This window comes from Acinonyx jubatus, chromosome B3 (genome assembly GCF_027475565.1).
Source record: "Acinonyx jubatus isolate Ajub_Pintada_27869175 chromosome B3, VMU_Ajub_asm_v1.0, whole genome shotgun sequence".
In the NCBI taxonomy this organism is placed as follows: Eukaryota; Metazoa; Chordata; class Mammalia; order Carnivora; family Felidae; genus Acinonyx; species Acinonyx jubatus.
In genome coordinates, this window is record NC_069386.1 from 105631125 (window position 1) to 106199178 (window position 568054).

At 41.9% G+C, this 568054-nt stretch overlaps 2 protein-coding genes, 1 long non-coding RNA gene and 1 other non-coding gene across 15 annotated transcripts; 2 read left to right on the forward strand and 2 right to left on the reverse strand.

The window, feature by feature from the left end:
• Window positions 1-150640: 150640 nt before the first annotated feature.
• On the reverse strand, window positions 150641-152896 carry TMEM30B (transmembrane protein 30B). The gene has a single exon (XM_027065865.2). It carries the CDS (start codon window positions 152677-152679, stop codon window positions 151618-151620), a length of 1062 nt encoding a protein of 353 aa, XP_026921666.1. The 5' UTR covers window positions 152680-152896; the 3' UTR covers window positions 150641-151617.
• Window positions 152897-186713: 33817 nt separating this feature from the next.
• PRKCH (protein kinase C eta) lies at window positions 186714-417203 on the forward strand. 2 transcript variants are annotated; one of them, XM_015071812.3, is made up of 14 exons: window positions 186714-187495; window positions 253627-253690; window positions 307127-307277; window positions 309747-309781; window positions 313567-313655; window positions 315000-315129; window positions 317300-317427; window positions 320100-320243; window positions 320405-320578; window positions 344904-345058; window positions 387632-387770; window positions 388398-388586; window positions 414499-414642; window positions 415960-417203. In XM_015071812.3, the coding sequence occupies exons 1-14, from the start codon at window positions 187133-187135 to the stop codon at window positions 416104-416106; spliced, it is 2052 nt and encodes a 683-aa protein (XP_014927298.2). In that variant the 5' UTR covers window positions 186714-187132; the 3' UTR covers window positions 416107-417203. The 2 variants fall into 2 exon arrangements, with proteins under 2 accessions (XP_014927298.2, XP_053080500.1); XM_053224525.1 differs by lacking the exon at window positions 186714-187495 and adding an exon at window positions 201738-208432.
• Window positions 270454-270560, forward strand: LOC113601728 (U6 spliceosomal RNA). The gene has a single exon (XR_003423002.1). It is a non-coding gene; the product is annotated as a U6 spliceosomal RNA (small nuclear RNA).
• Window positions 372508-461506, reverse strand: LOC113601328 (uncharacterized). 11 transcript variants are annotated; one of them, XR_008299440.1, is made up of 7 exons: window positions 445963-461506; window positions 445126-445373; window positions 444606-444820; window positions 385814-385894; window positions 385008-385046; window positions 374325-374531; window positions 372516-374033 (listed from the first exon to the last, which is right to left on the reverse strand). It is a non-coding gene; the product is annotated as an uncharacterized LOC113601328 (long non-coding RNA). The 11 variants fall into 11 exon arrangements; XR_008299441.1 differs by having other exon boundaries at window positions 372522-374033; window positions 445126-447318; window positions 448676-461506; XR_008299447.1 differs by having other exon boundaries at window positions 372522-374033; window positions 445126-447091; window positions 447208-461506.
• Between the last annotated feature and the right edge of the window lie 106548 nt (window positions 461507-568054).

Consider the following 568054-nt stretch of genomic DNA (forward strand, 5'->3'; position numbering starts at 1 on the left):
ACAGCACCTGAGGATTTGTGGCGGGCTCTCTTCCTTGGAACTTGTGCCCTCAAAAGATGTGTCTTAGGCGACCTGCCCCACACGCATCAGTTTTGACGGTCTCCAACTGCTGCTTCAGACAGCTTCAGAGTCCTTCCTCATGGATGCAAATCAAAACAGAGTTCAGAATCAAGTCTGGGAATCAAGTCAGAATGGAATGATTTGCATGGGGGAGGCTTTGTCACTGAGTGAAGCCAGCCAAATTCCCCAGGCTCCCCAGCCCTCCGGAAATAAGCTTTACAGGGCCTGGGGGCCCCAGGCCCAACGGGGTGGGTGTGATTTGAATATTCACTGCCACAGCTGCTGCACCCCAGCGCTGGTCCCTGCCATCGGTTTCGCTTCATTTTACTGCCTCAGAATCCCCCCCGTGCATGTTAGTGGTTAATACAGCAGCCAGGAGACGCCAGACAGCTCTCGGCACCTGGTTCAAATTTAAGGCTCATTTACACATGATGTCACACACGCATTGTCAGCGCAAGGGAGGTCAGGATGGTTCATTTTGGGAAGGTTCGCATTGTTGAGTCTTTACAACACTCACTGCTATTAATGTTTTAACCATCTGACTTGGATTTCGGTTTTCTGGCATGAGGTAATCCCAGGCAGTAGATTTATATGCTGAATGGGAAGCCAGCAGTGGTGGCTAATCACGCTGGTTTGCAGATCTGCACCTCTGGAGCCTTGGGATGGAATTAGAGGGCCACATGGCATGTAGCAAATCATGGAGGTTTTGAGCAGAAGGGGAATTAGGCAGACCTGGAAGCAGGGGCTGTGAGGGGGGTGGTTGCCTGAGGTGGGAGGCTTGACTGAAGAAGAAGAAAAACCAAAATAAGTTGGACAAGGGTCTAAGCCCAGAGGCCATAGGATTACTCTCATTTGGCCAGTGGTTTGGGTCATTGCTTGACCCATCCTTTTGTCCGCCATCCACCGAAATTCCAAAGCCCCCTTCCCAGGCCCGATTCAAGTTTCTCATATTCTGCAAAGCCTTTCCTGACCACCCAGCCCATGGTGATTTCTCTCCTGAATCCCTAAGTACTTTTGTGCATAAATTAAGACAACTAACAATTACTGAGGATTGAATTTGTGCTGCTAGTTCATTTTACTTATAACGGCCCGATGCCAAAGGCACTGTTGTTTCCACTGTACAGATGATGACATAGCTTCACAGAGATGAAATAATGTGTCCAATGTTAGAGCTGATGAGAGTCAGGATGGAAGACCGATTCCAAAGCCCAGTTCTGAACCACTGAAGTAGGCTACATAACTATGAAGCAATGCTACGTCGCCTGTAGCGTTTAGCATGACATGGGGGAGACAGTGCGTGCCTCAGGGAAATGCTGCAGAGGAGCCCATGGTAGTGTTGTCCAATGCCTCACATGCACGTGTCATCTCTGTTTCCTGGCTGTAAGTCATTGCATGGCAAGGACCATCACTTAGGCTTTCCTGAACCCCCTGACCTCCTAGGACAGCGGCCCCCCAGGGTATGCTCAGATGGATGGATGGATGGATGGATGGATAACTTCCTTTACTTTCATCTATGCTGTGTCCTACATAAAACATTAAAGGTTGAGATCTTTAGGTAATTATCCCTATCACTTGCTACTGTCCCCTGGCTAAAACAATAAAACTGGTCTGCCTATTATATCTCCAATAAGAGTCTCCTTACCTTACAGGAAGTTCAGAGTATGACCTTCAGTCCCGCTGACTGCTTTGATTTTGATTTTGGGCCAAGCAAGGCCTACTGCCATGGGTTACCCCCCACCCAGGGGGCTTTTTCATTCTGAGTCTCTGTTTCAGTCAAGCAAACAAGTATTACAATGGGGTTAACATGATGGCAATGCACTTAGGGGCACCTAACCTGGGCCTCACAGTCCAAGAAAGGATTTTGGGAGTGCATGCCCCTCTTGAAGAGTAAGTAAGAGTCAGTCAGTGAAAAGGAGCGTGAGGGGTGCTCCAGGCAGAGGGAGCAGCATGGATAAAGGCCTAGAGGTATGATCACAAGCACCCATGAACACATCTGCACTCAGTGACTGAGAGGGCTCTGAGGAGAGGGTGGAAACCCAGGTCATACCTGCCCCTTCTTTGCTGCCCACTTCAGTAATGCAGATGACACTCTTGACCCCAACCCTAGGAAAGACGTCTCTAGAGACTTTTCTTGGGAAATGTCTCCTCAGAATGACCCTAAAGATTTGGTTGTCTTCTCAGAGTCTCTCACCTTTGAACATACCTAGGAATAACTGAAAAACCAGGCAGTAAATCGCCATTGCTTCAGAGCAGAGTTTAGTGTTCAGTTTGCAAGCCATACTATCTCATACTTGCCCCTCCACCCTTTCCCATCCTGCTCAAGGCCAAGGAGGTAGACACCTGTGGGCTATGTCAATGGGTTCCCTTGCCTCTGGCTTCCTGTTGGGTTCAGCCAAAGAAAGTTACCCATGGGAGGTCAGAGAGGGGTGGACAGTGATGTCAGGGTAATTATTCTGTCCATCCTGTCCTTGCCAGGCTGTGTTGGCTACACCTGTCTATCAAAGGCACAACTCCTGTCAGGTGGCCATCTCCATGTAGCCATCCTTGCCAGGGTCTTCCTCTTTGCCCCTCCAGTCATAGGGTAGTAATAACTACCCCTCCCTCATTGTTACTAGCTGTTAGGGGCTAAATTGTGTCCTCTCCAAAATTCGTATATTGAAGCCCTAACCCCAGTACTTCAGAATATAACTGGATTTGGAGATAGGGCCTTTGAAAAGGTGATTATGTTAAAATGGGGCCTTTAGGTGGGCCCTAATCCAATCTCACTGGCATCCTTATAAGCATAAGGAATTTGGACAAAGAGACACTAAGAATGCACATGTACAGAGGAAAGACCACAGTAAGAAGGCACCCATCTGCAAGCCAAGGAGAGAGGCTTCAGAAGAAATCAAACCTGCCGACACCTTTATCTTGGACTTGTAGCCTACAGAACTATAAGCAAATACATTTCTATTATGGAAGCCACCCAGTCTGTGGTATTTTGTTATGGCGGCCCTAGCAGACTAATACACTGGCTGTGAGGGCGCTTCACTGTCCCTTGGTGATTTCCTTAAACCTTGCTTATTACACTGTATGGTTTCTTCACTGCACTTTCCTTTTGAGCACATCATCTGTTTCTTGTTTCCTGACGGACAGACAAGCTTAGACTCCAACAGGAGGGCTTAGTGACAAAGGCGAGAACGTAGGTTGCTGAAAGCAGATCCCACGTAAAGGTGTCTGTGACTCCCTCCGTGTGTGAGCACACTGGGTCCTCCAGTGCTACTCCAAGAGATTTCTTCTCCTAAAGAGCTGAGTGACTATGTTTTAGTCACTCCCTATGAGCTTTGATTTTCCTCCCTGTAAAGCATAGATAATGAAATCTAACTCTTAGGGGTATTTTGAGGTGAATGTTAGATGCGAATATGAATTAACTGAGAGTCTCAAACCCTACAAAGAAACCAAGTCCTTTTGTATTGCATTCTGTGAGCAATTCATTAATATGCACATAACTAAGGTATCTTTGGAGGCAAGAGAGTGACTTTCACTATGAAGGACTACCCTGAGGGAAGAGGGAGAGGCTCTATTTGCTCAGCCGCCCCTATTAGCTCTTCATTAAAAAGAAAGAAATCAGCTGTCCCTTTCCAGCACGGATACAGGCCCCATACAGACAGCAGGTGAGTGTGTGCTTCTCTTTGCCCTGTCCCTCATTTTTGTTAGAGACTGAAGTTGAATGAACCCACTGGAGACCAGAGCAGCTCAGACACCTATAAAGGTACACAGTATAGAGTAGGAACAGATTGTGTCTTTTGGATCTCATTTTCCATTTCCAATAAGTGCGGCTTCTCAACCATTATCTTCACCTGCAAAAGCTGAAACACTCTCTACCGCTCCCAGCCCTCAGCTGCAAAGAGGTTGCTCCTGGCATTACGCATGGGGATGCTGCTAGAATGGGGGCCGGTCCCAGCCTCCCAGATCACACCCACGAGGGGACCAATAGGCACTGGAGGCTGAGACAGAGTCTGGAAAGCAAAGGGACCCAGGAGGCTGCTTGTATCCTCGTTTCCCTCTCTCCAAGCTGGACTGTCTACTGACCCTTTCTGGTGTGGGGCTAAAGACCCCAGCTTCTAGCTCACCACAGAGTAGGGCTGTCTGCTGGAAGGAGGCTCTCTCCAGGCTGATGGGAGCATCTTTGAGTTAGTGTGTTGTTATCTCCGTTCAGTCCTCATCAGCTGTGACTGTCACTGAGGCATTCTTGTGAGTATGGAAAGCATATTGAGGAATGTAATGGCCTTGTGGGCTAGCAGGTGAGAAGAGAATAAAAAGCTCAAGATGTAGACATCTAGGAGGAATGTCACCTCCACTCTGATTAAAGCAAACAAACAAAAAAACTCCAGACAAACTACAGGTTTACTCCTTTTTTTTTGGACCCATCTGAGAGCTGAGGTTACAGGGTAAGCAATTAGCCTCAAATCTAAGGATCATTGGGGCCTGTGGAGAAGCACAGGCCATGAGCCCTTGCTTTCCTGGGTGCAGATCTGACCAACAAAAGTCACCTGGAATAGGTAAAGAATTAGTGGAGAATGAGTGTGGGCTGGTGAGGGAATGTGGAGCCCCTGGGGACCATATATATATATATACGGGTCTGCACTTTTTGCAGACTTTTCTCATAGAAAAGACTGACCAAAGTTCTCAGAATCTCTCTGTGGGGCAGATCTGGGGAAGGGGGGTGGGGGGGCGGAAAGGCCACTACAGAGAGCCATGAAATGATCCCTTCCCCTCCTTGCCCCTTCTGGAACAAAAGACTCAATCTGAAGGAGAAAGGACAAAACCTTTTCCTTACAGCACCGATAAAACTGAGGGAAGGAAACAGAAAAACAAAAACAAAACCCTTCCACACTAACCCAGCGGCAAGAGTTCAGAAAACGAAAACTAAATCTTTATCGGCCACAGATGCATTCTACCAGAAATGTTGTTCTTCAAGCAGAACATGTATCTAAACAAAGATATGAAGAGCACTGAGAACTGAATAATTGAAGGTAAAATGAAATACATTAAAATTTTTTCAATTGTTCTAAAAAGACATGACAAAAGTGAACATAGTAGCAATGTATTCTGTGTGTTTAAAAATGCTGTTAATATGGTAGAAGACGTAGTTTTTTAAAGTTTATTTATTTTAAGAGGAGGTAGGAGAGAAAGAGTCAGTGCATGTGTATGCATGAGCAGGGGAGGGGCAGAGAGAGAGGGAGAGGATCCCAAGCAGGGTCTGTTCAGCGCAGAGCCCAACATGGGGCTCAGTCTCACAAACCGAACTGTGAGGTCATGACCTGAGCTGAAATCCAACCTGAGTTGGACACTTAACTGACTAGGCCACCCAGATGTCCCAAAGACATAATTTTTAATATTTAATCCATTTTGCTTTTCCACAATAAACTCCATTTATTTATGATTTTTATTATTTATCGCCTGAAATTTCCAATTTTTTAACATCGGCATAAGCAATTTTATCCATTTATAATTTACTTAGTGTTTATTCCCTGTAGTCTTTTTATATATTTCTAATATTTTTAAAAGGATTTCTGCATCAATGTTCATGTGGGATATTAATAGTTTTTTAAACTGTCTGGTTTTGGTGTCAGGGTAATGCTGGCCTCATAAAGTGAGATTTGTTACCCTCTCTTCTATTTTTTAGAATCTATTGCCTATAACTGGTGCTAATTTCTTTTCTAAATGTTTGATAGAGTTTTCCAATGAACCCGTCTGGATCTTTCTTTAGGTTGTTTCTTTATTGTTGAATATTTCAGATGTTTGTAAGTATAATCCAATTCCAGCAGTTTGAATATAACGTATCTTGGTGTGTTGGCTTTTTTTTATTCATTTGTATTTATCCTGCCTGGGGTTCTCAGCATGATGTCTTTCATTATTTTGGAAATTTTGACAACTATCTTTTCAAATATTTCTGTCTCGTTTTCTTTTTTTCCTCTTTTTAGAATTCCAGTTAGAGTGTTTGATACTGTTCCAGAGTTCTTGGATTATCTGGGCTTTTGTTTTTTTCTCTTTGTTGCAGTTTGGTTATTTCTATTGACCTACCTTCAAGTTTACTGTTTCTATCCTCAACTGTGTCAAATTTATTTTTGAGCCCATCAAAGGTGGTCTTCATCTTTACTATGTTTTTTATTTCTGACATTTCTACTTGATTCTTATGGTTTTCATCTCTGATAAAATTTTTGATCTGTTCATACACATTCATCATTTCCACTAAGCCTCTAATATATTAGTTGTTTTAAAATTCCCTATTTGCTAGTTCTATCTGGATCATCTCTGAGTCTGGTTGTGTTGATTACTTTGTCCCTTGATAGTAGGTTGGGTTTTGTTTTTTGTTTTTTTTCCTTGCTTTTTTATGTTTCTCCTAATTTGTGATTGATGCCAATGCTGCATGTGGACCAGCTGAGGTAAATACTATTTGTGCCTAGAAATGGACATTTACCTTATTCTGTTAGATTGAGTGAATATAGCAGGATTTGATCTGGGTTTGGTGTTTTCTTGATTTTGTTTTATTTTGGGTTTGCTATGGTTATATTCAGCACATGACCAGATTCAGATTCTCTTAGGATTACCTTATGTTTATGGTCATGACTGGGATATCGGAAGATTTTTCCTCCGTATTCTTTCTTCCGCTCATTTCAGCCTTCACTTTGTATCTCTGCCTCGGAAAGGTTTTTTCTCCATGCTCTTTCCCCCAGCCTATGGGGTAGATGGCTGTTACACTTGTTACTGGGTGCTGGGGAGTGTGGTTGGGTGGGTTTTGTCCTGGTGCAGTCCCAGGCTAGCCCTGTACATGTGGGTCTCAGAAGTGGGGCTTTCTCAGAAATTCTGCCCTTCCTTCCTGTGGCATTTGAACTTGGGCTGGCCTTTTGTCTTGGGCAGGAGAGCATGTCCTCTCTCTCTCCCACTGATAAGAGATTTCTTATAGGATCTTGGGCCCAGGACTGTTTCCTGCCCTCTTTCCAGGTGTAGAGGTTTTGTTTTGGTCTCTCACCCTTCTCCCAGCTGCAATGGATCTTCATATATGCCCCAGTGCAACACAGTTTACTGCCTTTCCCCAGTGGCTTAAGGGGAAAAGAGTCTAGGTGTAACTCTGTGCCTTTCTCTTAGCAATGTTGCTTCCCTTCCCCAGGCCTGCACCACAGAGAGCTTATTTGGCCTCATGCCCTGCTTTCAATCCTTTCTGAAGCAGTGGGTGGAGGCCTATGAAGAAGAGCCTGTAAGTTGGGTGTGACGTCTGCTTGTATTTGCAAATTGCAGGTGCTATACTTTCATGCTAGCTCACTTTTGGCCTTTGACAATTTATTACAATTTTTAGCTGAAAAATAATTCTTTTTGATGGTACCTGGTGTCCTTTTTCACATACTCAACCAGAGAAAAGTGGTTACTTATGTCCCATCTCTGTTTGGAGGCGCTGTTTTTCCATAGATTTCAGGCTTTTTAATTCTCTATGAGCTTAGCTTTCTGGGGTTTAAGGACATTTATGGTTTTATAGTTTATCTGACTTTCTGTGGTTGTGAGGATGAGGGAGGCACTATTTTCAGCTTTCTACACACTAGGCCAAAATGGAACTCATGGTTTCATATCTAATCATATACCCTCTCTTTCCTCTTCCTTTCAAAATCTTTCTTGGCTATTCTCATGTACTTATTCCCTTAAATACACTTTAGAATCATTTTGTCAAGTTTCTCATCTCCCAACCTCTCCAGAATAAATTCCTTTCTGATTGAAATGGTGTTAAAATATGTAGACTAATTTGGGTCCCAGATAGTGTCAAAACCCCCATCCCCACGATCTGAATGTGGCAGCCAGAGCAGGCGTTGTGATCAGAAGGGTCCTCAAAGGCCAACCTGCCTTGAAATTTTGCCCATTTGCTCTGGTGCCTTCAAATTCCAGCATTAGAGGTAAGAGAAATACTTCAGGCTTCTTAAGGGATTAAGACGCACGCAGTTTGCCTTGGAAGGACTTGTTAATAACTAATTTGCAACCATCACACCACTTACAAACTAAGGCCATGAAACTAGACAGAGTTTTGTGTGATTGGAGTGAGGCTGTGAATGTGTGTGTAAAGATGGGGGAAAGGGATTCTGTCAAGGACACGGGAGCTGGAAGGGAAATTGCTGAATCTGGAACGGAGTGCTCCTGAGTAGTTGAAAATAAGGACATTAAACCTTCCAGTGGAGAGGGGCAGTGAGGGAAAGCCCCTTGTCCATCTCCGCGGCCATCCCGCTTCAATATGGCCACCAGAGACAGGGCAGATGAGGCTCCTCAGAGCAACTGGGCATGACTGGGCAGCAAGGACTATCTAGAGGGTGTGGTGGAGGCAAGAGTCCTCCAAGAGGAACCAGCAATTATCACACAAAAAATTATCACTGTGCTCCTAAGGCCCCTGCAAATAGGAATCTCTTGGAATCCTATGAAACAAACCATCAACAGTTTCAGAAAGAATTTTCCAATAGGGGAAATAAAGAAAAAAATTCCAAAAAAGAAAAAAAAAACACCTTGATGTGTTCCACAGACTGCTTTAGAGAAAGAAGGGATGATGCACTTCAATAAGAGATGACGGTCCTTGGTTGACCCGGGACATTTCACAGACCAGAAGCCAAGGAACGCAGGCGGCATGGACGCCCACAGACAGGCCTTGGTTTTGATTTTTCAGATGCACAATTTTTATAAATGAATATTTAATCTTTAACCACTCCAGCACCTCATCAAGGAGGGGCCTGTTCTTTGCCAAACCCTTCCGGGGGAACCTGCTGGGGTTGGGCGTAGGTGTTAGCGAACATTTCCCAGCGTTCTCTGATGGGGAAATATTTATTTTGTAACACTCCTCCACGCCCCCAAACACAATTATGCGACATGTTTTATATGGCCATGGGGATTTGGACTAAGATTTCATATCCATAATGTACCCTAATATTGAGAAACACATTTTTTAAAGTACTTTTTTTCTTTGGCGTGGGTAGGGTGCCGCATCCTGGAACGCTGGGGCTTCAGAGGAATTTCTCTTCAACCCTGAGACCAAATAGTTTGGGGACACATGAGACTGTGTTTGGTTTGAGATCTTGAATCCTGGAAGGTCTCCGAAGGAGGCGAATGGGTATGTGAAATAGTTATTAGTTACTGCAAGCTGATTTCACAAGGGCCTGTAAAAATATACATTTTCCATATCTAAAGCTGTTACGCCTTTTCTAAAGCTGCTACTTTCTTTTTTAAACAAGAAAGCCTTTCCGCAAAGTCAGTTTCTGCTCTTGGAGGGATAACATTTAGAGCAAGGTATAAGGGACCTTTGCCAGAATAATTCCCACTTATGGCAAAGATCTCCAAGATCTTATTTGGACATGCCGATGCTGGCACAGCCCCTGCTCTGTGGACACACACCACATGCATCCAGCAACCATGGGAAAGCCGGCCGCCCTGCGAGGCAAGGCTGCAACATTAATATAAATCACATGTTCTAAAGGGTGAAATGCGATTATCTGCTACAAGAAGGCTCTGTCAGGAAGAAGCCAGAGGAATGGCAACAGCATGTTGAACCGAAGCCAGTGAAGGGCTCCTAGCCCTTTTCATTATCTCCTTTTATGTATTAGAATATATCCCTGTGAGCACCTTCATGGCTTGGGTGCCAGGACCCAATGTCCCTGGCCCAAGATGAGTTTATGAGCAGAGGGATCATTTATTTACATGGCTGTTGCATCTGGAACACGTGGCAGTTCGGGGATTTGGAATCACTAGAAAGAAGGATGGAGATGTGTTGTGGCCAAAGACAAAACTCGGGCTAATGCTCCTAAGACCAACCAAAGGGCCTACGTATTAACTAGGCTCCTGCTGGCAGTTCTGTTAGGAAGGGCTATCATTCGTCACTAAAATAAGACCTTTTATTAGAAGACCATTGTTTTTACATAATAGTAATGCAATGAAATTGGTCAGAGGGGGATAAGTTTTATGTATGTACAAGCAAAAATATACTAGCAAAAATCAAATCATCTGACAAATACAATGGGACCTATAGAAATGTAAATTCAAATATTGACACATTGATCCACGGTCCGTTCAGCATATTTGGTTTGAGGAACTATGGTAGAAGGCATAGTTACTGGTCCTCCCTCCTCCCACATATTATTTTCTCTTCATAATTTATTACGATGACTTAATCCATCCACCTCTAAACCAATTATCAGCTCCTGATTGTCACTGTGTAAAAACTAGTACTACTTGATATCCTTCTTCTCAACTCATGAACAGTGATAGTTCCTTTTAGATACTTACATTTAGGTTGATCTCCAAGGTAGAAAGAAAAAGTGATTCTGTTGTTTTGGAATTTGGAAACAACTTCCCATGTTTATCTCCGTTGGGACTTTCACAATTTTACAGCTTTTTATCACATTTTCTTTCATCCTCATCTTTCCAGGAAAATGAGAACTTTTTTTTTTTTTTGGCTGCATAGAAATTATTCCATTTTCTTGACCATATTATTATATTTCTCTGGATCTTCTCCAGCTCCATTTTGGCTTCCCAGCAAAGAGATGTTTTTAAAAAGCACTTATTTGGGAAATAACATCAACATGGTTTATTATTTTTCCTGCTTCATTAAACACCAGCTTGCTGTACTAACAGCTGTTAGTAAAGCCGAAAGTTAGTTAAGAAAGTAAATAGTTTCATTTAAAAATAGAAGTGTTGACACAGGCATAATGTATTAATTTGCTAATCCTTTTGGGACTCACACACACATAACAAATTTTGTACACCCTCCTAGAACTTCCGAAGATCCAAGGCGGTGATAGTATTATGTACCCACCCAGAGCTATCAGTCAGTGATCAACAATTTGGTACATTACGACTCTATTGATACGTTTATACAGATAATATGACTGTGGAGTGTGCAAGTTAATTATAGGTTCCCACAATTAAACAGCTGGAGAAAACGCCCATACATTATCTAGACCAGTCCCATATTCCTAGATTTGGCAACACCTAAAATAGCCAAATCAAACTGTCTTGTAACTCACACTTTTATTGGGCACTGACTGCGGCCAGAGCTGTGTCAGTTATCAGAGGCAGAAAGGTCAGAGGGGCCTGGTTTTAGCTATGAAAGTAGGGTGATGCTGGGTTTGCTGAGCCGCTGGGTTTGCTTAACAACGGGGTCACTGAGGGGATTGATGCACTGATATCTTTGTGTTGCTGAGAGAAAGGCCAGGCACACAGTGAACATTGCCTAAGTTATGGCCTAAGTTTCAACATTTTCACTTTGTTTTCCTAATCAGAAGGAAATGGCCTATGTAAAAATAGCTGATGAGCAGCGCTGTACTGGATGCATGAATGGAGACTGTGGGGGCCCAGGAAAGGGCGGCTTGGGACCGGTCCTGGGAAGAGTTTTAATTTGTGCCTTGGAAGTTGGAGAAGGTTGAGGAAGAGCTTTCCAAGTTGGGGGAACAGAAAGTACTAACCAGACTTGTTCTTGCTTCATTTTGAGGCATTTTCCCCATGTGCAGGGCTGGAAAAATCGAGAACATGGATAAGCGATGAAGAACGCTTTTTTTTTGAAGCGTGGTAGATCATCCATCAGAAAACTTCCCTTCCAGGCTGTAATCTGCCCAGTCCCCCTTTTCCTTCTTCGGGAGATTCATTTTCATCTTTTCTTCCTCTTTGATGGAAAGGCAGCTGGGAAGAGCATTGGCAGAATTATAAAGTAAACACAGTATGTTTGCCTGACTCCCCTGCCAGTTCTCCCTGTGCTCACTGATCTCAGGCTTCCACCTTTCGGAGGAAAAGGAACTCATAAGCTCATTCTCACAGGACTCTCCTGGGCTTGGGTGCTCCTTGCATCCTCATGGCAAACTTTCGGAGAACGTTTTAATGCCGAGGTTCCTAGACCCGTGAGATTTCCAAAAATTTTGGCAACCTCTGACAAAGTGCTAACTTCTTATTTTGCTAAGTGAGAACATTAAACAAAAAAACGAATTCCTGCCTAATATCATCCATACCTTCTAAAAGAAAGCCTACTTTGACAACAAATAGTGGAAAGGGGAGTCCTTTCCATGGAATGTAATTGGTTTATGAAAAATCAACTACCTTTATTTTGCCACTGACCATGGTGGTCATTTGGGAAGCATGGTGCTAATGAGAAGGGATGAATACCTGAGAGTGGGAGGCCAGACACCCGCAGGGGCCGAGTGGAGACAGACAGAGAGGGTCTTGGTTTTCTTGGCTGTTCTGCCTTCTATTTCCACCATCGGATCTCTGTGCCTCGGGAGGTGGGCCTCACTGGCCTCCAGTTCATGGCTGTTAATGGGAACCCAGCCTTGGTTGCTAGGATTGACTACCCAGACCATCAGGGTCAGGAATTGACCTAAATGGACCTATTGTTAGTGAAGGCCGGCTCAAAACTCCTTAGTCATCCTCCCTGTTTCAAAACATTGTTAAAACCCATGCTTGACCATGGCCCAGGCCTTAGAGAACACATTAGTTCTAAATGCCTATTCAAGTTTAGAAACTTTCACTGCACCAAGGGAGGTTAATGTGCTTAAAATATTAGACTTTGACGTAAACGTTGTTCTGAAGATAACTGTCACCTTTGAGGCACCTGGCACTTCAAGCCAACTTGGGACGCGTCAAGTGTCAATAAAGTTTGATTAATTGCAGCAGCCATTTCAGTCCACTATGGGCAAGGTCACAGTGCTAGCATTAAGGAATAAAATATGCAAAACCTGCATTTCTATTTTTGGCCATGCTCTGCAGCGTGGTTTCTAGAATAAATTGCCGTTGCACAGCAGGATTCAAGGAAACAGTGCTGACGGCCTCACTCTTCTTGCATTGTGATCCAGGGAAAGATCAGCCTGCTGCTGACATGTGTCCTGAATGAAAAATGGATTCCAGGTAGAACTGTGACTCCTTACAATTTACTGGATCTTGCTCAACAGAAATCTACATGAGTATTTATAACTGCTGACTCCCTTTCAGACACACTCCAAATTTATTATTCTTCAAATTGAATTGGTTGTAATCACTGATTATGGAAACACTGAGCAATTTCAAGGCAGGCTGGGAGGAAAGCTTTGTCACCAGATTCTGCATTAAATTCTGCCTCCAGCTGTGTGCCTTTGGCAATGATTTAATCACGTCATTGTCTGTACTTTCACATCTGTGAAATGGGGAGATACAGCTTGCAATGCAGAATGGTGACAATGAGAATAACTGTTCAGTGCCCGACACATAGTACGCTCTCAACAAATAGTTCTGGCAATTATTATCAATAATTTTTAGCGGGGGGTGGGGGGGGGAAGAAGTTCCTTTGGCATTTCCTTCCCCATCTGGGACAGGGGTGCAGTGTGGGGGGGATGTGGTCTCTTTCGTGGTGCCTGCTTCTAGAAATGTTTCCTCCTGCTGCCGTCACACAGAAGAAAGACAGTATCATTCGTGGGTGCCGTGAGGAAGTGTGTGAGCAGTTCTTCTTGCTCTCGAAAGTCCAGGGCCCTCACCCACAATGCCTATGCTGTTAGTGATTATTCACACGTGTGTGTGTCTTTCAGTGAGGTTGAAAAAACCCTTGAGTCATTTTGCATGTCCCCCAGCAGGGCGCGAAGCAAATGCTGGTTGGTTGGCTTTGGACGCCAGGTTAGCGAAAAGTAAATAGGGCTTGGATAAACTCAGGGACAGCTAAAGCAGTTCAGTGAATAACTCCCTTTTCTGTGACCATTCCTGCCTCTTGGGAATGGTCCAATTAAAAGAATGAGTAGGCTCCTCTGCTCATGTAAACCAAGTTCAAAGACCGAGACACCAAAGAATCATCTCCTATTTAATATTAAAGTTCGCCTCTGCTGTAGTATTGCACTTTGTAAACACTCGGCACTCAATAAATGCTGGCACACAGATGGAAGCAGCGAGGCCAACCAGCTGGTCTGAAAGTACTGACTGCCCAGCTCGCAGAGCGCTGGCTTCTGGTGGGGAGAGGTTTGCCCAGCTTTCGAGTCTTGGTGTGTGGCAAAGCTCCTGGCTAAGCCCCACACCCCCCACTTAGCACATGTCAATCTCCTGTCCTCCGTGAAAGAGCCTGTTTTTCTCCCTGCTGGGCCCCCCACTTCTCTGGGATTTCCTCAGTGCTGTCTGTCCAAGTCTTACTGCTGCTGGAGGTGTTGCTCAAGAAACTCTGGACGGAAAAACTAGTGGGCTCTAGGCTAGGCATGGCTACAAATTCTTCACCTTCCCAGCAGCCCCAGGGGGTTTCTTCCTACCAGGACAAGAGTGAGTCTCATCCTCAGAGTCTCTGAAATCTGGCCAGCCGAAGCCCCTGCCCTCCTCCCTCTGGCACAGGCCAGCTCTTATGGTGTCCCCACCCATGAGATTTCAAGGAGTCTGAGGAATACGAAGGGAACGGAAGGATGAGGGTATTTTCTCCTGAAGCTCAAGGTTTCCTCCCCTGGATATTGGCCTGTGTGCCCAGCCTGAGTCACAGCACTAAGCTCACCCTGTCCAGTTTGCTGGTGCATTAGTTCATGGCAGCTGTGATCGCAAATAGGATCAAATCGTGCAGTTTTTAATTCTGTGTAATGCTGCTATGAAAATGGGCTTAACTGCTTTTCAGTATGGGCATTATGACTCTCTTAACTTCCCTTCCCCATGAAACCTTGCATGAGTCATGGCTGGAGAATTTCACTCCACCCCACTACCCCCAAAAAGCAGAAAGGCTGGCTTCCTGGGGTTTCTCTTCCTGGCAGTAAACCTGGTCGGTCGTCCCTGCAGGACTGTTACAACTGATCCAAGGTTATGGTCAGGGGGCCCATGACCTGGCAGGGGTGGGGGTTCTCCTTACCAGCTCACTCCCCATCCAAGAGGAAAGGCATCCGCTACAGATTTCCCATTTGGAGGAGATGGGGGATGGGAGAAGACCCCGAGGCCTGCCAGTCACAAAGGGGGCTGCCCTGTGAAATCCTGCCTGGCTTGGGTCTTCCCTTCCCAAACTCGAGTCTCTTTTCTCTTAGGGTCAGTCGGGCTGATTTAACTCTGAAGGACGTAAACTCCCGCAGGCCTCTGTATTAGCTTGCGAGGAGTGCCGTTAACAAAGTGCCACGGACAAGGCAGCTTAAGTAGCAGAAATGCATGGTCTTGCAGTTTGGAGTCTGAAAGTCCAGAATCAAGGGGTCGGCAGGGCTGCTTCCTTCTGAGGTCCATCCTGAGGAAGGACATGTCCCAGACCTCTCTCCTTGGCTTGTCGGTGGAGATCTTCACCCAGTGTCTTCACATCATCTTCCCTCTGTGCGTGTTTCTCTGCCCGAATTTCTCCTCTTTATTAGGACACCAGTCAGATTAGGGCCCATGCTAATGACATCATTTTGACTTAATTATCCCTGAAACATCTCTCCAGGTATGGCCACATCCTAAGCAGCCTTCAATGTATGAATTTTTGAGGGGACACAGTTCAGCCCATAACAGCCTCCTAAAGCAAAGTTTATTTTAAGGATACTCATGGCCCTGAGTTGGGCCAATGGGAGTGGTCACTGCGATGAGTTTTTCCTTTCTCCATCTCTCTTTGGCCTTTCTATTCTCTCCGGGTGAAGTCAGGTTTTTCTTTACACACACTCCTAATACTGCTTTGTCTCTCTTATAGAATTTACTGGTGCTGTAATTATATGGTATGAAGTTATCTAGTCCCTGTCTACCTCCACACTGGACTGGAGGCATCAGGTGAATGATAGTCTTGTTCTTTGCAGCCTCCCCAGCTCTTGACCCAGGCCTGGCAAATAAACGTACTCAGTTCCAGTCATTAAATGTCTCCCCCTCTTGGTGTTTCTGCTCCCCTCTCTCACTCCTTTTTTTTAAATGTATATTTATTTTTGAGAGAGAGAGAGAGAGAGAGAGAGAGCATGAGTGGGGAAGGGGCAGAGAGAGAGAGAGAGAGAGGAAGACACAGAATCTGAAGCAGGTTCCAGGCTCTGAGCTGTCAGCACAGAGCCCGACGCAGGGCTTGAACCCACGGACCATGAGATCATGACCTGAGCCGAAGTCGGATGCTTAACCAACTGAGCCACCCAGGCGCCCCAAGCAAATTTATTTTCAAAAGAAACGTGGTGTCACAGGTTTGATATTCTACTTACAGGTTTCAGTGAATAGATGATAAACACATAACTATTAAAAGTTTGTGTACCCATTAAAGTTCTCTCCTGAACCACAGGTGGCCTACTTGTCTTGCTCACGTCCCAGAGGGGGGTAGTCTACCCAGCTTAGCTAATTGTCTGTCAGGTCATATCAAATAGGGTCCTCTTGGCTGTAAGTAACAGAAACCCCAGTGAAGCTGACTTAAACAATAGCGTTTACTACCTAAGGCAACTGGAATTCTGGAATTATAAGCGTGAAGACTGGCTGTTTCAGAGGCTCAGTTATCTCCTCGGAGACAGAAGTTCTTGCCACCTTTGTGTTAGTAGCTTCCGTGGTGGTTGAACTTCTGGCTGTAGCAAGATGGTGGCAGTCGCTGTAGCATCCCATTGACGCACGGTGTACAGAGAACTAGGGAGATTGTCTTTGTCATTTTCTTTCTCCTAGAAGTTTCCCAGCAGACTTTCCTATAAATTTCATTGGCTAGAACTGAGTCACATGTGCATTCCTGGGAAAGGGAAATGGAATGACCAGGAAGTTCCTCTGGGCTAGAAAGGATTTTGAGGTGATGGCCACAGTGTTCATCACACATGCCAATGATTAGCCTATGGACAGGTTGTCATCGAGGCAGGTGCCCACTGCTGGTCCTTTCAGTGACTACCCCTCGTCCCAACCCAGCCTAGGTCAAGGGCGAACAGCTTCAACCAGAGGAGGGGCTGGGATAGCACGATAGATGCCACAATTGACACATCTGTGCTCTCCCTTCAGGTGACAGTCTCTGTGCCTTCAAGCTCTGCCTGGCCTCAGGCTGAGCCATCAGCTTCCAGAATGATGCTGCCTCCTCCCTAATTCCCCCATACTCTGGCTCAGAGCAGACTTGAGCAAACAGAGCCAGCACCCACCCCACCTTGGCCCCTGAATCTGGGAAGAGAGACTGTGCCCTGAGTCTGCTTTTGATGGGGCTGGGCCAGACCCGCAGGGCTCATTTTCTCTGTCTCCTGCTAAATTCCCTGGCGGCTCCTCAGCTGTCAGGTTGCCAAGCCCCGAGCGTCTCCTGGCTCCATCTGCAGCAGGAAATGGGCCTGACAATTGTTCTTCCAGAGCCGGTGATTTTTCAGTATGTATTTGTGCGGATCCCACCCACACTTCATCTCTAAAACCCAGCTTGTATTCAGCTCTGATTTACTAAGCACGTACTACAAGCCCAGCTTTGTACTCAGCTCTACAGGGGGCGGGTGCAGAGGAAGCGGGCTGACACGCTCTCTGCTTTGGGGCTTATACTCCAGCCATAGCGACAGCCACACACTTGGAAAGTGAGATCACCAGCGAGTGATCGGTTTGGCTACAGGTCATATACACGGTCCAGATGAAAAATGCCCTGTGGGTTCCAAGGAGGGCAAGATAAACAGGGGCAGGTTGTGTGCTCATGATTCTGTCTGCCCCCTACTCATGCCCAGAGCCTCTCTTCCGCACTGGGTGCCCTGGGACAGACTGCTGGAGACCACGTTGACTGGCCCCTTGCCCCCAGCTTCCTGGTGGGCTTACCCGGAGAGCCACAGGCAGGGGATGGGAGGGCAAAAGGAAAAGTGAGGCCTGGGATGTATTCCCCTTGCTTCCTCCCTGTCTTGTTACGATTCTGGTTTGGCTGGTTCCTCTAAAGCCACAGCTCCTGTAGAGCACAGGATGATATGGCTTGCTGCTAATGCTTGGTCCCTGGGTCCCTTTCTGGTTTCCCTTTGCCTCTCCATGCCTCTGAAAACTGTCCCTTTATTCTTCAGAGTTCCCTTGAGTGTGCTGGGATATGGACTAGTGAACCATCTTAAGAAATATCCTCAAAGGAGCACAGCCTATAGCTGGGCTTCTGGGGAGGGGCTGAAGTTGGGTAAGCAGAGAAGAGAAAAAAAGGGGCTTTCTGGGGGAGAACCGGTGGAACAGAGGCACCAGGGAGACATTGTCTAGATAGAGAGTAAAGGCTGGAAAACAAGGTGGAGGCTTCTCATGGAAGACCTTGACCAGCAGGCTGAGAGACTTGGCCTTCATATCTTGGGTGACATGGAGCTACTGGAAGATTTTGACCTAATGGGACAAAAATTTGACTGCATTATGAATGTTTGTTTTGATTTTGCTTCTACTTTTTCCTTGGTTTTGATTTTGCTAACAGCTTGTGTTTATTAAACACTTACTGGTGGGTTGAATTGTGTCCACTCTAGAATTCATATGTGGAAGTCCTAACCCCTGGTACCTCACAGTGTGACCTTATTTGGAGACAGGATCTTTAGAAAGGTAATCGAGTTACAACAAAGTCATTCAGACAGGCATGGCTGGTGTCCTTATAGGAAGGAGCGGTTTGGACACAGACGTGCGTGGAAGGCAGACGGTGTGAAGGGACGTAGGAGCAGCCGGCCGTCTACACATCAAGGAGAGAGGCTTGGGACAGATTTCCCTCAGAGTCCTCGGAAGGGAGCACCCCTGCCGATGCCTTCCCCTTGGACTCCCGGCCTTTAGAACTGTGAAATAGTTTCCGCTGCTTGAGCCACGCGGTCTGTAGCTCTTGCTGTAGCAGCTCCGGCAAACAAATCCAGTCACAGCGTGACAGGCACGTGGGCACAAACAGTGAGGTGCTGGGCCTGTTCTCTCAGCTGACCCACCTCGCAGGCCATTCCTCTGGTCCTTCTCTGTCTCCGCAAACTTGCATTCTGGCCTTAACACTCAGAGCTCAGACGCCCTTCCGTGGTTACCAACATACTCATTTATTGAGTGCTTATTACGTGCCAGGTGTTCTTCTAGGGTCTGGAGAGACCAAAGAGATGAAATTCCTTACCGTCAAAGGGCGCATTGGATGTCTCTGCGTTTGTTTCTTGCCTGTCTCTAGCAGATGAGCAGCTCCCTGAAAGCGTGACCGGGTCTGTGGTGTGCATGACACTCGAACGTCTGTGGAATGAATGAGAATGAACTATGGCGAAAACACTGACGTTCTTGCCCGAGGTCAGTCAGCGAAGGCCAGGCCCCAGATGTTGCAAATTAGACAAGCTAAGCCTTTGGATGGTTCTTGTCAACTCAATATCTCTTGTCAAACCATAGAGGCAAGGGACTTAGAGCATGAAAAGGGATGAGCCACTTTACAGTCCTTACTGATGCCCGTAGCTCCCAGTTGTTTGGTGCAGTTGCTGTGACTCAGAGGGACACATAGACTTTCTGTGGAATGTCCATTTTGGTTTCAAGCACATCCAAATACCCAATCAGCTTGAAAGAACTCTGACCTCTCTCTAGGCCAGCCGCACCCCAAGGACCTCTGGCAACTGCGTGAGGATCAGGGCCCAGTGGTATCTGATGTGGTAAGCTGCTGGTTTGATTTAAAGCCCCCAAATACAGATTTTTGGCTGCATTCTTTATTAGAGGCAGGAAGGAAAAGGAAAGAAGTTATTACCTTGCCGGAGGCCCAAGAAGTGGAACAAAGAAGGCAGATTCTAAATGCTGAGAGAATCCTTCATCCCATGTCTTGGGGATTCTCACAGACCTCCCCCGCCACCCCGTTTTCTTCTAAGGTCCCCCTGCCAGGCCACCTTCCTTAGTTTCATGTCTCGTCCATGGCCCAGGAGCCCGGTGTCTTCTTCTGGGTCACAAGATCGCATGAACATCTTGATGATATAAGTACACTTTAGTTACCCCAAACCCCGCCAGACACGGAAGTTGTCAGTCTGCAACAATGGGGTGCAGTGTCGTACGTGACACCAACCCCGGGGCCATCTTCTAACAGCTGGGGACACTGGCCTGGAATCATGGCCAATCCCCAACAGCAGACCCTGAAATTAGGGCAGCCGGGCTTGTTGCCCAGGAGTCAGACCCCGCTCAGGGAGCTCCGAGCTGTTCCAACTCTCCTGTTCAATCATGGGCCCAACAAGACTGCACTTAGATAATAGTCATTTGTTCCTTCTAGTAAAGCTTGTGAGTGATTTGTTCACTAATTTACTTTTTGTGACTAGAGTGGTTTCTAGATTATACCCATAACCATGCCCTTCCACTCACTTTTATCCTGATTTGCTGTTGTGGGTGGGAGAGGAAGGGTGGAGGATGGCCAACGTACTGGGAATTGGGCACAAGCGTGGGTTGGGCCATGGGAGCGTGTTGCCCGTATGAATGTCATCATCTTGTGTGTTGTGGCAGAGAAAGTCAGGAATCAGACTTGTTCAGGTTGTTAAGAGATGGGCTTCTGGAAGACCCATTAACAGAAAGCTTTGGAAACCAGCTTGGAAAATTTGACACGTTGTCACTTTCATCTGCTAAGCAGCTTACAAACATTCTCCCATTCCTTCCCATGACTCCCTCCAACTTCTTTGCTTAGCCTGACCATCTGAGTTTTCCAAGTGAGATCACAGACCCAGAGTGAGAGTGGGCTGGCTCCAGACTCTGGGAGGGTGTCAAGGACAGATGTGAGGTTTGGGGACAGGAGCCATCAGTCCTCCAGAGAGTCACCCATGTCACTCTATCGTTTGTGATATTCCAAACCTGACCATCACAAGACAACAAATCGTCTGTGGAAGCAATCACTAGTCATTGCACTGAGACATCTCCTCACTCTCCCCGCTGGTGCAGATACAAGCTTCCTGGGCTGACTCCTGGTGCCTCTGGGAATGCAGATGAGATCAGGCCACTTCGCAAGACAGAAATAGGCCCCAGCGACCAGAGCTGCTTCTCTGACATTTTAGAATGTGCACCTCGATAGACAAAGCCCAACCCAACAGGTCATTCTCTTTTCCAGGGGACCTCAGGAACTGCCTTCTGATTCACCTCTCCCTCTGACTTTGCAATGGCACAGAGGAAAGTCTTAGGTCTGCCCATCCTCCCACGGTGAGCAGGAACTCTTTGCCTGGGCTCTGGGCTGGTGAGGCAGCTGTGGAGTTAATGGTTTCTCTTTTTCGTGTGTGCCTCTGCGCCTGCCCCGTGAGAGGCGTGATGAATGCCCTGGGCTCCCCAGGGGGCAAAGCTGAGGGATGACCTGAGGTGGGAAAGGAAAGCAGGTTTGTAAATAAACAAGGGCAGAGTCGGAGACCCAGGGCCTGGCTCCTGCCGAGGCTTTCCGGGCTTCTGACGAGGGGAGCTCCTGAGGCTCCCTCTGGGGCGGCCGGGGAGTCAGTTATTGTTTTTGGATTTCACTAAGATGAACTCCAGATGATTTTCCAAGGGCTGATTTCACAGCACATTTGCTCCATCTGAGCAATCACTCTCTGCAACAGTTGGATTTCCATTCGCGTTTACCTCGTGTGCCCGGAATCAGGACTGTCTGCCTCCTTGGGGTCGAATCATTTTATTTTCTTTGGGACTTGGCCAAACCCTTTCCATCGGCCTGAGTTCCATCTAGGCATTTCCATTTGCGTGCGGGCAAGACCAGACCAAGTTCACAGAGATTTCCGGAGCACAAGGACAATGCCCACTCATTGCAGAATTTATAAAAAGTGGGGAGAGAATCACCAGATCTTTTAATTTCACAAAAATAACTACTTAGCTACAATGGAAGATGTCAAAAGCCAGAATGATATGCAACTTGGGAAATACCATGTTCTCTGCCAGGGTACTATCTGAGGGGTCAGGCAGGGCCTCTGGAGGATGTATGACAGGCCCTGGATGGGCAGCACTTTGTGCAGCAAAGAGCACCTGGAGATGTGCAAGAGGGTTGGGGGCAAAGTGAACCCGACTGAGCTGTTTTGGGGACTGAATGCCTGGAAGGGAGATACAGTTGACCTTGCATTGAGGAACTTCGCGTCCTTGTGTGTTGAGTTGCATCAGAGGCTCGTTGTGTTTATTTAATTTTGTATCTTCAAATTTTTCTGATATTTATACTTTTTGTGGTACAAATAAAGCCAGCCCTGGAAGTCAACCTGCAAGTCATTGTTTTCCCTTAAGGACAGACACCTGTGCTTAGCCATGACGCAAGGGTCACTTGATGCCTAAACGGTCAAGGTAAATTGTTAAGATAACAGCCTTATGTCCTCTGTGAAATGTACTGCCCATAACATGCCTAGCGTTAACTCTACCGTCATGCATTTCCTTACTGGGGACACGTGTCCTCCACTGGAGCTGCCCCTACTCCCCGAGCTGAGTCCTAAGATTCCCCCTGCTCATCCCCACAGTTACTACCCCTTTATCTATCCTCTGACCTCATTTATGTGCCCATGCTAATGTGGCTAAGGTCCGTCTCTTCTGGTGCCTCGGTGCCCTTCCCAGCCTGTGGCATAGAGATGGAGCCATGGAGGGGGCCTGTCATTTACTTGCTGATTGAACACACTCTTTGATGATGGCTCATGGCCTTCCCTACCCCACTGCTTCCTCCAGCTCCTCCATATCTGGCTTTGCCACCATCCTTTTCACCTCCTCAAAGATATCCAAAAACTGTGCTTGATAATCTAGCCGTGGGCATCACCTAACAGAAGGATGAGTACAGGCTCTGGAGTCAGACCTGGATGCTGGCTTGTCTCTGGCTCTTGTTACTGTGTATCCCTCATTTCTCAACTTCTCTGACCCTTAGTGTCCTTATCTGTAAAAACATAGACAGTTAATCTTACCTTGTAGATGATAGAATCTTGTATTGTTAAATAGCTCCCAAATTTTAGGGAAGCCTGAAAGAAAGGAGTTCCTCTTCCCTGGGGTTTATTTATAGTTAACAATGGTTAGGGAGCCCTCTCTGAAGGTTATTTCTCAGAAGCCTGGGATTTCATTGAATCCAAGAGAAACATGCATTCAAACTGAATTCTAGAAGAAAAGTAAAAAAAGGAAGTAGAACTTTGCCAGGCCCTAGGGGATTGAACCTCTTATGTAGCTTCCTTTGCTGTACTATGTGTGTCCCTGGACTATGGGAATCAATTTTAATCTTTCAAGGATTAAGATGGCTGATTGTTCCCTGACATTGTCCTTTGTCATGATGGGAGGTGGCCTCAGACTCTCCACCTGTTGTTTTGTCTTTTTCTCTCAGGCCTTTTAGTAAACATGGCTTGGTCTTTATTTAAACTCCACTCCTCTGTTTTCCTATACCTCTCTTCTGAGTGCTCAAGATCCTAACTAAAAAACCCCAGGAAGAAAATCCTCTTGGGCGTTTGAGGAAGAAGTTGGCAAACTTTCTATTTTCACTGTCCCAGGAGGGGTGTCTACTGTTTTTCACTCCACTACCGCAAGATCCTTGGTTGGGAAAAAGCACTTGAAGGTCTGGAAAGAGATCATTCCTCAGAAGATTTGAAGGGAAAATTTGTGATTAGAATGTCTGTTTTCTACCAATGTAAGCACCACTATGCTTAGGCTTCATTTCCTAACAAAATGGGTCTATGCTCAAAATGTCTACCTTGTTGTCTCTCAGGAAAAAAATGGTTCTTGAGTTATGGTCCAAGGCTAATAGAATGGGTGAGAGAAGGTTACGAAATCCAAAATGCCAGTTTCTTCCATGCAAGTGATGCCTGATTCTACAAACTTTCATCACTATGGACTACCAAATCTTATTTATTTGAAACCTACTAAGAATTGTTAAGCATTACTAAACTTTTGAAGACAGCATTGTTTCATATTGTAAAATATAATATGAATCATATACAATGTAAAAATATTTAAATTTTTATAAAATATATACACATGAGAAATAGGTATTATATATAATAGAACTTTAGTATAAAATCATGTTGGTATGTTTATAATGTTTTTATAAAGTGAATAAAAAATTCTTGTTCCTCTAAGGTTTTGTTTTGTTTTGTTTTGTTTTTTTACTACTGAGTTTTGTTTGTTTTCTTTTGGAAAGAGAGGACAGGCAGAAGATCATAGGCTATGGGGTCTCATGCCAAGCCTAAGCTGGCCACAGTCAAAAAAGTTTAAGGGCACCAACTAGAAAAAGGACATTACAAACAAAATTCCCCAGTTTCCTCTCTTTTTCCTCAAACTGGTTTGAGGATTAATGGCTGGGCAGTGAAATATTTTCAGATCTCCACAAAGGCAATAGTAGAAAAGTTCTAAGTGTGATAGTATATATTATCATCTAAGAAATATTTGCCTTGCCCACCCAAAGGTGCAATGGGCATATGGGTTGATTGTCTTTTTTTTTTTTTTTATTGAAGTATAGTGTCAGGTGTACAACATGGTAGTTCTACAAGTCTATACGCTATACTGTCCTCACCACAAGTGTGATGATACAACACTGTTACAGTACCAGTGACTATATTCCCTATGTTGTACCTTTTATCCCCGTGACTTATTCATTCCATAACTGCAAGACTGTATCTCCCACTCCTCTTCATTCATGTTGTCCATCCCCCAATCTCCTCCCCTCTGGCAACCATCAATTTGTTCTCTGTATCTGTGGGTCTGATCCTGCTCTTTTTTTTTTTCATGTTTATTCTTGAGAGAGAGAGCGTGAGGGAGGGAGGGGCATAGAGAGGGGGAGACACAGAATCTGCAGCAGGCTCCAGGCTCTGAACTGTAAGCACAGAGCCTGATGCGGGGCTCGAACTCATGAACTACAAGATCATGACCTGAGCCGAAGTTGGATGCTTAACCAACTGAGCCACCCAGGCGCCCCTGAGTCTGCTTTTTGTTTATTCATTTGTTTTGCTTTTTAGATTCCACATACAATCATACCGTATTTGTAAGAGTTTTCTTGTCTAACTCGTTTCACATGGAATAATATCCTCTAGGTCCAACCATGTTGTCGTAAATGGCAAAATCTCATTCCTTTTTATGGTTGACTAATATTCCATTTTTTGTACATATATGGGATATGTACACACACACACACACCTCACATCTTCTTCATCCACTCATCTATCAATGATGATGAGTTTCATTTTGGGGGGTACATACCCGGTAGTGGAATTATTGGATCATATGGTACTTCTATTTTTAATATTTTGAGGAACCTCCATATTCTTTTCCACAGTGGCTGCACCAGTTTACATTCCCCCCAACAGAGCATGAGGGTTCCTTTTACTCTACTCCTGACCAATAGTTGTTGTTTCCTGTCTTTTTGATTCTAGCCTTTCTGACAGTTGTAAGGTCATACCTTACTGTGGTTTGATTTGCATTTCCCTCGTGATGAGTGATACTGAGCATCTGTTCATGGGTCTGTTGGCCATCTGTGTGTTGTCTTCAGAATAATGTCTATATCCTCTGCCCATTTTTTAATTGGATTGTTTTATGTTTTTTGGGCTTTTTTGGTGTTAAGTTCTTTATGTACTTTGGATTTAACCCTTTATCAGATACATCATTTACAAATATCTTCTTTCAGTGGGTTGCCTTTGTATTTTGTCGATGGTTTCCTTTACTTTGCAAAGGCCTTTTTAGTGTAGTCCCAATAGTTTATTTTTGCTTTTGTTTCCCTTGACTGAGGAGACATCTAGAAAAAATGTCACAGGCTGCCTGGATGGCTCAGTGGATTAAGTGTCCGACTTTGGCTTACATCATGATCTCATGGTTTGTGAATTCGAGTCCTGCATTGGGCTCTGTGCTGACAGCACAGATCCCAGGTGGGATTCTCCCTCACCATCTCCCTCTGCCCATCTCTTGTTCATGTGTGCACTCTCTCTCAAAAATAAATACACATTGAAAAAAAAGTTGTGAAGGCCAATGTCAAAGAAATTACTGCCAATGTTTTCTTCCACAAGTTTCAAGATTTCAGGTCTCACATTTAGATCTTTAATCCATTTTGAATTTATTTTTGTGTATGGTGTAAGGAAGTGGTCCAGTTTCATTCTTTGGCATGTAGCTGTCCAGTTTTCCCAGCACCGTTCATTGTAGAGACTGTCTTTTCCCCATTGTATATGCTTGCCTCCTTTGTTGTAGATTGACCATGTAAACATGGGGTTTATTTCTGGGCTCTCTTTTGTTGTCTATTTTTTTTTCCAGTAACATACTGTTTTGATTACTATGGGTTTGTAGTATATCTTGAAATACAGGATTATGATATCAGCTTTGTTCCTTTACAAGATTGCTTTGACTACTCAGCGTTCTTTGTGTTTCCATACAAATTTTAATATTATTTGTTCTAGTTCCGTGAAATGGGTTGGGTGTCTTTTTATCTGTATTTACTATATGCAGAATTTCCCTTCAATGGAAGAACAGAGAAAGGAGAACAAATCCAGAAGTGTAGGGTTTCTCTCTACCATAAGGAAAGGAAATATGTTCAAAGATACAAATCAGTGTGGAATATTATTTTACTTGCATGCTTTTAGGAGACACATATAGACAGAGATCAAAGGAAAGCAGAGAAACCAGGAGACGGTGGTTGATTATAGCCTTCCAACTGTAATTGTGCCTCAATTTGCAGGGAAATAGGTTCTCTTTCACAGACCTATTGATGTGAGCTGTAGGATCCTTTGGGCTGCAGAAAAGACCAGAATGTGTCTGGCATGTCCCAGAGCTCCAGCTTGGGGGTTTCATGTGGTCTTTGGTTGTAAGTATATGGGCATGCTCTGAGTTACATGAAGAGTCAGTATATATGATGGGATCTAGGCCCACCGGGCTTCTCATCAACCCACAGAAAAACACAAACACTCCAAATGCCACATGGAATGGCTGCACTATTTACATTTATTGTTTTTGAAAAATTATAAAAAGTATATTTATTATATATGAGTTAGAAATTTCTAAGCTGCATAGAAAGGAAAATAAAGGTTGTCATAAACCCAAGTAACCACTGTTGAAATCCTGGAACTGCTTCTTTCAGTCCTACGTGCCTGTGCGTGTGCGTGTGTGTGTGTGTGTGTATCCATGAAAGTGTGCAAGCATGATATTAGCAAGATTTCCCAGCATCTTGCACTCCCGGAAAGGCTCAAACCTGTGGCATATATGCCAGAAGTCCAAAGTCCTCCCCAGTATTTCTAGAAATTCCAGAGAGTCTTATGTCTTCCGGATTAACTGCCCCAAAGCATCTATTTCTACAGACATTTGATATTTATTCATTCATTAAGTCATTCATTCATTCATTCATTCATTCATTCATTCAGAAAGCAAGCTAGGAGGAGCAGAGGGAGAAGGAGAAAGAGAATCTCAAACAGGCTCCATGCCCAGCACAGAGCCTGACATGAGGCTCAGTCTCACGACCATGAGATCATGACCGTAGCCAAAATTTAAGAGTGGACGCTTCATCAACTGAGCCACCCAGGTGCCCCTCTACAGACATTTTAATTGTGTTCTGCATTTCACAGACTTAGATGGATAGTAAGTCTTTCTCTGGACTTCTACCCTAAATGTCCACTCATGCAAAGCATCTACTGATGAAGTGGACTTTCTTGAAAATTTCAGGTGGATATAGAGTTGATGTTTTGATTGTGGCCACAGTGGCACCTTCAAATGAAAAACCAGACATCTGCATGACTTGTAAGCAGCCTCCCAGTGTAGAATATCTCTGGCTGCTTTACTCTGGGAAGTCTCAGAATCATGCCCACCAGCTCCTTGTTCCTCCTTTGGTTCCATGCCCCTTTCTCCCCACAGTCATCACCAGATATCCCATAGCTTCTCTGTTGCTTTGCACCTGTTCAATACCCAACCTCAAGGTCTCCCTTCTAATACAAGTGGCTTATGAAGAAATTTTCTTAAACAAGGACCTTTCTTCTTATAGAACTGTTATAGTAATAAAAATGGTGAGATCATACTGTCTATAGTCTTCATCCTGCCTTTTAAAATCAAGTATTATATTTTTCGCACTTGCCCATATCATTAAGACGTATCATTATTAAATAGATGCACCATTGTTCATTTCACTCTTCAATGATGAACAATAAAGTTCATTTCACTATTGTTGGGAATTCTTTGCTTTAGGGAAACTTATAAAGCAGAAATGATTAGCTTAAAGGGTGTGAATGTTTTTAAGGTCCAATACTAATTGCCAAATTGTCCTCCAGAAAGGTTATGTCAGTTTGCACACAGCTGTAAATGAAGAGTGTCAAGTGACTATTCTTTAAATGATTTGCTAATTTGTCATTGGCTGTGGGAAAGACTATTTCAGGGCAGTAAAGTATCTGGTCAGTTACAACCACAGAAAGCCTGGGGCACTGAGGGTGTTCTAGGCCTGGCTGGACTTCAGAGCCCTGGGGTAGTCTACAAACCTCTCAGAACCTCTGGTCCTGCTGCCCCACCCAGGCAAGGATGCCCAGTGACTCATGTAAGCACACACATTCTCACACCCTGCCTCCTGCTCTTGGAGACATAACATTCCTCAGGGTATCTTTTTTTTTAATTGATCTATTTCGAGAAAGAGAGTGGGGGAGGGTCAGAAAGAGTGGGAGAGAGAGAGAGAGAGAGAGAGGGAGAGAGAGAGAGAGAGAGAGAGAGAGAGAGAGAGAGAGAATCCCAGCAGGCTCTGTACTGCCAGCACAGAGCCCAACACAGGGTTCAATCCCACGAATTGTGAGATCATGACCAGAGCCAAAATCAAGAGTCCGCGGCTTAACCCACTGAGCCACCCAGGCACCCCTCCCTATGGTATCTCTTATTCTACCTTGGATATGCTGCCCCAGCCATTCCTCTTAGCTATTCCTCAACAGACCAGGGTAACTTTGGGTACACGAGCCTTTCTCCCCATTCAATAGGGAACTGGGTCTCTGGTACCACCAAACTCGTTTCTCTTTCCCTCATTGGAGCCTGGAGGGGATCAGGGCTTCAGCTATTCCATCATCCAGTCCCTTCAGTCTGCTTTCTCCCTCCCCAAAGGCGTCAGGAGTGCACACAAGCAGAGCCTCAGAGCTCTTCTTTCCTTTACAGATCCCCTTCTTTCCTTTATGGAGACGGAAGACAACTAGGGAATCTGAGGCTGTCACCCTTCGCTCTGTCAGGACATTGGTGAGTTTCTGCTTTTCCCACTTTGTGAGCAAAGCACACATGTGCACCAGCAGCTGAGACTCTGGCTGTTCAGACTATTTTTAAGCAGACTAAAAATACTGACTTACCTCAGAGGATTATGCTGAAGGAGCTTGTTTAGGGTATCGGGTGAACCTTTACAAATATAAAATGCTTTGCGTCACCTGCTCTTACACTGCACTGGTTCCTCCCTTGGGAACAAAGCAGGAAGATAGTTATAAAATCAGGCTGGGCAAAGGAACTGGGGTGATGGGCAGACTGGAGAGTAAGGGGCTCTCGGGGGGTTGGTGATGTTCTGTTTGATTGGCCTCTCTCACCTCTGGACAAGTCCAGGGCAGACCCTGGATCCCCAGACCCCATCCAGGCCCAAAACATAGAAAGTGCCCTATAAGTGTTGGTTGTTGATGGGAATGCAGTGAGATGGGTGTTCCCTGGCTGGAATGGTGCGATGATTGAGGCCAGCTGCCCTAGATGTTATGATTTCTGATCTCCCTGTTTGGGTAACAGAAGCCCGGGCACATGCACACACTTGTCTACCCTCCTTTCCTCCCCGCTCACTCCCCCACCCCCCGCCCTTCCACAGTGTCCCTGGGCTCATTCCCTACTTGGGACATCTGCTTCCCCAGCGGAAGCCTCAGGGGTGCTTTCACTATTGCAGAGTGGAAGAAGATCAAGTGCTCTCCTGTTCCAGGTCAGGCACTTTGGATTTAACCTTGAGGCAGAGGATCAGCTGCCCTGACAACCCGTAGCTTTCTACAGCAACACCTCCCGCAAAGGTAGCCCAGCACGTCCTTGGCCACCGGTTTCCTGGGGTGATAAAAATAGCTGAGGCCCTGCAGCTGCTGAATGATGAGTTCTGGAAGGAGATGATTGATTCTCACAGCTGAGCTGCAGGGTCAGCGAGCACCGTGCAAGCAGAGAGGCTGGGGTGAAGGCTGGGCCTGCCCGGGGTCCTGCTATAGATAGAGGTGTTGACAGAGTGATCCTGGGCTCTCCCTACCTGAGGGGAACACAAAACAAGCTAATTAAAAGGAACTGCAAATGGCTCTTGTGGAATGAGGCCGACTGTGCACCCTTTTTTTAAGGCCAGACTTGACCTTTTTTAATACATGCAGTTGTTTCCCCTCCTTTATCTGAGACAAGATTCAAAGTGGGGAGAGTGTTCATTTCCAGGGAAGGCAATGGGGTGGTAAAATGAGAGGATCTCCCACTTTCCCCAAAGCCATGGTGAGGAGTCGTCGGGGCTTATGAAACACCATGGGGACGCTGATGTCAGGCACCTTGGGATGGCCTGGAATTATTATCTGTTCCCTGCTGGGGCTGGAGCAGTGCTCCTGTTTGCCCGGCCAGGAAACTAGGTTTGGGTGATCTACCGAGGCTGTGGGCTGATTAATCACCATGATCTAAGGTTAACCATGCACAAGAAGCTCCTGACATTAACAGAGTAGCTTTTAAGCCAGTACCCACATCATGAGGCCGCTGCGTTGTGCACAAGGAAACAGGTGGACCTGTGAAGTTACACAGCTGGTGTAGATCTGGATGATTCAGAGACGTGGCCATATGCGTTTACTTTACAGTGCATGTTTTTTTTAGGCAGTCTTTCCCCCAGTGTTCTATAAAGTAACAATAATCAGGTGAGAGAAAGAGTGAGGAAGAGAGAGAAATTTGTGGAGGAGGGAGCCATTAGGAGACAAATGGAAAAGGATATGTTTTCAGATGAGATTATTAAAAAGACGATGAGTGGAAGAGATGACCAGACAGAGAAGATAATCCAGATGGCTGTTGCTCCGCAGAAGGTGCTGTGTTGTAATCAGAGCAGAGGGAAAGGGAGAGGGGGACCCATGTGTTTTCATGAAAGAGACAAAAGGAAGACTTTGCAGAGATGTCTGGGTTAGCACCTCGGCCTTGAAAGTGAAGTGGGCCCTCCCTATGTGCTTTGTATGTCTTTGTCTTTTATGGAGCCATAGGAGATGCATGTGCTCAGCCTCTCTTCCTCTTGGTTCTGTGCTCATTATCCCTCCCCTGAATTACAGCTGTATAGCTCTAAACCCTTCCCGGGGCAGCCACTCTGTCTCCCACCCCCAACCTAATTCCTGAGTCACCTCTACATCCATCAGTGTTTTGGGGGAGTGGTTATGTGTAACTGAATCCGAGCTCCGTGGTTGTCCCTGACTGTAGAGTTTATGCAGCAGCAACCTGAATCTCTAGTTCTACAGAACAGAGCCCAGTCAAAAGAAGTAACCAAGATGATGAGCTGTCTGGAAACTGAGTCAGACCAACTTGTGGCGGGGGCCGGGGAGGGGGAGGGTGGGGTTGCAGATATTGTAACTAGTCTAGAAAAGCGATTTCTGGACACCAAGAAAATAACCCTATAGGTTACCCCTAGGTCTGTCCCTAATATTTGTGGGAGACCAATAGAGGCTCTTTTTCTTCCAAACCCTTCCCCTGTCCCAGACCCCAAGAGGCCTTGCACACAGGTGTGTGTGAAGAACTCACAACCACGCTCCATCTCTGCCAAACAGCTGCCCCTTAGCCGCTGCCTGGGACCAAAGTGTGCAAGTCAAGCCACCCATGTGAGCACAGACCTGGAAGAGGCCACAGACTGGGGCTATTTGGGCAAGGAATTCTCAGGTCACCCCTGTCAAGGTCTAGAAGGAGGTGTCACTGCATCTAGGTGGGCATGTCCCCTTGGTCCCACAGGCTTGTCATTGCTTCATGGAAAGCAATGTGACCCAGGAAGGGCTAGAATGGGGCTCCCAAGGTGAGAAGCCCAGGGTGGGGGCCCAGGAGCCCAGGTATAAATCTGGGACTGAGTATGTCAAGCTCAAGTTTTTCAAAATGGGATGAATTTCCTGCCAAATCTACTCCCCTCTATTCTGCTACCACTGTTCACCATCAGGGGAAAGCAGAGGTGAAACCCCTTGTCCATTCAAAGCAGCTTTCTATAGGTTCCAGCTCCTTCACACCTTCAGAATCTTCCCTCTCTTTCAGCCCTCAGCTTTTTTTTTTTTTTTTGAGAGAGAGAGAGTGGGGGAAGGGGGCAGAGAGAGAAAGAGAGAGGGAGAGAATCCCAAACAGGTTCCACACTCAGCATGGACCCCAGCAAAGGGCTTGATCCCACAATCCTGGGATCATGACCTGAGCTGAAATCAAGAGTTGAATGTTCAACTGACTGAACCACCCAGGCAGCCCTCAGCCCTCAGCTTCTACCCAGTGATAGCTCTCACTTGTTCCTGGACTGATTTCCTGGCCTCCTGGGTTGGTCTCCTCTCCTCTCATCTCCACACAGCCACCCAGCACTCTTTCCCTAGGGTAAATATGACCTCTATACCCTCTGTCCTACTTAAAACTCTTCACAGGCTCCGTATGCCAACAGGATTAAGTCTAAGCTCTGAAGGCCAGCGCACAAATCTCTATAACCTGCCCCACCCCCTCCACTCTCCCCAGCCTCCAACACTGAGCTTTGCCAAACACACATACAGCTAATGCAATATACCCTTTCTAACCCTTTCCCCTCCTCGTTTACCCCGCTCCCTCTACCTGAAAGACACTTTCTCATCTGCCTAATCAATATATACTCACTTCCTATCAAATAGAAGCCTTTCCAATGTCCCCTACTCTCCCTTTCTTCCCCAGATACACTTGATCATCTCATCTGTAAACTGAGCTAATGCCCCACATCATAGCAATGAAAATACTTTCTAGCATTTACTTGTTTACAAGCTTGTTTATGTCTAAGCAGACTGTAAGTTCTCTGAAGAGAGGGCCTGGCAGAGTAATGTGTGTTAAACTGAAATACAAAAGTGTACCTATGATCAGTGCTTCTTGCCACAGATAGAATCATGTGATAAGCATATATTACCTGATTTGTTTTTACCAGACTTTCTATATGGAAACAATTTTTCAACAATGGGCAGGAACTCATCATTAGTTTCCGGCATGCATTCAAAACAAAGATGAGTCCATAAAAGGTGCTCAGTCTTGCTGAGAACCCTTGGCATTGCCAGCAGCTGGAAAGGTGCTTAGAGCTTCCAACAGTTCCAGTCCTGTGGACTTTGTGTCTCAGGTGCCAGGGTTATCTCAGGACGAAGGGTAGGTCAGTTACTCTGGCCACTTGGCTCAGCAACTCCTTCGTCCAACCGGAGCTTCTTTCTTACCTTGGAAAAGGAAGGGAAAGGAGAGACAATAGATAGATATGAAATCTACACAGGTGGTCAGGGATCAATGCCCATCTCATCCATCCATGATGCATTGAATGGGCTAGTGCCAAAGATACTGTCATGAACAAAACACAACCTTGCCCTTGAAAGGCTCACACTTGGAAGTTAGGAAAGTAAATCAATGGGAAGAGTGTCACAGAATGCCTGCCAAAATGGGGTAAAATACTAAATGATAGAAGGACCCTGAGTAGGGACGGCCACTCAACTCCTTCCCATGGCTACTGGCCCTGTGTGATCTAAGTCTGACTGCATGAGCTTGTTCACTGGTCTCTCTGTACACTTTGTCCCCTTTGAACTATATACCACTGGCTGCTTTTCAACTTCTAGCTTCTACTGAATATCATTTCCTCAAAGAGGCCTTCCTCCATTGCCCCATCTATGGTAACCTAGCAACTTTAATTGTTATTATTTGCTCTAGGTTTCTTGTTTATTTCCTTTAAAGCATTTATCAAGTGTGACCATCTTATTTATTTATATTTTATTATCTCTCCAAATCCACAACAGACTAAGCACCATGAGGGCAGAGACTGTATCATCTTGTTTTTGACAGCATCTGGCACATGGTAGGGACTTAAAAATAATTTATTAAGCAAATGAAAGAAAGAAGGGTTCTCTTGTTGTTTTTCTGGCATTTGGTGGTATGAGGTGGCAGAGGTGTCACAGAAGGCTTCCCAGAAGACGGGACATTTGAACAGCACCTTGTAGCACTATGAAGTGTTTGCCAGATGGAAGGGCCATTGCAGGTGTCCCAGCAGGGAGGTGGTTCTGACAGGGGTGAAGGGTGGGGGGGGGGCAGGGATACATGTAGCTCTTCCAGGGTGATAGGGAGGGGGACAACTGCTATCTGTAATCTCTCACTTTTTGTGTCTGGCCCCTCCTTGATTGATGCAGCAATGAGGTGATTATTAAAAGTGTATTTTGACATCTACTTCTTGGGCAAGCCAACCTGAGCTGAACATTCAACACAAGCTAGTCAGTTAGATCTCAGAGAGCTACCTGAGGGACCCAACAAGAATAGCAAGGACACTCAAGTGACCTCAGATGATTCCAAAACCTGAGGGAAATACTCCAGCAAGCCTAAGTCATCTGATCATGAGATTCATCTCCTGACTGTCTCTGACTGCTCACAAAGAGCTGGCCAAGGACATTCCAGCTCTGCCAGGCCACTGGGCCAAGTTCCCAGGTTCCCAGGGACAGCTATCCACTCTCCTCTATCCCCCATCACACTCAAGGGAAAACACACAGAATGGGCTTGTGTCCATGGGCTGGCAGACACCTGCTCCAGAGCCAGCAAAATAACCATCATCTTTGCACTGGGACAGTAGGCAGGGCTATTGTGGGCAGAGCCATGGTGATTTATGACACCCAGGCTCACCATCGGGATGGTGCCAGGTAGAATCTCCAACTTCACTAGGCAAGGTCTCTCCCTTCCAGTGATTTATGAATCCATAGTGAGCCAGCCATTTTTTCCTTTTCTTCTTTCTGCCCCCTTGTCCCAGAAAAAATAGATCTCATACCACCATGGGCACTATGGGTTTGATGACAAAGACAGAGAGACTCCACTTGTCTATCTCCCTACAGAACTTGCTGTCAGGGGATGGGTGGCTGTTGGTCAGTAGCCACATCTATTTTGCTGGCAGTTTCAGCTATTTGTGTGACACTTGGGCCACAGCACCAGTCATCATTCTCTTACTATAGCTTCATTGGTTGCCAGGATCTACTATCCATCTGTGGCAGGCCTGGCTCAAAACTTTGAAGTCAAGTTTTTCTCTCCTTCCTACCTCCTTTTTACCTTCCCTAAGAACCCACAAGTCTTTGTTTGATTTCTTGGCATGAAAATGGAGGGGATTGGGGTTTCCTTCCATAAAAGTATAACAGTGATGAGAGTGGCCCTTTTCATGCTGTCACCAAGCAGCTAGTACCCTGAACCCATTACGTTTGTGCTGTACAATAAATGGGCCTTGAGCTTTTTCAAAATCATCCCTTTGCTCCAAGAAGTCAAAGAGGGAACAGGAAAATGGCATTTACTTCTTTGTTGTTTTTAGGTGCCCTGGCGTTACTCTTGTGCTACATCAGGGCATTGGTGTCCTCAAGGTCTGGGACGTGGCAGAGACACAGCTAAGACAGAGTAGGAGGGAGGTTGGGAAGTACCTCCCAGCATTGCCAGCTTTGGAAGCCAGAGTTCCTTGGCAAAGAACCTTCATTCACTCAAACCCACAGGGGGCGCTTGGGTGTTTACCAGGTAGAAGCAGGCATCTACAGGAAATCTCAAGCAAAAAGCAAGAGCAACCACCCTGTGAGGTTAGGCCCCTTCCTGTCCACCATGCATTGGCAAGTGGGAGGAAGGGTAGGCAATCCAGCACCAAGACCCCTGCTCTCACCCACAGCAGCCCCCCTGCATTCTGCTCAGAAAAACTGACATAAGCCAGGCCTATTGGGTTTCAGCTCCAAATGTGGCAGCCAGCCACGGGCTATGTCAGGTCTCAGGAAGGCCAGGGCTGCTTCTCTCAGTTTGCCAGGCTGTGTATGTGGCTGCCACCCCTCTGGTCTCTGGTGGCCTCGATGGTGCAGCCCACCTGTACCTCTTCTTTCAGCAGAGCTAAGCACAAGTGTGCGCTGGAGACTCTGGGAGGCTTTGAGGCCTCATGGGTTGTAGGGAAGGCACCTACTACGCTTGTTTCAGGGGACCCTCCTCTTGGGATGATGGCACATTGTGGGTGATCAGTAACGTATGCAGCCCCTCTGGAGTGCTTATTTTCCATCCGGCACTGTGCTAAGTACTTGACATCATCTCACTGAATCCTTTCTGCATCCTCTGTAGACAGGGAAACTGAGCTTCCTGTGATGATAATTATTCAAGATCATACCAGTAATTGGGGGAGCCAAGGATTCTACACATGACTCCAATGCTCACGTGCTTAATAAGTGAATTATACTGCCTCCTACCACAAGGCTTATCAGAATTCAGATATTTAAGGAACACTAGGTAAATTAGTCAAAATGCCAAGTAGCTAAACCCAGGCTGTTCAGATAAAGCAATCAATTTCCCAGAATATTAGCAGGGATGAAGCAGAGACACCATCTGCCCCTCTGAGCCACTAGGCAGCCACTAGCTGTGATGGTTTCCTCTGCTCCTAATTACCCACCAAAGGCTCCATCTCCAAATATAATTGCACTGGGGACTAGGGCTTCAACAAATGAATTTGGGGGGCACAGAATATTCAGTCTATAGAAATCACATAGCCAGTAAATTTCAGAGCCAGAGTTTGAATGCAGATGGTCTGGCTCTAGTATATTCTACTGCCCCATAATATTTTCCGTAAGTGATATACTATATGGCTGTTCTGTAGCCTATTTTCTTTAATTCCATAGTGTATATATATTTTGTGTGTGTTGGGTCGGGGGTGGGGTGGGGGGGAGAACGCAAGCAGGGAAAGGCCAGAGAGAGAGGAACAGAGGATTTGAAGCTGGCTCTGCACTGACAGGCTGACAGCAGTGAGCCCGATGTGGGGCTCAAACTCATGAACCATGAGCTCATGACCTGAGCTGAGTTGGACGCTTAACTGACTGAGCCACCAGGTGCCCCAACTCCATCGTATATTTTGACCATGTTTCTATTTGAATAAATATATATCTACAACATCATTTTAGTGATTGCACCATTAGTGGAGTGACGGTACAAAGAATCTAAATTTTTCTACTTAATACTCATGTGATATTGCTTTATGCCTTTGCAATGCAAGGACAATGGTAATATCTATCACATAATGTGGGGGCTTAAATAATGCATGTAAATATATTTATAAATCATAACATTCTATATAAATGTAACTCATAATGATTATTGTTACTATTAATTATATACCTGGATGAGGAGACTTCCCACAGGCTGGGGTATTGCAGGGAATAGAACTACTGGTTACCTGGATGTTCTCACTTGATGAAAATTCACTTGTGTTTTGTGCCCCTTTTTTATATGTTATATTTTAGTGTAAAACATACATTAAAAAACTGTTCCTCCTTTTCTATGGAATTAAGTGCCAATTTCTGACTCTGGCAGTAAGGGCCTTCTACACTGACTTCCCTTCACAGCCTAATCACCCTAGTCCAACCTCAGCAGGAGACACATTATTCTTTTCAGTCATCCTAAACTTCCTTGCTTCTATGTCCTTCGTCTGATGCTTCTATGACCTCCTCTTTAAGATATTCTCAAATACCATCTTCACTGTGCATTCTTCCTTGGTCCCTGTTCAGCCCCCACTTCTGAGTTCCCTTCTTCCTTGAGTTCACATTCTGTGTTCTACTCATCAGGGACATTCTGCCAACAAATACTCTTTGAATGGAACTTTCTGGGATCTCTAGTGAAGGCCTACAGCTCTGCCTTGTGGATCCCTCCCTCATGGAAGACATTGACTCCACAGAGCCCTGACTTAGGATGGCTAATGGTTGACCACATTTCTGACTTTGTTTGAGAAAAGTTTCACAGCTTGAAATGGAAGCACTACTGTTTTTGTCTTGCATGGAGGTTTTCTGTATTTTCTTTCAAGCTAAAGCATAAGTTCTAGGAGGACAGAGGCCATGTGTCATATGTGTTTGTATCTGCTCCTTACTGACCTCAACCATGGACAAGCACGATGGTGTGTATAGGGTAGAGGCACCATGGGAAATGGCATGAATGGTTACTGGTTTTGTATGAGTTGGAGCATATAGCTAAGAAAGCACCACTACCTGCTTTACACACCATCTAGAGCCCTTTAGCAGTCAAAGGGAAAGGCATCTGGCCATTGTTAGCCATCTTTGAGACAGAGCAAATGAAGCCACAGAATGATTCCGGGCTGTAGGGCTCTGATGTGGCTGGTGGCTTCTACTTAAGCAGTTGGGAACCCCTCTGCTAGGGAATTGATAGAGAAAGTCTTTCTCATTCGATTGGTTCTTCCACTGAATGGAATATGTTAGAGCAGGGGTTGGCAAACTTTTTTCTGTAAAGGGCCAGGATAGTAAATACTTTAGGCTTTGCAGGCCATATGATCTCTGTTGCAACTTTCCTCAACTCAGCCATTATAGCATGAGGGCAGCCACAGACAACACATAAACAAATGTGTGACTGTGTTACAGTCAAACTGTAATGTGGACACTGAAATTTGCATTTCATATTATTTTAACATCAGAAAACAGCATTCTTCTTTTGATATTTATAAGCCATTAAAAAATATAAAAATCTTTCTTAGCTTGTGGGCTATAGCTGGCCAACCTCTGAGTTAGACCATCATGAGGAAGACTTTCTTTTGCTTTACGGAAGTTCTCTTTAGACAAATTGCCTCAGAATCACTGAGGGGTAGAAAGGAATGTCTGTTAAAAATATAGCTTCCTGGTCCCCTCACCAGACCCGGTAAATCAGATCACCTGGGAAGCTACCAGGAAACCACGATTTTCACAGATCCTCCTAGCTGAGCGTGAAATACACTAAGTGCGGAGAACCATTTCAGACAAAAGGAAACTTTCTTAGACAAGCTTTTCAATTTTGGCAGAAAAATGAAGCCAACCAACAGAAAAGTGCTTCCTACCTGAGTAGGTTCTTTTAGGATATTTTGAAAGCCACTTGCTTTCAAGTAATGTGTTTTCTAATGTTTTTAGAAGTTTTAAAAAATATATTTATTCAGAGAGAGAGTATGTGCACAGGTATGTGCAGGGATGAGTGGAGGGGCAGAGAGAGAGGGAGAGAGAGAATCCCAAGCAGGCTCCGTGCTCATGGAGCCTGTTGCAGGGCTCCCGAACTCACAAACCGCAATATTGTGACCTGAGCTGAAATCAAGAGTCAGACACTTAGCCTACTGAGCCACCCAGGCATCCCAACCAAGTGCTGTGTTTTCTGGAGAAAATGAATGGGCAGCTGAACCCTTCTCAGACAGATATTGTTGATTGCTCATTTGGCATCCATGCCCCTATTTTTCTTTCTAGCTAAAAGAACCCCGGTTTTGTTCTGGCATCCAGCCTTAAGGAAGGTGACCCCATAGCTATGATGTATTCATAAATGCTTATCAACAGGCTCTTCAGGAAAAGAGCCCTGTATGTAGCGTCTGCCAATTCCTATGGGATAAATATGCCCGTTGTGGCCAGCTTCAAGCTACCAACATGAGGTTACTAAATGGAGGGGGTTGGTAAGAGACATGCACTATCAGCTCCTGCAAACTGGCCTGAGCTGGCTCCCGTCCAGCACTACCTATTGCTGCTTAGAGATAATAGGCTAAGCCAATAATGGTGATCCTATCCCCATGTCAGCAATTGGCTTGTGAGCAACAAATATTATGGATGGGAATGGGCACTTTAAGAAAAGTTTTCTTTACTAATAAAGGAATGAATGACTTCTCCCCTTCCACTGGACATGAATGGACTGCAGTAATTCACATTCCACTTTGATGTAGTACTGGCAGCCATCTTGTGGTCGTGGAAGCAGCTGGTCTGTGGACAACTGAACACATCATGGATTGCAGAAGAGAGACAGGGGAAGGACTTGAGTCTTCGGTGATGTGATCAAGCTGAATTACCTGGGTCTGACAGCACTCTATATCAGGACTTCTAATTATGGGCATTCAGAAAACTTCCAGATTGTTTGAGTTGGTTGAGTTGGGGGGTTGCTGTTACTTGCAGCAGAAAGCTTCTCAACTGATGTGTCTTCTCTCATAGGTGACTCAGAAATTAAGAAGAGTGGATACGTGAGTCATTACGCAGCCTTTAGCACCTCGCTATGGGCGTAGGAATAGAGCTACAAATTAGCTTCTCATGGCTCACTATCTTTTCCCCTGCACTACCCTCCAAAGTCCATTTACCATGTGAAACCTTACCAACTTTCTGTTTCGCATATCTTGCTCCAGCGTGGCTAGCACGAGTGATGTAGGGCATTATCAGGGCTTTGCAACAGCGTGTGTGGCTGAGGTTTAAATGAATTTCATCAGCATGATTAAATACTTATTACATGAGTCAAACATACGGGCTTCATTAAGCTAGTGAACTCCCAGGAACCTCCTCTTCTGTTTATACAACCCATCTGGACTCTCAGATTACTTTAAAGAAATGGGATAAATGGAGTTCAGTATGACAGCCAGGTCGTCTTTCAGCATTATACTCTCAGAGGAAACTCATCTTCCATTGCTAACTCTGGCTTCCATACAATTGGGTGCAGAGGTTTTTTCCATCTGCTTCTGGCCTCTGTTAAAGCCTGACATGATGCTGAAATTGAGACTTTAAGTGTAACTTGCCAGGACATGACAGACATACTTTTCTCATTGAAGCATGGAACATTGTCTAAAGTCATTTGCAAGCACAAACCTTGGGTCTTTTACAGGGAGGGTACACCTTGAAAGCAAAATAAAGGACAAGGTTTAATTAACTTACCGGGGCTCTGTTAGTCGTTATTAGAAGCTCTTTATCAAATTAAAGGCCTGCTGGGAAGGCAGCTGAGTGCCTAGAAGCAGTGACATGCGTTAAGTGCCAAAGTGGGTTTTAATTGGCTGTTTAAATGAGGAAAAGCTCCCTGCAGTGTGACAGACACATAGCCGGTATGTGCAAATACACACACACACACACACACACACACACACACACACACACACGGAGCTCCAGGCAGTCTGGGAAATCACAAGAATCACATTTTTGGAAAGTTGACATCATTAAAGCAGGACCACAAACCTACCAGGATGGGAACCCTAAAGCATGTGGTATTCCATGCTCAATAAATGCCAGTTATTATTTCTGATAATAATAAATAACAGGATGGAGCAGTAAGTTGTTTGAATGCTGCCAAATTTATATTGTATGTAGTCCAGCTGCATTGCCAGAGTCCTCTTACTCTGGGATCAAGCTCAGGGTTTTGCTTTGTCTCTCATGTCTGTCAAGCCATTGACATAACATGGAAGCATGTTCGCCACCTTGCAGGAATGTTAGAAGAGATTTATGCAAAGCTCCTAGCAGTGCCAGGCACATACTGAGATCCCAATAAATGACAGTTATTTCAGGCAAAATGTTTTCTACTACAGTCTTTAAAAAGATTATTGGGGATTATTTATTCCTAATAGCCTTGATGAGAGGCCCTACAGCATGGTGGCTAAGCACCCCGTCTTTGGTGTCAGATTTATATGGTCTAGGTGCTAGTTCCACCACATTAGGGGTCCTCTCTGAGCCTCAGGCTCTTTTTCTATAAAATGGGCTAAATCCTACTTCCTTCACAGAGCGGTAGGGAAATCATATGATCATGGTAGGAAAGAGCTTAGCACAATATGTGCCCATAGTAGATGTGACCTGCAGTATGTTTATTAGGGTCGTGTTGGTGTTTCCCAATGAGAAATGGAGAGCCTTGATTACAGAGTGGCTGTGGGATAGTCCCCATGGATGCCTTGCCTTTTCACAGAGGCGGCTAACAAAAGTTCTTTGAGTTAAACCAGTGGTTGAGTTTCTAGGATGGAACCTTACTAAGGTGGCAGAGACAGGACTTTTAGGGGTTGGGGACACATTTAGGACACATGAGGAAGGGTAGACAAAGGAAGAAGTTTGTAGTCAGCCTCCTGCTGGTGCTCAGGGCACTTCTTGACCCTCCCCCCCTTGGAAACCTGGGGCTCCCCTGTAATCTGGGTATGTACACACTTGGACCCAGAACAACTCCATGGCTCACAGCTAGGACAAGAGGCTGGGGCCCCAGCTTCCAGTGTGTGGCTTGTTTTACTGAGAAAGTTTCTAGTTAGGGTGAGATTCTCAACTGGTGGGGAAAAATATTATTCCAAAACAACTATTTTTATTCCATATGCAGATTTCTTTTCTTTTTCTTTTGTAAGAATTTTATTGGTAGTCTGATCTTGCTATTTAACAGGCGCTTTCAAATGAAGTTCTTATAGGATCAAGATCTCCCATGTTCCTTTACAGTGTGAGATGCAGTAGCCGCTGTCCCTTGGCTCCTCGCCAGTATCACAGTTTGGTGTAAAGTTTTGGGGAGGGAAGGAGAAGGGAAGGAATCACATGACTAGAGAGGGCTGGAGAGCTGGTACAGTGACCACCTTTTGAAGAAGGTAAAGGTGTTGAAGAGCCTCAGCCTACAGCTGTTGATGAGGAACTTAAAAAATACAGGACTTTGGGGCCCTGGAGCCATTTTGAATTGGGGGATGTTTTCATAAAGCCTGCAAAAACAAACATTCCCGGTTGAAAGCATGTGCTACGTGCATTTAAACACACACCCTCTGTTCCAATAACACCGCAGTTCTGAGCTATCCCTGATGCATCAGCAAGGAAGAGAACAACTCCTTCCTTTCTCAACATCCTTGCTGGGGCTTGGAGAGACAGCTCTCACTCAATTTTCCAGGCCAGCAAGGCTTTGAACATGAAACAGAAACATCCCAGGGCTTTTACAAATGAGCCACAGCAGGCTGGACGTCAGGGTATGGATTCATGGGCTGCTGGGGGGTTAATATCTCTTGCAATTACAAATCAGAAAAAAGCCTGCATTCTTCTTCATTTCGCCTGTTTCACACATCCTTGGCAGCTGGGTTTCCCAATGCTTCATTTAGGCCAATGCCCGTGAAGGAATGGATCAGCAGGCGCAGGCCATCAGGCGGCCATTTTAAGCCCTTGGCCTGGGTCCTTACTCCCTGCGCTCGGGTGAGACAGACAGGCCTTTGTGTGCCTGGAGACGGCTAAGCCAGGATGTGACTGCGAGCTGGAATCTGACCTTTCATGGGCTCCAGCACCTGTCAGAAAAAACGAACAAGCTTGGGGTGTTTTTTCCGCTCCGGACTTAAATGCCAGTTCTGTGACTCCCTCACAGTGGAACTGTGCCAAAGCAGTTGTGGTCAACTCCAGCTCTCCGAGGAGCAAACCTGAGACATGAGTGATGGACGGCTCTGCGTTGCTGAGGGCTGGCCAGCTCTCAGCTCAGAATGAATTCAAGCCAAGCAGAGGACTCCAGTGCTCTGAGTTAGGAAACGGAGAGCAGAACAGAACAGCCATATTACTCTGGCACCCTGGAGAGAAAGATATGGGGGCGGGGGGAGGGGGGCAGTGTGGGGAGAGAGGCAATCAGGGAACAGTTTTAGCACACCCCCTTCTGCCCTTTTCTAGTGGTCTGAGTGTGAATATATTGGTCAGACTTGGGTTGGACTCTGCAGGAACTTGGGCAAATGATCGATTTAACCTCCCTGAACCTCAGCTTCCTCAGCTGTTAAACAAGGAGGAAAATGCCTAATTCCAAAGATCTGCTATGGATTAAATGAGATAATATACCCAAATCACCAAGCACCTTGCCTAAGCAGCTTGGTTGGAGGCACCCTAGTCAATGGTCAACTTTTCCTTCCCTACTGCAACACATACTTGGGTGCTGGGCACCTCTGATATTTGATTTCCCCATGGACACATCCTACCCTGATCATGCAAGAGGAACTGGCCTAGCCTATCAGTAACTTCAGGTGTGGGAGCAGACAATTTTCCTCCTAAATGTGGCTTTAGAGGATTATGTTCAAGGTTCCTTGGTGACCTGGTCTTCTGTTGGAGGTGGCCACAGTTTCCAGAAGAGCCTGGAAAACTTGGCATGGCCAAGTGGTTGGTGCATTTTCCTGAATTCCAAGTAGCTTTGGAACCCTACAAATGAAGGAAGGTTAAAGTACATCAATACTTCAGCCCAAGGAGCTTGTCCCCTTGAGGTGAATATGGCCACTGTGCCTATATTTTTGGCTCTGGGGAATCCTATATCTGCAGAGGTATCAGGCTATAGGCCCCTTCACTTTACGGACTAGTGGTCCAACAGTAATAAGTAACAGCACAGGTAGAAGACAATGTCTACAGTTATAGAGATGCATCACCCAGAGCTTGAGACATGCAGATATCAATGGAAAAAATCCAAAGTCTCATCATCATTCTCCAAACTATTAATATGTTAAAAATAAATGAACTTTGTCATATAAAATCTATTTTTGAATAACATGGGTCATAGATGAACAAAATTATATTTTATTTATTTTCTTAATGTTTATTTATTTTTGAGAGACACAGTGTGAGAGGCAGAGGGGCAGAGAGAGAGAGGGAGACACAGAATCCGAAGCAGGCTCCAGGCTCCAAGCTGTCAGCACAGAGCCTGATGCGGGGCTTGAACCCACGGACTGCAAGATCATGACCTGAACCAAAGTCGGACACTTAACCGACAGAGACACCCAGGCACCCCAAAAATTATATTTTAGAAATGAAGTTCCTGAGTCTTTGTTTGCCTTTACCACATCTCATGAAAATAACTGGGTAGATATTTACCAAATTTGGAGAGCCTGTTAGGATGGTATGAAGATGTAGGCTCTGCCCTGGGGGGTGGGGGGGGTCTTGAAAAGATAAGCCATCGTTCTTCAGATGGAATGAAACTGAAATTTGGCCACAGGTAGCCATGACTGGCAGCTGGGGAAGACTGGCCCCAGAACTAAGATACTAGACCAAGAAAACAAATAGCTGCATATAAGCCCTAAGTTGGAATGTGGTTGTTGCTTTGCAAGAAGCTTCTTTTCATGTGGGCAACTCTATGTAGTCAGGTCCATGAGTAGAATATGTATTTATTCCCCCAAAGAACAGAGGGTAGGTCAATTAGTAAACACACAAATAGGTATGGAGTCCATTACTTTTATACAATTTAATTTAAAGAAAATAGTTACTTGTCTAGTCTGTATGTTTCGAAGCCTTTTTGCTCCTAATGTTTGAAACACATAGTTTGCAGTGTGGGAGACACTTTGCTTTAAATGTATCACATTTAATCCTCCCAGGGATTCCCCTATGAAGAAGCTTCTGCAGTCCCCAATTCATAGATGAAGGCAGAGGCTTAGTTAGGGCAGTTGAGTAGCTTGCCCAGCATCACATACCTAGTAAATGGTAAAGCTGTGACCCAAACGCAGGCCTATTTATTCCAGGGCCCAAACTCTTTAACAAAATGCTATGTTGCCTCTTCGTATGGTTTCTTGAAGTGTCATTCCTTTACTACAAAGATATTCAGATAGTCATAATTTGATTTGTTGTCTTAAAGGGTTACTGTAATCAATCAAATTGCATGCTGACAATATATTCCTCTATACTTTCAAAAATGTCTGAGTTTTAAAAATTCAAATGAAATTTAAGAAATGCTCGAAATTAGATTTTCATTGGTAAGCATGTTATCTGATCATGTTGTTATTTGATGTTTGATAAATATTCACTGCTACTGTTTGGTACTCAGTTGAACAGTTAAAAGGTGGCTTGTTTTAGTCTTAATCTGAAATACATTAAGAAGGGTCAGCCAAACCCGGGCAGGCTTTGCTAAAGGTTTTTTGCATTGGTCACAGTTTTGACGTATAGATCACCAATTAGTTGCAGATGTCGACAGTAATATGAAGTGTAGGAAGGGTCAGGAGAACACTTCGTTCCCATTTGAGAGGAATTTAGAACTTGAAAAAATACTCTGTTAATTCTGAGCTGCCAACATATACACATTCATGCATGTGTGTAACTCCCTGGAAAAATAATCAGATTTTTGGAAGCTGTAGGCTATAATTCTATAGACTTTGTAATTCAATTCATAAATACTTGGGTTTTTAAAACATAATCATAACAACAAGAAGAAAAACAAGAATCGTTTTCATATTTCTCTCTATAACTCAATGCATACTTGATTTTTAATAATTCTAATGGTTACTCATAAAAATAATAATGGTAATGAGAAGCACAGCTATGTTCATGGCCAGGTGCTGAGTGCTCTATTTGTCTGTTATTCCATCAACCCTCACACTTACTCTCTGAGTTAGGTCGTACCATTGGCTCCACTTAGAGCTAAGGAAAATGAAAGGTCATGGAGGTCCTTGGAAGTAGCCATAGCCTGGGTGCCTCACCCCTGTGTGCTCCTGCCTTCCCCATTGGGCCATTCGTGGTGTGAGCCATCTTGCTCATCTCTCTGGAGGATCCATGTTGGGAAAGATGGTATCAACTTTCTAGGAGCTAATGGATTTAGGAAGGGCTGAGATGCAGACATCAGTATTTATAGAAGGAAAGATGTGGAGGAGTCCAAGTTCTTGGTGAAAGAGCAAGCAGGAGAGATTCCTTCTGCTCTTGATCTCCTTGGGTCAGCCAGCGATGGCTCATAGGCTCCATCTGGGGCCAAGGCCTGTGTCTCTATAGCCCTGGAGCTAAGGATCGTTTTTATATTTTTAAAAGGTTGAAGGAGGATGAAGAGACTGTATGAGGAGAAGGAGAAAATAGGTGACAGACCACGTGTGGGCCATAAATATTAAAATACTAACTGGTCCTTTACAGAAAAGCTTTGTTAACAGCTGGTCTAGACCACTACTAATAGAAATATAATTCAGTTACATATGTAATTTAACATTTTCTAGTAGCCACATTAATAAAGTAAAAATAAATAAGATTAATTTTAATAATGTATTTTACTTAATCCAGTATATCCAAAAATATTGCTTCAACATGTAACCAATATAAAAATTATGAATGAAACATTTAACATTCTAATTTTCATGGTAAGTCTCTGAAATCTGATGACTATTTGACACAGCACATCTCAATTTGTGCTAGCCACATTTCCAGGCTTCACTAGCCACCTACGATAAGTGGCTAACTTTGTTGGATAATGCAGGTCTAGGTGATGAATGAATGGACAGGATTCTGATGTGGAGAGGAGGAGGACACCCTGGCATAGTGTCAACCAACTTTCCTCCACCTCGGCACTGTTGTCATTTGAGGCTGGATAACTCTTTGCTATGGGAGGCTGTCTGTGCATTATGGGATGTTTAGCAATATCTCTAGAATCTAGCCACTCGATACCAGGAGCAGGTCCCCTTTCTGGTTATGACAATCAAGAATGTCTCTAGATATTGCCAAATGTCCCCTAGGTAGCAAACTGCCCTGGGTTGAAAACCATTGGTCTAAAGTGTGAGAAACCTGTGTGTGGGAGCTCACCTGGAATTACCCAGAAAATGTTCTCTGAGTCAATCATTTTAATGGAAGAAGGACAATTGATGGAGAGTCATGAGAATTTTGTTAGAAAAAGCTGAGGGCAAAGCTCAGGCAAAAGCATTTGAAAGTTATTTTCTCAGCAATGATAGCCATCAAAGAGCTTTGGGCAGGGGAATGAAATTAGCAAAGTTACAAATTAAAAACATTTTTTCTTCCATCTTTGAATAGCTAGATTCTTTCTCTTTTTTACTGGCACAGATAGATTTTTTCCCCCCTCAAAGGAACACATCATTTAAAGAGCCAATGCCCCCACCCTGGGTCTGGTGGGTGGTTTTTATTAAATTCCAGTAGAGGGATGGGTTTCCAAAGCAATCATCCAGCCCCTTGGTGAGCAGGCTCCCTGCCACTCAGCTGACATTCCGCCCTGCAGGAGCTGAAGAGAGAGGAAAATCAACAGTGAGAAGGCAAAGGGACTGTAGCTTATGCTGTTGGAATTTCTAGGGGGGCCACTTGGTGTTGCAGGTGGGGCCAGATGGAGCAGGGCAAAGGGGTGGAGGCAGCCTGATAACAGCCTCTGTATCTTACAGTTGCTAAATTATTTTATATGCTCAGCTCCTGACATCCAATCACTAGAGTTTTCTAATTCCCCTTTGAAAAACAGTATTAAGAATAATAGGAATATGTATAGGTCTTTATAGTTGATTGTGTGTTTGTGTGCACAGAGTCTATTTAAGAGTCAGGCATTAAGATATAATGTTGAAGTAGGGGTGTACACTGTGGATGTGTATTTGGGGACTTGTTCTTTCTCTGGGCAGACATGGTCTTTTCTCCAGCTCTGCTGGATATTCTGTTTGCCCCTTGGATCCACTCTCCCCCCATTACCCTGACGCCCTGCTCTGTGCCCTAGGAGGCTGGCCTGTAAGGATTGCACCAGCTGGGCTCCTTTGCCCTCATTTCCTGCTGGGTTCAGCCAAAGGGAGGCACAGCAGGAGATCACAGGGTGGGGGAGGGGGAGGCTGGGGTATTTGCTTCCCCATCCCTCCCTGCGGGGCTGCGGGTTGGCAGCCGCTGTAAGCCTCTACTGATGACCACAGCTCCTACAATGGCGGGTCTCACCAGATTCCAGAAACTGCTTTTTATCTCTTTGTCCTTTCAGTCCTGAGGATGGGAAGGCACAGGGCTACCGGGAGCCCTGGGGTGCTCCATCATCCCTTGTAGGTTTGACACGCACCCCTGCAAATTATCCATTTATAAACTCTCTCCAGTCATCTATTCTGAGTGTGTGATATGCTTCCTGCAGGGACCCTGACTGCCATTCGAGCTCACTTTAGCTTCTGCTGAGGAGAGTCCACATCTTTCCTGAACATCCCAACATCCAATCAGGAAAATTCAAGCAAGGCTAGGGTTATTAGCTTGGGCTTTGAAGTCAACGTGTTGACCCCATTTTATCCCTAGAGAAGCTAGGCATGGAGTCCCTGTGGCTTTTCCTGGGTTACCAAGTATCTCGGTACAGAAGAACTTTCATCGTAAGCTCAGAACCTACACACCCGATTCTCTTCCAGGGAGGAATGTCTGTAATGCTTAATTCAGTGGTTTTCTTTCTGGAATTTCTAACAATAATAGTGGAAAAGGAACTTGGGGGAAAGTGTCAAAGAAAATCACGTTGGTGTTTCCTTTCCTTACGTGTAGGTTGTTCGAAGGAATCCAAACCCCAGCTTGAGCCACGGTGTCTGAAACAGACATGTCAGCTGTCAGCAGGCTGGCCCTGTAATTGGTCATCAATAGAGGGGGATAAGTGTGCTGTCCTCTCTCTGCTCCCAGCCTGGTTCTGCCTGCGGGACGAGGCCTGAAAGTCATACCACCTGCGCTTCCTCATGGATTCTAGTTAACTAGTTACAAAAAGAACAAGCCTTGCTCTGGGTTTTGTCTGAGCTAGTTTAACTCAAGGAAATGATCAATGTTGACTAGTTGAACAAGGCTTGGTCTTTATTAAGATGGTTTCCAGCTATTAGTGAGTACACTTTAGGCTCTTGACAGCATATAGGTTATTAAGAACCAGTAACAGCAGAGATATTAATGGTAGGGGCAGTACCTAAAGACTATAGTGAAAGAGAAGACAGGGATTTCAGGCCATGATAGGTAGAGGACAATGAACTACCTATATATTCAGCCGCTTTAAGCATGCAGGGGTGGGGTATACATACAAGCAAGATCTCAGGGCTCCCACCTTGCCTCACTGGGTTACTTGTGGCCAATTCCTTCCATAATTTTGTTTTCTTTTTCTCTTTTTCTTCTTTTTATAAATGTTGTTTATTGTCACATCGGCTAACATACAGTGTATACAATGTGCTCTTGGTTTTGGGGGTAGATTCCCGTGGTTCATCACTTCCATACAACACCCAGTGCAATTCCTTCAATAATTTAATCTCAGTTTCCCAGGAAAGGAGATGCAAGGGCCTTAAACACTATTAAGTTGAATACCTCTCAGCCCTGACTCCATATTAAAGTCACCCGGGCTGCTTTTAAAACTGGTCTATGAGTTCTGCTCTAACCAATTAGATTAGAGTTGCTGGGGCCTAGGTCCTGGTATTGTTGTACACTGTTCTGTTAACAAATACAGTATTGCACTCAAACCAGATGAGAGAGAGATAGGAAGAGAGATTGGAGAAGGGGGCAGGGAGTCGGGGGAGGAGGGAGAAAGAGATAGGGGAAGGAGAAAGGGGGGAGGGTACTGGGTTTTGATGTAAAAATGTGTTTTCTACTATGGGTCATGATGAAAAATTTTGAGAACAACTGTATTTTATGCATAGTGGGCACTTGATAAATAAGTATTTAATGACAGGGAGGAAAGAAAAATGTGGCATAAGAGAAGAGAAAAAGGAAGGAAGGAAGAATGACAGAAGGATATTAGGGTAGTTTTCTGTCCTAATGTTTATGAAAATCCTGGGCACAGGAATGATTTACATGAATCTGCAAAAAGTTTCAAAGAAACTCGGGAAGACAGAGGAGAGAAAAGGGAGTAACCAAAAAGTTCATGAACCAAAACCTCAAAAATCAGTCTTGACATTTCATCATCTCACATTTGACTCATTCTGGCTTGGGAGTCTTAATATAGGAGTTTTCAATGAATTTTAATTTCCTGTTGGTTTGAGTAGATTCAAAACTGTGATATTTGAAAATATTTTCAGGCAATCTAGTGCTTTTTTGCCAACTGGATTTCTCCTTGGCTAGGCTCTGATCTGAAGGTGATCAGCATTGCTTTATAACCCTAGTCTGAGATAACTAGGGCAACCCTGATCTCAATATGTTCTTCAGGGTGAAAGAGAAAAAAAATCTCCAGGGCTTTTTTAATAGACTATTCCATGAGTGCAGTATGTTGGTCCACAGCAGAATATATAATAACAGAGACAAAGAGGGAAATTTATTAATGAGAGAGGAATAAATTCATCAGGAAGACATAACAATCCTAGATGCATATGCACCTAATAAGAGAGCTTTAGAAACATGAAGCAGAACTGCATATTTACCCAAGATAGATGAAAACATATGTATTCACAAAAAAAAGCAAAAATGTTTATAGTACCTTTATTCACATTGCCAAACAACCCAAATCTTCTTTGGTGAATACAAAACCAAATTGTGGTGCATCCAAACAATGGAGTACTACTTACCAATGAAAAAGGATGGGCCACTGATACATAGCACTAAGCTAAGTTGAAAGAAGGCATATTCAAAAGGCTATGTAGTGTATGACTCCATTTAGATGACACTGTAGAAAAGCAAACTTACAGGGATAGAAATCAGGTCATCTGTTGCCAGGGACTCGGACTCCAAAGGAACATGAGAAACCTTTCTGGGGTATTAGAAATGTTCTATGTCTTGATTATAGTGGTGGTTACGTGACAGGCATGAGTTTCTCAAAATTCATAGAAGAGTACGCCTAATTGGGCAAATTTTCCTCAATGTCATTTATTCCTCATAAATCAAAGAAGTACCATAGATGAATATTATAAACGATTTTATGATAAAAATTGACCAATTTATTTATTTTTTAAATGGTCATTTATTTATTTATTTAGAGAGGGAGAATTTTCACTGACAGTGCAGAGCCCAACACAGGGCTCAATCTCATGAACCGTGAGATCATGACCTGAGCCAAAAACAAGAGTTGGATGCTTAACCAACTGAGTCATCCAGGCACCCCTAAACTCAACAATTTAGATAATAGGACAAAATCTCTGAAAGACACAAACTACTGAAACTCATTCAAGAAATGTGAATAATTCTATATCTTATTAAAGAAATCAAATTTATACTTAAAATCCTTCTCACAGAGAAAACTCCAGGCATCATTGGCTTTACTGGTGAACCTAATGTTAAGGGAAAACTATTACTAATTCAATTGGGAATACTTCCCAAATCATTTTATGAAATTAACTTTACCCTGATACCAAAACCAAGGACATTACAAGTAAAGAACACAGAGACCAATTTTCCTCATGACATAGCACCCCCCCCAATATTTAGCAGAATTTGAGCAAATTAAATCCGTCAATATATTAAAAAGTAATACATCATGATCAAATCATGTTTATCTCAAGAATGCTTAAATTTGGTTTAATAAAAAAAATCATTGTAATTCATCATATTAACATACTGAGAAAGTAAAATGGTCATCTCAATAGCTGCAAATAAAGCATTTGACAAAATTTGACACTTATTCATGATAAAAGAACTCAGTAAATGAGAAATAGTTGGGAATTTCTTTATCCTGATTTAAAAAAACACACACAACAGGTATGGAAAACCTACAGTTAACATCATACTTGATGATAAAAGACTGAATGATTTCCCCAAGGGTCATGTCCTCTTTTACTACTTGTATTCAACATTGTACTGGAGATTCTAGGGGCATGGGAGCCATAGAGATTGGACAAAGGAAGTAAAACTATATTTACAGACAACATGATTGTCTACATGGAAAAAATTTTAAAAGTCTACAAAAAAGTTATAAGAACGAATAAGTGAATTTAGCAAGGTTGAAACATGCAAATTGATTAAGCAAAAATCAGCTGTATATTAGTCACAAAGCACTAGAAATGGAATCTTAAACATATGACATTAAAATGGCATCTAAAAACATGAAATACTTTGGGATAAATTTAACAAAATATGTATAACACCTGTACACTAAAACATAAAACTCTATTGAGAGAAATTAAAGACTAAATGGAGAGATACAGACAAAATAGGGAATCCAAAAACAGATCCACACATATATGGTTGATCAATTTTCAAAAAAGGTGCCAATGTAATTTAATGGAAAAAGGAGAGTATTTTCAAAAAAAAAAAAAAACAAAACAGCTGGATATCCATAAGGAAATAAATGAACTTTGACCTTTACCTTATGCCATATATAAAATTTATTTTAAGTAGGTAATAGACCTAAATGTAAGAGCTAAACTATAAAACTGCTAGTAGAAAATACACACAAAAAAATTAAAGTGGGTTAGACAAAGTTTTCTCAGAATACAAAAAGCACAAACCTTGAAAAATAAAAATTAGTAAACCAACTTCTTCCAAATTATAAATTTTTGCTGTTCAAAAGACATTATCAAGAAAATGACAAGATAAGCCACAGACTGGGAGAAAATATTTGAAAAACAGATATATTAAAAAGGACTGGTAGCCAGAATATATAAAGAACTCTTACAACTATGTAATAAGTAAGAAACAAATGGACAAAAGGTTTGGAGATTCAGTTCACCAAAGAAGATATACAAATGGTAAATAAGGACATGAAAAAATGCTCAACTCAGTCATCATTAGGGAAATGCAAATTAAAAACAATTAGTTATTGGGGTACCTGGGTGGCTCAGTTGGTTAAGTGCTGGACTCTTGGTTTCATGATCTCACCATTTGTGAGTTCAAGCCTCATGATCAACTCCACGCTGGCAGAACAGAGCCTGCTTGGGATTCTCTCTCCCCCTAGCTCTGTGCCCCTCCCCCAATCATGCGTGCATGCTTGCTCTCTCAAAATAAATAAATAAACGTAAAAAACCCCAAGGAGTTATTGCTACACATGTACTTGAATGACTAAAATTAAAAATACTTATAATACTGTGTGTTGGTGAGGATATAGAGCAACTGGAACTCTCTTCCATTAGTGATGGGAAGTGTGAGATGATACAGTCCTTTGGAAAAAAGTTTCTCAGTTTTTTGTAAAATTAGATGTGCACTTATCATATGACCCAGCAATTCAATCCTTAGATACTTAAACAAGAAAAATAATATGTGTTCACACAAAGATATGCAACTTCATTTTCAGTAGTTAAAAGCTGAAAACAATCCAAATACCTATAACTGATGAATGGATAAACAAATTGTAGTATTTCCTAACAATGGAATACTTCTCAGCAACATAAAGAACTGATACATGAAACAACACAGCAAATCTCCAAAGCATTATATTAAGTGACAGAAGCCGGATGTGGAAGACTACCTGATTTGATATACATGAAATTCTAGATTTTTCTAGAACTGTAGTAACAGACCAGAGTAGTCATTGCCTGGGGCGGGAGATGGTAAAATGAGATTGACTGCACCAAGGCATAATAGCACCTTCTGAGTGATGGAAATGTTTTATATCTTGATTGTGATGGCGATTATATATTAATCACACTCACCAAACTATACATTTTTAAATGGGTGTATTTTATTGCATATAAAGTATCGCTCAGTAAAGCTAATTTTTAAAAAAGGTTCTAGGTCTAGGGCTTTACAACAGAGTGACAAGCAAAAAGTTCCTTGGCAAACTGTGGGTGCAGGGAAAGGCAAACAATGAGAGCAATTAATGAAATCCATCTACTATATTGAGCCTGATTATAATAGCACCTGTCTATTGTTGGAGATTTAAAACTTCTTCCTTGATAAAGAATCTGCTCCTTCACACTCTTCTGTGTGTCTCTTTTCCTTCCAGCCTTTTGGCTGGTTCTCTAGTGTTGTCATTTCTTATTACTTCTTGAACTTAAGTCTAATGTTTTTGTGCTTGGATCTCACGTAGTTTCTAAGAGACTAAGAATTCAAAAGTTTATGGTCATCTGGTCAATTTAAAAGTGATCTTTACTTAAACTCATTGGTATTTGCAATGCCAGCATTTCACATATTATCCTTTCCCAGTGGAAAAGCTGAACAACTAAAGAAAAAAAATAATAAAGCTAATGAGTTAGCTATCGTGGAAAACAATTTAGGGATTTTATAAACTTTCTCTTTAAATGTGACAAGGCAGTTCACATGATCACTGCAAATTATAGCAAAATAAATGATTGCCGTTCCAGTCACTATAGTCAATGAAGAAAACCCTTCAGTATATTTGTATGAGAGTGACATATGCTGGGACTCCCTCTTCCTCAAGAGACCTGAGCTCCAGCAAAATGAGAAAACTGGAACAGTGCCATGGAGTCCCAAGAGAAACTGAGATTGGAACCACAACAAAAAGAACAGAAACTTTTCATGCTTTTTAAGTTTCTACTCCAGTTTGATATGAACAACGCTTTGTATGCGAATCAAAAATTCATTAAAATTTGTCTTCTCTGAGCACTTCATGGCTGTTTGCATGTGATAGAATGAGTCTGGTAGGGAGGCAAGGCTGCATCGTGCCAAGTTTAGAATTCATTCAGTCTCTTTGGTCTAGGCAAATCCCACGAAATGAGAACAGTTTGGTGTTTCAATCTGTTTACTCTTTGTACAATAGAACTTCCTGTTTTTTGATTTTGTAAAAATTTCTTGAGATGAAATAGGATTTAAATGATTTTTTTTGATGACTTGAAAGCAAACAGATCAGAGTATATGGATAAAATTTCCCTCAAATGCCCCTAAATTTTAATAATTGAGGACTAGCCAAACATACTTTCGGTTTGGGACTGGATTTAAATTTCAAAACATTCAGGGAACTCAGACTGCATTCCAAACAGAAATGTTTTTGTTTTGGTGTTTTGTTTGAATTTTACATGGGGAACAAAACATTTGGGTTTGTCTCCACAAATATGAATCTGTTTTTGGTACTTACGCCTCAACTGTTACACTGATAGGAACGTTTTCCTTCTTTTTTTCCCCCTGGGAATGAAATCAACTTTCAGAGAAATGAGAGATTCTATTGATAATGGAGAGTAACCCAAGTCTGTATTGGGCAAGGCTCCTTTTTACAGAAGCCTGGTGCCCTCTGCTGTGGCACCCATTGTGGACAGACCTCATTTATGAATGTAGCAAATATCTCTCATTTTCAGTTCCTCTTCTCCTCTGAGACCTCAAGCTTCCCAGTGTCAGTTCTGTTCTCTCTCCAGACTCTGTTCCAATTTTACTCTGTGGCTCTTTCTACCCCTAGCTATGTCATTAGGAAATCTCCACTCAAGTTCTGGCTCTTTGGGACAAATCCCATTCACTCGCCTATTCTAATTCTCTGTTTAGGGGAGCCTTACTCTGAGTCTGGGCTGTGGTGGTTATGGAACGGAATGGAGGCCACTTGGAACCCCAGTAAACTCAGTGAAGAACTCAGGGAATTCTGGGCCAAGGCCTTGGTAGGAGAAATTCCTATTAAACCAGAATAAATGGCCACAGAAATTTCAAGAGGCAGTTGTCAACGGAACTGGGACAGGGAAAATTCTGTTTAGGGTGTCCTGGGCCAATGACATTTCATTTCTTGGGGAAGGTGTTAGTAGGTAGGAAAACTCCCCCATCTGTCTAGCCAGGGGCAGATACATACTAGTGAAGGACAATTATTACTTGTAACCATGGCAATGATAGGAGCTGTTGATTTAACCAGATCTTCAGGGTTTTTTCTAGTCTTTTCTCCTGGTTCTCTTTGTAATTGTGACAGTTAGAGCCTCAAAGGGAGAAAAGACAGGAAAAAGAGACAAAACTCAAACTGATCAATTGTGCTATCATCTTTTAGCAGTTAAAAAGTTTGAGTTCATGTCTGAATCACTAGATAAAATGAAAGATTGATGACTGACTAAAATTAGTGTTAGGAGGACTGGTGGTCTTTCTCTTCCCCTGGGGGGGACTGCTAAAAGTATATTAACCCATTTGTAAAGACATTTGCCTGTGTCTTTGCAGTTTGTGTGTTAGTATTGTGGTGACTGAGGGGATAAAGTGACAAGAGAGAGTCATCCTGCCGCTTGCTCTCTGGTGGAAGAGGTGGGCAGCCCATCGGGGGAGCACAGCTCTGCAGAGGGCCAGATGGTAATAGGCTCCCCACAGGGACACCAGCAGCAGGGGTGGCAGATGGTCCCTTGCCTTTGGAGGATCTCTGGAAAGAGGACTCCTACAAGAGGGAAAAAAGTTTCAGGCACCACCATGCAGTGTGTGCTATTAAATATTTAACAAATGGCTATCCAGAAAAGAATTCCCTGGTTTGTAGCATTGGTCAGTTTTCATGGTGTAAACATTCTCCCCAGTCCCAGTTGCCAGCTCCCAACCGAAACAAGGAGTCCCTGGAAGAAGGGAAGAAATGAGCAAAATCAGGTCTGGCAAGCTGTGGGGGAGTGGGTTCTAGCATTCCAGTGCCCCATGAGTTAGGCCTGCAGACCCCCTGCAGAAGGGAGGGAGGGGCCCTGCAAATTCTTAGGGGAACTGGTGTATTTTCTATAGATTTCTGCTCTGTTTGTGTTCCCTCTCCTCTTTCAACATAAACAACCACATTTGGCTGTGATTCCTTCAAGAGTGACCTCATGAACTCAGGGTTTAAAATAAGTCATTTATCAGAACCGAAACCTGTATTTGGGCTCAAACAGAAAGAACTGAAGGCTACATCTCTTACAAAATAACAACAAATATTTTTGAGTGTTCTTCAGATAGCATCCTAGATAGTTTGAGATGGTCCATAATAGGTAACATTTATTGAGCGCTCACTATGTGGCAGGTGCCTTCCATTTATCTGCTCATGAAAGGTGATATTATTAGGAGAATTGCACCTTTTAAAGAAATAACCACAGTGAATACTTTTGAATAAAACTATATGTTATACTAGACTGTTCATAAGGTAACTTGAGATGGTTAAAAATAGCAACCATTTAATTGCGTTTCTACTGTGTACCTGATACTTTCCATGAATTTTGCATTGAATGTTTATAATAACCAATGAGTCAGGTGTCATTATGATGCTTATTTCACAGTTAAGGGAACAGAGGACAGAAAGTGACATCCTGAAGGTCAGACAACTATTAGTGGCAGAGCCAAGAATCAAACCCAGGAAGCCTAGCACCAAAACTCGCTTGTCTTGCTCATATGGATAGGACTCCACCGTATTTCCAAGCTCAGATATTCCTAGGCAAATCCCTGACTGTCAGTGTAGATGTCTGACTTTGATTTAAAAGCAATGCACTTCTTATTGAAATTATTCTACACAACCATCCTTCCCAACACATGTTTCCTTTAAGCTGTGAACACTACCTTTTTCACTTTTGCGGTAGATGCTGCTTACCATTACGTTATTGTGGTCTGTGATTTACAGCTGAAATATTCACATGCTAAGAGGTCAGGAGATGAATTTGGAATCATACACAATTCTCCTAATTGCTAGTCAAGTTCTGTGTGATCCCATTGAAAACCACTCTGAAACCACACACAATTCAGCTGAACCAATGGGTTAAGGAAAGTCAGATTTCAGAAGAATTCTATTGATCTCCACTTTTAGACTCTAGTGCTAAAATAGTTTTGAAGTTTCTGCCTCATTGGAGTGACATAATTTACACCTTTCATTCTGGGGTTGTCTTAGCTGAGCTGCACAGTGGTGTTCTTATATAGACAAAGCTACTGGAGTTTAGAAACAGGAAGGGCTAGAAACTCACTTTTAAAAGTAAAATAAAGCTTACACAGTGGGAGATTTCCTTAACTCTCCAAAGTCTGACATGTGTTAGGTAGTCAGGAAAGAATAATAAAATTCCCCAGGAAAAGCATTTCACAAATGGCAGTGGCTAAAATATGGTTTTCTAGGTGGCCATGGGGGTCTGATTTCCATCCCCTTCTCCTCACCTCCTGCAGGGCTGGTCTCAGGTTGCTCTTGCAGAGGCAGATCTTCAGAAGAGTCCTGCGGAAGAGCCAAGCCTTCCAGAACAGCCCAAGGTCCCAGCCCACAGCTGAGGCTCCTGCAGAGAACGGGTGTCTGTGTCACAGTAAGAGCTGTGCTAGCTTTCTCTGGCCGCTCCCTTGATTCCGCAGGGAAGGGTACCAGCTTTGATCAGGCTCTGACATCTCAGCCAGCGCCACCTGATGATGGAGAAGGGGAGGAGGTGCTTGTTCATTGGAAAGCAGACAATAGGAACCACATGGATATGCAGGGCATCTAGCAGGTAGCCCCAAGAAAGAGAGGACAAGATTAATGGAGATTAAGATGAAAGGGCATGCTTCCGGAGGACAGATGGGATTTTGGGGAGTCCTTCAAAAAGTCGCGACACAGTGTGGGCCTGTCAAGACATTTGATTCAGCTCTGAGGGCCTCAAGGAATAAGGAGGAGCTTGCGGGGTTCGGATCCTGGGGCCCGGTTTAATTTAGGGGTTCACACCTGTAGCCTGTGGTTGAGTGAGAAACATGTGGGAGTTGAAAGATCTAGATAGTAACATCCCAGTGCATTTATATATTTCATTACAGTACAGTCGGTTCTGCTACCATATGATGCACGTGTTCCCCAAACTCCCCTCACTATGCAGAATCGCACAGTAAAAATCAGAGGGCTTAGAGAAAACTGTGGCCACCTAAAAATTTTGTCAGTGACATAAAAAAGATAAAAATCTAATAAAAGCACAGCCTCACACATGTTAAATGATTGAGAAATGCGCAAATACTACAATAAATATGGCGCTTTCTCTTGAAAAAGACCTGAAGTTTGCTTATAGAAGCCGGCACTGCAGCTTGCAAGTCACTGTGAAGTGATACAAGGAAGGTCATCAGAGCTTGCAGTCTTGAAATCCTGGAGCTTGTTATTCTGTCTTTGAAATACAGGCCCTTTGAAGCATGCATTTATAATAGAGACCCGCATCATCAAAATTGAAAATTTGACCCCATGGATAGTCGTTTTCAGTTAACTTCTGTATCCCTGCTGGACATTCTTCCATGGCTTTCTCATCTGCACATGGGGCTTCACCTAACAGCTGAAGGCTTTGGAAATTGTAATGAAGTTTGAAACCACCAAATCAGCCACTCATAGTACTAACAGGTGCCACTTCTGCAGAATTTGGCATTTTGCCTTAAGCTCCTGTATAGAGAGAGCACTTTCGCTTTGTGAGAAATGTTGTCCCCCTCTTTGCACTGTTTGGTTTTTCGATCTCAATGATGCTCGCCTTTCCATTTCTTCTATTTCTTCAGGACTTCTTCTTGACGTCTTAGCACTCAGAGTTGTTCCATCCATAGATGTTTCTTCTATTGTCTCAGCATTGTGGATTCCTTTATGTCTGTTGTTTGGGAAATAACACGTTCTCTTGATTCTTTCAAAATGCTTTTTTAACTTCAAGCTTCTCCTCAATACATAACATTTTCTTTTTTCGTGACCTGTTTGGTATTTTTAAATCAGGATACTTAGACATGTTTCAGATGTTGAATAAGTATTTTTTTAATATAGAAAAGTTCGCAATAATAGCCAAGCATAACCTTGTAGGACAAGACCCTTGGGTAAGGTAGGTGGAATGGGTAGGACAATACATCCACAAGGTAGGGGGCAATGTGTGAAATGTGTGCATGTGTGTATTTTATGAATCCCTACAAGACTTGGCTCAGCTGGGTACAGTTTTCTGTATTAATGTAGTTTTTTCTTTTTTAAGAAAAACTTGCACCTGAGAAATTTGCATATGCTCAAAGTATCCCATACTGTAGTAGTCTAATTTGAATAAATTTGCATTTCAAAACAAGTGTTATAGCAGACTGCTATGGTACCTCTGTTCATGTATTTTCTCAGCTGGTCAGTATACTAATTCTGTGAGGTAGATGGGAAAGTTAATATTCCCATTGTACAGATGAGAAAAACTGAAGCCAGGAAGTCCCAAGGCCTGGAAATAAGCCTGGAATAACCAAAACAACAAAAGATGAGACTGACCCTGTCCTACTAGTTTCTAAAGTGAGCTCTACCCCTTCTTCTGGAAGTTTGATTTTGTAAGCCAGAAAATTTTGTTTTTTTGCTTCAAGTAGTTAGAGGTGGGTTTTTGTTTGTTTGTCGTTTTTTAGTAAGGCAGGGTCTTAGCTAATGCAGAGTTGCCTGGATAGCGTTCAAATTCTCTCCTAGCTCGGGGAGACTTTCTGCCACATTTTAACTTGTAAATTAGCCATCTTCAGGTAGAGGGCACCCTAAATTTTGAGGTTTACCCTCGAAATTAGAGGTTCTGCCTGTGCCGTGCTGCAGACACTGTTCCTTCACCCCTTGAGTGCTGGCCCAGGAAGTTCCCAGGCAGAGCAGGACTGGGGCTGGGGGGGGGGATCCTTCTTTTGGAAGGGGTCCAACTCAGTTTGCACCCATTCAGACATTGCCTTTTCTGAAGACAGTGACCCTTCACTGTTCCTGTCGTGGTTACTTCAATTTAGCTCTCACCTGCCTTGCTCACTGCAAGAGAACATGCTCTCAGTATTGTTGAACCTCCCCTTCCTCTTGGTGCTGTGGTGTCCTGACAGTTCCTGGTCAAACTCCAGTTCAGCGACAGGAAAGGATCCCAATCATTTCCCATAATGAGCTCAGGAATGACCACTGGTATTAAGTGAGCGCCTCTCTGTGCTCCAGGCCTCTGAGAAGCTCTTTACATATTCATTCACTCATTCCACCAGTATTTGGTGAGGGCCCATCATGTGCCAGGATCATTCGTTTTGCACAGGTTATCTCCGTTCTTACAATTTGAACCCCGCAAATGGCTCCCAGCTCCTGCACTTAACCTTGCGCTGGGCTGCTTCTCTCATTCAGGGCTGCCCATGCTGTCTTAGGCAAGGGTGCCAGAAGCTCAGTCGGGTTCAATCATTTTCCAACTTGGGGGAGACCTCAAAACTTGTCAATGACCTCCCCATGACCTGGATAACAATTTCTCAAAATGTTGCTGCCTTTCACGTGTGGGTACAGACTTAGTTCCCTTCCATTTGGATAGCTTGTGTCTGATTGTCACCTTTGTATTTGGTGAGGTTTAGATTTCCTTCCTTCCTTCCTTCCTTCCTTCCTTCCTTCCTTCCTTCCTTCCTTCCTTCCTATTTTTAAATTCATGCACTGGGACCTACTCTACAAATTTGAGAGGGAAGAGAAAAGAAGAAAGAAAGCAGAGCAATCGAAATACTGAAAAAAAATTTTTTCTTAACTTTATGAATGAGGCCTTTGAACTCAGTGGCCATGGCTCCTTCCTAACCTGTACCTTTCATGTCCTGTTTCCAGCTGGAGTGGAAAATCTGAGGTGCCCTGGCCCCGAGCCCGCAGCAAAATCTGGCTGTGGGTTACGTCTCCCTGTCCTAAATGAGTGGTGGCAGCCACAGTTGCTGGAGACGAGGAGCAGCCAGGCACTTCCTGCTGGGGAGCTTAAGTCCACAGCCATGGAAGTTTGCTGGGAAGGGAATGGGACCGGAGCCTTCACCAGGTGTAGCCAAGGGCAGCAACAACAAAGAATGACAAGGAAAAATTCCTGCAGTCAGTGGGCATGAGACTAGGGAGGAAGGGGGGGTCTCTAGAGGTTGGTTTTGAAACTTTCTGCCTTGACTAAAACCCAGGTTCTCAGCACAGGGGATGTGACTCATGGCTAAGAAATTCCCCATGGCCTTGGATGACATTTACGTTGATTACCTCTGAGTCACATTTCTGGGAGGCACTTTTTTTTCACCAGAGGCAAACTGAAGGGAAAATGGCATGGATGGTGGTTTGGAAACAGTAGAGGAAACAGGGTCACTTGTATTCTTAGTAGGAGACTTAAAGACATGCAAGAATTAAAAGAAAAACAAGGCAAAAAAGGAAGGACATTGAGGAGGAAGGAATCATCTCCCAGGGGAATGAGGAGAACTGGGGTCTCTCTCTGGCCATGAAGGGATGGGGGGCAGCCCAGATGGACTCTAGTCTTTTGCTGCTTATTTGTGATTACAGAAATTTCGATTGTAAGAGATGGAGCTATCATTTGTTCCTTCATTTCACAAGTGTTGACTGAGAACGCTCGATGTTCCAGACTTTGTTCTAGGCACTGGAATGTTCCACTCCAGGATCTACAAACATGCGCACTTTGCTGTGCTTCCAGGGGTAGTACAGACTTGAGTCGACCCTGTCAGGGGTGCTGTGATTCAAAGGTTTGCCTGAGTCCTGGCTCTCACAGCTGCCCATCTCCACACCTGGGACTCCCATCTCCTAGAAGAATGGGCATGGCTGTTTTCGAAAGGGGGAAATGATGGCCCTGAACTGTCCCCTTTGGTGGCCCTCCCCCTCCTATTATGTGTGTTTGAAGCCTCATCAGAGGTTAAGAGCTCTCTCTCTCTCTTTTAAAAAAAAATTTTTTTTAACATTTATTTATTTTTGAGAGAGAGACAGAGCATGAGCAGGGAGTGGTAGAGGGACAGAGAGACACAGAATCCTAAAGCAGGATCCAGGCTCTGAGCTGTCAGCACAGAGCCCGACAGAGCCCCACGTGGGCTTCGAACTCACAAACCGTGAGATCATGACCTGAGCCGAAGTCGGAAGCTTAACCGACTGAGCCTTCCAGGCACCCCAAGAACTCTCTTAATGTACATGTTGATCTCAGTTAAATCATGGACTCCAAAAGTGTGTCTGGGGACAGGAAAAACAATGTCCTAAGTCTAGCAAGATTCCAAACCACTAACAGAAAAACCAAACCAAACAAACAGAAAACACTTCTCACCCAGATTCGCTTCACCTCTGCTTGACTTGTATGAATGAATCTGAGACTCTTTCCTACAAAAGGACCGTCTGCAGCCAGTAGGCAGCAGTTTGGGAAGTAAAGGGTGGTGATAGTAAGGAGCAGAAAGAGCTAAAGACTAGGATTCAAAGGTCCAGGTTCCGAGCTGGGCTTGCCACGAACTGGCCCTGGAGAGGCAGGCAGTCTTGCAGACTCTGGGGAGAACCCCCCCCCCACCCCGTCAAGAACAGAAGAAGGTGGGTACCTGACAAAACTGGACATAAACTGGGCAGGGTTATAATGAGCAGCATCTCACAGAAACTTAAAGAAGCCAGAGTGAAGGATGAAGCTTCTCACACTTGAGTGACCCTGGCCGAGGGAGGCTGGGCTTGGAGGATCTGGGGGAAGGATTGAACTATTGCCCGGCTGCCCTCCCGCTGAGAGTGAGGGCACTTCTGCCTCACTAGTGCTCTGTGTTCTCTAAACTCAGGTCAGAACTCACTGACGCCCCCTCCCGGACACCCCCTGGCCATCTGGCTGCTCCCTTGACCCTACCTTCTGGCCCACACTCAGGAACCCCTCCTCCCAACTGACCTCCAGTGACCACTGCACACCAATCTATCCAGACAGGCAGCCTTGCAGCAAAGTCTTTATTAGAGACAGGATCAAAACATCACAAGGGGAGAGAGAGGAGAGGCGGGAGGGGATGGGGAGAGAAGAGGAAATATGGAAGGAGATAGACAGCAGCTCAAAGGCCTTGACCGAAGGTGGACTGAGGCCCAAGAGGGAGGAGACAGTGTGAGGAAGCAATGCTAACCGAGAGCCCAGCCACCAGCATTTCCTTTCCTGATTGTCCCGAGACAACCAGGTGTGGCCCCACCACTTCCCCCAGCATCTCCCTTCTTCATTGCTGTCCTCTACGCGGCTCAGTTGGTTCTCAAAGTTCTGCCCACTCCCCACCAGGCCGGGAGGGGGCTCAGCTCAGTTCTCCCTCCTGCTCCTGTAAATTCTCAAGAAGCTTCTCTTTGTTGGAGCAGTCTCAGCTCCTTATTCTGATCCTCCTTCTGTCCATCTAGCCCTGGCCACCCGCAGCATCCCCAGGTCACCCACCAAGGCCGATCAAAGCTTTGGTGGCTGCAGAGAGTATGGTTTGGGCCTAGGGCTCTGCATGTGTGGATGGGTGTGCACATATGTGTGTGCCCATATGCACACAAGTGTACATAGTGGAAGTGGGGAGGCTATACTTAAATCTGAGACAAAAAGGATTTGGGTTTCATAGATCAGAGGCTAGGAGGGCTCTCTTAACTAGGTGGCAAGCCAAAGGTAGGAGGTAAGCCACACCCAGTAGAATCTGTGAATGAGTAAATTCCTGTAATTGACCCCTGTATGTGTTGTCTGGCCTGTAATTCATTACCTGGAAATGAAATAAATGAATTGTTGTTGTTGTTATCACTTTTGCTTGAAACGGCAGACAAAGTTGTATGATGTGCCGATGGGCCAGGTCAGTGGGGGTGGTTACCAGAGACATGTGGGATGAGCCTCTCGAGCTTTCCGTGTCTCTGGCTAAAGAGGAGACAACTTCCATCCTGGCTGGCAGCCAGATGACTGATGAGGAGCAGAGACAATGTGTAGGCTGGAGATGCCCTGGCTGTTGGGATATTGCCTTACCAGGGTCCAGCCGAAGCCCATTATTAACAAGAATGTCTTCCTTTATCATTTTATTATTATTATTTTCTAAAGTTTATTTATTTATTTATCTTGAGAGAGACAGATACAGCGTGAGTAGGTGAGGAGCAGAGAGAGAGAGAGAGAGAGAGAGAGAGAGAGAGAGAGAGAATGAATCCCAAGCAGGCTCCACGCTGCCAGCACAGAGCCTGATGCTGGGTGTGGGGCTTGAACCAACGAAACCACAAGATCATGACCTAAGCCAAAACCAAGAGTCCAAAGCTCAACCCAGGAGACCCTCCTTTATCATTTTAAAAAGAAATTACTTTAGGGGCGCCTGGGTGGCTCAGCTGGTTAAGCATCCAACTTTGGCTCAGGTCACGGTCTCGCAGTTTGGGAGTTCGAGGGCCGCACGAGGCTGTGAACTTGTCAGCACAGGGTCTGCCTCCGATCCCGTGTCTCCTTCACTCTCTACCCCTCCCTGACTCGTGCTCTGTGTGTGTCCCTCTCTCTCTCAAAAAATGAATAAACATTAAAAAATGAAAAATAAAAAAAAAATTATTAGAGACATGACATTAGAATAACACAAAGCCAAAGCAAAAACGGCTCATAATTCCATCCTGAAGTCAACTCAATGGAAAATATGCAGGCTACCTGTCAAATACAAAATTCTATCCATGGTGTTACCAAGAACCCCAGGCACACACACGGACATGGCAGATGACCCGAACTGATCAATGCAGGTTTTCTCAGGCTCAAGCCCAACCATTCTACCCTCCACCAAGTTTTCAGTGACTTTTCAAGGTGATTTGGCTTAGAAACCATGGAGGAAGGAGATGCAAAGCTCAGCCAAATCCCACCTATTCTCGTTCTTGTCCTCCCTTGTACCAGTCTATCCCTCTGACACATTTTCAGGTCTCAGTGGGAGGTAGATCTCTTGTCACGTGGTGACATGGCCCCTTGATGTCGATGGCAGGGAATGAATGAGTCTATGCATTCGCCCCTGAACAAATGGTGCTTCATCTGCGGTTGTTTGTACATGTGTATGCTTCTGCATCTCAGTGATTTCTTCCTTCCCTAACCAACCTGCTAAATGCAACATTTACAACCAGCCTCGCATGCCTTATTGCCAGGCTGGGGCCTGCTCATGTCAAATGAAGGCTGCCAGCTTCCCCTGCCAGAAGCAAGAGGCACTGGGAAAAATGGAAATTGGACAATAGTCTTGTATATTCCCTGCCCTGTCATGGATGGCCTTCAGCAGGAAACCAATCAACGGAATCAAAAGAACACGGTTTCCTGTTAACATAGAGAGATGCCAGACATTATTGCTTCATGCCCTGTGCCAGTCATTGTCAAACATAGCATAAGTAATAGCATATGACTGGGTTGTGGTTTTAGTGAAATATTCTTTTGCTTTTGGCACGGCACCACACACCTTCATATGCTTTATTGCCCTTTCCCAAACGCAGGGAGGGTTTTTTTTTCTTCTCTTTTCTTTTTAGATTTCTTTTCCCCCAAAGAACCGTATCTGGCTGTTTTGCTGCATACCAGGTCTTAAACCCAAGCCAGCTGACTCCCAATTCTCTCCAGCCTTTTCTTAAGCAACACTTTTTTAAAATATATTATTATTATTAGTATTGCATCACATAGGGCTAAAATAAACCCAGCGCGTATTGGCCTTCAACAATCTTGCTTTTCCTCTGAAAACGGCCAGTTCCCTAAGACTGGCTTTAAGAGAGAAAAACCTCTCACATAATATTTTTCTTACTTTCCAGGCTGATGTTGAAGGTGATGATAGGTCATAAGCCGCAGCCTCTGCAAGGATGTTACAACCCCTGGAGCGGGCGGGAAGTACATGTGTGTTTGGAATGCAACAAAAGGGAAAAGTTACTAGTATGTTTTGGACAGGACCCTGCATTTTTAACCCTTTCTTCAAGCCTCGGGAAAACTTAATGCCACTAGCTACTCAGGCGTTCTCTCCTAAAAGGACGTGGTGAAGGGGGGCATGTGAGTAGTCATCTGGATTGGTTTTTCTTTTTCAGTTTTGCCCTGTAGTTAAGAGCTCTGGTACCAGGCAGAGCTGGTGCAAACCCTAACTCTATCTCTTACTAGATGTGTAACTCTGGGAAAGGTGACAAACTTTCTGATCCTCACGTTCCTCTGCAGAGAAGCAGAGAAAACACTCACCTTCCAGGGTTGTCATCAAGAATGTGAGTCAAATGCTGGCACTTTGCTTTCTGCTCTGTCACGTCAGCCTTTGACAGACAGGGTATGTCATAAGTGCTCGATAAATCACATGGCTATTATTACTAAAGCACTTTGGAAAGCACTGGATTCCTGCTCCGAATGCTTTTGGGAGTGGCAGTCAGGGATTGTGGGGTCAGGGTCGTGGAAGATATAGGGTCACAGGCAGAGTGGCTTCTCCCGGATGTTTGCATGCACTACCTCACTGAATTGTCATGAGAATTCTGGGAGAGAGAAATTAGGCAGTCATTATTATTCCCATTTCACAGATAAAGAAATGGAGGCCCTTGCACACTGCTAGAATTGGCAGAGTCATGACTGGACCCCAGGGCTCTAGAATCCTTGCTAATTCATCTATACACCACGTTTCTGCTTAGAGCTGGATTAATTGTTCTTGTCCTGTCCTAAGCTCCCTGAGGCTCCGTCTCTCCCTGTCCTTTCCAGGAAAGGCACAGCTCTTTGCCTTCACACACACACACACACACACACACACACACACACACACTGCACACTTCTGGGCCTGTACTGCCTCCTGTGGTCTCCTTAAGAGCTCTGGTGCTCAGACAGGGATAGGACGCAAACCATTAAGTGATCCGCCTGGCTTGTATCACGTTTTCTTCCCTGCAGGTTCACTGCTGCCATCTTTCTCTTTCTCCAGAAGGTTTTTCCAAAATGCAGATTTATTACCTGAAGGATCTTTATAGCTCAACTAGTGTATTGCTTGCAAACAGGAAGAGGTAACTATCCATAAGAGGATGAGGTACTTAAGTTGGGGTGGATCTTAGTTTGGGTTCCCAGGGAAACAACGTTCTGAGATGGAAATTGGCTTGAAGAAGTTTACTGCAGAAGGTCCTCAGGATCAACACCTCAGGGCTGAAGGGGATGGGGGTGGTGAGGGGGTGGTGGAAGCAGGACTGGGCAGAGGAAGCATGAAACAGTAATGAGCAGTGTGGTTGCCACTGAGATTTAGCTAATCCTATAGGAAGCTCTGGGGCTAGGACAGCCCTTCATAGTTGCCCTGTCTGGAGGGAAGGTAGGGGCTGGGTCTTTGTACCCTGTATTGACCTATCTTTGGGTGACTTTTGGGTATAGTCTTAAGGTAGTTTCTGGAAAGGGATTTGGCTGAAAGCCTTCAGTGCTTTACGCTTGGCCTCTGGGTGGATGCTCAGCCCCTAAAGGGCATCTAGGTGGATTTCAGTAGTAATGACTCTAGGGAGGAAGCCAAGGCTGAGACCCTGGAGCATTAGGTTAGCTGGGAGCAAGATGCCTGGGGCTTTTGAGACTTTGATGAAAAGACTTTAGGTGTAAAGTACTAGGAAAGGGAGGGCCATTCTTTTTGACCTGCAGCCGCAGCAGAAAAAGCCTCAGATGGCTGGTAAAGGGGTGGAGACGTTCTGCTGTGCCCACTCACCCTCTCATTAGAACTTGGGCACCGCATCAAATAAGATGCCGGACCAGTATTTCTCAAAGTGTGCTCTGTGAATCAGATACCTCCAAATAACCCTAGGGAGGGGGCTTTAAAAATGTAAATTCCTGTGCCCCAAATAGGGTAAAAAAAGAATCTCTGGGGATGGACCAGGAATCTGTTTTATCAACATCCTCTCCCCTCACTATTTGATTTGTTTATCAATATCTCGGCCACCACTGTCTCTACAACTGGCAAAATCTATGGGGCCAGGAACAAGTATTTTTCTTAATAATTATATCTGCACAGTTATATTGCAGACTTTTCAGATGACTGCTGTGGTAGGCTTCAATTGCAGTGGCTGTATCATCCCAACCGATTGCCCTAGTAACCATGGCTGTTCTACTTACCCTTCTTCAGAGAGGCCAAACTCTCCTCCCCTCTCCCCCTTCTTGAACCCAGACATGGGGCCCAAACTGGAGCAGGCTTCTGCTTATAGGACTTCACCTCTCTGGCCACAATCATGAGTTGAAAATGGCCAGCTGACCTAACCTGGCCCAGTCGTTGTGCCCCACCTCTGCCCCTCAGTGACTGATGCGGAGTTGTGCCAGTGACTCGAGCTAAGCCAACTGGAGTCCTTCCCCCAGTCCCAGGATTTTTATTTCTCAACTAAAGCTGCTGTAGGGAAAGAGGAAGAGCCCTTCTTCCCTGCTTCTGAGGCTGTGAGTGTGACTTTAATGCTTCCGGTAGGCGCAGCCAGAGGCATGGAGAAAGTGGGTTTCAGAGAATAAAGCAGACACAGCTAAGAGAAGCAGAGATGAGAGATGGTGTATCCGGATGGTGTTTAAGACCTTTGTTCAAGTTACCTCTGGTCTTGTATGGTTTGGTAATGTGAGCCAATAAGGAGCATGTTAGTAAGGGGTTTCCTGGTTCTCAGAAGATGATATTAAGCCTGGGATGCTAGTGCATTAGGATGTGATCATGTATAACTGTGGGTTTATCAGACACACCTGCTATCTAGGAGGGGCGTGAAGAGGGATGTTGATGGTAAATAACAGTGGAAAGGTTTCCATTCTCCCCAGTGTGTGTGCAGTAACAACAAATCACCGCATGTGTGATGCGTTTGTATTCCAGTCTCTTGTTTAACTTTAAACAAAACAAAACTAAAACCCTTTCAATACAGTGTCCCAAGAAACTATCAACAATAGATGAAAATTAGCCTTTGTTATAAAATCTTCTTTTCGTTGGATCATTGCCTTTGAATCTCTTTCGGAGGAGGTCTTTGCATGTTGGTTTCTCCATGAAGCTAAAAGTTTTACATGTTGTGTCTCTGCACCCAGATGTATTAGCAGAAAATCTTTGACTTTCCCCATCTGAGAGAGAAGGTCCTTGGCTGCCATGTTATTTTGGCTTCTTCCAATCACCAACCCCAGTGCCAAGGCACATTTCTCGAAACAGTTACTCTCCTTGAGATTCAGTTTCTCTTTGGTATGTCAGGGCCTTAGCTTAAGGATGAGAAGGATTTTTGAAAAATTGGAAAGTTAAGTACTTTAGTACTGTGGAGGAAAGCTGGTAAATGCAAATAAAAAGGGGCAGCCAGATGTCCGAGGCTGGATACTCCCCTTCCGTGCTTTTGGCTTCTGCAATCTTGCTTGCCTCTTGCATCAGCCAGCAGCCAGGAACCAGAAGCTTCACTATACTAGTTCTGCCCAACCCAGAAGCACATATGTATAAAAGATCAGTAAAACTTGAGCTGGGCGCTCCACCTTTGGAGGTGACTCCGTTGGGCCAGCACAGGTGTGAAATAAACAGTCTTCTCTGATTCCCTGAGTGCTTGTCACTTATCTCTTCCTGGGTGCTGAGTATTTGCTGTAACAGTATAATTGGTTTGGATTGAGAGGAAGAGAGCAAGTAACTCTTTTAGATATGCAAGTTTACCCCCAACAAAATTATGCTTCCTTTTTTGGGGTGATGGTAGCAGTGATGGTGGTGATGGTGATGAGCACACAGGAGAGGGTGGTCTTTCTCATGACTTTCTTCCATACCCAAGGCATTATCAGCACGGTTTCTATTGCTTCTCAATATAACGGTCCCCTGCCAAATAAGCATTTAAACTATGAGGGACAGTTAGACAAAAGCCATACAGAGACTCAATTTTTACCTGCCCTTTGAGCTAAGTAAAAATCATCCATAGGTTGTCCATCCCTCTTCCTTGTTTTTAAGGAGAACATTTAAGAGCTCTTTTCCTCCTCCTCCACCCCCGCCTTCCTCCTCCTCTTTCTTCTTCCCTGTCTCCAAATTAATCTGAGCAGGGAGTCCTGAAGCAAATGATCATGTTACAAGTCTAAATGTGATAGCCTGTCATCTTTCATTATTTCTGACATAAACAAAGCTGTCAGAATTCTCGGAGACCTAGACCTGCCTTTGGTTCAGGGTGTTCTCTTTGAGGCCGGGAGATCCGTGAGGATTAGAAAAAGGAGGCTTGCTCCAAGATAATGAAAAGAATGTAATGGAAGAATGGAAATGATCGCCAGTTCCAAACTTGTGTGCACTTTTAGACCATTGCATTTTGAAGGGGGCGGGGTATTGATTAAGGCTGTAAACTGTTTACATAATTGCAGCTTATTTTTATAAAATAGAGGTCCACAAGCACTTCATTAACCAGATTTCTTTCTTTCTCTATCCCCCTGCAATTTCCTTTAGATTTGATATGCAATTAAAGAATAATTGCGTGGCTTGTTTCCTGGAGATTGGTGCCTTCCGTGGACTGAATCGTTGAAGACTGGGAGGGTAGGTCTTAATATGTAAGAACAATACCTAACTATTGGAGTTGCCTATTCAGGATTCGGAGCTAATGTGCCATCACTCCAGGCACACACGCACACAATGTTTTGGAAAAGTTTCTTATTCTTCACATACTTTGAATATGTATCTCTCTGCCAGTGATCCCAGGATGAGTTGAGTGTAAATGAATCCAAGTATCTCTCTATTCATTAGAAGCTCACTATCTTCTTCTGGCCACACATTCAGAGCAACAGCAGGGAATTATTTGGTTCAGAGTGGGTAGTGCTGGGGCCACCGTCTTGGTTTGGGGGCATTTCAGAACTTTAATATTTTGGTAACCCATGCTCTATAAATCATTGAATTACATCAAGTCTATTTAAAACCCCTCTGGGCAGCTGTTTAAAATGCTGTCACTGCAGTAAGCAATGTCCTCAGAGTCACATGGCAGGTTGGGGCCCAGAAGGGGATGGGTTTTGTTTGTGTTTCTTTAACTCCAGTGGGGTTTACCCTCTGACTCTCCACTTCTGTGAACAGTCTCTCCACTTCCAGTTATTTCAAAGTCAGGATATGAAGGCCACTTAGTCCTTCAGGATTAAGCCTTCCCATCAGATCAAATTCTTTTTCCTTACATTCCTCTCTTCAAGCCGTTTAGTGAAAGTACCACAAATTGTTAACTTCAGATTAATATGTTTAATAAGTTAAATCTGGACTATTTCAGGAAGGCAGCAGGCAGAGGATTGCAGCTCAGCGGCCCTGTGGCTTTTCCTAGGTCATTGCTGGTGGCTGAGACCACCTGTGTAGCACCTGTGGGCAACTCAGGCCTAATTACCCCAGGGAGCCCCTGCTTTGCCAGTCTTGCTCTCTGGCCTCCAGAATTGCTCTGGGGTCTGACAGTGTAGGAGGTATCAGGAGGCCAGATCCTGGGGAGGGGGGGCGGGGGGGGGGTAGAAATGTGGAGTGAGGCCCCGGGCTTCCCCTTCAGAATGCCTCATGCTTATAGCTATAATGTCTGCCTCTGCCCCAGCTCCAAGCTCCTGGAGGAGGATGCTGCATCTGTCTTCCTCACTATCACACCCAGGCCTGGATTAAGCATGTGCTTGAATGCATGCACACACAAGAGAGAAAAGTTTAGCTGCAGTGGACTTACTCAGAACTTTTCAATCAGAAAAACAAGTTAAACACTGAATGTTTGTTTCAGCAGACTTATGCTGAAACCTTAAAGAAATCAAATTCCACAAAGTGGGGAGTGGGGGGGCGTGGAGGTCAGAGGACACAGTTCTGTTTTCAGGGGCTTGACTCTCCAATGGTTTTGTCCTTACCTGGCACATGGTAGGTGCTTAATAAATTCGTTGAATCTGTTCACGAATCCAAGTTCAAAGCGCAGCTTTGGAGTTGAGACGTGGGTTTGAATCTCAGCATCCCACTCACTAGCTGTGTGACCCCAGGCAGGTTTACTTAATCCTTTGGAGCTTCAGGTTACATTGGGAAGATTAAGATAAAGCATACAATATATTGTATATGTGACTTATATTAATGTGATAATGAATAGTATATATCATGTATATTCTCCCCATCGCATCTGACCCAGAGGGGGACCTGTCAGAGGGACCAGAGCTGGTTTTGCCTCTGTGCTTAGCCGCTGAAGAAGGAGTGCAGGGCTCTCCTGGGGAGGGAGCTGAGGCAGGTCAGCTTGTCTGCGGGCAGGGGTAGGCTGGGCAGCCCACGGCTGGAAGGAGGGTGCGGGCTTTGGTTTCTGCCCACTGTCCCCAGGAAAAGGAAGTAGGCAGGGCCGCAGCTCCGGATCCTGGCCCCCCCCCCCCCCCCCCCCGGGAAACGGGCCCTGCGGCAGCCTGCGTCTGGACCGCCAGCGGCAAGGCTCGTCGGCTTGGCCGGGGAGCGAGTCCTGGATCAGCTCCGGGCGCATCCAAATCCGGTCCCGCTGCGTCTGGGAATCTTCCCCGGGGTCACGAGGGCTGCCGAGGCAACCCCCTCACCCCAGCATTTGTGTCGTTTGAACAGAAAACAAAACAAAACAAAACACCCAACCGTTCACAAAGAAAACAACAGTAACCGAGGGAAATGTGACTCAAAAGGTGAGCTGCTTATTCTGAGCAAAACCAAGTGTGGGGCGTCAACTCAGGGCTTCCCCGCAGCCCCAGTACGGCCTCCGAAAAGCCCCAGTTCCCCGCAGAAGGGGAGGCGACTGGTGTTTGGGAATCCCAGCGGGTGTCCCCAACCAGCCTGTCTTCTGGCCCTGACCTTGCTGAGAGTCTCACTAGGTCACTGTTTCTTTAAAAAACAGAGTAACGGCCAAGCCCTTAATTTGCTTTTTGCAAAATTCTCAAATTTATGGAAAAGGCGAAGGGAAGAATGAGTTGTGGTCCTCTAGAAGATATTCCTGTTCACTGGGTTGTCCCAAGTGGATTCCAGTGGATTCCAGATGCTTTCTTGATAAAGACAGCCTGCACTGAAATGTTGCCTCTCTGGAGTGAGGATTTTATTTCCTGCGGTGAGGGGCCACATTCATCCATCTATCCATCCTCCCTCCCTCCCTTCCTCCCTCCCTTCTTCCCTTCTTCCCTTCCTTCCTTCTTCCCTTCCTCCCTCCTTTCCTTTCTCCTTCCTTCCTTCCTTCCTTCTTGCTTGAGCGTTTATTTTTTTCTTTCTGATAACGACTATGCTTTTTAAATCTATTTGCTTTTTTCAAATAGCAAAATTTGGCCTGACCATTTTCTTTTTCTCCGCCCCCCCCAGCTAAAATTTGAAGTAAATGTTTAAAATTAATTTCTTTTTTTTTTAATTTTTTAACGTTTTTTATTTATTTTTGAGACAGAGAGAGACAGAGCATGAACGGGGGAGGGGCAGAGAGAGAGGGAGACGCAGAATCGGAAGCAGGCACCAGGCTCTGAACCATCAGCCCAGAGCCCGAAGCGGGGCTCGAACTCACCGACCGTGAGATCGTGACCTGAGCTGAAGTCGGACGTTTAACCGACTGAGCCACCCAGGCGCCCCTAAAATTAATTTCTAATATGTGTTTAGAGCCCCCTCATTTCTCCCCCGCAAAGGCCAGTGATGTAATTTTTATATGGCCTTTCATGTAATGGGTCTATTAGGTCTCTACCTGGTAGCCCCTGCCTGTTTCTCTCTCTTTTTCTCTGTTTTCTTCTTTCTCAAGGACTTGTTCAAATCTCATCTTTGTCAATTACTAACTTCCCAGTCATTTAGCCTTTCTAAGCCTCCATTTCTTTATCAGAAAAATGGAGCTAGTAATGCCCCATTTATGAGATTGTGGAACTGATAAAATATATTAAATATAATCACATACTCACATAAAGTACACTCAGTAGGGACAGCTATGATCATAGGTGTTGCTCTTCTGAATACAACTAGTTTTCTAATCTCACCCCCCATCTCCCTTTAAGAAAACCTCAGTTGACAGTTTCTAGGCTCTGAGATCTTAGGTTAATCAGGTCTTCAAAGTCCTTCAACTTAAATATTCATATTATTCCCCAAAAAGGGAGGCCAGAGGTTTTTCTTCTACCTGAAGATCTTCTTTAGCCTCTTAATCTGTCCGCCTTCATTCTTGTCGTGCTTCAGACCTTCTCCAAACAGTAGCCAAAGTGGCTTCTTAAAAACAGAAATTCAAAACAAACAACAACAACAAAACAACAACAACAACCCACCTCCCCCGGAAGTCCAGGATCCTGTCACTCCCTTTCTGGAACCCCTTCAATGGTTTCCCCTTATACTTAGAATAAGATCTAATCTGCTTTCTCGGGGACCAGGATTCTCTGAGCTTGTCTTCCCTCTGGGTCCCCACCCAGTTTTCCCTCTCTCTCAATGTGTCTCTGTGCTTCAGCTACATACATGGCCACCTTTCTGATCTTTCTGTTCTTTGATGGCATTCAGCTGCCTGCAGGCTCTACTCTCACTCAGCCCTGGGCTTGAAACACTCTTCCCCTGAACTCTTGACTCTTTCAGCTCAAATGTCACCTCTTCAGAGATGCCATCCCACTACCTGTTTTCCCACTGCTGGGGGGAAACAACTTAAAAACAATCAGCTCAAAACCAAAAGACCACAGAAACAAACACAGTATCTTTCAAAGCAAGGAGCGAGAGTCAGAGGATTAACCAATTTCTAGAATCAAAACAACAAAAAAAGATCGTTGTTAATAAGAAGCCTGATTCCATGGCCTGTGGTCAAGAGCTTGGGTGGATATAATTCTACCCCATGGAAACTACTGAGGAGCTCATAGAAGAGTGAAAAAAATTGACTTCCCCTCATCCCAAGGAAAATAAAATAATTTTCCCCAAGCAGCTTCAAGGAAAGTAGGAGGAGAGAATAGGTTTATTTTTGTAATTATGATAATCTATTATGTATTTAACACCCACACTGCCTAGGTCTGCTAAGAGAATCAGTTTTTGCCTACTTACTGATTTTTTTCTCAGGCCCCAACAATGGGCTTTGTTTTCATAACATAAAAGAAATTTTTGGTTTCTGTAGAGAAAATTATGGAAGCAACATATACTTCGTAATTGGGTCTGAATTTTTTCAAGTCTTAACTCACTTTCTGATGTGCCTGGTCTGCGTTGTTTAGAGGCCATTGGTTTTGATGGCTTTGGGAGTTTGTTGAACTGCTGCAGATTGTATATATATGATATTTTTTTCCTGAGTAATTTGGTTTTGATCAAACCCCCAAATAAACTTTTTTCCAACTTCTTTCCCTTTTAGTTTACAAGCTCATATGTATTTCTTAAAAAATGTAATCCACATGGTTATATTCATTTATGCTCAACTCATCCCAGGATCACTGGCAGAGAGATACATCTTTAAAGTATGTGAAGAAAAACAAACTTTTCCTAAAACATTGTGTGTGTGTGTGTGTGTGTGTGTGTGCCTGTGTGTGTGTGTGTGTGTGCCTGAAATGATGGCACATTTGCTCAGAATCCTAAATAGGTAACTCTAATAGTTAGCTATTGTTCTGATGTGTGAAATAGGAAGATATTAAGCAGTTGACAATAAAGTTACATATTATTTGAATTTAATTTTCTAAATAAGAAGTGCTTTCTATTTACTTGTTGGCATTTCAGGATTTTCCCTTCACTATTCAAATCCTGAGCAATACTTCCACACTAGACTAATTTTCCTATGGGAAGAGTCATGGCAGCAAGAGAAAATAACTAGCATGTGATTCGAGACAAGTTAACCACTCTGAGCCCAAGTTTCCTCTACTGTTAATTAGGATTCAGATATCCAATCTGTAGAGTTGTTGCAAGGATTAGAGATAATGTAGGTAAAGGTAAAGCTCCTAGAATAATGTGTGGCTTATAGTAGAGTTTTAACAAGTGGTAAATGGTTCTATCTATATAGTCTTTAGTAATATTTTTGGTGAAGCTATATGTGACACTATCACCACCAAGTTGGTTATAGTGTGTGTGTGGAGAGGCGTGTGCAGAAAGGAAAGTCTACAGAGTGGCCAGGTGGCCAAAGTGGGCTGCTTTTAGAAAGGCTTCTTTAAGAAAAGCAGTACTTGTTGCCCTAGATATTTAGGGAACAGGACACTACTAAGCTCAGCATATTTACAAACCCACATTTAGAGCAGATGGTCAGTTGGCCATTTGTCCACCGCCAACCAAATGTTGATGGGGGTCATGATGGTTTTGGGGCCACACTTTGAAGGACATTGTTGTAAATAATGCCTGTGAGGAGGACCTCATGATTTTTGCGTACATGATCTTCAGACCTTCAACTTCCCTACATCTTAGAATATTCGTTTTCTGCAATTATAGCTCAGGGAACAGGATAATGGATTCTAAAATAGGATATAAAGAGAGAGTGTCTCTGTCCCAGCACAAATCTGAAATGGCAGCCCCTGCATGAAGCCACCCATGAACATGAGGTGTCTCCAGGTCTTACAATGCATTGACCACAGGTATGTTGCACACTTTGAATGGGAGTGTTTGTAGGGAACAGTGAAAAAGCAGGGGAAGCCATAGTAGGCAATCATGGGAAAGATTGTGTCAAATGGCAGGGCAAACCACTATGGCAACCTCCAGAAGTAATTATGGACATCTGGATTGATGAAAAGAACTACAGGATGGCAGGCATTCTGCATTTGGGACTGGGTTTTCCCAAAGGAAGATAAATGGAAAAAACATGTTTGCTTTAACTGCTGACTCATGGTACAAAGTTTTAATTCAGAGACTATAATTGAAAATGCAGCAAGAATGTAAAAGATTTACATAGAAAATATTTTAGCATATTGGCAAGACATTAATTATAAAACCAGATGGTCATGGTAGAAAAATCAATCAAGAGGCCTTTGTTTTTCTTTTGTTTTCTTAGCATGAAACATTTTTGCTTTACAAATTTCAGTATTCTGGTATACATAAGCAACACTACCTTTTCGTTAAGATTAGTATAAAGAGTTATTGCCTGGTGTTCTGGAATATAAAAAAGAATATCAGAAATCATCATTATGGAAACCTGGAATATAAAAGCATTCTTGTGATAGAAGCTTCATGACCAAGACACTAGTTCTCTCTCCCCAGAGGCCAGTCTAATGAGACCATATTTCTCAGTTCCTATTAACCGTGACCGCTGTCTCAGTCAGGGGTCATTTGTTTGCAGCAGAAGGTTGGAACAGAACTGCCTGAAATTAGCTCAGAAAGGAGAGTTTATTGTAAGGATATAGGAGGCTTTCTCTCCCAGAAATTTCATGTTCAGGGCATACGATCAGTTTAGAAAGTTCATCTTGACAATACATCCCTCCCTCTTTGTCGTAAGACACAAGGCATCTTCTGTCTCCCTCTGCACACCTTCTCCATGAAAACCTCATTTCCTCCCCAGGCTGGGTTTTTCTGCTTGGGGAACAATAGGCCCACCATGCCTGCCTATTTGAGTTTAAGTCTACAATCTTCGCCTTTGTTGACTATTTGTCCCATCTGGGTTTTTTTGTTCCTCTTTTTCTACATTCTTCTTTCTTACATTAATTTAGCATTTTAAAAATTATTCCGTCTTTCAGTTAGCTTCTAGATTATATACTCTTTAATTATTCTTTTTGTGGTTACCACAGAGATTACAAACATGTGTCCCTAACTTATTAGAGTCTACTATAAATTGATATTACTGATACTTCTTGGACAGTAAAAGAACCTCACAACATTTAAGCTGATTTTCCTGTTTAGGGCCATTGTTATTGTTATCATGTGTTTTATTTCTACATACTTTTAATCCCACAAAACATTATTATTATTTTTCCAAATAGTCAATATTCATTATATTTTACCCACATGTTTACCTTTTCCATTTCTCTACATTCTTTCCTGTATTACCATGTTTCCATCTGGGATTATACTCCTTCTAAGTAACTTCTTTTAATATTTATTTTAAGTAAATGCCCACTGCCAGCACATTCTCTCAGTTTTGTTTGTTTGAGAGTCTTTGTTTTGAAACTTACTCTATGATAAATGGGTTTTTCTTCTGCTTGTGGCACTTTCTCTGCCCAAATTTACACACATAAACTAGTTTTCCCACCTTCAGGGAGACACTGCAATAATTATGAGAAATGTTTATAGTTTAGTACGTGAATGTATATCTTTTGCCTAAAAGGGAGGACTCGAGTGCATTTTATGATTCAAAATTGGTAAAATGTCATGTCTTGAAGGCCTAACTTGTGTCAGGCAATGTGCTAGTCACTGGGAATATAAAATCAAATAAGGCATGATGCTGTCTTCTAACAGCTCATGGTCTTATAGGAAAGACAGGTAAACAAATGTGATAAGCTGTGCGATAGAATCACACATAGGTGATTTTAGGAGCCAAAGGAAGAACCTCCAAATCAGAATTAAGAGTCAGGAAATGTTTCGCAGGAGACACCTTGGGTTGAATTTGAAGAGTAGAAGTTGTTGGACCCATGTATTAGTTAAGAGTGATTTGACTGCAAGTAACAGAATATCTGACTAACAATGACTTAGATGGAAGTCCTGAGGCATTTGACATTGATTTTAGCTGTGCGTTTATGTTCTTTGTTTTTCTGCTCTGCCATCCTTATGGTCATGGCTTTTTATCCTTGTGCTTTATGGTCTCATAATTTCAACAGGATATCCACATCTCCCAAAATAACATCCCTGCTGAAGGTGGATAAAAGAGGGGGGATGGACAGCACCAGCTGTATAGACCTGTTTCCTTACAAGTCTCACAGCAGACTTCCTCTTGTATCTCATTGGCCATGTTAGTAGGTCTTGTGGCCACTTCTAGCTGTAAGGAATCTGACACAGGAGGGTCTGCTTTGCAGGCCTCTGGAGAGGGAGGCAACAGGGTGCTGGAAAGGGCCGTTGGGTTAGTCAACCACTGTGTCTGCATGAATCTAAGGTGGGGACAATGCCTTCAGGGACAGGGAACAAATGTGTAAAAGTTTGGAGTTATAAAATTTTATGTACATTTGGAGAACTGCAAGTAGTTCTAGAACAAATGGGGCATGCCCAGGTAGGCTAGAAAGGTAGACAGTGGCCAGAACACAAGGTGACTTATGGGCTAAAGAGTCAGGCCATGAGCAAAAGAGGGTCTCATCTAGAGGAGGGAAATGATCAGACTTGTGTTTGCTTTTTTTTTATTAAAGTTGGTTTTTATTTTATTTAAAAACATTTTTTAACATTCATTTATTTGTGAGAGACAGAGTGTGAGTGGGGGAAGGGCAGGGGGTGAGGGAGACCCAGAATTCAAAGCAGGCTCCAGGCTCTGCGCTGTCAGCACAGAGCCTGACGTGGGGCTCGAACTCACAAACTGCGAGGTCATGACCTGAGCTGAAGTCGGATGCTTAACTGACTGAGCCACCCAGGCGCCCCATTATTTTATTTTTTATTGAAGCGTAATTGAAAGACAGCATTATGTTAGTTTCATATGTATAACATAATGATTTGACATTTGTATGCATTGTGAAATGGTCAACACATTAAGTCTGTTTATCATCCACCACCATACAAAGTTACAACAATTTTTTTCTTGTGATGAGAACTTTTAAGATTTACTTTCTTAGCAACTTTCAAATTTAGAATACAATATTATTGACTGCAGTCCCCATGCTGTGCATTACATCCCCATGGCTTATTTATTTTAGAACTGGAAGTGTGTACCTCCTGATCTCCTTTGCCCGTTTCACTCACCCCCTCCTGCCCCGCCTCTGGCGACCACGAATTTGTTCTTTGTATCTATGAATTTTGTTTTGTTTTGTTTTGTTCGTTCATTTGTTTTATTTTTTAGATCCCAGATATAAGTGAAATCATATGATATTTGTCTTTCTTTGTCTGACTTGTTTCACTTAGCATAATACTCAGAGTTGTGTTTTCAAAAGATTGCTCTGGTGGCAATGTTGAAGTTGTCTTGGAAGCAATCCAGATTGGAGCCAAGAAGAATAATCAGAAAGCTATTGCAGTAATGTAGACAGGAAGGGATAAGGAGTAACTGTGGAGATAAAGATGTATCAATGAACATGAACTCTATTTAAACAATAGCTATTACAATGTAATATAGTTTAGTTGTTAAGAATTTGGGTTTTGGAGTAAGGTATAACTGGGTTCAAATCTGCTCTGCCATTTCCTAGCCGTACAACTCTGGGAGCATCACTCAACCTCTAAGAATCTCTTTTCATTTGCAAAGTGGGGGCAGAGAGAGGCCAGTATCCTCTTCATAGGGGTTAAATGATATAATACAGTAAATTGTTAATGTAGAATCACATTCAGTTCTTTATATATGAATATACTCACACATTTATATAGATGCTAACATAGAGTGAAAAGAATAGATCTAAGTGGACCACAGGTTTCAGACTCTGGCTGGTGGATGGGGAATATTAGAGGGGAAACAGGTTTGAAGGAAAGAAATGTAAGCTCAGTACTGAAAACATTTGCCTTTAAGGTAATTTAGGGACATTCAAATGGCCTATGCCATTGGGCATGTGACACTTGAGCACAATGAATTTGACCAAAAATAGACATTTGAGTATCACATATTACACATTATAGTTGAAATTTGATTGAGGTCACTTAGTTATCTGAGTCATCTTTGGAGGATTTGGGATAGGGAAAGTAGCTGGGAAGAAGACTAAAGAAATGGCTGCAAGGGTGGAAGACAAACCAGGAGAGTCACATGAGACAAGGGAAGGGGTGACCAAATGCACCGAATGGTACAGAAAGTTCCAATCCTGACTTTTATCATTACGGGTCGTAGAAAGCCTCAGTGAATGGGTATTTTGCAGAATAGTAGAGATTTAAGCTGCATGACATGGGTTGGAGAGTGAATGGGAAGAAAGAAGATAGAGACAGTGAACCTAAGGTGCTATCTCCATAAACTTGGCCATGACCAAAATGAAACAACTGGACAATAGCTGGAGTGAGGGAAAGTCAACAGATGGCATCTCAGTCTGCTCAGGCTTCCATAACAGAATACCACTGACTGGGTGGCTAAAACAACAGAAATTTGTTTTCTCATAGTTCTAGAGGCTGGAAGTCTATGATCAACTTGCCAGCAAATTCCATTTCTGGTGAGAACTCTCTTTCTGGCTTATAGATGGTTGCCTTCTTGGTCTGTCCTCACATGGCCTTTCCTCAGTGAGTGCTAGTAGAGAGAGAAATTAGGATCAGGGCCCTGCCCTAATGACTTCATTTAACCTTAATTACTTCCTTAGAAGTACCCCCTCTCCAAATACAGTCAGACTCGGGGTTAGTGCTTCAACATATGAGTTTTAAAGGGGACACAGACCTTCAGTACATAACAGATGGATTTCATGAAAACAAACAAACAAACAAACCTGAAGATGTTGGTGTGTATGTGAGTGCTGAGGTAGAAGAGCCAGTAAGGAGGACAATATTAAAAATACAGGAGAAAGAACATGGGCTATTGGAATGATGACCCTTAGAAGCGAACGTATAGCCTTGGATCACAGAACTAAGGGTGAAGGGAGTGGAGATGGAGTAAAGATGGATGCACTAGTAGGTGTTCTGGTAGGGAATTCCAGGCTGATAGAAGATGCAAAGTCATTTGAGAATGAGGTGATGGTCAGGAGGAAGGGGTTTAAGGAGATAGGTAGATGTGTGGTTGCTTAAGCCCTGGCTGCACCGAGACTGGGAATTGATAATGGTCCAGTTTTCCCAGTTGGGTGATGATGCCTCATTTAAGTAAGTATCTTACACATCCTTGAAGGCTGCTAATCTGCTCAACCATTACTACCATTTTGTATCAGCTGTCATCCAGAGACACCAAGTTGAAGCTTGAGTTGAAATTCCTGCCTTTGAGTCCAGAAGTACAGGTTGGAGAAGATACAGTAGCAGGTCTCATTAAAATAAAAGGGAACTTTAGTTGTCAGGACTGTAAGGGTTCATGGTGCCCATTGCACTTTTGGCCTGCATTGGTAAAAATACAATATAGACAACAAAGAAAGTAAAAATCCCTCTCCCATATGCACCTGTCAGGCTATAACTGGAGAATTCTGGGCACCACACTTGAGAAGAACATGAACTATGTTGTAGTGACACAGAACAACAGACAGGACTCGTGTCTTGCCATGTGACACATGGGTATAGCCACTAAGGGACATTTAGCCTAGAGAAGAGAAGATTCAGCAGTAATAAGATAATTGCTGGTTTAATCAGTCTATCTATCTTATCTTTTATGGGCTCTCACTTCAAAAGAGGTTTCACACCTGCTGTTTCATTGCTTTCCTCTAACTTCCCTGGGGAAGAGGGACATTATTACCCAGACTTCACAGACGGGGAGATTGAGACATCTAGAGGATAAATACAGGAGGCAGCCCAGGCAACCAACATTCAACAACTTGCTCCTTGACCATCTCATTCTTGACGATCATAATAAATGTTTCCCCCTGTCTCCTCCCATAAAAATCCTCCCATCCTGCAGAGCCCAGCTGGAATTTCTCTTCAAAGAAGCTTCCTCTGCATCATGGAGCCCTCTTGTCTCCTTTGAAATCTGACAGTATTCAACATTTTACTAAGGATCTAAACAATATAAATAAAATGGCAGCTGTTGTTTGGACTGTAGTCCTGGGTTATATATTATTTTGTGTTGTTCACTGCAGTTTGGCATGTGTTGGTCACCTCTCCCTCCATACGGTGAAAATAGGGGTTCTTATCTCTCATAAGGCCTGGTCCAGTGCTGAACCCTGAAGAGGTGTTCAATATTATGCCCTTTGCCCCATAAAGAACAATCTTGCCATTTTACAAGACTGTCCATTATACACTGCATCCTTGAAAACATAGTCTGAAACAAAGGTCAGTCAGTATGTTTGCTTGCGTTTGCTTGGAAGTATAAGACACCCATGAAGAATTGTCTCCCAATGATAGGTAATTCTCAAATATTCCCAAGTATTAACATTTTAGCAGCTAATAAGAGCTACCAATTATCTCCTTGACATTCTCCTGATCGATAAAGTAGATAATGAAAACTGGAATACCAGGAGATTTAACAAGATTGTTTTTTTTTTAATATGGCCTGCAAATACTTCTACTTAACCTAAATTAATCCTTGAAAAAAAATTACATATGACTGATTTGAAGCACCTATTTTTCCGTTTTAAGTTTTCCTTAAAAAAATTTTTTTTTAATGTTTTTAAATTATGGACAGAGAGAAAGCAAGTGCCCCCAGAGGAAGAAAGAGAGAGAGAGAGAGAGAGAGAGAGAGAGAGAGAGAATGAGAGAGAGAGAGAGAGAGAGAGAGAGAGAGAGAGAGAGAGAGAGAGAATCCGAAGCAGGTTCCATGCTTAGTGCAGAGCCTAATGTGGGCCTGGATTCCCGACCCTGGGTTCATTACCTGAGCTGAAATCAAGAGTTGGACACTCAATTGACTTAAGCCACCCATTAAATTTTACTTCTGCCCACATACTATTTCCGAGACCTCATGTATTTGAGGACAATGCTTTTGATTTTCTTTGAATTAGCCATTCCCCTGGCTATTCAACACTCATCCCATTCACTGAGTACATGATCCTTCATGATACAGCCTCAGCCTCAGCCTCATCCAAACAAATTCATTCACTCATGTAGGTTCTGCTCCATCCTAATTCTGGAAGCATCTCAAGCATGTTCTTCCATGCCTGTATACCATTGTGTGTGCTTCCCCCCCCCCCCCCCCCCCCGCTGGAAAGCTTGCCTAATTTTTTTTTTTTTTTTTTGAGAAGGTAAACTATTTGTCCTCCAAAACAAGACTTATGCTTTGTCTTCTCTGTGGAACATTTCCTATATCCTCTAAGTGGAATTACTGACTTCTGCCTCTGTGATCTTTGTTCATCTATAATAGCACCTCCTATACCACACTATAATTATCTATTTATATAGCAATCTCAGTCAGTTTGAGAGTAGGAACTATGTCTCTATATTCCTATGCCAAACAGAGTGGATGTTAAAGAAATTTTTTTCTCCAAATGAATGAATACATTAGACCTCTTGGTCACAAGCAACTGATGATCTCAAGAAAAAAGATTTTATTGGATGATCATTGGAGACAAGTCATTGAAGGACTAGAAAACTGGGTTTGGAGAATGGGTGGGACACAAGGGAACTCAAGAGGGCAAATCAGCAGGGACAAAGAAATTCTCATTATCATTCATATCTTTGCATCCCTCCCCTGGGATTCCCAGGATGGGGAGAATGTCCCATTGACCAAGTCTGTGTCTCATGCACACCTTCACACCTTCGGTCTGTTCACTCCACGGACAGGCTGGAATGAGGTACACCCAACCTTGTCAGCTTGTGAGTCTGGGGGCTGGGAGCTGGAGGCAGGTACTACTTCTCGCCAAGATTACATACATTCGGGAAAAGCAATTCCCTGAAAGGAAACCAACATGTAATATGAAGGGGAATCAAATGTGTCCAACAATAAAAAAAGTGACAAATGTCTACTATGAATGAAATTTTGCAGAAAAAGAGACTATGTGATTTTAAAATCAATTTAATATTGGATTGGTTGATTACCAGCAAGCTCACTTGTGACATTTAGCACCTTTCTTTATTTTCCTTGATGAACTCAGAGCTCTTGCATAAATTTAATAATGTGTTATGTATCCCCTGGGTGTCTGATTTACTGACTTGAGCTGAATGACTGGACTCAATACAAAAAGCTTGCAAAGTTCGCCTATGGCTTTCCAGCCATGAAGGAACTAAGCTCTTATGCTCCCTGGAGATGTTAAAAATTCTAAAATGAAGTACCCTCTGCTCTGGTTTCTGCATTTCAGCATCTCTCTTCTGCTCTCACATACTTTTGCCATTTTAAAATTAAATCTAAGAAACTCATTCCATATTTTTCATCATCTGCTTTTGAAAGTGAATGTTATGGATTTATGGTTTGAGGTTCTTTGATGTTAGAGCAGCAAACTATGCTTGCTTCACTTGTTTTTGTTTCATTTTTTTTCACATCTATGAAGCTTTGATAATTTGATTTATTAAAACACCACAGTCAATGTAGGGGAACTGACACCACTTGCGTTGTTGGAAAGTGTCACAAAACATCAGGCGCTAGTTCCCTATGGAGAGCTTATATCTGTTATTATGTACCCCTCTCCTCTTTGGTCTTCAGGGAAGTTTGGTATCAAGCAACATCTCAAACTATACCCCAAGGATATTTATTTCTAGGACATTTCAAGATTTTAATACTATATCCCACCCCCTCATTTGTATTTTGTGCCTGCTAAGATGTACACAAAGGTCGGTTCGTTTTTCTTTGTTTATTTTATTTTATTTTTTTATTTTTAATGTTTATTTATTTTTGAGAGAGAGAGAGAGAGACAGAGTGTGAGTGGGGGAGGGGCAGAGAGAGAGAGGGAGACACAGAATCTGAAGCAGGCTCCAGGCTCTGAGCTGTCAGCACAGAGCCTGATGTGGGGCTCGAACTCACAAACTGCAAGATCATGACCTGAGCTGAAGTTGGACACTTAACTGACTGAGCCACCCAGGCACCCCATCAGCTAGTTTTTCTTATCAAGCAGCAGAAATGCTCCTTCCCCTTCCTTCATAGTGACTGTGGATCTGATATATTAAAATTTATGTTTTATATGGTATGCCTTTAAATGTCTCAGGGAATTGGAACTTCCTGAAGCCAGGGAATAATTATCTTTATCCCACTGTATACATTATAGATCCCTGAGCAGGAGTAATGATGAAAGGGAAAAAATGATCCTTGCTACAAGGCAGGGGGTGTTTTTCTGTCCTCAGTTTCTATCAGAAAGTGGTGGTGGTGGGGGCAGGTGGAGGGAAGGGAGAAGATGGGGGATGGTGAGAGGGAGAGAATGAGAATAGGAAAACTTTAGCCAGAGTGGAAAGCGTGGATAAACAGACTATCAGAAGAACTTAAAAACATAGAAAAAATGTCAGGGTTAGAAGAGTCCCTAGATATATTCACTACAACTCCCTCTATAACATCACTGGGTTTCAAAGAAAGGAACCCTCATGTGCTACAATTTAATGAATATGTTCATGTGTAGAGGGGATATTATAAAAATATAATAGGAGAATCTTTCGGGCATCTGAGGAATAGAAAAAATCCAGGTCAAATGGAAACCAGAACTGGAAAGATGGAAACCTGGGGCTCTCTCTCTCTCCCCCCCGACCATGTGTCAGGTATTGTACAATCTCTTTCTTCTCGAGATTGGCTATTCAACACACAGTACAATACAGTCTATTATTAATTTCTTCACCCAACAAGAAAATAGAAAAGCAATTAGACATGTCAAGAAATACAAAAAGTCATGGTCTAAAAATGCAAATTAATCTGTGACATGATATTTTGAATTGATAGAGCATCAAGAGAGAGAATACATTTAACCTTGGTATTAGGAATATTCTCCTTGTCATGACACAGGCTTAATAACATAAGAATTACGATATCTTGCTAATGGATCCATTCACACTACTTAATAACATAATAGCACAAATGGTAAAATTTCTGTTGAAATTCTTACTATGTGACAGGCGCTGTGCTAAGTGATTTAGATAGATTATTTCATTTAATCTTCAAACAATCCTATAGTGTAGGTATTATTATCCCATTTTTTTTTTCAGATGAAAAATTAAGGCACAGAGAAATTAAGTAACCAAGTCATACGACTCTTAAGTGGCGGTTATTCTAAAGCCTCAGGCTTTATTACTCTGATATATTGTTTCTGCTAGGCTATATTATCCCCATTCAGGAATGAATGATATTTGCATAATTGTAAATGCTCTTTGGATCTTTAAAAGAATCTATAGATAAAGCATGTAAAACTTGATTATAAATCCAAAAGACCTAAGCACATACACATAATAATATAGAAGAAACCTAGGGGAAAGAGGGAGGAAGAGAAGAGAAAATAATACTTATTTCCTCACCTTTCCCAGTAGAAGAGATATTGTTTAATGTTCCTGCATCAGAAGAGCTGTATTTAAAAAAAAAATTTTAGTGTTTATTTATTTTTGAGACAGAGAGACACAGAGACCGAGACAGAGCACGAATGGGGGAGGGACACAGAGAGAGGCAGACACAGAATCTGAAGCAGGCTCCAGGCTCTGAGCTGTCAGCACAGAGCCCCATGTGGGGCTTGAACTCACAAACTGTGAGATCATGACCTGAACCGAAGTCGGATGCTTAACCGACTGAGCCACCCAGGTGCTCCAAAAGAGATTTATTTTTAAAATTATAAAAATAGGTGCCAGAGCTAAAAATAAAAATAAGTTAACAAAAGTTGGAAGAGGGTTTAATCCAAATGAGTAAATTTTTTATTTTTCAAAACATTATTCAATAGATTCTTCTTAAAGTTGATAAATCAAGAAATAGCATAAACATGTTAGCTGAGTTATGTAGATGACTACCAGAAAACTTAAAACTATAAACAAACAGATGAAAAACAGTTACCTGTGAAAGACAGGCCTGGCGTGAGGATCATAGAGCGAGATTTTTACTTTTCATTTTATACCTTTCCACTGAAATTATTATTTCCATGTACACATATTATGTTTTATAAGAACCATGCCCATACTATTCATTCAGTAAGTCGACATCTAGGTTTCCATCCCAGAAAAATGTTCATGACGTACCTAGAAGTGGCTCTAAGGGAAATGAGGGCCTTCCTCCAAGGCCGGGGGGGTGGGAGGGTGGGAAGTACAGTCCCTGAAGGGGAGTCAGTGCTGGCTAAACACCATGCCCCAAAGGTCTGGGGTCTCTTTATATCTATCTGAATGTCCTTATCCACCTATTCTAAGGTGCAGCCCAGAGATCAGAGAAAACAAGGACTTTTGTGTCTGAGTTTCTCACCCTCTGTTCTCTTTTACATTTACTTCCGGGTGAGAAGGCAAAATAGATTCCACTTCCTTTTCTGGTCTGTGTCTTACTTTTTTGACCTGGGACACAAAAGCCTCACGGCTTGGCTTTAATGGTGGATGGGATGCAGGAGGGGAATGTAGTCTACCAAAAAGAATGTTGGGAGGTATTTCAAAGGCATCATCTCTCTTATGTATCTACACACACCCAGAAAGGTCTGCAAGGACACGGGCTGCTTCAGTAGCAATGGACACTTCTAGGGAGGTGAGTGGGGAGGGAGGATGTATTCATGTATGACATGAGTAATTGTTTTGGTTCTTGTTGCTACGGATACTTTTTTAGTGCTGTCATGTTTTATCCATTTTAATCATCACAATAGCCCAGCAAAATTATTTTTTCTATTTTTTTGAAATTAATAGACTTTATTTTTAGAGTTTTAGGTTTACTGAAAAATTGAGTGGAAATCACAGAGTTCTCATCCACCTACCCTCCCCTTCCTCCCCAGTTTCTCCTATTATTAACATCTTGCATTAGTGTGGTACATTTGTTACAGTTGATGAGCCGATACTGTATGTTATTATTAACAAAAGTCCCTAGTTTACTTTAGGATTCACTCTTATGTTTGACATCCTGTGGGTTTTGACAAATGTATGACATGTATCCACCATTATAGTGTCATACAGAACAATTTTACTGTCCTAAAAATCCCCTGTGCTCACCTATTCATCCCTCCCCCTAGTTGATTTTTTTAAAAACCCGTGTAGCCCTGATTCCCGTACTGTTCCCACTTGCCCATGAAGTGCAATTCAGTCCACTGCACCTGTTCTTTTCATTAGTGACTCTGCTTTCTGTGATAATAGTATGTGAGTGGTCTTCAAGCACCTCATATCCTGCCACTACTGCCACTTGTCAGGGGAAAACCCAGACAGGATGAGATCCACATTCCCAGCTGTCCCTGTCTTCCAAGGAAGAGAAACCCTAAACCAGTAGCTAAAGAGTGAAACCAGATACCCCAGGGAAGGGGTAGGGGGGTGTTAGGTCTCTGGTGGTCTGGAAGAGGCACCAAGCCAGAAACCCAAAAGTGCTGGGAAAACCAGCAAGGGGATGTAGATAGGGTTGGGTAACATCCCAGCTGTGGGATAACATCCTTGCTGTGGCGAAGGGACAGCAAATAACAGGACTTAGGATTTGAGAGGAGCTCTTACTGCAGACTGATTACGAGCAATATGGAGCCCTCCTGCTTCCTGGATAAAACCATATCCTGATTTCCAAGGTTAGCACTGGGTGGGGTGCGGGGGAGAGTCTCTTGTGGAGGTGGCCAAGAATGAGGCTGGCTTTCTTGAGGCAGTGATTTTCAAACGATTTTACCATGACCTACAGTGAACATCTATTTCATATTGACATCTAGTGTATATAACAGTGCACACACTGTGCATACACAAACATATACACACTGTTAACAGTATCAGCAGCACCTAGGAACTTGCTAGAAATGCAAAATAAGGAGCTCACTTTTGCCTACTAAATCGGAGTTGGTATTTTAACCACGTTCCCCAGTAATCATGGTTTAAAAAGCATTGATCTGGGGGACGTCAAACTCAAAGATGAGTAAACCATCCCTGTAAACCCCAAGTGATTTCTTTCCACGTAAGGGACAATTAGTAAATGGTCTAAATACTATAGTCTTAGTATTCATCTTGTATCCCAACCCTCTCAGGGCTCCATCACATAATAGTAATGATTGTATTAAGGGGTTAAGTAAGTGCCAAATGCTATTCTAGTGCCTTAAGTGTATTAACCCTTTTCATTCTCATTACAACCTTAATAAAGTAGGTTCCATTATTTTGCATTTTATATATGAGATAATTGAGGTACAAGAAGGTTAAGTAAGTTGCCCAGGCCACACAGCAAATAAATGGGGAAATAAAACTGATGAAAGTGATAGAAAATGGTCAATAGATTTCTGCAAGATGGAAAGTGGACAGAACAAGGCTATTAAGTGAAACAGGTGGAGAAACATGAGACCTCACATATTCTCCCTGCTGGAGCCAGTCAACTAACAAAATTATTGAGAGGCTGTGCACTCAGAATCAGTAGTATGGCCAAGGATCAAGGTGATAACTGGAGCAAACACTAGATAACTTTCCTGTTGGTACACCCTGGTAATCCCCCACCCCTTTAGGGCAGAAAGCCCAGGCAGCTGAAACTCGCCCAGGGCAAAAGGGTATGCTTCAAAAATTTGGAACTAGCCATCTGGGGGAAAGCTAAGCCCTCCATATAAATACTATTCTTCTCGTTTGGACACATGGGAGCTCCCACAGCCCAGCGATTAAGTGTGACGGTAAAAACATCTCAGACCTATGAGGACTTAGAAGATCTATCTTGCATGTCCCCTTCTGTGGGAAGTTACTTATGGACATACTCCAGCAAATTAAACTAAAAAAGAAGGTGATATGAGATCCATAAACTAACAACTCTGATGCAGGAGAGCAGGGGCAGACAAAAGGTTCTAGGAAGAGAACAGTACAGCGGGCCCAGAGGATAAGTCCAGATTGGTGTGGGAGGGTTTTGGAGGGGAAAAGCCAGCTTACTCGGTAGAAAGATGATATGAAAGAAAATTTGATGTTAGCCATTCTGCCAGGTGTAAGGTGGTATCTCATTGTGGTTTTGATTTGTCTTTCCCTGATGATGAGTGATGTTGAGCATTTTTTCATGTGTCTGCTGGCTCTCTGGATGTCTTCTTTGTAGAAGTGTCTATTCATGTCTTTTGCCCATTTCTTCACTGGATTATTTGTTTTTTTGGGTGTTGAGTTTGATAAGTTCTTTACAGATTTTGGATATTAACCCTTTGTCTGATATGTCATTTGCAAATATCTTCTCCCATTCTGTCAGTTGCCTTTTAGTTTTGCTGATTGTTTCCTTCGCTGTGCAGAAGCTTTTTATTTTGATGAGGTCCCAGTAGTTCATTTTTGCTTTTGTTTCCCTTGCCTCTGGAGATGTGTTGAGTAAGAAGTTGCTGTGGCCAAGATCAAAGAGGTTTTTGCCTGCTTTCTCCTTGAGGATTTTGATGGCTTCATTAACAACCCAGGCAACAACAGATGTTGGTGAGGATGCAGAGAGAAAGGATCTCTTTTGTATTATTGGTGGGAATGCAAGCTGGTGCAGCCACTCTAGAAAACAGTTTGGAGGTTCCTCATAAAACTAAAAATAGAACTACCCTATGACCGAGCAATTGCACTACTAGATATTTATCCACGGGATACAGGTGTGCTGTTTCGAAGGGATACATGCACCCCCATGTTTATAGCAGCACTATCAACCATAGCCAAAGTATGGAAAGAGCCCAAATGACCATCGATGGATGAATGGATAAAGAAGATGTGGTACATATATACAATGGAGTATTACTCGGCAATCAAAAAGAATGAAATATTGCCACTTGCAACTACGTGGATGGAACTGGAGGGTGTTATGCTAAGTGAAATTAGTCAGAGAAAGACAAAAATCATATGACTTCACTCATATGAGGACTTTAAGAGACAAAACAGATGAACATAAGGGAAGGTAAACAAAAATAATATAAAAACAGAGAGGGGGACAAAACAGAAGAGACTCATAAATATGGAGAACAAACTGAGGGTTGCTGGAGGGGTTGTGGGAGGGGAGATGGGCTCAATGGGTAAGGGACACTAAGGAATCTACTCCTGAAATCATTGTTGCACTAGATGCTAACTAATTTGGATGTGAATTTTAAAACATAAAAAATAAAATTAAAAAAAAGAAAGAAAATTTGAGAACACAATAATGGAAAACAAAATGAAGAGAAAAAAGACAATAAGGAATTTCAAGGGGGCAGGCAAAGTATACAAGGACCTCAGTCAACTAAACATGACATGACTTAAAGCTAAATGTAAGAAAAAGAGCTCCATTAGTCTTTGATGCTATGAGCATTCTATTTAATGTGGTCCTAGGTTGTTGTTATGGGGCCTGCAGGGAGGGAAATGCAATTCCTGCAACCTGCTTCCCAGGCACTGAACAATATTTAAGTGATTATACATGTGTAAATATCTTTCACTGGTGTCTAACTTTAGAGTCAACTTGTGGACAAAGCGGAGAAAAGTTAACAGAGCTTATACAGACAATGTCAACAATTTTGACTGTGTATACCATGTAAAATGTAACTAACAGAAGGTAGAGTGTAGAAGAAAGGAAAGAAGGAAGACAGAATGGAATGATAATCCCCTCATTTTTATAAAGTAGGGAGTCATAGAATGCTGTTTGAAGTGTATAGAAGCTTGTGGGAGTATGAATTGGAATGTGTTTTTGGAGAGCAATTTGGCGATATATGGAGGCAAGCTGAAGATGCCCCAGATCCCACACCCCAGTAATTCTCCAAGGGACTCTCTCACACATGAGTACAAACAGGTTCACTACATCATTGTTTGGAAGGGTTCGAAGGAATCAGTTTAGGTTAAGAGGCAGGACTACACAGTAGTTAAGAGAGAGGACTCTGGAGCTAGATGGTCATGTATTAGCCGTTGAGATTTCAGGTATGCGATTTCTTCTCTGTGCCTCAGTTTTCTCATAGAAAACGAGGATTGCTACAGGATCACGTCAGTTAAGCAACATAACATCCTTAAAATAGTGCCTGGAACATAGTAGGCACTCAATGCTGTTGCTATTACTGTTCTTATTTTCCACCAACAAGGCCTGAATAAAGACACTGTGGTAGGTTCATAGAAGGAATACGAGGCAGCAAGAAAAACGAAAGGACTATAGCTTACATTAACACAGATATATTTTGAAAACACCAAGTTGAGTGGAAAACATCAAATTATAAAATAAAATGTTCTGAGTAGTAGTATCATCTGTGCGCCTTAAAAAAGGCAAAATACTACATATCATTTATGGATACATGCAAATATATATATAAAAGATATTAAGAGGTAACAGGTGATACATTATTCTTTGTACTCTTATATTTCATAAATATTTAAGATACAAAATGAAGTTGCTAGAATGAGAAATAGGTAGCACTTGGTATAAAGTTTAAAATTTCAAAGTAACAAAAGAATAAGAGTGCAATGTTAAATATTGGAAGGAGGAGGAGGGAAGAAAAAGTAGGAGATCATCCTCATCTTTTACGTTGGAGGGTCAATAAATATTATTTAAAATTGATAAATGAAGGGGCGCCTGGGTGTGTCAGTCAGTTAAACGTCTGACTTCGGCTCAGGTCATGATCTCACAGTTAGTGAGCTCGAGCCCCACGTTGGGCTCTGTGCTGACAGCTGGGAGCCTGGAACCTGCTTCACATTCTGTGTCTCCTTCTCTCTCTGCCCCTCCCCGACTCTAGCTCTGTCTCTCTCTCTCTTTCTCTCTCTCTCAAAATAAATAAATGAACAGACAGACGGACTTAAACAATTTTTTTTAGTTGGCAAATGAAGAAATAGGGATAAAGGCGTGCTATCTGTACCTATCTAAGTATACTGGTTTGAAACCACCTTGGGGGCAACAGTGTGCCCTGAATTGTTAACAATTGTGCACCACATCTAGGAGCGTGACTTACACATAATAGATACTCCACAGTATGTTCCATTTTAATGAAACAATCTAAATGTTAGTCTTGTGGGTTTGCAGTCTCACACAAGTAAGCCAAACACAGCTGTGCAGCCTTTAGGGAGTTGAGGTGACCCCCGGATGGCTGCACACCCCTTCCTCCTTGACTGCTTCTCCATCCCAGCGCCCAAGTTGCCAAATACACCATCCTTTTACTGTCCCTCCTCACTTACGTCCGCTCATGATCTGCAACCTTGTCCAAAAGATTTGAAGACAAGTGGAAAAAAATTAAGATCCCCAGAAAAAGCTCTTGAAACCTGGAGTGGAAAAACTGACAGAAAATTACCCGTCTCGGTCCTAGCCAAGAGCGCAGCGGTTATGACAACACAGCCCCCATAACCAGAGGGGCGAGAATGAGGCGTTCCTGCCCAGGTGAAGAGGCAGCCAGCAGCCCCCCAGTATTCACAGCACCAGAGATTTGTCCAAATCCCACTTCAAATCTCATAATCCCTTCGGTCAGTAACTGCTGCGGTGACATCATCCGTTCCTCTGTTTCAGACAGAGGCTCACCCTGCTTCTGCTTTGCAGCCCTGATGTGGTCTAGCAAGTGTGTGGCTTTCAGGCTGACTTAGAAAATCCAGTCGCACATGGAAAAACACAGTTTAAAAAATTATGATCTCTTTTTCCCCTTTGTAAATGGATGTCGTTAACTTTGGATCTAAGCAAGGGCATAAGTGTCCTGCCTCACTGAAGGGCCTGTGAAGTGTTTTTCAGTATGTTGAAAGCCTGGCTTTTCCTGTTGTAGAGAGGCTGTAACTATGGTATCATCAGAAGACTGGGAAGTGTCCACTGTCAGGGATTTGCCTCTCTGAAAAGCCTATAAAAAATGGAAACAGTAAAATGAAAGAGTGTTAGATAGGCTTGCTCAAATTTTGTATTGTGGCTACTTGTCTGAGTTATTTAAAATTCTCTAAGTGTACTCACAGGATTTTCGAGAAATAAATAGGTTTTCCTTTCTTTCCATATTTCCTCCCCATTCTGTCTAAGTCTGTTTATCTCCTTATATCTGTCAATCTGTATATATCGATGTGGGTGGCACAGTAATTAGGAAGTTCTGTTTAAGGTAGAGGATTCATTCATTCATTCATTCATTCATCAGACATTTCATAGGCAACCGCTATATGCCAGATACTATGCTAAATTCTGAGTGTATAAGAACAAACGAGATGCAGCTCCTGTCCTTGGATCTTACCAATATATTGGTGGGAACAGCTTTCTAACAGATAAATTACAACATGTTAAGAGCACAGACAGAGTCAAGTGCTCTGCGAGCGGAGGAGGGAGCAGCTCACTGTGCTGAGATAACATTTCCCAGTTGTTTCAGAGAACCACCCTGGTATAAACATTTTCCAAGCCATCAAATATCTTTTCAGTCCACTTTGAATTCGTTTTGCAGTGTTGAGTTTTCGATGGAATGAGGAGTCATCTTTCTGTGCCAGAACTTACCCTTATGTCAGGGAGAGAGGGGTGGATACAGAAAAGCACAGGGAGAGGGAAGGGGGGGGGGGCTTGGCTTCCTGCCCGCCAAGGGACTAGCACATTTAAATTCCCTGGTGCTGTTAGTGAATCATTAGGTTGTTAAGAATTTTGGATGTGTGTGAGCCTATGTGTGCTTAATTGTCTACTCCTCTAAAACTCCTTCCTAACCTTCTCTTCTCCTTCCCACTTTTTTTTTTGAAATAGAAATCATAAAGACAAGGAGGGGTCTTGTTTCATGGTCCTTTTGGTGGATGGAACCATCACATTGTGACATTCGTCCGAATCATTAGGAAATCTGCATTCCAAAGTCTGTAAAACCCTATCCATGCCTCAGCAGGGACAGAAGAATGTACAGTTGCCAAACTTCACACTCCCCCAGTCCTTGCTAAATTTGGACCCAAGTGCAAAGAATTGGGGTCCTGCCCTCATTTATAGCTGGCAACATGCAGCAGCCTGGTTTGTGAAAAAGGACTGCATGGCCATCCAAATCTGTTACAGTGTCACGTGGTGATGAGTTTAATGTAAACGAATCTAAAACATCTGGATCAAATTTCCTCTCAAACAAACAGGGTTATGAAAATTGGTGGGCAAAAAACATCTGGTCAAAGGCATTTTGAGTTATTCCTGAACCCAAACTCTTTGCGATGATGGTTTCAGAAGGGGGACCATGTGTGGCCTCTCTGTGGCTTCTCCCAGTACCTGAGTCTACAGCAAATGGGGCTGCTGCAAACAGGACTCACCATTATCTTTGCAATGAGCCATCATCTTTGTAATGCAAAAAGGAGAGGAATTAATCCATTTAACAACTGTTTATTGAGCACCTACTAAAAGCCAGCTGTATTACTGTATCAATATCAGGGGATATGCAGTATCAGGAAATATTGCAGGAAATAAGACAGACCCAGACCCTGCCCTCTGGGGCTTGCAGTTTAGAGGCAACTTAGAGGCACACATCACACAGGTAGCTAGCACTGAACTGGGTGGTTGTTACGGGTGCTGTGGGAACTCAAAGCAGCCCAGTGAGTCACTAAGTGTGGGTGGATTGAATGATTGTCTCTGGAAAAGTGGCCTTTGTGCCACTCTTGACTGCTGTGCTCCTTGGAGCCCATCTCAATGCTTGGTACTTGGCAGGCCCTCAAGAAATATTTGTCAAATGAATGGCTTCTCCAAACAAATGCTGAGAGGAGAGTTAAGCAGAGGGAAAGGGAAAGTGTTTGGAAGGAGTGAGCAGCTCATGCCTAAGGTTGGGGGTGAGGAAGGTTTGGTAGGTTGGAGAGACACTGGTTGGCTGTGGAGTGGGGAGGAAGGAAAGAAGATGGCAAAAGGATGGGTCCTGATATTGGAGGGTCCTGGAGGCCCAGTGAAAGGTTTAGCCTTTTATCTTAAAGATAGTGGGACATCCTTGAAGAATTCTAAGCAGAGAAATGACATGATCAGATTTTTATTTGGGGAAGATCTCTCTTGGCTACGTGTGGAGAATAATTCTGGTTCTGGGAGGCTGTTGTAGCCATCTCACGGGAACGAGATAGTGGAAATGAGATGGCCTAGGGTGGGACAGTGGGGAAGAAACAAAAAACTGGACAGCATTCAAATACATTTAGAAGGCAAAATCAGGGGAACTCAGTGATCACTTGAAGGTAGAGGGTGAGGAAGATTCCAAGAAGTCACCATCATAAGACAAAGATTTGTCCACTAGTGATTCATTACGGAAGTGCTCCTGAGTGGGAACAGCAGAACAGGGAAGGGAAAGAAGCTAGTAAGTGTGACTTTTAGGCAAAATCCCACAAAAGGTACATTGTCCTGACCACCTGGGGGGATTCTAACATATCTCAAGCCATTTTAGTTCATTTACTTATTTATACCAAACTTGTTCCATATAGGATTTAAGGCACACTCTAATATATAAAATACAATAAGATTACATAAATATCTAAGAAAAGTAGAAAGAAAATGGTAGAGGAACATAAGAAAGAAGCCAGGAGTAGGGCTTCTTTAGAAGCACAACGTGTGCTCTAATCAACATGTTTGCCTCCTGGGGGACACATGTGTGGCTATAGTGTAAAAGGGAAACTTGATCAATTACACAATCTGGTGTTCAGAAAATAAATGCCAGCTTCAGAAGTGCAAGTATTTTTTTTTTTTTTTGAGAGAGAGAGAGAGAGAGAGCGAGCGAGCACAGGGGAGGGACATAGGGAGAGAGAGACAGAGAGACAGAGAGACAGAGAGAGAGAGAATCTTTAAAAACATTTTTTTTACATTTATTTATTTTTGAGAGACAGAGAGAGAGCACAAGTGGGGAAGGGGGAGAGAGAGAGAGAGAGAGAGAGAGAGAGAGAGAGAGAGAGAGAATCCAGAGCAAGCTCCAGGCTCTGAGCTGTCAGCACAGAGCCTGATGCAGGGCTCAAACTCACAAACCATGAGATCATGACCTGAGCCGAAGTCTTACACTTAACCGATGGAGCCACTCAGGCACCAAGATTGAGAGAGAGAGAGAGAGAGAGAGAGAGAGAGAGAGAGACAGAGAGAGAGACAGAGAGACAGAGAGACAGAGAGAGAGAGACAGAGAGACAGAGAGAGAGACAGATAGAGAGAGACAGAGAGACAGAGAGAGAGAGAGAGAGAGAGAGAGAGAGAGAGAGAGAGAGAATCTTAAGCAGGTTCCATGACCACTGAGGAGCCTGACTGTGGTGAGATCATGACCTGGGCTGAAATCAAGTGTCTGACACTTAGCTGGCTGAGCCACCCAGGCACCCCAGAAGTGTAACTGGTTTTGATGCTAGCATAGGGGTGGGAATTTCTTCCAGAGTTTCTATAAAGAGGTCATGGTATGATTTTATAAGTAACCTTCCTTCAGAAAAAAAAAACCCACACATTTCATGACTATTTAAAAAAATAATGATCTTGGGGCACCTGGGTGGCTCAATCAGTTAAGCTTCCAACTCTTGATTTCACTCAGGTCATGATCTCATGATTCAGGGAAATCAAGCCCCGTGTTGGGCTCCACGTTGATAGTGCAAAGCCAGCTTGGGATGCTCTTGTCTCTCCTGCTCTCTCTCTGCTCCTCCCCCACTCATGCTCACTCTCAAAATAAATTATAAAAAAATAATGACCTCAAAGAAGGTTGATGGCACGTTGTCAAAAATGCAATTCAGTGAAATCCACCTGTTGGGGGCTGGATATGTTGTGGAGCATGTCCCCAGTTCTCATCTGCTTTTGCTTTTCCAGGGGTAGATTGTTGAATAGCTTTCAGATTATTGCTTGACAAACAGTCAATGTCCTCCTCAACAGTAGATGTCCTCTTAGCTCCTGACAATTGAGTACTTGCTGAATATCAACTCACAAAACGTTCCCTCTCTATTTTCTAAGATCTCAATTGCAGATACTCTCTATTTCCAGTTGAATATAGACCTATGTGACTTGGTAGGCGTTTATTCTGAGATTAAATTTAACATCATTTTGTAAAAACTGAGAAATCAAATGAAGATGCAGGCATGAATCAGCAGCCATACTGCCTGTGCTTAGAGATGAATCAGGGGAGACCCTGTGGGCAGGGTACAGCATCCTCAGAAACTGCCTTGAGTCTATACTGATGCATAAGCTGATGAGGTACCACAGCCAAATGTTCTACTCCCTATAGCACAGTTGTAATATTTTCAGGATGGAAAAACATTTTCAAGGGAGCATATCCAGAAATCCATCTCTATAAGCAATTTGCAGTTCTGGGTATGGCTTGACTGTGCCCTGCCTGTACTATAATTATTGATGAATACACTTAGAATGATATTTAACCAGTTCTGGAGCTACAAAGTCTTCCCATGGTACTTCATTCATTCAGTGTTTTAAAATCATCTGTACATAGCCCATGTAGATAGTGACCTGTAACCCATAAATTCGGGGCTATTGTCCTTACTTTCTGAGGCTAATAGAGATGAGTCTTCCAAGAGTCAGCTGGTCTCTTTTCACATAGTTATCTTTGGGAAATGTATTTCCTGCAGTCACTTCCTAAGACAAATAACCCACCAAATGGCACAGGGCCATTTAATTTTCTATTGATTTTGTCTATGAAAATGTCTCTTGGATTTACCCCTCCTTTTCATGTTCTCTGTCTCCTAAATCCAAAATATTGTGACTTCCCTCTTTGCTTACACCCTGGTGTTGAGCTCTCCCGTCCAATTCGTCTTGCACATGAAAGCTAGATTTTCTGTATTTCTTTCTAAGAAACCACTTCCATCATGTCAATTGCCCACTTAAGAATATAGGTAGTTATCTAAAAACTGAGAATAAACTGAGGGTTGATGAGGGGTGGGAGGGAGGGGAAAGTCGGTGATGGACATTGAAGAGGGCACCTGTTGGGATGAGCACTGGGTGTTGTATTAAACCAATTTGACAATAAATTTCATATTTAAAAAAAGAATATAGGTGGTTATCAATTTCTGATCATGCTGAACCCAGATTTCTCTGACTTTCAGCACTCTCCATAATCTGGTTCTACCATACACTCTTAACTTTATCAACTGTATCTGCTTTCTCCTCTGAATTAACATAGTATTTCACTCATTTCTTTCTTGTAACACTTGTCACTTAAAAACTAACACTAGTCTGCATTTATATATTCTCAATTTTGTTTTATATAGCAAATGCGTATCAGCTTAGAATTGTGGTACCTTTTTAATGTATCAAAAATTTTATAATTTTGTTATGACCCTATTTATCACTAGTAATTATTTTTTCCTTAAAAATCTTTTTGGTGTGAGGTGGCTCAGTTGGTTGAGCATCTGACTCTTGGTTTTGGATTGGGTCACGATTTCACCATTGGTGAGTTCAAGCCCTGTGTTGGGCTCTGCATTGACACTTCAGAGCCTGCTTGGGATTCTGTCTCTCTCTCCCTCCTTCTCTCTCTGCCCCATACCCCACTTGTTCTCTGTCTCTCAATGAGAATCAAAAAATACACTTAAAAGAATTTTAAAAAAGTCTTTTTGGTGTGATAATAAAACAGACAGTAGAAACTTTCTTTTGGTTTATATGCCTAATAGATGCTTTCTACCCATTTACTTTCAACCTTTCTTTATGAATCTCTATAAACAGCATATACCTGGATTTCCTTTTTACATTTATTTTGACTACCAACATATTTAGTTTTATTTTCATCACCTTATTCTGTGCCTATTTGTCCTGTCTTCTCTGTTACTTTATTTTCCCTCTTAATTACCTTATGTTTGGATTGGGTTTATATCCTTTAGATTTCTCCTTGAATGGGAATTCTTTTGTATTAAACTCTTCATTTTTGTTTATCTGAAAGTGTTTTTTTTTCATACTTGGTTTTGATAGATAGGTTCTCTGGGTATAAAAATTTTAGATTGACTTATTTTTTTCCTGCACATTAACAATATTATTCCAGTGTCTTTTGCCTTTCATTTTACTGCTGAGCACTACTTGCTCCATTTTATTTGTTCTGTCTTTTTTCTTCAGATGTTTTACAACTTATGTCTTTGGTTTCATTATGATGTGTCTAGATACATTTTTCTAGTCATTTATCTTAATCAAGATTCCCTGGATTCCTGGGTATCAGATTTGAGATTTTCTTCGGTAGTTATTGAAATAATTAGAACTCCCATTAGACTTATGGTAGACTCTCAATTTATCCTTATGTTTCTTGGCCACTTTTTCATATTTCCTATTTTGCATGTGTGCCCTTGGACAAACTTCTGGATTTCATCAAACCCTTTTTCCAGTTTACAAATTCTCTTTTTGTGTCTTTAATCTGCTAGTGAACATGTGTACTAAATTTTTCATTTCTAGAAATTCCATTTTTATAATTCCCTGTTCTTCACTTATATTTTCAGTTCTAGTATTTCTTAAAACATATTAAATCTATTTTATACTCTGTATCTAATCACTTGAGCACCTGAAGTGTCCCTAGGTCTAATTATGCTGACCCTCATTCATGGTTCTCTGTTTACCTGTTTTGTGATTTGTGCTGTGAGTTTATGTTCTCAGTACTTTTTCTGTAGGAATTCTTTAAAACCTGAGTTGTGGTTGACAAATCCCTAAAAGATCTGTGATTGCTTTTGTCAATTGCCTAGGGGAAATTACAACTTGGAATTACTTTTAATTAAATTCTCCACTTGCAGTTTTTAGCCCACAGAGATACTATATATTCTGGTCATAAACCTATATGAAGACTAATTCCATTGGTACCAAGTTTCCTTGATATCCCCCTCGACACAATGGGCTTACTTCTAAGTCTACTCTAATTCAGATGTGGCTCATTGCAATCCTGGCTTTATCTGAAAGTCTTCTATTTGATTCCTCACATTGGTTGGTCCTGGACTTTATCTCCTATCTGATGTCCTGAGTAGTCATCATAATAAAAGCCCAAGGTCACCAGAGTTTGACAGATAGCCTCCCAGAGTTCCTGCTTTCAGTACATTTTTGGCCTCTGCAGATTCATTACTTTCCTTTAGTTCAGAAAGCTTTTCTTTTTGAGAGAGTGCTAGCAGGGGAGAGGGGCAGAGGGAGAGGGAGAGAGAGAATCTTAAGCAGGCTCCATGCTCAGCACAGAGTCTGACTCAGGGCCCACTCTCACAACTGTGAAATCATGACCTGAGCCAAAATCAAGTGTCGGACACTTAATGCACTGAGTCACCCAGGTGCCCTTAGCTTAGGAAATAATTTAAAAACACTGTTTAAATCATAATTTTTTAATACTTCAGAAGTGATTTTCAGACCATCTAGTTGACCATATTTCTAGAAAGGGAAGGAAGGCATTTGTATATTCTCTGTATTACTAGGTTTTAAGCTCCTTGAGGGAGAATCTTTCTTGTCAGCTTTTGTATCTTGTCTTCCATGAGTATCATCCATGGTCCCTAACACAGTATTAAACAATTAGATGCTGTGATAGTTAATTTTATGTGTCAATTTCACAAGGCTATGGTGACAGGTCATTTGGTCCAACACCTATTTAGATGTTGCTGTTGACATATTTTTGAAGATGTGATTACCATTTACAATGAATAGACTTTAAGTGAAATAGATTGCCCTCCATAATGTGGGGTGGGTCTTATCAATCAGTTGGAGGCCTTAAGAGCAAAAGGTTGAGGTTTCCCAGAGAAGAGTACATTTGGCCTCAAGACTGCAACATAGAAACCCTGTCTGATTTTCCAGCCTGCTGGCTTGTCCTGTGGATTTCAGACTCAGAGTTGCAACATCAGTTCTTACCTAAACTTCCATACTGCCAGCTTGCCTGGTAGAGTTCAGATTTATTATCCCAAGAATTGTGTGAGCTAGTTCTTTAAAATAAATCTTTCTCTCTATATATAAACATATCCTATTGGTTCTGTTTCTCTGGAGAATCCTAACTAATACAGATGTTCAACAAATATTTATAAATATCTATTAGATAAGCATATTTAAGAACAAAAGGTATTTATTAAGTGCCTGTCATTTCATTGTCTGATTTATCAAAGCTTCTGTGCTAAAGTTTGCCTCCCTTTTTGGACTTGCCATTTTTAATAAAAGAGTATAATTCTATTTCAGCTATATTCCACTTTCCATTTAGCAGTAAAGCTTTGGGAAATATTCTAGATTCATATTCTGTTCCTCAACCTGTGATCAGTTCTGTGTGACATAGGAGACCTTTAAGCCAGTCCAGAATTGAGAATGCTACTCAGGATTGGTACAGGTTTTAAGAGACATCTGAGAGAACCACCAGGGCCTCTGGGACTATGCGATCTACTCTGTCCAAGGTCACGGCAGCATGTTCTTGGCAGATTTCGCACACCCTGCTGGCCAATAAAATGTACGGCTCAGGATTGGAAGCATTTCTGGGCTCTCTCTCTCCCTATTTATTTTGTGATCCAAATCCTAGGTACCTTTTGTTGTCAGGTTGACAAAGAAACCTGGAGATTAAAAAAAATTAGACAAATCAAAGGTTATCAAACAAATAAGAAGCAGCGGTAGGCAGAAGGAGACATTTGCTTCTTCTGAATGGTGGAGGGCCTAGCAAATTCTACCTTTACTTCTCCAAGCTCATAATTCATGTTTACACCCTCACTGGAAAGCTGCTTTCCAGGCTTAAAAGAAGGTGGGCTGCCAAAGGGCAGCTTCTTGAGACGATAGTTTGAAGAGGCTCAATGGTGAAAAATGAAAACTTTCAGTTGTTTTGTGCAGCCATGTGTTAGAAAATTAAGATAATTTTTAAAAATCATAATTCATTTAGTATGGCTGTTTCTCCATGGGAAAGGCTTGCGGCCAGGCTAAGTAAGAAAGTTATTCTGGCATTTAAAAGTATGAAACTCTTCCAAGTGGAATGTTGTGGTCGGGGATGCTTCTTTCAAGAACTGCATCCAGGGGCGGCTACCTGAGCACATGCATTTGTAAAAATTCATCAGGCTGTACACTTAAGGTTTGTGCCCTTTACCAAAAGTGAACGGTACAGCTGTAACTCATTTAAAGAAAAGAAAGGAAAAGAACCTCACTGTAGTGTAGAGGATGGAATGGTGCTGAGTCCATCTTTTGAATTCCCATTAGCACTTAGAGAAGCAGTCTGGGGTCTTCCTAGTTCAGCTTCTCCACTTACTGCTTCCACATGTCTGCCTGACCTCGCCGCAATATCACCTCGCCCACAACGGGAACATCATCGCCTTTCCTCTTGCCACTAACTAATGGTAATTCCACTAGAATCTTCTTGACGGGCATGGGAAAGTCTTGTGGCCAGGCGTGGGGAGAGGTAATTCTGGCATTTAAAAGAATGAAAACATTGCTCTTGTACTGTGATCACAGATGTGCCCTCCACATGTACAGAGCCGACTCAAATCTTGGCCAGGATCTTTGACAAGCAACTTCTTCAAAAATCCCTCTTCCACTTTTTAAAAGAAGTCCTGTTTCATAAGTTTCCAAACTTCAATCAAGCTAGAACAGATATTGTAAACCTCATGCAAAGGCAAATATAGGGCCTGCCTTGGAGTCATATGAAGACTGAATTTTGATTTCTATCTCCTGTTCATTTCTCTGGCATAACTAATGTTGTGTTTATGGTCAACAGACATGAATGCGGAACTACTCTGAACCGGGACGTTTCAGTCCTCAACATGCTTACCCTGCTCCCTTTCATTTCTGTTCTCTAGTTCCATCAAATTCATAAAAGCATTATCTACTGGAAAATGAAATTAAAACAGACTGGATTCTCTCCAAAAAGCAAACGTTGAAATATTTGCTAAAGGGAGGGAAAATACATCTACCTCACTCATCACCATCATCTTCCCATCTGTCTGCTCTCTTTCGTCCTCTCTCCTCATCCTCGAACCCCAGACTGTCTTCTTCAACCCTGTGTAGTGCAGAAACGCTTCAGGGAAGAAAAACCAACAAACAGGAAACAGGAAGCATGGCTGAGCAACATGCATGCCCCTTGCCAGCCCTTCATCACCTTGTAGATTTAGGTAAAACATCCCTCACTGTTGGAATGATAAGCTTTGTTAAGTAAATGAATACATTTGCCAGATTGATGGGCACCAAATGAATGCTTTTTTACATTCCAAAAAATTCACCAGACTGGTTGTTATCAGTGTAGCTTCAAAATGCAGTGTTCTCCTGTTCCACCCACCCGAATTTCAAAGGGGAAAAAAAAGCAAGAGTGGAAGCAAAACATATACAGACATAATTTGTGGCTTAAAAAAAAAGTCTTAAAAAATTTTTAGTTGAACCTTGGCTTTTGTCTCTGAGCCCTCAGGGGAAAAATGTGAGCTTGTTTCCTCACTGAAAAAATATCATAGCACTTGACAGGCTGGATTCTTTGATCCTCAAATGTTGCAGTGATTTCTCCAGTGCCCCCTTACACTCCATTCCTCCTCACCGCCCCCACCCTCCAACTGTGGCTTTGTAACCCGATGCTCCATAAAGAGCATTTCCACAAGAGCATTAAGACATGTCCTCACTTAATATTAAACCTGTCCCCCCCCCCATCGCCCTCCCCCTCTTCCCAAGCACAGTCCCCTCCCAAGGCTTCCACCATGACGCTTGGCTGGCAGGAGAAGCTGGCTCAGCTGTTTTGAATTAGGGGCAATGGGAGGCTTCCTTGTAATATATGACTTAATCAGTGTCCCTGAAGTAAACAGTCCAAACTGAGTCTGGAAATGACCTGAAATTGGACTTCACAAACCTCCTTTTGCTTTGGAACTGAGAAGGAATTTGAGTCTCTCATAGGTGTGTTATCGGTTATCAAGAGCAGATGGATAGCTGTCCTTGGACCCCCCATAGCCATGTGGTGGTTGTGTACTATTAGAGTTGCCAGGTAAAATAGAGGATGCTCAGTTAAGTTTAAATTTCAGATAAGCAACAAATAATATTTCCGTGTAAATATCCCAAATATTGCATGGCAACCATAATATTGTTGGTGCTCTGGGAGTAAAGGAGCCATGGTGTGCTTCATCTTATCTCTTTCCCATTGAGGCAAGGGCAGTAAGCTTCTGTAAGGCTCCATCTGAAAACCTTGGGTCATTTCTGTTTCTACTGGTCCATAATTCCTCTTTAACACCAGTTTCCTGTCCTTCTCACCTAGGTGAGGAGTTAGGGTTAGCCTCATGAGTCAGCAGAGAAGTCGCTGCCTATAAGTCACCATCCCAGATGCTTAAAATGTTTATTATAGGGATCCGTGCTGTGTTTCAGACACTTATTACTCAACCAGTTGCATTACTTGATGTCACGCAAAAGAATTATTACCCACAATGAAATAAAAAATAGAAACATACAAAATGAACTCTTGAATTGCTACAACTTCCTCTCATTCGAACAACGGAGAGAATTGTGTCATAGTTTTCAATTTTATAACGAAGCTTCTTTATAGGTCATATGTGTCATTGTTGTTTAGGGTCCACATAAAAATGGCTTATGAGGAATGAGGCAGAGATGCTACAGCTGCTTTGTCTTAAGATTGAAAAAGGGGTCAGGAGACTCAGGGAGGTGGTGATGTTAGGATAGATTTCCTACGTAGGACTTGAGAAGCTGCCAGCTGACTTTGTCACTTGGGAGGGCTCAGAGTACATTCTTTCCTCTAAGGGAATAAGCGATGTACTGGTGCAGGGACATCAGTATTTTTTTAGCTCAGTGGTTAGTGTTGGGAGATGCTGCCATGGTCCTACAGAACCCCTGGAAAGGCACAGTCCTGGGCTCCCCGCTCTCCCTCTTTTCTCCTAAACCAAATTACTCTTATAGCAAACTCCAACTTCCTGTCACACAGACCCCTGCCCCCTAAAATGGCTATGCAATCAGTGAATGCTCCTGATTGTTCCCCCTCTAAGAATGCCTCCTCTGCCAGGAGGCACAGTCCTGCTAAGAGGTGTACACCCAAGAGGGAAACTTTTTTGATCTTCCCCAGACAGAGATCTAGCTAGTGGCCTCAACAGGAGGGAAAAATACTCAAAGCTTATGTGATTGAGTAAAGAAAAAGACACCCTGAATTATCTCTCATGCCAGTTAGGAAGGGCCGGGCATTTGAAGATTAATGAGATTTCTCAAGAAATGCGACCAGGTAGACCAGGTAATGGGGGAGGCCATACAATCACCAGAAGCTGATGCTGTGAGGGTGACAGAACAGGTAAGATTTGCAAGAGCCAACAACAAGGGAGCCAAGAGAGGGAGTCATGGTGCAGAACACCAAAGACAAAGAAGAGCCTGACGGGGAAGAACTAACTGCCCAGAAAATATAATAAGACAAGGCAAGGGAGGAAATTGTTCAGATGGTGCAGGCAACCTGCTTGCCTGGAAAATCCATAAGGAGAGAGTAGATATATTAGCATCATCAACACAGGGGGCAAAAACAGTTAGGTAGAAAGAAATACTACAATAGTATGAGAAAAGGAGAGAAAGAAAAGGATTAAAATTAAAAAGGAAAACAAAGCAAGCAAAAATACAGAATTTAAAATTTTATTTTTATTTATTCCTGTTCCCACATTTTATTATATTTCCCTGGCAGACATCCCACACTCTGGCAAGTCTGGGGGAAAGGGAGGGGTTGGCAGAATAATGTTGCTTTGGGGATTTGAATCTTATTACTTGGTGCTGTTAGTGTTGGGCAGACATTTATAAAAATTACATGCCTGGTGGCAGGTCATTTTTTTTAAAAAATGGATCTTGAGCTTTAAATGTAGGACAAAGGTGAGGCTTTTAGAAATGAAGGAAAATAGGATGGAGGCAAAGAAAAGGTGTGAGTCTGGCAGCAGCTGAAAAACTCAGCAGTTACCAAGAATGAGAGAAACCCAGCTTCCAGACCCCTAATGGACCAGAGACACTTATTTCCTAGAACTTGTTTTTTTGGATGCTTACTTCTCTAGGGATTTTCCATTAAATTAACACCATTAGCCACAAGCTTAGACAAAATCACATGGATTGTGTTTGGATGTTAGATACTGTCATGATTAGCTCTGCTTTTCAAGTTTTTATTGTTTGAAGTCTCTCTATTTTCCTTCATCTTCTGCTCAGGAAAACTTTGGCACATCTCCCTTCTCCCACGTGCCTGCCCACCATTCTCCTTTCCCCTTCCCTCCTCTTTTTGAGAAGAATGGAGGCGTGTTAGAGCGCCACCTATCTGCCATCTGGGCTGCCGCCGCCCACATTCCTCCCACATTGATTCTGTCTCAGGTTAGGACCTCTTGTTCCAGTGGAGAACCTCACTGCCTGCCACACGGCGGCCTCTGCAGTAGCTTCTCGCCCACTTGCTCTTCAGGAGTGCGGCATCCAGCATCCTTCCTCCAAACCAGGCTCTCTAGTCTCCCCTCCTCTTCTTTCTTGCGGCAGCCTCTCTTCGGATCATTTTCTAGGACATCCACCCATTGGGAGAAGGAGGGATTTCAGGTTCCTAATTCCCCAGGTGACTTTTTGCTAAAAGGTAGTTTGGGAGAATATTTACAATCCAAATGGTCCACAGAGATTGTCTTCTGGTACCATGCCCTTATTAGCTAAGAGTTCTCTGGAGTCTAAGCTGGGAGGTGGAGGCGGCCCAAAGTGCTCCCAGCACTGTCTGGTCTTGCCTTGGTCCCAACAAAGTGCTGATGCTGCCTTCTGAAAAGTAGATTCTGTAAGGTGATATTTTCTCCTTTTCTAATCTCAGAAAAGTTGTCAGACTGGTTCTGAGTCTCCCCATAGGTAGAGCTCTTTGGTACACAATTTGATGTGTGGGGTTGTGTTTTAAGTATTAAATTATGTATCCAGGACAATTGAAAAATATTTTCACAGGGGACTATCTTTGAAATGGTTCTCCGTTGCTTAGCATCTCACTTTAGTTCGGTCATCCCTATTAGACTGTGTGCATTTTTGTATGTGTTCACCATGGTACTGATCAGAGAAGCATTTTCATGGGTAGTAACCTCGTGTGTATTTCTTTTCACCATGTTTTAAGACAATAAATGGCATTTTACTTCAAAACCCACTCATACACATGGACTTGGAGAGATACAGACTAGACTCATATTTCCTGTATTAAAAATACTTGCACAAAAACGCTGTTCTTTCTGGTTTATCAAACAAGCTAATGTGTCTCCCGAGAATTTTGAGTTCAGACATGAACAACTCTGTGAACTTTTTTGTGTGTGAATCATTTGAGCTTTGGATGGATTTCCTCATGGGGAGCTATGACTGCATAAAATATTCTGCTCCTACCTGAAATGTTTCATGAGATGGTCTTTCAGCAAAGACTGTTAGTTTTGCGACGGATACGCAGTGTTTGAGAAAATAAACTCTGCATGGACAAAAAGCTTTCAGCTTCTTGCATATATTCTGTCTTCTCAGAAGACCAAAGTGCTCTCATGAGCTTGTGAAATTTGAACCTCAAAGGTTCAGCTAATTGATCTATTCCTGTTTCCACATTTTATTCCCAGTGGCTAGTTTCACACCCATAACATTTAGGAGACCTGGAAAGCCTGGAAGGTATTTTCAGCCTGTTAGGACACCCTTGCTTTTTTTCTTTAACTTTCAAAACTGAGCCAGTGATGCTCACTTTTTTTTGTTTTGCACCAGCCAGTCCAACTTAATCTTCTGAGATCATCCAAGGGGATTTAAGCTCTGAAACTCAGTTCCCTTTAAACAAAGATATTCCATAGGCTTTTAGAAGTGGGGGTTATTTAGTCTTACCCATTTAAAGAGTTTCAACACAGGAAGGGATCCAGGTAGAGGGAGAGAGAATCCTTACAAAACCGGGGAGACTTTATATACAGAAAGAAAAAAATTGTTTCAATCTTTAGATTCCAGACACCTTCCACCATCAAGTCCCGTAAAATGGCTGACATCAAAGGAACAAGAAGGGGGAGGGGTGTGGGTTAAAGGTTTGACTTTTGGTTTGGGTTTAAAATAGAGTGACAGTGTTTCCCTGTGACCCATTTCTTTAGCTTTTAGACAGTCTAGAGTGTCTTGCCTTTGAGATCCCAGCTGAGATGAGCTTAGCACAATTTCCACTGCCTGCAGCCTACAACTTCATCTTTGGCTCCTACCATTTGGCCCAAGTTCAGCATCTCTGCAACTCCTGCCCTCCTCCCCAGCCTCCTGGGAAGACTCTGTTGCCTGATCTTTATTGCTCTTTTCCCACACTCCATTATACAGCATGATATCTGCCTCTGAATTTATTTATTAGGACTGAGATCTATAATATACAACCTTACCCTTCCTGTCTGACACAGTATCTACGCAGCAGAGCGAATGAGAGGTGCAGCCTGTCATAAACAGTCATAGAAAGTCAGCACCCAGAAAGGAAGGGCCAGAGGCTTGCAAAAGAGCTAACCCCCTGGAGGCCCCTCAGAGCCAAATTGCTTTTTCAAAACTTCACACTCACAATCCAACAGTCCAGACGGGCAGCCACAAACAGTGCCTTGTGAGGGAGTGCATTTGCAACTGGCAACCTTATACCCACATGTCTGGCCCTCATTTAGTACACCAGCTATATTTTTAAAAAATTAACATTTTGCCTAGTGAGCTTAATCTTTGTCATTGTTATTCTCATTCAATATGTTTAAGCAGCCTGCAGACCTAGAGCGTGTCTTTTTTTTTAAGCTAGTGAATACATGCACGTGTTCATAATTCAAAATGGTATAAAAAATCCATTGATGAATGTAACTCCCACCCCTGACCCTGTGCCCTGACCCCTATGTATAACCACTTTTATTAGTTCCTTATATATCCTTTCAGTGCCCCTGTTTATTTTCACTTTCCACCTGTTTTTTTTAAATAAACTTTTTGTCTTAGAATAGCTTTAGATTTACAGATACACTGCAAAGATAATGCTGAACGTTCTCATACTCCCCTACCACACTTCCTCTATTGGTATCATCTTACGATATCGTGGTACATACATCACAGTTGAGAAATGAACATTGGTGTGTTTCTACTAAAGTCCACACTTTCATCTTTCACTAGTTTTGCCACTAGTTGTCCTTTTTTTCTGGTCCAGGATCCCACCATACTGCATCCATCATCACGTCTTCTTCATCTCCTCTTGACTGTGACGGTTTCACAAATTTTGCGTGTTTTTGATGACTTTGACAGTTCGGAGGAATGCTGGGTTGGGTATTTTGTAGGATGTCTCACAGGTGGGGTTTGACTGATGTTTTTCTCATGATGAGCCTGGGAGGTGTACTGCTACCATGACTTAAAGACTCTCGGTGTTGACCTTGGTCACCTGGTCGAGGTGATGTCTGCCAGGTTTCTCTACTGTGAAGTTATCTTTCCCCCCCTTTTCCACACTCAGCTCTTGGGAAGCAAGTGCCTAAGTGCAGCCACACGCCAGGGGGCCTACAGTGTTTCTTAATCTGTGTCTGGGAAATTGGCATCTTCCTCAGGAGCACCAAACCTTGCGCTAAGATGGTTCCTCTGAGTGGAGGCTCTAAAATCAGACCTTCTCAGCAGGATCTCACCTCCCGACAGGACTTGCACATTCTCAGAAGTACTGCACACACTAACCATTACTGAACTTTCACTCTGTCATTTAATCATGCTTTTATAGGGACCCCCTGCATCAAGCCAGCTTTTACAAGGGTGAATACCATAGTGCTGTATGCACTAGGAAAATGCTCTCTCCATTCAATTTCAGTGGCTTTGCGTTAGATTTTGTTTTGATCTGAGTCCTGAAAAAGAATGGGTGGCTCACGGGATGGTCAGTAATTGCAGGGAAAACACACGCACGGGCTTATCATCGCGTGTGTGCTTTGTAGCTCTAGCTCTGGGGCTTTCTGCTGGGAAATAAAAATCTTTGAACCTGTCGCTATTTTACCACTGCCTCCCACACTGTAGGCTTGGGAAATTCATTTTTGCCTCCCAAGACTTCAGAATCGCCACCTGCCAAGTGGGGAGGACAGCTCGAGGCCCCAGCAGAGCGCCTCACTAAATGCTCTGTAACCTGGACAAGGTGGGCTTGAATTGAGCAGCTCTTGACGTCAGAGATGGTGTGGCATAAAGACACAAAAGTCTCCTTGGTCTCCTGTGAAACCTTCACAGGGCAAGGAGCGTGGGGCACGGTATAGAGCATTCACAAGCTCTCTGAGGTTCCAAGAGAGACAATTCCACTTGCCTATGAGCAGGTATCGTCTGCTGGTATAGCTGCAATAACCTAAGAAGTGTCTTCTTTTTAAAATTCATCTTGTAAGAATAAACAAATCAAAACAATCTACTGTGAAGAAAAACCATCAATGTTCTTGAAATAAACAAATGTAATTTCAAGAGTAGGAATGTTTTGAATGAGAAGCCAAATACCTAGGTCCACTGATATGATTTGTAGGACTGACTGCTAAAATGAAAATTCATTTTACCAGAGTCTGGCAGCTCCTTCAAGGCACTGCTAAAGATTCACCTCTGTTACAGCACAGTTTCAACTGTGGTGAATTCTATATACCATGTTAAGTTCTTGGTACTCACTCACTCTTTCAACCAACAAACATGTATTGGCTTCCACTCTGAGCCAGGCTCTGTGTTAGTTATTCATCCTAAAGAGCTGAAAAATATTATTCCAAGTGTCAGCAATACCTTCATGACTCATTAAAATCTTTTAAATACATTTGCCCAAGACCAAAACATACATCTTCAAGCCAAAGATTATATTATTCCTTGGCCACACCCTTCATCAAACCATCTTTTCTCTTCCACAAGTGCCCTGGCCCCAAAGACAGTCAAGAGAGGAAAGGTATTTGTGGGATGTTGTGGGTCAAATAAAAAGGATGTGACAAGTTGATGTGGATCTGTGATATTTCAATTGGTTTATACCATGTTGGGGTGAAAGATAGATTTGTGTGGGGCAACCACATCATACTCTTCTTTGCTTTCCTTAATCACAAAAATGTGCTAGAAAACTGGATGTTGTGGATAGACAGTGAAATTATGTGGTTCCCACGAAGCATGGTGTTTGGCAGTCGTTGGCAGACAATGGTCATCTCTAAACTTCTGAGTTAGATTCTGAGTTCTCTTAATCATGTGGGCAAACATCTGGGCTTTTGGTCATTCCTGATAAAGGCTAAATATTATATCCAGGGCTTGTCCTGTATGCTGAATGAGCCATTGGCTAATAATGGGAAAGGCTCCCCTACCCAAGAATATTCTATACCCACTATGCCCTACCACATCCTATTGCCACTGTCCCCATCATCTTTCCCAGGCATCTTTGTCTATCACCACTAGTGGCATGGTAAAAGTTCTAGTGAACTATATATTTACTGAGGTGTATACCTTGGTCCATAATCAGCCATTAGCAGACTAAATTTATTTGTCAGATTAGCTTAGCCACCTCAGCAAGACCTAGATGGAATGAGAGAACAGTGGTTTTTTTTTTTATTTTGAGGTCAGAGAAGAAAATTAGAACAAAAAATATCTAGATTGATAGGCAGCGTAGAATAATGGTTAATCATGTGATTCTGAGACCACTTGCTGTCACTCTATGAGCTTCAGTTTCTATAACTTCTCTCTGCTTCCATTTCTTCATTTGTATAACAGAATGATAATAATGAGTCCCTCTATCAGAAAAGTGAAGCTGTGAGAAATAGATGACAACATTTTTAGGATAGTGCATAAGAATGCTGACATTTAGCAAGTGCTTAGTAACTATTATGTGTTAGAGCAGGACTTAAGCAGCCAGATATTAGCATGAGGGCTCTGAGAACCCTGATAATGTGGAGGGGAAGAAGAATCATCTCTTATTCAAAAACAAGTTGACTTTTTTTTTATTTTGATGTCAGAGAAGAAAAATCTAGAACAAAAAACAAAGGCCTGGCAATCACTTTGCCAACAACTTGTTTCTATCCCTAAGTGTGGTACCCACAGACTTTTCTTCTTAACCCTCCTTCAAATACCTTCCAGGATTCCAGCTGCAGTCAACAAAGGGGAGTATCATTTTACCCTGAAGTCAGAAGAAGGAGGACTCCCTGTATTTTCTGCCTCATGGGTCAGGTGTTGGGAAGTTTTTCATTCATTGTATAGTGGAGAAGTGGCTAGGATCACGTCTGTGCTCAGTTGCTGCAGCCGCTCTGCAGGCGAGTAATTCCACTGTTGAAATTCCAGGAGAGAAGAAATGCTTGAGTCCAGCACAGACACAAGGACAAAACACAAGGTCAAGAGTCGAAGCTTAGAAGACAGAGAGAAAAGCAATCTCTTCAAGTCTAGACAGCATATTAACAGCAAGGGCTTAATGTATTGCACTCTGTTTATAGGCGCTTTTTGCTGACAGCATGGAACCTGAGCCCCTTTGCTCGCCCTCTAGCAAGTTCCCTTCTACTGCATTGTTGGAGACCACTTCTTCCCACAGCCCTTGGAAGACTGGCCATCAGAAGCTGAAGTTGGAGATCACAGGGCAGAGGGAAACAGAAAGGGAGAAAACTGGGGTTTGTATTTTGGGGATTGAAGGTGAATCCATCACATCAGACCAGAAACATCTAATAGTTGTATTTTAGCCCTCCCAAGATTCTTTTCTGGAAGTTTTAGAGGAATAAATGAGAAAATAGGCAGATCGTCAAACGTTTTTTATAAGTATTTTATGTTCCTAAGGAAAGCAGTTTGAGAAAGATTTCTTGTCTTTCATTTTAAATCATTTAAAAAACTATTAAATGACTTTGGTTAGAGTAATTGGACGGTAGCTGGTAGGAGTGAAAATTCATTTCACCTTTCTAGAAAGCAATTTGGTAGTACAGAGCCATCAAAACGGGCATATCCTTGCCCCAGAAATTCCATTGCTAGGAATTTATACAACGGGCATAGTAGCATAAATATTTATGTGAGAGAATGCTCCTGACAGAATTATTTCTAATAGCTCCCCAAATGGAAATTACCTAAATAGTCTGAAGTAGGGGATGGGTTGAATAGAATACAATGGGAATATCAAACAGCCACTGAAAACCTTCCTTGGAGAAGAATTTAATAGCAGAGAGATAGAAGGCCACAGACTTCAGAGGCCTTCCATTTCAGCTGCTACGTGAGGGTGGTGATGCCAGCCTCACAGGGCTTTGAGCAGGATAACAGAAGTAAGAAAGGTAAAGCACTTGGCACAGTCCAGGCAAATCCTGAAACTGAGAGCGAAGATGGGATCATTGTGAGGGTGGTGATGATGGTGAGTAAAAAAGGCAGATTTCAGAACAGAACGCTCAGTATGGTCACCATGTATTATGTATTTAAATATTATATACATGTGCATCTTCAATATGTGTATATTATATACATTGTGTGTGTGTGTGTGTGTGTGTGTGTGTGTGTGTGTGTGTATACATGATATGCATAGAAAAAAGACTGGAAGGATATATGCAAAATGTTAAAAGTAACCAGCTCTAGGGAGTGGAATTACAGGAGCATTCAATTTTCTGCTTTTCCCGAATCTTTCAAATTTTAGGATTCTCAATGTGTATGGCTTCTGCCATTAGAAAAATTCATACTGGGGCGCCTGGGTGGCTCAGTTGGTTAAGTATCTGACTTCAGCTCAGGTCATGATCTCACGGTTCATGGGTTCAAGCCCTGTGTCAGGCTCTGTGCTGACAGCTCAGAGCCTGAGCCTGCTTCAGATTCTGTGTCTCCCTCTCTCTGCCCCTCCCCTGCTCACATTCTGTCTCTCAAAAATAAATGAATATTTAAAAAAAAATTTTTAAATTTAAACAACAACAATAATAATAAAGAAGTCATACCAGCAGGAGAGAAAACCTACCTAATAAAATTCTGATATAAAAAATGCTAAAAATCCATTTTCTATAAAGAACAAGAATCTGCATGGGGCCAGTGGGTAGGGTGCATCAGACAATGGGCTCCTTTAACCTAAAGAGAGACAGCAGGAAGGACGACTTCCTGGGGTAAAAGAAAGCCACCTGAACAGAGTTCCGCCTGAGTCACTGAGACCGCAGCTATGAATCTGCCTGCCACGTGCACCTGAGGCACCTAATGAGTGAGCAGATTTCTCATAATTTGTGTATTGGGCTCTGGTTACATAAGCCACTAGCTGTTTGTGTAAATAGCTATTTTACCCTGTTCTGAATTAGAAGGAGTCTGTTTGATTAGAACAGTTTATATAACTGAAATCTGAGACTGAAGGAAGGATTTGGCTGGGACAGTTGATTGCACTGGAGGGTGGGTTGGACAGGAAACTTCCAGAGTGAGAGGCTCTCCTGTTGAGGCAGTGAATTAGAACAAATTGTTCCCCGCGCTCCACCTCACCACATTAACACACAGTGGGATCTAGCCTGTTGACAGAACTGGGTTCTACTCCTTCTTCTGGGGGAGAGAACAGGGTCGTTTCCCTCCGAGGATCAAACGAGGCTAAGGCGCCCATGCAAGGGAGCCAGTCACCACGCCACATGTAATAGTCATTTCATGGCCTGCGCCCCATCTGCATTCCAACCCCCTTCTGTTTTTTAAAGCTCAAAAACATTTTCATAAAGGTTTTTTGGGGTGGAATTTTATTTTTGCAAGAATGGGTGTGTTTGTTGTCTTTTTTCTTCTTTGAAATCGAGTTCAAATTTTTCCTTTTTTCCTTCCTGAATTTTAATGGGTCTACAAGTAGGAATCTGCCAGAATTCGAACAGTCAGAAAAAAAAAGGTACATGATCTTCCTCTCCAAAGCCAACCTAGGGTGCATTTTCCAGGCCTCTCTTCCACACCCACTCGCTTAAACCATGGAGGCAGTGCGGGTGCCGGCCAAGGCCTTGTGTTGTGAGCGCATATGCTTCCTGTTTTGTCTTTCACCTCATCTGGACCCTGGGGTAGACTCAGTTCTCATCTTTTAGACTGTTATTTCAGTCTCTGGTCTCAGTGTCACTTAATCAGGAAAATGCTAATTTCTCAGCAGGGAGAATAAAGTCATAATTCTCTTCTTAGTTTTATACTAAAACCCCTAGGATCCCCTGAACAAGTAGCCTGACTCACTTACCTCTGTTTTTCCATCTGTAAAGGGAAAAGCTGTGAAGTGTGTTTAGTCCTCAAAGGCACTAATCCCTGAAAGCCATTTGGGAACAATTTAGGTTGTATGTCATTATCTCAAAAGGTGAAGAGAAAGTATTAGATAATTCAAACTGCATTCCTCTTAATCGATATACACAAACCAGATGTGTAGCGGGCTGTAAGTATAATACAAGTTTGTATTCACACATGCACGCATTACAGAGATGGTGTATATGCAAACTCTGACCACCCCCATACACACAGTGGTTTTCATTGGGATCCCCTCTTGTTTCTGGTCACTTCCCTGCCCTGCCTCCACCAAAAGGGCCTCCTTCTAATTCAGAATCCCACCTCCATTAGGAATGTGTTCAGATTCCATGACGCAGGGACTACAGTCTTGTTAAAATAGTTTCTACAAAGGTGTGAATCACTAATATGATTAATCCTGCTAAGGAAAGTCATGAATGTCTTCTAGGATACCCTCTTTTGTAAGATCTACCACCAATTTGATTTATTAGTCACTTTTAGGGAGAAGAAGGAAGAACTATTACATGGATTGTATCCATTGACGGGGAGGTGCGCCCCAAGTTCAGGGGAGGGAAATGCACGTTAACATTGAGATATCTGCAAGGGGCGTTTGTTCACTGTGGTTAAATAAAAGTGTGGGCTTGAATGGCTGCCTGGAGGAAATCCCTCCACCTTGGCAAGTAACAACTCTCTGTGTCTGTCTCTTTGACCATAAGGTGAGGATAATGGTACCTCTCCCACAAGGCCATTGTGATTATTTAATACATGTGAAGTGCTTCGAACAGTACTTGGTAACCAGTCAACAAATATTAGTGTAATTATTAATCCAGATGAATCTCTATTTTTCTTGTTCCAAACAAGTCTGATGAAATATAGAGAACTTCTTCCCAGAAAAAATAAAAATCAGCACAGGCACGCGAAATTTATATATAAGCTTAGAGGTTTTTCAAGGCTCTGTGAAGTCTACTCATATTCCTGATCTACTTGGGGGACTCTGGAGGGAGCCACCTTGGGCAGCGTGGTATAGTGGCTCAGAGTCTGGGCTTTGGAGTCAGGCTGGCTTGGGTTTTAACCCCGACTCATCTACCCACTAGTTGTGTGGCCATGGGCAAGTTCTGTGCTATCCTCACGCTTAAAATGGGAATAATAGCAGTACCTGCTCTGTGGACTTAGCCCACCAACAGAAACACGTTCTGTGCGATGAACTGTGTCAGGCCCTTGGGACATAGAAGTCACACCGTTATCAGGGAATGAGGAATCATCCAGTTGTTCCCAGTCTATTTCCAGATACCTCCCCTTTGCAAAAGAGCTGGGAACTAGCAACGTGGTACCACAATTCTGAAAAGCGTCCCCTATATTATGAATTAGGGGAAAAGTGGCAGGAACAGCAACAAAAATTCAACAGTGAGGTGACATATTTCCACGTATTTAAGAGATTGTTCCTTTACTAAAAGGGTCTAAATAGACAATCTTAGAGTGACAATAGCGTATGGTAGGAAGATCCTGGAACTTGCTTCTGGGAGCTAGATTTTAATCCCTCACTAGCCTTAGAGACCACGAATGATGATATCCCTGCTCGAAGCTCTCCTCCACTGGTTCCATTTAGAACACCAGGAGCCTGTTGCATTTTAAAAAGATTTTTCTAAATGGCCATAGGCTCCACCTTTCAGTAGGTAATGCTGATGTATATGCCACGTATGTTTTTTATGAAGGATATAAGGAAACACACCCAAATATTAAGAGCTATCATCCCTGAGATGGAGGGTTATAGATTATTTTGATTTTCTTTGTATTTTTCTGCATGTCTATAATTCGTTTTGTAATGAGCCTGCATTGTTTAAATAATTAATTCAACAATTAGACACTCATCTCCATCTCCATGCCAGGTACTAGGCATTGAGAATCCAGCCCCCATTATCTCCTGATACCTACGGTCTAGAAGGGAATAGAACATTGAATAAATAATTATACAAATAATTGCTTCCAATGATAATAGTCTCAATAGAGAAGTCTAGGGGACTATCAGGTCATCAGGGACTTGACTTAAGCTAGAGTTTGGGAAGGTATCCCTGAAGAAATAATATCCCTGAAGCAAAAATCTGAAGGGGAGAGGAGGGGAAGACAGAGGAAAATATTCCAGACGTAGAGAATGGCATGTGCAAAGACCCCAAAGCAGAGTGGATTCAAGAAACTGAAAGTAGGCCAGAAGGGGCTATAGTTTGGAAGAAAGAAGACACTCAGAAAAGGCAAAGGGCCAGAACAAACATGGCCTCTTGATTGTGTGAATGGTTTTTGCATTTGACTTTAAGAGGACTAGAAAGCCAGGGTTTTAAGCAGGGTAGTAACATATAGCTATTTTTGGAATTGTTTCCAAAAGAAAGAAAACAACAAAAGTATTTGTTTGTTATCTATAGTTGAGGAGTTCTTGGATTCAGATTTTTTTTAAGTTTATTTATTTATTTTGAGAGAGAGAGAGAGAGAGAGAGAGAGAGAGAGAGAGAGAGAGAGAGAGCATGAGCAGAGGAAGGGCAGAGAGATAGAATCCCAAGCAGGCTCTGCACGGTCAGCACAGAGCCCAACTCAGGAACTGTGAGATCATGACCTGAGCCGAAACTAGCAGTCCGACGCTTAACTGATCCAGCCACCCAGGTGCCCCTTGGATTCAGATTTTTAAGGCCAACTCAAAGCTGCATCCTATATTTTAAAATGTTAGGTGCAAGGGTTTTTATCCTAAGTAGCTGCTCTGGAAACATTAGCTTCCTTTATGCAGGCAGCCTGGGTAGCGACAGGAGCACAACACTGCAGCCTGGATCCTTCTGTGTCAGTTTGGGGCCATGGAACACTCCGGGGAAAGAAGGCAGGCCATATGGTGGAAGGCTGAGTGGCAAGAGACTCTTTCCTCCCACATGCCCCCGGGAGTTGAGGCATGAGACCGCCACATGAGCATTCTGTCATGAAACTTCATGTGCCATGGAAATGCAATACGATTCGACTCCCAGACCAGCTGAGGTCAAAACACAGCTGGACAAACGACACCATCTAGAACCTGACAAATTGTGAGGGTGTTTTTCAGCTCAGGAGTGCAGAACTAGGTCACTGTCATGCCAGTTAACTATAGTTCAAGCTCAGGTGAGGATCTCAGGGACCTCTACAAATGCACATCCTGAAACTGTGTATTAGCCATACTAATATACCAGTGAGAAGCATCTATTTGTTACAATGCTTTTGAGTTCATTAAACAAAATTTTGAAGCCTACTGTGCTCTAGCACCTCAGGAAATCAGCATATCGAAAGTAATTAGCCACTTGGCTGCTGAATAACAGAGGAGATGTTTCCAGCAAACGCTCCTCTCCAGCGTTCCTAAATCAACTGGGCATGTCCTGACCTCCAGCCTGTTTGAATGGCAGAGGTAACTGCCAAAACACACTCCTGCTCCTGGAGTAACTCAAACGTTTAGTGGCCTCTGGAGCCGCCAGTAACAGGCATCTGGTAGTCAACCTTTTCCTGTAATGAGGAGTTATTAAATATTCACATCAGGAACTGGGACTTTTGTCGGCCTTCAACTGGTCTTCCAACCTGTTACCTATTATGCCTCACACTTTATATACCCCGAACACAACAAGAAGAAACTTGTGAGTGTTCTGTAAAACCTGCCACTGACATCAGGGTGGGTCTTTGAGGCTTATGGTTATCCTAATAAAACCAAGGAATGTATAACAGGCTGTAGCCAGCAGACCACCAACTACTTTATTGTTTAAACACAAAAGGAAACCTCTGGTAAACCTACTGTACCTGGGGCACAGCGTGTGGCTGTTTCTTAACCCTCGAAGACTGTTATGCGCCCAACCCCAGATGACATCTGTATGTTTCTTGTTTCCCTCCACGTGATGAGTCTGCTAACTTACACGCTTAGACAAGAAATACCTATTGATGGAGTGGTTATGAATTACAGATTGCAATGTACAAATCAATTCGGATTTTTTTTAAACGTAAATTCAAACCAGATCTGTGAGGCCACCTTTCCCTTAGACGGCGTAAGCACGAGGCAAAGGAGAAGCCTGGCAGATGGGCAGTCCTGCAGCCTTGTGATAGGTCATAGGAGATCCCAGAATCTTCTTTCCTGGTCTCTTCTTTTCTCCATGGCTACTCTCATGCTCAGAGGCTCAGAGTCCTTCCCCTGCCAAAGTGCAAACGTAGGGAGGGACCCCATCACGGTTAACTGAGGAGAATTAAATGAAGGAGCTATATAATGAGGTGTGGGCATGTAAAGAGAACTAATGAGGGATGGGGGCACCAGGGACTATTACCAACACCAACACCAAGGGCTCAGGGGACGGGGAGCTGGCAGGAGCTTCAGCAAAGGAACCGTGGTGCTGCCTACAGTGGCCAGCCTCCTGGGGCACAGCATAGGCCATGGAAGGTCAGAGAGTCCATCTAGAGGGGCAAACAGAAAATAACCAGCACAGGATCTGACATCAGATTTTTCAACCTAATACGTTGCTCAGATTTTTTAGCATCCAAAACTTAGTAAGTTTGAAAGAGAAGTTGTGCTCATGCGGTATTTTACTTTCAGTCCTAAAAGGTACTAATGGTGGGAATATCGGTGAGCAGATGTGGAAGGCGGGGGTGGGAGAAGGGCCTGTCTCTGTTTCCAAAGTCACACCCAGTAGTTGGTGGCCTCTAGTCTTGGGATGCTCAGGGATGTAGGGAGAGCTTCCAGATGAGATTGGGTATGCGTGAGGTACCAGTCTTCTCTCTCCCCAAACGCTTTTATTCACTGGACAAATATGAAATGCACTGCAATATATTTGTACTTGAAAGAATTTTCTCATTAAGCTTGTCACTAATTCAGGCCTCGCATCTTAGTCCTGAACTGTTGACAAAGGCTTCCCTCAATAATTTCTCTGCTTCTGGTCCTACTCCCTCCAAGCCATGATCTTCCACATAACCATCAGAATATTCTATCTAAAGAAGTTAATTCCTGCTTAAAACCCTGCCATGACTCCCCATTACCTATAGTGTAGAGTCCAAGCCCCATGGCATATCCTCAGGTATTTCCACAGCCTTATCTGTTTTCTTTTCCTTCCTTCCTTCCTTCCTTCCTTCCTCCCTCCCTCTCTCCCTCCCTCCCTCCTTCCCTCCATCTTTCTTTCTTTCTTCTTTCTTTCTTTCTTCTTTCTTTCTTTCTTTCTTTCTTTCTTTCTTTCTTTCTTTCTTTCTTTCTTTCTTTCTTTCTCTTTCTTTTTCTTTTTCTTTCTCTTCTTTCTTTCTTTCTTTCTTTCTTTCTTTCTTTCTTTCTTCTTGAATTAATTTTTAATTTTAATTCCAGTGTAGCTAACATAGAGTGTAATATTAGTTTCAGGTGTACAGTGTAATGATTCAGCACTTCCATACATCACCTGGTGCTCATCACAAGTGCACTCCTTAATCCCCATCATCTGTTTCAACCATCACCCCACCCCCTCCTCTGTGGTAGCCATCAGTTTGTTCTCTATAGTTAAGAGCCCATTTCTTATTCCTTGGTTTCTCTCTCTCTCTCTCTCTCTCTCTCTCTCTCTTCCCTTTGCTCATTTGTTTTGTTTCTTAAATTCCTCTCATGAGTGAAATCCTATGGTATTTGTCTTTCTCTGGTTGACTTATTTGGTTAGCATCATATTCTCTAGCTTCATCCACATTGTTTGTAAATGGTAAGATTTCATTCTTTTATATGGCTGAGTAATGTTCCATTCTGTTTACATACCTCATCTTCTTTATCCATTCATCTATCAATGGACACTTGGGCTGCTTCCATAATTTTGCTGTTGTAAATAATGTTGCTTTAAACATAGGGGTGTGCGTATCCCTTTGGATATCGTCTCTTTTCAACTCTCCTCCTTGCCTTTCAGGTAGCAGCCACATCAATACTTTTGCTTATGTCATTTGAGACACGTGAGATCCTCTTCTGGGTCTTCTGCCCCCATTTTTCAACCTGCCTGATTCCTACTGGTTTTGAGATGCCGCTCAGGAGTAAGGTCTCCAGGCTGAGGGGCAGAGATGCTGCCTCCCTCACTGTCCTCCAACACAGTACCCCTGCATCACACTGAAATGTCCCATCTCCCCACTGGCACTAGGAGCATCATGAGGGTGGGGACAATGTCTTATTCATTAACCAATCTTCCTGCTGCAGCATCTAGCAAGAGTGCCATCGGAAAATATTTGGTAGCCTAAACTATGGTGAGTTGCCAAAAAGAAATGCCCCCCCTGCCCCCCACCCCCCACCAAAGCAAAGCTCCCTGGGGCATCAGACATTGTTTTAAACTGTGTAGAAACACACAGCCTATATACTTAATTACCTTTAATATCTCTCTGTATATGTTCTATGTACACCTCACCCCCTTAAGAATTGATTTAAATGAAAAGCCAGATAATTTTGAAAGCTAGTTGATTAAAGGATGTTTTGGTGGAATGATAGGAAAGAATAGAAAAATAAACCATAGAGCATCTGACGTAAGGAAGCTTTAAAATACCTGTCAGTAGAAGAAGTGAAGTTACATGTTTATCGAGGGCAAGAGTAAAGATCATATGGATAGTCTGACCTCCATGTCCCCATGGGCCTGATTTTTCTAGAATTCTAAAAATGTCATCAACTGCTTACTGGAGATAGTCTTTCAGTGTCGTTTCATAATCGTGTGGCTACAGGACTACCTCGCAGAGTTTGGGGGTTTGTTTCACAGAAATGTGCCAAATGTACCTCAGTCCTCATGAGTGTGATCCTCTGACAACATTATTTTTCACCTAAATCAATATCCTATAGATGTCCGTATCTTCTCAGTATTCTCTGGAACTCCTGAGGTGGTGGGTTGGACCACATCTAGAGCACAACTTCCTCCATTCAGCCGGAGGTCACCACCTGCAATTACTGGGAAACTCACATTTATACATTCAGCATGTTACCTCAACCATCAACATAATCTGGAGTTGGTTTATATTTTAAAAAACTATTTGCTGCAAACCAAAAATGGTCAAACAAAACAGATGTCAATGCCAGAAAGATCACAGCAGTATAAACAAAGCAAAGATATCGGCTGGCACCACTAAACATGTGGAAGGTGCTCACAGAGGGCTTGTTGGCTAATAGTTCTCCATATACACAGTAGCTTACCAAGGCTGTCACCATTGGTACCATCTGGGGGGTCTAAACAAGGAAAGCTCATATGATCAAAAGGAACAAGGACATACCTCAGAAGTTCCGACTGCTTTTGAAAAGTATCCAACACTGGGAATTGAAACTGACATCAAATTATTCCATAAAGCCTCTCTATTCATACCACTACCACCATGACCTCCACTGCAACGCAATATTTTCTTTTTTTTCCCCGAATGTAAACTTGAAACTAACCTAATTCAATAGCCCAATGTATATGAGCAACAAGCAATTGTGAATTCCAGGATCATAAGCAGTGTTTTTTTTTTTCTTTTATTGTATATGGTTTGGTCTAATTCTGGATAAACCACTCAAAAAACCACTTATCCCTTGTTATGTCTCTAGATGAAGAGGCATCAAAGCAACTGCACAATTGCCCTTCCTTTGGCAATTACTGCTCAGACACAGGGCCTTTTCCAGAAGTTGGCACGAAAGTCCTGGAGCAGAAGGAATACTCAGTTATCTGCTGGAATGTATGCTCCAAATGGAAGAAAACATCTGTTCTCTAATTTTGAAGGTTGAATGTTTACACAACAATTGTGAAGACCATAATGAAAGGTATCAAGGTCACCATTTCGATCCTGCAATTGTTATACTTGGTATTTACCTCAATGAGTTGGAAACTTATATCAACACAAAAATTTGCACACAGAAGTTTATAGCAGCTTTATTCATAATTGCCATAAGCAATCACGATGTCCATCAGTAGGTGAATAGATAGATAAATTGTGGTTCATCTATACAATAGAATATAACTCAGCACTAAAAAGAAATGGGCTACCAGGCCATGAAAAGACAGGGAGGAACCTTAAATGTATATTACTAAGTGAAAGAAGCTAATATGAAAAGTCTAGGTACTGTGTGATTCTAACTATGTGACATCCTGGGAAAAGGCAAAACTATGGAGATAGTACAAAGATGAATGGTTGCCAAGGGTTAGATGGGAAGCAGAAGATGAAAGGGGAGAGCACAGAGGATTTTTAGGGCAGTGAAAATATTTTGGATGGCACTGTAATGGTGGATACACGTCATTATACATTTGTCAAAACCCATAGAATGTACAACACCAATGTAAACTATGGACTCTGGGTGGTAATGATGTGTCACTGTACAAACACTGATTGTAACAAATGGACCACTCTAGTGGGGGGGTGTTGATGGTGGGAGAGGCTGGCATGTGTGGGGCAGGGCGTACGTTGGAACTCTACTTTCTGCTCAATTTTGCTACGAACCTAAAACTGATCTAAAACTAAGGTCTATTTTTTTTAAGTCTAAGGTATTAAAATGAAAAAGATACAGAGGAAGCAAAATAAACAGGAGTCTTTCAAAAATTTGATTTAGGGGTGCCTGGGTGGCTGGACTGGTTAAGTGTCTGACTCTTGACTTCGGCTCAGGTCATGATCCTGTGGTTTGTGAGTTCAAGCCCCATGTTGGGCTTGCTCCTCTCATCACAGAGCCCACTTCAGATCCTCTGTGCCCCCCTTTCTCTGCCCCTCCCTGCTTGCACTGTCTCAAAAATAAACATTTAAAAAACAAACCTTAAACATTTTGATTTAAATATTGATGTTCACTCACTGAACAGCTTAGAGCAATTAAAAAAGGATGCTTTATTTGTGATGTGTCCTTATTGATGTTGCTACATCCTCACTAGACCACTTTCCTCAGTTCCAGAACCCACTCCTGCTCTCCTCAGTGTCAGAACCTGGCCATCCGCCAGGCTGTTCACTATTTGGTCTACACCTGTGGCCTCAGGAGAAGCCCTGATGTGTGGGAAGGCAGGAAGATCAGCCTTTCCCCCGCACACAGAAGTGGATGTACCCACTTTCCTGTGTACCCACAGACTCGGATCTGCTCTAAACAGCCCATGAAGGAGGAAGCTGCATCCCTGAAGGAGGAAGCTGCTACAGCTAAAAACTAACTTCCCTCCAAGATAGGACAATCAATAAGGACATGCCTGGCTGGACAGTCATTGCTTTGTCAAAGTTTGAGCTATCACTGAGGCCTAGCTTAACACTGATGAAATACCAGGCTGAGAATGGCCTGGACAAATGGAAATACATGCAGCTTGACTCCCCTTTCCCTATTTTCCCAGCTTGATAATGACACAGAGAAGAGAGACACCATATATATTCAGATTTAGCAGCAAGAATGGAACTAAGCTACAATTTTGTGATAGAAACTGACCAATTTATCCAATAAATTGACAAGTTTCAAGACTTGAAGCCTACTGTTCATACAGTCATTACTAAAGTATCCATTCTCCCAGTAATGCAATCCCTCCTCCAAAACCACAGATTCTTTTCTCCTCAGTATTTTGGGCCTGATGTCTTTGCCCGTATTTCTTCATTCTCCTGCTCAGAATAAGTAAAGCCCCTGGAGTGGAATATATAGACAAGCAAGGGAGTCTTTTAAGAGTATGGTGGGCAAGAGTGACCCCTGCTGGATGAATGAGGACCAACTAGCACAACTAGCAAAACGAGAAGAAAAATTGTTTTAAAGTAGTACTTACTTCTGGTGGAGTAGGAAACAAACATTTTTTTGGTCTCCTTTTAAAATTTATTGAGTTAAAAACCAAACCTCCAAGACTTATCCTTTTTTGGGTTCCTAGAAACAAATTTTGTTGCGTGCTGTTTCCACAGTATGTTGATACTTATGTTAAGTGATTTTTTTAAAGAGCTCTGTCTATTCTGCGCATGGGTCCCCAAAGCAGCTTAACTGCCTGTAGCTGAACTGTTTATTTTCTATGTGATGGTCTGCCAGGGCTCCAAGTTATTGTGCACGGAATGTATCTGCTTTGTGAGTAGAGTAATTCTGATAAACCTGAAAGCATGTGGTGGATTTCAAGGCTGCCTAGGGAAAAGTGTTTGAGATAGGTCAGTGGGGTCAGAACATTCAAAGAAAATTTGACACATCTTACCAAACTTTTTCCTTGGCTGCAGTGGAATTTAGATATTTTCAGAATCCATAAGTCCTTAATTTGGTGGGGGAGTGAGTGCTTTTAAAAAGAGTAAGTTTCCTTTTATGTAGCATATATCCCGAGGCTTTAAAATATGCTCTGCTTGATGAACACAAGGAAGGGAAGCAAAACTAATATAAAAGCAGAGAGGGAGACAAACCATGAAAGACTCTTAAATACAGAGAACAAAATGAGAGTTGCTGGAGGGGTGTTGGGTGAGGGGATGGGCTAAATGGGAGAGGGGGATTAAGGAGGGCACTTGTTGGGATGACCACTGGGTGTTATATGTAAGTGATGAATCACTAAACTCTATTTCTGAAAATCATTATTACACTATATGTTAACTAACTTGGAGTTAAATTAAAAAAAAATAAAACATGTTCTGCTTTGTAATGTCTTCTTTAATTGTTTTGCAGACATAGTGAAGAATTTGGTAGGTCAGTTCTCTGACTCTCAACATCAAAATGCCTAATCACACTGATTTCTAATCTGACACTTCCTAGTTAAGCAACTTTAGGCAAGTTTTCGAAGCTTCCTAGGCCTCAGTTTCCTCCTCTGTAAAATGGGGTTGCTTATGGTACTCCCTTAACAGAGTTATTAGGATTCCTTGAGATAATGTATGCTCATGTGCTTGGATGGTAGATGGCCGTCAGTAAATACTCAATACAAGGTATAGTTATTGAAAGTGAGCTAAATCTGTACACAGACAGGTTCCTTTCTCCCTCCATTTCTCCCTCCTTGTATTCCTCTTTTAATAAATATTTATGGAATCTCTACTAGGTTCAAATCACTGTACTAGACACTGAGGAGCATAAGAAGCTGAAAAAGGCACTTTTCCTTCCCTCAGGGAACTTCCAGTCTGTTTGACATTTTATCATCTGGCTCTCACTTAGTGATTCTAAAACCCATTTGCTAATACCCTGGAACAGTACAAATTAGCTTAAATGAAAATGTCCAATCTTAGAGGTGAAGACAGAAAAAATCATGATTAGGGATGCCTGGGTGGCTCAGTCAGTTGAGCATCTGACTTTGGCTCAGGTCATGATCTTGCAGTTTGTGAGTTCGAGCCCGTTGGGCTCTGTGCTGACGGCTCAGAGCCTGGAGCCTGCTTCAGATTCTGTCTCCCCTTCTCTCTGCCCCTCCCATGCTCCTGCTCTGTCTCTCTCTGTTTCTCAATAATAATTAAATGTTAAAAAAATTTTTTTTAAAGTTTTAGAAAAATCATGATTAAAAAAATTCCAAAAGATTAGCAATCATATGTCAAATTTTGAGAGGGGAATCATTGATGGTAGGCAAGCCTTTAATTTGGGGCAAGAATACAAATGAGTCAAGTTTAACATTTTTCTGGCCATATGAACATCTCTACCAAAGAATAGAATCAGAAAACTCCAGGGAATCTCAAACTGTTTTTCTAGAAGGGAATCTGGTCTAGTGTAAACAGGCACCCCAACTGACCGTCAGTGCAACATAGACTCTCCTTCACTAGCTCTGTACCTGCCAAGTATTGGAAGCAATGCTGATAACCACGACCCAGCCCTTGTCCAGGAGAAGTGTAGTCTCTTGGAGGAGGGGACAAGGCTTCTGAGTTTGGGGGACTCTTGAGATTTGCATTGCTTCTTCTTCACTACAGTCCTATACTTTCACAGATGGGCCCATTGAGATCTATGTCAACCATTCTTGCTGCACTGACCAGTACGAAAGTTAGGGTTGATGACCCAGGACAGAGTAAAATCTGTTCCTCTCAAGCCAGTTTAGCCAACTGGTTTAGCTGAACCAATTTCTCCATGTTGTCCTCTGACCTCTCGGCAGGATTAAGGGAGCATCCTTCTCTTCAGTAAACAGATTGTAGACCTCATGGACAGCTAGCAGCAAAGAATTTAATTGAAAGGGATTGGGTTGTTATTCATATGCCACATATATACCCAACTGGTCCCAACCTTTACATTTGGCCACATCTCGGCAGAAATTACAGGATGAACTTGATACTTTTGGGACTCCCAGGAGAGGTCTTGGGAGTTGGGAATACATCCTTTTGAAGTTTACCATCCGCTTCAATCTATTCTTTAGCCAAATCCTAATAATTGCACCTGTCCTCCTTATGAGGGTTTGATTGTGGATGAGGCAATTTTTGCCTTTTCTCCCCAAAGGAGAGATCATTATCTTACAAAAAAAAAAAGAGAGAGAGAGAGAGATTGTCTTATAAGAGGTAAGTTCAAATACAGATGAAAATAATAATACTACTTAGCATTTCCACCCCACCTTTCATCTATAGAGCTCAAAGTACTTGGCAAACATTAATTAATTTTCAAAACACCCATGTGAGGTAAGTAAGGGTATTATCTTTATAATAATATATAAATACTGGCTGGTTCATGAAAGCAGCCACTTAAAAGGGACAATTCTACAAGATCAATTTCAAAAACAACCTTCTCACCTGGTGTAGACTTCATACTTTTGGGTAACACGTTTGGGAGTGCCAAACTTACTAATAATATATCTTGGAGTGAGCACACCCACCTTTTCAAAATAATTTCTCTAGTGGTTTTTGACAGTCTTATCTATTTTGAGGAAAGTTTTCATGTTCAAAAATACTAATAGTGGCTTATTCAATCTACATGATGTCAGTCTTTACATATGAAAAATTTCCAACTGTTTTAGAGCATAAAGTTTAATGGTGAGAATTTAGGATCCTATTTCAAACGTATGTAGATTTGAAGGGGCTGTGATAATTTCAGGGTTTTGTAATGTTTTCTGCCATCATCTTAAATTCTGAATGTATCACAAATCATAGTTCCATGACTTGTCAAAATGGGTACCAGCCAGAATTTCTGGATGAGAGACACTGACAACTGGAAGAAACTGACCAGGAGTGAATTCAGTTGGCTGCCCGCCCCCCTCCCCCGCCTCCACTTTCCTCTGTTCAGGACGTTCACACCGAATGTTTTATACCAAAATGTGGCCTATTTTTATTTTGTCTCCTCTCCATTCTCTGTCTCCCGTAAAAAATAGAATGGCATTCCATTCCCAGTTGCTAACGGTCTGATCATTTGCTGGTTGGAGTTGATTTTAGGGCCCATCTCCCTCAGTGGAGCTCACCATATGTATACCACTTTCTATCATAATTGTGGTTCAATCTGTGTTCACTCTTCCCAGTGACAGTGCTCACCCCTGTGAAGTCTGACTGGTTTTTTGATCCTGGAAAGCTAGTTCTTTCTTTTTTTTGAAGGTAACATCTTTTTTATTTTTTTAAGTTTATTTATTCATTTTGAGAGAGACAGAGAGCATGAGCAGGGGAGGGCAGAGAGTCAGGGAGAGAGAGAGAATCCCAAGCCAGCTCTGCACTGTCAGTGTGGAGCCCCATGTGGGGCTCGAACTCAGGAAACGGGAGATCATAACCTGGGCTGAAACCAAGAGTGGGATGCTTAACTGACTGAGCCACCCAGGCGCCCCCTGAAAAGCTAATTCTTTAGGTTAGTAGTAATTATACTTTTTCTGTGTCTTTAAACTCACTCTACATCAAGAACTACATTACATTCAGGAAACACTCAGTAAACATGAATTTAGGGTGTATTTTGTTCTGCCGAAATGGAAGAATGTCTCTGGACTCTGACTGAAACCTTTGTTTATAGTCTTAGTTGGGTAAATCCTCTACACTAAAATTTTATATATGTTGCTCTGAGTTTTCTGCTTTGTGATCCTAATAAGTGAATTGTTTCACGAAACCATGTAAGAAACTATGTACCACTTAACTGTGCAATATTGATCCACTAAGTCTATCTGCATGCCTCTGTTGATGGCTTCACTTAGCAGCCTCAAGAGAGTAAACCTGGTTTTGGTCTCATAACTTTGGTTGAGCTGATGGTCTCCAATCTCCAAAGTGGGATAAACCAGATTCCTTCACTGTGTTTATCTTGGCCCGCCATGTCTCTTTATGGAGAAAATGGTCCAAATAAAGTGCTTCCTCTGTGTATTTTGACAGGAAACACTACTAATATGCTTTCCTTTTGTTGTGTGCCTTACTCTTTTCTCCCAGTGTTGTTTAAATATTTTCAGTACAATGACATATTTATTAATCCAGTACTCTCAGCATGGGGCATGAAATGATTGGTTCCTCTGTAAAGCCCTCTTAGAAAAGGTGGTTTCTCCAGTGAGAGTTAATAATATTACCACTATTCATGTAAAAAACACTGAGACAATCTCTTAAAAATGGAACACATTTATCTAAAACAGCTGGTAAAGAAAGCACACAGGCCCAGCCAGAGGCGGCGAGGCCAGAGGTCAGGGTTAACACCGATCTCGGTGGAACTTTGAAGCTGACATTTTACAGATTATATGTGTCTCAGTGCACAGTGGGCATGGCATATAAATTGGACTTAGAGGCCCCTATTTGTTCTCTGCATTTTTATGAGCCCACAGAGCTCTTCTTTGAAGCAGCATACATAGAAAATAAAAACTCATTTTAATGTTGTGGAACTATTTACAATAAATCACATTTACATCCTGGCTTTTCCAAAGTGTAAGATCTCTCTCTCTCTCTCTCTCTCTCTCTCACACACACACACACACACACACACACAGACATGCACACATGCAAACACACACACACACACACACACACACACGCACACACTCATGGAGTCTATTTCCCAACCCAGATAGCTTATATTTTATCATGATGGTATTGTAAATCCAGTTTCCGTCTTTCTCCTTGCTTTGACTTAGGAATCAAATCATAGACGCAGCTATATTTAGTACCACAAGGACACCTTTTGTAAGTCATGTGAGACGATTCAGCTAGAATGAGCTACTCTTTACCCCCTGGAAAATCCCCTGATACCATAAAATGCTTGCTAGAGCATGGCCCTTCAGCACTAGAAGAAAGCATCTGATTTCAAAGAGATTGAGTTCCACTCTGGAACTAATTATATCATTCGTTTTATGGATTTTTTTAAGTTGCTAGGTGTTTTAACTGGAGAAGGCTGGCGACCCAGAGAGGAACATGTACTGGCAGAGACTGCCACGGGCACTTTAGCCACCTAATTAATTTTCAATAAAAGCTCACAATAGTTAATTTGCTCTAGACCCAATGTAAATCAAACGGAGACAAATAGGTTAAAATTAGAAATGTGTGATGGAAACCATGTTTATGGTCAAAATTGCCTTTCAACCTGGAAATAACACAGATTGACAGGGAAGGAAAATGAGACCACACAGGCTTTTGTTCAAATTGATTCTTAAGTGAATGAAAGATTTTATTAAGGAGAAAATTGGACCCCCCCACCCCAAATCTGAGATCTAGGAAATAATGTCACTTTAACAAAAAGTAGAGTTAAAAAAATGTTACCTTAAAAATCTCCCAGAATGAAGACATTGTTCCCATTCGACCAAATTGCCTGCTGCCCTCTTATTTTTTTCCCAGGCCTAACATAGCGTAGGGTATACTAGTAAAAATACGATGAAGTAATTAAGTTCCAGGTCTAAATTGGCAGACGTGCCTACCCAACACCACCTTCCTTTAGCTCCTATGTTTCAAAACACTCCTTTCCAACATCAAACAACCATTTTTATTTTTATGAGAACACAGACATAGATTTTTTTATGATTTTATAATGATACTTTAGGCCTCCCATTAAAATACCTAGACAATATAGATATCTTTGGCCCAGTTCATTGGACAAATATTATCATTAAGCTTCTCTCCAGGATTTTATATTTGCAAAATATTTTGTGGGCTTTAATCATTTTAAATTGCCTTAACTTTGCCCATTTTCTCCATGCCTGTCTGTTATTCCTCAGGCAACCATTTCATTTTAAGCCACAAACTACTCATGTTATGCAAGGTGAACTAAGCTAATTTTTTAACATGTTGGAATGTTAGTCTCAGAGATTGTTAGCTTTTTCCTTGTCCTTTGCTGAACATGGCAATTTAAACCACCCCTGAATTCTATTTTTATTTCACTTTTGCCAAGTTCATGAAGTAAATTCCCTCTTTCCCACTCAATCTGGTTTTTCTTCCTGCCCCAAAGGAATGATGTTGTCACTGTAATGTCTTCTAATGCACTATAAATGCCGTGATGAATTGGAGGCAGGCTGGTTTCTTCTGAGCAGGAGTCCATTATCCTGTCACAGTGTTCCTTCCCTGTAACTTAATTTTTATTGTAACAAATGACTAAGTACCAAAAAATGAAACAAAGTGATGGGCCAATCTAAAGTGGCCTGACTCTGACGGTAAGTGCAGTGGAGTGACAATTATTTGCAGCTGCCTTCCAAGGGCTCTCTCCCTAATGACATCCACTATCCAAATTGGAGTTATCAAAAGCATTTTCTGGATGTTTATGGAAGATCTGCATTCACATTGACTAACGATACTAATATAAATGAAGTACTTTGCAAAAGACCTAATAAGAGTGCAAGAGTATCAAACTTAGCTGTGTTTGAGAATCACCTGGAAATTTGCTAAACTGAAATGCAGGGCCTCAGCTCCCATCAGAGAAGATGCCTATTTAGTTGGCTAAACGCGGGGCCTAGGAATATGTATTTTAAATCAGCATCTCTGTTAATTCTACTGAAGGAGTCATATAGATTATATTGTGAGAAGCACTTGCTAGAACTTCGGGTCAATCAATCTTTTCAAATAAATGTCCACTACGCACTTGACGTTTATTTTATAACAAGGCACTTTTTTTTTTAAACCTCCTTGGATTTCAAAGTAAGGTAGTTCTCTTAAATCATAGTTCCAATCTGAATATAATCTTCTCACAATTGGCCCATTTTACCTTCATTCGTTTTATAGATTATCACCAACGTGGCTGGGAGGTTAAAATCATCCCTCTGTTAGTGATGATAAATGAATATTAATCTGGAATCCATAAATCCCTGGAAATCCAATCAATTTGGTATATAAGTAACTCGAGCCCTTTTTTGGATTGGAGTGTTCATCGATTTCACCATATTCCCAAATGAGTCTATGGCCCAGAAAAGGTACAGGACTATTGTCTTGAAAGTGGACAAAAATTTAGTGATATTGGCCTCATTGATGTGAAACTTCCATATCAAATAAATAGTTGGAATATCTAAATAGACAACTGATTACATGTCTAAATAGTACAATTGATATTAAGATTGTAGCTTTTAACCAAAATAAAGCTTATTTCAAACCTTCGTCGATATTACAATGTTGTCTGATATTTGCTGTTTCATATGTAGTATCATTGGATTGGCCCAGAAGCACTGAGACTTCTTTCCTAAGAAATATTTAGGAACAGAGGAACCAAGGGATTTTGCCTGTAGGTGTCTATTTTAGAGGCTGGGTGAAGCTGAATAAATTCTGGAAGACTGTGGAATTTCTGCATCAGTCCATCTATCGGTTAAACATTTATTGAGAACCCATCAAGAAAAATAAAAACTATTGTTACGCTTAGCGGAGCCTGAGACTAGCAGATTTGTGAAATATTGTAGGTTCATCCAAACATACACACCCCTGAGGATTCTCATTGTGGAATTCTGTAGGCAGTACACTCCCAACTGGAGTGATTTCAGTAAAAGTCACAGTTAACTTTATCAATCCATGTAATTTCTGAGAACGGAAGAGTTGACTTAAAAAATAAAATTTGAACATCACTTAGTTAAACAGGCTGGATGAGAGTGGAAGACTGTTCCAGAAAGAAGCAAAACAATAGGTTTCTGAGGAAAAGTATGAATCCTTAGCTCACTGATTTCCACAGAATAATGATAACATTTTTGGATAATCATTGTCGATGGTTTCAAAATAGTGGAAGATGTATCACTGAAATATCAAAGATTCTAGCTGCACTTAAACAACTGCTGGTAGTTAAGCCAAGATGCCCTTCAAATGATCTCTGAGTATTTCATTTTAATCATAAACCATGAGGTGTTAAAGGGGTTAATGAGGTCTCAAGTCATTGTCAACTAATTATCTTTAAGTTGTTGTCAACACATTCTAATTGTTGTGCTTCTGCCAGCTCCACCACTGGGGGTGCACAAGCCCAGAGTAATTGGTACACACACACACACACACACACACACACGGATGGCTCACCTAGCTGCTGCTTAGTTTGTTAACCAAACCCTTGCTGTCACCAACACACACATGCATACAGACACATGTATTTGCATGCAAAAAGCTTTTAGGAACTTTTATCTTTTTAAAAGGGCAGGGAAAAAATCAATAAAGCGGTAGCCAGGCCAGCAGAAGAGGATGGTTGAAACAGCATGGGTGGCTAAGCTCTATGAGAAACAGATGTAAGCTCTTTGGGGCTAGGGCAGGCCTTTCTCTTTACTGCCAAAGCAACTAGCCAATGGAAGACAATTAATGTCCCTACCATCGGTCACCCACCCCTTCCCCCCTAAAAGATTATTCATTCTGTCTGTTGAAGCCAAGAACAGAAAGGGGCATCCACGTGGCTGGGGAACCTATGATTTAGGCTCACACTTCACCTAAGTTATATTCTTAAAAATGATTCGTTTCATGGTCTAAATCAGCAGGGAACTCTTTCTTGCTCTTCTGATTTTGTGCATTCTACCATCAGCCAAGTCTAACTTAATCTGTTACCATTTACATTCATCTTTTTTTTTTCTTTGTTTTCCTGTTCTGGGAATCCTTTTGGAGTTGATAAAAGGCATTGTCCTGACACAAATGGGTCATTGTCCATATGGTTATTTAATCACCCTTCCATGGAGTTAGATGTTGGAAACTTAGGGATTTGGAATAATTTCCAAATAATTCCAAATAATAATTCCAAATAATTCCTACTTTGGGAAACTGGTAGTTTCTCAGGAAGATAAGCAGGCATCTACTCTACAACTCAGCAATTCTACTCTTACTACTCAAAAGAAAAAAGAAGATATGTCTACAAAAACAATCGTACAAGCATGTTCATAGCAGCATTACTCATAATAACTCCAAAGTGGAAACAACCCAGATGTCTACCAACAAGAGAAAAGATAATTGAATTATAGCATATTCATACAACAGAATACTACTCAGCAATGAAAAGAAATGCACTACGGATACACAACAATATGGAGAATCTCAAAAACATTAGGTTCATCAAAAAAAGCTAGATACAAGTACATATTGCATGACTTATTCATACTGAGTCCATGAATGGGCAAAACCAATTTACAATGGTATAGAAGTCAGGAGTCAACAAGAGATTGCCTCTGGCAGGGGGGTAATTGACTGGAAAGGGTCACAAAGGAAGTTTCTTGGGGCAATAGAAATAATCTACATCTTGTTTTGAATAATGGTTATGTTTGTGAATACAATTAACAAAACACGAGCTGAACACCTGAGCTCTGTACCTGGTATTGTATATAGATTATTCCTCAAGGTTTTTAAAAATTAAGAAGCTAAGGATTTTGGAAGTAGAAACGATACAATGGGAGAAAATAGATGAATAATGAAATCAGGAAGTAGAGAAAATGAAGGGAAATTGATCAAACTGGGAAAGTGAATCTTCCTAATAATAAGAGTGTTTGCAGGTATATGAAGAAATATCTAGCCAACTACTTAAACTTTTCTTGAGTGTTTACTATACGCCAAGCACTATGCTAATCATTTTATTACACATTAGCTCACTTATCTTCTCTTTTTCTTTGACCTTCCAGTGCACAGAACTCGATTAGTCATGTTTCTTGGTACATAGTATATTCTTATCATTGGTCGAGGTGTGGCTAGTTTTATTTAGTTAGCTAATTATTCTTACTCATAATATGTACTTGCAAGCCCACCACCCAAACAAAAACTAGAACCTTGACTATAACCTATTATCTAGTTGTATAACCCTCTCTGTGGGGGAGAATAGTAGCATTCTCCCACCTTCCCCCCACTCAAAGCCATCATCATCCTGAATCCCATGTTTATCATTCCTTTTCGTTTGACATGCAATTTTATTGGTGCTATGTGAATTCTTTTTTTTTTTTAGATGTTTATTTATTTTTGAGAGAGAGAGAAGAGTGTAAGTAGGGGAGGGGCAGAGAGAGATGGGGACAGAGGATCCGAAGCGGGCTGTGCGCTGACAGCAGCAACCTGAAGCTGGGCTCCAACTCACGAACTGAACCGTGAGATCATGACTTGAGCTGAAGTCAGAAGCTCGATCAACTGAGCCACCCAGATGTCCCAATGCTATGTGAATTCTTAAACATATAGACTTATATGTCACTTATCTTTATGAAAAAAATACTATATATAATCTTTTGGAACTTACTTTTTTCACTTGATGTTATGTTGCTAAGGTTCATTTTAATTGTTTTGTGTCTTTGTGTCATTGAATATTTATTACAACCCTGTAAAACAGGTGTTATTATCCACATTTGTTGAAGATAAAGTTGGGGCTCAGAGAAGTTGATTAACATGCCCAAGGGCACAGAGTTAGAAAGTAGTGGAAGCAAGATTCAAATCTGAAAATGTTAACTAATATGCTGTGCTGCCTTTTCCCTTCTATATTGCCTATTATCTATATTATATCTCTATATCTATCCTTTTCTATATCCACTGGTGTATGTGTGTGTGTATTTATTTGTTTTTATGTATTTATACATAATGCCAGCAGGAAACCTGGGTTATAGAATATGAAAGAATAAGTCAGGTCCAGCTTATGTTGATAGGTCCTTGTACTCTGGTAGAGAAATATGAACATATCCCTATAACTTCAAAGTTTTAGTCCTTTAACATCAGAATATACAAGCAGACAACGTCTTAGCAAAGCATCTAAGGGTATAACAACGCGTGTGTGTGCACATATGCATACACATGCCCGTGCACTTTCTGGAGTGTGTCTTAGAACAAAATCCTTATTTCATTTAATCTCATATACTAAAAGGGCAAATGCATGGGCATTGTTTAACCAAGTCCTTGCTCCGCACCTTATAACTGTGTACCAGAGGCCATGGAAACTGGATCACTCTCTCAGGATGCCATTACAGCCAAGCAGAATCTCATTAAAAATCAATTTCTCAGGTCCATAAAGCCAGTTTATTTTATCTTCCTGGAGTGCCTGCTGCTAGCCGTTACACGGTCCCATTGTGAGGCAGTCTTGTCTGTTAAGAACGCTGCACAAAACAGCTATTTAAAGATTTTTTCCATTTTTATGTTAAACTTTATAATTTTGCAGTAATTTAAGTTTACAGGGTTTACTTCTCAAGCTTAGAGTATCTTGTTACATGTGTTAGAAGTAGCATTGCCAGTCCTACGGTCCCACTAATTAAATATTTGCCTTTATAAACTAGATGTTGTCCAATGTGAATGTGCAGATTTAATAGGGTAGCAGGGGCTCCAGAGCTAAGAAATTTGGCCAATTTCTGCAATTTCTCGTACATTGCTGCTTTCCTGCTGTGGAGTTGTGCCTATGGCCATCACTGGTAATAACAGAAAAATCAGGTACAGAATTTGTTCTTTGTAGTGACTTTAATCCAAGTATCTCTAAACATCTTAGAAATCAATATGCATTGGCCAAATTTTATAAATGGGGAGTTGAAAGCACATAGAGATTTAGTGACCTGTACAGGTCACACCTGAACGAGCAACAGCCGTGGAAGAAACTAGGGAGACTGCTTTGGCCTCATCTGGAATCTTTTAACTCTCTTGACCCCCTTCGGAGGGTTTAGGGGCTAGCTGATTTCAAAGATCAGTGAACTTTTTGGAAGAGTAGTTGGCAGTGAAACATAGAGGCTTGGATTCCTTAGATTTGAACTATTCCGATGATGCAAGCTCCGTTTGCATTTTAGAGGAGTCCGTGTGGTTAGTGAGAATAAAGAGGAACGAAGGAGGGTGGCTGGACTGGGAGTGGAGGAGGAAGAGGGTTAAGATCTCCAAGACACCAAGTGCCCCTTCTCCCCAACTAAATAAGCATATCATGATTTTGTTTTGAAAGGAAGGTGACAAGTCGACCTTGGAAGGAACCAAATCCCAAATAAACCTCAATAAGATCTTTTAAAGATTTTCAGCAGGAAATAAGAGAACTCTTCTCTGTTATGAACTCTTACAATTCTGACAATTGTGTTTCTCCTCCAGAAACCATCACTGGGACACCGTTCTCCCAGATGCCTTATGTGGAACCCCATGTCTGCAAGATGATACTTGGTGTTGGAACAAAAAAAAGGTAGGTGTTCAAATGTGTTTGCGTAGCTTTGCAACACGTATAAACTTCCTGGAGCTTCATAAGAATATTAGCATGCTAAAGGCTCTAGAAATCCTACAGGAAAGAAGTCTTATTTTAACTTGTTTGACCATGGGCTTTGCAGCAAAACAACAACATATAGCATCGCATGAAAATAGAAATAATCTACGGAAGACGTTTCAGGGAAATGTTTGCCCTTGGACATTAAAACAAAAAAATCAGTCTTATGTCCAGTCCACTACACAAATTTCCAACTAAATCCCAAGGTGAAAATTCTACCACTGGAAGGAATCCAATGACTTGGTCCAACAGCCTTATTCCACAGAGGAGGAGGTACAAAATACTAAATAACTTATTTCAGTCACATGTAGTGACAGAAATGTACCATATGGAGGCCCTCCACCTCCCAAAGCAGTGACTGTCTGTGTCACCACTCTGCCATTCAAAACACCTTTAATACTTCCCTACTCCAAATCATCTGTCAATTTAGAATAAGTTTTGGCTGGGTTTGAAAACACAAAACTGAAATGTTGCTACATCACTGTTCTGTGCTAATGCTTGTTTGTGACAAGACTAGGTTGCAGAACAGGTATCAGGAGAGAGCTCCAAGATGAGAGCCCTAAGAATTTGAAAAAGGAGGTGCTCCAGGATGGGGGATGAGTTTAAAAGACGACCAAGGCTTTTAGAAAAATTATAGATCCAGAATGTATACAATGCCAAAGAGACCCCGATGCTTCATAAAGCAAGCAGGTGAGAAAGTTTTCAAACTGAAGGAACTTTTTGGTGTACAGAAAAGGTAGAGCTCATTGTGGGGAAACACTATCAGAAGAATTGTCTACAAGAGTCTTGAGCCAGTGGTGTTACTCAGCACTGAAACAGGGAACCAGAGCGGAGATGGATGGAGGTATCTTCTGAAGGGCCAGAATATTATTTTTTTTGGAAAAGACTTTATGTGCCTGAGTTATTGGTAAACTTGCCATTCTCCATATTTGTGTACATTTTGTACTACCAAAGACCCCCAAAATTGACACAAGAGTCCATGTACGTTAAAAAAGTCTGGTATTATGAATTTTTCTGAAATGGAGTCTAGGAAAAGAGGTGAGGAGATGGGGTGGGTGGTGGGGAATAAGAAACACAACTTTTGAAGGAAAAAAAACCCACTAAAACCTGATTCCTTAGGCAGGGTGGCAGAGGGTGGGGTTGTAGTGAACCTTTAACCAGGCTGAGTCTAAATTGACTGGGAGGCTTTTATTTGCAACTCTCCCTTGGCGATGTTTTATCACAGTATAGTTTCTATTCTTGGCCCAGAAAAGAACTGAGGGAGAATGGAATTGGCTCAGTCTGAGGTCTGACAAGACAGTCACAATAATAGAAGACATCTTTTCCCTATAACTTTGGAAAACATGAAAGCAGATATTGGCTCTGAGTATGTCTGATGGTCTAACTTTATTTCCTGTCAACAGAAATAACTCTGATTTATATTTGGTCATCAAGTTCACGCAATCACATACAACTCATACTGAAAGAGCACAGAGAGATGTAATATACAGAGCTGTGATGTATGTCTATCCGGCAAAGCTTCCTGGTCCAAAGGAGACCTCGGGGACTGAGCAAGACACTTCAGTATTCTCACTCTTCTGACACTCTATCCCCCTGTGCATCTTCCAGTGAGGTATATTGCAAGGGCTTCAGATGAGCTACGTGTTGGCTTTGATCTCAGAGACCTTCACCTACCCTCTTTGTGGTCTAGAAGGTTGGCTGGCCTGTATCCAATAATTACAGTGGGATGCTGAAGGCTGAGGGGCTGATCTCAGCTGGCAGCTGGCACATTGTTTTATTCTACTAATATCTGGGTACATCAGAGGAGTGAGAGGATTTTTAAAATTCCATTTCCTTCTCCAAACTGATCGATGGTGCAAGTGGTGGAAATAGAGTGAATATGCCTTTGCAGTTAATGTCATCTCGTGTCATCTGGTCTCAAATTAGAAGCATTCTTTCCACTGCCCTGTTATTATACTGTGCAATTCATTGGATTTAAGATGCCATCAATCATAAAATGTACCATTATTTTCTGTACCGCTAAGAAAAAATAATGCCGCCAATAGAATAGGACCTAATAATTCCTTACATCTAAATTTTTGTATTTTATCCTTATTAAAAAAGGTTCTTTTATATTTCTTTAGGTACGTTTTTTATTACATATCGCACTTGTGCAAACATAAAAAAGGAAAATATATGTAAAATAAATTGACTAAAGTTCTCCCCAAACTTCTTCACGTTCACAGTCCAACTCTTCCAAATGTCTCTGGAGACAGAATCATCAAAGGTGTACACAATGCAGTGTTTTGTCCCAAAATACAACACTGCAGCCCAAAGACAACTACATCATGACTGTTGTCTGGCTGACAGTGAGTTTAAGTGGCACAATGGATAAGTTTAAGTTGCCACTGGATAGTGAGGAGCCTGGCCCTTGAGACACGTTCTTATTTTAGAGGTGTTAAAATGTGTGTGTATGGGAGGGCAGGTGTACCTTATGAGGTAAGAAATACAGTATATGTCGGCATCAAAGCACGGTGTGAGACTCACATACGCAAAATTTCAAAACATTTCGTAAATATTTCTATTTCTGAGGTTCAGTATCAGTCTCAGGAAAGTATGCCAAGTTTAAAATCATCCACACCTGAATTACTGTCTCAGTGTCACCAATGCATAGGATCCTAAGTGAGGATATTTATTTTGCTCTTAGAGAGACTCTAGAAGCTTTCTTCTTGAAAGACGTGGTTATTGACAAGCCTGTGAGGCAATTTCATATAGTTCCTGGGAAAGGTGACTGGCAATATTTACCTGCGCTTCGTTAAAAAAAAAACACACACTTTCTAATATAAAATGACATATTTATGCCTATTGGCAAAGTTATTTGGTGAAAAAAAGAATAGTAACAGTCTTTTTCATTTTTTGTGCCTAAGCTTTCAACAAAATAGATGACATATATTTTTCCAACATTAGCATCAAGATCTTTCCTCTATGACATAGCTCTAAATAAACACAGATGTTTTAAGAGACAAAAATTTAAATTGGTAGTAACCACTAGAATTATATTTGAAGAGAATATTCTATAATATTTGAATACAAGTTAAACATGCCCGTTTCTTTTTCGATTAATTAATTGGAATGCATTAAAACTCATGGAATTATTATGCAATTTAAGAGTGTTTGTATGTAATTTAACCTCAGGAACTTTAATTTTTGAAGCAAATATTTCACATGAGCATATATATCACATAAAACATTTTTTTTTCCCTTCCCACTTGGGTTAGGCCCAGAGGCAATTAAATGCCGGTGATTCTGTTTCTGTCCAGCAGAGGGCAGTCGTGCACACCTTTAGAAGCGGGATTCCCATGCCCATTTGGACAGGCATCCACCTGAGCAATCTTACACCGCGTTCTGTGTCTCTGGAATCAGGCTCTGGTCACAGTCCCTGGCAGGGTCAGCAGGCCACGACGAGTTGAAGGTGGCAGAGATGAAACCTCCCCTTCCCGGTTCTGTGGAATGTCCCCCAGCCCAGGGGATGCAACACAGGAAAAATGTGAGGCTTTATGACATGCAAAGGGCCTGGGACTTGAGCCCCACTGCTTGTTTGCTCGAGTGCACTTTGGGCAACAAATTTGAGGAAATATGGTTAAAATGCAACTCATTCCCTGCCCATGATATCTGCATTAGATTAGGTTAGATTATTCCATTTCCTCCTGTTTTCTGCTCTGATGAACGAGAGTGAGGAGAAGATGGGCAGATTTGGCTCCTGTAGGGGCATCTTCTAATTCTCCCCATGTCACTGCCCAGAGCTTTGCTTCTTTCATACAGTATTTGGACAAACCAAGAATGTCAGACCCACCAGGTTCCCAGGGACCGACCAGCAGGGGCACCTCTGTTCCTTTGAACTTTCAACTAAAACAGAGGGCTTTGGGCAGCAGTCCATCTCATGTCATTTTTATTACTCAATTTAAAGAAAATGTTACATTCAACAATTTTTTTTCCAATTTCCTTAACGAGGTAACAAATTCCTAAGAATAACTTCTTCTAATTCTGTGCATTGCTTGAGTCTATAGAAGCCCTGGAAACACCACAGAGAGTCTAAAGGTGTCGTGAAAAGTGTAGTCTTAGAACCCCTGCCACAGCTTTTCATCAGCACAGGAGTATTTGCCCAGGCTGTTATTATTTTTTCCATACCATATTACGTGCACAATTTCAGAAATAATAGCAAAATGGACGCCAGGGTATCCAACCTCCAAGTTTAAGGAAAACAATATTACCAGTACCTTTGATGCCCCTCTTTGCCCCTCCCCGCTTCCATTTGCTTTCTTCTCTCTTAGGGGTAAGTCCTCTTCTAGATTATCATCATTTCCATGCTTTTCTTCATTGTCTGAAACTCTCTCTACTCTGTTCTGTTGATCTAGTTGTCTGTCCCTGCACTAAAATCACCCTGTGTAGGGGCGCCTGGGTGGTTCAGTCGGTTAAGCGACGGACTCTTGGTTTTGGCGCAGGTCATGATCTCGCAGTTCGTGAGTTTGAGCCCTGCATTAGGTTCTGAGCTGACAGTGTAGATAGAGCCAGCTTGGGATTCTCAGTCTCCCTCTCTTTCTGCCCCTCCCCACTTGTGCTCTCTCTCTCTCTCTTAAAATAAATAAATAAACATTAAAAATAAAATAAAATCACCCTGTCTAAAATCCTGAAGCTTTATAGTAAGTCTTCATTTCTTCACTCTCCCAACCCCTGTTATTCCTTTTCAGGGGTTTCTTGACTATTTTTGTTTCTTTGTAAGATTAGTTTTAATATTCATAATTAATCCTTATTAGAAACTAAAAGAAAAATAGAGGTTGGATGTTGAGCTCCTTGGTGTATAACCTCTCGGTCTGATGAGCTGGCTCTTCACTATTAACTGTGCTGCCTTAGGCTAGTTACTTAACCCCTCTGAGCCTCAGCTCTCTCATCAGTGACATGCGGATGATAATAGTATCTATCTCATAGGATTGCATCCCTATTGACTTTGAACAGCTATGGAGCTTCTGAAGTCACACTGACTCGGCTAGACTCCTGGCTGTCTCCCACCAGACTATGTTAGACTTGAACTAGTTTATTTTTCCAAAATTCCGTTTCTACTTTTGCAAATGGGGGTAATCGAGGTTCGTTGTAAAGATTAAATGAGAAAGCCCAGTGAAATTGCTGAGCATGTCATCTGGCACACGGAAAGTGCTTAACAATTTCATTTCAGCATTTTAACTAGCCTCAATTTTAAGAGTGAATTGCTCCTCTATGCTAAAAACTCTCTCTAGCCTCTGAGTGTGTGTGAAAGCCGTTGCCTGGTGTTGGAGAACACCAATAGTAAAGAGAAGTTTGTAGCACCATCTCTGTGCTCTTGCAGACTTTCTTTGTTTTCATCTTTCTGAGGTATGGGGTGCTGAGGAGGAGAAACTATTCCTGATTCAGGGCCAAACTCGCCTTCCTAGGCCCTCCCTCTGGTTCCACCGCCTGTTTCGTCGGCTTAGGGCTGCCAACGCCAAGCTGTCCCTTAACTTGTTTTCCAGAATCAGAGGAAAGTTTATAATAACAAAATTTTATAGCTCCTGCCCAGTAACATATATTACTTAAAAAAAATACCTTTCCCTTATCATGCATTATTCTTTTACATGTACAATTTTCCTGACGTATTGAAGTAATATTCCACGGTTTGCTATGACTTGGAGGTTTATGGCCCTTCTGTGGCAGATCAGACTAAACATAATTCATTCATAGCTACTTAGTGCTCAGGGAAATAAACCCCTGAACTTAAATAACTATGGTGTGACCTCTGTAAAATATTATTTATGGTTTTAAAACTACTATTATGTAGATATCAAGATGTGCCAAACGTTATAAACCAAACATCAGCCGGCAAATGGGACAACTACTATTCCATTTATTTTTGCTTTCCTTTCTGGATATTTCTCTACAAATGCTATTTTTACTTAAATGGATTCTGGGGTAATTACCTGGCAGAGGAAAGCAGTGTGCATTTACATTTTATTATAGACTACTACGGTAAGGAAAACATTCTGCTCCATAAAGAAGCACCACAAAAATGTAAACATTCCATTAACTTACTGCAGCTTAATAGGAAAGACATTGATCCCCTTTGAGTATGAAGTAACTGTCCCTGCTATCAATGGACTAAGGTGACCCATCCACTATTCATTTCTGCAAATTAGTTTATGGAGGAAGACCTGATTGCACATTTAAGTTATCCAAATGGGAACCCTAAGCGTAGCATGTTCATGCTGTTAAGAATATATGAGCATCCCCAGCACTCCTTACTTGAAATGTTCAAACGTTGAGGGTGTCATTCTCCACATCTCATTTGTTTCCTCACTTATTTCCTATGTATTCAACTGTATGGTAGGAAATAATACGTGCAGTGGTAGTAACGTAATGGAATCACTGGATTCCTAATAATCATTCAACAAATATTTGAAGACCCACCATGTGCTGGTCACTCAACTTGGCACTGGCAATAGTAGAGATAAATGAGAAAAAAAGTCTCAGCCATCAAAGAGCTAACAGTCGGGATATAGAGATAGATAAGCAAATAAGCAATTTCTATGTAACACAGTAAGTGCTCTGAGAGCGGAATAAGCACAGAGGGAAGTCTAGGTTGGGGACAGGGAGGAGAGGAGGCAAGAGGGACTCGTGGAGGACTTCACAGAGGACGGAGGACCCAGTATAGTCTTGAGGATGAGTGGGAAGATTTGGGTGTCATGTGGACAAGCCAGACCGGCATGGGCAAAGACATGAGGGTTTGTTGGGTACAGACCTCTTCAAATCATTCAATATGGCTGGAATTTGGTGGGGCCTTGAAGAAAAGGGGATCAAGATTTAGAATGAGGCCAACTCTGGAGGCCTTGTAGACCCTGCTAAGGAATTTAGACTTCCTCCTTTCGGCTGTGCATAGACAGGAGAGATTTTGAGCCAAGGGGAACGGGATGAGATTTATGTTTTGGCTAGCTCGTTGTGGCTGGGATGTGGAGAATAAACTGGAACCCAATTAGCAGGCTCCTCCAACTTCCAGATGAGAAATAACAAAGACCTGGGCCAGAGTGGTGACAAAGAGAGACCTGATTGAACGTGCATTGGGGATATAGAAGCAACAGGATCTGATAACCATTTGGATGTAAAAGGAAACAGGGAATAGTCAAGGAAGCAGTTCTGATTTTGGTTTGGGTGAGAGAGAGAGAGTCCTTGCCCACAACCAGGACTGGTTTTGGAAGAATGGGCTTGGCAAAGAGGCCAATGAGCTAGTGCTGACCATGGAATTTACACTACCTGTAAGCCATTTAGGTGTGTTCCATAGGCACTTGGAAATGTGAGTTTGGTGAGAAGGCAGGATACCATTCATGTATGTGATATTCGATATTGTTATTGAAGATTTTTGAAAGTGAGTGTGCAAGCTAATTTGCCCCTCAAGTAAAATTTGAGAAACACCATAATTCAGTTATTTGCAAATTCTGTTAATGTAACGTAAGTCTTAACTCCTAAAGTCTTTTGGGAAGAGAGTAAAACATATTGTACATTCTATCACTATGAATAGGAATGTTGCCTTTCCCATTTTGGATTCTTTGACACAAATGGGAAATGTCTTTTACCCATTAAAATCAGAGTAAGAATTAAGTCTCCCTTGGAAAATACTCAAGTGGTCCATTTAAATGACGATCACTGCCACATCCAGAAGTTATGCTTTTGAGAACACTACTCACTATTAGAGAGTTCTGGAGAAAAAAAAACAACACAACTGAGCAAAATAGCAAGGAATATGAGAAAGGAATATATTTCTTCCTCATCACTCCTGATGACTTTCTAAAAGCTCATGCATTTTGATGGGTAAGATTAATGAGACCACATAGTGTTAAGCACCTTGAATTTTTAGAACAAAGGCCTTTTAGAAGAACAAAGTATCATTATTAATGACACATCATTTACAGTTTTCATCAGTAATGTAAAGTTTCAGCCACTCTAATGGGAACTTGGTTACGAGCTCAATATAGAGGGCAAGGCTATTAACAAAGGTTCTTGACAGTAATACCTTTCGCTTCTAAGGAAAAAGATAAATCACACTCAAACTGATCAAAAAGACAAGCTGAGGGGTTCAGAAGGAGGTGAGCCATTGCTTACTAAATTTCTCAAAGGCCTTGTCATCAATGAGCCCGCTGGCAAGTTCTGCCCTCTGGGATAGGCTCCTTTGGCTGCCAACCCCCCTCCCTATCTCCTGGACACTTTGCTAGTTCAGAAAAATGTCTCATGCTCTAAACCTCATCTTTCCCTTTTATTCCCCCTCTCCTATCTCTCTGCACCCGCAAAGAGTCTGCTGGGTTTCATCACCTCCAAGATTTTTCTCTGTCCTGGTGAGTTGCTCAGCCAAGCACATGCCATAAGGAATGCAACATGCTGCAGTGACTTAATCTACATGGTGGCAATCATAACGCCAGGTGGCAAGCCAGTGGGGAAGTGTTTTATTTCTTGAATACATGTTGTTAGTCTTGTCAGGGCAATGATGGGGGGTGGCTATATGCATAAAGTCAATGCTGCCGGCAATTTTTGCAAGTTCTTTACACAGAGTGCTGCTGTCATGTAAGTTCTCTTCAGGAATGTATTTCAGTGAGATTCGTTAAGGCCTTCTTTTTTTTTTCTTTTTTTTTTTAACGTTTATTTATTTTTGAGACAGAGAGAGACACAGCATGAACGGGGGAGGGTCAGAGAGAGAGGGAGACACAGAATCTGAAACAGGCTCCAGGCTCTAAGTGGTCAGCACAGAGCCTGACGCGGGGCTCGAACTCACGGAGTGTGAGATCGTGACCTGAGCCGAAGTCGGCCGCTTAACCGACTGAGCCACCCAGGCGCCCCCGTTAAGGCCTTCTTAATGACACTTGAAAGATGACTCTGCTTGTGGCTCAGTCGGTTAAGCTCCAACTTCAGCTCAGGTTATGATCTTGCTGGTCCAGAGTTGGAGCCCTGCATCGGGCTCCGTGCTAACAGCTCAGATCCTGAAGCCTGTTTCGGATTCTGTGTCTCCCTCTCTCTCTGCCCCTCCCCCACTCACGCTCTGTCTCTGTCTCAAAAATAAGTAAATATTTAAAAAATGTAAAAAAAGATAACTCTGTTTTTGTAGGAGGGGAATTGAGAGAAATTCTTCTGGGGAAAAAATTGAAGTCAAAATTTTTTAAAAATTTGTCATCTAAAATCAGCTATGTTTTAGCTAGAGAAAAAAAAAGCCTGATAAAAATAAAGAGGGAATTTACTATTATTACAGTCAGTGATGACTTATATCCAAGCACATATAAGATAAGGAGTTGATTACCTTGCAGTTCTACCAATAACTCTCTTTGAGAACTTACTCAAGATTGTTGAGATCTTCAATGACAGGAAGAGACAACAGATTTAAAGTGAGGAAGAAAGTGTTGTGGTTATACGTTGTGAAGAGGTGTTGGGTACTAACAGAAATCCCAGGCTATTATTCTGTCTCTGACTTTTAATGAACGCATAGTCAGTAAATTGTTTAGCTGACTTGATTCTGGAGATACCTGGAGTCTTTCTTGTTATATTATTGTTTTGGGAGTTCCCACCTACCGTCTTTGTTTCTCTTTGGTTTGTGGTTTAATTTACAAGGCAGATCAAAGCACATTTCCAGTCCAGTTGTTGGGGCTCACTCTTTTTCTGTCTCATTCCAGAAGACACAGCCCTAGCTAGGGGCATTTACTAGACAACACGAAAATTCAAGCACAGCTGGAACCCTGAAATACCAAACAAAATGCTACAGCACACAGATCATCACAGGAGAATGTTTCACATTTTTGTTCTGGACATTTTTTGAGGCTTTGGAGTCCAAAATACCCACCCAATAAATAATTGCAATTTAGAATTTGGGTAAAATGCAGAAATGGAGAAGACTACTACAATCATATTCTTTAATAAAATTTCATATTATTTTTTACATTGACCACATTTTACCAAATTTAAGTAACAGTTGAAGATCATCTAATTCGTATTACATGTTGATGTTCACATAAGTTCAAATTCTGTTTTAGGAAGTTGACGCTGAAAGACTGCATTTACTCTGAGCCTTATTTTGAAAGATGATTTTCTTGCTGCAATAAAAACCTGCTAATAACACATGAACAAAGTGGTTGGTACTGTTTGTGCCTTTAAGACCATAGTTCAAAAGAATTAAGCAAATGTGATAACAAAGGTAAGACAAACATAACCTTTCTTCTCTTTCAAAAATCCAGAGAATAGGGCCTGGAACCACATTCATTGATTTAATCAGAACCCCTTAAGTTTTGTGGTCTCATTAAACAATTTAGAGCAATGGACTGAATATTGTTAAAATGATAGCAAAACACATGGTTGCTCTCGACCACATAGTAAGAAAGTAGTAAATTCTCTTACCCAACATAAAGAAAGCTAGGCTAGTAAGCTGCTTGATCAAACATTCATAATAAATAAAAATTATCTTATATACATATAATGATCATATTTTCATAGTCTAAAATCGCAATATGCAATCTGACAATAAAATTGTGTCACATTCTGGGACTGGGAAGCCAACACACGAGAATTGCTAAAATATTTTTTGGTTTATGTAAAATAGTGGGACAGAATATTAAATCACGACTGTTCCAGAAGGTCTGAGACAGAGGTCAGTGAACATGCATGCTGTCCATCAATTATTAATTTTCAAAGAACTAGAGTATAATAAAATTAATGTAAATAATTCAATACAATTCAATATTCTTTGGCTACTTAAAAAAATACATCAAAGCCTTATAATACCTTACAGGCATGAGCAAAAACAGTAGTAACTGGAAAGTAGCTTTAATAGAGAGCAGGCACTGGACGATTTTGACAGAAAATCCAAATAATCGTTTACTTTCAGGAAATAAACTGGTTAAGATGATATCACTAAGGAGTTTTTGTTTTGCTATAAAAAGGTGTTTTTTTTTTAAATCTATAGCTTAGAATAACTTTCTATACATTAGGATAATTTTAGAGTAGTCAGACTTTAAAATTATCTTGAAGTTTCAAATAATTCTTAAGATTCTAGATAACATATAGGACTATATTCCTTAGCATTCCTTTAAACCATTACTACAAACAAACATGCTTCACTTGAGAACATAGATTAAAAAGTTTTTTTCTTAGACTCCAGGGAAAATATATGCATGAAGGAAAACTTTTTTTCTCTAAGCATAAAAAATAATTTAGATGATGAAGAGGACCAAGTCAGGAGTCAGGAGACACAGGTATGACTTTAGGGAAATCATTTTCCCTCTAAGACCCCTTCCATGCATCTGATTCTAAGTTTAAAACATTCACTCCAAGCTATACAAAGTGACCTGGCATTTTCAAGTTTCTACACAGTACTTGGCAAAGTGTTTGGTTTTGTTTTGTTTTTTTCACTTTAACCCTCCAATATTAAATAAATTGATACAAACCCTGTTTTGCAAATCTTTATGCCAGATTTCTAGAGATAGCAAGTTATTTTTCACTCATTCCACAACTTATGGAGTGTTTTCCATATTGAAGGCACGATTGTAGACCAAACTTGCAACATTATGATTGTTACAGCCCCTGGGAACAAATGACTACCTGAAAAGCTGGGCTCACATGACTGCTTCAGGCCCAACCTCAGACACATGAGAAAACAGGGAAACAGCCAGTATTCTACTTGCTCCCTGGTTCAGGGCAGTGATTCCAGAATTTGAGGGAATACAGGCGGGATCTCCAGACAGGCTTATTAAAATACAGCTTTAGGAGGTGCACTCCTGCGTGTGTCAGCATCTGGGGATAGTGCTTCCTAATCTGTCTACATTTTTCACAAATATATTCTTTCCCACCCCTCCACACCTCTGGAAGTTATTTGAGGGCTTTACTCTCTCCTCCAGCCCCCCCTCCCCGCAAGAAAACCACTGTGTTGTAGTGATAAAAGAGTCAGAGTCAGGAGCCAACGAGTGGCTACGTGACCTTGAATAAGTTATTTAACGTCTCTAGGTCTCAGTCTTCTCATCAGATAGAAGTTGAACAAGGAATCTCCACCGTCCCTTCCATGCTCAGATGCCGAAGACTTTAAGAACCTAACACACACACACACACACACACACACACACACACACACACACACACACACAAGAACCTAACAGGTCAACTTGGGAAATCGTGAAGATGGGGAGAATTTGTTATGATCGTCTCATTCTGCCATCCAAACACCCCAGCAAGTGGGTATACTTCCTCCCTCTGGTCCCCTCATCACAACAGGAGGAAAAGTGAGGAGAGAGGTTGGAATTGGGATTGGAATCGAGGGGGAGAAGCCTACGAAGCCTGCCAGAGTTTTGTTTGGCAAGTAGCCGGAATCATTCTTCGTCCTCCTCCTCGTCGTTCTGGTCCTGGTAGCGAATGTAGACCACCAGCATGACAAAGCCCATGAGGATGCACAGGGAGCCCACGACCAGGTAGGCGATGCCCAGGAAGGGATTCTTGCCGCCCATCCACGAGATGTTGCTGAAGACGAGGAGCTTGTGGCCGCCGAAGGCTCGCACCGGGTAGTTATAGGTGATGTTGACGAGGTAGGCGCCGCGCGGCAGCCCGGCCGAGTAGTTGCCCTGGCGGATGCGCGCGTACAGCTTGCGGAACGTGGGCAGCGCCGCCGTGCGCATCCACACCACGAAGTCCTGGTTGATGAAGCCGGTGTTGTTCGGGTCGGGGCTCAGCTCGTAGACCGGCCTGTGCCAGTTGGGCGGGGGCGCGGTGCCGTGGAAAGCCAGCGCCAGACTGCCGTTCACCAGCGGCGGGTTGCGGAACTTGACGTGGCAGTCGGTCCACCAGGCGATGCCGGTGCGATCGAGCGGCACCTCGACGTAGGGCTCGCCGGGCCGGCGCTGGTGCCACAGCGAGAAGGTGTCGTTGAAGAGGCTGTTGGCGATGGCGCCGCAGGGCGCGATGGGCAGGCCGGTGGCGCTGCGCTGGTAGGGGGCGCACTCGTTGGCCGGGTGGCGCAGCGCGCTGGGCAGCCCGCTCAGCTGCGAGTCGTCGCGGGACACTCCGTAGCGCCGGTTATTTTGGTAGAAATTGGTCAGCTCGTAGTAGAGGTACACGGGGCCCGGGAAGAGCTCGGGCAGCGAGAAGTACCAGGCGCACGAGCAGCGAAGCGGCGGTGCGCGGCCCTGGTCGGCCAGGGCGCACGCCGAGCAGTTGCCGGTGCCCGGGTTGCCCGTGTAGTCGTACTCCAGCTCCTTGATGCCATTGGAGGAGTAGAAGAGGCCCAGGCCCAGGCCGATGAAGGCCAGGCCCGCGCAGAAGAAGAGCGGCAGCGCGATGCTGGCCGACAGCAGCGGCTGCCAGGCGGGGAGGCGCTGCTGCGTGAACGCAGTGTTGTCGGGCTGGTGGGCGCCCGGGGCCGTGGCGCTCCAGGTCATGGCGGCCGCGCCGGGACGGACGCGCGGACGGGCGGAGTGCCGCTAGGAGGTGGCCAGCGGGGGCGCCGCCCCAGCGCGCAGGGCGAGCCCGGGGGCCGCTCCCGGCCGAGGTTTCCGCCGGCTTCGGGGAGGGTGGGGGCCGGCCCCGCCTCCGGCCCCCGCACAGGTGAATCTCGGTGTTCTTCGTGTGGTGACCCGACCCCTCAGTTCCGCCTGGGCCCAGGTGATCCCGGCCGGTTCCGCCCCTGCCGGTAATCGGCAGCCGCGCGCCCCGCCTCTTCGGAGGTGAGCCGTGCGGGCGTTGGTCTCCACACCTGGCGGGTCCTCGGCTCGGGTTTCCTCTCCATCTGGGTGGGTCCGGCCGCCAGCTCCTCCTCGCCGACGTGAGTGGCGGCCCCAGGCTGCCTCTCGGCGGCTCCTACCTGGCTCAGGTACCACCTTCGCTTCCGCCTTCCAAGTGACTAGGCCAGTTTTTCCCCTCGAGATCATCGGAGCTGCAGCCTTCAGCACAAAGTCCACTGAGAGATTGCATCGTGGCTCCTTGAGACTTGAAGATTTCAGGTTATCAATCCTCTTTTATCTGTGAAGATGGGGTGTGTGTGTGTGTGTGTGACTCTAGACCCTCTTGTCTTTGTAGGTTAACGTATGGACCCCCTTTCAGTCAACTTTTAACCACAAATTGGCACGCCGAGAGATTACACTACGGCAAAGCTGTTATTAATTCAATGCCTGCGTTCAAATCCTAGCATTTTTTTTTTTTTTTTAAAGAAGAATGATATTTCGGCCAGGTGCACCAATCTGGCTGCAAAGCTAAGAAAAGTAGAAAGTTCTCTAAAAAAGTGACTCTTAAAAAAGAGAATCAAAGACTACAATCAAAGAAAGAGGTTCAGAGTCTTTAAATATCTCTAGCTGCTGACAAAAACACACAAGAATAAAAATGCATCAGACTACCTGTGATTTCCTTTTCTTTTCAGATTATTTGCCTGACTGGAGAAAGGTCTGGTCCCAGGTCCCAAAAGACCTCGCTGCTATCCACAGTCAAGGACTTTGGGAGTGTTTGGCCTAAGGAGGTGAACTACAAGGATTTATTGTAAACAGAACCCAAATTAGCTCTGGAACATTGCTTGGGATTGTGGCTTTTATGTCTAGTTTGATACAGTATACATAAGGGGGTATCTGGCCATTTCAACTTTGTGCTAAATCCTCCCTAGGTATTGAGGGGTTTCTGCCTCTTCTCCAGTTCATAAAATGCAAACAACGTAAATATTTTCTATATTACACTTTTGCACCTAGAATAATATATTGCATTCAGGAGTTGTTCAAAGCCCATTGAAATTTGGAAAGTTAAAATTCTTGCTAAATTAAACAGGAATTTCTTAAAAGCATCTCCTAAGTGGTCAGTCCTGTGGTAAGTACTGTAAAAGACACCAGAGAATTAGACTAAAAAGGACCCTTGACCTCATGGCATTTGCAGTCTGATAGGGGATATGTTACTTCAAAGTAAGAAAGAATCAAAATGGCCAATAGGTGGCATATAGTCAAGTACCAAATTGTACTTTACAGGAATGATACTAAAATTAAGAAGTAATTATTATTTTTAAATTTTATTTTTTTAAGTTTGTTTATTTTGAGAGAGAGAGCATGCGAGCAGGGAGGGGCAGAGAGAGAGGGAGAGTTATTTTAATAACGAAAAATTCATTATCTTATTGAATGGGATGAATGCAGGTTGGAAGCCTTAGCTGTTGGAGGCTACTGAAGGAACCCTTGTGACTTGAATTCCACATCTCTCATGTCTAATCGTACCCCAAGAGAGGAAATTCCAACATTGGCAACAAGTTCCTATAGTCCGACCTAGTCTCCACTATACCTTTTCTTCAATAAGATAAAAGGACAAATAGTTCTCTGTATCATTAGGGTTGAGTTCAATCTACATTTCTATCATCAAATCATCAGTCATCCAGACAGCACACAAAACTAGGAAAACTAGGAAAAAAGTCCTCAAAACTTAATCTAGCAGATCTTAAGCCTAACAATTGTCATGCCACTACTGCCCTGAAAGTACGAGACCTCCTGTTGAGCTGAGAGCCTTTTCAGCTGTACCCTCCCTGGATGGAAGGCAACAGCATATTCATTCTGCGAATTAAGGTAACACCAGAGTGTTGCAAAAGCCAAGAGGAGAGTATTTAAAGGCAGGGAATAGTCAACAGGGTGAAACACAGCTGAGGGTTCAAGTGTGATAGGAAATGAAAAGGAGCCATTGCATTCAACTTCTGTGGAACAATATGGGTGTTGGGGTTGGAGGAGTCAGGCTCTATCAGGTGAGGAAAAGGGGAAGTGGAGACAGCCAAGGTAGAACAACTCTAGAAATGTGGGGAGCAGGGAAGGAGAAAGACAGGTGGTAGTCATTTAGAAGAGTATGTATCTCAAAGGAAAGGCTTCTTTATAGATGGCAGACAAATGTTTATTCTGGGGGGAAAAGAAAATAGCTCAGGCAAGGTTTCAGATGGGTGATACTGGATGGTACAAAGGCAGGAGCAGGCAGTGGGTCCAGAGAACAGGTGCAGGGTCACCTCACCTCTGAAATTGGAGAACATGGAGTAAGGATGGATGCATAATGCAACTGGGCTTTGGGCTCAGTTCAAGAGAAGGAAGCTTTCATTTAATAATTTCTTCTAGGGAGTAAATACAAGGTCATATCCAAAGAGAAGAGAGAGGAGAGGGAGAGGGGACTGCCCAGGAACACGTGAAGGTGTGTTGAATGGCTTTGTCTGGGGGAGTCCTGCCACCCAGGCTGAGAGAAAGCAAGTGATTGAACATGTCCAGTGGATGGGGGTTTTCAAGGCAGGTGAATTGGGAAGATAAACGTTCAGGATAGGTGCTGTTCTTGCTGGAGAGGTGGCTAAAGTGAGATGTCTTATGAAGCTGAATGGCAGGGAAAATGAAACCAAACTGGTGGATCTAAAGGAAACACACCAGAGACTGGCAGTCCTAATGATGTTAATGAGCAGGTGGCATGAAAACTGGGAGAGAAAAAGTGCTGGTATAAGATGGGATGTTAAAGATTTTGGAGGTGGAGTAGTGCTGAGATCCATGAGTGTGTCCTATCTCCTGCACCAGCTTGGAAGTTCCAGGAGGTCAAGGATTGATATACATCGTTGTGCCTCTCAGAATTCATTGTATAATAAGGGTTCTGACCTTGTGTCTTTCATTTGATTATATGTGTTGTCATGGTGCCTTAAAGGACACTTTGGATCATGTAAATTCTTCTCAATACCAATAAGGTGAAGAAGTGAGCTCATTCTAAACAATTCTTTATTGCATCTCTTTATTATGAAGAGAACTCAACGTGAAAGAAAAAGGCATTTGCAATCATAATACTCCCCAAATCACTTCATTTTCTATTTTATCCATAGAAATATTTAATTTCTAATTGGTTGAATATTATGAAAATACAATTTTTATCATTCTGCTTGTTAAGTTATCTCCTTTTGGAATAAGAAATAAAAATAAACATTTTTCCATGTTTTTTTGTTGTCTTCCTACATTTTTAAGTGGTCCCCAAATTCATGGGTCTACTACATTAAATGCCACTCTTCTATTGTGGGGCATATAGATTATTTCCAGTTTTTCAGTATTCCAAAGAATATGATAGTGGACATCTTTTTGCATATAGCCTTTTTTTTTTTTAAAGCTATTTCCTTAGGATAAACGTCTAAAAGTAGGAAAGGGGCTTAAAAGTGAAACTCTTTAAAGATACATACTAGAAGAATATCTGACACTGCCATAGTAATGTGAACTTTGCTACGTTCACCAAAATTTTGCCAAAAAAACCAGTTGTTAACCACAGAATATATTTAGTTTATGCTAATAGACTGTTAGATACTAGGGGAAGCAGTATAGGATCGGGGAAAGAATGCTGCTTGACTCTAAGGAAGTCCAAGTTCTACTCTAGAGTTCTTCAGGAATAAATGACCTTGTCAGATTGCTTAACTACCCTGGTCTCCTGATTGCTTATCTGTATGACTATGTTTGCCAAAATGATAGTGAATATCTCATTCTTTTTCTTCTTTCTTCTTTCTTCTTCTTCCCCTTCTCCTTCTCCTTTTTCTTCTTCTAAGTGGATTTCACTACTGAGGAGCCCAATGTGGGGCTTGAACTCAGGGCCCTGAGATCAAGACCTGAGCTGAGAACAAGAGTCAGAAGCTTAACCAAATGAGCCACCCAGGCACCACCCCCCCCCCCATCTCTTTCAATGCAAACATTTCTGTTCTTAGTCATCTTGAGAAGTTATCTTTATACTGACTCATTGAATAGTTACCATTTATTGAGTACTTGCTGTGGGCCACTTTATAAGTGCTTTATATACATTATCTCATCTAATCCACACCACAAACTTATGTGGGAAGTACTATTATTAAACCTATTGAGCTGATGCAGAACTAAGATTTAGGCTAAGGAAATGGAGGCTGACCAATTTCTCATGGAGGTCAATGGGAGATCAGGAAGTTAAAGACCAGCTTAATTCTTACATCCTGCATTTTCAACCTCTACACTGTAATGCCTGGGCATACTTCCTCCTAAAAGAACCCAAAACACTTCAACCTTGAACCAGTTTTTAGTATTGCACATCTCATACCCCAAAGATAAAAGAATTCCATGCCACTCATGGAGAATCCCGGAACATATGAGTTGGCTTATTTTTGTTTAACAAAAGCTATTGTTTTGAAGCCAACTTTTGTTTAGCATGCCTATTTCTCTTGCTAAAGTAAAAGTAACTTCACTGGTCTGGCTATACTCAATTTTTGCATATATTTCATTTAATTCATGACTATATATCTTACTGTAATAGAGCCAGGATTTTTAATTGGCATTCCCTTACGTAAGTTTATACTACTCAGGATTGTTGCCTATTATTACTCTGCCCATGGGGCAACTTTTATTTAAAAGGAATCAAATTAAATTGCTTCATAAAATTACAGCATGTGTTCAGAAAAGTTTTAAAAAATTCACTGTGCCTGGACTTCATTTTTCATTAGAAACTATATTCAACAGACTTCCTGTTTCAAAAATTATGAGTTGGTACCCCCTAGTGGAGGATACAAAGCAACTTCAGTTAACTACTACTAAAAGTTCTGGAGGTACGAAAGACAGGAATTCTCTGTGCTCCTTGCTGCAGTGTGTGGGTCCTCTTGTCACTAATTTATTGAGAAATGGTAGAGATCAGTTGTGAGAAGAGCTGCAGGGGGCAGTGTAAAAGAAAAATGAGGTAGGTGACAATAGGTCTTAGGTGGCATTGACTTGGATGGCCATGTTAAAAGATGGTGGATAAACCAGCCAGGATGGGATTGGACTTGAACCATATGGTTGGAATTTGGTTGAAGGGGGTGTGCTTGGTGAGTTGGTAGGAGAAAGGCCCAAAATGTGAGGAGGACAAGTTGGGTGAGAGAACTGAGACCGAGGGGAAAGAAGAGCTCTGGAACTGGAAAAGTTAAATCACAGTGGAATTGAACTGTCCAGTATGAAAGATGGGAGGGGGTTTATCCCAGGGTGAGGGCTAGGGGAGGGAGGAGACACCAAAGCTGAGCAGTGTTTTTGGAACCAGCAAATCTGTTGAGGGTGGAGGCCACCCACCCTCCTCTGCCATCCCTCTGTCCCTGGGACGGTGGAACTCACTGGATTGGGGATGGCCTCACTGAAGACTATAGTATACATACTGGCTTTCCCTTTCACAGTGACAATATCTATTTGAAACTTTAGGAAGTTTCACTTGTGTATCAGAAATACATAGCTAAGCATTTAAAATTTTTCAAGAAGTTATCATATTGTGAAATTAAATAAAATAGATGTCTGGGTCATGAGAGGGCAAAGCCGTATGTTCTAACATTCATAAGCTGGGGAGGGAGGGCTGACATCTTAGGAAAACGGGAGGTCCCTAAGAAAGATGTGCTTAGATGCTCTTCCCTGTTGGATAATATCAATAAACTGGATGAACATACTTTGAATTCCATTATCTAGGTCACTGATTCAAATGTTTAAATACCTTGGCCAAACACCCTAGGAACCTGTACCTGTCATGTGTGCTGATCAACATTGACTTGTTAACATTCAATCTGTAGATTGTATATCCATGGAAGGTTGCGGGGGCCCTGGCCTTTCTCTCTGAATAGTATATCTGCACTTGATCTTAGCCAAAAGGCCAAGAAACGATCTGAATAGTATATCTGAATTTGTGGTGGTTGTGTTTAAAATTGTAGTTTTCTTTCTGTAGGAAAAGTACCATGATGATGGCTGCATTGTGTCAAATTCTAAACCAAAGTTTAGGAATCTTAAAGGGACCAGGACCCTAGATGATACCTTATCCACTGGTTTCCAAACCGGCCAAGTAGCAAAATAATTGGGGCTGGTAAGGGGCAGTGTTTAAAAATACATATTCCATCTGCCCTTTTCACTAAATCACAATCCCCAGGGGCTGGTGCCAAGGAAGCTTACTCAGAGCAATCTGATGATAACCTATCTTTGGGAGCCACTAATCTACTCCAGCCTCATAATCCTTTCGGGGAATTCTCTTTGATCTTTGTAAGGATTTCTGCGATGCAAGGAACAGAAACCCAAGCCAACTTTAGTAAAGGGGTGGCTATTGTTCAGAGATGAGGAATCTCGCACAAGGAAGGAACTGAAGGAAATAGATCTGGCTCTCACAGGAATAGAAAGTCATCAGGCAGCTTCCCCTCTCTCTGCATTGTTTGTCTCTGCTTCTCTCTGTACTTCAGCAGGCCACCTTCATTAGCAGCACTTAGTTTTAGTCCTCCAAGTCTTGGGCCTTGCATGGCTTTGGGTTGTCCCAGCTCTGACTTGAGTACCAGTGCTGGATCACGTCACAACTCCTCCTGACTCCAGCAGACATATTCTTTAGTTCAAGAGAGACTCCAGTTTGGGTCAGGGGTCCAGCCCTGGTTCAATCTATTGTGGCAGGGGTGGAGAAAGGTCTCATGACATACACATGACTGCCTACATTCAACTCCTCAGTAAAGGTTGAAGGGACTCTTCCAAAGGAGGGGAAGTACAGTCTGGGTAAGAACTCAAATGGTGTCTACCATAACTTTGTAACTTCCTAGCTAGGAAATCATTTGGGCTCTGCTTGAACACTTCTTGTGACAGGGAACTCACCGTTTTGTGAGGTCCATTCCTTTTCCAGTTCCAAGCACTCAACAGCTTCTTTAGTAATAATCATCATATATTCTAAGTTCATTCTCTGGAATGATGCAGAATAAACTTACTCCTTGCTCGTTAAGAACTCTGAAGATGGCTTTCGTGTTCATCTCAAGATTTTTATTTCCACACCATGCATACTTAGTTCCTTGACCTGGTCCTTGCTGGATCTAGCCTTTCATCATTCTGGTCTCCTTCTTTTGCACATGGCTTGAGTTGGTAGATGTTTTTATTAAAGTATTTGCTTACTTAAAAATCATGATTTTTTTAAAGGATTGAGAGTGGCTTTAAAATATGCAATAGAACGACATAAAAAATATCCTTCAAAGCAAAAGAATGAAGGGAAAGGGGATACATTTCATAAAATAAGCAGAAGCTGAAAGAGAAATTGGTTCAAGAAGCACCTTCCATGTGGTCTGCACAATTTCTTCTTCAGCTTTCTAGTGGCCAGCCCAAAGAGAGAATGATGGATCACTGCATTCATGAGAGAAAAACAAAGCATCAGCCCAGAAGAATTTAAACGATTTCTGGTGCAAAGAACAGGAAATATTTTCTCCTTGGGGTTCTCCCAGAGAAGATGTAAAACCAGGTAAACAATATTTTTAACAATATCCTTGCAGTAAATATTGTAGCCATTTCCTAGGACTGTTTCTTACAAGGTCTGCCAAAGTGAGGTATAATGGTGTTTGGTCAAAGCACAGTTCAGTGAAGGCATTCTAGGGAGGCTATGTGATCCAGTCTGGGTGTGCCACTCTGTGGTTCTTTGCCCCAGTATCTGTGGATTGGTGTTAGAAAATCTAGAAGTGGTTTTCAAGCTGTGCTCTGAGGGCCTGATCAGTGGTAGGACTTCAAGTTTCCCATTCCTTCCCTGCATCCCATTCTCTGACCCTGGCATTCTAGAAAGACACGGTTGAACAAGGATTCTATGGTTAAAAAAGAGATTTGAAAACTGCTGACATAAAAGAATGGGTACACTGCTATCCTTCAGGTAATCTACCATAGATAATGCTCATTTCCCAAAGTTTTCAATAGTCAAGGAGCAGCAGTGAGTTTCAAGATTAACCATCCTCATAAGTTCCTAAAGCACAGGACTTCTAATGTTGCCAGTTAAACTCAGAGCCATATGTTGTAATAATCAAGTGAGCTAGGGAGGGTTGACAACTTTTTATTAAATCTGAGGTGTTTGACAATGACATATGGTGGACAGAAGGCCACCGCACCTCCACTTTGAGGTGGGCTAGGAAAGGACTGTCTGTAAGTGCCCAGATTCTCCTTAAGAAATAATTTGGTGTTTGCTCTAACAAGATAATACAGTACAGCCTCAATGATTTTAGCCTGAAAAAAATTTAAATCTCTGATAACCAAACATCTATCTTATCTAAAAGCAAATCTCAGTAAATCACTCATTGAACATCTAACTTTTTATATCATTCATTGAACATCTAGCTTTTTATACCGAGAAGCATATACATAAGTTTAAAAATGTAATATATATAAAACTAGAAAGTTTTGGATTCAGAGCAACTAGCTTTTCTTTGTGATAATAATAGATAGGATCCGCTCTGTATCGGTGCCATTCTGGTTCATGATACTAAAGAAAACCTGGCATTGATGTGCCAGAGAAAGCCCATCTCTCTATTCCTGGTAATTGGAATACGTGCTGTTTCTGATCCATCAATGGACTGTTATTCCTGACCTCAAAACACAGTGGCATGAAGTGCCGGTTCCTTATCAGCCCTGTGACTGAGGGTGGGAACGGGCCTGGCGAATCAGTACTGAGCATGAGAATCTTGGCTTATCACTGATTTCAGTCCTCAGAATCAAAGATTATGGAAAGATCAATAAATGCTGCAAACACTCTTAAGTTTTTGTCAGATTATACCACAATGTTGACAAAGAGTTTAATAATGATCAGTGGTAGAAGGTTTGCCTACAACTCGCGTTGTGTAGAACATTAGCCCAAGAAACCCAGAGCTTATTCAAGCAGGAAAGTGACATGCATTTTAGATAGATCACCTAGTAAATTAGGAGAAGAGTAAATGATTGCCCTTAGGAAAAATGTGATAGACTAACCTCTGGTCCAGTCAATAAAGAAAAATTTCTATTAAATGCCAACATGGGCTCTTCCCCATCTATTCACAAAACCATGTCATAACTCAATTTTTTTAAAGTTCTGCGGGAATAATGTGTATGTATGAGGATCCCTGTGTTTTGTGGCTGCAGATGATCAGAGTGGAAGTGGGAAGTTGCAAAATTAATCAAATGTCAAGTAATCTTTATTAATCTCCCAGAAGGCAACAAGAATCTGTTGGGGCAAAATCCAAAATGCCTGGTTGACCACAGCTACATGGACGGATAGAACTCTACCTTCTTAGAGGGCCTGCCAGCTGGTGCCAGAAGTGGATGCATCTGGCTATCTGCAGGACCTTTTGACCTCATTTTAAATGACTACGACAGGGACAGCACCCCAGAGCCAAAAGCCTGGTGGGTTGTGGAGCAAGGATGACAGCAACAAAGCTTGTTGACAGGCTTGTGAAGGACTGGTCCCAAGTCTTCCTTCCAAAAGCAGGGGAAAGACCGCCCATTGTGCCCTCCCTGTGGGTTCACACAGCCCACCTCAGGTCATCTTTACATCCAGTTTGGGACATGATGCCTCATCCCACCATTGATATGGCAGCACTCCCTCTGTCTACCTTGTACAAACACATGCCACTTGCCAAGAAACACAAATCACTTGGTTCTCAAAACAGCTGAAGATAAAAATCTTTTTTTTAGCAAGTAAATTAACTAGTATCAAAGCTCTCTCTTAGAAGGGATCTATGGCAGATGAATCTTCTCCAAGAGTTTAATTTAGCTCCATTTTTTTTTGCAATTTTTATTTTATTGGCATCATTTTAAAATTTAATTTAGTTTTTTTTCAGGAATAGAATTTAGTGATTCATCAATTACCTATAACACCCAGTGCTCATCCCAACAGTGTCCTCCTTAATGCCCCTCACCCCTTTAGCCCTTCCCCCCACCCAACACCCTGCCAGCAACCCTCAGTTTATTCTGTGTTTAAGAGTCTCTTACGGTTTGTCTCCCTCTCTGTTTTTATATTGTTTTTGCTTCTCTTCCCTTATATTAATCTGTTTTGTATCTTAAATTCCACATATGAGTGAAATCATATGATATTTGTCTTTCTCTGACTGACTTATTTCACTTAGCATAATAGACCCTAGTTCCATCCACATTGTTGCGAATGATAAGATTTCATTCTTTTTGATTGCCGAATAATATTCTATTGTGTGTGTGTGTGTGTGTGTGTGTATATATATATATATATATATATATATATATATATATATATATACCACATCTTCTTTATTCATCAGTTGATGGACATTTGGGCTCTTTCCATACTTTGGCTATTGTTGCTAGCACTGCTATAAACATTGGGGTATATGTGCCCCTCTGAATCAGCACTCCTGTATCCTTTGGATAGATACCTAGTAGTGCAATTGCTTGGTGGTAGGTAGGGTAGTTCTATTTTTAATTTTTTGAGGAACCTCCATACTGTTTTCAGAGTGGCTGCACCAGTTTGCATTCCCACCAACAGTGCAAAATTGTTCCTCTTTCTCCACATCCTCGCCGACATCTATTGTTGCCCGAGTTGTTAATTTCAGCCATTCTTCTAGGTGTGAGGTGGTATCTCATTGTGGTTTTGATGTGTATTTCCCTGATGATGAGTGATGTTGAGGTTTTTTTATTTTTTTTATGTGTCTATTATCAATCTGGATGTCTTCTTTCAAAAGGTGTCTATTCATGTCTTTTGCCCATTTCTTCACTGGGCTATTTGTTTTTTGGGTGTTGACTTTGATAAGTTTTTTATAGACTTTGGATACTAACCCTTTATCTGATATGTTATTTGCAAATATCTTCTCCTATTCTGTAGGTTTTCTTTTAGTTTTGCTAATTGTTTCCTTGCTGTGCAGAAGCTTTTTATCTTGATGAGGTCCCAGTTTTGCTTTTGTTTCCCTTGCCTCTGGAGATGTGTTGAGTAAGAAGTTGCTGTGGCCCAGGTCAAAGAGGTTGTTGCCTGTTTTCTCCTCTAGGATTTTGATGGCTTCCTGTCTTATGTTTAGGACTTTCATCCATTTTTAGTTTATTTTTGTATGGTGTAAGAAATTGGTCCAGGTTCATTCTTCTGTATGCCGCTGTCCAGTTTTCCCAACAGCATTTGGTGAAGAGACTGTCTTTATTCCATTGGATATTGTTTCCTGCTTTGTCAAAGATTAGTTGGCCATACATTTGTGGGTCCATTTCTGAGTTTTCTATTCTGTTCCATTGATCTATGTGTCTGTTCTTATGCCAGTACCATACTGTCTTGATGATAACAACTTTGTAATACAGCTTGAAGTCCAGGATTGTGATGCCTCCAGCTTTGGTTTTCATTTTCAGGATTGCTTTGGCTGTTCAGGGTCTTTTCTGGTTCCGTACAAATTTTAGGATTGTTCGTTCTAGCTCTGTGAAAAATGCTGGTGTTATTTTGATAGGGATTGCACTCCATTTTTTTTTAAGTGCTAAGTGATCGGACAAAGTCTTGGTAGGTCCCAGTATCTGACTGGTTTGCAAACTTAAAGCAGTCAGCCTCTGGTGGCAAGCTTTGAGAAGGTAGCATCCCAGGAAGCTGCCACTTGTCTGAATGTCAGAACATCTGCCAGGAAAATCTTACTGGGGAAATTATCACAGAAGTTGCCTATTAATACAGTGGATAGCCTAGGTCTTCTGAAGTAATGATATGTTTATATTGAGTTTACGTTTTACATGTACTTACGTGGCCATTTACAATTCTCAACGCTTATGGTGTGCCACTAATCTCACTATACTTTGTTTGTTGATGCCTGATTGAGGTGGACAAATCAATCGATTGGCCTACCCAACCTTCACTCCCTTCTCAGAATCAGTGTACTCCCCACTCCCAGAAATATGGGACTAGGACAGAGACACTAGACAGCCACTGCTTGAAGTTTTATATCTGTTATAAGTTTCATATCAATTTAGGGTCATAATTCCCATTAAGATAATTTACATTACCTCTTTAAATCTAGTATGTTAGCCAACTCTCCCAGTTTACCGCATCCAAATATTTGATCAACATACCCCTTCATCCATGTCACTAATCAAAATGTTGACTAGATTTGGCTAAATATTGATGTTGACTAGGTGATAGATTTGTTTGATGGAACATAAGATGGGCATTCAATGTGTTGTTGTAGATCTACTTATTGTCATAGAAAGATGTCCATGGTACATTGAAAATGGAAAAAAAATCATTTAATATTATGCATTTCTGATTCTACTGTTGTCAAAATATGTGTAGGTGTATATAAACGTAGAAAAGGGTCTGGAAAGAGATGTGCCAAGAAAGTCAGTGTTTACCTCTGAGTGACCAGGATACTAGTCATTTTTCATTTTCTTTTTAATACTTGTATGTGTCTTCTGAAAAATAATTTAGTATAGATCCTTTTATAAATAGAGGAAACAACAAAAATTTTGTATGTTAAAAAAATGCAAAAGAAGAACAAAGATCAAAGAGAGCCCTATGGCATATATCTAAAGACCCGTTTCCAGATCCAGTAAAGTGGTTCTCAGACTGCTCTGCTGATCAGAATTATTGGAAGAGATTTTTTTTTAATGTTTAATTTTGAAAAAGAGTGAGAGAGACAGAGTGTGAGCGGGAGTGAGGCAGAGAGAGAGGGAGACACAGAATCCCAAGCAGGCTCCAGGCTCTGAGTGTCAGCACAGAGCCCTACGCGGGGCTGGAAATCAAGAACCACGAGACCATGACCTGAGCGGAAGTCGGATACTTACCCAACTGAGCCACAGAGGCGCCCCTGGAGAGATTTTTTAAAACATCTCCCTTGAGAGAATTACCAGATGATACTGCTGTTGCCAGTCCTTGGACCAGCCAGAGGACAGAGCCACTTAATTAGCTGAGAATACACCTAACTTCTCTGCCTCTTATTGGCTGTGGGACCTCTCAGTAAGTAACCTAAGCTTCATAAGACTTTTTTTTCTGAGCTTCAAAATGGGACATTAGCATTTATCTTAAAGGATGGTGGTGAGGCTTAAATGGAGTAAGGTACACAAGATGCCTAATCCAGTGCCCAGAGTACAGGGTAGCCTAGTAAATGATATGTTAGTCTCCCTAGCATCTAGCCCATTGTTCTCATCCTTGTTCACAAGTCATTGCTTATCACACCTCTTACCTCTTCTCCTTTTCCAACACATTTTAGGATCTTATCTGAGTCCAAAAAGAAAGCAAAGAAAGTAATGGCTTAGTATTGATGTTGCTGCCAATTTGCAGAAATCACTATTTCTAATAATTTCCATATAAAGTAATAAGCCCTTGATAAATAACTTATGTTTTAATCTATTTGTTTAAAATGCTCCCCCCCCCCCCCGTGACTTTTGCATTACTGAAATCCCCCTTGCATTCTGGTAAGCCTGGAAGTTAATTCAAGAAATATTAGCAGTTGTGCATAAAGCAACATGTAACCTTCGTTGCCCAAAGAACTTAAAGACAGGTACAAAAAACTAAACAGCAAATTATCACTTTTGCACATCATGACGTTTTCGTGGAATTTTTGTCATATTAATGTCCTACCTGATGAGGAGAGAGTGAAACAGCATACTTAAAAAAAAAAAAAGAAAACCTTTTCAATTAGAGCAGGATATTTTAAAAGCAATTCTTAGGAGAGTTCCAATTCCTATAGCATATGGTTCAAACTACCTCAGAAGGGCTGAGATCAAAGAGATCTAGCCTGGAAGAGGCCACTGAGCTGGGAAGGTGACTCATTTGGTCTGGGAACCCCACACCCAAGTTTCAGTCTTTGAGGCATTGTTCTTAGAGTAGCAAGTGTGGCTGTTCCTCAGGGGAGATTAACTGAGATGGTACGCAGCCACATTCCTTGTCTTCTCCTATGTATGCCCCCAGGGTGGGCGGCTTGTGTGAGCAATGGAAAATTCCTTTGACCCAGAGCTGGGCTTTAGAAGGGTCATGCCATGCGCTATTTCTTTCCAAAGATGGCTTTCTTTAGAGTCCAGGATTCCTTCAGTGGTCCATAATGTCCCAGTCTTGAGGGGACTCCTGGAAGAGTGCTTGGAATCATTATTTTCCATGCAGAATACTGGTCATGCCTTGTAAAAGTCAAGATAAAGTCCTTCTATTAGTTCCCCTGATTTTACCTCTTTTTTTCTTAAAAATAGAATCATCCTACCTGAACATGTTATTTCTTGAACATATTGTTTCAAATGATTTTAACAAATGTAAATATAATTTATGGTTACAGGTGTGTCATGAATTGTTTAAATTTAAAATATCATCTATAGTTATCTATGCAATATGGTCATTTGTAATTCACATGACAATGATTAGCAAAAAGATAAAATTGTGTGCAGGTCAGTTCACTAAACAATTTTGGAACTTGAAATTTGTTTTGGTTGTACTTGTATCATCATTATTATTTTAATGCTGATCCTTTTTCTTCCTGTCTTTTGATTTATGGTCTGTGGCCATTAGATGGCACTGTGCATTTCAAACATGAAGCCTGTGCAATTCTAATGCTGGGCGGTGCCGAAGAAAGTAATATGCATTAGTTAAGACTGCCACCTTTTTGTTTCAGTGATGGTAGAAACATTTCATTTTTTTCACATAAAATTTTTCAGTATTATAGTTTATTAAGCAGACATCTAGAACATAATCCCTCAGCCCCATATGAAACTTTCCTTGCATAAAGAAAACGTTCCTTCCCATGAACCAGAAGAGTAATGCCTCTCAGACTTAGATTTTGGTGTGGGGTTCCTGAGTCACATGAGATAATACAACTCCTTGGTCTCCCCTCAGAGCAGCTGCTTGCTGCTGATTTTCTAATAATGTTGATGAACTTTAATTAGTGTGGCCATATTCTCATTTGGAAGTCTTTATCAACGGAAGTATTTACTTACTAATAGGATGCAAATTCATTTACAAATATTTGAAATGCTAAACTCAACTCTGGAAAGGAATAAACTTAATTGGCTTTCTTAGAATTGATAGATCAACCCCAGAACTGGCTTTATTACTCTCTTTGTTAACCAGCTAAGGGAAGATGACAGTACAGAAGTTTTATCCCAGACTTCGTCTCCTGCATACTCTGCTTCCCTAGCAGAATTCTTGTTCCCCTCCCCTCCAACCTTCCCACACCTGCACACCCCAGTCCCTCCAGACCTCTGCCCTGGCCTTCTGTGCTCTCCTCCCTGAGCTCTCCTCACAGTCTCACCTATGCCCAGGACTCCAGGTACCTTTTTGATGGTGTTGTTTCCCAGTCTGTATCTTCAGCCCATGTGTCAACTTCTTCCACTCAGATATCTTCAGGCACATTTAAACATTTTTAACAACTTTTGAAACCTTTTAAAAACCCATCTGAAATGGAACTCACCACGCCCAACTCCACACCAGTGTTTTCTCTATGAGGAATGGACACCTGCATCTACAGTTACCCCATGCAGAGATCTGAGTCAGGCTTAACCCTTTCTTGCTACCATCCCCCATATCCAATCTATTTCCATGCCTGCCAGTCCTTGCCATTCAGTCTGCGACTATCTTGGTCATGGTTGGATCATCTCTCATTCGGATAATGATCAGTTAACTTTCCCCTGGTCTTGGTCCCTCTTGACCCATTTTTTTTACATGATAGCCAGAGTGATCCTTGTACAATGTGGATACCACCATGTCTGGCTTCTGCTTGAAACCCCTTTTATATCTCTCAAGACAGATCCAAACTCCTTAATATGAACATAAGCCCCTGGGCCCTTCCTCCTTTCTGGCTTTATCTCTTCTGCCTCAAAACTCTGTACTCTGTCCTTAGACATACCTTTCTCCAGTCTCCAGCCTCTGCACAGAGTCCTCTCTGTTTGCAATTCTTTTCTCTCCACCCCTATCACCTGGATATTCCTACTGGAATACGTTTAGATGTCACTGCCTCTGGGAAGGGACCCCTCCCCACTGCTTCTCCAAATAGGATGGGCTGTCCTGCTTCCCACAGCCTGTCTACCCCTCAGGCGTAGTAAACAAATGTATCTTACTCGCTATTATATCTCCGCCATCCAACACAATACTATACTGTAAATTGTAGTAGGTGCTCAATAAATGTCCTTTGAATAAATGAATGAAGGCCTGGTCACTTCTACTTATCATTTATGCCCCAGATCAGTTGTCTTCCCAGCTCTGATAGTGTATATAAAAGGAACAGGTTTTCTTGCTTCCGAAGATCATGCAGCACATCAAGACAGAATAAAGTTCTCACCTGATTTGGGGGTTTAGTCCTAGTTTTGTTTTTATGGCTATTGCCTTCAACTTTAGTTTTTTAAAGATTTAGTTTACTTAGAACCCTGAGGTTTAAAGACATCCAACATAAACTTGGTGAAAATTATCCATGCGATGAGTAACCATGAAAATAACTCACTAATTATGATTACTTAAACATGTTAATTAATCATACAATTAACAAGATGGGTGTTAAGCCCCAGAATGTCTGATGGAGGTTGTAACTTTCAGATGTGTGTAAGGAATGTGTGTGTCCTGACTCCTGTTTCCTTCCCTTAACCATTCTGTGTACTCACTTCCTCAGAGGAAGAGAGGGGTTTATTCATTACATAGTAACACAAAATACTTCTAGAGCACATATTGTGTGTCAGAGACTGCTGTATCCATTTTGCATGTGTTAACTCATTTCATCCTCAAAATAACAAACATCAAGGGTTATCATTCCTAGTTCAGAAATGTAAAGACTGAGGCACAGAAAGGACTAGTAACTTGTTCAGGGATGAACAGAGGAGCCAGGATTTGGACCCAGACAATTTGGCTCTAGATCTTAACCAGTTATCCACTATATCATAGAGAAAACTTGACAGGGAAATGCATTTCTTGATTCTTTTAATGGAGAATACTAGCAGCCATTTAATAAAACGTAAGCGTGCAGACCTGTTTTAATATGTAGATACCTGTGACTGAAAGGGCAGTGCCATTGCCAAAACCTTCCTCCTCCTCTGCCTCAGGCCACAGTATTCCTGGCCCAAAATCTTGCAGGAAGCCTTGCAACCTTTTGCCTTTCAGGTTATCAATCCTATTTTTCTCTCTCATCTCCTGACACCTTTTCTGGAGGCAAGCAAAGCCTTGCTCAGGTCTCCACCAACTGAGAGCCTTCATTCTTGCTTTTCTTGACCATATATCTCTATCTGCTATTTTCCTTCCAGCCTACTGATGCTAATTTAGAGAACTGCTAAGCTTTACAAGATCTCTTGCTAAACATTATTTATTGTGTATAGTAGCATACCACACATCTTTTACCTGAGTTCATGTTTGAGTTTACCTAAGACTTCTTATTGACCTAAAATCAAACTAGAGCCCTGCAATCACAACACAGCTATAGATGTTGACAAAGTGCATTGTTATCTGACATAAACAAGTATGATCAAGTATATTTATGCACTACTAGAAAGACCATTTTAAAATCAATGTTTCAAAGAATCAATAACATTTTTGATAAAGTTTGGATACTACCCAACCTTCGGGAAAGTGATTTAGAAAGACCTCTGTCCTGTATGGTAAGTTTTTCTTCCTCTTACAATGCTGTGAGGCAGATGTACACTGTGGGGTCAAGGAAGCAGAGAAGGAGAGCTTATGTCCTCTTTGTAGTTCCAGAAAGACTACATTGAAGAAGGGTCACAAGCTGCATCTGGAAGGTTGAATTAGCATAGTTATTATCATCATCGCAGAAAGAAATATGCTAGGGTTTGACCTTCAGAGGTAAGAAACATTTTTCAAATAAGGTTACAGGATAATTTTGGCATTATGCTGTCTAACACCTCTCATGGAAATTTTTGCTTCAATTCTATTTAAAATTTAAAATTTAAAACTTCAGAATGTTTCACGTTTTATATGTCCATGTCATAGTTTTGGGGATGCCACTTATTTATTTTTAATTGAGGTAAAATGTACACATAGTGAAATGTATACATGTTAAAGGTACAATTTTTATGAGTGATACATCCATCCAATGTACAATGATACATCCTTGTAACCAGCATGGAAAGTTTATATGGACTTTTCTGTTGTTCTAGAAAGTTCCATCAGGCCTCTTCCATCCTCCCCGGTACAATCACTAATCTGGTTTTTACCACAACAGGGGTTTGACTGTTCTGTTTCTTTAACAGGAATAGGGCTATTCAGATCTTCTACTGTGTTAATTTCTTCTAGTGTCAGTTTTTATGCATTGTGTTTTTTCAAGACATTTGTCTAGTTCATTTAAGCGGTTGAACTTATTAGCATAATGTTTTGCATAGTATTCTCTTATTTTCCTATTAATATCTATATGATCTGTAGTGAGGTTCCCTTTTTATTCCTATATTGGTAATTTGTGTGCATTTTTTTCTTTAGTGGTCTTGCTAGAGGATTAGAAATTTTATTACTTTTTCAAAAAACCAACTTTTGGCTTTATTAATTTTTCTCCATTTTTCTGTTTTCTATTTTTTTGGTTTGTAGTTCCAGAAAGCTCTTAAGTATTTCTTTTCTGCAACTTATTTTGGGTTTAAAATTTTTTTTAATGTTTATTCGTTTCTGAGACACAGAGACAGAGTACGAGTGGGGGAGGGGCAGAAAAAGAGAGAGAGACACAGAATCCAAAACAGGCTCCAGGCTCTGAGCTGTCAGCACAGAGCCCAATGTGGGGCTCCAACTCATGAACTGTGAGATCATGTCCTGAGTTGAAGTCAGACATTTAACTGACTGAGCCACCCAGGTACCCCTATTTATTTTGGGTTTAATTTGCTCTTTCTCTACAGCTTTATAAAATACTTTCTCCAATAAAAATATAAATATTTAAAATTTTTTCTAAATACCACTTTAGCTGTATCCCACAACTTTTGACATTTTTGTTTTTATTATAATTCAGATTAAAGTATTTTCTAAATTCCCTGTGATTTTTCTTTGACTCATAAGTTATTTATAATTATGTTATGTGGACCTGTCTATAAGTGTGTTTCTGGAAGAAATTAGTACTTGAATTGGTGAACTGAGTAAAGCAGATACCCTCACACACACCCACACCCTTCCCTGCCTGCAATGTGAGTTGGTATCATCCAATCTCTTGACAGCCTGAATAGAACAAAAAAGCAGAGGAAGGTTGAATACACTGTCTGCCTGACCACTTGAGCTGGGGTATCAATCTTTTCTGCCCTCCTGGTTCTTAGGCCTTCAAATTTGGACTCTCTGGGTTTCAGGGCTTTGAAGGACACCACTGGCTTTCTAGGTCTCTAGCTTGCAGACAGCAGATTGTGGGACTTATCAGCCTCTGTAATCACATGAACCAATACCTCATGCTAAATTATCTATCACCTATCTATCTATCTATCTATCTATCTATCTATCTATCTATCATCTATCTATCATCTATCCTAGTGGTTCAGTTTCTTTGGAGAATTTGACTAATAAAATAACTATTCCATATACATTTGAAACCAATGTGTATTCTGCAGATGCTGGGTGAGATATTCGATAAATGTCAGATCAAGTTGGTTGGTAATATTTGAATCATTGTTTTGTTTAGTTCTTCTATCAGTTACAGAGAGGGGAGTTAAGATCTTCAACTATGATGATGGATTTATGCATTTGTCCTATTAATTCTCATTTTTGCTTCTTGTACTTGAAACTTTTTAGTTACACAGACATTTAGAATTTTAAATCTTCATTATGAAATGATGATTTATAATTAAGAAATGTTACTCTTGACTTGAATTACTCGTGAATTCTCCTCGACTTGAAGTTTACTTTGCATGATGATATCAACACCAACTTTCTTAGGTTTGCTTGGTCTATCTTTTCCTCCTCCTTTTACTTGCAACTTATTTGGGTCTTTAACATCTCATGCAGATAACATATAGTTAAATCTTGCTTTTTGTTCATCTTTGCAATCTCTTCCTTTTCATTGAATTGTTCAGTTCACTTTTACTAAATATAATCATTGATATGGTTAGATTTAAGTTTGTTTTTTTACTTGTCCTGGTTTTTTTTTTTGTTTGTTTTGTTTTGTTTTGTTTTGTTTTTGCTTACTTTCTCCTTTTTCTGTCTTTGTTTTGGTTAAGAAAATATTTTTAGAACTCAATTCTGTTCATTTTAAGTTATACATCTGTGCAGATTTGTTGTTATTGTTGTTTGAATTCTCTAACTAAACTTTTTTCAGTTATGGAAGTATTCCATATATGCTTTTCCAATATGGGAGTCCTAGCTACATGTGATTATTAAGGCCTTGAAATGTGGCTAATATAACTGAGGAACCGAATTTTATGTTAAGTTTAATTTTAATTAATTTGAGTTTAAATTTAGTCACTTTTGGTCAGAGGATACTATACTGGACAGCACATCCTTATCAGTCTACTTAGATTTATACTGTACAATTTCATGTACACTATAAGAACCTTAGAACAGTATAATTTTATTTTTATTAACTCTCCATCCTTTTTGTTATTGTTGTCATATATTTTATTTGTACATGAGTTAAAAGCCCCACAATATATTTGTCTTTAAATAGTCTTGTCTTTTAATTACAAGAAGAAAAAAAAAAGATAGTTTTTCATACTTCCATATCTATTTGCCATTTCTGGTGCTCTTTTTCGTGTAATAGTGTATATTCTGGTGCTTCCTTCCTGTAGTTTAGGTTTCCCCTTGTATCATTTCCCATCATCCTAAAAACTCTTCTATTAGAATTTTTTTAGTTTTCAGTGAAATATTACTTCATTAATTTATCTGAAAATGTCTTTTTTGTTTTCATTAAAAAAATGTTTATATATTTTGAGAGAGAGAGGGAAAATGTGTATCCACATGAGTAGGGGAGGGGCAGAGAGAGAGGGAGAGGGAGAATCCCAAGCAGGCTCCACACCATCAGTGCAGAGCCCAATGTGGGGCTCAATCTCATGAACCATGAGATCATGCCCTGAGCCGAAATCAAGAGTCGGAAGCTTAACTGACTTAACCACCCAGATGCCCCTGTTCACATTTTTGAAAGATATTTTTACTGTATATAGAATTCTGGGTTGACCACTTCTTTCATCAGACTTTCCATTTCTTTTGGTCTTCCTTGTTTCTGATAGAGAAGTCAACTGTCACTTCTAGCATTGTCCCCTGCATGTAATTGACTTTTTTCTGTTTTCAACATTTACTCTTTACTTTGTTGTCAGCCTTTTGACTATGATATACCTAGGTGTGATTTTTTAAAAAAATTTATTCTGCCTAGAGTTTGTTGATTCTTTTGTCAATAGGCTGATGTTTTCCACCAAAATAGAGGAATTTTCAGCCATTGTTTCTTCAAATTCTATTCTACCCCAATCTTTCTTTCCTCTCTCCTAACTAGGACTCCAAATATATATGTATTTATATATATTTGTAATATATATGTAATTTCAGAAGTTTACTTTCTATTTTTAATATATTCATTTGGTTTATTTCTTTCCTTCTACTCCCCATCTGTTTACTCAATATATTCTTCTTTTCCTGTGCATCCTTAAATATCTTTATATGAGCCGTTTTAAGAACATCTATTAATTCCAATATTTGGGACATTTGGGATTCTGCTTCTATTGACTGCTTCTTTTCTTGGTTATGGTTCACATTTCCTGCTTCTTCATATGCCCAATATTTTAAAAATTATTTTTGAATGTTGTTATCAGGAGTTATAGAGAGTCTGGATTATTTTATTTTCCTTCAACAAGTGTTGAGCTTTCTTCTCTAAAGCTGTTAAATTACTGGCAAGTCCTCTTGATCTTGTTAGGCTTTGTTTTATTGTTTGTTTAGGGCAGTTCTATATTGATTTTGTCCTAAGTCTTGGGGAATGGCCCTTTTTCTGGAACATGGTACTTACTCCTGAGGTGTGGCCTCTTTGGAGTTTCAGTTGAATACGGGAAGTGCTTAGTAAGGTCTCTCCACTTAGGCTGGGCCAATATTCTCATGTTTCCTGCACTGCATACTCTGTGATGTCTTGGCCCAGCTCTCTTACTTGCAGCATCCATTCTCTGCTAGGCCTCATGAAGTCTCATCCTGCACTTGGCTGCAGGGGCACACTCATGAAGTCCATTGCCCTCTTCCTCTGCACAGCTCATTTCTCTATGATATCCTGCTTTAAAAATTCCAGGGACCACAGCCATTCTATATGTACTTCTTCAGCTCAGCAAGACTTCCATATTCCCTTGGATTCCACTTCCTTTTAGTCCAGTTGGTGTCTCTAGGCAGAAAGTTGAAGAAGACGTGGGGCTCTCTTTGTATTCCTCTCCTCTTAAGGATCACAATCGTGCATGTTTACTGTCAAATGCCTGGAATTGGTTACCTTAGATATTTATAACTGTTTTCAGCGGGAGGGCAAGTTTAGTACCTGTCACTGTATACTACCAAAAGTGGATGTCCTTCTATGTATGTTTTGGTGCACTATGTACCCCTTAATAAAGTGCTAAAACAAAAAATCACTTTTCTTTTTTTATTTAAAGATCCTTGCATCATTTCTGTGTCAGAGCACTGTTCTTGATGATTATATGTATTTTACTCTAACCACAATAATCTTGTCTGTTGAAGTCATTTAAATTATTATAATTAACATTTCTAAATCACAATGATTAATAAGTAGCATTACTCATTACAGTGTTTGTCAAAGATTGAAAAGACATTTTTCAAGAGTTTGAAACAAAATTTGGGTAGGGGCACCTGGTGGGTCGGTCAGTTGAGCATCCAACTCTTGATTTCCGTTCAGGTCATGATTCCAGGGTCATGGGATTGAGCCCTGCATCGGGCACACTCAGTGTGGAGCCTGCTTAAGAGTCTCTGTCTCTCTCTCTCTCTCTCTCTGCCCCTCTCCCCCATTTGCACTCTATCTCTAAAATTAAAAAAAAAAATTTAAATGGGGTAGAACAAAGTATACCCTAATATCCTTCTATCTTAAAAAGCGGGATGCAATAAAATTATAAGAATAAAATGATCCATATAAACTCTGTTGTTCACTCGTAGAAAATGTTTATAGTTTTCTTAAAAACTCCAAAATAACTTTTTCACTGGCTATAATTTAACTGGCATATCACAGGAAAATGCCAAAAACAAATTTGCCTGACATTGTATTCCTAAGAAAACTGATATAAATCCTTGACTGTACCATAATTTATGTTTTACTTTATTGTTGAACAAAACATATCAAAGCAATATAAATGGTACTGCTGTTTATATAAATCCATTAGAGATAAGGCCTGTTGAGTCTGTAATTTACTTGAGACTAGAACCTGTTCTGGGGAGCTCTGGTCCCATATTCTGAAGACCCAGGGAATTGTAATAAACTATCTGGAAAATGCCCTATTTCTGGTTCTGACTCCTCATCTGTAAAATAAAGTTTTGGTCTAGAGTTGTCTAGCATGCCTTCCAGATCAAAGGATCCATTCTTTCTATGTTCTTATTTTTACTTTCTGACCCATCTTCTTGTTACAGTGCTGTATTTTTATCTTTAATCTTAAAACATTCTTTCCATACATTTTCATTTCAAAGTAATGATGGCCATATTTCAGGGTGGTTATAACAATCATCGGATAATTATAAATGGGAAGAAAAAACAAACATGTGGCTAAGTGCAAGATGATTTTAAAACTTAAAAACTGTAACAATTACCCCATAAATATAATGCACCGAATCTCTGATTGCTATTGCAAAAATGGACCCAAATTAAGAGAAATAACTTAGCATTTACATGGAAAGATAGACTCTGGAATGATATCACTGCCTGCCATCAGTAATCTTAAACTGAGTCCAAGTTTTTAAAGTCATTTCCTAACTAATGTTAACAAGCACAGGTGTTTCCTGATTTCAGTTCAGACTCTTAGAAAAAATGAGTAACTCAGGGAAATGTGTAAAATTCCTTTGTTGGCTTCCTTTCTCCCGTATCAAGCCTAAGTTTCATCTGAGTCCTATATGTGGTTTTTGTATTTCCAAACCCACTGAGCCCATAAGCTTATTCTCTCCCTTTCTATTTGTTATACTCAACCAGATCTCTCTTGTGTTTTCTTGCTATTGGTGTTATTTTTTCAAGTTTTCTGTCATCTTTAGAATCTCAATTTGAGTGATTCTATTTGAAGGGAATGTGTCAAATATCTGCGTCTGATTGGAAGAGTCTTTGTCGGGGGGGGGGGGGGGGGTGGGCAGGGTGGAGCCCCTGCATGATCTTGAGCACCAGTGCCTCACTTCCTGCTGCCCCCTACAGGGGCAGAGTGTGAGGCAGCCAGAATGAGGTAGGGGGAGGGGAGAGTCAACAGCCATGTGGGACAGAACTGATAACATTTATGTAACGTTGTAGGACTATGCAGTGTGCTTTAAAGTTGGTTTCTCATTTACTTGTGTATGCTGTGTGACTTGTCTGGGCTCATCTAATAGTTTTGGAAGTTGAAGACCTGTCTTTGAGTGTTATTGTCTCTCATGCATAGGATTCTTAAACCTGAGTGCAGAAGAACTAGCTGGGCTTGTTAAACTTTGTCAAAAGGGGCCAATAGGGGGTCTTCCGACTCCGATTCCACCCAAGAGCTTATGACCAGATTGCCTGAATTGCCTGCTACACTAGTTGGCTTCTAGAGTTAAAATTATGTGACCACACAGTGGGACTTTATGAAATTGGGATTAAAAATAAATGGTACCTCGATTTACTACCAAGTGTTTACCTGATTTGATCTTCTAGTATCCAGAGTCAACATTTCCCAGCTTTCTGTGTGCAAAAAAAATGCCTGGATTCAGAGTCCTAAAAAGAGAGAAAGGGAAAGAATTTGAAGGATTTTAATGTAGGAATATGTCTTGACGAGTTATGTAGAAAGTTAAATTTTTGTCCTTGTACGAGAAAGATGACTGGGGCTGATGTGAAGATTTTATACTTCATCATCAAGATTTCAAGGACAAAAGGACTTTTTTTATGCCTCCTTATTATGAACTATAAACTCTTAGGAACAGGGGCCAAACTGCTTTTTCATTTCCAAGAACCAGAAAACGTTCAAATTTCGGCAGAAAGATGACAGGAAATGATTACAGTTTTCAAATGGTTGAAGTCAACCTTATCTGTGATTTGGTGTGTAGTTTTTTAATATTAGCTAAAAATCTTTTATTAAGTTGCTAAACTTTTCATTACAGAAAAATCACAATGAATGAATGTATTCATTTCAATAAATGAAAACAAGAAAAAGCCTCCGATAATAATAAACATTTGTAAAGTTGCTTGCTTTGTGCCAGGTGCTGTTCCAAGTGCCTTACAAATAATAACTTCTATAAAACTCACAGTGACCCTCTTTACAGATGGGAAAACTGAGGCACAATAATGTAGGTAGAGCCCAAAGTCTCACAGCTAAAGGAGATCGAATTTCGGTGATGGCAGGGAGGATTCAGGTGGAGGCAGTCTGGCTCCAGAACACCATTTCCAACCTCTACACTAGCCAGACTCTGTGTTATTATCTAAGACCAGGGATAACCACCATTCACGTTTCAGGGTATCTTGTTCCAAATTTACACCCACACAACATACACCAAATAGGATCTTGCTGAGTTACAGTTTGATAGCTTGCTTTCTTCACTAACAATGTGTTGTGAAAATCTATAATGCCCACTATAGTAAATAGTCATGGCTACATTCTGGTAAAATAGTCTGTTTAAAGAAAGGCTCCCCCGCCCCTCCCCCCACCCTGTGCACAGCTCTGAAAAAACATAACCAAGATGGCCTGATTGACCTTCCTATTATTATCATTTAAATTGATGAAATCCATTTTGTATATTAAATGTTATCACTAGGAAACTATGCAATTCATAGGCTGAAAGAATGTGTAGAGGGTTTTACAAATGACCTAAAGTCAATTCCAGAAGACTTAGGAAAATCTGCGTATGAAGCCCAGTGACCAGAATGGATTTACTGATTAGATGGTCACTGAGGAACCAGAGGATGCCATCGACAGCATGGAGAAAACCCAGTGAAGGGTAAGAGAAAGATGCTATTAGAGCGAGATTAGCATTTTCCTTTCACAGGTTTCTTACACAAACCATAAAATCTAATAACTCAGTCACTACTTGTAGTTAATAACCACTTGGCTTATGAATGGACTAGAACTAAATGAGAAACGTTAATGAAACACACTATTAGCTATATTAAGAATGGGTTTGAGAGCAAGTCATTACCATTGTAAACCATACCAACTTGCTTCTATCACTGGTGCTTTTTAAAAATATTAAAACAAGAAGAAAAACATTAAAAGTGAAGAGTTTTAGTAAGTTCTGCATTCAGAATTAAGGAATTTTAAACTCGTTTGAAAAGATACTTTTGCCTTATTTAGTGACATGTTACTTGAGGTTGTTACTACAGAAGTGGATACAAAGAAATGCTTGAGGTGACTGTCATTAGTCTTAGATTCTATAAACTATCTCTTATTGTCTATGAGCTGTGTCTTTTTTTTTTTTAGTCCACAAACTTATAACTCAGGCTGAGGACATTTATGAACCTGCTTCTTGATAGAATGACTATAAGGGTGTCCAGGGTTCCACACTACTACTAAGAAATGTACTTAGGTGATGTAAAAGATTTTAAATGAAAGTACAATGAAACCTTGGATTGCAAGAAACCTGTTCCACCAGTATTCTGCAGGAAGAGCAAACATTTCTAATAAATTTTAACTTGATAAACTGGTGATGTCTTGCAATACAAGTAGTACGTGATGCCAGATGTCACATGATCACAACTGAGCCAATGATTCTTCTCTCTCTCTCTCTTGCTGAGGGATGGTGGGTGATTGTCTTCCATGCTTGATGCTCGGTCTCAGGCTCTAGTGTTTGGCAGAAATCAGTGAGTTTTCAGAACCTTGGAAGGTGCCCACAACTGGCACTGGTATATTTTTTGTCACTTCGAAGCACCTATGGACAGTCCTTTGCTTTTCCATACGAGTAAGCTTAGGAATGCTTTGCTTCATTCTAGGTCATTGGAAATGTTCCTTGCTAAAGTTGCACGAAAAGAAAGAATCCATTGAGCCAATAGATAGCACTGATTCTGTTAGTGATAGTGAAAGTCGTCCTACACAATAACCTTCCTCTCACACCAGCCACGAAGGTTTCCAAAGGTTAGTGCAGGTTAATTTGTTTCTTTTTCTTTATATTTTGTATTTTATTTATTATTTTGTATTATATTACAGTATTGTAATCATTTTTATGTGAATATTTTAGGATTGTGGAACGAATCATCTGAATTTCCATTATTTCTTATGGGGAAATTTGCTTGTGCTTTGGATTACAAGCATGTTTCTGGAACAAATTATGCTCACAAACCAAGGTTTTACTACTGTGTTCTAATATGGGTAGATTTCAGTAGGTGTGCTATGTCAAAAAAGAAAACAGTCATGGGAGAGATTTGTGCTTGTTCTCTTTACATGCATACAATATTTAACTTCATTCAATTTTCCTGTTAGAAAGCAATGGCAGAAATGTTTTATGGAGTCATCTCTCTTGATCACAAGGCTCTGTCTAGGCAGTTGTCAGTAGAAAGTGTTATCAACTTGACTGCTTTTTATGAGGGTATTTCTTTTACATTTGCTTGTCTGTGCTGACCTCAATCCCTGGACTCTGTCTTACTTAAGTGGGCTTTTGAGGCAAATAATAATTTAAGGCTCTTCTTTTGAGGAAGGGTGAGAAGCTCTGCCCATCCACTCTGTCTGCCCTTTTAGGACTTCTCCCCTTCAGACTTCCTTTCCCTCATTTCCTCTTTCATTGTAAGCTGCTGATCCATTGACACACTAATTGGGGCATCAGGAGCCTTTGGCTCACTTATCCCACACCCCTTCTACCTCCTGATTTTGCTTCTGTTTCTTCCTATAGGTCATTGAAGATCTTCCCTTAATCCTGGTGTTCAGAAACCTCACAATGATGTGTCAGGTGTAGGCCTTCTTTTAACTCATTCTGCCTAATATATTGTGTCCTTTTCAGTAGGAGACTAGTGTCCTTCTTCCATTCTGAGAAATGGTCCCATGTTTGTGAAATATCTTACCTTTTTCTGTTCTTTTTAGAACACCTTTGAGTAGTGGGTGGCCCCACTATTTATATGTACCTTTGCATATTTAGAAATGGATAAGGAACAATACTGCTGTCTTGCCCTGCATACCACTTTCTCCTGCCCACTGAGAATCTCGATCTTCCCCCTTGTTTCTCAGGGTACCATGGTAGTTTTCAATCCTATTCTTCATTACAACCCCTCTGGGATGGGGCTTAGGCACGCCTTTAAAGAAATGGGTCAGATCTCAGGTCTACCATGTATGAACTATGTTCCAATTCATTTAACCTTTCTGGCTCTCAGTTTCCTTATCTGTAAAATAGAGATAATAGCACTTACTTCATATGGTTGTCAGGAGGATCATATGAAATAATGCTTGTCAAGTGGCTTGTTACAAGCTGGTGGATGCTCAATAAAGACAGTATGACAGACAAAATAACAGTTGAAATGTAGCACGTGCTTGGCAATGTATCAAATCCTTCATGTGAATCACTCTATCTTCAGAGCCTGTTTAGACAAGTATGTTTATTATTCGTTTGTGAGTCCACCAGGTAAGAACTGTTTTAATTTATTTGTGTTGCATTCTTTACCTTGTGGTATACATATTTTATGTACTTCGTAGCACATTTATGCTTCTTACTCTACATTTTAAAATGTTATTTACTATTTTTCAATGTTGTTTATCATGTGTCATGTTAATAACTATTCCATTAGGTTGCTTTCTGTAATTGACTTAGTCATTCTACTAGTGTTGGACCTCTGTAGGCAAAGAACAGGTTTCTTCGAAGCTTTTGATGTGTCCTGTCAAATTGCCCTTCAAAGGTTGTGCCGTTTTGGAGTAACATGGGATAGTTTTTGACATAGCTGTTTTAATCTCTAAATTCTCTAATTCTAATTCTGCTCATGCATACATGAGCAGGGGAGAGGCAGAGGGAAAGAGAGAGTCCCAAGCAGGTTTCACACTCAGTGTGTAGCCCCATGTGGGGCTTGATACCATGACCACGAGATCATGACTTGAGCCAAAATCAAGAATCAGACACTTAACCTACTGAACCGCCCAGGCACCCTCTTATTCTATTTGTTATTATTATCATTATTTTTTTAATGTTTATTTTTGAGAGAGAGAGAGAGAGAGAGAGAGAGAGAGAGAGAGAACAGTGGGGGAGGGGCAGAGAGAGAGAGAGGGAGACAGAATCTGAAGTAGGCTCCAGGCTCTGAGCTGTCAGCACAGAGCCTGATGCAGGGCTCCAACCCACAAACCGTGAGATCATGACCTGAGCCGAAATCAGACGCTTAACCAACTGAACCACTCACGCGCCCCTCTCTAATTCTACTTTAAAGTGGAATGGAGGTTGTGTGAAGTGTTCCTTAAGAAATTAGAAAAATGGCAGTAATTCAGTCAATCAAGCAATTAACCAAAAAGCATTTAGATATTGTGTTAGGAATTGTATAGAAGTCCAAAGTTAAGAGTGTGACTAAGAAATTGTAATAGCGATAAAGAAAAAAAACCCCAAAGAAACCTCTAGTCTGTAACAGGACCTATAATACTGAGTTCAAGTAGTCAGTACAGTTATGCAAATTATTACATTGTGTTACAAGCTGCTAGTCGTGTGTGTGTGTGTGTGTGTGTGCATAAATAGAGAGGGGACTTCTTGTCCCTTGCCTTCCTTGAAAGTCAGGACCAGCTCTGGATAAAAGCTGTTACACAGGTGAGGTTTATACTGGCAGACAGCCCCTTCCCACAGGGACTTTGCACCGTGTGCTGTGTACTACCTGTGGAGTGTCTCCCCCAGGAGCCACCAAAGGACACATGACATAGGCTGGGGACATTCAGAGTCTTCCCCAGATTGATTTAAGGAGGTGGATAGAGAAAAATCCTCTTTCCACTGGGGCCGTGAAGCTGGAAATCTGGGCAGCAGGGGCTCCTGGTGACCATTTCTCCTGACTGCAGAGAGACAATTTTGGACAGCAGGCTGAAAGCCACAAACATACATGTTTGTTTCTAAACTAATTCCCACTTCTTCCCCCGTGTCTCAGATGGCATTCTGTCCTGCAGTCTCCGAAAGGCACAGTCTCTCTCCTCTCTTGTGTTGCCCACCCCCCCCCCCCGCCCCCACTAACAACACCTCTGCCCAGCCGTCCTGTCTTCCTCCTCAGCTCTCACTCTCGTCCTCATTCCAGCCAAACCTTTTGAAAGAGTGTCTACACTCATTCTCTCCACTTCCTTATTTTTCACCTCAAGCTACTCCAAATGGGCTTCAGCCCCTATCCCTCTACAGAAACAGCTCAAAGATTACTGAGGATGTCCATTGCCATCTCTACATGGCCACTTTTAGTCCTTGTTTACTTAATTTCTTGGTGTCATTCGGCCTAGCCCACCAATTTTCTTGAAAACCCTTTGATTGTTTTCCACGATACCTGGATATTACATCGTCCTGGTTTTTCTCTTATGTCCCTGCTGCTGCTCTGAACCCCCTTGTCTGCCTCTCCTCCATCTATACACGTTGGAGTTTCTGGAGGGCTCTATTGTAGGTCCCTTTCTTTCCTCATACTACACTCTACTCCCATCTTTTCTCCATAGATGTTATCCACAATTCTGGCTTTTTAAAAAAAATTTTTTTTTTAACGTTTATTTATTTTTGAGACAGAGAGAGACAGAGCATGAACAGGGGAGGAGCAGAGAGAGAGGGAGACACAGAATCTGAAACAGGCTCCAGCACAGAGCCCGACACAGGGCTTGAACTCACGGACCCTGAGATCATGACCTGAGCCAAAGTCGGACGCTTAACCGACCAAGCCACCCGGGCGCCCCCACAATTCTGGCTTTGATTGCAGATCTACATACCAAGGGCTGCTCACTTTAGGTCTTTAGCTCAGACTGCATCTCTGAGCTTCACAAGCTCGCAGCTGAGTGCCCACTTCCGATTTCAACTCAAATGTATCGGGATGTATCAAACCTGGCATGTTTCAAATTGAACTGCCTCTCTCCACAAACGTGCTCTTTCTCTGGTGTTTCCTGATCACCAATGGCTCCCCGGTCTGTACGGACACCTTCCTCTTCCTCATTCCCTCCCTTCGGTCTGTCACCAAGGCATGGCCATTTCACCTCTCAAACACCCCTCACATCCATCTCCACCTCCGTCACCACCACTCAAGTCCCAGTCACCATCTTCTCTCCTCTGGACTTGGGCATCAGCTTCCTAACTGGTCTCCCCACACCCATGCTTGCTCCTTCCAAGCTACTCTTCACACAGCCCTAGAAAGATTTTTTTTTAAAGTTTGTTTGTTTAAGCAATTGTTACACCCAAGCCGGGCTTGAACTCATGACTAAGAGTCCCATGCTCTCCTGACTGAGCCACCCAGGTGCCCCCTGACCCCCAAGCGATATTAAAATACAAATCTCATCCTGTCCCTGGCCCTGCTTAAAAACCTTAAAAGACTCTTATAAAGAGTATTCCAGCTGCCTACAGACCATGTCCAAAGACTTTCCCAGGATTTACCAATCTGGTCCATCTTGGACCCTGACCTACCTTTTCAGGTGAATTTCAGTCACTTTCCCCTCACCTTTTTTTTGGCTTCAGCCACACAGAGCCCTCCCTGTTCCTGAAGGAGGCCAAGCTTTCCTTTTTCTTGGGCACCCTGAACAAACTGATGCTTCTGCTATGTACTTCTTCAGGGGACCCTTTCCTGACCACCCCCCTCCAGGTTCCATTGTCCTATTGCACCTGACGCGCTTCCTTCACTGCACACCCTGCATGTGTGATCTATTTCATGTTTCTCCAGGCCATGGGACTATAAGTCCCAGGAGAGCAGGCACCAGGGCTGTCCTGCTGATAGCTCTGTCACCCCTGCCCCTCCCCCCTGTGCCTGGTGCTGATGGGGCAAAGATGGAGCATCTAGTGTCCCTCACGTCCCAACCCCAGGGTAGATGTGCAGCTGCCCACTATTTGGGGACTGTCTTTTTTTAGTGCCAAAACCCAACAGCAGCAAATCTTTCAGTGGTTCTTTTTTTTTTTTTTTTAAGTTTATTTATTTATTTTGAGAGACAGCAGGAGCGAGCAGGGGAGGGGCACAGAGAGAGGGAAGGAGAGAATCCCAAGCAGGCTCCAGGCTGTCAGTGCAGAGCCCCACCTGGGGTGGAGGTGGGGTGCTTGGGTCCCATCTCCCCCACCCTGAGATCACGACCTGAGTGGAAATCAAGAGTCCCATGCTCAACTGACTGAGCCACCCAGGCACCCCTCTTTCAGTGGTTCTTAGAGCTAGAGCCCTGCTCTCTGTAGGACAGGGTGACAGAGTTGGCTCAAATGGTCCCCTTGACCTCTTCCCCGGAGCACTTGGGCCAGATGGGAGCTCCCGGGATGTCTGGAAGCTTGTTTTATAAGCCTTACCTAAAGCAAAGTGTCATTAGGATGATGTGCTGAATCCCTGCCCTGTTCTCTTGAAGTTTTGATGTTTCTAAGACAGGTCCTCCCACCCCCCACCCCCCCAACCCGCCCCACTCCAGACAGCCCATCGTTCTTACTTGTTTTCATAGTGTAGTGTGCCTTCCTTCACACGTGTGAAATTGTGGAGAACCTACTTAGGGAGCCCCAAACAGGGCTTTCAGTGGAGGGGGCTAGGAAGACCGACTGGCTCTTCAGACCGACTGGCTCAGAACAGCCAGACGGAATGTAATTTTCTTAAACATCGCCTAGGCTTTATGCAAGACAAACCGGTTGTGGCTGGCCCTCAGGAGCAAGCTTTGCGGTGGGGCAGAGCGGACGGAAAGGTTCTCCCAAGGGCCCAAAAATTACTGGAGCCACGGGTGGGAAGGAACAAAAGGCTGCCCACTCCAACACAGCAACAAACTGGAATGTTCCTCGGAGAGGCGGTTTCTTTGGCGCACACGTGCCAGGGGCAGTGTTCGGGTGTGAACATCTTCTGCCTTCGCTCTGCCGGGCAGACCGGGAACCACCCGGAGAGAAAGAGAAATCGCACATCTCATGTCTGTCTTCAGAACCGACCTTTCCTGCTCTTTGTGCAACAAGGCACACCTCTCCAAGGAAGGAGGCGGACAGGATTTCCATCTTTACCGCCGCCCTATTAACAACAACAACAAAAAAACAACCGTGTAATTACTCTCTGCAGGAAAGGCACACAAACAGGATGGGCCCGAGCTGAACCCGGGATGAGCCATCCCAGGAAAAGATCAGGAAAAGGAACCTCCCCACCGTGCGCCCGCCTCTGCCCAGGGCCTCTCCCAGACGGCCAGGAAGGCTCGCCGGCCCAGCTCCTCGGGTGGTAAGGAGGTGCCGGCGACTCCTGGAGCGCAGGTTCCCTGTTCCTGCACCTCCTCCCCGCCTTCCAGCATTCCCTGGACTTGACCCCCGGGCCTCAGGTGTTGGCGCGCTAGGCCTCGAGCCCTTCCCTTTTTCGCCTGAACCTGGGGGAGCATCTAGCCCACAGGGCACGGCCAGACCCTGAGCGGCACGGAGCGCGCGCAGAGCGGGACCAGCGGGCCGGCGTGGGAGCTCCCCGGCTGCGTGCGCCCGGCCGCCGACCCACCGCCGGGTCCAGCCTGCTGTGCGCCACGCCCCCGGGGTTCGAAAGGCGCGGGAGCCGGCGCAGGGCTTCTGTGAACTTGGAGCCTGGCGGCGCGAGACTCCTGCCGGGGATGCGGCGGCAGCTGCTTCCTGGTTTGAAGCTCGCCGAAGGGGGGAGAGCGTGAGCCCGCGGAGGCGGGGGCAGGAGGAGAAGCAGGAGGAGGCGGGGGCAAGAGACGCTTGGGGCTGGAGCTAACCGGACGGGTCGCTCCGGCTCTCCAGGGAGAGGAGCTTCCCGGCCCTGGAGAAGGGGCGAATCCTGTGCGAGCCCCCGGGAAGCGCCTGGCGCTCAAGAGGGACGATCGGGCTACCCCGGCTCGCGGAGAGCTCGGCTGCGGGCTCCCCTCCTTTCCACCTCGCGAGGGAGGGGGCGAGGGAAGGAGGGGAGGGGAAGGTCCCGCGGAGGAGGCAGAATGGCCAGTCGAGGGGGGCTTGGCCGCTGCTTTTCCCAGGAGCTGCCTCCACTCCTGCGGCTGCCGGGAGGGCTGGCCTGAGCAGGGGCTCCAGGCTCTCCCGCTGCGAGCCAGCGCGCCCCCCCCGGGCCGGGGCAGCGGCGCGGGCATGACGTCCGGCAACATGAAGTTCAATGGTTACTTGAGGGTCCGCATCGGCGAGGCTGTGGGGCTGCAGCCCACCCGCTGGTCCCTGCGCCACTCGCTTTTCAAGAAGGGCTACCAGCTGCTCGACCCCTACCTGACGGTGAGCGTAGACCAGGTGCGCGTGGGCCAGACCAGCACCAAACAGAAGACCAACAAACCCACGTACAATGAGGAGTTCTGCGCCAACGTCACGGACGGTGGCCACCTCGAACTGGCCGTCTTCCACGAGACGCCCCTGGGCTATGACCACTTCGTGGCCAACTGCACTCTGCAATTCCAGGAGCTGCTGCGCACCGCCGGCGCCTCGGACACCTTCGAGGGCTGGGTGAGTGACTGTGATCCCTCCCCGTTGTGTCCACTTGACTTCTTTCCCCCCTCCACTTTTCAAAACTCGCCCGGGTCTCGCTTTCCCAGCCTGTTGCCGAGCTCCGCGGCGGAGGGAATTCCCTTCAGATTTGGTCCTCGCCCAGGTGGCCGCGGCACTGGTGACGCGACCGCGGTGGGTGTGTGAGGGCTCATGCGTGTCTCCAGGAAGCCAGGCTGGACACCGTCCCCTTTGGGGATGGCAGCTTGGGCTAACGGGAAGTTAGGGTGGAGGCAGTCAGCCCCCCTCCTACCCCCTCCCCCCATGCTCAGACTTTGGGTAGGGCGCCCCAACTCTCCGCACATGGGTAATACTAAGGAAAGGCGAGAAGATGTGATATGAAAGTGACTTGATTTGGGCAAAGTACTTAAAGGGCTTCTGAGAGAAAGCCATACATTCTCCCAAGTATTATTCATAATGTTTATGGATACGTGTTCGTTCAGCTGCTCAGACGTGAACACGTGTTTCGGCATGCAGATCCATTACATCCCATGGGTACATTACCTACACTGGCAGGGATCAGAGTTCCTGGGTCTGCACGTTGGCACAGCTTTATTGTTTAGCAGTTTTCCAAGGAGAGGAGGTTTACATGTGTTCGCAAGTAACTTCAGCAGCCTGAGCGGTGCGGGTCTTAATAGTGCGCCATTTCTGCTCCTAGCCGTCTGGGAGCTTTGGGAACTCCTTCGCAGTTTGTGGACCACCCCCAGTTCTCCCCGCCTGACCTGCTGGTGTTTCTGTGTATTGACCAGTAATTATCCACAACTTCCTGCTTGCCACTTCTTTTCACATGGTTCCCATGAGGCAGAATTTCTGCTGCAAATGATTAAATTTCTGTTAGCTTTTGCGTCTTATTCCTCATACAGGAACACCTGATACAGGTGTTCTTCCCACTTTTACATGATGAAGTGATAATTATACTGAAGTGGTCTGGCTTGGCAAAATAGAGTAAGCCGTTTGAAGACTCTCAGAAGTCTAATGGTTTAAGTTCTTCTGGAGGATGCCAGTTTTGAGCCCAGAATGTGAATCAGGATTGAAAACCTGTTCGAAATTAACACGTGATAAGATCAGATGGGTAAAAATGAAGACTCATTTTAATATTCATTTATGCTTTGAGGAATTGGTAGTTTTACCATATATTCTGTAAAATTACAGATGGCTTGTAGAACTATCTCTTAAATAGGAGAAAACATAATGACTTTTTAACCATATCATTATATGGGGTTAATTTCTCTTCGCTGAACTTATTTTATGAAATTTAGAAGTGGATTGGAGAGGAATGGCTAAAATAAAGTTAGAGACTTGCATTTTATCCTTTGAATTTCTGGACAGACCCAGGTGAGCTTAGGAATCCAAATGGAATTACTGAATTAGTGTTTGATAGGAGTTAGTTTGGGAAAGCTCTAGAGGAACTGGGTTCTAAGTATGGTGGTGTAGACTGGCCAATGGCTGTTAGAAGCATGGCCTCCGCTAGAGAACCTAGACTAGTCCTTCTTATCCCTGGTCTGCACATTGACTCACATGGGGAACTATTGAAAATCCCCACTTTTAAATACTCTAAGAATCTCTGGCTGTGGGACCCCAGGGTCAGTACTTTCAGACTCCCAGGTGATTCCAATGGGCAGTTAAGGTTGAGAACCTGTGGCTGAAATGAAGACCAACACATTAGGACTGAAAGAAGCATATGGTAAGACAAGCCAGGTTACCTGACACGGTAGAGATGTACAGAACTGCTTATGGCCCCACTGGATGAACAAAGATTTAAATGTAAATTAAATATCTATATCTATAATTGTCTGAATTAATTATATTGCAGTGTTTAACGCACTGGTGGTGTTTTTGAAAACATGAATGTTTGGTTGGATCTGTCAGGATTTAAAAGACCTTGAAACCAGGGATTTGTCATACATTTATATTCAATGTGGGGAGGGGCAGAGGATTTTTGTAAAAAGTTCTGGGTATTTTGAAACTGAGGATAGGATAGATAGAATGGGAAGAGTGTTTCCTTACATTTTAAGAAGAATCTTGTTAGGAAAATACTGGGAGTGTATTGACGCTTGTTTTTTGAATGATCCTTTATAGATCTAAAGGTGGTTTTTAGGTTTAAAATTACAGAAATACTTATTTATCTTTAGTATATTAAATTGAAATGTGTAGTTTATTCAGACATTTACAAGTAGATTATTTGGTTTTACTCTACAATAAATTCATGTGGTGCAATTGGATTACAAATCTCTGAACTTTAAGAAAAGGAAACCTAGTGACTTAATTTTTGCTAGTTCATGAGTAGAGACCCCAAAATAGAAAATACGTTTATCATTAGAAAAAAACAAAAAAGTTATGCATTCTTGCTTAATGTACTTTCTAAGTATCAAGAAAATCAACAAGATTTATTTTTGGACCAATTTTGTCAATACTACCTTCTAAGCTTGATGAAAGAAGGGATTAGATTTATTTTAATGTGGTGTATTCCTAGTACCAAGCACAGTGCCTGACCTGACATGGATTAGGCAATCAAATATTTCATTTCTAATTAAATGAAAGATTATTTCACTTAATCTACATAAAAACCCAAGGAGGTGGGTGGGATACAGTTAAAGAAGTTCTTAAACAGAAATTCACAGCATTAAACAGTTAAATTAGAAAAGATCTCAAAGACCTAAGTTTCCACCTGAAACTAAAAAAAAGAGCAAGTTGAACCAAAAGTAAACAGATGGAAGATAGAAGTCAGTGAAGTAGAAAAAAGAAACAATAGAGAAAAATCAGTGAAACAAAGAGCTGGTTCTTTGGGGAGGGAGGGGAACAGTAAAATTAATAAACCTCAAGCCAGAATGATCAAGAAAAAAGACAAAATTACCAATGTTAGGAAAGAGAGAACATCACTATAGATCCTACAGATGTTAAAAATAATAATATTATGAATAATTTTATGTTAATAATTCCATAATTTAGATGAAATAAATTTCTTGAAAGACACAGACTACCTGTGCTCATTCAAATAACTTGAATATTTTTATGTTCATTAAAGTCATTGAATTTGTTGTTAAAAACCTTCCACAATGCAGACTCAAGTTCTTAAAATGGATTTACTGGTAAATTCTGTTATATATTTAGGAAAGAAATAGTGCCAACTCTACATATCCTATTTCAGAAAATAGAGAAGGAGGGGCACCTGGGGGGCTCAGTCGGTTAAGTGGGTGACTCTTGATTTTGGCTCCAGTTGTGATCTCACGGCTCGTGGGATCAAGCCCCGTGTGGGGCTCTGTGCTGATAGTGTGGAGTCTGCTTGGGCTTCTCTCTACCTCTCTGTCTGCCCCTCACCCATGCACACATGCTCTCTTTTTCTCTCAAAATAAATAACCATTAAAAAAAAATAGAGAAGGAAACACATCCCAACTCATTTCATGACCCTTATACCAAAACCTGATGAAAACATTATAAGAAAATACAAGTATAGACCAACACCCCTCGTGAGCATAGATATAAATATTCTTAAGTTTTAGCAAATCAAATCCAACAATATAGCAAATGGGTAGTACATCATGACCAAATGAGGTTTATAATCAGGACTGCAATTTAAAAATCAGTGCAATTCTTCATATTAACAGAATAGAAGAGGAAATTGGTGTGATCATTTTAATAAATATAGAAAAAGTATTTGACAAAATTAAGGATCCATTTATGATAAAAACTCTCAACAAATTAGTAATAGAATGGAACTTACTCAGCCTGCTGAAGGACATCTGTGAAAAACCTATAGGTAACATCTTAATGGTGAAAGAAGGAATGATATTTCCCTAAGATCAGAAATGGCAAGGATGACTATTCTTATTTCTGTTCAACAGTATGTTGGAGGTCCCATTCAGTGCATTAGGCAATTTTCAAAAATAAAATACATAAAGATCACAAAGGAAGAAGTAAAACTGTCTTTATTTGCAGACAGCATTACTGAGTAAATATAAGCTCCACTCACTGAAATCACACAGTGTTGAATGAATCTTTCAAATAATTCTTAAAAACCTCTTTTAAGAGGTATTCTTAAACAGTTCTGCACAAGCATCACAGATTGGCCATGTGTTTTACTTCTGGATGACTGTTTGTAGAAAATTCTAAGATCTCTATAAAAGGGCTACTAGATCTAACAAGTGAGTGTAGCTGGGTGGCAGGATCTAAACCAATACACAAAAGTCAGTTGTACTTCTATATACGATTAGTGGGCAACTGAAAACTGAAATAGAAAAAATACAATTTTTAAGAGCATCAGAGATAAATAAAATTGGGTAAATGTGATAAAGGATATGCAAAACTGAAAATGACAAAATATTGCTGAAATAAAGATCTAAATTAATGGAGAAGGGGTACTGTGTTTATAAGTAGGAAGATTCACTATTGTTAAGACCCCAAATCTTCCCAAACTGTTCAATAGATTTATTGCAATCCTAGTCAAAATCTCAGCAAGCTTTGTTGTAGAAGTTGACAGACCAATTTTAAAATTTATATGGATGTGCAAAAGACCTAGACTCACCTAAGAATAATTTTGAAAAAGAACAAGTTGGAGGACTTACACCAACTGATTTGCAGACTTACTGTAAATGCTACCATAATCAAGATAATGTGTTATTGGAGTGAAGAGAGTCCAACAGGTCTGTGGGATGGCAGAAAGTCTAGAAATAGATCCATACATATATATTTGGTTGATTTTTTTTTTTTTTTGACAGAGATGTCAAGACTACTTAATGGGGAAATAATCTTTTCAGAAGTGGTACTTGAACAATTGAATAGCGAAATGGAGAAATATGAGCGTTAATCTTTACCTGACACCACACAGAAAAATTAACCCCAAATGGATCATAGACCTCAACATAGGAGTTTAACTGTAAAACTTCTATAAGAACACAGAAGAAAATCGTAGTGACATTGGGTTCAGCAAATATTTTGAAGATAGGGCACAAAAAGCACCAACTATTAAAAAATTAAATCAGACTTTATAAAAATGAAGAATTATTGCCTTTCAAAAGACTTAAGAAAGTGAAAAAACAAGCCACAGATAGGGAGGAACTATTTTCAACATTAAATCAGAAGAAGGACTTGTAACGTGAACATATAAAAGAACTCCTATAACTCAATGAGAAAAATAGCTGATTTAAAAATGGGGCAAAGATTTGTATAGGCACCTTCATGGAAAATAGCACATTAGAAGATACTCAAAGTCATTAGTCATTAGTCAAAATTAAAACCAAAACCCATTTGAAAGGCTCAAGTAAGAAGACCGACCGTACCAAGTGTTAATGAGGAAGTGGAGCAGCTAGAACTCCCCTACATGGCTGTGAGGAATATAAAATGGTTTAGTCACAATGGAAACCAGTTTGGCAGTTTCTTAAAGTGTTAAACATATGCCTACCATGTGGCCTAGCTAATCGTAAGTATTTACCAAGAGAAATGAAACCATTTATGCAAAGACTTATACGTGCATGTTCATAGCTGCTTAATTTTGTAATAAAACTGGAAACTATTCAAATGTCAACAGTTGAATTAAAAACATTCTTTTACTGAAGTATAGTCGACATACAATGTTATGTAAGTTTCAGGTGTCGAACATAGTGATTTGACAATTCTGTACATAATGCAGTGCTCGCCATGGTAAGTGTAGCTATCATCTATCATCACACGATGTTATTACAGTGTTATTATATTCCTTATGCTGTACTTTTCATCCCCATAACTTACTTATTTTATAACTGGAAGTTTGCACCCCTAAATCCCCTTGACCTATTTTGCCCATCCCTGCAGCCCTTTCCCTCTGGTAACCACCAGTCCTCTATATTTATTAATGTTTTGTTTGCTTGTTGTTTTGTCTTTAGATTGCACATACAAGTGAAATCATCTGGCATTTATCTTTCTTTGACTTATTTCACTTAGCATAATATCCTCTAGGTCCATCCATGTTATTGCGAATGGCAAGATTTCATTCTTTATGGCTGAGCAATATCGCGTGCGTGTGTGTGTGTGTGTGTGTGTGTGTGTGTGTGTGTGTTTGTGTATACACACCACATCTTCTCTACCAATGGATGCTTAGGTTGCTTCCATATCTTGGCTATTGTGTATAATACTGCAGCGAACATGGTGATGCCTGTAATTTTTTGTGTTTTCATTTTTGGGGGGTAAATAGTAGTAGAATTACTGGATTATACGCTATTTCTATTTTTCATTCTTTAAGGAACCACATACGGTTTTCCAGAGTAGCTGCAGCAACTTATATTGCCATCACCAGTGTATGAGGGTTTCCTTTTCTCTACATCCTTGTCAACACTTGTTATCTCTTGTCTTTTTGATAATAGACATTCTGACTAGTGTGAGATATCTCATTGTGGTTTTGATTTAGATTTCTCTCATGATTAGTGATGTTGAGCATCTTTTCATGTGTCTGTTGAACAGGTGAGTGACTAATGAATTGTGTACCCATACAATGGAATACTAGTAAGTAATAAAAAGTGATGAACTATTCATATAGGCAACAATATGAATGAATCTCAACATAATTTACATTGAGTGAAAGATTCCAGACAAAAAGGGGTATATACTGTATGATTTCATTTATGCAGAATTCTAGAAAATGAAAACCAGTTTGTAGTGATAGGAGGCAGATCAGTGGTTGCTTGGGAATGGGGGAGGGAGGTATGGGAGGAATGGGCTACAAACACACAAGGAAAATTTTGAGGGAGATGAATGTATTTATTATTTTGATTGTGGTGATGGTTTCATAGTTATATCTGCTTGTGTCCAAGCTCATCAAATGGTTCACTTTCAAGGATGTGCATATTATTGTATGACAGTTATACTTCAGTAAAGCTGTAGGGGAAAAAACAATGAGGATTTTACCAAAGATGTTAAATAAGTGACCGAATGAGGTTTGAGCCAAGGCTGACTCTTGAAAACTACATTGCCTCTTCAGTGCAGAAAATATTTATCAGAGTAAGCGCATACCTAATTCATTAAATATAGTTTCTGATTTTTTGGATGTAGTCTCATTTTCTAATTCACTGTCCGTTTCCTTTTCTGGTTCTTCTAGAACTGGCTGGTTTTGCACAATTTCTTGGATTTCTGAAAACATTAAAACTTTATTTCCATCTTTCGTGTATTTTCTCTTCATTTGCTGACTGTCCAAATGGGTACCAGCAGCTAATACTTATTTCAGAACATGGGGAAATGGGGGGAGGCAGGAGGAGCTGGAGGCTGCGTCATGGAAAGACCTTGGCATCCCCTCAGGAAGGAAGGACCTGCTTGGCGGGATCTCAGGCTGTTTTCCTCCTTCACCCCTCCTGAAGACATTATGTTCCCTGCAGCACTGGAAGGCTGCTTTTCTCTGAACTTCTCTCAGTGAGATACCTTTTGGTAGTCCTGTCAGGCGAAGCAGCTAGGTTACCACTGGACAATTAGTGCTTACCTTTTCCCCTGATTTCTGGATCCAGGTATATGAATTGATAGCATGTAAATTCTTCCAGATTCATTGCCTAGTGGTTCACTCTCTTTTGTACTTTGCAGGGCAACTATTTATTCTAACAGTTATTTCTTTCTGAGCCAGATGGCCAGGAGTGTCCAACATTAACTCACAGTGGTGATGAGAAAAACATATTTTAGCTTCTCTAGGGAGCTTTGTCCCAGTGTACACGAATTGTATTGGATATATCGTGTCTTCAGTTTCTTTGTAAGAATTTTGCTGCAGTGAAGCTGGCTGCTTCTCATCACACAGGTTGTAGCTCAGAAGTCCCCCCCCCACCCCACAGAGAGCATTCTCATGACCACATTATTATCTTTTCATCCTTCATCGCACTCATCACTCTCTGAGATCGTTTTATTAATTTCCTTATTACACCTTCCTCCTTTAGAGTATAAACACCGTGAGAGCAGGAATTTCTCTTCTTTTATTCACTCTTCTAACCCAAGCATCTGGAGCCATGTTCCGTAGAGTAGGCACTAAACATTTCTCAAAAGAATAAATTGCTTAAATGTGATTTTGGAGCAAGTCGAGTATAAGTACTTTGGGAACATCTATAAACAGTTGATTCATCTTTCAAAAAGAAATAAAATTGGGCAGTGACCAATTTTTACAATTATTACCGTGTCCCTTTTTAAAAATCAATTGATGATGTATCAATATATACTTGAAATATTGGGCTGCCCCTTTTATGCCCTTTGAATATGGTTAATAGATTCAAAACTCCATGTGAAAAATTCCTTGCTTTTGCATAAATTTAAAAAACTGTGACTTTTAAGTCTGTTAATAGGTTGTTATTTCTTTCACTGGTAATTTGCGAGCCCAACATGTTAAATTTGGGGCCGAAGCAAGAAATAAGCCTTCAACCTTGGAGAGTTAATGAGGTTGGTGGGCAGAGTATGAATCATTTCATCTTACGTAACTCTTTTGGTATCTAGCAGGTGTTCAGATTGATGATTCGTCATGATAGTAAAAGTGCAGTATATTTTTATGAGATGGGTAGCATTTACTTAGAGAGGTGCCTTGGATTTTCTGCAGTCTCTTTTCTATTTTTTGAAACAATTGGCTAGATCAGGTTCTCCTTTTATGTTAACTGCTTAGCTCTCTTTTATTAGAATATGAGAAAATTGAGGCCTGAGTGAAAACTCAGTGCCTTGACCACTCTTTTCCACTCTTAATATTGCTGTATCCAAAATGAGTTTTCTCCATTGCCAAGCTGGTAGTCATTCCTTTACTTAATATCTTCAGTGGTTGCCCATGCTCTTGGATAAAGCACACATCTTTAAGATGTATAGATTGTTCTCCATGATCCAGCCCCTGGTTTCCTCTTGCACCTCATTGCTCACCTCTGCACAACCCACACTCTGCTCCGGTCAATTCTTTCATCCTCAAGGCTGCCTGTTAATTCCCACCTATGCCTCAGGTCTCACTGTAGATATCACTCACCCAGAAAACTTTTCCTGACATGCCAAGTCTGGGTTCTCCTCCTTAGTGTTCCCTCAGCATCCTGGGATCTCCATTGCCCATTCTCCCCTCCATCCCGAAAGAATGGCTGTGAGGATGGATTGGGCTCTCGTGGAAGTGTGTGATATTGGTCAGAAGGAGTTCAGGGTGTAATAGTATGGGTGATTAACTAGGATTTATCTCCCCTGCTCCTGGGGAGTAGAGTAGTACTCTAACAGACTATTATATTACATGTGTCTGTATGAAATGCCAAGCCGTAGGTGAGTCTTCATCCACCATTGGGCTTGTCCTATGTTCTGGGCACTGTGCCCTACCCTGAAAGGGAAGTGGACAAGACAGACATGGCCCCTTCCTTCGTAGGCCCTGGAGTTTTAAGGGGGAGAGACATTGGAGGAGAAAACCAGCAAGCAGGAAATTTCAGAAAGGAAGTACTAAGTTACTGTGGACACGTGGTTTGAGGTAATCATGAGAGCCATTTTTCTGGAGGGAAAACAGCTGATTTTAAAGCCCCAGCACAGATAGCCACAGGCCTACTTCAATGAAATGACTGTGAAATATCATTCCTCAAAAGAAAAGGAACTTTTGACCTGACAGTGCTCTCCCAGAGAGACGTCACAGGTGCCCTTTTGAAAGGTAAATGTTCTCGACCCATTAGAAGTGTTTCCATCTTTGGAAAGTGACAAAGTTGCCATGCCTGTGAACAGATGGCCTGACCCGAAAGAACCTGGACTCCCAAAGGCAGACAACAGTGACACCTTATGTGAACCAGTAAATACCTTAAGCTTTGTGCAGATAGTAAAAGAATCATAGATGTTGAAGCAGGAGGATTATCTGGTTCAGGACAACAACAAAAAGCCTGCCGATGAATTCATTTAGCAGGGGTGTTTTTAATGTTGAATCTGAAGATCTTTATTTAGTTTTGTGGTCCTCCAGTTTGCCAGACCCCACCACTCCCTGAAAAACTGGCCCTCTTCACTCATCACCTGCTTGGGTCTGGAGGTTTTTGAGTTTTTGACAACTACTGTAGCTCAAGCCTTTGTTTTCAGAATGTGGGAACCAAAGCTCTAGCCAAAATATTACTGTTGCCCTAGTTCACGTGATGTGTGACCCACACATGCTCATACTTGTAATGTAAATATGTAGATATATTTACTTAGATTTGTTTAGATGTGTATTAATTTAGTTATGAATACATTAAGTTAGATTTATATTTATTTAGATAGTTATTGACATCTATATGTTTGTGTCCTAAAATTTTAGAGGAACTTGGCTTATTAGTAAATATAAATATTTAAATCTAAAAATATTAGGAGTTAACTTTAACTGGAAATCAGTGTTATATTAACTTCCCAGTTAAGAAAAAAATCCCTCTTTGTATTTCATTCCACATCTCCCAGCAATGTATAAGTGCGGGGCTGTACTGGGAGTCAGGAGAGTGGGGTTCAGGGTGTGGCTTTGTCATCTGTCAGCTGTGACCTTAGGCAAGCCTGTGTGTACCAGGGTCTCAGTTCCCTGGTTTAGATCATACAGAGGTTATACTAGAATGTCTCGAAGGACCCTTGCATCCGTAAAGCCTCTGCCTCCTCTGTGTTTAGGCAGTTACATCATTTCTTCTCGTTTGGGTGTTAAGCAGTCAAAAACTGTGATACTAACTTTATCAAAGTTAGTAACTCCTAAGAATTGAATTGGTCCAAATCTAAATTGCTCAGGCTTGAAGAGGATGTAGCACATGTCTAAATGACTTTTAGCATTGTTAGTGATGTTGGTGTTATTTCCCTGGGTTAGAATCAGCCTTAAGGAATTACAGTGGGTCCTCATTTCAAGGCATGCAGTTATCTTTCTTGATTTACACTAATGGGCTCCTTGTCCTATAGGGTGGTTGTAAGTTATGTCCCTGTTACTTGTTTTCAGAGAGAGACTGAGAATCCCACTGTTTGAGCTTTTGCTGGAAGCCATTCTCACTAGCATGGTAATTAATGTTTTGTAGTCACAACATGTCTGTAGCCACCAGTCTATATATTCACCTTAGGTGATGACAAATACTATAAATCACTTGTAGAACAGACATTTTAATTAGATGGAGGAATGAGCCCAAGGGTATTGGCTATTGTAGTGTTTAAGCTATGTCAAAGAACTTTATGAGATGGGAATTTTTTGCTGAGAATCATGGTACTATCCAGGGTGATTTATCAGGATTATTATTTTTAGTGTATTTCGGTAAAATACAGCAGCAATTGTCAAAGCACAGAGAACTTTTTGTAGAAAGACCACTTAGTAGAGTGGTCAGTGTTTTTATTAAGTGCTGCCTTCTGCAGAATTCCTTCAATTTTACATAAGCTTTACCCTTGCATCTTACAGGGAGGAAAATGCCTAGAAGGTTTAGTTTGTGCTTGTGGGGAAAGAAAGAAAAGAAAGAAGGAAGGAAGGAAGGAAGGAAGGAAGGAAAGAAAGAAAGAAAGAAAGAAAGAAAGAAAGAAAGAAAGAAAGAAAGAAAGAGAGAGAGAGAGAGAGAGAGAAAGAAAGAAAGAAAGAAAATTAAGAAATTTGCCAGAGGATACGGGCACTTGGGTGGATCAGTTAGTTAAGCTTCTGACTCTTGGTTTTGGCTTGGGTCATGATCTTGCGGTTCATGGGGTCTGCCCAGTATCAGTCTCTGCACTGAACATGGAGCCTGCTATGGACCCTCTCTCTCTGCCCCTTCCCCACTAGTGAGCACTTTCTCTCAAAATAAGTAACAAAATTTAAAAAATTTGTCAGAGGATGGACAACAAGAGCCCATCATTATATTAATAAAATAAGTCATAGGGGGCCAGTGTGAGCATGTTCTAGACTCAGCCCCTGTTCTATAAATGCTTAAACCCAAACCCCAAAGCTGTATTTTCATTTGTAAGTCATATTTATTCCTTGTACTTGCATAGCACTGTTTCTATCTCCCTCTAATAGCATTTAAATATGATGTTGTACCTTGTCCTCACATGAGGCTTTGGTATCCTTGTCTGTGATGTCATGAGCCCCCTTCTTGTGGCCTCTTCCAGCATCAGAGTTATGTGGTTCTAGATATGGTTCCATTGGACAATGAAAGTTTTGCTTCCTTCTGAAATTTCTTCTGGAGACCGTGCTGCTGATACTCAGATTTGTTCTAAGCTCTGAAATTATTTTTGAAAGAGTGCACAAAGGTCATAAATATATTAGCATAATTCCTCAAACAGAATATATTTATTAATTTGTCAGGTGTGGATCTCTTAAATGCTTTATTATATTTTGCTGTTGTTCTATCATAGTATGGAAGAGTTGAGAACAAATTCTCAGCAGAAGCAGTGCTTCTGAGACTGGTTTTGAGTCCTTGACCCTTTTAGTGATGATGAAAGCTATGGATCCTGTTTCTAGAAGAATGCATATATGTGCATATTGACAATGTGCTGGGATCAGTGTCACCAGATTACTGGTCCCCAAAGCCTGATGGGGTTTCAAATTTAGAAACCCCCATTGGAAGATATAAAAAATAAGGCTTTTATTAATTTCTAATTCCCAGGGCATGGTTCTAATCTTTTCCCCTATATTTGAGGACATTTTTCACTTGAACTGATTATAGCAGACAATTAACTAGTTGAAAAGAAGAGCTATACATTTTAGAGAAAGCTATGTGCTTAAAAAATGTATTCTCACTTACTTTTGGCTCCTGGTAAAATATACTAGATGATGACCCATTTTAAGACTTATTTGGTTGTGTTATTTAGGTATTTTCAAAAGCCTCTATTTTTGAAGGGGTTTCTTTGAGGTTTGCCGTGGATGAAAAGTTAAAAAAAAAAAAAAAAACTAGGACAGTTTGAGTGACTTTGCTTGTATCTTTTGTTAATACCAACTTTTCCCCTATGAAAAGAGCTAGGATATATCTGTATACTTAAAACATTTGCCTTGTTTTTGAGCTGTGATGAGCATTATGGTGAATCGCTGTGTTGGTCCAAGACAAAACGATGAAATCAGTGATGTTGGTCTGCTGCTCTGGTCTTGTGACCCCTGGTCTCATATGGTCTGAGTCCCTCTGACCCAATAAGATTTTCTTTGAGTTTCAGCTCACCTCACTGACATGTTGGGAAGGGACCTGATGATGGTAGAAATTGAGCTAAGTGAAGGTTGTCTAGATTGCAGCCCCCTAGCTGGTTAGAAGTGAAGTTAGAATCTAGGTCTGAGGACTTGAATCCAAGATTCTTCCCCGGCATCACCGCAGTGTGTGGTGGGGGCAGCAGAAAAGCCATTTAACCATTCATAGATCTTTACTGAGCGCCTGCTATGTACCCAGCTCCACTAGGAGATAGGGCAGAGAGCACAACACCCGGCATCTTGGCTCCCACAGAGCTTCCGTCCTAGCATGGAGAGGTAGATAATAAACAGGCAAACAGGTCATTATGAAAATAACAAATGGTTGTTAGGTGCTCCCTGGAGAACTAAAACAGGGTGATGTGATGGAGTGTGACAGGATGACTGCTTTACCTAGAATGGACAGAGAAAGACTCACAGGGTGAGGGTGACGTTTTGGCCGAGACCTGAGTGATAAGCACCCAGCCAGCAGAGGGATCAGCTAAGGCAGAGGCCCAAAGGTAGGAATAGGTTTGACATGTGGAGAAACAAAAAGGAGGTAATGGAAAGAGGGTAGACTTGGTATTACCAAGTTCAAGTTCGGTGTATTCCCCCAGTTCTGCTACAGTGAGCAGGTCCTTAATCTCTGACAGTTTTCTCCTCTGGAAAATGGTGCTAATGTTAGCTACCTTATAGGATTAATGTGAAGATTAGATGTAATAAATTAAAAGTGCCCAGCACCAAGTAGACCCTTAAGAAATATAGCTTTGATTACTTTTTTCTTTTGATAGCTTGGGTTACTTTTACTCTCCAAAGGATATTAATATTTTAACAAGAGCCTCTGAACATAATCATAATGGCCAAGGAAAGACATTCAGATGGTTGCATTTGAGACAATGGGGTGGTTATTTAAAAGTTTCCCGGGGATAGGGGATAGGGTAGGGTGCCCCTAAAGTGACACAGAAGTGTTTGCTTAACTCTATTTCCTTCAGCACCATATTTTCTTTCTTTCTTTCTTTCTTTCTTTCTTTCTTTCTTTCTTTCTTTCTTTCTTTCTTTCTTTCTTTCTTTCTTTCTTTCTTAAGTTAATTTGTTTATTGTGAGAGAGAGAGAGAAAGAGAGCACATAAGTTGCAGTGGTGGGGGTGGGGGTGGGGGGAGGGGGGTATAGAGAGGGAGAGAGAATCCCAAGCAGCTTCTGAGCCATCAGTGTGAAACCCAACCAGGAGGGCTCAATCCCATGATCCATGAGATCATGACCTGAGCTGAAATCAAGAGTCAGATGCTTACCTGACTGAGCCACCCAGGTGCCCCTAGCCCCATATTTTCTAAAGGAGAAAGAAAGCAAAGATTCTGAATTTAATTTCACATTTTTGTATTTCTGAATGATCTATTTATTTTCTGTAGACTCATACATATTAATGGAAAGTTTTAATTCTTAGAGGGATAGGATAATTATTACACTGTGGTCATATAACTGTTAAGGCCCCAAAGTGTTTCTCTTTTCTTTTCTTTTTACAAAACTGTAGACTTATGGATGAGAATTAATAAATAAGGTGCCAGTAATCACGAAATAAAACCTCAAAAATTATGAATAACTAGATACAGTTGATTCTGACCACTGAAAGCTTATTTGCTTTATTGACTATAATTTTGTGAATTAGCTCTGGATAGTTTTGCCTACTTGAGTAATTTTGGATAATGCCTATTTTGGCATCTCCTTGATCTCCAGAGTATCTCTGACCTTCCCTTCAATATCCGTTTGGTCTGTGTTTCATGTAAAAAGATACATTAGCCTTTGCCTAAGCCACATAAATTAGGATACAGGATCTACAATTACAGAGTACTAGTACAAAGTACAGGCTTTGAGGAATATTTATTGGACAACTACCATAATTATCAATGCATCATAGTGTGATGGTTGGGTGTCAGCCAGATTGGGGTTCAACTATTAGTTCTGCCTCTCATTAGCAGAGGCCATTCAACCTCTGCGAGCTCCAGCTTTCTCACCCTAAGATAGCACCTACCTCCCAGGCGTATGTGAGAATACAGTGAGGACTTACGTAAACCATCAAGCACAGCGTGTGACACGTAGCACTGCAGAAAATTATCACTGTCACCATAACCACCCCCACCATACCTGCCAGTGCTTAAATAATGAAGTCGCAGGCCCAGCTTTTTCTGAAATCAACTCCGAAAACAAGAAGACGTTTATTTACATAGATGTTTAGAGTTTTTAGTTTTAGGGGATTTAGAATTTGGAGTTTTGAGAATTTTAGAAGGGATTTTTGAGTCCAGCCTTCTTACTCTTTTTGCTTTTTATTTAAGATTCTGGAGGGTAAATCAATAAGATGTTCACTAATGGAACAGGAGATGGCTTCTTTGCCCTGGAATCCTAGGGATTTGGGGTAAATTCTGTACATAGGCCCACTCTGAAAGATGTAGCAAGGAATCTGGGGAAATGAAACTGGAAATGCTATAACTACCATATTGGCCAAAGTTAGTCTATGCAAAGCCTTGAACTTGAGTCTGCTGGCTTGCTCATTTGATGTTGGACAGATAGAAGAGTCTGAGTTAGTGTGAATAATACATCAGAAGGAAGTAAAGTTGTAATATTTGGTTGCAAAGGATTGAAGGAGCCCTTTCAAAAGCTGAAGTGAGCATTTTTATAACTGTAGTTAAGGGAAATGATGATAAATAGCCTCTTTCAGTTGGCATTGGAAGATGTTTCCTTGATTTAAGTTGGAACATATAATGCTCATCATTGGATGTAAATTTTTCTTTCATGCTTTCAGGGAGGAAAACTATACTTAAAAAATTTTTTTTAATGTTTTTATTTATTTTTGAGACAGAGACAGAGCATGAGCAGGGGAGGAGCAGAGAGAGGGGGAGACACAGAATCCGAAGCAGGTTCCAGGCTCTGAGCTGTCAGTACAGATCCCTATGCGGGGCTCAAACCCACGGACTGTGAGATCATGACCTGAGCCAAAGTCGGACGCCCAAGCGACTGAGCCACCCAGGCACCCCTAAAAAATGCGTCATTTCAACTTGCGATTTGTGGATGAAATCAAGGGTACCAACAATTTTGGTTTGCAGAAAAACATGAAGTCCCCTTCCCCTGCATTGACTCATTTTCAAGGTGATTTGGTACAGTTTTAGCTGTTGACTGGCTACTTGTATTGGGTTCTAGCTCCTTCACAGTCGATTTTAAGTTTGAGGTTTCTGATGTATGCATATTTAATTTTCAGAACAGAAGTTTCATTTGCTCCATAGTAAGGCCCAACAGTGTTTGCACAGATGTTAGCACAGCCTTGGTTTTGGGTATTCAGAAGCCTTAGTTGCCTCTTTGGCTGTGCAGAGAATATATTGTTTCTGAGTCTCCGTGCTGGGCCTCCTCACTATCTTATCATGCACATCCTGTACTCAAGTTGTGGTTGTATTGATTTGCTGGGGTGCTGCTGTTGTAACTGTCTGGGGGTGAATGAGAATGTGTTTGTGGGTGTCTGCCCTCGCTTCAAGCTGACCTGCTACTTTCTGCCCAGTGATACCACTCTCTGTGTGAAGGCCTCCCTCAGAGACCCTCAGCCTACCCCCAGTCCCTGGCCAAGAGCCCTGAGTGTGATAGGGATTCAGGAAACATTTGTAGAATGAAGAAATTCCTCATTGTTTTCATGTCTGGAGTCTGATTCAGGCTTCAAACATTGCCATTCATTTTTGCTAAAAGATTTTGTCTTTAAAAAATTCGTATTTCAGATAGAGACATTAAAACTTTGTGTGTGTGTGTGTGAGAGAGAGAGAGAGAGAGAGAGAGAGAGAGACAGAGACAGAGACAGAGAGAGACAGAGAGTTTAAGAGCAGCCTCAGGAGTAATTAAGAGAGAAGGAATGTGCCAGCATGATTTTTATTCTTTGTTATTTAAATAAATGTAAAAGGTATGTGAAAGAATAGCTGAATCCCAGGTTCCCCAAAGAAAATGTTAACTTTTGTTGAGGTGATAAGAGATGGTTTTCAAAATAGGAAGAACCGGAAGGCTTAGACTGTCTTCTGGTACACATATGTCAGGAATATATTCATGACCGCCCGTCCACCCTGGGTGAGAACAGGACACCAACAAGGGACATAAACTAGGACATGGTTTAACTGTGACCTTGAAGTGATAGTTGCCTTTTAAGCTTCTTTTTTGCCTTCAAATATCCTGTTCTGGCAAAGTAAATAAGGGACCCCTGAAGTTGCTTCATTATGACTCTACAGTGTGCGTTTTCCTCTCTGAAATGAATTTCTCACAGCTCGTTGCTGACTCCTGCTGTAACTTGGTCCTGTTGAACTTGTGCATGTAGGATTCTGTTTTAAAACAGGAAAAATCATGATTCTGAAATTGTTCATGTCAAGATATTGATCGAGGCTTTCCATTACTATCGTTTCCATTAAAACTTTGAAGTCCAGTTACTCAGTGACAGTCCAGCTTCAGCAAAGTTCACATGACAAGGAAGAAACCCATGGAGAGAATTGGCAGAATGAATAATAAAGTGTCACTTTATTTATTTAGTGTCACTCTCTTCAAGCTCCCCCTCTTCCTCTTAGCCGGGCTCTTGCTTTCTTCCTTGTCTCCTCCTTGGCCCATTATTTGGAAGAGCTCAGGTTAGTCAGTTATAACCAGGGAGAGCCTGTTTGTGTCCCAGCACCCAGATCATTCTCTGTAGGCAAGTACACCCATGTCCCGAGAAAACTGAAGCTGATGGAGTGAACTTCCACTCCCACCTGTGACATGTCCCCTCTGGCCCTGCTTTCCCTTGCAGGCAGACTTGGGGTGAGGTGAGCTTGCTGTTGGGGCCCATGCCTCCAACTGCCTTGTTGGGGTCTTCTCCATGTCTTTCCTGGGTCAGGTGTTCCCTGTCCCATACCTTCATCCTCTCCCTTCCTCTGACACCTTCCCTTTAGGAAGGGGGCCCAAATCTCCCTAAACACTCAGCCTTCCCAGCTCCAACAGAACGAGCTGCACAGCCCTCCCTTGGCCTTGCTTACTTCCCTTTCGAGGTGGGGCTCAGTGTCTCCCCTCATCTCTTCTCAGTTTGCATGGATACCATTCGGGCAAAGCCCGGGAATGACTATGCCATCATGTCACTTCTTATTTGTCTTGTTGGCTGCTACTTTCTCCTTGAGGTTCTTTTAAATATTGGCATTTCCTGGGGTTTTGTCCTTATCGCTGTCTTCTTCACTTCAAATGATCTCTGCTTTCACAATCTTAACCATATTGTGCATATGCCAAGGACTTGCAATGCTTTGTCTCCCATTTTTGTCCCTGAGCCCACTTTCCGCTTCTGCTTCTAGGACCGGGGCAGCTCAGGGCAAAGGGCTTTATACTCTGTCTCCATCAATCCTCACGACATCCCATGAGGCATGAACAGGTACCAGGTAGCTGCATGTTCTACCTGAGGAAACTGTGGCTTAGGGAGGTGCCAGAACAAGTCCAAGGTCTCACATCTAGTATACTTGCTGGGAAGACCTATTTGGACATCCATGAGGCATCTCCAGGTCAACACTGTCCACAATTAAATATTCCATCTTTCCCCTTAACCTGCTCCTCTGTCCATTTACTTGGAACTAGTCTCAGCATTGTTCAGTCCTCTAGGCATCATTGTGGAATTTTCTCTCTCTTACCCATTTCGCCATTTCTATCAATTGCCAAGTTCTGCTGAACCGGCTCGCTAAATACTTGTTGAATCAATTTCTTCTTTTCCATCAGTACCACACCTGTTAGGCCCTTGTCCTATAGGTGGGTTATTGCAATAGCGTTGGAAGTAATCTCCATGAGTCAAATCTTGTTCCCTCAAGTCCACCTTCCACAGAGCTGCTTGGATGAGCTGTCCACAGCTCAAGCCTAACCTGTGTCCTGCTGGAAATCTTTTAAAGGCTTCCCATTGCCCATAAAGTTCAGGCTTCCTGGGAAGATTCCCAGGAGTCTGGCCTTGCCTACCTCCCCCGTTCTGTCTCCTACCTCTCCTCGTGTCCAGTTCAGGATGTACATACAAACAAGCGAGTTAGGTTTTCTTCTCCTCTTATTTAATTCACTTCATTTCCAGTGCATATTGGGTGAGGAGGGCAGGTATTCCTGTGTACCTTGCATCGAAGGCTTGTTATATAACAACACTAGAAAAGATAAGAGGATGAAGGAGGTTACACAGAAAAAATATGTCACTCTCCTTGTAACTACAAACACACCCACTGACAGGCCTGAGCATGCATATCCACATGCCAGGACGCTTCCATGTGTCAGCCGACAGCCTTCACTGAGCACCTGCTATGGACAGAGACTGTGTTAGGTGCTGGATGGGCAAAGTTCAAGTTGCTCCCCTTGGTGGTGGGGAAGACAGCACAAGCCCACTGTTCCATCGGAGAGTAGCTGAGTTTAGGAATAGAGATGTCTGCGGTAATAAAAATGAATGTTAGGGATTGCAAACCTGGGCATTGAGAAAGGACTTTCTGGAGGAGGTGATATTTGAGTTCAGTGTTCAGGGTAAGTCAGTATTAACTAGGTTTGAGGTGGTACAAATACCTTTCTCCATTTCCCCCTTGGAAATTGGTATTTTTCCCATGGAATTTTTATCTGTATGGGTCATTTTACACAGAGCTACAATACTTTTTTTTTTTAATGTTTTTAAATATTTATTTATTTTGAGAGAGAGTGTGTGAGAGTGCGGGGGAAGGGTAGAGAGAGGAGAGAGAGATCCCCAAGTAGGCTCAGCGCTGTCAGTGCGGAGTCTGACCCGGGGCTCAAACTCAAACTGCGAGATCATGAGCTGAAATCAAGAGGCAAATGCTTAACTGACTGAGGGGGGCTAACAATACTTAAGTGCTTTTTATTTTTTTTAAATTTTTTTTAACATTTTATTTATTTTTGAAACAGAGAGAGACAGAGCATGAACGGGGGAGGGGCAGAGAGAGAGGGAGACACAGAATCGGAAGCAGGCTCTAGGCTCTGAGCCATCAGCCCAGAGCCCCACACGGGGCTCGAACTCACGGACTGCGAGATCGTGACCTGAGCCGAAGTCGGACGCCCAACCGACTGAGCCACCCAGGCGCCCCGACTTAAGTGCTTTTTAAAAGCAAATTGTTCCTGGTTCATTCTATTAACAGGAACACAGTTCATGACGGTAGGGGATTGTCTTGGTCTGTTCTCATTTATTCTCAGTGCGTGTCCCCTGATAGGTGCTGAATAAATGGTTGAATTGGATGCCTTGGGGTGAGGGGTGAGAAAAGGTTCTCCTCTTTACACCGGAGGTGGTAAAAGTCAGTGTGAAGTTGAGACTCGTCTGGGGGTGGCCCTGTGGTCGTAAGCTTGGTGGCTTGCCCCTGTAGTAGAACTGGGCTATCTCATGGGAGGGGCAGAGTGTGGTCTAGATGTCCAGCTGTCTTCTGAACACGAGTGCCAAACTCATTTGCAGGTGGAGGGCGTGCCCTTTTAAAGGCTAACCCAGTAATTAAATTCAAGCAGAAGGTTGCTGAAGGTGGAGCCAACTCATTTATTAGCATATAATATGATCAACCTAACTCATATAAACGTAGCTTATTGTGGTTTGTCCTTTCCTAGCTGCAGAAGAGCCTTGGAGAGATGCCCTTGATTATGAGTTAGTCAATGAGCTGCTGCTTGAAGATCTGAAGATACCAGGATATGTCATATCTGCAGGTTTTGTGGTTTAATTAGCGAGAGAGTTTCAGCTTCACGTATGCGACGTTAATATTTATTCTTGGCTTCGGCTCTGAATGTTCCGCCCCAGACCCACCATTCCGCTGGACTCCATCACGATGCACTGTTGGTGCAAAGCCTTTGTTTTTTCAGAGGCCTGTTTCCACCAGAAGAATTGCACTGTAAGTGTTTCCACAGGAACTCTGCCCTTCGCCACTGTCATTGTTGTGGCTGCATGGCAGAACCCACAGGGTGGAGGTGTCTTAGCCCTCGTTGAAAATGCAACAGATCTTTCCATCTCTCACTGCACATTTTCCAGTGTGTTCTGGTCCAGTGTGAAGTCTTAAAGCCAGGTTTACCGATTACCACCTAAGAACTGATCGTTAGATGTCTTAAATGATCTGTTGGAGACTAGCATTCAGAAAAGTCACTTAGAATTTCTCTACCAGCTGACCTTAAACAATGCCCTGTAGAAGCTGCTTGTGAAGGTCCAGGAACTGGGTAGCATCACTTCAAGACAGAGAAGCTTTACCTCTGACTGAGGCAGTAGCTTCTCCGTGGATCAGCAGATACTGTTCCAAATGAATCTGTGGTTCCTCTTGCACAGGCTTCTTGCCTTTACTTTGTTTCTGAGTGCCTGCTTTTTTTTCTGCCTTTACTTTTTTTCTGAGTGGCCCACTGTTAACTGTGCTTTGTGTTTATTGCCTGGTTGGTGTTTACAGTGGAGCAGTCCCCACAGTAGTCTGGTTATTTGGATTGATAAGTGAAAGGAATGGCTCAGAGGTTAGTGTATTATCTGGAGAAAGGTTTAACATTAACTTCAATTAGGAAATTAATGAATCTCCAATGATTATAGCCTGAGGGAGAGATCTTCCAATAGAATGGTCCTTTAGAGAAATAGTGACCAGCTCATTGAAAAAGAAGACACTAGGTGGGATAGAGAAGACTTCTGTGTTAAGACTGGTCAACTTCTCTTAGAGAACTATGAAAAGACTACCCTATAAGGAAAAGAGGGTCTTAAATTTTATTGGTGGGATTTTCATTCGTTCTGGAGCTGTGATAAAATAAGAACTAGGCAATACAGGGAAGACAGACAGGTTTCCTTAGACTTTTATTTCAAACACAGAACATGTATCTAATGTGCACTGAAAAGTATTTTTATCTAAATGTAGTACCTGGCCACTTTTTGTAATCAAGCAGTATTTTGAGTAATAGTCATTGCTTAACTAAAGCGTGTGACACATAGTGAAAGTACAAAAGTTGATTAAAAAGAGTTTTGCCTATAGCTTTGTTAGACTGAAATGGGTGGAATCCTATTTGGCGTCAAGGAAACAGAGCTGGATTGTCTAGAACAGGGGTTTTCCAGGTCCCCATCTTCTGTGTGGAAGCAGAGCCTGACTCCTTGGCTTTCTCCTGGGCTTAGGATCCTGAGAGGTTTTTTTTTTTTTTTTCTTAATTCTTTTTTTTAATTCGTAAAGTGAATTGACATACAGTGTTATATTAATTTCAGGTGTACAGTATATTGATTTCACAATTCTGTACATTATTTAGTACTCACCATGGTAAGTGTCCACACTGTACAACATGTTATAATAACTATATTCCTTATGCTGTACTTTTCATCTTTGTGACTTGTTTTATAACTAGAAGTTTGTACCTCTTAATCGCCTTCGTTGATCTCATCCCTCCCTATCCACTTCTGGCAACCACCAGTTTCTTCTCTGTATTTGAGAGTGGTTTTTCATTTGTTTTGTTTTGTTTTTTTTTTTTTTGGTTCCACATGTAAGTGTAATCACACAGCATTTGTCGTTCTCTGTCTGACTTATTTCACTTAGTAGAGTACTCTCTAGGTCCATCCATGTTGTTGCAAATACCATTCTTTTTTATGACTGAGTGGTATTCCATCTGACGGTTCTTAAGTGTAACTCTTCTAACCCCAGAATCTTGTCACCTTCATGCTGCACAGGTGTTTTATGCACGGTGGCTCTTCTGGATGGTGACTTCTACTTCTAGCAATCTCCTCTCATGATCCTAAAATTATGTCACTATACCTTTGGAGCACCATTGAATTTGCCACGTGAGGGACACCGCTTGCTCGTGGGCTTGGGACGGAAGAGGCATAGCCTTGGTTCTGGCCATTGGTGAAGTGAGAGATCTCTGAAATTCTCCCAGCTCTTGAGAATTCTGATGTCATTCACGTCCACTGCCAGGATGGCTGCTTCATGTCACTGGCTGCGTAAGAAGAAAAGGAAATAAATACGAGAGACCTAGCTTCACTGAGCCCATGGGAAGTAGGGCAACAGTCAAGTGCCGTGGTGCCTGGCATTTCCCAGCCACATCAGTACAGGTGTTTTGTGATGCAAATCAAAACAGGCAAAAGGGTCCACTCTGTGCCAGGCATTTCCACAAAAGGAAGCTGTTGTGTGACGCGTATAGCACACTTCAAGCCGGGATTTTAGTGGCCGATTTCATCTTTTCCCCCCTTTGGTGATTTGTTGCATGACGTGCTTAATGTTTGTAACCCAATTTCAAGAAAAAGAGCTGGTGGAAAGTGCCAGAAGGTTGCTGTGTGACCAAACCTGCTCTTTTCAGGGCTGCAGAGCCAGCTGTGAGGCCGTCAAACAGCTGCAGGTACAGCTTGGGGCAGCGCCTGGGTCTGTAATCAACAGGTTTGTCTGTCAGTGAGATAGGTGGAGTGGTCACTTCCAGGTCTGCTCTGATGAACGTCCTGACCCTATTGATCTCTGCTTGGGTGAGTGTGTGTGTGTGTGTGTGTGTGTGTGTGACTTCTAGAAGTTCCTTCCGTGGCTTGTCTGTGTAACCTTCTGTTTTAATCAGATCCACATTTGCTAGCTCCTTAAAGCTCTAGGAACCAAGGAACCTTACTTACAAATCATCCAGGACAAATTTTTTAAATTTTAGATCCCCGTGACTGTCCTGCCCTCCAGTTGAGTGATTGAGGCTAGACTGGAATTGCTTACCAACTATGTGGCTTTACATGACAGTTTTTTGGGTTCTGCTTTGGAAGAATGACCTCAGACATGCTAAGGGCTCATTTCTGTCCTTGTCACTATACTAGGCCGCATACTCATTCTCTCTCAGTTCCTTTTTCTAGTATATTTCCTCACAAATCATTTTCCTGTTTCCACTATTTTTAGGGTAGCCAGACCTAAGATACTCACACATAGACAATCTCCCCTCTCACCCCCTTTTCCAGAGAGCACGTTTGTGGAGCACCATCTCTCCCTAAAGTCTCTGTCACTTGGGGTCCCTTTGAAGCTGGCTTTTGTAAGAGTCTCTCCTTAATACTTAATTTCCCCAGACTGTGTAGGTATTAGACCTCAAGTAAAAAGGGAGGAGCTTACATGAGGTGTCTAGTTAACGTTGACCACTATGCAGAAGTAGTATGTCATTTGTATCTTTTCCTCGTCCGTGGACTAAAACTTGTAACATGTATTTATGGAGAGTAGATGGACAGAGCCTCCAACAGCAATTTGACGGTGATGGGAATCAAGTGTGCACCGTGCATGCTGAAGAGGACAGATGATCCTCCACCATGAGTCTCAACTTGTTCCTTCTAAGAGTTCTGCTACTGTGTTCAGAGGGGCAGAGAAGTGATAAATGGGGCAGGGAGATGGGGTAATGCCTAATCATCGTAGATACTCAGTAAGGGTTAATTAGGTGCCAGGTTGAGTGCTCACATGCGTTAACCTAGTCTGTTGTCAGAACACCTTGGAGATAGTATGTCTTCTCTACTTGGGAGGCAGCAGAGGGTAAGATGCTTGCTTCGACTTAGTGATGGAGCTAGAGTTTGAGCATCTGTGTAGAGCCACCAGCCCCCATCATGCCCACTTCAGGTGATTGATAGGAGGCAAAACAAAAAAACTGCAAGATGAACTCCCATCTATTTGCCTTTTAAGGGTATCTATTTCTTAGTTCTGATAAAGTGGTAGAGAAATTAGCAAGGGTTTAATTGTTTATAAGGCCCCAGAGAGGAAGGATGGATGTCTTCTGCTGTGTGTGATTCTACCGCAGATGACAGGTCCTCAGATAGCACAGCGCTTCCCCAAATTAACGTTGGCAGCTTAGCAATTTAATGAGTGAAGTATCAAATGATCACAGAGCACAAATTTGATCTCTGGGGTTAACCTCCCTTCAAACACTGCACTTGCTATACTGGACACTTCTTTTCTCTTTAACTGCGTGTTCTCTTAACTGAACAGTGAATTGCTAGGTAAAGGCACAGTTGAGTGTGTCAGCACAAGTGCACTGCATCACGTTTTGGATAGATTCTACAAACAGTAACAGGAGGTAGCCAGAGGCATTTCCCAGTGTTGGAGGCTGTAGCCCACACCAATGGCCTTTTTTCTCCTTTGAAGATAGTTTTAAAATTGGGAATGCAAGCTGGTGCAGCCACTCTGGAAAACAGTATGGAGGTTCCTCAAAAAACTAAAAATAGAACTACCCGATGACCCAGCAATTGCACTACTAGGTATTTATCCAAGGGATACGGTTGTGCTGTTTCGAACGGACACATGCACCCCCACGTTTATAGCAGCACTATCGACAATAGCCAAAGTATGGAAAGAGCCCAAATGTCCATCGATGGGTGAATGGATAAAGAAGATGTGGTATGTATAAACACACACACACACACACACACACACACACACAATGGAGTATTACTCGGCAATCAAAAAGAATAAAATCTTGCCATTTACAACTATGTGGATGGAACTGGAGGGTATTATGCTAAGTGGAATTAGTCAGTCAGAGAAAGACAAATATCATGACTTCACTCATATGAGGATTTTAAGAGACAAAACAGATGAACATAAGGGAAGGGAAACAAAAATAATCTAAAAACAGGGAGGGGGACAAAACAGAAGAGACTCATAAATATGGAGAACAAACTGAGGGTTGCTGGAGGGGTTGTGGGAGGCGGGATGGGCTCAATGGGTAAGGGGCACTAAGGAATCTACTCCTGAAATCATTGTTGTGCTATCTGCTAACTAACATGGATGTAAATTAAAAAAATTAACAAAAAGTTAAAAAAAAGATAGTTTTAGATTAGCGATTAATTGGCCAATACGTTCACGACTTTGTTGAAGCAATTATTATGTGTCTGAGGTTATGTTAGACATGGAATGTGCAGAAATAAAGATAGGTTCTCTGCCCTCGAGGAGCTTATCTAGGGAAAACAGGTACATGAACACTTTTAGGGATCACATATTTTATTGTGTGTGTGATAAGACCTTGATGCAGAAGTCTGTAAAGGAATAAAACTTTCATGAGCCAAGCAAGTGAGAGCCAATACTGCCACTGCACATCTTTCTGCCTGTGTTTTGTGAACCATTCTGTTAATGTGAGCTTGATTTAAAGTCTACCCTCAGTCCTGGACTTCAACCAAACAGCCATTATAGGAATGATCTTTGAAATGAGTTATTTTCCCTAAGCATTTAAGTTCTTCTCGTTTATCTTTCATTCCATCATTAGCGGATGACGTCAACGTTCTCACAAGTCATGTTTAAGCATAGTTTAGGGATGGTGTAGGGGTTTTAGCAGATATTTACTTGGGTTTGTCTGCTGCCCCTTACTTTATAATCTGTTCTTCAGTTTATCTGTCTTATTTATTTATTTATTTATTTATTTATTTATTCACTCATTCATTCATTCATTCATTCATTCATTGAGTCTCTTTGAATTTGGTTGGCAAGAGGTGGGCTGGGGGGGAGGGAAGCCAGTAATAGGTATTCCTCAAACTGAAGGGATTTTGGTGAAAATTCAGGAGAGGCCGTCATTCTGCTGCTAATCTAAGGTGGTTTGATTTTGCCAAGGTAAAGAGAGAATACTGACTTAGTTGCTTTTTAAAAATGCACCTACCCTTTTTTTTTTTTTTTTGAGAGAGAGCGTGCACACACACACGCATGCGCATACGCACACGTGAGGCAGGGAGGGGCAGAGGGAGAGGGAGAACCCACAGGCTCCAAGCCCAGCCTCCATCACATCATGACCTGAGTCGAAATCAAAGAGTCAGACGCTCAACCCACTGAGCAGGTGCTCCCAAAAATGCACCTACTTTTTATTTAACTATTTTCGCGGAGCCACGGGGATAGGGTGTTGCGGTATAAATGACAATTTTGTACTGGTAGTATTTTTCTGATTATCTTCAAGGCTGCATGGAAAGCGTCCGTGCAGGTGTATTCATGCTCTCCTCCTCCTGCAGCCGCCTTCTCCCTGGCTGGGGTGTCCATACCTGCTGGTTGCTGGCCAGAGTACCTCTTGCCCGCTAGGAAAAGAGTGGTGTTTCTGGGCCTCCTGGAGCATCTGTAGTTTATTCTGGAATCTCAATTTTCTGGAGCTCTGTGCTCTTGGCTTGGATTTAGTTACCCCTAAGTGGTGGTGAATGTTAACTAGAAGCTAGTGGAGGTGATAAACCTAATGTAGACCCCTCAGAGGTACTGAGTCCTTTTTCATCAGATTTTGGTTAGTAATGCTTCTGTTTTACACCCCCAGAAGCCTAATATAACTAGCAGTGAACCTTGTTAGTAATTTACATTGGCAGATCTGAAGTGTTAGATATTAAAAATCTGTTTTACACCGGCAGTGTTAACTTCATTCAGTCGGCGAAGTTTCCTGGGGTGTAGGACAACGCAACCACCTTTGACCAAAATAGAAAGGAAGAGGACCCAGGTTTTGTAGGCAATGGCATTAAATACACTTTAATGAGCATGGCTGAGGCAGTGGGATGAGGAGAGGGGATGAATGGGTATGGGGGGAGGGGAGTTTATGCCATTGGGCTCCCCAAACCCATTCTTCCAGGTGCCGACAGAGCTTAGAAACCCACAGGGGAATTCCCGGGGTCCTTTCCATTCCTCTTTCTGATGAGATCTTTGACCGGTTTATTTGGTAACCAGGCTTCCATTTTGGTCAGCACTGATGTTTTCATGTCTTCCTAAATGTCAGACCGCACGGTTGATGTTCTCAGGGAGGGGGTCACAGCCAGAGCAGTGTGCCATAGAGAAGGCTGATTGTGGCTGTGTCCGGGACTCCTCCTACTTTCGAATGGTCTGGAGGCATGTGGCCAGAAAGTGCGTTTTGAACGAAGAGAAGGAAAGGGCCGGGTGGATGAAAACATGGGGCCATTTAAAGCATGTGCTGTCTGGAAAGGTGGGAGGTAGGACAAGGCTTGTTGGCAGATGGAGGGAAACAAAAGCTTTGCCTCCACTTCTGATGTGTGAGCCTCAGGTGAAGGAAGCCACTTTTCTACTTTGATTGTGTTGAGACAGAGAGAAGCTTCTCTCGTTCTTTATTGGGTCCAGTAAAAGGGAAGCATTTTTATTACCTATGTTCTTAATTTTAGGAAGCTGTGCTCTGAGCTGGTTTGCACACTGGCTTCAGTATATAATTTCTGCGGCTGACCTTTTCCTCTCCTTCCTCTCTGTCACAGTCACCAAACGACATTTTCAGTAACCCTGGGTAATGTGGCCTTTCCTGTGAGTCCTCCAGGCTCAGGGTTACCACCTCTGCCCCCATTTTACGCTTTCATCCCAACTGGCTCTTCTGCCTGGTGGCACTTTGCACATGATTATTTGTAATTGATGAGTCATCCCCCTGAGACTGTAGGCATCTTGAAGGCTTGAAGGCAAGGTCCACAGTCCGTCAGCATCATCAGCCGCCAGCACATGCCTGGCACACAGCAGGTGACCACTGGGCATTGCTTGTCTGGCCGACAGACTGACGCAGAGGCAGCTGTGGGAAGTGTGGTTCCATGGATTCATTCCGCGAATTTGATAGCATGATGGGCGAGGGGGAGTATCACTTGATATTCTTAAAAGTCTGCACTTGAGACTTGTAAGTGGCGGCTCGTTTGCTTAGCCCTTTACAGGTTTCAAGGTGTTTTCCCTGTTTCCTACTCTGACCCTTCCAGTGATGCTCTGAGGCAGCCAGAGCATCACCTCCATTCCTGAGGAAACAGAGCGGTTTACACAGCCCGTGACCTATCTGACTCTAGCCTAGGTCTGACTCTAGATACAGTGCTCTTTCTGCTGTCTCCTGCTGCCCTCTCCACATGTATGGAGGACTATATACCAGTCTTTAATACTTCTTAGCTTATTTGATCTCCTGGCAGTCTTGTTGAGGTAGATATTATGGTCCCCATTGTACAGATGAGGACATGGAAGCTCTGAGAGGTTAAGTAAATTCTCTAGGAACACGCATCCAGTAAAAGGGGGAAGGAAGGTTTGGGCGCAGACCCAGTCCTGTACTGTGGGAGCGTAGAGCTGTTGCCTGCACACTGTGCCAACGGAAACCTGCTACTGTTCTGGTGCGGGGTGGGGAACAGTGCGCGTGGCTTCAGAAATTCTGGATGGTGCCTAAGTATATGGTCGTTCCTGTGTTCATGGCTGGGTCACAAATACTGTATTTAGCAAGTGCCTGTGCTATGCCAGGACTGTGCTTGGGATACAAATATGAATACAGTAACTACACAGAGAACGGTGACAAAATAATCTGTTATAAATGTCCCAAAAAGGTCTGCATGAAGTGCTATAGGAAGCAGAGCTGGGAAGATAACCGACGTTTGTGTAACACTTTGTGTGTTGTCTTTTGAGTTCACTCCTATTTGCATTCTCTCTCTCCCTCCTCCCTCTCCCGTCAGGGCTGAGGATGAGACTGTAGCCCATCCAAAGGCCACCCGTCAGCCCCCGGGCCCCAGAAAACACCAGCACATGCATTTGCCAGGCTGCTTTGTACACAGTGTAAAAACAGAGAGAAGGGAACTGACAGATATTTAGATCTATGGGCTTTTATAGAAAGTAATTTATTTGGTCAGAGTTTATGCCTCATCTTCAGGTTCCATACTCCTCAAGAGACTAAGAACATCTCATTGCCTTTTGGAGCCCTATCTGAAACAGACTAGAAAGTGCGGTAGGGTCTCTCTCCTCACTTCTCATCAGTCTCCTGCTTCTCCAAGACACTAAAGAATGTCCTCTCTCCCCTGTGTCTGTGTCTACTGGGGAAGCTCAACAGCCTGCATGACTACGCTTTCCCCAGTGTCCTGGGGAGGAAGGGAGGGGGATATTGTTACTGCTCCTTTGTGGGGTCGAGGTGTCCACTGTGCTGACCGTGTAAAAGCCCTTCTCTTAGCTTAGACCCTCATGTAACTTCAAAATAACCTCGCTGACTTCCATCTTACAATACTCGGAGATCAGTCCCCTGGTGTCTGGGGGTGGGATTGTACAGGTTATTCTCTAGCTTTCCCTGTAAGAGCCAGTCTGTTCCAGGCAGCCACAGCTGTGGAAGTGGGTAGATTCTGGAAATGGGTGGGCTTTGGTGAAGCACCGCTTTGCTTTGTGTATTAGGACCCCAGGGTACATGAGCACACTACATGTGTTTTTAACTTCTCAGTCAATTTATAGAATTGAAGCGGTCCTCAGGACATGGCAGAGGTTTTGTGATACTCTGTTGAAAAGCTTTCATTTCCCCCCACAGGATTGACTGGGCTGTAGCCCCGGGTGTCTTAAGAGAAGGCTGCATTACTGTAATTTATTTCCACAGTCTTTGTGAGGTGGGGGTTCCTTTTAAGGGCCGCAGGATTCTGGAAGTATATGTTTATAAACTTTATTCTCACAGATGGTGCTTCTAGCAAAGGGTTGGCCAAGTTGCGTCCGTCCCACTTGCTGCTGTAAGCGTGACGGGGAGGGGGGTAGACATGGTGGTTGGGGCCTGTGTGGAGGAGGAGAGGAAAAGGCCTGCTGATATTCTGTAGATTCACTCTTTTTTCCTCTGCTCTTCTGTATTGTGAATTCCAGGATTTGGATATATATGCACATTTTAGATTTGCTTTATGTAAACGAAAGCATTCTTGCTTGTTGGGAGGGACACATTTGAATGAACCAAGTGGTTTTGGGGGCACAGCGAGGGGTGGGGAGATTCTGGAGGAGACTCGTCCGGTGTTGGTGGTTTCCCAGCTGGTGGAATAGTGTCAGTGTTCTTTGATAATGGGGTTAGCTCTGTGGGGCCCAAAAAGGCAAATCAAGGTTAGTAAAGAAAATGACATGCTCGTGGCCTACGGTGGCTTGATTTGAGAGAAAGCAACCTAAATGTGAACATCCAGCTTGAATTCTTAGTAATTGGGGATGGCTTCCCATACCTGTCTCTGTTTAGCGACAAAGCTATAAAAGCACAAGCTGCTGAGTTTGCACGGCTACTGTTCACGGTGGTGGACGAACAGACTTCTGTATTAGCAGCTTGCACTAACCCCGGGAGCAGTCTGCGCGTCTGCATGGAGAAAGCCGCTCCCACAGTTTTCATAGCTAATCGTGCCCTCACCTTTTGGGGTACGGAGTCTCAGAGCAGCCGCAGTGAGTGTGGAGCGCAGAAGTAGGACCCTGGGGCTCCGGTGGCAGGTGGCCCGCTAAATGGCAGCAGGAATGTAAGGGAGTCATCACCTCTGTCTACCCCAGGTTAGCTTTCTAACAGAAAAATGAGGCTGTTGTCCCGAAGAGCCTTTCTGGCTCTGAATTCTGTGATACCTGTTCTTTGCTTGTAGACTTCCTCCCTAACCATTCCTGTGGGTCTCCTTTTGAATTATTTACCCTTTCCTTAAAGTCAGGGTTCCCCTCATTCTTCCTGTCCTACTACTCCTCACATGTGTCCAGAGGGCTGTTAAAGAGCACAGTGAATTGATGTGCAGAGATAGGTCTGATGTATTATCACGTTGGAAAATCTAATTGCAGAGAAGTATTTATGGTATATGGTCTGTTTCTGAAATAGTGTTAATGATAGTAATATTCGTACAAGTGTAGGTTTTTTTTTGTTTTTGTTTTTTTTTCAGAGAGTGTGTGTGTTAGGGAGGGAGGCAAACCATAAGAGACTCTTAAAAACTGAGAATAAATTGAGGGTTGGTGGGGGGGTGGGAGGGAGGGGAAAGTGGGTGATGGGCATGGAGGAGGGCACCTGTTGGGATGAGCACTGGTTGTGGTATGGAAACAAATTTGACAATAAATTTCATAGTAAAAAATAAAGAAAGAAAATTAGCATGGCAATAATAAAAATAAAGTGAGAGAGTTTGTGTGTGTGCGAGGGGCAGAGGGAAAGGGAGAGAATCTTTTATTTTTTAATTTTTTTTTTTTTTACATTTATTTATTTTTGAGAGATAGCACAATTGGGGCAGAGGCAGAGAGAAAGGGAGACACAGAATCCAAAGCAGGCTCCAGGCTCCAAGCTGCCCGATGCAGGGCTTGAACCCACAACTGTGAGATCATGACCTGAGCCGAAACCAAGAGTCAGACGCTTAACTGACTGAGCCTGAGCGCTTAACCAGGCGCTCCCCAGAAACACACTTGATTCCAATAGTTCAAGTAAGGGATGTAGACTTGGGGGTGCCTGGGTGACTCAGTTGGTTAAGCATCTGACTCTTGGTTTCGGCTCAGGTCATGGTCTCATGGTTCGTGAGTTTGAGCCCCACGTTGGGCTCTGTATTGAGCGAGGAGGGAGCCTGCTTGGGACTTTTTCTCTCCCTCTTGCTCTCTCTCTCTTTCTCTCAAAAATAAATAAAATAAACTTTAAAAAAGTGTGTTTCTGAATTCAGGATTTTTCAATCTTTCATAGGGCCATGTGTCATCTATTAAATAATGGCTCTACTAAGGGGGTTGGATGGCACCCTGTGATCAAAAACATTAATGCTTCTGCAGCGACACATGAATATTCACACTAAGTGGGATATATAAAGATTACAAATGACATTATGTATGTTCAAATCAGATTTTGACAACAAATGTTATAAAAGTGTTTTGGGTTTTGGAGTTTTGTTTTGTTTTGTTTTAGTTTATTTATTTATTTTGAGAGTGAGAGAGAGAGAGAGAGAGAGAGAGTAAGAGAGAATCCCAAACAGGCTCAGCACTGCCAGCACAGAGTCCAACGTGAGGCTCGAACCCATGAACTGTAGGATTAGGACCTAAGCCAAAATCTAGAGTGGACACTTATCCAACTGAATCACCCAGGTGCCCCGGGTTTTGGAGCTTTTTGAATAATAGGACAGTAGATAAGGGATTGTGGACCTGCATAGCCAAAGGGAAAAAAATCTGGAAGATTTTGTTCCAAACCCTTAGCAATAGTTTTCTCGGGTGGAGAAGTGGGGTGGAGTTATAGAGGACTTTCATTATCTAAATTGTGTTTTTTCCAGTGAGCATGTATAATTTATTATCAGAAAAATTAGAGATACACATAAAACATAGGTAGAAACACACTTCACAAATCTATAGCAGTGTTTTTGTTAGGACATTAAGATTTAAATGATTTTTCTTAGTTTTTCAAACTTATGAAGTGGTCTATTTTACATACACTTGATTCCTTTCCTAGATAAGGGTGTTAAAAAGAAATATGTGATACTTAAAATGCCAGTGGTGAACAATAAATCCCTTGGGGTCCCGTGTGGGGAACCAGGAGCCACTTCTTCCTTGCTGATTTGTACATACAGCACATTATACTGACCTATAAAATAATAAAAATCATATGGAAGAAGCCAATGATGATAGCAAAAATATAATGTATGGAAGAGACTTTATAGAAATATAAGGCCTTATGGAAATGTAAGGTGTTACTAAGGTTAACACTGTAATTCTTTGGGGACCAGCATGGATGGAGTTGGTGGGAATGAGCTTTGTCTGAAAATTGACTGGAAGAATTCCTTCAAAATAGAAGGAATTTGCAGTTTTATATACGGAATGTAAATTGGATGGTTGCTAGTTGATTAATTTTATCAGTTGACATGTGAGGACCTGTATTATTCTTAATTTTCACATGTTTTCATATTTCTAAAGAAAATACACTTATTATCTTTTCCCACTTAAGTGCATAATTAGTTTTGTATGTTGTCCCATACAACTATAATATGCATAATATTTCAGTCACTTCTTCACATAATTTTTTTTTTTTGTTCTGCTATTATTTTTTGTTCCAGATAACACCTCTCTGTGCCGGTAATTCTTCTTCTTCTTCTTTTTTTCTTTTTTTCTGTATGTATGGGTTGTGTTCCTGGGAGAGATTTTCTGAATGCTGTAAGATCTTGAAGTTTATTCCATAAATGTTTATTGAGCACCTACTATTTGTGAGGCTCTGGAGATACAAGATGAATTTTTAGGACCTATGCACAAGCTGTGTCCATGTCCCAGAACTCTCAACCCATTACTTAGTTAATTCTCCATTTAAATTCCACTTCACCAAGAGGCCTTTTATCAGTCCCCCAAGGCAATTTAGGTTTTTTGTACTTTTCTCTCTCATATAATGACATTTGTGAGTACACAGTCATTCTGGGACTACTTGTTTGATTTCTGTCTTCCTCATTAGACTATAAACTCTGAGACAGGTCTCAGGTTTGATTTGTTCCCCCTGGGCGCCTCTATACTTACTACTATATACCTGGCATAAACTAGGTACCCAAATATCTCTAACAAATGAATATTTGAATAAATGGATTAAGTGAACAAATATTTGAATGTGTTTCCTTCTTTGAAGAACATTAGAACCTGTTCTTAGATTATTAGAGAGGAACAATAGATTGGATTGATAATTTCAATGATATGTAAATGCTTTATACAAAATAAGCTTTCTTCCTCTTTGCAGTGAAGTCGCTAGAGAAGGAAGGACTCACTGCCAACATCTTATTCAACGTCTTACAACCTGACATTTTCCCGTACTCTCCAGTACTCTTAACTCATCTTAAGTTCTTTTCTGCTAAAGCTATTGCTTTTCTGTATAAATCCTTTATCTGTCATCGCATTACACACCATTAACATTCACCTGTTGGACTTATTTTGACATCCTTGTTTTCTTATTTTCATCTTTATTTATTTTTTAAATGTTTATTTTTTGAGAGAGAGAGAAAAAGAATGAGCAGGGAACGCAGAGAGAGAGGGAGACAGAGAATCCCAAGCAGGCTCCACGCTATCAGCACAGAGCCCAATGTGGAGCTCAAACTCACAACCCATGAGATCAGGACCTGAGCCAAAAGCAAGAGTCGTATGCTTAACTGACTGAGCCACCCAGGCACCCCATTTTCATCTTATTTTTAAAAATATGTTTCAGGATATTTAACTGATATTATCTGATAGCAATACTTATTTTGGTCTTTATGCTCTTTGAAAAGCTGTTCCTTGAGGGAAAGGATAGTTTGATTTTTAATAGTGTCTAATACAGATTCATGCAGAAGAGGGGTGGTAATAAAGCTTTGGTAGGAGACTTTAAAATATCCATTTTCTTGTGTACACTTTAATGTATCCCTTGTGTCAAATGGAGGATTCTTTTTTATTAAGGGTGATTATAAAATAAGTATTTAAGTAATGGACTAAAATTTATTTTCTTGCACGTTTACTAAAAACATGCACGGAATAATTTTAAGAGAAGATTTTGGAGACTCATGTTCAAGGTTGAAATCTTTTGACTACTCTTGCTTTGACTTAATTGTTTACTTTCTGGGTGGCTTTTGAATTCAGTTTTTGGGGAATGTTATTATTCAGGACCGACTGTTACTATTGTTATGTCATGATTTTATTTGCTGCCACTTCCGCATTCTAGTTCACCTGAGATCTGGAAGGTCTCCACCAAAACACCCGTATAATCCAGTCTGAATTTAGAAGGTGTCACTGGTGAGTCTCAGGTCCATGAGACTCGAATGAAGTCTTCTATAATCACAGATCTCCTTATACATGACAGAAACTGGCGGGTGACTCACCGGGGGTGGAAGCCTGGAAAACAGCCTGCCAAGAAGGGTAGTCTTTCTGGTAACACATTGCCACCCTTTTGAAGCATCCAGGGAACCTGAAGAGCAGGAACTGCCAGTCAGACTGACTGAAGGCTTGGCATTCTTTCATGGAAAGATGACAACTCATCCAGGGTGAAAGAGGAAGTGGTGGTGGGGGGGGGAGGGCATGGAACAGGAGGGTGACCTGACATTTCCATTGTTTTGGAGACTGCTAGCTCTAGTGCAGTGGTTGTTTGGGGGAGGGTAGGTGTTGGAATCTTGTACTTCATTGTTACTCTCCTAAGCAGATGTGCTGTGCCATTTTGTCAAGGAGAACGTGGACTCATCTTATCCTTGTGTTGCTACAGAATCCAGATTGCTTGTGATTCCTACTATTCCCCTCACACTGAGTCCTGGACTCTGCTGATGATAATTCTAGCATCATTAGAAGAACTGGGATTCTCCTGTGTCAAATTTCTGTGAAATTTGAGAGCCAAAAGACTTTTTATAGGCTGTTTCTGGCTTTGCCATTGCCATGTTTTGAGTGTCAGTTGTTTTTAGTCTCAGTTTATAAGCTTATATAATAAGAGTCAAGCAGTTTAACTGTAGCTGTAGTATTTTTTGATAATTTTTAAAGTGCTGTCTTGGGAGATCTTCTGGGGAGAAGAGTTACTTCTTGGTTCTTTGTTACTGTGGCCAGAACTCACCCAAGAGTAGAATGAGAACCAGTGGTGAGGAGGCTTCCCAGAAAATGGTGGGTCATCTGAACACTAGTCAGTTCCCCCAAGTCAGTGGTGGATCTGAGCTTCTGCCATCTTTGGCTGGCAGGACTCCCTTCTCCAAGCCTGCGCCTGGGCCACCAAGTGGTGCTGGGGACACTCACAGCTGGGCAGGTTGGTGCTGCCCATTTCTTTCCCTTTCTAATGATTATTCCAAGCAGTTACCGTTGTCTGGAAGACCTCTCCACCCCCTCACTCAGATGACCTTGCATCTGACTTCATTAATAACTTGAGCTTCCTCGAATGATCACCAATTTCCTGTCCTGATGCCTGCAAACAGTGTGTAGTCAGTTAACTTCATCTGCTTTGCTCTGGTTTCTCCCACCCCTCTGGCCTCCTCCTCGACCTTACTGTATCATCACTCGTTGTGCCTTTCTCTTTCTCTAATTTTCAGCTTTCACATCTTTACTGTTTCTCTCCCATTGGCTGTGAAATGTCCTGTGTCTCCCATTTTTGTATTTGTCATACTTACTAACGATTGATCTGTTTGTCAGATCCAGTGGACAGTGCTGCGGTCCTTAACATTCTGGATCTCTTTGTTGTGTTCAGTGCGCCTTGTCAGATCTCTTCTCCTAGAGTCTGGCTTCTGGCATGGTCCGTGCCTCTGGTTTTCCCTCTGTTACTCTGTCTTGTATGCCCTTTGTGGGCTTCTCTTCCTGTACTCACACCTTGCTGTTGGAGTTCAGTTCGGGGAGTATTTCCCACAGACTCTGGCTTCAGGACTTCATCTGCTCACTGGCTCTTTGCCACCACCCATGTGTCCAGGACCCCATGTCTCTGCCTTGCACAGCAGCGCGGTGTATAGCCATCTGTTGGTTGTCGTGTGTATATCCCAAAGGCTTCTTAAAGTTACAGGAGCTGCACCCACCACTTTTCCTCCTAAACCTCCCCTTTCTCCTGTCCTTTGAGACGATTGCATGATGGTGAAGTTTTGGGCTCTAGAATCAGACACATCTGGATTTGAATTGCAACTCTGCCCCTTCCTTGATGTTTGGTCTTGAACAGGTTATTTAATTCCCAAACCTCAGTGTCTTCCTTTTAAAAATGGGGATGGGGCGCCTGGGTGGCTCAGTTGGTTGAGCGTCCGACTTCTGCTCAGGTCATGATGTCACAGCTCTTGAGTTAGAGCCCTGCATCAGGCTCTGTGCTGACAGCTCAGAGGCTGGAACCTGCTTCGGATTCTGTGTCTCCCTCTCTCTCTGCCCTAACCCACTCACATTCTGTCTCTGTCTCAAAAATGAATAAACATTAAAAAAAAAATTTAAAAAAGGGGGGGATAAAAACAGGATCTATCTCAGAAGGTTCCTCTGAGGCCATCCCTAGTGGGTCTGTATGGTGCCCGGCTCAGAATACGAGTGTGATAAATACTAGCTGTTACTGGTAGTGGTCTCTTCATTACCCTCATCACTGAGTCACCCTGTTTAGCTCCTGGATCCAGCCAATCACCTGGTATGGCTGATTTCTTTTTCTTTTTCTTTTTCTTTTTTAAAAATGTTTTTATTTATTTTTGAGACAGAGAGAGACAGAGCATGAGCAGGGGAAGGGCAGAGAGAGGGAGACACAGAATCTGAAGCAGGCTCCAGGTTCTGAGCTGTCAGCACAGAGCCCAACACGGGGCTCGAACTCAGGAGATGTGAGAGCATGACCTGAGCCGAAGTCAGACACTCAACCGACTGAGCCACCCAGGCGCCCCAGGTGTGGCTGATTTCTAATTACTGTTTATTTGCTATTTCTGGGAATTTTGGCGTTTCCTCTTGTCTTGATTCTCACTACTAATGTCTGCGTGCAGGCTCATATTGTTGCTTTCCAATATAAAATCCTAGTCTCCTGCCTTTTATCCCTGCAAATTCTGTAAGCTACCAAATGGCCTCTCTCTAACAGGACCTTTCCCCAGGCTGAAGCCCTCTGGCGACTCCCATTTTGTGCAGATCAAAGACCAAGCTCCTTAATGTGGTATACTTGGCCTTGCCCTGGCCTTTGCTGGCATTGTAGCCCCTTTTCTCACCACCCTCTTCCTCTAACTTTATTCTTGAGCAACACCGTCTTGCTATGTTCCCTGTGTCTACCATGCCATTTAGGCTGTGTCTTGTTTTTATTATCCACATTGCTTGGAATGTTTTCTTCCCTGCCTTTGCCTTACTAACTCCTCCTCATGCTGAGGACTCAGCTCAGGTGTTACCTCCTCCAAGAAGCCTTCCCTGACCCTCCCAAATTGGTTAGGTAACCTTCCATAGAGTCCTGTCTTCTCTGTGCTCATCATATACTTCCATGCTAGATCATGATCTATTTATGTGGTTTCCTTCCAACCGAAGTCCTGAAGGGCAGAAACTATGTGTCACTTAACTTTATATTTTTTGCGCCTGGCTTGATGCTTGACATGTAGTAGTCTCATGAAATGTTTGCTAAATGAATGACTGAATTCAAGAATGAGCGAACCTCCCGATGACCTTGGTTTCCTGTTTGTGTGGACGACAGTGTTCTGGGGCAGGGCTGGGTATCAGCAGTTCACATCATAGCTGGGTGGCCACACCTGAGGTAGACACCCTAATATTCCTTCCTCTGAGTCCCTAGCCCTAGATCCTGGAGTGAGGCTATCAACTAAGGAGTCTCAGAGCCTGAAAGTTATTCTTGTGAAGAATGAAAGAAAATATATCACATTTTTTGGGTTAATTCTAATGTTTTTTTTTTCCTCATAGAGCACTTTAATGTTTTAAAACCTATGGTAACGTTAATACTTTCTATTTGCATGAGCACTTCCCTGTTGGGAGACACTGCAGGTGTGAAGTTTTCTGAGTAGTGTCACACCACAGTGGACCTACTTTCCATCAGTATGGAGATAGAGAACGTGTATACTTTGAGACAGAACTTCTTTAGAGATGTAGACTGATCTATTTGAGAGACTGCCTGTTTCCTAATCTTTTATTTTAAAAAGATCATGGCCAAACACTAAAAAGCCTAGACCATTTAGAACTGTGCTGCCTGACACGCAGACCGAAATTCAGATCCTCAGTCACATTAGCCATATTTCAAGTCTGAATAGCCATATATGGCCAGTGCCTACCATATTGGATACCTCAGATATAGAACATTCCTATCGTTGCAGAAAACTCTGTTTTTGAATGTAGGAGTCTTGATGGACAATATCAAAGCCACTTTCCCACAGAGGGAGTTTTACAGAGCTGTGAAATAAGAATTTTTACCGGGAACATCATAGAATTGCTGTATCATTTTATATAGTGGATGTAGCATTACATCATCTTATCATTTGAGCATGTCTCTATATTCAGGGACAACAACATTCAGACACCAAATAACGTTATATTGCCTATCTGAAAGTGTTTTCTTCTACAACACAAAAGGGAAAAGAAAGAACACAGGTTGAGTAAATTGAATTATTCTTCTTGCTTCACATTATCAGAATAACTCAGAGGCTAAAATGTATCCTGGAACTAAATATTTACATTTCTTTTTTTTTTTTAATGTTTATTTATTTTTGCGAGAGACAGAGACAGAATGCGAGTGGGTCAGGGCAGAGAGAGAGGGAGGCACATAGTCTGAAGCAGGCTCCAGGCTCCGAGCTGTCAGCACAGAGCCTGACGCGGGGCTCAAACTCAAGAGCTGTGAGATCATGACCTGAGCCGAAGTTGATCACTCAACTGGGGTGCCAACTAGGCACCCCAAATATTTACATTTCTTGAAGAAAGTCTTAAGCCGTGTGTGTGTGTGTGTGTGTGTGTGTGTGTATTTGGATGACAGAGAAATAAGAGATCTGTACCCTTGGATAATATAAAAATACTTTTAAAAATGAAATCAAAACAAAGGACAAGATTTCCTTTTATTTTGCTGCCCAGTTGCCTTATCCACTTGGCTTCCAGTGGCCTGAAGAATTCAAGGAGCATAGGTTTAGTGCAACTGGAATCGTGGTAGGAAACTCTAACTATCTTGTATACCATGGAACTCACTAGAATATTTCTTTGTGGAGCAGGGTCACTGTAGACCAAACACCTTGGATATCAGTACTGTAGAGGGATTGGAGGGATAGGAACCCTCATTCAGAAAGAACAAGAACGACAGACCTGTGCAGCTCACTCACATGATTGCAGCTCACAGAGAAGTGTGGTGTGAGTCATTCCATGATGAAAGACCCCAGGAGACCATAGGTGACTCCCATCTGCTTGGCTCTTGAAGCTCCATTCAGAGGTTGTAGCAGGTGTGATCTTTTTTGGATTAAGAAATTCTCTTTTGTTTCATACTCACAATGTCTTTCCCTAGTCTGTTCAGCACAGTGCCTGGAGAAGTTCTTAGGTTTAACTTTTTTTTTTCTTTTTTTGAGAGAAAGAAGAGAGATGTGAGCTTGAGGGTGAAGGGGATTGAATCCCCCTACTTTTACCTTTCTGTGCCTTTTTCCTCTTGAAGTACTTCATTACTGAGGAAAAGAATAGAGGGTCTGTAAGTTGGAGTACAGTATGGAAATGTTTATAAGAGATGAAAAGCTAAGGGTGCTTGTTCTAGATGATAATTACAATGGTTGTTCTTGTGTAGACGAAGTGGGTTCCTGACCAACGTGAAACCTTTCAGGAACAAGTGAAACAGAATTCCAGAGAGTCAATTATTTGTGAACTTTGTGGGTTTTCTAAAACTTTCAGCTCTGTCTCCTTTAATGCCAGTGAGGCTTATTTTATACCCTGGATGTCCTCTTTTGAGAAGAGGCCGTACAACTGAGTGTTCTGAACTTGGGCTTTGGAGTAGACAGAGTGGAGATGGAAACCCATGGTCACCGCTTGGACATGTTTTTAAGCTTTCTGAACCTTAGTTTTACAACCTGTAAAATGGGAATAGCGATGCTTACCCCCACAGGCAAGAGAAAGGCATTTCCATGTGTGGAATAAGAAACTAAGTCAAGGTGACTCATTTTCTGAAGGACCTTTAAAAATTATTAAACATGCTATATTCCTTGATTACTTATATGATTACATCTGGTCACATATTTAAGTTTTACCACACATATGCACTTAGTGCTATAAAAACATAAACAGAAAGGACTCTTGATGAAATCAGTGACATATTTTCAGAATCTGTGTTACTTTAGGGCATTAATCTGAAAATAAAATTGAAGGTGATCAAAAGGATGTGTTTTAATAGCAAGTTGCTTCTTGAGACTTCTGTATTTATTTAAAAGAAAACAAAGGGGTCAAGGGAAATGAGGAAACTAGAATATTCAAAGGATATTCATTTAGAAAAACAATAAAAACCCTTGATGATTTACACTTTTTGCTGTTTGGAGTAGTATCATTGTTTACTGATTTCAGTCCAGCCTAAGCAGAATAATGAATCCAACTTCTCTTCCAGAGAGTTTTTGAGGACAGACTGCTCAGTTTTGACTGATCACATACATTATTACAGATTTGTAAAAGTCAGGTTTCATTTGACTCTGACACAGAGGAGGTGGAGTAATCAAGTGTTCCTCCCTAGAACACTATGTAGTGCTCATCACAGGAGGAAATGAAGTTCCCTTTTCCTTAATGCTTGGGCTGCTTATTCCCGAAGGTGTGTATTCTGTTGAAGCCACAGCAAATGCTGATGATCCTCTTTGTATCTGATAATCCTCTTTGTATCTGATAATGGGCTAATCCCTAAGGGTACAAAGATGGATAAAGTATGGCCCCAGTCTCGTGGTTGCATGTCATGTTAAGGAGGATGTGGATGTGAGTACAGGTGATGTCAATATCAAATCATGAGTGCCATGACAGGTTGCTAAAACAGGCTCTTACTGCATGTGAGAAGGAGGTCAAGATCAGGCTTGCTTCCTGGAGAAGTCACCTGCACTGAGTCTTGAATGAGGAGTAAGACTTATATGATGAATGGGCAAGAGGGAAAGAAAAGGATTGTAGGCTAAGGGAATAGCCTACAATGTTAAAGCGTTAAACAGCTATGTATGCTTGTAAGTTCAGGCGTTTCAGTATTGATCAAGTATAAAGCATGGGGTGGGAGTCAAGGGCTGTAAGGGGTTTGGTGTAGTTGGGGGCCAGCCCACAAAAATTCAGATATATACTATGCGAGGGCTTAGACTATATGCTTTAGCTGATGGGGAACCATTGAAAAACCCCATTACAATGGGGTGTAAATGGTCAGATTTGCATTTTGGATGGGTTGTCATGGCAGCATGGTGGACCATAGATTTGCAGTTGGATGGCAGGAAGCTCTCATGGTAGGCCAGATGAAAGGATCAGACATGCAAGAAAGGAGTGAAAGTCAGAGCTGGAGAGAAGATAGGTTTGAGAAGTGCCCAAGATGTGAAGTCTATATGATTTTGATCAATTGGCTAGGGGAAATGGATGAGATGGAAGGGACTAGAATGTCTCCTAAAGTTTTGGTGTCATTATGGATCTAGGGAATGTAGGAGAAATAATTGACATTGGGCTAAGGTGATATATTGATTTTTCACGTGCCCACCAGCCAACTGAATGTGAGTCTGAAGCTCTGGGAGGGTGGGTGACTGGAGATATGTATCTGTACAGAGGTGGTAGGTAAAACAGTATGAGTAGTTTGATGCCCAAGGAGAACACAGATGAAGGATGGAGTCCCAGGGAAGATCAGACAAAAATGGAGGGATCGGTGAAAGAAGGCCTTCGTAGAGAAATCTCAGAAGGATGGTTCTGAAGGTGGACTCTGTGGTTGTTATGGAAGCTGGGAGAAGAGACCTAGCAAACCCTAGGCCACCATAAGCATTTGATGAGATAGCGGGCAAAGTAAAATGGGATTGAGAGCTTGAAAAAATGGAGATTATTTGGAATATTCCAGTCACTGAAGGACATGGCAGAGGAGCTGATCTAGAAAAAGTGAAAGAAAAGTGAAGAGGTGCTGAGACCTAGCCAAGATTGGAAACTGAATTTACAGGGGCCCCAGTGTACATGGCTCCCAGCACTGTATGCCGGAGCAGAGGCAACAGATCGTGAGATTGGTCCAGGGTGGATTTTCGCTAATCAGATGTGGCTGAAAAGCAAGGTGTGAGGATGTTGCAGGGAGCAGTTGATAAGAGTTGGGAATGAAATGTGCCCAGGAGGGGCCTAAGAGGCTGGAAGGAAACAGTTCATGGTTTGGGGAAGGCTCTGTAGTGTGAAAGACAGGTGTAGTGGGAGGAGGGCAGGGACCTGTAGGGTGGTGTGGAGTTCAGGACAGAGCAGTTCCAGGGTGTGGGTGTGGGAGTGGGTGGCAGAAGTGGCCTGATGGTGAAGGCCAGCTGAGTGGAGGAAGGCCAAATTGGGTAGAAAAAAGGACTTTGATTCCACTTGGACAAATTTGTAAGATTCACCCTGAATTACGAGACAATGTGTAGAATAAAAAATTGTATTTGGATGTTTATGAGCACAAAAGATAGAAGAGTGTCCTAAATATTTTGAGCAGCCTTCCTAGATGCAGGGGGCATCTCATCTGAGTATCTCTGAAGACTTCTGTTGGGATTGTCTTGTCATTTATTTATGGTGTGGAAAAAAGGCTGAGTTTATGTCTCTTTAAGGAGTAAAATAGGGAGAAAGCTTTGACAATGGATATGATTTATGATGCTACTTTATATATTTATACTTTTCAAAGTTATTTCATTGATTGCTATTTAGTTTGGTGTTTCTGCATGACCTATTAAAAGTTAATTTCTCTTTCTGTAGAGGGAGGGAACACATAACTCACATATTTCATTGGGTAAGAGAATGAATTATTAACAAAAAGAACTGAACGCTCTAAAGTAAATTTGAGTATTTTCCAGTGTTAAGGAAGGCAATAGATTGAGGCCGAATTATATGCACTTCTGTGCAATCCTATCTGAAGTTTTATTTTCAACTTTATGTATTTCTGTGTTTAATTTTTTTTAAGCTTCAGGCATCTGTGTCTTCTGAGATTTGAAAAAATCCAAACAAATCACATTACCATGTATTTTCTGGAGTCCTACTGTGTGCTGGGTTGGTGTGAGGACAGAAAGACGCATTAAGACTTAATTCTGGCCCCAAAGGACATCACATTCAGTCAAAGAAACAAGACATAAACACAGGAAAAGTTAGATAATTATGCAGGATTTAAATAGCATGGCATTACATGACTAATAGATGCATTGTTCAGGCTGCAATTCCTACAGGAGTTCAGAAGAAAGGTCATTTCCGGCTGTGACGGTAAGGGAAGGGTGTAATGACTGAAGAAATGAAGGGAAAGAAGAAAAGGGTTAAGTCGAAAGACTGAAATCTGAGGGACAACTGGGTGGCTCAGTCAGTTAAGTGTCTGACTCTTGATTGCAGCTCAGGTCACAATCTCATGGTCACAGCCCTGAGTGGGGCCCGACACTGTGTGTGGAGTCTGCTTGAGTCTCTCTCTGCCCTTCCCCCTGCTCTCTGCCCCTCTGTCTCTCAAAAAAGAAAGAAAGAAAGAAAGAAAGAAAGAAAGAAAGAAAGAAAGAAAGAAAGAAAGAAAGAAAGAAAGAAAGAAAGAAAGAAAGAAAGAGAGAGAGAGAGAGACTGAAACTTGGGAATTACTAAAGCCTTGTTCTGCAACTTCTCTACCTTTTGTCTCAATTTCCCAATCTGAAGAGGTAATGACGATGTGCTGCCTCCAGACCGTCAGAAGGTGAGACTGTGAGGGCAGAGCTCCTTGCAAATAAGCCCTGTTTTTTCCATAGTGTGTAGGAGGTGCAAACTACACACCTCGGGAAGGTATGTGAAGTTTTAGGTTACTAGGGTGTCTTTTCTGTTGTTGAAATTTACCAAGTAAGATGAAAAGAATTAGTATATTGCCAAAAGTTTGGCCTTTTTTTTTTTCCTAGTAAGGAAAGACTCCTAAAACTCTGAAGACATTTTAAACAAACTACTAGACAAATTCCTACTTTGGTAAAATGGTTTCCATGTTTATTTCTTCATTTCTTTGGGAAAAAAAAATAATGATTCCTAAGGAAGCAAAACAGGAGAGGAGCCAGATCCCAGTTAGGAGAAAAATAGCATGTAATTCACCAGTTCACCTGGCATCCGTGAGGAAGTGCAGTGGAGGCTGTAGGTTGGCTGATGGCCACTTCGGGTGAACCCAGCTCGACCTCTGGCATTTTGGGGACTCTGGCCTCAGAGTTCATGGGCATCCTGAATATAAGGACACGGGTGTCAGTCATTTCAACCTGATTGTTAATTGCTTTGGGAATACGGATGGTATTCATTAGGCAAGGGAGCTTGTACCCAGCCAGCTGTGGACCCTTCTTCTACAATCAGGAATCCTTCAGCATCTCTGTATTCTATGTTTATGTGTATTTTTATACTTGCCTCAGTTGCCAAAGGCTCATCAGTGTAATGAGGTTGAAAATGGAACCCTAGAACTTCAGCCTTAAACCACAGCGTTCTCTGTTGAGAGTGGTGGCTCCTTCGGCTGTAGTCTTTCCTTCTTTCTTTTTTTTTTTTAATTTTTTTAAATGTTTTTTTATTTTTGAGACAGAGAGAGACAGAGCATAAATGGGGGAGGGTCAGAGAGAGGGAGACACAGAATCCAAAGCAGGCTCCAGGCTCCGAGCTGTCAGCACAGAGCCCAACGCAGGGCTCAAACTCACGGACCATGAAATCATGACCTGAGCCGAGGTCGGACGCTCAACCGACTGAGCCACCCAGGCGCCCCTTTCCTTCTAAAATAATAGCACTAAGAGGCACCAAGTGTGACATGTCTGAAACAAGTATTTGGATGAATAGGGAAACTCTTCTTTTCCTGAATGTATCGACTTTCTCACATACTCCACTGCTCCACCCCTTTACTGCACCTGGAACTGGTGGCCCAGGGGTCATAAGCAGGACTCTTTCCTACTTTGGCAGGTTGGGGATGTAGAGCTAAGAGAAGGCAGAAGGTGTGACAAAGAACAACAGGAAAAGGGCAAAGAGACAGGAAGGTGAAGAAAGCATGCATTACAACCACAGAGACAGGGTAGAGTCAGCTAGTAATTCCCAGTGTCGTCTGCCCTACCCCAATCTAAATGTCCATGTCTGACTCAACATCTCCAGGGGACATGCACCCAGGAATACCAACATGAGATGGTGCGACTCGAATATTGCATGTGTGTGTGTGTGTTGGAGGTCAGCCCTGATGTAATTGTCACACAGGTCACGATGGGTAAGGTCACGTACAAAAGGTGCGGCATGCCCAAGTTGTCCCTGGGTGCCGTTCTTGTCCTGAGATTTCCCTGTTCTCAGTACCCAGCTTGGTGGCTGGCATGCAGTAGGTGCTCAATAAATGTCTCCTGGATGACTAAGTGGATGAATGAATGTTAACTCTGACCCTGTCAGAGGTTCTATGACTTGGAATCATTCTAGAAAGAATTCCACCCAGAGCAGAATTATGTCCTGCTTTTGACCTTCTTGTAACAACTACAAGGAATGTGTTACCCAGATAGACGATACGCTTCTAACCTGGGGTCCTTGGAGGAGCCTCCAGGTGTCTGAGAGCCTTGTGAAATGGGATTTTCTAGGGAAGGAGCCAGACGAATCTGTGACCCAACCAGGCAGAGCAGAAGTGCTTTAACCTGGATGAGCCCTTGTGTGTGCATTACAGCACCCTCTAATCCAGCATTTGCTATAGGTTCCTGACATAGCCCACCCTTCGCTCTTCCCTGGCTATTACCAGAATTCCCTGAATTAGCCTTCATTATGAAAAAAAAAAAAAAAAGGAAGAAACCATCTTCTAAGATGATCTTGCCTTCCTTTGATCCTGGGGTGTGTCCTACCTGGGTAGAAGGCTTCATGCTAATGTTCCTTGTGCCTAATGGAGATAGGAGGCGGATCCTCCGGAAGGATTTGTAAGGGAAGCCTTTAAAGGCAGGGCTGACTTTATGGAGTCACTGCCCAGCAGACACATGTTATGTTTGTGAAATAACAAAGGAAGGATAACTAGGCCAGAGGTCGGAGGATTTAATGCTGATGTGCCTTTTGGCAACTCACGAAGCTCTCCTGTAGGTATTTTCCTTCGGTAGAACTAGGGCTGGTACTAATTACCTCCTGGCTATGGACCTAACATGGGTTGATAGCTGGAGTGTGCTATGGAGGTTGAAATGTTTTTGCAATCAAACAAAAATTAAAAATAGAAAGATATTTGATTATAAATGGTGATTTCTTCCTTCTCAAATAAAGTCATTAAAAATGTTTGCAGCCTTTGAAGGTGATATAGTTGATGGGGGCATCCAAGCACAGCTGATAATAATTGGTACTTATGGGGAATTGTTTGAAGGGTATTGAACAATACATGCGTGCATGTATTCCTCATTCATTTATTCAAAACACTTGTGTACGTCCGTCTACTATGTGCCAGTCCTTGGGAAACCTACTTTAGCCCACTCTTGTCACCCAATCTGTGTACTTGGCCATAGGGTTTTGGATTTTATAAATCTGCTTTACTCTGACGAACACGACTAGAATTTGCTGTGTAAAACACAGCACTGACTTATGGTTGGTATATTTCCAAGGTTTGTAACCACTTCCGATGTATCCTATGTGAAGACTCCCTTGAAGCAGTGGTTCTGAAACTCCAGCGTGAGCCTGCGTCAGAGTCACCTAGAGGGCTTGTTAATGTGATCACTGGGCCCCACCCCAGAGTTTCTGATTCACTACATTAAGGGTGGGGCTAGACTTTGCATTTCTAAGAAATTCCCTGGTGATACTGATGTTGCTAGTCTGGGGACCACACTTCGAGAAACACTACATTAGGAACATTTTTTTTTCTTTCTTTTTTTTAGACCTAAGGTCCTTGGAAGGACCTTGGAAGGTCCTTGGAAGTTTCTTCTTGAGAAACTGGTGTAGTTTCATTATGGTTAATGTGAATCATGTTTGTGAGGCAGGTTCCCTTTCTGCTTTGCTTTAGAAATTCAGATTCAAATTCGCAGCTCAACTTTGATAAGAGTTAAATTGTTTACATTTGAACTTGGCCCTTGGTCTTGATCTCCTATTTCATTTTCCCCATTCTCATTTTTTTTTTTATTTTAACCTGTTTACATCTTGCAATTTTATTATATAACTTCTGGTAAATGGACTCTGTTGTGGAATATAGTATATATTGATAAATATAATTGCAGTCATTGTTCTTTTCTTGGGCATTTGGCTTTCAAATCAACTCCAAAGTACTACGTTTTAAGTGTTTAATGCATTGGCTCTGGGAGTAGTTTCTCCAGAAGGCTCAGATTATTGATAGCGACTAACCGGTGCAGTGCATTAAAAAGAAAAAAAATTGATAAGAAGATGACAAAGTTCTCAGTAAAAAACATATTTTTTTAATATAAAACAACTGGTGCATAGATAATATGATACAATATGTATGCAGAAAATTATATTTTTTAATGAGTTGCTCATAAGCAAATTACACAGTTACTTAGGTGGTTGGGTGGACAGAGTAGGATGGAGTAATGAGAACAGTGAAGGAAGAGTAATTATAGTGGTTGCCAGACTTGAGTGGGCATTGGAGTCCGTCGCCAGAGGAGCTGGTTAAATTGGCTGCTGTTTACTGGGCCTGGGCTGGGGGCCCGTATTTGTGTGGAAGTACAGCGGGAGACTCCGGCTTCAGGGGGCAGGGACCTGGAGAAGTTCTTACTCCCTCGGCATTGAGCAGAAAAATGAAAAGCGGGGCTGAACCCCTCCTCTGAGTCCATCATTTTTTAGATGAGGCGTTTCTGTTCAGATTTTTCTACAACTCTTGGTGAAATCAGATAGTGTAATGGGCATGATGTCATTCGCATTACACAGCCTCAACTTAAAAAAAAAAATACTCATTATGTTAGATGGTAGTTGGAAGCCATTTGTAGCTGATTTCTACTCTCTCCCCCCTTTCTTTTCTTTGTTCCTCTCTCCCTCACTTTGTCTTTTTTTCCCCTACTTTTAGCTTAAGGGAAGACCCCCTATTAACAACTTGTCTAAGAGCAAGTAGAGAAAGGAATTCTTCTAAAATAAAACAAGTCTTGGGGTTCTCACTGTGGGCCTTCTCCAGGAGTGTGGGGTAACAGAACACCGCAGCATGAAAGCTGGCTGAGGTTCAGTGTGCTAACACCACGCCAGATGGGGCAGGTTAGGAACGGGACATCTCAGCCTTCATATGGTAATGTTACATACACAGTCTAAAAAGGTCAGGTGTTCTTTAGCACAGCTGTCTCTGGCTTTCTTTTCATCCCTTTGGTGACACAGTCAAATTTATCAACCATAATATTGTTACTAACTCAGACTTTAATTTCTCTAAAAGTTACCTAGATTTAGCCCTCAATGGAGGCAGTTTTTTTTTTTAATTTTTTTTTTAACGTTTATTTATTTTTGAGACAGAGAGAGACAGAGCATGAACGGGGGAGGGGCAGAGAGAGAGGGAGACACAGAACCGGAAGCAGGCTCCAGGCTCTGAGCCATCAGCCCAGAACCCCACGCGGGGCTCAAACTCACGGACCGCGAGATCGTGACCTGAGCTGAAGTCGGACGCTTAACCGACTGAGTCACCCAGGCGCCCCAGGCAGTTTTTATTTAAAAGACATTTTTCTTAAATAGACATTTTAAAATAATTGCAGATTTCCAAAAAAATTGGAAAGCTAGTACAGAGAATTCCCATACACCCCACATCCAGTTTCCTGTTATTACTATCTTACATTAGCATGGTACATTTGTCACAGCTAATGAACCAATAATGATGTATTATTCCTAAACTCTATAGGTTAATCAGATTTCATCAGTTTTTACCCAATGTGCCCTTTCTGTGTGAGGATTCCATCCAGGATACTACATTCCATAGTAAAACCTTGGATTGTGCGTAACTTTTTCTGCGAGGGTTCCGTGAGTCCAGCAAACAGTTCTAATAAATTTTAACTTGATAAACGAGCGATGTCTTGCAAAACGAGTAGTACGTGATGCCAAATGTCACATGATCACAACTGTGCCAATGGTTCTTGAAATTCATTTTGATACACAGGTGCTTTGGATTAGAAGCATGTTTCCAGAACGAATTATGCTCACAAACCAAGGTTTTACTGTATTTTATTGTCATTATTCCTTAGTCTCCTTGAGACTGTCAGTTTCTTAGACGTTCTTTGTTTTTGGTGAGCTTAAAAGCTTGAGGAATACAAGTCAGGTAGAATATCCTTCAATTTGGGTTTGCCTAATATTTCTCTGTGGTTAGACAGGGCTTATGGAAGGCTTTTGCAGAGGAAGACCACAGAATTAAAGTGCCGTATTTCATTACGTCACATCAATTACATTGCTACACATTACATGCAGGAATACTATCGACATGATTTAATCCTGTGGATGTGGACCTTGATCACATGGCTGAGCTAACGTTTGTAAGGTTTCTCCCCTGAACTTACTCCTTTTCCTCCGTTTCTGCACTGTACTCTTTGGAAGGAAGTCACTATGCAGAGCTCACACTTAAGGTGTGATGAGTTATGGCCCACCTCCAGGAGGGGGGCAGTATGTACATACATTATTTGATAATTTTCTGCATTGGAGACTTGTCCCTTCTCCCAATGTATGTATGTATGTATGTATGTATGTATGTATGTATGTATGTATTCAGTCATTTATTTAGTTCTCTGTGGACTTATGAATATTTATACTTCAGGTTATATACAATTCTACATTATTTTTTTGCTCAAACTCTTCCAGTTTTGGTTTTTGGGAGCTCTTTCAGCGGCTCCTTTATCCTTTTGTGAAATACCTCCATCGTTGTGGGTTTTTTTTTTAAGACTTTCTTTTTTTTTTTAATTTTTAAATGTGTATTTTTGAGAGAGAGAGAGAGAGAGACAGAGTGCGAGTTGGGGAGGGGCAGACACACACACACACACACACACACACACACACACACACACACACACACACAGAACCCAAAGCAGGCTCCAGGCTCTGAGCTGCCAGCACAGAGCCTGATTTGGGGCTCAAGCTCACAAATGGTGAGATCATGACCTGAGCCTAATTCAGACGCTCAACTGACTGGGCCACGCAGGTGCCCCTTTATGCTTTCTTACTCTTGCTGGCACTACCTGGTGTTCCAGGCTCATTGTATATATTCCTTAATGCATCCCTGGAATCAGCCATTTTTTCAAGGAGCCCTGGTTCCTTTTATCAGAGAATGGAGTTAGAAACCAAGTTCTGGAAGCTGCGTGTGCATGTTGCTCATTGGGTGCAGGGCCTTCCAGCTGACAGGTCAAGGAAATGGATGTATGTGTCCTAACTTTTATGTATACACATACCTGTATTTCTGTGTATATCCATATGTAGCTGTATTAAGCAAACATGAGTTCATATGGATGGCTCCACCTCCAATGCAGTACCACATGGGTCATTTTGGCCTTTCTCCCCTTGTCTGCAGACTCCCATGCAACAGTGAGAAGCTCCCTCCCACCACCCTCCATCCATCCATTGCTCACACGTATAGTGGTGTCAGAACGGTCAGCTGGGATCATTCCCACTGCTCAACTTTAGCTACAGTTAAGTGCCTCCTTTTGCCTAGAGTCTTCACTCCCAGAGTTACTTAGCTCAGCACCTTTTCCCCTACTCCCTTCGGTGAGGTGATTTCATACATTTTGATACGGTTGATTCTCATGTTGTGGTCTGCATTCCATCCTGGGATCTCTTGACCTCCTAAATGCTTTTTATTTTTTTAACTGCATTCAGGTTCATTGTGCTGTGAAGTTTTAAGGGTTTTGACAAATGCTTCGTGTCCTTATAGTATCATATGGAAGAGTTTTACTGCCCTAAAAAAACCTCCTGCCCTAATGAAGGCATTTTAAAAATGATTTCTTATTTTGAGAGAGAGAGAGAGAGAGAGAGAGAGAGAGAGAGGGAATATCCCAAGCAGGCTCTGTGCTGTCAGCGCAGTCTGTCGCGGGGCTGGATCTCATGATCCAGGAGCTCATGATCTGAGCTGAAGTCAAGAGTCAGATGCCTAACCAACTGAGCCACTCAGGGCACCCCATGAAGGCATTTTTAAGAGTTTGAAAGTGTTGCTAGGTAGAAGAAATAGAATAAATATTAGCAGTTTCTTATAGGACAAGGCAAGGCTGGCAGGGCCTTGTCATTTGCTGCTTTAAAAGAAGGAAGTAGTGTGGGATGGGTTTTCCATTTCCCTGAAAAGCCCCCAGAGAGTCCTGGTTCAGGTGTTTGAGTAGCTCCGATTTAGATCTGGGGTGGGAAGTGGTGGGGGGGGGGGCGGATTCTGTCTCAGGTTTCTCTTCTTACTTCCTAAGCCCATCAATGGCCCCAACTCACCATTTCATTTAATATCCAGTTGAAAGTCCTACCAGCCAGTTGTATCTGAAAGCGGATCTGGTTTTAATTTCACCTAATGCTTAGAAACTGGTCTGCTGTCAGCCTGTCAGCTGGCGGATGCCCTCGTTGGGTTGCAACTGTGGATGGAAACTAGTTCCTAAAAGCAGATGCTTTAGGAAGAAGTAAGAGAATGGAGCAGGTAAACTTTATGAAACCTTCTTGTGTGGTAAATATTCATTAATCGGGCTTCTCTGAAAGACATAAATGCTGTAGGATTCTCTTCACAGGATGGTGGGAATGGTAGTTAAGGCCCTAAAATCCAAACCTAGGTTAACCTGCCGCCAATTTATTACGTCTTTTCCCTCTGGGTGACTGTGCAGTACGGTGGGGATAATGGTGCTTTGCTTCTCCGTACTCAGAAGGCAGTTGTGAAGATAGATGGCAAAAAAGCACGTGGAACTGCTCAGGGTGCCTCACGTGACTGTGGTGTCTTTCTGCACTCTCTTCTTTCTCTTTTGCTCGTTCTGCTTTCTCCTATCCTCTAAACACGGTGTTGGCCCTTGACCCTTTGCTCTTTCAACTGTACCCTCTGTCCTTGGGATCAACTATCTTGTGGCTCAGTTGTACTTTTGCGTGGGTGACGCTTAAAACTCTGCCTGGCCCTTTGTTCTACGTTTCAGACCCATCTATCTTTTGGCCAAACATTTCTACCTGAACCTGTCCTTTCAAAATCAAGATGTTTATAAATTAGAGTCATCCACACCCAACTGACCTTCTGGATTCTGTTACTTCTTCCAGGCTGTCTTACGAGCTTCCGATCCTGGAGCCTTTTTGGCTTTTCATCATCTTGAACCCTTAGTCTCCAAGTCACGCTGAGCTCCTCTTACAGTGTTTTCCTCCTGTTTCCTCCACTGCCAACCTGTATGGTTGGAATAGACCCTTAACTGTGCCCGCTATAACCCAGTCCAGTCTGCTCCCTGCTAGCTTGTCTTCTAGCCTATCCTTACTATTACTAGTCTCATTTTTTACACTTAAATTTAAACTCAACTTGGCATCCAAACCTTGCATTTCTAGCTTTACCTTCAAAACTCAAACTATATAGTACAACTTAACTAAACTACATGTTCCTTCCTGCCTTTGTGCTGTTCTCTCTGTCCCTATCTTGGCAGGGTAAATTGTAGAGTGGAACTGAACTTGCAGGGGAAGGTACAGGGATCTGGATGCACTTTAGCTTAGCATGAGGAGGACCTTTCCAACAGAGCTGCTAAAGATGGGATGGGTATCCTGGTCCTTCTGTTACCTCCCAGTTCCCAAGCCTGAGGGCTCTTACCTTCCTCCACCTGTGCAGCGTGTGGCTTCTCTTCCTTTTGAAGCTGTTTTCTCTCACATGCCACAACACCGCACCTGGGTGAGGCCACTCACCTCTCAGATTGCATCTCTGGTTCTTCTTTCTTCCATCTCCTAAATGAATTTCCTTTCCTGATTCTCCCTTTCTTGAAAAATTTAGTGGCTCTTAGTGATCAACTTTTGAGAAAGATTCCCAGATAAGAACCCCATCCCTATCTTCACAGTTTGTCCTTATTTCTAACTTCTTGCTAGATGTTTCTATTTGAGTACCTTGTGTCCAAATTTGAACTCATTTCCTTCCTTTTAAAACATGTTCCTTCCCCCTGCGTTCCTTGGTTGGTTGATGGCAACAGAGGTTGGCAGACTTTTTCTGTAAAGGGCCAGACAGTAACTATTTTTTACTTTGTGGCCATAAGGTCTCAGTCATAACTACTTACCTCTGCCTTTGTAGCGCAAAAATACACATAGATAATATGTAAACAAAGATAGGTGTGCTGTGTTTCAATAAAACTTTACTTACAAAAATAAGCAGTGGGCTGAAATTGGCCTGTGGGTCATAGATCCTAGGTTACCCAGCTCCAAAATTCAATATTCCTTTGACTTTCTACTACTTTTGTTTACTCACTTCAAATTATTTTTAATTTCTGCTGATTCTACCTTTATGAAACTTTTCATATTTCTAGACCATAGTGATTCCCCATTCATTGGTCTAATAGACCAAATGCCCCCTTTACTTGTTACTCTCCATTAATTTGCATAATCAGAAACCTCTACTGATGGCTCTTCGCATGCGTAATAAGGTTAAAGTTTTCCCAGTGCAGCAGCTTCCATGGTTTTGCCTCCAACCTTCTCTTAGTCCTCTGAATGGACACTCCTCCATGCACACTGGTCTAGTTTGTATTCCGATATTTGTTCTACCTCTGCTCATGATGTTCTCTCGAGTCACAGTGGCCTCCCCTTCCACTTATTATAACTTGATTGTTCCTTCTCTTGATCTGCATGTGCTTTTAATGTTGTCCTTACCTTTTTGGCTGAGACTGTACTGGGCTGTATTTTATATTTTTCTGGCCTTCCTCGTTCTTCATCTGCAATTGTTAAGCCGTAGATGGTCGATTGACATGGGTAATGATTAAACTCTATCTCCCCTCCAAATCTGCTCATCCCTTTGGAGTTCTTGTCTCAGTTAATGGCACCAGGGACCACCATTGGCCCTAGAGACTCTGTGGCTACTTCTCTTTCATCTTCCATTACACTTCGGTTACAAGGTTTGGCTGCTTCTCTCTCCCCTGTCTTTCCTCTGTCTGCCTCCTCCTCTCCATTCCCTCTGCTGCTGGCTTAGCTCAAGTCAGTGCCATCCTTCCCTAAGACTGCTGGACTATTCTTTGAATATTTATGCCCACCACCAGCTTCTTTCTCCTTATAACCCCAACACTCTATAGGTAGGGACCTGTCATATAGATGTGATCCTGTAACATTGCTGACTGAGCCCCTTCAGTGGCTCTCCATTGTCCTAGGATAAGGGCTAACTTTCCATTGTGCCATGAGGCAATGATTGATCGAATACCCTTTCCTCTCCAGCGTCATTCTTGACCTGTTTCATTGACAGAGTCTGCATTCAACCGTATGTAACACCAACAGGTCCTCTATGCATTAGTATATACTTCCTCTTCTGGTCTACCTGGAAAGCTATCTGAATTTCTAGGAAGGGCATAAATGTCCCTTCTGTAGAGCTTTCATTTCTCCTTCCTTCTAGAAGACCAAAAAGAGTACAGGTGTCATAACCATTTGGGAGAGACACTTGGGCTGGAGGTATTTTCTGGTGTCCCTTGAAATTTAGAGTCTTTTCCAGTTAACCTAGAGCCTGAGCAATGGCCATTTAAGTATAAGCGAGTAAAGCATCCTGAATGCTTAAGTATGCTAAATATGTAGTTTTGGCTCATTCCTTGATTTGGTTTTGCTAGAGCTTTTGCCTTCTTCCTCCATTATGATGGATAGTGAGAGTCAACAATGTAGAATAATTCTGGGTGTATTTATATCCTTTTAAAAAATAATCTGACATCTTCAGTTTAAAATGTTAGGATGGGGGCAGAGCAGTGGGGGATAATTATTTCATTACAAATATTTGATATATCCCTGTTCACTCTAGAAAAGTAACTTAACATCTGTGGCAAAACTTACTAGACTCTATCTCCTGCTATCTTCCCTTTTTTATGGGAGCTTCCCTTCAGAGGAGGAGGCTTCTTGGGGCACTGACACCTCTTACCAGACAGCCACAGAGGCTGTGGAAAAGGAAGGAGGCTGGAAGGCTGCTGAGTAGGAGGTTGGGCATGGACAGCATTTGTCTCCTGTAGCCAGGGTCAAACAGCCACCTGTCCGTTTCATCTAGCGCCTCATCCTGGCAAGTGGAGAGTATGTTCTCTTTCTGGAAGGGTCTATGGAGCAGGAAAGAGAAGGGTTGAGATCATGAAGAAAGTGCTCCTTTAAAGTGTTCTTTGATATGGGGGATATGCGGTATGGTGAAGGAACACAATTACTATGGTTCTCTCTCTCACTTCAGGATCTGCTTTGGTGTGAGGTCCTCGGGGACATCCTGTTGGAGGAGAAGGAAGGTGCCTCCTCGGTTTTGGAGGGTGCTATTCAGAGAAGCCTTTGCCGGTTTCCAGGGTGGGTGTTTGGCTTCTTCGGAAGGGCTTGGCCTGCCCCTTTTGGTCCATTAGGAGCACTAGCCTCTCTGGACTGCAGTGGGGCCTGGGCAGGGGCCTTCACAGCCTCTGTCCTCATTCACAGAAGATGCATCAGGTAAGCACAGAATTAAACTACCTGGGATGTAACTGGGGAGGAACCGTAGTGGAACATTTTGAAGAGCCTAAGGCGACCTTCATTTAATTTACATTTTCAGTCCCTTAGATAGTGGAGTCCAAGACTGACAGAGAGACACAGCACTGCTCCAGAAGACCATTTCTATCTGTCCTTAGCCCGCTTTTGGCAGAGAAAACAAAACCTCTCCTCAGAGGTATCCAATCTTGACTCTTCAATCAATCAATCTTGATTTTTCCTTATGGGCAGAGAAACTTTGAAAGTTAATTTTAATGCACCAGATTTTAACTTCACCCGAGATACGTCGTTTATGCTAGAACGTAGAGGTAATGGAGTGTCAGTTAAATTTATAATGGTTTTGTGGGTATGTTTAGCTGGGCCCGTGAAGAGTTATCATGAGCCTTACGTGTGAATTTCAGAGACAGATTCTTCAGTAGTATTGAAACGTCTTCACTTGCTCAATGGAGTTCAGAAATCACTTCTGACTTGGAACCATAGATACGAAAAACAAACAAACAAACAAACAAACAAAACTTAAAGGCTGGTCCACCAGATGTCCTGCCACCAGAGCTGTGGTCACAGCCTGGGGCTCTATGCCCATCCCCTTTTCTGACCCTAATGGAAGGCCCAGACTTGGCGAGATGAGGACATAATCACTAAAATAGAGATAGTATCTTCCTTCACTTTCAACTTGAGTCAGATTTGATAAGCCTCACTCTTCTGTTCAGTTTTTGCCACCTTTTTCTGATAATTTTAATCTGTGATACCTCTTAGTGTGTTTTTAACTCCTAAAACTTGTCTGATTGTTAGATGAAAATAGAAAATCAGCAGGGCTGTGGGATTTGCCTCATTCACCCCCTTTTGCTATAAATGCCTTCCCACAGCGAGGGGATGCGTTGTCTGTCTACAGCACATGACACTGACTTGGGTCCTCCAGGCAGATGACTAATGGGTCCTGAGCTGCCCACTGCTTTTTACCAGCTCCAGCACAGATTTGCTATGCTTAGCAGCTCCTGCCTCATACCCCCCATGGGGAGCCATCTAGTGACACCGTCAGGCTGGTGCCACTACCACTGGCCTTGGCAGTGAGGAGGCGAGCCTGGAACACTGAGGAAAACTGGCATTTGACAGGGAGCATCCTCAGGTGCTGATGGCATGAGTCTTGCGTGAGTTCCCAAAGGAGACAGGTGATGTGATGACCTACCATGCCAGAAACACAGGCAAGCTGGCATCAGGGGAGCAAAAGGCAAGGGGTAAGCCTGCGGTAACCCATAGACAGATGCCGTCACACATTGCAGCCTTGAGACAGGCTGCTATGGAACCAGTATGTGATCTTCATTGAATCTGGGTCTTGTCTTGGCCTTCACTGCTGGTGACCTTGGTCAATTCCATGACCTCTCTGAGCCTCCATTTTTCCCGTCCGTATAGTGGTGGTGGTGATACTTGCAGGTGGTGAAGGTGAGAAACAATGTAGGTCAGACACTTAGCTCCTACATATTGATAAACTCAAGACATAGTAGCTGTTATTTGTATTATTAAAGAACAGAGCTGTATATTTCCTTGTTGGAGATATGAACTTTCATTCTTAAGCCTGATAGTTTCAGCTGAAAGAGAATTGTGAAATACTTTATCACGGTTTTAGGTGGTTACTTATCGCTAGAGAGCAGGACTTAGAAAAGTTATAGAAACAAGCCACCAAGCCAAAAATCTGAATCTCACAGATGTTTGGCTCAAGGCCCAGAGTCTAGGTGAACTTCTCCTTTTGCCCAAATAAAGTATTGTTTTTTTTTTTCTTTTAATATGCTAGATCCCTCTGCTTATCCCAGGACAAGATGAGTATTAAGTAGACAGAAGGTTCCTGTCTATGATCAATTCTAATGCCTTTTTGTGAAGGGAAATGGTTGTAAATTATTACCAGTTAATTAAATGAGTGTTTCCGTTGAGTCCTGTGTGTAGGCTTTTATTTAAGCCTGTTTAGAATCATGCAACATCGGAGCTAGAAAGGTTTTTAGACAGTCCTCTCATTTCATGACCAAGGAGACAGAGTCGAGATGTAAGTGACTTGTTCAGCTTCTGCCAAGTATGCCAAGGGAAGGCAAACACAGGGTAGGGGTTTAGAGGGGAGGGAGGGGATCCTAGAGATCTAGTGGGAACATCAAGCAAACAGAGCAGGATGCCTAGGCCATGGGCCCATGAACTCCACACGCTACTGGTATGCCTTGGTGTCATTTTGGCGTGCTTTTATATTTTGTGAAGTGCTCTCACATGTTTATTATAGCATGTGGGGATATTATTCCCATTTTATAGGTGATGAAATTGAGGTGATCAAATGCAACTTCCAATTCAACTCATTAGACTAAATCAACAGATATTTGTTGAGTGTTTATTTGGTTCAAGGAACTTTGCTAGGCCCTTTGGGGAACATAAAAGTGTCAGATCCTGCTGGAGTGGAGCTTACAGACTTACTGCAAGTGACAAGATATAAGTATATGAAATTTTATCTAATTGTTCAAGGGCATAGGTAAGTATTCAGATAATACTCAAGATAGGAATTTTGAGACTAGAGGGATCAATGCTCGTGTCAAGATCTTCCTGGGAAAAGTTCTTTCCTTCAGCTCCTATGGCTGGTTCATTTTCACCAGGTACACTGGGTTCCATATCCCACCTGTAGCCCTAGGGAGCTACTTTGGGAAATCCTGAACACCTGGAGATAATCCCAGCCCTAGGAATAATTCAGTAAAGGTTTGAATGAGTGGCCAGGTGAAGAGAGACTTTCCAAGCATAGATGACAGCATGAGCAAAGGAACGGCTAAGCCATGGTGAGGAGACAGGCCTGACTGGATGAGCAGGTTTAAAGAATGGAAGCTTGAAAAAGAGGTTTGGATAAATTAATGTGGAGGCAGTGAAAGGGAACCCAGGTAGCCCAGAGAGCCAGGTGGAGCGGCTTGAGTTTTATTCTGAAGGCACTGGGAAGCCAGCTGAGGCTTCGAAGGGGAAAGTTGATGAGAGCGGCCCTTGGGAAAGGGTATCTGGGTGGTGAGGTATAGACTCTTTGTTTTCCTACCTTAAAAGTTTTTAACTTTGATGCAGTTCAACTTATCACTTTTTTTTTTTTGTCGCTTGTACATATTCTTGTACTTGATGTCATATCTTGCACTTGGATGTCCTACCTAAGAAACCATTGTCTAACCCAAGGTCAGGAAAACGTACTCCTATGCTTTCTTCTAAGAATTTTATAGTTTTAGCTCTGTCATTGGGTCTCTGATCCACGTTGAGTTCATGTTTACATATGGTATAAGGTACAGGCCACCTTCATTCCTTGGCATGTGGATATCCAGTTGTCCTAGCACCATTAGTTAAAAAGAATATTCTTTTTCCATTTAATTGTGTTGGTACTCTCATGCCCCGTGGTAATCCTTCCCTATCACTTGTCCTATTTTCCTTACCCTTGCCCCCAGGCAACCCCTGATCACTTTTCTGTCACTATAGATTAGTTTGCCTTTTCTAGACAGAATGTACTCTTTTTTTGTTTGGTTTCTTTCATTCGGTATTCTTCCATGCTGTTGCATGCATCAACAGTTCATTCTTTTTATTATTGAATGCTATTCCAGTATATGGCTATACCACATTTTAAAAACTCCTGTGAGCATTTGTGTGCATGTCTTTGTATGGACATATGCTGTCTTTAATCTTGGGTATATACCTGGAGCGGAATGGCCGGATCAAATGGGGAGGTGTGTGTGTTGTGTAACTTTTTAAGAAAATGTCAAACTGTTTCCAGAGTAATGGTGCCATTGTACAGTCACATCAATAGTGTGTGAGAATTCCAGTTATTCCGTATTTGTACAAACAGTATGGTTGGACTTTTCAATGTTAGCCATCCTAAGAGGTATATATTGTTATTGCATTGTGGTTTTAATTTGCATTTCTCTAATGAGTAATGATGTTGAACTTGTTTTATGTACCTATCTGCCATCTGTATATCTTCTTCAGTGAAACCTGAAGTGATGAAACCCATCTTTGAAAAGTTAGATTCTTCGTTTTATTAGTGAATTTTGTAAGTCCTCCATTCTGGATACAAATACTTTATCAGATATAGGATTTACTCCTAATCTGTTTTATGCTATTTTCAACTATTTTCTCCTAATCTGTGATTCATATTTCATACTCTTGAGCAGGTCTTTCAAAGAGAGAAACTTTAATTTTGATGAAGTCCAATTTGTCATTTTTTTCTTCCATGGATTGTGCTTTTGGTTTCATATCTAGAAAAATTTGTCTAACCCAGGATCCTCCCAACTTTCCCTTGTGTATTTTTCTTGAAGTATTAAATTTTTAGGTTTTTCTTTAGGTCTGTGATCCATTTTGAATTAATTTTTGTGTAATTTACAATGCAAGAGTTGAAGTTCACTATTTTGCATATAGACATCCATTGGTTACAGCGCCATTTGTTGAATTAATACTATTTGTGCATTATAATGTCATTTTTAAAAAGTCCATTGTTATGGGTGAATGGATAAAGAAGATATATATATATATATATATATATATATATATATATATATATATATAATGGAGTATTACTCAGCAATCAAAAAGAAGGAAATCTTGCCATTTGCAACTACATGGATGGAACTAGAGGGTTTTATGCTAAGGGAAATTAGAGAAAGACAAATCATATAACTTCACTCATAGGAGGACTTTAAGATACAAAACAGACGAACATAAGGGAAAGGAAGCAAAAATATAAAAATAGGGAGGGGGATAAAACATAAGAGACTCATAAATATGGAGAACAAACAGAGGGTTACTGGAGGGCTTGTGGGAAGGGGGATGGGCTAAAATGGGTAAGGGGCATTAAGGAATCTACTCCTGAAATCACTGTTATACTATATGCTAACTAACTTGGATGTAAATTAAACAAAAAGAAAAGTCTATTGCTTTCTGAGTTTTGACAGCGCCCAGGAGTGCCCCTTCTGACCACAGAAGTGGTCTATTGGAGAGAAGTGTTAGTATAGTTATTTCTCCCTGAATGTCTCTTACAGAAAGAATGCTAAATGCATCCATTTCTATGTGAAGCCTCCCTAACACTCTGGCTTCAGCCTTTTTCTGTTGGACATTCTCTCAGTGCTTTAGATGATGACATAGCTAACCCATGGCCTGACATTGGAGGCCATAAAGCTGAGAAGGAAAATTATTTGAACCAAGTGGATGTGGGATGTAGCAAACCTTGGGGCCTAGAACAAACTGTAGTTCTAGGGAGAAAATAGGAAGCTCCTAGGATTTTGGGCCTAACCACTACACAGGATGTGGAAAACAGAGGCTGATGGCACATAGAAGAGGTGCAGAGGTTTTAGTTGATAGCAAACTCAACCTGGCTCACTAGGGCTTCTCATAGTGCTCATGCAGTCTGTAGCTGCATCAGCAATGGACAGTGTCACTGACAACATCAAGGTTGGTGTTATTTTGCTCTCCTCTGTAAGGACCCAGTCATACCTACAGGCCGATGTTCTCTTTTTAAGGGTATGTGGATAAATTAAGGCATATCTGGAGGAAACTGATCTGAATGTGGAAGGAGGAGAAAACCATGCCTTGTAGGAAGCTACTGAAGGAGCTTGGGATATTCACCTTGTGTTAACTTATTTACTCATTAGTTCCACGAATGTTTCAGTCCTCTTATGTTCAAGGTAGATTCTAAAGGACAGGGCATAATGACTGCAGCATGATGTGGGTTCTAGCAATGGTGTCTAGAATGGTGCAAAGTTGTCCAACTGCTTGAAGAGGTCTGGGAAAATTGGGGCACCTGGGTGGCTTAGTTGGTTAAGCATCTGACTCTTGATTTCAGCTCAGGTCATGATCTCATGGTTGTGAGACTGATCCCTGCATCAGGCTCTGCACTGGGCATTAAGCCTGCTTAAGATTCTCCCTCCCTCTCTGTCTGCCCCTCCTCCACTCGTGCGCGTGAATGCACGTTCTCTCTCTCAAAGGGAAAAAAATAAAAGGTCTGGGAAGGTCTTCCTATAAGGATGAGTTTTGAGTTGTTTTTTAATTTTTTAATTTTTTTAAATTTCTGATGGAGACTGAATGTGAATGGGGGAGGGGCAGAGAGAGAGGGAAACAGAATCCGAAGCAGGCTCAGAGGAAGAAACACAGAGGAAGAAACAGAGGGCTTAACATGGTTTAAAGGCAACCCGAGAGAGAGAAAGAGGTGCTGGAAAGAAGCGTGTGCGTGCGCGCGCACGTGCGCGCGAGAGAGATATGTTGGAAAGGAGTCTGAGAGAGAAAGAGAACAGTGAGAAGATGAGGAAAGTGGGTGCCCTGGAAATAAGGAGCAAGGAAATCATAAAGAAGGAAGCTGTCAAGAGGATCAGAGCTGCAGAAATCAATGGACATGAAAACACATATCTTTGTATTTGACAGTGGTTTTTTTTTGTTTTTTTTTTTTGTTTTGTATTTTTGTATTTGTCATTGGTTGCAGAAGCTGTTTCGATGCCAAAAGGAGGCAGAGGATCAGATTGTAGGGGTAAAATGGATGTTTGAAGGTATAGAGGGGAGGCGATAACTGTTTTTAAATAGTTGACTAATTTTCTTTGGCTGCCAATTTGGATAATCTTTTGGGTACAGATGATAGGACACCCTACTCAAACTGGCCAAAGCAAAAGGAATTTACAGGCTCAGATAACTGAAAAGTCCAGAAGAATCAAGCCTTGCTTGATCTAAGGATGTAAATGACAATAAGACCTGGTCTCTTTCTGTCTGTCGGCTTTCTCTTTGTAACTGGCTTCCCTCTTTAGCCCAATGTGGTGACAGGAAGGGTGCCGGACAGTCCCAAGTTTATGTCCTTCTAGATTAAAGCTCAGCAGAAGTGAGATCCAGGATTCCTGATTGGATCCAGTTAGATTTTGTGCCCACAACTGAGCCAGTTACTGTGGGTAGGGAATAGTGATTACTCAGATGATTGGTTATAGGGTACGTGTCAGCTCCAGGCCAGCCATCGTGGCTGGAAGAATTCAGTGCCTTGACTGGCGAGGCCTGGGTTCACATGTCCAATCTGGAACTAGGAGTAGAATCCCAGCTGTACCATCTGGACCACCATAAGGGAGGGATAGTTCTCAAATCAAGCGGAAGTGCTGTTCCTGGAGGCTGGAATGGATGTTCTGCCTGGAGAGAAAATAGCCACCATAGCTGTAGAGGAAAGACTAGTATCAATGCATGGAAACTAATGGTGGAAACACTTCTGCTTTTGGAGAGAGATACATTTTTACACCAAAACCCAGTATACTCTTAAACATGCGTATGAAACTGCAAACAGCAGTTTCACAGCATAGCACTTTTCCTTACTGTGTGACATGCGCGTATCTTCTGTTGCAGAATCCAGAATCCCTGTTGTGTGCAACCCACGCCATTGTTTTCCTGTCAGACTGATGGTGGACCAGTAGTTTGTAAAGCCCTCTTCTAAGGTCAGGGGTCTTAGCTGGGCTAAGCTTGACACTGGTGTTTGAGGCTGGCTTTTCCATGGTGACGGTGGCAGTGGTCAAAAATGAGGAAGCAAACCCGTTTTACTTGTGAGGGCTCCTGATTCCGTGTGGTGGCACCTCCGGCTGTCAGAGCAGCTCTGGGCCCATGGGGGTGGAGTGGCCTTCTTTGTGGGCCCGCAGGGCAGTGTTGCAGGGAGTTTACGGGCTGGCCGTGGACCGCAGGATCTCGGAGGCGGCCCCGGCAGTCTGTCTGGAGGCTGGCAGCAGCTCCTTCTATGCCAGCAGCAGTTTATATTGTGAGTTGAATGTGTGTGCATGCCTGTGCTTTCTGCCAGGCCTTCATATTGAAGATGAGGGAGTGGCTTGTAAAAATAACATATTTTTGACTTGAAACAAGTCAAGGCAGAGAGTGGAGACAATTAGAGACTGACATCCTGTTTAGTCATCTCTCCAGAGAGCTCTATTTTCAGAACTGTTCCATAAAGGTTCACAAGTGGTATTAAGATAGTTAAGGGGTTATTGTTAACTAAGCGGTAGTCATGAGGTAAGTAGCCGGTTTGAACACTGGGGTGATCTACAGTGTGGTAACACCGTGACAGCAGATTTTGTGCAGAAGAATGGGGGGTTTATAAGAATAGGCTGTTGTACAGGTGACACTTTCTGAGTCAGAGCAAAACAGGCATCTTTTATTTTGAAAAAGTATGGAATTGGAGCGTGGTATTAAAAAAATATGTAAGGTCAATGCATTTTTTCCACCAGTCTTTGTCACCAATGGGTACAGTAAAAACAGTAAATAGCACTGTCAAGGCTCTTTGAGCTCATCTGGTGGAAGCCATGCCAGAAATGCTGACTAGTGATGTCACTGACTTTTGAATGAGAACAGCGAAGCTTGGGGTGGTTAAAGACCTTGCCCAGAGACCTGAACCAGCTGGGGCAGTCAGGCTGGAGGCCATGTCCTTGCCTAGTTTGGACACGATACCATACGATTTGCAGCTTCTTTAAATGTAATATTCTACCAAAAATGGCCAGCTGTATCTGTACTCAGCTTCTTTGGACCTCTCTCTCTCAGATGAAAAGTGAAAGGCAGAAATGGAGCCATGGCTGAATCTGACAAGATTTTGACAGCTGTAAATTCACATATTGGGGGCCAGAAGAACCTCACAGTCCAAGGCCCAGAGGTGTTCTTGGGGAGTTCAAGGTTAGCACGCAGCACGGAGAGGGCAGAGCCTGTCTACCTGGACTGAGTGTGATCAGAGCAGATCTACAGGGCGCTGCCCAAATCCAGAGGCATGCTGCATGAGGGTCTTTGGGAACCCGAGTGTGTGTGGAGGATGAGACCTAGCTGGGAGACTGCAAGCTGCCTCGTTTGCAGAGCAGATGTCTTGATATCTCAGAGCATAGATTAAGAGCTTTAAAGGATGTTGACGCTCCGGGAATGAGCAAGAGCAGTGCATGCAAAGCTCCTGAATTGCCTTCCCTGGTGCTTCCTGAAGATGAACTACACTTAGAGAAAATGGTAGAGATGGAGACAGTATTCTCCTACTTTTTACTTCCTAAAAGGAAAGGTTGCAACTGACTATGCCACATTTGTTCATTACCTTGTATGTTGCCATTGTTTCTCTATTTCATACACCCGCCATGTGGGTTAATAAAATGTTGCCCTGACGTCAGCTAGGAATGTCTCAGAAACAGTGACCAAGTTTTTGCATACTTCTCAATAATATCACAAGGAGCCAAAATGGAAGAGAATAAAATTCAAGACCAGGAAAACTTATTGAAAGAACTGTTTCTCTTAGATTTGCTTTTTTATCTTTGTAGTTTCTTGTGCACTTGTTTCTTATTCCCCTACTGTTGAATGAAAGACTGCTGAGGTCTGATTTATGGCTGTGATTTGCACAATATAGACCTCTTTGTAAAGAATTATTTGAGGCCCTCAAAAAATACTTTACAATTAGAATATGACACACAATTCTTTTCTCTTTCTAGGTGGATCTGGAGCCAGAAGGGAAAGTATTTGTGGTAATAACCCTAACAGGGAGCTTCACTGAAGGTAAGGATAAGTTTTGGCTGTTCCTGGTATAAGTTAGTTCATACTCAGTAAGAATTTCTAACATGGAAATTATAAAAAGAGCGTTTTGTAGAAGATGCTTTAGAAAATTGTTTTATGTTGGGTGGGCTGGTGTTTTGTTTCTAAGGATCTATTGCTTTGGGTTGCCAGATTCAATACATTTGCTAAATCTGACAATCTCGTGATTTAACATATGCACTGAGTTTTATTTTCTTCATCATCATTTTAGCCGAATTGGTTCTTGCCTCTTTTCGTTCATGCCTATTAAATTGTGCTTCAGATTTTTGCCTTGGGGCCAACCTTTTAGTTTGCCCCTGAATGTGTTAAAAATTTAAGGATCATGTTCCCTTTCTTATAATCTTTGTCTCATTCTCCTTTAAAGGATTCTATTCCTCTTCCACTTCCCATCCCTAATTTTTTAAAAAATAAATGAGGTAAAATTTACATATAGTGAAATGCACAGATCATAAGTGAAGAATTTGAGCTTTGGCAAATGTACACAACCATGTAAACAACACCCCAATCCAAAATAAAGAACATTTCCACCACTCTGAAAGTTCCCTTTCTGCCCTTTCCCAGTCAGCCTCCCGATGCAATAAATGGGATGTTTTGTTTTGTTTTCTCACCGTAGTTTTTCCTATTCTCGAAGCTTATGTAAATGGAACTACATAGTATGTTCTCTTTTGTGTCTGATTTCTTGCGCAGAGCATAATTTCTTTGAGATCCACTCAGGTCATTGTGTGCGTCAGCATCCTATTCCTTTCTATTGCTGAGTATTCCATTATATAAACGTAGTAGAACGTGTTTACCCATTCTCTTCTTGATGGACGTTTGGAGTCTTCCCTATTTTTGGTTATTATGAATAATGCTGTTATGCCCATTCTTATACATACATTTTTGTTGATGTACACTTTCATTTCTTTTGGGTAGATATGTAGTGATGGAATTGCTGGATAATAAAGGAGATACATGTTCGACTTTATAAGAAACTCTTAAATGTATGGGGTGCCTGAGTGTCTCAGTCCGTTAAGCATCTGACTTGGGCTCAGGTCATGATCTCGCGGTGTGTGAGTTCTCCCTCTCTCTTTCTGCCTCTCCCCCACTCCTGTGCACACGTGCCCGCATGGGCGCTCTCTCTCTTTCAAAAATAAATAAACATTAAAATTTTTTTAAGAAACTCTCAAATGTTTATCTAAAGTGGTCATATTTTTGTATTCCCACGGGCAATGTATTGAACATTCCAATTATCCCATATCCTCGCCAATACTTGGTATGTTTATCCTCTTTAATTTTAGAGATTCTAGTGGGTATAAAATAATATCTTGTGGTTTTAATTTGCATTTCCCTGATGTTGAATACTTTTTCATGGGCTGATTGGTCATTTTCTTCCTAAGTGCATGAAGTCTTTTGTTTTCTGAAACTGAGTTTGTCTTTTTATTATTGATTTATAGGAGTTGTTTGTGTTTCTAGATAAGCATCCTTTGTGAGAAATTTGTATTGTGAATAGTTTCTCCAAGGGTGTGGCTTGCCTTTTCACCTTCTTAACACTTGAGCTGAAGTTTTAAATTTTTCTGAAGTCCAGGGGCACCTTGGTGGCTCAGTTGGTTATGCATCCAACTCTTGATTTTGGCTCAAGATCTCACAGTTATGAGATCAAGCCCTGCATCAGGCTCAGGGCTAGTGTGGAACCTGAATAAGATTCTCCCTCTCCTTTTGCTTCTCCCCTGTGTGTACTCTTTCTCTCTCTCTCAAAAAATAAATGTTTAAAAAAATTTTCTCTGAAGTCCAATTTATCAATCTCTTCTTTCATAGTTTTATATATTTTGTATCCTCCTTAAAAAATCTGTCGTAGTGTCACAAAAATATTCTCCCATTTTCTTTTAGAAGCTTTTATTTTTTTTTAAATTTATTTATTTTTTTAACGTTTATTTATTTTTGGGACAGAGAGAGACAAAGCATGAACGGGGGAGGGGCAGAGAGAGAGGGAGACACAGAATCGGAAACAGGCTCCAGGCTCTGAGCCATCAGCCCAGAGCCTGACGCGGGGCTCGAACCCACGGACCGTGAGATCGTGACCTGAGCTGAAGTCGGACGCTTAACCGACTGCGCCACCCAGGCGCCCCTCTTTTAGAAGCTTTTAGGCTTAGCTTTTATGTTTAGGTCTGTGTTATATTATATTTAAGTTTTTGTTCCTTCTTAATATTTGTGTGTGAAGGGTTGACCTTTCTTTTCTCTATTCTCTAATCCAGTTGTTATACTACCTACCATTTGTTGAAGACTTTCATTTTTCCATTGGATCACCTTGGAACCTTTGTCACCAATCAATTGGCCCCACTGTGGATCTATTTAAGGATTTTCTATTTTGTTCCATTGATCTATTTTTTCTGTCTTTATGCCAGGACCACACCATGTTTATTGCTATTGCTTTATAGTAAGTCTTAAGGTTAAATAGTGTGAGTCTTCCAAATGTGTTCTTTTTTGATTGTTTGTTTGAAGGTTATTTTAGTTGTTCTCAGTATTTAAAATTAAAAAAAAAATTTTTTTTAATGTTTATTTATTTTTGAGACAGAGAGACAAAGCGTGAGCAGGGGCAGGGCAGAGAGAGAAAGGGAGACAGAATCCAAAGCAGGCTCCAGGCTCTGAGCTGTCAGCACGGAGCCCGACATGGGGCTTGAACTCATGAACCATGAGATCATGACCTGAGCCGAAGTCGGATGCTTAACTGACTGAGCCACCCAGGTGCCCCACAGTATTTAAAATTTTGATGTCAGTGTTAGAGTCAGCTTATCAATTTCCACACAAAAGCCTGTTGGATTTCAAATTAAGTTGTATTGAATCTATAGGTCACTTTGAGGAGAACTGACATCTGAACAATTGTGAACATCTACAAATCCATAAACATGGTATATTTCTCCATTTACCAATGGCTTTTAATGTTTCTCATCTATACCAGTATTAACATTTCTATATAATTTTCAATAGAGAGATCTTGTACATTTTTAAAAATGTATTCCTAAGTATTTTAAACTCTTGATGCTGTTATAAATGGTATTTAGAAGTTTTAATTTGAAATTGTTAGCAGTATATAGAAATGAATTTTTTTGTTTGTTCCTTGACTTTGCATCCTATGACCTTAAAAAACATTCCATTATTACTTCTACTAGAGTATTTTTTTTGGGGGGGGGGGAGATATCTTAGGATTTTCTCTGTAAATAATCATGTTGTCTATGAATAAAGGCAGTTTTCTTTTTCTTTCCTAATACTTATGGCTTTTATTTCCGTTTCATGTCTTATTGTGCCTGGAGGCCTCTAGGACAGACCTCCTTGTCTCATAACTAATTTTAGAAAGAAGGAATTTAGTCTTTCCCTACTAAGTTTAATGTTAGGTGTATGCAGTTTGTAAATACTTTTCATCACAATTGAGGAAGTTCTTTCAAGTCCTAGTTTTCTGATCGGTTTGTTTTTTTCTTCTTTTTCTTTTAAATCAAGAGTAACTTAAATTTTAGCAAGGGCTTTTTCTTATGGTTTTTCTCTTCTGTTCTTTATTTTCTAGCAGGCAGCTAAAATACTGGTTATCACCTTAAAAGCCTTGTGAAGGCTTTTGAGAGTGGGATTTTTTTTTTTTTAACCCTTCCGCCTTAGTTCTTGGACAAATTCCATAGTCCTGGGACATAGTTTTCACTCATAAGGTGTAATCAAGTTGGGGTTTCAGTAGAAAGCCCAAGGTGTTTTAAGTCCCCTTAACTTTATGGGACTTGGGCTTCAGATTCACTGTCCCACAGTGAGAAACAGAAATCTCATCTCCTTTCTTTCAGCCTTCTAGTTCTTGCTTTTTGTGGACCTTGCACATGCACTTGCACAGATTGGAGGAGTTAATAGATTTGGGGATTCTTGTCTCTGTGGCCTTCTTTTCAGGTGTTCTCTGCTCAGTTTCCATTCATCTGTTTCTGAATCTTGTCATTTTACCCCTCAAGCCGATGAAACCCTAGCTTTCTGTTTGAATTCTGTTGATTTGACCCTTTGCAGCGGGCGGAATAATCTTGGGAGATGGCCCATAAATAATGGATCTTGACCAGTGCAACTCCCTTCTTTCACATGTCAGATTCCCTCCAATTTCTGTCCTTTTTTGGTTGCTCTCCAGTGTTTTTAACTAATTGTTTTAAGATATATTTTATAGAGGCTTTAATTCTTTTCGGTGGGAGGGTTAGCCAATTAAAAACTACGCCACCATTACTAAAATCTTTGTGAACGTTTTTAAGCATGTGGCTTAGTGGTTTGTCCATTTGATGTTGGCATTTTGCAAATTGGTGACGCCTTTGAAAATTGGTTTTCTCTCCTCTCAGCTGACTGTTCTTATTCGTGTGGGCGAATTGTTTTAATGTTAATGTTTAATTTTTCTGTCGTCTCAGTTGTTGCATCTTATCAGATGTTTTGCTCCAATATGGAAATTAGCAGAGATGTGTAATACTTGGACATGAAAAAGCAGTCCAGATTCGTTTGATCTGCTCACAGACCTTTTTGTTTTGCTTGGTATCTTGTACATAGGGGGTTTGTGAGAAAAATGAGTCCACTGAGAGTGCAAATAAAATAGAATGTGATATCACAGACCACTGTTGCTAGAACATTCTCATAGCACATGGAACATGGCCAAAACCATGGTATAGACAAACCCAGGCATGAGAGAAGTGACAGAGTAGGAAGTGGGTCAGGTTCTCCATGTGTTGAACTATCTTTCTACGCTAAGTTACATGGGAGTAAGGCCATGGACATTAGACCACATCTGGATGTGCTGTAGTCATTATGTGACTTCTTTTTTTAAGAGTTATGCCACCTCTGTAGGACTAAATTATACTAAGGTTCTATCCTCTTTAAATGTACACCGGCAACACTAAAACACTGGCACTGGAATTCTTACGGATGTTCTTATTATATTAATTTATTAGTTTTAATGATAAGAAGAAACAAATGCCAAATATTACTAGGGCTGGGTTCTTACCAGGTCATTGCAAGGGTAGCCCTTTTAGAGGTGACCCTGGGTAAAATTGCGAGGCTGGCCGAGTTCCTCCGTGGTAAATCCTACATCCCCTGTAAGTTAGTTCTTTTTGCTCTCTGCCTTTAACTGTGTCTTAAAGACGCGAGGAGATGCCTAGTGATCTCCTCTCTCTAGAAACAGTTGGCAATAAGGAAGATAGTGAATTCATGGGCGAATTCACACTGAAGTGATAGTGATCAATATCTTGGTACTCTACTCCTCTTAGGTGTGGCTGCATATTTTAAAAGATGCTAAAATTGATGTTTTATCCATGAGAAATAGATTTTTAATGTTGACATTTCAGGAGCGGTGGCATCTATGTGCGGGATGTATTTTAGAACCTCGGATCTATTCTCTCTAGACTGTGGGAGCATTACCTTGTCATGTTGGCTCCTAAGCTGGGGCACAGCTTGGGTTTGCACATTGCTGCTGCTTTAGAGCACAGCTCCCTTGTCACATGCAGAGAACGTGATAGCTGCCTCTCTGTGTTACATGAGGAAATGGAGCCCCACCATGTGCCTGCTATAGCTGTGGCAGCGGCCTGAGCCTGGCAGTGTGAGAATGTCCCTGGTTTGGCTTCACTCCTGTCAGCCACTCTAGGTTATCCTTGGCCATAAAATGACAGGCTGACAGATAGGATATTTGGAGCTCTAGTTCTTATCTTTTTTTTTTTTTTTAGTTTTTTTTTAATGTTTGTTTAGTTTTGAGAGAGACAGAGACAGAGCACAAGTGGGGAAGGGCAGAGAGAGAGAGAGAGAGAGAGAGAGAAAGGGAGACACAGAATCTGAAGCAGGTTCCAGGCTCTGAGCTGTCAAGACTCGAGGTTCGAACTCATGAGCCGTGAGATCGTGACCTGAGCTGAAGTCAGATGTGCGACCGACTGAACCACCCAGGCGCCCCTGGGGTTCTAGTTCTTATCTTGGATGCTGAAGGACTTTATATTAAAAAAGCACTATGAAGTCGGGCCTGCCCAGCGTCTCGGGATGTCAAACGAGCATCAGCCTGGGATCCCTGAGGGATGGTCAAAGCTCGAGAAATATCGGTTGAGCTTCAGGGTGCATCTGAGGCTGTGGTTTTGAAGGTCAGATGTTAAAATGTGTAATGCTTTGCAAACTATAGAGTGCTTTACGAAAGTATGCTAGTGGGGTTCCTGTCTCCATGTTCCTATTATGGTAACAAGACCCCTGCCTGGGACCCCATGAATACTCAAGCAGGTTTGTTTTATTTTGACATTATATTTTCAGAAGCCTCAAGAAGTTAGTGAACAATGACTAATATGCTCCTGACTTATCTCTATGCCTATTTTCCTTTCATGACTTCCTTTAGGAGTTCTGCCACCAGCTCAGATTCTAGAATTCCAAAGCTCTCCTTAAGAAATTGCTTACATGGGGCAGTGATCTACGATATACAGGACTGGTATTAGGAGCTGCTGACTACTCCTCATTTCTTCCTCTCTCATTTTCTTATCTGTCATTAATTACACTGAAATAGCAGCTAAGGCAAAAAAGCTTTTATTAAATGTAAGACATGACTGAGAAAGGACATGGGAAACACCTGCTGGGTGCAGACCTGTGATTCGCCACAGATGCTGGGGAGATAAAGATGAACAGGACTTAGGCACTTTCCTAAGGGAGCTCGTAGGAGAGGGGGTAGACGCACCCTATGTGTGCAGGACAGGCACCCAGGTCCCACCATGGGAATGGGTCCAAGGCATGGTCGTGGCGTGTAGGAATGTGTAATCAGATCAGCCAGAAGGTTTTAGAGAAAGCTTCACAGGGGAGGTGATGTTTAAAGGAAGTTCAAATGATAAATAGAAATGTGCCAGGAGGGGAGGATAGTTTAAGAGGGGAAGACAGTTTGTACAGAGGCACAGAGGTAACAGAGCAGCAGCATGTTCCAGAAACTGAAAGTGGTGGGGAGGCATCGGAGTTTGAGGAGTGTGAGGGAGATGTGGCCAGACACGTGGGAGGGCCTTCTGTGATGGTTTGCCTGGAACGGTCACAGTTTTGTCTCCTGTACCAGGGTAACTATTAACAGGGCCACCTTTCACTCTCAAAAGGTTAGAAGATAAATTACGTGGGCATATCACTTCTAGGTTAGTAGAAGTGATGGGTGCCAATGAAGAGTTCTAAGCAGAGAGAAATAAGATCTCCTTTGGTAGCAGTGGGTTCCAGGGGCTGGGAGCTAGGGGGTGTTAGAGCCTAAGAGGAGACAAAGGTGTGGAAAGCTTTTAAGAGACTATTAAAGTTGTCTAAGAGAGAGCTTCGTAGAGCCTGGTTTAAGTTGGAATCTGTGGAGGTGGATGGAGAGAAGGGGACAGCTGTGATAAATGTATACATAGTGTAACCAACAGGAGTTGGCGGCTCACTGGATGTCAGGGATGAACAGGGATGAGTCTCAAATGATATTGTGGAGTCATTCACCAGGGTAGAAATAAAGGAATGGAAGGTGATGAATTCAGCTTGAATAGGTGGAGTTTGAAATGCTTGTGGGAAACCCAAGTGGAGATGTCTAGGAGGAATTGGAAATAAGAACGTGAAGTCTGGCAAGAGATCTGGTCCCAAGATATAGCTGTAGGTGTCAGTGAAAGACGGATCTATGGCCCAGCAAGGAGATTGAGAGACAAAACCAAGGCTGACCGACAGCAGAACTCTGTGGAACACCAGCACGTAATGACTCCAGCTCATGGATTACAACCTGTCCAATCGCTTCTCGGCCTTTTGGCTAAGATCAAGCATGCAATCTGTCCCACTCAGTCAAGCTATGTTGAGGGTTTACTGAATGAACACCCATTTTGTTTATATATTCATCACTCATTCAGTAATGTTTGAGTGCTTACTGTGTGCCAGGGACTGTCTCACCAAATAGCATAATGTCTTTCAAATTGGCATCAAAATGTTTGATAATGAAGTTTGAATAAAGAGCAGCACACAAAAGGCTTTGAAAAGTAACGTTTGAATGGGCGTTAACTGTAGTAGCTCCAAAGTTTGGTACAGTGTGCTGTGTGCGGGTTTATTCTTAAGGCTGGTGTAAGAATGAATCTGCTCAAAAACCTACAGAGCTCCTCACTGAATTAAGACGGAACATGAAAAACTCTTCGTGTAAGTCCCGCACGGAGCCGAAGGCATAATGTTATCAACTGCATCAGAAACCCGTCACCATTGTTCATCTTAACAAAGGCGTTGCTCTTGATCAGATGCAGAATTCCCCTAAGCAGTGCTGTTGAAGTAGACGCGGACGAAGTGATTTGTTATTTTGAAGAAGCTGTCTTGTGTGTCACTCTTTATTTCATTCTGACTAAACCTTTCTGGGGCTAACAACTGGATCTGCAACCTAACCAAGACGAAATTGATTGTGGTGATGAAACAGACCTAGATTTCAGTGCCACTGCTGGATGCTGACAGAATGGCAGAATCTGACCCTGTTTATGCTTGTCGCTGTATTGGAATAATTTTTACCTAGAAGAGTGGAGTGACCAAACCACAACCCGAAGAAACCCAACCGAGATTGAAATAAAGGAATCTGATGAAAACGCATCAGAGTGAATTGATAACTGCTATACTTGGAAGAGAAGTAACAGAGAGAAATTAAGTCAAAATAGTGATATCTCCGTGTGAGAACAAATCAAAAATATGTTGCTGCATTGTTATCCTGCTAAGAAATATGGTGTGAGATTTTAAGATTAGGTTTGCCTAAGTGAAGTCTGCCTGACTTACGGTACCTCAAATTTAAATGGTTGGTCCCTAGAAAGAAAAATACAGTCACCACCATCTGTGAGGTAGCTCTGCTTAAAAAGTCAAGCCTGAATCTGGTCAGGCTTCCAGATCTACTCACCGGGTTAGAGGGCGGGAACATTTTTTTTTTTAAATTTTATTTATTTATTTTTAATTTTTTAAAAATGTTTTATTATTTTTGAGAGAGAGAGAGACAGAGAGCAAGCAGGGAAGGGGCAGAGAGGGAGACACAGAATCAGAAACAGGATCCAGACTCTGAGCTGTCCACACAGAGCTCAATGCAGGGCTCGAACCCACAGACCACGAGATCATGACCTGAGCTGTAGTCCGCCGCCCAACTGACTGAGCCACCCAGGCACCTTGAGGACGGGAACATTTTAAATGACACTATGGGATGTTATCAGCAAAATCTAGACTGGAAAATTTTCCAGTATGAGAGACTTGGTTTTTTTCAACCACAAATTAGAAGAAAGAAAAGAGAGGGCGAGAAAACCAAAATAACAGAAGAGTGGCATATTCACCAGTTTCAATATATGGACCACATTTTATCCCAGTTCAAACACAAATTGTAAAACAAACAATAACGCCCAGGAAAGCACTGAGGAAATGGGAACAGGGATTGGAAATTATTAAGGAATTATTAATATTACTTAGGTATGATTATGGTATTGCAGTTGCTTAAAACAAAAAGGGGGCATCTGTTAGAGATAAACTTTGAAATATTTACTAGTGCAATTGTTTGATATTTGACTGGAGCATTTAGTCCATTTACATTCAGAGAGATTATCGCAAGATACAAATTTAGTGCCATTGTGTTACCTGTAACGCTGGTGTTTCTGGTGGTGGTCTCTGTTCTTTTCTAGTCTATATTTGAGATTTACCTTAGAATAATCAAGAAGTGGGAGGAGGGAATGGGGTACAGATAAAATCAGATTAGCCATGAATTGATTGATGAAGCTGGGTGTGGGCTACATGTGGGTTTGCTAGACTCTTCTATTTTTGTGTGTGTTTGAAATTGTATTTAATAAGTAAAAAATCAAGATAAAACTTCACATTAAAAAAAAGCTATTTCCTAGACAAAAACCAGAATCTGGGTTGCCTCTGTATCATCAATATGCTGCTTTAACTTCAAACACATATTACCTATCCTCATTTATAAATTAAAGCTGGTGTTTGTTGGCTCCTTTTTTTTTTTTGTCTCTCTATATTTTATCATTAATTCCCAATTTTTATATATTGTGAAGAGGCAAGTTAAAAATTATGACTAAGGTACTTCAGTACATTTTTTTAAAGTTCTAAATAAATACTAAGCCGTGAGTCAAAAACGGCAGGTAGGAAGAGATGAGTAAGATAATTCCCTTCCTTCCATCGTACAGTTCTCACTTAAAATGAATGACAAGTAAATCATCTCCTACTAACAATTACATAACATTTTGTACTTGCAAAGTTTAATTTTAAGATAGTTTCCTAAAAGAATAAAGTAAATCAGAAAAATTAACGGTAGAAGTGTCTTTATGAAGATAGTAAGACAGAAGTTCTGTGAGGACAAGCTTTTTCTCCAGAAATCCCCAAGCATGCATGAAGGTATTCTGTACCAGAGTTTGTTTTGGCAAGGGGTGGGTGGGTAACTTCTCAAAAAACAAAAATACAACCTGACCAAACAGTTGTCATTTGTGGATTTGAAGCTTGTCTAGAAAACTTTGCTAAAACTTGGACTTGCTTCCCTTCTTTCAGACTCTTACTATGTTACTGGATATTCATTTCTCCTGGGGAGAATATGGAAGGTGCACTTGAATTTTGGGATCTGTTTATTCTTTTTGCCAAAGAAGTGCATTACTGTGTAGAGTAAGGCCTGATTGTTTTATTTTTGGGGGGGGGGCATTGCCTCAGTGTTTAGCTCAAATTTCCTGTGTCAAACCATTGGTTTAAGACTAATTAAGCTCTGTGCTCAATCATTGTGGCCTCATGCATGAAGGCAGATCAAACATGTTACCGTTTGAAAGCTGCAACCCACAGTTTCTCACTGTGTCTAATGCTCACAGTGAATGTCAGTTTTATAGGGAAAAAGGTTATCTCTGATGGAGGTTGATGTTCGGTATTCCTTTCTCGTGTTTCAAGCCAGGTGGCAGCATGTTGATTTAATTTTTTTTAATTTAGCTTTTATACCAATGTTTCGTTCCTTTGCTATATTCAGCCTGAGAAGCGAGGGGGCATTTCAGTTTTGGTCCAAGCGGTTCTGTGGCTACCACTGGAAATGAATGCCAGGTTGAGGAAAGGGCAGGAGAGAAAGAGGCTTTGAGGGAGTGAAAAAAGAAGGGAAACTGGAAATGGAAGATACTTTTAAGGGAGGGAGGCTAGTTGTCCAGTGTTATAGTTTGCCTGCTTCTCCTTTCCATCACAGCCAGTTCATTTACTGAATGCCTCCTGAGGACCAGGTACTGGGCTTGGCCTTAATTTAACAAACAGCAGCGGTCGTTCTTGTTTTATTTTCTTTCTGGAAGTGGGATGGCCTCTTACCCTGATAATAGGTGACCTCTCTATTTCATCCAGTCCCGTGTATTATGTCATTTGCTCCCCACACCAAATTTCAGAGGCTGATGTGATGTTCAATATGCAAATGGTGAATCCAGCTCAGAGGCACTGGTTGCCGTGGTCTCTTGGGTGGTAAGTGCCAGATGCAGGCACAGCTCAGACTGGGGTGCTGAGGTCCAGTATCCTTCTAGGTCGCCCAGTTATCTGGGAGGCATTTTGTGTTTTCTCTTTATTCTACCTTGGAAGGAAACTGTCTTCTAGGTGGTATAATCTCACCCTCCTTAGAGTTTTGTCATCTTTTGGGATGATATGTTTTTGCAAGGCTTCCCTTGGGTTCCTCATTTTTAAACTTAAAGACTGATGTTCACCTGGAAAAGGTGCTGTCTTCTCAGATGTCAGACATGGATCAGAGAACTCTAGAAAGAATGAGCTTGAGATTTGTTCAAGTTTTACTGGGATTATCAGTAGGTTCTTTTAATGCAGATCTTAAACTAGAACTTGGAAGGAATTAAAAAGTAAATAAGTTCAGCCTAGGGTATGATCGGCATATTTGTGTAGTTATACCCCAATCACCATTGGCTTCATCCTGACTACTCTTACTTTCATTAACTGTTGATGGAAACACTCTTAAGTGGTGGTTTTATTCAGAATTTTTCGATTGCTTCTCAAAGTAAGGTTAGACAGACCTCTGAGGGTTCTGAAGACCTATTCAGGAGGTCTGTCGTTCAAAACTATTTATTTATAATACGAAGATGTTATTTGCCTTTTTAAGTGTACTGTCATTCGCTCAATGGTGCAAAAGAAATGATGGGTAAAACTGCTGACACCTTGGGATGAATCAAGACACCCAGCTATGCAGTTAACATTAGTGTAGCCAACGTCTTCTGCACTGCCAGACAATTGCAGTGAAAAAAAAAAATAGTTTCACTTAATGTCTTCGATGAAGCAGTAAACATTATCAATGTATTAAGCTCAACCTTGGGCTATATATCTTTATAATCTGTGTGCTAAGATGGGAATTAGGCATAAAGCGTTTCTGCTACATTCTCAAATACTATCATGTCTCAAGGAAAAACACTTGTATGATTGAGTTGTTAGCTGAGCTAGTTGTTTGTTTTTCGTGGAGCACCATTTTTACTGGAAAGAATGACAAACTGTAGTAATGGAGCTTTGGGAATTTCTCAGGTATTTTCTTTAAACTGAATAAAGTGAGCCTATTGTGAATGGATTGTTTCCAGGAAACAACTGTGATTGGATACCAGTGATAGAATTGGCTCCTCCAAGACATAATTACAATCTCGGAAAACATATATCTACCATTATGAGCTTGTCAGCTTGCAATACTTAAAAAAAAAAGACTTTTCTCATGAGTTTGTTTTTGATATTAATTAGCAATTGTGTTTTTAAATATTGTATAGTAAAATGTGTCAGCATTTGGAAGATCTTTATGATTCAGTGAATTCATATCTTCAAAATGGCTGATGCAAGGTGTTATGAAACCATGTATGGGTTCGAACACACGAACCACGAGATCATGACCTGAGCTAAGGTCAGATGCTTAACCAACTGAGCCACCCAGGCGCCCCTTGAGTCTTTAATTTTTAAGACTATAAAACGCTACCGAGACCAAATTATTTTTAGAATTTATAGTTTAATTTTTCCCTTTATCTTTTTTTCAGAAGCCCAGCACTTTTAATTTAGTGACCACAGAAAGAAGGAACTGACAAATACTTGTGTATGTTGTATGGGGGACTGATGTTAGGTGACAATCAGGTGATACAGGTAACAGAATAATTCAGCAATTTTTTGACACTGTCATCCTGTTTTTCTAGTTATTTTTACTGTGCAGTGAACTTTTTCAGCCAGTTACAAGCCCTTTCTCATCAAAAGAGAAGGTCCAGAAGTGACACCCAAACAACCGGAAGCTGACGGTGGTTTCTAACCTGGGAGATGGCCATTCCGGGTAGCTTTATGCTACACCTCTGCTTGCTTCCAGCAGAACAAGGCAGTCACAGTACTTCTGAGCAAGTGGTTAGAGGTGTAAGTGCTAAAAGCTGAACCTCTAAAATAGCTCAGAGATCTATGGATGGAAGTATCAGCACGTTCACTTCCTGGGGCACTTGCTTATTAACTAGCATGCTGCTTTGAAAACACAGAGTCAGACTAGTCTCTTAATTTTCTGAAGCTTCATTTTGTTGTTGTTGCTGTTGAAATTACATTAATGTGGTATTCTTTGAGTGGAACTGAGATTTAGGTAAAACAGAAATGAGTTCATTTTTTGATGGAAAATTAATTGCTCCAGAGTCTATTTTCATTATGCTTCAGTCTCCTTTCTAGCAACCCCTGACCTCTCAGCTCTTTGTTTCAGATGAAGAGCCAGTTATCCTGTCAGCCCTTTGCTTCGGTTTTCCCCAATAACTCTCTGCCCTGTGTCAGTGGGCAGGTAGAGAGGAGGAAGACCTGTTTCTTCCCTTCTCTCCTGAAACTTATCTTCAGCATCATGGTTTCATCCTGGTGTCTGAGATTTCTCTTCTGGGGCTCAAGTCAGTGCTGAAGGACTCCCTGTAGGAGGTTGAGAGTATGTGTGTGGGGAGGTGGGGGCACAGCGGGCTTAGATTTTTGTAAGTGGCAATTTAGTTCTCACATTATTTTGGAAAAAATTGGTAGCTACCTCTATGAATTTACATTTGGTTACACAATGCACTGGGCTGAGCAATGCTTGTAAATTATTACCCCTTGGGTCTGGTGGATCAAAAGGACTATCCACATATACACACAGGGAATATGTATGTGTGGCATTATGTGCAGTATGTATGCATGTGCTTATTAATGACACTAATTGATTCCCACAGAATTCAAAGTTTGGTGTGTGGGAGGAGACAAACGATTAGATAAATTAACATAATATGCCAAGTGATAAATGCCATGGAAAAAATAAGACAGGGTCACGACAGAGAGGAGGGTTGGTGTGTGTTGTTCTTTTCCCATGAGATGGCCTTTGTGCCAGAGATCTGAAGGGAAGGAGGGAGTGGACAGGGCTGTCTGGGGGGAAGAAGGAACAGGAAGTACACAGACCCTAAGGGGCGGGGCATGGTTGGTGAGTGAGAGTTGCAGCGGTAGAGGAACATGGCTGGGCTATGACATCCTGGGGAGGTGCCCGGCGTCCTGGCAGGCATAAGGTCAGCACCCTGGTACTGTCACTTCCCTGTGGGGGAGCATGTCTTGTTACTTAAGTGAAGTTCACTTATATTTGAGGCTGGCTGATTGAACATAATCTTTTCTCCTTTGGCTAGGGTCTTGAAAAGCACCATATTACATCCTTTTACAATGATTTAACGTAAGTTGCTGAAGCCTGAACTATTTTAAGTTCATCTTGAAGACTTTCCCAAGTTCTCTGAACTCCAGTGTGGTTTCTTATTGTTCTAAGCTAAATTAGGATCCATTACACAGCTTAGTAAGCATTAAAAGTTCAAATCAACTTTTTGGAGATCCATAACAAGTCCGTGCACCTCTCAATGTAATGAGCTATAATTCAATTCTGTTTGTGTGGGTTATTAAGAAATTACTTTTGTGTACTTCACCCACTTAAAAGAGAGAAAACTTAGGCTTAGCTGGAGTCTTCTGTTCTTGAACTTGGGTGGGAACTATCATTTGTTGGGAAGTGTTTTGGGTTTTATTATTATTATTATTATTATTATTATTATTATTATTTTTACTTAAGTAATCTCTACACCCAAAGTAGGGCCCAAACTCATGACCCTGAGGTCAAGAGTCACATGTTCTACCAACTGAGCCATGTAGGTGCCCCTTGTGAAGTATTAATAAATGTTAGTGATACATCTAGTAAACATCTGGGGAGGTAAATAGATTGGAGCTTGATCTGGGTGCTCTGTTGGGACTTAATATATAACTTCTAGAAGCTTAGTTCTAATTGAATTTTGTTGATACTCCCTGTTTCATGTAAACGAGTATACTTCCAATATCTGAGTCCTTGGATTGGGATTTACCAAGTACTGAAAATAGGGCCTTTAAAAACTACGAGATAGCAAGAGAGGATCTGTTTTAGAGCAATGAAATCACTTAAGAATTTTGAAAGATATAGAGATTCTCATGCCCCAGACTGAATTGGAATCTCTGGGGAAAAGGCCAGGGAAACAGATTCCTAATAAGCATGTTGGCTGGTTCTAATGGTTATCCACATTTCAATACCCTTGTTGTATCCTAAATCATTTCTAATGTGATTAATGGAAAATTTTGACAGTTGGGAGGTTTGCTAGTTGAAGAAAAAGAACATGTAGGAAGAAGAAAAAACCAAAGATGGGAGTATATTACTTCAGTGTAGTCTTTTAAGCTGACAAAACACCTAATGTTTTCTTTTAAGAGCTTTTAAAAATACTGTGACATAGACAGGTCAGGTTACAGTTTTTGTGCTTTTAGGAGGAGAAAATGAGACTCAGTGCTAAGGGCCTTGCTAATGTCTGCAAACACTCAGGGCTAATGCTGAGACTCAAGCCAGGCTTAAAAGTGGTAAAAGCAGGCTGGGAGTGTTGACAGTATAGCCTATCGGCTATTGGACTGGAGACAAGTTATAGTATTTCCCTTCTCTTAGAGCAACTGGGACCAGAAAAAGGCAATTTACAGTGATTCTAGTTACAATGGAAGCCAACATTACAAAAAATGTAAGTTTCAAAGCGTTTGCTTGGTACTCCGCCTTTGAAAATTATGAAAGTCAGTTTCTTTCTTATATTTATCAGGGTTGAGCTTACAATGATACCTTTATGCTAATTCTTAGAACTCTTAGATCAAATAACTCAGATGTGTACTTTTCTGACTGATTTGAAGGCATAACATTTTCCATTTCATGATAACTTTCTCAACAATGTCATGAAAAGGAATGTATGTAGAAGTATTTGAAGACATCATCAGTTTCTCCAAAGGCTGGGCATGGCTCCATCGGTGTTGATCTTTTCTTCATTGGTGATGGACCTATACCTGGATTTACTGTATCAAGGGTTTGTTGTGATTGGAGAAGCTTGTCAGTGAATTTCATGATCTACATCAGCTACAAGATCTCACTTTGATCTGGTACCTAATTGTTATTGTGTATGTTGTTGCATGGGATGTATCTGATACTCATACTGAGAACAGTAGCCATTCATAGGCAGGGCAAGAACAGGGTAGGTGTAAGCAGGGAGGAATGTCTGAGAAGGGACTCATTTAAAAGTGCTTAGTGTGTTCATTGGCGACCAGTTTTATGCTTTGAGCATTAAGTTTACCTATATCAATATCACTATTGTGGGGATTTGGGGTAATGAAAACTCAGATGATGAGTTAGGGTATAATAACTCTTAATGCAAGTTGATAGTGTTCGGATGCCGTTCTGTAGAAGGGACTACATATCCCGGTATCACCATCTTATCTAATGCTTACTTAAAATCTGCCCAGGTGTGTTCGATTTGGTGGCATATATACTAAAATTGGAACGATATGGAGGAGATTAGCATGGCCCCTGTGCAAGGATAACATGCAAATCCGTGAAGTCTTTCATATTTTTTGTACGATTCCTTTCACAGTTCATATGAAAGTTCCTTTTATAGTTCATAGTTTCATGTCCATCATAGGGAAAGCAATGGAAACAGAGAGTAGATGAGTGGTTGCCTAGGGCTGATGGAAGTGATTGCCTTTATGGATGATGCAAGTGTTCCAAAACTTGTGGTGATTGTTTCGGAATTGAAAAAAAAAAAAATCCACCAGGTAACAATACCTGGAGCAGTTCTTTATAACAGAGGACTTGAGGAAGGATTCACTGACACAGACCGAAGCTTATCTCTGGAAGAGAACCATCAGGATTTTATTAATATATTAATAAGTGATGATTCAGTAATACTCTAGTATTTCCTGCTGGCCCCTCGGTGAGGACACTGTGGGAACATTCATCCAGGATGCAGAGAGAACAGTTTCATAGTTCTGCTCAAGTGCACCTGTGACAGGTCATGTCTTGTTCCACGCCTCTGCCTCAGGTGTTGCAGGGCCCCCGTTGGAGGCCTCTGATTCCTCCATTCTTGGTCGTTGCCTCTGGGAATGCTCGTAGGTCACTCTAAATCCAGTCTTTATGGGCCTTTTGTCTAATATGCAGAATATTGGCTGCGTGCTGGCTGTGTCTGTTTGGACCATGAACTGCTCATGGGCTGAAATGGGCCCATAGACCACCTTTGTTTTGCGTGTGGCCTAGTACAATGTTTTTGAAGTTTCCCCCTGTGAACTCTTCAGACAGGGCAGGGCTCTCCAGAGCACTGCCTTAGTCAGCACCTGTTGTTGTCCAAATTCCCTCTGACGTCACACCTCCCCGTCTCCATCTCTCACGTTGTATCTGAGCATTTGTTCAGTGTGTTTATTCAGCGCTGTATGGTGGCTATGGGGGCACTTTTAATCGTCTTTTAAGAAGGATCACTTCTTTGCTGGAGTCAACTGAAAAACACTTTGGCTTTGCTGAATACCATAAAGGTTCCTCTCTTGGACTCTTAGCACCCCAACCTACCCAGAGGATCTCCCACTTACAGCTTGGGGTGATGCAGAGTTTCACTGTTATGAGGAGTTTGGGGGAAGAGTAAAGAGAGAAATCTTTGTTTTGTTTTATAATCCAGGAGATAAGTCAGGCTTTATTTCTTGTGTTTATTTATTTTTTATTTACATTTTGTTATTTTTTAAATTTACATCCAGATTAGTTAGCATCTGGTGCAGCAATGATTTCAGGAGTAGATTCCTTAGTGCCCCTTACCCATTTAGCCCATCCCCCCCCCACAACCCCTCCAGTAACCCTCTATTTGTTTTCCATATTTAAGAGTCTCTTATGTTTTGTCCCCCTCCCTGTTTTTATATTATATTTGTTTCCCTTCCCTTATGTTCATCTGTTTTGTCTCTTAAAGTCCTCATGTGAGTGAATTCGTATGATTTTTGTCTTTCTTTGATTAATTTCACTTAGCATAATACCCTCCAGTTCCATCCACATAGTGGCAAATGGCAAGATTTCTTTCTTTTGGATTGCCAAGTAATACGCCAGTGTGTGTGTGTGTGTGTGTGTGTGTGTGTGTGTGTGTGTTTATACATACCACATCTTCTTTATCTATTCATCCATTGATGGACATTTGGGCTCTCGCCATACTTTGGCTATTGTTGATAGTGCTGCTATAAACATTGGGGTGATGGACATTTGGGCTCTTGCCATACTTTGGCTATTGTTGATAGTGCTGCTATAAACATTGGGGTGCATGTGTCCCTTCGAAACAGCACACCTGTATCCCTTGGATAAATACCTGGTAGTGCAATTGCTGGGTTGTAGGGTAGTTCTATTTTTAGTCTTTTGAGGAACCTCCATACTGTTTTCCAGAGTGGCTGCACCAGTTTGCATTCCCACCAGCTGTGCAAAAGAGATCCTCTTTCTCCGCATCCTCGCCGACATCTGTTGTTGCCGGAGTTGTTGATGTTAGCCATTCTAAGTCAGGTTTTTTAGATAGTAGGTCACTTTTAGTGATTCTTTCAGCTTCATGAATGCCCCAAAACTTATTTTCTGGTGTTAGTGTTAATTCTTTCCTTAATAGACCCTTATAGACAGAATGCCCTGGGAAATCCTATCGAGGATCTCTTACTGTGTTTGAGATGTGAGGTGGGTGGTGGAAGGGCATCAGCTTCAGATGAGAGCAACCGGCTCTGCTCCCTGTACTTCCTAGCTGTGTGGCCTTGAGCAATGGTTGCCTTACATGAAAAACATGGGGCTAGTGGCATCTATCCCCAGGGTGTTGTGCATAAGCAAGCATGCACATACCCACAAAGGGCTGCATTAGGACCTGATGCAGATTATGTACCCACCCATTTTGGAAGGAAATCCATACCCAAGTTACTCCACATACTTGGTGGAAATCATCTAAAAGGCACTAAGAAAAGTCTGATGACATAAGTCTCCTTTCTTGGACATTGTTTCAAATCCTAGACAAACACTGAGCTTGGCACATGTGTCAGATTCTGGGAGGGTGCAAAGTACATCCTGGTGTGTGTGTCAGAGTGCCTTCAGTAGGAGTTACCATAGTCAGTGAAGCTGTGAGTGGGAGAGAAGGTGTGGAAGGATGGCTACCTGTGAGGGGAGCATTACTTTGCCAGTTTCCTGCTGGCTGGGCCCTTGGGAACATATGTTGCCCCTATTCCTAAATCTGCCCATTAGAGCCAATGCTACCCTTAGCCCTAAGTCACTCCTTGAGGATCTAGATAATGTCTAGATTGATGCCGCTGGCATTTCCTTGTCAGGACTGATTGTGTCATGGATTGTGTGGTGTGTGTGTGTGTGTGTGTGTGTGTGTGTGTGTGTGTGTGTGTGTGTGTATAGACCAGCTCTATTCATGAGCAGCCCCACTGCCATGGGTGCTTTATAGGAATGTTGATAGGACAACATAGGGATTAGAGGTCTATTCTCCTGTCTAGCATGACCAAAGGAGCAGTGGACCCAGGCATTTCCTCTTTGGGATCATATTGAAAACCAGACTCTGTGGTTGGTTAGTTCTTTAAGCACAGATGCACAATTGCAATGAGTGCTTTCTTCCAATAGCTATGTTAAGATGAATGAGTTAATGTTTTCAAGACATTTCTAGGTCCCAGAAAGAAGGTGTGTTTTAAAGGCGGATTGTATAAACTATTGGCTGTTAATTTCTTACCTCTAGAGGATCCAATATTAAATGCCAGGGCAGACATTGTAAATTGTCAGGCAGCATTGGCCCCTCTTCTCCACCTTTTTCCCCAGTACCAGGATTTTGTTAGGTCTGGTCACCAGCCTGACCCAAGTGCTGCCCATCAACTTGGAAAAGCCCTGGGTGTTTACTTTGTTGTTTATTCAAAAATTGCAGTTGGTTCACTCCATGTGCATATTTTTATAGTATTGGCCTCTCCCCAAATATTTGCCTTAGTTTATTAAATTACTTTCTCATTTATGAGTTCAAGTGTGTGTTGACTTTCGTGGTTTTAATTGTACAGGCTTGGTTGTCTTTGTACTTCCAGATGGTGTCCCTTGTTTGAGTCCATAAACGGGGTTTGTTTGCTTGCTGGCTTGTTTAGGGCTTAACCACCACCCAATTCCTTCTTAAGTTAAAGATGGTGTTGTTATGTTCACGTGAAAATCCATTTTAAATGTACAACTTAATTACTAATTAAAGTAGCTCCTGTGCATTTTGGAGGCAAAACTGCAATTTTGTTGCATGTGAAGGAAGACCATGCACTGAAAAAGGATGAACTTTTGTGTGGATTGTAGGTAGAATATTATGAATCCAAAGGACTGAAGGTAGGCTCAGCTGTTTCTGGGAAACCTGATGGGTATCCCCAAGGTACAAGTAAAACCTTGGTTTGTGAGCATAATTCATTCCGGAAACATTCTTGTAATCTAAAGCACTCATATATCAAAGTGAATTTCAAGAACCATTGGCTCAGTCGTGCTCATGTTCAGCGTCACATACTACTCATATTGCAAGACTGCTCATTTATCAAGTTAGTGTTTATTAGAAATATTAGAAATATTCCTTTAAGGAATAGAGGGGGAGGGCCTGCTGCCTATAAAGGCAAACAGAGTCAAGATCTGGGTGTTTTTTCCTACTTCTAGCATCATTTCTGGCCCATGGAGTATAATGATGGAGGCTCTTGTGGCTAAATTGCTCCTTCTTCATCCCCCTCATATTCTCGGATGCTCCCTCTTCCCCTCTGTCAGGGGAAGACCAGTGGGCTTCCTGAATTGAGGAGATAGATCTGAATCCAGGAAGAGTATGGCAGCTGGAGGACTCAGGATAGAACACCAGGAAGGAGACAGTTACCCAGAAAGCGAGAACTCCAGAGAAATACAAAGTGTCCCCCTTGAGGATTCACTTGCGTGCTGATCAGTATATAGGAACTACCTGAGGCCAGGGAAAGAGCCGTCTAAAGGATCAGAAAGAACTGTTCTGGTGCTTGCTCAGGGCCAGGAATAGTGCCTGTTCCTACTAGCCAGACTATAAAACCTCAGGATTCATGGAGCATTGGGTTGAGTACATGGAAGGGTCTTGGCTGCCTAGACTCAGCACTGTTCTGGCTCACCTAGCAAATCTAAAAAGCAAGATCTGATAGGATCAGACTATTTCCAAGAAACTTGACTGTGTCCTCAAACAAAGCTCAAGAATATTTATATGATACAAAACTATCCAGTACTCAACAGGTGGAATCCACAATGTTTGGCATCCAGTCAAAAATTCCCAGGCGTGCAAAGAAGCAAGAAAATACAACCTGTAATGGGAGATAAATCAGTCCATTGAAAGGAACCCAGAACTAACACAGATCTTAGAATCAGCAGACAAGACATTAAAACAGTTGTGATAATGATCCCATATGTTCAAAAGTTAAATACAGAGATGAAAGGTTAAAAAAAGGAAACAAATTGGATCTCAAACATTATGTTTCTTTTAATCAATCCTTACATTACTTCCTTATGTTTCTAATCCTTATGTTACTTCCACCAAATCCACATGACCCAAACCTGGTCCCTACTAATGTATCCAATTCCTTAGCTCCTGCTGGTCCACTTGGTGTTCTCTTGAGCCCAGACTCCAGGGTCATTACTGCAGTACTAACTCAGTGATGCCTAAGAGTTAGCTGATCCTTTAATCCTCCTTCATGCTTGCCATGCCCATGCCAGACCTGCACAGTCATCCTACAGTCCTGGTCCTGGGACAAAGAATGCTGCTGGATCCACTGGTGTAGGGCTTCTCGGTGTACCCAGAAAAAATCCTAGTTTGCTTCTTGTGGGTTTTTCAGGGACTCCAAGACCCTCATATCTGTAAGCCCTTCTTTTTTTTCTTTTTCTTTTTCCTTTTATTTTATTTATTTATTTATTTATTTTTTTTTGGTCTTCAAAATTCTGATTCTATACTCTGCTGAGAAAAATCTGGCAGTGACTTGCATCTGTGTATATGCATTGTCCCTCAGTCTGGCCATCTCCTGTCTGCCTTTCTGCTGGCTGCCAAGGAAACCTTTCTTCTCACAGTGGCTATACCCTTTATCTGGGCAGATCCAGCCTCTCTGCCCTCTTGCCATATTCTTCCTCACTTGTCTGACTACACCTTGCGGGGTCCCTTATTCTCCCTTGGTTGCTTCTCCTTTGTTGATGTTGATGGAGAAAAATTCTTTGTTTGATCCTTGGCTACTATCCTATTTCTTTCCTCCTTGTATAGCCAAGTATCTTTACAAATCCTCTATACTCCTCACACTCCTTTTCTTCTCATTCTCTAGTTCTCTCTTGTTCAGATGCCTCCTGATTACAAAATGTGCAGTCCTTTCTTAGCAATCTTCCACTGTGACCTTGCTGCTGTATTTGGTGCTGCTTACTCTTCTTCTGAGAGCTTACATCACTCCTATGAATCTGTGCCCTTTATTCTGAGTGGTGGTCCTCCACACCTACAGCTCCTTCTCCCATTCCCTTCAATGACAACTCAACCTTCATCATGCTTTTCAGGACCCCCATTTACTCTGTGCCTTGATTCCTGTGGAATTGAGAAAATCACATCAGGTGTGACCTCCCTGACACACGTGAGACAGATCTGGGCTGCAGACATAGAGGCAGGGATAGAGAGCAACAGGCTGAGTGAAATCTCCAGATGAAAACAGTTCCCCATGTTTAAAAAATTTTTAAGTAAAGCTTTATGCACATGGTGGGGCTTGAACTCATCACCCTGAGATCAAGAGTCACCTGCTCTACCAACTGAGCCAACCAGGTGCCCCCCAAAAAGATCCCCAGGGATGTGAGTGAGGACTACATCCTGCTCCCGACCTTATCTACACTCCCACCCATTCTCATTCTTTAGCCTCTATCCCAGAGGACCTGTGCTCCTTCAGGGACTTTGCTTCCCTACCTCTAACTTCTCCATTTCCCTTACTTTTGGTTGCTTTCCCCAACCTGTGAATGTGCCAAGCCTCCTCACCCTAAATGTCCTCTAGCACTTCCATGGGCAATTCCAATTCACGTCCTCTTTTTCATCCAAATGTCTTGAGAGTGTAGTCTGTGTACATTGTCTCTACTTCTTTGCCTTCTGTTTTCTCCTCCAGCTACTACTGAAGCTCTCTGGCATCCTTCACCATCATCTACTCAATTAGCTCTTGATGAAGTGTCAAGGACATCTGTGTTGCCAGGTCGGGTCAGCAGCTTTATGTTCTCATCTTACTGGAGAACTCTATTGCATGTGATGATGCTTACACTCCTTCCATTTCAGGGCCCTACACTTTTTGACTTCTACAACTCTGAAGTCTTCTGATCATCTCTGCACCACCCTGACTCTTCTTTCTTTGTATTTTGGGACTTCTCTCCCTCCCCCTCCAGTTTATATTCTCCAGGGTCAGTGCTCAGCCCATGGCTGTTCTCATGCACATCCCTTGGGATCTGTTTTCATCTGGGGATTTCACTCTGCCTGTTGCTCTCTCCCCCTGCTTCTATGTCTGCATCCCAGATCTCTCTAATGAAGGCCAGCTACCATTGCCCAGTCACATGCTGGACATTCCTACCTGAGCTCTCACTCATTCTTTGAATTAGCAACCATGCATCTTCTATTCCCATGTTTTGTTGAATATGAAATGTTGAATATGATGAAAAAAAAAAAATTCCCCCTCAGCACGGTGCTGTACTATTCTAATCCTTCTCCCATTTCTTTGTCCTTCCTTTGTGTGCTTAACAGGCCTCCATTCCTCATTCTCAATCTTAAAAGTGGGGGCACCAGGGTGACTCAGTCAGATAAGCATCCAACTCTTGTTTTCAGCTCAGGTCATGATCTCACGTTTTGTGGGATTGAGCCGGGTGTGGAGCCTGCTTGGGATTCTCTCTCTCCCTCTCTTTCTGGCCCTCCCCCACTCTGGCATGCGTGCATACATACACATCCTCTCAAAATAAATAAACATTAGGGGTGCCTGGGTGGCTCAGTCGGTTAAGCGTCCGACTTCGGTTCAGGTCATGATCTCGTGGTCCGTGGGTTCAAGCCCCGCGTCGGGCTCTGTGCTGGCAGCTCAGAGCCTGGAGCCTGTTTCAGATTCTGTGTCTCCCTCTCTCTCTGACCCTCCCGGTTCATGCTCTCTCTCTGTCTCAAAAATAAATAAATATTAAAAAAAATTTTTTTTAAATAAATAAATCAACATTAAAAAAAATGGACACCCATCCTCATAAGGTCTTTCCTCTTTGGGGAGACTGTCAGTTTTTACCTTTAGCCTCATTTCTTCCCACGAACTCTGGTTCTATGGTATCTTTCAAACACCTACAACTCAGACCCTGGTCATCATCGTCCTTGCCAGTCAATCGCTTCTGCTTCCTCCATTTCTGTCATTGCTGCCTCTCTTCTCCTGGACACCCAAGCCTGAAACCCACATATTTCCTCTACCTACATGTTTTGTCTCTCCAACCAAAGCAAAGGCAGTTTGAAGTTTGCGTTCTGTTGTGTAGCCTGTACTCCATCCGCTCACCATGCTGATATATGAAGCTTTAGTGAAGCAAAGAGAAGGTAGAAGGAGAAGTGGTTCCTACCGTTTCCCATTTTAACACGCATCTGCAGAACCTCCACCCTATTCAACTTTGACATTTAAGTAGTTATGTCAGAAATGATATTTTCGGATGGGATTTCCTCTAGACTTTTATTTTCAGCCAGAAAGAGAGCTAGGGGACAGGATTAGCCATTCAAAGATGAGGATATAGAACCAGTTTAATGAGGCTTCTCATTGGGGATATTTTCAGGAATTCTATTAACAGTACTTACTTTAGATTATCCTATGTGAAATCTAATTTCCCTTTGGGTAGTGGATTCCTTTACACTACATTGGGCCAATTCTATAACTGTCCTGTTACCTTCATTTTTTTTTTTCAGCTTTATTGAAGTACAGTTGACAAAACTGCAAGATATTTAAAACGTACGTCATGGTGACTTGATACACACATACATTGTGGAAGGATTCCCACCACCTAGTTAATTAACACATCCATCACTGCCTTCAGGTTTTCTTTTTTTAAGTTCTCTGTAACTGTGGTAAAATACACATAATATAAAAATTTACCATCTTAATCATTTTAAGTGTTCAGTTCGGTGGTATTTATTATATGTGCATTGTCGTACAACGACCACTACCATCCATCTCCACAACTCTTTCTGGAAGCTGAATAGAAGTTTTATAGAACTGAAACTGTATGCCTTAAATAATAAATTCCCATTCCCTCCCCTGTAGCCCCTGGCGGCCACCCTTCTTTCTGTCTCTGTGACTCTGACTACCCTGAGTATCTGGTATGAGTGGGATCATACAGAATTGTCCTTTTGTGACTTGTTTCACTCAGCACGATGGCCTCAAGGCTCATCCATGTTAAAGCAGGTGTCAGAACTTCCTTCCTTTTTAGGACTGAATAATAGTCCATTGTGTGTAAATACCACACTTCGTTTATCTATTTATCAGTTGATGGGCAAACTCCTATTACTGTTTTGGACTGAGTCCTGTTCATTTTGAAAACTTCAGTCATACACAGGTGAGACCTCCTTGGCTCACCTTCCCCAGGTTTGGCCCAGCTTCTTGGAGTGAAGAAGAGGGTGAAGTCTTTTTTTTTTTTTTTGAGGTATAATTGACAATATCACATGATATTAGTTTCAGATGTACAAGGTGATATGCTACAAGTAGATATTGTGAAATGATTACCATAGTAAGTCTAGTTAATGTCCATTACCATATATAATTACCAAAAAAATCCTATTTTCTTGTGATAAAAAATTTTAAGGTCTACTCTCTCAGCAACTTTCTAATTTTTTTAAATGTTTTATTTATTTTTGAGAGAAAGAGAGTGCACAAGCATGAGCGGGGGAGGGGCAGAGAGAAAGGGAGACACAGAATCTGAAGCAGGCTCCAGGCTCCGAGCTGTCAGCACAGAGCCTGACACAGAGCTTGAACACATGTGCCGTGAGATCATGACCCGAGCTGAAGTTGGACGCTTAACCGACTGAGCCACCCAGGCGCCCCACTCTCAGCAACTTTCAAACACACAAAACGGTATTAACTATAGTCGCTGTGCGGTGCTTGACAGTCCCATAACTTATTTATTTTATAACCAGAAGTTTGTATCTTTTGACCCCCTTCAAGGACGGTGAAGTCTTGTCCTAAGATCTAGCATCCTCGCCCCTTCCTCTCCTTCCCTCTTCCCTGCCTGTCCCCTGAGAGTGATTTTCTTGGAGCCTGTCTCTTCAGCTTCAGGTTGGAGTCCTTTTCAGGTTCAATCTGACGTTAGGGGAGTGGTGCAGAACTGGTGTGTCGTGGGGTGGTGGTGGGGTAGCTGTCTCCAGAAAGCCCTGATGGGAGGGAGCCCTCGGAACTTAGATGATGGCTACTTAGTGCTCTTTTGTCCTGGGCTGAAATTCTGGGATGAGAGGAAAAGTCCCACCTAGCATCCTGCTACACTTAGAAAATCAAAGGGGACCTAGTTCTATACATTTATGAGGGCAGCCCACAGGGACTCCAAACTTCTGTCTTTCTCCTGTCTTCCTCCTTTCAGTATTCTTCATACCTGAAAAAGAGGGGCTGGCGTCCAGCGTAGGATGTGGATTAAAGCCCCCTCATTAATCACTGACAGCAACTTCAGTCTGTCAAGACAAGACTGGTCCTCGGAGTAAGACTTCTTTGAAAGAGCTTCCTTCTTATTGTCTGTACCCCAGACAGCTCTACCGAACAGAACCCCTATTAGCGTCTTCCTTTTGGCAATCTTTCCTGATCTCTCATTATCAGTTGAAACAAAAGAGCCTTATTTCTAGGGCTGTTAGTACAGCACAGTGGAGGAAACTCTTTAAATGGACTGGCTTAGTGGTTTCTAACCCTAGGTTGGTTATCAAGGCCTTTTCTGTATTTCCCGGAGTCTTGTGTATGTGTAGCTATTTGAACCATGTCTCTTGGGACTACTAATATACTTACTGGCAAAATTCAATGCATTCAGGACAGTCTCTAATTGGGTTTAAAAATTTGTTTCAGAAGTGTCTAAACACTAGTTGCACACATGTTAGACATAGTTTGCATTCTGAGAGGTTGGTTGTGGAGTCCTCCTCCCTTCTAAGGGGCTCACCCCAGCAGTTCTGTACCCACAGCTTGGGAATGTCCCAGGACCCACTCTTCTTAAAAAGAAAACGAAAAAAAAAAAAAAAAAAGCCTATAGTGTGATTAAATCTTTATCTTCTAAGACTTGATAATCTAAATGAAAGCGTCTGGGTTGAAAGTGTGTTTGTGTTTGCAGTTTATTGTATGTGAGGGCTTTTTTGTGTGGATCCTTCTGAGGACTGATGAGGAAGCCACACCAGGGTTGTTTCTCTGCTGCAAGGGTTGAGGCAAGGTCATCCAACCCGCTGATTGCACTTGAAAAGGGAGAGTGTGTCTTTTGCCACCTCAAAGGGCAGCTGTTTATTGAATTTCCCCACCCTCCAATTGTTTTACATATGGAATAGTTCCTGGAGAAAGATCTAACATCTGCACAGGCCTATCCTGTTCCACGGCTGTGTTTACTGAAGCGAGTTCTGTACTCACATTCATACACTGCAAGCCGCACGTACAGCGTGAGGAAGGGTCCGGCCTGCTCTACGGTTTGGGGAGGACTTACTTGGGAGCATGTCCCATGGTTGACAGGTCAAGCTCATTCATCCATTCATCGAATATCAGGTTCCTGGTGTGCCAGGCGGTAGGACACAGGGTACCGTGATCAAGCTCACAGCCTGGAGAGGAAGGTAGTCATGTAAACACAGTTCAGGATGGTGTGTTATGGTTAGTGCCCAAGTGCCCTGGGGCACCTCCTGGAAGAAGGCCTGATGGCTTTTGGAGAGAGAGAGAGAGAGAGAGAGATGGAAGATGAAGCAGGGCTTAGAGGGCCACGCGCGATGTGTCATGTAGGTTCTGTCTTTATATCTGGAAGGATTAGCCTACGCGTGGGCTGTTAGTTTCATTTGCTGAGAGACACCTCAGAGACCCTCAGAGTAGCAGGAAGCCTTCATGATAGGGTAGACAGCTGTAGTTATCCCCTGAACCTGAGAATCAGAATTATTCCCTTGGTTGGCATCAAAAGGTGCCACTTAGTCCATGGGTTTTGCATAGGAATTAGTAAATAGAGAGTTCACCAGCAATGACTGAGTGCTGCAGGACCAAGGACCGAACATTGGAGCCCAGGCCATTTTCCATCCTGGGAATTATGCTCTGCCCCTTCCTAAACTCCCATTGTGGTTTCACATGAAGAGGCCATTGTTCACTTTCCTTCCTAAAAGAAGCAATATATTTAACTTCTGGCTCTCTGCCTAACTGATGGAGACCTGATCTCTATGGAGCCAACACCCGTGGCTTCCCATCGGGACAAGCCCTCAGCCTCTGTCTGATCTTTCCTACTTTGGTTGAAGTTACTGTGATTCTACCCTGGCACAGAAGGAGGTTTGCATTAGGTCCTACTAGGTGGCTACAGCTCCTTGATTCCCACTCAGGATTTAACAGAAAGAGAGACGGGGCCTTAGCTCTTTATAGCAGCTAGACCTATTACGGGAATTTAAAAGCCAACGTCGGATGTGAAAATCTGTACTATCTGAGCACTTTGAAGCTCAATACAAAAGAGTCTTTATCATGTTGTTGAATAGTTTGGGTCCCGGCAGGTGTCCTAGAGCAGAAATTTTCAAACTTATTTTTAAGCAACAAAATACTTTTTTTTCCCCAGATGAAATCTACAGAATCCAAATACTGCAGGGTTTTTTAACTGCCACAAATGACCTTTGGGGTTGGATAACTTTTGTTATGAAGGCTGTGCTGTGTATTGTAGGCTGTTTAGCAGCATCCCTGGCCTCCACAATCCAGGTGCCAGTAGCAAACCACCCCACCCCAGCTGTGATAGCCAAAAATGTCTCCAGACACTGCCGAACGTCCCTAGGGGCAAAATCACTCCTGGTTAAGAACCAATGCAATACAATATATAAAACTGATTTTTTCTTTTTGTTTTTAAGAAAGAAGGAACTGATTCTTTGGAAGGGAGATTAAACTCCTTTAGAACCTGCACAGGGTCCCTGGCCCTTACTGTGGGAGGAACTGCTGTAGAGCTCAGAGCCAAACAGGTGTACCACCCCAGAGGGGTAGGTCGTCATTTTTAAAGCCTGGAACACGGGAACTGGTTATCAGTAGAGAAAAAAAAAAAAAACACCAAAAACTAAAATGAAAAACTAAAATTAGACAAATCCTATATTTTAAACCCAAATATACACTGAACTGCTTTATATATGTAAGTAGGCATACTTTGTTGGCATACTTGGATGTGAGAATAAGGGAAGAGAGCTGAGTGTTGTCCACCTAACTCCTGGGATTTGGCTATTGCAGTTTGTCATGTTTTGCCACAGACTTGAGCCGAAAGCCTGTAGTTCTCAGTGGTGGAGCTCACCTTTGCTATGTGAACCCTAGCTTCTACGAGACTCTGCACAACTGACTCAGCTCATGGAGCCCTGGAAAGGTAGGCTAGCACCTGCAGCCTCTTCTGGCCAGACTCCAGCCGCATCCGTTTGGACCACAGTCATTTCAAAGGCATTGGATGGACGTTTACATTACACGTCTGCCCTTCATACTCAGGGATGCTAACGTGTGCTTCTGTATATACATGTGTGAGTGACCCTGCCTCTTCTCCAGAAAGCCCCATGTGGTCTCCTTTCTCCTGCTGCTCTCAGCACCGTTGTGGGGGGGGGGTGGTTACTGGGAGCTTGGCACGTGCCACTCGTACATTTTCCTCATGAACCCAGACTGATGAAAGTGTTGTGGAAACCTGTCCCACAGGCAGACTCTGTACCCCAGGTATGTGGGCGTCAGTTAGTATAAAGAATTCACTCGCTGGTGAGTGAGTCACTCTCACCTGTGGGAAGATGCTCAGGGAGGGAGGGAGAGAACTGGCTGCCTAGAGGGCTCAGCTTTTGTTGGTCTAGCCAGCAAACTCACTCTAACCCCATGCCAGAGCTGGAGCCTAGCGTTAAGTCTCAGCGGAGAGCTTGTGCCTTACGTGAGGACCCGCCCCTTGTCCTTAGTGATCTGTTTGGCTGCTTGGCTTGCAACAGTCTCTTGGTGAGTAGAAAAATGTTTCATTTTCCCCAGAGATCACATGATTGCTACAGTTAGCCTTGGAAACAAAGGAGCAAACAGAACTTACTTTATCTATATGTCCATCTGTGGATCTCCAGCCCTTCTGAGAAACCCTGGGCTTCAGGAGCCCTGCAGAGGTTTGCTCCGAATTCCTGAAAGAGGCTGATAAGAGCCTGTTGCAACACCCTTCCATCCCCCCTCCTCTCTCCTTTACCTGCCTCTGTGGGCTGGAGAAAGGGAGCTCAGGGGGACGCTAGACCTCTTACTTATCTGGGTAAGGGACTCGAGGCTTTTCCTGCAGCACCCTCTTACTTGTAATGGGGAAGCTTGCTGTAAGAATATTTAGGAAAAAGAAAGGTTTCTCCTCTTGGCTTAAGGTTTTAAATCGGTTTGGTTTACTTTAGTCTCTGGTGTGGATTACTGCCATCACATAAATACAGAAACCATTGAGCTGGAAATAGGTCCAACAAAGGTTACCACTGATATATATATCAGTTTATACAAGACATTATCTAGTAGGTGGTTTTGTGAGTGACCCAGGGATATAATTGGCGTGTTTTGAAAAGGGAATGGTTTCCCAGAATGCTCTCTTCCCCACAGTGTCCTGATAAATGGCTGCATTTCCTGATCTGTGCCCTTTTGCCACCTTTTATCAGGAAAATATACAACCAATTTTAGGGATATGAAAACTAAACACTGTAAGATTGGTAGGTTAATAACTAGGAGTTGCAGAAGATACTCTTACCTTTATACATTATGGTGTATCTTTTGTTTCTATATGTGTGTTCTCTATTTAATCATGACAAACCAGCCCTGGGACCTGGGTCTTTCCTGGCCTTATCTTGAGAGAACTTAGGGAATCTCATAACATTTCTCCTTCATATGAAACCTTTTAGTGCCTTCCTATGATCTGTGAAAGTCCAGCCCCTTCTTCCCGTACAGGTTTGGTAGTAACTGTCCTTTAAAATTTTTTTCTTGATGTTTATTTATTATTGAGAGAGCATGAGCATGGGAGGGGCAGAGAGAGGAGACACAGAATCCGAAGCGGGCTTCAGGCTCTGAGCTGTCAGCACAGAGCCTGACGCGGGCCTCGAACCCACAAACCACGAGATCATGACCTGAGCCGAAGTCGGACACTCAACCGCGACTGAGCCACCCAGGCGCCCCAGTAACCTTCCTTTTAAATCTCATCTCCTACTAGTCATTCATACTCTCTGTAATTTAGCAATAGTCAACTACTTGTAGGTACAGGAATCTGGCAAGCTCTTTTATACTTCTGTTTACTTTTTCATGTGAGCGTGATTTTATCCATTCATTCATTTATTGCTGTTTATATGCTGGACATGGGAAATACCCTAACCCCCCACCCCACCCCGCACACACCCCTAGTTCACAGTCTAAACAGGTAAATGTGAATCTATGTGATAAGGCCTTTGGTGTTGATGCTGGGGTTACTTTAAGGGGGACAGTCGAACCCTTACTTGAATAAGGTTCAGTAAAGCAAGTCCTGAAATCATTTTAGTTGGGGGTAGGGTGAGAGAGGAAGGAGAGGAGGGCAGAGATTAGGGCAGGCGTGGACCCCAGGGCCAGGCAGGGATGGATGAGTGATGGGGTTTTGATGGGGGCAAGGTCAGCTGCAGGTGTGCTAGTTTGCCCTGACCCCCGAATGCAGCCAGTGAATGCCTTTTAAGCAGGAGAGTGTCAGAATGTGAATGACTCACAGAGACTTCCCTTGGGCATTTCTTCTGCTGTTCAGGCTGTAGAGTCAGGTCGGGCATCACCTCTTCTGTGTGTGCTCTTGATTCCCCAGCACCATCTGGGCTTCCTCCCCCTAGACATGCAGACACAGAGATAGGGCAACTATTGCGTTTGTATTTTAACTGTTTATTTGTGTGTCCTTCCTGCTGGGCCACTGGTTCTTAGAGTTTCAAGTGCAGATTCTTGGTCTCCAGATATTCCGATTTAGTGTGGAATAGAGTCTGCTATAAACGTTTGATTTAATAAGTGAATGAAGTTGCCCAAATTTAGGTATGAAAATAGTGTTTAAGCCTAAATTAAAGCTTACAAATGATTCCGACGCCAGGTCCTTTTAAAGATCACTACACCACAGGTGCCTCAATGAGATGGCCTTTGAGAAGCAGGTGATCCCACTGAACCATAGCATTCTAGACACCCTGAAATGGTAACAAGAAATCTTTAAGTTGTATTTTTATAATTTTCAGTTGCATGTTAGTGTCATGTGTAAGGATATCACTGATGGGTATAGATGCTCATTATGATAGATTCTGGGAGGATATAAAACTATAAAATCTTACTCTCTAAGAAATTTGTTCCACTTGAGAGAAAAGGCAAAAATATGTAGGCAATTGAATAACTGTGCAAGACTGCGAAGGCTGCACAGAGTGCTGCTTGTGGACGAGCATTAGAAATTTGCTCCTCCTTTGCAGGTCTACAGACAGCTTCGGGTGAGGAAGTACTTTTTTGAGGATTGGGTTTAGGAAGGTGAGAAGCCATTCCTGGTGAGGGGAGTGACCTGGGCAGAGTCTGGTAGGAGGAAGGGCCCTGAGTGGTGAAGACCCCAGTTTGACTAGAGCACAGGTTTGTGTTGGGGAGGCGTTGGTGGTTAACCTGGAAGGGAAGGTTGGTCTAGGCTCCAGAGGGCTGGCCTTCAGTGAAAGGCTGGGGCTATACTAAGCTTGGGGATATGTGGCCATGTGGTACTTTTTAGTTCCAGGCAACTTCAGCTCTTTAAAAGTCTGTTGTCCTTATCTCTAACTCCATTCACCTTCTTAACTAAAGCCATGAATTTCTGAATCTAAGGTAATGACCCTGCACTCTTCTTTTTTGGAGAGCACTGATCACACCCCTGAGTTCCAGGTCAGTGGAAAACAGACCAAGATGCATCCTGGGACAGTTTCGTTTGGCTTTTTCACAGGGAAGAATGCTTTCTTGTCTCTGCCTGTTCCGTGTGCGTGTGCCCCCCACACACCGTCAAGCTGTCACTTTCCCTGTTGTGCAATGCATTTGCCAGTGCCTTCAATAAAAACATTTAAAAAAAAAAAATCAAGACTCTGATTTCCTTGTTTATTAATCTAAAACACCAGACACATGATCTAGAATAAGCTTTCAGTTCATAATGACCCTGTCATTGCTGAAGCCAGATTCGTAGCTCTTTCACAAGCCTGGGCAAACAGTCTCACTAAGAATGTTTTCATCAAAGGTGTCTCTTCTTAATAACCCTTTGATCCAGGGTAATTCCTTTATCGTCTTAGATGGTAATTTGCCCCAAGGAAGTCCAAGAGGCTTCCCATGAAGACTTGTTTTGTTTAGAGTTCGACACAAATACTGGAAGAAGAAAGCCTTCTAGTACTATTATTTATATAGTTTTAAGTAGAAAGCTAGAGCTTGTTTAAAAATAAGTTTTTCTCTTCAGTCATTTACCTGCAGTTATAGTATGAAGCTAAAGTACCCGTTCTTGTGTTTTCAGGGGAATTTTCTCATACAGCTACAAGAAAATGTGGAAGGTTTTGTTTGTGGAAATTTGACTCTCATCTCTTATGCATTATTGCTTCAGGAATGCACTTTACCAAAGTGGATTAGGGACAGTTTGTAATGCGGAAATATACGTAGTCACAAAAGGAGACCAGGCTCTCCTCTCTGAAATCCCCACCTTGTTACCAGTCTACACCAGATGCTGAGAATCACTAAGCCTGTTTATTCTCTGATTTGAAGCTACAGCTGTTGGAGATCCTTACCAAAACAGGTTGTTTGAGAATTGATCCACTTTATTTCCACGAATAGAGCATTAACCTGGTGCATTAACACCCAAAATGTGTCACCTGTGTGAGTGAGTGGGTGCTCTTTTTTGGGGAAAGAGAAATTTCTGTGTCTATTGATTACAGAAAATGTTCCCCACTGGTTTGATTCTGAGATTCAATCATTGCCTATAAAAGTAGAAGAATTGTTTTGCTAGCTAGCCTAGTTCCCTAAATATCTCTTGAAAATACCCCTTTTTCGGATTAACCTTTCAATGACAATAGTTTTTGCTTTTCTGCACAGATGGTTTAAAGAATTCTGAATGCCATAGTTTATATCCCGCCGCTCCCCCCCCCCCCCCCCGCCCCCGCCACCGCCTTATCCGGAGTTCCACATTCAAGGCTAAAGGTTAAAAATAGTTCTTAAAGGACACAAAATTAAAGCAAGAGGGAATTATCTCATAATTGTTATAGAGAAGTCCCGTAGTTCTACAGTGAGTATACAGTTGATGTGGAGAATAGAGTGAACCATGAAAAGCTTCATTCCTTACAGATCAAGTGCAACAGGCTCCTATCTTCTCATTCGATACAAATACAAAACGGAGAAAAAGTAGACTTGAAGGCCAGACAGAGCACAGAGGCTCTTTAGACCTCTTTCATCAGTTACTACATCACATTAAGGAACTAATTGGTAAGCTTTTGGGCAGCCGCTCAAATAGAAACCTTTAGAACTATGGGGTGGCTCAGTTGGTTAGGCGTCCAGCTTCTGTTCAGGTCATGATCTTGCGGTCTGTGAGTTCGAGCCCCATGTCGGACTCTGTGCCGACCGCTCAGAGCCTGGAGCCTGCTTTGGGTGCTGTGTCTCCCTCTCTCTCTGCCCCTCCCCCACTTGTGCTCTGTCTCGCTTTGTCTCTCAAAAATAAATGTTAAAATTTTTTTTGTTTTTTTGAAAAGAAACCTGTAGAGCTGAATCAGCACTCTATTTCTCAAGGGCAAATGGTGAAGGTTTATAAATGCTTCACAGGTAGAGGACCTGCTGGCATCCACTGTTTTTAATCTTGTGAGCAAAGATGAATTTGAGGATTGTTTTTGTAATCCATACAACTAAGGATGCTACTACTAAATGAGGAAGATGAGCAGTCACGCCCATTAATGATGTTTTCAGAGCCTCAGGGAGTCCTGGAATATGTGTCCCTTGGACTTTGCTTTGCTTTGCTATTGACTGACTGATTGCAGTGGCAGTTGCTAAAATCAAATGTAATTCAGTTAATAAAGAACTTGACTGTGATGTTAACCAGACCCATTCTAGAGAGGCCAGGAAAAAAAAATCTCTGTGGTATGTGCTAGGAATTATAAGGGAGACGAAGTAGAATCATTGTAATTTAGATTATTCTATTAAAATTCAAATTTAACTGTATTATCTTACTCAGCTAAGGATTATATAAAAAACCTGGCAAAAATATGATTTTCTATGTTTGTTTAGCCAGAATATGCATGGAATTTTAAAACATAAGTCTGGATATTTCTCAACACCCCCTGCCCCACCAATACATATATATATATACATATATATATGTATATATATATATATATATATATATATACATATGTATATATATATATGGTAAAAATGAACTGTAACCTTTCTGAAACATTCTTTGTCTTATTCAGTTTGGACACGGTCTTGGTGAGAGTTCTCAGGTGAATCCCATGGAATTAATAGTAGAGGAATATATTTCTTAATAGGAAAAACAGTTGCTAAATTATTTTTTTTTATGTTTATTTATTTACTCTTGGGAGAGACAGAGCACAAGTGGGAGAGGGAATGGGAAGGAGACACAGAATCTGAAGCAGGCTCCAGGCTCTGAGCTGTCAGCACAGAGCCGATGCAGGGCTCGAACCCACAAACTGCAAGTACATGACCTGGGCTGAAGTTGGACGCCTAACCGACTGAACCACCCAGGTGCCCCAACAGTTGCTAACTTCTTTCCAAAAATGAACAGCATATACCAGAAAGTTGTGGTACAAATGGAAGACAAACAATTCAACTTTTAAAAAATGAGCAAAGGAACTGAACATGTTTTCAAAAGAAGAAACAGCTAATGTCCAATCAGCATGTAAAAACATGCTCAACGTTTTTAGGCAATAGAAAAGTACAAATTTAAACCACAGTGAGATACCACTAAAATGGCTAAAATGGCAAAGACCAGTCACCCTAAATGTTCATGAGACTGTGGAACACTCCAACTTTTCCTATTATTGGTGGTATTGCAAAATGGTACAGCCGCTTTGAAAAATGGTCTGAGATCCTAATGAGCAAAAAAGGATCTTAGAATGCTTTATCTCTACTCACCCTCCTCCTGGCTTAGGTACAATTGGTTGATATTTTAATGTTTTACTTATTTTTGAGAGAGAAAGAGCAAGCAAGCAAGCAGGTGAGGGGCAGAGAGAGAGAGAGAGAGAGACAGAATCTGAAGCAGGCTCCAGGCTCCGAGCTGTCAGCACAGAGCCAATGAGGGGCTCGAACCCACAAACTGTGAGATCATGACCTGAGGTGAAGTCGGACACTTAACCAGGCGCCCCCAATTCGTTGATATTTTAGATGTCTTTTTTATTTTTCTTTTGAAGCTCCATTAACTAGACATTATTAATTATTTCATCATTGTTTATTTTAGCTAAATGTGTATAATGTTTTTCCTCACCATTTTCTTCTGTTGCTCAGACATTCCTTGGAGGATCATTTTTCTCCCGTTCAGAGTAAATCCTTTAGAAGTTTATTTAGTGAAGGTATTTGATGGTGAGCTATCTCAGCCCTCTTGAAACATCTTTCTTTTGCCCTCATTCTTGAAAACTACTTTCACTGGTAACATATTCTTAAGAGTTATAAAAAACTTCACTGTGCATTTAGCTCGGCTTTTTCCATTTGCAGAGAAGGCCTGCCACTGGGCACAGAAGGAATAATGACTGTTCCAGGGTCCCTGCTTCCAGTGACAAAGTGTGATTTCTTAGCCTGATACTGGAGATGCCCACTGTTCTGCTACATTTGTGTCCACTCCAGGGTCACGTCGTCTGTCCTGCTACTCACTAGGAGTCTGTTGTGTTACAGAAGGTGGTTTTCTCGTTGCTTCCCAACACCCATATACATGGGCTTGTCATTCTTCCCAGACAAAAAGTCCTCTCCTAATGTCTCTACTTGGTTTGAGCTCCACTCTTCTGTTAAGGCCTAAATTGAATGCCATCTCTGCTTTAGAGCCTTCCCTGACCACCCCAGCCCTCAGGTATCTTTTCCTACCCTTTGCTTCCCTAATACCCGGACATAGCACTTAGCCTTGGTGCGTTTCATCTCTGTGTCGCTCGTTTCTCCAACTAGAATGTAAATCCATCTAGATCAGTGGTCTCCAAACTTTTTTTGATCACGTGGATGTCAGAGCTCCGCATGCCCTCCAAATATATGTATGTTTTCTTTTTCTTTTTTTAATTTATTGTCAAGTTAGCTAACATACAGTGTAGTCTTGGCTTTAGGAGTAGATTCCCGTGATTCATCACTGACATTGTTTCTTCATAAAGTTTACATATATGTAATACTGTGTATGTTATAAACACTATAAAGGATTACAGAATTGAAATGAAGAGTATGAGAAACACACAAATGGGAGTTCCAGTAGTTTCTTCCTGTACCTCAGCATAGCAACTCAAGAACCTTTGTGAAGTACTCTTACCCCTACGGCTTGGTGTTCTTGGCCCTAGTAAATAGTAGACAATTTGCTAAGTATTTGATGATGATGAGGCACCTACTAGGAGTTAGAGTAACCAAGTCAGAAGGTGAATATTAGGAGTTCCTTGAAACTTAGGTTCTTTTAACTCTGGACATTGTACATATGGCTGCTTCTTTTTGCAACATTTGTCCCCATTTTTCCTGATTCACCTCTTCTTCACTTGTTCTGAAGTTATAGCTTTATTGTGCTTCTTAAGAAAGGCCATCTCTGATTCTCCCACATCTGGGTAAGATTCCTGCCCACGCACACTCCCATGGAGATTTGTACTATGCATAGTAACAGTTGTTTACAATCTTCCTCCAATGTTAGACTTTCAGTTGAAGATACTACTATACCTTGTTCACCATTGTACCCCTACCTCCCATCACAGTGTCCAGCACTTAATAAAGGTTCAAGACCTGTTGGATGCATAAGCATATGATAGAAAAAGAAGAAAGAAGTTGAGTGTTCCTAGAGCTTAGGACTAACGTCATTGCAAAAGATAGCCTGCTATTTAACGTCCACAATGGAGCAGAATGCCACCTTGTCCCCAAAGTGATTTGTGAATGAAAGACAGCTGAGGGTCGAAAAGCCCTGTTCACTCATTTTTTGGTGGGAACCCTAGCAGTTTGTTGAACTATTGTGTGTTTAAACTGTAAATAAACATTTACTAGATGATAAATGGCTGAATTAAAACAAATATCTAGACTTTTGTTGGTGTCGCAGGTGAGCTGATACTAAATACTCCAGAAGATAGAGGCATTTGTCACACCTTAGCCTGATATTTGAAGTATTCTTTTTTTTAATATATTTGAAAAAATTTTTTTTTAATGCTTGTTTATTTTTGAGAGAGGGAGACAGGAAGGGGGGAGGGGCAGAGAGAGAGGCAGACACAGAATCCGAAGCAGGCTCCAGGTTCTGAGCGGTCAGGACAGAGCCCAACGCGGGGCTTGAACTCTCGGACCACAAGATCATGATCTGAGCTGAAGTTGTATGCTTAATCAACTGAGCCACCCAGGCACCCCGGAAGTGTTCTTACATACCTCTCTGACTTTCCTAGAAAACTATGAACTCTTATTCACAATGTAGACTGGGTTATTAATCGTAGTCAATAAAGAACTCTTTGAGTGGGTTTTTTATTTTGTTTCCCTCTAATTTAAGGCATAATATAATCATCAAAAAGCAAACAAATAAAAAAGCCAACCTAGTAGCCAAGATATACACTTGTAAATTGCTAGCCTCTGACAGGAAGTGACCATATGATAGAAATGACATTTGATTAAAGCAGCTGTCTCCTTGCCTTTTTTTTTTTTTTTTTTAATGATCATAAAAAGCTGGCTGAGGTTCAAAGCCCTGGTGTTAGTGTTGCAGGAAATTGGGTTATGTGATAAAGGTATTTTACCTTTAGTCCTGGGTTTGGAATTAGTATGTGTATAATGAGCAATGGCACAGTGGTTTTAAAAATCATGTTGAGTCAGCAGCATGAGGGAGGTAGCATTGCTCTCATTCCAGCCATGTAGTTAGAGAAGGAAATGATTAGGCCTCATATTCCTCCTGGCTAATATCCTGTAAGGTTTTTCTAAAATCATAAAACCAGAACTTGAGGGCTTAGAAGAAACCCCAGAAATCTACTCGTGCAAAAGAGGGGAAAAAATTGAAAGGGAAACGGAATAAACCAAGCTATGGGGCAGGACTCTTTTTAGTTCTCAGCAGGAAACACATGTTTATCTGGAAAAGATTTTGGGTGGACAGGTTGTTTGTATAAGAAGTTTTGTGTGCGTGAGGAAGGAAGACCAACCTGAGCTTAGAGGCAGGGGTGGGGGTGGAGAAAGCTGTCCCTATGCTTCAAGTGAATGAGAAAAAATGTAGAGATTTCAACCAGGGAAACCCTACTTTCACAGGGATTATCTGCTAATGCTGTTAGCTTATTTTTAAGTTTCTTGTGATGTATATTCGTTTTTATAAGATAGAATGACCAAATGGTAATGTTAGTATTAATTGCTATAAAAACGAACAGCAACTCTTTTTTTAATGTTTTTTTTTTGAAAGAGCACATTGGAGAAGGGGCATGGGGTAGGGGGAGGCAGAGGATCTGAAGCGGGTTCTATACTCACAGTAGCCAGCTTGACACGGGGCTTGAACTCAAGAACCATGAGATATGACCTGAGTCGAAGTTGTCTGCTTAACCAACTGAGCCACCCAGGTGCCCCACACATAGTAACTTTTAAAAATTATGGACAGCTTATGTCCATGCTAAAACCTGCACATTGGTGTTTATAGCAGCTTTATTCATCATTGCCGAAACTTGGAAGCAACCAAGATGCCCTCCAGTAGGTGAACGGATAAATAAACTGTGGTCTATCCGACAATGGAATGTTATTCAGCACTAAAAAGAAATGAGCTATCACATCATGAAAAGACATGGAAGAATATTATGTGAAAGAAACCAATCTGAGAAAGCTATATAGTGTAGATTCCAACTGTGTGACATTCTGGAAAAGGAAAACTCTGGAGACACTAGAAAGATCAGTGGTTGCCAGAGGTGGCGGCAGGAGGGGAGAGGGAAATGAATAGGCAGAGCACAGAAGATTCTTAGGACACTGAAAATACCGTGTACGATGTTCTAATAATGGATATATGTTGTTATACGTTTGTCTAAACTCATAGAATGTGCAACACCAAGAGTGAACCCTGAGGTAAACTATGGGCTTTGGGTGATTGTGATGTGTCATTGTAGGTTTGTTCTTGGTAAACAATGTACTGTTCTGGTGAGTGACGTGGATAATGGGAAAGGCTGTGCTTGTGTGGCATCAGGGAGTATATGGGAAACTTCCATCCCTTCCTCTCAATTTTATTGTAAATCTGAAACTACTCTGAATAACTAAAGTCTTTTAAGAAATAAGATCGGAAAAGATGTTTTGGGTGAAAAGTAGCTGGCAAAACAGCATGCAGGGTACGACGCCATTTACTGTATGTCTGAATGGTGTATATATTTGTCATGTTTCCCAAAATATTTACAGCAGTTATTTGTACAGTAAGACTTAAGATGATTTTTTATTTTTTTATTGTCTTTGCGTTTCCTTTTTTAAGATGATTTTTTTAAAAGAAACTTTTGTCTTTAGAGTTTTCTGTATCGTTTGTATTTTCTATAGTGTTCATATATTATCTTTATAAACAACAACAGCAAAAGAGCAAAAAGACATTTTATGTATTGTTCTCTGCACATTATGGTTTCATTGTCTTCTTACGTTAAACTCAAAAGACTCTCAGGGAGACAGGAGAGATCATGAGTGAGATATTTGCTCCCCAGGTAAATTTAGTAATGCAGGATAAAAGAAAAATTGCCAGATAATTGGAAAATGCTAATATTTTTAAGCACATACAACCAAGGTACTTACTCTAACTTAAGCTTAGAGTTGAAGGTAATGCCATTTTGAGGTATTTTCCAGATAGTCAGGAGGACAGTGAGAGGCATAATGTGGGACGTGCTTTTACATAATCCAATATGAACTTGACGAAACAAACACGTTTCCTCATCATCCTGAAACCCAGGGTGATCATCCACTCAGCAATGTTTAACTTTCATTAAAAACAAAACAAAACAAAACAAAACAAAACCAAAAAACCCCTGAAGAATGAAGAACTGGCAGCTAGATGTCTATTTATGGATGAAATCAGTGTGGGTGGGAGGGGGGAATGAAATATTTGTAGAATCACAGCAACAGGGTAGAAATTCATACCATTTTGCAGAAAGGAATTGTAGGATCCTTGCTTTTGGTAATAGGGAGCAAGAGGGAATTTCTGTCATTAAATTATGTGTGCAGAAAGGAGTAGGCACAATGATAGTTGAAATTACTATAAGAATTTTCTATTTATACTTCACCTCATTCCACACAGAGTTTGAAGCAGGGTTAGAAGGTATATATGGCAGCAAAATACAAACAAGAAAGCAGGACAAGAGTAGTATAAATTCATTCTGTGGCAGATGCTATGGATGTCCTGTCCATATTTCCTCTTGGGTCAGAAAGGAAGGCTGGAAATACTAGAGAATTAATGCCCCCTGTCCCTGAAGCAGCCATCAATCACTGATAGATGGCAGCGGGAGGCTAACTATTCCAGTTTTTCTGCCCCCTTGAGATTGTTCTATTGATTCCTTGAGATTGCTGAAGGAGCCTAGTCATGTAGCAAGAGAGGGAATGGGTTCCTGAGAGCCAATGGATGTTGGGTCAGGATTCTGGCACTGGTGTCTATTGAACAGACTTTGTAGAGGAGTGTAAGATCTGCTGGCTTCTTGACAAAGGGAATCCTAGTCCTCCAAGGTTGGCAACAGGGAGACCTGCCACCTGGGAGATTTGGCTAGATCTTGGATCCCCAGATCTTATATCCCAGGGTTCAGCTTTCTCTGGGAATTCTCACTTTTCATGAGGACCCTCTGTCTACCATGGTAGCCTCAGAGGGTGGCTTGTCCACTTTAATGTACTTTCTGAAGCAGAGCTCAGGCCTTTCTGGACCATGTAAACCAGGCTTACTGGCAGAAACTGAAGTGTACATAGAATAATATGCATTAGATAGTCTCCCTCACAAGGGATGTTGAACACATTTTGTGTGTGCTGTCACAACTGGGCTTACTCCTAACCTACTTCACTCTGCCTCTGCAGAGCCTTGTGGACACCCCATTCTTGGGGCCTCAAGTCCAGACCCCAAAGACTGAGGACAAGGGGGAAAGGTTCTGTCTCCCACCTAACTATGGCCCCCCTGGAAGCCATTTTGCTGCCTGAAGATTCGACTTTTCTCTCAGATGTTGGACTACCCTTTGAGGAAAACCCACCCCCTTGACCTTATTATGGTTCAACTAGGACAACTACTGTAACTTCCATGCAGGAGATTTACATAGGATGTAGCAGGGGAGCTGTCTCCCTACAGAGTGTGACCTGATCTGACCTATATTTCATACGTGTAACCGGATGCGTAACTGGGGAGCAACCTTATGCAGAGAGTCTAGTTGGGAAAGTATTACATAGTCCAGATGAGAGGAAGAAGGTGGCATGAACTATACCCGGTGAGCATGAGAGGCAGAGATCTAGTCAGATCATAATAGGTTTAGTAAAACTTGACAGTTGATTGGTTGTGGGTGGAGAAGAAGGATCCGAAGACATTTTTAGTTTTTTTTCTGGATGACTCCAAGGATAGTGATACTATTATCTAAGGGAAAGAGTGGGTTGAAGAGGCAGGGAAGAGGGCTCAGCCTACAAATATCAATTTGAGGTAATTTGGGATACCTTGGAGAGATGCCGAGAAGCTACTTAGAAATGTTTAGTATCTTTCTCTGTGCAGTTAGAACTAGAGCTGTTGATTTGGGAGTCCTCAGTACAGAGGCAATTGTTAGCAATCAAGAGAACATGTGAGGTCTCTGAGGAGATGAATGAGCATCCAGGAAGACCAGAAGAATGGCATACAAAGGGCCTGGGGACGCACAAATTTCAAGGCTGGGTAGGAGAGAAGAGCTGGTGAAGGGGACAAGAAGAAGAAATTGTAGAGTGAGAGGAGCCAGATGCTGTTGGAGCCGAGGTCCTTTTCTCCAAGTACCGAGAAGGGGAGAGTTTCTACTTTGGCAGTTCTCATGGATGAGAGAAGTGGAGACAGTGAGAGGATGGTGAGAGGCACTGCTCCCTTCTTGTAACAGTGGAGTGAGGAGCCTTTCTCATGGTTCTTGATGGAGCTTTGGTCACACCTAGGAGCTCTGTTCTAATCACCTGCTGCCAGAGAGGCTGGAGTGATGGGTGAGGATGGCCTCGGCTTTCCCAGTGCTATGGCCATGAGGGCACTCGGGAGAGTCAGTCTAGTAACAAATGATCTGTCTCTCCTCCTTTTGCCAACGATAGCCATCCCCACGATGCCCGGTGGAAGGTGTTTATGCAGGCTGAGCTTCCTTGGAGGGAGCCAAACCCCTGAGAAACACCTGTGCGTAGTGCCCGTGGAGTCGGGTCTCCTAATGTGCTGAGTGTAATCACTCTATCTGAATTTGGAAATAACTATGAGTCATGTGGTGCATGCTTTTCAAAAACAGCAGATTCTGTACTGCTTAGTGTTGGGGGGGTGGCTTTTGCATGCCATTTTGAAATATGAATGCTCTTTTTTTAGTCTTTGTTGCTGGTGTTGGCATAAAGTCCTGCAACCTTCTCCCGATCCTTGGGTATTAAATTCTTCTTTTCCAAGCAGCTGCTAATCTCAGTTAATTTATAAAGTCATCCTTAATTAATCAGAGGACTAGATACACAACTCCTCAGATTCTCTCTTCACTCAACACCCACTAAATGCTCTCACCCATAGTTATGTGTACTTACTGTAGAGACTCATTTAAGTTGTGTGTTTGCCTAACACATGTCCTAATCTCTCTCTGTTTATATCATTATTGTCTCAGACAGGAATCACCTGATGTTAAATTCTTATGCATCATTCTTTAGGCACACAGTTTTGTGAGCAGACGGTTGCTTATTCAGTGTGTTTGATGATATTAAGCAAGATTCTCTCACGACCTTATCTTGTTGCCTTTCAGGAATATATTTTGGAGAGATAAACAATATAATACTTTCTGGTGCTTTCTTGACTAGCAACTTGCTTAACTCTAAGGGCTTCCTGTTTGTTTTTCTCGCAGTTATTCCCTCCCTCATGCACAAATGATAAAACAAATATCTCAGGAAAAGGAAAAAAAAAACGTTGGACAGCATTACTCAATAGTTCAACTATAGTAAACAGCGTCTGGTGACCCCACTTGTATCAGTAGCTGCTTGACCTCACTTAACCTTCCTGTTAGTTTCTGTTTCCTCACCAGAAAATGCATTACTTTCCAGGGATTCCAGGAGACCTGATGTTCATAAAGGACCCTGTGCGGTGTGGTATTACCCATAAAGCCCTGGGATAAAATCAAGAGCAGAGGATTTCTAGTGGTAGTCGCAGCACTAGCTAGCCAGATCAACCTTGGGCACAGAGTTCAAGGTAATGGTTTCCTAAGTAGTGATTCCTCTTCCAGGCAATTAGGTGATTGAATTAAATCCTTTCTGCTCCTTGATCTCAGGGATAGTGTGAAGTAAGGGTTTTAACAACAATCAGGTAACACTCTGCTCCCTGCCAGGTACTTTTCTAATTATGTTACACTTGCTAACTCAGCCATCATCCAAGTGGCCCTTTGAGGAAAGTTCTCCAAGTGCTTCATGTTCTACAAATGAGGAAACTGAGGCACGGGAGACTCAACATTCTGCCCAAGGTCACTCAGCTTATAAGGGCAGAAGCAGCCTGCCTCAACCAACACATGCTCCAGCCTGTTGTGTAGAAAAGCCACACAACTTCTTCAGCACGGCCCCTCAAAAACGAGCCACAGATCTTCGTTAAGATCTTAACCGCAGTGCCCTTGCTGTTAAGCAAATTCAACTTAACAAAGTTAAATCGTAGTTTTACACAGAATCAAAGTCATTCCCTTCATGCCTTTTATATTCTGAAAGTATTTATTTAATTCTGAAATTTAAAAGGTGCCATGCCATGGACTTTCGGTCTCTGATTTAATTTGCTTGCAATCATTTGAAAATTAGGACATGTGATCTCTGCTGTAAGAAGTACTTTCAAATATAGATTTCTGCAGCTGGAATAGAAAGCTTTAGATTCAGGTAAAGCAAAAAGCTTTAGGTAGAGCAAAAGACTAAAGAGGATGAAGCGTTTACTATTTTTGAGAAGTTAAGGCAGCTTTACAGAGACTTCACAGAGTCAGCCCTCCCCCACAAGGCTCCAGGCTAGCAACACATTTCAGTCCAATGAGAGTTTTTGACATGAAAACTAACCCTGCAGTGCTTTGGTGGCTCCCAGTCGCTTGTGCCTTTTAGAGTTCCAAAGAAAGCGTGGGGTGACAATCCGATTTTGTGAAACAGAATTCTGTTTCAAAATAGTCAATCTTCATTATATTTGACCTAATTATTCTCTACCCCATGGATGGGATGGCTTGTCAAAACCAACTCTGGGTGAGACAGATCAGGCAGGGCTCCAGCCTGCCCGGCTCTGAGCCTGGAATGTGAATTTCCCTGCCGGGCACTGAGCCAGCTTCTTATTTACTTAGAGGCAGTGAGCACATCGGGAGCAAAACAGAAGTAGTGATGCAAGTTTTGGCTGCAAAGGCTGTTAGGGTTTGCCTAACGTGTTCAAAAAAACGTGTGATCTGAAAGATGTCCCCAAGCCTGGGTTGGTTTGAGGCACCAAAGGATTAAATAATCTTTTGTTAGTCGTTTTTACTCCATCCTAAGGCAATAGGAGGCAGTGCAAACAGTGAGGAAGTCCCCTGTGCACTCTGATTGTAAGGTGAGGGTAGAGACTGAACCCGGGCAGAGTGCAGTTCGAGAGCTCTTTCTTCCTGTCCATGACATCCGTCAAGAGAATGTGACAGTGAAAGCCATTTGAAGCCATGGGGGGAAGGGGTACCTGTTTTTTTAACCAAACATCTTTCAAAATCCCAGGTGTGTGTGAGTGTGTTTTTGTGCTTTTATTTTCCATTTATTTATTTTTTAAATGTTTGTTTGTTTTTGAGAGCGAGCACGCGAGTGAGGGAGGGGCAGAGAGCGAGGGAGACAGAGGGTCTGAAGAAGGCTCTGTGCTCTCAGAGCTGTGCGGGGCTGGAACTCACGAACCATGAGATCATCATCTGGCTGAAGTTGCAAACTTAACTGACCAAGCCGCCCAGTTGCCCCTGTTTTTGTGCTTTTTAAACAAAAAGAGGCACCTGTCCGAAAGAATACAGAAGAGGGAGGAGTGAAGTTTAGTTAAAATGACCACATAGGAGATGATTCTGAGGCATCTGGGATACCAGATGAACTCTTTCCCAGTGTTGTGAGTTAAAGGAAAAGATTGAGGTACACTCCCAGATTGCTTTGGGAAGAGGAAGGGTAGGGACATTCAGACTGTAGGGGTGGCTATTTAGGCTCTGAGGTAGGTAGGATAAGCCCGAGTTAACTAACTAGTTGGAGGGAAAAAAGAGGAAAGGGCATTCTAGGAGGGGTAGGAAGCAGGAGAAAAGGCATTAAGTGCTGACCAACGTGGTGGACAGCTGCAAGCAGTTTCTTCCTAAGTCATGCAGGCTGGAAGGAATCATTTGGAATATTCATGGGTCTTGTTACTACTGTGGCAGTAGCTGTTGAGGGGGTGGGGGAACATGATTCAATTCAAGAAATATTAAAAATGCAAGTGAGCTGACCTTTTAACCACTCTTCATGGTATTAAGGGCTTAAAAAAGTAAATTCTTGATAATTAGACCCCCGAAGAGAGTTTAATTTGCATCTAGATGTGATAAGTATTTAGTAATTCAATACACATTTTGCATTGGCCAATATTGAACTAGGTCTCAGGCTGGTGATAACATATGCTAGATATAGTGTGATCATTAGACCAAATTTTATCATCTGCCCAACAAAGGAACATTAAAATCTGGTCTTTTGTCATTACTAAATGGCTTCTGGAAATACTGCAGAAGAGAGCCGTATAGTAGAATGACTTCAGTTCATAGGTGATGCTTATGCAGAATTGTAAGACTCTCAGGAATATTGAATATGACACTATCCCTATAGGGCTGAGGACAGGGAGATAGTTATCTCTTTGAGACAGATGGGAAACCTGAGAATGAAAATAATTAGGCTGCTTGCCAAAGGTTGTACACATACATACCCCAAAACCAAAACTCAAGCAGGTACATTTTTAACTGTGCCAGAGCCTCTGAAAGCATTGGTGTCTTAACCAAATTCATTTTCACTATTTCTACTTCATTCTTTGAGATTGCTTATGTAAAACCTAATTTTTACCATTACATAGAAAGTAGTAATTGATATCTATATAGTATATATTCTTCCTGGCATTTTTATAGGGAAAAAAATCCTAGAAGTTGAATTGCTGAATGAAAGGAAATGCACATTTAAAGTTTTGACAGGTATTGGGGAACCTGGGTGGCTCAGTCAGTTAAGCATCTGACTCTTGATTTTGGCTCAGGTCATGATCTTGCCATTTGTGAACTTGAGCCCCGCGTGGGCTCTGTGCTGACAGCACAGAGGCTGAGTGGGATTCTCTCTCTTTTGTTCTCTCTCACTCCAAAATAAAGAAATAAACTTAATAAAATAAAAATAAAAATAACATAAAATAAAATAAAATAAAATAAAATAAAATAAAATAAAATAAAATAAAAACTTTGACAGGTATTATTAAATTGGTCTCCAAAAAAAATATTCTTGGAGTGCCTGGGTGGCTCAGTCGGTTAAGTGTCTGACTTTAGCTCAGGTCATGATCTCACAGCACGTGAGTTCAAGCCCCACATCAGGCTCTGTGCTGATAGCTCAGAGCCTGGAGCCCACTTGGAGTTCTGTGTCTCCCTCTCTCTCTGTCTCTCCCCTACTCACACTCTGTCTTTCTGTCTCTCTCAAAAATAAATAGGGGTGCCTGGGTGGCTCAGTCAGTTAAGCATCTGACTTTGGCTCAGGTCATGATCTCACGGTTTGTGAGTTTGAGCCTTGTGTAGGGCTCTGTCCTGTTTCAGATTCTGTGTCTCGTTCTCTCTCTCTGTCCCTCCCCCACTTGTGTTCTGTATCAAATAAATAAATGTAAAAAATAAATAAATAAACATTAAAAAAATATTCTTTTTTTTTTTTCCACTATTCTTGAAATAGCTACATGTGTCTGTCGAATACTACCAGGGGCCTAATTCTGTGCTGAACACTTTGAATGCATTACCTCCCTGGAAAAACCCTATAAGGAAAGCACTACGTGGTTTATGGATAGGAACATTGAGGCTCAGCAGGGTAAACACAGCCGGAGGTGGCAGAGCCGGGACTGGACCCAATTATACTCCTACCCGCAGAGAGGGAGGTGCCTATTTTCCCATTCCCTTGCAAGCATGGGCACATTAGCAATCCTTATAAATATTTGCCAATTTAAGTAAAATGTCATTTACCTCCTGATTCTTACGTGTCCATCTTGGATAGATAGGATTAGACATCCAGTGTGTTTATTGTCTGTCTGCATTTATAACTTTTATGAATTGCCTATTCATCTCCTCTGCCCCATTTTTACTAGATTGTTCCTCCCTTATTAATAATTTCCACATATTATAAATAGTAACCCTTTGTCATGTGTTGCAAATCCTTTTTCCCCCAGTTTGTTTTGTTTAGCTTTCTGTTTTGTGTCTTTTGCCAAATAGAACTTTAAATTTCTTAAATTGCAGATCTGTGAGTCTTTTATGGCTTTAGAGTATTGTTGTCCTTATCCCATCCCAGGACTATGTATTTTTTCCCTATGTTTTCCCATTTTTCCATATTTTTTTCTTTAACATTAGCCTGAGATGATTTTGGTGTTAAGAGTGAGGTAAAAATAATTTTCAAAAGGCTTACTAGTTGTCTAAATGCTCTTTATTAATAATCTGTAATTTCCCACTGATTTGAACTGTGTTCTCTTTAAGCAAAATTGATTTCTAGCTTTGGACTCTGCAGGTGGAAGCATGTTATGTCAATCACTGTAACTTTAGAATATGTTTTAACATAGAGGACAAGTCTGCCATCGTTAGAATTTTTCAACAGTTTTGAAATATCTATGGTACCAACTAAACTCTAAAAAAGCTGTCGAGTTTAAAGACCTCCTTTGGGGATATTTATTGGGATTTTATTGAATTTAAAGATTAGTGTAGAAAGCATGAACAGCTCTGTAGTATTAAGTCTTTCTATTTAAGAACTTCATTTTTACATATCTTTTCATAGTCTTCATTTGGGGGTTTATATGTTTCTTCATATAAACCTTGCACTTCTTTGGACAAATTACTACTAGATAGCTTGGGTCTTGTAGCTTAATGAATGGGGATATATTTTTATTATATATTCTAAATGGTTCTTTTGGTATACCAAAAGAACTTTGACTTTTAATGATTTATCATTGTCCATCTTACTGAACTCTTTTTTTAGTAGATTAGGCTAACTTCTCCTGAGTTTTCTAGCCATATATTAACTCCAAATCATGGCATCTCTGCCTCCTTTTTTCCTGACAGCTTTCTTTCCTTCTTTCATTCTTTTGTTCTTTCTTTTGTTCTTTCATTCTCTTTCTTTCTTTCTTCCTTTCTCTTTCTTTCTTTCTTTCTTTCTTTCTTTCTTTCTTTCTTTCTTTCTTTCTTTCTTCCTTCCTTCCTTCCTTCCTTCCTTCCTTCCTTCCTTCCTACCTTCCTTCCTTCCTTCCTTCCTTCCTTCCTTCCTTCCTTCCTTTCTTTCTTTCTTTGTCTCTTACAGCTTTGGCAAGTACTTTCAGGATAATAGTAAGTAATGTGATGATAATTGGTCTTATTTGTTCTTAACTTTCATGGGATTTATTACTTTTAAAAATTTACCATTCAGCTTTTGATATGTGAGCATATTGTTTTAGTCATGTTAAGGAAACAATCTACTCTTTTCAAAAAGTTTTTTATTGGATTACAAGTTAAATTTTATCAAGTGCCTTTTAAAAATATTGAAATGATCACTGTTACTTTCTTTTACCTATTAATAGAATAAAACATAATAGATTTTCTAATAATATGCCCATTGTTGTGTTCCTGGGAAATTTTCCACTTGCTCACAGTGGGTATTTCTTATAATAATGCTGAATAGTATAGAATTTCCTGTTATCTGAGTGTCATTGCTACCTGGAAAGGTGCACATAAAACGAATTCTTCAAAATGAGGAGTTTGTTAATATTTAAAAAGTTGGGAAGGGGTTTGAAAAACACAACTAAAATTATGAAAATCTTTATTGAATGCATTTTGTTGTTTTGTCATAGGCACTAGTTTTTAGAGCAAAATAATTTTTTCAGATAAAATTCAATGGCAGAATACTATATGTTTTATTTTTGATTAGTATAATGAAGTTTTCAATAGGGTATTTTTAGCAAGTGTTTGAGACTTCATCAGTTTCTCAAGGGCCTCTCCTAATACATTAATATTCAAAATTTTCTCTCAAAATAACTGTCATGTCATTTTTCTATATCAAATTTCTTTTGTTCAACTGTTAACAGATCTAACTCTATCATAGCCCTATCTACCATTGCCTTCGGGTGTGAATCTCACCATACTCAAACATGACTTTCCATAGACTACATGAAAATTCTTCAACTTTTACAGGATTTTCAGTTTTACTTTGCAATTAATTTATATCGCACATTAAGATGTTTACCACATATAGCATCACACCCAAGAAACTGAGAAGACAACGTGAGGGGCTAGAGTAGATGCTGTTATTAAGTGGGAAGGAATATTTGTGTTGGGGACTAATTGTCAAAGAATAGGAAAGAAAAAAATCCCATACCGTGCAAATACTAATATTTTCTAGTATTGCTTTCCTGTTCACTTTGTAAGTATACAGCCTTCAGTAGTGAAAATCTCTGCATCAGTATTCATGAATGAGCTTGATACGTAAGCAGAGGTGTACTTTTCCTGAAGTCCGTAATTAGAGGTTAGGTGGTCCAGAAAGTGGATGAGAGAAAAAATTTTCACTAACCTATAATGTAAATGTAGCATTTTCTCCCATTGTTCACTAAACCACAGAAGCATGAGCAGTGTTTAGGATGTTCTCACGATAGAAATCTTGGATATTTTCATTATGTTAGTTTTTATAGATACTTTAAAATGTAACTAGTACTTCACTACTACTAAAGTACTGCCCATCACTTCTTCACACTTACAATGATAAGGTATGCCACTAAGTATTTAATTTATTTTAATATAAATTTAAATTTGTATTGTTCTTGGGGTGCCTGGGTGGCTCACTCGGTTAAGCGTCCGACTCTTGATTTTGGCTCAGATCATGACCTGATCTCATGATCTCATGGTCGTGAGATGGAGCCCTCTGATGGGCTCTAGGCTGAGTGTGGAGCCTGCTTAAGATTCTCTCTCTCTCTCTCTCTCTCTCTCTCTCTCTCTCTCTCTCCCTCCCTCCCTCCATCCCTCCCCCTGCCCCTCCCCCACTCACACACTCCCAAAATAAAAAATATATATATATATTATTCTATCTCACTAAAATATATTTTGATACTTGATTTCCTTTGTAATTATGTGTGTGTGTGTGTGTACTTTTTTTTTAAGATTATAAAGCTTGACTCTGAGAAGGGATCCATAGGCTTGCTTCACTGGACTAAGGAGTCTGCGACATAAAAAATGATTACTAACCCCTGATTTTTTTTTTCCTGTTATATCTTTAGATGTATCTGTTTTATCTTTTGGTCCTAGGATTGTATCACATAGTTCCCTATAAAAATACAGGGTGCTTTCTTTTCTCCTCTATTCTGGAACAGGTTTCAACACTAGCATCATCTTGTTTTTAAAGGCTAAAAATAATTCACGCATGAAACTATCTGGGCCTGGATGATTTCGAGAGGCAGTCCTTAGAAAATCTTATCATTTTTTTTTTAAATTCATCTATTTGGTTTATGTAGCTCAATTAATTTTAGTCATTTATGTTTTCATGGAAATCTTCTATTTCTTCCGGGTTTTAAAATTTATTAGATTATTCTTGTATCTTTCTTACATTTTCTTTGCATTGAAGTGATTAATTGAAAAGCATTATTTTATTTTAGTTCATTTATTTCTTTTTGAGAGAGAGCGATTGCAAGTGGGGGAGGGGCAGAGGGAGAAGGAGAGAGATAATCTCAAACAAGCTCCACACCCAGCCCAGAGCCCACTGGGGGGGGGGGGGGGGGGGCTTGATCTCACAGCCATGAGATCATGACCTGAGCTGAAATCAAGAGTTGGACATTTAACCAACTGAGCCGCCCAGGAGCCCCAGAAAGCATTATTGAGGAAGTCTCTCTATACCTTGGGAAAGTTAATTTACTATCTTTAAACGGTGAGCAGTTTTGATTCTTGAGGAGCCACCATTTTTAAAATGTGAGGTTGGAAGAGGAACTTGGCACCAAGCCCAAGTGAATTTCTACCCATTCCAAGTTAACAGAGATGGTGTTGAGACTGATGCTTTTGGGCAGCACTCTCACTGGGCTATGGCCATTCCCTCCTTCTGTTGGTGAGGATGCCAGAATGAAAGGCAAATAATGAGAAATCTGTTTTACCTGCTCATAGTTATAGCCAATCTATGGACCTGAGGTCCCATCCAGCTGGACAGGAGCTAGAAGGCCAGGCTAATGTCCCATACTGGAACATTAGAACCCTGGGAAACTCATGGTGTGTGCTGGGGAGACTGGTCCCAGGTAGCTAGTTCTAATCAGGCAGTGGGTATCTCAGAGTTCACTTAGGTCCATCCTTACAAATTCGGAGTCCTAAGGTCACTAGGAAGAGGAAGCATGGGGATGTTCTGGGGTGTTGTGCATCGTGAAGAAAGAAGAAACAATTTTGGAGAGTGTTTGGAGCTATTATGCTTTCCCATATGTTAGGTACAGCTAGATTTGTTGCACATTATTCTTTTCTCCTTTCTTTTAATGTACAGCAACTCTCCAGAGAGACCGAATCTTCAAACATTTTACCAGGAAGCGCCAAAGGGCTATGCGAAGGCGTGTCCACCAAATCAATGGACACAAGTTTATGGCCACATACCTGAGGCAGCCCACCTACTGCTCTCACTGCAGGGAGTTCATCTGGTAAGTGGTTCCCTGGCTTCTCTCTTCCTAGAAGCTTCTTTCTATAATCCAGGCCTCCTCTGCTTGTATGTGGTTTTAGAAGGAAACATGATTATTAAGAATTGTTTTAGGATCTGATTTTTGTCTTTCATTCTAATATGTTGACCCGGCGATTTAAATTGCCAATGAAAAACATCTGAACCATTTGCAGATCCAAGTTTTAGGTGTTATTTCTTTTTCCAGTCCTTTGGGGAAAGGTGCTAATGAACAGGAACTGGTTAAAAAGCAGTAATTAGGGAAGCTAATCAATCAGTACATAGATAATCAATAAATTGGATAATCAGCCCCTGAGTAAGAGAGAAAATAAAAAAGTATGAGTCACATGATGAGTTATAGAAATTAACTGTTGCAGATCAAGTAAGCACACAGTAATCTTCAGCCTTATGGTATGTGGTCAAAGGTAATAACTTTCAGTGATTGTATGCTATAATCCTTGGCATTTAGGAATTGAGATAATTAACAGTTGAGAACTTCTAGATGAATTGGGGCAGCATCTTATTATACATGTGACTGAAGCTTAAGCCTCAGTGACAAATCTATAATGTAAAATAAATTTAAGTTAATAGTTATGTTCAATTAGAGCTAACAGTAAGCACATTTAGAAAGAGGAAGGAAATGCCCCCTCACACACATCCGAACATATACATACAAACCCATCTCTGAGGTAGAAAAGACTGTTTAATCTCTATAGCATGAAAAGAGATCCTTGTTTTTTGTTGCAAACTTTTGTCACTTTAAGTCAAAAGCTCTTGGTTCAGAGTAAGTTTTTTGAGTATTGATTAATGAGTTTGTATTTTGTGGGGTTTTGTTTTGTTTTGTGATTGCTTTGGTTTTTATACCTTTTAGCAGTCAGAATTCAGGGTTAGTGTTCCTGGAATTTTAAATTACGAATAGAGTCTTATCTAAACCAGAGACCCTAAGCTGGCTGTTGACACGATGCCTACGAATGTGCCATCACAACGCTCGTCTTCAGAAGCAGGCTTCTGCTGCACTTCCTATTGAACAAATCAGAAGCTCTGGCATCTTTGAACCCGTTTTCTGCCCTTGCAGTAGGTCTGAACACCCGAGGTAGCTGCCATCCCCCTCTCCTTGCGGTTTACCTGACCTACAAGGTCTGTCACTATTTCATGTCACACCGTTCTGCCTCCTTCCTTTATGTGACCTGCCTGCCTCTTTGAGCATTTGTGGTGACAACCTGTGACCTCAACTAACGTTCTTAATGGAAACTTATTTAGTAATTTCACTAAATGTTTTCCACCAAGGAAACATTAACTCCCACTCAACCAGCCTTCGATTGCTCCCTCTCTCTCTCTCTCTCTCTCTCTCTCTCTCTCCCCGCCTCGCTCTCTCTCACATGCACACAATATTGATATATGTGCCACATATTATGGTTAAGAGTATGGACTCTGGCATTCAATCTCATCACCAACTAGATGTGTCAACCTAGTTAAGTTATATAATCTATCAGTGTCTCCTTATTTGTAACATAAAGATAAGGGTTTTTTTTTTGCTTGTATAATAAACTTCTATATAGCACTTAAAGCACCAGGCACTATTCTAAGCATTTTACATGATCAACTCTCTTTATCTTCATGATAACCCTATGAAGTAGGTACTGCGATCATTATCGCCCTTTATAGATGAGGAAACTGTGGCCCAAAGGAGTTAACAACATGCCCCAAATCATGCCTAGGCCATCTGGTGTCAGGGTCTGTGCTCTGAGCCTTCCTGTTATGTGTGCTGCCTCACATGACTCTTGTGAGGATTAAATGAGATGCTATATGTCAGCAGCTTGGCTCAGTGCCTGGCACAACCTCTGAGCTTAATAAAATAATAAAATGGGTTCTCTGTTAAATGACAATGATGATATCACCATCCAGAGAAGATATTTAGGGAGAGACCAAGAGGGTAGCTGTGGGCCTGACGGGTCTCTTGTGGTGGCACTTCTGTCCCCGCCCCCCCCCCCATTGGACTCCAGGGGGGTGATGTGGACACAGGGAAGAGGAAGGGTGCCTCAGGCCAGGCAGCCGCAGTGGACTCCTCTGTTTGCTTCACTACCTGCGCATCTTTATGCGGATGGGGGTGAGAATGCCAAAGAAGGTGGTGGAGTGACGCTTCAAGGTGAGACTCAGTCACACAAGCAGACGAGGACCCGGGTTTGCCGTAGGGGGAGGTGGTACAGGGAGGATCGCCGATACCCACCTGTGTGTGTCACTGGAGCATTCGAATCAGGTGACTTCCTCTGTGTCTCGTGGTAACAGACAAGCGCTCAGAAATCACCGCACCTTTGCCTCTTCTCTGAAATTGTATTTTTCATACAGGAGCAGAGGATGACATGCGTTTGTTTTCCTTAAGTACTATGCTTAGAGGAGCATCGTTGCTGAAATATTTTGACTGATGATAACTTTTTTTCTCTATTGTCTTGAACAGGGGAGTATTTGGAAAACAGGGTTATCAATGTCAAGGTAAGAAAACACTTTTGAAAACCACATTTAATCTTGTTCCTGTGTTAAAAACTGATTATACTAAGAGGAAACAGGATACATTTCATTAATACTGTGATAAATAACTCAGCGGGTCAGGTGAGACCCCTACAGAATTGCTGCTTTTTAGTTGTGGTTTAAACCTTGGCTACATTTTAGATGGCATAGAGGGGGCATTTTTATTTCTAAAGCCCAGATACCTAATAGAGTTTAATTGTTTAGAATTTTGTCTCTGCAATAAATGAAAGCACTACAGGTAATGCCATTTTGTGAGCAGTGCCCTTAAATCCCGAAGCTAAATTGTTGTCTTTTACAACCCCAGTGTTAATAGAGGTGAGAAGTGGCACAGCATTGCCTGTTTACCTGCAGAGGGAATAGAAACTATTATCCCAGCTCCTTTTTCATTTTCTAACTCCAAAAAGAAGAAAGAAAAAAGAAAATATGAGAATTGTTGAAAGTTAGAGAGAAACAAGTGAAAGAAGGCTCTTACTTAGATTTGGCCAGACTGGATTGATTTGTCTTCTATTGGGCCCTTTCTTGTTGGCTTGAACATCATTACATAGTATATATGTATGGTACCTCTTTTCTTGATTTGTACTCTACAGATGATTGGTAAAATAGCGCTACATATCCTGGAGTGGTAGCCTCCATGGTAATAAGGAAAGTCTGCCTTCTCTTCTGGAGAAGGTGAGGTAGAACATTATTTCCCTTAGAATGGAGTAGGACACACTCTTGGATGTAGTTTTCATTTTCACATGTAAGCAGTTCTGCATTTTCAAATTTGGAAAACAATACTGTTATGGCAACAATAATTGACTTTATGCTGTTAATCTCAGACTCAGGTGACAGCATAGTTCACAGGTGAGAACTGATGTCACCTTTTGGCACCTCTCCAGCACAGGGACATGCCCTTTAGTCACCTCTGGTCATTCTTCTGCATAGTACCAGGATATTTGATGGGCTGACTTTTAGTGGGCCACCTGTTGTTGAAAGAGCAGGAAAGACCATTGGTCAGGAGAAATGTTCACATCTTGTTAAGGGGCATAAAACCAAATACCTGGTTGAGAAGGGTACACCATGCTAACATTAGTCAAATGAAATAGACAAAACAGATTTCGGAACAAAGAAAAATTTCAGGGATAAGGAGAGGAATTATGTAATGATAAAGGGATCCATTTTTCTTTTTCTTTAATATGAAATTTATTGTCAAATTGGTTTCCATACAACACCCAGTGCTCATCCCAACAGGTGCCCTCCTCAATGCCCATCACCCACTTTCTCCTCCCTCCCACCACCTATCAACCCTCAGTTTATCCTCAGTTTTTTTAAGAGTCTCTTATGGTTTACCTCCCTCCCTCTCTAACTTTTTTTTTCCCCTTCCCTTCCCCCATGGTCTTCTGTTAAGTTTCTCAGGATCCACATAAGAGTGAAAACATATGGTATCTGTCTTTGTCTGTATGACTGATTTCACTTAGCATCACACTCTCCAATTCCATCCACGTTGCTACAAAAGGCTATATTTCATTCTTTCTCATTGCCAAGTAGTATTCCATTGTATATATAAACCACAACTTCTTTATCCATTCATCAGTTGATGGACATTTAGCCTCTTTCCATAATTTGGCTATTGTTGAAAGTGCTGCTATAAACATTGGGATACAAGTGCCCCTATGCATCAGCACTCCTGTATCCCTTGGGTAAATTCCTAGCAGTGCTATTGCTGGGTCATAGGGTAGATCTATTTTTAATATTTTGAGGAACCTCCACACTGTTTTCCAGAGTGGCTACACCACTTTGCATTCCCACCAACAGTGCGAGAAGGTTCCCGTTTCAAGAGGGATCCATTTTTCAAGAAGACATAATAATCTTTAACATATAGGCACCTGACAACAGAGTATCAAAATACATGAGGCAAAAACTCATAGAACTGCAAGGATATATAGACGAATCCACTATTACAGTGGGGTGACTTCAATATCTCAGTAACTGAGGTCCAGCAGACAGAAATTCTGTAAGGATACTACAATTTGATCAAATTGATATTTATAGACTACCCCACCTAACAACAGCAGAATATACATTCTTAAGCTCACAAGGAATATTAATATAGACCACATTCTGGCCTATGATGTAAGTCTTAACAAATTTAAGACAATCGAAGTCATAAAAAGTATTTTTTCAGAGCACAGTGGAATTAATGCACACATGAATCAGAAACGTAGCTGGAAAGCCCCCCACCCCCCCGCATATTTGGAGATTAAACAACACATTCAAAATAACACATGGGTAAAAGAAGACTCAAGAAAAATAAAAACTATTGTGAAATAAATGAAAATACAGTTTATGAAAATTTGTGGGTTATAGTAAAAACAGTACTCAGAGGAAAATTTATACCATTAAATGCATTTATTAGGAAAGAAGGATCTAAAACCAGTAATCTAGGTTTTCATCTTAGGAAGCTAGAAAAAGGAGAGAAGCTTAAAGTGAGCAGAAGAAAAGAAATAATACAATTAAAGCAGAAATCAGTAAAATTGAAATTAGGAAACCAATAGAGAAAATCCACCAAATAAAAAGCTGGTTCTTTGAAAAGGTCAATAAAATTGATAAACCTCTAGCCAAGCCAATGGATAAAAAACAAGCAAACCTCAGATTCCTCAGAATGTAGGTTTTGTCTTGGTGAGGGATGGTTTTGAGATCCCCGCATATAAAAGGATCAGTTCTCTGGGAACTTTCAGTTTGGTTCTCCTGCAAATTCAGTCTGATGAAAGCTAGATTTTTTTTAAAGTATATCGCTATTTGCTGACATGTCATCTGTATTTATGTATTTAATCCTAAAAACCTCCACATGCCCTGAAAGATCTTAAAAATAACACGTATTTTCATACTGCTTCATTGCGGATTGTTCATCTTTTAATGGCAAACTGAATTCTGTCTGCACTGTGTCAGTATCCGGATGAAAATGGAAAAAAAAGTTATTCAGAAGTTCTAAGTGTTTAAATAGTTGACTGAGTCATCCTGCAAATATTTGATGAGTGCCTACTTTGTTTGAGGCATCATGCTGCCCAGGAATTCTAAGGGTTATAGAGGCTATATGTGGAAGATTTGAAATGACAGGCAAGCTAAGGGTTGTAGAGATTTGAGGAGACAGAGATGGTTTAGTCTCTCTAGAAGGGGAGCCAGGGATAGTATATTTTAATGGAAGAGACATTTTTTAAGTCGTTGTCTTGATACAAACTTAAGATTTAGTTAGGCGGTAGGCAAAGAGGATATCCTAGGGATTAAGCAGGACACGGTCAGTGTGCAGGGAGGGCAAAGCCTGCTCCAGGAAGAGCAGCTAGTCTAGTTTCTATTAGAACAAAGAGCTCCCTTAGAAGAAAGGTAACAAGTAAGCTTGGCTAGCTTCTGGAGGGCCTGACACTTGGCCGGGAAATTTGAACTCTACTCATGGGCAGTGAGAAGCCATTGAAGGTTTAGATCATGGGGCAAGGTGACCAGAATTATACTGTGAGAGGATTCCTGTGGGGGTGAGTGTGGGATCAAAGCCAGAAAGGACGAAATAAGCTCAGGACTTGAGTGCAAATAGTTTGAGTGTGAGCAAAGGCATGAGTTAGGTTGATAGTAAAGACGATGGGAAGGACGGGTGTGCTGGCTGCCATCATGTGGGCCAGACACCCACATCAAGTCAGCTTGCAGCCTTTGTTGACTCGACTGTAACTGGTAGACCTTCAGCCTCCGATGAATGTGTAATTGTGGGCTTAATTTCCTAGTGTGCACCTGTGTCGTCCATAAGCGCTGCCATCACCTAATTGTTACGGCCTGCACTTGCCAAAATAATATTAACAAAGTGGATTCAAAGGTAAGAAGATAGCAGTTTGCTAATTAAGTGCCTGCACAAGCTCACGTGCATGCTTCTCGCTCTCTTTTTTTTTTCTCTCTCCCTCCTCTTTCCACTTCCCTTCCACGCTCTTTGAAGCTGATGGTGGTATCAGAATTGAATTCTCTCTTTTTTATATTATGGTATTTTTAATTCTATGCTTGTGTAGTTTGACCTGTCCTTGAGTTGATCCCACTTAGTGATCAGCTGGTTACAAGCTCTCAGGATCAATTTTGCTAATTCGGAGAGAGTTTTTGGAGGACTGACCGAAAAGATCCCTGAGTTTGGCATCACATGACCAGGAGGTGATGTGGAATCCAGCCTCTGCTAGTTAGCTTCTCTCTTAGCTCAGTCTTAAAAATGGGATTCATATTTCCTTCACACAGTTTTTGTGAGTGTTAAGCAGGATAGAATTGATGTGATGAGTATTTGTTAACTGTAAATTGTGCTTTCTCAATAAGGCGACCATTAGCCTCCTCCATTGTCTTCCCAAATATCAGGGAGGATGCATTTCTGTATATAAATGCCTGATCCTCATTCTTGTAACTTGTATTGTGTTCAGCTAGGGTAGGCACATTCCAGATTCTGGAGCTAGAAAGCAGATGGAATATTGCTGACAATCAGCGGATTTACAGATGCACTGGAGAGTCTGACTTTGAAACTCAATGATGCCCTACAGCACACATATAGCACATATATCACCCATTAGCACATATAGCACACACATAGTACACATACAGCATGTGCCAGGTCTGATTATTTGCTGGAATCAGTTTGTGAGATTAAAGCAGGACCTCTGCCCTCAGATTGTCACAACACAAATACCAGGCAAAGGCTGGAAGGGCTGAGGAAGCCACTTGAATGTCCCCTGGAATGAATCCCTTCTTCATTTCCATGCTCTCTGGGTGCTGCCTTCTCCCCTCTGCCCCCCACAATATCTGGAAAAACTCCTGGTAGTAACAAGTGGATATAGTCTATAAAAGACCTGTTTAATCCTGAAGCTAAGAGGCTCTAGGAAATAGATATGGGTGTAGGGGAGTTGGCAGGGAGAGATATACAGCCTGAATATAAAAGATGATAAAATGGTTTTAATTTCTACTTATCTTCCCAAAGGGTGAACAATCTAATGCTCACTACACCCTTTCTGTTGAGTCTTGTTCATTTGAAAATGTGCACAGTCTGGTGAGTAAGGCCTGAGTACAGTGAAATGATATACCCAGCTCAGGTGTCACGGTAACGCTTTGCATTTGGGGGGCTCCTGTTACATCTGCATGAAAGGTGTTGGCCTGGAATGCTAGCTCCCGTCCTTCTGTTCCCTTTTTACAGATTGCTGAACAGAGGTTCGGAATCAACATCCCGCACAAATTCAGCGTCCACAACTACAAAGTGCCAACGTTCTGCGATCACTGTGGCTCCCTGCTCTGGGGGATAATGCGACAAGGACTTCAGTGTAAAAGTGAGATGCTGGGCTGCCACGTGCCCACTTCATGAGGTCACCATGCCGCAAGCTTTCGGAATTCTATAGGTTCCGATTCTGACCTAGGACCGGTGGTTTTGGATACTTTGTAAATTAAATCTTACCGGTTCTATATGTATGTGTCCCTTGTCAGGCATGTAAAAAGAGCTACATCTGGTTTTAAGAGTTCCTAACTGTAGATTTAGTCAGTTGTTAAATTCAGTGTTCTGTCTAGCTGACTGTCATCTGTTTAGTGCCGAGTGCCTGCTAATTGTTGTGTATTTGAAAAAGAGGGGAAATGGGATCTTGGTCAGAAATAGAAGACGGTAGGAGGCAAGGTGCCCAAAAAAGAGAGGCTTGAGTTATGAGTAAGAACAAGCAGGAGAGTAGGTCTAGTGCCTTTACCAGAAATAAGCAAGAATTGAGTAAAAGCACAAGGAGAGCTGCCCTGAGTCTTCTCAAAGAGATTGATAGAGATTGGAGAGGTATGGGGTGTGAAGGATGCTTAAACTTCAGCCACGGACTTGCACCTCACTAACTATGCCCAGTGGAGCCCGAGTTTGGAGCTTTTGCTGTAGCAAAGGGTCTGGGATTAAGGACTGATTCCTGTCCTGCGAGGAGTTGGGAAGCTGTTGGCCTTGAGCTATCTCCCACTGGGTGTTGCTGTAACAATATGGCCATCCTGGGATGCAGTCCCATGCTGAAATACAAGTGAATGTCAGCCTTAAGCTTTAGATAAATCCTGAGTGGGGGAGGCAGAGTTGGTATCATTGCAGCTGGACGACTTCCATCTATTGCCTGGACTTACAAAGCCCGCTTCTGTCGACAGAAAGGGACTAGTCACTTGTCTTTACGAAAGACAAATTCTGTAATCTCACTAGAACTTCACTTGATAATTCTTTTTTCCTAGATATATTAAATAATTAGTTTTGAACCTAAACAGCAACCAGCTCATGTGTAGCTTCAGTTCTGGCCTTGCTGGGTCTTAACCTGGAAGGTCTCCCCCGGTGTGGGTTTCCAGTGCAAAAGTCACTTTCTGCTTTTGTATGGTTGTTGTTGACAATGCAGAGCCATGCGTGGGGCTCATCTGCGTTGTCCTTGCCCCCTGAGGCTGGAGGGTAGCACACCTGTAGTGATCCATCGCCTATAATTTTTGCTTTTCTTGTCACCTGGTTCTTCAGAAAGGGCACGTGAAGCTAATGAGGCTTCAGCCTCAGGCTCCCTCCCTTGCAAAGGTGTCTTCCAGAGCTCCACTCGATTGGATATTCTTTTTCTTAAAGAGGGGCACCCTAAATTACACAAATACAGACCCCACAAAACCGGGATCTGTGCACGCTTCCAAAGATAGGTGGACGCTCCAGGCATCTGCTGCTTGCTGTTCCATTCCTACCTCCCATCAGCAGTGCCCATGGAAAGAAACTGACGGAACTTTCTTTCTGCTGATTAAACCTTGGGTCCTTCATCCTCCCGAGTCAGTTTCCTGTGCACCAGGAACTTAGCTTGCTTCTGTCCTCTTCCAACTGCCATTTACTTTGACCTTTAAAAAAGTTGCTTTTCTCCCCCACGAAGGAGTTAGAACCACAGGCTGAGTGCCGAGAAGCACAGCCCCCACAGGATGCCGTGTCCTGTGCTGCGAGGGCTACCCAACCACAACAGTACTCAGAAAGAAAGCTTTACTTAGAGGTTTTTCTCTCAGAAACACCATCCCCATCCTGTTTGAACAGTGCTCTATAATGTGGCCTTTAGATTGCTACCTTTTATTGAGCAATACAAAGAAAAGCATAAAGTCCGTTGGCATGATTCCTTGTGAGTTCCTTGAATTGTCACTGTGATGAACATTTTGATTTCTGTATTGAATCATGCTTGTCAATCGGCCATGCCTAGTACACATGATTTAGGTGAATGTCTTTCATCAAGTCACAGTGGAAAGAAATGGATTTGAAATTTATTTTTCATTCAGTGTGCCAGACTTTCCGCTTCTGCACAAAGCAGACACAGAGAAAGTGTCAGGGATTGTTTTGAGAGCAAGTTCAGGTTTATGAGAAGATGGCGTTGCTCAGCCCGTAGAATTCCTCTGTCATCATCTTTCAGGTTGTTAAAGTTGTTTTTTGCGGCACGTGTTGGCTTGGCTCCTTCCTGAATGTGGATTCCCTTCTCCTCTCCCTTCTAGTATGTAAGATGAATGTCCACATTCGATGCCAGGCAAACGTGGCCCCTAACTGTGGGGTGAACGCGGTGGAGCTCGCCAAGACCCTGGCCGGGATGGGCCTCCAGCCTGGAAATATTTCTCCAACCTCGGTGAGACTTTGCTTTTTTCACTGTATTATAATTTAGAAGTTGCTCAGATGCAGTGAGTCCGAATGAGGGAATGTGGTGTAATCAAAGTTCCTAATATCAGCAAACATATTTGCAGATTTATTGTATTTTTAAAGAGCATTTTGGTCCACAAAAAGAAGATTCTTTATACAATTATATGACAAGAAATGACAAGCAGGAAGCAGAAGGATTTTTTTTTTTTTTTTTTTGTAATTAGCTTCCTGTCAGTGTGGTCTGATGAAACGCTGGAATCCAGGGCCCTGGGTTATCCTCTTAACTCTCAGCTGGGGCTCTGGCGGCACAGTTGACCAGCAACTGTGGGCCTCAGCTTCCTCTTCTCTAAAGGGGTTGAACTTGAAGATTCTCCACCGCGCTGGAGTCTAGCTGTTCTGCAGTTTTTGTTTATGGATTGTGAATTTATCTCTCAAACTCAGAGACAAACAGGAGTTCCTTCCTCTCAGCTCTTGGGAGTGGGTGGAGTTGGTCAGTTGCTGTGGACATGTTTTGTCTTGCAGCCTCCCTGAGTGACCTCCTTGCTATTGACCGTTAGAGCCTCGACCACTTCCCAGGCCCAAGTGCTTTTGCTGCCTTCCTGGCTGGGTCTACAGACTGCTGGGAAAGAGCCGTGGCTACTGCTGTGGTTTGTGAAAGGTGTAGCTTGATATCCGGTTTAGGAAAACTCTAGAGTTAACTGTTAAATATCTCTGGGTGCTTAGGAAGAGAAGCACAATCACAGTCAAGTTCTTGGTTATCCAGAAAATGTCCGTACTCACCATCCCATTTCCTTATTACTAGTAGATTAGGGCCTTGGACAGACATTGTATTCCTTTATTTCAGGAAAGCATTAGCAAAGTCTAATGTCTAGCTCATGGAGAGACAGGCAGGATGCTAATACCATGAGGGGTATTTCTAATGCATGAGACAGCTGTTCCCGAAGGGCATAGGTTAAGGATTTCAGCTTGCACCAGGGCTCCTAAAATGTAATGAGAATAAGGTAGACCATGTGGCAAAACCTCTTGAGTGGGCAATGTCATTTGTCATTTGAACCAAGTATCTTTGATATTCTATTTGAAAGTGGAAAAAACAAAATTACCTGTTGTTTGACAGCAAAGCATGAAAAGAACCTTAAGTCTATCAAAAGAGAAGAATGGGTTAAAAAAAAAAAAAAAGATTGAGAAATACTGGCTTAGAGTTTTCTGGCCAGTACCAGCCCAACCAGGAGTAGTGTTTAAGTGGAGGAAGTGAGATTCATGCTGGTAAAATTTTTCTGTCTTTGAAATATTTATGAGCAGAGACCTGGAGGAGAAACTATTAAAAACAATTGAATTTTTCAGTCTATCCATTTGATAATCTGTAATCACTGTTTTACTGGGGCGAGTAAGTAAAATCCTTGTAGCTTCAAACAGTTGCACAGTTGTTTGTTGGAAACATTGCTTAGAAGTCGCTCCAGATGAGCTGGGGTTTTTTAGCTAAATAGGTCAAAAGCTACAGAGTGTTAGACTTCTCATCTGGTGTCTGGTGGCAGCTTATCTTATAAGTGTCCCGAGATGGACACCTGTGTGTCACTTTGCCTTTAGGTAGCTTCCTCTCTGTGGCAGGGCTTGTTCCTGGGGCTGAGTTACCCACTGAGGAGGCCACACCTATTTCTGGTTCAATATGGTGACAGTGGAGCTCTCAATGTGCTGGTGGTCAGCTTTTGTAGAGGGCAAGTTGGCTGTGTATCAGAAGTCTTCCAAATTAACATTTGGGCCCTAAAGATTCCATTTCTGGAAAGTCATCTTAAGAAAATAGATGACGATCGTGATCATGATGATAATAACAGCAGCTCAGCTTGTGTTTTAAAGAGGCCAGGCACCGATCTAAGTGCTTTATACACATTTATTCATTTCTCATAATAATTTGCATTCCAGTAGCAGGGGAATTAATGAATAAACTGTGATGCATCCATAAAACAGAATATCGAACAGCCCTTAAAACTCGTGTTCTTGAAGCATATAGAAAATACACGTGACAAAGTGTTACATAAAAATGTGTGTTATGAAACAACAATTTTATTATATTTTTAAAAACTAATCAAGTGTAAAGAAAGATAGGTATGTGTGTATGTGTAATTGCTTTTATTTTTTATTTTTGGAGGGGGGAGCTAATGAAATTAGCGGTGTTTAAAATTTTATCCTTCATTATTCTAGTTTTACATTAATTTTTATTTCTCTTATGTAATTTTAAATACTGTGTAATAAATATTGCTTCGTTCATTCACAACCTGGTGCGGATCCTCTGAGCAACTGTGAAAACCACTCTTTGAATGAAATGGACACCAGGTGGCGCTCTTGGATCCTGAGCATCCTCTAGAAAGCCGTCACACCAGACTAAGGCGTTTGTGCTTCATACACTCCCATTCGGGCTCAAACTGAAACTCTCAGTGGCTTAGATATATTTTTAAGTTATTCTTTCCTAAATATAGTCAGCACACATCGGGAGCTGGTACTGAAGTAGTTTCGCATGGCAGAACCTGATAACGTGTCAAGCTGAATTGATCTTTCCCCACCTGTTGTGTCGAGGGTTGAGGCAGCCAGTAACGTCTTCTGCATCCATAAATGCTTCATGCACCTGCCACGATTTCTGACTCCATGTTTTCCTACTCTTCCTTGCAGAAGCTCGTTTCCAGGTCGACTCTAAGACGACAGGGAAGGGAAAGCACCAAAGAAGGAAATGGGATCGGGGTTAACTCTTCCAGCCGACTTGGTATCGACAACTTTGAGTTCATCCGAGTGTTGGGGAAGGGGAGTTTCGGGAAGGTGAGTCATGACTTTAGGTGTCCGGGTTAAAGGAAGCATGTTTGAGTGTGTGTGTGTGTATACACACGCATACTTCCCAAGTGCCGGGAAGTGTGTGTTCCCACACCCTTGGAGCCTCAAGAGTTCTCATGCCTGTGCTCCATCCTCCCGCGCTGCTGTAGGTGATGCTGGCAAGAATAAAAGAAACCGGAGACCTCTATGCCGTGAAGGTGTTGAAGAAGGATGTGATCCTGCAGGATGACGATGTGGAATGCACAATGACAGAAAAAAGGATCCTGTCCTTGGCTCGCAATCACCCCTTCCTCACTCAGTTGTTCTGCTGCTTTCAAACGCCTGTAAGTAGGACTCACACGCATCACCTCAATGCCCTCCTTTCTTAAAGAGTTCAGATGTTAAAGGTTTCATAAAGAAGTGCATCAGACTTTAGAAGGATGAACTCCCATTCTAGGCTCTGTGAAGGAGCTTGGGTTTTAGTTCTGAGAGCAAATGGAAGAAATTTAGCAGACGAATGACAGATCAGGTTGTATTTTTTAAGTATAAAAAAGGTAACTTTCTGCAATTGGTAATAGAAGCATCCTTTAATTATCTGTATCCTTCCTCTGAAGGAAACTGTTATTACTGATTTCATTATGTACCTTTCCAGAGAATTTATTGCACAGGAAAGCATACACCCACACTACATATATGTATCTGTATTTTTTAAAAACACAAATGGTAAGGATACTTTGCTCACTGGGAGATCATGACATGAGCCAAAGTTGGATGATTAACCTGCTGAGCCACCCACGTGCCCTTCCAGCTGCCTTATTTTTAAAATAACTGCAGAGTGGGGCGCTTGGGTGGCTCAGTGGGTTACGTGTCTGACTTCGGCTCGGGTCATGATCTCAATGTTCGTGAGTTCGAGCCCCGCATCAGGCTCTGTGCTGACAGTTCAGAGCCTGGAGCCTGCTTCAGATTCTGCATCTCCCTCTCTCTCTGCCCTTCCCTGCTCACACTGTTTCTCTCTCAAAAATAAAAAAACATTAAAAAAAAATTTTTTTTTAAATAGTTGCATAGTATCCCAAGACCAGGACATAATTTATATAACTTGTTTCCTATTGTTATACATTTAGATTGTGCCTAGCAGTTTTATTCCAATCAATGTGGCAGTGAGTCCCCTTGTACTTTTATCTTTACGTATTGTTCTTTTATTTCTGTATGACATACTATTAGCAGTGGTATTGTTTGGGCAGTGGTATGTGCATTTAAAATTTTGACTGAGTCCAATTGGCCTTCTTCCCCCTAGCAGTTTAAGATAGCTAACATTTTAACACCTATATACCAGGCACTGTTCTAAGTGTCTATGAACATTGTCTCACTTAATCCTTAGAGTAGCCCTGTGAAGTGAGTTCTGTTAACACCACTCCCATTTTTCCAGAGAAGGAGACTGAGGCCCAAAGAAATTTAGCTTCCAAGAGATGGAGGTTTTGACACTGGGCAGCCTGAATGTAGAGCCCAGGCTCTTATCTCTTGCTTGCCATATTTTTAAATGTACACTTTGAAGCCGTGCGTGAGGCCTCTTTCCCCCGTTGTCCCATCGCACCTTGTAGCCTATCATTTTGATGATCAGAGAGATTTACAAAATGGTTTCTTCAGAGTCCTAATTGGCATTTCTGGAACTGTGAGTGAGGCTGAACATTCATTCGCAGATGTGTAAGGATCACTTGTGTTTAAATACGTTGACCCTGTGCAGCCTGGAGAAGGTGGGGGTGGCAGGCAAGCCTAGGAGCTGGGAGACAGGATGTATGAAGAGCGTGTACTCTCATGCCAGCCAAGCATACTGAAAGGAGCTGGGGAGTCAGTTAATGCTCCTTCCCCTCATGGTCTGCACTCAAGGAGGCCACACCCTCCTCACCTCATGGTCCGTGGTTCAGTAAAACAGCCCTGGAGCCCGCACTGCCCCTGCTGCCCTGCCTGATTCTGGGCTGCCCATTCCTGGCTTCCTTGGACGCTCCAGTTATGCTCATCCTCTTCGCTTCCTGGAGAAGCCTTGAAATTCTATTTCCTGTGCTCTGTGCTTTGCCTACACAAAGCCCTCCTCACCTCTCCCATCCAGCGATTATCGCAGAGGGGAATAGGGTGACAGCTCAGGCTTGAAAACAGCCTTGTCAAGAAGGATGGTATCATTTGATGGAAACCAGTTGTCTGCCTGCATTTCAAGCTTGAGCCTCAGGCTTCTACCGTGAATCACACAGCCAAACAGGGCTACACTCAGATCATCTTTCCACGGCCTGAGCCAAAGAGTGGATGGTTTTCTATAATATTGAGTTAGATGATCTAAACTGGCTGATAACCTTTGAATCAGACAGTTGACAGGCAGGTAGTGAACTTAGTCTGGTGGGGCAGTGGCCATTATTTAAAGTTACTCTAATGAACGAACAACGAAGTGTCTCACGCTCAACTCCAGGGGACTTCTGCCTGCCAAAGGAGATCCCTATGATTCTATAGAAGCCGTCAGAAGTCTCACCACAATTAGATTGTGTTATGGTAGAGTAGAACAAGAAATAAGCCTGGAAAACACTGAGAGCCCAGTGAAAATAGCATGAAGAGTGCATAATTTTCTGGAAAAATATAAATTATACAATATAACAAGTTATTGGTGGCCACACCGAATTTCTACAATGTTCAGCAGGTGAAATCTTAAGCATTGGTGGTTTATTTTTCCTAGTGATAGTTTCATGTGTGGCCACGAGGTGGCAGTCGTTACCGCATGGTGATTTTATTTCTCCACCGGAGCTGAGAACCGACACAGGGGGTTAGAATTTGTGTTTTGCAGTAGATGTCTCCAAAGCAAAGGATAAAAGAAATTTTCCCCTGCCCTAAGTCTAGATGATAAAGGAGAGAGGACCGACTTAAAGAATGAACTGAACTTTTCTCATGCTGAGATAGAGATACACAATTTTTATTTTGCTGTAGTTTATTCCTTCTCTCCAGTTGGCAAGGTATTACACTCCTTACTATGCATGGCATTTATTTGCTGTGTCTGTCAGAAATCCTCAGTAACTATCTCTATTTGCTGTTGAAAAAGATAACTCTAAAGAATAGAAGATGTTAATTACTGTAAGGAATTGCAGCAGATTCGTTACATTTTAGCTACTCAGTTTGGCATTTGGCAGGTCATGGCCTCTAAAATGAGATGCTAATCTGTGTGTTATGCTGAACTGTTACCATCAGCATTTAGAAGTGAGCCGAGGTGAGGTACTGGGGTCACATCCCAGCTGTCTACAAAGTATTGTCTCATTATAAAGACTGTTAGAGGGGCGCCTGGGAGGCTCAAGTCAGTTAAGCGTCCAACTTCATCTCAGGTCATGATCTCACGGTTCGTGGGTTCAAGCCCTGTGTCAGGCTCTGTGCTGACAGCTCAAAGTCTGCTTCAGATTCTGTCTCCCTCTCTCTCTGTCCCTCCCCTGCTCAAACTCTGTCTCTCTGTCTCTCTCTCTCTCTTTCTCAAAAATAAACATTTAAAAAAAATTTGAAAGACCCTTAGAGAACTCTTACTCTCTCCTGTCCATCCCTGTGAAATGAGTGTCCCTGGGGCCCAGAGAAAGGGAACAGGAAACTTGCAGAGGCAGAGGGTCGCTTAGACTGTAAGTAGGGAAGACAAGGTTCACCTCTGGGTCAGGCTGACCCTGGAGCTGCCACTGTGCTCTGACCCATCAGTGCACATGTCATTGATTCAGCATCTGCCTAAGCACTTCCTGTCTGCCTTGGCTCCCCTCCAACCTGTTGCTATAGAAGCAGCATTGCCCTTGGAAGTGGAAGACCTGAGTTCTTCCAACTTTGTTTTCCTCTGAGTGGCTGAAGTCTACCTGAAAATTCTTTTGAGCTTTAAAGTTCTCATGGTTAAGATGAAAGAAGGATTGTGGTGAGGACCAAAGGAGAGAATGCAGAATTGCTTTGTACATGTGCAGCACTATTCCAAAATGAGTAAGACTCATTGCTGTGATGACTGCCTCCTTCCTTACACCAAAGAAAAATGTCCTGGGGCTTCCCAGGGGCCAGCATAGACCCCATATAGAGGGTATAGTAAACCCCTAATAGTAGGACTTTGGGAGCCACTCTAGTTCTTGGCAAACGCACAAAGGTCGATTTCAAATTGGTAGAAAATTTATCAAGTTTGCTTCATAGGATTGTGTGCTCATAAATTACTGCCTCCAATTTTTTTCCTAATATTGCATGTTACTCACAAATACATAATTAAATTGCCATCCTCATACATTGGCGATAGCATAATTCCTAATAGTTTATGAATAATTTGATAATCTGGATCAAGACTCATAAAAGTACTTAAATTTTTTTATTTCATGTTTATTTAGTTTTGAGAGAGAGAGAGACAGAGTGTGAGCGGTGGAGGGGCAGACAGAGAAGGATACAAAGATTCTGAATCAATGAGCTCTAGGCTCTAGGCTCTGAGCTGTCAGCACAGAGCCTGATGTGGGGCTCGAACCCACAAACCGCAAGATCATGACCTGAGCTGAAGTCGGACGCTGAACTGACTAAGCAACCCAGGTGCCCCCTCATAAAAATGTTTATACTCTGGGATCTGTTGATTTTATTTCTGAAACTAGCCTAAGCAATAGAAATAAACGTTATATATAAAGACGTTTAAGTTTTCAGTGCACCATTTATAATAGGAAAATATTGGAACCAACTTGAGCATTCAGCAACAGGAATTTACTTAAATAATAAAATATTTAAATGTGATGAAGATTTTTCAGCTGGTAAAGAGATAATGAATAATAAGCAGTTGAATGACAACGTGTCATAAGCACCTAGCACGTATTATTTATTGCTTACACTTCTTACAACAGCCCTGTAAGATAGGTACAATTATTGTCTTCATTTTGCTGAATGATAAAGTCCTAAGGACTTAAGTCCCTTGCTCAAAATCTAATATAGTAAATGGTGGAGCTAGGAAGTTAGAGCCCAGGAGATAATACAGAATTTATGATGATTGGTAGTGTATATCCACATCAGGATCTGCCCCAGATGGTGAATGGGCAAACCTAGCTCCTCCAAAAAGAGACAGGAAGGAAATTATGTGAAATAAACTACCAGGGATGGAATGAAGGTAGTGACGTGGAGGATGGTCTTTCTTCTTTGTTCTATTTTCTGATTTGGGTAATATGACTATATTTCTTTAACGTTGAGGGTGGAGGATGGGGGGGATGGGGGAGATGGGGGGATGGGGGGCGGAGGGCCCTGTGGGGGTGCAGGCCTAGTGAACACTGCCTTCTCAGACTCTTCCAGGTTCTATTCCCTTCACACTCCTTTCGTCTTCATCAGTGGCTCTGGTGTCAGCAGCTGAGCATCCTGGCATTTACGGCCCGGAATCCAGGCCTCCCCACCCCCATCCCCAGCTCCCAGGGGCTGTCCACTGGCTCTCCTCCTGGAGCCTCAGCTGAGTGTGAAGGGAGGAAAGAACAAAGACGGGGCAGTAGCAGGAGGGGGAGTGGCAAAGTAAATACTAGTCAGATGCCTTAGCCTTTGTTCAGAGACCCAGTTTATTGAAGCAAAAATTTCCATTTGGAAGACATAAGACACGCTGTGCCCGGTGCCCAAGAACTGCCTGTCCGTCATCCGCAGGACCCGGGCCCAGGTCAGAGAGACAAGCCACAGCAGAGCCTCTCTTTTTTTGGGATTGCTCCGGTCTGTGTTTGCAACCTGCTGCGTTCAGGGGGGCCACAGGGTGCATGGTCCCTTCCTTCATGAGGACAGAAGCCCAATGCTCTCATTTTCTACCCCCACCCCTCCTTCACTTGTCAATGTTTCCTCTGGACATCTGGGCTGCCGGGCAGGGCCCAGGGTGTTCGCCTGCACAGGTTGTCCATGAAGCAGTGCACCTGGAATGCTGGCAGGGACACAGCTTTGCTTAAGAAGCCACTCCTCAAATATTGGTCAACAAAGCAGAAATCCTCCTTCCCAAGGTTAAAGTGTCCGGGAAACTTGTGTGCTACATGCTGTCCGCTTACACAACTGGTGCACAGTGATTTCCATGTACTTAAGTCACCCTTGAAATACGTTATGAAAACTGTCTGGCAATGTGAGTGCTTGGGGACATTATTCTCTCCCTTGCAGTTATACCGTTGTATGAAATATTAGGAGTGTGTGTGAGAGAGAGAGAGAGACAGACAGACAGATGAGATAGCAAGATAGTCACGTGGCTCTGGAAGGAATCTTCCAGAATTTTATCAGGCAGGTGGCTGCGCTGCTGCCTTCAGTGTCAGAGCTCTGAGTTCTACTGCTGGCTTAACTAGTAGTCCCCTTGTTTTTAAGAAGGTCCTTTCATTAGATTTTTTTTTTCTGTATAAGCCCCTCCACCTGAAAACGTGGTTTTTGTTTTTTTTCTGTCAATGGACCCATTGGTGCAGAGAGTGACCCTGCAGTTAGCTTCGCGCATGTGGTGGGCGGGAAGCTGCAGCCTGCCCCAAAGCCCCACGGCCCTGCACGGCCCTGCACGGCCCTGCTCGCCCCTGCTCGGCCCTGCACAGCCCCACACCCCTGCATGGTGCTGCAGCCTTGCACAGCCCTGCTCAGCCCCATGGCCTTGCACAGCCTCACAGCCTTGCACAGCCCTGCACAGCCCTGCTCAACCCCACAGCCCTGCACGGCTCTACATAGCCTCACAGCCCCACACAGCCCTGCACAGCCCTGCACAGCCCTGCTCAACCCCCGCACAGCCCTGACTGCATTCCAGTCTCTCCAGCTCTTTTTCCCTTTCCTGAGTGTTTAGTGGGTATTTGGCGGCGGTCACCAGGCCTGTTTGTCTGCTGATCTGCAGCTAGCAACTGGCCTAAGGGAAGAGAAGGCACACTTGGCCCCAGGAGAAGCATTGCCCATGGTGCCCTGAGTTACAGTGACATCCAGATGAGGGGCAGAGACCCTGTGAGGCGAGGAGAGGGGAAGGTGCAGCCAAAAGAGCTAGAAAGGACAAGGGTTCTGAAGAGGCCTCTGTTAATGCCTTCAGATAGCTGGTCAATTCTTGGAGCCTGGAGGGTCCCAGTTTGGTAGAGGGGGTGGGCGAAGAAGAAATGGAGGCAGCAGCTACTGTTCATTGAGACTTTAGTGTGTGTTCTAGGTGCTCATTCATTACCAGTGCCTGTACAACTGTGCATGTGAGCATTTCATAAATATCTGTTGAATGAAATATCTCATTTAATACCCTCAACAGTCCAGGGTGGTGTAGATACTATTATCTTCATTTTAAAGATCTGGAAACTGAGAGGTCCAGAGAGGTTAAATAATTTGCCCCCAAGCATACCGCAAGCAAGGGTTAGACCATGGATTCTTAACCAGGTCATCTGGCTTAATACTCTATGCCGTTACTTTTAAAATACCTCAGATAGAAATGTCTCCTCCCTGGAATGTGTACAGCTGAGAAGAGTGTCATTAGGCAGGAATAAGGGCAGTTTTCCCCAATACATAGTTTTGTAGCCTTTTATGAACCACCTAAGGATATTTCCCCTTATCTGTTTGGAACTAGGTTTCCTCCTTTCCCTGAGCAATGACGGCCACAAATACTATTTGGTCTGCTTATGGGTCATGTGTTAGAGTTTGCCTTTGGCTCAGATCGAAATAGAAAATGAGCCAGAACATGGTGTTTCCCAGTTGGGCATGTTCCCAGCTTATTAGCAGTGCTCCATCTGGGGACAAAACGCACGCAGACCATCTCCAGACTCTGGGTTCGTGTGTGTGTGGGGGGGGGGGCGGTCATTTGCAACCTTTGCTTCTGTCCTCTTGGGCTTTCTGTGGCCAAATGGGGCCATGAAAATGAATGGGGAAATAGGAGAATCTGAAGTTCGTGCTGTTCCTTTGGCTCTCCCTGCTCGGGTAGGACTGCCAGGGGACTTGGTGTGACAGAGGGGTTTGAAAGAGCTGGCGTGCTTCTCAATTCGAGGTCGCTGGGCTCTAACTGGCCTTGTTGTCACTAGCCATCACCCACCTGACGACCTGGAGATCGTGTAGACCTGCCACTTCCATATTCGGTAAGCTGGTTCATGGATTGTGTGTAATTTCCCTCCGTGTATCCAAGACTTGCCCTGGTCACAATGGGCCCTGTGCTTCCCTATGACTGTCCAAGCGTGGTGGTGTCAAGTGCTTTGTTGGACTTTTCCCTGACTGTGACTGGGAACCTGCCAGACTATAGATGCTCTGGCCCCAGCAGGGCCCTGTGTTGAAGCACTGGGCTTGAAGTGCCAGGGTTGGCTTCAAGGAGGAGAAGGCGATGGGCCTTTTGCCAAATAGCTCAGTGAAAAGTCTATCAGTTCAGGATCACGCTGACTGCTAGCAAGAGAAACAGTCCTTTGAATCCTCAGTCTGATTGGGAAGAGAGGATTCATGCACATGGAAAAGCGTACGGTAGAGAGCATGGAGTAAACACAGTCATACTACGAAAGGAAAGGTAGCTGAAAATGTACACTCCAGGGCACCCAGGTGGCCCAGTCGGTTAAGCGTCTGACTTCGGCTCAGGTCATGATCTCCTGGCTCGTGAGTTCGAGCCCCGCGTTGGGCTCTCTGCTGTCAGCACAGAGCCCCTTCGGATCCTCTGTTCCCTCTCTCTCTCTACCACTCGCCCTCTCTCTACCCCCTCCCCTGCTTGGGTGAGCTCTCTCTCTCTCTCTCTCAAAAATAAACAAACATTAAAAAATTTTGAAAAAGAAAATGAACACTGAACCCCGGGGAAATCTTTCCTATGTCCTGCCAATCTTTCCTCAGAAATGTAACCAGAATGGCTACAAGGCTAAGGAACTAGCATCTGAGCTGTAAGCAACACCCAGGGGCCGCCCGCAGGTGTTTCCCTCGGAAGTTGGATTGAGTCCTACCAAGACTGGGGCATTCAGGCCAAGGCCTAAAGCTACGCTCGTGAGTGGCTGGGGGGCGTCCACCCCGCGCTGATGATAGAACTGTGCACCATGAAAACCTGACCGCGGCTCACACGCAAACCATAGACTGCAATGTATTCTAATTTTGAAACACTTGAGTTTTCTGTAACTACTTCATCACTCGTTAAGTGCCCAGCTGTGTCCCTCTTCCCTCAGTCCAACAACTGCCTATCCAGGGCCTCCCAAGACAGAATCAGCCTTGTCTGTGCGTATAATCTTAGCTCAACTGCAAGTGTACCGAATTGCTGCTGGCCGGTGAGGCTAGAAGGTGTTTATTCAATCAGCAAATGTGCACTGAGTGCCTTCAAGGTTTCAGGCTCTGCTGTTAGCCCTGAGGATGCCGGCAGTGAACAAAACAGACAACAGGCAACTCTCCCCTCATGGTGCTGAGGCTCTCCTGGGGAGTCCATGGCCTGAATAGGCTGTTTATAATGTCAAATCAGCTGGCGACCCTCCTTGGTGGGTTGGTCACAGAAGCAGTTCTGGGATTTCCGTATAGCGTAAGCTCAGAGCAGCCATGTGCCTAGAAGAGAGTCTAAGGGACTTGTCTTTTTTTTTTTTTTTTTCGAGTCTCGTTGGCATATAACTAGTTTCGTTAGTTTCAGGTGCACACCATAGTGGTTCAACAAGTTTGTATGTTATGCTGTGTTGGTGGGAATGTAAATTGGCACAGCCACTGTGGAAAACTGTACGGAGACGCCTCAAAAAATTAAAAATAGAAATGCCATATGGTCCAGTTAAGTCCGCTCTTGGGTATTTACCCAAAGAAAACGAAAACGCTAATTCAAAAAGGTATGTGCCCGCTTATGTTTATTGCCGCACTATCTACAATAGCCAAGATAGGGCGCTTGTCTTGAAGCTACATTTGCATTTGAAGCACACTCCTGTTTTTACCTGGGCACAGTGGATCTAGAACCTGGTGAAGATCCCGGGTGGCTCAAGCTGTCAGCGCGACCTCTGCTTGGCGATGGGTCCGTTAGCACTGCTGGGCTTGGGGGCTCAAAGCAGGAGGCATAAGCGAAGGGCAGCAGCCCAGCCCAGCCTGCTTCCTTGCTCCCCGCTGCCATTGTACGGTTATTCTCATCCCACTGGGGAAACCGGCCTCTTCACTGACAGTCCCTGCACGGGGCTCCCGAGACACCAGGCTCCCCCACGTTAACCCCGTGCCATCAAGACTGACTCTGCTGGTGTGCAGGGCTCTTCTTCACCCCCTTCCTGCCCTCTGTTGTCAGCTGATAGCTTGGCTCACCAGCAGCCCTCCCTGCCTCTGCTGGAGGGCTTGGGCATGCCCAGTCTTCCCTTCGGGCCACCCAGGGAGTTCCTGTTTCCTTTCTGCGGAGGCATCCAACTTGTAGCTTATTTGTACTGCAAAAGAGCCTGCTGTATCTCTAGCTCACTCCTGCCTGCTTCTTTAGGATATTTTGTAATGATTTATGGCTTAGGTGTCACGAAGGGATCCTTGGAGCTTTTCCCAGAGTCTCTTAATTCCATTCTCATGGTGTATGAGATTTTAAACATTAAAAATGATGTAATATCGAATTCCCAACTAAAACACAGGGGGAAGGTCAGTCCAGCACAATTCCTCCCTTTCCCACAATGCATGCGGTTCCCTTCTTCAGTGGTGGACCTTGGGAAGCACCTTCGTCTGCTTCCTTGTGCTTCCTCTCTCCTCCTCACTCCCAGAGAGCCCTGAACTATGATGACCTTGTGAAGTGGGGACTAGCAGCAAGGCCAGACCTTCTAAACCAGGGTCTATTTACCAGTGAGTGAAAGGCAGTTCAAAATGAGTCAGATACCACCAACGTCAGGAACAGATACGGCAGAGCTGACCTAGACACTGGTTAAAGTTCTTCTGGAAGCCTGTAGAATTGAGGGACTGATCATTAGATTTGTCCCTTTGTACTTGGGTTTCAGAACAGATAGGAAGCAGGAAGCTTGTTTCCACCTGGCTCAGAACTTTATCCCCACTACCCTGACCTTCACCCAACAGGCCAGACAGTTTTAACAATCGAATGTCTGGTGAATTTTCAAACTTCCTCGTAAAAAACATTCACTTATTTGCATAGTGTCATGTCATTTTCCTGTTCCTGACATTTGGGGCAGGATAATCTTTTCTTATGGGGGATTGTCCTACGCATTGTTGGATCAGAGGCATCCCTGGCCTGTGCTCACTGCATGTGAGCTCCCTAGTTGTCTCCAGATGTTGCCAGATGTCCCCTGGGTGGGGTGGGGGAAAGGAAACCACTGCCTTATATGAATATCAGGTGGTCTGTCCTAGATACAGAAAGTTAAATGGACTAGAAGATCACGTTAGTCTTTACAGGGACCAAAGCAAAGTGTGTTAAATACTCCTCATAAAATTATAAGCATTTTTTTTCTCTTCTGACTTTGAGACAGGCAAAGTTCCTGCTTGGGGGCCTGTAACAGTTCTCAGTGGCTGCACTGAGGCATTTGCTCAGTCTCGGGCCCTGGCTGGGAGGAAACTGGGTGCAAGCGTAGCGGGTCTGTTGAATGTGAGCCAGGGTTAGCACACTGCCAACAGCTCTGAACAGCAAAGCCTGCTGCGATAAGGCAGACGTATCAGAGCCTGGGGCGTCTAGGGAGCCAAAGATTAGCTCAGCGAGCATATATTTACAATGGGTTATATTTAAAAGCAAGAGATTGAAATAGCACAGCGTCTCTTGTTTTGGCATCGAATGATTTGCTTCCACTTTGCCATCAAGGTGTTGAATCAGTAACTTTTTATGAAAATCGTCTCCACCCTGAATTGCAAAGGGTGCCAGCCTATCTGTGAGTCAGATTCCATCCCATGTGTGATGCGTATGACTGGATTTTACAAGCAGAGATCATCAAAGCTTTAAGAAACATTTCTCAACCAGTGTAGAAAAATGTGCCAGTAGCAATACCAGTGTGCTTTGGGGGAAGCCTGCTTGCTATTTTCTTTTGTTTGCCATACAGGGAAAATGCTATTTCAACTTACAGTTACAGATACTTTAGATACCTCAGAACTGAGTGCTGTCTAAATATTGAAAGTAGACCCTAACCACTGGACACGTTGGCTGTTTCTATATTGAATGGTACTATTATGTCTATCTTGCATTTCTAATTCACTTCAGTAAATGTTTCCTTAGGGCACATTGTGTGCCAGGGACTGAAGCAATAAGGGAAAACAAAATGTGGACCTGCCCTCTAGTTGCTTTCAGTCAAGGATCATCTTAAACACAGACACCTATAACCATGGGATAGAAGAAAAGTCATGACTTGGCCCTTGCGGAGGTTGAAAGGGCTCTGAGAGAAAGAGCGGTCTCAGCTGTATTTTGAGGATGCATCTGAGCCCTACAGTCATAGAGGGCTGAGGAGAGGACACAGGACGGGCCTCCCGGACAGAGGTGATAGCAATGCAGAGGCACAGAGGATTAAAATGTATGGTATGCCTAGGACACCCCAAATAATTCGATGCAACAGGATTGTAGGAGGGGAAATGTGGGTAGTGATGAAGCAAAGTCATCATGGGCCTGCCATCCTTTGCAAAGGAACTTAGACTCAATCATGGAGGTGAAGGGTGCTAGCAAGGGTTTTAAGCCAGAGGGCAACGGAAGACGTGCATTTTAGGAGGTGGCTCTCTGCAGAAAGAAGAGACCAGGGGTAGCAGATCTGGTAAGGATGCTGAAACAGGGTCCTGTCAGACCTGCTTGCTCCAAGGCAGCGGTCACTGAGTGGAGTCAAGGACATACTAAGGAGGTGGAATCGATAGGACTTTTTAGGGTAAGAGAGTGGGAGGAGTGGTCACAATTCTGGTCAGTTGGGAGCCTGGGGGAATAGAGTATGATGAATTCACTTTGCAGGAAGCCAAGTGGTAAGATGTTTGTTGATCAGAAACATGGTTCAGATGGGAAATTGGATTTTGGTGTCCTCAGTGTCCTCTGGGTATATAGTAGAAAGTGTAATTTTTTTAATATTAAAAAAATATTAATTTATGTTGAGAGAGAGAGTGCATATGAGTGGGGGAGGGGCAGAGATGAGGGAGAGAGAGAATCTCAAGCAGGCTCCACCGTGTCAGTGCGAGCCCTACACGGGGCTTGAACCCATGAACTGTGAGATCATGATTTGAACCAAAATCAAAGCCAGACACTCAACCGACTGAGCCACCCAGGCACCCCAAAAATGTAATTTAAAATATTTCGGTAGGTGTTTGTAGATAGGAGAGGAGAGCTGAGAAAAGAATTCTACGTAAGAGTGGAGAAGGGTGGCAGAAAGTCAGAAAGAAGAATCAGAAGGAAGTGCTTTCATGGGAGGAGGAACCCAGTGCCCACATGAAGTCAGTCCACCACAGGACTGGAAGCTGTACCTGGATCTGGGATGAGACTGTTGGTGTTGCCGTCTTAGTCTCTGCTCCGGTCCTTGCAACTTTAAAGGGCCCATCGGAACTCCACGTAACCAACTGAAGCTTCTCTACAAGGCCAACATGATATCCTCTCCCCTGGCTAAACCCTTAGACTGTTGGTGATTGCTTTCCCATCTTATTAGACTCTGCCTCTGTTACTTTGGTCTCCCTACCTTTGTATAAGTCAAGTCTGTGTCTTTTTTCCTCCATGGACAGCAGAGATCAGTATGTGGCCCATAGTGCAGAAGGGGTTTGGAAAGGGGCTGTGGGGGCGTCATTTGCTTGAGCACATATTATTCCCCAGATGAAGGGCCAGAGAAGAATGCGCTGTGGCTGTGCTAGAAGGAACAAAACTCAAAATAGCACATGGAATGCACATTCCAGGTGGAAATTCGGCAGGTACTACAAGACTGTAGAGCAGAGGCAAGAACAGACTCTTGGCTAACAGATTCCCAGGCATCCTCTCAAGGCAGACCGAATATTCTTGGCCTGATTTGCTGCTTCTCTAACTGAGTGATTATTTAGACAACTATAACCCAGAATCTCCTCTTGTGAGGCAGACATGTCTAATTCATCCACAGATCATACGGAGAGATGAAATCTTGCCTTCTTTAAGAGGCTGCAAAGTTTAGGAACCTCTGTCATGAAAAATGATCTAAATAAGTAAATGGCATTTTTACTCTATCCAATAGCCCTGTACAAACTAAATCCATTAATATGTTTTTTATTTTATTTATATTTTTTTGAGAGAGAGCGAGCGAGCAGGGGAGAGGGGTGGAGGGACAGGGAGAGACAATCTTAAGCAGGTTCCATGCTCAGCGCAGAGCTCTGCATGGGGCTCAATCTCATAACCCTGGAATCATGACCTAAGCCAGAATCAAGAGTCAGACGCTCAACTGACTGAGCCACTGAGGCACCCCTAGATCCATAAGTATCTTTAATAGACCTTCTGTTTGGTGCTTAAACCAAAACCTTTACACAGAGAGTTGTACCATGTGAAATAATAATTTAAAAAAATCCTATTGTGCATATTTTTAAGTGACGAAACCTTTTCTAAAAAGGAAATTATAACCTAAGATATCTTCTTGGTAAACCAAAGTTCAGAATTTAAATTTGTGAATTTAATTCAGAATCAAAACACTATGACCAGTTGGCAGTAATCTGTTCTAAGATGCCTGTGTTTCCAGGCTAATAAAAATGATCTTTGTCATAAAGTATCCTAAGTAGATACTCATACTATCCTCTTATTTCCATTAACTTAAATAGAGGTCCAGCTAATTGTAGGACTTCATAGAAATAGCACTGAAAATAGTATGCACCTGTTAAAAAAATGCACAGTTCAATGACTAAGTATATCAGGAAATATTATGTAATATAAGTGGAAAAGGAAAGATACATTTTTCATGTTCTCTTTTTCTGTTCTTTAAAGAGTGGTAAGCAGGACATAAGGGGTAAATAAATTCTAATTTAAAACACCCTGGTTAAATTTCTTGTTTGCCCTGAAATCTCCAGTTCCTTGTATCCTAAAAGCCACAAATGGTTTTGTTTCCCCTTGTATTTGGATTCTGTCTCTGGGTATCAGGATTATAGATGATTTTATTTTCATTTTATTTATTTTTTTCCTCGGTTTTCTATGTATTTACTTTATAACTACATTTGAACTATGAACCTGTAATTACTTTTGCTTATTCTTTTAACGTTTATTTATTTTGAGAGAGAGTGTGTGTGCACAAGCCAGGAAGGGGCAGAGAGAGAGAGGGAGAGAGAGAGAGAGGGAGACAGAGAGAGGGAGACAGTGAGGGAGAGAGAGAGAGAGAGAGAGAGAGAGAGAGAATCCCAAGGAGTCTCCCTGTTGTCAACACAGAGCCGGATGCGGGGTTTGATCCCATGAACCATGAGACCATGACCTGAGCTGAAATCAAGAGCTGGATGCTCAACCGACTGAGCCACCCAGGCACCCCTGTAATTACTTTTAAAAACAGAGAGGGGCGCCTGGGTGGCACAGTCGATTAAGCGTCCGACTTCAGCCAGGTCACGATCTCGCAGTCCGTGAGTTCGAGCCCCGTGTTGGGCTCTGAGCTGATGGCTCAGAGCCTGGAGCCTGTTTCCAATTCTGTGTCTCCCTCTCTCTCTGCCCCTCCCCCATTCATGCTCTGTCTCTCTCTGTCCCAAAAATAAATAAATGTTGAAAAAAAAAAACAGAGAAAAAAACCACAAAGCTTTATTCTTAAAGGGAAATGAAGTGGTGTGTGAAGCAGGTCTGCTTCTCATTTCGAGCTCTTCCATGAACTATTTTAACTGCAGGTACGGCAGTTTACGTCGTTGCCCTTACATACACTAAATGGGTAGAACTGATCTTGGCAGTGGGTTCCAGCTTTTGTGATGTTCTAGTTTAAATCGTCATAGAAACCAGAAATGGCCTCCTGCCATGTTAGCTCTCCAAGGGGTTATTTACCCTTTGCCAGGTCCAGGCACTACGCTTGGTGGTAGCAGAGATGTGTCATTTCCAGCCGGGCTCTGCCTTCAGAGGTTTCAGGTCCTTTACAGAAAACAACACCAAGCACACAAGGCCAGTGCAGCCCAACGAGACTGGGCAAGATGTGTGTGGACCATTTTTTTTTTTTTTGAAAGTATAAAATACATGATGATTTAATTCTATTTAAAACAATGCAGTTTAAAATTTTATGATAAATTTTCTCATGAATGGCAAATCACACACTTGGCTATTTTGATTTGTGATATTGATCACTGTCCCCTCTCCCCTTGGGAATTACTGAGTGCTATCATTCAAGTAAAAGTCAGACCAGAGAGGGCTCTGCCAGGAAGTGGAAGGACTTAAGCCCTGACATTGCTCTGTCTCCAGTCATGTTGACTGCTTAGTTATGCTTCAAGAATATTCTGGCTCAGGGGCACCTGGGTGGCTCAGTCGGTTAAGTGCCTGAACGGCTCAGGGTGTCATCTCGAGGTTCGTGAATTTAAGCCCCGCATTGGGCTCTCTGCAGTCGGTGCCGAGCCCACTTAGGAGCCTCTGTCCTTCTCCTCTGCCCCTCCTCTGCTCACTTGCACATGTTCTCTCTCTCAAAAATAAATAAACATTAAAAAAATGAATCTTATGGTTCAAATGCCTCCCAGTGTGTTGAACTGCAAGTTAGATTGCCTCACACAGCCCAGTCTGTTATACATGTCGGTGAGCCTTGTCACATTTCACTACAGGTGACGATAGGCAGTGTAACTGGGAAAAGTCTTGGTCTTGGAAAGAGTCGAGTGTCCCTCCAGGTTTGAAATGCAGGTTGCTAAGGGCTTGTTATATTAGAGACATATTTCACCTTCCTGAAGACTAGTGCCTGAGCTCAGACAGGATGTATCATGCCTGTGGGCTTGAGAGAGGGGTTGCTGAGTGATTGAATTAATGTCTGATATCTTCTGGGCTGCACAAAATGGTAAGTCCAAAAAAAAAAAAAAAAAAAAAAAGGAAGCCATTAGATTCCCTGTCCTTGTTTCTTCCTTGAAGCCTTTGTAATCATTCTTAATGTGGTTAAATTTAAGTTGTTTCCAGTTCAGGCATGGTGCAATCAGATTTCCTCATGAGGGTGCTTTTCCACTGTGACCTCTTTGACGTCAATAACTGTTTCCTGTTGATTTGAACGCCCTATTCCCTCTGTGGATGACTTTGTTGGAGCAAAATCATAAAGCAAGGAGCACTTATGAGAAATTCAACACAATGCTGTCTGTTACTGGGGATTTCCTTCTCCATGCCCACAACCAGTCAGTGACACTGCAGCTTTTGATACAGGGTTGGTGTGTTATTGTTTCAGAAATAATTCCAAAGTAATTGCTGAGAACTTAGGTAAGTCTAGATGTGGCACTCAGCTTAACATTGCTTTAAAACCGTCACTAAATTCATTAACTGTAAATGTTGTTGCTATTCTTTGAATTATTTCCGAAAGGCAATCTGCATCCTCGCTGTAATACATCTTCAACTGAAGATTTATATCTGTTGATGACATGTACAGACTATGGATTCTTGCTGTAAACAGAAAAATCTTTTTCACTCTGTTGACAAGAGTGAAGCAACTGTATGGAAAGGGCGAAGAGCTACTACAAGAAGTCCCACTCTGATATGTTAGCAGTCCATTTGCTTTGCAACAGTATCAGTTATGATTATCAAGCTCTTAAAGTAGAGAATATTGGGGCGCCTGGGTGGCGCAGTCGGTTAAGCGTCCGACTTCAGCCAGGTCACGATCTCGCGGTCCGTGAGTTCGAGCCCCGCGTCGGGCTCTGGGCTGATGGCTCAGAGCCTGGAGCCTGTTTCCGATTCTGTGTCTCCCTCTCTCTCTGCCCCTCCCCCGTTCATGCTCTGTCTCTCTCTGTCCCAAAAATAAATAAAAAACGTTGAAAAAAAATTTTTTTTTAAAAAGTAGAGAATATTATCATCTGCTATTAGAAACTTAGAAAACTTGCTGGAACTGAAGCCCTCGGTTGACATGTTTTGGTTATCAAATCTAGTTTTGTGACCTCTTGCTTTGTAATCACTTCCCAGAAAGCAAAGCTCTCCTTAATAGGTCAAGGTCATGACCACGCAGTATCAGAAGTGCCCCCGCGGCTGGCGTGGGTGTCCTCCTGACTCCTTAAACCCTCCAGATTCCTGTCTCACATTCACATTGCTGTTTTGGCTGCCATTTCATTCCTGTCTACTTGCCAGCCTGAGAGGCACCATCTCTGCATCCATGCAGGGCAGCCCGCTGCCCAGGACAGCGCCCCCCCGGCCCCCCCCCCCCCCACAACACACACACAGAGGGGCCAGAGCCCCGGGAGCAGACGGCCGTGACGGTGGAAGCCGTAGTGATAGTGAGGATATTTGCTCACACTTAGTGAACATTCACTGCGTGCCTGGCACCGTTGGACATTCTTAGCTTAAATCATGTAATGCTTGTACACCTGTGAGTTCAGTCCTCTTATTATCCTCGTTTTGCAGATTGGAGTTTTGAGACAGAAAATAAATACAGCATAGCGGGAGCTGCTTTGGCATCTCAGGCGCCCTGGCTCCAGAGGCCCCGGGCCCTCACTACCACGCTGTGCTTTGTCTTGGTGACATCAGGGACTTGGGCACTGGGTGCAGGACCTCCTAGAGTACACGTTAGCCTGTTTGCATGATGTACTAATAACAGCAGTTTCTGCTTGTGGAGCCTCTTCTGGGCCTGGCCCTGACAAGGCACTTTGATTCTGGTTTAATCTGCACATGGTCGTTGTAGTGTGTTGTTATCCCAGATTTGTGAATAAGTGAACCTTCTGCCCCTTAAGAATTGCTGTGTGTTTCAGTTAAAATTCTCCTGGTAGCAAGTAGAGAAAGCGGTTTACCCAAGGTCATGCAAAAAAGTGAGAAGTGAAAATAAAGATGTAGAGATACAGGGTGTGTTTCACAGAACCCGAGGGCCAACTTTGTCCATGTCTCTTCCGGATCTGGAAGTGGAAAGGCATGATGGGCCCAGGTGGTTTCCTTCTTGGCTCCCTCATTCGCCCTTATCTCTTGCCTCTGCCTCACTCTATGTTTCTGTTCCATCCTTTTCTCATCCTTCTGTCCATCCATCTGTCCTGCCGTGCTTTCAGCACTCTGTTTTACCAAGACATGTCACATGGTCACACAACACAGATAACCTCAGCTTCCTAATTCACGTTTCCTCAGCTCCTGCACCCCACACAGCCTAAATTAACCTTTCCATCTCAGTTCCGATTTTCTGGGAAAGATACTGGAGAGGGGGTGGCCAGCTTGCTCTAGTTAGCTGCTTGCAGGGTGTCTAGCATGCCCCCCTGTGACCATGCCAGGGCAGTTCTCTGAGAAAGGGATCAATGAGCTGAACAGACACCTCCAAAGGTACCTACCACAGTGACCCCAGGGGATCTCATCCCTGGTTCCTCTACTGTCATCCTTCTTAGGTGATGTTGTCTTGTCACAGGTTATCATCTTGGTATATCACTTTTCATCGACCCAAGTGTTTTGTCTTGAACTTTTCTGTATACAGTTGCCTATCAGTTTAATTCCTTTATTTTCATTTTCATTTATTTTATTTCCTTTAATGTTTTATTTATTTTTGAGAGACAGAGCATGAGTGGGGGAGGGGCAGAGAGAGAGGGAGACACAGAATCCAAAGTAGGCTCCAGGCCCTGAGCTGCCAGCACAGAGCCCAACGCGGGGCTTGAACCCACGAGCCTTGAGATCGTGATCTGAGCCGAAGTCAGACACTTAACCGACTGAGCCCCCCGGTCCCCTCAGTTTAATTCTTAAAGAACAATCTTTATGAGGGCCTTTAGGGAATGCACACTGCTCATACTGACAGCCACTATCAGTTTGGGGGATATTTTTATCCCCTTTGACCCCTAAGAAGTAACAGCCCTGAACTGATAGCCAGGACAGATTTGGGCCAGGCTGCAGCGGGTTAATGGAGCCAGGCAGGTGATGACAGGAATTCTGTTATTAACCAGGCACCAGCTCCTTGGCCTCCTAATCCGAAGGGAGGCGTGGGACAAAGGGATTTCTGTGTTGTTTTTATTCCCCCAGGTGTTCCTCACCCGTGTTAATGACTTGCATTTGTGGTTGGTTGAATGGGGGACAAAAGAGGAGCAAGGGACAAAGGGCTGGGCCACTTGGCTTTAGAACTGAGGTTACACCGGTCTCCAGTCTCAGGGACCTTGGGTTTCTTACCTTGCAGATCAGAGCAAAATTTACCTGAGAGGAGCCAGAGGCCTCAGGGAAAGCTGTGCAGGTGTCCAGGACGCAGTTTCTAGGAGACTGGACTTTAGAAAAGCTGGAATGGCTGTCTACACAGGCTGAAACACAGAAACAGTTGTTTTTGTACTCACTGCCGTAGGCGGGATTTGGAAACTGTTCCCTGCCCCAGAAGTGACTCACAGGCAACCTGAATCTATTATGCCCTGCCTCCCTAAACTCGGGGGGCCCGGCAGATGTTTCCTCTACTTGCTTCACAGCTGAGTTTGTAAAGCGTAACTTCGTGCTTGTCGGGTGGTGAGGGAGACTAGTTCTTCAACAGCCCAGACTGCGAGTGGAGTCTAGGCAAGAGGCGATCTCCTGCCTCCCGTCACAACGTCATGTCCATGACTCTGCTTGGTGAAGGGCACGCGCTAAGTATGAAAGGTTCCCCTCGGGTTGGTGGAACTCATTCCATGGCAGGAACATTTAGCAGGGCTGATTTGCGTTTGTAGCTGATGTGTTAGCATGTGTGGCGGGTTCTGCTCACGGAGTCTTTTTCCAGCCAAGCACCATAGCCGCCACCTGGTTTAGCCCAGACGCTAATTGTAGAGACCAATAGGTGAGTGAGCCTCTCTCTGAACAGGACTATAGCCCTGAACTTCTCAGCTGTCGGTGGCCTGAGGATGGGGTAAAAGGAAGTACCCTAACTAGCCTTTTGCTTTTTTAAAAAATTTTTGAGTTTATTTATTTTGAGAGAGAGAGAGAGAGAGAGAGCCCAAGGGGGGCTGGGGGACAGAGAGAGAAGGAGAGAGAGAGAATCCCAAGCAGGCTTCGCACTGTCAGTGCAGAGCCCGATGCGGGGCTCGAGCTCACAAACTGCAAGATCAGGACCTGAGCCGAAATCAAGAGTCGGACCCTTAACCGACTGAGCCACCTAGGCACCCCATAGCCTTTTGCTTCTTCTGTCAACACTTGATTATGAAAGCAGCATATTCCAGTGATGCCCCACACGCAGAAGCTTCAGCACTTAGGGACTGTCTCCCTTTGCAGCCATTGTCCCCTGCCTCATACCTGATAGTTCAGCTGTTCGTATACCTTGATGCCTCCCCACTCCAGCCTGACTCCTGCTTCCTCATCCTTCAAGGCTGGGGAATTAGCTCCTCTTGGAAGCTTTCCCCACGTCCCACCCCAGCCTCCAGGCTGCTCAGGTGTCCTGATCTGTTCCCACGACAGCCTCTGTGTACCTCCACCGCTCTGAGTACACTGGGGTGATGTGCTCTATCCACACTTCTCTGAACTTCTGGAGAGCAGGTGTGGGGTGGCGTTCATTTTACAATACTTTGTCTCTCCCCAGGACCTGGTATTGCGTGTGCTCGGTAAACATTCCTTCTGGTTGAGAACCTTAACAGTGTAAAAGATCTCTGAAAGCCTTATTAGGTACCATAAAGCCTGCATACCAGAACTCAGACCCTTTACTCCCATGGAGCCCTGGGACCCAAACCAGGGCTGATTGTATCTCATTTGGATGTTGTTCCAACAAGCTCAATGGCCTGGTGACTTTAGGTGTCAGAAAGGCCATTATTAGGGTGAAGAGATATGCGTGTAAACAGAGGGGCTCCTCTCAGCAAAGGCATTCTGTGAGTTGATGAACACATTTTTATTTTCCTACCTTGTGATATTATTTTAGGTCTTTGATAGGATGGACCATTACTTTTGGTAAATTGTCATTATATCTGGCTGGCTTGTTTCCCCTTCCTGCTTGCTTCAAGAGCTGTAAGTAGCCTGAGGGATGAGAGTTGTTCTAGGTGGTGCCATACAGGAAGTTAGAAGTGAAGCTCTGAGGGGCGCCGGGGTGGCGTTGACTTTGGCTCAGGTCACGATCTCACATTTGTGGGTTCAAGCCCCATGTCAGGCTCTGTACTGACAGCTCAGAGCCTGGAACCTGCTTCGGATTCTGTGTCTTCCCCTGTGACTCCCCCACTCATGCTAAAAATAGATAAGCATTAAGAAAATGAAAGTCTAAATGAAAAGAAACCCCTATTTTCGCATTCCTGAGGCTTATGACCTTGTTGCAAATCACAGGTGGGTATGACCCCCTGACCGTCCTACTTTTTCTGAGAACCCACCTCCAGGGCTGGGCTGAGGAACAGATGAAAGAGACAAGAAGGCAGTATTTCCTCCCCCAGATTTGGAACTGAGCCCCTGCTCTGGCTTTTCAGACTTGAGAATATGAGAACGATTTGGGGGAAACTAGAAATGGATGAAATTGCCCTTACAATACCCTCATCTTTTTGATGCCTACTGCCTTAGGAACTCTTGCCAACTACACTGACTTTCAGCAGCCTAAGGAATGGCCCCTTACCTACTGACCCAATTCCAGTAATCAGGTATTTCGAGCTCTTGGAATTCACGTGACTGCCAGTCACAGCCATGAAGAAGGTGAACAGGCTGGTTAACAAAAATGTGTAAGACTTACCTACTTGTTGAGGGGTGGTTTGGGTGGCTTTACCACTTGAGTCTTCATCGTGTCCCCCTTGGCCACCCCTTCAAAATGGACACAGCATTGTCATTACAGTGGCCTGTACGGATGCAGCTCTTGGACGTATCTCCATCGCGTACTTAGCCTCCATCCCACTCCACTGCTACCCTGCTCTCAGGTCCTTCCCATATGGAAAATAAAGAACACCATTGCTCATCAAAGCTTGTCCTAACCACATCTGCCACTCCATTTGTCAGTCACACTCAAATGAAGGCCACTAGCTCAGTCAGATGGCTCACTGTATTTAGCTTTCAATTGACTTACACTGGCCAACCTCAAGAGTTGTTTTGTTATTGTTTGGCTTTGTTTTTGTGTGTGTGAACCTTGCCATTCCTTATGCACTCTTTTTTTTTAATATTTGTTTGTTTGTGTGTTTGTTTATGTATATATGTATTTAGAGCACGAGCTAGCCTGCAAGCTACAGAGGCACATAGACCAGGGGAGAGAGAATCCCAAAAAGGTTCCACACTGTCAGCACAGAGCCTGATGTGGGGCTCAAAACCATAACCATGAGATCCTGACCTGAGCCGAAATCAAGAGTTGGATGCTCACCTAGGCGCCCCACCTCCCCCCATCTTCACTCTTAAATTCATACTTCTCATTAACAGAAGTTTCATAGACCCAGGGGATTTTTTTTTTCTCTGAATTAAGGTCTTACTTAAAATCAGGACTAAGAGGTCATGAGTTCTGTTTTCTGATCTGGAAGGCCCGATGAAACCAGTGGTGACTTGGGAGTGTGAGCTACAACTCGCACAGCTGTGTCCACTGCTTAGCTGTGGATGCGGGGTAACATTGTGAACAAAGCTGGGGCACTGAAAACCACAAGGAAAGATGAGTTGTCAGTACACATCCTTTGTGAATTGGCAAAAACCAATTTCCTACAAAATGACGTCCACCACCCCCGGCCCCCCTGCCCCCAAAACGATGATGGCTGGCCCTGTGGGGTTATCCTGTAGACCTTTGCTTACATGTCACTCTCTTAGAGACTCCTCCACTGACCCCCAGGCAGATGACCAGATGTCTCCTCTTCCTCCCCTTTTCCTTCACAGGATTTATCAGAATTTGTAACTTTATTTGTTTATATGACTCCTTGTTTATTTTTTTAAATCAGTGTCTGTCTCCCTACCAGACTCTATATGGGTAGAGGTTGTATCTACATTATGCCTGTTCTACTCTCTTGGACCCCCAGCACCTCATTCAGTGCCTGGCGACCCAGGGACTTCATAGATGTTAGTGGAGGGAGTAAAAAAATCCACTGATCTCAGAGGTTCCTGAAACAAAGCACTTGATACTGTCAGTCTTACAGACATCGCTTTTTCATTGAGACTTTACGTTCCTTTTATTAAAGTCTTAATCAAGGCACTGTGTTCACACCACATGCTCAGTACTTAGTGCACTTGCATGGGGAACCGTGAGGGCCCTTTCCTCTATGAGGTTGAGAGCTCCTTCCAAGTGGAGCCAGCATCCCACCAGTCTGCACCTTTCCACTCCTAACTCGGGAATTTCCTCATGGCCCGAATGGAATTTCTAACACTGAGGCTACTCGGAGGCTGTCGTTAGACTGCTGTTTGACAGGCTTGTCTAAAATGTTTTCCTCTTTCTGTGAGTGTTCCCTACCCAAGTGTGAGGACCTGGTAGGTGTCCCTTGCATTCTGCAATTAACCCTGCATGTTCCAGAGGAGCGGCATGTGCCTTTCCATTTATGTTGCTCTCCTCCACATTCTGAAACCCCATGATTGGGCTAGGGATCCTGCCCTCATCCTCACTTTGCTAACGTCTGACGTCCAAAACAAATTAAACTCAAGGTTACGTGGCGTTTAAGTGCAGAGCTGCTACTAGAACCAAAGGCTCCTGAGACTTTCCTACTTTTTGTTTAATGCAGAGATCAAGGCTGTGTGGAATTACTTAGAGGAGATCCAGGTGTTACGTGCCCCCCCACGGCCCCCACAAACACGCTCATGCTTTGCACTGACCCCATCAGGATATTCCACTGAGTACCTCCACTTGACGACCTCTTCTCCCCACGCCCCCGCCCAAGGTAACTTGATGCTGACCAGATTCTAGGCTAATGGTTACACCACGTTGGATCCTCTCTTGTGTTTGTATCCAGGATCGCCTGTTCTTCGTGATGGAGTTTGTGAATGGGGGCGACTTGATGTTTCACATTCAAAAGTCTCGTCGTTTTGATGAAGCACGAGCTCGTTTCTATGCTGCAGAAATCATTTCGGCGCTCATGTTCCTACATGAGAAAGGGATCATCTACAGGTGAGTTTTGGTCGCTGGTAACCTATCTCCTAATTCATCCGCTGTTTGCCCTCCTGGCTTCATCCACCCTTCTGTTTTTCCTGTTAATCAATTGAAATCTTTTTAGAATTAAATTTACAAAGGTATGTGTCCCTTAGAATAAATAACCTAGTGTTACACATTGCCTGCAAACCAGAATTGCCCCCATGTGGTGTTCATAAAATCGGCTTGAACTGCTGCACTGAGATTATTCCTGAATTCATACAGCCAACCCCTGCAAGGTGCTGAACACATTGTTGCTCTCTTTTTCTGTTTTAACGTTGGAAGCAATCCATTCCATTTTAAGGATCCATACCTACACTGAAGAGTGTGGCCGACTGTTGCCCTAAATTACTGTGATAAGAATCTCGGTCAGTTGGGGTTACAGCTTGCCAGTCAAGCAACCAAAAGGTGAACTGTTGATGAGCAGTGTCCTGCTTGATGATATTTTTCATGTGTAGCCCCTCCTGAATGTTGACTCCGCGTCATGGCACACAATTTTCTGATGATAATATACTTGGGGCTTAAAATCTGGTTGCCACTGTTAGATCTCAAAATGCAAAGGGATAGGAGATGAAACTTTGTTCAGACGCAAGATTGGGTAAGATGGGAAATGTAATAGTGAGTGTGTAAGACGATGTTTATTTTTAAATTTTTTCCCTGTGGTCAGTGTTTTCCTCCTCTTTACACAACTTTGTAGCTTAGTTGCCATATAAACTCTTCTTTCTCTTGAGATGCAATTGTTTCCTTTTGAGAAAAAATCATTTTTATCTTAGGAGCATGAATGTCAAAGTAAAAGAATTTCCTGATTTAAACTGGCAATTTATTAGCCTTGCTAACACTGTTCCTTTTGGGGGCTCAGAACAGTATTGACATCACTGTGCAAGTGTGAAAGAACTTTAAAAACTGAATATCCTTAAATATCTTAGAGTCAAAACAGGAAGAGAGGAGTGAGGCTAGGAAAGAATTCATCAGGATGGATCGACGATGCCAGAAAGAAGAGAGAAAGCAAAGGAAGTATAACAGGCACGATACAGAAATGTGAATTCTCAGGGCAGAGCCCTAAAGCCTCAACTAGATGCGGCCCTTGTCTCAGCCTCAGCTGTGGGGCAGAGAAGTGGGCAAAGAGCTTGGAGCCAGGCTGGATACCAGCAGTGGGAGTCTTCCACTTGAACAGAATCAGGAATCTCCACTCATTCTTCAGCTGCGCAGCTGCCACAGGTTGCTGTAGATGGCCTGTGCTTTGAGCTTCCTTGATCAGGCTCTCTGTTCTCCCAGAGCCTCCAGCATGGGAATTTTCCTGTCTCAGAATTCCGCCCAGTGCATGATTGGAGGGGGTTGCTGGTGGCGGAGGGAGTTCAGAGATCTTCCTGATGGTAGGTAGCATCAGACTCTGGGCCACGAGCTCTGCTCTTGTTCTCCTTTCTGTGGCTTATCCATCCATCTGCTCTCTGTCATCCCAGAGAGAGTCTTCCCCACATTTAATTGTTAAGAATTATGACTTCCCAACTTGACAGGGACTTCGGTAAATCCAAAGACTAATACCAATGATGGCAACAAGAGCTACACGGAGCATTTGTGACAGTCAGTCTTTACCTGAATTTCTGCCCTCATCCTTCCAGCACTATTATTATATAACAATCTTATTAGTGTTATTTAGGTGAATAACCGAGTCTTAGAAAGGCTTAGCAACCACACTGTTAACTGGTAGTAAAGCCACAATTCAAATTATACCGTTAGCCACTGGGCCACACTGCCTCCTCAGGAGAGACTTGAACACTCTACCACTAAAAAGGGGACTTCGTATTCCCCTTCTGGTGATAGGGCGACTTTAATTCATGAAAAGGAGGCAGAGCATGTGTCTTCATTCTTCTGGGCTCCTTTCACAAAATACCGCAGGCCGGGTGGCTTTTAAACAACAGAAATTCATTTCTCACAGTTCTGGAGGCTGGAGGTCCAAGATCAAGGTGGCAGCAGATTCCGTGTCTGGTGACAGCTGTCTTTTCTCTATGTCCTCACATGGCAGAAGGGGTTAAGGGAACTCCCTGGAGCCTCTTTTATAAAGGCACTAACCTCATTCATGAGGGTTCCGCCCACATGACCTAAGCACCTCTCAAAGGCCCCGCAAATACCATCACCTTTGGGGGTGAGGATTTCAGCGTATGAATTTGGGTCGGCGTGGGGAGAAGGATGGTCAGGGACACAAACATTCAGATGGAAGCAGTGGAGAATAGCACGGTTGTCAAAACTCATTTTCTCGAACCTTTAGAGGCTTTACTTGCGGACCACATCACACTGGCATGAGGCCGACAGACTTGCTCTCCTGTGTGGGATGTGACCGCCTCTCAGTCTACTTGTTTCATTTGTCTTCAACTATGGAGGATGGACACTATAGCCTGATGTCGTTTCTGTGAAGCTGTATCAGCCCACATCTTGAGAAGTTTTATTTAAATTCTTGGCATCTGTGGTTCAGTTTTGAGAACTTATTTTAATTTACTCTTCAACTCGAATCCCATATGCAGGCTCCAACTGATATGGTTGACTTTGAAGGGAACACATTTAATTAGGATAGATTCAAAAGCTATTTTTATCCTGTGGATTTATTTCACAGGATAATTTAATTCCATTCAGGTTACTGGCCTGAGAGCAGAGTCTTAAGGATAAGCCTTTGAAAACCAAGTCCTTGGAATTCACACACAGTAAAGGGCACAATTGGGTCGTACAGGGTATGAATTTGATCCATCCAGAGAGCACAGGGAGGAACTTGGGTGCATGAGACAGCCTCATTTATCATACATGTCCTAGGATGGCCTTTATGGGAGCCAAAATGATATCATGGATGCTGCCTCTGACCTATCCAGATACAGGTATACCTTGTTTTATAGTGCTTTGCTTTTGCTTTATTGTACTCCACAGATAACTGTGGATATAGTGGATAACTATCTATCTATATCATAGTTTTATCACAGATATATGTGTGTGTGTGGTTTGTGGCAACCCTGTGTGGAGCAAGCCTACCGGTGCCTTTTTTTCAACAATATTTGCTCACGTTGTGTCTCTGTGTCACATTTTGGTAATCCTCAGAACATTTCACACTTTTTCATTTTTATTGTATTTGTTTTGGTGATCAGTGACCTTTGATGTTACTATTCTAGTTGTTTTGGGGCTCCATGAACTGCAGCCATATGAGATGGCAAACTTAATCCACAAATGTTGTATGTGTTTCTGACTGCTCCGTTGACCAACCCCTCCACCATCCCTGTCTCTCTCCTCGGACCTCCCTATTCCCTGAGACACAACAATATTAAAGTTAGTCCAGTGATTAACTGTGGCTTCTCGGTGTTCAAGTGAAAAGAAGAGTCACATGTCTCTCACTTTAAATCACAAGGTAGAAACGATCACGCTTACTGAGGAAGGCACGTTGAAAGCCAAGATGGGGTGAAAGCTAGGCCTCTTGCACCAGTTAGCCAACTTGTGAATTCAGAGGAAAAGTTGTTGAAGGAAATGAAAAGTGCTAGTCCAGTGAACACACGAATGGTAACCAAAACAGCCTTAATGCCGATACGGAGAAAATACGAGTGGTCTGGGTAGATCAGACAGCAACAACATTCCCTTAAGCCAAAGCCTGATCCAGAGCAAGGGCCTCCCTCTCTTCAATCCTGTGAAGGCTGACAGAGCTGAGGAAGCTGCAGAAGAGGAATTTGAAGCTAGCAGAGGGTGGTTCATGAGGTTAAGGGAAAGAAGCCATCTCCATAGACATCAAAGTACAAGGTGAAGCCCCAAGTGCTGATGTAGAAGATGTAGTGAGTTATCCAGAAGTTCTAGTTAAGATAATTAATGAAGGTGGCTACACGAGAGCACAGATTTTCAATGTAGATGAAACAGCCTCACATGGGAAAAAGATATTATCTAGGACTTTCATTGCTAAAGAGGAGAAGCACATGCCTGGCCTCAAAGCCTCAAAGGACATGCTTTGTTAGGAGCCAGTGCAACTGATGACTTTAAGTTGAAGCCAGTGCTCATTGACTATTCCAAAAATCCTCAGACCTTTAAGAATTATGTTAAATCTACTGTGCCTGTGTTCTATAAATGGAATAATAGAGCCTGGATGACAGCACATCTGTTTACAACATGGTTTACTGAATATTTTAGACCCACTTTTGAGACCTGCTGCTCAGAGAAAAAGGTTCCTTTCAAAATAGTACTGCTCTGGCAATGTACCTGGTCACCCAGGAGCTCTGGTGGAGAGGGACGAGGAGATGAATGTTGTTTGCATGTCTGATAACACGGCATCCATTCTGTATCCCATGGATCAAGGTCATTTTGACTTTCAATTCTTATTATTAAAAAATACATTCCATAAGGCCATAGCTGCTATGGCTAGTGATTCCTCTAATGGATCTGGGCAAAGTAAATTGGAAACCTTCTGGAAAGGATTCACCATTCTAGATGCAATTAAGAACATTCTTGATTCATGGGAAGAGGTCAAAATATCAACATGAACAGGAGTTTGGAAGGAGTGGATTCCAACCCTCATGGATGACTTCGAGGCTTGGAGACTTCATAGAGGAAGTCACTGCAGATGTGGTGGAAATAGCATGAGAACTAAAATTAGAAGTGGACCCTGAAGAGGGGACTGAATTGCTGCAATCTGGTAATAAAACTTGGATGGATGAGGAGTTGTTTATTATGGCTGAGCAAACAAATTGGTTTTTTGAGATGGAATCTACTCCTGGTAAAGATGCTGTGAAGATTATTGAAATGACAGCAAAGCATTTAGAATATACTATAAACTTAGTTGATACAGCAGTGGTAGGGTTTGACAAGTTTGACCCCAATTTTGGAAGAAGCCGTGTTGTGGGTAAAATGCTATCAAATAGCATCACATGCGACAGAGAAATTGTTCATGAAAAAAAAATTAATCAACATGGCAAACTCCGTTGTTACCTTATTTTAAGAAATTTTCACAGCCACCTAAGCCATCAGCAACCACTACTCTGATGAGTCAACAGCCATCAACATGGAGGTGAGACTGCCCACCAGCAAAAACATTACAACTTCCTCAAAGCTCAGACGATGGTTAGCATTTTTTAGCAATAAGGTATTTTTTAAACATATCATACTTTTATGTTATTTTATTTTTTAAAATTTATGTATCTATTTTGAAAGAGAGAGAGTGGGAACGGGGAGGGGCAGAGAGAGAGAGAGAGGGAGAATCCCAAGCAGGTTCCCTGCAGTCGGTGCAGAACCCAGCGCAGGGCTGGAACTCACAAAACCATGAGATCATGACCTGAACCGAAATCAGGAGTCACACACTTAACCGACTGAGCCACCCAGTCACTCCATCAAGAACATATTTTAAAATTAAGATTGTTTTTTAGACATAATGCTATCCCACAATTTTAATAGATTACAGTGTAAACATAACTTTTATATGCACTGGGAAACCAAAAAATGTATTGACTCATTTCAGACAGTTCATTCTGGAACTGAACCTGTAAATATCTCTGAGAGATGCCTGTAGAGGGGCTGTTGTTTATTGTTAGGAAAGGTTTTTATTTTTCAGTGTGTTGCAAATCATTGCCAATAGGACTTTGGAAGGTAGTACCATAGGCTCCCTATGACTTGACTTTCTTCTGTCTCTTAGCCAACTGTGCCTTGTGTGAGAGGAGAAAGGCCAGTTACATTTCTGTGCTTTTCCGCTTGACCCTGATTTTCAGACGTGTTCACTTGCATTTCTTGGAGGAACAGAAGTCCAGTTCCCTGGAGATACAGCAAGAACAGGGGTTGTGCCTTCGCCTTTGGTTAGAAGGTCTGGGGCTGCCACGGCCCAGAGACCAAGAAGAAAGGGCTGGGAAGTAAGCAGTCAATGAGCCACTTTGCTAAAGGGAAAAAAAGACTATTCATTCCTTTGTCCTGGGCTTGTTGGCTGATTGGGAGCCCAGATAGAGCTCATGAATAATTTACAAGGCCATTGACTTTTTTTCAGAGTCAAGTCCTACAGAAAAGTTAGGAAGACAAAAGGGCACACATCCCATTTACCTGCCCTCCAGCATTACAAGCCCCATTTTCAATCATGTTTCATAACCTATTTTAAAGGGAAACTCAGGCGCCCTTGACATTTCAACCCCAAACTCTTAAAGCCAGCCAGCACACATTGGAGTTGCTGTTTTTGACAAAGCATAGGATGTATCTAAAATATGTTTAGTGAGAAACCTTTAAGGAAGGGCACAATTTAACTTTTGATTCCTCCTTACTGTCTTAACACCTGAACACAGTGCATTTTAATACACACTGTGAACCCATGAGTCAGACCACCCTGTACCCTATGCAGTTCTTGGCTTGCTGTGTGCCTGGTAATCAGTGTTTACTCCTAATGCCCCAAGTGCTTACCATGGAAATTTGCTGTCCTGTCCCATTGTCCAGATGTGGAACTGACCCACAGAGGCTGACTGCCAGACCTGAAATAATGTCTTTTAACATGTAGCACATTAACTTTTAAAGAAAATCAACTTTGATTTCTCCTCAAATCGAGAGAACAGTCTCTACCTAATTTGACTTTTTTTAAAATTCATAATTTGGGAAGATTAATAATCTCCCTCCGAGATAAGGTCTGTTAAGCTAGTCTTTGAAAACAGTTCTGTGTGAATATTAGTCTCTAATAGCATCTGACTCTTGTTTCTCAAGGATATCATAGGGGACTGTCAGGTACCTTGCTGACTTCACATACCTGTGTGATTTGAAATTAGCTAAGCATAGTTTTGCTTGGGGAGCCCTCCACTGTGAGCATTGCTTCTGTGTCTAAGAATTCACAGTTAATCTGTTTCCAAATCAATTTGTATTTGGATCAGTAATGAAGGTCACCTGCTTGAGTCATTGTTCTCTGATATCTACCTCTTCCCCCCTCTTGAAAATCTTGTAACATTTGTTAGATTCCCATCTCCTGGGACCTTCTCACTCCTAAGTGTTTCTTATTGACAGAATTTCAAGGTCCTCAAATGTCTTTCATTTGAGTCTGGAATTTTGGGCCCTTACTGTTACCTCACCTGTATTGGAATTCATTTCCATATTTATATTTATTGTACTCATTCTAGTGAGAAAAAACTTCTCTGTAGATAAAGATGAAAACCAAATTTAGAAGCTCTGTGTTCCCTTTGTCATTGGATAACATCATTCCTTCTGCTCTGAGAAGTAGGTCTAGTCTTTCTTGATCTGTTTGTTGCAAGGAAAACTACAAATTGTCATTTGTCATTTTCATGAGAGTCCTTGTTTCTTCAGGATGTGCCAACCATGGGACTCTCAATACAGATTTTGACTATGAACCCTTCTTAGAATTGTTAACTAAAACTCCAAACTATGTAGTCACATTCCTGCCTCTTCTCTTAGCTTGTCATGATTGCTCTGTCAAATGGAGGCCTCATTCAGTGCCTTCCACGGTCACCAGAAAGTGACTTCACAGTCCCCTTTCAAAGATGTGATGGAGAGCTCAAAGGATTTCCAGCTTATTAGAATAGCTGGACATTCCCCCCCAATGAAACTTGTCTACTTTTCTCCTCCCTCACACAGCCTTTGGAGATATTTAGCAGGTGTTTATTGAGCATCAACTTTCTGCCAAGGATACAAGCATAATAATGAGCAAAAACAAAATATTCCCTTATGGAGAGTATGGTATAGTGAGGGAGAAAGACATCAATCAGATGGCCATACTAGTAGAAAATCACAACTGTGACCAGTGCCACGAAGAACAGGAATGCACTGCAATGAGTGAGAACTTTTAATACAGTGATTCAGGCTGGTCAGGGAGAGACAGAAGAGTTTTCTAAGGAAGTCACTCTTGAGCTGAGGTGACCAGTGAAGAGGGATGGAAATACCATTTAAAACAGAAGGAATAGCAAATGCAAGTTCCAGACATCAGGAAGAAGCATGGCAAGTTCAAGGGCTCTATAGGTGGCCAGTGTGTTTGGAGTCTAGGAGGCATATTCTCCCACAATAGGCATTTCATTATCCTAGAGCGTTCACTGTCATCTGATGACTTCACGATTTTATTAGACACTCTTTGTGAGTAATTTATTTAAAAGTTAGGTAAGTCTGGTCATGCTGCCAATTGCTGGAGGAGCGATCCATTCACAGTGGGCTCCTTGTGTCTGGTTCTATGTGCTTATGTTCAACAATGGAATTATAAAAATATTAGAGCCAGATGAGGCCTCCAAGATTGCCTAGTGCCAAGTTCTCTTTTATACATGAGGAAATTCAGGTCTGAAACATCCAAACAGTAGATTGCTTCTCAGAATGGATGTTTTCTTAAGATGGTTCACCTGTAATTTATTTTCCATCTCAGGGGGAAAGAAATTACCATTTTGTTTCAATCTTTAACTTACTACTGACACGGAGAGCTAATCAGCACATTTGGAGGCATTCGATACTGTTCACTCCATTTCAGTGAGGAAAATGCAGTTGACCTCAGAATATATTTCCTGAGCTCTTACTTTTATTAGGAGATATAAATACAAAATGAATAGATGTGGTGTCTGCCCTTTGAGGCTCTATCTGTGGTTTGGGAGAGATGGCCCATAAATACATAATGGCAGATGGATTCCAAAATTGGAGTATTCCCAGCATATTATGGGAGCAAAGAGAATGGCCACTTAGCCTAACATGGAGGTTTAGACAGACTTTCTGTAGGAAGTGATGAAAAGTTAAAACCTGAACAAAAATAAGGAGGGTGTTTAGGTAGGGGGCAAGCTTGAGCAAAAGTTGAGAAGTATGAAAGCTCCTGGTGAGTGTGTGTGTAGAGTGGAAAACTACAAGAATTTTGGAACTTACAGTTTGAGCTATGGTGGAAGATAAGGCTAGAGGGTTTGGCAGAAATGAAGCTATGAAAGGCTTAACATTCTTGAGATGTTTGAATTCTCTATCACTTAGGATTTGGGGCCATTGCCTGTAATAGGAAATGGAATATGATGGTGGCTTAAGCCAGATAGAAATGTATTTCTCTCTCCTGTGAAAAGTCTGGAAGTGGGCAGTCCAGCTCATGAAAGCTCCATGGAGTCATTTGGGACTCAGGTTTCTATCTTTTTTGTTCAGCCATCTTCAGGGTCACTCTGTGGTCTAATATGTTTGCTAAAGCTTCAGGAATCATCTCTGTATTCCAGATGGGCAAAGGGTACTTCTCCCAGCTGAGTTAGTTCCCTTTAGGGAGCCTGAAATTCCACACAATACTTACCGAGGAAATTGCCAGAACTTGGTCCCATGACTGCAGTTAGCTGTAGTGAAGGCTAGGAAGTTATTATGCGGCCATGTTCTAGCCACAAATCAGGGTTTTCTTACTAAGGAAAGAGGGGCAGGATAATTATTTGATAGGAAACTCGCAGTGTCAGATACAAATTCCATGCCAGGGAATTTGGTTTTTCTGTAGCAGGTGAAGAAGAGTTTTTGAAGAATTTCCAGCAGCTTGCATGACATGAGTGGATTTATATTTCATATTTATGTGTGGGAGGGAGCATGCAGACACATACATGTAGGTAGCAGGGGGAGGTTCAATTTGTGACCATTGCAGTGTTCCAGGTAGGAAGATAATGAGGACCTGGAGTAAGATGCTAGTTGGGCTGAGGAGAAGGGCATAAGTTTAAGAGATGTACAACGGACAGGACTTAGTGACTGGGTGGGTCCAGGGGATGAGGGAGCAACATGGAGTCATTCCTAGGTGTTTAGTTAGAAGATTGGATAGACGATGGTACCATTAGCTGGGAGCCCAGCTAATGAGCCCAGGAAGCCTTCTAGACGGAAGAGGAAGATGACGAGATGTAGAAACATAGTATGTCAGGCACCTGAGACACATTCCAGTGGAGATGTGCAATGGGAAGGTGGATATGAGTCTGAAGCTCAGTGAAAAAGATAGACTGGAACACATATTTAGAAGTCATCAGGACATAGCTATCAGTTCAGAGCATGGGGACTGGATGAGATCACCGGACAAGAGTGTCTTAAGTAGAACTGTGAGCCAAGGACAGAACCCTACGAAACTGGACCCCATTAGAAATGTGCCTAAATTTGGCTCTAGGGCTTAAAAAAACTTTTTTTGGTATATTGCATCATTTAGAGTGTCCCCCAAAGTGCAAATCCATTTAAATTACAATGCTATAAAAGAATAGTAGAAGATCACTTACATATTCTTTCAACTGAAAGAATCCTGGGCATGGTTTTCAGAAGGTCTTGGTGTTAGACCCAGCCCTGCTTCATGCTGGTTCTGGGGGTGTGGGCAGGTTTCAGAATGCTCTGAGATTGTTTGCCCATCTGTACATTGATGTGGCTTCTCTGCAGGGTATTGTTGAAGCTCAAATCAGGTGAAAGTGAAATGTGAAAGTTCTTTGAAACATGCCATGTCAATATAAGAGGTTATTCTTTGGGGTACCCAGTGGCTCAGTCAAGCCTCTGACTCTTGATTTCAGCTCTGGTCATGTTCTCAGGGTTTATGAGTTGGAGCCCTGCATCAGGAGTTGTCAGTGTGGAGCCTGCTTGGGGTTCTGTCTGTCTGTCTCTCTCTCTCTTCCCCTACCCCCTGTGTCTCTAAATAAATAAACTTTTTAAAAAAAGGTTATTCTTTGCATACATGTTATCAGCTGATTTGGATTTTCTTTGTAGCATGGGCTTGAACTGAAGTTATCCTCAAGATGCTTCCTCGGGAATGGGGAATTCTTTACAGAAATTGGAGTTTTAGCTTGTAAATATCAACCTTCTGAAGACCAATCTTTTTATAGTAAACTAAATTTGATTGTAAACTAAATTTGATTGTGTTTTCTTTTCAAACGAAATTATTTTCTTTGCATTTTAACAATATTTTGAAATTGTATATAGTTACTATACTTACCACATACTAATCGTAAATCTTTAAGATAGTTTCCTTATGAAACCCTGGAGCATATGGTACAGATTGTAAAATTTGAACACTCTACTTTTGCATTTTGTTTAAATTTTAACTCTGTAATGTATGGAGGGAGCAATTGAACTCATTTGGGACTTAACTTTTCCAGTACTGAAGCAGATTTTTGGTTTTTCATTTGAGGGGAGGTTCCAGAACTTTTTTGGACCATATGCGGTGCATATCCTGACAGTTTAGTCAGTGTGGTTTCTCAAAGGACCCAGAGTAATTGCTGAAAGAAATTTCAGCCCTGAAACATTTTGTTTCTGTACTTTACTTTCTGTCCTTATTCAATCAGGATACTGATCCTGGCATACCTCATCAGCATTTGACCTTTTGTATCAGCAAGAGCTGTGGTTATTTGGAACTAGTTGATAAATGTGTTAATTGATTCCACTCACTGATGAAATCAAACCACCAGTTTTGTTCTTCTCCCCACCAGATTGATAGAGCAAGCAGCTTACTGCTTCACTGTAATTAAACACAATCTTGGATTTATTTGCTAAGCCATAAAAATACAGTCAGTTGGTCTTTAGGTATCAGATGAACATTTGTAAAAAGTGGTTCAGTTGTACAGTTCAGCAAATGCTTATGAAATGCCTGCTTAATGCAAAGCTTTATGTCAGGTCCCAAGAGAGTTAAAGAAGACTAAAGAAAGGCATCCCCTCAAACTTGGCATATTTATTCATTTCTTTAACACATATGTGTGAAGAACCTACTGTGTGCCAGGCACTGTGCTAAGCTCTGGAAACAAATGAGACAAAACCCTGTACCCTCAAGGAACTTAAATTCTAGCACAGGTAGTCAGATAAACAAAAAGTGGATATATGGCATGTTGGAGCGATGAATTCTATGGAGCAAAAAGCTGTGTAAGGGGAAGATCAAGTTCAGGGAGGGTGGGACATTTAAGCAGATGAGCAGAGACCTAAGGACATGAGGAAGCAAGGTCTATGTGAATATCTGGGGGAAGAACATTCTGGGTAGAAGGAATGGCAAGCTGACAAAGCTTTTGGGAGGGGAGCATGCTGAAGGAGTGGCAAAGAGAATAGTGGGCTGGAGTTTCTGTGATACAGAATAATGGCCACATGTACTTGGCATATATCTCTAAGGATAAATGTCTCTGTAAGGAGTCCTACTTAGTTAATTTCAGCTTCTTGGGACATCTCTCCAAGGTAAATGGTACTATCCCTACTTTCCACATAAGGAAACTTGAGGCTCTGGGAAGTAAAATAACTTGTTCAGGGTCACACAATATGTGGGGGAACTCTACAATCCTACCTCAGGTTTGAATCCACGAAGATGCCAAGTTTCCTCAACCAACAGTGCATGGGATGCTTTGTGTTCTCTCTGCCAGGCTAACTCCTGCTAACCTGTGCAGTCTCAGCTAGGTGTCACCTCCACTGGGAGATTTTTCTAGACTCCCTGCCCCCTAACCCATGAGCTAGGTTCGGTGCCTATCCTGTCTGCTCCTGTGACATCCTGCAATACCCTTCCCCTCACACTTTTTCTGGCCCGTGTGTCTCTTCATACGGGCCACTTCATGAAGGCAGGGAGCATGCCTGTCTAACCCATTGTCTGTGACCAGCATTACACTAATCTAAACCCATGATTTGCTCAGAATTCAAGGTCATGCTTTTTCATAAATGAAAGCCTTCTGAGAAATTGCTCTACTTAAAAGAACAGCTGAGTATCCATACTAGAAGTTTTCAAATGATAATTCTAATTCTTGAAGAATGTTTAAATTTGGATTTTCATTTTGGTTAATAATGTAAATAATTCTTTCACCGGTTATAAGGACACAATTCTTCCTTGCAATTGTAATTCTCAAATGAAAGTTATTGCATAGGAAAAGACTTTGTGTTTCTTCATATGTTCTTGAAAAAGGAGCCATGCAGTAGACAAGTTGGAAAAACAGTGCTTGTCTCTGCGATGATTCTTCAACCACGGCTCTACACTTGATGGCATGGAGCCACAGCACTTGTAACACATTCAAGTTGTATACTTTTTTAATTGTTTTTAATGTGTATTCATTTTTGAGAGGTGGGGGGCAGAGAGAGAGGGAGACACAGAATCCGAAGCAGGCTCCAGGCTCTGAGCTGTCAGCACAGAGGCCGATGCGGGGCTCAAACCCACAAACCGCGAGATCATGACCTGAGCTGAAGTCGGATTGAGCCACCCAGGTGCTCCTAGTTGTATACCTTTTTGCTTAAGGTGGTGCTAATCCCTCTCAGAGTTATGTTAGATCTGTCCGCTGTATTCAGAGGACTTCAGTGTTTATTGATCTCAATTTTTATGCCTTCCTGCTAAAAGCAAAGGTAATAACTTTTTCAAGGTCTTTTTACAAATTGGACATTGATTTTAAGTTTTTTAAGCCAACCATATATATTTTGCACATAATGACTGAGGGAGAAAGCCTGGTGATGTCACTTTTTTACAGTTAGGTGTAAGTTATTGAATAATGCTAACACCCTGAGGTTATTAAGGGGCTATCTTCAAACTAGGCTCTACCAAACTCTTCCTCTCATAAACACATACACACACACACACACACACACACACATCATCTTCATGGGGGCATATACTCATCAATGAGAGCAATGATTTTCCCTGTGTTTTAAATTTTTAAAATAAAATTTATTCTTGCCTTTCTAATTATAAAAGTAACACATAGTAACTGCTGAAAATATATAAAAGATAAAAATGAATAACCTATATTCCTACTACTGAAAGATAACCATTTTTCTCTTGACATATTTTCTTAAAGGTTTTAAATGTATTTTTTTAAAAAAAGAAACAAAGTTGAAGTCATACATATAAACATTTTCAACCTGATTATTTTTATTAATATATCATAACCATTTTCCCCTACTGTGAAAGTTGTCTACATTCTCTTTCAAGCTAATATGATGTGACTGAAGTGATGTAGGTGGTTTATCACATGGGCCTACTTAATTTATGCTCCATTTAACTTGATTCAGTATTATTAATAATCATGGGTTTTTTTTTAATTAATTTATTCATTTTAAGAGAGAGAGAGCATGCAAGTCAGCACGAGTGGGGAAGGAGCAGAGAGAGAGAATTCCAAGCAGGCTCCATGCCATGAGTGCAGCACAGCCCAGCATGGGACTCGAACTCACAAACACGAAATCACAACCTAACCCTAAATCAAGAGTCAGACAATGAACCGACTGACCCACCCAGGCATTCCAGTAAATGATGTGTTTATGTTCTTGTACACATCTCTTGGATCAGTCTTCAATTCTTTCCCTGGAACCACATTCCTTGGAGATACTGCTGAGTCATAAGGCATGCACATTGTTACAACTTTTTTTTTCCAGGATTGCAAGGACTTGGCTTCCAGTTTTGCCTTGCAACTTCCCCGCTGTGGAATTTTGAGCAAGTTACTTAATCCCTCTATGCCTCAGCTTCATCACTGATAAAATGAAGATCCTAGAAATGCACATCTGAGGGTAGTTGTTAGGGTTTAACAGGGGTGCACATGAAGCCGTTCAGCTCAGTAATACTCGCTTTTTTGAACATTCCGTGGAAAAATATATCAAAGCACATGTTTCTGGTGTTGGGTATTGGTGTCATCTTTCCAGTTTGCTTTTCCCCATACTTTGCTTTCCCCATACTTAAGTCTTATACAGTTTGATGCATTTTGACAGGTGGACACAAATATGTAATCAACACTCAAAGTAATATATAGAACATTTCCATCAACCCAGAAGGTTTCCTGATACCCCTTTCAGTTAATTCCTAACCACCTCCATAGGCTACCGCTGCTGATTTCACATGGTTATTATAGGATGTGAATATCCACATTAGAATCCTGAAAGTAAAGTCACTTCTCAGCAACATCCTTCTGAGTGTAAGAGATGGAGTTCTTTAAGATGTCTCAATGAGTACAGTGGTGGTTGTGGTCAGAAGAAACCACTGAGGGGAAGACTTTGTTCTCTCAGTCAGTTTTACTCTCAATAGGGAAAATAGTTCTAGGAGGATAAACATTGGTATGTCAGCCGTGGTTGTTTGAGTATCTAAGATAACGTAGGTGTTTTTATTGTCTTTTTAATAGTTTTCAAATGTTCTGTATTGAATAAATATTGTGGTTTTGATATTTAAAAATGATATTTTCGAAGGGATATCACATGTGAGATTGAATATACCCTAATATGAGTTTTTCAACATGATAATGTCAGAAATAGGTAACCTGCTGTTGTACCAGTTAAGTTCTGTCAAACCTTGACCATCAGGCTGTGATCACTCCTAATCCATGAATCCTAGTTCTAGTGAAGTCCTAGTCATTGTCTTAGGCTGGTCAGGCTGCTGTAACAAGTACCATAGACCAGGTGACTTAAACAACAGAATCTTCTTTCTTACATTCTAGAGGCTGCAAAGTCCAAAATCAAGGTGGCAGCCAATTTTATTTCCAGTGAGGGCTCTCCTCCCAGTTTGCAGATGGCCACCTTCTTGCTGTTCCCTTACATGACAGAAGAGAGAGAGAAGAGACAAGCTCTCTAGTTGTCTCTTCTTACAAGGGCACATATCCCGTCATGAGGGTCCCATCCTCATGGCCTCATCTAACTCCAACTACTTCCCAAAGGCCTCATCTCTAAATACCATCACATGGGAAGGTCAGGGCTTCAACGTGAATTGCAGAGGAAAGGCACGTAAACATCAGCCCATACAGTCATTCATTCACACACATGTTCAGTTTTTTTTTTTAATGTTTTCTGTTACAATAAGCAAGATGCTCTGCAGCCGCTTGCCTTAATAGTGCACAATCTACCTGGAAATGATTTTGGCCCCAAGGAGGGCGGCACCTGCTGGAATTGAAAACATAGTGGACTGATGTGAGCGAACAGTTAAGAATTAGATGCCTTCATCACCATTCTTTGGGTTCACTGAGCCATGTATGTCAGTCGTGGAGTTGTTTTCAGATGTGTTAAGACAAAAATCCTTCTCCTAGATCCCAGTTCTTAAGCCTGGCAAGATAAATAGCTGAGTGGAACATGGTGTTAGAGTTTTCCTTTTGATAGACAGTCTACAGCATCTGCCTGAAGGTGGGATTTTTTTTTCCATTGTCTTGCAGATGCCAAATTTTACTTAAAAGTAATTTTACTTAACTTGTTAAGTAAACTTCTAAACTTACTAGCAAACTTCCTGGGCAGAAATATAGCTCGGTGCAGGTGCCCTGTTAGCACTTAACAAAAACACTCAGACCCTCAGAAAATCGATGAATTTCTGGGTTTAGTTGCAAAGAGAAGTGAGTGAAAACTGATGGGCAACCTTCCCCACCCCCTAGAGGATGACATCACTGAATGATCTGGTTCTGGAGGTGTGTGCATGGTGCACACAATGGGGAGGTGGCAGCTTGTGTGGCCTTTCACTTCTCCTTCCTCCCTTGGCACGGCTCCTCCTGCCTCCAGAATACCCATTCTGACCTCTTTCACATACAAAATCACCATTCTACACCATGTTCGATACTTGCATCAAAACTTACCTATCCCATGTCCCACTGTTAAAATTCTGGAGTCAGGGTTGGAAGAGAGTTCAAAGTTACATCATACCCTTCTCTCTCTCTCTCTCTCTCTCAATTTATTTATTTATTTGGAGAGAGAGAGCAAGTGAGCACGAAGCGGGAAGGGGCAGAGAGAGAGGGAAAGAGAAAATCCCGAGCAGTCTCTGTGTTGTCAGTGTGGAGCCTGACTTGGGGCTTGAACTCATGAAACATGAGATTATGACCTGAGCCGAAATCAAGAGTTGGGGGCTTAACTGACTGAGCCACCCAAGCACCCTACACCCTTCTCTTTCAAAGCACGAATGCCTAACAACCTGCTGAGTGGTCTTTTTTTCCTATACCTCTAAACAGCGGGTAACTTATTCCCTCCACTTTTAGGCACATAGAATGATTGGAAATTTCACCTTTATATTGGCTCAAGCACTGTCTCATTGTATCTTCTGTTCCCTGGTTCTAGATCACCTTTAAGGAATAAAGTGGAAAAACACAAATTTTGCATAAAAAAGGCTTTCAGATTTTTGAAGACCATCTGGATCTTCCAATGTAGTTTACTTGTCAAAGAAGGAAATATTAGTGGTATGATACTGTTTATCCTGGCTCTCTTGTCACAGTCACTGATGTCTGAGCAATGATAAGCCATCCATGTAATTTTTAAACAACGTTTTTAAAAAATGTTTATTTATTTTGAGAGAAAGAGAGAGGCAGACAGAGAGAATCCCAAACAGGCTCCATGCTGTCAGCACAGAGCCTGATGCAGGGCTCGATCTCACATACCGTGAGATCATGACTTCAGCTGAAATCAGGAGTCAGACGTTTAACCAACTGAGCCACCCAGGCGCCCCCATACATGTAATTTTTTATTCTATAGTCTTGAACCAATATCCAGTTGACTTGTTACATTCTTCTTCTTCTACAAAACCAGAAGTATCTTAGGTAGAAATGGGTTAAACTAATATGAGTTGTGGTAAGAGGTGTTCATATTACCTCTTCCAGATCATTTGTGGGCTTTAATTGAATTTTTTCCTGTTGAATATAGGGGTAGTAAGCATATTGTTAGTGTGATTTAGAATAGGGTGTGCAAGGTCTCCTTTCACGTAGATCTTAGAGGAATTTAATGCCTTACCTACCTTTCTGGTATAGCGTCAGCCTCTGTGTGCACATGAAAACAGACAAGATAGTCATGAACCCCAGAGTTAGGGGTCTCTGTCTGCCATTCACTCTGAAAAGGTGGGTACTTTTCACTTAGGTCATCAGTGCCTTGTTCGAGGCACTGAATTGCCGAATTGTTCGAAGGTGAATTGCCAAAGGTGAGGCACAGGATGAGCATAGGTGTGGGGATCAGAGAGGCAAAGACAGGAACACCTCAAGATAGGGGTACCTGTGGAACTCCTAGTCAAATGATCTGTCTCCAGGATGTAAATACCAGGCTAACCTTTAAGACAGTGACCACAGACTCTAGGTTGATTGCACGGCAACAGTGTGAAAATGGGGCTGTGCTGGCTTCCCGTTAAGTACTATCTCCTATGGGATTATTGTGAGACTTCAGCTCATGGGGCTTGTTTATGCCAGCATCTGGTATCAGTTAATGCCCCATGTGCATTATCAATTTTAAAGACGACAAGTGATCCGGGGAAGAAACTTGAACAGTGAATCCATTTAAGAGGTGGACAGATCCAATACATTTCAGTATTATTTCAGTTATTTCAAATTGAACAAATTATGTCATACCCATTCTGTAGAATATTATGCAGCTATTAAAAGAGTGAGTTAGATCCACATTTATTGATCTGGGTGGCTTGTCCCCAGTAGATAAATAAGTGAAAGGAAGAAGTTAAGAAGTGGTATGTATGCTCATTTAAGTCTTGTTTTTTTGGTACAAAAAATAGTAGCAAAAGCCATCTGAACATAGATCTGCGTGGGGAGAACATTGTGGAATAACAGACACAAAACCATTTGGGAGGGGATGGACAGTTATGATTTTTCATCATGTATCTTCCTTTTGTATCACTGTGGTGAGAATGTGTTACTTTTGGGATTTTTGAGAGCAAATTTTTTAAAAAGGAATAAGCAAAAAAAGTGGGAGGTGGACCAAAGAAGAGGAGAAACTTCTCAGCAGGGCAGGAGAGGGAATGGTCGGAAGGGAGGAGGTGTTGTCCAGGAGGGCACACGACGAAAAGCCAAGAGACCCACACTTTTCCTCTCCTTTGTCACGGCAGTATTAGGGCTTGCAGCCAGAGCTTTGCTTTTCTTATTCGTCTTCAATTTCTGGCGCAAGGCATAGCAATAGTTCTTATTTCTTCATTTCTGTTTTATTTCTAGCGAAGTGAGTCAACACTTGTGTCGGGGAATACTCATCGGGAGAGATAAGTGGTATGAAGATGGGTGTCAACGTGGTATTGTGTAATCTGAGAAAATGGAGAGGCATGTCAGTGTAATTTAATTAGGTGAGAGAATGCGTACATATGATAAAAAAGAGAACTGTTTAGCTATTCTAAAAAGATTACAGTGAACACTAAATCCAGCCTCCCAATTTCTTTTTCTCAAGGCAACCAGTTAGCCATGCCTTTTTTTTCCCCATGTTTATTTATTTTGAGAGAGAGACAGGGAAAGAGAGAGCAGCAATGGGGAAGGGCAGAGAGAGAGAGGGAGGGAGAGAGAGAATCCGAAGCAGGCTCCAGTGCTGTCAGTACAGAGCCAGACGTGGGACTCGAACCCACGCTGTGAGATCATGACCTGGGACAGGATCAAGGGTCGGACCCTCAACCGATGGAGCCACCCGGGCGCATTTCTTCTATGTCCTTCCAGAAATGAAATATGCATGCACAAGTTCTGTGTTTGAAACAGTGTTTCCTCTTGAGAGCCAAATGGCGCTGTCGGATGCCCTGAAAGAGTAGAGGTTTTTCCCAAGTCTTTGGAAAGGCCAGCTCTAAACTATAAAAAGGTAGCAGCTGAGCCTCCTTTTCTTCTCCGAGAAGGGTGTGTGGGTGAGGGTTCAAACCTGCAAAGAATTCTGCTCTTGTTGGAGAAACTGTGCTGGTTTGTTCAGATCATGTAACAGGCTTATAAAAGTTTATTGCAGTTACATAGACACAGAGAGAAATTGCTTTCTAGCCCCACACGGAGAGCAGCTGCCGTTTATAACTGGGCTGAGGAGTAGCAGCACATTACTTCCAGCCCGACTGGATGGGGCCCGCTTTCTTGCACAAGGGGCTCGCTCCTTTACCAGGAGCCTCTCAACCCCTTTCTCTGCAAGGCCCTGGAGCATGTGCGGCCCCGGCGGGGAGGAAGGGGAGAAATCCTGTGTGAGCTCCTGTTCTCTGAGAGCATGAGGAACGTGTGGAGGCATCCAAATCTTGCAAATTAAGCAAGAAGTGAGTATTAAATCTTCATTTAATCCAAGCAGTGAGAAGCCTGCCCCTCCCACGTTCACCTCGTGAGGATTCTAACACTTCTTTGACAAAGAAATGGGGCTCTGCGCAGTAGACGAAGGCAGGTGACAGTGAGTCAGGAAATTCACCCTTTAGAAGTACAGGTCTTGTCGTCACGAGCCCTTCCCGGGTCCCTGTGGCTCTTGTGTTAGTTCTTGAAGGGAGGCAAGGAGGAAGGAAGGAGAACCTTTGGTTGGTTGGTTGGTTGGTTGGTTTTGTTTGTTTTAACTCCTACGCTTGAGGACGGAATTGAGAAAAATGCACCGTGGCAGTGAAATTAATTTACAGCTGGGGAGGAAGCTTTGGAACCCGTGAAATCTGAATGCTGTCTGCTGGCTGCTTTACTGCCACACTAAGGAAGGGGATATAATTTTGGCCGAAGGAACAGTGGAGTTTTGTTTCCTCATCTGTGAACAGACAGGTTCAAACCTGTCAAAGGCAGTAACTGAGTTGCCTTATGACTGACTCGTATGTGGGGTGGTGATTTTTTTTTTTTTTCCCGTAAGAATCTGGTTGAGTCATTCAGAAAGTTAAAAAATAACAAAAAAGAAATACATGAGAAAAGTTAGCCAAGGTCTGCCACAGATGCCAGGAAGGTACACACAGACTGGAAGAAATCTGTGAGGTCTTTGTTTGTTTCTCCCCATGCAAATACTCAGCCATGCTCCACAGAGCTGGAGTTCAGTATCTGTCCTGCCATTTAAGAAATAGGACTCTGTTCTCCACAGCTTATTCCTTGGGGCTTTAGAATGTAAAATATGAAGTGTGTATAATCACAGTTCCCAGCATTTCTTGGCATTTCAGCTTTGGCAGCAAGAATGGGAAAAACTGAAGCTTTTATGGCCAGGAAGGCTGAGTGTAATCTTTGTGCTGTGGCATTACCGAAGGAAGTAAATACGTTAAGAAGCACTTTCCCTCTCAAGTCCGTCTGAGGGGCGGCCGTACTTTGTACAATTCACTGCAGGTATTGTATATTTTTATGTTCTGTTTTCATCAGAAGAAAGAGGCAGAGTTGAGGGCTTACCACGCGTGAGATATTTTCACAATGTCTCACTTGAGACACACACTCTAGAAAGGGTAGCTTGTGTCACACTGTGTTGAAGGAGATAACTCTACAACTAACAGTTTACCAGAGAAGCTCAAGATACTGTACTTTCTGAGAACTAATTCTCAAGATCAAAACCCATCAAGGAGCTTAACAGGAGAAGAATTCAATGAAGAGCAAGTACTTTCATCAGAAGATGGATTTCAAGAAAATGCTTTGAGTGGGCTTAGATTAACCGACATGGTGAAGGACATACTCAGCCAACGTGTCTCAGTTTGCCCAGAGAAGTCCTGGTTTGGTCCTGTGACCTCCTTACCAGCACCCCCTTTCACCTTTCACCCTCAGAGCCCCATTTTGGACAATACACTGCACAGTCATGCTGCAAAGAGGAGTCTACATGTAACAACTTTTTTTTTTTCTTCTGTGAAATGGTAGAACCAAAGGAAAAGATATTTTTACTAACTGAGAGTGGCCCCCTTCTGTAAGCGGGGGATTCTCCCAACACTTTCCTTTCAGAGACTATTTGCTCCTAGTCCATGAATTGGAAAAGCAATTAGTAACCATTTTTAAATACTTTTTTTTTTTTCTATAAGTCACTATCTTAGTCTCAAAGACACATTGGGGGAAACTGCCTTTCCCAGATCCCATGTTTTATTTCCTTTGCATGATACTTTAATATATTTACATGTGATAAACATTTATTGTCATAACTTTATGAGCCTACATTCATCTGTTTATCCACGCATCCAGTCAGTCATTCATTTATTCGTGCAACAAATATTCACTGAGACCTACTTTGTGCCTCAGTATATCATTGTGAACAAGATAGGCCAGGACTTGGCCTACCAGAAGCATGTACTCTAATGTAAATATATAAAGACGTAAAAGTAACCACCAGTTGTGAAAAGTACACGGAAGGAGATAAGTGAGTTTTTCATTTTCACTTTTGTTCCACAGAACTTAAGAAAAGGGAAGTGAGAGAGACAGATACCTCTCCCCACGTCTTTCATTGTTGAATGTCTAAAATATTTTATCTGGGGTTCAAACTCAAAATAGCTTCAGAATAGGGTCTAATGGGGACATTCCAACCACAGAGTTTTAGCCAAATAAAATTCATATGTCTATACAACTAAAGTTCGGTTTAAAAAAGAAAAACAAGGTGCCCAAGGCTGGGCCAGCAGGAACTGTCCACACTCCATTTGTCCCTGGCCACTAATTAACTTCCTCCAAAGCCCCCAGGTGTTCTTTTGCTCCAAATCAATGCCCACCAGGCCTGGTTCAGTCTTCCATTTCAGTAGCTCCCGTTGTGGGTCTCACAGAGAAAACGAGGGCAGTATTAGAATTTTACAACCACAAGTGAGCTTTTCTACCTCACTTTGGAAACATTGAGCCATCCCTCCGAAGTCTGGAAGACAGAAAGACTGCTCAAAGAAATCTGCTGGAAAATCTGAGAGCTAAGAGAAATGTCAGGAATATCATCTTTCATCACAGAATTTCTACACACTGCTGTGGTCTCCTGTGAGTCAGTGGGAGGAACTTCGCCACAATGTGGCCTCAGGCCTCAAATCAGCGGGGCTGTGGCAGGGTCCCAGCCCCAGCAGGGGTATGTGGAGGGTAAGTGGTGGCACTGTCCGTGCCAGCCCGGGAATGCAGGCTCCTTTGAGTGTGTGAGGCTAACCTCCTAAGCCAAATTCAAACTCCCCAGGTTCTTGGGTGGGCTGCCTCTGAAAAGCTCATCTTCCTTTGTTCTTTATCCAACATCTGCGTCCTGCCACTCTCCCAGAAAGTTTCTCTTCAGTGCCAAGAATGGATCTCCTAGAGAACTAGACAGACACTCGTTATCTGAGACACCCATGAAGGATGGGAAAGGCCATCAGTCACCCATTCTGTAGCTCCCTGGTCTCAGACCAAGAAAGAAAGGAGCTCTAAGAAGCGGGAACCTGACTGCCTCTTCTTCCCCTTGACCACACAGTGACTTCCTGAACAGACATTTAATGTAATAGTTTGGTCCTAATAGCATAAGAGAGTTCCTGCAGTCACTGGCCTTCCATGAAGCCTCTTATAAGGCATTGGTGCCTTCAAATGGAGTTACCTAGACTCTGTTTTCTTTGAAGGTGAATCTGTTAGATTTCCTTGTTCCCTTTGGTCCCCAACCTTTAACACAGCAGCTGACAAGAGGAATGTGTACTAACCACTGCATTTCCTTGATTCCAAGAAGCTACAGATCACAAGATGCCGATAATTTTTGATTTGATAGAAATGAGAGTCGTGGCAGTTGGCAGGGCTTTTTGGTCATTAGTTTTAAGGAACTTAGCTGTTTCAGAAGCACTAGAGGGAAGGGAGCAGGTACAGATCTTAGAACCAAGGCAATACAGAGGCTGCAATTTCATTCTTCTCTACACAGCGAGAGAGGAATTTTTTTCCCTCTCTAGGCACAGTGATAGAGAGTGGCTTGGTTAAAGATATTAAAGCCATCCTAGTGACAGCAAAAGAGAAACAGAAGCCCAGATGGTTGGGAAAATGTATGATCAGCTGGATTTTCAAGTTCTTCCCTTTTTTATGTGCTAGTCAGTCTTCTTCAGGAGAGTATATAAAGAACAGTGGTATGTGATACACCCACATTTTCCACTGTGTCAGAAAAGCAAAGTCTGTCTAACCCTCCTCAGTTTCCCGCTTGGTAAATTTGTGCTCTTGGTAATTTCTTTGCCAGAAACTGAGGAATCTGGTCTCAGAAAACAGTGGGTTTGGATACTCAGTATTATATAGGGTAAAGATGAAAAAATGCTGGTAATGTGGTTGAATTTTTCTGCACGCAAGGTGCTGTATTATCAATGGTCTTCCCCTGCTGGATTCTCATCTGTAACTGTCTCATGAAGAGTGGAATCTGAAGACATTATTGCTCTCAGTCAGAACTTACTCTCACATTGTTATTTTCTCAAGAGATGCTCCTAACTAGATTTGTAAGCGTCCCACTTGTCACTTCATTCCCATCCAGGTTCTCACCTTCTCAAGGTGACCATTGTTCTGAGAAGCGTTTAGCTTCTTGTAAGGCTTTATTGGCCTGGGTGGTGGGGCCGGGCCAGTCCAGGGTCTGGAGGGCTGGACAGAACCAGAACGGGTCTCCAGAATGAGCCCTAAATCCTGCCAACCCTCCTTCAAGGTGCCGAGTCTATGTCCCCTGCCAGACTTGTGGGTTTCAAGGAATTACATTTCATGCAGACTGTGAGTTATAAATGTGTGTTTGTTTTAAACGGACTTTATGGTTTGGAAAGTGCCCTTCACCTCTACCTGACATACTATACTACACTCACCTGTCCTTGTTTGCCTGATGCATCGAAACAGACACACAGGCTCAAAGTAGACCGTCATTAAATTGTCCGTGGGCTTTGTTTGACCATGAGGATTTCACCATGGGGTTACTCACTCAATGTGACCTGCACATCTGCTTTGTACCACATTTGGCTCTGAAGACCAAAAGATAAATGAAACAGAATCCTTGCCCTCAAGGATTGAGTCTGCTGGGGGCTCCAAATGCATCTATAAATTGACAGTTTAAGACATGGTTCCCTTATTGCTCAAAGTAAAATGTAATGCAGTGAGAGTACAGAAAAGGAAGTTATGAATTCTAATCGAGAGGATCAGCAGAGGCTTTAGAGAAGAAATGGTATTTAAGCCGTAGGTTTTCGTTATCAACAAAATACAGAATTACATGCCAGGTAGAGGGAACAGTAGGAATGAAGGCCTGAAGGCAGAAAAGTGTCCTGTGCTAAGGAATCATGAGGAATCCGTGTGACCAGAACTGCAGAGCAGGGAAAGGTGACAGTTGAGGTGGGTCGGTGTGAGAACATTGAAGGCTTTGAGTGCTAGGCCAGGAAGTTTGGGCTTTATTTGCCTGTCAATAGAAGCCATCAGAGGTTTTTGAGAAAGAGACTAACAGGAAATAACTGTAGTTAAGCAGAGTGCATAGGAACAAACCTGGAAACCAGGAGCTCAGGTAGGAGGACTTGGAATAAGTCAGGCAAGAAATAGGCATGGTGCAGTGCCTGCCTGGCTCAGAGCATGCGACTCTGGATCTCGGGATCGTGAGTTCAAGCCCCATCTTGGGTGTAAAGGTTAATAAAAATAAATAAATAAGCTTAAGAGGGGGGAAAATAGGCATGACTTAAAGCAAGCCAGGATAGTGAGAAGAAGAGGGAGAAGAGGAAGGGAGTGTGATACAGCGGAGGAAGAGCTTGGAGGACACTGATGAATGGGGTATGGAGCCCAAGGAGTAGACATTAAGGATGCTTTCCAGATTCCCAGCTAAGAACTCTAAGGCTTTTCACTGAGGATGACAGTTGGGTAAAATCTAGGTTCCATCTTTTGCCATTTGAAGGTTAGCTATGCCCCCAAATCAGTTACTTTCTTATTTGTCATGAAGGTCTAGATCTCTGGAAAGAGCTGTCAGGGTAGAGATTTAAATTGGGGAGCCATCTGTCTTAGGGTGATATTTGAATCCCTGAGATTCAATTGCACAGAACAACTGTACAACTGGGCAGACTGTGCACCGAACAGTTCTAAGCGGACCACTTCATCAGAGTCCTTGAAGATTTGTGTAATGACTATGAGTTTTCTAGGAGTCGGTGGTAACATGTCTAGGGAAAGGGGAGCCTCTTTCTAATTTGCGCTAAGGTGCGATTTGGTCTAGCAGTGGTTCTGGAAAGAAAGCTAAGCAAGGGCCAAGAACAGAGCCTTAGGGAACAGCCTACCCTTTAAGGGAGAGTGGAGGGGAAGGAGGAGGAGGAGCTCACAAAGCAGACCCTTAGTAGTGGTCAGAGACTTGAGTAGGATTGTATTCAGTTGCCTTGGAATTTACCTGAAAGCATAGTCCCCACTCAGCGAACTGTCATCTTACTTTGCTTTAATGACTCAGGTAGAGCCTCTACCAATACTATCCCTCAATTTCCCCTTTTCACATATCCAAGGGGTTTTCCTTGACCCAGCAGTTGGGATAGTTAGCAGTCTCCGTTTGGTTAAGACAGAGAATTATCAAGCCTGCGGCTCTGTTTCTGAGGGCCAGCGCTGGGCAGGTGAGCATCATCCAGGGCAAATAGCAGCCTTCAGAATGCTCACTCCAGAGGCTGCCCTTTGGGCTCCTGGGAGAGCAGACCGTATTTGCTGTCCCTAGGAAAGGGCACTACCTCTGGCCACTCACCTGTTACATTTGGCTCCGGACAGCCCTCACCCCTGTTACATTTGGCTCCGGACAGCCAGGAGTCAGGAGTTGCTGAGGCAGCTCCCAGTCCAGAACAGGCAGAACCTCTCAGATGGCCCTGAGTCCCACACTGTGAAGGCCTGGCAGGGCAGAGGGAGCTTTGTGCCTCCTGAGCCACACAAGAAAGAAAAGGCATCCCCAGAACAATGGTTTGGAGGCTGTCTTGACTTCCTTGTGGCATAAACTATAAAGCTTACGGCCTTCCCCACGCATGCCCACAGGATGGTATAAATGCTTCTTACAGAAGAGAAAGCGTGTGCCCTGCCTTGGCCCGTGATTCTCTGCCCACACACACCTGTCATTGCTGCCTCTGGGCACTTTTGACCTCATTTACATCAGTGGAAAGTTATAGGAGGAGAGAGAGCACCACTTTCCTGGCCAGGAATGTGTCAGCCCAGATCAAAAATTCCAAGCCCACACCTGTGTCGATGGGATTCAAGCTCTACAGGCAGACAGAACGCTGTTTGGCATGGTCATAAAACTCAGAACAAAACTGGAACTTATCTGAGGGGGTGGAACTCGATTGCTTGTGTATCACCTAGATCAGTCAATCAAAATGTTGTGTTTTCAAAATAAGTCATTTTTTTCAGACCCTAAATTTTAATAATTTTCTTTATCAGTTGATTCTCTGCTTCTTAATTTGAATGAGGAATACAGTTCCTTTTCCAATAGGAGAACGATCACTTGTCCTATCTCTGGGGCTTGCTTGTTTTCTTTTTTCCTAACCATAAGCAAGCCTAGGTTCCCTGACTCCATGCATCAAAGGCCCTGGGGAAACTCTTGGGATGATTTTATACACTACATCCTGTAAATGGGCAGGTGATCACGTTACCCTTTTTAAAAAGGACTCTGCAGCGGAGGAGAGGAGAGGAAAGCACTTTTCCATGGCGTCAGGGGGAAAATCCAGGAGTAGAACCCAAGAGGCTGAGGTTCAGGAAATGTGTTCCCAAACTGCCTTCTGTGGAAAACGCAGGGAACCGGCTGCTTTCCAGTGCAATTTTTGGTTTATCAACTTTCAAAAAGAAATTAGTTCCATATGATGGGAATCATGTTCTTTGGTTTGAGCTTAAATTGAGCTTTGAAGCAGTTTCTATGTAATATTCCATCCCTTCTGGTTTTGGAGTTTTCCATTAAACTTAAAAAACAAAAATCAAATGAGCTTTTCAACTTGATGAAGGACTTCAGGAATCTCATTATTCCTTCTCTTCCTGGACTGACCTTTTAATTTTATGCAAGAGGTACAGGGGTGATTTGTCTTGTCTGGTTATAATACTGTGCTGTTGTAAGGATGCTTAATCACCAGGCACACACATTAGTCACCAGTTGTTGTAGCTACAAGCCCAGCTTCCTTATATGAACTCTAGGACTAGACTGAGAGCTAGAGAGGGGACAACCCGACGGGTGGTGTCAGAAATTCACCCCCACGTGCAGAAAACAGTTCTCCTCATTTCTTCCTCATCTCCTCAGCTTCCATAATGTAGAGAACACGGAGTAGGCATCAGAGGGAGAGAACACAGGCAGGAAGGATTTTACACACAAGGAATATATGGGTAAAGGAAAGGCAACCAGAGTATAGGGTGAGAAACTTAGGGCTTGTTCATTTCAGTCAACACTTAATTGCTCACTCAGCCCTGGGCCAGGCACCTTGTTCTGAGGTTAGCAGAAATAAGCATGGGAAGGACCTGCAGGGAAACCAACAATTACAGTCGGCGCAATAAATGCTATAATTAGAAGTATGCACCAAATACCACTGGAGCATGGAGGAGAGGCACCAAGCTTGTCTAGGAAGGGATGCAGAAGACTCCCGAGACAGAGAGCCTTCGGCGGGGATGAAGTCATCTGCCCAGGAGAACGGAAGGTAGAAGGGTGCTGCTGGCCAGAGCTCCCCATACTGTCTGTGGTAGTAAACCAGTGTTGTTGTGTTTTTTCCCTTTTCAACCCATTTAGGACTGATATTTTTATAAAACGTAATAAAAGTCAATTACTAGAAAAATAAAATTTTAAAAAGACATGAAATAGGAGCCCAGATTTTTATTATTAGATTCAACAGACATAAAATTGCTGTCAGGTAGTTATAAAAGTTTCCAAGCGCTTACTCTTAATTTTTCTTCTACCCCCATTTATTCACTGTGATTCAATCATTTTCTGCTTCATTGCAGGCCAGTGGCGGTTTATGAGTGAGTGCCCATCCAAGGGCACAACAGCATATACGCGGGTGGGGGAGAGGTCCACCTCTCGGCGTTGGGTGCCTGGAGTGCGTGAGGATGTGAAGCAGGGGAGAGCGCTGGGGGAGAAAATAAGGCTGCAGGGCAGACAGAGACCCCACCGTAGAGCCTTATGGCCGATAAAGTTGGGCAGGGCCTCTTAGAGGGTCAAACATTCAAGAATTGAATTTCAGAAAAACAACTGGCCCAGCATGAAGAGGGGAGGAGAGTGAAGGTAGTGAGACCGGTTAGGAGATGCAGCGATGCAGGTGGGAAATGATGGGGCTGAATGGAGGCCATGCAGTGTGGTGGAGAGAAGGTGTCTGGCTTTGAATACAATCAGGAGGCGTAATTGTCAGTTCTTAGTGATTGACTGCCGGTCGGAGAAGTGGGGAAGGCATGTCATCCAGTACCATCCCATCATTTACAGGTGAAGAAACTGAGACCCAGCAAGGTGACAAAGCTGAGTCTCGAAGCTCTGCTTTCTGGCTCAGGAAAAGTTTTCTTGCCCCTTGACTAATTGACCGGACAGTGTACCAGGTAAAACCAGCATTCCAGCTTGTCCCACTTGAGTCCCCATGATGCCTCTGGAGAGAGGGAAGGATGTGTGTCCATCAGAAGGTTCCAGGTGCACCGAGACACTAGCTTGCTCACTGACCACCCCCCCCCCCCCACGACTCCACCCCCACTACCCAGCTGCATTCAGCCAGCCTGCCTGACCTCCTGTGCTCTCTGTTCACGGTCATTGTCTTAATGACAGAAGCCACTGCAAGGTTCTCTGTGTCCTACAGTAGCCAGTTAAATTCACGTAAATCCTGTTTAGGCGGTTGACGGAATTTTTAATATCCTTCTTTTATAGAAACAAAGGTTGCTCTCACCTGTAAGCCAAACACGAACAGGCAGTCACTAAGCAGGGCACATTTTCATTTCTGGTATCTCTTGGTATCTCAGGACTTGTCTAGAAGGATTAATGCCTGGAATAGCGTGTACTCGAGAGTGTGTTCAGAGCCAGAGTTTCCTGGGGTGCTGACCTGGTCCTCCTAGGTCATCCCTGAGACAGGACTCCAGCAGGTACTGGCAGCTTCCTGTTGGCGTCAGAGGTCCTGGATTGGTGCCAGAGGCCCAGCACAAACCCGAATCCACCCAGTTGCCTAACAGTCCTCCACATCCTCTTTAATCCAGCCTCGCTGGGGTCTCAGAACCAGACCAGGACTAGAGGGCAGAGAAGGGCTTGCCGTTCAGACGAACAGCCATTCATTAGGGGCCTACTATGTGCAAAGGGAGTTCAAAAATACAAAGATGGAAAAATGAAAACCAGGAGGCACTTCTCCTCCTGGAGATCACATTTCTAAAATAACAGTAACTTAAATAACCTAAAATAACAGTAATTCCAGGCTTTTGGAATTTGTGCTCTCTGCCTGCCTGCTAGTTTGAATACCCATAATCTTTGTTGGCTTCCTGTGGTGAAAGAAGGCAAACACCAATGCAGTGGCCTTAACAGAGGTTCTTAAACGTGAGCATGGTACCTGGAGTTGACTGCTCATTTGTGCATGCGCATGATAAAAAATATTAATAGGTTTGGACATGTTAAAAAGATACGTTCAATTATCACAGCATTGTTTGTAACAGTGAAAAACTGGAAATGACTTCTCCCCAAAGTAACTTTGCAGAATCTGGGTCTTATCACATCACTGAATGGATGAGACCAGAATCCACTGTTGGGTTTATGTCCTAAATCATTAGGCAGGGAGAGGGTGGAAAACAAAGACTGGCTGTGCCAGTTCAGTTTTGACTGCATTATGAGGTACAGATAGCATGCCACTTCTTGGGAGTCCTGTTTTATTTCTAGAGAATCACAGTTCCTCTTTCGGCTTCTTCTGCTTAGAAGAATGGGTCATTCATGCATTTGACAGACTGGGATGGAACTGGATGAACCTCAACTTGAACCAGCCTTTTTTCATTGCACTGAGCAGGGCTGTCGGTAGTGAACCGAGATCAATTCCTGTATCTTTTCATTTTTAATTCAAGTATAATCAATACACAGTGTTATATTAATTTCAGGTGCACAATATAATTTACAATTCTATGCATTTCTCAGTGCTCATCAAGATAAATGTACTCTTAATCCCCTTTATCTACTTCACCGATCCCCACACCCACCCTACCTCTGGCAATCACCAATTTGTTCCCTATATTTAAGAGTCTGTTTTTTTGTTTGTCTCTTTTTTCCTTTGTTTGTTTTGTTTCTTAAATTCCTCAAAAACTTACCATATGACCCAGTAATTTCACTGCTAGTTACCCAAAGAAAGTGAAAACACTTAATTCAAAAAGAAATATGTACCCCTATGTGTATTGCAGCATTATTTACAGTAGCCGAGATATGAAGAACAACCCAAGTGCCCGTCGATAGATGAATGCTTAATTTCTGTATCTTAATGCTTCAGAATTTGGCCTCAGCAAAGACGGATAAAGTAGACAAAGGTATTGTGGCTGATGGAGCTTAACCAGTTCTTGAGACATTTTGCCCATTGCTAGTGCCAGGCCCTGGCACTGTATGAGAAACTCCCTTTGGCTCCTTGCTCTATCACCCACAGAGCAGTTTATAAGGCAGATGTGTCACTTTATAATATAATAGGCCCACCCGTCCCAAACTCCTAAATTTCGAATGTTACTTAGTATTTTCAAAGTTTGTGTCTACCATCAGTTTTGATTCTTACAAAAATCTCAAGGAATAGGCCACGTATGTGTTCTCTTTTTTGCTGATGAGGAAATAATAGTTCAGGCTTCCATAGTACTTAATGCAATCAGGCACTGTTCTAAACAATTCACATTAAATAGCTTCATTCTCATGAGGCAGGCACTGTGGTTATCTGCATTTCATGAAGAGGACCAAATATAGAGTGGTTAAGTAACTTGCCCAAGATCACACAAATGGTAAATAGCAGGGCCAAGACTCAAGCCCAGGCAGCCTGGCTCCAGAATCTATACCCTTAACCTTCCATTATACTGCCTTTTGGAATCAGACAGACAGAGATTGGTTGAATAACCATGTGGGAGTTAGGGAAGGAAGCACAGTGAGGGAGGCATAGGGGAGCTATCTCGCTCCCTAAGAGGACAGCTGAGAATTTGCCCTTGGCCTCTATCTGTCCATGTGTGTGAGGACTCCATGCTTGGCTACTAGTCTGAATTTGCTGTGTTCCAGAACTGATCACAGATAAGCTTATCGGCATGGACTCCAGTTCTCTAGGAAATGTAAAATATGCCCCACTATTAATGGTATATGAAACCTTATATTTGCAAAAGATCTTTAATTGCCTCTGTAATGTACATATGGGCATAAAGTGTTGCCACACAGGTCACTTGTGGAGCGAAATCCAGGGTTAGTGACTAGATTAAAGTCTATCACCTTGCCACTTTAATGTTTTAACAGAGGAACTGAGGTGCTGAGAAATTGACCAAACTGAAGTAACCATTATTTATTGGATCAAGATTTGTCCAACATTTAGGCAAGAAGAAGGTTAGTCTCTCAAAAGTTCTCTTTATCAGTTCCTTTTGTTTAGCGGTTTGATGATACTTTCTAAGCTAAAAATAAGACACACAGGCCCAAAAAATAATTTTCTCCCTGATTTGTGAATTGTTTACCTTTAAGATCTTAGGAAGTTATAATGATGTTTGCATTTCAGAGATTACTTTTATTAAGGATACTATTACATAAAATTGGAAATAGTCTTTGGCCGATGGCTGCACATTTACTCAAATGGATTACTCAACAAAATGAATGTCTTGGAAAATGAATGTCTTGGGAATGTCTTGCAAGGCTAAGTGCTGGACACAGCATGGGCGGGTGCTCAGGAAGTGGCAGCGAGTTCTTCAAAAGGAAACTCCTTAGGGGTAAATTTGATGTCTTCTGCACACTTTGCTGTGATATGCCCAGCATTAGGAGGAGATCTGTAAATCCCTGGAAAGGGACTGAGATGTGTGTTGCTGTCATATGTCTAGCCTGTGATCAGTACGCTGGAAATGACTTAAGAAATATTCCAGGCCTACCCTTGGAGGCTGTAATCACTTTGGAGAAAACAAGGCTTTATGCAAAACACAGAGAACAAAGTGATACCAACTATAACCCAGAACTAACATGTGAGGTTCGCATTTAATTCCAAGGGCCTGGGAGTGGTTCTGAAACCGTAGGTGCCTTCTTGGGTTTTTGAGACTTCCGTTTAAATGGTTCAGGTTTAATCTCTGATGGAGACAGCAGGTAACCGAATGAGACCTGCTGATGTGGCCAAAAGTTCTGGTTCAAGTCAGAAGTCTGTCTCCCCTCCCCTTTGATATTGCGTAAGGCATTACTAATGCTGGCAAAGGTTTGTGTTTAGCCAGTTGCCAAAAGCAGCCTGAATATCCCTTCCTGAGGTCGGTGCTATAAACAGCACTCCTTCCTGTTGTAAAGCATTCCTCATCACCCCGCCTCCCTCCACTTGCCCCCACCCCGCGGTATCCACGTCCCCTCTCACACGCTGTTTTCTCTCAACAAAATGTGTTCAGGGAACTGGCCTCACCGCTGGCAGAGTCTAGTACCCCCAAGTCTGAAGAGCCCTGGGTTTCCATAGAGGGAACCAGCCACAGCTAGACGGGCTAAGATGTCTCATCGTCCCTTCACTTGCTAGTGTATTCGCACTGATGCCTCAGTTGTCTGGCTGATCTTTCAAGGGTGACAGCCACAACATTTATCCACTTACTGGCGACAGTAGTGGTGACAACAGTGGCCAACGCTTACCTAGCACTGCGTGCCCTCTAACGTTTAACAGAGTTTCATTCTGTCAACCTGTTTGTTGGTATTGGTGCCACGTGTCCACCATAAGCCTCGTAGGATCCATCTGCCCCTGCCCATCCCCACTCCACAGCTGCCCCAATTATCATTGAGATCACATTGGTTAAGAGGCTACCGTGTTCTGATTCTTCCTCTTGCAAAATCTTTCCTTCCTTTACCTTCCTTAATGCGTCCTCTTTGCAGGCAAAGGGCTCTTCCACGACTATCCTGTCCCTAGTTTGCAGGCTCTCAGGATCCCTGTGACTCTCTGATCCATTTCTTTGTTGCATTTCTATGGCTGGGAAGCAAAGGTGCCCTGGAAAGTAATTTCCCATGGGTCAGCTGCACCCACCTCTCTGCACTGGGGAAGCCTGAGGAGCCGAGCAGAATTCAGTATGTTGACCACCTTATCCCCCCACTAGCCTATCAACCACAGGTGTCTCTTTTGCCCCAGCATCTTTTCTGTGTTGTCGGAGCTAGGCCCAATGGTCACAAGACCCCTAGCCACCAAAGGTCTGTCATCTCCTTGGTGTCTTTATTGGAAGCCCTCCATTCTGCCTCCCTGCTTCCCCTCGTGGAGGGCATCTGTGTGCATGCCAAACACAGCCAGGTATCACGCAGGAAGCATTTTGGCAAGGAGAGTCAGTGAGAGAGGTTTTCTTGGCAACTATAAAATAAAAATACTGTAAGGAGCTACTAAATAAACTTGTGCCACTTCAGCTAGAGAATTTCAGCCCTCCTGGGAGGGGGAGGGGCGATGCTAGGAATGAAAAAATTTAGAGAGAAGGCTCAACTGTCAGCATGATGGCTCATTTATTTGATGGCCCCCAGAGAGATGTATGATCTGCACACTGTAGACGTTAATCAAACTCATTGCCTCTTTCATTTGTCCAGAGAGGCAATGAGTGTTTTCTTTGTACGTGTTTTCCAACCATAAGACACGGCAAGGGGAAATCTCTTGGTCCCTTTGCTCAGGTTAAATCGGTCTTGTATATAAACAGTGGTGAATGTGGAAACATGTTGCATGCATATCAAGTGCATCCAACACCAGAACTGGATGGAGACCAACACCTGACCTGGGGGGATTAGTTTGTGAGTCCCTGGCCCTGTTTTAAAGGGTGTGTAATAGCCAGACTTGCACAGGGTCATTTTTATGATTATTTCCCACCTCAAGTAGCTGTTGGGAGAAATACGAAAGGGTAGGAGGAGCCTCAGAGGAGATTTGGTAATACTTTCGGAGTTGGAAATTGTTTTTTGATTTTCTGTATTCATTAGAAAATGAGTCATTTTACATTCAGCCTCATGATAATGTATGTTCATGTTTCCCATACTTGTTCTTTTTCTTTTTTTTGAAAGTTTATTTATTTATTGAGAGAGAGAGAGAGAACATGCAAGCTAGGGAGAGGGAGAGAGAGAATCCCAAGCAGGTCCCGTGCTGTCAGCACAGAGCCCCTGCACGGGGCTCAATCTCCAGAAGCATGAGATCATGACCTGAGCCGAAATTAAGAGTGGGATGCTTAGCTGACTGAGCCACCCAGGTGCTCCTGCGTATTTGTTCTTAATTTTTTCTCATGGATCAGCCCCACAAAACTTCATGAGGAGAAATGGTATGGGGACTTCATTTAATAATTAGGGATGTTGCAGGGCACATGGGTGGCTCAGTCGGTTGAGCTTCCGACTTCTGTCAGGATCTGTAAGCAAGTAAGTTGATTTGGTTTTTTTTCAACATGCCCTTGCAGCCTGCATTCCAAAAGAAATCCTTTCCATATCTATCAGTGGTTTATGTTCCCTACATATCTTCCTTGGGAATTATAGCAATAAATGGTACAGAAACCAAAGAAAAGAATTAAAGCCAAAACATGTGGACATATATCTTAATGATTTCTTCCTGGTTATCAAAATGATACATGATTCCCATAAGAAAGTTAGCACAAAGAAAAGAAAAATTATTTATAAACATAGCACCCAGAAATAGACTTTTCTCCTTCTCTCTTATCTTTTCCCATCTCTCCTTCTTCCCTCCTGTTTTGCTTCCTTCTTTCTATCCTCTGAACAACTGTAATTAAGAGAATATTGAGGGGCGCCTGGGTGGCTCAGTTGGTTAAGCGTCTGACTTCGGTTCAGGTCATGACCTCACAGTTTGTGGGTTTGAGCCCCATGTCAGGCTCTGTGCTGACAGCTCAGAGCCTGAAGCCTGCTTCATATTCTGTGTCTCCTTCTCCCTATGCCCCTCCCGGCTCGCACTCTGCCTCTCTCCCTCTCTCCCTCTCAAAAAACAAAAACAAAGAAACCAAAACATTAAAAAAGAGAGAATATTGAAAATACAATCTTTGTATCCTGCTTTTCCACCTGGAATTGTATCAGCCTATAAGTAAGTCATGAAATACAGCAGCCATAGAGGAACGATTGAGAGATTTGACCGGACAAAAATATGAAAGTTCCCGTAAATAAAACTTAAAAACAAATTGGGCAATAACATTTGCAAACAATGTAACAAATCACTACCATCCATAATATGTAATAAGCTTCTAAAAAATAATCAGGGGTGCCTCGTTGGCTCTGTTGGTTGAACATCTGATTCTTGATTTTGGCTCAGGTCATGATCCCACGCTGTGGGATTCGAGCACCACACTGGGCTCCACACTGAGTGTGGAGCCTGCTTGAGATTCTCTTTCACTCTGCCCTTCTCCCCACCTTGTATGCACACTCTCTCTCTCAAATAAAAATAATAATAATCAAAAAGATAACTCAAGCTTTAAAATGGGTAAAAAATGTGAAAAGGCAACAGACAGAAGAAATACAAATGGTCGTTAAACATGTTTTTAAAAGCTTAATCTCATTCGTAAGAAATGAAGTTAAAACAATGAGATCATTTTCCCTAGCAAATTGGCAAAGACCTAAGGATGATTATGTCTTACTTGAATAAGGAAGCCAAATGGATGTTCTCATACACTATTGGTGGGAGTATGAATTGATGCAAACTTTTTCAGCAATTGTTCAACTTCTGTTTTCATTTTGAACATTTATATCCTTTGACAGAGCATTTTTATTTCTTAAACCCAAGTAACCCCTCCTACAAGTGTGCAAGTAATGTTCATTACCCTCTGGCTTGAAGTTGCAAAAAATTAAAAACCATCTAAATGTTCACGGAGGGGGGACTATTTAAATTATAATACACCTTTCTAACGGAATTTTAGATAACCATTACAGAGAATGAGGTAGATCTATATAGAAATATGTCCAAAATATTTGTTAGGTAAGAAAAGCAAGTTTCTCATAATATGTATTAGTGTCGCATTGAGAAGAAAAGATGTGAAGACTGTGAGCCTGTCATCGTTTTCCCCATAATTTTTCAGGAATGATCAAATTTTATATGATGAAAATGATTTTATAGTCACAAAAGAAGTAATTTTCAAAAGATAAAACTTCTGTCATAAAAATTTCCCATTTTTCATCTTTTATAAAATTTTATCAGCTCCCATAAAATTCTGTCATGTATATACCATAAGTTGTTTAGCCATTCCCCTGTTAATTAATAATTTGGCCTATTTCCAAATTTTTGGTATCCTGCAAGATGAAGCAATGAACATTTTCCTAAAATAGAACACTTAAGTTTATGCTCACAAAAGCACCGCATCATGTAGCAGAGGTTGAGGGTTAAAACCAGAGAGAACCCATTAGATGATTCTGAATGTAAAAGGTTAATATTTTCTAACCCTTTTAAACCTTGACAAGACTAGGGATGCCCCACCTAAGAGGCAAAAGAGGGGCCCTTGCTTCCCTGGGCACTCAACTATGCTACCCACTCTGGCTGATAAATTATGAGCAGTATTTATGGTCCCAGTGTGAAAAAGATCAGGGGCCTTATCCTCAGGATACTCTTCGCAGGGCTCGGTTCCCCAGCTGCCTTCTTCCCATTCCATTCCCTCTCCCCAGGTGAACTCATCCACACCCAGCTAATTGACTCTGAAATTTGTATCTCCTGCCCAGCCTCTGAGTTCTAGCCATGTATATTCAGCTGCCTCTAAATGTCTCCACTTGGATGCCTAAAAAATAGCTCAATATGTCCAAAATAAATCCTGTGAGCCAGAACATGCTCACGCCTTCTTCCCTTTGACTGTCTATATCCTTCCATTACTGAATCCCATTACTTTCCCCCCCTATTAGTTTTGGGTCCATCTAGTTCCCTTTGCCTTCCTGCCACACCCTGCTCCAGGCCACCATCTTTTCTTTTCTGAACACTTCAGTTGCTTCCCAACTAGTGTCCTCATGTTCTCTCCTCCCCCACTGATCTCTTGTCCACATTGTAGCTGGAGGCTCATTGTACGATCACAAGTTAATGCTATCCATCTCTGTGTGTGACCTTTCAATGGTTTCTCTTTCTCCTTGGGCTAACGACTGGAATTTTTACTGGCCCCTGCCTTGGCAGGCTCCTGCCATTTCCTGTCTCATTCAGGCTTCTGAGCCCCTTGCATATTGTGTGATTCATAGATGGTACTCTAAGATTTGTTGGGTGGGTGAATGGCTAAACATCTTGTGTTAGGTAATACGTGAATGGCACTCCTATCTAAATGATGAAAAAATGAGATTTTAGGCTTTTGCTGTTTCAGTGACCTTTCAACATTCTTTTACCAATTTAACACAATCAGTCTTGCCTTGAAAAAAAAAAAATTACAAGTTTATATAAACCCAGACAACCCAAAATACAAGCCAGTCCTAAGTGGTTTTGTTGTGAAATTATGATCATAATATTAAATTTGTTCTTTTCGGCCACCTCTTCACCCTTATCCACGTACCAGCTTCTCTTCCTTGGAAGAGAGCAGTGAATGATCTTCAGAATATTTGACCACTAGAGACACATTTGCTGTGCACTCCCCTATTCCTGTACATGCAAGGATTGGAAAAAATTCATTGAACTCCTTCTCCATGCACACACTAAAAACCAAACCAAAAAAAATTTTTTGGCAAGATTTTGACGATGCATTTCATAGTGATGTGCACAAAAATGTCCCTTTGCCATAATTCATTTTTTGGGATACTTATTGATTCTCACACAGTTCTTGTTGCAATTGGGGAAGTCTTCTCAGGAAATAATCTACTAGGGGGATTAGCCAGCAATGCAATGCCAGTATATAAAAGAGTGTTTGCCCGCTGTAGTGGGTTATGAGCCCATGCTTTGGAAGGAGGTGAGCGGAACTGAGAATCCTGGATTTACCCCTGGGTAACTAAATAATGTTGCTGAGATCCTCGTTCACAGGGTTTGTTCAGGATTAAAATAAGATAATATGGCTAAAGCACTTAGCATCTGGTGAACATTTAGTGTAGCTGAATTAGCTACTGTCATACTCTTGTGCTCTACAGAAGCTTTTTTCAGGTTATATGGACATGCACACACATAACTCAAATGAGCAGAGAAAAAGCAGTATACCTTGAATAGTATATTGACTGTATATTTTTAATAACCAATATCAATGTTGTATTTCATTAAAGAATTATTATCTTTCAGATTAAGATATTAAAATATTTACAGATGAGATGCTTTTATGTCTTGGATTTGCTTCAAAATCTGAAAAAAGATGGATCAGGAATGGAGTAAATGTATACACAAAACAAGATGGGACATGCATTGATAGCACTTATGCTCTGTGACCACTACAGGGATTGTTATATTAGTCTCTGTACTTTTGTATAGATTTGAAATTTTCCATGATAAAAAAAAATTTTAATAGATTAAAAATAGTTACTGAATAGCCTCTTAGAGTCATTCTTGTTCAAGGAGCCAGCTCACAACTCACCTTCCTTTATTTCTTTTGGAAGAGTCACTAATTCCGGTGATCTAAGCAGAAAGACTCATGTCATTCTGTTTTATGACTCTCAGAATAGCTCATGGTGGAAACAAAATAAATACAAATTCTGAATTTCCTTTGTCCTCAACTACTTGGGATGCTTCTCTGAAACCACTGTGGGCATTTTAAAGTAACCCTGATTATGCAGCAACAACAATGCATAAAGTAACTCTTTCTACCCTTCTATGATTGTGTGACAAAAGTTACAGCTATTAAATACCGGTGCTAGTGACCTAATGAAGGATGAGCCGGTATTTGCGTATTTGGCACTTTGGGATCTGAGCCTCTGCCCTGTATGAACTTGTAATCTTCATTGTGTAGCCTTGTTAAGTTTGGCTGTTGAGTTACATGTTGGCATTGGAGGCTAAGGAACTTCAAAGCCAAAAACTGACCTTTACATATTTCAAAGTCAGAAGTCATACAATGACTTTTTTTGCTTTTGCTTTTTTTTTTCTTTACCATCTTTTTTTTTTTTTAAGTGTTATTTTATTTTGAGGGAGAGATAGCACGAGTAAGAGAGGGACAGAGAGAGGGAGACAGAGAATCCTAAGCAGGCTCTGCACTGTCAGCACTGAAGCCGATGTGGGGCTCAACTCATGAACAGCGAGATCATGACTTGAGCTGAAATCAAGAGTCGGATGCTTAACCAAGTGTGCCACCCAGATGCCCCATGTTTTCTTTTTTTTTTAAGCGAAGATCATGATTACCCTTAAAATGGAAGCTGACCGTGTCCATGAATGGCTCTGTAACCTTTGAATCTGTTTGACTAACCCTGTCAATGTTTTACTCTGTCATCTGGCTGCAAGCCATGGAAAAGTATTATGACTGGGTCCTCTCTGCTTTATAATCGTCTTTCCTAAAGTAGTTTCCCTTCTCCAGCTTCACCAAAGCAAAGAATTTGAACTTACATTTCAGGATTATTCTTCTCCTCCCTCTGGAATCTGTCTCTAAGGGATAAAGCACATCACTTTTTATAAGTTTAATTACCTTGGAACAAGGATCCCAGTGAGGTTTATGAAGCTTCCTTTCTTCCCCTGAAAATAAGACAGGCACTGAGCTGGCTAGGGAAGCTCACTGCTGTCTGTCCGACATGCTTCTGTTTATGTCTTTGGTCAGCGTCTTCTTCCATGACCAAGCTGGAACTAGGGAGGAGTAAGGCTTAGCCCCAGCTAAGGGGGAGACAGGTACACAGACAGAGCCTTCTGGAACACAGTGCAGGGCATGCCGTTATAGGAGCAGGAACTCACTGGGTACTCTGAGGGCAGAGTTGACTCTCTGGGGATATCAGGACAGAACTTACAGAGAAGGTGTGAGATATTTAGGCTGAGGGCAGAACTAATAGCCTGGGATCATATTATGCTCTTAATTGAACGCCCTTGGAATCCCAGTTTGGGAGTTTTGTCTATTAAGTAGCACCTGGTGTAAAACAAGCAATGGCGTTTCTCTCAGGGCTTGTACAGGTCTAAAGAAGGCCTAGAATTAGACTGAAAAGTCAGGATTGAAGTATAACCTGCCTCTGTGGCCTCAGGCATTCTGTGGCAGGGATGCACTGTGCTGTCAGTTCTGTCTTCTGAGCAGTGAGGCTGCGTTCTGGACTTCTGCAGAGGGCATTGTGATGGGCAGCTTACAGAACTGATTGCAAGCACTTGTCTCTCCCTGAACGATTCCTGCTGCCCATGACAGCGACTGAGTAATAAGCAATTAGACCTCTTACCTGGGATGTTAGTCACAAGCTCTCTTGAGCAATCAAAGGTCGGTTCTCCAGACCGTTGTGAGTTTCTGTTAGCACTTGTTCCTGTTACCAAACAAAATCCTTTATGAGTCCTTAGCAGGCATAACAGCTTTAGGAGAATTCAGAAACCCAGTAACCTTGTTTGGCAGTGAGAGAGCATGCTCTAGGCACAGGTCCACAGGGGCCTGGATGACTGGGCTAGAACCTGGTGCTGAAAGAGTTCGCCCCCAGGCTCTGATCCCCCACGGGCTTGCTCTCCCCTGGGGTGGCCGACTGTGATCTCTAACCTTGGCCACTTCTTTTTTTTTTTTTAATTTTTAAAAATGTTTTTATTATTTATTTTTGAGAGAGAATGTGAGCGGGGGAGGGGCAGAGAGAGAAGGAGACACAGAATCCGAAGCAGGCTCCAGGCTCTGAGCTGTCAGCACAGAGACTGATGCGGGGCTCGAACCCACAACATGTGAGAGGATGACCTGAGCCAAAGTCGGACACTTAACTGAGCCACCCACAAGCCCCTAACCTTGGCCACTTCTAATGTGTGCCATCTGGCTGAGAGGAGCCACACGACCAGGCACTGATAGGGCCTAGAGTCTGAAACCACTCCTGGAATAACAGCTGAGAGAGACCATGCTCTTGGCCGTGACCTTCCTCCCGTGTACAGGACCACAGTCATCCCACCTGCCACCCTGCACCTCGTGATTCCACCTTCAGATATGTCTTGCTTGAGGTGCCCAAGTGGCTCAGTCGATTAAGCGTCCCACTTCTGCTCAGGTTGTGATCTCATGGTCGTGGATTTGAAACCCACATCAGGCTCTGTGCTGACAGCTCAGAGCCTGGAGCCTGCTTTGGATTCTGTGTCTCCCTCTCTCTCTGCCGCTCCCCGACCCGCGCTCTGTCTCTGTCTCTCGCTCAAAAATAAACAAACATTAAAAAAAAAATACGTCTTGCTCATATTGTGTGGTGACTATGGGGAAGGAAACCATCTCCACTGATCACAGCCTACTGAAAACAGTTGCTTGTTGGAAAGTAGGGTTTTGCATGGAGAAGGCCAGATTCGGTTTAGAGGCAGAAAAGGCTTCCTTTCCTGAAGTGGGCAGCTGCGTGCTTACACAGCTTATGCCCAGGGAGATTGCTGCCAGGAGCAGGTGCGCAGAGAGAAGGTCTGGTCTGCGTTCCCACTGATCTGTGCCAGGAAAACTCTGCTGCTTTAACCTCATTTATCGGGGATTCCTAGAAAACAGGGCTTTGTTTTCATTCCTGGGTATCTCCAGTGACCTCTCTCTGTAAGACCTATGTGGTCACAGTATCAGCTCCCAGGGCACAGCCTGGAAACTGGTCACGCCAGTTCTGTCATCACCGATCTCCTCTGAGCCGAAAGGTGATCCTGGGCTGGACAGAGACCAGTCTGTCCCTCGGGCCACACAGGCCAACACAACTTGATTCCCAGAGCAGAGATAGGTACATAGAGCCATGAGCGCCCTGACACAGCCCACTGTGGGTGTGAAGCTCCAGAATGACAGTCCTGTGCCCGCTGTGAAGATGCCCCGGTGAGGGGACACCATCACGCCTAGGTTTTTATATGTGGGTAGCCTATTCATATGGGACCATCGTCTAGGAGCCCTGAGGCAAATTTTCAGAGTTGGTCTCAAGTTTTTTCTAAGATAACCCAAAGACATTGGTTCCCTTTGAAATGTATGCAGAAAGCTTGCTTGGTGTGGTCTGATCGCCCACCCCATGAGCCAGCCCGCCCAGGTTTGGGGCCCGGCTGCCCTAGAGCACGCTGCTCTTTGTTTCTTTCAGAGATCTCAAACTGGACAACGTCCTGTTGGACCACGAGGGTCACTGTAAACTGGCGGACTTCGGGATGTGCAAGGAGGGGATTTGTAATGGAGTCACCACAGCAACCTTCTGTGGCACACCCGATTATATTGCTCCAGAGGTGAGTATGGCTTTGGAAATCCTGAGCAGAGATGCCACGGGCTGCTCTTGCGTGCTGTGGCTCTGGGGGCGCATTGCAAGCTGATGCCTCCGCACTCCCTTATGCCTCATTGGGTGAATGATGGCAGAAAATGCCCTCGGTTCCTATAAATAACAATTTGAATTTAAAATGTTGTTGTAAACCTTGTAGTTGCTTTAGGCATTAGCCCTGAATGAGGACAAAGTGTGCTCTGCTCACAGCTAGTTATTTTCCTCTTTGTCTCTACTCAGTGCTTTGATCCCAGTCCCATTTAGCAGCAGTAAATAAAGTTCCTCAGTCTTTCCTATGCAAGTGAGTGAGCCCAGTATTTTCCTCCCTCTATAGGGATGCAGTGCCAACACCCTTTCTGTTTTGGATCTGCACACGTACCATTACCTAGGCTGAAACAGGCCATAAATGTTTGATCACCTGGATGAGAAGTCCTCTGAGTTGAACCACAGAGAAAACGGACCAGTCTCTAGAGATAGCATGAAATGTGCATTTTTTTTTTACTTTGATATTTCCTAATCCAACATTTTCCCTAGTCTTTAAGGACACATTTGTTAATCAGATGTGCAAAGCACTTCTCACATTGCCTTCTTCACACAGATCCTCCAGGAAATGCTCTACGGACCTGCAGTAGATTGGTGGGCAATGGGCGTGTTGCTCTACGAGATGCTGTGTGGTCATGCCCCCTTTGAGGCAGAGAACGAAGATGACCTCTTTGAAGCCATACTGAACGATGAAGTGGTTTACCCAACATGGCTCCACGAAGATGCCACAGGGATCCTGAAATCTGTAAGTCTGGCTTACCTAGCCAGGTTGGGCCGGCTGCATACCAGCTGGCCGTGTTTGCTGCTTGTGTTTTTTCAGTACCTTCCCATAGTAAGCTCCCAGTGCTAACTGCAATATATGTTTTGTGTTTTTTTTTAATTTTTTTTTAAATGTTTATTTATTTTTGAGACAGAGACAGAGCATGAGCAGGGAAGGGGCAGAGAGAGAGGGAGACACAGGATGTGAAGCAGGCTCCAGGCTCTGAGCTGTCAGCACAGAGCCTGATGCGGGGCTTGAACTCATGGACTGTGAGATCATGACCTGAGCCGAAGTCGGACGCTTATAATGTGATGCATTATAAAGGAAATAAACTTCCTTTATACAGTCAGGACATGCCAGGGTGTTGGGTCACGTGAATGCTATCCCCGGTTTGTTTACATACTGACTGTTTCTGTCTGCAGTGTCCAAGAAGCAGGGTGAAGGGGCCTTTCCCTTCGTGCTGGGTGAAGCCAGGAGAGGTTTTCCGAACTTCTGCAGATTCCTTTTGCATTCATATCATTCTTATGAATAATAAGTGAGGTGCCAGGCCCAGATTCAGGTGCAGTGCAGTTAATGTATCATGAAAAGTCTTTTTTGTGTGCATTTAAGGTACCATGTTGGAAGCCTTATTTTGAAGTGAGGAAGAAACTTGGATTTGATGCTTTTATGTTGAAAATAAAAAAGCACACGTAATCTGGATCATTCCTATAACCACATTAGTTGAATTTACAAATCATGTATTATCACCTGCTGTATGCATAGGGGAATAAAGGTGAATAAAAGCTCAGTTCTTCTAGTAGGGAAAAATCAGAACAATCCATTCTCTCTATTGGATAATTTCTATGGGATAAGAATTACTTTCCTTAAGTTATGTCCTTTTCAGTGATTTGAGGCAAAAAAACAAAATTTGGGAAATATTGGCTATCATGTTGACAGACTTGACTCCCTTTAGAAATCTTCAGTCATATGATCAGTGCCTTTTCAAAAACATTTTGTATGCAGGTCACTGTGTACTGGCTGAAGGCACGATTGTCCCTGAGAATTCTCCGTATAACTAAAAGTGAAATAATCACAGAAATCCTTTTCAGGCAAATATCGTCAAAGTGAATTGTAATTGGTAACTTGATTCCCAAGGCTAGGTGCCAGTACCCCCCTGATATTGAGGAAACACTAATCTCCTATAGAAATAAAAGTGAAGTCACTTTGGATTCTGCCAAATATCTCCTAACAATGGCATATGTCCGCAAGAACAACTGAGTCGTAGAGTTAGTAGAAGTTTTAGACTGAGGAAACCAAGAATGTGGCTTTTATAATTTTATGAATAAAATACAAAGGAGGGCTTTTCTTTGTGGATTCATGCCCTAAAGTTTAACTTCTGGAAGGGAACAGCACTTGCTGAGGTTGGCTCCGGCTAACTCTGATGACCTAATTATGCTACACATAACACATAACACAACCTAATTATGCTACAGAATCAGGCTTGCTTTGCATTATTACTTTCCCAGGACCATGGTCCATAATCTGGCTCTTAAGGCCTGCTAAACCCCTGTGGCCTACAACCACCATCATTATATTAATGGTTTTTCATAGTGCACATATTTAGTTCAATTTCTGTAGCTGATTTAGCATTATTTTTTAAGTTTTATTTATTTTGAGAGAGAGAGAACATGAGCAGGGGAGGGATAGAGAGAGAGAATCCCAAGCAGGCTCTACCCGCTGTCAGCACAGAGCCTGACACAGGGCTCTATCTCATGAACCAGAAGTCATGACCTGAGGTGAAATCAAGAGTCAGACACTCAACCGACTGAGCCACCCAGGCGCCCCTGATTCAGCATTTTTAAAATGTAAAAGAAAACCCCAGAGTTTATGATTCAAATGAAAGTACTAGTTCAAAGTATAAAGAAATGTGTCTTGTTCACATGGTGTATGAATGTCATTATGCTTGCTACCATGAAGTGTAGGAAATAAGTCAGTCTGTGCCTTAGGAAACTTTCATGTTCTCTCTATAGGGTTAACAATCCAGTTCAGCGTTTCTCCGATAAATATCTCCTCTCTTTTGTCTGGATCCAGGGGAAATCTTGAGGCCTCATCATTTGAGTTGGACATCACTCACATCTGCTTCTTTTGATTTTTTTTCTTCAAAACTGCAGTAGTCCTTAACTGTATTCCAGTATTTCAGAATCCTCTTGAGAGAATTCTTCCCAACTAAATCTGGGACCTAGATCTTAGCTCCCTCATTCATTCCCTGCGAAACCTAGAATCAGTACTAAGTCAAGATTAAGATCCATATGGAACTATTAAGATAGCTTCTTCTTAAGCAGGTAAATGCAATTACTTTAAAAGATATCTTTGATGTGTGTAAAAATATTTTTTGGTAATGTGAATATAGGTTATCCAGAAACATTCTCCCTCCACAGTCTTTGTTCTAAGAGAAAACTGAACCTCTGGTGCCTAAAGTGAACCTAATCTTCACTGGAGACTGACTTGTTCCCTCCCCTTGCAGTTTCGCTTTTTGGGAAACTGTGAACCTCTTCACTTCCTTTTAGTTTTCTTTCAGATACCAGTTGCTCAGCTGGGTAGAGACAGAACCTGAGGTCGTGATGTGTCATTGACCTTGCACTGGTTTTCCTAAGTGTCATTCTGTGTTCTCTGTGGGGTGTCTCCCTGGAGGAAGGAGCATGGGCTTTCCTTGGTGACAGGCTTACCTCTTAGCTCTATTATATTTTGGCTCAGTGACCTTGGTAGTTACTGCACCTTTCTGAATCCTGGTGTCCTTGCTTACAAACTCAAGGTAATAAAACCCACGTCATAAGATTATTGTCCAGAACACCTTCAGCATTCGATTTCTTCTTTCTTCAAGGAGCATTCCTTAAAAGTGATTTTCTGGAAAACCCTTGAAAAAGGTATCTGATAAAATTACTAAAATACATTTACCCAGAGGATTTCTGGGACACTTTTGTACATTTTAGCCTCTATGCCTAAAAATAAAAAGCTTAAATGCCATAGCTGAGGAAATGCAGCTCTTCTCTGCAGAGGGCTGAGACATTTAAATGGAAGTGTGATCAAGGAAAAGCAAGAAAACAGTTAAGAGCACTCAAGACTTGAGGAAAGGCTTCGTTCACCAAGAAGGAAAGGCTTCGTCTGGGTGTGGTGGTGAAGAACCTGCCTCCATAGCAGAGCTGTCCAAGGACAAATGTGGCTCTTTCACTCACTAGCTGTGTTATCTTTGGCAAATAGCTTAATTTTGCCATGCCTCAGTTTCCTCATCTGTACAACTAGGGTATGAGATAGTGTGCAGGGGATACTTGGAACAGTGTCCGGCATAGATTAGATGCTCAGGAGGTGGCCACTAATGTCATTAATGAAAGCTGGATGCATGAAATCGTTGTTCGACTCTGTCCTTTGAAAAATGATTACTTTGTGTCTTGTGTTAGGAAAAGAGCTTAAGGTATCAAGTCATGCTTATAAACCATTCAGACTACTTTCTGGCTTTAATTGCAACTTGATTTAATTAGGCCAATACAGTTTTTTACTGCTAGGAGAAACCTTAGAGATTGTCTGTTGTCTATTCTGATCCCCCCATTTTATAGATAAGGAAACTGAGGCCCGGAGAAATTGTGACTCACCAAAGGCCATTAAGCACATTTCTTGAAACAAATTAGAACACTTGTGCATTATTCGCGGGAATATAAAATGGTGTAGCCACTGTGGAAAACAATATGGCAGGCAGTTTCTCAAAAAATTAAACCTAAAATTACCACATGGTCCAGCAATTCCATTTCTGGATGTATCGCCAAAAGAAATGAAAGAGGAACTTGAACAGATATTTGTACACCAATGTTTATGGCAGCAGTATTCACAATGTCAAAAAGGTGGAAACAATCCAAATGTTCGTTGACAGATGAATGGATAAACACAATGTGGTAATAAGCATACAATGGATTATTATTCAGCTTTAAAAAGGAAGGAAATTTTGATACATGTTACAGCATGGATGGACTTTGAAGGCATGCTTAATGAAATAAGCTAAACACAAAGGACAAATGCATGATTCCTCTTATATGAGGGACCTAGAATGACCTAGAATGTCAAATCTATAGAGACAAAAAGCAAAATGGTGTTTGCCAGGGACTAGGAGGCAGGGCGTGGGGAGGTAGTGCGTAAGGGGTATGGAGTTTCAGTTTTGGAGGATGGAAAAAGTTCTGGAGATGGATGGGTAGTGATAGATGCCCAACAGTGTGACTGTGCTAATGTGCTACACACTTAAAAGTGGTTCAGAAGGTAAATATCATGTTCTGTATATTATACCACAGGTTTTTTAAAAAATAAAAGAAAAACCCAGACCAGTAAGAACACGGGCGCAAACATGACTAGGGTACAGGCTGAAGAATAAAAGGAGGTTGGAGGATGGGGCTTAGGGCCCACCAGGGTTCAAGGGGTGACAGTGGAAGAGGATTCATTGAGGAGGTTAGGAAGGGATGACTTCAGGTTGTATAAACATCCAAATCTAAAATGTGTCTACTAGTTTTACTTGTGGCGAAATAGGCCAATGGTTTTACAATGTGATTTATTCACAAACTGTTGTCTGCAGTAACTTTTGAGTGGTACTGGCTCAGTAGGAACAAATGGTCCTCTGCCAGATAACGGAGGGCTTGGGGAGTCCATCTATGTTAGAAGTTTGATAAGCTGAGACATTTTTAAGGACTCTGAACAAGCCTTTATTCCGTTGTGCAATTCCAGTTCTAGATAAGGCACATTGCTTTCTTTAAAAATATTGACTTCAAGCCCTTTTCCAGGATTTTGTGACCGCCTATAATTCTGGGAACTTGGTGACATCAAGAGTTCCTAATGTTGAATGTTGACTCCATTGGCTGGTGTCTTGCATGGTCCTAAAAACTGTCAGGAGGTCCTCCAAGCTAAGTTTTGGACTGCAATCACTTGTCATTACCCTTAATTTTTAGAGCATGGTGACTATTAGAAACATACATACAGAATTGCTGAGATGAAAAAATCTTTAAAAAGCAGTTTGTCTAAATCCCTCATTGGCAGATGAAGCCGAGACCCAGAGAGGTGAACCGACTTCACACGATAGAGTGGAAGAAACACGCACTAGTCTGAGAGGCACACATCCTCATTCCCCCTCTGCCACGGCTCTTCAGTCTCTCTCTGCAAAGCAGGGATGATGACACCACTGGTACCCACTTCAAATGAGGGAGTACACATGAAAGCACTTTCGAAGTGGCACGCACGATACGGGAGTTAAGTTCTTAGTATGGCCGAGTTATGAGTAGTAATTTCATAGCATACTGAGAGGTGTCGTTATCATCACCCTCTCTCCTTGATCAAGATCCACCAACATCACCAAGGTCATTAAGTGCTAAATTATACACGAGGCTGGGTTGAATTTTTATTCTAGAGAGAACTGTATTGTGTTTTTCCAGGAGTTTCTGTCCAAACCAAAGACACCTATGGGGGATGTAAATAGCCACACAGATACTGATTCACTTATTCATTTAACAGGCATGTATCCATGCATATATGCATAGCAGCCATGGTTCTGCTGTGTTCAGGTACTACACAAGGGGCTGGAGGTGCAGGGAGGACCATGACAGACATCGTCCTTGCCCTCAAGGAATTTAAGTCCAGCAGGAATAGGAAGGAAAAAAGATGTTCACAAAAGAAATTATACAAATAACAATATACTTAACAATTTGATTTTTTTTTTTTTAAGTCTAAGGTGCTTTGAGAAGATATAGCAGGTCGATGTAACCCAATCTAGGTCATCGAGGGAGGCCATCCTGAGGAAATGACATTTAAGCTGAAACCAAAGGCTGAAGAGAAGCTAGTCAGGTTCAAGAAGTACACAAAGATCTTGAGATAGAATCCATTTGAGTATCTCTCTGGCAGTGGGGCCGGACTGTAGTGAGCAAAGGGGTAGGGCTATTGGGGTTGTAGGAGATGACGCTGTGTGTGAAGGACACTGGAGGCCATGTGAAGGATGGCCAAGATAAGTCATTGAAGGATTTCAAGCAAGTATGAGTCACAAAATTGTTTTTTTCATGTTTAATAGATCATCCTGAATAGTTATAAAGAGATACTGTAGACCGGACAGAAGCATTTGCAAGTGAAATATCTAGGATTATTTTTTCGCAGTAATCCAGGGGTAGTAGAGTGGAACAGATGAAACAAGATTGGGCGTGTATAGTAAGTGTCAAGGCTGCATGATGGTTACATATTTGTGTATGTTTGAAAATTTCCGGGGGCGCCTGGGGGGCTCAGTCGGTTAAGTGTCCTACTTCGGCTCAGGTCATGGTCTTATGGTCCTTGAGTTCAAGCCCTGCATCGGGCTCTGTGCTGACACCTCAGAGCCCGGAACCTGCTTCAGATTCTGTGTCTCCCTCTCTCTCTCTGCCCCTCTCCACCTCACACTCGGTCTCCCTCTGCCTCTGAAAAATGAATAAACCTTAAAAAAATTTTTTTGAAAAAGGAAAACTCCCATAATAGTACAATTTTTTCAATCAATCAATGTTATGTGTTGTGTATATGTGCACATACACAGGCACATATGTATACATACATACTTAGAACTTTTATAACATTGATTTTATATGTATATGTAGGTACACACACATTACAGACTGTGTAAAATGAACTTGGCCTTCATTAATGCATCAAAATCGTTTCACAATACAAATATACAAACAGAAGAAATAATGTGAGCCACATAGCAGCTATCTGGCCAATCCAGCTACATCTTTTTTTTTTCTTTTTTTCAGTTTAGTTTTGAATTTGTCATGAAATATTTCATTAACAGTGGATCTGGATCCAGCTATGCCTTTTGATTGCCAGTAAGAGTCTCAAGGTCCTGGACTGGGAGTCTATATCATCCTGGTCATTTTTATGCTACATAATTAATCAGATGTTAGCATTCTCATTCTTCAACATCCATGAACAGTCTCTGTATCTTCCCAAGAAGTATGCCTCAGCCCCAAGTTGATAAGCTAAATGTACCCCAAAGAATGATTTCTTTTTTTTTTTTTTTTTTTTTTTACAAAGAACAAGGAAGAAGAGAGCCCTCACTGGTGAGCTCTGCCCCGAGCTGCTCCCCTCCTGCCCTGTGGGATCCTTTCTTGTGGGCTGGGTCCTCCCTTTCCCACCAAGGCAGGAAGGGCCAAGATCTCAAGCCAGCCCTTCATGTCCGCTTCCCCCACCACTCTCAGTTGGTGGGCCATCCCTATTTGGCTTCCTGAGATTTCCTGATGCTTTTCTCTTTAGCACATAAGGTCAGCACTGTTCCTGGAATTGGTGTCTGCTGGATATTTTGCTTGCCTTTTTTTTTTCCTTCAAAAGGAAATACTGTTTGAATTTCTTTTTACCTTTTAAAATGGAAGGTATTTAGGGGTACCTGGGTGGCTCAGTTGGTTAATCGTCTGACTCTTGATTTCAGCTCAGGTCATGATCTCACAGTTGGTGAGTTTGAGCCCCACATATGCTCTGACAGCATGGAAATTGCTTGGGATACTCTCTCTTCCTTTCTCTCTCTCTCTCTCTCTCTCTCTCTCTCTCTGCCCCTCCCCTGCTCTCTATCTCTATCTCAAAAATAAACTTTTTAAGAATGGAAGGCATTATTATCATCTCTGGAAACTGGATACCCATTTATATAGCACACCAGAGATTCAGGTGTTAAGGATCTTGTGGCTTCATATGGTGTAATAATGTCAGTGAGTCCCCTGAATCAAGGGTGAGGGGGTATTCTTGTCCCATGTTCCACAGAAAGTGAGTGGTTGAACAGGCTGGGCCCCAGCCAACAGAACTCCCAGTGTTACTTTCCTACCCTAGCCCTTCCTATCATCACCTTTACCCCCACCCCCAAGATTGTGGAGTTTTAAGTTCCTTGTGTGAGGATGTTTAAACATTTCACATAGACGTGGATGGAGGCAGAGGACTTGTTTGTGAGGACACCCTTGGGGCACAGAACCATTGGGAGAGGGGAACTGGAACATACACAGTTGAGCCCAGGACTTCTACTCGGAAAAAACCCCCAAATCATTAACCATGATCCTTAAAACTCAAAATACCCATTGCACGCACTCAAAAAAACTGCCACGGGAAGACCATTTTTCTTGTTTGCTTTTTTGTCTCTCATTTCTCATCGTCCCTTTAAATGTGTATGTGAAATGCTCATATGTCCAAGCCCCAAAAGCAAAACAATCCCACCCATTAGCTCTCATAGATTATAAAAACTGGCAATACCCATAGAAGTTAACACAGAAAAGAAATATGAAGACACACTCGTGTAAAAGCATTCCAGATTTATGACTTGAAAAATGATTTTTTAAATGTTTTTTTTAACTTGGTTTTAGAATAATGCATGCTTTCTGTTGGCTGAGTTTCCTTAACTGGCACTAAATTAATTATCCCCAAATGCTAATAATCATAACACAGAAGAAAATACAGAGTTTGCTTAGAGTTTCTATGGTTGCACTGAGTTTTGCCTTCGTGTAGCTCCAGAAAGAGAGACTTGGGGAGGTCCTCGCGAATCCGAAGAGCTTAGGAAGGTGATGGCCTTTCTGTGAGGTGAGTGTTCCTTTGTACTAAATCATCTTCTCTCTTCGGAGGGATCACGAGGCTCAGTGCTGACTCAGGTGGAGTCAATGCCCTTTTCTGTGAGCTCACACAGGTGGCCAGGTTAAATAAGTGCTGAAAGGAGTTTGGTGCACTCTCCTGAGTCACCTTTGTCAGTTCAGGAGGCATTGTAAACTTGGCATTAGAGGGAGATTACAGAGTGCTTTTGTTCTTAAGCTTTATAGAAATTAAAGTGTGTGTACTTGTGTGGGTTTACCTGTCATCACACCTATCAGATTTCATCATCTGCATTGTCTGCAGGAATCCTGTTTGCCTCTGTGCACAAAGGGGGAATCACAATCAGTGCTGGGAGCCTCTTTCAGCCATGAGTGTGTCCCATGTCTGTCACCAGGCAGTTGATGAGAGCAGCATTGAATTTGACCCTCTCTGTTTCCTACTCCTCTCCTGGCAGAAGTTGAGATGCTCAAGGGAGGTGGTCAGCCAGGAGGAGGCTGAGGAAGTGGAGGAAAAACTGGGACCAGATTAAGGTAGAGGATCTAACTGTGGATCATTAGAACTGATGTTTCAAACACTGTGATGGGGAAAATCCAAAAGAAATTTACTGAATGATTCTTTAGCAAGAGAGATGGTTAACACCGGGACTGGTGTTCCCATATGAGGAAATGGAGCTGCTCCACAGACCTCTTACTGTAACTGCTAGTGCAATGAACACCTTTCAGAAATGAACCATTTTCTTACAGATAGATCAATGCGAGTGTTGGCAGAAGATAGAAAAACAGTAGCACGTTGATTTTCCCATAGACTTTTTGACATTTTAAAAATCATATTTTATTAAACTTACTGTACTCAGCTTCCTTCCCCCTTATTTTAGCTTACATGTTTACTAGGAATAGAGGTCCTGGTGTTTTATTTGTAGCTGGCAGTGTGAAGCATTTTTTTAATGGAGTAATACCACTCCATTAAAATATACCACTTGCCTATTTTTTTTTAAGTTTTAATTTATTTTAATTTATTTTTTATTTTTTTTAATGTTTATTTTTGAGACAGAGAGAGAGAGACAGAGTATGAGCAGGGGAGGGGCAGAGAGAGAAGCAGGCTCCAGGCTCTGAGCTGTCAGCATAGAGCCCAATATGGGACTCAAACCCACAAGCTGTGAGATCAGTACTTGAAGTCGGGCACTTAACCTACTGAGCCACCCAGGTGTCCCGTTTTTTCAATTTTTTTTAATTTTTATTTTTAGATTTTGTTTTAGAGAGAGTGAGAGAGAGAGCACATTTGAGTGGAGGAGAGGGGCAGAGGCAGAGAGAGAATCTTAAGCAGGCTCTGTGCTCAGCACAGAGCCCAATGTGGGACTCAATCCTATGACCTTGGGATCATGACCTGAGCTGAAATCAAGAGTTAGACTCTCAACCAACCGAGCCACCCAGGTGTTCCCTCCACCACTTGCCTCTTCAGTCTCCATATCTCAGCCAGGAGAATGAAGATGTCAGAGGTTTTATAAAATGAGCATGGAAACCCTTTTGATTTGGTAGTTTGCTAACCAAGAAATGTGGGTCAGAAGAGCTTTTTGTTTTAAGCTGGAAAAACTCTTGTGAACAGAACTCGTACACTTATTTTCTTTCATGTGCCCTTTCCAACTATCAAAGACCAATAATCTTTAGCCGTTGATAGTTACTTTTGGTTCAGACACCAAAGATAGTGTCTCTCCTAGGTAAAGACAAGTATTGGCCTAGGTTCCATCAGGAGGAAATAAAAGGCATTGTGTAGTGTCCTCTAGAGGATCCTTGTTTAGTACTTGCTTCCTTTAAATAGCTACATTTCGGGGGATCACACCTGAAAACAAGTGGTAGTGGCTACGGTGAATAGAGCTTCCTTTTCCTTTAACGCTCGGGAGTTACTGGAGAGCAATGAAACCTGACCTGTCAGTCAGAGCTGCTTGAGACTGGTTTGCCAGGAATAAAACCATCTTGGCCAACAACATTGGTGTTGGCACAAGTGTCTGACCTTGGGCTTTTCTGTCTCTGGGACTCACCTCTGACCTTTACCTTTTTTTAAACCAACATTGTCTTATGACTTGGGATTTAGGGGAAGCTATAATGATTATAAAACACAGGAAAATTAGAGTGTTAAGAGCACTGAAAAGGAATTAAGTAGTTGCCCACAAAAAAGGTGCTGGATTCCAGTCACTGACAGCATGAGAAATATAGCCAACAAACTCACTACAGACTTTAGCACTGTTTCTACTCCATTGCAGGATCAACAGTACAGGGTATTATACTGGCTTTCATGAGGAGGAAATAAAGTACACTGTATACTGTGTCTCTGGAGTTACAGAATATTCTGATGTAGATTAGTTACAAGTAACTTAGCAGTGAGATGTTGATCCATTGGCATTTTCAAATATATACTCGTGTGCCCTCTTCAGTGTCTCGCCCAAGGAGATTAGCTTGACCAAGCTTTGTTTCATTTTATTGTTTATAAAGACAAGTCCACTTGAGACCCAAGGAAAATGTGGCTTCTCTAGCTGAGGGAGGTATATCTTCAAAATGTCAACTCTTCTCTCCCAGAATTTTAACGATAAAACTAAGAAGAGACCAAAGATAGGATAAGATTGTAGACTCTTGATATTAGCATAGGCCATGAAAGGCATTGATCTCCCTTCCCACCTGATGCCAGATAGGTTATCCAGAATCCTTGACAACTCATGGAAGTTCTTCTTTGAATGTTTCCAATAAGACAGTCGTGTTCCTCCTAGCAAAGCTCTTTCTATCGCTTAATGGCATTGGGTATTAAATTTAATTGTCTTCATAAGCTTATATATGCTCCCTTAACTCCAACTCCCTAAACAGATTTCTCCTACTTGGAACTGCTTCTTATGGCCGACACCTCTTCTGGTGTTTGAAAATATCAGCAGTGCCTTTCTATCCTTTTTTCTCCAATATAAAGACCTCTGTTGTTCAAAGTAAAGCAAGGTAGTCAGACTAAAGGATTCTTTGGGTTCTTTTCAAGACTATTTGTTGTCTCTCCCTTCTCTTAGTACCTGCTGGTCACATGGGCCAGCACAGGAAGTATAACATAAGTAAGCACACAAAATGCTGTGCATTCTCCTTCACAGGTGAAGTCCTGAATGTCATCCCATGATTCCTCCTGACCTGTCAGCCCACACTGGTTTTTGATCCAGAAAACAAATTAGAAGATTGGTCGCCTCAAGAGGTGGTTTAGCACAGTGACTGAAAGCAAAGGTTTCTAGTACTAGATAGAAACTCTAGCACTCCCAAACTGGGTGGCCTTTGGACAGGTTACAGATTGGACTGTTCCTCGGTTTTCCAGTATGTAAAAAGGGAATGATAATCAGGGTTGCTGTAAATATTCTATAGAATGAACTTGAAACACTTAAGTCAATACCTGTTGTAATGCAAGAACATATATGTAGAGTAATAGTAACGGCTACCACTTATCAAGCTACAACATTTACAAAAACTATACCATTTTTTAAATTGAAGTATAGTTAACATACAGTATATTAGTTTCAGGTCTACAACACAGGAATTCAACAACTGTATGCATTACAAAATGGTCACCATGATAAGCACAGTTACCATCTGTTTCTTGCAAAACATATTTCCTATGTTATATTTTTCTTCCAGTGACTTGTTTTACAACTGGAAGTTTGTACCTCTTAATTCCCTTCACTTATTTTGCCTATCCCTTCGCTGGCAACCATCAGTTTGTTCTCTGTATTTAGGAGTCTGTGTCTGGTTTTGTTTGTTTTGTTTTTCAGATTCCACATATAAGTGTAATCATATGGTATCTGTCTGACTTATTATACTTAGCATAATACCATCTGGGTCCATCCATGTTGTTACTAATGGCAACATCTCATTACTTTTTATGGTTGAGTGATATTCCATTATATGTGTATACCACATCTTCTTTATCCATTCGTCTATTGATCAAAACTTGGATTGTTTCCATATCTTGGCTATTGCCAAAAAAATGCTGCAGTAAACATAGAGATGCATATGTCTTTTCAAATTAGTGTTTTTGTTTCCTTCAGGTAAATACCCAGAGGTGAGATTACAGGATCATACAGTATTTCTATTTTTATTTTTATTTTTTGAGGAACCTCCATACTGTTTTCCACAGTGGCTGCACCAGTTTACATTCCCACCAACAATGCATGAGGGTTCCTTTTTCCCCATCCACATCCTCATCAACACTTGTTGTTTCTTGTCTTTTTGACATTAGCCATTCTGACAGGTGTGAGGTAATAGCCCATTATGGTTTTGATTTGCATTTCTCTGATGATTAGTGATATTGCACATCTTCTCATATCTGTTGGTCATCTGTAGGTCTTCTTTGAGAAAATGTCTATTCAGGTCCTCTGCCCATTTTTTAATCAGATTGTGGGGTTTTGGTGTTGACTTGTCTTACGTTTTTTCTGTATTTTGGATATTAACTCCTTATTGGATATATCATTTGTAAATATCTTCTCCCATTCAGTACATTGCCTTTTTGTTTTGTTGATAGTTTCCTTCACTGTGCAAAAGCTTTTTATTTTTGGTGTATTCCTAATAGTTTATTTTACTTTCGTTTGCCTTGTCTGAGGAGACATCTCCATAAATATGTTGCTAAGGCAAATATCCAAGAGATTATTGCTTGTGTTTTCTTCTAGGAGTTTTATGGTTTCTGGTCTCATATTTAGGTCTTTAGTCCATTTTGAGTTTATTTTTAGGTATGGTATAAGAAAGTAGTCTAGTTTCATTCTTTTGCATGTAGCTGTCTAGTTTTCTCAGTAGCATTTACTGAAGAGACTGTATATATTCATGCCTCCTTTGTCATAGATTAACCACATAAGTGTGGTTTTATTTCTGGGTTCTGTTCCATTGATCTGTTGTCTGTTTTTGTGCTGGTATCATCCTGTTTTGATTACTGTAGCTTTGTAGTATAATTTTAATTTTGGGATTGTGATACCTCCAGCTTTGTTCTTCTCTTTTAAGGTTGCTTTGGCCATTGGGGGTCTTTTGTGTCCATACAAATTTAAACAGATAAATGGAAAGATATACCATGCTCATGGGTTAAAAGAATTAATGTTAAATGTCGATACTACCCAATCTATAAATTCAATGTAATCTCTATCCAAACACCAATATTGCTGTTCACAAAACTAGAACAAACAATCTTAAAATTTGTACCATTCTTTTTCCTACTCCTGCAGCTGCTCCCTGCCCAAATCAGTCTAGATCTGGATCCCTCTGTGCTTTGAGAATGGCAAGAGGGTCTATTGCCAGCAGTGTGCAGATTACTAGTTCCAGCCCTGCCTAGTAAATTCCATTCAGACCCAATCTGAACAAGCTAGAACAACTCTCCCTCTCTTGGCTCTTCCAATATTCCATGGAAATACCATTCTGTAGAATAAACTGTACTTGAGAAGATTAGTTTGCCTCCCAAGAGATATTTAAAAAATCCATTACCTATCATCCTTTCCACCTGCCCCCAAGACCCATCCCACCCCCAATGGGTTGTTGTGTCTCATTTTAGGTTTAAATGTCTGTCTCTGCCTTCTTCTATGGAAAAGTGACTTCTCAATGCCAAGCCAAAGCCCGGGTGTCTCTCTCCTCCCTTGCTGCTCCGTCAATTAATTCACATGCCTCCCTTTGTCCCTCTTACCACTGCTCTGGGCTGGATGGTGCTCCTGGGTTAGGTCATTCCCAGGTCTGTGCCTCACCACTGCAGCTGTCATGAAGGGCTACAAGGGTGGTTCATGAGTAGTCTTCATAACCAGGTTAGATTCTGCCTATAACAGTGGCAACAGACAGACATATGACTGCAACATGCACACACCGGCATTCACTTTGTCACCCCCACGGTGGCCATCAGCTATGCACCTATGGTGGGGTTGGCCAACATAGCTGTGAATCCTATTCTATTCTGTGTCCTGTGTTCTTTCTCTGCACTCCCTCCCAGCATTGTCTGTAGAGCCTTAAAATGCCTTCTTCCCATTTAGGAGCATCTCCCTGGAATATTGATGGGAATGTCCTGTGGCATGGTTTCCTTCCCCACGACTTGCCAGAATTAACCCTTTCTGCCTCTTTGGTCTGAAATTGAATGAAAGGAGAAGGTCATTTTGTTTGTCCAACAGCCAAATCCAATTATTAGGAGAAAATACAGTGTTTTCTCCCTCCTGGAAGAAAATCTAATTAGACTAATTGGTCTATTTGTATAACTAGTCCTCTTCCTCTGAAATCAGACAGATTTTGAAAGAGGAAAAAATAGCCATTGCCTACATTTTAATGAGTTTCAAAGTACATTTGAATCCTGTTCTCTCAAGACACATTATTATGTGGGGTTAGTTTAAACTCTATCCTCCAGAACATTCAACAACTCAAAACCAAAGCCTCCTCCTGTGTAGCAGAGCCTGTGACACATCAGAATGCTGCCCCCGGCACCAGATTCACAAAGAAGTTGCCCCATTGCATCCTTGATCCTGGGTTCAGTATCTCCCTTTTATTGTTAAAGCGGATACACTTGCACAATAAAACCTGAGTATTATTTGTATCTCTTGTCTTAAGATGGTCTTCAGGAATCTTTGCTGTCAGAAAAACTGTTTTCTGGAGACCACCACAATGGCCCCACCGTGAAAGCAAAAACAGACCTTGTTTTATCTTTCCTGGCTGCAACGTTGAGTAGCAAGGAGAGCCACTTGAGCCTCAGGGTCAAGGGTAACTTCAGACCTTACTCTTGGAGGTGTTCAGTCCATGCCCCTGACTCTAGGTAAAACAGGATAGACCTATGCGTAGTTTAACAAGATGCTTACTAATACATTTATTGAGGGCTTCCTTTGTGCCAGGCATTTACTTGTCATAACAACCTTATGAAGTACAGGAAAATCTCCATTTTATAGTTGAGGAATCTGAGGCCCAGAGAAGTTAATAAATTTATACAAGGTCACACAGCTCATTAGTGGTAGAATTGGTATACAAACACAAGGAGTTGAACTGCAGAGCCTAACCAGTTAAGCTCTGTGCGTTATCAGAGGAGCTCTTCTACCCTTCATATATCCTTCCTTGGTGTGCAGGAGGCTTCCCAGGACATTCTGGTACAAACCTGGCCTAAACTGCTTACACTTCACTGTAGAGCTACCTTCAGGAGGACAGGTGACTGTTTTCCCCTGTAGTCTTGCCTTCTCTGCAGCCTTGAAAGAACTGTTAACTTTCTCATTCTCAGGGCAGATGTAGTTCTGGTTGCTTCGGTATCCTCTAGTTAAATTCCACTTTAATGAGGACTCCAGAAGGAAGGGGAATATCAATGAAACCGTCCAGTCTTGACCCCCCTCCTGTCCCTATTCTCCAGTTACTTTGACAGTTAGATTTGGGGTGGAATCAGATTTTCCACCCTGGCCTCTTCACTCACTCTTTGCAGCTTATAAAGTGCTTCTATTGACCCTAGAAAATATCCTGTTTCCTTTAGTAAATGTGTCCATAATCTTTCATGAAGTCACTTTATTTTCCTCCTTGGCTGACTTTCTCATTTGGACCACAGTCGGGAAAAGGTCAGTTGAGGCAAGTTTAAGTATGACCTTAGATGTGGCTAGACATTGCTCCAAACAACATTGTTGCTAATTTGTTTGGTATTTGAATCCCATTAGGGACATAAGCAAACAGAGGAAGTTTTCTGCAAAAGAATTATGCCATTGCTGTTCGCAGCAGCAGGAATACAGTGTTTAGGGAGAGTCCTGTGCCTGGCCTAGAGCAACAAGTCCCCTCTATCCCCAACCCTATACACCTCTTTGCATCTTTGGAGGGTTGGTCATGAAGGGACTATAATCTCCACCTTGGGATGGTCCCTGTCCTGGTTTCTGTTTCATCCTCCCTTTTTTTTTTTTTTTGAAGGATAGTTGACACACAATGTTACATTAATTTCAGGTGTACCACATAGTGATTTGACAAGTCTGTGTTATGATATGCTCACCACAAGGTTAGCTACCACCTGTCACCATACAATGCTATTACAGTACCATTCATTAGGGTCCCTGTGCTGTACCTTTTATCACTGTGACTTATTCATTCCATATATCCCACTAGCCTTCACCCATTTTGCCCGCCACCCCCCCCCCCCCGACCCAGCCTCCCCTCTGGTAACCATCAGTTTGTTCTCTGTATTTTGGGTTCTGTTTCTGTTTTTTGTTTTAATTTTTAGATTCCACATATAGCTGAAATCATATGGTATTCGCCTTTCTCTGACTTATTTACTTAGCATAATACCTTACAGGTCCATCCATGTTGTCAGAGATGGCAAGGTCTCATTCTTTTTATGGCTGAGTAATGTTCCATTGTACATTGTACCACTTCTTCCTGATCTGTTAACCTCAGTGGCCACTTGAGTTGCTTCCGTATCTTTGCTATTGTATCTATTGCTGCTATAAACATAGAGCTGGCATGTATCTTTATGAATTAGTGTTTTTGTTTCCTTTGGGTACCCAGAAGTAGAATTACTGAGTTATATGGTATTTCTATTTTTGATTTCTTGAGGAACCTCCATACTGTTTTTTCCACATGGGCTACACCAGTTTACATTCCCACCAACAGTGCATGAGTGTTCCTTTTTCTCCACATCCTTGCCAGCACTTATTTCTTGTGTTTTTGATTCTAGCCAGTCTGACTAGGTGAAAGGTGATAGTTCGTGGGTTTGAGTTGCATTTCCCTGATGATGAGGGATGTTGAGCATATTTTCATGTGACTGTTAGCCATCTGTAGGTCTTTGGAGAAATGTCTGTTCAGGTTCTCAGCTCATTTTTAATTGGACTATTTGTTTTCTGAGGTTGGGTTGTGTAAGTCCTTTCTACAGTTGAGATCTTAACCCCTTATTGGATATGTCATTTGCAGATATCTTCTCCCATTTGGTAGGTTGACTTTTTGTTTCGTTGATAGTTCTCTTCATTGTGAAAAAACTTTTTACTTTTATGTAGTCTTAATAATTTATTTTGCTTTTGTTTCCCTTGCCTGAGGAGACATATCTAGAAAAATGTTGCGAAGGCCAGTGTCAAAGAGATTACTACCTATGTTTTTTTCCAGGAATTTTATGGTTTCAGGTCTTACATTTAGGTCTTTAACCCATTTTGAGTTTATTTTTGCATATGATGTATGAAGGTGGTCCAGTTTTATTCTTTTGAATGTAGCTATCCAGTATCTCCAGTACCATTAAAGAGACCGTCTTTTCCCTATTGTGCTACTCCTTTGTCATAGATTAATTGATCAACTAAGCATGGGTTTCTGTGCTCTCTTTTCTGTCCTACTGAAGTATGTGTCTGTTTCTGTGCCAGTACCATACTGTTTTAATTACAACGGCTTTGCAGTGTACCTTCGAATTTGGGATTGTGAAACTTCCAGCTTTGTTTGTCTTTCTCAATATTGCTCTGGCTATCCAGGGTCTTTTGTGGTTCCATACAAACTTCAGGATTATTTGTTTTAGTTCTGTAAAATAATACTATTAGTATTTTGATAGAGATTTTATTGAATCTGTAGGTTGCTCTGGGTAGTATGGACATTTTAACAATGTTAGTTCTTAGTCCAATCCATGAGCATGGAATGTCTTTCCATTTGTTTGCGGGGTCTTCAATTTCTTTCATCAATATTTTATGCTTTTCAGAGTACAGATCTTTAACTTCCTTGGTTAGGTTTATTCCTAGTGATTTTATTCTTTTTGATGAAATGGTAACTGGAATGTAATTTTTTTTAGTTTTTAAATGTTTATTTATTTTTGAGAGACAGAACATGAGTCAGGGAGAGGCAGAGAGAGAGGGAGACACAGAATATGAAGCAAGCTGCAGGCCCTGAGCTGTCAGCACAGAGCCTGACATGGAGCTCGAACCCATGAACTGCCAGATCATGACCTGAGCCAAAGGTGGACCCTTAACTGACTGAGCCAGCCACTCAGGTGCCCTTGGAATTATTTTCTTAATTTCTCTTTCTGCTACTTTGTTATTAGTATATAGAAATGCCAGCATATTTCTCTGTGTTAATTTTGTATCCTGCAACTTTACTGAATTTATTATTTTTCATAGTTTTTTTTTTTTTTGGTGGAGTTTTTAGCCCTGAAGACTACGTATAGTATCATGTCATCTGCAAATAGTGACAGTTTAACTTATTCCTTGCCAATTTGGATGCATTTTATTTATTTTTCATGAAAATTACTGTAGCTAGGATTTTCAGTACTATGAAGGTGGTGAGAGTGGACATTCTTGTCTTGTTCCTGATCTTAGAGGAAAATGTCCCTGACATGTTAGCTGTGTTTCCACATATGCCTTATTTGTTAGCTAACGCCTTGCAGGTTTTATCATAGCTATTTTCTAATCAATAATGCTGATATTTGCCCAGTAAACCCCCTGAATCAGATAATGAATTTGCAGTAGTTTTATCACGTTGTTAGTGTATCATATTAATTTACAAATATTGACCCATCTTTACATCTCCAGAATAAATACAGTTTGATTGTGATCAATGATTTTTTCAATGGATTGTTGAATGCAGTTTGCTAATATTTTGTTATTATAGGACTGTTGCATCTTTGTTTGTTATGGTATCTGGGTAATGCTGGCCTCAGAGAATGTATTTGGAAGCTTTCCTTCTTCTTTTTTATGGAATAGTTTGAGAAAAAGAGGTATTACATTTTCTTTTCTTTTTTTTTTTTTTAATTCTTAACATTTATTTATTATTGAGAGAGAGTCAGAGCATGAGCATGGAGAGTGCAGAGAGAGGAGGAGACACAGAATCTGAAGCAGGCTCCAGGCTCTGAGCTGTCAGCACAGAGCCCAATACAGGGCTCGAATTCACAAACCATGAGATCATGACCTAAGCCAAAGTTGGATGCTTAACAGACCGAGCCACTGAGGCACCCCGGTATTACACTTTCTTTAAATGTTTGGTAGAATTCACATGTGAAGCCATCTGGTCCTGAAGTTTTGTTTGTTGGAAGCTTTTTGATTACTGATTCAACTTCATTACTAATAATTGGTCTGTTCAGATATTCTATTCCAGGTTGAGTTTTGGAAGATTATGTTTCTAGGAATTTATCTATGTCTTTCTTCTAAGTTGTCCAGTTTGTTGGCATATTATTTTTTGTAGTAGTCTGATTCTTTGTATTTATGTGGTGTCAGTTGTTACTTCTCTCTCATTTCTGATTTATTTGGGTCCTCTGTTTTTCCTTTATGAGTCTAACTAAAGGTTGATCAATTTTATTTTTTCGAAGAATGAGCTCTTGGTTTCATTGTTATTTTAGTCTTTTTTTTTTTTTATTTTTGTTCTCAGATCTTATTAACTTCCTTCTACTAACTTTGGACTTTGTTCTTTTTCTAGTTCCTTTAGGTGTAAGGTTAGATTGCTTGAGATTTTTCTTGAGGTAGGCCTATATTGCTATAAATTTCCCTCTTGGAACTGCATTTGCTGTGGCCCACTTTGGACTATTGTGTTTTTATTTTTGTCTTCATGTATTTTTTTTTTTTTAATTTCTTCTATAACCCATAGGTTGCTTAGTAGTATGTTGTTTAGCCTTGACATGTTTGTGTTTTTTCCATTTTTTTTTCTTGTGATTGCTAGTTTCATACTGGTGTGGTCAGGAAAGTTGCACAATATGATTTTAATCTTCTTAAATTTATTGAGACTTGTACTGTGGCCTAACATGTATTTACCCTGGAGAATGTTCTATATGTACCTGAAAAGAGTGTCTTCTGTCGTTTGGGGATGGAATGGTATATATATATACATCAAGTCCATCTGGTCTAATGTATCATTTCAAAAACATTGTTTTATTATTGATTTTCTGCCTGATCTAGCCATTCATATAAGTGAGGTGCTAAAGTCCCCCACCATCATTGTATTACTGTCAATTTATCCTTTTATATCTGTTAACATTTGATGTATTTAGGTGCTTCAGTGTTGGGTGCTTAGATATTTACAATTGTCCTACCCTGTTGTTGGCTTGATCCTTCCATGATTATGTAATGCCCTTCTTTGTCTTGTGTTGCAACGTTTGTTTTAAAGTCTATTTGGCTGACAAAAGTATTGCTTTTTTTCTTCACTTCCTTTGGCATGGAACTCTTTTTCCTTCCTCTCACTTTCAGTCTGCATGTATTTTTAGTTCTGAAGTGAGTCTTTTGTAGGCAGCACATAGTTAGGATGGCAGAATGGATAAGAAAATAAGACCTATTTCGTTTAATTACAGCATTTAGACCATTTAAAGTGATTCTTGATAGGTATGTATCTTTTTGCCATTTGTTCATTGTTTTCTGGTTGTCTTCGTAGTTCTACTCTTTTCCTTCTTACTCTCTTACCTTGTGATTGATGATTTCAAGTATTATATACTACTTGGCTTTATTTATCTTTATTTTTTGTGTATCTATTATAGGTTTTGGGTTTGTGGTTACCCATGAGGCTCATATAACATCCTAAATATACAGAGTTCCATATGCAGTTGATGGTCACTTAAGTTCAAACATATTCGAAAACTTTTTTTTCACTCCCTGCTCCATGTTTTATGTCTATGTCATATTTTACATTACTTTTATTTATAATTTTATTCTAATTATGGCCTTTTGTTTTGCACTTAAAGAAGTCCCTCAGGGTGCCTGGTTGACACAATCAGTTAAGCATCTGATTCTTGATTTCACTTCAGGTCATGATCCTGGGGTCATGGGATCAAACCCTGCATCTGGCTCCATGCTGGGCATGGAACCTGCTTAAGATTCTCTCCCCCCTCTCTCCCCCACCCCCCAAAAAGTAGTCCCTTTAATGTTTCTTATAAGGCCAGTTTAATGTTGATGAACTCCTTTAACTTTTATTTGGAAAATTACCATTCAGAATTGAAGAGATCAGGAATCTTGATGTTTAGAGTATTCTTGGTTTTAGGTTTTTATCTCTTGGCACCATGAATCTATCATGCTACTCCTTTCTGGTCTGCAAACTTTCTGCTAAAAAACCAGCTGATAGCCTCATGTAATTAACTAGTTGCTTCTCTCCTGATACTTTTTCAATTCTCTATCTTTAATCCTTGACATTTTAATTATGTGTCATGATGTGACACATCATGGATTCTTCTTGGGTTCATCTTGTTTGCAGCTCTCTGTGCTTCCTGAACCTGGATGTCTAGGTTTTTTCCCATTTCCCTCTCTCTTCTCTTCTTCTGGGACCCCTATTATGCAAATGTTTGTTTGTTTGATGTTATCCAAGAGATTCCTTCATCTTTTTTTTAATTCATTTTTCTTTTTGCTGTTAAGCTTGGGGGGCTTTGCTTTATCCTGTTCTAGATCTGTAGTGAGTGCTGACCAGAAGCATCCTGATATACACCATTCTGGGGCCACCTTGGTGTGATAGCTGGGGCTGGTGTGGGCTAAAGGCCTGGGGCTCACTGAAGTAGGTGGTTCACTAAGACACTGGACCTTGCTCTCCATGTTACCAAGGTATAATGGGATTGTGAAAAACACACACCAGCCCCTCCAACCTGGGGAGATTTTGTGTCTTGCCATTTGTCAGGGTTCTAGGGCTGAATGCTTTATATTCTAGTTGTGCTTTAAAATGGTGTTTTTTTCAGTGCTTCAGGGCAGTTGAATCTACCCAAAGTCCCTCCATAACTATTCTTCCCCACTGTAGTTTGCACCATTGGGTATTCCCTTTATTATGTTATCATGTTTTGATCTTTTATTGTGCAGAAGCTGGTCAGTCAGTCCTCAGTTTCTCTTCAGGAGGAATTGCTTTGATAGGTGTAGATTTGGTATGTCCATGGATGAGGTCAGTTCACGGTCTTCCTATGTTGCCATCTTGGACCAGAAGCCCCACCCCAGCATTTTTTCTATCACTATGCCAGGTCTCAGAGCCATATAGAGTCAGTGAGTGAAGCCAGCTTGGGTGAGGCAATAGGGAATGGTGGGGCATGTGGCTAAGGATCATATGCTCCACCAAAAAAAAAAAAAAAAAAAAAAAGCAGCTACTGCTAGACTTTAGGCCATTTATATCAAGAAGTACGGGTTTAGTGTTCCAGAACATCCTATTTTCCAAGAGAAATTGGAAAACTTGACTTTAAAGTTGACATTTCCTAGTTTTTAAATATTTGACAAGTAATTAAAATTATTTTAAAACCTGTTGTGTGAGCCAAGTAAGAGGTCTGAGGCCTGGGGCTGGTCTTACAGCTATACTCTCTCTCTCCTTCTCCACAATCTTGCCTACCCTTTCCTCTCTTGCCCTCACACCAAATGTTGAGGTCTCAGAGAGTTAGAGCTCTAATCCTAGCCTGAATCCTGGATTTACAGGACTAGTCATCTCCTGGGGATGTCTGCATACCTCAAATGCAAAGCTGAGCTCAGCATCCCAGATCTGTACACTGTTAGGTCTTGAGAAATGCTGGTTTTGTTTCATTCCCCCCAAATACTGCTGTTACTACTGTTACTATTTCTATTAATACTACCCACCATCTATTGCCTTTCATTACCTATCTCTGCTATCCAATACTACCCTCCATCAGACAGCCAGAGCAGACCTTGTGACCCTGCCCTCCTGTTTGCCCCTTCACTGCAAGGCCAACAAGTGTGGGATTGTGTCCATTCTGCCACAAGCCTACTAGGACTTGCTCCTAACTTTTCCTTGCCACTAACCAGAAACCTTTCTAGTTTCTGAACTTTTCCAGTCTTCTCAGCTATTTTCTCAACCTCTTCACTGTTCACCTACCATCTCTTATCTCTTCATTGACTGATTCAGTCCACTGCGGCTAGAGTCATCTCCTACCTCACTGGCCAGCTCTTACCACTCATCTTTCCATAGGATGTTGGTGGCTCCGATGGGCTGCCCCTCTCCCAGATCTTCAACCAGTCATACTGGTTCAATGCACCAGTCATACTGCAGCATACCAGGTGTTTGCATGTACCTGTGCTGGCTCCTGGGAGCAACTGTCATCTTTGTTCATGCCTGCGTTCCTTCTATTCATCTACCTCCTCTCTCAGCAAATAGCTACCTCTTCCATGAGGCCATTACTTGCCTTCTCATGACCAGACCCGTCTTCCAAGCTCCTACACATTCTGCTCTTTTCATTCCACCCAGTTGTGATTGCCCATAAACTTTTCTGGCCTCTTCCCCACTTCATCAGCTCCTCATGGGGAGACACTGTCTTTGTCATCTATATCCCCACAATAGCTAGGTCACTGCCTTGCATACAGTAGACACCATGTAAACCTTTGTAAATGGATCCCCCTTTTAAGTGTAGAATAGCTGTATCTAAAGGGCTTAGGACAATATATTAAAAGTCAAAACAAAACTGCTTGGTTATTCAGGACTTCCCAGAACCTAAGAGAAAGTATAAAGCTAGTGAAAGGGTTATTCTGACTGCCTCCATTTCCATTTTTAGAGGAAGAACAGTTGTGATTTGGTTTATTTTCCCTCGCAGAGTTCCTTTCCACAGTATCCCTTGGAAGCTTGGCTTCAGTGCCAAGGGCAAGGAAGAATGGACACTGGGCTTTTGCCACCCTGGCATTGAGAGCCATGCACTGTTCCTCTTGTCCAGAAGAACAAGTTGTACCCACACACAAGATGCCCTCTGCACTCATCGTTGGCAGGCCTGGGAATTTCCCACAAGCCATCTGAGTCTGTTTTACCATCCTTGTAAATTAGCTCTTCAAATAGATGCCTACTCCATCAGGGATTGTATCCCATTAATGTTCCTAAGGAGGGAACCTACTCCTTTTTTCTTGTGTATATATTTTCCCCTTCCTTTCTGAATGCACAGGCTGAGCCACGAGAACCCAAGCAGCATGAAGACCTCACTTTTACAGAACTATTTATGAGACATGTACTTCCTAAATCCACATTGACCACTGTACATGCCTGGAGTGCTAACTGCCCCAATTGGATCAGTGTAGCTCTGAAAGCCCCTTTTCCTTTCGGGTTTCCCCTCCAGTCCACCATCACCAATGGCCTTGCATTCATTGTCAGTAGAAGAGAGGAAAAGCTATTAGACCCCATCAGCATCTGCATTTTTTTATTAGCTCCCTTGGAGGGCTTTTTAAGATTTTCTTCAGAGGGCTGTCCGGTCAGATTTGCTTAGGGCTTTTTACAGCCTTCTCCCTCCATTTTTATTCAAACCAACACTGGATGTGTTGCAGCTTTGGACACCTGGCCTAGCAGGGATGGCCACCTCCAAACACTACCTTTTCATGTCTGCACACCTTCAACAAGATTGGCTTTTCATTGACTCTAGAAATTCCACTCTAAAGCAAGTTGTATGAACACAGCATTACTTTTGTGCTCACAAATCAAATTTGGAAAGCAGTGTTTGGGAGTGTTCTTAAAGATAACTTGATTTAAATTTTAAAACAGCACTTTTTAATCCAAGGCAACTTTTATTTTGAAAACACAAGGTTAAATTATCTTACGTGTCTTTAAAATCAAAAATCACATTCTGGCCCTGAAAAGCTGAGTTCTCCTGTACAAATTCTTGGTTAAGACATGATCAGAACACCTTACTGGCCTTTTTGTCAAAGTAGACTTAGTTCCAAATACCTTGACAGGGGCTCAGCCTCAAGGGAGCTTCCCAGTTGATATGCAAAGGATTATAATAGGTATGTGTGTGTGTATATATATATATATATGTGATATATATCATATATCATATGTAATTATATATATATGATCCAGGTGTATATATACACCTATTATACACACATTGCTTAAATGGTCTAAGTAGGATTCTGAATCATTAAACATTTCAAAATGGGCAGGAGGAAAAGGAGCATCGTTGTTGCATAAAGAAAAGTGGCCAACTTTTGTTTTTTTTTAAACTCTCACAGCTTCTTCCCACAGGTCTTCAAAAGAATGACTCTCCCTCTTCTCCCTGTGGTCTTGTCAGAGAGCGGGAATCCTGGCCGACTCGTCAGGGCCTCAAAAAATGGCACAGCTGTTCTTAAAAGTAGCCCTATTCATAAGCTGTGGGTTGTCTACAACTGCAGTGTGGGAGAAGGGCACACTATTTTATAAAGAGTCTCTTTAAAAGGGAAAGAAAAATACATGGTATTTACAGTAAACTGGACCCTTCAGCTTTATTTTAGTGGCCACGTCTGAAATGGAAGTGGCGAAGGCCATAAATACACACAAGGAATTGCGCCTTAGGGGATGATTCATGTTGGCTGTCCTGCCCATAATGGAAAATTCAGCTTGTTAAGCAAGATCAGCCAGAAGGCCTCACATGGGCTCCTCTGCCAGAACTGATGCCTACCATCTTGTGACATACTTGTTGTAGATTATTGAATGATTGACTCTCTTTCTCCCCCTTTCAGTTCATGACCAAGAACCCCACCATGCGCCTAGGCAGCCTGACTCAGGGTGGTGAGCATGCCATCCTGAGGCATCCTTTCTTTAAGGAAATCGACTGGGCCCAGCTGAACCATCGCCAAGTAGAACCACCTTTTAGACCCAGAATCGTAAGTGTCCAAGACCGGCAGAGTAGACTTTCTTTCTTCAAATGTCTTTAAGAATCTGTTGAGCAATGGGATGGTCCCCTATGGAATAACCGAACCAGAAATTCAGCCTGACATTTTTCAGGGCAGCCTCACCCAGAAGGAGGTATGCCCTTGAAGCAGCATCTCTCCCTGTACAGGCTACTTCTCTCAAAGTTTTCACCTCTTGCTCGCCCTGGCCCCATCCTCTCTTAACCAAAGTTTGCACTTTCTGCCATCTAAGAGGCCTAAAATGTTCCAGATTTCCCCAAACGAGGTGGAATGAGAAATTTATTGTTCCTCTACAGTGTCCTCAAGCTCCTTAGGGTGGATTTCCCAAGCCCCCAGAGAAGGAGAAAGGGTAGGTAAAGCACTGCCCTACCCACCTCACCAAACCTGGCTCCTTGGCTTGGAGAGCCTGGGCCTGTATCAGTTACTGCAGCACAGAGCTCAGGCCAAACCCCTTTTGACTGGAGAAATGCTGGCAGCACCAGGGGTACCTTCCCAAGCAAGGCAGCTGATCCGTGTAGCATTCCTGAGAGTGGTCTAGCTCTTGGTTGGAGAACTAAGCTCTTTCTCATCCATGGTTCGAGATAGGAGAGAATGGCAGAAATGATCTTTTCAGCATTGGTTTATAAAGATGTAAAATATCAACATTTCCAAATGCACAGCTAGCTTAATCTGTAACAGTCCATAAGATTGGACACCAGACACCCAGCCGTAAAGCCACTTCCTTTAATGGGCCTCCCCCTGCCAACTCCTTGGGGATGAGGGAAGGCTTTGCCAGCAGGGCATCATGGATCCAACTGGTGAATAAAGGGAGAGGCAGTGGTTTCCTAAACTCCGCACTTGCCCATCTTTCAAGAAAGATCTCTTCACACACATAGCCCTGTGTATAAACAATAGGTGAGGCGAGTGTGAACTTACACTCTGTTGACAACCAAGTGTGTGCGGCCTTCAGCAAGACCTGTTGAGAAGTGGCACCTTAGTGAAATGCAGAGTAAAGGGTGATAGAGACACCTGGATCAGGTGACCAAATTAATTGCTTTGCCTCCCAACCTAAGGCCGGCCTCCTCAGTACGATTTTCATGGGGTTAGTGAACTGGTGGTTACCAAATGCCATACCATACACAGTGCAGCAGAATTACAATACAGTGCTCTTTAGCCATAACTGTCATAACTAAATAATGCTACTGAGAGAGTTTCAGTGCCATTCTTGGACCTTCCTGGAACAGGCACAGGCCCAGGGAAGATGAGGAAGTCTCATGTGCCCCCAAACTAATACTTGTTTCCTTTTGACAGAAATCCCGAGAAGATGTCAGTAATTTTGACCCTGACTTCATTAAGGAAGAGCCAGTTTTAACCCCAATTGATGAGGGGCATCTTCCTATGATTAACCAGGATGAATTTAGAAACTTTTCCTTTGTGTCTCCAGAATTACAACCTTAGCCTTACAGAGAATGAATCACAAGGGGATACAGATTTTCCAGGAATTTCCTTTGTGGGGCATTCCCTAGTATCAGCCTTAGAACAAGAACCTTACCTTCAGAGAACGGGTGGAAAACTCTGAAGGACAGAACTTCAGCTCTTTCACGTCCTGAGGGAGCCGTGGTACTGGAAATAGTTGATACTGGAATGAGATTTCATGAAGAAATCTGCTCCACCTAGGAGGTTTCATGGCTACTTTGGGCTTGGGATATCAAAAGGAATCAACTCAAGAGAAGGTGTGAAGAATCACCTAGATCCGAGAAAGTGAGCCACAGCAGCTTTTTACTTCCAAAGACAAATCAAGATTTCACATGGACCACTCTGTGCTCTCCGTTAAGCCAGGGAGTCCCGAATACTAGCAGTGTGCCAGAAGTCTGTAAATGCTAATCAAGAATTTGAAGATAAGGAAATGGACTATCCAAAGAGAATGATACACTCTGAGGAAACAAAAGAGCATCTGTCAAACAACTTCAAGCCCTATCTTGAAAACAGATGTTGGGCACCAAGACCACTGTTCCAGCTTCTGGACTTATACTTACTTTAATGGATATTTATTGAGTGCCCAGTGAGACGGTGCCATGACACCTACTAATGCAAACAGACTTGTGTTCCCTGAACTTTCCTTCTCCAGTCCACTTCTTTACCTGAATGGTGTTTGCATTCTGTGAAATGCCGCCTCCACATTGCGTATATCATGCTTCTTTGTCCGCCCATGACTTTTTCCATGTAAGACGGCTCACGGCCACCACGGCAACTACTCCTCCCAGCAGCAGGTGAGCCGGACACGTTTGCTGCCTGCTGACTTGTGAAATCTCATTTTGGGACCACGTGTGGATACGGCTCTGAACTCGGTGAAGAATCGCACGCCACTCAGGACTCCTACATTAGCAGGTTATTTAAGTTATATTTTAAGAGACGAATGTTTGGTATGCATTTTAATAATTAGAAATGGCTCTTATAAAAGGACATTTATCAAAAGAAGGACTTTATGTACTCATTATATGCAGTTGGAGAATTTTGTCTGTCTGGAAATAAACGCATTTTGTAGCAAAAGGAAACTTTTTGTCCAGGAGGATTTGTCCTATCCCCACTAGGAGAGGAGAGATCTAATTAAAAGTTCTAAGCAGAATGGATAGGGTCCTTAAAGCAAATACACAAAAGGTTAGTATAACTTGCGTGTCCCTTAAGTGGACATAGCCTATTACTGACCAAAACTTCTGTTCTGAGTCAGGGTGGTAACTGCTAAACATTGCTGCAGTATCTTAGTGCCTAGGCATAATGTTTATGTGAATGAGAAAGTATAGTGCAAGTTCAATGGCCTGCTTCTAGCTTATAAATATGCCATCTGGAAAATATAGCAAGGAAGAAAGAGAGGAAGGGGCACACATCAAATTGACCAGAACATGGCCTCCCTCTACAAACAGGATGAGGAATTACAGAGCAGCTAAGGGGTAGCTGCCAATATTGAAAATCTCTGTCCTGGGCTCTTTATTTATACTGCAAGCTAAAAACGGATGTCTATTTTTGAGGGAGGGGGGAGAGGCGAGGAGAGGCAGAAAGAGATGGAGACACGGAATCTGAAGCAGGCTCCAGGCTCTGAGCTGTCAGCACAGAGCCCAATGCGGGGCTCGACCTCCCAAACTGCGAGATCATGACCTGAGCCGAAGTCCGATGCTTACCTGACACCCAGGCGCCCCTAAAAAAGGTCGTTTGAATCAATAGAGTCACTAGGAGCCTCCTTTTGCTTTTGTTTAGCACGGAGCAGTTCACAGGCACACTCAACCTGCATAATTTCATTACATCTTCAGGTCATTCTACCACTACTTCCAATGTGAATACCATGGGACCTTTTACAAATAAGAGAAAGACTCAGAAGTTTAGTTGGTTGCCCAAAGGTTTCAGACTTGGTAAAGGAATGCATCTAGTCTAGAGTCCAAAGCTCGGAAGTTCTAATCCAACAGACTAATGGAAAGGGAGGGATTTTTCTATTTGCAGGGGTAGGGGGGTGAACAGGAACTTTCATGGCTGCATTGCAGCTCAATCTTCTAGTGCTGTGTGGAGCTGATGATCCACCCAATATGCTTTATTTCACACCGATGTAAGATCAACAAAGTATGCTTCCTGTGTTTGTTTACAAAATCCATTATAGCCCAAGGACCCAGATGTCCTCTTTAGTGAGTCTGAAATCAACTCGGCAGCTTTTCTCTTCATAACCTATTCAAACCTGCTACCTGGATTCCCCTATAGTTGGCTTTAAGTCCATTCTTTTAATTCCAGGCCTACCCCATGGAACACCAATGATCATGCTATGAGATGATTTCCAGTGCTTCTTCCTCCTCCCTCTTTTATGGGAGGGGAGAGAGAAGAGTTACAGGATATTTACCTAAAACACCAGGAGTCTCCAAGTCCAGGGTTAGGGCTCCCCTTCACATGTTTAATCCATTCTCCTTAATCTTCTATCCTGAGGATCACAAGGTCACCCGCCCATACTTCCTGCAATAGACTGGACACAAGCCACTTGATCAGCAGATGCTGCGTCTGCTGGGGATGTGGCGTTCCCCCAGCTCAGCTGACAGCATGGAGGTCAAGACAAGGTCACATTTACCCTTCCCTCCGGTTACCATCTTGCCTTTTGGATAAGGAATCTTGAAAAACCCTCAGGTCTTATCACCCTCCTGTCCTCCCCAGCTCGTCCTCATCCCCATGCCCATCTGTCCCTACTTGTCCAAGCTATTCCCCACTGAAGTAGACATGTGGGCTTGAGTCTTTAAAAGGAGACTAACTACAAGCACTTGCTTTGACTACAGAAGAGGTTTTCACTTAATAAGGACTAACGTTTAGTTCATATTTGTTCTGTGTGAGGCCCTGTTCCAAACACTTTAAGTGCATTCACTCATTCAGTACCCCAAGTGGTAGGCACTCTCCATTGTACAGATAGGGAAATTGAGGCACAGAGATTAGGGAACTTGTCCCAAGTCCTACAGCTAAAGCATTAATGTCAGGATTTGAACCAGGCAGTTGAACTCCAGAATCCCTACTTTTTTAGTCAAACTGGTGAAGGTCTTATATTAAGGCCAATTTTAGTTTTCCTACTTTTTGAGGTTTTGAAAATAAATAGGGTGTAAACCAGAATTAGCAGGGAGCACTAGATAAAATACCAGCTGGACAGGGCAGTATTAGTCATCCTGTCTGCAGAACCATTTAGCAGCAGGGAGACTATATGATTTGCATGTAAAGGGCCTGGAACCCCTAATCCCCCCTCACAGGGCCTGGGGCAGGCCAAAGTGATGCAATCAGGGTCTGGGCCTCCCTACTGAGGAGGAAATAGTCTGAGTCATACTGAACCTTATAAACCCCATCTGAACCCCTAGGGAACCTCTGACCCTTGGTGGGGCTTCCAGTCCTTTCCTCACCACCCTCCCCACCGTCCCAGAGGCACCTCTTGTTTCAGTAACATCTCGCATCCCCGCCATGGCATCACTGGGAAGAAGGCTTGTAGAGTGGAACCTACCTTGGCAGCTACAGAGAGCTGATAGAGCTTAGTGGCAAAGAACATAAAAAAAAAAAAAAAGAAAGGAAGAAAGGAAGAAAGAAAGAAAGACCATTTATCATTTATCGATCTTAATTGGGTGTATGTTGCCTTGAAAATACGTCAGCCACACATGATTTGGCCTTGCCCCTATCGTGGGTCAACACCATAAAACTTTGTAATCTTTATTCCCAGATTTGGTCATCCTGATTGCTTAATCGGGCTGTACCGACTTAAAATGGAAAATGCCCTTGGTGCTGAGTCAGTGGGTCCTATAACTTATTGTACATCATCTGAGGATAAGACTGAGATAACAGCCTGGGCATTTGCAGTGGAAATGAACCCTGTGGACATATGTTCCTCTGAACGGAGTTGCAGGCTGGACACAGTGGACCAGAGTGCAGCTATGCAAGGGGTTTGCAGTCTCCTTCCCTTCCTGTGAAGTAGAACCAAAACTAAGAGTGCCATCCTCAGCTTCCTCCTGCCCCAGCTGCCCCCCATCACTTCCTCTCCCCGTCAGGTGTTTCTTCCCCTCTCCTGCCACCTTCCTCACTCACCCCAGTGAGGAAATCAATTCTGCACACTCTTCCCTCCTCTAGCATTTGATTTTTTTTTTTTTGAGTTTGACTAGTCACAGAGACAGTTTTCCAACCACCAAGACTACATGAAATTGATTCGCACATTTGAGAGCCCAGAAATGGCCTTTGCCTTGATATTTCTCCCATGTATGTCTGCATCTTCGGCATCACCCTGTCAGCTCTTACCCTGGCACAGGCAGCCTGGGAGAGCCATCCTGCCTACTCCCAGGGGTTAATAGTACTGACCTGAGAACGGCGTAGACCTCTGCACTGGGTTGCCATGTACTGTAGGTTTTGGGGAAAATGTGTTCTTTTCCCTAGGTCTCAGTGTTCTCATTTGTGAAAAAGAATGGCACCTGCCTGCCTTATTACTGCGGAAATTAGCTGTAATAGTCTATGCCAAGGACTTAACCCAGGACTGGGACATAGAACATGCTCAATCAGTATTAGCAATTATTGGTCAGCGGTTCCAGAAGACCAAAGGAAGGTTGCATGGGAGGTCTACCACAAAATGGGCAGAATGGGACACCCGTGTTCCTCATACAGCCCATCCCCCCACCTTGACAGGGGTGCTGGGCCAGCTCCAAGTTGGAGGGGTTTTACTTTTCTAACTTATTGGCTGCAGAAATTTCTCAGGAGATTCTTAAAAACTTCCTTTAGGCTGTTTGGATTTCATCCTGCCCTGATTGGCATGCAGGATCATGCTTGAAATTGTGCAGCTCACTCTAAAAAAGAGGCTAAGGTATATCCATGGTTTTCCCTCAAGTAGCTCCTCCCTCAAACCTTTCAGGAATTCTTTTGTTCTTCCAGATTTAACCTGAAGGCATATTTAACTCCCTTCTGACCGATAACAGAGACTATAGCCCAATACCAGTACCTGCTGGTCACGCTCTGGACACTCAACATGCCTGTGGACCAGTTCAGAGAAAAGAGGAGGTGTGCTCAAGATGTTCCCTAGGTCATGGCATCCCTTAGGGTTTGAAGCCACTAGAACCAAGGGATTTGTTTTCCTATACAAAGATAGCTGTGAAGATGATTTCTAACATAATCAGAGGCCCTGAAGTCCTGTGTATTCTTATTAGGAACTGGGCAGTACACCCCTGTCCTCATACAATACCCTTCCACACCACCCAGGGCTGCCTTTCTTATGCCACGAAGGCAGTTCTAATGCCACAGAGGTTTTGTTCTTCTAAGGGCTTGGACCATAGCTGGAAGAATTCCAGCTAGACAGAGTAAAGATTGTGTAGGCACTGAGTATAGTCAAACATTCAAGTGGGTTGCAGAGGTTGAGACAGGACATTTCCAATTAGAAACAAGGGATAATCTAGTAGTTGTTTGACCTGACAGTGCCGGTCAAAACCTAGATGATCCCTCAAGTTCTTCTAGCCTTGTGTTGTCAAGACTAAAGGTGAACAGAAGGGTATGGTTGATCAGCCTCTACCAGTAGAAGCCAATGCCACATTGCCCTTGCCCACACAAAACTCCATCACTCAGATTGCCTCCCTGTCCATCTCTGTGCAACTTTCGCACCCTAGCACACCCATACACCCTCTCCCAAATTCCCTTTATGTTCCTACAGATCACTTGCCCCTAAAATCACATACTAATCTCTCATACCTAATTGCCTTCTCATACTTATTCATACATGGAAAGGAAAAATGACTTCCTAAAGATCAGCACAAGATCTAGAAGATAAGCCCCCTTCTAGAAACTGATAATAGAGCACAATGAATGAAGATTTCTCAGCTCTCCTTCCTTTTGTTCCTTGTGGAAAGTGATTTTCAAGATAAAAAGCTAACAAAAGTCATAGATAAAAAGATTGCCCGAGTCATTGATAAAATGAATTGTAGTCCAAGTAAATAAAGAGATTATATAAAGCATTCAGGTAAGTACAGGCAAAATTGTAGGACAGAATTATTTAAACAGTCATTTATGAGCAGCAGGAATACTCATGCCCAGGACTGTACAGGGGCTCATAAAAGTAAGTCTGGAAAGTCTAATCTCATTTTCTTGGATGGTTTCTAAACTAGTTGATCAGAAGCATAGGATAGGTTTTACATACTTGAGCTTCAGCAACATGTGTGACAAAATCTCAGTAACCTGTGGCCAAGCTGGATTTAATGGATAATGGTAACCTCAGTATGATAATTAATAGATTGATACTAATCTGGAATAGTGTTCTACAACCTTAGATAACCTCTACACCCTTGAGAGTAAACATGACAAATTTCATAGCTTTCTTTCAGTTTACCAAATAAGCAACATCATGACAAAATACAAAAATTAAACCATGGGACAAAAATCTACTATCAAACTCTACCTGCCCTCCAAGCAGATTCTGACACAGAGGAGCCAACTATAGCTTAGCGATCCATTTACTTATTCAACTGATATTTATTTGAGCACTGACTATATGCCAGGCATAGTCTTGTTGCTGGGAAAACTAGAGTGAAAAAGACATCCAAAGATCCTTGCATTCATGGATTGCACCAGAGAGGTTATATTGTTTGTCTGAATTAACCTACTCGGTGGGATGGGGGCCTTTGGTCTTCCTCATAATTCTATCTAGGGCACCTGGCACATTGTAGGTGCTTAAGAAATATGTGCTACTGAATGACAGAATCAGAGCTGCATATTAAACACATCTTTTTGACTCCTACAGTATTCTTTCAAAGCTATATGCTAGAACCAATGTAAAAAAATGTAGCCTATATTGGAGTCTGAAAAAAACTATGTCAGAACAAGATGGAGTTAAGACTTGATGAGTAAAAAATTTGAGGAAAATAATGAATTCAATATATGTATTCAACAGATTGGGATTTAATCAGATCTTTTCCCAAGTGATGCGGATACTACACCAAGTCAAGTCAGACCCCACCATCTTGGAGCTTACAGTCCAGTGAATATACAACAGCAGGGTACTGTGGCTGCCACGAAGATAAAATTGTAATCTTAGGCTCCAAAGGCCTAGCCATGGGGTCTCAGATGAGGGAAATGATAAGCCCCACTGAGCTCTGCCAAGATTAGACTGTGCCTAGAAAACCAGACTCAGCTCCAGACACCAGCATGGGGAGATACAAAACTCCACCATATTCAGAGGAATGCCAATTGAGTGATGAAGGGAGCAAAAAGTATGGAACACAATAGTGATGTCAACCGAAGTGGGGAGCCTGAGGAGAAAGGCAGGAGAATGTCCTAACTACCTTCAAATATATGAAAAACTATTGTGGTGATCATTAAGGCTACTCTGAGTATTTCCAGCTCTCTGCCTCCTGAGTACATAACGGGAGCCTCGCTATATGGACAGGTGAGGCCACATGGACAGTTCTAGCCAAGAAGAGAAGAATGATGTACAATATTTGCAGAGTAGAACAGTTCAGTGCTGCTGAGAGACTGTCGTTTCCTTACAGCAAATCAGACTCTTTCCTCCAGTGAATGGCTGTGTTGAGAGATGACAACTGGGCTCTGAGAGCCTGCGTCTCAAGTGATTAACACCAACAAGCCCTTAGCCAACCTTTGATGGACACTTTGCATGAGCAAGAAATAGTTACTTTTACTATTATTTAATGTCACTGAGATTATGGCAGTCATTCATCACTCTAGCATAACCTGGTCTATCCTGACTGGTATCTTCCATGTGGAGAGAAACTAGCCTGGTAATTTATAGCCCCAGGGTTAGAACAAGGCTGTCAGGCTGCAACGGGGGTGACAGAATTTGTTTTAGCACAAAAATAAACTTTTTTCACAAAGGTTCTCAAATGTGTAATCAACTTCCTTGGGAGGGAGGGAGTTTACCATCACTGGTAAGTACATCTTCAAACGGTCTACAACTCTTGATGGGATGAGGGACAGGAGGTCAGACTGGACAGAGAGGGCCCTGCTAACCTTCAAGAGACTATCATGCCACAGTTTGGAAGGGGCTTAGCAAGCACACCATAATAGTGTTGTTTCCCCTGGCCCACTGGGGCAGGCCTGGAGTTGGCCTACCATAATGTTTCCACTGGCCATATGCCCAGGTTTCTGACGTTTCACACAGTAATGAGTCTGTGCACAGCACTGGTGGGGGATGGGGTGGCACTCAGCAAGTGTGCACAACATGCACAGCAGCTCAGCTGGCAAAGAGATGAGGCGATGGGAGAGGCTCTCTGGCTCATTAAAACAAAGAATGGTAAGTAGCCCTCTGGGACTCCTGTCTGTATCATTGGCATCTTGGAGACATTAGAAAACCTCTGAAGTTCACACTTATTGGTTGGTCCCTCATAGTGCTTATCTGCCTTCTAGGAACAAGAGCTAAGCATCCTTCTTAACAAGGCAGAACTCTAGCATAAAGATCTGCTCTAGGGAGACATGTGTTAAGAGAAAGCTCTGTTTAGGAAGTTGGTGAGAAATGTGGTTCTTAGCACCAAAGACCGGGTTTAAGCACTTGCCCCATTTTCTAGTGGCTTGCTGGAGCTGGCTCATACAGGCTCACAAGAATCGATTGTGCAAAACGCTTCCAAAATTAGTATTCGGTATTCACGATATACCCTAAAATTGGGCATAGTGAGAATATATAATGAACGTTTTTAAGCATTTACTAATCAAAATGTTTTAGATGTTTGTTTTGGATTTGATAGCTTATCAGCACACCCCAGGTAATAGGCTGAAAATCATGGTCTCTGAGACTAGGCTGAGCTGGGTTTATTCTGGCTTTGCTGCTACTAGCTATTGTCATTGGGGAGAAAGTACTCAAGTTTCTGTGAACCTTAGTCTCCCCCTGACCGTAAAATGAGAAGAATCATCAACATTGGGCTACTAATTACCTCAGAGGACAGTGTGAGGGTCAAATGTGAGGTCACTTGCTAAATTAAACAAAGCTCTTTCACCTTGGGGCACAGGCAGACAATCACCTCCAGAGACTGAAAAAGAACACCCCCAAGTCATAACTTCTGGGTTTAACGTAGAGAACCATCCCAGATTCCATTGGCCAGTTTAGCATCACATGACCATACCTAAAGCCAATCACTTGCCAAGGGAAAGGACAGCCAAGCCACTGCTCCTGAGGGTGCCTAAGAGCCCCAGGTGGGATTTTGGTGGCATTTTTAAAACTTCCCAGATGGTTTCAATACACAGAATACAGAACCAATGGCTTAGAGTCTAAGTCTTAGACAAATTATGACTTGGCCAAATGGGGCTAGAGAGGGATTCATTCTCCTCTGAAGGATAAGAATGGAAAACCAAATCAGGATTTTAGAGTACGGGAAGGATAAGAGAGGGAGAGTGGTTTTATCAGGTAACCAGCAGTGTTGGCCCCAGTATCCATTCCCAGCGAACAGACCTTTTGGGGGCAAAGAGCTCAGCAGACACATTGAGAAATGGTTGCTCTTGGGGCACCTGGGTGGCTTAGTAGGTTAAGTGTCTGACTTCGGCTCAGGTCATGATCTCACAGTTCATGGGTTTAAGCCCCATGTCAGGCTCTGTGCTGACAGCTCAGAGCCTGGAGCCTGATTCAGATTCTGTGTCTCCCTCTCTCTCTGCCCCTCTCCCAATCATGTTCTGTCTCTCTCAAAAATAAATGAACATAAAAAAAAAAAAAAAAGAATACAAGAACACTAATTCAATAAGAGATATACATACCTGTGTTTAAAAAAAAAGCAAGAAAAAAAAAGGTGGCTCTTATAGGGAAGATAAATCAACTGAAAACAAATGGTCTTGGATTAAGATTTGAGAAAATAAGGGGTAGGAGGGAAAAGGTTAAGCTTTTACAGTTCTGGTTCAAGATGGTGACACACAGGACTCCTGAACTCCTCTCTTCCTGCAGACATACCAAATCTATAGCTACATACAGAACAATTTCCTTTGAAAGAAATATAGAAACTAGTTGAGTGACTCTTACACATGGGTGAATGAAAAAAAAAAACCACATCAAAATTGGTAGGAGAGGTAGAGACACAGTCTTGTCATAAACCTCACCCCCAGTGCTGCGTCACACAACTGGGAAGGAATTCACAACTCCAAGCTCTTCCCTGAGAAGTAAAGGGTTTAGACCTCTTATCTGGTGCTGCAGCTTTTAAGATTTCCACCTGAAATATGAGCCTTCAAAACATCTGGTACTGAAAGCCAGTGGAGGTTGTGTCTATGAGATCCACAAGGCTATAAAGAAACAGTTTTTGACAACATGGACTCACCATGACTATCCCTCTACCCTCAGGACCCAGCACAGAAAAGCAGAATTAAAGTCCCCAGTTCTTCCTTAAGAGGCCTATTTGCTTATCTTAAGACCTATGGCCTGAGGCACAGGCTTCCAATGTAACACTATCCACTAGCTAACTAGGATACTCTCCAGAGACTGGGAAAGCCAGCAGGTGCCATCTTTGCCCTCTGCCTCACTCCAGGTCACTATTATCTCCCAGAAAGGAGCTTGTGCTCACATTTGGCACCCCAGGTATTATAGCAGTCACTCAGGAGAGGCACCATTAGGCTGCCTGACTTTGGTGGCCAGCAGAACTTACATTTGTGGGTTTCACAGGACTGTAATAAACACAGTTCTTAACCATCCCAAGGCATGGTACAGACAGTAGAATTAGATGTCCAGTCCTTCCATAAGGGAGGCCTATCTCCACATATTAAAAGCTAAGACTTGAGGGCCAACCTTCTAATTTAATATATATCTAGAAGCTGAATACAATCTTCTCCAGAGGCCAGCGGGTACCATCTTTACACTGTACCTCTGCTCCTCCCCAAGGATAGCTCTAAATAAGGAGCTTCTGTATACATCTGGTACCCCACTTTTTGTAGCTCCTGCTCAAAGAATACACCCCTGAGAGTCTGGTAGCTATCAGGGCTTATGTTCACAGGTTCAATGGGACAGTAGGAAACAAACGGTTCTTAACTGACTATGCCTCCAGGGCTCAGTGCAGAGAGAACAAACACTAATCTCCAGGCTTCTCCTGAAAGAGATATATTGGCATATGTATTTTTTAATGTTTATTTGTTTTTGAGAGGGAGCACAAGTGGGGGAGGGGCAGAGAGAGTGAGGGACAGAGGATCTAGAGCAGACTCTGTGCTGACAGCAAGGAGCCCGATGCAGGGCTCGAACTCATGGAATGTATGATCATGACCTGAGCTGAATGCGCAACCAATTAAGCCACCCAGGCACCCCAGCATATTGGCCTATTTTGAAAGTTTCTGTCTGAGGGTCCAGCTTCCAATAAGCCTACATTTAGGTGTTGACAGAGATTCACTGCCAAGTCTTGGCTCACCCTCCACTACCAGGAGCCACTAAGAACAAAGATGGCTGCTTGGATTATCACAAAGGTGAGAGAGACAACACAGGTCTAGGGCAGGATTAACTAGTAAGGTTCAACCTCCTACATGAGGCCACTCCATCAAGACTAACAGTCAAAGGTAGTTACCAAGGTCAGGAGAATAATGCATAAACAAAGGGAGAATTTCAACAAAGAAAATCTAAGAAAGGACTCAACAAATTAGAGTTGAAGAATACAATAACTGAGCTAGAAAATTCAATAAAGGGGTTCAACAGCACACTACATGAAGTAGAAAAAAGATCAATAAGTTCAAAGACAGGACAGAACAATTCACCCAATGAGAGGAACAAAATGAAAAATGAGTGATGTTAACTTTTAAGGAATTTATGTGACAACATCAAGCAGGCCAATATTTACATTAGAGATATCCCAAAAGGAAAATAGAAAGGGGCAGAAAGCTTATTTAAGGAAATAATGGCTAAAAAGTTTCCTAACCTGGGGAAGGAAATAGACATCTATATGCAGGAAGGTCAGGGTTCCAAATAAGATGAATCCAAAGAGACCCACACAAAGACACACTAAGTTGTCAAAAGTTAAAGACAAGGAGAGCAATCTCTATCAAAATAACACCAGCATTTTTCACAGAGCTAGAACAAACAATCCTAAAATTTGTATGGAACCAGAAAAGAACCTGAATAGCCAAAGCAATCTTGAAAAAGAAAACCAAAGCAGGAGGCATCACAATCCCAGACATCAAGCTGTATTACAAAGCTGTAATCATCAAGAGAGCATGGTACTGGCACAAAAGCAGACACTCAGATCAATGGAACAGAATAGAGAATCCAGAAATGGACCCACCAACATATGGCCAACTAATCTTTGACAAAGCAGGAAAGAATATCCAGTGGAATGAAGACAGCCTCTTTAGCAAGTGGTGCTGGGAAAACTAGACAGCAACATGCAGAAAAATGAACCCGGACCACTTTCTTACACCATACACAAACGTAAACTCAAAATGGGTGAAAGACCTAAATATAAGATGGGAAGCCATCAGAATCCTCGAGGAGAAAGCAGGTAAAAACCTCTTTGACCTTGGCTGCAGCAACTTCTTACTCAACACGTCTCCAGAGGCAAGGGAAACAAAAGCAAAAATGAACTATTGGGACCTCATCAAAATAAAAAGCTTCTGTACAGCAAAGGAAACAATCCACAAAACTAAAAGGCAACCGACAGAATGGGAGAAGATATTTGCAAACGACATATCAGATAAAGGGTTAGTATCCAAAGTCCATTAAGAACTTATCAAACTCAACACCCCAAAAAAACAATCCAGTGAAGAAATGGGCAAAAGACATGAATAGACACTTCTCCAAAGAAGACATCCAGATGGCCAAACGACACATAAAAAAAATGCTCAACGTCACTCATCATCACAATGAAATGCCATCTCACACCTGTCAGAATGGTTAACATTAACAACTCAGGCAACAACAGATGCTGGCGAGGATGTGGAGAAAGAGGATCTCTTCTGCACTGCTGGTGGGAATGCAAACTGGTGCAGCCACTCTGGAAAACAGTGTGAAGATTCCTCAAAAAATTAAAAATAGAATTACCCTACGACCCAGCAATTGCACTACTAGGTATTTATCCAAGGAATACAGGTATGCTGTTTCGAAGGGGCACATGTACCCCAATGTTTGTAGCAGCACTATCGACAATAGCCAAAGTATGCAAAGAGCCCAATGTCCATCGATGAATGAATGGATAAAGAAGCGGTATATGTATACAATGGAGTATTACTCAGCAATCAAAAAGAATGATATCTTGCCATTTGCAACTATGTGGATGGAACTAGAGGGTATTATGCTAAGTGAAATTAGTGAGAAAGACAAATATCTTATGACTTCACTCATAGGAGGACTTTAAGACACAGAGCAGATGAACACAAGAGAAGGGAAGCAAAAATAATATAAAAACAGGGACAGGGACAAAACATAAGAGACTCTTAAATATGGAGAACAAGCAGAGGGTTACTGGAGGGGTTGTGGCGGGCGGGGGAGGGGGAAGGACTAAATAGATAAGGGGCATTAAGGAATCTACTCCTGAAATCATTGTTGCACTATATGCTAACTAATTTGGATGTAAATAAGTAACAACAACAACAAAAAGCTAAAGAAAAGGAGAGAAACTTAAAAGCAGCGAGAGGAAAAAAAAAAACAAACCAAAAACCTATTACATACAAGGGAACCTCAATAAGACTATTAGCAATTTTTTTTTCCAGCAGAAAAAAACTACTTTGTAGGCAAGAAGGGAGTGGCATAAAACATTCAAAGTGTTGAAAGAAAAAAACTGCCAACCAAGAATACCCAACAAAGTTGTCATTAAAAATTGGAGACAAAGTTTTCCAGGTAAGGAAAAGCTAAAGGATTTCATCACCACCAGACCTGTCTTACAAAAAATGTTAAAGACGCTGCAAGAAAAGGGCACTAATTTGCAATAGGAAAATCTATAAAAGTATAAATATTACTGGTCAAATATATATATTCAGAATAATCTGTTGTAGTGGTAGTAGGTTAATTACTTATAAAACTAGTGTGAAATTTAAAAGACAAAAGTAGTAAAAATAACTACAATAACTTGTTAATGGATACATAAAATAAGATGTGAATTAGGATATCAAAAACATGACATGAGGCAGTAAAAGTGTAAAGGTTTAGAATGTGTTCAAACTTTGTTATGAATTTAAAATTGACTGTTATAAATATGTTTCATGTAAGCCTCATGTTAATCACAAGCAAAAGCCTACAATAGACACATAAAAGAAAAAGTTATCAAAGAATACCACTACAGAAAATCATCAAATCACAAATGAAGAGAGCAAGAAAAGGAACAAGTGAATCAGAAAACAATTAACAAAATGCCAAGTCCATACTGATCAATTACATGTTAATGGACTAAATTCTCCATTCAAAAGACATAAAGGGGATGAATAGATTAGAAAAAAACAAGACCCAACTATATGCTGCCTACAGGACTCATTTCAGCTTTAAGGACCCACATAGACTGAAAGTGAAGGGATGGAAAAAGATATTTCATGCAAAAGGAAATGAAAAGGAAGCAGGGGTGGTTGCACTTCTACAGATAAATTAGACTTTAAAGACACAATCTGTAATAAGAGGCAAAGACAATCATCATAGAACAAAATAAAAGGTCAATCCAGCTAGAGGATATAACATTTATAAATATTTATGCACGTAACATAGAAGCACCTAAATGTTAATCTAAAGGGAAAAAAATATAGCAATACAACTTTAGGGGCCTTCTATATCCCATTTGTATCAATAGATAGGTGATCCAGACCAAAAAAAAAAAAAAAAAAGCCAATAAGGAAACATTAGCCTTAAATGACACATCAGATGAAATGGACTTAACAGACACATACAGAACATTCCACCTAAAGGCAAGAGAATACACACTCTTTCATGGAACACTCTCCAGAATAGAGCATATGTTAGGCCACAAAACAGATCTTAGTAAGTATCAAGCACTTTTTTTCTGACCACAATGCCATGAAACTAGAAATCAGCCCTAAGAAAAAAACTGGAAAATTTGCAAATATATGGAAATTAAGCATGCTTCTGGACCACCAATGGGTCAAAGAAATCAAAAGATAAATTAAATACCTTGACACAAATGATTAACAGAAATACAACATACCAAAACTTATGTGATGCAACAAAAGCAGTTCTAAGAGGAAATTTTTTATGTATATATTTTTTGAAGTTCATTTATTTTGAGAGAGCAAGTGAGAGTGAATGGGGGAGGAGCAGAGCACAAGGAAAAGAGATAACCCCAAGCAGTCTCCATGTTGTCAGCACAGAGCTTGATGTGGAGCTTGATCCCAGGACCCTGGGACCATGACAGGAGCCAATATCAAGAGTCGGACACTTAACCAACTGAGCCACCCAGGCATGCCTCTAAGAGGGAATTTCTAAGTCCTAAACCCCTACATTAAGAAACAAAAAAGAGCTGCTACAACCTAAATTTATACCTGAAGGAACTAGGACAAGAACAAATGAAGCCCAAAGTTAGAAAGAAAGGAAATAAAGAGGAGGCTGGAAATAAATGAATAGAGACTAAAAAGACAACAGGAAATACTAAGGAAACTAAGAGGTTTTTTTTTTTTTTTTTGAGAGAGAAAAAATGGACAAAACTTTAGACTCAAAAAAAAAAAGAGGGGGGTTCAAATAAAGTAAGAGGAGACATTATAATCAATACCAAAGAAATACAAAAGATCCTAAGGGACTATTATGAACAATTACAGGCATAGCTCATTTTGTTGCACTTCACTTTGAGATTCACAGATGTTCTATTCTTACACATTGAAGGTTTATGGCAACCCTTCATGGAGCCAGTCCATTGGCACCATTTTTCCTAACATTAGCTCACTTTAGGTCTCTGTGTCACATTTTGGTAATTCTTGTAACATGAGTGAAGAAGTTTGAAATATTTCATTTGTTATGGTGATCTGTGATCTTTGATGTTACTAATGGTTTTGGGGCCCCACAAACCATGTCCATGTAAGATGGCAAACAATGTATGTGTTCTCACTGCTCCACCAACCAGCCGTTTCCCCAACTCGGTCCCTCTTCTCCCGCCTCCCTATTCCCTGAGACACAGCGATATTGAAACCAGGCCAATTAAGAGCCCTACAGCGTCCTCCAAGTGTTCAAGTCAAAGAAAGTGCCACACCTCCCTCATTTTAAATCAAAAGCTGGAAATTATTAAGCTTAGTGAAGAAGGCATATGGAAAGCCAAGACTGGTATAAAAGGCCTAGCTTTCAGCCTAACAGCCAAGCTGTGAATGCAAAGGTAAATTATTGAAGGAAATGACAAGTGTTAGTTCAGTGAACACATGAATGATAAGAAAACAAAACAGTCTTATCGCTGATAGGAAGAAAATTTTAGTGGTCTGGGTACAGGATCAAACCAGCCACAACATTCCCTTAAGTTAAAGCCTAATCCAGAGCAAAGCCTATTACTCTCTTGAGTTCTGAGAAGGCAGAGAGAGATAAGGAAGCTGCAGAAGAGAAGTTTGAAGCTAGAAGAGCTTTATGAAGTTTAGGAAGACAGCTCCATAATATCAAAGTGCAAAATGAAGAAGCAAGCGCTGATGAAAAAGCTGTAGCAAATTGCCAAGATGACCTAACTTAGATAATGAAGGTGGCTACATTCAACAGATTTTGAATGTAGATGAAACAGCCTTCTCTTGGAAGAAGGCATGATGTAGAACTCTTATAGTTGAAGAGGAGAAGTCAGGAGACTTCTGGTCCAAAACAGTGACACAGGAAGACCCTGAACTCACCTCCTCCATAAACACACCAAATCAACACCTATTGAGAGCAGTTCCTCCTGACAGAAAATTGAGGGCAGACTGAACGGCTTCTGAACAAGGAAAGATAGAAAGACCACATAGAGAATGATGAGACAGAGACACATTAGCAAAGTGAATCCCCACCCTGGATGCTGTTAACTGTAGTGGGAAGGGAGAATACTGAGGAGCAAGAGCAGATTCATCTGCCCTGGGGCACAGGAAAAAGCTTTGGTTTAAAAGGGCAACTAGAATCAACAAAACAAAAAGGCAACCTACTGAATTGGAGAAGATATTTACAAATGATTTCTCCAAAAAGGGATTAAAATCTAAAGTATATAAAGAACTTCTACAACTCAATACCAAAAAAACAAACAATCTGATTTAAAAATGGGCAGAGGACAGGGTGCCTAGGTGGCTCAATCCAGTTAAGCAGTTCAAGCGGTTAAGGAGGACTCTTGATTATCAGCTGAGGTCGTGATCTCACTATTGTGAGACTGAGCCCCAGTGTGGGGCTCTGTGCTGACAGTGCAGAGCCTGCTTGGGATTCTTTCTCTCCTCTCTCTCTCTGTCTCTCTCTGTCTCTCTCTGTCTCTCTCTGTCTCTCTCTGTCTCTCTCTCTCTCTCTGTCTCTCTCTGTCTCTCTCTGTCTCTCTCTCTCTCTGTCTCTCTCTCTCTCTGTCTCTCTGTCTCTCTCTGTCTCTCTGTCTCTCTGTCTCTCTGTCTCTCTGTCTCTCTCTGTCTCTCTCTCTCTGTCTCTCTCTCTGCCTCTCCCCCCACCCATGCCCTTGCTTTCCCTCTCTTTCAAATAAATAAACATGAAAAAAAATGGGCAGAGGACCTGAAGAGACATTTTGCCCAAACAGACATAAGATGGTCAAAAGACACATGAAAAGACATCTGCTCAACATCATTCATCATCAGGGAAATGCAGGCCAAAACCACATTATCACCTCACACCTGTCAGATGGCTAAAATCAAGAGATGAAACAACAGGTGTTGGTGAGGAAGTGGAGAAAAGGGAACCCTCTTGCACTGTTGGTGGGAATGCAAGCTGGTGCAGCCACTGTGGAAAACAGTATGGAAGTTCCTCAAAAAGTTAAAAATAGAATTAACCCTATGATCCAGTAATGGTAATGGTGGTACACTAGATTTTTACCCAAAGAAAACAAAAGCACTAATTTGAAAAGATATATGCACCTATATGTTTATAGTAGCATTATTTACAATAGCCAAGATATGGAAGCAACCTAAATGTCCATTGATAGATTCCACACAATGGAACATTGGCCAGAATTGCCATTTGAGACAACTGGAGACCTAGAGGGTATTATTCTAAATAAAATAGACTGAGAAACACAAATACCATATTCTTTCACTTATATGTGGAATCTAAAACAAAACAAAAACAAAAATGAAAAAACAAAACAGAATCAGACCTATAATACGGAGAACAAACTGATGCTTGCCAGAGCGGAAGGGGGTGTTCAGATGGGCAAAATTGGTGAAGGGAAGTAAGAGATAGACTTCTAGTTATGGAATGAAGGTCATGGAGATAAAAAGCACAGCACAGGGAATATAATCGATGATACTGTAATAGTGTTATATGGTAAGAGATGATAGCTACACTTGTGGTAAGCATAGCATAATGTATAAACTTGTCAAATCATTATGTTGCACATCTGAAAATAATGTAACATCGTATCAACTTTACTCAAATACTCAAATAAAAAGTATTTAAATTAAAAAAATAAAAGGGCACCTGAAATACAAAGAAACTCGTTCCAGACATGGGGATAAAAGGTACAGCATAGAGAATATAGTCAATGGTATTGTAATAGGGCAGTATGGTGACAGATAGTAGCTACACAAATCACTATGTTTACACCTGAAACTAATGTAACATTGTGTGTCAAGTATACTTCAATAAATAAAATTAAGGAGAAGCAAATGCCTGACTTCAAAGCTTCAAAAGGACAGGCTGGCTCTTTTGTTAGGAGCCAATATATCTGGTAACTAAGTTGAACCAATGCTCATTGACTCTTCTGAAAATCTTAGAGACTCTTAAGAATTATGTTAAATCTACTGTGCCTGTACTCTATAAATAGAAGAGCTAAGTCTATATTACAAACATTTACAATGTGGTTTACTGAACATTTTGTACCCACTTTGAGACCTGCTGTTAAGATTCCTTTCAAAATATTACCATTTACTGACTACTCACCCAAGAGTAGTGCAATTAAGGTTATTGTTCATATCTGCTAACACAAAATCCATCCTGCAGCTCATGGATCAAGAAGTAATTTTGAAATTGAACTATTGTTTAAGAAATGTATTTCATAGGTACCATAGGTAGGGATTCCTATAATAGATCTGGGCAAAGTAACTTGGAAGCCTTTTGGAAAGAATTCACCATTCTAGATACCATGAAGAACATTTGTGATTCATGGGAAGGGGTCAAAAAATATCAACATTAACAGGAGTTTGGAAGATGTTGAGTCCAAGTCTCAGGAAGGACTTTGAGGGGTTCAAGACTTCAGTGGAGGCAGTAACTGCAGATGTGAGGGAAATAGCAAGAGATCTGGAATTAGAAGTAGAGCCTAAAGTAGAGCCTGAATTTCTACAAAATCAAACTTGAAAGGACGAGGAATTGCTTCTTATAGATAAACAAAGATAGTAGTTTCTTGAGGTGGAATCTACTCCCGGTGAAGATGTTGTGAAGTTTGTTGAAACAACAACAAAGGATTTAGAATATTGCGTAGATTTTGTTGATAAAGCATTGGTGGGGTTTGAAAGGATTGACTCCATTTTTGAAAGAAGTTCTACTGTGGATAAAATGCTTTCAATCAGCATTACATGCTACAGAGCAATCATTTGTGAAAGGCAGAGAGTGAGTGCAGCAAACTTCATTGTTGACTTATTTTAAGATATTCCCACAGCCATCCCATCCTTCAGGAATCACCACACTATCAGTCAGGAACCGCTAACATCAAAGCAAGAACTTCCACCAGCAAAAAGATGACAATTTGTGGAAAGCTCAGATAATGGTTAGCATTTTTTAAGCAATATTTTAAAGTATATGCATTTCTAGACATATTATTGCACACTTAATAGGCTATAGTGTAGTGTAAACTTTTATGTGCATTGAGAAACAAAAAAATTCATTTGACTCTATTGCAATACTCTCTTTATTGCAGTGGTCTGGACCACAAGATCTCTGAAGTATGCCTGTATACACCAATATATTGGACAACCTAGAATAGATAAATACCTAGGAAGATACAACCTACCAAGACTGAATCATGAAGAAACAGAAAATCTTAAACCAAGAGATTACTAGTAAGGGGGTGAATCAATAAATTTAATATTTATTTTGAGAGATAGACAGAGTGTGAGTGGGGAGAGGACAGAGAGAGAGGGAGACACAGAATCCAAAGCCAGCCCCAGGCTCTGAGCTGTCAACATAGAGCCTGATGCGGGGCTCGAACTCATGAACTGTGAGATCATGACCTGACTCAAAGGCGGACGCTCAACTGATCGAGCCACCCAGGCACCCCAAACCAAGAATTTAAGAGTTCTCAAACAATAGTGTAAGGGTAGATGGCTTCACTGGTGAATTCTATCAAACATTTAAAGAATTAGTACCAATCTTTCTCAAACTCTTCCAAAACTAGAATAGGAAAAAAACATTTCCAAATTCATTTTATGAGTCCAGCATTACCCTGATACCAAAACCAGAGAAGGTCACTGTAAGAAAAGAAAATTGCAGGCCAATATCCCTGATGAACACAGGTGCAAAAGTCTCCAACAAAATATAAGCAAACTGAAGTCAACAATACATTAAAAGGATCATACACCATGATCAAGTGTGATTTATTCCAGGAATGCAAAAATGGTTCAACATCTACAACATCAATTTGATACACCTCATTAAAAATGAATATAAGTCATATATGATCATCTGAATAGATGCAGAAAAAGCATTTGACAAAATTCATCCTCCTTTCATTATAAAAACCTTCAACAAATTGGGTATAGAGAGAATGTACCTCAACATAATAAAGACCACATATATGACAATTCCACAGCTAACTGCATACTAAAAAGTGAAAAAAAAAGTGAAAAAACAATTACCACATTCTTATCAATAAGGTTGCTTATGTTTGTGATTAATTGTTTTATATATTCGGGGGCTCCCATATTCAGCACATAGACATTTATAATTGTTAGGTCTTCCTGATGGATAGACCCTATAATTAGATAATGCCCTCCTTCATCTCTTGTTACAGCCTTTAATTTAAAGTCTAGTTTGTCTAATATAAGTATGGTTACTCCAGCTTTCTTTTGACTTCCAGTAGCATGATAGATAGTTCTCCATCCCCTCACTTTCAATCTGAAGGTGTCCTCAGGTCTAAAAGGAGTCTCCTGTAGATGGCAAATAGATGATCAAGTGGGATTCATTCCTGGGCTGCAGGGCTGGTTCCATATTCGCAAATCAATCAGTGTGATACATCACATTAATAAAAGAAAAGATAAGAACCATATGATCCTGTCAATTGATGCAGAAAAAGCATTTGACAAAATTCCGCATCCTTTCTTAATAAAAACCCTCGAGAAAGTCGGGATAGAAGGAACATACTTAAAGATCATAAAAGCCATTTATGAAAAGCCCACAGCTAATATCATCCTCAATGGAGAAAAACTGAGAGCTTTCCCCCGAGATCAGGAACATGACAGGGATGTCCACTCTTACCTCTGTTGTTTAACATAGTGTTGGAAGTTCTAGCATCAGCAATCAGACAACAAAAGGAAATCAAAGACATCAAAATTGGCAAAGATGAAGTTAAACTTTCACTGTTTGCAGATGACATTATATGTGGAAAACACGACAGACTCCACCAAAAGTCTGCTAGAACTGATACATGAATTCAAAGTCGCAGGATACAAAATCAATGTACAGAAATCAGTTGCATTCTTATACACTAATAATGAAGCAACAGAAAGACAAACTGATCCCATTCACAACTGCACCAAGAATCATAAAATAGCTAGGAATAAACCTAACCAAAGATGTAAAAGATCTGTATGCTGAAAACTATAGAAAGCTTATGAAGGAAACTGAAGAAGATACAAAGAAATGGAAAAACATTCCGTGCTCATGGATTGGAAGAATAAATACTGTTAAAATGTCAATACTATCCAAAGCAATCTACATATTCAATGCAATCCCAATCAAAATTGCGCCAGCATTCTTCTCAAACTACAACAAGCAATCCTAAAATTTGTATGGAACCACAAAAGACCCCGAGTAGCCAAAGTAATTTTGAAGAAGACCAAAGCGGGAGGCATCACAATCCCAGACTTTAGCCTCTACTACAAAGCTGTAATCATCGAGACAGCATGGTATTGGCACACAAACAGACACATAGACCAATGGAATAGAATAGACTCCAGAATTGGACTCACAAAAGTATGGCGAATTAATCTTTAACAAAGCAGGAAAGAATATCCAATGGAAAAAAGACAGTCTCTTTAACAAATGGTGCTGGGAGAACTGGACAGCAACATGCAGAATGTTGAAACTAGACCACTTTCTCACACCATTCACAAAAATAAACTCAAATGGATAAAGGACCTGAATGTGAGACAGGAAACCATCAAAACCCTAGAGGAGAAAGCAGGAGAAAACTCTGACCTCAACCGCAGCAATTTCTTACTCAACACATCTCCAAAGGCAAGGGAATTAAAAGCAAAAATGAACTATTGGGACCTCACGAAGATAAAAATCTTCTGCACAGCAAAGGAAACAATCAACAAAACTAAAAGGCAACCGATGGAATGGGAAAATATATTTGCAAATGACATATCAGACAAAGGGCTAGTATCCAAAATCTATAAAGAGCTCACCAAACTCAACACATGAAAAATAAATAATCCAGTGAAGAAATGGGCAGAAGACACCAATAAACACTTCTCTAAAGAAGACATCCAGATGGCCAATAGGCACATGAAAAGATGCTCAACATCACTCCTCATCAGGGAAATACAAATCAAAACCACACTCATATCACCTCACGCCACTCAGAGTGGCTAAAATGAACAAATCAGGAGACTATAGATGCTGGCAAGGATGTGGAGAAACGGGAACCCTCTTGCACTGTTGGTGGGAATGCAAACTGGCACAGCCACTCTGGAAAACAGTGTGGAGGTTCCTCAAAAAATTAAAAATAGATCTACCCTATGACCCAGGAATAGCACTGCTAGGAATTTACCCAAGGGATACAGGAGTGCTGATGCACAGGGGCACTTGAACCCCAATGTTTATAGCAACACTTTCAACAGCCAAATTATGGAAAGACCCTAAATGTCCATCAACTGATGAATGGATAAAGAAGTTGTGGTTTATATACACAATGGAATACTACTTGGCAATAAGAATGAAATATGGTCTTTTGTAGCAACACGGGTAGAACTGGAGAGTGTTATGCTAAGTGAAATAAGTAATACAAAGAAAGACAGATACCATATGTTTTCACTCTTATGTGGATCCTGAGAAACTTGACAGAAGACCATGGGGGAGGGGAAGGAAAAAAAAAAGTAAGGGAGGGAGGCAAACCGTAAGAGACTTGTAAAGACTGAGAATAAACTGAGGGTTGATGAGAGGTGGGAGGGAAGGGAAAGTGGGTGATGGGCATTGAGGAGGGCACCTGGTGGGATGAGCCCTAGGTGTTGTATGGAAACCAATTTGACAATAACTTTCACATTAAAAGAAAAAAAGAAAAAGCTATACTAATCAAAATAGTAAAGTAGTAGCATAAAAAGATAGATCAATGGAGTAAAATGGAGAGCCTATAAATGGGAATCACCATATATGTTCAACTTATGACAAAGGAGCCAAGCAAATACAGTGGGAAAAGGATAATCGCTTTACTAAATGGGGTTAGGAAAATTGGACAGCCACAGCAAAAGAATGAAACTGGGTCACCGTCTTATACTACACATACATACACACACCAACTCAAAATGGGTTAAAAACAGAATGTAAGACCTAAAAACCTTAGAACTCTTTTAAAAAAGGCGGGGGGTGGGGGGAGATAGGGGTAAGGTCATTGCCATCAGTATTTGCAATGATTGTTTTGGATTTGACACCCCAAAGCAAAGGAAACAGATGTGAAAATAAACAAGTGGGACTCCATCAGACTGAAAGGTTCTCTATACTAAAAAGAAACCATTAACAAAATGAAAAGGCAACCTACAAAACAGAAGAAAATATTTGCATGTTATCTGATGAGGGGGTAATATCCAAAATACATAAAGAACTCATACAACTTGATAGCAAAAAACAAAAACAAAAACAAAACTTGATTTTTTAAAAAATGTTGTATTTTATTTTTGATAGAGAGTGCAAGCAGGGGAGGGGCAGAGAAAGAGAGAGGCGGAAACAGAGGATCCGAAGCAGGCTCCATCCGCACTGACAGTGGTGAGCTGCATATGGACTTGAACTAACTGTGAAATCATGACCTGAGCCGGAGTCTGACTGAGCCACCCAGGCGCTCCACAACCTGATTTTTTTCAATGGGCGGAGGATCTGAATACACATTTTTCCAAAGAAAATATACAAAATGGCCAGCAGATCCATAAAGAGGTGCTCAGTATCACAAATTTCAGGGAAGTGCAAATCAAAGCCACAGGAGATCACATCACACCTGCTAGTATGACTATTATCAAAACGACAAGTGGCACCGGCGTGCCTAAGTCAGTTAAGTGTCCCAATTTGGCTCGGGTCGTGATCTCGTGGTTCATGGGTTCGAGCCCTGTGTGAGGCTCTGTACTGACAGCTCAGAGCCTGGAGCCTGTTTTGGATTCTGTGTTTCCCTTTCTCTCTCTCTCAAAAATAAATAAACATTAAAAAAAAAAAAAGACAAGAAACAAGTGTTGGCAAGGATGTAGAGAAAAGGAAACCCTGTGCCCTGTTGGCGAGAATGTGGCTACATCAAGCCACTATGAAAAAAAATATATAGAGGTTCCTCATATTAAAAATAGTACTACCATATGATCCAACAGTTCTACTTTTGGGCATTTTTGTGAAGGAAACAAAGTTACTATTTTGAAGAGATACATACCCCATGTTAATTCACTATGGCATTATTCCCAACAGTCAAGACATGAAACAACCAAAATGTCCATCAACAGGTGGATGGATAAGAGAGGCAAACACACACACAAAATGAGTATCATTCAGCCATAAAAAAGTAGTAAAATCTTGCCATTTGCAGCAACATGGATGTACCTTAGGGTATTAAGTGGAAGAAGGCAGAAAGAGAAAGACACTGCATGATCTCACTTATACGTGGAATCTAAAACAACAACAAAAGCCAAACTCAAAGATACAGAGAGCAGGTTAGTGGTTGCCAGAGGCAGGCAGTATGGTGAAATGGGTGAAACTTCCAGTGATCAGATAAACAGGTCCTGGGGATGTAATGTACAGCATGTGACTATAGTTAACCATTCTGTATTGTACATTTGAAAGTTGCCAAGAGCATAAATCTTACAATTTCTTATCACAGGAAAAAAACAAAATTGAGGCTATGTGATGGATATTAACTAATTGTGCTAATCATCTCACAACATACACTACACCAAATGATTTTGTGTACCTGAAACCAATAGAGGTCATGTCAAGCATACCTCAAAAAAATAGTAAAATTATTAATAGACAATAACATTTTGAATTAACACTCCTCAAAAAGAAACATTCCTTAGGGGAAATAAAAAGCTTTTGCAACTTATACAGATACACAGAGAACATAGGACATGCTTCCCTGTTTGTTGTGCTCTTCCTGAGCTACTGCACTGGCATGAGCCCTGTAAGAACCACTAAGATTCTGGTCAGGAATTTGGATGAGGGGGGTAATTCCCAGCAAGTCCAGCTGAGGGTCTTACAAAGCAAGTCAATTATGCCACTATCTATGTGGAGGTCAAGTCAGCTCCCACAGGTTAAGGCCAAGACTGCCCCACCCATGCCACTTGCAAGTCCAGATTATCACCTGTGCTTCTGACCAATAAGCTATAGGGTGGAAGTCCCCACTACCTGCTCCTTGGTTTTAATTAATTTGCTAAAACAGCTCACACAACTCAGAGAAGCTTTTACTTACTAGATTATTGGTTTATTATAAAGGGATATGTGGTGCTTGGGTGGCTCAGTTGGTTAAGCATTGGGCTCTTGATTTTAGCTTGGGTCGTGACCTCATGATCATGGGATAGAGCCCCATGCTGGCTCCCCACTGAGTGAGGGGACAGATTTTCTGTCTCTCCTTCTGCTCCTCCCCTTCCCATGCATGCATGCATGCATGCTCTCTCTCAAAAAATAAAAAATAAAAAGATCTAATTCAAGAACAGCCAGATAGAAGAGACATATATGTAAGGCAAGGTGTTGGGAAAGGTATAGAGCTTCCATGTGTCTCAGAGTGCATTACTTTCACCAGATCTCCAAGTATTCACCAACTCAGAAGCTCACTGGGTTTGTAATGGAGGCCTTAGTAAGTAGGCATGATTGATTACATCATTGGTCATTGATGACTGAACTCAATCTCCAGCCCCTCTCCTCTCACTGGAGGGAGGATAGGAGGGATGGGGGAGGAGTGAGACTGGACATTCCAACTCTCTAGTGAGGTAGTTGGTTCCACTGGCAAGCAGTCCTGTCCTTAGAGGTCTTCAAAAAAAAAATTAAAAATCACCCCATTAACATCACAAAAGACACCTTCATTGCTATCACAGGAAATTCCAAGTGTTTTAGGAGCTCTGTGCCAGGAATGGATCACAAACCAAATATATATTGTAAATCACAAGATCACATGTGCCTATTGCAGACCAACACTGCCACAAAGCCACAGGCTCAGCAGACTTCTCCATTTAATCTGTATCTTCTCAAAATGTTAGTGCCTTGAGAAAGCTAATTTGTATACCGGGACCCACAGAACAGATGCTGCCCTAGCGGTCCGGCCCATGTCACAGATGGAAGTCAGCCTGCACTCAACAGGAAACACCTGTCAAAGAAGCCAAACACCAATCACAATCCTCCAACTCTGCTTTAGCTGGCTCACCTTACCCTAGAAAATACGATTTCCCAGCCAATCATGCCATGCTTCTGAAGAATACGGAGTCAGGAGACATGGATGTAAAACTTGACTCTGCATTCACCCTGGGCCAACCCTCCCAAACCTGGCTGTCTTTACTGATTCAACAGCAATAATAATACCTACTTCAGAAGACTGTGACGAGGATAAAAATAGGATACCTTGTAAACTCTTAACTCTCCGTGCAAATTATAGTTATAGTTGCCGTAACTGAGGAATTGGGTTTAAAAGCAGGGGCCTTCAGCTTGGTCAGCATTTCCCAACTAAAGGTTCCATAAGCCATCAGTCAAGGGGGAGGGGGAAGGTGGGGGAGGCCTTATTCCAGTTCATCCTAGAGGAGGCTTGGAGTTCAGTCACTGTTAAGAGCAGGCCCCAGTCCTCAGTTCCATCTGTTTTATTCCCCAGACACATCCACTCTGATTAGCTTTCCATTTACTGGGGAAGGGATAAGGAAAGTAGAACCAAGTAGGTTTATTTTTTCATGTTTCCCACTGCAGTGTGGTCTCAGAGGCAGAACAAGTCCAGAATTTCTCCTCTCCCCTCTCTGTACATCCCAAGTGAAAGCCTCTACACTCAAAAGCAGCAGAGAGACTTGGATTCTCCTTCATGCCTCCTTTATGTGAGAGAGAGAGACAGAGAGAGAGAGACAGACAGAGACAGAGAGAGAGAGCAAGTGCCCGCAGACCAAGGGTCAATCAGGGGCACTCCCAAACCAGTGCCTTATTTCTGACAAAAAGCCAATACTGATTCAGTGTGGGACCAGATAGCTTTCTATTCAGACCAGCTGGAGAGCTGGGCAGGTCAAGAGAAAGGGTCTTTGTGAAATGCAGAACAAAGCAAGCTCAAGGCTCCACTCCTTTCTCAGCTGACAGTCCTATTAGGGGAATCAGGACAGTCCTGCACTTCCCGGATGACTGGGAGCCGTACATAGGCTTCCACATGACTCCAATGTCAGCCAGACAAATGCATGGCCCCACTAGGGAAGTCCAGAGGTCGTGGGGGTTACTGGACCTCAAGTCTCCAGAGGGATATGGAGGCATGTTGGAAACAGTGTGTCTGGAATCTCGTGTGCTTGACTGCTCAGGAATGCATGGTTTGGGTAACTTTCTGGTTTGACTTACAGGAAGGTCTGATGGGTATTGAACAGGAATGTTGTAACAGCTCTGGATCACCTTGGAAAAACACCATTCATTTGCCAGCCCTGCGCTGCAATTCCAGGAAGCAGCTGGTGGTGAATCAGAAAACTCTTTCCCTGTGGCTTTAAGGAAGCACGTCCAAGGCATCACCCGCCTCCTCTCCAGTGGGGAGAAACACCCCCTAGCCACACACAGGCTTTTCTGAAGGGACTAAGCAGGGGGGGGGGGGGGGGGTTGCTGCATGGTAGCTCCCCACCCCTGGGGCTGGAGAAACAGGCAGAGGAGAGACCTCAGAGCCCCAGGTCTTTTGGAAATATTTTCAGTCTTTTGAAACAGAAGATCTGTTCACTGTTTCGATTTTTTTTTTTTTCTGGAGTTCATAGCAACAATGAAAGTAGGCAGAAGTCTCTACGTTCTGAGTGGCAAGGCTTGTATTTTCCTCAACATGAGAACAGCCTCTTACCTGCAGAGCCAGCCTGGGGCAGAGAAGCTCACAGCAGCTGCTTGTCAGTTGGTGCTCTGTGGGTCACTAGGCAGCCGGAGGGGGGCCTCCAGCTGGCCTCACCCCGTCCAGGGTCCCCCAGTGCCTCTTCTCTGGGCGGAGGGTTCCTGCTCTCTGCCCTTGCGTCGACTACTCTCTAGCCCTCCTCCTGCTGTCACTGGAACAGCTTTAGGCCCCTGGACATAACATTTGTGCCTTGGTTTTCCCACAGCCAACGGGAGCTAATCAAACAGCTAACAGATTTGGAGAGGTGGGTCGTTTTTTTCACACCCACTTGAAAGTTTTGGTTTTTTTCTCCTGTGTATCTGGCTCACTCTATCCTGTTACATTCAAACACATTTATGACCCACATTCAGACCTGAAGTCGGTGTTCACTGATGATTCAGGAGAACTTGAAACGTGAGCTGAGTCAACGTGAGCTGTGGTTTTTAATTCCTCCACCCATCCTATCGTAATGTGCGCCCCCCCCTCCCCGCTTTACCTTTCTCTAGGCTTTCTAGGGCTCCTGTGAGTGCACAGGGGCAGCCAGAGAAAGATGGGGAAGTTAGCTACAACCACCCTCCAGGACTCTATCCTCAGGAACTGAGGCTCATGGGTAGCTGGCAGTTGAGCAGCCTGCAGCATCGCAACAAGGAAGCGAGGATGAACGGTGTTGGAAGAGAAGCCACCTCAGGGCTTTTTAAGCGCAGGCTCTAAGGCTTCTCATTTAAGTGGGGCTTTTGCCCTCACCTGTGGGCCAGAGCGCAGAGGGTGGGGGAGGGGTTTAAAGGAAACTGTGAAAACTTCTGGGTAAGCCTGAGATCAGGGTGGTTGAGGAAGAGGAAAACCTCCCAGGGCCCAGCCCTTCTGGTTGATTTCTTGCCCTGATACGATGTCACCCCTACCCCTTCCCTTCTTCCTTCCTTTGCTTAGTTTCCATTCTTTCTTTCTCTGTTGCTTTTTGGCTGTTCGTAGTCTAGCTCAGCGGTTCTCATCAGCCACACCTGGACACTTGTTAGAAACGCAAATTCTCAGACCCTACCCCACACCTACTGAATCAGACGCTCGGGGAGTGGGGCTGGCGGTCTGTGTTTTACCCAGCCCTCCAGGTGACTGATGGTGAGTTTGCTCAAAGTTTAGAGCCCTGCTCTAGTCTCCCTTTCCCCATTGAGGCTGAGGCTCCTCAGAGGACAGACTACAGAGGGCAGGGCACAGTCCTGGGCACCCAGAGACGCAGCCCTGCCCGGAACCTGTAGCAGGAGGTTGCAAGAGCAAGGAGGCAGCCTGGAAATCATCAGGACCTGGGCTTTAGTTGGGTGGCCAGAGCGAAGTCACTCACCTTGCCAACTCTGATTCCTCCTCTGCAGCATAGATGGAAAGAAATTGGTCTCTGAGTCTGGATCTGGCCAGGGCCTGCTTCATTATTCCTGTCTTTCCTACTGATTCCCTTCCAGCCCCCCGTGGCAACTCTGGGTTCCTTTTTGTCCTCAGGTACTGTTGTGTATGAGTGAGAGAGACAGAGAAACGGAGTGCAGAACTGAAATAGGAACATGGCCTCCACCAGAAATGGGGCCATGCTTGAAGCGTGTGCTCCCCACTGGGTAGGGGGCTTGAGGAGTCCCTCCTGTCAGGAGCTCAGCTCAGAGAGAGGGAGAGAGGGCTTCGCTGTCAGGAGTCAGAGTAGCCAATTAAAGCAACAAGCCTTTAATCACTCACTGTGACAGTACAAGCAAGAGTCTAAAAGCAGAGAAGGTGCCCGTCCCCTTTTTCTGCCATGGAACTGCATACCAGTCAGGGGCAGCTGCATCAGTGTAGATGTGAGGCTTGTCTCGCTCATGAGGAAGGCCCTGAGGAAAAGGCAGCTTTATGGACCCTGAGGTTGGAGGAGAAGGCTGGGGGAAGGGCTCCGAGTGGAAAAGTACTGGGTACTGAGGCAGTGAAGAGAGTGTCTTCAGGGTTTCCTCCCCCACGTCCATCCCTCCCTCCACTAAGGAGGATTCAGCAGAGATGGGCACCTGAAGAGGACCACTGCTCAAGCCTCAGACAGGGAGACGGGAACAAAGGTGTCTCCCAGCTAGGAATGCAAAGAAGCCAAGAGCGTGACCAGCGAGGGGGGCCTGAGTGCTTGACTGCACCTCCCTCCAGATGCGATAGAGGCCGTGCACCAAGGTTGCTGTGGCGAGGGCAGCTTCTCCGCACCCCCCCCCCCCCCCCCAGGCAAAGCCTCTGTAATTACCTGTGGTCGGGACTAAAAAATCACAAAATCGCACATAGGTTTTTAAGCAGGAGCCAGACAGCTTGCCTCCTCTCAGTGAGACACGAAGTGGCCTCCTCCTACCTGCCTCCTTTGAGCCAACTTCAGCTTTCAGGCTGGGGTCAGGGCGCCTGCCTCTGCACAGGGACGCAGTGACTTTGTCCAGGTGGAAATCACTTTTCACCCACTTCTCTAGGCTTGATGGTCCTGATTTCTGTCATTTTAAAACACCAGTATTTCCGGGAAGTGATTAAAAGAAGAGCAAACAAACGCCCATGAACAGTTTGCACAATTGGCATATAGGAGACTCTACTGTTAAGTGGCACTCACCTTACCCCTTTTCTGGAGATGATCAGGTATTCATTCATTTTTCTTCTCTCTCTTTGTATCACCTTCCCACCCAAAGTGACTCAGTTCCTGGTAGAAGAGATGGGTGTATACCTGAAATGGAGGTGATGTACAGGAATGAAGAGAGAAGTGAAATCCAGCAAGGGGGCTAGACCACAAAGTTTGATAATGGTGATAGAAGAGGCTGTAATGCCCTGACCACTAATTCCAATAAGGTGAATCCCAAAATGATCAGAGCTCTCTTCCCAAAAGACGTCTAGGGTATGGAAAAAAAAAGTTGGATATTTCAGGACAAGCCCTATTGATGCTAAAGCAGATACTGAATCACTCTCTCGTCCCAGCCTACACTATTTGCTACATATCCATACTGATACATTCTGGGTTCCCTATTGGAATTCGAGCTTCTTGAGGGCAAAGACTATGCCTTACATGTCTGCAAATGACCCGGAATATAGTGCACTCAAATACATACTGGGCAAGTAAGTGGTCAGAATACAGAACCCCAGTCAACCACAAGCCAGTTCTTCTAGGTTGGTCTGGAAATATCTAAGTCCTGTATTTATTTACTTTTACACAAAATTGTGTCTTATCTTCCCAGTGGCTTGTACGTATATTCACTGAGGCTTCACAGTACCTGGCCAACAGTAAGCTTTCAACAGATAAATACTTAACAGATAGATTTCTCAGAACAGTCTTTGCCAAGAGACAGAAAGTGGAACTGGAAATCCAATCCTTCAAACCCCTTGAAGACCCATCCTTGGGGATGTGAGATTCCAGACATGATTGGACAGGATAGCACCTTCCTGGAATCCCCCGGAGGATGGTTATACTTATGGGGTCTACTTCTGGGAACAGTGAGCTAACAGACTCCCTTTGCTTTAGTTTGCCCCAGTACTCAGACATAACTGGTAGAGATTTGTGGGTCGTGTATAACATGCTTGCTGATTTGCTAGTTACTCATCACAGTCACCATTTGAAACTGGCCAGTGTGAACATCCCTAGGTCTTCACCATGACAATCAAGGTGGTGCTGAAAAGGAGTCTTTGTGTCAACAAGCCAGAAAGCTGGTCTCCTGCTTTCTAACTGGACAATTTATACAATTTAGGTTGAGGAAGAGGCGCTGTCCACTCTAGGCAGGCACAGCCACCCTACCATCCAAATACATTCTACCCCGCCCTTCCATTTACCCACCACTGCTACCCCTCCTGCTTCTCTGCAGGCATGTCAGCAGGTCCCAGGCTTACAGGTCAGTGGACTGAGCTTGCCCCTGTCTTCCTTTCTAGTGATTTCTGACTGTCTTATGACTAGGAGCCAGACTCTGGGTTTGTTCTCCCCATCGACCATGTAGACAAACAGCCATCAGAGAAATCCCTCCCAAGATCGGTAGTTCTAACTGCTCAGCAGAATTACCTGGAGGGGAGTTTTAATAATATGACTCCATGGAACCTACCTCCAAAGATTCCAATTTAGTCAGTCCAGTGATATTCAATCAGCTGTATTTTTCAGAACTTTACAGAGGATTCTGGTGCATGGGCAAGTGGAGGAACTACTGGACAAATTCTGAGCTCTTTGAGATCAGGAAACATGTGAGTCTTCCCTTCCGCACCCCCCAGTGATTGGCAAAACACCTGGCGTATAGCAACTTCTTATAAGTGAGATGAGTAAATAAATGATTGAAAACAGGGTGGTAGATTGGGAATACTGTCAACCTAGTATCTTGACTAAAGTTTAGGAAGGGCCAGTAAGACGCCAAAGAACAAACCAGTCACAGTGGGGGTGGGTGTAGGAAAAAAGCATCAGGGAAGGGGTGAAGAAATCACCCCAAGTAGGAGCCCCAATTTGAGCCCCAAGTGGGAGAACATAGCCCCTACCCTTGAAAATGCTGCTACTGACCCTGTATTGGGACTTACAGGGCCTCCAGGCCCACCTATAAATCAAATCTGATTGGTCACTTCTTTGTTAAAAACCCTCCAAGGCAAACCATACAAACAAAAAACCAAAACCAAACCAAATGGTAAACCCCCCTCCAAAGCCCTGAATTGTCAGGATAAAGTCTACATTCCTTTCTCTGGCTCACAAGTCCCTTTCTGGCTTTTTCCCAACTCATCACATGCTAATTGCTCCCGTCTCTTTACCTGGGTGGCCCCTCTGCCTTCTTTCAGGCCTTACACCTTGCCGTGTTCTCTCTGCCTGCAATGATCCTTGCCCCCAACCCCCATTTCCTCTAGCAAACTCCATAGCAACCATCAAATCACAGCTTAAAACATCACCTTCTCTTCCCCCAGAAGATTGTGGGCTCCCTGAGGGTCAAGGTCAGTCTGCTGTATCCAAAGCCTAGCCAGCAGTTGCTCCAATATTCAATGAAGAGAAGTTGGGACAAGAAACTAACAGCAGACACTCAGGACTAGTGTTGCCTTGCAATTGCTGTGAAACAGGATTCTGCAGACACAAACAAGCTTGCTGATTTGGACCTAAAAAGGAACTGGGCTGCAGGGTGAGAAGTGTGTTGAGAAGAAAAGCAAGTGAAGGTGGGAAATTCCAAACCGGAACAGAGAGCAGGCAGAGGGTTCTACCCAATCCCTCTCTAGGGTCAAAGGCCGTGGGAGGCTGTCTGTTGTGGTCACAGTCGGCCAAGGCAGGCTGCCAAGCGGGCTCCACACGGAGAAACCGCGGGGGCTGCAGGTGGGAGCAGTGGCCCTGGGCGCGGGGGCGGGGCTCGCTGGCCGGCTGCATCCGGACAAGGTCAGGTGCACCGCGCTGGGCGGGCGCAGCGAGGCCAGTGCTGGAGGCAGCTGATTCGCCTGCTTGACGCGTGGATGCCTTGATTTGGTCTGACAAGTGGAGGCTGCTGTGAGAAGCGGCCTGGATTTTTGACATTCAGCAAGCTAGAAATAACCAGCGGGGCTCCTGGTGCTGTGGCCACAAATGTCTTGCCCTTCCCAGGCGACAGCCTGATTGAAGGGGCTTTTCGGCCAGTGCAGACCAGTGTTCCCTGTGCCAGGCCTGGATTCTAAGCCAGACTTATCTTCTGACCCCGTGGTTTAGGAGAGTCACTTGAGTTGACTATACCTCAGCTTTCCCTCTGTAAAATGGGGTTGCCGACAGCTGAGCCCCTTTCGCCTCTGCTAGAAAATGATTCTAAGTGGCTGTCTTGGCCCTCCGAATCCCACGACCTAAGCTTGAGGTCTGCCATTTCTTGAAGCCTAGCACTCTAAATATCCACTCTGGGAGGGGCTAGGAAATGATCCTGGTTGGTGCTGATTAACCTTTTGTGAATCAGGGACCTTCTGAGAATCAGTTGAAATCTAAGGACTGGAGTTGCTAATTTAAACCCCTGCCCCCAGACTTAATATCTCTAGTCTAGTCCAACTCCTCTTCCTGCAAGTGATGGGACTGGCCTGGAATGAGCCCTCTGGAGCTTTCTGCCACCTTCTAATCTTCATACATGTGAGCACCACCTTTTCCCTACTTTCCCAGTTCAACCATCCTCCTCACCATCCCCCACTCTTGGGCACTCTCAAGAAGGAAATTGTCCTATAAATATTTATAAAAGGCGTGGGAAGCCCTGCAGCAGAGAAAGTGAAAAATAATATCCCCCAGTCTGCAGAGCATGGCCCGATGCTTCTCTCCCAGCTTCCACCTCATCTTTCCCATAAGCCTGGGGGGGTGGGAGCGGGCATTGAGTGGGAGCTAAAGCTGCCACAGCAAAGTACTCCTCACCCCCTTCAGAATCAGCACCGTCAACGCTATCATATAAAACTTCCTATTCCAACATCAACCAGCAGCCACCTGTCAGGCAGCAGAAAGAGCCAAAAATGTTTTGCATAGTGTCTTGCTTGCCTAAAGTGTCTCGTTACAAATGGGCTTCTTGTGCAATGGGGAACTACCGGGAGGGGCTTTTTTAATGTAGCTGCAAGAAATAGCTCTAACAATGGATGATTCAGGAGGCTAATAATTGGGTATCACTCCTACTATATTGTTTTGATAAAATGACATAGTCCAGCTGAGGGTAGGAAGGCAGTAAACAAAAACCCAACCCCTCGCTACTCAAAATGTGCATGGGATCAGTGGCCTCAACATCACCAAGGTGCCTGGTAGAAATGCAGGCTCTGTCTGAGACCAGACTGAAAGGAGATCTCCATTTTAAAGTCAGGAGGATCTGTATGCCTGTTAAAGTTTGAGAGACCCAACCCAAAGTGTGCTGCTAATGGTCGTTAGTAGAGTCCCAGTCATTTCTTTCTCCCTCTTGGGAAAACCACAACAGGTGGATGTAACTTCACTAAGCTCTGTTTGCAGGACACGATGACCGTGCTCACAAGGAGGACCCAGCACTCACAGACACCTTCTGCCCTCAACAAGAGACCTCATCCACCTGTGTGCACTCACCTTGGGCTACTTCTTTTTTTATTATTTTACCTCTGGGAAAACAGAGGTTTCCAGAGGTTCTATCTGGAGATGAAAATGACAAAGGACCACCTCCTAAACAAAGTCGAACTGGGATTTAGCTTTAGCAGTAGCTGTGACCTCAGTGCTGCTGGAATCAGTTCCAAGGTCTAACTACCAACTACAGGAGAGACAATGGGAGAAAGATTACCCTGGAGTTGTTCATTTGCACAGCCTAGCACGATTTTCATTAGCATTTGAAAATGAAGGTGCCGAAACCATTAGAGGTAAGAGCAGGGAGAGGGACAGACTTCCAGAGTGGGACAGACAGGGGAAAGACGGAAGTACAGAAAACTACTCTGGGGAAGACAGGCTTGAGTGACACCAGCTGAAACAGGGGCCTGATCTCCCAGGCTGTCCTTCCCTGCCTGTTCTCTACAAACACTCGGAGTTTGTGGTTTAAAATAAAAAAGATGGGTGGCCAGCTTATAACAGATGTGATGTGGGCACTTTGCTGCTGTCCTGGCATTTAAAGAGGTCAAAAGCAGACCAACTTGAATGTGTCAGCTGCTCTGTTTGCAGTCTTAGAAAGACATCCTTGATCTTTTATTGTCCTGCCTTTGCTCCAAGCTGCAAACTCCCTGGGGGAAATGGCTTGCCTTAAAAGAGATGCTTTTAGCTTCACTTCCAATCTCTGACTCCTCGTGGAAAGTAATTGCTGTTGCGGTATGCCTTGTGCCTTTATTCTTGCCCCTTTGCCTAGGTGAACAGAAGCTAAGTGGACACAGCTGATTAAAATTCAGGAGGACTTCAGTGTTTCCTTGGAGAATGATTCAGACAACAGGAAAGATAACAAACAGGAAGCAAAAGTGCTCAGTCCAAGTTATAAGATAGTTTTCAGTTCTTCTGGGAGTGGGGGCCTGATTCAGCTGGTGAAACAAAGTGAGTGTTACCTGGAATCCTGGATTCATGAGAGAATCAGAGAGCCACTGGGACTACATAATATCCTAACTTGAAAAGCAGGACAAATCTTCACCCGCATCGCCTAGATGTTACAAAGGGATTTACTTTTTCTCCAAATGGTTGAGGAGAGGCATCCCATGTGATGACAGCGCTCACACAGACTCTCAGCCCCAGGCAGCATGGTTACTGTAGGTCCAGTTCTGCTCTCTTTGCCAATCCATTTTTTTCCCTTAAAGCTCAAACTGACCTCCTCCAAGAAGACTTCCTGAATGACCTCATTCATAGGAATCTCATCCTTAAAGCAAAGGAAGTTCGCTCAGGAGGAGGGTCTGTACCATCCCATCACACTTTTACTTTTGTGTAACCTTGGAATTATTCTCTAATTGTTCTGTTCTTAGCTGTCTACACAGCTACATCAGCAGCCTTCTATGTTCTTCATCTCCTGTTATCTCCCAGGCTCCTACTATACACAGTCTAGGCTCGACCAATGTCACTTGGGGTTAGCAGACAGTAGTCTCTAAGTGGCAGGTCCTTGGTTCATCCATCTGAGACCCAGGGCCTCATAAGCAGACTGAGAAAGGGTTAGGACTGTTGACTCAGGGACATTCTTGGCTCTGTATGAATGCTTTGTTTTAAAAACAAGGGGTTTTGCCTCCAGTGCTTTGAAGAGCTATAACTCCATGTCAGCATATTTTAAAGTATGTGCTATATTGGATCCCACAGTCAGGCTAGAGTGCCTCCACACAGACTCCCTCACTTTGCCCTGTGTGCTCCCCCAGAGACAGGGCAGGTGGTAGAATGTGTTCCAGCTGGGTTTATGTCTAAAGAAAGTCAACAAGGAAGTTTGGGATTTCAGCTCTTCTCAAATTCCCCCAGTGTTGCCAACAGCCAAAACAACAGAAAAGAATGAATTTGTTTTATTCATAGGTGCTCCATTGCCCAGTAAGGCCTGCAGGTGTGGATCATAGCAGTGTTCTGGATTTCTAGAGTAAGGTTGCCATCTTCCATTCACATCACCTTCATCCTAGTGAGATCATTGGATCTTGTGTCTGCTCTGTGCCAGTTTGGTAGGCATTAGAGATACAATGGCAAGTAGATACTGCTTATCATCTAGTGGGAAAGTCTGGAATTAATCCACTAAGTAAACAAGTAAGTATGTAATTATCAACTGTGATAAAGGTCCTAAAAGAAAGGAATAGGATGTTCTACAAGAGCAGTATGAGAGGTTTTATCTGATCTAATACAGGAAGATTCAAGGAGGGCTTCTCAGAAGAAGTGATATTTGAGCTGCACACTGAAAGAAAAGTAGATATTAAAACGTAAAGAAGGGTAAGTGAGTGCTCTAGATAGAAAGAGCTTGGTTATTGGAGGAAACGAAATCTAGTCCTTGAGGCTGGATTAAAGGGAAGGAGGAAAGCAAGGGTCTGGAGAGGTAGGGAGGGACTGGATCACACGGGGATGTGTAATCAGTACTGAGGAGTTTGGCTTTTATTTTAGAATAATGGAAAGCCATTTTGAATAGGGGATAAGAACATTAAATTTAAGTTTTCCAGAAGATTGCTCTGGTGAGACAACGGTGAGCAAAAATATCGTTTCTCGATGTCTTCCAAGTATCCCTTGTGTGGGCTGATGAACCACCCAAGTCCTGCCTCTATACCTGTGAGCTAACAAGGGTTATGCCTCCCCTCCCCAGACCCACTAGAAAGCCCTCAAGGCTTGTTGAAAGGCGTAGGAGCCCTAATAAAACTCACGGATAAGGCATTCAAATCTGGGCTGCTCTATTTCCATCATCATTTTGCCTCCACTCCCAAAGAATAAATCCTTAAAATTATAACCCTTGGGTCCCCATGCCTGGGCAGGCTTACTTCTGTTAGATCACAGTAATCATGGCTTTGACTATGAATTACCAATCCCAAATTAAATGATTAGCCCAAGGTCAATGTTCCCTGATCCAATGGTTCCCTGTCCCCTGGTCCAATGCTCCAGTTCCCTGAACAAGAGGCACATGTGCTCCCCAGGAATGTTGTCAGGGGCTTTTAACACTGGCCCCTGAGAAAGAAAAAGAAATAACTTGTCTTCCCAAGAATATTTGGATTTGTTCTTTGGTATTCATATTTATTCAAAGGTGCTGAAGTTCCCAAGATCACCTTCTGGGATGATCAGAAACTCTCTTGGAGTGGGAAGCTATTCCTGAGTTGAAAAGCCTTTTTAACCAGGTTTGGTTCTGCCTGAGCCGCGAACATCCTTTGTGGTTGATGCTAGCTTTCTTGTGGGCTGTCCCACCTTGCTATTTCCTGAAGCTACTGGCACAGGTGAAACAGGCAAATGAATAATAATCCCTGGGTTTCCGGAAAGACGTCTTAATTCTCAACAGGTTTTGGTCTGAAAAGTAACAGCTTGTTAACTAGATTTGCTTTACAAATTTTGCACTGTTGGCATTGTGCATCTGGGCCTTTCCCCAGCCCTCTCTGCAGAAATGAGCCCAGAGTTACTCATCCTGCTGCATTTTAAAGGAATTCCAGGAGTGCTCAGACAAGCCGCTGAAAAACCTATGTTATTTCAGGACTTCTGACCATGGATGTTTCAGGCCCCAGTAATGCCATTGAAATTAGAAATGACTCTGTGCCAGAGGTAGCATTCTACTTCTATCAGATGAGGTGGCAAGGCATGTGGGGGTTTATGGGTGGCTCCCTCAGGAAGAGAAGCAGCTTGAAAAATTGGACCTACATGCCCAGCTTTGTCCTTGTAGACAGAGCCTCCTCCCTTCAACCCATTTCTCACTCCATGAACTGATCCGTCCTGACAGCTGCCAAATTAGCCCTCTCACTCCTGGGACTTGCTTTGGCATTACCAGAGATCTTTGCTTTCAAAGTTCACTCTTCATTTAAAAAGTTTTTTCAGCCTTATTTCAGGGGTCAGTTAAACTGATTTAAAACTCTTTGTGGGGAAGGGTAGTTTTGACCAGCAAAGGGTACGCAAGTCTGTGGTGCCACAACTTACTTATTCACCAAAGGTAAGTCTATATTTGGATATAAGTGATCTAAAAAACAATTTTGAAGAACACACAGGTCAGAGGGAATCCTGTGATACATGTCATCTGTCTATGGTTGTTTTTTTTTCCCCCTTCTGATCCATGCGCCATTGAAATTTCTTCTCTGTTCCGTTTCCTCAAATTAGAACGGTCCCTCTGTTTGAGCCTACAACCTGTTCACTGAAGGACAGAGCCCGAATCCAGTCTAGAGTCTGCTGGAAAATAAAATGGAGTGTTCCTCCTTCAGTCACTGACTGATCATCCCATCCCATCTGTCACCAACCGATGGAGTGGCCTTGGGCGAACCATATGACTGCCCTCTCCTTCTTTTCCTTGTTTGTGGAATAAGGAAAATGCAGCTCTTTTGCTCTCATAGAATTACTGTGAAACTTACTTAATTTGCAGTATGTGGGTGAACTGTGCAAAGTTTTAAAATAGTACATAAATATAGCCATGCTATTATGTGAAGTTGTGTTTCCTATCCTTTCTCCCTATTCTCCCTGGGAAAAAAAAAACAGGAACAAAATCCTTGCCAAATGATGTGATGGCACGCCTAATTTAAGTCCTGGGCAGAGTGGAGAAGGCTAGCACTATTGTGGGACGCATCCAAGAGTTCCTAAGAATACACATACCCTGCATCTCTGTTTTGTTTGCTTTCTTACACTGACTCCATAGCCTGGACCTCATGTTGGGGTGGAGGAGATGTCATACAAATTCCTGGAGACATAGTCTGCTGCTTGTTAATAATATAAATGCTGCAAAGAGTTTTAGCCTGGCTGCCCATATTTGGAGGGCTTGAAGACACATTTTTGTGTGTTCTGACTCCGACAGTGTCTTTCTTACACTGGAAATTACTGGAGTTTCTGCCATCTATTTTTTTTTTTTTTTTTTTATGATGCAGTAACTTCCAGACAATGAGTAAATGTTTCTGTGGGCAAAGGGGCTGTGTGCCAATACTGTCACCGCTGGCATGCGTGGAGTATGGCTCTCAATTTCTCTGGGCCTCATTTTCTTAAGTTGGAGGTTTTCAAATAGCATCCATTGAAACCCTTTATGGGCAGGAGGAGTAGAGATGGACTTAATGAAGATGATGATGATGATGATGGTGGTGGTGATGATGTCAGTGATGATTTGGCACTTGAGGCATCTTTATAAAATGTGGGGTAATAGGGAGAGTTTGAACATTGCTGTCTTCCAGCGCTATTTTCTATGGCCCCCAAATTCCACGAGAACCTTCACTGATTGCTCCTATGAAATATTTATTTTCAGATAGTCAGATTTTTTCTTCTCTTTCCCTTCACAGCTAATAGCTGTCAGGAAGGAAAGTTTAGAAAAAAGGTATTCACACTTACCTGGTAGATTAGGAATTCTCCGCTTGACCCATCCAGGCTAGAAAGGTTTTCTGTGGGAAACAGCTGTGACAGGAATTTGGTCAGGTGAAATAGAGACCAGGGCTGGAGCCCTCAGAAGCATAGCCATCTCCCATGAGATGATGATACTTAGGCACAGCTTGCAAACTTCAGGTAGTTCCTGACCCTCTATACTTGCTAGAAGTAAAATGTGCACTGCTAGCGTTGGTTCCACGCTCTATTTTCTGGAGTAATTTTAATTAAAATAGATAGACTTTGACATAAAATAAAGAGGTAAAGAATTCATTGAAAACCTAAACTGCGCTGTCTTGTAGAAGTGGCATAATTTCCTAGTCTCCTCCTGGCTGCCATTATGCTGTGAGCACCATTGACCCAAGAGTTGCTATGACTTTGCGAAATAATGCAGGCCCAAGACTGTGGGTCTGATGGGGCAAGGAGAGAGGTGTCCCAAAGGAGGACTACAAAGTAAGTCTGCTGCAAAAATGCGTAAGGTCCCCAAACAATCCGCATGGCCTGGCCCATCAAGCCCACCGTAATCTACTGACTGAGAAAACAGTGTCATCACACATCTGGCATCTATATTCTTCTCTATCATCTCTAGCAATGATTCTCCACCATGCAACCTTCCCAAAGCCCTCAGTCTAGGACTTTCTCCTTATTCACCGAAAAGGTTTACCTGGCAACTGAGTGACCTTGTGGACGTGTAGGGGCTGGTAGATTTTCCCAAACCTATCCTTAGAGCTCGTCTCAAAACCACATGTTGCTCATCCATCTTTTCTCTGTTCTCACTTCTCTCTCCTCCTTCCTCCACACTCACGTTTACTCCTTGGTGATCGCACAGCATTGTACCATATTCCTGCTTTTATCCTCCACCATTGGATCTTTCTACACAGTGTTGAGCGTCTGGAAGCAATCTCTCAGCCACGTGTTGACACTTTAGCGCTCTTCTGAAGTTAAGAGCCAGATTTCACAGGCAACATTTTAAAGGAGATTGGGTTGCACTGTTTTGAATCATGACCCATGGAGAGAGGAGTCAAAACAAAGTATTGTGAATAGCTTCGAGAAATCCTGGGGTCAAAACTTCTTAAATAAAGTTTTATGACCTAGTTGGAATGTGGCACAAATGGCGTTTTTGGTTCATTTATTTAAAACAATTGTGTGACATCACTGTTCAGTCACTAGTCTGTGTTTATCCCCAAGGCAATTCCTAACAAATGGTGCCAACAACCCTGAGATGCTGTTCCATACACAACAGACATTGTGGGCTACTTTGCTCATTTGCAGAACATGCTGTTTTCTCACATAACAGGTTTTTGTTTTATCCAATCAGTGAAACTGAGAATCTTCAGAAGGGAAATTCATTCTGGCAAATCACTATCCTTCTTAAAAAACAGAACTATTTGGAGTTTTAAGTAGTTTAACTACTAACTATTTAACTTTAACTCTGACTGCATTAGTTTTTTTTTTCTTTTTTAAACTTTTTATTTTGAAGTTCAAGCTTCCAACTTACACAAAAAATTATTAAAAATAGTGTAAAAGAATATTGTTTGCCCTTCACTCCCGTATACCATTTTTGTTATTTCTCTCTAGGTATCACCATCATCATCATCATCTGATCAATTTGAGAATGTTTCATATGCCTTTATCCCTAAATATTTTAATGAATATTTCTTTAAACATTTTTTTTGATGTTTTATTTATTCTTGAGACAGAGAGAGACAGAGTGAGAGCTGGGGAGGGGCAAAGAGAGAGGGAGACACTGAATCCAAAGCAGGTTCCAGGCTCCGAGCTGTCAGCACAGAGCCCGATTCAGGGCTCAAACCCACGAACCATGAGATCATGACCAGAGCTGAAGTCAGACGCTTTACCAACTGAGCCACCCAGGTGCCCCAGTGAATATTTCTTAAGAACAAAGACACTCACACCACAGTATAATTATCAAAATCAGAAAATTTAATATAATGCTATTATCTAATATATAGACCTTATTCAAATTTTGCCAGTTGTCCCCAAAATACCATTAACAGCATTTTTTTTTTTTTTGGACCAGCTTCCACAGGTGAGGTACTTTCATTGTCATTTACTTCTAAATATTTTATCATTTCCATTGTGAATTCCTTTTTAACTCATGAGTTATTTAGTAGGTTGCTTTGCTAGTTTATAGACATGTGTCATTATTGTTTTTATTACTTTTCATTGCTGATTTCAAATTTAATTGCATTATAGTCAGAGAATATGGTCTCTATAATATCCTTGTACATTTGTTGAGCTATCCTTTGTGACTTGAATTGGAGATAAGATTATGTAAATATGTATTTAGGTCTAATGTTGAATATAAGGACTTTTTCCAATATATCTAGTAGATTTGTTGTTCAAACCTCTTAAATTCTTGCTAAGTTTTCATTTTCCTTGATCTCAGTAATCTACACTATGATTATAGATTTGTTGATGCCTCCTTTTATTTCTTTCAGCCTTGGCTTTGTATTTTTCAGAGTTAATGCTGTTAGATGCGGATAGATCATGAATGCTACATCTTGGTGGATTATTTCATCTGATATTATATAGAGCCTTTACCTTAAAGTCTATTTTGTCCAATAAAATATTACTGTACTGGGTTTCTTTTTATTATTATTACATGGTACCTCTTTTTTATTCAAAATTTCTCTTTTGGTTTTGTTTTACTTATGTCTCTTAAAAGAGGAATACAGCTGGATTTTTAAAAAATCCACTCTGATAACCATTTTTACTAGATAAATGTGATCCCTTTATATTTTTTGTGGTATGTTTGAACTGCCTTCTTATTTTGGGTTTTCACCTTGCCATAATTTTTTTTTGTTTTGTAAACTTCTCCTTTTCTGCCTTCTACTGTATTAATAGTTTTCATATACTTAGAATGTTTAGATACAAATTTATTTATTGATTATAGTGGTTCCCTTTAATTTTTAAAAAATACATATTTATAACCATAAACTTATTCTTTTTTATTTTTTGTATTCTTAGAAAGAGAGCACATGCACACAGGGGCGAGGGGCAGAGGGAGAGAGAGAGAGAATCCCAAGCAGGCTCCATGCTCAGCACAGAGCCCAACATAGGGCTCGATCCCACAACCCTGGGATCATGACCTGAGCCAAAATCAAGAGTCAGATGCTCAACCAACTGAACCACACAGGCTACCCTAACCATAAACTTTTTAAACAAAAGCTAAAGTTATTCATTATTTCTATCCTTTTTTTTTCTTTTTACTATGGCATAGGCCTAATAGAGATTAAACATGGTATTCCTTTCCCCCTATCTTACTATTGCTGTATTGAGCTTGAATTATACCCTTTTTAAAATCCAAAAGTATGGTTATGGTTAATATGCATGCCCTCATGGTCAATAATTAATTAAACTCACTGATAAATGTTATCAATTTCTGTCTTATTATTATTTCTTATATTCCATGCCTTGGGTTCACTTTTCTTCTTAGTGAATAACATCCTTTAATATTTCTTTCAGTGGAGTTTTTGTGTTGTTATTGGTAAAAAATCTACTGTTAATGCAGTTGTTACTCCTTTATAGAGAATATATTTCCTCTCCAGAAATTTCTGATTTCTTTTTTTTTTTATTAATGTTTATTTATTTTTGAGAGATAGAGAGAGTGTGAGTAGGGAAGGGGCAGAGAGAGAGAAGAAGACACAGAATCCAAAGCACACTCCAGGTTCTGAGCTGTCAGCACAGAGCCCAATGCAGGGCTCAAACTCATAAACCATGACATCATGACCTGAGCTGAAGTTGGATGCTTAACCAACTGAGCCACCCAGGCTCCCCAAACCTCTTCTCTTTAATGTTAGCACTCTGCATTCTTAATTCAATGTGTCTGGTAAGCATGGTAAGCATGAGTTTTCTTTATTCATCTTAGCACTCAGCTCCTTTCGTGTGAGGACTCTTCTCTTTTTTCAGTCACGGAAAAGCCTCTGCTATTTACATCTCCAAGGATTGCTTTCCTTCTTGAGAACTCCTATTTGCCATGTGTTGTAGCTATTCAAACTATGGTCCTTGTCTTTTTTCATATCTTTTCTATCTTTGGCTGTGTACAGGTAAATCCCTCAGTATGATTTTGCAATTCTTTAATTCTCTATGTATTTGTGTTCAGGCTAGAGCTTATCCTATCAACTGAATTTTTAATTCAAATTACTAACATTTTTAGTTCAAATATTTCAAATAGCCTCTTTTTTCTTTTCTTTTTTTTAATGTTTATTTATTTTGAGGGAGAGTTGGAGAGAGGGGGAGGGGCAGAGAGAAGGAGACAGAAAATCCCAAGCAGGCTCTGCACTGTCAGCTCAGAACCCAATGTGGGGCTCGATGCCATGAACCATGAGATCATGACCTGAGCTGAAATCAAGAGTCAGAAGTCCAACAAGCTGAGGCACCCACGCACCCCTCAAATAGCTTATTTTTCATATTTACATAAGTTATTTTATTTATGCCTATTAGTTTTTCATAACATGCTCTTTTTTAAAAAATGGAAGCTGGTCCTTCATTTTATTTCTTTGGATACTCTAAAACATACTCATTTAAAAAATATTTTCAGGCTATTCTATAAAATAATTTTACTCAGGATAAGTAATTTGTTGACTTCATTAACTTTAGACTTTTTTTTTTTGGTAGAATTTAGAATGTTGGTCTACAGGCTTTCCAAATCTTATTTGGGAAGGTTTTAACTTTTTTATTTTCCCACCTCCCCCAAATAGTTTTGCAGTTGCCTCACCTGAGCTTAGAAACAGGTGAAGCTTCTACCTTTTGGTGAAATTGAAGATACTATACATCTAGGCACTGAGCCAGCATTTACTCATTTTCCATTCATAGATTGTGTCTAGGCCCTCTCACTTTCCCAGGCTCACAGTTTGCCAAAAGCCATGATTCCAAATAAGAAATGGTCAAATTTTAGATAAATAGTGAAGGTAGATTTAACACTATTTCCTGGGATGTTTGTTGAGAGATATGAGAGAATGGTGATACCAAGATTTTGGGCCTCAGGAACGGAAGGACAGAGTTGCTATTACCTGAGATCAGGTAGATTAAGGGTAGAGCAGAGATATTAGGGCAGGGGAAAATCAGGAGTTCATTTGAATTTGAGATTTCTGTTAGACATCCAATGAAGATATTAAGTAGGCTTTTGGATATATAGGCCTGGAGTTTTAAGAGAGATCTGAGCTAGAAATTTAAATTGGAAGTGGTCAGGATCTAGATTATATTTAAGGCCATGAACACGGATGAGATCATCAAAGGAGTGATGATGTATCCAGAACAGGACCAATGACTGAATCTAAGCATTCTCCAACATTAAAAGTTTGGGAAGAAGAGGGGGAACCATTAACAACAAAACCAAGTAAAGTGGCCAATGAAGTAGAAGGGAAACCAGGGAAGTGTTGTATCCTCACACAGAAAAGAGGAAAATTTGAGAGGATCAAGTCTGCTTAGTAAAATGAGGACTGAGAACTGACCTCTAGTTTCAGCAAAGTCAGTAGATGAAGCAGGGGGAGAATGCCTGATTGGATGGTAATACTTGGCAATTATTATTATTTTTTTTTAGTGTTTTTTGTTTTTGAGAGAGAGAGAGAGAGAGACAGAACATGAGTGGAAGAGGAGCTGGGGGTGGGTGGGGGGAGGGGGATACAGAATCCTAAACAGGCTCTCGGCTCTGAGCTGTCAGCACAGAGCCCAATGTGGGGCTTGAACCCACGAACTGTGAGATCATGACCTGAGCTACCCAGACACCCCATACTAGACAGTTATTTTTAAGCCTCCTTTCATGCACTGTCGACACTGGGGGGTGTTATCTACCTCCCACCAACCCCCGGCTTCAAGCAGTAAACTGGCTTTTATCCCCTGCCTTAAGTGAAATTCCCTTTACTTTGCAGAGACCAAACTCCCCAGTGACCTCCCCTTGCTTTCATTCCTATTCCTCAGCACTATAAGTTTCTGGTTTGTTGAGATGTTTGTCCATGAGCCAACTATCCAGTTTTTATTTCCTATTCTATCTCTTATTACTATGAGTTTAGGGCACCAAAATTATATAAATGCATAAATTTGTGGAGTCATATGGATTGACTAGAAGTTCCTTACACTCTTTAAACATCTGAACATTTTGGACGGTGTGTAGTTAACTATTTAAGTTTTGTGGAAAACTTAGTGGCTTAAAACAGCAACAATTTATTTAACTCATGACTCTGCAAATCAGCAGGTTAGGGTGATCAACTGTACACTCTTCTGGTCTTTGCTGAGTTCTTTAATGCATCCATGGTCAGCCACAGGTCAGCTAAGGAGTTCTGCTTCTGAGATATAACTGATGGTCAGCTAAAGCCAACAGGGGCAACAAAGTTGATTTGGCTATGTGGTCTTTCACATAGCTTAATCTTGTTCACATGGTAGCTGGAGAGAATTCTAAGGGAGAGAACAGAAACTCACCAAACTTCTTAAGGGCTAGGCTTGGAAATGGCACAGCGTCATTTCTGCTGTGATTTACTGGTCAAAGCAGGTCACATGGTCAGTCCACATTCAAAGGGCAGGAAGATAGATACTATCCTTTGATGGGAGGAAGTGGAAAGCCACATTGCAAAGGGTCACGGATACAAGGAAGGGGACGATTTTGACCATTTTTTCAAACAGTGTACTATGAATGGAGTACAAAATGGACTTAAATAGTTGTGGGATGAATTTGAATTAAGTTTCAGGAGAAAAGATGTCAGCAGTGGAGCAAACTAGGAATTCCTGAGTGTTGCAAGTATAGGAGGTAGTGGTAGAGGCTCTACATCAGATTCAGGACAGCTGGATGAGTATTTGCCATAATCAAGGTATGTGCTAGGAGCCAAGGGAGAGTCACAGAGGAACTCCTTCTTGCCTTTCAAGCAGCTATTACTTGAATAAGGGAGCGCAGGGCAAGACTCCAGCTCTACAACAAGGCAGAATATTAATGCTACAAGATGACTGGTCAAGGGAAAATCTTTGGAATGGGGCAAACTTCAAGTGTAGGCTGAAAGGAAGAAGCCGTGGAAAGATTAAAGACTCAAAAGAGAAGAAGATTACAGGCAGTGGTTGCCCTTTTGCCAGCATTTTTATTTAATAGGTAGAAAGGCCAAAAGCCTGAGAAATGCATCAATCCTCAGAAGACAAAGGGAAAAGAATCCAAGTTGTCTCAACTGTTTCTTTTTTTTTTTTTTTTAAGTTAAACCAGAAGGAATTTATTGCTTTTAATTTAAAGAACACTTGTATCAACAAGAATTCTGTACGCCTCAGCAAAGATGGGTCCCAGCTTGTGGTAGGTCTGTCAGAATTTCAGGGTGTTACCACGACACCCCCTTCATACTACAGCCATCCAGTTGTTGATATTCTTGGTGCCCGGACCAAATGAGGCCAGGGAGAGCTTAGAGGCTGGTACTCAGAAGGTACATTGACCTGTGGATCTGTAGTCCCTCACTCCAACAATCCTAAGAGTTTCTTTTTATAGAGTTGATTTGTTCTATAGATTCTGCAGAACTGAAGGCTGCCACCAAAAATGTCTTTTGGCTACTTCTTCATCTGTGTAAACCACACAGTAATTTTTTTTTTCATACTATCAAAATTTGACCAGGATTTCAATTCTCAGGGGTTATTATTGAAGGTAGGAACTATGGCTGGTCTTCGATATGTCTTAAAGGGCCAGAGGACCACAACCTCCAGGGGAACCAGGTCTATTAAGACATTGCTCCTCACCAAGCCTTTGTTCTCCATGGAGATCACCCGAACTCTACTCACTGGAGTCAGACCAATCTGGCAGAGTTACGGCCAGGCGTTCTCATAATGCTCAATACTTTTTTCCAGGGGTGGGGAGAGATGATTCAGAGATTAGTCAATCATCCCAATACAAAAACTAGTGTACATTTTTGGAAGTAAGGAGGAAATATTTAATAACTGCGCTGTTCATGCTCTGTCTCTGAGATGAATTCAATCCCACACCAACATTGCACTAGGAGTATAAATTTTTGTTACATGAAAGATCTATTCCAGACTCAGGGAAGAGTAGAGATGGAAACAAATATATTTGAATGTGATTATGTGCTGGAAACTATGCTTTATTTTTGCTCATTCACCACATCTAATCAATTCATCTGTCTCTTCAGTTCTGTCTCCAATATTTCTAGGATCCAGTCTCTTCTCTGCATTCCCACTGCCATTAATTTAACTAATAACCTTGTCATCTTCCACTAGGATTATTGTAATAGCTTCTGTTGTGGGCTGAATTGTATTCTCCCACCCAGATTCACACATTGAAGGCTTAGCCTCAAGTATCTGCAGAATGTTACTATATTTGGAGACAGAACTTTCAAAGAGGTAATTGAGGTAAAATGAGGTCCCAAGTGTTTCCTAATCCAATATGACTGGTGTCCTTTCAAGAAGAGGAGATTAGGACACAAAAAGGCACAGAGGTAAGACCACATGAAGACAGAGGGAGAAGATGGCCGTCTACAGGACAAGAAGACAGGCTTCAGAAGAAACCAACCCTGCTGACGTCTTGATCTTAGACTTTAGCCTCCAGAAATGTGAGAAAATAAATTTCTGTCATTTAAGCCATTCAGTCTGTGGTATTTTGTTATGTTGGCTCTAGCAAACAAATAGAGCCTTCTATCTCAGTTCTTTGCTTTCAGTCATGTCCTTCTGAAAATCGATACTTCTAAAAGTGGAATGATCTGTCTCAATCACTGGTCTGTGTCATTTGCCTGCTTAAAACCCTTCAGTAGCACCCCACCTCTCCCTGTGGTGTTTTCTACATTTAAGTTTTCTGGAACATTTGTTATTAAGATGTCCCCAGGTATATAAACTTGGAAACTGTAATTCTCCAACTCCAAGGAGTACAATGTCCACTTACATATTAAAGCCTCCAAGAAGTTTTGTAGCCAAAAAACCCAGGTTAACTTGATTTAACCCAATATTTGCCAAATTTAGCTGACTATGGAGGTTTTTTCTTAGTATAATACACATTATATCCACCACAACTTTGTTCTGTAATACAAACTAGGAAATGCTGCCCTACATAATCAAGTCCACATACTTTAACATGTCATCCAAAATAAGAATCACCAGATTTAGCCAACAGAAATATAGGATGCCTAGTTGGATTTGGAATCATTTGTTGTTTATATGAAATTCAAATTCACCTGGGCATCCTGTGTTTTAGCTGGCAATTGGATATGGGACCCTTTGTGACCTATAATATAGCGAACAGACTGAACCAAAATGAATTTGATAAGAATTCCCCCTTCCACCTCCCCCCCCCCCCCCCCAGTTAACATGCAAGGAAGAAATGAATTCAAGGTTGACTCCTGGCTTTTAGTTGGATTCCAACCCTTGTTCACTTAAAGCAGTGTCTCTCCTTCCTGGCTGCACATCTGAATCATCTGAGGAGCTTTTAGAAATCTTACACCTTAATCCCAAACCAAGGGATTTAGAATGGGGGTCGCTGAGTGGGGACTTTGAAAGGCAGGGCTGGGAGGAAAGAAAGCAAAGCAAGGGTCCAGGGAGCCAGATTTAAGGAGGCCCTCACTTTCGGGGCCAACCATGCATTCGAGCAACCCTGAGAGTGAGGGCCTCCTTAAATCTTTGTCCTAAACTCCTACTGGCCTCACCCTGACAGGCCCCATTGGTTCAGGATTTAGGGGAAGAGCTTGCAGGGGATTTCTGAGAAGCCCTGGGTCCTATCGCTGCATTTTGTTGCTTTACAAGGAAATGTCAACCCTTTCCAGCAAGAGCTCTAGCCCATAAGCGTGAGTCAGAAGAGACTTCAGCAGGCCAGGTTTTCCTGAAATGTAAACTTGCAGCGGTTTCCTCTAGAAGGCCACACTCAAAAAGTTTTAAATGTTTGGGTTCCTGATTCTTCTTTTCAGTTGAGGCTGGTGATGTTTGAGTAGCTTCTAGTCCCTTGGCAACCCATAACTTCTGTATCAAAGTCAAGTATGGTTTAAACTTTCTGAAAATGTAAGGAAAATATGTGCTTCACTTCTCTATGATTTTATGGATTCTCATCCCCTTTCCTCCCCCTCCTCCTCCCCACTGCTTTCTGCCCTTTCTGGCCAGAAATTTCACACCCCATGACTGGCAGTCTGGTCAGAAAGGCACACTGGAGACAGCGTCTAGGACAGCTTGTCCAGGAACAACCAAGGCCAGCTTCAGGAGGCCAGCTCCTTACACCGTCTCTTCCTTCACTGGCCTCCAAGTTCCGTGATATCATTAGCGATCTGCCTCCGCCCCTCTGGTACTGGCTGGTGGCCAGATCCTTTAGGCTGATTCCCAAAGGCTCTGTGAGTTTTAAAACAGTAGGGAAAGAAACTGTAATTTTCCAGTGCTGAAAAAGGATGCTAGTGGTTGATGGAAGCTTCCAGCACAGCCAAAATTAACTTCTTTCTATTGTGATAATTGAATGATTTTCAATGATGTTCTTCTTATAATTGGGTTCAAAAAGTACCTTCTCAGAGGAAAATTTGGAAGAGAAAAATGCAAGGCAAAGGGTAAGATAGGGCAGTGTTTGCAGCAATTTCCTGGCAATATCAAGATCACAGAATTACATGGGTGTATCTCACTTGGCTTAATAGCTATGTCCCTGTAAACTTTCACATAAATGGAATTTTTTAAAAAATTAAATCACTATAACTACACGGGGAAAGATTGTCAAATAAAGGAAGGCTTAGGTGCTATACTTTATAAAGTAAATTATCCTTAGATAATGTACCTCATCCCTCCCACGCACACACTGATCTTTTTTACAAGTTTGAATTTTTCACAGGCTGGATTTCATGAGCTCTGAGGTCACAGTTGTTCTCAGGCTCTTCAACTGAACTTTTCATAATGTTCTCTGAGGAATGAGTAGCTGCTGGGTTCTGTGGGAACTTTTAAGCTGAGAAAGTCATCCCTGTGGGTAAACTGACCCAGAATCCTCCTTGTCTACCTCCACGGTGATGTGGCCTCTTGAGTACCCAGAGAAATTGGAAACGCTGATGGGGATATGCTGAAGCTAAATGGTGGCAAATTCAACATGAAAAGCAGTATGGTCTCATGTATAGTCTGTGACCAGACTGCTCTGACTCTACCTCTGTCCTCTAGCTGGGTGACTCCCTGAACCTCAGTAGCCTTATCTGTAGAATGGGGCGAACCTAATGGTACTATCTCAAGGTAACACCTGGCATTTTTAAATGCTCAAAAAGTGGTAGCTATTTTTAACTTGCCTGGGCTAGCTCTATTAGAGTACAGGGGAAAAATATCAAAAGACCAAAGATGCTTATGTCTACTGATAAGTGCTGGTCCGTGCCAGATACATGCTGAATACTTTCATTTAATCTTTATATCACATACACAACATCGTTAATATTATCCTTACTTCCCAATGAAAACTAAAGCTCAAAGAAGTTAAGCAATTTTCCTTATGTGACACAGCAAATAAACGACAAAGCAGGTATTTGAGACCAGTGCTATTGTTCCTTCCACTCTTTCTCAGACCTGAGACCAAAACCCAAAAGCGACTTTTCAAAGATGAAGGTTTAGGACCTGGAGGGTATTTGGACTTAGAAGTAAAATTGGTTCAGGAAGTTCAATCAAGAAAGGAATAGAGGGAAATTCTTTGATTTATTCCATAAAGATTGATTGAGAATCCACAGAATGCTAGCACTCCAGCAAAGATGGATAAGGCCTCACCCCTGGCCTCAAAGTCCACTGGGGAGATAGTCATGCAAAATTACAATAAACCCCAGCCAGTGGTAGGATTTGGGTGTGAACAATGTGCCGTTGGATCCATAAATTTAAAAAATGACCAACTTTACCAAAGAAGGCTTCCAAGGAGAGGTGACATTTGAAGGCTTTACAAGTATCTTATTTAATCTTCTAGTACTGGGGAAGCAGGCAAGGTATGACCCTGGGGCAGAGACAGCTAGGTACCCAGCTAGGATGTAAAGTCCCCTTCTCACTTGTAAAGGGAAGCCTGACTTCACCCGACCAAGCAATACGGACAGCTCAAAGTCTATATTTTTCTACATTTTCCAGACTCTTTTATAGGCCGCTATCCCCATAAAATGGAAGCAGAGGTCACTGGGTAAGACTTCCAAATAAGCTTCTTAATAAGGGTATGGGCTTATGTGGGCTTTTTTTCTTACTCTTTTCCTCTGTTTCCTGCCACCTGCCTAGAGTACAGATTTGATGGCTAACGCTCCAGCACCAACTCTTGTGACCTTGAGAAAGGAGGCCACAACCTACGGATGGCAGGGCAGAAGGACAGAGGAGCCTGGGTCCTTGATGACCATGACTTTCTGTACCAGCATCACACTGCCTCCCTCCAGGCACGTCTGCCTAAATGAAGGAAAAACAAACTTCTATCTTGTTTAATCCCATGTTATTTCTGGTTGTTGTTATTAGCATCTGACCTACTCCTTAACTGGCAGATGCCCCTGAGGTTATTGATGCCTGACTCTCCAACCCCCATTCTTACCCACCACCCTGTACTGTGGGGCAAACCTGTAGTCCTAATGCAACTGAATAGCCTAGAGTATTTCCTTGAAATTCTAATCTCTTTTGTCAACTGGCCCTGGAAGCAAGCACACAGCCTGATACACAGCGGGACTCAGTAGTGTATGTTGAATGAACACAGTGAATAACTGTCCCTCAACCACTTGCCCAACGAACTATTTTTCTGAGGGGCTGTGGAATGATCCCTCCTTCTCAGATTTCCCCAGGCTGGTGTCAGGATGAAGTCTGTGAGAAATCTGAAGTGCTTGGAGATACGTTTTTTTTTTTTTTTGAGGCAAGAATAAGTTAGAAATCAGAAATAATAAAAATCTAAACAAAGATATACATAGAGATTCCTTTAATTAGGTAAAATTCTTTTAATGGTAAAGCAAAAAATAAATGGTATGAAAGTAAGAGTTGTTATCTCAAGTCCCTTTTACAAAAAACTATTTACTGATTGCAAAAATAACAGACATGACTATAAAAAATTCAAAGTCCTCTCATAACTCTTTCTATATAACAGACTGATAAACACCCTTTCCACTCTTTTTCTATACATAAAAGCATTAAATATAAATGGGGTTATAAAAACGAACTCACAGTGTGTATACTATTTTGCAACCTTTGTTTTTTTCACTTAACATCATATCTTAGACATTGCTCCACATTTTGCATTTAGATTAATCTGGTTCTATTTAAGGCAGGAGAGTATTCTGTATTCCAATGCTCCCCTTTTTTAAAAATGTGTCTGGCTTTATCTTTGACCTTGTGCTGTAAAGCGTAACCAGGTGTTTACAAGAGGTGGTTGATGAGAAGGACATCAGAGATTAACTCACCCTTAACTGGAGTGAGCTGGTTCCTGGAGTTGTCAGGCTGACAAATGTTCAGTTCTGGAAAAAAACAATATGCCAGGATCAATGTTTTATGAACAGAAGGCCATGAAGCTCCGAGCTAGGAGTAAACAACTTGGGCTGGTCAGGAGAGTTGATATGTTTCTTGGATCCCTGAAAACAGCTCCCTCTGAAGCCTTCCTGGCAACTGAAGGCACAGATGCTGGCCTGGGGTTGGGATTTGGGTCACCTGAGAAGCAGGTATCATTCTTCAACTTCACAGAAAATCAGTTCTTGATTGACCTTCTCCTAGAGCATTGAGAACTTGCGGAGTGCCGGGTAGTCACCATCCTGGGCTCAGGTAGTAGGGAGAAAGTGGTCAAAAAAGGAAGCCAGCAGGCGTGACCTCTGTGCTGGGACATTTGGTTCTCAATGGGGACATGAGCAGTAGGACTCACTCCCACCACTCCATCAAAATTAAATATACGCACAGTCCACACGATTATCCGGAACCCATAAATCAACCTGATTACAGCTACTGTAACCTGAGCTTGCTTGGTAAATGTTGAGAGCAGCTGCTATGAGCGTGGGTAGGCAGCTGGGCTCAACCAAGAAGACTTTGGGGAGGATGGGAGTTAATCATCCAGCAGGATTTGAAAAGAGGGAAGGAGGCCCAGAGGTCAGAGCCCAGCGGCACAGATGCACATACCTGTGGCAGAAGCTGGATGTGGCCATGGCTGTGGCTGTACAGAGGCTGTGTTGGTGGCGGTAGCAGTGGTTCTGGCTCAGCTGTGGCAGGAGGGGTAGGGTAAGGGCATTAAGAAAACCAACAAGGGAATTCGTTCAGGCAGGAAAGAGAGTTTAACATGGACTGCAAGGAACCTGGGGGGTGGGGCAGGTAAAAGAGTGCAGGTGCCACTGGCTTTTGAACCTGTGTTGGGGAGATTGACTTGAATAGATTGGCAATAGGGAGCAGCCGTGTCTTGGGCTGAGCCATCCCTGAGGAAAACCAGGCAGGTCATGGCTGCACCTTCTGAGTCCCTGCGTGCCGTGCGCCTGTAAGGAAGCTGCTCCACCTGGAACCTCACCGCCCTGCTCTTGTGCAAGCTGGTAATACACACCCGGTGTGTATCCAGTATTACTGACTCACTGGTAAAGTAGTTCAGGATTTTCTAGCTGACCAGCTGGCCCAACTAGCATTTCTTCCTCCAAGATGGCAAAGCAGCCAAGCCCGACTTCCAGTCCAGAGTGTCAGTGTCCTCCAGCCAGAGAGCACCAGGATCACCTGGAGCTGAACAGTGTTGGGGTTACCGACCAGTTGCAGCGAGGGCTAACACACAGCGTGGGGAGCCGTGGGGTGTCTCAGTGAGAGGATATGACAGAGAACTTACAGGAGTTAGCTTTGGCTCAGGTGATATTGGGGAGGGTTCAGAGAGGCGGGATTTTGCTCTGGATTGGGTGTTATCAGAAGCAGGGGTAATTCTATGGGTATCTTGATTATTCTTACATAAAAGGCTAAGAGGAGGGAGACAAGGCTAAAGCTATAGTTGGTAAAGAAATATCAGTCACACATTTTAGCCAAGAAAGGGGTATCTTTGGTCATTTTTGTGGTTTGGACAACGTTCTTATTTTTGTCTAGGTCCAGGCATGATTATGGAGTAATCTTGTTTTGCTTTGCTTCATCAGGGTCACAGAGCAGCCTTGGCTGATGCTGGAGTTCTATGGAAATATTTCTGTTAGACATGAGAACATCATGGCCAAGCTGTGAGTGCCAGGCTAGGTCCTAGATATTGGGGGCTGTTTTCTCTTTCTCAACTAGAACTGAGCCCTGTGTCTAAAGACAGCCAGGAACCTTGGAGTGGAAAGAATCTGAAGGCTTGCAATGTTCACATCTTAAGCAGAAACTCCTTCTGGAGGGCTGGAGAAGAGGCTTAGAGAAGCCAGGTGCTCCTGATTTAAGGCTGCCTCGGTCTCATCATTCAGTCAACAAATATATACTGAACAGCTAATATATTCAGGCACTTGGGATAGAGCCATGAGCCATATACTTTTCATGGTGTGGATGTTTTACTGAGGGGCACCAGAAAATAGGGGTGGAGAAAGAAGAAGATAGTCTTAGGTAGTGATAAGGAAAGTTATAGAGAAAATAAAATTCACTGATGGAGTTGAAAATGGCTTGGGGTCCACTTTGGAGAGATGACCAAGTACATCCTCTCTGAGGAGAGATGAGAGGTGTGACGTGAAATTTTGTGGTGAGAGTATTTCAGGCAGAAGAAACAGGATGTGCCAAGGCTTCTAGGAACAGGAACAAGGTGTGTGTCTCTCTAGCGTAGTGAGTGAGGGAGAAATAGGCTAAGGTCAGAGAGGTGGGCTGGGTCAGGGAGCTAGAGGCCAATGGAAGACTCTAGAGGCAAGAACTGCAGGACCTCACACCTCCTTCAGAGACAGCAGAAGTTTGTGACATATTAATCTCTCTCTACATCCTAAGGCCTCTTACCTGCCACAGCCCTTCCCTCCAAGCCTGGGGGGATACACCAGATACACCAGAAATGGTCTGAAATTCTCCTTACCTACAGAACTCAATCATTGCTTAGAGTAGTATATTCATTTTCCATTTCTGCTGTACCAATTACAACAACTTAGTTGGTTCAAACAACACAAATATATTACAGTTCTTGAGGTCAGAAAGCCTAAAATCAAGATGTTGGAAGTGCCATGTTCCTTTTGGAGGCAGTATCTGCTTCTTCTGGAAATATCTTTCTTCTAGAGTCTGCCTGTATTTCTTGGTTTGTGGCTCTTCTATCTTCAAAGCTGATGACAGAATATCTTCAAATATCTCTCTCTCTCTCTCTCTCTCTCTCTCTCTCTCTCTCTCTCTCTCTCCCCATCCAAAATCCTGCTTCCATCATCACATTCTGTTCCTTGACTCTGATTCTCTGGCCCCTCTCTCATAAGGACCCTTGTGTTTACATTAGGCCCACTCAGATAATTCAAGATAATCTCCCAATCTTAAGATTCTTGACTTAATCACATCTGCAAAGTCTCTTTTGCCACATAAGATAATATACTCACAGGATTTGAAGATGAAGACTTGGTCATCTTTGGGGAACCATTCTGTCTACCACAGGTAGTCACGTGGGGAGCAGAGAAGTGAAATTTGCCCCAAGCCATTCTACCAATGGGATGAATACTTGCCCCACCTACCTCAGGAAGTTGTTGTAAGTAACACATGAATTAATGTGGCCTAATTGGAAGAATAAGAAGTACCATAAAATGTAAGGAGCAATTATGAAGTATTATGAATCCTAGGAAACATGAATGCAAAACAGGTGTTATATAGTAATAGAAAACTCTAGAACTGAAAGAGCCAGGTTGGAGTCCTGCTGTCCAAAATACTTGCTGCATTACCTTGGACAAGTGAGTTAATGTCTTTGAGTTTCATTGTGTATAAAATTTGGAAAATGCTATCTTCTGATAACAGTATTGTTGTGAGTTAAAACCAGGTAACATAGGCGGGGGTGCTTTGTGAAATGCCACACAAATGTTCTTCGTTCAATATTTCATAGGCAAGCACCCAAATACTTTTTCCTAGATGCACAGTGGAACCAGGCAGTAGAGTAGCACGTATCAGACCAATACCAACAGGTTTTGAATCTCCACTGTACGGAGTGCATGAGAAATAAAGAGGAGACAATAAACAAAGGGCCTCTCTCATTCTCTCTCTCCTCAACTACTGAGGGGTCAAAAGGTGGCAGGAAGAAAACCGTAGCATCTAAAATGGTTATTCAGAAAAACACAAAATATGCCTATTGAGAATACAGACTCTCCTGGCAATGAAGAGATTTAAGTTCAATCTGATATTCTCTGGAAAAATCATATTTAAAGCATTAAGTTGCTCAAGAACTGCCTTATTCATTCAGCACCTTTTATGTGACCATGTGCATAGCACTTGATTGTAAATGTGCATGCAATACATGCTTTCTGAGTGTGGTCTGTAGACCCACAAATACATGCATTTATTCAGTGTGCCATTATTCAGCACTGACCTACACACTAGACACTGTCCTTGGTGTTGGGGACACGATGGGAATTAAAGATAGAAAACCTCCCTACCCTCATGGAACTTCTAGGTTAAGAAGATGAATATTCATGGGGTGCCTGGGTGGCTCAGTCGAGTAAGGGTCCATCTTGAGCTCAGGTCATGATCTCACAGCTCATGAGTTTGAGTCCCGCATCTGGGTCTGTGCTGACAGCTCAGAGCCTGGAGTCTGCTTCAGATTCTGTGTCTCCCTCTCTCTCTGCTCCTCTACCCCCTCATACTCTGTCTCTTGCTCTCAAAATTACACATTAAGAAAAGTTTAAAAAGAAGATGAATATTTATCAAACAATTCCACAACTGAATGTAAAATTAAACCAAAATATTTCAGTGGCAAGGTTCAAGATGCTATGGGAGCTTACCAAAGGAGTCCTAACTTGACCTCTAAAAATTAACAATTGAGCTGAGATCTGAAAGCTGAGAAAGTGTATTCAGAGGAAAATTGAGGAGGGAACAGCTTTCCAGGCTGAGGGAAAGCCTGCACGTGCAAAGGCAAAAATGAATGGAGTGTTTGAAGGCCTGAGAGAAGGCCATTATGTCCAGACTGTGCAAGTGGGAGGGACGGTCATCAAGATGTGGACTTGAGAGGAGGGCAGGGTAGTGCCAGCTACAAGGATCACTATGTGAACAGGTGCAGTGACTGACAAAGTCACGACATAGTGTTTCATCCAGTCCCAAACTTTGTTTTGATTTTAATATTCTTAATGAGAATCCTATCATTGTATTTCATAACCTGAAAAATTCTTTAAATAATTGATTACATGACATAGTTGCTACTAGGATAAGAGGCACATTAAGTTACCTCTCATAGGTGCAGGAATGGTGCCCAGGTTGACCTTAGGTGTCCATCCCTGGTCCCACAGACTGGCTGCAAGACAGGATACTGAGACCAGAGCAGCTGTTAGATCACTAATAGCAACTCTTGCCTCAATCTTGTGCTTTTCCAAGCATCTCACATAATGATCAGGTTTGACTTCCACAAAGTAGCTATAAAGATAGTGTTTTAACAGTAGGGAGAACGTCCGATGACTTACCACAAGTCACATGGGGACAGAGGTGACACTTGAATATGAATTCACTGCTTCTAGATAAAAATGGTTTTCCCCATAGACCACCACTAAGTTACTTGCACACTCTCTCTGACATCCTTAAACTCATACAACTCTAGAATTTTCAAAATTGATGGGAATCCTGAACATCAGCCAACTTATTCAATTCTCTCATTTGGAAATTCCAGGAAGTCTGAAATTTTTGAGAAGCAATAATATTTCAAAAAGGACTAAAAGTGCTATTTTCCACAAAAGGAAGAGAGAAGTCATTGTTCTGGTCTTTTCTAGTGACTCATTATTGGCTTTCTTATATGTGATATAATAGGAAGACTGTTCCGTCACTAATCAGCTATGATCTTTCAAACTAGATCTCTTTCCCCACATATTCTCCATTTTATCACCCTGAAATAAAAACAGTGACCACAACTAAGGATATCAAGTTCATCTTGCATCATAACCCAGCACATACACATACACGCACACACATGCAGAACTGAAACAAAAGTTCCAAGAATCTGTACTTACTCTCACTAGTGCAATGCACACTTTTCTGTTCTACTTTTCAGAAAAGATCTTTGCAATCTACTAAATTGATTTTACTACCCACTAAAATTTTAAATCCTAATGTTGACAAACACTGGACTGGACACCCTCTGAGGTGCTTTCCAGCCCTCAATCTCTGATCCCCCTTGGGGCTTCTCAGAGTCTCTGTGAGGTTTCTTTCTAGGAAGGCAAGTGTCTAACCCCCCTGATATGGCAGCTGCAGGGATGACTCGGGGGTTGACACTATCTATCAGTCCTTTGGCCTCACAAACTACTAGTGGTTTGGGGGCAGTTTGTCCCCACATGAATAAACAAAGCACCAAACAGGACCTCTGACCATAGTCAGCCAACATTAGGTAGAGAAAGGTCCATATCCAGAGTCAAACTGCAGTTAGAGAATTTTGCTAGTTTCTGCCAGCTCCCCACCCCAGATACCTACAGACCACGTACACACATACCACACACCTTACCCATGCACATACACCACACACATCACACACAAGCACACAGAGCCCATACACAATTTACACACACATATACATACCTTGTGTACCCCACACTCACACGTACTCACCCACACACATCTCACACAACACACACATACCTTCATAGACCCCATGCACATCTTATACACACATACGACAAACTTGTACACACACACACACACACACACACAAACACACACCAAAAAACTCTTGAGAGTCCCCAGAATTCCTCAGTTATAAAGCAGGAAATCCTATAATTTGAAGGTGAATGAGTCAGAAGAAAAGAATTTAAAGTGAATTATAATCACTCCTCAGCATAATAGAATATTTTTAACAGTTGAGAAAATGTGCGTAAAAGTATACGGACAATTCAACAGACACCACTGAAGTAGCACTTTGTTTTTAAAAGTATACTCTTTTTTTAAAAACCAAATACTTTTAGTATGATATTTGAATTTTCCTTTTATGACTGCTTATTTTTAATGTTATATGTTAATTTGTTACCTTGTTAATTTGTGAGAGCTTAATACTGTGTATTTAATGTTTTTATCCTTAAGAACTTACACATTTGCTTAATGTTCTGAAGCAGGCTTATAAATGTGCCCTTTCAAAAAGCATCACACATATTGTTTCACTGATGTTTTCTTTTTTTAATTTTTTTTAACATTTATTCATTTTTGAGAGACAGACAGAGACAGAGTGCGAGTGGAGGAGAGGCAGAGAGAGAGGGAGACACAGAATCTGAAGCAGGCTCCGGGCTCTGGGCTGTCAGCACTGAGCCCGACGCGGGGCTCGGGCTCACAGATCGTGAGATCATGACCAACCGAGGTCGGTTGCCCAACCACTGAGCCACCCAGGTGCCCCTCACCGATGTTTTCAATTTTATAAATTCTGGATATTCTGATAACGATATCAATCCCGGGAGTTAACTAGTAAGCGAAGTAAATCACAAAATCCTGCTATTACCATTTTGCCTTAGAATTGCCATCAGCTGCAGGGACCTGGAGAACACACTTGTTCCCAAGCCCCCATGACGCTTCCCAAGAAGTCTTTGGCACCCATTCTAGGACTTGCCTTCTGGAAAGCTCTCAAGAAATGCCTGGTGAGACAATGGCTGAAAAAGAACAAGGGGGTAGGCAGAGAGCATAGGAAAAGAGAAAAAGAAGGAAGAAGAGAGAGAGAAAGGTCAAGGAAGAAATGGAGGGAATGAGAATGGGGCAGGGCAGATAAAAAGAGTGAGATAGACAGAAGGAACGGTATGTTGCTTCTGTCTTAGATGTCTGTTCTGTGTGGAAAATGGAAATCAAAAACCATTTCCATGACAAACCTTGTTTAGAATATTACTGCTGGAACCCACCTGGTGAAGTGACAACTTTGTGGGAAATTCACTGGAAAATTTAGCTTTCCATCTGCAATAGAGGAAGCAAATTCTTGCTGAGACATTTGACAGACACACAGCTGTGGACATTATTTCTCTGTGCACTTTGCTATGGTAACGAAAGCCATGTCATGGAAATATACACGTCACTTACCTACAATGGTTTTCTAAGGCTCATACTTGAGTTTTGGAAGGAATGTTACAGTTCTGCTTTTTCACTTAACAATGAAAATAAATAAATACTGCTTATTTTTGAATAATCAGAAAACACAGAGAAGCATAAATAAGAAAGTAAAGATTACCTATTATCCAAAACATTCAGAGATAGCTATTCACACTTGGTGTTCTAGATTTTATTTTGAACGCAAACATGTAGAAAATATACGTATATGTGATCATACTGTATGTTTTATTATATAATCTTCAGTTTCACTTAATATATTGAGAACATCTCTGCCATATTTTCAATTATTGCATAGGTCTCTCTTCTGCTATTGACAAATATTTAGGTGTGCCAAATTTTTTGTTATTATAAATGACACACTAAAGAATATTCTTGAACAGGCATTTTTGTGCATTTATCCTGTTATTTCCTTAGGATAAGTTCTTAAATGTGAACATTTAAATGTCAGCGTGCACACCTTAAAGTGCTGTATCAATTTGCCAAATTGCCTTCCAGAAAGTCGGAACCAATTTACATTCCCTTTAAAGTATATAAATGCCCTATTATCTCAAGCCCTCATCAACACTAGTTATTATCATTCTTTTTAAAATTTTCCAGTTTTATAGGTTAAAAGATATTTTCATTTTTGTTTTAATTGGCATTTCATTTATTACCAGTGAGGTCAAATGTTTTTTATGTTTATTGGCCATTTGCATTTCTCTTTTTTGTGTAACTTGCCTGACCAGGTGCCAACTATATTTTCCTAATGGATTTTTTATCTTTTCATTGATTTCTAAGAGTTCTTCATAATTCAAAAATATTAACCCTTTGCTGTCATGTGTGTTGTGAATTATTTTCTCAGCTTTTCGTAACTTGGACTATGTAGTTTAGATGTATAGAAGTTTTGGTTTGCCTTAAGTGACCAATATGTTAATAATTCCCTTTTATGTCTTACCTTTGAATCATGATCAGAAGGGTATTTCACATTCCAGAATTATATAATTTTTACCTATGTTTTTTTCTATTTTCCCTTGTTTTTTACTTTTATATTTTTAAGCCATCTGAAATTTACTTGACATGTCATGTGAGGTAGAGATCCAAATTCTTTTTTTTTTTTTGAAGTTTATTTGTTTATTTTGAGAGAGACAGAGACAGCATGAGCAAGGGAGGGGCAGAGAGAGAGAGAGAGAGAGAGAGAGAGAGAGAATTCCAAGCAGGATCCTCACCGTCAGCACAGAGTCCGATGTGGGGCTCAAACCCACAAAACCATGAGGTCGTGACCTGAGCTGAAACCGAAAGTTGGACGCTGAGCCACCCAGGTGCTCCTCCAAATTATTTTTCTAACGTTTGGACTGAATAGTCCATGGTTTTCCTACTGATTTGAAATAACTTCTTTACTGTATTCTAAATACTTACACATACTCGAGCTGTTCTGTTACTTGCCTTTTTGTAGTTTTCTGAAGCCCCAAGTCCATGTGTTAGTCCTTTAGAACTATTATTTTAACTGTCCAGATTGAAAGTTGTTATTTCATAGATCCCTCAGACTTTTAGAATAATGGCTGCTACTTCTAATAGAAAGAACAAGATCTGTTTACTTACTTTGGAGGTGTGGTAAAGGAGAGAATTTACCCCTAGGTCTTAGAGTTTCAAATGTAGAAAGACCTGAAGCTCTTCTATTCAAATCTCCTAATATTATAGGTGAGTGCTAGAAATATTAGTTGACTTGTTTATGGTTAGCACAGCTAGCAGGGCAGAGTTGAGACTAGAACCAAGACTTGAACCAAAGCTAGTTAGTGGAGAGGTGAGACATATACCCCTAAAACCATGCTGGTTGAAGATGGTTCCAGAGAGGGTCTATCAAGGACAGCAAAAGCAGAATTAATAAAATGATCCTGCTTAAGGATAGTTTTGTCCTAGATCTCCAGAAGTTAACAACTGAAGAAACTGAGAAGTTTCTGGAGCACTTGTTAAACGTAGAGGAGCCTTTGCTTTAACTGACTAAATCCTTAGAAAGCTCCCCACAAGAAGGAAACATCTATAGATATTACAGACGTGCTAAATACCGAGCAGGTAAGTACACGAGCACATTCAGGAGTCGCAGCTTACCAAGCATTGACCTTTCAAAGAGAAGTTTAAGACATTTCTCAGAAGTACCCCTCTCACCCTGGTTGACTCTGTATGGTTCATTCAGGCCAGATGCCAGCAAGCTCAGGCAGCTGAGAGGTAGGAAATATGTGTGGCTCTGAGAGTCCGCCAAAGGAGAAAAGCTTTTCATAGCCAAGGCAGGAGAGGAAACTGATGATCCGGGAAGAGTTGTGCTATGTTTGTGTTTTCTTTTCTCTATTGAGAAGATTTTCAAACTATTCTTTAAAAGCCATCCTGGCTCCCTCTCACCCCTCCCACCTCATGGAAATCCATTCTCTAGCAAACAACCTTCTATCTAAGGTCACTGCAGTTTTCAAAATATGTGCAGTTTCCTAAAGATATTTTTTAGTTTAATTTATTTTTCAATAGGAAGTATATAGTCATATGGTCTAAAATTCAAAAGACACCAAAGGATGTACAGTGAGAAGTCTCCCTTCCATCCATGGCTACCCAGTTCCTGTCCTGGCAAAAACAAGTTCTAGTTTCTTATATACCATTCCAGAATTATTTTAGACATACTTAAATATATAACCACACATATATTCTTTTGTGAAAATTTTTACATGAGGGGTAGCTTACTACGAACACTGTTCTACACCTTGCCATTTTTACTTAGTATCTTGAGGATATTTTGTATCCATAAGTTAAAGAGCTACCTCATTCTTTATTATAGATGCATTTCATTATACTCTATTGTAGGAATAAAGAATATTTCATTTAATCAGTTCCCCTATAGATATTTATTGTCTGAATTTTGCCATTACACAATGGTGCAACATTTTACACAATGGTGTAGAATACATTATTTTACACATCCGCAACTTTATATCAAGAATAAAGTCCTGGAGGCCTGGGTGGCTCATCCGTTAAGCCTCTGACTTTGGCTCAGGTCATAATCTCACAGTTTGTGGGTTTGAGCCCCCAAGTCAGGCTCCGTGCTGACAGCTCAGAGCCTAAAGCCTGCTTTGGATTCTGTGTCCTCCTGTTTCTCTGCCCCACCCCAGCTCACACTCTTTCTCCCTCAAAAATAAGTAAACACTAAAAAAAAAAATTTTTTTTAAAGAAAAAGTCCTGGAAAGGGAAATGTGAGATATAAGGATATGAGCATTTGTAATTTTGACAGAAATTGCTAAATTTCCCCTCATAGAGATTGTATCAATTTAAAGCCCTCCCAGTAGTGTAGAAAGTGCCTGTTTCTTCCTACCTTTGCCAGTATGGTATCTTACCAACTCTTTTTTTTTCAACCTTTATAAATGTGATAGGTAAACAGTGATATCTGGGTATAGTTTTAATTTGTATCTCTCTTATAATGAGTGTGATTGAGAATATTTTCATATATTTAAGGGCAGTTTGTATTTCTGTCCTAGAAACTATTAATAGCCTTCAGGGTTTTTTTTGTATAGTACGTTAGTGATCTTTTTCTATTGGTTTGTAAGAGCTTTTTATTTTATTTTATTTTATTTTATTTTATTTTCTGTTTATTTATTTATTTATTTTAAGAGAGAGAGAGAGGGAGGGAGAGAGAAAATCCCAAGCAGGCTCCGCACTGTCAGCATAGTGAGATCATGACCTGAGCCGAAATCAAGAGTCAGACATTTAACCAACTGAGCCACCCAGGTGCTCCTGAATTGTACAAGTTTTTTATATAGTAGAGTGTCTAGCAGTTTACCTGTGGTTTTAGTTGCACATATTTCCCCAGATCTGTGTCTTCCAACTTTGTTGTTGGCATCTTAAAAGTCCTTTAATTTTATGGCTTCTGTGTTTTCTATTCTACTTTCCCAGTCTAAGATTGTTTTTAAAAAATCCTATGGCTTCTTTTTTACACATTTATGATTTGTTACTTTTAAATATTTAATCTATCTGAAATTTATCCTGGTCTAAACGTTTTAGGTTTGAAAATAAATAAATAAATAAATAAATAAGTAAGTAAGTAAGTAAATAAATAAATAAAGTTTTAGGTTTGAATACAATTTTATTTTTTTCCAGATGGCTAACCAGTTATTCTAAACTATTTGTTGAATAATATATCTTTTCTCTATTGATTTGAAATACTATATTCTAATATTTATATTTTCTATGTATTCACATGTTTTCATTTATAATCAAATGTTTCCCTTGTAACAACTGTCTCCAAAATTTTTCTGATTTCATATTTGTCTCTTACAATCACTGAAAAATCACATTTTCATAATTTTCCTCCCCTTACCTCTCTCCTTTGCTTTAAAATGTTATATCCTGTCATGATGAAAACCCTAGGAATAGAGAGAAATTTCCTCAGCTTGATTAAAAATATCTATAAAAATCATCATACTAAACGAGGAGAAACCAAAAAACTTTCTAACTATAGATCAGGAAAAAGGCAAGAATGTCCCCTTTCATTGCTGCTTTTCAACCCTATACTGGAAATCCTACCTAATACATACAGGAAAAGGAAATAAGGCATACAAATTGGGAAGGAAGAAATAAAACTGTCTTTGTTCACAGATGACATTATCATCTATGTAGAAAATCTGAAAGAATCAACAAAAAAATTTCTAAAACTAGTAAGTGATTGTAACAAGGTTAAGGATACAAGGTTAATATACAAAACCGACTGTTTTCCTATTGACCAGCAAAGAAACAAGTGGATTTGAAACTTAAAAAACAATGCTATTCACTATCAACAATAGCCAAAGTATGGAAAGAGCCCAAATGTCCATCGATGGATGAATGGATAAAGAAGATGTGGTATATATACACAATGCAGTATTACTCGGCAATCAAAAAGAATGAAATCTTGCCATTTGCAACTACGTGGATGGAACTGGAGGGTATTATGCTAAGTGAAACTAGTCAGTCAGAGAAAGACAAAAATCATATGACTTCACTCATATGAGGACTTTAAGAGACAAAACAGATGAACATAAGAGAAGGGAAACAAAAATAATATAAAAACAGGGAGGGGGACAAAACAGAAGAGACTCATAAATATGAAGAACAAACTGAGGGTTATTGGAGGGGTTGTGGGAGGGGGGATGTGCTAAATAGGTAAGGGATACTAAGGAATCTACTCCTGAAATTATTGTTGCACTACATGCTAACTAATTTGGATGTAAATTAAAAAAAAAACAATGCTATTTACATTAACACGCTCCCACACACAAATTAAATTCTTGTGTATAAATCTAACAAAATATGTACAAGATCTATATGAAGAAAACTATAAAACTCTGGTGTACAAAATCAAAGAACTAAATAAATGGAGAGCTATTCCATATTCATGGATAGGAAGCCTCAATCTTGTCAAGATATCAGGTCTTCCCACTTGATCTATAGATTCAACACAATCCCAATCAAACTCCTAGCAAGTTATCTTGTGGATATTGACAAACTGGTCCTAAAGTTTATGTGGAAAGTAAAAAGATGCAGAATAGCCAGCACAATACTGAGGAGAAAAAATTGAAGTACTGATACTATCCAACTTTAAGACTGACTACAAAGCTATGATGGTCAAAACAGTATGGCATTGATGAAAGAATAGACAAATAGATCAATGGAACAGAATAGAGAGCCCAGAAATAGACTCATATAAATCTAGCCAACTCATCCTTGACAAAGGAGGGAAGGCAATATAATGGATCAAAAATTGTCTTTTCAATAGAGGTGCTGGAACAACTGGACATCCATATGCAAGAATGAATCCAGACCCAGACACAGGTCTTACATCCTTCACAAAAATCAACTCAAAAGACGTTATAGACCTAAATATACAATTCAAAACTAAGTGATCTTGGGTATAACAATGACATTTTAGATACAACACCAAAGGCAATCCTTTGAAAGTAATCCTTTGAAATTAATAATTGATAAATTGTACTTCACTAAAACTAAAAACTTCTGTTTTGTGAAAGACAAAGTCAAGAGAATAAAAGGCAGGCCACACACAGGAGAAAATACTTGCAAAAGACACATCTGATAAAGGACTGTTATCCAAAATATACAAAGAACTCTTTAAGAGTTTAAGATGTAAACTCAAGGCACCTGGGTGCCTCAGTCAGTTAAGTGTCCAACTCTTCATATCAGCTGAGGTCATGATCTAATGGTCATGAGATTGAGCCCCATGTTGGGCTCCACACTGGGTGTGGAGCCTGCTTGTTCTCTTTCCCTTCTCTCTGCCTGCCCCTGCTCATGCTCTTTCTCTCTCTTTCTCTCAAAAACAAAAAATAAAAACTCAACATGAGAAAACAATCTGATTTTTCAAATGAGCCAAACACCTTAACAGATACTTCACCAAAGGTATACAGAGAGCAAATAAGTATGTGAAAAGATGCTCCACGTCATCAGGGAAATGCAAATTAAAACAACAACACAAATTAAACACTAAGTAAATAAATAAGTAATAAAACAACGTGTAGAGATACCACTACACATCTATCAGGATGGCCAAAATCTGGAACACTGACAACACCAAATGCTGGCAAGGATGTGGAGTAACAGGAACTCTCATACCTGCTGGTGGGATGCACACAGCCACCCTGGACGTCCATTTGGTGCTTTCTTACAAAGCTAAACATACTCTTATCATATCATCCAGCAATCACTCTCACTGGTATTTAGCTTACGGAGTAGAAAATTTATGTCCACATAAAAACAACAGATATTTATAGCAGCTTTATTCATAATTGCTAAAACTTAGAAGCCACCAAGATGTCCTTCAGTAGGTAAATGGATAAACTGTGGTACATCCAGACAATGGGATATTATTCAGTGCTAAAAAGAAATGAGCTATCAGGCCATGAAAAGATGGGGAAGTCTTAAATGCATATTACTAAGGGAAATAAGCCAATTTGAAAAGGTTGCATGTTGTATGAGTCTAGCTGTATGACATTCTGAAAACGCAAAATTATGAAGACAGTGGTTATTTCCAAGGATTGGTTGTGGGGAAGGCTAAATAAGAGAAGAACAGAGGGTTTTTAGGGCAGTGAAAATATTCCATATAGTGCTATAATGATGGATATAGGCCACATATACATTTGTCCAAACCCACAAAATATACACCATGAGTGAATTCTTTTTTTTTTTTATGTTTATTTATTCTTGAGAGAGAGAGAGAGTGAGACAGAGCATGAGCAGCGGAGAGGTCAGAGAAAGAGAGGGACACAGAATCAGAAGCAGGCTACAGGTTTGGAGCTGTCAACGCAGAGCCTGACACAGGGCTTGGCTCGAACTTATGAGCTGCGAGATCATGACCTGAGCCAAAGTTGGATGTTTAACTGAGTGAGCCACCCAGATGCCCCTCCAAGAGTGAATTCTAATGTAAACTGTGGACGCTGGGTGATTTTAATGCATCAGTGTAGGTTCATCAATTACAACAAATGTAGCACTCTGGTGGGAGAGGTTGATAATGGAAGATTTTGATAATGGCTATGCATGAGTGGTGTCAGAAGGTATATAGGAAATCTCTGTACTTTCTCCTCAATTTTGTTATGAATCTAAAACTGTTCTGAAAAAATTAACTCTTAATTTAAAAAAAAAGTTCTACTCTGAGGGCGTCTGGGGGGCTCAGTCAGTTAAGCATCTGACTTCTCAGACTGTTTATATCTGATTGTTTATACCAGATTGTTTATGCCTGACCTTCAGCTCAGGTCAAGGTCTTGGGGTTCGTGAGTTTGAGCCCTGCGTTGGGCTCTGTGCTTACGGCACAGAGTCTGCTTTGGATCCTCTGTCTCCCTCTCTCTCTGCCCCTCCCCTGCTCACAAATACCTTAACAGATACCTCACCAAAGAAGATACGCAGAGAGCAAATAAGTATGTGAAAAGACGCTCCACATTCAATGTCACCAGGGAAATGCAAATTAAAACAACAATTCAAATTAAATAAAAAAATAAAACAACATGTAGAGATACCACTACACATCTATTAGCTCTCTCTCTCTCTCTCAAAAATAAACATTAAAAAAAAACTTACACTCTGCAAGCCAGTTCCTCCTCTAACCTCTCTCACATTCTTAGCACCAGCATTTCTGCTTTCCCAGACAGATATTACCTATAATTTTAAAATTATTTGTGCCTCTTCTTCCCTTTTAAGAAGAAATTGCAAACTGCTCCCTTTCCACACTATACCAAGTGGACAGAAGTGAGGGACTCTAAGGGTAAGATTGGAGTTTCAGAGACAGGGAAGGTCTCTTAGCATAGAATCAGGAGTTATCCACCCAGAGGTGGCTACTGAAGCCCAGAGAATGTTGATTTACAACACCCACTTTGGATCTTCTGTCCCCCTCTCTCTGTTCCTCCCCCACTTGTGCTTGCTTTCTCTCTTTCTCTCTCAAAAAATATGAACTTTTTTTTAAAACAAGAATGGAGAATCTCTGAGGAGGGAGGGGCCAAATAATACAGAAAGATCAGTGAGCTGGCGGATAAGGAAAAGACCAATGGAGTTGGTGACAGGGAGATAGATCATAGCTGCTTTTTAGAGCAGTTACTTCCCATATGCAAATCCATCCACCCTTCTCCCCTCAACCGCTTCTTCTTTCTGGTTGGATAGAATTGCTGTCAGCAGACCAGCATTCCCAACAGAATAATTAGAAAAGCCAAATAAAACACAGAAATCATCCCTTTGAAGGGAGCTGAGAGCTGCTGAGGCAAGGAAAACTGGAAGAGCTAAGGCCTTGGAAGGAGAAGATCTTGAAAGTTCTCAGAGCATTTGCAGCAGGCTGAGAATCCCAAGGCAACGTGCAGTACAAAGTCTGGCCAAGGGCTGCTAAGGAGGGAGAGAAACCAATAGTTTTGGTGAAGGACTTGGGAGGCCCTCAAGCATGCAGCCTGCTTTTCTCTTGAGAACTTGTGCCAAATACAGGGACTGTTTAGAGCAGGGGTTTTAAAATGCAAGTGGAAACCCTGCCTCTGAAAAGCAGAGCGGAAGTTTTTCGGCAGTCTTGTAAGACTAAGATTAGACTTTAGTACCCACAATGGGAGGGACCTTGCAGAATACAATAGGCTTTTGTCGAAGGTCAAAGATGAACCAGGTCAGAGATGAACCAATGGAAGACAGATTTATCAGAGCTATAATACAACCTACACTCAGCAAATCACCAGAACTTGACCAGACATCATTCTGTCAGTTACAGCAAGGGGATGGTAAACTTCTCTAAAAGAATATATCATTTGATGCCCAACTTAGTATACATAATGTCCAACACTCAATTAAGATTTACTAGGTATACCAAAGGACAGGATCATGAGGCTGAAAAACCAAAGGGAAAAAGACAGTAGACACAGACAGGAGATGTAGACATTGAAGTTAGCTGACAAGGACTGACAATTTACCATCACTGTATGTTAAAAAGGAAAAGATGGAATCCATTGCTGCCTATTCCATGAAACTTTCTTCAGTCCTCTTTTTTTTAGAAGCCATCTTTCCCTCCTTGACATAGTCCTGAAAGTTTATGTGTATTTCTTATCGCAGTTACCACCTTATAAAGTGGTGTCTTGTAAGTGGTTAAAAGCATGGAGTTTTTGAAGTCCTATCTGGCTCAAATTCAAGATCAGCCACTTGTTAACTACATGACCTTGGACAATATACTTATCTTATCTGAGCCTCAATTTCCTTATCTATAAAATGGAGTCAATAATAGCACTTTCCCCTAATGTTGTTTTGACATATTCACATTAACTCAATTGCAATAAAATGTATTTAATTTTCAGTTACTTGCTCTAGTTTTCCTTATAAACTCCTGCTGCTGAGTAGTGTGAAAAGAACCTTAATTTTTGTCCAATCTACTAATTTTATACCGATCTAATAACTTGAATATTTCTTTAGGAATCTCAGTTCTTTGGGAATAAACATTAGGCCTTTGCTTCTTTCCTCCAAGATGGTATCTGGGCATATGAGGAGAGGTTTCGTGAGTTAGTAACCTTGTGTCAGCAAAGGAGAGGTAGGCTCCTTAAACCCATCGAGAGAGAGAACCAGGTCCATTCTGATCTCTGTAGCTGGATGGGTCTGCTCCATGGAGTGGTAAGCAGTGATGTGCCCTTGGTCCCATCTGGCTGTTTGGAATCAGTGGGCTGGTCCTCACCACTGTATTCGAGAGCCCCAGCCACTTGCCTCCAGCCCCAGAGACTCCTCCCATTTCATAGCAATTTCAGGCTTCTGTCAGGCCACCAACCTTCTTAGCAACTCTACAACTCTTCACTGGGATGTGAAAAAATGATCACTGCTTCAAAAACAGGTGCCCTCATTATGTACTCCCCTAGTTCCCTGTTCCTGTCCTTCATAGTACTTTAGTAAGTTGCTGACTTTGTATTTTTGTGGGAACATTCATTTAATGTTCTGTTCCATAAAATGTTGCAGTCTTGGTGGTGGTGCAGATCCTGGCAGGTTTTGCTCATCATTATATTTCCAGTCCCTAGCATCACAGGTGCTCAATCAATACTACTAAATAAATACATAAATGAGAAAGCTCTAACTTCAGGGCCTTAAAGTTGAAGAACAAAGATGATCTTGCCTCAAATCTTCTCCCATCCACACCAGGAATCTTTGTTAGTTTTCTACCCAATAGCTATACTCCACATATTCTTTGCTATCAGAATATGGATGTTGTTTAGTTGACAAAACGCCCAGCCCAAAGACTAAATCATGAATTGGTCTAAATCAATCATGCAATCCCACTCCCCTGTGGCAGTGATGGATCAGAATAAGTATGACATGTTGTTCCAGCTAATGAGCTAGATGGAGATATCTAGCTAGATAGATGTATCTAAAGGGCTTCTTGGAAAGATGTTTGCCCTTGATGCAAAGAAAGAACAATATGTAGAGAGCTCTCTGTAGCCACCTCTGCCCCCAACCTTTCACTTCTCAAATGTGGTAAGGTATGTCATGTTTAAAATCATAGCAACTGTCTTGCAACCATGAGGGAAAGACCTGAAGAAATGCTAAAGTGACCTCTCTGAACTTCTGTACCAACCTTGGAACGACCCCCAAACTTCCTATGTGAGATCATAAATGCCTTTATTATTCAGGCTATTATTTGAATTTTATACTATAGGAGCCAAAATATTTTTCTCAAACTGATACATTTTGGAACAAATATAATTTCATGTAAATTCCATGACCAAAAGCTGGATAAAACAGATGAGTGGTCCTGTTTTTGCCTCCATAAAAGTCATATTCTGCTCTCAGACATAATCCCCATTAACATCCTAGGCTATAAGTCAAGTATGGCTTTAGGTAACATCTTTAAAGCCCCCTGAACAAAGAATATCTAAATGGTAGGTAGCTTACAGGTCAAGGGAAAGGGATCAGGAGGTAGAATCGAAGAGGCAGAGGAGTGAGGCCTGAAGCCAGGAAAGCAAAGAGAAACCAAGAGGCTAGAAAAACCACAGGGGAAAACAAGACCAGGGTGGAGGAAAAGTGCAAGCAGATAATCAGCAACGGGGAGATCCAGAGGAATTGGGGATGGAAACTTTAAATGTCTTAATTACCTAGGAGATAATCTAACAAAAATGTACAAGTCTCTTTTTTTTTTTTCTATTGGGAGAAAGTTTTAATTACAGTAATGGACAGAAACAAAGACATGAATAAATGGAGTGATGCAGCAACCTGAGACAATGTTTTAAGAATGTCGCTTCTTTACGAGTGAAACTACAGATCCAGTGTAATTCCAGTAAAGTGCCCCGTTGTCCAACTTTTGAAATTTTGAGAGACCAGTTTTCAAATGTAGATGGAAGAATAAACATCACAAATGGCTAATTTTTAAAAATAAGCAAAAAAAAAAAAAAGAGAGATTTGCCTTACTAGATATTAAGGTATATTACAATGCCAGAATAAAAAAGGAGGGGGGAAGGCATGGTGACCAATGCCATAGACTAGAGAACCCAGAAATAGACATTGCTGTAGTTGGGAACTTGGTATGTAATATGAGGGAGGACTGCAAAATCGCTGGGGAAGTAATAGGTCAATTAGTAGATTGTGTTGGGAAAATGAACTACATTCAGTCCCAACTCACATGATCTGAAAGTAAACCCCAAATGTATTAAGGGACTAAATGTTAAATGTAAAATTATATATTAATAGAAGAGAATATGTGTTGCTATCTCTATAACTTTTGAATGGGGCCTATAACTTAAAGAAAGCCCGAAATGTACAAACCATAAGCAGAAGAAAAATTGATAGATTTTTCTATAAAACAAAATTAAAGATTTATTCCAGCAAAAATACCACAGGTCAACAAGTAGATAGTAAACCAGAAGACAATGTTACTAACATCACAAACCAAAAAAAAAAAAATCTGTATTTAGAAAATTTGGCGAAACAGTAAGAAATGGACAGGGTGAACAACAGAAAAAATTAGCGAAATATGTGAATAAACAATTCATAGAAGGGGAAACCTCTGAATGGCCAGTAAGTGTATGAGGAGATGCTCAACATCACTAGAAATCAGAAATGCAAATTAAAACATCAATGAGAGATCACTTCACGGGAAGTTAGATAATATCAAGAATAGCAGAGATGAACAGCTAGTGAGTCTGACTGAACAGGTGGAGTCATTCCTCAAAGAAGTCAGTCCTGAGACAAGTCAAGGACACAGTCTCAGCCCTGATTATGTGCCCAGTGAAATTCTAACATACAGATCATAAAGAAACACATAATGGATGTTCATCACGGGGAGTGTGTGTGTGTGTGTGTGTGTGTGTGTGTGTGTGTGAGAACAAGGACTTGGAGGACACCTGGTGTTTATTAATAAAGCAATGGGTTAGTTAAGCAAAAACACAAACAATATGTGCTAGCCAGACGTTGTAAAAGGGATTTATATATAGGAACATGGTTGGGTCCCCAGAGCTTAATGATGAATCAAATAGGTAAGAAGCAGAATGAGTTCCACAGCACAGAACCATATTTGTGAGATAAGAACACACACACAAAATGGCATCATTTTAAGAATATGTACCTAACATGTGGAGGTAGATTGAAAGGATATACAGAAGTTCAGGTTCAAGTACCTATGGTGGAAAGAGAAATGGGGGTAAGAAATGGTTATCTTGATTGTGGAGATAGTTTCACGGGTATATATAGATGTCAAAACTTATCAAACTGTAAACTTTAAACAGTGCAGTTTTTTGTATGTCAACTACACCTCTGTTAAGGAGGGTAGATGAATGATGACTGTGGTACGTGAACTGGTGAGTGATTAACTCTATTCCGTCTTCCTGAGGTCTAAATAATATAAAATAGAAATACAGAGGGCCAGTGATCAGGGACTCTCAAATTTTAATGTGCATGAGAATCATCAGAGGTATATGCTGAAAAACAAATTTGTGGGCCTCACATCTAGAGATTCTGAACTTGAATTAAAAAAATTAATGTTTATTTATTTTTGAGAGAGAGAGAGAGACAGAGCGTGAGCAGGGGAGGGGCAGAGAGACAGGAAGTCACAGAATCCGAAACAGGCTCCAGGCTCTGAGTTTTCAGCACAGAGCCCAACTTGGGGCTCAAACCCACGAACCACGAGATTACGACCTGAGCTAAAGTTGGACGCCCAACAGACTGAGCCAGCCGGGTGCCCCCCTGAACCTGCATTTTAAACATACACCCAAATGATTCTCCTGTCAGTGCACGATGGGCCACGCTTGAGGCACCATGAAGTAGGTGACACCAGGCTCTGCCATGAGAGTGGTAGGAAATGAGCCAGCAGGGACAGTGGCCATAGAACATTTGCCCAGCACTAGTAGCAAGGGAATGACACTCAGGGAGCTGGCCCTGTCAGCACGCGCAGCCTTTTTTCTCCTGCCTTTTGTGAGAGCCCATCAGGGTGGGTTTGGCCCAGAGGGGTTTGGGTGATGGAAATCGACAACAGCCATCCAGGGAGTGTGTCTGTGGACAGGAAACCCTGGAGGTATCTCCTTCACAAGGATGATGTGGGCATGGTGCCAGAGGTCCTGAGCTTGACTCGATCACGCTCACTCACAATCGGCTTCCCGAGGCTGGGCTGTGGGCTGTGGGAAGTGGGCTATGAAAGCAGTCGGAATGACATATGTGGGACATTGTCAGAGGCAAATGCTTGAGTCTAACTTGATGGGAGAAGAACGGGCTGAGCCATCTCTCAGAAAATCTCCTGGTGGGCTCTCACAGGGCGAGCATGGTCTGGGATTTTAGCCCCAGAGCTCTGTCATCCTTCCATCACTTGCTGTGCCCTTGCCTCCATTAGTCCTTGCTTCTGGCCGATGCTTCAACAGCTGGACTGGTTTGTGGCATGATATGCACCGTGTAAAGGAGCTTTTTAATAGTTTCCGCTATGATGGTACACAGATATGTCCTGGTCTCAAGCTTGCCTTGAGGGATGTCTAACGGCAGGCTCGACCCTGCATCTCCGGCCACAGGGAAGTCTACCTCCTTGTGAATGGAATACAACCACCTCAGTCAAGAATGGACTCTGGGCTCCCTTCTACAGTTATTTATCCAGGCACCGTTCCCCTAACGGTTGGATTCATTGCCCCTTCCTAATATGCAGAATGGCCTGGTTTCCTAAGGACAAGGAAGGTTTTTCAGATTTATACAAACAGACCAAGCATATTTGTGGGTATCCAGGTAACAAACCCAGTGTGAAACTCCTTTGACAGCATAACTCATAGCCCCAGACAGAAATGCTAATGTGAACACAGACACTCCAACGAACCAGCTCCAGTGGAAAAGATTAAGAAATGGTCCCAAATATAGTTCTCTCTACAAATCATTTGCTTCCCCAACAGCCCTCTTTTCACAAATGTGAACACTTTCATGCAAACAAACAAGAAACAAGAGAAAGAAAAAGAATGGGAGAGAATCCCGAGATAGTTCTGCAAGTATTTCAGGCTTATTAACATCTGCAAATATGGCAGGCTTGTTAATAACCAGTGACGTTTTCTTTCTCAGGAACTTCTTGAAGTCGGCTGTCTGCTGGTGACTGTGGGTGGTATGTTTGCAAGGGTGTGCACATCTGAGGGTCTCTGTGAGTGCGTCTGGAGGACTGTCTCCCTGTGCCTGTCTGAATGAGACCTCGTGCCCCTGCAGGTCCCATGGTGCCAAGCAGCGCAGGCGGGCTGACAGAGCCATTCTTCTCTCTAAGTAATGTGTTTGCTTAAGCATGAACATTAGTGTCAGAAGCGCTTAGTGCAAAGCAACCTTTCAGGGGTGAAGCAGTCATTGCCAAGTCTGTGCGTCTGGGTATTCGTTATGTCTGTTCGTCTGGGGGTTAGGAGTAGGGTGAGGCATGTCTTGTATTTTCCGATGAAGTTGAAAAGATTAAAAAACAACAACAACACTGTTTATGAAATGATCTTTTGGAGGCAAGTCCAGCAGTGAAAACTGCACTGTCTTGCACCGGGAATACCTTCCCCAGGAACTGAACAATAGCTCTGGTTATGTGGGCCACATCCTCTTGCCCTCATCATCAGCCTTGTCTTCTGGAAATGAATGAAATGGAAGTTATTTTACACCCAGCCTGGCACAAAGCTAATGTGCCTAATTAGCGGAAGATCTGCTTTTAGGATCGGAATCTGATTTTAATCAGTAGCGTCCCATCTCTCAGAGATGAGGACACATCATGGGCAGACTGTGTATTTTTTCTTGCCTTTCTCACAGTAGCAATGAATGTGAGCTGAACTGACGATTCCCCTGCCCCTGTGGCCAGCATGGCCAGAGGCACTCACTTCTGAGGCAGCTGGCCAGTCCTGAGCTGGGGGCCGCTAACTGGGCCACACAGCCCTGGGCTCACAACCTGCCAGCTGGGTCAGGAACACTGGGCTTTGGCATGCGAGAGGGCTGGAACTAAGACAGCCCTCCGAAGCCATCTTGTTTTATCTTTGTCTTCGGATAGGGTAATACACGAAGCTGCTACAAGCCAGGTCACCTTCCCTCCACTGTACCTCTCTGCTGTTCCTCCCAGGAGTCAAGGTCTCTTACCAGCTTCCTGCATATGGTCCACTCAAAGACGCACGATGCTGGGGTGATAGGAGAGAGGGTACAGGCAATAAGAGGATGCACTACTGCCGAGAATTTAAAAACAATAATAAAACTGACAAATCAATAAAACTGCTGCTTATTATCACCAACGCTGACAATTTCAACAGCGTCAGTGATAAAATACTTTTTCCTACAAGCTCTAAACAATTGTTGATTTGTTGTTGCCCTGGACGCAGGTGGACTCAGCCACAGGTGTTCCTTTTGAAAGTAAGTCTGTGACTGCTTGGAATTATCCAAGCTCCCTTTGGCACATTTTGTGTCTCCAACCCCTGTGATACTATGCATTCCTGAATTTAAACAGATTAGGAATAAGCAGTGATAACACAGCCATTGTCCCGACAAAGAAACAGAACAGGCATTCTTTCAAGTCTATTTGACTACTAGGAGTTTTCATCTGTGCTTGAAACCCAAGACAATGAAACAAAAAAAATAAATAAAATAGAATAAACTAGAATAAAATAAATACAACTCAAGACAGTAAAACAGATTGCAGACTGTGCGGCGTGATGTTTTTGTTTTATGTGCAAATTTCATACAGGAAATATTTTACTGAATTTGAAGTTCCTCAAAATTAAAATATATTCGTTGTGACAATTGTTAATTGTTTGAAAATGAAAGATGCTGGAAGTGAGTGCCTCCTTCAATTTTGTGCCTTCCCTTATTCCAGACATGCATCCTACTGTGGAAATCCAAAAAGTGCATCTGCTCACTCTCTGAGATGCAGCAGTTAGAACACAGACCCTGGACCTAAGCTCAACCTGGACTTTTGAATCTGGAGCAAGTGACTCAAAGATGCAAGGATAGTTTGGAATCCCTTCTCATGAGAGCAGTGATGGGGCAGGAGTGGGACCACAGAGGTGTCTAACCAGACCCTTTCTGTCCTATGATTTTGGCTGTCATCTGGTCTTCTTATATACCTCGGCTTCTGCTTGTCTGTTAAGCCTGATTTAGTGGGCATGTGGTTGACTCTTTGAACTCCCTGATACCTTTCTAAAGTGAATTCTTTCTCTGCTTAAGTTAACCAGAGTCAGTGTGTTCATTTGTAGTAAAAACTTCTTACTGGTCTTCCTAATTCAAAGGAATATTTTGAGGATAATTCTGAAGCCCATGATAAGTGTGTATGACAGACATTTAAGAGCCCTAAAAGTGTAGAGCAGTGGCCTTCCTGGAAATGTCAAAGCCTATCTCACACATTAACTGTCCCTGACCACACTAGGCAGATCTTAGTAGGTTTGACGAGACAAAAACCAGAGGCTCTCTTTGATTAGTGGAATCTATATAGAGTTTACTCCATTTAAAAGAAATTAGGAGAAAAACCATTTTCAGAATATCTAGTAAGGGTTGTGGTTAAGGTAAACAAAAAGAGAAATAAATGCAGCAGAAGGCACCTTGTCAGTAAAAGTCTGAAGGCCAAGTTTAAAATGTCTCATCCAACCATTTATTTGTAATTGCTTGCTCTGCTCCGAACGCTCTTAGATCAAAGGAACGGAAACCTCATCCATAAGCTGCAGAGAAACATTAATTCTATCACATACCACAGGAGTGGGGTCACATTCAGTACAAGAATTCAATTCAAACTCTATTCATGTCCAAAATGATCCCTACTGATTCCATTCTTCTATCCATCATAGCTATAGCAAACACTGCACTTTTGTGTTAGGTTTGGTGACTTTGAACAAGTTCTTTAGAATCTCTAGACAGAGGTTTTCTCCTTTTTCTTTTGGGATCTTGACATCATTATGGGAAGATTAAGAAAGCTTACATAAATCACCCTAATACAGTGCCTGGCACATAGTAGAGCACCAGGGTGATCTTTCCCTTATTTATTTGTTTATCTAGAGACAGAGAGGGAAAGGCAGAAAGAGAGAGAGAGAGAATCCCAAGTAGACTCCATACTGTCAGTGCTGAGGCAGAGAGAGAGAATCCCAAGCAGACTCCATGGTGTCAGCACAGAGCACCACGCGGGCTCAATCTCACGAACCATGAGATCATGACCTGAGCCGAGATCAAGAGATGGACGCTTAGCCAACTGAGCCACCCAGGCGCCCTTGATCTTTCCCTCATTTGGTCTTTAGTGAGCACCTGCTAAGGACCAAGAGCTATCTGAGGTACTGAAAAGCTGTTCAAGTTTGTGCTGTGTTTGCTGTGCCTTCCCTCTGCTACTTTGCTAACAGGTGATTAGATGGTCTTTCTAAATACTAAGATGGACAGCCACCAGTCCCAGCTTCCTCCATCTACCCTCCTATCTGCTCTTTTTACAGCCAACGTGTACGTGTGTGTGCGCGCGCGTGCACACACACACACACACACACACACACACACACGCATGCACAAAGACACATACACCTCTAACTCAGAAACTAAGGTACAGCTTAGGAAAGTCGGCTTCCTCTATCGGGCCCACCAGAACACCATCTGCTTTTACAAAGCTGCCTCAGCCGTCCTGACTCACTGAGATCTGTTCCCTCTGTTATATGTCTTCATATGACATCAGATGTGTTTCCCTCACTGTACTCTCTACTAAATAATTTTATATGTAATCTCTATGCAAATGCTGTCCGTATTTCCCTCAGACTCCATTGGGAGGAGGGTCCATAACTCTCTCACTTCTGTATCCATGGCACTTTGTATAATGCCTGGTACCTGAAATATATTGCTTGAATAAACGGAAAACAGCTCTTCAAACCCCACACCTTTTATGCGATCTTCTGGGATTCAGGTTCTTCATATCCCCGCCATTATGCGACTCTCTGTATTCCAAACCCTAACAATGTCATTACATTTGCCCCTTATTGTCCTAAGGCATAAAATATACACTGCATGTGGTTAGTAAACTTAATTCAGGGACCAACTTGAGGCCCAGAAGAGATGGCCTAGGTAAGTGGGTGACTCAAGCTGATTAATATTTTGGCACTCCATTCAACAGACATTTGGTTAAATATGTGTTTACATTTTCTTAGAGTGGAGGCAAAGGGACTCTTGGGGGTAAATCGACCACTGGAACAGAAATTTGCCTCTCCTTGCTTTTCCCTTGCAGTTCAGCTCTGGTCCCACACTGGCAAACTCCAGCCAGCAAAAAATTCCTACAATTAACAGGAAGTTTCAGGATCCATTTTACATTGGCACTTCATCACGTGGCCCATCTAGCTCACCCTTTAATTTGCCTCCTGAGTTCACTATTGTTTAGGGTCCATAATAAGAATGTGTATGTTAGTTAAATATACTCATGCCACATCTAGAAATCGCAATCCAGGGGAAGACAAAAAGGACAAAATGCGAAGAAAAAATCTGTACGCCTTAAGATGTTCTTTCCAGGAGCACCTGGGTGGCTCCATCAGTTAAACATTCAACTCTTGATTTTGGCTCAGGTCATGATCTCACAGTTCTGACAAGCACAGAGCCTGCTTGGGGTTCTCTCTCTCTCCTTCTCTCTCTACCTCTCCCCCACTCACATGTGAGCATTATCTCTTCTCTCTCTCTCTTTCAAAATAAATAAATACATTTTTTGAAAAAGATGTTCTTTACAATGTCTCTTTTTGGGAGGAGGGGAGGGGCAATGAGAGGTTATTGGGTCATTAAGGATTTCACCAGAGGGAAAGGGGGATGTATAGATATGTAAAATAAACATTATATATAAACTTACATATAATATATATATATACATATAAACATATACTATATGTAATATATAAGCATATATATGTAATATACATATAAAGTGTTTATTGCAAGGAATTAGTTTATGGGGTCATGGGAGCTGGCTAGGCAATTCCAAAATCCACAGGATAAGCTATCAGGAAGGATGGGCTGGAAACTCAAGAAGTCTCTGAGGCTGAAGCACAGAGCAGAATTTCTTCTTCACATAAACCTCAGTTCTGCTTTTAAGGCCTTTCAGCTGATAGTACCAGGTGCACCCAGGTTATCAAGGACAATCTCCTCCACCTAAAGTTAACTGGATGCAGCTCTTTATCACAGCCACAAAATACCTTTACAGCAACACCTAGAGTAGTGTTTGATTGAACAATTGGGTTTAGTTTAGCCAAGTTAACACATAAAAACAGTTATTTTCCTGTCATAAAAGCAATTATACACAAATGAGCAGAACAAAACCAAAAATGTGTAGAATTCTATCACATACAACCACTATTAACACTGTTTTTAATGAATCCCTTCTAGCTTTGTTTTTCTAGCAATGTGTTTATTGATAATAGAAAAAATGGAAATAAGCTAAAAATGTTTAACAATAGGGGAATATTGGTAAGCATTATGGTATATGCATATGAAGGAAAACTACACCATCTTTAAAGGTTATAATTATGAAGACCGTATCAACCTGAACAAACGCTTCAAGCAAAAAAAGCACAGTACAAAATTATATACCTGCAGTGATTATAACTATGTGAGAGTTGTATAATGTGGTAACACAGACTAGAAGGAAACAAAAATAATGCAGCAGGGAGGGAAGGATGAATGAACAGAGCATGGAGGATGTTTAGGGCAGTGAAACTACTCTATGATTGTGTGATGGTGGATAGTTGTCATTACACATTTGTCCAAACCCAGGAGTGCACAACAAGAGTGAGCTATGTAATATAATGTATGTGATTATGCTACTGTGAAGGTGAGCTATGGACTGGGCGATAATGATGTGTCAATGCAGGTTTACCAGTTGTTACAAATGGACCACTGTGATGGGGGGTGTTAATAGCAGAGGAGACTATGCACGTGGGGGTGGGGGGGGCAGACAGCAGGTATATGAGAACTCTCTATACTTTGTGCTTGGTGTTGCTGTGGACTTAAAACTGAATTAAAGCCTATTTAAAAAAAAATAATGCAACCAATGTTAGTGCCCCCTCCCTCCCAGTGCTCTTCAGCACGTGTCATTTTATATGCCCTGAAGGAGCCCGTAAGACTGCTGCCAGCACCCATGACTCTGCCCGCGGACTTTCTCTGTCCTCTGTAGCTCATCCTGCCCAAGCAAGCGACAAAATAAAATTGCTGGAGAATTAATATCTTCCTGGGAGCAACCCTCAACCAATGACTGAGGAAAGTGGCTGTGCATATACCTGGTCCCTCAAGCCAGATACCCTGGAGGTGGGCGTTGTGCAGTGGGACACAGAGCACCCACTTACAGTAGACCCCAGCTGCCCACAGTGCCTCTTGCTCTAAAGCACATACTGCTGGCTTCCTTCTCTGGCTCATGCTTCTACTCCCCTAGCAGCTTCTCCTCATCTCCTAAAAACTCCTTGCCTCGTCTTGGTTTGCTTCTGGGGGATGTACTCTCAACAGGGTGATATAGTCCTCAAGGGGTGAAATCTGGTTACTTGCAGGGGGGCAGGCCATAAAATTTTACTCTTTTTATGTATAAAGCACAGATATGCACACAGTACACAACAAATGTGCAGTACATCTGTTATATTAAACATTCATGTGGGGGTGATTATGAAAAAAATGTCTAGAGGGGCCTAGGTGGCTCAGTCAGTTAAGTAGCCAACTTTGACTCAGGTCATGATCTCATGGCTCCGCTCGCGAGTTTGAACCCCGAGTTGGGCTCTGTGCTGACAGCTCAGAGCCTGGAGCCTGCTTCAGATTCTGTGTCTCCCTCTCTCTCTCTGACCCTCTCCCACTTGTGCTCTCTCTCTCAAAAATAAATAAACATTTAAAATAATAATAATAATTTTAGAAAAACAGAAAAGCAGACCTGGGCGTGCCTTACAAGGTACTTCTGACTCAGAGACAAACCCCTGTCCCCAACAAGGTCAGGGGTCCTGCCGCCCTCAGTCCCCTTGCTGCCATTTACACCCCTAGCCACCTCCCCACTTCCTGCCCACCCCGCCCCCTGAGCCAAATTGTTTCATTCCCCTTTCCTGACAGTCTGGGTGGAATCACTTTGGATTAAGACCTTGAATTTGGTTTTTTTCTTTCTTTCTTTTTTTTTTTCAGCAAGACAAAAAAACCTAAGCATACATAGATGCTCCATCTTTATGAAAGTGAGTTCACCAGAAAGAGAAGGTCAGGAGTTCTGGGCCATGAAGAGTAAGAAGGAAGAGGTGGGGAGGAAACCCTTCCAAACATGAGGAGGGAGAAGCCTTGTCATGCACAGACTGGACTTTCGTCCGAAAGACACCCAGGATCCACCCAGTTTCCCTGCATTTTCATGGCAAGGGCAAGAGATGAAAGCAGGCCCCAGGGAAGTTTTGGGGTGAGGCACGTTTAGTCTGGACTCTGGAGGGTGAGGGGCAGGGGGCGATGAGCATGCTCAGTGTCATATGCAGAAATCACCGTCACTGCGAAAGCTGAGTATCACGCAGGGCCAGGGGAGGATGAAGAACCCATAAGGCGGTTACAACCAGCCATGGGCATTTGGCAGGCAAAACAAAGGGATCAAGTCAGTTCTAAATCATTACTCACCAGCACAATGACCTCAATTCTTGAAACCGGCCCAAGAAAGATTTTCTTTTATAGTATTTATAAAAATTCTAGTCAAAGTGCTGTATTACCATATCTTATTCTTCAAAAAAGGCAAAGGAGTGCTTAATACCAATGTTCCAACTTTGCTTCCCAGTCAGAAGGAGGCCCAGGGCTCTCATCCAGGCCAGACTGGGCTCCAGGAACCTAACTGGGTCCAGGGGCAGGGTTGGCTGGAGGAGGAGGGAGCTGGAAACAGAGCTGGTAAGACCCAGGAGCTGTTTGCACAAAGGCAGATTCTCACATGTCTGGATGGCTTAGGTAGTAGCAAATTAGATGCTCAAAGTCCCTTTCTTATCCCTCTGATTCAGTGAGCTTTATTATCTTATGTAAGTGCCCAAGATACTTTCTCCTTATAAACTAGGCCCTGGAGAAGCTTGTAAAGATTTTGTGGCACACAAGGTAAAATTCCACTCTGGTTCAAAGTGTACCATTTGTAGAGAGTGAGTCACAATGATTTCCAGCTTGTCCAGCAAGAAGCTAAAGTTCTGCTTCCCACCTAAAGATGAAATTGAGGGGCTCCTCTAAAGATAAACAGGGTTTTAAAGTTTATTTATTTATTTTTGAGAGAGACAGAGAGATAGAGATAGAGAGAGAGAGAGAGAGAGAGAGAGAGAGAGAGAAAAAAAAAACACATGAGTGGGGGAGGGGCAGAGAGAGAGGGAGTGAGAGAATCCCAAGCAGGCTCTGCACTAACAGCACAGAGCCCGTGTGAGGCTTGATCTCACGAACTGTGAGACCATAACCTGAGCTGAAATCAAGAGTCAGACACTTAACTGACTGAGCCACCCAGGTGCCCCTGAAGATAAACAGTTTTAATAATAAAAATACCTATCCTTTATTGAGAGCTTACTAAGTGCCCGATTACATGAATTATATCATTTTATTCTCACAAAAACCCTTTGAGGTTACTGAGGTTATTAGTGCCTATTTTACAGATGGGAAAACTGATGCTCTACAGGGCCAAATAATTCGCCTTGAGATCACATAGCTAGTAGATGGAATAGTTAATTACAGGGACTAGGCACTATATTTCCTTTCAAAAAGATAGAACAATAGTTTGATTAGAATTATTACAGCCAATCACACATAAAGGTGAGTGGGTAAAGATAGCAAGAGAGGCTTTTGACTATAGGGATTTCCTCAGAAAGCATTTGAAATGAGAGTGTTCAGATCAACATATGGCAGTATGTTTACACATTTAGTGTATGTACCTGTGACCCTCTGCAGTATCCTTTGGCTTAGAAAAGGCCTCCTCAAGTGTTTGAACTTCCTCTCAGGATGTGCCAGAAACTTGAAAAAAGCAGGTAGAACTCTGAGACTTTGCAGCATACCGAAAAACATGCATAGGTTACCTTGGAGTTTGTGGTTTATAAAGGATTATAGTGTCATAAAAGGATCTTCCTCCTCTTGCCAAAGGCTTTTCAGTGTACCCATCTTTGGTTTCAAATCTCAAAAGTCTCATTCATTCCTGCAAACTCATTACCTGAGTAACTTCAAACCCTCTTCCTCTACTTGTTTCCAAGATGGTTGCCATGAAGTCCTTCCCTCCCTACTGGCTCATGCCATCCCAATCAAGAGGCACGGTCTAGTCCTTCATTCCTCTTGAATATGCATGAGTCTTAGCGACTTGTGTAACCAATAGAAAGCAGTGGAATTGACCTCTGGCTTTCAGGTCTTGAAGAAGCAAGAAACCTTGCTGCTTCCCTCTGAGACCCTTACAGTAATAGCTCTTGAAAGTGAGTTGCCATGTAATGACTGTGATTATTCTGAGACTACCATTCTGCGAGATGCCCAACCCACGTTGAGAGGCCCTGGAGGAGAAAAGGATGTGAAGGAGCACCCAGACACCACACATGTGGGTAAAACAGCCATCCTAGAAGTAGAGCCTCCAGTCCTAGCCACCACCACTGACACCACGTGGATAGAAGCCAGACTGGCCAGCTAGCCCTTCTTGAAACCTTGAGTCACAAAATCATGGGGCAAAATAAAATGGCTGTTTCAAGACATTCAGTTTGGGGATCATGTTTTATGTACGAACAATTAAATTGCAACGAACAATTAAACATTCTCAAGGCTCTCTTGGCTTAAAAAACAGCAATGTAACAAAAAAGCACTACATCCCCACCCCGCCCCACCAGTGACTACTCTGTCTCCTTCCTCCGTTCATATCTAAACTCCTTGAGTAGGTCTTGAACAGATTTCTCTTCCTTCTCACTTCCCACTTCTCCACCTACTTCCATCAAGTTTCTCTCCTCTTCTAAAACTCAAATGATCCTAATGCCTTGTTAGTGCTAACACCTTTCTTACTTGGCTTCCCTGCTTTCTCTGACATTTGTCTACTTCCCCTAGGAAACACCCCCGTCCCCTGGGCTTCTTCTTTCTTGTTGATCCTTACTTCTCAGCCTCCTCCTTCTTCCTCTGCTGGCATCTTAAAGGGATTGGGTTCCCCAGGATTCTGTCTTCAACGCTCTTCTCGTACTACACTCTCTCCTTGACTGTCAGAAGTTCCGTACAGATGATGTCATGTTTATTAAATCTACCAGAGGGTATCGGAAGGCCAAAGTTAAATTTTAATATTTAAGAAACAGGATATCGCAATAGCCAGGAGGTGGAAGCAACACAAATTTCTAGCAGATGAATAGATCAATAAAATGTGATATGTACCTACAATAAAGTATTAGTCAGCCTTAAAAAGGAAGGAAATCCTGTCAGCCGTTACGGCATGAAAGAACTTTAAGGACGTTATGCTAAGTGGTATAAGCCAGTCACAAAAAGACAAATACTAGATGATTCCATTTATATGAGGGATCTAAAGCACCGACATTCATAGAAATAGAAAGTACAGTGGTAGCTACCAGTGGCTGGGTAGAGGGAACGAAGGGGAGTTGTCATTTAATGAGTACAGAATTTCAGTTTTGCAAGATGAAAAAGTTCCGGCGATTTGTTTCACAACGGTGTGAACTATCCTATGGAACTGTACACTTTATAAATGGTTAAGATTGTAAATTTTACATCTTTACCCCAATAAAAACAAACAAGATAACCCTGTAAGAAAGTGACCAGTTGAATATATTTTTAATAATTGTAATTTTTAGAATGTCAATAAATACACTGTTCTTCAAAAACAGGGATACAGTTATGGCCCACCAAGAAATAGCCTTAAGCCTTAGGATGAAGCAGCATTTTCTGTAAGCCTGACATTTCCTCATTGGAAGAGGATAACATCCTGTGTCCATGCTTCATGAGGTTCATAGAATGATAAGGCTGGAGACACAGATGATGTTGCTCTACTCTGTTGTGTCGTGTCCCAAAGTCCACTGTAGTTCCAGAGTCCAAACATCAGACCATGTGATGGAAGAAGGGTAGGTCCTACGGATTTCCTTGCCTTCCCAATTTGCCCACCAGCTCTCTCCTTTTCCTGTCCCACATTATCTTTGCTGAAGGAATAGGTAGCAGAGGAAAGGATGGAACAGAAACAGAAAGACCAATGAAAACAATAAGAGCAAACTTGAAGAGTTGATATTTCTAGAGGGAAGTTTCCGTCAAAAATACAATCAGTTACCTTCTGAAAACATGAAAGAATACTGTACAATTGTGAAATATTTGCAACCAACTGACATTAACTTGGGAAGTCTTTAACTTCATGGGCTCTGTGTTTTATATTTGTCCTTTTGAAAGCAAGAAAACATGAAACAGGGGCTTAGAATTTCCGAAAAATTCTATCAGTTTTTTTGTGAATACATATAAGACAACCAGACTCTCAAAAGACCCAAAGCAATTCTTATCAGAATTGTTTGATGCCAAAGTCCTAGGACCTGGGTATTCAGCAAAGCAAAGAAAAATATGATAAAGAAAGAATTAAGAGCAGTACATAAAGGATAACACATTTATTAGCTATTCTAGCCAAAAGCTTTCAAATGGACAGTATCAGAGCACTGTGGGAATCTGGGGAATTGTATCCAAAAAGTTTGAAGACTGCTCATTTCAGGGTGATTGGGTGGCCCCGTTGGTTAGGGGCCCAACTCTTGATTTCAGCTCAGGTCATGATCTCACAGTCATGAGATAGAGCCCTGTGAGACTGAGCTCCCATTCAGCATGGAGCCTGCTTAGGACTCTCTCTCTCTCTCTCTCTCTCTGTCTCTCTCTCTCTCTCTCTCTCTCTCTCTCCTTCTGCTTCTCTCCCCTGCTATTGCTCCCTCTCTCTCTAAAATTAAAAAAAAAAAAGTATAAAAAATTTCTGCTCTTTTGGATCCTTCTTCTTTCAAGCAGCATGGGATTAAATCAACTTAACAAACACATGTTTTGTGATAATCACAGACTAATGACCTCAGAAGTTAGTAGCTGCCCATAAGATATGTTGCAAATAACTAAAATGGTGAGGCAAAGATCAAGAACATGATCCAGGATAATTCACGGTTAGTTCTGGTTACCTCTACCTATAAAGCTATAAGATTATTGCTCACCTTGTCCCTGACGCTTTCTTGTGTTAAATTAAATACATTCCTGATTCAACAGCATCGGTTTTCTCTGCACGGCAAACAAGAAGAGGCTTAGATGTGTATACTACATCACAGTCTTGATCACTAAAAGGCAGAAGACAATGTACATAGATTTTTTTCCCTGCCAATTCTGAGCACACACTTCCTTTCTCATTTTTCTCATTAAGGTTAGCAAAGACTTGGTACTTAGTTAAAGGAGAGAAGGGTTTTTTGCCAATACATCCATGCAGCCATACCAAATTTGAAACCATTCCAAGACATAAAGTTTATGAGTGCTAGGACATTCGAGCTGTTCTTCTACCCACCTAGCCAAGTTCCCTTACTCTGCCTCACTTCCAGGAACCCTCTTGTGGTGCATGGATGTCCGATAAAAGTCTGTAACTGGTGAGTTACATTATAACTTCTCAAATTTTCAAAGCAAAATTATCTAAAGACTTCATAGTGATTTGCCTCTTTCCATATGATTATGAATTGAAATACAATTTTGCACTCAATCTTTTTTGAAGATTATATATCAACAGTACTCATACTGAGCATCTATTTTGCCTCTGATACTGTATGCTTTGTATACATTTTCTAATTAACCCTCATATTAAAGGAAAATATTTATAGATGAGAAAAACAAAGCCAAAAAAGCTTAAGGAGCTCATCCAAATTCACAGAGCAAGCAGAAGGTAGAGCCAGGGCTCTAAACTAAACTGTCTGATGCTAATATCCATACTTCTGGCTCTACAGTTAGAATTGTTCTGTATGGATTATAAAGAAAATTATATACACAAAATGAATCTAGAAATTTTAGACTTTACCCAGTGTCTAATTTGGTTGCTACTGGCAGACAGAGACACTGACTGACATGATCTGATTTTTTAAAACTACTTCTGCCAGTGGAATCAGGTTACCACTTCCTTCAACATTTTGCATTTAATCCTACCCATGAGTCACATACCCCGCCTGTGGTGTGAACAGTTTTATATGTCAACTTGGCTGGGCCATGGTACTAGATCAAACATTATTCTGGATGTTTCTGTGAGGGTGTTTTTGAATGACATTAACATGTAAATTGATAGGCTTTGAGGCCAGAAGATTACCTTCTGTAATATTGTCCTCTCCAGTCAGTCGAAGGCCCAAACAGAACACAAGATTGACCTCCACCAAGCAAGGGAATTCTGCCAGCAGATAGCCTTCAGACCTGAACTTCAGACTTTGAACTTGCAGCCTCCATAATTTTCATGAGCCAATTCTTTAAAATAAATCTTACTCTCTCTCACTCTCCTTCTCCAGGGAATAGAAGTGAATATTGATGACAGTAACAACCCACCATACAAAGAAGGCTAAGCAAATGGCTAGGAGTCAGGGAAAGGGAAGACTTGTTTTTTACTATATATCTTTTCTTATCTTTTAAATTTTGCAATATATAAATATATTATGTACTCAAAACAATAAATAATAGTAAAAATATTAAAATGAAACCACTGTGACAAACAGGTCCCTATAGTCCACTATTGTCCTTCTTTTTGGCTGCCCAGCGTCTAAACCAGTTCCATTATGGAGAAGAGCTAACCTCCCACTGTAGAAACTGATTATGCCAGATGCTCACTTTTACTGCCTTCTCTGCTGCTAGGACGTTGGCACATGACCAGGGTTTTGCCAATCACATGCAGTTTCCCTAGACCTTAAATTGGAAAACTATAGATGTACAAAGAGGAAACCAAACCAAATCCTTTCTGGCAATGGGTGATGACAGGAATGGTAAGTATGTCTAGTTCCAAAGTCAGCCAGGAAAGTAGCAACATCCAGGGTCCAATGCTGGTGATCCTAGAAAGACCGTATACAATGCCTTCCACCCAGCAACAGTGACAGGGGGTGCTCATAGAACTAGCTCCATGACATGATTGTCAACATTGTTTTGGATGTGTGTCCTCTAAACCTGATTCTTACCCCTTCCAGAGACTTTAGAAACTACCCAATATCCTTTTTTCTAAAGTTTATTTATTTATTTTGAGAGATAGAGAGAGCACATGAGCAGGGGAGGGGCAGAGGGAGAGGGAGAGACAGAATCCCAGTTTATGCGGGACTTGAACCCATGAACCATGAGATCCTGACCTGAGCCAAAATCAAGAGTCGGAGGCTTAACTGACTGAGCCACCCAGGCACTCCCAGTATCCATTTATTAAAAATTCCATTTTCTGCTTAAATTAGCCAGACTTTGGTATCTTTTGCTTGCAGCTAAGAACTCTGACTGGTACAACGCCTACATTTTGGCTTGTTATTGCAAGAAAGAATACTTATAAGACCTAGATGAAGTGCTCAGTAACTTTAAATTAAGAGAAAAAGAAAGAAATGTGAAGGACTGGCTAAATAAGTAAACAGTGGTGTAACTCCTTTACCAATTCTACATGCATAAAGCTTTTTGGAGCTGACTGCTTGTCATTGCCTAGAACAAGGGCTGCAAGGTCAACATGGGTTTTCAGCTATTTGAAGTGCCTGAAAATTAAAGTTGGCTTGACAAAGATTTAGATATTAAGATTGTCTTAGGTTTTGCCTTAATTAAGTAAAATATTGGGAAAGTGAAGTCATCAGGAAAAACTGAGAAAAAGCTGTATTGAAGTCAGGAGACCCAGATTCTAGTTTGGGGCTATATTAAACAGAGATTATTAGATCTCTGTTTTCTCATATTAATCAGATGATTGCTTTGATTCCTTCATCAGTTGTATGCTGTACTTCTAAATTGTTAAAACCCATGGTGAATTCTGTTCCAATTTGGTCAAAGCAGCTCAAAACAGCGCCAGACAGATAGAGTCAGACTGAATTACCCTGTATTTAAGTTCTCTGTACTTAAGGCTCTTTCACTAAAATGTGTATTTAGAGATAGTGCTAACAACCAGAAAAAGAGGTCATCTATTGTCTTCTGTTCGCTCTAACCAATATATTCATCTGTAAGCCACAACCTTTCTCCTATTGCTTTATATTTTCTTAAGCTCAAAAGCTAGAAATCTAGTGACCAGAGCTGCATAAGAGACAACTCATCAACCAGGAAGATTGGCTGGTTATGTTTGTTTTATATATGTGTTATTCATAATTGCAAAACTTGGAAGCAGGTGTCCTTCAGTAGGTTAATGAATAAACTGTGATACATCCAGACAATGGAATATTATTCAGTGCTGATAAGAATTGAGCTACAAGCCATGGAGGAACCCTACATCTATATTAGTAAGTGAAGGAATCCAATCTTAAAAGACTATATAGCGTATGATTCCACCTATATCACATTTTGGAAAAGGCTAAACTATAGAGAGAATAAGATCAGTGATTGCCAGGAGTGGGGGTAGGGGGATAATTAGGAGGAGCATGATGGAATGTTAGGACAGAAATATCCTTGAATGATACTACAATGATGGATATGATGGATATATGTCATTATACATTTGTCCAAACCCATAGAATGTACATCAAGAGTGAACTCTAATGTAAACTATGGACTTTGGGTGATGATAGGTCAATGTTGACTCATCTTATAACAAATGTACCATGCTGGTATGAATGTTGATAACAATGGAGGCTGTGCATATATGGGGATACAGGATATAGAGGAAATCTCTGTATCTTCTGCTCAATATTTCTGTGAACCTAAAACTGCCCTAAAAATATAAAGTCTGTTAAAAACAAACGAAAGAGGCAAACAAGATTCATTAAGCACAGTGGTTAGCTAATTATGTCTGTTTTCAAGCTGATTGATATGAAGAAGAGACTACCTACTATCCTACTCAGTGCTCAGCAGACAGGGGAAAAGATGCATTTTGAGGCTGATACAGGCACACAAACTATTCCCAAGTACCAGGGGTTGGGGGTGTGTGTGGAAATAGAGTGCTTAGCTTTAGGAGAAAGTCTATGCTCTTATGCAGTTAGACGTATCACTCCACCCTCAGCCTTATTTTTATTTTTTTAATGAAATATATAATCTCTTTATTAGAAATCTTGGAAGCAGTTCAGAATTGAATCTCCTCCTAGTTAATTTAATTTAAGTGCTTTGTAGAAACCTTTTAATCACCCCCCACCACCACCACCAATTGTACACAGCTGTGGAATAGTAAGGCTCTATTTAGAGTTCAAAACAACCTCTTTCTTGTTGCTGACTCAGATTTCTAAAAATTACAGTCTGTGGCTGAGGAGACACATTTCTCGCAATGAGGAGAAATTCAAATTTGGAGAAATCTGGAGAAAACTATGTTCCTGGCCAAAGAGAGGTCCTTGTTCAGATGATGAGTTAGGCAAAGTTTGTCTTCCAGGTTCCAACTTCTTTTTTTATTTCTTTTCCCCTGAACCCTTAGATAATCCTTGCCATCTCTTCATAAGACATGCTCCCGGAAAAGGATTAGACAAAACATATTTACATTTATTTGAAGAGTAGTCTGGGGCCTACTCTTCAATCCACTGTAATCTGGCTCGGGTGCCACTGACTCTCACTGAAATTTCTCTTATTGAGGCCACCAATATGCTCCCAACTTCCCTTATCCAATGGATACTCAGTCCTATTCTTACTAAACTTCTGTAGGAAAAAGACAGTGAAAATTGCTATTTTCCCATCTTTCTTGCTAGCACCTGTTTATTTGCCCAGCCCTGAGCAATGAGTCATGCTTGATCTAATCCAGTCATGGCAAACCCTTTCACTTTGCCAATGATTGATCTAGGAATTGGAAAGAGCCTTGGTCAGTGAGACATAAGAGGAACTTGATGGTTCTCCCAGGAAACATTGTGTTCCTTGAGTGAGAATGAAGCACACAAAAAGAAATTGTCTCCACTTATTGTCTCCACTTCCCTTGCTTTCTGCTTGGGATGCTCTCAGCTACTTGACATGCCCAGTCTGTGACCCTATGGGAAACATTTGACACACTGAAGGTGGCAGAGCAGAAAGATGGGAAGTGGCTTGGTTCCTCCATGACATTGCTGGGTCACAAAACCCATGTAGACATCACCTACTTCAGACTTCTTGATAGGTCATTTATAATGACATTAGTCACTTTTATTCTACTACTTGCAGCCAAGTGTATCATAATTAACACACAATTTCTCTGTAGCATTTGATATTATAGACCACTTTTCTTTTAAAAACTCTTTTCTCCATGATCCCAGTCAGCTTGGGTTTTCATCTATGTACTTCCCTTCCTTCACATGTTCCTCAAACATAGGTACTTCCCAAAAGATCAATCTTTTTTATGTTTTATTTATTTTTGAGAAAGAGAGAGAGAGAGAGAGAGAGAGAGAGAGAGAGAGAGAGAATATGAGAGCATGAGCAGGAAAGAGGCAGAGAGAGAAGGAGACACAGAATCCTAAGCAGGCTCCAGGCTCTGAGCTGTCAGCACAGAGCCCCATGTGAGGCTCAATCTCACGAACCACGAGATCATGACCTGAGGCAAAGTTGGATGCTTAACCAACTGAGACACCCAGACACCCCGCAAATGATCAGTCTTCAGCCTCTTCTCTGCTTACTCCATGGAGGAAAGCTCCTGCACCTGCTGCTTTGATTATCACCCATATTCTGACACTCTCATTCAGACCTCTCTCCCAGGTTCTATCTGAAGATGTTCAAAACCAAATTCATTTTCCTCTGCAGACATCGTCCTCCTCCTATATTCCTCACCTCAGTCAATGCTACAGCCTCTATCCAGTCACCCAAGACAAAAACGTGGGCATCACTCTAATCTCTCCTCCTCAATTATTCATACCTGGTCCCAGACTTCACATGGCAAGTCGGCTACCATGTCATGCTCAGAACCTCCTAAACACTTAGAAAACCTCCACTTCTACCTCATGCATTCATACTTTCTCACCTCTTGCTAAAACCATCGCACGGGCCCCCCCTTAACTCATTCTCTAGTCTTGTCTCCTTCAATCCAATCCTCTGCACTGCCTCAAGGATGATTTTTCTGTAGAGGAAATAGTAAAGGACTACTGCTCCACTTAATCTTTCATTGACTCCTTAGAATGGCATTCAAGGCCCTTTATAATTTGACCTCAGAGTACTCTTCTAGCTTCATATTCTCTGGATATGATCTGATGAAGGGCCCTTTTTTTCCCTGTAAAGTCTAATTTCTACACTCACTTCTACTTTATCCACCTGGTTCACCCTCACTTATCTTAAGTTCAGGTATTATATCAACTGTGAAGGGTCTTTCTTTATTCTTACCACTCCCCTTCCCTTCTTCTATCCTCCAAGGAGTTAGATATTCCCCCACAGTATCTTATAATACCTCTCCCATGGTATGTATCAACCAATTCTGGAGTCCTTGAATACTTTGTGTCCAATCTCCAATTAGATTCTGAACACCTTGGGGACTGTCTTGTTCATGTTTGTTACTCCAATGTCTAACAAACTACTATCAGATATTAACAGTAAATGTTTAATGAGGGAGGACATAATGAATTAATGATGTTCCCTCAGGGCATTTGCATTTTACCAGAAAAGGAGACACAACAACAACTACCAAGCCATAAAATGAAAATTTGAATTATTTGATGTATCATCTTAGGGTCAAGCGGGAAGATACTTTCCTGATGCCGGTAAATCACACTACGTAGACAGCTACTAATCCACAATAATGTTCCTGTCTTGCCTCTTGCATAAATTTCCTTCCAGAAAATGTCAGAAAATTTGGCTTTTCAATAAGGTACTTCAAAGACTGTAAATTGTCTAAAATTAATTACAGCCTTTAGTGAACATACTGCAGTGTTTTTGATGTGGTAATTATTCCTTTAAGAAACCTATGTAAAAACATGTAGTTCTTTTTAAAAGATGAATTCAGAAATTTTATGGAATCCACCTGCAATATGTACGGACAAGAGGATGACTTTAATCATGCTGTACACTTAAGATCCGGTTGTAGGTAACTACCTATAATTGTTAGGTTGAGTTTACATACTGTATTTAACATCATCTGAGCAGATTCAGTCCATTTTAAAATGTGGTCATCATTAATGCAGTACATCATCCATTGGATCTTCTCCATTTGCCTGATTCAGATCTATTCTCTACCTTGTTCTGTGGCCCTAGGAGGCTGACCTCTGAGCACTCTACCAACTTGGCTCCTTGGCTCTCTGGTTTCTGATGGAGTTTGACCAATGAACATCACAAGCAGAAGATCAGAAGAAGGAAGAAGTGACAGACTTCTTCCACCCTGCTTGGTCATGGTCTGACAATAGTTATAGTCCTCAACCACATGCCACAGCTCCTATGGGTAGACTTCTCCAGACACTTGTAACCTTCTCTTCCTCTTGCCTCTGGTCCTAGGAATAAAAACAGCACCCTGCTGTTGCTAGGATGGGGCATTTCCATTGTCCCCTATTGATTTCCCTCAACCCTGCCTTCACCCTTTTATATACTCCCTTCATTGACCTCTCTTCATTCATCCAGTTTGAATGCCATTTGTTTCCTGCCAGACCCTTGGCCAATACATATTATCAGGAGGTTTAAGGAAGTAATCATTAATCTACTTACACCATCACCTACAACTCTCACTTTTGCTCAAACCATATCCACCTGTGGGCACAAAAGGGTCCCAACAAATAACAGCAAGAGAACAGTATTTTGTATTTTCTTTAATGTTTATTTATAGAGACAAAGACAGAGTATGAGTGGAGGAGGGACAGTGAGAAGGAGACACAGAATCCAAAGCAGGCTCCAGGCTCCAAGTTGTCAGCACAGAGCCTGACATGGGGCTTGCACTCACGAACTGTGAGAACATGACCTGAGCCAAACTCAGACACTTAACTGACTGAGCTACCCAAGTGCCCCAAGAAAACTATATTTTGGAGTTGTCACCCACAGAATCTTGATTGCTGTCTCTGTCTATAGTTCCAGTATAATGGTTCTCAACCACCTATGAGGAGGTCACTCATTTATTTCAGAACAAAGACACCTCCCCCCATTAAGTTGGATTAAAAGAATCCCCTGAAGCAGCTGCCAATCTATAAGGCACATTAAGGCACCGAGCTAATCAGACATCAAAAAATGTAACAAGACAGAGAAAACAACATTATTCAGAAACCATTTCAGGAGAAGTAAGGTATGTGGTTTGTAGACATATTTCTGCGGGTGATTTGAGGTGGAAGGTGGGGAGGAGCAAAAGAGGATGAGCCATCCTCTTCAAGAGCTGTGCTGTAGTAACAACAGGTGGTTGGTCAATAGACTAACTTCTAAACAAAATGGGAGGGGTAACTTGGGATTATACCTGGCTGAATTCGTGTTTTCTCAGATCAGAGCTGGAGTGAAATTGTTTTGAGCAAAAGCAGAAAGTTTGAAACTTCCCTTGTTGGCTCTCTTTTGCAGTCCTCCTCCCATGTAGCTAGCTGTTCTCACCTAAGAAACTGATATCACAGGACATCAATTTGAAGAAATTCCAAATTATTAAACTCCCTGGATGCCTACCTAGGGACTCCTGCCCTGTTACCTGAGAGTGGTAGGAAACTACCGCTTTTTCCTCTACAGCATTGATTTGAGCTTCTAAACCCTATTTTGTTGGGGTGTTATCTTCCTCTTACCTCTTCCTCTTGCCTCTACTTGTAAACGCACAATGTGAAGGCAGGGCAAATACCTTTCACCCCTACTTGTGATATAAGTTCTCAAAACATTGCTGCTTTGGGTTCCCAGTTTTTAACAAAGGTTTTTGTAATATAGCTCATCATTGATCTTGTTCTAAATTAGAATTTTTATTGCTTCTCTCTGTTACTCAAATTTAACTATGTATATAAGAGACTGGTTAGAAGGCAGCTTTATGACATTTAAAAACATGTCTCTACCCCCTGCCCTTGGACAATGACCCATTTTCCTTGAGCCAAACACCTTGATTATTTTACCGTAAGGTAAGGTATCAAGTGTTGTGTTTCTCTTACCTTAAGACTAGTTTCTTCCCAGGAAGGCACTTGGCCTTTCTTGCAGCTAGACACTGATTTAATTGCCCATCAGCTCTCTAGAATGCAGAAATAGTATAAGTGTAGATTTCAGTGCTCAATAAAATAATCAGGTTGGGAGATGCAGTATGAACGTAGGTATATCTTGGAAGAAGGTGACCTTTTGACTATCCCCTGAATTTCTGCCCATAATTCACTAAATGAAACTTGGCATCTGGCCTTTTAATGCATGTATTCTATATCTAGACTATATTGTTCTGCTTCTTTGTTAAGGCTTGGAAATAACCTCAGACAGCATTATTTGTAAAGTATATTTGACAATAAGAGCTTGTCACCGAAGATACCCAGTGCACTCCTGGGTTTTCTCATCTGCAAAAGGAAGGTAATATTAGCACCTGTCTCATAGGATTATTGTAAATTTCTTTGATAATATTTACAGAAAAATTGTAGATGGTTCATTTGTATTTTAACAGCCAATTTTTGATGTGGTTATAAGTGCTTATTATTTTGATCTTTGTATTATATACACATAACGTAGTCTTGTGAATGAAGCAGATGTTCCACAAGGAGTACCATAAGCTTTAGGGGCTCTGCCACTTGAATAAATTTGAGCTCCACTGATGTAGAAAGTGCAGGAAATCTCAAGTCACAAAATGTATGTTCAGTCTCTTTTATGTCACTTACCTGTTTTGTAACCTCAGGCAAATCACCTAATCTTTCAGTTGTAAATTTCTAATCTGTAAAATGGGACTACTTATATATTCATTTAACTTCTAGGATTTTGCAATGCTCAAATAAAACATAACAAGTTATGGAGTTGTCATAACGAAAAATGTCATAATGCAAATTATTCAAATGGTAGAAATTTCAGCCCCTATCTTGCAAATTTATGGGGAACATTTTTTAAGTAGAAAAGGTCTGTTACCTTCTTCATTCATATGTGTTATATGCCTGCTTTTGTGTGGAGCCAGTTCTGGGTGCTTAGCTAGAATCCTAAATAATCATGTGAGTTAGCACTAATGTTGCAAGTTTAAGGAGAAGAAAAGAAAGGGCACCTAGTTAAATTTGAATGTCAGATAAACAACAAACAACTTTTTAAACACAGGTATGTCCTATGCAATATTTAAGACCTATTTGCAATAAGAAAACGTATTCATTGCTTACCCAAAAGTCAAATTTAACATGGTGCCCATGAGATATTTGACCCATACACACACATTGTTTGAAATTCAAATTTAACTGGTCATTCTCTGCTTTACCTGGCAACCCCAGCTACATGATACCTTGGTCAAAATGTATTTACTGCTATTTATATTTAACTGCTATTAAATCTGGAAGGGTAAGAATAAACTAAACAATGAACTAAGCAATATCCTATTTGACTTAGCTGCAGGCTAATAGCTATAAAAGACTTATTAAGGGAGTATCAATAGCCATATTTATCAAAACTTCTATGCACTCTCTGTATCCTCTTGACCTCGCCTGTCTCCAGGATCTACAGACACTGGTTCTGCTCCAGCTACTTCTGTCATACCAACTCTGTGTGGGTTTCAGTTTTGCACAGGAACATCCTGAAAATGCCGTGCCTCACGTCCATGATACATGCATGACCTTCTACCCTGGGGCTTTCTTACTGCTGAGATACCACATAGCCAATATATAGTAATAAAGCAGTCTGCATGGTAAGAAGAGGAAGGATTTGGAGTCAAGGGACTTGGGCTGTGGTCTAGTCTCTGCTGTTTGCTAACTGAATGCACATAGAGAGATTTTTTTAACCTCTATAGCTTTCAGCTTCTTAATCTGCAAAATGAGGATAAGAGTTTGTACTTCAGACTTGTTCTGAAGAATCAATGAGATAATATACATTAAAAGCACATTAATAGCTCTCACCAATAATTTTCTATGTGTCAGGCACCATATAAAGTCATTTATATTCTTACAATCAGTAACCCTATGGGTTAGCTTCCACTGTCAACTCCATTTTATAAATGGAGGCACTGAAAACTTATTTGGAAAAGCAATGTGCTCAGTTAAAGGACAATAGTTCCCAGCCTCCTTTGCAGCGAGATGTGATCATGTGACTAAATTCTGACTAATGTGTATAAGTGGAACTGTTAATGTGGAACTTCTGGGGAGTTTCCCTAAAATGGAGAGAGGCAGACCCTTCATGGTATTATGCTAAGCGAAATAAGTCAGTCAGAGAAAGACTGATATCACATGATTTCACCCAGATGTGGAATCTGAGAAACTTAACAGATGATTATAGAGAAAGAGTAGGAAAAATCATATGTAAACAGAGAGGGAGGCAAACCATAAGAGACTCTTAAATACAGAGAACAAACTGAGGGTTGATGGGGGTGGGGAAAATGGGTGATGGGCATTAAGGAGGGTACTTGTTGGGATGAGCACTGGGTGTTATGTGTAAGTGATGAATCACTGGATTCCACTCCTAAAGCCAAGACTACACTGTATATTAACTAACTTGAGAATTTAAAAAAAAAAGCATTCAGTTCAGATGGAGGGAGGGAGGCAGACTCTTCATTTTTCCTCCTTTCTTCTGACTGGAATGTAGATACAAAGGCTGGAGTGCAGGCAGCTATTATGGGCAAAAAAGTGAAAGAATGATGATGGCAGAGTAGCAAGATGTTGTAGAGCCACTACATGAATCACAGAGAGCCTATCTCAGATCTTCTCTGAGGCTAAGAGAATTACCATTCTACTTATTTCAGCCAGTGTAATGTTGTTTTTATATTTATGTGTGCGCATTTTCTTTTATTATTGTTGTCTATATAGCCAAATGCAATCCTAACTGATGCAGAAGTTGATGAAATTTTGGGCTGCCTATCCATTTACATTGTAAACCATAAAATCATTATATATTTTTTTAGTTATAGTTATTACATGTAATATTCTGAAGCGAGTACCCTTAGGAACTAGAAGCATGATTTTATTGGAAGTCAGGAGGAATTGTGAGCATATGTACTGCAAGAATCAAAATTCATTGATTTTCCTACACATATTGCAGAACAGCTGCTATCACATAAAACTAATTCCATCTTTTCAGTTAAAACTCATCTCTCCCCAGGCTGTCTGCTACTTACTTCATGTAAATATATTCCTTTCTCCATCAAGACATGGTAAAGGAAAGAATGTATTCATTTACCAAGGTGAACAAAATCTGTATCCATAATTATTTTTAAGGCCAATAGCCAGGAAGATAATATTGGTAAAGTTTAAAAATAAATACATTAACAAAACAACCAATATTTATTCCTGACCATTGACCAATTTGCCAAAGGATTAGAAGTTAATTTTATGATCACCTCCAATAATAGTGGTGTGACAGAAAATGTGTGTGTATATTTTTTTTAAAAATTTGCTATTTATAATAATCCTTATTTACAATATCAGTGAAGTTATATTTCAACATTATAAATAATGTTCATGTTGGCAAAAACTGCATGATTCTAGGATAATGAGAATTTTTTTAAGAAGTAACCAAACAGAATTTAGGAATGTAAATGCCTACTCTATAATCTCTTTCATATTTACACCTTTTCATTTCAATACATTTAATATGAATCATCATGTTTAAAAATATATGGCCAAAATTATGGAAAGAGCCTAAATGTCCATCAACTGATGAATGGATAAAGAAATTGTGGTTTATATACACAATGGAGTACTACGTGGCAATGAGAAAGAATGAAATATGGCCTTTTGTAGCAACGTGGATGGAACTGGAGAGTGTGATGCTAAGTGAAATAAGCCATACAGAGAAAGACAGATACCATATGTTTTCATTCTTATGTGGATCCTGAGAAACTTAACAGAATCCCACGGGGAAGGGGAAGGAAGAAAAAAAAAAAAAAGAGGTTAGAGTGGGAGAGAGCCAAAGCATAGGAGACTGTTAAAAACTGAGAACAAACTGAGGGTTGATGGGGGGTGGGAGGGAGTGGAGGGTGGGTGATGGGTATTGAGGAGGGCACCTTTTGGGATGAGCACTGGGTGTTGTATGGAAACCAATTTGACAATAAATTTCATACATTGAAAAAAATAAAAAAATAAAAATAAAAATAAAAATATATGGCCAGCTTTTAAAGTAAGAAAATAAAAGTCACCAGGCACTTGAACTAAATGAACTCCTAAAGCTGGGCAGTGATTCTAATTTGGAGTTTCTTAGTAGCTTTGAGAAAACTAGGAATATATTGGGCTATATTGTCCCTTTGTCTAATAAAAGAAAATAAGAATAATTTGCATAAAATTAAAACTTTTTTAACCTGAATTCAAGGATGAATTGCCGTGTGGTCCTTAAACAATGAGACATAATTTCTTCAATGACAGTTTTATAAAATTATGGAAGTGTTCTAGAGAACCTTCACGTGTACTGATCCTATATAAAGCCTGAAGATATAAAAATAAATTGTAACTCAGTGAAGGCATTTCGTTGGAAATATTATGTGAAATTATGTAAGAAATTTATTTCTGATAACTTAATTTTGTGGCTCCTTCAGAAGAGATGTACATATATGTTTAAAAGTGTAACATATTGCCACAAAACTCACACAGTTATGGATAATTAATTCCTTCTGCATCCCTGTCTCTTTTTCTCTCCCATTCGAGAGAGCACAGCTGGATGCAAATTAAGAGGAAAGTATTATGAGCATAATCTTTATCCTGTTCTAATTTAGAAAAGAAGGTAAATCATTGGCAACATTCAGTGGTCTAACTAGTGTTAATATCAAATTACTTGCAACATGATCTCTTTTCAAAATGGTCCTTTTCCTTTCTTCTATTCCCATGACCCCTCTCAACTTAAATATTGGATTGTTTAAAGAGCCTAATGTTTAATTTTTGAGCGAGGAACACGTACTACATAGAATTAGTTACCATCTACTAATGAGGTTCAAAATATATTGACAATTTAATTTCCAAGTACAACGCTTATGTTTTCTCCTAAAAGGAAACAGAAAGTATGACCTTCCAAGAAACTCCATACCTTGGTTGTGGTCTTGTTTTAAACTTTACTTGATCCTCTATTTACAGTAGAGTTAACAACAGATGACAGCTTTGTAGAATCCTCTACTTGGAATTTGCAGAGGTTAAGGCACAAAGAATGGTCCAGCAATAACCTCCATTTCCGCAAAACTAGGAGGAATGGAGACGATGATACAAGAGAAGGTACCATTTACCTACATAGTATCACACACTAAAAAATCTAAATCCATGTCTTCCCCATGATTTTCTCCTTTTGATATTTTCCTAGTGGTGTCAAATGTGAAACAGCCTGACTCTGTTAGACTTGGAAGGATTACGAGGCACTAATACTCTTTTCTTAAGTAGAAAAGTAAATGACAGAAATATGATTCCTTTTATTACATAGAGGATATAAAATTCTATATAAATATATTTTCATATTTCAACATTAATTTTCATCCATATATAGCACATTTCATTAAATAAGGTCATTAAAAATGAGGTCTTGGAATGCCTTCCGTTCTATATAATCCTGAGAGTTTCTCATAAGGTATGTAGGTATGAGTGGACACCGTGGCTGAGAAAATGCCCTAGCTCAACACAGGGAGAGCACCTGGAAGAAGAACAGGTAACATCCTTTGGATTGTCCCTTTCAAATACCAGTTGTTGCAAGGGAAACCTTGGAAAATGTCAAAGGGTATCTTTTGTCACTGGAAAGTATGGAGACACTATGTTTGACTCCATGGGGATTTAGCCAGGCACTTCAGAAAGCAGGAATGAGGGAAGAAGAGTTGTCTTTCAGAACTGGCCAGAGAGAAAGTCATTCCTCTTCAGTGTTGGCGCACACCAGGAGGGTGCTTGGCAGTTAGGCTAATATTTTACCAAAAGGAAAGCATTGAATCTAGCCCTGTATGTAGACAAGTACTTGGTTGACACTGCAGAGTTCTGTGCCAACATGGAAAATATGATTTTGACATGAAAAATATTAAACGTAGGTGTTAACAACTGACCGCCTTGATCATGAAAGAACTTCAGTAAGTCTTCTGGAAGACATCTAATTTTCCATAATAGTTTTCTTGATAGGTTAGGGAGGACAGATTAAAAGAAAAATAGACCAAAAATTAACATGGTAAATTAACCTAGCTCTTAGTGTCTAGCTCAGGGCCAGACCAAAGGAACTGAAGGGTTAGGAATGGAAGGAAAGAACAAATGAATGAATAAATGGTCTATTTGATGGAGTTGTTTCATATTTCAACTAATTGAGGAAGATTGTTGGTTGAGAGACTTTAGTTTTGGTATTCTTTAGCCATATTGCTCTTCCTGTAAATTATTAGCCAGTAGGTTCATTTGCTTCTGTTTTGAAATAATGCAATCAAGGGGCACCTGGGTGGCTCAGTCGGTTAAGCGTCCGACTTCAGCTCAGGTCACAATCTCACGTCCGTGAGTTCGAGCCCCGCGTCGGGCTCGGTGCTGACAGCTCAGAGCCTGAAGCCTGTTTCCAATTCTGTGTCTCCCTCTCTCTCTGCCCCTCCCCCGTTCATGCTCTGTCTCTCTCTGTCTCAAAAATAAATAAACGTTAAAAAAAATTAAAAAAGAAATAATGCAATCAAGCCCTCAGCAGGAATGTGTCTTCCTTTTTGCTCACATGGAAGGCATAGATCCTACTCTTTTGCATAATGGTAACAAGTTAAGTTAAATATATATTGGAAAGAAGAGATAAGGAACTTAGAACACAGTGCTATTTTCTACAATTTAGGGCTGTAGTTCAATTAACACAAAACTTTGACAGTGGTGCCATGACACAGACATAGAAAAAGTAGTAATGATCAGTGACCTGAAAACAGATTACACAGTTTGGTCTCCTGTTTATGGAGTCAGATAAATGAGGGAATTGATCTGCACTATGAAAGGATTTCTATTACGCATACCTACTTTTTTTCATAACATAAAACAGAGAAAATCAATAGTGGAATTGACACTATAGCCTCTTTGTTCCTTACACAAGGTACTAGACTGAAAAACTTGACCCCATAATTTGAGAAGACAAGAGTACTTCTGAGAGCTGTCCAACAGACTAGTGGTCTATAATTTGGGAGATAAATGGTTCCCCTTTCCCACCAAAAGGAATAGTAAACCCCCAATTATATGAAGAGTCTCAGCCCAAGCTTTTCTTCTAGATTTCAGCAACCAGAGGCTCAGAACCTTGGTAAACATCACCGGCAAGGACCGGGTCATATAAGCACCTATTCTTCAGGCTTCATTGGAGTCATGGATTAGCATAAAGTTTCCTCTTTACCACTTCTCTGCAATGGCCTCTTATCCGAGACACTCGGATGTTATGTCTGATGTGCTGGCCCAATTGTTGACAGCACTCATTTTCCCTTTCCAAATGGTCTTATTTGGAACAACAAATTATATGGTTACTGCCACATGTTATCAACCTACTGTGGAAACCACTCTTCGAGGGTTTTCCATGCACACTGAAAGCTGCCTCTATTCTGTCATCCTACATTCAAAGACATCGTTGGTACTACAGGTAATCAACTGTAGGGAAATCGGGGTGGTAGACATCAAGTCTCTGTGAGACCATGAGTAGGTCACTCAAACTTCCTGAGCTTCAATTTCCTCATGTAAAATAAGAACATTCAAGTAAATGATCTTTTCAGCAATATGTCGTTTTGGCTGAAATGAAGCAGTCTGAGCCCTCTATTCTTGTCACTAATTCATACTTATGGTCTGGGCATACCAGAAAGAAGGTCAAATTCTTTCTGAGGTCTAATAAAGTCAACCATTATGAAGTTGCTGTGGATATTTTATTACCATTTTAAGGTTCAAACATATCCTGAACTTCCAGGGACATTCAGACCAGCTTGAAGGAGGCAGAGCCAGTAGCTTGCCATGTATAGAAAACTCTGGCCTTCCATGTTGGCACTAATGTATCATGTCTGAGAACAAAAACATTCTCTTCCATTGCCTGGAAGACTTGACCCTCATTTCTGAAAAATACGGGTGCATAGTAGACCTATATCACCATTTACGATCCTATAGGAGTAGATTAGTGCATATCTTCAGCAACTCAACTTTCCATCTTTTGTAAACATTCATTGTTTACAAAAAGGGTAAACTCTATCTCTCCCAAAAAGGGTTTGAGTTTGCTTTCATCTCCCCATTGATAACTACAATCTTGTTAGTTTATTAATTTGTTTTATGATCCAATAATCTCTACTTAATTACAAGACAGCTGCCAGGTCAGAGGTGAAAAATGAAGTCCCTATCTTGATAAGACAAAATCATGCACAAGGTGAAGTTTGGGGATTAGAAGCAGGAGAAAGCAGAGGAAGATGTTCTGTTAGAAAAAATGGAACAGGTGATAGAGACAAGAAACTATAAGAGTTAAGATCAAGAAATAAGAGTCTTTCCAATTCTCAGGGGGGATGGCTTGCTTTTATTGTACTTCATTTGTCTTTCTGTTTGCTGCCTCCTTTCAGTCAACCCTCTGTTCATTCAGTGAGTCTCTGTTCCTTAAAACCAAATAATCCCGTGAAACCAAAAAACTCCCTGCTCATTAAGCTTTTTAGTGTAACTCCAGTTTAGGTGAGTGTATCAAGAAGAACCTCAACAGTGAACAGATGGCACATTCACCTTGAAGATTTCAAAGGTCAGGTGGTGGAGGGCAGGGCGGGGGGGGGGGTGGGCTTTAGAGACACAGGGGATTGCGCAGAAAGCCAACATTAGTGACTGTTGAGCATTTACCACACCTGCGCTGAAAGAACAAAGAGGCAACAATTACTGGAACTCAGAAAAAGAGAGTCCTGTGCAGAGAAACACCTTGAGAAGAGCAGTGACTTGGGTCAAGGAACACAGCCAGCCTGAGGCGACCTCATAGGGAGGAAGTCAGGGGAAATGTATCCTGATCTCACTTGCCTGCCTCCAACATCCTACTGGCCTGGCCCTCAGACTGGCCAAGCCCCACCTGAAGCCAGAGTGGAAGGAAACCTATAGATGTTATCCGTAGAGTTCAGTGTCCTGGGGTAGAGAACTCCTCATTTGCATTTACCTGGATACATTTCTGACTGCAGCTCCCTAAGGAAGTGGCTAAATCTCCTGCACTTACAGCCTTAGGGGAGAAAGCACTATCAATCTGGAAAGTGATGTGCAGGTCCTGCCTAGTCAAACACAAACACACCAGACCGTACAAAGCATCTTCCTGGCCCAGCAAGGCAGAGGCAGTTCCGCATACGTCAGCCTGGGAGGAGAAGCCTTACCAAGAAAGGGAGCCGTGGGCAGTAATGAGAACTGGCAGCCAAGTGTGAAATCCTGCCACTGGCCAGCGGCAACTGGAAACAACACCAAAAATAGCTCAGGCAGCATCCCAGCTTTAGGACAGGGATAGAAATGGTGCTTTTACCAAGAGACGTCCTTTCAAGCCATTTAGAGAACTCACGGAAATGGTACTGTTGCATTATTTTTATTCCAAACATCTATTCCCAAAGGAACCCTGAGCCACAATGTCCTTCTGTATCTCTGGGAAAAAGTGGGTCTGTTCTGGTAGGGCTGAGAAAACTACCTGCAGGGACACAGGCAAGCGATAGTTTATAAGGACCAGGGTCCAGGACAAATCTTCATGTGAAGCATGAAGAGAAAACGTGTCTCACTCTCAAAACTATTTTTGTTTCTTTTTGTGGAGAATAGAAGTAACTCTTTTTCTATTTTATCACCAGGTCTTCATAAAAGGAGATCATCATGTACTCCATTCTCAGAGTAATTGTACAAAACCCAGTATTGCTACCTAATAATTGAGTGCCCCCCCCAAAATACATACATTTTCTTCAGTCTCTCTACCAGCCTCTCACAACTGCTCCCTTAAAATCATGAAAAATTCAATTAAATATTGATATCTGTGCTATTTTCATTGCAAAAGAAGTATCACAAGCCTCAAACGTGATCACCAACTCCAGAGTGTAAATTCTGAATGAATATAATTCAGGAGACTCATACTGAGTTTCATCTCTGTGCTAGACACAGAATACTAAGATGAGTTTTAAATGGCCTGGGCTTCAAGGAAATGGACAAATAAACAAAGGATTATAGTATAGTAGAATATGTAGAATAAGTCTTCATATTTTATAAAAAGTTCATTACATAAGAGAGGAATTGATCAAATCTTAAGGAGGCAAAAAGTCTTTCTAAAGTAAATGGCATATGAATTTGGCTTTAAAAAATGAATAAGGGGGCTCCTGAGTTGCTCAGTTGGTTGAGCGTCCGACTTCGACTCAGGTCATGATCTCTCGGCCAGTGAGTTCAAGCCCCGCGTCGGTCTCTGTGCTGACAGCTCAGAGCCTGGAGCCTGTTTCAGATTTTGTGTCTCCCTCTCTCTCTGACCCTCCCCCGTTCATCCTCTGTCTCTCTCTCTGTCTCAAAAATAAATAAACGTTAAAAAAAAATTAAAAAAACATAAATAAAAATAAAAATAAAAAATAAAAAATGAATAGGAGGGGCCCCTGGGTTGCTCAGTTGGTTAAGCATCCGATTCTTGACTTCACCATCATGAGATCAAGCCCCACATTGTGCTTGCATGCTGGGCTTGGAGCCGGCTTAGGATTGTCTCTCCCTCTGCCCCCCCTCATCTCCTGTGTGCACACATGCAATCTCTCTCTTTCAAAAAAAAAAAAAAAGTGACCCTGTGTGGCTCAGTCAGTTACGCGTTCAACTTCAGCTCAGGTCATGATCTCACAGTTTGTGAGTTCAAGCCTCATGTCGGGCTCTGTGCTGACAGCTCAGAGCCTGGAGCCTGCTTCGGATTCTGTGTCTCCCTCTCTCTTGGCCCCTACCCTACCCTGTTTGTGCTCTGTCTCTCTGTCTCTCAAAAATAAATTAACATTTTAAAAAAAGAAAAGGAGTTAAAAGGTGGCTAAGGGTAGAAGGGCATTCCAAACAAAAGGAAGAGGATGTGCAAAGCCAAGAGGCCTGAATGAACAAGTTGCATCTGAGGGACTAGAAGCAAGTTGGCATTGCCAAAGCATTATATGCTCAGGGGAGAAAAAGCTTGAGAGAAAGGCAGACACCGGGTGACAGCAGGCGGCCAGCAGAGTGTGATCAGCAGGGGTGAGTTTTAAGTAATCTAATAGCGTGCGGTACTTTGAAAATGGTTTCTTTTCTGATTTTGTTATGTTTAATTAAATCAGAGTGTCTATCCCCTATAATCATCATCACACATCAGTCATCTCAGTTCCATTGTGACATTAATTCTTGAGTGGGAGGGCAAATGGCATTAATTCCATTGTGCTGTGAGTTGAACATCACCTGTGTACCCCCAGGGAGTGTGTCACTCAAGAGAATGCAGTCTTTCCTGGAGTCAGAGCCAGGAAAGGAAGCGCCTCTACTGGCTGCATAGAGACAACAGAGGGGCTAAAGCAGGGGCGCAAAATGGTCACATTTGCATTTAGCAAGACCCCCCACCACCACCTGACAGCTTCGTGAGAAATTGGTTGTTTTGGATAGTAGAAGGCATAATACGTTAGTTTCCTCAGGCTGCTGCAACCAGTATCAGAACCTGGGTAGCTTTTTTAAAAAAATTTTTTTAAGTTTATTTACTTTTGAGAGAGACAGAGCGCTAGTTGGGGAGGAGAAGAGAGTGAGGAAGACACAGAATCCAAAGCAGCCTCCTGACTCGACTGTGAGCTGTCAGCACAGAGCCCAACACAGGGCTCAAACCCACGAACTGTGAGATCATGACCTGAGCCAAAGTCAGATGCTTACCTGACTGAACCACCCAGGCACCCCAAGAAACTGGGTAGCTTTTAAAAAGCAGAAAATGATTTTCTCTAAGTTCTGGAGGCCAGAAGTCCAAAATCACAGTGCCAGCAAGGCTGCAGGCTCTCTGGAGCCTCTCTGGAAAGACCCTTCCTTGCCTCTTGCAGCCCCCGCTGGCTGTCAACAATCCTCCTCTTCCTTGGCTTGTGGCCATATCACTTCAATCTCTGCCTCTGTCTTTGCATCACCTTCTCCTCTCTCTTTTCCTCTTCTGTCTCTTATAAGGACACTTGTCTTTGCACTTGGGGTTCACCTGGGGAATCCAGAATGATCTCATCTCAAGATCCCTAACTTATGTCTGCAAAGACTTTTTCCAAATGAGATAACATTCCCAGGTTCCAAGGATTTGGACATAGACATATCTTTTCAGGAGTCATCATTCAATCCACTACAGAATTATATTTTTCAGCCTATGATCTGCAGAAAAGCTGCATTAGGGTCTCCTGGAACGCTGCACTCTGTCATTTGCACTCTGCTGGACTAGGGACGTGGGCCCAGTTAGGAGATGTCAGCAACCATGAGGATGACCTTGTGATAGGAGTGTGGGAACTAGAATTAGAAAGGTCAAAATTCAGCAGTGACTTGAAAGTGGAGGTGAGGAGGATGAAGGTGAACATAATGAATCCCAGGTCATCATAGGGTCCTTAAGAGACGGGAATCCAGGGAGAACACGAAGAATCCCAGGAATCTCCAGACTTAGAAGAACTCACAAGATCATTTTGCCTGGCCCTGATGTGTGATTCAGAATTTCCCTTTTTGCTACCCTCAACAAGTGATCATGTAGCTTCTTTTCAAACAATTCACTATGATAACCAATCTCATTGCTCACTAGCTTATAAACTGAATGAGGGAAGAGGTCATGTCTGTTAGGTTCACTGGTGTTTCTCTGGCACCTAATAGGGCGCCTGGTATTTTGAAGATGTTCAGTATATATTTCGAATGAATAATTGAATGGATGAGCCACTCCAGTGAAAGGAAGATGTGGAAACTAATTAAGAATTAAAGTGGCCAAGACATATCAAGAGCTGTTCCAGTGGTTCTCTACCATGGGAGGCAGCTGTCATGATAAATTCCTGTCTATGCAGTTATTTTATTCCATAGATTGAGTCGAGGTCTCCTCTGCATATTTCTTTCAACTGCTTTGAAGAGCACTGCTGCGTGCCCTGAGTCTTCTTTTTCCCAGAGGAAGATATCTTCATTTTATTTAACTACATGGTCTATTTTAGAACTCCACCACAGTCCCAGTTGCTCTCCCATATTTACTCAAAAACTATTTACGCGTGTCCACTGAGTGCCCCACACCAAGGTTGTGCATTCAATAAGGAGCACAACAGTCATGCCCTCACCTTCCAGCTTGTCAGCGCCTCTCTGGAATTATTAAAGATAAAATCGCCAGAACTAAGAGGAACAGTCACCCCTTCTTTTGTACTGGATATGTGCATTTTTACTTCTGTGTCTAAAGAAGAGATTGTTCTTTTCTTACACTTGCTTTCTTGCAGTAACAGACACGGTGTTCCTTATTGTTTGTATAACCATGGGCCATGAATGCAGTGTGATTCTTTTTTTTCGGTACAAAAATGTCTTAGTCTCCTCAGGCTGGTGTGACAAAATACCATGGACCTGGTGACTGAAAAAAAAAAACCAGAAACTTATATCTTGCAGTTCTGGAAGCTGTGAGGTGTGAGATCAGGGTGCAAGAATGGTTTGGTTCTGTAATGGACCATATCCTGATTTACACATGGTCACCTTTTTGCTATGTCCTCACATGACTGAGACAAAGATCATCTCTCTCATGTCTCTTCTTCTAATGGCACTAATTCCATTCAAGGAGGCTCTACCCTCATGACCTAATTAACTCCCAAAGTTCCACCTCCACATATCATATTGGAGATTGGGACTTCAACAGATGAATTGGAGGGGGACCCAAACAATCATTCCATAGCACTGAGCATACATAGAATTTGGAGTGTACTTAACACAACCCCCTACAGCATTCCATCCCCCACATACTGATTACATGGTTACACTTTGTTCCATGCTAGTGCAATGACCAGAAATGAACCCCAGCAATCCACAGAGCTGGGTATTTTTTCAGGCTTCTGTGAGAAACAGATGCTCTGCCAAGCCGAGGAAAGGAACCAGTTTCTTGGAGTCTCAGGCTACGTCTTGTGTCCAGTGAAGCACATCAGAATCATTTGCATGGGGGAGCCAAAGTTAATTATTTTCTTTCTTATTCTTCTATAATCTTACATGGTTTTTTTCTATTTTTGTAATGAAATAAACCTGAAGTCAAACAAACAAAAATATTTAACCAAACTAATGGGAATTTTCTTTCGTTGCCAATGTCTATTTAACTAATTTGTCCACTAATGGCAACTCCCAAGCTTCAGAAAGGATATTCTCCTTTAAGAGAATACAGATATTTGACTTAAAACTTCATATTGGTAGTGGGGTGCCTGGGTGGCCTAGTCGGTTAAGCATCTGACTTCAGCTCAGGTCATGATCTCACAATCTGTGTGTTCGGGCCCCATGTTGGGCTCTGTGCTGACAGCTCAGAGCCTGGAGCCTGCTTCAGATTCTGTGTCTCTCTCTCTCTCTCTCTCTCTACCCCTCCCTCACTCACACTTTGTGTGTGTGTCTCTCTCTCTCAAAAATAAATAAACATTAAAAAATTAAAAAAAAAACTTTATATTGGTAAAAACAAACAAAACCTCACATTTGTGACTTTTCAATATTGATACCTTCATTTTTTACTAATAAAATTGTAAGAAAGCAAAATCTGCTTGTCTTACAGCTATTTGGATGTAAAACTTCTTCATTAAAATTAAATAATGTGTTCTGCAAATCTACTAGCAGGGAATGAAACACATTTACCATATAGTCATCTGAAAACAATGCCAATAGACAGTAGAAAGGGGTTGTAAGGAATGTTCACCTGCCTCTGTTGTTACCATTTCTGGGTCCGTTTTGATATGTTTAAATGAAAATTTAAAGCCATATACCTCATTGTTTGGTATGACATGACATTTATTTGACTCTCGCTGTACTTGCACCTACAGAGTAGATGAAGTGAATAGATTAGGATTTTTTTGCATTTATAAGCCATCCAGTTTGTCAATTATGGCCAATATACCTGTTGGAGTTATAGCCAACAGGCAATGGTTGGAAAGCAGGTAATGATCCCAAGAGAGATTTGGTAGAAGGTATGTGTGTGCATATTGGGTGTGCACAGGTAAAACCGGTCAAAAAGTTTTGGTTGCTTAATATTCCTGAGACTTCAACTTTAAATAAAAATATTTAGTCAATCAAATCACTTGGCTTTATAACTGTTTCAATTCCCCCAAGCAACCATTGGATTATGTTCCCCAGTAACATGACCAATGCCAGGTATATTGTAAGTGCTAAATATTTGTACAGTGAATAAACTAAGTGAATGCATGAATAAAAAATTCTACACCTTGTGCTTTTCCTGATAGGAGTATGCAGGTCAAGAAATACCAGAGTCCTAATACCAATATTCACGATATAAACATTTGACCCACCCAGTAGAGAGCTATCCTTCACATTACAGTTGTAAAAAGAACCCTGGATGATTTATTAAATAGTTAATGGCAACATTTATATCTTTATATATAAATATATTCATATATTTAAATTATTAGTATGTTTAGAATGTAATTTTACCTATAAATGTTTTCCAGACTAGACTGTGACCCTGATCAATTGAATAATTCAAGCATTTTTAACTGATATTAGTCATTGCAAGTGATTTGGAAACCTGGTGATCCTTTTTGATAGTACCAGTCACGTCCCACACATACAACTAGTCCAGGCCAAACAGATATCAACGAAGATATGTTTGTGCATGCTTGTGTGTATGTGTGTGCACACATATATGAGCATGTGTGTGTGAAAGCATTTGTGGATTTTTTTGTTTGCTGACCTTGCTAACACAGTATTAATCTCCACCTGTCAGTTCTCTAGGATTCTTTTGCACATTCACTGTTCAACCAACCAATCATAGGAAATCAGCCTGACCATACAGAAGACTTAGTGTATTGATATAACATCCTTCTTAAAATCTTCTCAGTAACTACCAGCATGCTCAAGGATTGCCAGGGTATGATTAACTTTCTTAGATGAGTTCCCACCATTGTGCAATGCATTTTAAAATACAGGAGCAAATAAATGATGTCACAAAGACAAAAACTCTGCAGGTAAAAACTAGCATAAAGCAGATAAGCATTCTCTGGCTGGGATACAGAGCTCTAAAACCTCTTTTAAAAATTAAACCTTATTCTGAAAACACTATGTACCAGACATGAACCGCCCAAACTTGTTTCTGAACAGATCCATTTTGTGTCCATAGAGTTTAATGCACTAATTCATGTTCAGGCAGTTTAATCTATGGATCACTAAACTACTTCAGTGCTTAGCCCATTCATTGATCTGCAAGTCTATACCTTAAAATAAAGTCTGTTGTCCTTTTCCTTCTATTTAAAGGTGAGAGAAGACTATTTTTGCCAATGGCTACTAGGCATTCCCATTTAACTAAAAGCAAACCCCTTGCCTACCATACGTATACACAGAAGTTACCAGAGGCTTTCCTAAATTGACTGGTTAGATCAATCGCTTGGGGGTCAGTGAGGTCCACATATTGGCTGGGTAACAGGAAAATGAAGTTGGGGTGTTATCTCTAGTGGAAGAAGCACAGGAATAGGAATGAACAAATTCACATTCTAATCTTGGCAGATCCTTCAGACAGCAGTGAGGCTTGGTCAAAGAAGGACTCTGCTCTAAGCACTCACTAAATCTTCACAACACATTGAGGTAGGTTTATATAGGTGCTACCAGTATCCTCTTTCACAGGTGAAAGGATTCCCAGTATCAGGTTGTAGGTCAGGGGCAGGGGAAGGATTCTCCCTTGAACAGGTTAGTTACTATACTGCGACTGCCATCATGTATATGAAAAGATGTTGCAAAGTACATAGAATGATTATTCTGACATAGGAGAGAAGTTCAGGAACTATATTCACGTGCAAGAATTTGAATGGGGTAAAAGAAACAGATAACTGACAGTGATGGCTGTCGACAATTGTGGGATGGTCACCACCTGATTTTGAGCAGTGGCATGTCAGCTAAATAGGGCAGCTAAGCTAAACATAGTTTTACCATTTAACTCAGCAATTTACCATGTAACTCAGCTAGGTATTTACCCAACTGATTTGAGAATTTATGTCCACACAAAAACCTGCATACGAATGTTTATAGCAGCTTTATGTACAACTACCAAGAACTGGAAGCAACCAAAATGTCCTTCAATAGGTGAATGGATAAACAAACTGTGTATGTATATATATATATGTATATGTGTATATATATGTGTATATATGTATGTGTGTATATATATGTATGTGTATATATACATACACATATACATACATGTATATACATACATGTATATATACACATATATGTGTATATATATGTGTATATATGTATGTGTATATATATATGTATAAATCCATACGAGGAAATATTATTCAGGGGTAAAAAGAAATGAGCTTTTAAGCCCCCAAAGGCATGGATGAATCTTAAATGCACGGTGCTAAGTAAAAAGAGCTAGTCTAAAAAGGCTAAATACCATATATGATTCCATTTATATGACTTTCTGGAAAAGGCAAAAGTATAGAGACAGGAAAGGTATCAGTGATTTCCAGGGGCTCAGAGAGAGAGGAGGAAGAGTTAAACACATTAAGCACAGGCAATTTCTTAGGGTGGTGAAACTATTCTGTATGTAATTGTGGGTACGTGACACTACACATGTGTCAAAACCCACAGAATTTCATTTCCAGTACAAAGAGTCAACCTGAATGCATGCAAATTTAAAAACGATTTCAGAGGTCAAGGGATCCTAGAATGGAATGCAGAAAGTGACAGAACAATCAGACCATGTTAAAAATATTTGAAACAACTTCACTGAAGGAGGTAGGGGTAAAGGTGCTGATCTAAGTAATTTTGGAAATGGGTGGAGTCTGTAAGACCTAAGGCAAAAGAACACGTAAAAGAATGAAACTGGACCACTTTCTAGATACCATACACACAAATAAACTCAGTGTTGATTAAAGACATAAATGTGAGACCTGAAGCCATAAAACTCCTAAAAGAAAACATAGGCAGTAATTTCTTTGACATCATATGTAGAAATATTTTTCTAGATATGTCTCCCCAGACAAAGGAAACAAAAGCAAAAATAAACTATTGGGAACACATCAAAATAAAAGGCTTCTGCACAGTCAAGGAAACCATCAACAAAACAAAAAGACAACCTAGTGAATGGGAGAAGATATTTGCAAATAACATATCCATTAAGGGGTTAATATCCAAAATATATAAAGAGCTTGACTCAACATCAAAAAGAGCAAATAATCCAGTTAAAAAATGGGCTGAGGACCTGAATACACATCTTTCCAAAGAAGACATACAGATGACAAACAGACACATGAAAAGAGGCTCAACATCACTAATTATCACGAAAATGCAAATCAAACCCATAATGAGATGTCACCTCACACCTATCAGAATGGCTAGAATCAAAAACACAAGAAACAACAAATGTTGGCAAGAATGTAGAGAAAAAGGAACCCTCATGCACTGCTAGTGGGAATGCAAACTGGTGCAGTCACTATAGAAAATAGTATGGAGGTTCCTCAAAATATTAAAAATAATTTCACTACTGGGTGTTTACCCAAAGAAAATGAAAACACTAATCCTTAGGGTGCCTGAGTGGCTCAGTCGGTTGAGAGTCCAACTTTGGCTGAGGTCGTGATCTCGCCATTCGTGAGTTTGAGCCCCATGTTGGATTCTGTGCTTACAGCTTGGAGCCTGGAGCCTGCTTCAGATTCTTTGTCTCCCTCTCTGTCTCTCTCTGCCCCTCCCCCGCTCTCTCTCTCTCTCTCAAAAATAAACAAACATTTTTTAAAAAGAAAATGAAAACACTAATCTAATGAGATAAATGCACCCCTATGTTTATTGCAGCATTATTCCCAATAGCCGAGATGTAGAAACAACCTAAGTGTCCATCAATAGACTAATGGATAAATGTGGGACACACACACACACACACACACACACACACACACACACAGGAATATTATGCAGCCATAAAAAGGATGAGATCATGCTATTTGCAACAGCATGGGTGGACCTGGAGGGTATTATGATGAGTGACATAAGTCAGACTGAGAAAGAAAAATACTATGTGATTTCACTCATGTGGAATCTAAAAAAATCAAATAAATAAACAAACAAAAAACAGAAAGAGACCCATAAATACAGAGAACAAACTGATGGCTGCTAGAGGGGGTGAGGGGATGGGGGAAATGGGTGAAGAGGAGTGGGAGATACAGGTTTCCAGTTATGAAGTAAGTCACAGGAATAAAAGGCACAAAATAAGGAATACAGTCAATCATATTGTAGTAGTGTTGCATGGTGACAGAGGGTAGCTATACTTATAGTGAACATAGAATAATGTATGAACTTGTTAAATCACTATGTTGTACACCTGCAATTAATATAACATTGTGTGTCAACTATACTCAAATAAAAAAGAGTAAAAGAAAGGAAAGGAAAGGAGGAAAGAAGGAGGGAAGGCAGGGAGGGAGGGAAGAAGAAATCTTGCCATTTGCAACAACATGAATGGACCTAGAGGGTACAGTGGTGGGTAAAGTAAGTCACAGAAAGACAAATACCATACGATTTCACTCACGTATGGAATTTAAAAAACACAGCAAATGAGCAAAGAAAAAAAAGAGAGACAAAAAATGAGACTCTTAGATACAGAAAACAAACTGATGGATGCCAGAGGGGAGGTAGATGGAAGGAGGCATAAGATAGATAAAGGGGATCAAGAGTACACTTACCTTGGGGCGCCTGGGTGGCTCGTCAGCCAGCTGAGCATCTGACTTTGGCTCAGGTCTTGATCTCACGGTTCAGCCTACATCAGGCTCTCTGCTGTCAGCACAGAGCCTGCTTCGGATCCTCTGTCCCCGCTCTCTTTCTGCCCCTCCCCCACTGGTTCTCTTTCTCACTCTCTTTGTCTCTCTCTTTCTCAAAATAAATAAACTTTTTTTAAAAGTACGCATACTTCAAAAAGTACTGAGTGATTTATAGAATTATTGAATTATATGTACACCCAAAATGAATGTAATACCGTATGTTAATTATACTTCATAAAAAAAAGAGGAAAAAAAACCTCTGAAGGCAGGAGAAAATGTATATCAAACTGTAACTCTAGTTGAATAGAAAGTTGTTTCCCATGCAGTTTCAGGTTAACAATTTTGATAGTGCCATACACTGGAATTGAACAATTACATAAATGGATTAGAAAGAGCCAGATTTCGCACTGTTGGAGTCGGAGTTCAGAGATAAAAAAAGTTAGGAGGCCAGAATGTTCCATGTGGTAATGGATTAGATTTGGACCTATCAGTATGAGCACATATTTAGCTTAACATAGATACATATGGTTACATATAAAGATATTTATAAGTTTGTGTATGTACAAGAGTGAGTATACACAAGTATATTTCCTCATTTTGTCAGCTGACAGAGCTGAGAACCCCAATGACACCCCAATACCAAGGAGCACTCTTAGAGCCCAGAAATTAGTTTCTTTTTTTTAAGCTTATTTATCTTGAGAGAGAGAGAGAGAGAGAGAGAGAGAGAGAGCAAGTGCAATGAGCACAAATGGGGGAGGGGCAGAGAGAAAGGGAAAGAGAGAATCCCAAGCAGGTTCCTGATGGGCTTAATCTTATGAACTGTAAGATCATGGCCTGAACTGAAATCAAGAGTCAGATGCTCAACAAACTGGACCACCCAGGAGCCCCCAGATCTTAGTTTCTAATATCATTCTCCAATAAGAGGAACCAACGCATCTCCAAGGAATTTCTCCTTGGAGAAATGGCTGATTCTAGGACTAGGTCAGGAAATACACAAGATGGTCCTGGAGCATCTTATAGTTCCAGAAATTAAGAAAATATTAAAACACACACACACACATGCACGCACACACGCACACACACACACACAATGAGAGGGGGATGTCAAAGGGATATAGAGCCAACACAAAGAGCTCCCAATAGCCAAACCTGGAACAAATTGAGGAGCAATAAAATAAATAATGTGGTATTGGACTATAACTCAAAGTTATAAACATAAACATCTATGGGTCTATAAATAAATGGTTGAATATATAAATAAATGAGGGCACGGAGACCCATCTCCCTTGCAGAAGAACTCCAAATAATTTATGTAGGTACTCTACTCTCAAGGAGGTGAAGCATATCTCCCCACTTTTTTCAGTGTGGGCTGTGCATAGTGACTTCCTTACAAAGAACACAGTATGGAAATAGCATAATTTTACAGTGGAAAAACAGGACACACTACCTCAGCCAAGTGATCAAGGTCAACATCAATAGTAATAGGCCATATTGATAGAATGGACCCTTGATACAATGTGATGAAAATGGCTCTTATCTTTGTGGTCTTCCTCCCAAAAACCCTCTCCCAGTCTAATCATGAGAAAAACATCAGATGAATCCCACTTAAGGCACATTCTACAAAATACTTGACCAGTACTCCTCAAACACAAATTGAGTTTGGAAAATGTCACAGCCAAGAGAAGCCTGAGGAAACACAACAACTAAATGTAACATGGTATCCGGGGTGAGATCCTAGGATAGAAAAAGAACATTAGGTACATACTAAGGACATCGAGTAAAGTATGAACTTTAGTTAACAAATTGATATCCGTTCTTTAATTATAACAAAGGTACTATACTAGTATCTTAACTGCAGGAGAAACTGAGCATGGCGTATGTGGTAACTCTCTGTGCTGTCTTTGTAATTTTATTTAAGTATAAAACTGCTCAAAATATGAAGTACACTTTTTTTTAAATAGGGAAACGTTTTGTTTTACCTAGAAGATCATATCACTGAAAGATACTGCTTCTCAAAAACTCCATAAATTATGTTTCAATGTGGGGAAAAAAGGTGTAATCAGTCACAATCAGTATAAAAATAAATTTATGTCCTCGGATGCAATGATGATTTCAGTCATATATACTCTTTCTGATTTATACATATATTGTAAAATGTTTTTTTTAATCCAGAAGTATATTTTTAAAGCTTATTTATTTATTTTGAGAGAAAGAGAGAGCGTGTGAGCCGGGTAGGGGCAGAGAAAAAGGGAGAGAGAATCCCAAGCAGGCTCCACGGTGTGAGAATGGGGCCCAATGCAGGATTCAATCTCACAATCCATGAGATCAGGACCTGAGCTGAAACCAAGAATCAGATGCTTAACTGACTGAGGTATCCATCCAGAATATATTTAATTTATTGGCTAAATAAACAATAACAATTTCCAGAAAATTGCAAAAGGCAAAAATTATATCTAGCTGTATAATTAGCCCTCCTCAGGATTTCTGCCATTAAAATTTCAGTGAGTTGAGTTTCCTGGGTTGAGTATCTTTCCTAGTACGTTAGAAGATTTATTTTACAATGAAACCTAACAGAGTTAGGGCATTACCAGTCCTCAGCCCCTCCAACACCCTGGCGAAATGCCTGGTCTGGTTAAAGGATGCAGTGCAAGTTACGGAAAGGGGTATTTGAGCCTCGTGTTGTTCGTGGCCCTACAGTATAGTCACTGAAACATTCGGAGTCCTCATCTTTTCCCAACCCTACAAAGCAAGATTGGATGGATAAGCGGGAGTTGGAGCAGAAGGCATGTGCAGTCATCGCTGCTTTACTTTACCTCTGCCTGGAGGCAGGTCTGAGAAGATGACTACAAAATAAGAGCCACAACTAACACATTCTGTATTCCTGTCCTGTGCTAGGCATGGTGCTAGCACTTTACAATTGGTCAATCATCAGGAGAACCTGTGAGCAGTAAAATCTTATCCTTAAGGTTTTGAGGGGCCCCAATAAGTATCACCCCTCTCCACTACTTTAGTTCTCAACAAAAGGAGATACAAGACAAAGGAGTGACAGATAGATATAATATCACTCCTATTACTGATAAAGTCTCTCTTACCACGCTGGTGAGACAGTAAACTGGTAAAACCATTTCGGAATACTAAAAATGGATATATGCATACTTTATGCCCCAGTAATTCCACCTGGGGAAACTACAAATAGAAAAGAAACTACAAATAGAGAATACAAATGGAAAATACCCAATTGCCGCGCAACAGTAGAACAGATAAATAAATCTTGATATATTCACAATGATGGATTAGTACACAGCAATAAGAATGATTAAAACGTAACTACGGATACAAATACAAATGAGAGTGAATGATTTGATTCCATTTACTGAAGTACAGACGCAGGCAAAATGAATCTACGGTTTTAGAAGTCAGGATAGTTGTTGCCCTTGAGGTGGGTAGGGACTTGTAAACGGAAAATGGGTGCTAGCCCGTGTGTTTGGTTGTGAATTACAGAGCTATGCACCTAAGAAATGTGCGTTTTTATCACGTCTGTTATCCTTTAAGAAATGTTTCTGAATTCTTTCTTGATCCTATCTCTCTATCCGGCTATCATGTCATTTCTCTCCTCTTTAAAGTGAGTATTTTTGAAAGAATTGCTTTTATTTACTGTCTCCAATGTCTCCATTCTGTCCTGAACTCACTCCAACAGGCTTTTGCTCTAGACTCTACTAGACTCCAGATAATTGCTCTTATGAAAATTAATGATAACTTGTACATGGTGAAATCCAGTTTTCAATTTGCCTCATTTTACTCATTGGCAACATTCCAAATAGATGATCGCTCTCTCCATACTCACCTGGTCCTATACTCAGTCACACTGTCTAGGTAAATCCATCAAGCCTCATAGCTTCAAATACCATGTATATCCTTATGACCCCAAAATTTATATCTCTAGCCCAAACCCATCCTTGGCACTTTGGACTTATACATCCCACTGCTCACTCGACATCTCCATTTGGATGACTAATAGACGTCTCTAACAATATATCCCAAGCTGAACTCCTGATATCCCTCAAATATACTCCTTCCACATTCTCTTCTTTTTCACTAAGCTTCTCAGATGTATTCCTTCCTTTCAGTTACATAGACCCCAAACCTTGCAATGATCCCAGACTCCTCTCTTTTTCTTAGGCAATACGCCTCATCTATCAACCAGAACTGTTGGTTCTGCTTTCAAAATATAGCTAGAATTTGCCCACTCCTCACCACCTTTATTGCTGACGGCCTGGTTCAAGCCACCATAATCTCTCAACTTGTTCTCTCTCAGCAGTCTCCTAAATGATTCCTCCCTGATCCTCACTCCCCTGCTCCTCTTATCTGCTCTTACCGTTCTACAGTTTATTTCCTTCAAAGGGTTATCCTGATAAATAATAATTCAATCATGCCCTTTGTCTGCTGAAAAACCCCCTAATGGTTTCCATCTCACTCAGAATCAAAGGCAGACTCCAAACTATGACCTTTAAAACTCTATTTGGTCTGACCTCACATCATCTCTCAAATGTCATCTTGGACAACCTCCCCTCGTGTACTCTGCTTCAACCACAATGGACTTTTTGTGGTTCCCTGTACACTCCAGGTATCTCCTAAGTCTGGGAATTTGCTGTTTCCTCTCTCTATAACACTTTCCCCCGATATACACAAGATTTACACCCTCATTTCCTTCAGGTTTTCCTCAAATGTCATCTTTTTATTTTTTTATTATTTATTATTAATCTTTTAATGTTCTATTTATTTTTGAGATAGAGACAGACAGACAGGGGAGGGTCAGACAGACAGGGGAGGGTCGGAGACACAGAATCCGAAACATGCTCCAGGTTCCGAACTGTCAGCACAGACCCTAACGTGGGGCTCACAAACCACAAGATCACAACCTGAGCCAAAGTCAGACGCTTAACTAACTGAGCCACCCAGGTGCTCCTCAAATGTCATCTTTTTAAACGAAGACTTCTATGGCCACTCTATGTAAAATTTCATACATACCTCTCTGTGCTATTTTTTTCTTCTTGGCATTTATCACTCTCATATGTATGTGTTTGCTCATTTGTTGATTGATTGATTGATTGATTGATTGATTATCTTTCTCCCTCACTAAATTGCAAACTCTGTGAAGGCAGGGATTTTTATCCATTGTGCCACCTTGTGTTCCAAGCCCGAGGTACAATTACAATGCATTCAAGGGTGTCTGGGTGGCTCAGTTGGTTGAGCATCCAACTCTTGATTTCAGCTCAGGTCATGATCCCAGGGTGGTGAGATAGAGCCCCGCATCAGGCTCCATGCTGAGCATGGAGCCTGCTTAAGATTCTCTGGCATGCCTGAGTGGCTCAGTCTGTTAAGCATTTGACTCTTGGTTTTGGCTCAGTTTGTGATCTCATGGTCTCAGTTTGTCAGATCGAGCCCCCCATCAGGCTCCGTGCTGACAGCACAGAGCCTGCTTGAAATTCCCTCTCCCTCTCTCTCTGCCCCTCCCCCATGCATTCTCTCTCTTTCTCTCTTTCAAAATAAATAAATAAACTTAAAAAATGCATTTAGTTCAATATCTATCTCCACTGACATTTCAACTGCACCATAAACTAAATCACTCTTCTGGTATAGCATTCCCTGAGAGATTTTGTTTTCTCTTATAGCAGAGAGTTGTTTATTTTTATGATTCAATCAAATTTACCACTAGTTTCCCCATAACTGTTTTTTACCTCTTTCAGGATCCTGAGGAATTTGTTCCTGGGTAGTGAACATGGGAAGCTGAGCCAAAGTGCAATTCTTCATCTGATCCCACAGCCACACATGTCTGCTTGCTCACGGGAGCTGTCTGCTTGTCCACGGGAAGGCTCCAGAGCTGGTTCCTCAGCATGTCCTATGATTGCAGCCTAACATGTCAAAGCCATGAGACTGCCATCTGTTCAGTTACATAACTTGAGATCTGGAACAATTTTTAATGTAGGATTTGCTGCCCAAATAGAATCACTTTCAGAAAGGAGATTAAGGTTTCTTGGCTGAGAAAAGGAGAAATTACCAACGCTATCATTTCACTGAGTGTAAATAAAACTTGCTCCAATATGCCTAAATTAAGAAGACAGTTTTATTTCACTAATATTTTCCTGCATTAAAAATAAACACAAGGTAGGGGCACCTTGTGCTCAGCCACCTAGGTGGCTCAGTGGGTTAAGTGTCCAACTTTGGGTCAGGTCATGATCTTAGGGTTCATGGGTTCAAGCCCTTCATCAGGCTGTGCACTGGCAGCTCAGAGCCTAGAACCTGCTTCGCATTGTGTCTCCCTCTCCCATTCTCTCTCTCTCTCTGCCCCTCCCCCATTTGTGCACTCGCTCTCTCTCTCTCTCTCAACAATAAATAAATAAAAATGTTAAAAATCATTTAAAAAGAAAAAATAAACACAAGGCTATAGGACAATTTTCCAAATGAAAAATAAATTTTTCATTAGGAAAATGACATTATTAATTTAACAGATCTTAATCTTGTTTTGTTCATTAGTCTGCCCTATAATACTCCAAGCAGAATTTGGGGAGGGTGGGAGGAAAATGCTGATCACTGAAGGCTTAATAAGCTTACTGACATTATAGAATGGTCTTTCCTCCCGGGAGAGAAAGACACCCAATCTACCATCAGTGGGTCAGAAGCCCTGATTTGTTTTCTATCGTTACCCCGTATGACCACAGTCACATAAAAAAAAAAAGTCTGCATTTTGTAGACTAGTGTTTCTTTTTTCTTTTTCCCTTATAGACTACAATTTCTCTCAACTAAATTTACTCACCTAAACAAGGCTTGATTCTGTGCCCTTATTCTGACTCCTTACTTTAATGTCCTGCAAACTTCTGTTAAACAGCACTCATTTTCCCACATGGAGCCGACACTATTGTTTTCTCTGATGACAAAAACAGAGATTTTTGTAATCTCTGACTGATTTTACTTGGAATAAAATCAGTCCATGAAGAAAAGTATAACAAAGGCAATGAAAATCACCATAACTTCCATCGCCTGAAAATTACATGGTTAAGATGTTTTGTACATCCTTCTGTATATATTTTGCAAATACACATCTCTGTTTTACAAAAATTAATCCTACCATACACACCAAACAATATTATTTAGCTAACAAGAGGGGAAGAAATTACATTTTTTGTCGTTGTTGTTTGGTTGTATATTAAAGAGAACTAACCATTCAGAGAAGAACCAAGTCAGATAAGGAAGGAAACAAGACAGACAGCAATGGAAGTTAAAACCCAGGCTAACTGATGACTGCCTAGATGGGTGGGGAACTATTTTACTGACTGTCGTCAGTCAGGGAGACCTCTCTGATAAAGCAGATTTGAGTAGCAGCCAGGGAGCTCTGTAAGGATCTAGAGAAACAAGGTGCTGAAGTCAGCATGAGCTCTGTGCACTGGCTGAACAGATAGGTGGAAGCTCCCAGGATCATGGCATAGCATGATCATGGGGAACATGATCTTGCAGAGGCAGGTTTTTCCTTCTTCCAACTTTCTTTGAATCCTTCTGATCGTCTCAAGAAACTGTCTGCTTTGCTGATGCACTTTGAATTCCCCAAGACCGTGTATTTGAATTCTTTTCTTATATTTGAATTTTTTTTTCTGAAATTCTTTCTAGTGAGATTTAAGCAAGATTGGTGGGAGTTGCTTTGTACTCTTGGCATTCTCTGGAAGGAGAAAATAAACACGAACATGGCTGCTCTAAGTACAGGTCTAGACTGATTACTAGCAAGTGAAGTGGTACAAAGCTATAGCCATCTAAGTGTAAATATTTTTGCTTATTTGTTAGTGGCTCCTAATTCGGTCCTTACTTTCAAGGGGGAGAAAGCCCCACCTGCACTAAAATTTAAATCATTAAAGAACTGTTGGGGCGCCTGGGTGGCTCAGTCCATGGAGTGTCCGACTTCGGCTCAGGTCATGATCTCGAGGCCTGTGAGTTCGAGCCCGGCATTGGGCTCTGTGCTGACAGCTCATAGCCTGGAGCCTGCTTCAGATTGTGTCTCCCTCTCTCTCTGCCCCTCCCCCACTCATGCTCTGTCTCTCCTCTGTCAAAAATAAAATTTTTAAAAAAACTGTTAATATATCTTAATAATCAGGGGAGAAATTAGTTAGCCACTAATTCAAATTATCAGTAGAATTTTTGAAATAAAACACGTAAGTTGATGAAAATTCTTCTCCCCCCGCCCCACAAAAAAAGCCCTAGGCCGGAAATCAGAAGGTTCTAGTCTCAGCTCTGTCAACTACCCCATGTCTATTAACATTGAAGAGCTCACTTAGTTTCTCAGGGCTCAGTTTTTTTCACCCTGAAATGAGAGGAATAGATCAGATAAATTCCCTTTAGGATAAAAATGCCATGCTTTCTATGACAACAACAACAAATATTACCAAAGTGAAAAATTGGCCCAAAATAAACAAGATTTCAGGATAAAAATCTTTCTGAATGACAAGGCAACTAAATTATAGAAAAAAGAACAAAAGATACACTTCCTCAAAAAGAATAATTGTTGGGAATTGCTAAATGACATCTGGACACTAAAAGCTATGGAAGGATTCAAACAGGGGGAAAGAAACTATAAGAAGCAAACACAGTTGTGACATAGCCCAGTCCCTCACAACTTATGGGACCATTGAAGAAACAAATTTCCAATATATTAAATGACCTGTCTGTTCCATTCCTATAACACGTACATGGTCTGGATCATTCTGACATGGATCAAACGTCGGGTTACTCCTCAACTGGTATTGATGCATAGCTGTTAGAAAAGAGTTGTGAAAGCTCTGTTTCTGAGTGGGTAGAGAGGAAACAACAGCCAAGCTATGGAACCTTTCGAAGGTATTTTTAAAGCCACACTTACATCATTTCATAATAATGTGCATGTCACGTCTACTTCTATGTTGTGTGGTCTGAAAACAATTGCCAAATTAAAATATGGTGGCTGTCCCCATTATGTTTGTCCTGGCAAATTTACTCTTTTCTATTCCTTTAGGTAGAACATGTCATTGACTCAATACTCTGAAGCAGATATATTCAACTGAGAGGGAAAAAAAAGAAAGCCACAAATAAGGCAAAACAGGGCACAAGGAACTTTGGCCACCTTGTGAAAGACTAGCATAATGCTGGCCAGTCTGTCCAGATGTCTGGGAATGGATTAAATGGTTCTTTGAGGTTCCTTTTAGGATCAGGATGCCCGTAGAAATCTTCAGTAACTGACACATTTAAAGGGAGAAAAAGTTGTGTCTACTTATCTATTTTTAAATACTATACAACTTTGTACACAGGTGAATATTTGTGTGTTTCACACTGGAATCCTTTTAACTATTTTCAGAGATATCATTTACTACAACTGAGTAATATAATGAATTGACATGGGAGGAGGTGAAATGTCGCAACTTACAGGAAGTAATTTATCTTCCTGGTGGGTTATCAGGACTTGGTGATGACTAGACTTGTTACTCAAATTATTTCCTAGCAACTACTTCAAAGGAAAGGATGTTGAATTTGAAACCATCGAGCATTTGAAAGTCTGTGTGGGTTTCAACTCAACTTCTCAAGGACTATATTTTCCAATGGGTCAGAAATTAATGTATATGTAGAATTTCAGGTATTATCTATCACAGTGGCTACTCTGAGCCTAAGCATGTCACAGCATGATCTACAAGACTATTTGTTTAAGGAAAATCAAGTAGAAGGGGGTAGAAAAAAGCAAATCTCTCTGCTGCATAGAAGAGGAAATTTGTGCAGAGGACGTTTCAATAGACCTATCCAGTTTACCAAAAAAAGGGGGGTGGGGAGAGAAGAATTATAAATGCAGAGTCCGACAGACACCTACAGCTCAAGGGAGCAGATACTAGTGATTTTTGAGCTGGATTCAAAAATTCCAAGAAGCAAAAGTAAAACAAGTTTACCAAGTAGCATCCTTTCCACATCCAAAGCTAAACCTACAAATACATATGAATAATATCATGCAGGTTATGAAGTTCCCACACAGAAACAACACAAATTTTAAATACCGGAATTGTTGGAGAAGTTACAGATGTGTTTGTCTTTGAGTCCCTAATATCTCTGAAACACAAACCTGAGCCATGAAAAGTACAATTAAGCACATATGTTCATTTTCTTGAACCCTCCCACTTCTAGAATCAGCCAATTTTAAACTCTGAAGTGAGTGAAGAGACTGTAGACCATTTAGACACTAAAAACATCCTTCTACACTGTAGTGTAGCATTAAACAATATGCAATATTTAAAAAAAATGTAAAAATAAAACCAAAAAGCAAACAGGATTATGGAATTCCCTGACATTGCATTAAAGTATTCAGCAGCAGCATCCACGTGAACACTGGAACAGCTTAAATGTGTGCACTATATTTAATTTTCCTATTGTCCAGAAGAAGAAAGAAGTGCATGTTTTACAGTAAATAAGTTGGCATTGCACATACTAAGCAAACAGGATGCCTGAACCATACGCATAAAAGAGTGCAGAAATGACAAGGCAAGCAAATTATACATATAGTGCTTAGGCTTTCAGAGAGAACAGAATGCTCAGGAAGTACTAAATTATGTACTATGAAAAAATGATGAGCTAGGGTGTAGTTGATGAAGGTGAGGCTAGAGGCTTTTTTTCACTTAAAATACTTCAGGCTCCTTCGTGTGCACAATGCATCAATCCTTAATGGACAACAAGCCACGAATATGAACGGAGTAAAAGCCCTCTCTAAATGGAAATTAGAAACCAGAATCTTTGTTAGAGGAGGTTTGCCTCCACCCACTCTGCAGAGGTGGCTGGCACACACTCAGCTAGATGCAAGATAACATGATAGAGAAATGTGAAGAGGGTCCTCAGTGGTCTGTGCTGCCCTCACTCTGCCCAGGTCCTCCCATCGCTCTTCAGTAACGGGACTGACGTGAGCAGGTGGTTAACCGAAAGCAGTCTGGTTTGGTAGCCCCTGTTCTCCGAGGTCATGTGATTGGACATGCTTATATACTCCTGGGGTGGGATGGTGTAAGTGACTAATCCTGCTGAGTCATGCTAAACTTGTTGGGCATGTAGCTTTAGTGCCTTAATTAAAGTGCCCTTAGGAGCATTTGGAAGCAATGACCCATCCCCCTCTTTGCTTGATGTGTGTCAACGACACAGGACAGAGCCCACACAGGATATGATTAATATGAGTCAGTCTTAGGAAGACTTTCTTCTTTTTTTTTTTCCAGTTACAATAAGAGAAACCTGACCACTTCTTATAGATTTGACAGTGCAAAAGGCATTTTCCTAATTTTTCTGTCCATGCAAAAGATCATACTGGGAAGAACAAAGGGCAGGGTTATTTGTGGACATATTCCCTCATTCCAACTCTGAGGTGTAGGAAAGTAGCAGAAATTTCTGTCTTTAATAAGATTCTTCTGATGCCAGAGTATAATAGAGTTCCAATCATTAAAAAGATTGGGGCACCTGGGTGGCTCAGTCAGTTGAGCCTCCAACTTCAGCTCAGGTCATGATCTCGCAGTTCACGAGTTCAAGCCCCAGTTCACGAGTTCAAGCCCCAGTTCACGAGTTCAAGCCCCAGTTCATGTTTTCAAGCCCCACATCGGGCTGTCTGCTGAGAACTTAGAGCCTGGAGCCTGCTTCTGATTCTGTGTCTCCCTCTCTCTCTGCCCCTCCCCTGTTTGTGCTCTGTCCCTCTCTGTCTCTTAAAAAATAAAATAAAATGTTAAAAAAATTAAAAAAAAAAAGACCTTACACTTGTACAGACTTTTACAGCTTGCCAAACACTTTCACATAAATAATTTCATTTGTGCCTCATAGCTTCCATGCAATGTTAGGACTGTTTTCTTTATAAAAATTGATTTTTTAAAAACTTTGAATTCACTGTAATATTATACAAGTGATGTTCATGACACAAGTGATTTTCATTGTCCCCTATAAGGGTATAGAGGAAGTTTTGTAATAGAGGCCATCCTCTGGTCCCCACAAATAGAGGCCATCCTCTGGTCCCCACAAATACATACTCTACCCTACCCCCCAAATCTATGGAAGAATGATGCTTAAGAGAAAGTGGTTGTTCACACCTTAATTTTTCTAAAATGGGAAGCAAGCATGATAATACGGAGAAAGGAGAAGCTAACTCCTTCCTCTTATTTTCTTTGGGTCTGTGATGCAAAGCAATGATGAAAAATGTTTATCTCCAGACAATCACCACGAGAAAAAACATGATTAAAAGTATCAGAGACAAGAGTTAAGGAAAGCTATTTTTTTAAAGACAGTGTTTAACAAATGATATGCACATATGTGTAAGTTGGTGAATTAAGTGAAGTAGAATGGTATTTCTTAATTAATATTTTTCCTTTGTTTCAGCGTTTTTTAAAGGTTTCTCTGTATCTACCTTGATAACCAAAGTTCCCTTCAGGTTTTAGGCAATTTGCCCCCTTTTTCATTCATTCAGTGATATATCATTTGCATGGTGTAAATGCCACTGTCCCTTTTGGAGATCATCACAAAAGTTGTGTGTGTGTGTATGTGTGTGTGTGTGTGTTTAAGGAGAATTGATAATTATTTGATCCTATTTGTTCTCGTGGCATTCTTTCTTTCTCCTTGTCTGTCTCTCTGTCTATAGCCTGACTGTGTTTCTCTCTCCAGACCTGCCATTTCACGCTTTCTTACTTTCTCCCACTTCACCCCATCCTCCCCCACCTTACTCTTGTTAACTGATGTCCTTTATACATCAAGAACAGTATCAGTTCATAAATACTTCCCTTCTTTGGCCCCTTCATATTCTTATTCTGTCCTTTCCAGCCTGCTCCAATATCTTGTTACAAATGCTTGAAGATTCAACTTAAAAATCAGTTGCTGATGGCTCATCCTATGTATGCAATAATGAAAAATCGGAGCTGACCCAAATGTCTCCCTGTGGGTGATTCATTAAATAAATATAGTGAATGTATAAAGTGGAATATCATTCAGCTATGAATAATACAATCTTCCATGGTGTGGAAGACTGTTCACGATGCATTTTGCATGGAAAAAGTGGGTTACAGTGCAGTATGTGTAATAGAAAGATACTTCTAAATATGCATATCTGTGTCTTAGTCTGCTCAAGCTGCTGTAACACAATATTGGACTGGGGGCTTGTAAACAACATTTATTTCTCACAGTTGGGAAGTTTGGGAAGTCCAAGATCAAGGTGCTGGCAGATTCGGTGTCTGGTAAGCTGCTTCCTGGTTCATAGATGGCTATCTTCTCGCTGTATCCTCACACTGAGAAAAGGACAAGGGAGCAATCTGGGGTCCCTTTTATAAGGGCACTGATCCCATCATGAGGGCTCCACCCTCGTGACCTAATCACCTCCCAAGGGCCCACCTCCAACTACCAACCCATTGGGGATTAGATTTCAACATGACTTACGGAAGACACAAACATTTAGTCTATAGCAATTTGTGTGGCAATGGTTTTAGAAGAGTTTATTCCAAATAGCCAGAAGAGGTTACCTCTACACAATGGAATTAACTTTTAGTTTTAGTTACTGTTACTGTTACTATTTAAGTTTTCTTACTGGTTTTTTACAAAATTAAACTGCTTCTGAAATACAATTTCATCACCACTTACTCAAAGTAAGTTATCAAAGAGTCACTTTCCCTAGTTTCTCACTGCTTCTTCCTTTTTTTTGATATAGGAATCAGGGGAAATGTTTCTCATGGTTTCTCAACTACCAGAATTCAGAGAACAAACTGAAGCTGTCACTGGCCTCTTTCCTTCCCTCCCAACCACAAATTCAACAGTATGTAATATGTGTACAGCCCCTAGAGCCCAGGATGGCCTCTCCAACTGGTGACAGAAGCAAAGCCCATGATAGTCTGAGAGACAGACCTGACTCTTCCTCAAGGCCAAAGTCAATACCCACACTTTGTATGCCCTGTTGATGACATCTATTTCATTCAGCCACAGCTCAGAGTTGGTAATATGGACCCTTGCTGAGGTTACTTCTGCAAATCATTTCCAGAGAGATTGGTTGTGTTTCCAAAATAAGGAGATTTGGGGGAATGTTTAACCCATTTGAACAAACCTGCCATCTTCAATTTGTTTAGCAATATCCTTTTTGTACACAGTTGTATATGCAAGTACAATGATTTCTAATTATTCTTATTCTTATCTACTTAACAATTGGGGCAACTTTTTCCTGTTCATTTATTTGTATCATGACAATCTTGAGGACAGCAATAAGAGATGTGCTAATGAATATACAGCGAGCGATTCAGATTTCTTACCAATTCAGGTTGGGCACTCTCCATGTCAAATGAGTTTAACTTTACTATAAAAATGTATCCACAAGTAAATGTCACCTAAAAATAATGTGTAGGGTTTATGCCTTCATTTCTTCATTCAGTGAGAAAACATTATTGAGTGCCTATTCTTTGCCAGAAGTTGAGTTGATCCTGGGAAAATGGACAGAAATAAGATAATCTTTCTGCACTTAAGGATCTCCAAGCCTGGTGCAAGACACATACAGGTAAGGAGACAATTACTCTCCAGGGTAGTAAGTGCTATGATAGAAACTCCAGTTATCTCTTCCACATACTCAGCTGTTTTTTGGATATCCTCATTTAGATGTTCCTCAGAATAAACAGGCATCTCTGAGCGTCTAAAACAGAGACAGTTCTGGGGCGCCTGGGTGGCTCAGTCGGTTAAGCGTCCGACTTTGACCCAGGTCATGATCTTGCGGTCCGTGAGTTTGAGCCCCGCGTCGGGCTCTGGGCTGATGGCTCAGAGCCTGAAGCCTGCTTCCGATTCTGTGTCTCTCTCTCTTTCTGCCCCTCCCTCGTTCATGCTCTGTCTCTCTCTGCCTCAAAAATAAATAAACGTTAAAAAAATTTTTTTTAAATAAAAATAAAAAAAATAAAACAGAGACAGTTCGGAGCACTTGGGTGGCTCAGTCAGTTAGGCATCCAACTTTGGTGCAGTTTCTCATGGTTTGTGAGTTTGAGACCCCCATCGCGCTCTCTGCTGTCAGCACAGAGCCTGCTTCAGATCCTCTGTCTCCCTCTCTCTCTGCTCCTCCCCCATTCACAAGTGCATGCTGTCTTCCTCAAAAATAAAAAGATAAAATAAACATTTTTTAAAGTCTGTTTCAGGGGCACCTGGGTGGCTCAGTCGTTTAAGTGTCTGACTTCAGCTCCGGTCATGATCTCACAAATAGTGAGTTTGAGCCCTGCATAGGGCTCTGTGCTGATGGCTCCGAGCCTGGAGCCTGCTACAGATTCTGTGTCTCCCTCTCTCTCTGCCCCTCCCCGACTCGTGCTCTATGCGTGTCTCTGTCAGAAATAAATAAACATTAAAAATATTTTTTCTAAAAATCTGTTTCAAAAAATTAAATTAAGTTAAATTAAAATAAAAGAGAGACAGTTTAATGCTATGCAGGGGAGAGAAGAGGGGAGAGCCTGAACAGGAGACTCTGAGGAAACCCTGCGTTTGGCAACTCTAGGAAGCTAGTGCCACCCTTAAAGTGGAGGGACGGAGAGGGTGATTGAGTCACTAGAACAAAAGATGTGGGTTATTGGAGGAGAACGAGCTGGGCCACAGAGCAGACGCAATTGCTGCTGGAGACACTGCCAGAGGTAGAAAGGGAAGAGGAACAATATCTTGGCTTTTCCCCTCCTTTTGTTTTCTAATCCCTTGCCAGCGCTTCCCATTGCCCAAACCAAGCTACCAGCCAGCTAACACGGGAGCCTGGGAGTCTTAACCAGCAAGTCAGCTCCTGTTGATACACAACAGAGCAGGGAAGAGCAAGGAAAATGATATGCGGGCAAATGCCCAGTACCAATACACGCCTCACACTCAAAGTGTTCAAAACTGAACTTTTCATTTCCCTCACAGCTGAACCCAACACCCCAAAACCTCTCCATCTTCCTTTGCCCCTCAATGATTGCTGCCAACAACCGTCCAGTCCAAAAATTTGGGTATCATCCTTCATTCCTTTCTCATCCTCATCCTGCCAATCAGTCACCAATGCCATTGGCTCTGTCTCCTTCCTCTGTCAAAACAATCATTCTTCTCCATCCCAACTGCTCATCCTCTTTTCAGACTACCATCATCCCTGACATCAGTGACCACACCAGCCTCCCAACTGATCTCCTGCTGTTAGACCTGCCTCTTGCTCTCCTTCCAATTCATTTTACCCAAAGTAATCTTTATAAAGCACAAATCTGATACATCAACCTCATGCTTATGCCTTTCTTCCTTCTGTAGAGTACCGATTGGGTGTCCTCAGAATAAAGTCCAAATTCGTTTTCATATGAGGTCCTTCTAACCTGGCCCCTTCTTCAGCCTCATTTGTTCATTCATTGACTGTGTGCATTCAATCACTAAGTGTTCATTCATGAAGTGCCTGCTCTTTTTGTTGGGCACTGGGCCTAGCACTGAAGACACTCCTACTCTGAATGAGCCAGGCTCTTACTAACCAGCACCTGGAACCATGTTCCCTCTCTCCTTTCTCTTCCCCAGACGCTCCCTGCTTTACCCATTCCCATGTCCTAACTTATTCCTATTCTTCCTTCATATCTTAGGTGAGTCTTCCTCCAAATAGCTGTCCCTCATTCCCCAAGGCTGGACTTGTGTCCCTTCTGAGTATCCCCAGAGCACCTTGTGTATATTCATTCATGAGCTAACCACACTCTATCACAATTGTCCCCCTACTGTACTAAATCTCAACTAATGTGTAAATTCCTTGAAAGCAGGAGCGCTATTGTATTCACCATTGTATTCCCATCACCTCACACAATGCTCAGCCCATTGAAGAACTTCAAATCTTTATTAAATAATTCAATCAAGTAACTAATAAAGAAGGTGCCATAAAGAGGCATCTGACCCAGACCTAGGAGTGGTAGAATGTTGGGAAAGAAAGGCTGGGCAAGTTTACCCAGAAAAGGTAGCATCTAAACTCTATTTTGAAGGACAGGTTGGAAAGTTTGTGGCAGTTGGAAAAACAAGAATTAGGTTAATAAACAAAAGAAAGCATACCAGTGAGAAAAGTTAGCATGGTGTGAACACAGGAACTTTAGGTAGCTTCCTTCAAATAGCCTGGTTCATAGAGTCAGAGGAAAGACAATGAAAGACGAGGTTAACTAGGGATAAGAAGGGCCTTGCTCAAGAGTTAAGAGCTTAAACTGAAAATTTTTAAAGATGTTAAATGAGGAATTGAGAGGACCACACTTATACTTACAAATACCACTGGCAACTGTGCAGTGAGTGAATTAGAGACAAGCAAGGCTGGCAGGAGGAAGAGCAGTTAGACATGAAATGATTAGGACCTGAACATGAGCAGAGTGGAGAGATACTAGAGAAACAGAATTGACAAGACTTGGTGACTAATTGACAGGACTTGGTGACAAGAAAAAAGACAGAGTGAATCTAGAATTATGAGTTCAATTCTATCATTTTGGGTTGGAGGTGTCTCTTGTCCATCAAGGTAGAAATTTGTATTTGGACTACATAGGTCTGAACTTAGAAAGGTCTAAGCTGGGATGGGCGTTTCTATGGGAGTAAGAAAGGAATGGACATATGGATGTTCACTGCACAATATTTCTGGTTTTTCTTCAACTTGAAAATTTTCATAATAAAATGTTGAGGAGAAAAAGTGAGAACAGGCTGAATAAAGCAAAAGGAAAATAGAACAGAATTGCATAAAATAAAATAAATAAAATAAAAGTAAAGTAAAGTAAACAAATTTTAATGCAATTTAAGAGGTAGATAGAAAACCAGCAAGGGGTGGAATTCTAGAAATCAAGGGAAGTGTTTCAAAAAGAAGGAAGTAATTAACAGTGTCCATTTCTGCAGATCAGTAAAGTGAGGTAAGAAACTCTGACTCACTTATTGAACTAAGCAGTGGAAAACCTAGCTAAAGGCCATTTTGTGGAGTGTTGGGAGTAGAAGACAGGATAAACAGTGATCAGGAAGTGAACAATGGAGACAATGAGTGCAGACTACTCTTTTAGGGGAAAGCAATATCAGATGACAGCTATAGGGGACTATTGAAAGAGTCTCTTTCTAGATGGGAGGCATCTGAGCCTGTCTGTACCCTGAGGGAAAAGAGTCAGGGTAGAGGTTGAAGATAGAGGTGAGAGAGGAGATAAACAGTGTTTCCAGATCCCTGAAGAAAGGGCAGGTGATGAAATCCAAACACAGGAGCAGAGATTAGCTGCTGGGAGCAGGAGAGATAGCTCTTCCTAGAGACAAAGAATTAAGGATGGGAATAGATGCAGGCAAATTTGTTCAGGGACACAAGAAGCAGAGCAAATGCTTGTCCACCCACCTCTAGTTTTGTTGTGAAATGTTGGCCAGGACACTTGCTGATAGGGACGAGGAGGAGACAATCCAAACAGCAAGGTTATAGACTGGATCTGTTTAATAGTTTTCATGTATACTGTGCACTTTTTCCAATTTTCATGGAATTAGAGAACTGTGGGGTAGAATGCAAATACTCCACCAAACTATCCATAACATGATATAATCTTTAAGCTTTCCATTGCCTGAGAGTAATTTTTAATTATCAGTCATATTTACAGTACAATCTGCTTGAAGAAGTGCCAGTGGATAGAAATAATCTCCTTATGCCTCACAATGCTCATCTGTAAACCAAAGCATTTGAATCACAACCAGATGGGTCTTAATTCTTACAGTTAGTGTATGTGAAGGGCCTTGAGTGCGCCCTATGCAATGTGTGATACTTTGATGTCCAAACAATGTTTTCGACAATGTTTTCTTAAGAGGTATTTAAAAAATTTCTTGGATTCACACAGCTTTTATTTAGCATGCTATAAAACTCCCCTGGGCTAAGAATCCACTGCAGTGCATGTGGTAATCTCTCTCCTAGACAACGCAAAATATAAATTGAAGTCAGATTGGTTTTAGGTCAACCTCTTCCATAAATTCATTTCTTTATTACAGATAGCTAGGAGGTAGAAAGTTGCAAATGTATTTTATAAGAATGAATGATAAAGCTGTAAGCCTTAAACTTCAAAGTAGCAGAGGGGTGCCTGGGTGGCTCAGTCAGTTGACCGTCTGACTTGTGATTTCTGCTCAGGTCATGATCCCAGGGTCATGGGATTGAACCCCGCATCAGGCTCAGTGCTGAGTGTGGAAGTCTGCTTAAGATTTTCTCTCCCTCTTCCCCTCTACCCCACTCACGTTCTCTTTCTAAAAAGAAAAAAATATTTTTTTTTTTTTAAATTAGAAAGGGAGCCTGAGTGGCTCAGTCAGTTAAGCATTCGACTCTTGATTTTGGCTCAGGTCATGATCTCACGGTTCATGAGTTGGAGCCCTGTATCAAGCTCTCTGCTGTCAGTAACAGAGCCTGCTTCAGATCCTCTGTCCCTTTGTCTCTCTGCCCCTCCCCAGCTCATGTTCTGTCTCTCTCTCTCAAAAATAAATAAACATTTAAAAAAATAGCAGGAGTGTTAAGGGTAAGACATTGTCCTCTTAATGATTAGGGCCAATTACCCTTTCTGGGTAGTGATTCCTTTCTTGCCTCTGTCTTGGCACATGGAGCCCAAAGTAACCAGGTGCGAGCTGAAGCTTCAAATGCAATGGGATTCTTAGTATGTCCTCTGATAACAGGGCCTCCAGACCTACAATGCCCAAAGCAGGGATGAGAAGTACACATTTCTCAAATGTGTCACTGGGAGTGATGATGAAAAAGGATAGCCCCATTCCATTCCTTGTGTTCCAAACTTTTGTATTTTACCTATCAGGGATACAGAAATACCACACAATGTTTGTCATTGAGGATTTATACAGCATCCTGGAAGATGGTGCCAACCTCACAAGGTATCCTCTTCAGAATGGAGCCTCAGATTCATCTTTCAGAAGCTGTTTCACCACTCTACTGGACTGATGGCTTCTGGGGGATACAGCATGAGATAGGAACAATGGACCCCATGGTCATGTGCCACTGCTGCACCCCTTTGTTGTAAAGTTAGTCCCTACAGGAGTCTGAAAGAATCCAGCTCATAATGGGCTGCATGAGCTGGAAGACTACTTGATGTCTCATGTTATATGCTCTCTCTCTACCATGACCCAATAGTCCACTGAGTACTGTTTTGAATGGTTTATAGCTTTTGCAGTAGAAAGCATGGCCTTGTGCCAGAATCCCAAAGGTGTACATTATGGTTTTCCTTTGAAACTTTCCATGAACTGCAAATGATGTCTTTTCCCACCACAAATATTTCTAATACACACATTTTTAAATGAGGGTGATAGCACCCACAAGAGGGCAAAAAATGATTCTTGGGTAGTAAAAAAAAAATACAAAACTCTGAGATATTACAATGGTTTGTGGTTATTCAAAACTCAACTCTACCTGACAAAATCATATTCCTTAATATTTCATTTCTCTTACTGGATTTTCTTGGGCATTACATGAGTAGCATTGACATTGATTTAATAGAAAACACACAAAACATATATAAGATGAGTGCTACAAAACTATGGTGAATAATGGCTGTGATTGGCAGATTTTCTCTTGATGGATTGCTCTATCTTGCAAAGATACAGTGAGAGTGGGCTGTGTGTATGTGTGTGTGTGTGTCTATTAGATGCTATTTACTACCTTGTAGATGTTGTCCATGTTGGATCCTCAGTGCTGTTGTGCGTGACTGGGACTTAATAAGTAAAAATAGTTTCTATTTTATAATTTAATTCTACAAAAGTCTTTCAACCCATCATTAATTATGTCAAGCGTTTAGAAGATGTTGACAATATCTCACTGAGTATCAGCCTATAGTTTTACTGAAAGCCCATTCAACTCAAGACAGTCCATGTGTCATAGCGATAGTTCTTTTTCCCCTGACCTTATGAAACTACTTGATCACTTGAAAAGGAAACATCCTGATAAAGTAGGCAAATGTATGTAATATATCAAGTCTTTAAAACAGAATTTTAAGCTATCTAACACTGCTACTTCCTTAGTTAACAACACATGAATGAATGACAATGGAGTGACTGGGCCTTAGAAAATTGCAGAAATCATTACAAAACCTGGTAGTGCTCATACAGTTGCTAAGAGTATTGTGTGAATGTGGAGACTACAGTTTCAATAGTGATGTAGCAAAATTCAATATTTTAAAAGAACTGCCATTAAGCAGTGATTAGATTCATAGATATTATCTATGAGTTGTTAGTTGAGAAGCAACTAATCAGCACGTTAAAAACAAGAAAAATTTCTATGCAGAATGATGAAATACAGTTACTGACGATAAGTCCTTCTAATGGCAACTATTGTTATCTCTGGGGTGATTATAAATTATTAGAAGGGATGTTTATAAATTCTTTAGAAACTATACTATCTATTTTTGCTGTTGTAGAATTTTGGCTCAATGAAACACAAGTACCATTGGAGGGTTAAGTGCCCCATGGTGCTTCTGGTGGAGCAAATTAAACGGTTGGAAGACATAAAGATATATAGCCCACCTAAAGGAAATATGTCCTTAAGTTCTCCCAGTAAACTGCATTATGCATTGACAACAGTTGATCGCAACAAATGTTAGTCCAGTCCTTTATCTCACTATTGCAATTAAAACCATCAATAAAATAAAGTCACATAGAAAATATGATTACCTTTCCATAAAACTTAATGTTGGTAAGGAATAGTATGTGAGGCTTCTTCTGCAAAAAAAAAGTCAGATGGCTTCCTGAAGGAAACTAACAAGATTTGTAAGCCTTTTGGATATAATCCATTTTTCAGAAAATAAAGAAGACAGATTTAGCAAAGGAGATCAGCAAACACACACACACACACACACACACACACACACACACACACACACAAAGCTTATGTACTATGGTTTGAATTTTTCAGAAAACTTGATAAAGTAACATTTCAACTTCAGGTGAAATTATATATTATACAAATATGCAAATTTAGCAACACTCACTGAAAATCTGGAAATATTTTCAATCAATTGAATGAGAAAATGATGTAATAGAATGCAGGACTTAACTGAAATCAATGCATTAGGCACTGAGAATACAGTTAAGAATTTTTGAGAGAATTTAAGAAGTCAAACTTCCAGCCAGATAGCAAGCTACAGCAGCATGGCTTAAGAAGAGCCAAATCCAGAAAAAATTCATTGCCATAACACTGCAGGACACTTTGTTAGCAGATGTTCCCACCTGTTCAGGTAAGTACTCCAATTCCCCCGAAGTGTTTTCGGAGATCCCCAGAGGAGTATCTCACATACCTTCACTGATCAGTGCGGGTCCTTCATTTCCTTACTATAGCTGGCCTCTGTAGTGCCAGGGCTCTGCTTTGGTAAGTGCCAGCTGGGGATCTGCTTAAATGCTGTTACTTGCTTCTGCCATGTTGACGTTCTATGCCAGGTACATACCCTTGCCAATCACTCCAGCTACCAGTGCGCTCAACTCTTGCTGTATAGAATGATACGGCAGCAGTGAACTGCAAAGTGAGGAGGGAGACTTTTCTCCCCTCTGTGTTATACTGTTGGAGGGTTTTGTAACAGCACTCCAACTGGTCTTAAGGGTTAACTTACTTCAAGTTTATGCACTCCTTGCTTGCTGACCTGAACCCCATAATTTATAATGGAACTAACCCACTTCCCTAAGATCCTGCAGACTGCTAGGCTTGAGAAAGGAAGGGCTGGACTTTTGGGAAGATAAGGCCTGACCACACTTGAAAACAGCCACCACTGACCATGATATCCTCAATAAGAGACACCTGGGAGCCTTGATTCCTGGGTACATGGGGAGGAGTGTGGATGGCCTTGTCAGGGCCTGGCTTGTTGGGCTGCAAGGGTATCCCTTACTGAGAGACACCTGGGAGCCTTGATTACGGGCAGAGAGGAGGACTCTGGACACCTTGCAAGGACAAATGATTAACTGCTGAGCACCGGCTTCTCCTGTATGTAGTCCGTTCACCATTTCCTGTGCCTTCTTCTTTAAAAACATTTGGCTTCACCTCTATGGGGAGGATGGTCTTTGGAACATTAGTCTTCCACCTTCCCAGGTTGCCGACCTCTTGAATAAAGTAACCTTTCTTTTCCAACCAATACTTGTCTCTCGAGTATTGGCTCTCTGGAGGACAGGAGCCAAACCTGAGTTCGGAACCAGTCCTCTGTCCAGTAACAATCTCACAGAAACATTCTCAAACTCTAATATGTAAAAATAAAAATTAAAGTAAATAAATACAAAATAAAAAACACCACCATCCACAAAACAAAACTGCCTCCTTCAATCACTAGATCACTTAGATTATGTTGCTAAATCCAGTCTACAACAGACTTTCTATAGGATAAGTTGTCTTTGAGATTTAGTTGTCCTTTTGCTGTAATTTGCTTCCATTGAATTCTTCACAATTTACAGGTGCCTATGTATGCCTGAAATCAATAATTGCCATGATCCCAATTATTTTCCTAAAGGCTTATCACCGTCTGTATAAATCGAATAAAATGGAATAGATACAGGTAGACAGGAAGTTGCCTGTCTCTGCCGATAGCTGGATTAGGACTCAGTTTTAGTCAACCCAGGATGTCCTAATTCATTCTCAAAGAAAATGTAAAGGATTTTACTGTGAAACTTAAAAAACACATATTTTTAGAAGGAAAAAACCCTAAAGCTCAGATTCTGGAAATCGGGTTTCTTTTTTTTTTTTTTTAATGGTTATTTATTTTCGAGAGAGACAGAGACAGAATGCGAGTGGGTCAGGGCAGAGAGAGAGGGAGGCACAGAATCTGAAGCAGGCTCCAGGCTCCGAGCGGTAAGCACAGAGCCTGACACGGGGCTTGAACTCACGAGCTGTGAGATCATGACCTGAGCCTAAGTCAGACACTCAACCAATTGAGCGCCCCTGGAAATGGGTTTCTAATCTTATCTCTGTCTCTAGTTTTCTGTATGAGCTCATGCCTTGAGCCTATTTCTTACCACACTGTGTTAAATAGTTACACAAGATGGCTTTGATTGTCAAGCAGGGTGATAGATGTCAAAGTGCTTGGAAAATATTAACTGTACTGTTCAAATGTGAAGGATTCTCATTTTTATAATATTTACTTCAAACTTTACCTTTTGAATTTAATAGTCCACCTACTAAGTTATGACATTAACTCTGTGTTTCTCAGTCTTATACCTTTAAAGGCTGTATGAGATAAATTACTTTAAGGGAGCTTTGTCATAAAACTTTAGAGTTAGTAGGGGCTCTGGGGATTACATAGCTCAAATCTCTCATATTTCAGATAAGGGAACTGAGTCACAAAGAAGGATAGATTATCTTAGTTGTGGATGGTGTAAAAGGTCAGGAACACAGGATCCTGATTGATACATAGTACTGTCATGTCATAGAAGCATGCCCTCAAGTACATTATTTCTTTTCAGAGATTATTCAGTATGAACAGTTGTCCAACATGCCTATTCACCAGGCCTCCAGATAAGCTATGTGATATTCATTCACACCATTCCTTATTCCCAGAGCTTTTAAACACTAGTGCTCATAGAGCCCAGTTTTTAGGAGACCAACAAAATGGTATTTATTGAGTTCCTTTTCTGTACCAGGCACTATCTGAGGCACTGAAGATCAGCATAACAAGATACACAAACCACTGCTATAACAGAGCTTGTATCCTACTGAAATACTGACATATAAAGTAATATATATGTTAAAAGGAATCTGTTGTCTTAAGCTTATAGGACACACAGTGAATGCTCTCCTTGGCAGTGTATTTCTTTAGTTGGAAGTCTCTATTGGAACATTTTTCTCCACATTGTACTAATATTCAAGTTTCAGTCTTCCTAGAAATAGTTTCCAAGTCCTTTAACCATGTAAGAATATATCTATGGGGGGCACCTGGGTGGCTCATTTGGTTTCGTGTCTGACTCTTGATTTCAGCTCAGGTCATGATGTTGCAGTTCGTGAGATGGAGTCTGAATCAGGCTCTGCGCCGACAGCACAGAGCCTGCTTAGGATTCTCTCTCTCCCTGCCCCTCCCCTCTGTGTGTGTGTGCTCCCTCTCTCTCGCTCTCAAAATAAATACATAAACTTATAATAAGAAAAGAGAATGTATCTATGGAGGCCCACATGCAATTATGAGAACCACCTGTATGTTTCAGGCATCTGCCTCGTACGCAATGACACTCATAATTTGCTAATACCTACCTTTGGTGGCATTCATTTCCTAAACAGAGCAGCCCTTAGCTTAGTAGGAATGAGAAAAGAGCCATCTTTTAACCTCTGTGTCTGGTCATTTCATTTTCCCTTCACACTTTGGAGCAGAGGCAATTCATTCAGCTATTTTACCCTCCTGAATTTTTCTCCTTTATGCCAGCTGACAGTCAGCTGCTATATATATTCTTCTGGTTGGAGTAGTGATAACAGGGCATGTAAAGCTCTGAAAAATGGAACTGGAAGCAGGATCCAATGAGCCATAGACACAGCCACGATGAAAGACAACAAAGGACTAGGATATAGACAGCATTCAAGTGTTCAACCAATTGATAGTTGAAATGTATCCTAATGAGGATAATACCGAAGAAAGGTCAGAAATTAGACAAGAGGCACAGTGAACAGGTGGTCAGCCTCTTTGTAAGAGTCTCATTTCTAATCTATTTTACTGAAGTGTAATTTACATACAAGAAAATAAACCACTTTATGTGAGTTTGATGTGTTTTGAAATATGGACATACTTGCATATCCACCACCATATCAATACGATAAGGTCTTAGGATGGACTCCTTTTTCCCTCCACGTAATCTTCTCAGCTATTTCTTCTTGCAGATTCTAGGATTGCTAAACTCTGGGATTTGTCTTTGCTCCAACAGAAAGTATCAATGAAGTACCAGCAGCAATAACACCTTGAGATAAATTCTTGTCCCCAAACCTAGTTGCCACAGATCTTGTTAATGGGATCTGGAAAAGGCTTGGTAAATGTTTGTGCAGCAAGCATCAGAGATGTTCTGCTGTGTGGGCATGTGGGGAATATGGAGGAAACAGTTTATAAATCCAGATGCTTATCTGTCCAAATGCAAAAGGTTTTAACAGCTCATTAAGTTGTTTCCTTCTGTCCCTTACAATCCTAGAAAAGTAGACAGGAAGTGAGGAGTGGAGGTGAGGGTCAGGACTAGAAGTATTGGTTGAAGTAATGATAGACAATGTCTGCAATTCCCAAGATCCACCCCATATGTTGATACATAGTGCATGTTTAATATCATGTGTCCTGATAATAAGATAATGCTGGGAAGCTTTGGCTTACTTGGTATTGCCATGTAATGTACACTCACACAGGAGTGTAGCTAACCTGTCTTTGCAAGTCCAGGTATAAAATTAATCAACTTCTTGTGACTGCCTCTGGTTCTTCATAGGCAAGTCTTGACACACTTAACCAAAGGAATCTTTGTAAGTTTTCCAATATAAGAGCCAACTAGCTAATGTTTCTGCATTACCCACAAAAAATCAAAGGGAAAATATTATCCACCCCAAATTTGGAAAGTATGAGTTGCCAGTGGCTTAGTGCACATGGAAAGAAAACCAAGCTAGGATAAATATTAAGCAATGTAAGATTCTTGTTTTCTTTCTGCTATAATTTTTCTATCACAGTTTTTCACTTAAAAATGGTTATTTTAAAATACCTGGATAATAGAAAGATAAACTTGTAGTAGAAATTAACATCTAGAAGAAAAGTACCTTTTAAATGCCATGGTCACTGGTACTTTGAGTGTTCTGGGTAGTGTTTTCTTCCTAATAGAAACTGCAGTTGATTTGGAGAGGATGAGTATATCACACAAACAGTTTCTAAAAGTTAAGCACTCTGTCCTAAGATTTATTCTGGGGTTCTCTCACCTACCCTCTATCATCTGACTACCTGTATCATAATTTGAAAAAGTTTTTTTCTGTGAGCATTGAAACAAAGTTGGATGGAGATGCACAGAGATTCTGGAAGGCTACAGGCTTGCAAAAGGTTATTGTTTGACAGGGTTTTGGCAGAACCTCAGCAGACAGTATATAGAACTTGAAGATGTTTCTCCTCTAGAAATACGTGAGCCAATCTAAATTTTTACCCCGAAGTATAATTATTTAATATTAATTCATATCACAATCAGAAATGCTCAAAATCTAATAAATGCATTCCTAAAACTCTTACTATAGAATTATTAGATTCACAGTGTCCTTTTTACTCATCACTTTCATAAAAAATCAGATGAAGCTCACCTGGTTTCAAATGGATCTGAAGTCATTAGTTGTTTACAATCAAGAGGTTTTGTGTCCTTGCAGCTAAAAAGATGATGTATGATACACAAATTCAGAGTAGTTGCTCTAAAGATGGTAAGGATAAAAGAAAGAAAAAATAATTTTTAACTAGTTAGAATGGTCAAAATATGTAAAATACAGGCATTTTTTCCATTTATAACTCATTTAAGGTTGATAGCTTTCATAAACAGATAAGGAAATTGACATGGTGAAGTTTTTCCAAAGCAAACTATAACATAAAAATTTGTCTTGCTAGCTGTCAAATGTCTCTTTGTTAACCTGCCTAGAGAAATCCAATTTTATTTGCAGTCAAAATTAAAAGATACTTGTTCATAGATATTAAAATTACGTTAATTTTATTTTAAAATTCTTGCCAAGTTGCTGTCTTTGTCATCATCCATCGGTTTACTGTAAATACTGAAAATATTAGATGTATGTGAACTGATGAGAGATAATCTCCAAATGATATTGTTATGTGAAATAGATATAGTAGGTAGTCAAAGTAAATACTAATCTATCATATGTACAGAAAGGAAAGGACACAAAACAGATCTTTTGGTATGCTAATATCTCTGGACAGACACACAAATACTGGTAACAACGGGTTCCTCTACAGAGAAGGAGGAGGAGAGGGAGGTCAGGAGAACTTTTTGTATTTGCTCATTTGTTGAATTTGAATTTTTTCTAGCCAAAAGCACAACACACCCTACAATCACACGCATAGTTATATTACTCAACTTTTCCTCATTCTAAAATTGATGCTGTAGGAAGATGATGAACTATGTTTTTATCCTCCTCACCCTACCTTCCACAGCTTCGAGCATTTTCTGACACACAGGTATCACAGTTTAAGCGCCATAAAGGAGTGGCATGGTCTATAATCCTGGTTCCACTAATTCCTAGCTTTGTGATTTTGTATTTTTACCTCTTCGACCATTAACTCACTGATCATGACATGATCACCACAATTTCTACCTCGCAGGGATGTAATAGTGCTTAAATGAGTGTATCTAGAAATGCTTAGCCCACCACCCTCCAAAAAAACGCAAAAAATAAAAAAATAAAATGCTTAGCCCAGTGATTAGAATATGACAGGTGCTTAAGAGATGGTTGTTCTTGTGTGCTGGGCACCATCCCAGGTTCTAGGGCTGCCAATATAAAGGATTCCTGTTCATAAGGAGCTCCTACTGTATAATGGCACATAAACCTGCAGATTAAAGAAAAAATATGTCTGGCCCAAAATAGAATGGCTCAGTTGGTTGAGCATCCGACTTTGACTCAGGTCATGATCTTGCAGTTCGTGAGTTCAAGCCCCGCACCAGGCTCACTGCTGTCAGCCTGTCAGCGCAGACCCTGCTTCGGACCCTCTGTCCCCCTCTCTCTGCCCCTCCCCAACTTGTGCTCTGCCCAAAATGAATAAATATTTAAAAACATGATACAATTGTATACTCTAAGTATGTAACATATTGGTGTGGTCTGGGATGGGGATAGAAAACAAGCAAGGCAGATTCTTAATAAATACCTTTTTTTGAGTTATTAATGTACCAACTTCCGTACAGGTGAAAAAAATATGTGGAACTACTATAAGCATTTGGATCGGGAGGTAGTATTACCATTATTTTTCAAAGATAAGACTCTATTCTCCTTTTTCTTTTATATCTTTACTTTCTAGAAATAAAAACTTTTATAGAGCTGTGGCTTTTCAGAATCTTCTTGCTTACTTCGATGCTGGAAAAATATCCAAATTTCACTTTTCTTTTTAGTCAAAGGGATGTTTTATCAAGGTTGATTCTTACAAATTTAAGCCTTTTGCTTTATTCAGGAAGATAAGAAAACTTGACTTTGGAAGGATATTCCTTTTTTTTCTCTTATAATTAATAGACTATTTCTTAGTTTTAGGTTTACAGAAAAATTAAACAGAAAGTACAGAGAGTTCCCATGCATTCCTTCTTCCTCCTCCTATAAACACACCATTCCCTTATTATTGACATCTTGTGTTGGTATGGCTCATTTGTTACAACTGATGAAGCCATATTGATACGTTACTATTAAACAAAGCCCATAGTTTACATTAGGGTTCACACTTTGTGCTATAGAGTTCTATGGGTTTTGCCTAATGTATAATATTATGTATGCATCATTAGGGTATCATACAGAATAGTTTCACTGCCTTAAAAATTCCCTGTGCTCCACCTATGCATCCTTCCCCTCTTCCCTCTAATTCCTGGCAACCACTGATCTTTTTACAGTCTCCGTAGTTTTGCCTTTTCCAGAACGTCAATAGTTAGAATTATATGCTATGAAGCCCTTTCAACTTGGCTTCTTTCACTTAGCAATATGCATTTAAAGTTTTCTTAAATATGCATTTGATGTCTTTTGGTGACTTGATAGCTCATTTCCTTTTAGCCCTGAATAAGATTCCGTTGTTTGGATGTATCACAGTTTATCCACTCACCTAATAGTGAGTTTTAGTTGCTTCCACTTCTTGGCAATTATGGATGAAGTTGCTATAAACATTCATGTGTAGGTTTTAGTGTGAATGTAAGTTTTCACCTCATTTAGTAAATATCTAGGAGCATCACTGCTAGATTGTTTAGCATTGTAATCAACTGAGAAATTATACTCCAGAGTGGCTGTGCCATTTTGCATTCCTCCCAGCAATGAATGAGAGTTCTATTGCTCCACATCCCTGCCAACACTGGTGTCAGTGCTTTGGATTTTAGCCATTTAAAATGTGCAGTGGTATCTCATATTTAAATCTGCAATTCCACGGTCACCTTGCTGGCTCCATGGAAAGAGCACTTGACTCTTGGCCTCAGTGTCATGAGTTTGAGCCCCAAATTGGGTGGAGAGATTACTTAAATAAACAAACAAACAAACAAATAAATAAATAAATAAATAAATAAATAAATAAATATTTTTAGGGTGTCCAGGTGGCTGAGTTGGTTAGGCATCTGACTCTTGGTTTTGGCTCAGGTCATGATCTCATAGTTTGTGAGTTCGAGCCCCACATTAGGCTCTGCACTCACAGTGCAGGGCCTGCTTGGGATTCTCTCTGTCCTCTGTCTCTGCCCTCCCCCACTCATGTTCTGTCTCTCTCAAAATAAATAAAACTTAAGAAATAAATATTTTTAAAAAATAAAAAAGCTTTGCAATTCCCTAATGACATACGATGTTGAGCATCTTCTCATATGCTTGTTTGCCATCTGTATATCTTCTCTGGTGAAGCATCTGTTCAGGTTTTTGGTACATTTTTAAATTGGATTATCTATTTTTGACTTACTGTCAACAATTATCTTATTGTTCAGTTTTAAGAGTTCTTTGTATATTTTATATGCAAGTCCTCTAACAGATATGTGTTTTGTAAGTATTTTCTCCCAGTATGTGGCTTGTCTTTTCTTTCTCCTAGTAGTGCCTTTTGCAAAGTAAAAGTTTTTAACTTACTAGACCCCAATTATTATAGAAATAATAATCTACATTTTTTCTTTGTCTCTGAAAACTTAACATTTTCTTTCATGGATAATGCTTTTGGTGTTGAAGCCAAGGTCACCTAGCTATTTCTCCTATGTTATCAAAAAAATTTACTGTTTTATATTGTACATTTAGGTCTAAGATCCATTTTGATTTAATTTTTGTGAAAAGTATGATGAGGTCAGAGTTTAAATTCATTTTTTTAAAATGTGGATGTCCAATTATTCTAGCACCATTTGTTGAAATGATTTTTTTCTCTATTGGATTGCCTTCTTTGCTCCTTTGTCAGAGATCACTTGGCTATTTTTGTGTGAGTTTATTTCGGAGTTCTTTATTCTGTTCCATTGTTCTATTTACCTATTCTTTTGCCAATACCACACTGTCTTGATTATTGCAGCTGTATACTAAATCTTGAAGTTCTTTGTTCTTCTTCAATACTGTGTTTAGTATTCTGATCTTTTGCTTCTCCATATAACTTTAGAATCAGTTTGTTGACAATGAAAAAGTAACCTCGCAGGGCTTTAGATTGCATTGAGTCTATAGATCAGTTGAGGTAAGAATTGACATCTTAACAATATTGAGTTTTCCTGTCCATGAACATGAAATCTCTGTTTATTTAGATCTTTGTTGTTGTTTTTTTTTTTCCTGAGAGTTTTTATAGTTTTCCCCACATAGGTCTTGTGCATTTTAGATTAGATTTATACCTAAGTTCCTTCCTTCCTTCCTTCTTTCCTTCCTTCCTTCCTTCCTTCCTTCCTTCCTTCCTTCCTTCCCTTTCTTTTTTCGGTGCTAATGTAAATGGCATTGTGTTCCCCCCTCCAGCTCTACTGAGGTATAATTAATATATAACACTGTGCACGTTTAAGGTGTACAATGTGGTGATTTGATACATGTATATGTTGCAAAGTGCTTACCACAATAAGATCAGTTAACACTCCTTTACCTCACATAATTGCTATTTTGTTGTTATTGTTATGGTGAGAACATTTAAACTCTACTCTCATAACAATTTCCAAGTATACAATACAGTATTGTTAACTATAGTTAGTGGTGCTGTGTTTTTAATTCAAATTCCAATTGCTCATTTCTGTATATAGAAAAGCAATAGACTTTCCTATATTAATCTGGTATCCTGCAATCTCACTATAATTGTTTATTCATTCCCGAAGTTTTTGTTTGTTTTGTTTTTAGTTTTGTTTTGTTGAACCTTTAGAATTCTATTTGTTGCCCTTGTCCTTCATTTCTTTTTTGTCTTCCACTCCTTTTCTGCATCTTTGGTTTGAAAAAGAAGCACTCCTGGGGCACCTGGGTGGCTCGGTTGGTTGAGCATCCAGCTCTTGATTTCGACTTGGGTCATGATCTCACGGTTTGTTGAGTTTGAGCCCCACGTAGGGCTTTGCACTGACAGCTTGGTTCTTGCTTGGGATTCTCTCCCTCCATTTCTCTCTCTGTCCCTCCCCCACTTGCTCGCTCTCTCTCTCTCTCTCTCTCTCAATCTAAAAATAAATACATAAACATTTTTAAAAAAAGAAACATTCCCTCTGATTTACTCTATATGATTACATTTTCTCTCCTCTCTTAGCATATCAATTATACTGAAAAAAAAAAAAAATAGGCCCAGGGAAGGGGTGGGATAAAAAAAAGAAAAATCAGTGGTTACCCTACAGTTTGCAATGTACATTTATGACTAATCCAAGTCCACTTTCAGATAACATTATACTGCTTCATCAGAAATGCAAATACCTTATGAGAATTTTCCCAGTTCCTCCCTTCTGTCCATTTTAACACTGCTGCCATTCATTTCACTTATCCAAAGGTATAATCATTGAATACATTTTTACTATTATTTTTCTGAACAAACTGTTATTTGCTAGAACTAAGAAAAATAAAAAATTTACATTCATTTATTTTTTCTGTAACATTCTTTTTATGTAGATTTGAGTTTCTAATCTATATTATTTTCTTTGTCTCTGAAAACTTAACATTTCTTGCAAGGCAGGTCTACTGACAAATTTTTTTTTCAACTTTATTTCTCCTTCACTTTTTTTTAATTAAAAAAACTTTTAATGTTTATTTATTTTGAGAGAGAGAGAGAGAGAGAGAGAGAGAGAGAGAGAGTGCAAGGAGGGGGGGTGCAGAGAAAAAGAGGGAGAGAGAGAATTCCAAGCAGAACACATGCTGTCAGTGCAGAGCCCCATGTGGGGCTTGATCTCATGAACTGTGAGATCAGGACCTGAGCCAAAATCAAAAGTCAGACAGTCAACAGTCAACTGACTGAGCTACCCAGGTGCCCCTCTCCTCCACTATTGAAGGATGATTTCACTGGGAACATTATTCAGGATGGTGTGTTTTCTTCCTTCAGCACTTTAAATATTTCACTCCACAGGCATCTGGTGGCTCTGTTAGTTAAGCGTGACTCTTGATTTTGGCCCAGATGATGATCTCACAGTTGTGAGATGGAGCCTCATGTTGGGTTCTGTGCTGGGTGTTAAGCCTGTTTGAGATTCTCCCTCTCCCTCTGCCCCTCTCCTCCACATCCCTCCTCACTTTCGTGTATTCATGAGTTCTCTCTCTCTCTCTCTCTCTCTCTCTCAAAAAAAAAAAAAAAAAATCACTCCTCTGTCTTGCTTGGAAGATCTCTGAAGAGAAGTCCAAAGTAATTCTTCCTTCCTCCTCTATATGTAAGGTATTTCCACCCCACCTCCTACCTAGCTTCTCTAAACACTTTGTCTTTGGTTGTCTGCAGCTTGAATATGCTATGTCTAAGTGTAGATTTTTTAGTATTTATCCTGCTTGGCATTCTCTGAGCTTCCTGGATTTGTGATTTACTGTCTGTCATTAACTTTGGAAATTTTTCAGTCATTATTTCTTCAAATATTTCTTGTGTTTTTCTTTCTTCCCCTTCTGACATTCCCATTAAACCTTTTCTCATTGTTCCACAGTTCTTGGATAATTTGTTCCATCTTTTTCATTAATGCATTTTCTTTGCATTTCAGTTTCGGAAGCTTGCACTGACATACTTTCAAATTTTCATTCTTTCCTTAGCTGTGTCCAATCTACTGATGGGCCCATCAAAAGCATTATTTCCATTACATTGTTTTTCATTTCTAGCATTTTCTTTTTCATATCTTTGCTTATATCACCATCTGCTCCTGCATGTTGTTCGCTTTTTCCATTACAACCCTTAGCATATTGATCATAGTTATTTTAAATTCCTGGTCTGATAATTCCAAAATCTCGGGCATATCGGAGTCTTATTCTGGTGTCTGGTTTATCGCTTCAGATTGTGGGCTGTTTTTTTGTTTTTTTTTTTTGCCTTTTAATATGTTTTACAAATGTTGTTGTTGAAAGCTAGGTAGACAGAACTTTACTATGAAGTTTTATGTTTATCTGGCTAAGAGTTAGGCTGTGTTATTGTTTGTTGTAGCTGTGGTGTCTGAAGTTAAAATTGCCTCTAGTGTCCTTATTTTTGTTTCTCTTGTTGTCTTTGGATGTCCCTAGTGACT

Bases quoted from the DNA above. Each gene is read 5' to 3' on its own strand.
- TMEM30B (XM_027065865.2), bottom strand. From the start codon at position 152,679: ATGACCTGGAGCGCCACGGCCCCGGGCGCCCACCAGCCCGACAACACT.
- PRKCH (XM_015071812.3), top strand. From the start codon at position 187,133: ATGACGTCCGGCAACATGAAGTTCAATGGTTACTTGAGGGTCCGCATC. The intron at 187,496-253,626 runs GTGAGTGACTGT...TTCTCTTTCTAG, and splicing joins CGGACACCTTCGAGGGCTGG to GTGGATCTGGAGCCAGAAGG. The intron at 320,244-320,404 runs GTGAGTCATGAC...GCGCTGCTGTAG, and splicing joins GGAAGGGGAGTTTCGGGAAG to GTGATGCTGGCAAGAATAAA.